The 576,716-nt window shown below is 43.3% G+C and overlaps 3 protein-coding genes and 1 long non-coding RNA gene across 11 annotated transcripts; 3 read left to right on the top strand and 1 right to left on the bottom strand.

Annotated features, from left to right (window-relative positions):
* The first annotated feature begins 13,890 nt into the window (after positions 1 to 13,890).
* Positions 13,891 to 68,126, top strand: ARPP19 (cAMP regulated phosphoprotein 19). The gene is made up of 3 exons (XM_073618742.1): positions 13,891 to 14,062; positions 53,698 to 53,820; positions 66,301 to 68,126. The coding sequence occupies exons 1-3, from the start codon at positions 14,003 to 14,005 to the stop codon at positions 66,469 to 66,471; spliced, it is 354 nt and encodes a 117-aa protein (XP_073474843.1). The 5' UTR covers positions 13,891 to 14,002; the 3' UTR covers positions 66,472 to 68,126.
* Positions 68,127 to 109,169: 41,043 nt separating this feature from the next.
* Positions 109,170 to 400,050, top strand: MYO5A (myosin VA). 8 transcript variants are annotated; one of them, XM_073618728.1, is made up of 41 exons: positions 109,170 to 109,693; positions 220,425 to 220,535; positions 223,514 to 223,685; positions 233,907 to 234,051; positions 251,028 to 251,184; positions 268,752 to 268,895; positions 270,640 to 270,721; positions 279,168 to 279,275; positions 279,383 to 279,489; positions 283,309 to 283,574; positions 288,026 to 288,107; positions 290,678 to 290,818; positions 292,685 to 292,810; positions 296,167 to 296,250; positions 304,250 to 304,405; positions 307,546 to 307,643; positions 312,677 to 312,763; positions 312,855 to 312,963; positions 320,562 to 320,773; positions 320,972 to 321,128; positions 324,184 to 324,423; positions 324,557 to 324,805; positions 326,804 to 326,897; positions 327,064 to 327,209; positions 327,291 to 327,404; positions 329,352 to 329,492; positions 332,631 to 332,684; positions 332,885 to 333,112; positions 338,549 to 338,649; positions 346,128 to 346,208; positions 354,752 to 354,950; positions 363,523 to 363,597; positions 366,888 to 366,981; positions 370,221 to 370,367; positions 372,639 to 372,793; positions 382,566 to 382,655; positions 385,503 to 385,653; positions 386,350 to 386,632; positions 390,569 to 390,743; positions 392,406 to 392,486; positions 399,242 to 400,050. In XM_073618728.1, the coding sequence occupies exons 1-41, from the start codon at positions 109,667 to 109,669 to the stop codon at positions 399,392 to 399,394; spliced, it is 5,622 nt and encodes a 1,873-aa protein (XP_073474829.1). In that variant the 5' UTR covers positions 109,170 to 109,666; the 3' UTR covers positions 399,395 to 400,050. The 8 variants fall into 8 exon arrangements, with proteins under 8 accessions (XP_073474829.1, XP_073474828.1, XP_073474827.1 ...); XM_073618727.1 differs by lacking the exon at positions 109,170 to 109,693 and adding an exon at positions 160,691 to 160,831 and having other exon boundaries at positions 332,634 to 332,684; XM_073618726.1 differs by lacking the exon at positions 109,170 to 109,693 and adding an exon at positions 160,692 to 160,831.
* Positions 400,051 to 457,047: 56,997 nt separating this feature from the next.
* Positions 457,048 to 567,576, top strand: LOC141131451 (uncharacterized). Its single transcript, XR_012242777.1, has 5 exons — positions 457,048 to 457,364; positions 469,228 to 469,287; positions 486,072 to 486,152; positions 566,082 to 566,226; positions 567,178 to 567,576. It is a non-coding gene; the product is annotated as an uncharacterized lncRNA (long non-coding RNA).
* Positions 497,760 to 504,255, bottom strand: LOC141131136 (protein kinase C delta type-like). Its single transcript, XM_073618193.1, has 7 exons — positions 504,160 to 504,255; positions 502,747 to 502,917; positions 502,152 to 502,324; positions 501,069 to 501,207; positions 499,751 to 499,933; positions 499,211 to 499,342; positions 497,760 to 497,927 (listed from the first exon to the last, which is right to left on the bottom strand). The coding sequence occupies exons 2-7, from the start codon at positions 502,867 to 502,869 to the stop codon at positions 497,760 to 497,762; spliced, it is 918 nt and encodes a 305-aa protein (XP_073474294.1). The 5' UTR covers positions 502,870 to 502,917; positions 504,160 to 504,255.
* Positions 567,577 to 576,716: the final 9,140 nt, after the last annotated feature.

The raw sequence follows: 576,716 nt of genomic DNA, 5'->3' as shown, positions 1-576,716 counted from the left end.
TATTTATTGTAGCAAAAAGTAAAAAATCATGTGTTTTTTTCAAACTTGTCACTCTTCTTTTGTTTAGAGCGCAAAAAATAAAAACTGCAGAGGTGATCAAATACCACCAAAAGAAAGCTCTATTTGTGCAGGAAAAAAAATTGATGATAATTTTATTTGGGTACAGTATTGCATGACCGCGCAATTGTCATTCAAAATGCAACGGCGCTAAAAACTGAAAATTGGCCTGGGCAGGAAGGGGGTGAAAATCCCCTTTATTGAAGTGGTTAAGGTCCAGCTCAGGAGGTGAGTGCATATGGTTCACTGGGTGTTATGCATGTGACACATGGGTGATCTGTTGAAGAGAAGGTTGGGATATCTGGAATTCACTGGTGGTTGGCCACACATACATATTTAAGGACTTTTCTGTTTCATCATTTGGGACTTATTTATATTAGAGATACTGTTTCAGTTGCGCTGCATCATTATTTGTATCATATCTTAGAGGGGTGGAGTGAAAACGAGGTGCTGGGCAGCAACAAAAAAATCAGAGATTTGTGAGCACGTTGATTTGCTTGTGATTTATGTACATTAGGTTTATATGTCACAGTTAGTTTTGGTATTTTGTATTAATAGTGACTGCGCTGATTGTCTTTCACTTAGTACATATTATAGCTCTCACTCATTAAAGCCTCATTCACACTGGAACGGATGCTTTAATGCAGTAGTTCCCAACCTTAGTGAAAAGACAAAGAACAGCGCCTTCTAATGCCCCGTACACACGGTCGGACTTTGTTCGGACATTCCGACAACAAAATCCTCTGATTTTTTCCGACGGATGTTGGCTCAAACTTGTTTTGCCTACACACGGTCGCACAAAGTTGTCGGAATTTCCGATCGACAACCACGCGGTCACGTACACCACGTACGACGAGACTAGAAAAGGCCGGTTCAGAACCAAGCGCGGCACCCTTTGGGCTCCTTTTGCTAATCTCGTGTTAGTAAAAGTTTGGTGAGAGACGATTCGCGCTTTTTCAGACTCGTGGCTTTCAGATCGTTTTCTGCCGTTCAGTTTGTGCTTGTGGGTTTGTATTTGCTCTTCAGTGCGTGCAGTCAGTTCGTATCGGAGTTTTCTGTGCGATCTTGTCCGCTCGTTGCTGTTTTTCAGGTCGCTCTTCACAGGCCTTGCTGTTCTTCAGTGCGTTCTGTTACTTCGTTCTGAGCAGCCGACCGTTTTCTAGCCATGTTTCGTATGCGTACTCCTCGTAGAGTTCGTGCTGTGCGGGGGCTTGGTGTTGGGGTCCTGACCTTGACACAAGTCCAGTCCATGAACAGGGTGGGGGGGAGTTCATGGACCAAGAATTGGTTGCTTCAGCGTGACCAGTTCTCTCATATGCCTTTGCTCCGTGAGATCCGTGAGAATAATCCTGATGATTTCAGGAACTTTCTCAGGATGACGGACCCCGTGTTTCACCGTTTGTTGGCTTCGCTGACCCCCTATATCAGCAGGCAGGATACCTGCATGAGGCAAGCCATCATTCCGGAGCAGAGGTTGGTTGCTACCTTGCGGTATTTGGCCACAGGGAGAAGCCTGCAGGACCTCAAGTTCTCGACAGGCATCTCCCCCCAGGCTCTTCTTTGTGGACATTTACTGCTTGTGTTTGTTTTAGCTGACCCTGACAGAAATGTGTGGAGTCCAGAAAATGTCGTGATTGTGTAACCTTATACAAAGCACTGTTGGCTGTTATTTACTAAATGCAAAGACACTTTTCACTACAAGTGCACTTGCAACTGCACTGAAACTGCACTTGCAGTGCAAAGTGGATTTGCCCTTAGGAAATTACCCCCATTTTCGCATAAAACAACAATTACATCACCCCAAAAGTGTTGTAGCGTCGAGACAATAATCCACACATTCTTGATGAGCAATCTTTTTAATACCTGCACAATCACATGTGCATTTACCAAAGGTTTTTCTGACAAACCATGTTTGTTGTAGAACAATTTTTGTGGTGTCATTATCCAAAATCAAAATGTGCATTTTATAGAAAACAGGCCTGTGTAAAACCCACAAGAAAGACACAAATCTTGATCTTACAAAGTTCACATTTGTTAGAACTGGAAGGCAATATCAGACATGAGAATTTAGGAACTGTGTTTGATATTGCGTTCAGATGGGGGGAAATCACCCCTGGAAAAGCCAAATTTGGAAGATGCACACAAATTTCCCAATGTCAACATGTGCTATCTGCCATCATGGGGGATGAAGGGACATGTTTTGGGGGAGAAAGCCCTTCCTCACCGCTACTTTATAATTGAGGAAGGTGTTGCACCCCCAAAACACGTCCATTGATCTCCCGTGATGGCAGATAGCACATGTTGACACACTGTGTGCATCCTCCAAATTTGGCTTTGGGAAAAATCACAAAAACATTTCGCACATTGTAGCAGACAAAAGAAGAAAGTGATTTGGAGGGGCTTTAAACTCGCCCCAAAACATCAATGATGTTTTTATATTTGGGAATAACATCATTGATGTTTTGCTTGATGATTTCCAATTGTAAATTACACCCCATGATCTCCCCGATCAGGATCTGGGCACTTTCGGATGTGAAAGGATCTACATCCACAACCTCACGATCACCTACAAAGAGAGGAAACCCAAAATAAATTAGGTCTAAAAAAAATGCCGCCATCCATCTCTTATCTGAGCCTGTGGTTGCAGACACTCACCTGTTGTGGTGACTAGTTCCACCACGTCTTCTTCCTCCTGCTCAGCTTGTGTTGGGGGGATTTCCCCTTCTTCCAGAGGGGGGGGGTCTCTGGTCTCCTCGGATGAGGGGTGTCCTCCGAGTCTTTTTTCCCCTATGTAAAACAAAAATGGTATAATTAGCACACAGATATTTGATGGCAGAACTATAAAGATGAAACATTTCTTGGAAGTGGGGTACAATTGTCTATTTTAGCCGAGTTCCAAGATGTAGCTTTTTTAGTGTCCTTTGTCAAGCTGCAATACTTTACCTGTTTGGTACAAGCTTCACAGATGTAGCCCCCCCTATAGTATACACTGGAGCACCTGTGTGGCCCCCCTAATAAAAATGGTGTTCTGGTGTCCCACACTAGTGCTCCAGTGTCCAGATGTGAAAACAGCTGCTGAGTGTCCTCTCCTTACACACAATCTAGTTTGCATTTCATTCTAGTAACAAAGCCATCTACACACCCCAATTCTTTCAAGACAAGTATAGGGCCTCAAAATGGTGGCCAAATGCATATGGGCTAAACAATGGTATTTTATAGTCCGAAAAAAAAATGTGTGATCCGAACGAATAATGTGCCCATGAACATGAAAGTTGCCATTTTAAACTGTACAACAGTTCCTAAAAGCACATGGAGCAGCACGAACGTAATAAACACAAGAACAATAGGAACACAGCACAACTACTTACTTTTTTGCAGCACTCTCCGGATCTTTCTGTACTGCTCATGTTCTCGTAATTTCAGGTCCGACCACCGCTTCCTGAGCTGATCTTTCGATCGTCGTACCCCGAATTTCCGGTGCAGACTCCTGACCACTTTCGCCATGATCTTGGCCTTTCGGACATTGGGGTTGGGGTAAGGCCCATACTTTCCATCATAGTCGGCCTTCTTCAGGATGTCCACCATCTCCAACATCTCCCCAAAGGACATATTTGAGTCCTTTAATCTCCTTCTGGATCGGGACGTTTCAGGCTCCGGCCTTTCCTCCTCCTCCTCTTTGCTGTACTTAGCACGATCCTGCTGTCTATCCGCCATGTGCTCTTCCTCCACTGCGCCGAACGAAAAGGGGCGGGGAATAGAATAGAAAGAACGTCAGGGGCGGGCGGAGTTATACGCATGCGCAGTGTGTATAAATCGTAACGCGCGCGTCTTACGTACGATCTGTGAGCGGAGGAAGGAGCATCGGAGACGCCGATCGTGCTAACGAAGGTAGGATCTAAACTTGGGCCTATACTGCTTCGAAATGGAAGCCTATATTGTAACAAGATTAGGGGAGTTTGGCCTGACATTAGGGTTTGTCTTGTGTTGTGTCTTGCAGAGAAAATGGATGGGTTCAACGACCACAATTTCCTGCCCCTGTTTATTGACAAGTACAGAGAGCTGCCCTGTCTGTGGCAGGTCAGACACCCCCACTATAATCACAAACAGAAGAGGCAGGCAGCGCTGGAGAAACTGCTGGAGTTGGTGAAGCCGGTGGTCCCCACAGCAACCATCCCTTATTTGAAAGCTAAAATTGGTGGCCTGAGGAGCACTTATCTTAGGGAGCGCAAGAAGGTCACAGATTCCCAGAGATCCGGAGCTGCAGCAGATGACGTTTATGTCCCCAGGCTGTGGTACTATGAGAGACTGCGATTTCTGTCAGACCACACTGAAGTCAGGGAATCCCTCTCCACTCTTCCTTCCACGCTTCCTTCCACCCCAGCTGAGGCTTCCGATGTCCAACCTGGGCCTTCCAGCCAGGAAGAAATGGAGGAGCCCAGCTGGAGTCAGGTATAGCATTCTTCTACAGATTTCTGGTCAATAAATAAATGATGTTTACTAGATGTTATTATTGAACACTAATTGCTGCTTGAAAAAAGTGTTTTACATATCAATAGACAGTAGTGGGCACCCAAAATTGGGACAAGAATGCAAAATGCTGGGCTCAGAAGGATAGTCTGTTATATTTGTTAACATTGAATTTGCAGCAGTCAGGAGGTGAAAATTGTGTGTGATTGATGAAAACAATACTAAAACTATGTCCCTTTTTCATACACAGGAAGACCTCAGCCAGGAGGAGGCTGTGGAATGTGGCAGCCAGGAGGAGGCGGGGATTATTAGTGTCAGCCAGGAGGAGGCGGGGATTAGTGGCAGCCAGGAGGAGGCGGGGCTAAGTGTCAGCCAAGAGAAGCCAGGGACCAGTCGCAGCCTGACTGAGTCTCAGGTCCCTCCCCTCCGCCTGCCATATAAAAGGGCCAGGAAGGCCACTCCCAGTCCTGTGCAGGATTCAGCGTACAGGCTGATCCAGGAGGCTTCGGCGTCCCTCAGAGCCTTCCCCAGTCCTGAAGAGGCCTTTGCCTGCATGGCTGCCACCAAATTGCAGGGCATGCAGGAGGGCCAACGCAAGATTTCTGAGGACCTGATTTATAAAGTCCTACGTAAGGGGGAGAGTGGGGAACTGACACACAAGACGGATGTCATGGAGAGGGACGATCCTCCTCCTCCTCCTCCTGCTGCCACAACTCCACCACCACAGCCAAAGCCTGTAAGGAAGCGTGGAAGGAAGACCAAAGAGTGATGGCCCTGGGTTCAGTCTGGTCTGACAAAAGCTGCAGTCTCTTGTATGACCACAGCCTGGGGACACAGATGTCATCTGCTGCTTTCCGGATCTCTGGGACTTCTGGACCAGACTGCCCTCCCTTAGATAAGGACTCCTCAGGCCACCAATTTTGCTTTTAAATAATTGATGTCTGCCCCGGGGGTCCAAGGCTTCACCCACTTCTGCAGTTTCTCCAGCGTTGCCTCCCTCTTTGTTTATAGTTGTGACCCCTTAATAAAATATTTTTCGGTAAATTCTACTCTCCTGTGTGTGTTTTCATCCAAAAAGGACAGTTTGTTGGTGAGGATTCAGGTACATTTCTAAAGTACAATGTGAAATTAACAAGGGACAACAACACCAAACAATCTCCTCCTACAGATTAAATAGAACAACATATCAATGGTGTTGTGGGAACTTGTCACAAAAAACACACAAACATTTTCGGGAGTACAAATCAAAATCACCAAAAAAAAAAAAATAAAAAGAGAAACACAAAAAAAGATTCTACATTAAAGTAAAAAAACACAAAAAAAAAAAAAATGTGTGTGTGAATATGAGCATCAAAACGACTTAATTCTTGTCACATTATAAAGAAGAAGAGAGTGCGCTGTATTAAACCATTTTGAACATTGCAGCGTGACGAAAGTGCTTTATCCATTACGAACGCTAAGTTTACCAGAACGAGCTGTCCCGTGTCGGAATTTCTTCTGAGCATGCGTGGCACTTTGTGCGTCGGAACAGGCCACACACGGTCGGAATTGACGCGATCGGATTTTGTTGTCGGAAAATTTTATCTCCTGCTGTCCAACTTTGTGTGTCGGAAAATCCGATGGAAAATGTCCGATGGCGCCCACACACGGTCGGAATTTCCGACAACACGCTCCGATCGGACATTGTCCATCGGAAAATCCGACCGTGTGTACGGGGCATAAGTGTAGCAAGTTAGGTAATTTAATAGTAGAAATTGAACATGGAAACACTTACAAATGATCGACGGTGCACGGTGACGACGTCACTTCCGGGTACAAGGTCGGCAGGCGGTGCTCGCGTTCAGAGCATGCGTGCTCCTTCTTCAGGCTTGGCTGGTCTGACCGTCTGACCGTCGATCATCGCTCCATCTACCCGGAAGTGATGTGAGCCAACAGTGCGGCCGAAGGACGACCAGATCACGGACCTCCACCACAGCCAGTGATGCAAGGCATCGCCCGGAGACAGAGCGGATGAACACATTTCATACCATGCCTGAATATATCGCTCATTTGTGAGTGTTTCCATGTTCAATTTTTACTATTAAATGACCTAACTTGCTACACTTAGAAGGCACTGTTCTTTGTCTTTTCTATGTTCCAGAGTTTCTTCTAACTTTTGAGCTGGCAGCCTTCTAAGGACAGCACATTGTTTTCCTTACATGGACTCATTGATTTATACGGACTTGTCCTACTGCCCAATTTAATCTATTCCATACCTATTTATTAATTACAAGCTATCATATCCAGAGTGCGCCATATTACTCCACTCCCAACCTCAGTGAGACTAGGGCCTGGTAAATTCTTTCAAAACCTTCCATGCCTCAACAGTTAAAAAAAAAACAAAAAACACAGCAATGTACATGAAATTGAAGCTTCTGATGACAACATCATGTTGAAACGCATAGGGTCGGGCTTCCTTGGAGTGACATCATCCTGCACAGCCTGTCCGCTCGTAACCTGGGTTCGCAGCTGGTGCTGACAGAACTATGACTACCTAGTATTTAGTGGACGCTGCTAAATGTAAGTGTGCTCCATGTTATGTGCATACTAAAACGTTAGGATTTTACACTATTGGCACTTCTCTGTTCCTCACTTATGACCGTTCATGGGAGATGAGAGTGTGCTGACTTTATCCCTGATGGGCTGGAGATGAATAACCCTTTGTGCGCTGGAGAAGGAGGTTTGTAAAATCCGATGGTGTGACCTTGTTGGAATACTGGGGAGTCTGAACTCGGACTGAATTAGTCCAGCTGCATATTTTGTGCCATTATTTATTTATTTGTTTAGATTGGATTTATTTGCAGGTAAGTAGACAGTTTTTAAGGTGGTGGGCACTTGGTGTAGATAAAGCACTGAGAAGATGATACATGTTTTTTTGCACAAGAGCACCACAGCACTTCATTTGGTGGACTGAAGACACTTTATATAAACCTTTACTATACGGATGAACTTGAGGCTGGGGTCACATTGAAGCACGGAGCGGCTCATAGCAGGGGTTCGGTGCGTCCCCGCTCACCATTTCAGATCCGATTTCAGTCTAAATTTTTGCCTGAATTTGGACCTAAAACCGACCAGAAGACGCACAGGACTCCTATGCAATTTGCTCTGGTGCCACTCCGGAGACATGCAAATTGGATGTAGGGAAACCCACATTCAATTCGCAATAGTGTGAACCCAGCTTGGCACTTTTTGGATGAACTTTAATTTTATTTTTGATTAACTTGATTTTGAATTGGTGAATTTTTATACACTATTTATTTCACACATGAATTACTCGCCTTTATGTATTTGGCACAGTTATTGTTAGATATTTTAATTTTTAGATTGAGTAATACATGTTGGTATTTTGTTATTAGAGGTATAGCACGGTTACAAATTTTATTTTATTTTATTCTGAGCACCTTATTTGGTTTTAGTGACAGCAGCTGTATATGTGTTTGTAGGTTTACAACTAACTATGAGGCTGGGTTCACACTATCTTCGCATGTGGCTCACAGCAGGGGTCCGGTGCCCAAATTTTTGGCTGAATTTAGACCTGAAAGGGACCAAAAGACGCACAGGGCTCCTGTGCAAATTTGCACCGGAGCCACAGTGGAGATATGTGAACCAGCTCCATAAAGAGTCGGTCAAAATCTCCTGCTATTGCGAATTGGATGTGGGGAACCCACATCCAATTTGCAATAGTGTGAACCCAGCCTCAGAGTCGTAAAAGTCGCACTTACGACCAGACCCTGGTGTTCCAGCACTGTGGGGAGGCCCTTTATGGGCTCTGAAGGTTCTAGTTATGCCTCTGGTGCAGACTGTTTGAAAATAAACAATGCAATGTTTTTGATGGAAACGTTATTAACAATATATTTTGGCACTTCCCTGCTTTTTAATTGTGTTTGAAATTTGCGTTGAAATGTAGGTATGTATGAGTGGGGATGTTTAAATGACACATCTGTTAAATAAGCTACAGTAAACATTACTGAGAAGTTTCAAACATAGGTTTATAACCATGTCATAGTGCATCTTTACAGCAGATTCCATGTTCTATGTCAGGGGTCTTCAAACTTTCTACTCAAAGGGCCAGTTTACTGTACTTCAGAATATAAGGGGGCAAGACTGTGGCCAGTGTGAGTAAACAATGCCACAGGCTTGGTGATCAGTTATATAGAATAATTACATAGTTGAATGCAAGTGGAAGGATCTGTGCCCCATCGTTGATGTCAGTGGAGGTAATAGTGCCCCATCATTGGTGTCGGTGGAAGGGATAGTGCACCATTGTTGGTGTCAGTGAGAGAAATAGTGCCTCATCGTTGGTGTCAGTGAAGGTAATAGTGTCCTATGGTTGGAGTCAGTGAAGGTAATAGTGTCCTATGGTTGGAGTCAGTGGAGGTAATAGTGTCCCATTGTTGGTGTCAGTGGAGGTAATAGTGTCCCATGCTTGGTGTCAGTGGAGGTAATAGTGTCCCATCGCTGATGTCAGTGGAAGGGATAGTGCCCCATTGTTGGTGTCCTTGGAAGAAATAGTGTTTCATCATTTATATCAGCGGGAGGATTAATGTTCCATCATTTGTATCCATGGGAGGAACAGTGCTACAGCAATGGTGTCAGTGGAAGGGATACTGCCCCATTGTTGGTGTAATTTGAAGGGATAGTGCTCCATCGTTGTTGTCAGTGGAAGGAATAGTGTACCATTGTTGATCTCAATGGAAGGGATAGTGGCTCATTGTTGATGTCAGTGGAAGGGATAGTGCCCTGTCATTGGTGTCAGTGGAAGAAATAGTGCCCCATCATTGGTGTCAGTGGAAGGGATAGTGCCCCTTAGTTGGTGTCAGTAGATGGGATAATGCCCCTTTGTGTCAGTGGATGGGATAGAGCCCTTTAGTTGGTGTCAGTGGATGGGATAGTGCCCCTTTGGTGTCGGTGGAAGGTATAGTGCTCCATCGTTAGTGTCAGTGGAAGAAATGGTACCTCATTGTTGATGTCAATGTTAGGAATAGTGCTCCAAGGGCCAGATAAAGATCAGCAAAGAGTCACATCTGACCCACAAGCGGCAGTTTGGACAATACTGTTCTATGTGGCACGTTCAGAGGTCTGTATGCAAACAATTTGCCTGTAGAATGTATAAATTAATACATAAGAGCTAGCATACACTAGATCAGGGCTAGGCAACCTGGGGCCCTTCAGCTATTGTGGAACTACATTTCCCATGAGGCATTGCAAGGCTAGCAGTTACAATTACTCCCAGTGGCATGATGGGACTTATAGTTATGCAACAGCTGGAGGGCCCCAGGTTGCCTATCTCTGCATTAGATAAACCATATTTAATGCCAAAAGTTTGTTAGTTTTGGTTATAGAAGAAAGGGGTTAGAGCTCCTGACATATTTTTTTTATCCTGCCTGTGAACCCACTGCAGAAATTCACATTTTCTGTTTGTTCTGGGGCATTGTCACCAAAATAGATAAAAATGGCAAATCTGAAATTACAGTTGTCACCAAAACAGAAACAGAGGGGCATTCTGAGGGTAACTGTTTAAGTAACAACTAGCTAAGGACTCGTTCACACGAGCTGCTGGGGAGTGGTAGAATTAGGCAGTTGAGCTGTGGTTTTATTACCTCCAACCACACCTGAGGAAGGGCATGCAGCCTCTCAGGGCTGTACACACGCTGTGCATGCAGTGCCTTGCTTCCTGGCCACTACAGAAATTAGACAGCGTGCTGCTTTTGGCTGGTGGTGACCCATTCACTTGAACAGGGCCCCGCTTCAGCTGCATGCACTCACCACCTGTCCAATGGCCTCTGAAAGCAATCCACCACAGATTGCTTTTTTACCAGAGCAGCTATGTTTGCTGCATGCATGAAGGAGCCCTAAGAGGAAATTTTCCCTTACGTTAGAGAAATTTTACCCCATTTTTTTGTTGTGTCTCCTGAACAGTTTAAACTCTTCAGAGCAATGTCTCTGTCTCACCATCAGGATAATGTGGCTTTATAGCATAGACTATATAGGACTCTATAACAACAGAGAGTCTAGTTGAGAATCACAACTTCAGAAAAACAGTTCAGAACACAAAGAGCTTTTTGCAACTATCCTCTTGAACAGCATCTCTCAAAGTGAAATCCATGATAGCTCTGGTAACACAGATATACTGCTGGAGGGACCTGAGGACATGGGGACACCACACTTGAACTGGAGTACTGTAGTAGCAATGAGGGAAGGTCTCCCCACAGTAGCTTGGTCTTCTGGAGAAGCTGTGTGCTATTTGGCTTCAGCCTGGCTACCCGCATTACAGTGCTGACAGTGGAGTGCCTCTCACATGACTGCAGATTACTTGCCCAGCTACCTCACGTATGGCCTTTGTGAATTCCTGAGGAAGGGGAGCAGAGAAACATATCTTCTCTGGGCACGTCCAGGAACCAGAGAGTTGTGAGAAAAGGAGTTAAAGGGGCCTGCTCCTTCATCTGGGCATGGTGAGTAAATGGGCACTCCACAACGCTGTCACTGCAATGGAAAGGATCATCACCAGGTGCTTTGGTCTAATGCTGGCGTTATTGGTGACCTCCCCACCGCAGCTTCATCTTGCTGTTATCACACTGTGTTTGGCTTGAGAGAGGATTGTCTGCTGATCTTCTGGACCTCCCAGAGGGGCACATCAAGCAGATCCTTCAGGACAAGCCTCTCAGATTCCCACAGAGCTTCCAGTTGCTTCTGGCCCAAAGCCCCCTGAGAATCTGCACCCAAAAGCTGCATCCAGGAGGGGAGGATAAGGAATACCCCAAACTGCACCTTTGCTGCCAGGTGTAAGAGGAGGGTGGCATGAAATACTAGAGGAAAAATTTGTGTCCATTTAGACAAGAACAGAGTAAGTCTTAGTGCTGTTGGTGTAAGAGATGATGGGTCTAGAGGTTTTGGTGTAAGAGAAGATGGGTTTATAGGTATCGATGTAAGAGAGGATGGATCTAGAGGTATTGGTGTAGGAGTGGATGGATCTAGAAGTATTGGTGTAGAAGAGGATGGATCTAGAGGTATTGGTGTAAGAGATGATGGGTCTGAAGGTATTGGTGTAAAAGAGGATGGGTCTAGAGGTATTGGTGTAAGAGATGACGGGTCTGAAGGTATTGTGGTAAGAGAAGATGGTCTATAGGTATTAGGTGTAAGAGAGGATGGAATAGAGCTATTGGGGTAAGAGATTATGGGTCTAGCGGTATTCTATAAGAGAGCATAGGTCTAAAGGTATTGGTGTAAAAGAAGATGGGTCTGAAGGCATTAGTGTACGAGAAGAAGGGTCTTGAAATATTTGTGTAAGAGAAGATGGGTCTAGAGGTATCAGTGTAAGAGATGATGGGTCTGGAGGTATTTGAGTAAGTTAGGATGGGTCAAGAGGTATTGGGGTAAGAGAGGATGGCTCTAGTGGTATTAGGATAGGAAAGGACAGGTCTAGAGTTTTTGGTATAAGAGAAGATGGGTCTAGAGGTATTGGTGTAATAGATGATAGGTCTAGAGGTAATGGGGTAAAAGAGGATGGTGTTAGAGATATTGGTGTAAGAGAAGATGGGTTAGAGGTATTAGGTAAGAGAGGGTGAATCTAGAAGTATTGGGCTAAGGAAGCATAGTCTAGAGGTATTAGGTTAAGAGAGGATGAGTCTAGAGGTTTTAATATAACAAGGCACACGTTGTTATAAAAGAGGATGGGTCTGGAGGTATTGGGTAAGAGAGGCTGGGTCTGGAGGTATTAAGGTAATAGAGGCTGGGTCTGAAGGTATTGTGGTAAGACGGGCTGGGTCTGGATTTATTGGGGTAAGAGAGGCTGGGTCTGGAGGTATTAAGGTAAATGAGGCTGGGTCTGAAGGTATTGTGGTAAGACGGGCTGGGTCTGGATTTATAGGGGTAAGAGAGGCTGAGTCTGGAGGTATTAAGGTAATTGAGGCTGGGTCTGCAGGTATTGTGGTAAGACAGGCTGGGTCTGGATGTATTGGGGTAAGAGAGGCTGGGTCTGAAGGTATTGGGGTAAGAGAGGCTGGGTCTGAAGGTATTGTGGTAAGACGGGCTGGGTCTGGATGTATAGGGGTAAGAGAGGCTGAGTCTGGAGGTATTAAGGTAATTGAGGCTGGGTCTGCAGGTATTGTGGTAAGACAGGCTGGGTCTGGATGTATTGGGGTAAGAGAGGCTGGGTCTGAAGGTATTGGGGTAAGAGAGGCTGGGTCTGAAGGTATTGGGTCAGAGAGGATGGCTGTAGCGATATTAGGAAAAGATGGGATGAGTTTAGCCTAAAGCCTATAAACAGTTTACGTAGTTTATAAAACAATACTGTTTTTTTATATTGCTTTTTATTTTACTGCAGACTCCGGTCCTATTGTTTAACCTCACATTTGCCCACTTTTAAACACAAAATGGCCACATTCACCATTTTGCCCACAACCCTCTGCGCCCCCCCATCCTCAGGAATTATGATATGTTTACATTTCCCAGGTATAGTGACATGTCCTCTTAAAGTGGAGTTAAAGTCCACGATGCATAACTCTCCCCAACATTTCTCAGCGGCATTCTTCCATATGCCGCCCTGTGGCAGTCTTCATTGGCCAAGATGTTCTTGTGCAGCTCAATCTGTTGTAATTTACAAAGAAGGCTGTGAATGGATGGTAGGTTTATTTTATTGTACAAGGGACATTGCATATCTCTTCTGCAGTAATAACCCTGCCTGCTCCCAGATTTTCAAGGGTTGGTTCATCTTTACCTAACAGCTGCCTATGCTGATAGGGGTCGTCTGTAGATAAGGACCAAAGCTGCATGCCCTTGCTATATGTGTAGGCCATTTACGTAACTCATAAAGCCTGACTGAAAAACTCCCAGGATGAGGGTGTTGCTAGGGGACTCCTAGTTACTGTTCACCTTCGCCATCACAGCAGTGAGCTCTTTCTCTGACTCAGCACTGTGATGGTGAACAGCTGAGAATCTCTTAGCAACGTCCTGGGAGTTGTGCAGTCAGGCTTTATGAGGTATGGAAATGGCTTACATCTATAGCAAGGGCAATATTCATCTGTGGTCAGAGCTGCACAGTTTGTCTCCATCCACCTACATCTCTTCCATGCATAGGCAGATTTTGGTAAAGGTGAACTAATCCTGTAAAAAAATTGTATTTTTTTTCCCACAATACATCCCGAATGCAGCCTACACCTCCCCTCCTGTCATCTCTGTATGCTTCACTATAACTCAGCCTGTAATCACACCTCCACCCATCCCCGCTATAGGAGACGGGCAGGTAGAAGAAGACTACAACTCCCATGAAGCTTTGCGGCGGGTGACGTCACCCGGTGTCGCACGCTTGAAGAGGATTCCCCGCCGTCCGGACGTAAAGGTCCGGGTGACGTAGCCGGTGTGGTGGCCATCTTGGTGTAGGAGGAGTCTGGAGGTAGATTGGGGGCAGACAGTGCTGTGAGGCCGCCGTATTCTCTCCACCATGTCCGCCGAGAACCTGGAGAGCAAGACGCCGGAGGAGGGCATTACTGACGAGCAGAAGGTGAGGTGATGGCGGGCAGAGTGCCGGCCGAGGGGGGAGGGCGGCTGTGTAATGAGAGGAGAGGATGAGTCAGAGCGTGCTGTGTGCCGGCGACTGCCCATGTGGGGCCCCAGTACTGTGTGCCCGGCTCCCAGCCCGCCCCACTACGAGGAGAGATACCCTATACTACCAGAGGGGCCATCTATACCCCTCTACAGGGGCCCCGCACCACTCCTGATCCCAGGGGCCCATCTACACCTCTCTACAGGGGCCCCACACCACTCTGATCCCAGGGGCCCATCTACACCTCTCTACAGGGGCCCCACACCACTCTGATCCCAGGGGCCCATCTACACCTCTCTACAGGGGCCCCACACCACTCTGATCCCAGGGGGCCCATCTACACCTCTCTACAGGGGCCCCACACCACTCTGATCCCAGGGGGCCCATCTACACCTCTCTACAGGGGCCCCACACCACTCTGATCCCAGGGGCCCATCTACACCCCTCTACAGGGGCCCCGCACCACTCCTGATCCCAGGGGCCCATCTACACCCCTCTACAGGGGCCCCGCACCACTCCTGATCCCAGGGGCCCATCTACACCCCTCTACAGGGGCCCCGCACCACTCCTGATCCCAGGGGCCCATCTACACCTCTCTACAGGGGCCCCGCACCACTCCTGATCCCAGGGGCCCATCTACACCTCTCTACAGGGGCCCCACACCACTCCTGATCCCAGGGGCCCATCTACACCTCTCTACAGGGGCCCCACACCACTCCTGATCCCAGGGGCCCATCTACACCTCTCTACAGGGGCCCCACACCACTCCTGATCCCAGGGGCCCATCTACACCTCTCTACAGGGGCCCCGCACCACTCCTGATCCCAGGGGCCCATCTACACCTCTCTACAGGGGCCCCGCACCACTCCTGATCCCAGGGGCCCATCTACACCTCTCTACAGGGGCCCCGCACCACTCCTGATCCCAGGGGCCCATCTACACCTCTCTACAGGGGCCCCGCACCACTCCTGATCCCAGGGGCCCATCTACACCTCTCTACAGGGGCCCCGCACCACTCCTGATCCCAGGGGCCCATCTACACCTCTCTACAGGGGCCCCGCACCACTCCTGATCCCAGGGGCCCATCTACACCTCTCTACAGGGGCCCCGCACCACTCCTGATCCCAGGGGCCCATCTACACCTCTCTACAGGGGCCCCGCACCACTCCTGATCCCAGGGGCCCATCTACACCTCTCTACAGGGGCCCCGCACCACTCCTGATCCCAGGGGCCCATCTACACCTCTCTACAGGGGCCCCGCACCACTCCTGATCCCAGGGGCCCATCTACACCTCTCTACAGGGGCCCCGCACCACTCCTGATCCCAGGGGCCCATCTACACCTCTCTACAGGGGCCCCGCACCACTCCTGATCCCAGGGGCCCATCTACACCTCTCTACAGGGGCCCCGCACCACTCCTGATCCCAGGGGCCCATCTACACCTCTCTACAGGGGCCCCGCACCACTCCTGATCCCAGGGGCCCATCTACACCTCTCTACAGGGGCCCCGCACCACTCCTGATCCCAGGGGCCCATCTACACCTCTCTACAGGGGCCCCGCACCACTCCTGATCCCAGGGGCCCATCTACACCTCTCTACAGGGGCCCCGCACCACTCCTGATCCCAGGGGCCCATCTACACCTCTCTACAGGGGCCCCGCACCACTCCTGATCCCAGGGGCCCATCTACACCTCTCTACAGGGGCCCCGCACCACTCCTGATCCCAGGGGCCCATCTACACCTCTCTACAGGGGCCCCGCACCACTCCTGATCCCAGGGGCCCATCTACACCTCTCTACAGGGGCCCCGCACCACTCCTGATCCCAGGGGCCCATCTACACCTCTCTACAGGGGCCCCGCACCACTCCTGATCCCAGGGGCCCATCTACACCTCTCTACAGGGGCCCCGCACCACTCCTGATCCCAGGGGCCCATCTACACCTCTCTACAGGGGCCCCGCACCACTCCTGATCCCAGGGGCCCATCTACACCTCTCTACAGGGGCCCCGCACCACTCCTGATCCCAGGGGCCCATCTACACCTCTCTACAGGGGCCCCGCACCACTCCTGATCCCAGGGGCCCATCTACACCTCTCTACAGGGGCCCCGCACCACTCCTGATCCCAGGGGCCCATCTACACCTCTCTACAGGGGCCCCGCACCACTCCTGATCCCAGGGGCCCATCTACACCTCTCTACAGGGGCCCCGCACCACTCCTGATCCCAGGGGCCCATCTACACCTCTCTACAGGGGCCCCGCACCACTCCTGATCCCAGGGGCCCATCTACACCTCTCTACAGGGGCCCCGCACCACTCCTGATCCCAGGGGCCCATCTACACCTCTCTACAGGGGCCCCGCACCACTCCTGATCCCAGGGGCCCATCTACACCTCTCTACAGGGGCCCCGCACCACTCCTGATCCCAGGGGCCCATCTACACCTCTCTACAGGGGCCCCGCACCACTCCTGATCCCAGGGGCCCATCTACACCTCTCTACAGGGGCCCCGCACCACTCCTGATCCCAGGGGCCCATCTACACCTCTCTACAGGGGCCCCGCACCACTCCTGATCCCAGGGGCCCATCTACACCTCTCTACAGGGGCCCCGCACCACTCCTGATCCCAGGGGCCCATCTACACCTCTCTACAGGGGCCCCGCACCACTCCTGATCCCAGGGGCCCATCTACACCTCTCTACAGGGGCCCCGCACCACTCCTGATCCCAGGGGCCCATCTACACCTCTCTACAGGGGCCCCGCACCACTCCTGATCCCAGGGGCCCATCTACACCTCTCTACAGGGGCCCCGCACCACTCCTGATCCCAGGGGCCCATCTACACCTCTCTACAGGGGCCCCGCACCACTCCTGATCCCAGGGGCCCATCTACACCTCTCTACAGGGGCCCCGCACCACTCCTGATCCCAGGGGCCCATCTACACCTCTCTACAGGGGCCCCGCACCACTCCTGATCCCAGGGGCCCATCTACACCTCTCTACAGGGGCCCCGCACCACTCCTGATCCCAGGGGCCCATCTACACCTCTCTACAGGGGCCCCGCACCACTCCTGATCCCAGGGGCCCATCTACACCTCTCTACAGGGGCCCCGCACCACTCCTGATCCCAGGGGCCCATCTACACCTCTCTACAGGGGCCCCGCACCACTCCTGATCCCAGGGGCCCATCTACACCTCTCTACAGGGGCCCCGCACCACTCCTGATCCCAGGGGCCCATCTACACCTCTCTACAGGGGCCCCGCACCACTCCTGATCCCAGGGGCCCATCTACACCTCTCTACAGGGGCCCCGCACCACTCCTGATCCCAGGGGCCCATCTACACCTCTCTACAGGGGCCCCGCACCACTCCTGATCCCAGGGGCCCATCTACACCTCTCTACAGGGGCCCCGCACCACTCCTGATCCCAGGGGCCCATCTACACCTCTCTACAGGGGCCCCGCACCACTCCTGATCCCAGGGGCCCATCTACACCTCTCTACAGGGGCCCCGCACCACTCCTGATCCCAGGGGCCCATCTACACCTCTCTACAGGGGCCCCGCACCACTCCTGATCCCAGGGGCCCATCTACACCTCTCTACAGGGGCCCCGCACCACTCCTGATCCCAGGGGCCCATCTACACCTCTCTACAGGGGCCCCGCACCACTCCTGATCCCAGGGGCCCATCTACACCTCTCTACAGGGGCCCCGCACCACTCCTGATCCCAGGGGCCCATCTACACCTCTCTACAGGGGCCCCGCACCACTCCTGATCCCAGGGGCCCATCTACACCTCTCTACAGGGGCCCCGCACCACTCCTGATCCCAGGGGCCCATCTACACCTCTCTACAGGGGCCCCGCACCACTCCTGATCCCAGGGGCCCATCTACACCTCTCTACAGGGGCCCCGCACCACTCCTGATCCCAGGGGCCCATCTACACCTCTCTACAGGGGCCCCGCACCACTCCTGATCCCAGGGGCCCATCTACACCTCTCTACAGGGGCCCCGCACCACTCCTGATCCCAGGGGCCCATCTACACCTCTCTACAGGGGCCCCGCACCACTCCTGATCCCAGGGGCCCATCTACACCTCTCTACAGGGGCCCCGCACCACTCCTGATCCCAGGGGCCCATCTACACCTCTCTACAGGGGCCCCGCACCACTCCTGATCCCAGGGGCCCATCTACACCTCTCTACAGGGGCCCCGCACCACTCCTGATCCCAGGGGCCCATCTACACCTCTCTACAGGGGCCCCGCACCACTCCTGATCCCAGGGGCCCATCTACACCTCTCTACAGGGGCCCCGCACCACTCCTGATCCCAGGGGCCCATCTACACCTCTCTACAGGGGCCCCGCACCACTCCTGATCCCAGGGGCCCATCTACACCTCTCTACAGGGGCCCCGCACCACTCCTGATCCCAGGGGCCCATCTACACCTCTCTACAGGGGCCCCGCACCACTCCTGATCCCAGGGGCCCATCTACACCTCTCTACAGGGGCCCCGCACCACTCCTGATCCCAGGGGCCCATCTACACCTCTCTACAGGGGCCCCGCACCACTCCTGATCCCAGGGGCCCATCTACACCTCTCTACAGGGGCCCCGCACCACTCCTGATCCCAGGGGCCCATCTACACCTCTCTACAGGGGCCCCGCACCACTCCTGATCCCAGGGGCCCATCTACACCTCTCTACAGGGGCCCCGCACCACTCCTGATCCCAGGGGCCCATCTACACCTCTCTACAGGGGCCCCGCACCACTCCTGATCCCAGGGGCCCATCTACACCTCTCTACAGGGGCCCCGCACCACTCCTGATCCCAGGGGCCCATCTACACCTCTCTACAGGGGCCCCGCACCACTCCTGATCCCAGGGGCCCATCTACACCCCCTGCACAGGGGCCCCGCACCACTCCTGATCCCAGGGGCCCATCTACACCCCCTGCACAGGGGCCCCGCACCACTCCTGATCCCAGGGGCCCATCTACACCCCCTGCACAGGGGCCCCGCACCACTCCTGATCCCAGGGGCCCATCTACACCCCCTGCACAGGGGCCCCGCACCACTCCTGATCCCAGGGGCCCATCTACACCCCCTGCACAGGGGCCCCGCACCACTCCTGATCCCAGGGGCCCATCTACACCCCCTGCACAGGGGCCCCGCACCACTCCTGATCCCAGGGGCCCATCTACACCCCCTGCACAGGGGCCCCGCACCACTCCTGATCCCAGGGGCCCATCTACACCCCCTGCACAGGGGCCCCGCACCACTCCTGATCCCAGGGGCCCATCTACACCCCCTGCACAGGGGCCCCGCACCACTCCTGATCCCAGGGGCCCATCTACACCCCCTGCACAGGGGCCCCGCACCACTCCTGATCCCAGGGGCCCATCTACACCCCCTGCACAGGGGCCCCGCACCACTCCTGATCCCAGGGGCCCATCTACACCCCCTGCACAGGGGCCCCACACGGCTCTGATCCCGGGGGGCCCATCTACACCCCCTGCACAGGGGCCCCACACGGCTCTGATCCCGGGGGGCCCATCTACACCCCTGTACCTCTGTCCCCATGGTTCATTGTCTTTTTAGAGGGAGGGGGCATCTGCTGTTCTAGGATTCTCTGTACTCCTATGATGGGGCCTCAGCTCCCTCTACTCTCAGGGGTCCACCTTCCTCTCTTGTAATGCCCATTGGCCAATATGGACTCCCTTGCACCTCTTTGAGGCCCCCTATACACTGTATGTCTACCTGCTACATTGGTTAGATGTTAGAGAAGTCTGACAATTTGGAATCTCTTACACCCTGTTTATATGGGCCCTTTCTGCTCCTAAGGGCCCACCTTCCTCTGACATTCTGGATAATTACTTTTTTTAGGGGATGGGGGGACCACTTCTTTGTGGGGGAATCTAACAATCTGGGGTCACATTTTATGTTAATCTCCTTGTATAAACCATGGAGCCCCTAGAGGTACACCAGACACATGTATAAGGAATGGGGCATAGTAATATGAATGGGGTGAGCACATGGCTGGGGTGGGCATTACATGTTATCATACTGATGCATTCTCTATGCCGGGGACATGAATGGTGTACTGATGATGTATGACATTAGATGGGGGGGGGGTCAGTAGTGGTTAGTGATGAGATCCTCCTCCTCCGCCGTGTTCATATGACGCTGCTGGAAGTAAGATCTGACCAGCCGTGGTCTCTGACTCTCCGGCTTCTGGAACTGGCTGGGTTATCCTAGTTGCTGTGTATTAGCCCCACCTAATCTGCAGTAATGAAGAGGTTACATGGAGTCCCTGCAGCAGGTTTATTACAGCCTCACCCTCTTTATTATAATATCTTCTCCCTACAGTGAGTACAATCTTCCTGCATATAGAGCGTTTTTACTTTTTTTTTTTTTTTTTTTTTTTTCATGCATACTTCATTCAGTTCTTAGAATTCGAATGAACTGGCTGAAATGCTGCAATGTATACAAACAGATTTAATAGTTGTTTGCACTCCAGCAAGCCTTCAGGATGTGCTCGTATTTTCTCATTGTTTTATATTGTAAGTGATGGGTAAACACCGGGCACTCTGCCTTCCGGCTCCTGGGTCATCTGATTGGGTCATACTACCTGTATTAAAAGATAACTAGACTTCCGGTTCCGGCGCCACATGAGGAGGAGGTGAGCAGCTCCAGCTCCCGCACAGCTCCTCACAAAACCGGCATTTAAGCCAGCCACAGCACCGGGGAAACCCCCCACAGCCTCCGCTCCATCCCTGGCAGGCATGGACCGCTTCGTGGAGCGATCATACGCTCGGGCGCTGTCATCGCCCCCCTTCACAGCTCCGCCGGCGGGAGACACCGCGGCCGAAACAGCCAAGATGGCGGCCGCTCCGGATTTAACAGAGCGGCCTCAGCAGCAGCCACAACCTCCCCCTGCCCCAGCTGTGACAGACACCGACCCCACATCCCCTGCCAACATTGCCCAGGCTGTAGTTCAACTACTGGGGCCATCTCTTACAGCCACTGTGGACGCCGCGGTACACAGAGGGCTGGAACAGCTACATATAGAAATCCAGGCTCAGGCCCAGCGCATCACCCAGGCGGAGGAAAGGATTTCAATATTAGAAGATGATTGCACTGCCTCATCTGCAGCACTTGCACGCATTAATGCTTCACAGAGAGACATATGGGACAAACTGGACGATTTGGAAAATCGCTCAAGAAGAAACAATCTGCGTATCATTGGCTTACCAGAGTCGATCCCAGCCTCCCACCTTACAAATATCTGTGCGAAAACCATCCCAGAGCAACTTGGCCTCCGCATACCGTGCACGGTTGAACGAGCACACCGCATGGGTCAATACTCTGACACACGCGCTAAACCTCGACATGTGATAGTGAAGTACTTAAACTACGCCGACAAAAACGCCATAATGCAAAAATTTCGTCGCACACGCTCACTGGTGGTAGATGGCGCGAAACTGCTACTTTTCGCGGACTATTCCATAGAGGTAATGAAACAACGCAAAACATTCTCCTCGGTATGCTCCACTCTGCACCACAATCAGATCCGATTCTCCCTAGCATATCCAGCTGTCCTCCGCGTTCAAACGCCTGAAGGGGAGCAACTCACCTTTCGTACACCTGAAGAGGCGGAGACCTACCTAACCAACAGAAGCTCCGAAATGGAACACAGTGCCGCGGCGGAGGGATCACCATCATCATCCTCACAGCGTGCATATGATCCCCCTAAGCACCCCCGAAGCCCGACTAAACCTCCATATAAACGCAGCCGCTTCACCAACCAAGAAATTCGCTCTGGGAACCGTTGAAGGAACTGACGGAAGACTCCACAATATCACCCCTTTTCCACATCGCCATCTCAGGACGGGTAGTATCAATCCATCTTTTTTTTGTTTTGTTATTAAGATGAGGATACTTGTGATGTCTCTATAAACTGCCTTACATGCCCGTTATAGAACACTACCCCTTCTAACCTGTAGCTGGAAGCTACGCAGTTAAGAATTCTACAGTTATAATGTTATAGTCATGTTATTTAACAACAGCTATAGTCCCTCACTACCTGGGAAACCTTCCTTTTCAAGGACACTTGCAATGTTATGTTTACTGGTATTTTCTATTTTCTGGTATACTTAAAGCCTAATTTTAAGAGGGGGCTCTCCTCTGTGTTCAGCGTACCTCACCATTGATTAATTTAAACATGCACTACCTCCTCAGGGGATCCCCCCCAAACCACCCTCCCCTTCTTTCCTGCACCCCCCCTCCCTACTTCCCCTTCCTTTCCCCTACCTTCCCTATCCCCACCCCCTGTTGCTACCACCCTGCCCCTAAGTGAGGAGCTGGCAATCAATGGGAGCTACGCTAACGAGATAGGTGAGACCTCATGTGGAAAAAAGAGAAGTCCACGACTCAAGTTATGTATTTCCTTATACGATATACTGCCTTATTAATGTTTATAATTTATTGTTGCTTAGAAAAGTTTAAGTTCATGTTTGCCATCCTAGTTCTTGTGTCTTCAGGGGTTCTGAGGCGCTTTGGCGGCTCCCAAGAGGTAGATAACACATTCATTCAGGGGTTTCTATGCAAACTCCTGAACCAAACCACTTTCAAACACCAAATATGTCACAGTCTGCACTTGGGAGTCACCTAAAGTTTGTCTCGTGGAATGTCAAGGGACTGCGCTCCCCTAACAAACGTATGTCCATCCTCAGACACCTGCGGCGTCTCCGGGCAGATGTGGCTCTACTTCAGGAGACGCATCTGGCTGCAGACGATATGCAACGTCTTCGCAGATTGTGGGTGGGCTCTGTCTATGGCTCCCCAGCAGTGGGTCGTAAGGCAGGTGTTGTTATCCTTCTACATAAAAATCTTCAACACACAGTCAGAGAAGTTAAGGTTGATTCGGAGGGAAGAAAAATGACGCTACATCTGACTATAGATGGCAAACACATAGCACTTACTAACATATATGCTCCCAATTCTCCTGACACCTCCTTCTTCCAGGATTTAGTGAAATGGGTGCTAACTACACCAGAGACGCTACACCTCTTGGGCGGGGACTTTAACTCAGTCATGTCTCCCCTAGCTGATCGCACAGGCCCCCCTTCACATAGAACACACACCCATACCCCCTCATCATCTGCATCCACCCTATTATCACAAGCCGTCGCCTCCATGCAATTTGTGGATGTCTGGCGCTTAATGCACCCGACGGAACGGGAATACTCCTTCTTTTCACCCCCTCATAATACGTTTTCACGTATAGATTATTTTTTTGCCTCCCCAGCCCTAAGCTCTATAACTAGTACACCAGACATACAAGAGGCAGTGATTTCAGACCACAGCCCAATCGTGATTCATCTCACCCAAACAGCTCGCTCATCTCCCTCCCCTACTTGGCGCTTCCCCTCCTATTTAGCTGATAATGAGGACTTTCAACATACACTATACTGCGCCTGGGAGGAATACATCTCTACTAATAGAGCCCACATTACAGATCCTAACCTATTCTGGGAAGCAGGCAAGGCCTTCTTAAGAGGTAAAATAATCTCATACACGACCCAGTTTAAAAAAAAAGTCAAACAACAGTATAGTAAATCAAGCGAAACTCTACGCCTGGCTCATGAGCAGCTCACAATAAACCGCACCATAGAAAACATACAAAAATGGAGACAGGCCAAATCCACCTTTGACCTATGGGCAGAACAGCATGAAGCGGCCAAAACATCATACTCTCAGTTACATTTTCATAGATTTGGAAACAAGGCTGGTAGACTACTGGCCAAAATGTGCTCAGGCCCCAGACGTCCCACCCGTATCTCAGCTCTTAGAGCTAAGACAGGCTCTATGATCACCTCCCCAGCTGAAATTAGCAACCTACTCGTAGAATACTATACCAATTTATACAAAGCTGACCCGACTGACTTAACTACCACCGACTTACTGCTCGACAAAATACGTTTACCCAAACTCCACCACACACAATTAGAGTCGATCAACGCCCCCATCACCATTGACGATATTCTATCCACGATCAAAAACATGGCCTCGGCCAAAGCCCCGGGACCCGACGGATACACTGCTGAATTCTATAAAATGACCAAAGAATTCATCCCTGCTACTTTAAAACATGTTTACGCAGCTATGTGGGACGGAGGGCCCTATCTTCCTACGGGAACACAGGCCCACATCAAATTAATCTCTAAGAAAGGAAAAGACCCCCTACTGCCAGGCTCATACCGGCCGATATCATTAATAAATGTTGATGTCAAAATCCTATCCAAAATAATTGCTTCACGGCTAGCTCCTCTACTGACATCCCTATTACACCCAGCTCAATCTGGCTTTGTTCCGGGCAGATCGGCCACCTTAAACATTCGAAAAGTATTAATGGCTCTAGAATACGCCAAAACTCACCCTAACCAAGACATTGCCATCATGTCATTAGACGCGGAAAAGGCCTTTGACAACATCAGTTTCTCTTGGCTCTTTAGAGTGATGAGACAATTTGGATTCTCAGGACCGATTATGCGATTTCTGTCACAAATGTATGCAGCCCCTACCGCACGTCTTGTCACCCCCGATTTTATTTCGGACACGATTCCACTAACAAAAGGAACGAGACAGGGGTGCCCCCTGTCTCCACTCCTGTTCAATCTAGCAATCGAACCCCTGTCCAGAATATTAAACTCAGCTGATGGAATCAGTGGCATCACTCTGGAGAACCACACTCTTCGTTCAGCACTATTTGCAGACGACATACTGCTATTTTCCACCGACCCTATAACAGACTTTGACAGACTCAAACGACTTTTTTCAGACTTCAGACTTTGCTCGGGATTCAGAATTAATTTCGATAAGAGTGAGATCTTACCATTACAACCCCATCTCTCCAGTAAATGGAAACACCTATCCCCCCTGGCCATAGCCAACCAACATATTACATACCTGGGCATTAAAATAGGACGTGAACCATCCTCTCTATATTCTTTGAACTACCCCCCTTTGATAACGAAAATTGTGAAGGAGTTGGAGGCTTGGGGGTCCCTGCCTCTCTCGCTCTTTGGGAGATGCCATCTTTTCAAAATGGTGTCCTTTGCGCGCCTGCTCTACCCAATGCAGACCATACCTCTTCTAATTAAACATTCAGACATCCAAAAACTCCAAAAGGCCCTAACTGTTTTTGTATGGTCTCACAAAAAACCTCGCATAGCGCTACAGAAATTATGTCTCCCAAAGGGCGAGGGTGGGGCGGGACTGCCCAATATGCGTTTTTACAACCTGGCATGTTTACTCAGACAGGGCTTAGACTGGCTAACTGGTGGTTCTAAATATTCTAACATACATTTAGAAAAGGCTATGGTACACCCATATACCCTCTCGGCCATCCTCCATTCTAATCCCAATACATTACCCCCCCACCTCAAAACAAGTGTAATAATTAAGGATACGGTCGTTGCATGGAGGGAAGTAAGAAAATTGCTCAAAGTGCCATCCAACATTTCCAAATACCTCAAAATACAAGGCAACCCTATGTTCCTTCCATCTACCATCCACAAAGCTTTTGGCCATTGGAAACTTAAAGGCCTCACAGATGTCTCCTCTGTTTATCTTAATAAGCCGGGCAAATTCAAACCGTTTCATACCCTGATGCGGGAATATTCCCTACCACCAACACATGCTTTCTTTTACCATCAACTCATCAATTATCTCAAATCATGCTCTGGTCCTAACACTAACCCACTTGAAACATCCTGCATTGATACTCTCATCAAAACCAATAACTACTCCATCTCCAACATTTACTCCTATCTCATACAACATCAAACACGAAAATATGCCCTCAAACCCTTTCAAAAATGGTCACATGTATTAGACGACGAATCCCTGCCAGAAAAAATCCTTGAGGGGTACAAAACAGTCCGCAACCTTACTGCCTCTGAATCCTGGAGGGAAACACAATTTAAGATTATCCACAGAGCTTATTTCCCTTTCCGTTACAATGAGAAGGACCCCACCCAAACCCAATGTCCCTGGTGCAAACTACCTCACCCCACGCTACTACACAGACTCTGGGACTGTAACAAGGTCGATGCATACTGGACTAAGGTGATCTCCTACATCAACGAGGTCCACAAAATTCAGTGCACAAAGGACCGCCTACTATGCCTGTTCAGCATACCCCCTGCACCCGCATCGCCAACGAGGGTCTCACAAACTATTCCACATTGGGCTCACCTCTGCCTTCTAGTGGCTCGCAGAACTATCATGTCTCACTGGATATCAGCTACTCCTCCTACCCTGACAACGTTTAAAAAAGCCTTGGCATCACTTTTCAATCTAGAAAGACTAGACACTATCACCCTTAATTTCCGGTCAACTTCCCGTTTTTTCAAAAGATGGAGGAAGTACATTGAAGCTACATTCACTCCGCAGGCACTAATCGAAATAATGAACCCATTTCGTTACACGAAATGGTACTTGACAAAAGATGTCACCAATTCTCTAGGCCGACTCAAAATACCCCCCACCCCAGAATCCTTTGTCTTTAACCCACCGTAGGTTATTCATAAACTCATTGTGCCCCCTGACGTCCACCCTCTCAGATCTTAAGTTTAATCAGACGCTGCCTCCACTCCTGAAGGTATTTAGATGTGAAGATTTTGTATATGTCGAGCAAATTTTCGCCCCATAGGGTCGATGACATGGCAAACATGAACTCCCCCCATCCTCCCTTCCCCAAATTTTTCTTTTTATTTTCTTTTTGTTTATCTCTCTGTTACTTCTCTTTTGATCCAACTGATATGACAAGATTGTATTTCAACTACTTTGAGAAGTCATTCAACTGTATAGATTGTAACGATCAATACTTTGTAACTTTTGTAACACTAAATCTTATACTTTTGTATGCCATAAAACCCAATAAATATTTTTCAAAAAAAAAAAAAAGATAACTAAACCCATGAACAAAAATATAATTGCCACCTCCTAAGGTCCTTTGATTGTGGTGTTTTTTAGTTTGGATTTGTGAGTTTAGAAGCAAGAGAAAATCTGAGTTCTTATCAGAAATACTGTGTTTGTGATCTGCACCCAACAAAAATAACTTCTTCCTAGCTATCTTCTGTAAACTGGATGAAGAGGTAAGGACACGTTTGTAGTTCTTATCAGAAGAGCAGCCTAGGGTGACAACCATGGATCCCTTCATATGTACAGTGGAGGAGTGGCCCAAGGACAAGAAGTGTTTATTTGTAGGATTACCGGGTGGAAAAGCAAAAGAAGCTTGGAAAAGAGAAAATGAATGCAGCCACCACACCAAGAGCTAATAGTCTGCAATATATTACACGTTTGGTTTAGGTACACTTTGAGTTTGTACAGACTTTCCAGATCTACTTTGTTCAACTCCCACAGCCCAGAAATATGCTGGAGGACTGACTGACTCTTGTTGGACTTATTTTTATGAAAGGAAGGTCCTGCAATTGGCACTGGTGTGAGTATCTTGCTGGGAAAAGCAGCCTAAAGCCCTGTACACACGGGCCGAGTGTTGGGAGACATCTTCTGGTTAAAAAAAAAAAAAAACAAAACAGCTGACTTTCAGCCAGTGTGTATGTCGGTCTGTCTGACAGAAGCCGGCCGAGCATGCTGGAAAACCAGCAGCCGACCGACGCCTGATCAGGACTTCCAGCCAATGGCGGAGAGCGCTGATCGGAGTGTTCTGGCCGCAGGGCGTCCCTCTGCCAGAAAACAGCTCAGTGGGGGAGATCGCTGTACTAACTTTGCATAGTTAGTACAGCGGCTCTGACAGGAGCTGAGTTTTTTTTTTTTGTTTTTAACGGCGTAAAGGTTAACGTGATCTGATATCGGCTGAATGGCACTTTGACAGACAGTGATGTAGAACAATGGTGGTCAGTTTTCTAAGAGCCCTTTCACACTGGGGCGGTTTGCAGGAGCTATTGCGCTAATAATAGCGCCTGCAAACTGACCCGAAAGTGCCGCTGCCTTAATTACAGTGTGAAAGCCCCCGAGGGCTTTCACACTGCCAGCAGCATCTTCGGAGCGGAGTGTATACCGCTCCTGCCCGCTAGCGGCCGCATACCAACGGTAAAGCGCCGCTTACAATAGCTTACAATAGTGGCGCTTTACCGCTGATGCCCGCCCCAGTGTGAAAGGGCTCTTAGTGTAGGGCCCCTGAGTACAACCTCTGACACATTCAGTACAGTGGATTAGTGGTTAGCATTTCTGCTCTGGGGTCGTTGGTTCAGCGCCTGGTCAGGACCCTAGCAAAATTAAGTTCTCATGTTCTCCCTGTGCTTGCTTATGTTTTCTTGATCTATGGTTTCCTCCTACACTAGCACTAGTTATTAGCAAATTGGCCCTTGTATAATCTATTGAGTGTGCCCAAGATTGGTGCTTCACCATCTGCCCCAACAGCAGATAAAGCTCCTTGAGTTCACATGGAGATAAAAAAAAAAAAAGAAATTAATCGCCCAAGAGTTGCAATTTATAATTCAGCAAAGGGTTCCTTAAACTGTTCTGTGCAAGGTCCACCCTGTGGATTTTACAAATATTAGCAGGCAAAAAAAAAAGTTTTAAGGAGTCTCCCCTTACCATCCAGGGGTGCCCCTTCAGAATGGCTGAGGGAAGGTCGTGGCTGGCAATGGATGTGCCAGCCTCCAGATTATGATACAGTGGGGACGGAAAGTATTCAGACCCCCTTAATTTTTTTCACTCTGTTATATTGCAGCCATTTGCTAAAATCATTTTAAGTTCATTTTTTTTTCCTCATTAATGTACACACAGCACCCCATATTGACAGAAAAACACAGAATTCTTGACATGTTTGCAGATTTATTAAAGAAAAACTGAAATATCACATGGTCCTAAGTATTCAGACCCTTTGCTCAGTATTTAGTAGAAGCACCCTTTTGATCTAATACAGCCATCAGTCTTTTTGGGAAAGATGCAACAAGTTTTTCACACCTGGATTTGGGGATCCTCTGCCATTCCTCCTTGCAGATCCTCTCCAGTTCTGTCAGGTTGGATGATAAACATTGGTGGGCAGCCATTTTTAGGACTCTCCAGAGATGCTCAATTGGGTTTAAGTCAGGGCTCTGGCTGGGCCATTCAAGAACAGTCACTGAGTTGTTGTGAAGCCACTCCTTCATTATTTTAGCTGTGTGCTTAGGGTCATTGTCTTGTTGGAAGGTAAACCTTCGGCCCAGTCTGAGGTCCAGAGCACTCTGGAGAAGGTTTTCGTCCAGGATATCCCTGCACTTGGCCGCATTCATCTTTCCCTCGATTGCAACCAGTCATCCTGTCCCTGCAGCTGAAAAACACACCCACAGCATGATGCTGCCACCACTATGCTTCACTGTTGGGACTGTATTGGACAGGTGATCTTGGAGTCCTTCAGGTGTTTGTGTGTTTTTTTTTTTTTGCAAACTCCATGCGGGCTTTCATGTGTCTTGCACTGAGGAGAGGCTTCCCTCGGGCCACTCTGCCATAAAGTCCTGACTGGTGGAGGGCTGCAGTGATTGACTTTCTACAACTTTCTCCCATCTCCCGACTGCATCTCTGGAGCTCAGCCACAGTGATCTTTGGGTTCTTCTTTACCTCTCTCACCAAGGCTCTTCTCCCCCAATAGCTCAGTTTGGCCGGACGACCAGCTCTAGGAAGGGTTCTGGTCGTCCCAAGCGTCTTCCATTCAAGGATTATGGAGGTCACTGTGCTCTTAGGAACCTTAAGTGCAGCAGAAATTTTTTTTGTAACCTTGGCCAGAACTGTGCTTTGCCACAATTCTGTCTCTGAGCTCTTCAGGCAGTTTCTTTGACCTCATGATTCTCATTTGCTCTGACATGCACTGTGACCTTTAAGGTCTTGTATAGACAGGTGTGTGGCTTTCCTAATCAAGTCCAATCAGTATAATCAAACACAGCTGGACTCAAATGAAGCTGTAGAACCATCTCAAGGATGATCAGAAGAAATGGACAGCACCTGAGTTAAATATGAGTGTCACAGCAAAGGGTCTGAATACTTAGGACCATGTGATATTTCAGTTTTTCTTTTTTAATCTGCAAACATGTCAACAATTCTGTGTTTTTCTGTCAATATGGGGTGCTGTGTGTACATTAATAAGGAAAAAAAAATGAATTTAAATGATCTTCGCAAATGGCTGCAATATAACAAAGAGTGAAAAATTTAAGGGGGTCTGAATACTTTCTGTCCTCACTGTATACAGAATGGCGCATCCACTGCCAGCCAGCCTGGGTATTTTCACAAGCACTCGCTGTGGGCCTGATAAAATCTACTAGCGGGCTGATGTGGCCTCTGAGCCGTAGTTTAGAGACATCGGCTGTAGCAAATGGGCTGCTGACTTGCTGCGGCATACTGGTGGAAATCACGTATCACCTACAGATTGTCACCAAAACTCCATACACTGCATAAAGAGATGCAGAATAAGTTTTTTTTTTTTTTTTTTTTTTTTTTTATTTTTTTTTTTTTTTTTTCTTTATTATTTTTTTTTTTTTTTCATCTTAATGCAATATTGGGACAGTTTCATTTGTAGGGTAATTGGGAAAAGATGCTCTACATGTGGAAACCCGCTGTCTATTACTATAAGAATATTTCCTTTTTTTGTTTTTGAATGAGGATGGAAGGGTTAATAATCATCAGATTTTGATCGCTGACTGTCTTGTATTGCCCTAATTTCTTGTTACAAAGACAAAAGGGAGGGGAAGTCTTACTTGGCTGGAGTTGGGCCTTTAGTAATACTGTTTATGGAGTCGTCTTCCCTCTAATTCCCGTATGAGAATACATCTGAGTCATATCTCCTGTGACAATTGCATTCACTTTTATGATGTTCTACAAGCTCAGCTGTGCTGTCAATCTGTATGGGGGGGAAAAACAGATTTTTACACATTTTTAATTAGATATCTTCAGATTGATTTAGGATGTTCTTGTTTCACACATTATGAACATCAACCCCCCCCACCCCACCGCCCTTTTTATATTTATTTTTGGAAGAGTAGAAAAGCACTGTTATAAGCAATTTTTTTTTCTATATGTTAAAGTGTAGTGCCAGATGTATGTGCCCCCCAACATTTTATTTTTTTTTCTCATCTTCCTGTATATAAACTCCCATTATCAGTTCACATACTTGACAGCGCTGAAAGAAATCTCAGCTACCTTTTTGCCTTTGAACACTGGCCTTACATGTGGATGCAGCCAGTTCTGTTGCATTTGAACTGCAGACAAAGCAGGTTAAACATAGCCCTCTTCCTTCCTTTTTTTTTTTTTTTTTTTTTTTTTTTTTTTTTTTTTCATAGAAAGTAGGTTATATTGTCTTGAATGGCATAGTTCATACCAGTGCTTGCAGTTCCGGTGCGTCCCAAAAAAAAAAAGTAGAACATGCTGCATTTTTCCTGTAGTGGACTGTACTGGAACGATGTAAAAAGCATCAAAAACTCAGGGGAACACACCTAAACGCCCTGGAACACCCATGTTCTTATTTAAGGTTAAGGAAAAAAAGGGGGGGGGGAATGCACTGGACTGCAGAAACGCATCTGAAACGCATCAAAAATGCACATGCAAAAAAGCATCTGGAGTGCATCCGGACTGCGTTTCTATGGTGTGGACTGGCCCATGGACAGGAACCCTCTGGCCCCATTCACATCCAAGTGTCCTGGGGCTCAAAGTCCTAAATTGCATGTATTTTATTGGTGGCTGTTCACATATGAGCACTCAGGCACCTGATGCTCTGAAATCTACAAGAGCTACTTTTGAGGCAGATTCTGGCATTTTTGGCCCCATAGACGTTAAAGCTACTTTCATTCTGGGGCGGGCGTCGGCGGTAAAGCGTCGCTTTTTAGCGGCGCTTTACCGGCTGCTAGCGGGACACTTTTAATCCCCTCTAGCGACCAAAAAAGGGTTAACAACCGCCCGCAAAGTGGCGCTTTGCCGGTGGTTTGGCGGCGCTGCCCATTGATTTCAATGTGTGTACACCGCTCCTACAGCGCTGCAAAGATGCTGCTTGCAGGACTTTTTCTTACCGTCCTGCAAGTGCAACGCTCCAGTGTGAAAGCACTTAGGCTTTCACACTGGAGTGAGAGCAGAGGCTCTTTACAGGCACTATTTTTAGTGCTATAGCGCCTGTAAAGCACCTCCAGTGTGAAAGCAGCCTAAAAGATGTTCAGGCTTTTTTTTTTTTTTTTTTTTTTTTTTTTTTTACAATTATGATACCCTTAGTGGATGCAGCATCAATCTGATACTGCATCTGTCTCTTGGCAGATCGCTGAGAGGCTGAGCCTGGATTTGCTGAGTGACATCAGCCGACAGCGAGGTTTAGCCCAATGTCTGCTGAAAATGGGCCACAGGAGTGCAGAACAAACTGCCAAAGAAGCCGTGGCCATAGTTCTCCTTTTTAATGCACACTTGATTTGAGCATTTACAGGCATTTCCATTAATGTTTCAGGTGTTTGAGGCTGTAGGTGGTCTTTTCAAAGGTGGTTTTGAACTGCAGTCAAAGCAGGTCAAACACAGCCTTTTCCATGACCATTCACAAAAAGCCTTTCTGTGATTGGAGGATGAGAAGTTGGTGCATCCCCTGCCCCTACTTTGTTTCATTCAGTAACAGGATGTATTGTATTCTGTGAAAAACACACATGGCTTTTTTGCAGGGTGGATTTGATTTAAACCAGGTCAATTTAAATAACTAGTAAAAAGGCTTGATTTAAATCATCTTTTTTAACCGGTTCCCGACCGGCGCACGCCGATGTACGTCGGCAGAATGGCACGGCTGGGCAAATGGGCGTACCTGTCCGTCCATTTGAATTCCCCGCTGTGCCATTGCGTGCGGGCCGGCCGGGAGCTCTGTGAATCGGGCCGCGGGGATACCCGCGATCGCCTCACGGAGAGGAGCCGTTGTAAACAGCATCTCCCCGTTCTGCCTAGTGACAAGTGTCACTCGATCTCTGCTCCCTGTCATTGGAGCAGAGATCAGTGAGGTCACACACAGAGCCCATCCCCCTACAGTTGGAAACACGCCCCTAGGACATACTTAACCCCTCCCCTCCCCCTAGTGGTTAACCCCTTCACTGCCAGTGTAATTTACACAGTAATCAGTGCATTTTTAATCGCACTGATCGCTGTATAAATGACAGTGGTCCCAAAAATGTCCGACATGTCTGCCATAACGTCGCAGGCTGATTGCCGCCATTACTAATAAAAAAAAAATGATTACTAAAAATGCCATAAAACTATCCCCTATTTAGTAAACGCTATAACGTTTGCGCAAACCAATTAATAAACGCTTATTGCGATTTTTTTTTTTTTTTTTTATACTATCGGCCTAAACTGAGGGAAAAAATTTTATATATATATATTTTTTTTGGGGGGGATATTTATTATAGCAAAATGTAAAAAATGTGTTGTTTTTTTTTTTTTTTTTTTTTTTTTTTTCAAAATTGTCGCTCTTATTTTGTTTATAGCGCAAAAAATAAAAATCGCAGAGGCGATCAAATACCACCAAAAGAAAGCTCTATTTGTGTGGGAAAAAAAGGACGTCAATTTTGTTTGGGAGCCACGTCGCACGACCGTGCAATTGTCAGTTAAAGTGACGCAGTGCAGAATTGCAAAAACCGCTCTGGTCAGGAAGGGGGTAAAATCTTCCGGGGCTGAAGTGGTTAAAGAGCAACTGTCATCTCTGACCCGCTGTTGACTCACCGACAGTCCTATTTACTTTAATGGGAAGGCTGGTGATGTGGCAGTGACACAACAAGGTGAGGGACATGGCAGCAGCAGGTGAGTGGATGCCCGCTAACAGGTGCTGCCATGATGGATCTGAAACGACAGATGCTCTTTAAATGTAAGGACTTATTCTTGCTGGTAGTTAGAATCTTTTTAATATTTGCAAACAAAATGAAGGTTTCCTATTTAGAATAATAAGCTGCCAGGTTAGTAAAACAGCAATGTGAGAACTGATTCAATCATACAATTTTTAGTGTACACAGATTTGCAAAACACTGGGATAAAGGAATCTTCCTGAACTTTGAACAAGTTTACCAAAAATTAAAATATTGCAGAATATACAGCCTCATGCTGAATAAACTAAATTATTATGTATCTTAAAGCAGAGTTCCACCTAAAAATGGAACTTCCGCTTAAGGTGATGACCCCGTGAAATGCCACATCTGACATGTCATTGAGGGGGAGGGGGGGGGTTTATTTTATCATTGATTTAGATCTACTCTGCTTTTTTGTAAATCTGCATGGCGTTTGGAGGGGGCATGGTGCAACTGGAGCCCTTCCCTGTTAGCCACTGCTCTCTTACCTGGAAATCCAGTGGAGCTGGCTTGTAATGAGGTATGAATTTACTAATATGCAGCACTGCATACTAGAGGTCGACCGATATATCGGCCGGCCGATATATCGGCCGATATTTGGCGTTTTTTACTTAATCGGCATCGGCCGATTGTGCTGATAAAAAAGGCCGATTATAACTTCAGCCGTGACTTGCAAATGACTTCTGTAATAGAAGTTAATGCAAGTTTCCCTAAGTTATCTGTGGAGAGGATTCTCCCCTCCTCTGGGCAGCCTGCCAAGTCTGATAAGAAGATACATTGTATCTCTTTCAGGTTCTTTTTATCAATAGACTGAACTCTGTGTGTAGAAGTTTTCAGTTTAACCATTTAAAGACTAAATCTTTTCTGACACTTGTTGCTTACAAGTAAAAATCCTGTATTTTCTGCTAGAAAATCACTTAGAACCCCCAAACATTATATATATTTTTTTAGCAGAGACCCTAGGGAATAAAATGGTGATTGTTGCAATATTTTATGTCACACGGTATTTGCGCAGCGGTCTTTCAAACGCAATTAAAAAAAAAAAAAATACAGTAATGAATTAAAAAAAAAAAAAAAATAAGCAGTAAAGTTAGCCCATTTTTTTTCGTCCAAAAGTTTTGATTACCTGTTTTTGTGTATTTATTATTTAAGATAGGGTTTTTTTTTTTTTTTTTTTTTTTTTAGGTTTTTTTTTTTAGGTTTTTTTTCTAAATTATACATACAAGTGAACTGATTGGAGGTTTGTTTTGTTTAATGTTTAAATGAAAAAAAATTTCTGTATTACTTAAGGCTGCTTTCACACTGGAGCGGGCAGGCGTTGATGGTAAAACGCTGCTAGTTTTAGCGGCGCTTTACCGTCATTTTAGAGGCGCTATTCGGCTGCTAGCGGGGCGCTTATAACCCAGCTAGCGGCCGAGGAAGGGGTTAAATGCGCCCCTGAAGCACCGCTGCCAAAACGCTTTGCAGGCGCTTCGGTAGCGGTGCGCATTTATTTCAATGGGCAAGAGTGGTGGAGCAGCAGTATACACCGCTCCAAAGATGCCGTTTGCAGGACTTTTTTTTACATCCTGCCAGCGCATCGCCTCAGTGTGAAAGCACTCGGGATCTCACACTGAGTGCCGGTTCACACTACCGCGACTTGGGATCCGACTTGTCAGACCTCAAGTCGCCCCAAGTCGCTTGACATCTGAAAGTCCATGTAAGTGAATGAGAGCCGTCTATATGTACGCTACTGAAGTCGCTCCGACTTCAGAAAAGGTCCCTGTACTACTTCAAGGCGACTTGTAGGCGACTTGTACCCATTGATTTCAATGGAAGTCGCCTACAAGTCGGATCGTGGTCTATAGTGAAGCGACTTCACAGGAAGAGAAGATGTTTTTTTCACGCAAACCCCTCCCTCCCCCAGAGCGGATTGTAGTTTGATTGGCCACTGGAAAGTCGCCTGTCTTGGAGGCGACTTGAAGTCGCCTTGTAAGTCGCCTCAAGTCGCGCTGAAGTCGCGCTGAAGTTGCGCTGAGGTCGCGCTGAAGTCGCCTTGCTAAGTCGCGCTGTAAGTCGTGTTGCCCCTGTGTGAACCAGCGCTGAGACTGCAGGGGAGCCGTTTTACAGGCACTTTACAGGTGCTATTTTTAGCCCAAAAGCGCCTGAAAAACACCCCAGTGTGAAAGGGGTCTAACTGTTAGATTTTATGAGATGAAGGAAAAAAAGAAAGGGAAAAAAAAAAAATCGGCCAAATATATCGGCCCAAAAAAATCGGCATCACATATCGGCCATCGGCCACCGCGATTTCTAAATATCGGCATCGGCATCGGCCAGAGAAAAACCCATATCGGTCGACCTCTACTGCATACAGCATACCTATTGCCTCTTTCTACATAGCTGGTATACAATTTACAGAACATGCTGTTGATCAACAATATTTTTCTTGCAGAGCAAAAATGAGAGTTCTGTGCCACACCGTGAGCATCCCATGGTGACCAACTTGTCTTCTGCCTGAGCTCAACGCTGATAACCAACATCTCTCCAGCTGTGTGAGGAAAATAACTGTCAAAGCCTTTAGTCTCCCTGTTGGCATCTTTCAGATTGTACAGAGCTCTGGAAGAAGAGAAGATATTTTTTTTAGTGATGCACTGAATTTTCGGCCGCTGAAACATATCGGCGAAAATGGCCTTTTTGGCATTTTGCTGAAAAGGAAATCTCACCGATAACGGCGGCGGGGCCCAGTCCCTGGTGCTGCCCATTAGGGGGGTGCCCTTCTGGCGCCGCAGTCCTCTCCTCTCTTCCCTCTCTCCTCGCCGCGATCTCCTTTGTGTCATGGCATTTAACTACACAGACCACAGTAACAATGTCCCGCCTCCTGTCAGACGGCACACTGATCCAGTGGTGGGACATTGAATCAGTGTGACATGATTACAGGAGACGGGACATCGTTACTGCAACCCGGGCAATTCAAATGCAGCTCCGTGACACACGGAGATCGCCGCTCTAATTCGGGCACATGTGGGCTGCATCTTATGGGCACATGTGGGCTGCATCTGAGGGGCAAATGTGGGCTGCATGACGGGCACTGGTGAAGCTGCATTGATCTCTTGTATTATGTCCCCAGTTTCTGACCCTCTCCTGTACCGTGTCCCCAGTCTCTGACCCTCTCCTGTACAAAAATATTTTTAAAAACAGTCACTTCCGGTATCTGTGCTGTTTCGGTATCGGTTTTCGGGATAAAGGAAGATTTATTTTCGGTATCGGTTTCGGTACCAAAAAACCCATTCAGTGCATCCCTAAATTTTTTTTTTTTTTTTTTTTTTTTTTTTTTCCTTCATTTTGGATAGAGTAAGGGAGGGGTTATAACCCCTGTCTAGAGATGCACCGAAATTTCGGCCGTGGAGGTGTTATCGGCAAAATGCCGATAAGGCCCCTTTCACACTGCAGCGACTTGAAAGTCGTGCAATTTTTGCCATGCTTTCAGGGAATGCCTGTGTAAACTTGAGGTCTATGGACCTCAACTCGCATCAAAGTCGGACCAAAGTAGTACGGGGTCTTCTTTGAAGTTGGTGTGACTTGAAGTCGCACAGATATGAATGGTTGTCAGTGGGACTCATGGGGTATGATCTGTCATGCAACTCTGATATCCAAAGTTGCATAAGTGTGAAAGGGGCCTAAGAGAAAAAGTGCAGGTAATGGCACTTAAAACGCGCTGCAATTTTACCATGATTACTGTGCTTATGGTATGCTTTCATAGGTCATGTGACTCAAAAACGGCATAAAAAATGTAACACGGGTGCGTTAATGATACATTCTTGCTGCATTTTCAATGCATTTTGAACTGGGAGGTGTTTTTTTTTTTTGTTTTTTTTGTTTTTTTTTTTTGTTTTTTTTCCCTCCTGACCAAAAATGCAGCAACCAGTGTGAAGACGCATAGAATTTAAAGGGCTACATTTGTCTTGAGCTTTTCTTGCGCTAATAGTGCAAAGAATGGCTGACAATAAATTAATATTTGATTTAAAAAGTTTAATCTAGTACAATTATAAATATTTTTGTGCATGCGCAGTAGGGAACGGACTGTGAAGCCCTCAGGTCTCCCTTACAAGGAATGGTGGCAGCAACCGAGAGCCGATTGTAAAATGGGCTGGGGTGCCAGCATCGTGGGATCCCTGGACAGGTAGATTGTCTTTAATATTAAGCGTCAGCAGCTACAGTATTTGTAGCTGGTGACTTTAAATTTTTTGGTGAGGGGACTGGAGCTCTGCTTTTAAGGTCTGCATCTTTTATTTTTGTAAATTTTCATATTAAATGTAAAATATATCTGTTTCATAATTTTATTCAGAGAATGCATTCCAGAAAGCATAGAATGTACTGTGTATGTCCAAAGAGTGAACCTTTAATCAGAAGCTGATGGCTGCAGTAGCAGCTATCAGCTTATGCAGGTTTGTTTTTAGCTGGCTCCCGGCTTGAAAGGGAAAGTGACATGACAGCTCTGTACCTGACGATCACTTTCACAGAGCCGGCAGCGGGGAGCACCCCCCTGCCAGTGCCCCTCCTCCCATGGTTCCTGAGTTGGTTTTTAGTAGGTATGCACTGATGCCATTTTATAATTCCAACTGAAATAAATTATTATATAATAAATATACATTTTTTTTTTATTTTGAGCTTTTTTTTTTTCAATGTGAAAGGTGTTAAAATAAGAAAAAAAGCAAACAAATTTTTATTTTTATTTTTTTTAATTATCAATAGTTTATAAAATGGAATTGAACCAAAAAAAAAAATCAGCAGGAGAACAGGGAGTTAACTAAGGCTGATTAGAGTAAATGAAGGGTTATTAAGGGGGTAAACAGGAACATTTAAAAAGAAATAAATGTGTGTGTGTGTACACACACACACGCACGCACGCACGCACGCACACACACACGCGCACACGCACGCTTGCGAAAGTATTCGGCCCCCTTGAACTTTTCATCCTTTTTCCACATTTCAGGCTTCAAACATAAAGATATAAAATTTAAATTTTTTGTGAAGAATCACCAACAAGTGGGACACAATTGTGAAGTGGAACGAAATCTATTGGATATTTTAAACTTTTTTAGCAATTAAAAAACTGAAAAGTAGTGCGTGCAAAATTATTCGGCCCCTTTACTTTCAGTGCAGCAAACTCACTCCAGAAGTTCAGCGAGGATCTCTGAATGATCCAATGTTGTCCTAAATGACTGATGGTGATAAATAGAATCCACCTGTGTGTAATCAAGTCTCTGTATAAATGCACCTCCTCTGTGATAGTCTCAGGGTTCTGTTATAAGCGCAGAGAGCATCATGAAGACCAAGGAACACACCAGACAGGTCCGTAATACTGTTGTGGAGAAGTTTTTAAAGCCGGATTTGGATACAAAAAGATTTCCCAAGCTTTAAACATCCCAAGGAGCACTGTGCAAGCGATCATTTAGAAATGGAAGGAGTATCAGACCACTGCAAATCTACCAAGACCTGGCTGTCCCTCTAAACTTTCAGCTCAGACAAGGAGAAGACTGATCAGAGATGCAGCCAAGAGGCCCATGATCACTCTGGATGAACTGCAGAGAACTACAGCTGAGGTGGGAGAGTCTGTCCATTTGACAACAATCAGTCGTACACTGCACAAATCTGGCCTTTATGGAAGAGTGGCAAGAAGAAAGCCATTTCTCAAAGATATCCATAAAAAGTCTCGTCTAAAGTTTGCCACAAGCCACCTGGGAGACACACCAAACATGTGGAAGAAGGTGCTCTGGTCCGATGAAACCAAAATCGAACTTTTTGGCCACAATGCAAAACGATATGTTTGGGGTAAAAGCAACACAGCTCATCACACTCATACACACACATCCCCTCTGTCAAACATGGTGGTGGCAGTATCATGGTTTGGGCCTGCTTTTCTTCAGCAGGGACAGGGAAGATGGTTAAAATTGAGGGGAAGATGGATGCAGCCAAATACAGGACCATTCTGGATGAAAACCTGTTGGAGTCTGCAAAAGACCTGAAACTGGGACGGAGATTTATCTTCCAACAAGACAATGATCCCAAACATACAGCAAAATCTACAAAGGAATGGTTCACAAATAAACGTATCCAGGTGTTAGAATGGCCAAGTCAAAGTCCAGACCTGAATCCAATCGAGAATCTGTGGAAAGAGCTGAAAACTGCTGTTCACAAACGCTTTCCATCCAACCTCACTGAGCTCGAGCGGTTTTGCAAGGAAGAATGGGCAAGAATTTCAGTCTCTCGATGTGCAAAACTGATAGAGACATACCCCAAGCGACTTGCAGCTGTAATCGCAGCAAAAGGTGGCTCTACAAAGTATTAACGCAAGGGGGCCGAATAATTTTGCACGCCCCACTTTTCATTTTTTTATTAGTTAAAAAAGTTTCAAAAATCCAAAAGATTTCGTTCCACTTCACAATTGTGTCCCACTTGTTGGTGATTCTTCACAAAAAATAAAAATTTTATATCTTTATGTTTGAAGCCTGAAATGTGGCAAAAGGTTGAAAAGTTCAAGGGGGCCGAATACTTTCGCAAGCCACTGTGTATATGTGTGTATATGTTATGTATGTATGTATGTATGTATAATTTTTTTTTTTTTTTTTTCTTAAGTTGCTTTAAACTGCATTCATCTGATTCTGCTTGACTGAGAAATGTTGTTGATAAAGATTGCTAGGCTGTCCACCCCCGCCCCAGTTGCCAGGACTTCATTTACGTTTCAACAGGGGTACCACACTGACAGCTGAATGAGTCATCGGTAATTGGCGCTCGCGCTCTCTCTCTCTCACTGTCAGTGGGGGAATCCCACTGAAAGAACCGAGCTTCGTGCAAATGATTGCTATCGGTGCAACCCTGGTTTTTAGCATAAACTCTTCACATCATGCAGCTAAATTGTTGGATGGGTGACTGAATTTATCTGCATGCAACCATTTACTGTGTTGCAAAATTATAGCATGGTTAGAGAGCTGTCTTCATTGTTTGATGCCATAAATAAGACCTTGTACTTGTTCAGGGTTAGTGGCTGAGGAAGTGTTCAAGCCAGTGGGTTGGCGCAACAGCCAAGCCATTAACATTTGCAGATAGGAGTTAAAGCTAGCAGCTTCTCGATTTCACTTCTGCCACAAATTTTAAGCTTTTCTTCCTTCTCTCTCATTTTTTTCCGATCTAACATGTTAACCACTTGCCGACCGCCTAACGTAGATATATGTCGGCAGAATGGCACGGGCAGGCAGAATCACGTACCTGTACGTGATCTGCCTCCCGCGGGCCCGCCCCCCCTCCCCCCCCCCCCCCCCCCCCGTGCCAGCGGCGGTCGGCATTTGACTGGGAGCGTTGGGAGGCGAGGGGGAGACCATCCGATCGTGGCCCCCCCTTGCGATCGCTCCCAGCCAATCGGAATCCTCCCCTGCCTGTGTGTAGTTTCACACAGGCAGAGGATGTGATGTCATCTCTCCTCGGCTTGGCAGTTTCCGTTCCAGCGCCGAGGAGAGAAGACATGTAAGTGCACAAAACACTACACACACACAGTAGAACATGCCAGGCACATAAAACACCCCGATCGCCCCCCGATTTCCCCCCCCCCCCCCCCGTCACAAACTGACACCAAGCAGTATTTTTTTTTTTTTTTTTTTTTCTGATTACTGATTGGTGTCAGTTTGTGACAGTTACAGTGTTAGGGCAGTGAGTGGTAGCCCCCTTTAGGTCTAGGGTACCCCCCTAACCCCCCTAATAAAGTTTTAACCCCTAGATCACCCCCTGTCACCAGTGTCACTAAGCGATCATTTTTCTGATCGCTGTATTAGTGTCGCTGGTGACGCTAGTTAGGGAGGTAAATATTTAGGTTCGCCGTCAGCGTTTTATAGCGTCAGGGACCCCCATATACTATCTAATAAATGTTTTAACCCCTTGATTGCCCCCTAGTTAACCCTTTCACCACTGATCACCGTATAAGTGTTACGGGTGACGCTGGTTAGTTCGTTTATTTTTTATAGTGTCAGGGCACCCGCCGTTTATTACCAAATAAAGGTTTAGCCCCCTGATCGCCCGGCGGTGATATGCGTCGCCCCAGGCAGCGTCAGATTAGCGCCAGTACCGCTAACACGCACGCAGCATACGCCTCCCTTAGTGGTATAGTATCTGTACGGATCAATATCTGATCCGATCAGATCTATACTAGCGTCCCCAGCAGTTTAGGGTTCCCAAAAACGCAGTGTTAGCGGGATCAGCCCAGATACCCGCTAGCACCTGCGTTTTTCCCCTCCGCCCGGCCCAGCCCACCCAAGTGCAGTATCGATCGATCACTGTCACTTACAAAACGCTAAACAAATAACTGCAGCGTTCGCAGAGTCAGGCCTGATCCCTGCGATCGCTAACAGTTTTCTTGGTAGCGTTTTGGTGAACTGGCAAGCACCAGCCCCAGGCAGCGTCAGGTTAGCGCCAGTACCGCTAACACCCAAGCACGCACCGTACACCTCCCTTAGTGGTATAGTATCTGAACGGATCAATATCTGATCCGATCAGATCTATACTGGCGTCCCCAGCAGTTTAGGGTTCCCAAACACGCAGTGTTAGCGGGATCAGCCCAGATACCTGTTAGCACCTGCGTTTTGCCCCTCCGCCCGGCCCAGCCCACCCAAGTGCAGTATCGATCGATCACTGTCACTTACAAAACACTAAACGCATAACTGCAGCGTTCGCAGAGTCAGGCCTGATCCCTGCGATCCCTAACAGTTTTTTTTGTAGCGTTTTGGTGAACTGGCAAGCACCAGCGGCCTAGTACACCCCAGTCGTAGTCAAACCAGTACTGCAGTAACACTTGGTGATGTGGCGAGTCCCATAAGTGCAGTTCAAGCTGGTGAGGTGGCAAGCACAAGTAGTGTCCCGCTGCCACCAAAAAGACAAACACAGGCCCGTCGTGCCCATAATGCCCTTCCTGCTGCATTCGCCAATCCTAATTGGGAACCCACCACTTCTGCAGCGCCCGTACTTCCCCCATTCACATCCCCAACCAAATGCAGTCGGCTGCATGAGAGGCATTTTCTTTATGTCCTCCCGAGTACCCCTACCCAACGAACCCCCCCCAAAAAAGATGTCGTGTCTGCAGCAAGCACGGATATAGGCGTGACACCCGCTATTATTGTCTCTCCTGTCCTGACAATCCTGGTCTTTGCATTGGTGAATGTTTTGAACGCTACCATTCACTAGTTGAGTATTAGCGTAGGGTACAGCATTGCACAGACTAGGCACACTTTCACAGGGTCTCCCAAGATGCCATCGCATTTTGAGAGACCCGAACCTGGAACCAGTTACAGTTATAAAAGTTAGTTACAAAAAAAAGTGTAAAAAAAAACAAACAAACAAAAATATAGAAAAAAAAAAATAGTTGTCGTTTTATTGTTCTTTCTCTCTCTATTCTCTCTATTGTTCTGCTCTTTTTTACTGTATTCTATTCTGCAATGTTTTATTGTTATTATGTTTTATCATGCTTGCTTTTCAGGTATGCAATTTTTTATACTTTACCGTTTACTGTGCTTTATTGTTAACCATTTTTTTGTCTTCAGGTACGCCATTCACGACTTTGAGTGGTTATACCAGAATGATGCCTGCAGGTTTAGGTATCATCTTGGTATCATTCTTTTCAGCCAGCGGTCGGCTTTCATGTAAAAGCAATCCTAGCGGCTAATTAGCCTCTAGACTGCTTTTACAAGCAGTGGGAGGGAATGCCCCCCCCCCCCCAACGTCTTCCGTGTTTTTCTCTGGCTCTCCTGTCTCAACAGGGAACCTGAGAATGCAGCCGGTGATCCAGCCAGCTGACCATAGAGCTGATCAGAGACCAGAGTGGCTCCAATCATCTCTATGGCCTAAGAAACCGGAAGCTACGAGCATTTTATGACTTATATTTCGCCGGATGTAAACAGCGCCATTGGGAAAGCATTTTATCACACCAATCTTGGTGTGGTCAGATGCTTTGAGGGCAGAGGAGAAATCTAGGGTCTAATAGACCCCAATTTTTTCAAAAAAGAGTACCTGTCACTACCTATTGCTATGATAGGGGATATTTACATTCCCTGAGATAACAATAAAATGATTTAAAAAAAAAAAAAAATAAATAAAAATAATAATAATAAAGAAAAAAAAAAAAAAAAAAAAAAAAAAAGCACCCCTGTCCCCCCTGCTCTCGCGCTAAGGCGAACGCAAGCGTCGGTCTGGCGTCAAATGTAAACAGCAATTGCACCATGCATGTGAGGTATCACCACGAACGTCAGATCGAGGGCAGTAATTTTAGCAGTAGACCTCCTCTGTAAATCTAAAGTGGTAACCTGTAAAGGCTTTTAAAGGCTTTTAAAAATGTATTTAGTTTGTCGCCACTGCACGTTTGTGCGCAATTTTAAAGCATGTTATGTTTGGTATCCATGTACTCGGCCTAAGATTATCTTTTTTATTTCATCAAACATTTGGGCAATATAGTGTGTTTTAGTGCATTAAAATTTAAAAAAGTGTGTTTTTTTTCCCCAAAAAATGCGTTTGAAAAATCGCTGCGCAAATACTGTGTGAAAAAAAAATGAAACACCCACCATTTTAATCTGTAGGGCATTTGCTTTAAAAAAATATATAATGTTTGGGGGTTCAAAGTAATTTTCTTGCAAAAAAAAATTATTTTTTTATGTAATCAAAAAGTGTCAGAAAGGGCTTTGTCTTCAAGTGGTTAGAAGAGTGGGTGATGTGTGACATAAGCTTCTAAATGTTGTGCATAAAATGCCAGGACAGTTCAAAACCCCCCCAAATGACCCCATTTTGGAAAGTAGACACCCCAAGCTATTTACTGAGAGGCATGTCGAGTCCATGGAATATTTTATATTGTGACACAAGTTGCGGGAAAGAGACAATTTTTAATTTTTTTTATTTTTTTTTTTTTGCGCAAAGTTGTCACTAAATGATATATTGCTCAAACATGCCATGGGAATATGTGAAATTACACCCCAAAATGCATTCTGTTGCTTCTCCTGAGTACGGGGATACCACATGTGTGAGACCTTTTGGGAGCCTAGCCGCGTACGGGACCCCGAAAACCAAGCACCGCCTTCAGGCTTTCTAAGGCCGTAAATTTTTGATTTCACTCTTCACTGCCTATCACAGTTTCGGAGGCCATGGAATGCCCAGGTGGCAAAAAACCCCCCCAAATGACCCCATTTTGGAAAGTAGACACCCCAAGCTATTTGATGAGAGGTATAGTGAGTATTTTGCAGACCTCACTTTTTGTCACAAAGTTTTGAAAATTGAAAAAAGAAAAAAAAAAATGTTTTTTCTCGTCTTTCTTTATTTTCAAAAACAAATGAGAGCTGCAAAATACTCACATGCCTCTCAGCAAATAGCTTGGGGTGTCTACTTTCCAAAATGGGGTCATTTGGGGGGGTTTGTGCCACCTGGGCATTCCATGGCCTCCGCAACTGTGATAGGCAGTGAAGAGTGAAATCAAAAATTTACACCCTTAGAAATCCTGAAGGCGGTGATTGGTTTTCGGGGCCCCGTACGCGGCTAGGCTCCCAAAAAGTCCCACACATGTGGTATCCCCGTACTCAGGAGAAGTAGTTAAATGTATTTTGGGGTGCAATTCCACATATGCCCATGGCCTGTGTGAGCAATATATCATTTAGTGACAACTTTGTGCAAAAAAAAAAAAAAAAAAAAAAAAAAAAAATTTGTCACTTTCCCGCAACTTGTGTCAAAATATAAAACATTCCATGGACTCAACATGCCTTAAAGCAAATAGCTTGGGGTGTCTACTTTCCAAAATGGGGTCATTTGGGGGCGTTTTATGCCATCTGGGCATTTTATGGCCTTCAAAACTGTGATAGGTAGTGAGGAGTAAAATCAAAAATGTACGCCCTTAGAAATCCTGAAGGCAGTGATTGGTTTTCGGGGCCCCGTACGCGGCTAGGCTCCCAAAAAGTCCCACACATGTGGTATCCCCATACTCAGGAGAAGCAGCTAAATGTATTTTGGGGTGCAATTCCACATATGCCCATGGCCTGTGTGAGCAATATATCATTTAGTGACAACTTTTTGTAATTTTTTTTTTTTTTTTTGTCATTATTCAATCACTTAGGACAAAAAAAATGAATATTCAATGGGCTCAACATGCCTCTAAGCAATTTCCTTGGGGTGTCTTTCCAAAATGGGGTCATTTGTGGGGGTTTAGTACTGCCCTGCCATTTTAGCACCTCAATAAACGACATAGGCAGTCATAAATTAAAGGCTGTGTAAATTCCAGAAAATGTACCCTAGTTTGTAGGCGCTATAACTTTTGCGCAAACCAATAAATATACACTTATTGACATTTTTTTTACCAAAGACATGTGGCCGAATACATTTTGGCCTAAATGTATGACTAAAATTGAGTTTATTGGATTTTTTTTAGAACAAAAAGTAGAAAATATCATTTTTTTTCAAAATTTTCGGTCTTTTTCCGTGTATAGCGCAAAAAATAAAAACGGCAGAGGTGATCAAATATCATCAAAAGAAAGCTCTATTTGTGGGAAGAAAAGGACGCTAATTTCGTTTGGGTACAGCATTGCATGACCGCGCAATTGGCAGTTAAAGCGACGCAGTGCCGAATTGTAAAAAGTGCTCTGGTCAGGAAGGGGGTAAAACCTTCCGGGGCTGAAGTGGTTAAAGGAAATCCTATGGATGTGGCATACACTTTTTTTGTTTAATAACATCAACACTGTAATAACCATACAAACAAGTTATTTCTGACAATCCAATATAAGCTTATTTGGATCGCCTCCCTTTCATGTTGGGAGTACTACCTGTCTGTCATCTTTCCACAAATTCCTGTATTTCCAGCATGCTTTGCAGTTTCTCTGTTTACTTTGTTTCTAAGGACTACATATCCCATGGTACCTTGCTGCCTGCAAGCAGTGATTCCTGTACTGACTATGCCTCCTGAAACTCCTCCCCTCAGCACCTCTGGGCAGGCTTTGTGAAATGTGACACAGCAATGCCTACTCACAGGGCATAGTGACTGTGTCAGAATGTGTGGGGGGTCTTTGCAAAGGAAGTCTACAAGCTTCAAGATTGTTCTGATTAAGGCCTCTTGCACATGATACTCCTGTTTGAGCATCTACTTTTTCATTTTTTATTTTTTTTGTGTATGTATTTGCGCGTATTTCCTGCAATTTTGCATATATGCATTTGCGAAAACGTATGCTCGTTCTCCGCAATGCATAAGGCGTAAATTATTGACCAAAAAAGCTGATTTTTAATTTTTTTTTTTTTCTTCTACTGAAGAATACACGATGCTTGTTTACGTGCCTGTGTGCATGAGCTGTTTTTTTAACACTGTAAAAAAATTTTTAAAAAACTGCAGTGTGCAAGAGGCCTAATAGGAGTAAACTAGAAATAATTGACATACATTACAGAAATGAGTATTTGAGTTTACACTTTGACCATACCTACATTTTAAGAGCCCTTTCACACGGTTTTCAGGTGTTTTAGCGCTTGAAATAACGCCTGAAAAACTCCTCCCATTCATTTCAATGTGACTTTTCACACCCAGGCGGTGCGCTTGCGGGACGGTAGGAAAAGACCTGCAAGCAGCATCTTTGGGAGCGCTGTATACAGCTCTACCAAAACGCCCTGCACATTGAAATGAATGGGCAGCGTTTCCAAAGTGCCTGAAAAATACTTCGGACTCGCTGCAAAACAGGCTTTTTTTTTTTAATCCATTTTGGGGTTAAAAGCACCCCGCTAGTGGCCGAAAAGTGGTGCAAAAGCGCTGCTAAAACTAGCTGCGCTTTGTGTGAAAGCAGCCTAAATAAAGTCACTCTAAATCTGTTTTCTCTGGATGTTTGTCCCAAGAGGTCTAAAAATCACTAGAAGATGTGTTGAATATCGCAACATGTGCAGATTGAAGAACACAGATGGCACATTTAGAGATTTGAATATTGGCCCTGTTGTTCACCACACGTGAATGGATGGGCTGTGATGATGGCATATTTTAAAATCGGAGGGAGGAGAACATTATGTAGAATATAGAACGCTGTCAGCGGTATACATGGTGATCTGTAGAAAACATCTAATCTCCTTGACTCTAGAAGCAGGCTTTAAAGTAGCTGACACAGGACTTGACAGGCCTTTCTTTACAAAGTTCCAGCAATGCTGTCGCTATGTTAAAATATATTTCAATGTTTTGCTTTAACTGTAGCACTTAATGTATTCGGCAGCAATCTTTTCACCCGTAGCTTTGACTGAAATATCACTGTATCTAAAGCTGGCCATACAGATTTTTTTTTTTTTTTCATTCAACCTTCTGGCTGAAGAAATCCAATGGCTTTCTCCATCCACACAACCAGTACAGATGAAGAAATGTATGATGTTTTGTATTCCCACACAGTGCCTGCATCGTAATTGAAGACCATGCATTTTCCACCCAGATCTTTCGACAAAGGTTGACTGGAAAAATTGAATTTAGAAGATCCTAAATTCAGTGTGTGGCCAGCTTAACCACTTCAGCCCCGGAAGGTTTTACCCCCTTCCTGACCAGACCACTTTTTACAATTTGGCATTGCGTCGCTTTAACTGCTAATTGCGCGGTCATGCAATGCTGTACCCAAACGAAATTTGCGTCCTTTTCTTCCCACAAATAGAGCTTTCTTTTGATAGTATTTGATCACCTCTGCCGTTTTTATTTTTTGCGCTATACACGAAAAAAGACCGAAAATTTTGAAAAAAAATGATATTTTCTACTTTTTGTTCTAAAAAAAATCCAATAAACTCAATTTTAGTCATACATTTAGGCCAAAATGTATTCGGCCACATGTCTTTGGTAAAAAAAATGTCAATAAGTGTATATTTATTGGTTTGCGCAAAAGTTATAGCGTCTACAAACTAGGGTACATTTTCTGGAATTTACACAGCCTTTAATTTATGACTGCCTATGTCGTTTCTTGAGGTGCTAAAATGGCAGGGCAGTACTAAACCCCCACAAATGACCCCATTTTGGAAAGTAGACACCCCAAGGAATTTGCTGAGAGGCATGTTGAGCCCATTGAATATTCATTTTTTTTGTCCCAAGTGATTGAACAATGACAAAAAAAAAAAAAAAAAATTACAAAAAGTTGTCACTAAATGATATATTGCTCACACAGGCCATGGGCATATGTGGAATTGCACCCCAAAATACATTTAGCTGCTTCTCCTGAGTATGGGGATACCACATGTGTGGGACTTTTTGGGAGCCTAGCCGCGTACGGGACCCCGAAAACGAATCACTGCCTTCAGGATTTCTAAGGGCGTACATTTTTGATTTTACTCCTCACTGCCTATCACAGTTTCGGAGGCCATGGAATGCCCAGGTGGCACAAACCCCCCCCAAATGACCCCATTTTGGAAAGTAGACACCCCAAGCTATTTGCTGAGAGGCATGGTGAGTATTTTGCAGCTCTCATTTGTTTTTGAAAATAAAGAAAGACGAGAAAAATTTTTTTTTTTTTTCAATTTTCAAAACTTTGTGACAAAAAGTGAGGTCTGCAAAATACTCACTATACCTCTCATCAAATAGCTTGGGGTGTCTACTTTCCAAAATGGGGTCATTTGGGGGGTTTTTTTGCCACCTGGGCATTCCATGGCCTCCGAAACTGTGATAGGCAGTGAAGAGTGAAATCAAAAATTTACGGCCTTAGAAAGCCTGAAGGCGGTGCTTGGTTTTCGGGGTCCCGTACGCGGCTAGGCTCCCAAAAAGTCCCACACATGTGGTATCCCCGTACTCAGGAGAAGCAGCAGAATGTATTTTGGGGTGTAATTTCACATATTCCCATGGCATGTTTGAGCAATATATCATTTAGTGACAACTTTGCGCAAAAAAAAATAAAAAATTGTCTCTTTCCCGCAACTTGTGTCACAATATAAATTATTCCATGGACTCAACATGACTCTCAGCAAATAGCTTGGGGTGTCTACTTTCCAAAATGGGGTCATTTGGGGGGGTTTTGAACTGTCCTGGCATTTTATGCACAACATCTAGAAGCTTATGTCACACATCACCCACACTTCTAACCACTTGAATCCAAAGCCCTTTCTGACACTTATTGTTTACATAAAAAAATAATTTTTTTTTGCAAGAAAATTACTTTGAACCCCCAAACATTATATATTTTTTTTAAAGCAAATGCCCTACAGATTAAAATGGTGGGTGTTTCATTTTTTTTTTTTTCACACAGTATTTGCGCAGCGATTTTTCAAACGCATTTTTTGGGGAAAAAACACACTTTTTTACATTTTAATGCACTAAAACACACTATATTGCCCAAATGTTTGATGAAATAAAAAAGATGATCTTAGGCCGAGTACATGGATACCAAACATGACATGCTTTAAAATTGCGCACAAACGTGCAGTGGCGACAAACTAAATACATTTTTAAAAGCCTTTAAAAGCCTTTACAGGTTACCACTTTAGATTTACAGAGGAGGTCTACTGCTAAACTTACTGCCCTCGATCTGACCTTCGCGGCGATACCTCAAATGCATGGTGCAATTGCTGTTTACATTTGACGCCAGACCGACGCTTGCGTTCGCCTTAGCGCGAGAGCAGGGGGGACAGGGGTGCTTTTTTTTTTTTTTTTTTTTTTTTTTTTTTTTTTTTCTTTATTATTATTATTTTTTTATCTTATTTTTAAACTGTTCCTTTCATTTTTTTTTTTTTTTTTTTTTTTTTTTTTTAATCATTTTTATTGTTATCTCAGGGAATGTAAATATCCCCTATCATAGCAATAGGTAGTGACAGGTACTCTTTTTTGCAAAAATTGGGGTCTATTAGACCCTAGATTTCTCCTCTGCCCTCAAAGCATCTGACCACACCAAGATCGGTGTGATAAAATGCTTTCCCAATTTCCCAATGGCGCTGTTTACATCCGGCGAAATCTAAGTCCTAAAATGCTCGTAGCTTCCGGTTTCTTAGGCCATAGAGATGTTTGGAGCCACTCTGGTCTCTGATCAGCTCTATGGTCAGCTGGCTGAATCACCGGCTGCATTTTCAGGTTCCCTGTTGAGACAGGAGAGCCAGAGAAAAACACGGAAGACGTTGGGGGGGGGAGGGGCATTCCCTCCCACTGCTTGTAAAAGCAGTCTAGAGGCTAATTAGCCGCTAGGATTGCTTTTACATGAAAGCCGACCGCTGGCTGAAAAGAATGATACCAAGATGATACCTAAACCTGCAGGCATCATTCTGGTATAACCACTCAAAGTCGTGAATGGCGTACCTGAAGACAAAAAAATGGTTAACAATAAAGCACAGTAAACGGTAAGGTATAAAAAATTGCATACCTGAAAAGCAAACATGATAAAACATAATAACAATAAAACATTGCAGAATAGAATACAGTAAAAAAGAGCATAACAATAGAGAGAATAGAGAGAGAGAGAGAGAGAGAACAATAAAACGACAACTATTTTTTTTTATTTTATATTTTTGTATGTGTTTTTTTTTTTTTTTTTTTTTTTTTTTTTTAGTAACTAACTTTTATAACTGTAACCGGTTCCAGGTTCGGGTCTCTCAAAATGCGGTGGCATCTTGGGAGACCCTGTGAAAGTGTGCCTAGTCTGTGCAATGCTGTACCCTACGCTAATACTCAACTAGTGAATGGTAGCGTTCAAAACATTCACCAATGCAAAGACCAGGATTGTCAGGACAGGAGGGACAATAATAGCGGGTGTCACGCCTATATCCGCGCTTGCTGCAGACACGACATCTTTTTTGGGGGGGGTTCGTTGGGTAGGGGTACTCGGGAGGACATAAAGAAAATGCCTCTCATGCAGCCGACTGCATTTGGTTGGGGATGTGAATGGGGGAAGTACGGGCGCTGCAGAAGCGGTGGGTTCCCAATTAGGATTGGCGAATGCAGCAGGAAGGGCACTATGGGCACGACGGGCCTGTGTTTGTCTTCTTGGTGGCAGCGGGACACTACTTGTGCTTGCCACCTCACCAGCTTGAACTGCACTTATGGGACTCGCCACGTCACCAAGTGTTACTGCAGTGCTGGTTTGACTACGACCGGGGTGTACTAGGCCGCTGGTGCTTGCCAGTTCACCAAAACGCTACCAAAAAAACTGTTAGCGATCGCAGGGATCAGGCCTGACTCTGCGAACGCTGCAGTTATGCGTTTAGTGTTTTGTAAGTGTCAGTGATCGATCGATACTGCACTTGGGTGGGCTGGGCCGGGCGGAGGGGCAAAACGCAGGTGCTAGCAGGTATCTGGGCTGATCCCGCTAACACTGCGTTTGTGGGAACCCTAAACTGCTGGGGACGCTAGTATAGATCTGATCGGATCAGATATTGATCCGATCAGATACTATACCACTAAGGGAGGCGTATGCTGCGTGCGTGGGTGTTAGCGGTACTGGCGCTAACCTGACACTGCTTGGGGCTGGTGCTTGCCAGTTCACCAAAACGCTACCAAAAAAACTGTTAGCGATCGCAGGGATCAGGCCTGACTCTGCGAACGCTGCAGTTATGCGTTTAGTGTTTTGTAAGTGACAGTGATCGATCGATACTGCACTTGGGTGGGCCGGGCAGAGGGGCAAAACGCAGGTGCTAGCGGGTATCTGGGCTGATCCCGCTAACACTGCATTTTTGGGAACCCTAAACTGCTGGGGATGCTAGTATAGATCTGATCAGATATTGATCCGTACAGATACTATACCACTAAGGGAGGCGTATGCTGCGTGCGTGGGTGTTAGCGGTACTGGCACTAATCTGACGCTGCCTGGGGCGACGCATATCACCGCCGGGCGATCAGGGGGCTAAACTTTTATTCGGTAATAAACGGCGGGTGCCCTGACACTATAAAATAAACGAACTAACCAGCGTCACTCGTAACAGTTATACGGTGATCAGTGGTGAAAGGGTTAACTAGGGGGCAATCAAGGGGTTAAAACATTTATTAGATAGTATATGGGGGTCCCTGTCGCTATAAAACGCTGACGGCGAACCTAAATATTTACCTCACTAACTAACTAGCGTCACCAGCGACACTAATACAGCGATCAGAAAAATGATCGCTTAGTGACACTGGTGACGGGGTGATCAAGGGGTTAAAACTTTATTAGGGGGGGTTAGGGGGGTATCCTAGACCTAAAGGGGGGTAACACTCACTGCCCTAACACTGTAACTGTCACAAACTGACACTATGCAGTAATCAGAAAAAAAAAAAAAAAAAAAAAATACTGCTAATGTCAGTTTGTGACAGGGGGGGGGGGGTGATCGGGGGGGGATCGGGGGTGTAAGGTATGCCTGGCATGTTCTACTGTGTGTGTTTGTGTTGTGTGCACTTACATGTCTTCTCTCCTCGGCGCTGGACGGAAACTGCCAGACCGAGGAGAGATGACATCACATCCTCTGCCTGTGTGAAACTACACACAGGCAGAGGAGGATTCCCATTGGCTGGGAGCGATCGCGAGGGGGGGGCCACGATCGGATGGTCTCCCCCTCGCCTCCCGACGCTCCCAGTCAGATGCCGACCGCCGCTGGCACCGGGGGGGGTCCGATCGGACCCCCCGCCCGCGGGAGGCAGATCACGTATATATACGTGATTCTGCCTGCCCGTGCCATTCTGCCGACGTATATCTACGTTAGGCGGTCGGCAAGTGGTTAAGAGCAATGATTACTAAATGCAACCGAATTCTGTGAAAACATGAATTCCTGACTTCACATAACCTCCGTTTCTTCGTCTTTTCTTCCAGGAAGTGGACGATAAGGTAGTAAGTCCAGAAAAGGCAGAAGAGGCCAAATTAAAAGCAAGGTATCCTCATCTGGGTCCTAAGCCAGGAGGCTCAGATTTCCTGCGGAAACGGCTTACAAAAGGGGTAAGCAACTTTAAAACCTTTAAAAACTTTTAAATTTTATTCCTGGAGGTTTCATTCAAAAGGGCTTTGGGGAGTTGTTAACTTCTGTGGCATCCACAAAATGCTGTTTTAAAACTATACTCCTGCATGCATTCTTCTGGATTTTGCTCTCTTCTTTAGTGTTTGAAATTGAAGTAGTCAGCTCCCCAGTAAACTGATGCATGCCACACAAAACTGTGGATCAGTCATCTAGCGACTTGAAGCCCAATTGAAGTTTCAGTTGAAGGCCTCCAGGGGAACTACTTTTCCTTTAAGCAAAAATCCATCCAAAAGGCAAAGTTCTTCTTTAAGGCCACCTCCTCTTCTCCATATGGCACATTTTTTTGGGAGGGGGGCGTAGATACCTGGTTTTGACAGGTACCCGCTCCTACTTCACCTAGACGATGCGAGTGGAAGTTCTCCTCCCTCCCCGCAGTCACTTGGGACATGTCACAGGTCCCAGAAGACTGCGGGACCATTTATGTCAGCATCTGCAGTTTTTGTAGCTGCTGACTTTTTTTAATACACAAATGTTTGGAGCTCCTTTTTTAAACTATTTTGAAGCCCAAGGTTCTGTCTGAGCCTGCATATCATTACATCACCTCCTCAGTTTTAGGAAGCAGAGAAAGAGTGATGGACAAGAGGTGGCTGGGAGTTGTGAGTGAACTTCACCTGACCTCAGGAGGAGGAAGAGATCTTCTGGACTCTGCCAATGATCAGCCCATCCTGCATTTTGTACAATATGCCTGACTAGATGTTATGAAGTTTTTACCATGAGATGACTCATGGGCCTGGTCCAGCACCCAGCTAGGAAAGAGTAAAATAAATTATTGTAAAGGAATTGAGAGGGGGGGAGGAGGGAAGAGGTACTAAGTATTTAAATTGGCTAATACATTGTGAGTGTATCAAAGCAAAAGGTGTTCCATGTTTTACAGTTAGCCTCGGTTCACACCAGAGGCGGCACGACTTGCAGGTCGCCTCACTGAGGCGACCTGCACACGACTGCCCGGGCGACTTGCAAAACGACTTCTGTATAGAAGTCTATGCAAGTCGCCCCAAGTCGCCCCCAAAGTCGTACAGGAACCTTTTTTTTAAGTCGGAGCGACTTGCGTCGCTCCCCTTAGAATGGTTCCATAGCACAGAACGGGAGGCGACTTGTCAGGCGACTAGGTCGCCTGACAAGTCGTCCCTGTGTGAACCGAGCCTTAAACACTTGGTGACTGCATAACTTCGATATACGGCAACAAAATGGCACTGCTGAGCCAGATCACGTACCTAGTACATGATCTGACACTTGCGGGTCTGGGCGTGCCACCAGCGACACGCTCCCGTTGTAATTCTATACAGCTGGAGCTGATCGGCGGGTTAGGGTACCATTAGGCACTACTGACAGAAGATAGGCTTTTACACTTTGACTGTAGCTGCTTTAGAATGAAAACCAACTGCAACACATTGAACACCTTTTGTTTTAAAACACCTGCAATGTATTTAGTGGATTTTAAACTGAGGGTTTAATTGGGCTTTAGTGCTTCCCAAAGTCCTCCATTGATTTTAGCTTTATTCAACTCTAAGGCCTCACTCACACTGGACTTTTTTTTTTTTTTTTTTTTTAGCCTATCTGACCATGCACATATAGGTATTTAGAAGCAGAAAAAAAACACTGCCAGTGCATCCCAGGAGCAGTGGTGTTTAGGCAGAAAAATGGTTTAGGCGCGTCAAGTACTTGAGCGTTTATTCATTTCAGTGGTCAGAATAAATTATTCCAGCCAATGAAATGCATGAACACCCAAGTGCTTGTCATGCCTCAAGCATTTTTTTTCTGCCAAAACATCACTGCCAGGAGGGAAGGCATCTAGGAGAGATGGCAATACATGTATTGTGCGTGAGACCAAACTGTCAAACCATCCAATGGCTGGTGTCATATCTGATCACATATGCAGCATCATGGCAGTTGTAGATTAAACAGAGGCAAAGATGACAGCTTCCTTGGCTGAAAACGATAGGAGGGTTTACTTGCACTTGAAACCTAGGTTCACACTGATGCGATGCGGGAACCAGTGCAATTACAGCGCCAGTTCCCGCGTCGCTCATCTCCTGCAGGCAGATCACACTGCCTTCTGCGAACCGCTGCGGGTGTCATTACATTGTCAATGACACCCCCAGATCGGTTCACAGATTGCAGTGTGAACTTGCACAGGAATCAGATCAGAGGGGAGAACACCCATGCGATCTGATTCTAGTGCGGGGAAAAAAAAGTCCCTGCACTTTTTTTCTGTGCGAATCTAATGCGAGTTCAGTCATGCATCTGAAATGAGAGCCAAAAATAAAAATCTGAGTACCGCGCTGTCAAAAAAAGCATGAAAAAGCAGCCAACACGACAATGTAAATAAAATGGTCAAAAAAAGGAGGGGGAGTGCAGCGCTATAAACAAATAAATACTAAGAATGTAATTGTCGACAATGATGTCACAATAAAAGAAGTTAAATAATATGTGAACAGTGGCATAAATATACATTAAATAGACCTATGACCAGTATAAAGATCAATAAAAATAAATGTCCATATGTGATGAAAAGGGACCACATATAATGGTGAATTCCTGTGGTGAGTGATCCTAAACCAGCATGTGACGATCGTTAAAATCTTGAGCAGACATCAAGGTGAATTGTGAATAACCATGAAAAGACCACCGAAAGTACTAGTCTCTTACAAGAAAGATTGGACTTGTACAGGTGTACATCTGACAAACCAATCAAGCTTGGAAGGTAACCAATGAGGCACCTATTCAATGTATACCTGACGCTGTATTCCATACATTGAATTGGTGCCTCATTGGTTACCTTCCAAGCTTGATTGGCTTGTCAGGTGTACAAGTCCAATCTTTCTGGTAATAGACTAGTACTTTCGGTGGTGGTCTTTTCATGGTTATTCACTTTGATGTCTGCTCAAGATTTTAATCGTCACATGCTGGTTTTGGATCACTCACCACAGGAATTCACCATTATATGTGGTCCCTTTTCATCACATATGAACATTTATTTTTCTTGATCTTTATACTGGTCATATGTCACTTTACTGTATATTTATGTCACTGTTCACATATTATTTCACTTCTTTTATTGTGTCGACAATTACATTCTTGGTTTTTATTTGTTTATAGTGCTGCGCTCCCCCTCCTTTTTTTGAACTTGCATCTGAGACATCGTATGTGATCGGCAGCACAGGTGCGAATCACATGCATTGTCTGTGATCGCACTGGTGTGAACCTAGGCTAAGTCTGGAGGAAACCAAGCACTGCTTATCACCTGCCCAATACCATCCCAACAGTGAAGCTTGGTCGTGGCAGCATGCTAAGGGGGTGCTTTTTAGCAGCAGGGACTGGGTCAGGGTTGAGGGAAAATATGAATTGAGCCAAGTACAATCAAAACCTGTTCCACAGCGCTCAGGACCTCAGACTGGGCTGAAGGTTCACATTTTAACATTACAATCCTAAGCACACAGCCAAGACAACACAGGCTTAGGGACAACTCTGTGACTGTCCTAGAGTGACCTGAAAATGGTTGTCCACCAATGTTCCCTATCCACCCTGACTGAGCTTGGGAGGATCTGCAAAGAAGAATGGCAGAAAATCACCCAATCCAGGTGTGCAAAGCTTGTCCAGTCATACCCAAGAAGACTTGTGGCTGTAATTTTTTTTTTTTTTTTATATCATACTGTAGAGTATAAGATTTGCTATCATTTGAGCCCAGTCTTGCCACACAGAGTTAATCCATCTCTGAGCAATCCTCTTTTATTGTTCAGTGAGACAATTCTTGACAAACTGAGAAAAACTTTGTCAAATCCTTCCCCTTGCTGTGAGTGACGGGTGATTTTCATATCTCGTGCACTAGCCTAAGAGACATGCAGTATTTTTAAATTCCCTCCCCCACTCCTTTCTTCAGCAGCTCTGCAAGGATTGGCTGTTCCACTCTTCACCATGATTTGGCATGCTGAAGTCATGTGGTTACTTTCCTGTCTTTTCACTGGATGATAGAGATCATAGCAGAAGTTCAGTGTTAGAAATACACAGGAGAGGCGTGGCCTGGACATGGCTGAGTGAGGCTGCTTTTTCCTTGAGCTCCCGTTCTCAGCCTCCTAACCCCGGCAAACAATTCAACTTACATCGGTATGAAAACCACCAAAAGATACAGAACAAGAGCAGTATCCAAAGGGATCCCCTCCATCCAAACCCCAGGAGAAATACACCGTTATTTCAGACAGGAACTCTCTCCCGGTGCCAGGGTCGCTGCACCACGAGGCTCTCCACGTGAGTTTCCACAGCAGGCCTCTACCAGATCTGCCCAGTTCCTCCCTGGGAGCCTTGATACCCCTCCCGGCCCGACATCTGGAACTTTGGAGGCCTCCCCACCAGAGAAGATGGCTCCCCCTTCCCCACCCGAACCGGTACCAGTGGACCAAGACATCCGCACACTCCTACAGGCGCTCCCAACCAAAACAGATATCGAGGCGATGATCCTCCGCCTTGAAGAGACACATCGCCGAGATATACAGGAGGTAAGGGGTGAAGTGTCCAGCCTCTCTGAAAGGGTTACACTAGGGGAGACGGCTGTATCCTCACTTGAGGACAGAGTATCGGCCCTGGAGCAGGCCCGGGACTCTCACAAAGACTCCGCCATATCTCTGCAGCTGCATCTGGAGGAAATCGAGGACCGGAGCCGCCGAAACAACTTGCGGCTCCGAGGTATTCCAGAAGCTGTCGGCTCAGATCAGCTAGCAGAGACAGTAAAGGAAATTTTCCGCACTGCCCTGGATGAATCAGGCACAGAGATAGAGCTGGACCGGGTACACAGAACCCTAGGACCGCGGCCATCAGATCCATCTAACCCGCGTGATGTAGTCTGCAGACTACACCGCTACCTACAGAAAGAGGCAATTCTGCGCTGTGCCTGGGAACACGGCGACGTTGAGTATCATGGAGCACAAGTTAGGATCCTTCCGGATCTATCGAGAGCCACACTGAAGCGCCGAGCCTTACTGAGACCCCTGCTTGAGCTGGCGAAGCAAAAGGGTTTCACTTATCGCTGGGGATATCCACTCTCTGTGACCTTCCGCAACGAGTCAACAGCATTCACCCTGCAGGCTACCACGGACCTCCGGGGACTCTTCCGCTACCTGGACACAGATCCGATCCAGATCCCAGACTGGCTGCAGATCCTCCCACGCCTGACGGGCAGATCGGGTCCTTCGGCTGCCCGAGGTCCGCTACCGCCGCGCCAGCGAGGAAGGAGGAGACGCCGCTCTGTCTCGGGAAATGTCGCACGTGAGTAGCCTAGACCGGCTGGATCCCCACTTTCCCCCCATTATAGGATGATCTCCCCACCCCTACAGACCCGAAAATAAACACCTTGAACACCCCCCTCCGAGTCAGCCCACCATAACCGGCTTCACAACCCGGACGGAGCCGTGGTGGGGAGGTGGAGGAGTTGGGGGATCTTTTTGCCGCCCCCTCTTCTCTTGTCCCTGTCATTACGGCGCTCCGGGTTGCCAGGGATAGGTAAAACTTTTTGCCAGCCAGGAACCTATCCGGGGAACTGAGCCTTTGATGATCCAGACGGCCCACAGATCCCTCAGTCAAATATGGACTCATAATCCCCTCAGCTGACTTAACCACCTATCAGCCCAGAATATACACGGCTAGAACTACAGAGCCAGAATTCCCTGAGTTGGATGATCTCTATGGCTGCCCGGGGTGCCCTCAGCTCGTGGAACCTTACGCCAGTCCGAAGCGATCTTCGCTGGTAGAACCTTATGCCAATCCGGAGTGCCCACGGCTCGTAGAACTCTATACCAGCCTAGAACACCTTCTGTTTGTTGAACAAGAGATCCCACTGGGTTGGGGACTACTCCGGTTGGACAAAATGGTTCCTGATGGATGGGGGGCGGCGGGGGGGAGGGTTTAATGTTCCAGTATACGACCTCCCGGAAGACGCATGTGGTTTTTTGGCAATGAAAGGAGATGTATAGTTGTCTATTCTCTCCAAGCAACAAGATGCTATTATAACCTTTCTAGATGTGAAATATACCACACACACCTGAGTGTACACAATAAGGGAAACATAGAAAAGATCTTAACGCTTCTCCAATATCGTGGTGAAGACACTTACTTGCATTTGTTCTGCATAGCTTGTTTCAACTAGTTGATGTGAAATGTTAATTTAATTACTGCTTAATAATTACTTGCTATTGTTCATTACTTCTTATTTATCAGTAGACCTACCAGACTGGAAAATTATACCGAATACACACACATTTCATAAATCTGCCGGGGGTGGAGAGAGACACTGGGAGGTCCGACTCCTGGCCGTGTCTATCCACTAACTCACTTAGGACAGCGTTGTATACCTGGGGTTTTCTCTCCGGACAACGCACTAGCAAGGGTTTTTTCTTCCTTGCACTCTTAGTATACTACCAAGCTGCACACCCTGGTGACAGCTCTCTAAATTTTCTATACCTCTAGTCTCCTCTCTATCTAGGGGCTAACTACCCCATTAATTCCCTAAATTACTCTCATTCTATAACCTCTTCCCCCCTCCCCCCCCCCTTTTTTTTTTTTTTTTTTGTACACCCCCCCTCTCTCCTATTCGCGAACATGGACACCCTAAACGTAATCTCCTTAAACACGAAGGGTCTAAATACACCAGAGAAGAGACGGATGCTCCTTCAAGATATGAAACGCTTGAAGGCAGACGTAATTCTACTGCAAGAAACACACTTCAGGGACAATACCGTACCAATCCTTAAAAACAAATACTTTCCCATTGTTTATCACTCTACCAATTCACAGGCCAAATCTAGAGGGGTTTCGATTTTAATATCAGCTAAGATACCATGGGTAGGACTAGATGCTAAAACAGATCCAGAAGGACGATATCTATTTCTAAAAGGCCAGATAGGTAACACAAAAGTGACCCTTGCAAACCTATATGCCCCTAATAATAACCATCAAGACACATTCATAACGCGACAGCTTGAGCAACTCATGCAATTCGCGGAGGGCCAATTAATTTTAGGAGGTGACCTAAACACACCCTTAACCCCATCTGAAGACACGTCCACGGGTACAACTTCGACCTCAAGAACACTACGCAAACGCATACAAGCGGCTCTACACTCGGCCCAACTTATAGACGTCTGGCGTCTCTTTCACCCGGGTGAGAGGGACTATACGTTCTTCTCCCGGCCTCACCAGTCGTACTCCCGTATCGATTACTTTCTAGTCCCGCATAGAAATCTACAAGCGGTGTTAAACACTAAAATAGAGTCTTTCACGTGGTCTGACCATGCCCCGATAGTGATGCGCTATGCCTTCGCTGACCCACACACGACTCAGCATTCGCCATGGCGATTGAATGAAAGCCTACTGCAGGACCCTGAGGTCTGCGCGGATGTAATGAAGGAGATTGGGTGCTACTTCAAATCCAACAGTACCCCTGGCAGTGACGCTGGTCTGGTGTGGGAGGCCCATAAAGCCGTGATCAGGGGTGTGCTTATTAAGCATGGCTCTAGGCTGAAACGTAAAAGAACAGAACAATTAAACACATTACTTCAGAAACTACAAACGCTAGAAACAAGACATAAAATGACCCCAACAAGGGAACTAGGGGCCGAGCTAGACACCACACGCAAACAGGTCATAGACATATTACACTTCAAAGCTAAAGCGGCATTACAGATATGCAGAAAGAAAGTCTATGAATCCGGCAATAAATGCGGGGGGATGCTAGCTCGGTCCCTACAACAACAAAAACTAGCGTCATATATACCGCAGATTAGGTCTTCCTCAGGAAAGGCGACGTCTATGCCCAAACAAATCACAGAGGAATTCAGAACCTACTACAACTCTTTATACAACCTACACACAACACTACCCGCCTTAGACAATACGCCTGAATACATAGCCTCGTCAAAGATGCCAACCTTACCGACCGAAGCCAGGGAATCACTAGAGGAACCCATCACGTTAATTGAATTACAATCGGCCCTCGGTTCCACCAAACAGGGGAAAGCACCGGGACCCGATGGTTTGACCATTACCTACTATAAGACCTTCCTCCCATCCTTAGGCCAATACCTCATTAAATTATTTAATGATCTTGGCACTGGCTCAAAATTTCACCCCTCCACACTCCAGGCACAGATCTCAGTAATACCGAAAGAGGGCAAGGACCCTACACCAGTGTTTCTCAACTCCAGTCCTCAAGGCGCCCCAACAGGTCTTATTTTCAGGCTTCCCATTATTTTGCACAGGTGATTTTTGATCAGTTTCACTGCCTTAGTAATTACCCCAGCCGTTTCATCTGAGGGAAATCCTGAAAACATGACCTGTTGGGGCGCCTTGAGGACTGGAGTTGAGAAACGCTGCCCTACACAGTGCAACAGCTACCGCCCGATATCCCTGCTAAATACCGATTTAAAACTCTTTACCAAGATCATAGCCTCTAGATTACAACATCACCTACCACAACTCATACATCTAGATCAGGTTGGGTTCGTACCGACCAGAGAGGCCAGGGACAACACCATTAAGGTTCTGAACTTACTCCACATAGCGAATAGACCTCAAACGCCAAGTATTTTCCTTAGTACAGACGCTGAAAAAGCGTTTGATCGAATAAGATGGAAATTCCTGTTTCAAACGCTGAAACACATTGGAGTGAGGGAAAAGCTGTTTAACTGGATTTCTGCAGCATACTCGAATCCGTCAGCTAGAGTCAGGGCTGATGGTGTTGTCTCAGATCCTTTTCCAATACGAAACGGAACCAGACAGGGATGCCCACTCTCACCCTTACTCTTTGTTCTAACCCTGGAACCCTTCCTCTGCCACGTGAGACTAAATCCAGACATCACAGGGATCACAATGCAGAATACCCAACATAAAGTGTCTGCGTACGCAGATGACCTGATGTTTTCCATTACTAACCCAACCATTTCCCTACCAAACTTAATGAAGGAGTTCGAGACCTATGGACATCTCTCTAACCTAAAAATAAATTTCAATAAATCAGAAGCAATGGGTATAGAAATACCACAGACTCAGCTCAGGTACTTTAAGAATACCTTCCATTTCAAGTGGACAAAGCCCTGAAGTATCTAGGCACTTATATCCCCCCGACACTCTCCCAACTCTCCAAACTCAACTTCCCGCCCTTACTGATCACTGTCCAAAAACTACTCAACAGCTGGAAAAACGGATTACATTCTTGGTTTGGTCGCTGTAACATACTAAAAATGACGATCCTTCCCAAATTTCTCTACCTACTACAGGCCCTACCTATACACATACCCGCAACATACTTTAGACAAGTACATTCCCTATTTTTAACTTTCCTGTGGGCAGGGAAAAGACCACGCCTTCCGAGACAGACTTTATCACTCCCAAAACACCATGGCGGAATGGCCATGCCGGAGATCAAAACATACTTCCTTGCAGTACACTTGAGTAGGCTTATCGACTGGTGCCGACATAAGGAAACCAAAGTATGGGTACAATTAGAGCAAGCACAGTCTGGGATTCCGCTCCATAGAGCCCCCTGGTGCAGCGCAACTCTCCCCTCACATATACGATCTCACCCATTGATTGGGCACACTACTAAAACGTGTGCACGTCTACTAACACAAACACCCATTTCCCATGGGAACTCACCTTTGAGACCCATAATAGGAAACCCTCAATTTACACCAGGATTAACAGACCCCACATTCCACATGTTGAGAGAGGCGGGGAGATATCAAGCTTCCCATTTTACCACCGAGGGAAGATGGACGACGCTGGCTGAGCTCTCGGACCCGGGCGGACTTTTCCGCTTGGACTTCCTGAGGGCCAGCCTACTTTCACACTTTCTTAGCAGTTTGACACCCCCAACAGTAAACGACCCACCTCTCGCTGCCTTTGAAGAAATTTGTACGGAAAAAGGAGTGCTTTCGCACACGTTATCACTGACCTATAATATGCTCATCTCACCACCAGGGGACTACCAACACCCTAGCTTTTCCAAATGGGAAAAAGATCTGAACTGTTACTTCACTACACAAAAACGATCACACATCCTCCAATTCATACATAAATCATCCATATGCACCAAGTTTCAAGAAACTAACTACAAAATCTTTACGAGATGGTACAGAACACCAGCACTACTACACAAGCTTTTTCCTGAAACATCGAAGCTATGCTGGAGATGCCAACAAGACACAGGCACGCTAATACACATCTTTTGGTCCTGCCCCCGGATAAGGCCTTTTTGGGAGGAGGTTCGTAGGGTAATACAAAAATTTACTGATCGCATCGTCCCCGACGACCCGGCATACTTCCTCCTACATGCTACGGATACTCCTGCTCGTATATACAAAAAATCAATTGTACGCCACCTACTTGACGCAGCTAAAGTATGTATCCCCCTTAACTGGAAATCCCCTAACCCGCCCTCCATTGCCTCTTGGCTAAGAAAAATAGAAGAAATTAACAAACTAGAAGACCTGATCCTCACGAATCAAAACAGAAGTGAGTTATACTCCAGGACTTGGCAGCTATGGAACGTGTTTCGATACTCAGAGGAGGGACAAGCCCTCTGTAGAGAGGACACAGGCACCTAATTCAGACCGGAAACCATTATAGAATCCCCTATTAAAATATTAAGCAATTAAACCATCAAAACATTAAACCACTAAATTGTTAACTGACAAACTGGAGAGTGGTCTCAATCGGAAAAGCTAAGGGCTACTTGTTCGCGAATACCCCCCCCCCTCCCCCCTCTTCTCTCTCTCTTCACTCTGTCTATTCTTCCTCCTATGAAAACGAGAAAACAGTAGGATGCAGGACTCGCCAAGGGACGTCCTATAGACTATACACCTCTATGTGCACTAGATGACTATGATACGATAAGGATACAGTCTGAGGAATACAGTCAACACGTATAGTTCTTACTCTCGGAGACACTACATACCCTGATTGTCTGAAATATAGCAACTCTGTTTAGTGGTGCACTACGAGTTGATTTCGAGATAAACACAACCAGGCTTTCTGTATGATCTTTGTGTAATTGTTTATACCACGCTGTTACGATGTTTATTATTGTTATGTCGGTCCCTGTGGACCTGTTTCCTGTGCTAAATAAAAAATTTAAAAAAAAAAAAAAAAAAAAAAGAAATACACAGGAGAAAATGAATATTGACAAGGGGAGTTTAGAGGTGGGCGGGGAGTCTACTGACATCACGACTCCACCCACCGAGCTCCAGACAACAGCACGTTTTCAGTTTTGCAGAAACACACTACAGTCCATTTAACATGGTTTCCAATGAATGTAGTTCACATCTGTGCATTTTATCGAAAGGGCAAGGGATTTTTATTTTTCTGGTTTTTGGTTCCATAGAATTCAATGTGAATTGAAAAGCATGTACAGGCAGTCCCCTATTTACAACTTACAAACGGTGGGAGACAACAGGAAGTGAGATGAAATCTACCCCTAGGAAGGGAAATTCACTCGTGTAAGAGTTATTATGGGAAAAAGGTGTCTCCACTGATGCTTTATCACCAATCCTTGTTTCCACAACAACCCAAAATTTTCAAAATCCAATTGTCATTGGTACAGAAAGTGAGGTGAAATCTTCTGAATATGGGCACAGACAGCAAAACAAACATTACAGGGGTGTTAATCCTTCCCTATGCTATCCAAAAAGCTTAAAAATAGTTTTTTGGGCTGCAGCTACACTTAAAAAAAAATGTACCTTTTCCGACTTACAGATTTAACTTGAGTACAGACCCTATCTTGTTTGTAACCTGCGGACCGCCTGTATTGGAAAACGCAAAATGCACCTGTAATATTCAAACTGCAACCTACATAGGTGTGAATCGGGCCTAAGTGCATGTGGTATTTCAGGATTTTTTTTTTTTCTTTTTTAATGAAGACATTTTCAAAATTCTGTTTTCACTTTGTCATTATGGGGTACTGAGTGTAGATTAATGGGGGGGTTATTAAAAAAAAAAAAAAAAAAAAACTGTAGTATCAGGCTGCAACATAACATTGAAAAATGTGAAGGGGATCTGAAAAAAAATTGCTTTTCAAGAACCAGCCATTTGTATTCTTCCCATTCCTAGTAATATGAATATGAGTAGACTGCTGCCTTTACATATAATGACAACAATTAACAATACATTTTTCAGTCTCCTGGATGTGATTACTGAAACAAAAGCAGGCAAATATATAATAAAAGGTAGTGTAAACAATAATGATGTGCTGAAGTGAACAGCAACCAACCATATGCCAATATGTAGCACTTTAGTGTGCCTAAAGTATTAATAGGTGATTATATAATTTTTTTTTTTTTTCTTTTGCACATCTTTGTTATAATTGCAAGGGCAATATTAAAGAGTAGGCCAAGTAACCTGTCTTTTCTCTTTTCCAGCAAAAATACTTTGACTCTGGTGACTATAACATGGCTAAAGCAAAGATGAAGAACAAGCAACTTCCTACTGCTGCTCCAGACAAGACAGAGGTTACAGGGGATCATATTCCTACTCCACAGGATCTTCCTCAGAGGAAACCTTCCCTTGTGGCCAGCAAGCTGGCTGGTTGAGCTGGCTTGACTGCATGAAAACCACCTCATTCCCATCTCTCTTCCTTTTTAACCTTCTGTTATTCTCTGATCCTCCTCCCTGTACACTAATAGTCAGTCTGACAGCTTAGCAGGCAAGAGTAGTGCAAGCTGCTGTCTTGAGTGTAGGATAAAATTCTCTAGTATCAGATTAGTTGTTTAAACCGATGCACTGATAAACAGGCCTGTTTCTGGTATAGCAATGTAAAGAAATTTACTTGAAAACAGAAAAAATTTACAAATGTACATAATGCCTACTGGTAGGACACTTTGGGTTTTACCATTTTAACGTCCGCTTTCCTTTATTCACTTAATGTTTTCCTCATACTGTACTGTTTTTCTATTTAAGATTTTTTTTTTCTGTTCCCCTTTTTGTTCTGAAGTTAAATAATTTTGTTTTAAGAAGCTAAGCAAAATGTCAAATCAACCTGGGTTCTAAAAATTTTTCTTTGTTTTTTTTTTTCTGCCCTTTTAACTTGAATGGCCTTAAACCTTTCTCAGCTTTAACGACAGGATTGGACTTGAGCAATATTTGCTCACACTGCTGTAACCTTTCGTACACAATGAAAGTGGCCCCGTTGAAGCTGGCATCTTTCCTGGTGAATAGCGTAGAATCTTAAGTTGAAGAGTTGGATGATGTGCGCATGTGCATAGACTGTTGAATTCACTTTTGTGCCATTTTGTAAATACAATAGTTTTGCACAACCTTTTTGCAAATGTGTACTAATTTTTACAGTTTACAAGATCTATATGTAAATCTGTAGCACACTTTAGCTCCTTAAGTCCTGGCAGCATTTTATTTCCCAGAGTTATTGCCACCATTCAGAATTCACGTCTTGTGCGTGAACTTAAAGCCCCAAAAGTTTGTCTCTTTGGGTTTTTTTTTTTTTTGTTTTTTGATAATTTTTTTTTTTTTTTTACGTTTTGGTAAGGATGCAAACCTTGAACAAAAATACTTGTTAGATATGTTGGAACTGCACGAAGGCCTGTTGATGCTGCTGTAAGATCACCCTAATGGAGGTGAAGCAGGGTATCCTTTATATTAGATCTGGCTTGTATTTGTAGTAACATCACTGATTGTTGATTTGGCTGTCAACATTGTGCAAATTGCATGCGTTTGCACCCGACTCCATTCACGGTGGTCCTGCATGCCACTGTTGTGATCCGCATGCACCCATCTGCGGCAAAAAGGGTTATTTGCCAGACTGCAGCACTTGCTAGGCCATGAAGGTTGATCTTCATCACTGCAGGTATTGCTAAGTAAGATCTTCCCCGATGTACAGTTTTCTTGGAAATGGTGTTCAGCAACAGTGGAGTTGCCCAGAGTTGTGTGCTGAGGATGTCCTCTTGTAAACATGGAGTTTGGAACAGGGTTGTGACCAGCATTGGTATGGATGATCATTTGGGACACAGATAATATTTAAGCAAAACAAAAACCTGTAATTTATTGGTAAAGCAATCTTATTATTTTGTTTCTCTGCTAAACCCTTGAGGTGTATATTATTACAGTGCTTATTGGTGTCCTGCAGTTGTTAACTGGTATCAACACTTAAAATAGTTTAATGTTGCATAAGACCTCCAATCATGCTGGATATACTGAACATTTATGAATATTGTTAATAAAGATTGCAACTGTACTCTGCCTTGTTTCTCAGGTTTATTTTTTGTTTTTTACGTGCATTAGGAATTTGAAAGTTCTAGTTGCCTGTCTAAACAATGCTTTGCCATCAATATATGGGTTGATTTACTAAAGGCAAATGACTGCAGTTGCACTCATTTTCCCTAGAGCTTGGTGAATGTGGTGCTTGCACATGATTGGATGATGGAAATCTGCAGAGCTTCTCTATATTCACTAAGCTGTGGGGAAAATGTTTGCAACTACACGTGCAAAGTCTATTTGCCTTTTAGTAAATCGACTCCATTGAGTCTGACATTAGGACCTGGTTCACATTGCAGCGATTTGACATGCCAAATCCGCAGCTATTGTTGGCAATGGCACCATCCAAATCAGGGCAACACCGCATTTGTGGCGCCACACCGATTCCCAAAAGTAGTTCCTGTACTACTTTTGGCGAATTTGAGTGGGATTTCAATAGACATCTCTACAGAAACCTGCAGAGGTGTCTCTGAAATCGCTCCCGTAGTCGGGGGGCTGACATGCGGGAATGAAATTGTGCGCATTAAGCTAAACTTGCACGATTTCATTCCCCCGCTGTCAGAGTGAATGTAGGCTGAACCAGTAAAGATGTAAAGAATTTCTGACACTTGCTGCATTGCCTGCTTTCTAAATTGGAACTACTGAAGCCAGAACAATACTATAGGTAGAAGAGTACAGATTGATGACTACATATTCCTTCAGTTAAAAGGGAAGTATGGTCTATGGGGAAAAACCCCTATACTCACCAAGTGGTTGCAGCATCTGTCCCCTGCCAGCTCTATAGTGAGAACTAAGCAATCAAACACGACGATCGCTCAGTTCTCCCACCTCTGCTCTGAGCAAAATGCTGTTGCTGTCAGTCACTGGCTCTCTGCTCCCCTCTCCAGTGCTCAGTGGAGCACTGAGCTGTGGAGGGGCGGGAGAGGCTGGCTCAGGCTCTCGGCAGATTGCTGAGAGGCTGTTCCAGGCTTCTGGGCAAATACTGATCACACAGTCGGGGTCTTTTTAGAGCCTGGACAGGCTCTGACTTTAGCCTGCTGTATGCTGAAAACGGGTCACAGGAGTATGGCTATATTTCTCCCTTTTTTTTTTTTTTTTTTTTTTATATATTTTAACGAGTATAGCTTACAATATTCCACATCCCATATTCTTTAAAAAAGAGGAAAAAAAAACAAGATCCTTGCATACTCTAGAGGGACTTTACTGGCAAAGCATGAGACAGAAACTTATATTAAAAATGTATAAATGCTTTATTACAATAATTTGTAAAATATAAAAGAAACCTGCTTTATACAGCAGTTAGAAGTGCTCATCACCCTCTTGAAGACATAAAATATGAGTATTTAAAGAGAACTAAACAAAAATAGCATTGATTTAATCCTGGTATCGTCACTTTAAAAAAAAAAAATGATTGTAATTAAAAAAATGTTAAATTGTATCTCCAGAATATCTTTGTTTATGTGGGGGGGGATGTAGAAAATATTTGTATTTTTCAACAGCTCTACTATACTATTTTTCTTAAAGCAAACATTTTCCCCATCTGAAAGAAGCAAAAGTTATAGCAAAGCAAATACATCCTGGGATATTGGACATTCACTGCGTTGTCCCGTAGCCACTCCTTTTGTTATCTTGGCTGTGTGCTTAGGGTCGTTGTCCTGTTGGAAGATGAACCTTCGCACCAGTCTGAGGTCCAGAAAACTCTGGAGCAGGTTTTCATCAAGGATGTCTCCTGTACATTGCTGCATTCATCTTTCCCTCGATCCTGACTAGTCTCCCAGTTCCTGCTGCTGGAAAACATCCCCACAGCATGATGCTGCCACTGCCATGCTTCACTGTAGGGATGGTATTGGCCAGGTGATGAGCGGTACCTGATGTCCTCCAGATACCGACACTTGCCATCGAGGCCAAAGTGTTCAATCTTTGTTTCATCAGACCAGAGAATTTTGTTTCTCATGGTCAGAGTCCTTTAGGTATCTTTTGGCAAACTCCAGGCTGGCTGTCGTGTGCATTCTACTGAGGAGTGGCTTCCGTCTGGCCACTCTTCCATACAGGCCTGATTGGTGGAGTGCTGCAGAGATGGTGGTTCTTCTGGAAGGTTCTCCTCTCCACTGAGAAACGCTGGCACTGCTAACAGTGGAAGGTGCCTGTCCCTACGCGTGGTGTCACGTGGCTTCATCAGGGAATGCTAGAGGGCACACAGGGTTGTCTTTAAATAGATTAGGTGAACTAAATGTACGGCGGCCATTTTCTCCAAGTCCTATGGGCAATTACCATAGCGGCCATCTTCCCAGGGATACAAGGGGGTGGCCATTTTCCTGGTTATCAAAAAACGGACAAACGTCAGCAAAGCTGCTGGCCTGTGTCAGAATCATATCGTGGCCTGGGTGATTAACTGAATCCCCCCAGTGTCCACTTATCCCCATACCAATAACGGTCAGTGTATAGATCGAGAGGATCAGGGGCTGTTAAAGGTTTAATATAACAAGGGAAGGTGAATCAAAGGTATGGATGTGAAATAGGGAGATTTGTTGGTACCTCACTATGGAAATACACCTTCCACTGTAATCAATGCACTCTCATGCAATTACTATACACATGATCATCCTAGTATTTCACTCAACATTTAATAAATAAAAAAATGATATACAATATCTTGTAATAATATAGTGAGAAGCAGTAAATGTATAAAAAAATTAGATAAATTATATAAAATGCCCATAAGGTTAAAATCCGGTATAAAAATGGTAATAATCAACAGGTCCAAAAGGATCACAAGGGGGCCATATTCTTTGAAGACTACCTTGCAATGGCAAAATATGATACCGTGAAACGGGGGTACAGGGACGGGAAAATGGGAAAAACCAGGAGAGGGGATGGGTGGAGTGCCAACTATCATAGCAAAGAGGTGCATATACATACAAGACTAAAAGTCACTCAAAAAGCAATTCAAATCGAATTCTATGTTAAGGCCCCGGGGTGCAAATGTGTCCAACATGAATATCCATCTGGATTCGGCCTGGCTGAGGGTCCTAACCTTGTGTCCCCCCCGCCAGTGTCTGATCTAGGGTTCAATCCCCCAGAATTTGAGATGGGTTGGATCCTTGTTGTGACATAATAAAAAATGCTTAGAGACGCTGTGCTTATCATAGCCATTAAGGATATTTTTCACATGTTCTTTAATCCGTACCCTAAGTGGTGTTTTTGTCTGGCCAACGTACTGGAGCCCACAGCTGCATTCTAGGGCATAGACAGCTCCTTCAGTATTGCAGCTAATAAAATTGTTTATCTTGTATGTGTCTCCCGTACTTGTTGATGTGAACACAAATTTTCTTTCGTTTGGCCTTCTCGTTTTCGAGCATGCAAAACACCTTCTGCACGGAAAAAAGCCTTTCCCGGTAAAGAAGGTATAGGTTCTCTTAGGTGGGTCAATTACATTTTTTACCACCTTGTCACGAATAGTAGGTGATCTTTTATATATATAAAGTGCGGAAGCGAGGGTAAGGATCCTTGCAACTGTTTATCTGCTAAAAGAATGTGCCAGTGGCTTTTAATTATCTTTTCGACTTTCTTATGTTGTGCGCTAAAGTCTAGAATTAAAGGTGCTTCCCCCCTAGTGGCTGTTTAGATTTGTTGGTATCCTTAATTCATTTCGATCCATCACAGAGACCTCTTTCACTTTCTTTTCTATAAATTGGCGATCATATCCTTTATTTGAAAATCTCAGTGCTAGCTTTTCTGCTTGATCTAGGAACGTGTTTAGCTGCGTACAGTTCCGTCTTAGTCATATGAATTGGCCCTTCGGTACATTGAAGAGCCAGTTCTTGTGATGACAACTCTCGATAGGAAGGTAACCTATTTCTGTCTACGTTTTTAAAATACGTTTGTGATCTAAGTCCCGATTTATCTTGTATAATTTCAAGATCTAGAAATGTTACCTTACTGTTGCTGATGTCCCAGGTCAGTGTGATATTTTTATTATTCATATTGAGTCTGTCCAAGAAGCAGGTGAGACGATCTGTATCTCCTTTCCATAGGATGAAGATATCGTCGATGTATCTTTTATAGATCACCAGTTCCCTTGGTGCATTTTCAAAGACACTATCCTCCTCCCACTGGGCCATGAATAATCCAGCTATGCTTGGGGCAAATTTAGCTCCCATTGCAACTCCGGTATGCTGCCGGTAGTACTTGGCAAGGATCCCACTAAACCATATTTATGTAAATTTTAGGTTTTGTATCGCTATGTCTGTCCTTTTTGGGTGGGACACATTTCCTGTTATGTCACGGAGATAGAAAGTGAGAACATAAAAATTGCTTCTGGTTCATCTTCAGTGTTTGGCCTCTGCAGCCCTTGATAGAGTGGTCTGTCAGAGTCCTACAAAAATCTTTTAGACAGATTAAGATTTTAGAGCCCTATAACACTGGAGCTGCCCGTGCGTTCACGGTAAAGCAACGCTTTTCAGCTGCTAGTGGGGCGCTTTTAACCCCAAAAAAGGGCTTAAAGACTCGCGTGTTGCAGCATATCCCATTCATTGCAAAGGGCAGGGGTGTTTTCTGAGTACTGTATACAGCGCCCCAAAGACGCTGTACTTTTTCTAACATCCCGCAAGCGCACAACCTGGATGTGAAAAGCACCCATTGCAGTGAATAGGAGGCGGTTTTCAGGCGCTGTCTAGCGCTAAAACGCCTGAAAACTGTCTCAGTGTGAAAGGGGTCTTAGAACAAGGAGAAGACTTTATGGACATTGACAGTACCTGAAAGTGGATAATGGGTTGGTTTACATAAGAAATGCCTAACCCTTGGACAGAAAGGCATGGTTGTCCAAAAAAATGGGACATATGCCTAAGTTTTCACAAAATGTATTATAAATGGAAATTTATGTTTTGAGGTCACTTATTTCCCTCTATCCATGATGCAGGTATTTGCCCCATGATTAAAAAGCAAAAAAAAAAAACAACCTTGTCCTTATTAAAGCCGAACTCCACCCCCCCCCCCCCCCCCCTCTCCTTCCCCAAACATTTTCTGTTTGCTTACTTTTTCCTATTCTTATTTATTTCTCTCTATTTGCTCTAAAGCCTATTGAAGGATGATATTGAGAAGAATATGGATGTCCAAACACAGTGATAGCCACACCAAAACAACACAGGTGGACTAGCCCCCCAAAAAAAGGAAGCGCAATAAACTGACACGTGTAACTTTTTGATTAAAACTAGTATCTGCAGAAGCAGATACATTAACCTTCTGAATTGTAGAAAATGTGTGAGCGGAAGACAAGGCCACGTCCATCCTTTGCAAATAAATACACCTACATTTGCTGAAAAGTGCATTTATTGCAAAGCATTCTAAAAGAACAAATAGGATCTTGCGAGCTACCATGTGAAACTCCATATGATAATTAGAGTAAATTAAAGGACAGCTACTACCATTGACCACGTCTAATATGCTTGTGCCAACCAAAAAGTAAAACAAAAAAAATGCTGCTCTATCCAAATGTAATCTTGTGGTTATCGTACTAAATACTAGTAATATTAACTACACTAAATAATAATTACCCTCTTATGTGATAAATAATTATGCATAATACTGCAATCCTATGTGATTAAAATTTGCAATCATATGCGATACTTCCAGTGACAGCCTGTGTATCATACACAACTCTATGTACATATATTATATTCATATGCAATGGAAAATATGCAACCCTATGCCATAATTGCAGTAATAACCTGTAAACTTGTACAATTCTATATAGTAAGTAAAGTGCACCAACATAAAATAATCAATATAGAATGAAGTAAACCATGTATTAAAGTGCTCTTGTGCCAAAATATATCATGCATTAATGTGTCTATACAGGAACGCAACATAAAGTCCATTCTTCTGGTTCTCATTACAGATGATAAAACAGTAGGTGCTCGTGTCCACTCTTGTGCTCCCCCTTTGGTGTATGCGCTCACTTTAGAGCGTGTGACCTTGCACCTAAGCTCGGTCAAATCACACTTTTAAACCACCTCTGGGTTTATGGTCAGCATTCAGATCCTTGGATGGTTGCTTGCACAAATATCCATATAGAAAACAGCGGAAACTGGATAGCGTGATACAGTTTTAAAATGTATTCAAAAATACAATCTTGCCTATAATAGGGTACTCACTTTTTATAGGTGCTAGAGCGCACCACTCTATACAAGCCAAACAATCATTAAAGCGCTGTAGTGGTGTGTCCTCTCCTGCCACTGTCTCACACACCGTCCTGTCTACACCATTTTTATGTGTACTATGAAAGTAAATGGTTGGACTAATTTACAGGAAAAACAGAGACAAGACTCCCAATCCCTAGGGCAAGACAAATGTGAAGAGAGAGACAGAGCTTTCTCTGGTGGAATGGGATTTTAAAGGGGGAGATAATGTGTCTGTTAACGGCGAGCCAAACCAGCAATAGTTAATATAAAAGTATAAATTTTATTGAAAATATTTTAAAATATACAATACAGAAATGACAATCAAGCATCAGGATGACCATGCAATAGCTTGTGTTCAGAGATCATTTGTGATCAACCAGCCAACATGTTTCGCATATATTTTGCTTCGTCAGGGCATTAAGGACATCACTGATCTTTATCTAGATTGCATACAAGATATTAATTATTATTGTATTTATAAATACATTTTAACCATGAGCAAAATAGAAACCATAATAGATAATACATAACAAAAGTATAGTTGTGCTCACCTAGTCTATTGCAAGTCGAAAGGACAAAAGAGCAGCCACCTCCACAGCCAAAAAGCCCCCTAGTACATCGTCTGGAGCAAAGAGCCCATGGGTGCCAGATCCCAATGGGCAGTGCCGATAGGGGAACTGGACCGTGCAGAATAATAAGCAGAGGTCTGGCAAAGAAATTAGAGATGATGAAGGGGAGATTAATTATTGATTGTAAAGTATATATGAAAAATATCTGAAAGATACATAGAAAAGGGGGGTTTTGTTTAAAGAAGAGTACTGTGCCATGGCATACATGTCTCCCACAGGCCAATAGGCAACCCCCCAGGTACAAAATACATGACAGGTCGCCAGCATTCACAAATATAAAACAAAAGAGGAGGAAGGCATAAGGCATATAGCTCACCTAATAGTTGAGTACCGGGGGACTTTGGGGTCCTGGTGATAGCAAGAGTAGCCAGTGCTTGCCCGTTCCGATGGGGGACTGCAGGGTGCGTCTGTTAGACAGCACACCGGTGTCCCCATCTTAAAACGGCACAGTCCTACCGGAAGTGAAAAGGTTGGAAACGACCTCCGGCATCACTTCCGGTCTGGACGTCCCTGCAGAACTGCGTGCGCACTTGCAGGAAGTGTGCGCGCGCATTGCCCACACTACGCTGGGGAGCGTGAAGGGCATGCGAGGGCGGACGCAAAGCTCCGCCCTCTTAGGCAGGGACGTCGGAATCCCCCTACCTAAGGCTGTATGCAAGCCAGGCAGAGTACGTGGCGGCATCAACTTGAAGGGGTTACTCAATGGTCCTATGAGGACCGCAATAGCAAATGAGAAACATATGTTAGATAAAGAAATATAATATACACAGAGCCACAAGAAAGCATATATAAACAAAAACCACTATATAAATGAGTAAGGGCGAATATAGTAATAGCCCCACTAACCACTAAGGGCATGAGAGTAGAGGGAGGGGGAACTCAATATGGAGAATGGAGATAGGGATTCTGTGTCATTATAAAAAAGGTTTGTAAGAAAGTGCTGTATTGAGGCCAGGTGGGTAAGTAGCCTGTTGGCTAAAGATCCATCTGGCCTCTTTCTGAAGGATCCTTTTGTCAACATTGCCACCCCTTTCGAAGTCAGGAATGACTTCTAATGCAACGAAGGATATATAGGTAGGGTCAAAACTGTGATGGAGACCAATATGTTTACATATAAGGGTATAGAGTACCCCTGCATCCAGATAATATAGGTGATGCTGAATTAGTTTGGCGAATGGACGTTTAGTTTTCCCGATATAGAAGACGCCGCAGCGACATGTGGCAACGTAGGGTAGAGACAGCTGGTAACACCATACTGCACTATTCAAGTTCCCATCCACGTCCGCTTGTTCGCAGCATACCTTTCAGCCAATACCTCCGGCTGCGACGAAACTGCGCAAGAGACGAGGACTTCGAACGGGAAGCAAAGGCCCTCTACCACAGACTGATCAACAGAGGATATAGCAAGAAAGTCCTCAAAAGGGCATACCAATGAGCGAAACAAAGTACAAGAGACACACTCATCTTCAAACAAAAAGTCTGCGATCCGAATCCTACTACTAAACTCATTACTACATTCACTGCTCATCAACACACTGTTCGGAAAATCATCAGTAACAACTGGCACTTCCTCTCTGAGGATCCCATCATCTCCAAGTATGTAGCTACCTTACCACAAATTACCTATAGGAGACCCCACTCCATCAGGGATGGTTTAGTCCACAGCCACCTGCAGCCCTCAGCCCCTCTGCTGGGCGCAGAGGGAGGTAATGGTACCTTTCGTTGTGGGCACTGTGAATATTGTCCATGGATAAAAGAAGGCATAGGATGCGCCTTCCCGAGAGGACGCTTCCATAAACTCAAGGCCTACGCGGACTGTGGTACCACTGGCATTGTCTACCTTGCCACATGTCGCTGTGACGCCTTCTATATCAGGAAAACTAAACGCCCATTCGCCAAACTAATTCAGGATCACCTATATTATCTGGATGCAGGGTTACTCTATACCCTTATATGTAAACATATTGGTCTCCATCACAGTTTTGATCCTACCTATATATCCTTCGTTGCATTAGAAGTCATTCCTGACTTCAAAAGGGGTGGCAATGTTGACAAAAGGATCCTTTAGAAAGAGGCCAGATGGATCTTTAGCCAGCAGGCTACTTACCCACCTGGCCTCAATACAGCACTTTCTTACAAACCTTTTTTATAATGACACAGAATCCCTATCTCCATTCCCCATATTGAGTTCCCCCTCCCTCTGCTCTCATGCCCTTAGTGGTTAGTGGGGCTATTACTATATTCACCCTTACTCATTTATATAGTGGTTTTTGTTTGTATATGCTTTCTTGTGGCTCTGTATATAATATAATTCTTTATCTAACAAATGTTTCTCATTTGCTATTGCGGTCCTCATAGGACCATTGAGTGACCCCTTCAAGCTGATGCTGCCACGTACTCTGCCTGGCTTGCATACAGCCTTAGGTAGGGGGATTCGGACATCCCTGCCTAAGAGGGCGGAGCTTTGCGTCTGCCCTCGCATGCCCTTCACGCTCCCCAGCATAGTGTGGGCAATGCGTGCGCACACTCCCTGCAAGTGCGCGCGCAGTTCTGCAGGGACGTCCGGACCGGAAGTGATGCTGGAGGTCGTTTCCGACCTTTTCACTTCCGGTAGGACTGTGCCGATTTAAGATGGGGACGCCGGTGTGCTGTCTAACAGACGCACCCTGCGGTCCCCCATCGGAACGGGCGAGCGCTGGCTACCCTTGCTATCACCAGGACCCCAAAGTCCCCCGGTACTCAACTATTAGGTGAGCTATATGCCTTATGCCTTCCTCCTCTTTTGTTTTATATCTGTGAATGCTGGCAACCTGTCATGTATTTTGTACCTGGGGGGTTGCCTATTGGCCTGTGGGAGACGTGTATGCCACGCTCCGTGGTTCTTGGCGTGCCTCTGTCCCACTGACTGGCCAGCACTGTATATAGTGCTTCACTATATGGACTGGATGCCATACTCTCTGACATCCCCCACCCATATTATTATTATTTTTGTTACTCCCCTTTTAAATATTGGTTTATACCTCTGGTTCTTATGGCAAGAATTGTATATATAAAATTATGAAAAAAGTTACATTTTATTATTTCATTAAAATTAGGTTAATGTGTGTAGATACCAGATGCCGACTTTTATTAAGTCTGACAATACCTACATTAGTTTGCCATCCAGGGGGGTAAACTATTTAGTCTACCCCTCATCTTACTGCCCACACTGTGGGGCAACTGGCACAGTACTCTTCTTTAAACAAACCCCCCCCCTTTTCTATGTATCTTCCAGATATTTTTCATATATACTTTACAATCATTAATTAATCTCCCCTTCATCATCTCTAATTTCTTTGCCAGACCTCTGCTTATTATTCTGCACGGTCCAGTTCCCCTATCGGCACTGCCCATTGGGATCTGGCACCCATGGGCTTTTTGCTCCAGGCGATGTACTAGGGGGCTTTTTGGCTGTGGAGGTGGCTGCTCTTTTGTCCTTTCGACTTGAAATAGACTAGGTGAGCACAACTATACTTCTGTTATGTATTATTTATTATGGTTTCTATTTTGCTCATGGTTAAAATGTATTTATAAATACAATAATAATTCATATCTTGTATGCAATCTAGATAAAGATCAGTGATGTCCTTAATGCCCTGACGAAGCAAAATATATGCGAAACATGTTGGCTGGTTGATCAGCTATTACATGGTCATCCTGATGCTTGATTGTCATTTCTGTAATGTATATTTTAAAATATTTTCATATTTTATACTTTTATATTAACTATTGCTGGTTTGGCTCACCGTTAACAGACACATTATCTCCCCCTTTAAAATCCCATTCCACCAGAGAAAGCTCTGTCTCTCTCTTCACATTTACCATTTTTATGTGTGTTGTATTAAACTTTTCCTCCAGCCCTGATGGAGGATTGTGTGCTCCCTGAAATGCATTGGCCGTCTTGTCCTGCTTGTTGTAACCAGTAATAGACTTTGAACTTGCAAGTTTTTTTTACTTGGTGTGTTGTTTGGTCTGGCAGCCTTTACATCAGGGGTCTCAAACTGGTGGCCCTCCAGCTGTTGCAAAACTACAAGTCCCATCATGCCTCTGCCTGAGGGAGTCATGCTTGTAACTGTCAGCCTTGCAATGCCTCATGGGACTTGTAGTTTCGCAACAGCTGGAGGCCGCCAGTGTGAGACCCCTGCTTTACAACATCCAGACTATTAAGAGATCTCTCCTTGGGAGAAACTGGAGTGGGACACAACAAAGGTAACGCAATATCCTCTTTAATGACTAAGTTAACCTTTGGAACATGTATGTTCCACCTGTGTATATAGTGGAGCATGTAACATGCTCCAGCTCCTGCATCACCCCTGTAACAGTGGTTGGGGGATCCTCTCCCCGCATCTATCACAATTAAAAAAAAATGGCGTGTCCATGCGGCGCTCAACCCACATTGCCGTTTCATTCATTAGCCACTGCGGCTGACTCCTTGTAATTCTTAATGAATTGCAAGGGTGCCGGTGAGCGTCCTCGTAGTTCATTGATTATTCCTGCAATTCAGTAACTGCCTGCCCATTTCAGAGGTATAGGCAGTGTACTGAGAGTCTGCAGTATCCTGGCATTGCACCTGCAATCTTCTGATCGCGGGTGCAATAATATGTAATAAATGCACATTTTTTTTGTTTTTTTAAAGGTGCTTATGCTTTAATTAAATGCTATGTTTGGAGTAGAGGGGCAAACAGGGAGCAACCCCTTGAATGAGAATGTGAATTGGTAGCAAAAGAATGTTAAAATAGAACAGACATGGCAGACACCTGACCCTTGATGGAATTAAGGGTTAAGCATTGTTCTACCTCCAACTGAAGGAACAGGTTCCACTATGATTGCCATTGCAACCCTCCTGGGGTCACCCTGATCAATGGTGTAAACCAGAGCCCTGGTATTGTCCAAATGAACCTCGACTGGATGACCTCTCTGAAAGGGGGCCTACTGAAGCAACAACAGACAAATTGCTCACAACACCAGGCAGCTGACTGGAAGTTTGTATTCCTTTGGAGACCAACAAACCTGAACAGAACTTCACCGCAACATTGCCCTCCAACAATGCAGGGGACAGAAACCATTACAACAGAGACATTTTAGTTTGAGAATATAACTTGATCAACTTGTCCTATGCCGTGATGATGTTTCATTGTAAAGTTCCAGAGTGCAGTTTAGCAAATAGATAAGCTTTAAGGGTGAATACCAATAACCACAGCACTTGCATGCAACTTTGTAGGGATAGGGAAGAGAGTTGTGTTTGAAGTTGCTGAACTTGACCCTGCAGTGTTGTCAATGGGGGTAGAAAGACATTGGCCTAAATGTTATCCAGGATAAGACCCATGATTTTTAAGTGATTTTTAAGTGATGCAATGGAATCTGAGTTGACTTTCTTATGTTCAAGATCCATCCAATGTCTTCCAAGGTCTATAGCAAATTAAAAATTCAAACAGAAACACTAAAACAAGCTCCTCCCCCTTTACTTTCTCTGACAGCAGAAACTTGCTAGTCTGACGGGCTTATGATGTAAACAAACAGTCCCCCTGATCATGTTTACTTAAAGCCCTGAACTTCAGGCTTGTGGTCATTATTGCAGTCATGAACTTGTTTTATTACCCTCTGGATGCCATGGCATTTGAGACACATCCTTGACAGTTAAAGGGTCAAAGATCTTGCTAAGAACATGCAAATAAATTAACATGGATAATCTGCCCATTTCCTAATAAACTGACTATGCACACATTGGCCCCAGGCAATAAAACGCACAGCCTGGGGAATGACCACAATAGTTTAAATAGAGTCTAGCACAACGTCTGTATGACTCAAACCATACGAAGCAAGTTAGTGTAGTAACATACCATCTGTTTTTTGGTTTACAGCAAGTATATTTTAAGCACTCTGAGTCAAAAGAAAACTGGTAATCTGCTTTTCATCTACTGCTTTCCACAGACAAGATAATTATTCAGTTTGTGCCTCAGGAAATAAAAAGCAAACACACACATCACATTATTATATAATTTTGTAAGAAAAATGAATACTGTGTACTTAGCAAGAGCCAGACTAACAAAAGCCCTTAGTAACATCCAATTTCTTTTGTTAGTACAAGAGTTGAAAAGAGTGTCATAGCATTTTCTCTCCACTACCTCTTGCAAGCATTGGGTGCACTATCACTATCCACTCTCCTCTCAGACACACACTGTTGCCTGTTCTACCGTTTGCACCTCTTGCCCATACATACTGTCTGCCTTCTTAACCCCTGCACATCTCTTCTGCTCATACTGACCTCCATCACAACCTCTACACTCTTCTCCAGCATTTTCTGCCCTGTCATACCCTCTGCACTCCTCTCCTGCACATACACTACTGCCTTCCCTCTTACCCTTTGCACTCCTCTTCTGCACATACTGCTCTCCATGGCACCCTTTGCACTCCTATCTTGCCACATACTGTAATTAGAGCTGGGCAAACGATTCGGCCTGAACATGAGTTTGGGCTGAATATTGGCTGTTCGCCCGTTCGACTGGCTCACCGAATGACCACAATGCACTGCACCACTGCATTGGAAGCCCTGATTGGCTGAAGCAATGCAAGCTTTGCCCAATCAGGGCACAGAGCACTGTCAGAGCCATGATTGGAGAAAGTAATTATGACTCTATCCAATCATGGCTCATTACTCTTAGTCCCGCCCCATGTTGTTCCATAGCGGCCATTTGCAGTGTGATATTGGCATGGAGAGAGATAGAACAGGGCTCTGCTCAGTGCTGCTAGCGAGTTAGTGTACTATTTTGCTTCTATTGTCAGTGTAGAATATCAGTTTAGTTTGAATCTAGTTATAGTTCAGTGTGAGTGTAGTGTGACCATTCATTTTTACTTTAGTGTCAGTTTTGTGAGTGTAGTGTGACCATTCATTTTTACTTTAGTGTCAGTTTAATTTGTCAGGGCAGGTTTCCTGTAGTACATATCAGTGCATTACTGCACGTTTAACGCAGTATATATCAGTGCATTGCTGCAAGTTTAACACAGTATATATACGGACATTACTGCACATTTAACGCAGTATATATCCTTGCGTTACTGTACATTTAACGCAGTATATATCCTTGCGTTACTGTACATTTAACACAGTATATATCCATGCATTACTGCACATTTAACACAGTATATATCCATGCGTTACTGCAAGTTTAATGCAGTATATATCAGTGCATTTCTGTATGTTTAACCACTTACCCACTGGGCACTTAAACCCCTTCCTAACCAGACCAATTTTCAGCTTTCGATGCTCTCACACTTTGAATGACAATTACTCAGCCATGCAACACTGTACCCATTTGAAATGTTTGTCCTTTTTTCACACAAATAGAGCTTTCTTTTGGTGGTTTTTAATCACCGCTGGGTTTTTTATTTTTCATGCTATAAATCAAAAAAGACTGAAAATTTGGTACAAAAAAAAATTTCTTTGTTTCTGTTCAAATTTATTGCAGAGTATTGGCAGAGTATTGGCGAGTATTGGCGAGTATTGGCAGAGTATTGCATAGTATTGCAGAGTATTGCATAGCATGGCAGAGTATGGGCACTGAGCAGCGCTGTGGTCTGGATCTGTAGTGCCCAGAGCGCTGCAAACGATCTCTCCCTCTCTCCTCTCACACTGTACTGATCGGTACAGAGAGGGGAGGGAGGAACCGGCGTCATGACATGACGCCGATTTGTTTACAAGTGATACTCTGTAATTTGATCAGCGTCCATTTACCATGATCCGTGGGACCCGGCGGCCATGGATGTTCCCGGGTGCGCGCCCCAGGGGCCGCGCGGGGGTGCGATTCTGTGAGGACGTCCATGGACACCCACCCAGAATAAGCCGACCACACTGTAACCGTCTTTCGGCTATGGCCAGGTCAGCATGTGGTTAACACAGTACACCCTGTTCCAAATTATTATGCAAATTATATTTCAGTGTCACAAACATTAAATATTTTGATTTTCAGTTTAACTCATGGATGGCATTGTGTCTCAGGGCTATTTTGATCACTGAAAACACTCTTGGACATCTGTGATAATTAGATTGCTAGGTGAGCCCAATTAAAGGAAAAACTACTAAAGGAGGGTGTTCTACATTATTAAGCAGAGCACCATTTTCAAGCATTATGGGGAAGAAAAAGGCACATTGAGGAAGACTTCTGCCAGATCCATACCATTACATAGCAGCAAACAGATATTTGAAGCTGCTGGTGCCTCTGGAGTCCCACGGACATCAAGGTGTAGAGTCCTCCAGAGTCTTGCAACTGTGCATAAACCTTCCATTCGGCCACCACTAACCAATGCTTACAAGCAAAAAGGCTGCATTTGGCGGAAAAATACATGAAGACAAATTTTCAAACAGTCCTGTTCACTGATGAGTGCCGTGCAACCCTGGATGGTCCAGATGGATGGAGTAGTGGATGGTTGGTGGACAGCCACCCTGTTCCAACAAGGCTGCGACGTCAGCAAGGCGGTGGTGGAGTCATGTTATGGGCCAGAATCATGGGAAGAGAGCTGGTCGGCCCCTTTAGGGTCCCGAAGGTGTAAAGATGACCCCTGCAAAGTATGTGGAGTTCCTGACTGACCACTTCCTTCCTTGGTACAGAAGGAAGAACTATGCTTTCCGTAATAAAATCATCTTCATGCATGACGATGCACCATCTCATGCTGCAAAGAATACCTCTGCATCAATGGCTGCTATGGGGATAAAAGGAGAGAAAGTCATGGTGTGGCCTCCATCCTCCCTTTACCTCAACCCTATTGAGAACCTTTGGAGCATCCTCAAGCAAAAGATCTATGAGGGTGGGAGGCAGTTTACATCCAAACAGCAGCTCTGGGAGGCTATTCTGACATCTTGCAAACAAATTCAAGCAGAAACGGTCCAAAAACTCACAAGTTCAATGGATCCAAGACTTGTGAAGCTGCTATCAAATAAGGCGTCATATGTTAAAATGTAATGTGACCTGTTAAAATGTTTAAAAAGTTAAAATGTTGTTCAAAGTTTGATTGAAATAGCTTTTGATTTCAGTAAATATGCTGCAAACACAACAAATGACAATTTTTTGTTTCAAATATTTTATTGGTAATTTCACATACAACTGTTACATTAAGTTCCATACATAGTTTCTATCGAATAGGTGACAGTGTACATAAAGATAATGTCGGAGAACATTGGTTTAAGGAAAACTGAGTATTAAGATAGCATGTATATTTCTAAATCATGCGGCATGCTGGAACTAAACACGTAGATATATGAAAGATTAAGGGGAACTACGATCCCTTTTTTAAACACTATAATTTTGGGCCATTCCCCAATAACAGTGGTGGGGGGGCCCTCAAAAGTATTGCATGTAACAGAGTATATTACCTATTTTTAAGTTTTGGAGGGTAAGATGGAGTGGAGAGGTGAGATAAGGAAAAGGGGTAGTAAAGAGGGGGTATAAGCGAGAGAGTTGTGGGTAGGAGAAGAAGGGAGGTAGGGGGTGCCGGACGGCCCGCGCGGGTACAGGAGCCATAATAGAGTCTCGGGGTGATGCCCAGGCCCACTTAAAGCGATACTAGGTCTTCATCAATGTCCGTTGGTAGAAAGTGTTCAACCCAGGGTCGCCAGACTCTGTTGTGTTGGGTGGGTTTATCAAGAATTTTTGCCTCTATTTTGCTATGTATCATTGCTTGAGTAATCCTATTCTTCATTTCGACTATGTTAAGAGTGGGTGTTTTCCAAGCCTTAGCTATCGTCTGTTTGGCTGCGGTGAATAAATGTAGGAGAAGTCGGAGTTGCGATCTGGTGTAGTCTTGTGGGAAAAGGTTGAGGAGGGCAATCAAATGACAATTTTTAGTTCTTTACAACCTATAAAGTGTTTTGAAACTTACTGTGCGTAATAATTTGGAACAGTGCATTTAGAAAAAAAACTGTTATCATTAGGAGGTTTGTTCAATAAAATTTGAATTGTACTCTTAATAGTTGATAACTTGAGAATTATGCTGACTGTTGTTTACATCAATTATTTAGGTAAATGAGAAAAATATCATTGGCATAATAATTTGGAACAGGGTGTATATATCAGTGCATTACTGCACGTTTAACGTAGTATATATCTGTGTGCTACTGCACGTTGAATGCAGTATATATCCGTGCATTACTGCACGTTTAACGCAGTATATATCAGTGCGTTTCTGTATGTTTAACGCAGTATGTATCAGTGCATTACTGCACGTTTAACGCAGTTTATATCCGTGCGTTATTACATGTTTAACGCAGTATATAGCTGTGTGTTACTGGACATTTAACACAGAATATATTAGTGCATTACTGCACATTTATCGCAATATTTATCAGTGCGTTACTGTACGTTTAACGCAGTATATATCAGTGCATTACTGCACATTTAACGCAGTATTTATCAGTACATTTACTGCAGTATATATCCTTGCGCTTCTGCATGTTTAATGCAGTATATATCCGTGTATTACTGCACATTCGTTTAACATAGTATATATCAGTGAGTTACTGTACATTTATTGCAGTATATATCTGTGCATACTGCATGTTTAACACAGTATATATTAGTGCATTACTGCACGTTTAACGCAGTATATATCAGTGCGTTTCTGTACTTATAATGCAGTATATATCAGTGCATTACTGCACGTTTAACGCAGTATACATCCGTGCATTACTGCACGTTTAACGCAATATATATCAGTGCGTTACTGTACGTTTGAAGCAGTATATACTTGTGCTTTACTGCACGTATAACGCAGTATTTATCCGTGCCTTAATGCATGTTTAACGCAGTATACATCAGTGCGTTTCTCTACATTTAACGCAGTATATATCAGTGCATTACTGCATGTTGAAACGCAGTATATATCCATGTGTTACTGGACAATTAACACAGCATATATGAGCATGTTACCGTACGTTTAATGCACACCACATTTACCTCTAGTGGTATTACATATCACATTAGTCCATACATTTTTTTTTATATATCTCCCTGTCTCCCTCGCTCCACACATATACTACATATCCATTCCTTGTGTAGTTATCTTGTCACCTAGGGACATTGTAGAAGCCTAGTCATTACCACTTCTCCAGGGCTAAGTCCTGATGTGTCTAGCCATCTTGTCCATATGCGTTCTCATGCTTCCTCTCTTGGTTGATACTCACCTATGGCGTCCTTGCCTCATTCACCTTTTTAGCAGGTAAATTTCTTTGTTCACCTTTTCACATAGTCCCTTTCTTTTCTTTCCTGGCTCACCAATATCACTTTTGCTACCTATCACCTTTTGATTTACCTTGTATTTCACAGACCCTCCCTCGTTATTGGGGCAGACTGTCCCATCTGCATCCTCTTCTCCCTCTCATCACCATCACCCCCATATGTGACCCACCTGGGGCGTTGCTTTGGGCTGTTTTTGTGTTGTCAGGAAGGGTCCCCTCGGCTCCGGGGGTGGTATTACTGGCCGACCTGGCTTTCTTGGCGGTGTCGCCATCGCGTATACATGCATGTAAGTTGGTGGGTCAGGTGTATATATGTGATGGGACATGTTTTACATTTGCCTACCTCTTTCTCTGAACTTTTTCAAAATGTGGTCTTTTCATATTCGTAGGTGACCCTTGAGATCTTTCTCCTGAAGAGTGACATAAAGGTCCTGAAACGCATAGAGCTTACAACTACCGAAAGGTGTACCTAACCATTAACTATGTATGGACGTTCCATTTTATTTGTGCTCTCTTGTTTTTCTCCTCTGTACTCTGTAAACATTGATATCTTTGTATATTATATGTTATATGCTATTGTGCTTCTCATTTATTACATGCTTGCAAACGAGTCCATGTTGGACCGCTTATTGTGATACAATACTAAGTATTTATATTGACCTTGTGTAATGCCATGTGAGAATGTATTACTTTTTTACAATTAAATTTGTCTTTTGCCCCATATCTATTGCTTTCATGTGCCTCATTCAAAGTCCCGCCCTACGTTCTATCTCTCTTTTCTTGTACCAAAATCGGGGTGGAGGAGGGGAGTTGAACGACCCCATAAATCCTCATTTAAAACCCCAACAAACAGTTCTCCTTGTATCTTATTAACAAACTAGGGATGGAGGCACACTGTTGCATCAATAATTCTTACTCCTTTACTTCAATGTATCGGTAACTCTCAAAATTATGTAATTATATTTCTGTCCCCTCTTTATTTTACATCCGTCCATGTTTTGATTTATATACTGATATATTAGTCCACATTTCATGTTTTTCTAACATCTTTTTCAAATAGACCATGCGTGCAAGTGTACGCTTTGGGGCCACTGGCTGTGATTTGCTTTGGCCGTGTCGCTCTGCTACGTCCCGGAGCCGCGACGCGCACTGGGGTTGGCCTCTTCCCCTTGATCTGACGCGGGGGGTTGGGCTTCCTCCACTGCGCGTCAACGTCATGCCTACATGCCGGATATCTGGCGTCCTCGTGGTGCGCTCCTACCCGGCATGCCTGCTTTCCATCTCCAGCGCTCGAGGGGCTTGACATGATGCATCCGGTGAGCCGCTTGGTCGTACCGGCGGTCTCCCCATGGCCCTTGCCCCCCATAGCTCGCTGGTACATGACGTTGGGGGCTCATGAACGGTGGCACTCCCTGCCTTGGCCTCCCCTTGATCTTGGGCTTCACATTTTGCCTTTTCTCATTCTTCCTCTCTTGGTTGATACTCACCTATGTCGTCCTTGCCTCATTCACCTTTTTAGCAGGTAAATTTCTCTGTTCACCTTTTCACATAGTGCCTTTCTTTTCTTTCCTGGCTCACCAATATCAATTTTGCTATCTATCACCTTTTGATTTACCTTGTATTTCACAGACCCTCCCTCGTTATTGGGGCAGCCTGTCCCCTCTGCATCCTCTTCTCCCTCTCATCACCATCACCCCCATATGTGACCCACCTGGGGCGTTGCTTTGGGCTGGTTTTGTGTCGCCAGGAAGGGCCCCCTCGGCTCCGGGGGTGGTATTACTGGCCGACCTGGCTTTCTTGGTGGTGTCGCCATCGCGTATACATGCATGTAAGTTGGTGGGTCAGGTGTATATATGTGATGGGACATGTTTTACATTTGCCCACCTCTTTCTCTGAACTTAGTAGAGGAACTAATAAGCTAGATATATAGAGGGAGAAGAAGAAGAGGTGAAAAGTTGAGGATAGATCTGGTGCGAGAAAGGGAGATTGTGGGGGTCATAGGGAAGGTGTGGGAGGGAGGGGAAGGATTGGGTGACGGGGGGAGGGGTCTGGGGTGGGGTTTTTTGTTAGGAATGTATTAAGAACCTGTGTATACTGTTGTTACTGCGAGGCTGCACCTTGCTAATTGTGATGTGTTTTAATATAGATAAAACTAATAAAGAAATTGAAATAAAAAAAAAACAAACACAGCATATAACAGCGCGTTACTGTACGTTTAATGCACTATATTTTCGTGCATTATTGCACGCTTAATGCAGTATATATCCATGCGTTACTACACATTTAACTCAGTATATATCAGTACATTACTGCACGTTTAACACAGTATATATCTGTGCGTTACTGTACGTTTAGCGCAGTGTAAATCAATACATTACTGCACATTTAACGCAGTATATATCAATGCATTTCTGTATGTTTAACGCAGAATATATCCGTGCGTTACTGCACATTTAACGCAGTATATATCAGTGCGTTACTGTACGTTTAACACGCTATATATCCGTGCGTTACTGCACGTTATAACGCAGTATATATCAGTGCATTTCTGTACATTTAATACAGTATATATCCAAGTGTTACTGCACGTTTAACACAGTATATATCAGTGCGTTACTGCATGTTTAACGCAGTATATATCAGTACGTTTCTGTATGTTTAACACAGTATATATCAGTGCATTACTGCACGTTTAACACAGTATATAGTATTACCCATTTACTATATTTGATATTTAATATCTCTCAGATATGTTTTGGGTTAAATGAGATTTCTTTGATCATGAGTGAAAGCTTTAACACAATAACGACAATTTATTGGTGAGTAGTAGAAAGTCTAAACTAATACACAGCAATCTATCTATAGCCTATCTAAAGGAAGAAAATCTTAGATTAAAATAAAATAATACAGAGTATATTCCTTAAAACATTAATCTACAAACAGTAAGAAACATAAGACAAACATTTAGATACAAGTACAAGGGAGAGTTCCCATATTTACCATTCCCATAGAGATTCCATTCTGTTAGCTGCTCTGCCATAGAGTGTGTTTAGAGTAAAAAACTACTATGGAGCTGACAAAATACATTGTTAAGTTTCTAGGCTAGGTGTGTATGGGCCCAGGATAGCATGCTGGGGAGGTTAGTGAAGGCAAATATGCATGAAGTACAAAAAAGGACCATAAAAAAATCAAGCTTGGATGAGGATAAAGGGGACATTCACAGCATATTAAATTCATGGTAATTATGGAATAATGAAATAAATACAATACATTAGCAAACATTAAATACATATAATGTGATCTTAAAGGAGAAAACTTACCCTAATATAGTCCTTCTGCAGGACCTGAATGATGGCAGAACAGGTCTCTGGAATAATGATCCCCAGAGCCTGGGGGGAGATGCCTGTCAAAAACTTGATTTCCTGCAGACTTCTCCCTGTCGCCAAGTACTGCAAGGTGGCGACTAGCCTTTGTTCAGGAGTGATGGCTTGCCGTATGCATGTCTTGTTTGGTAATATAAGGGGACAGCAAAGCCAACAGACGGTGAAAAATGGGGTGTGTCATCCGGAGATAATTCCTGAACCCCAACACCAAGCTCCCGCATAGCACAAACTCTATGACGAGTAAGTAACCACAACATAGCTTCAAAAAGGTCGGCTGGTCAGAACGAACTAACAGAACGCAGTGAAAATCAGAAAGAACCTAAGAAGAACGAGCTGAAAATCAGAAACGAGCGGACAAGAACGCACTGAAAATAAGATACCTACTAGAAATAGCACGTACTGAAAACCAGATGCGAACTGACTACATGCACTGAAAACCAGATACGAACCCACAAGCACAAACTGAAGAGCAGTAAGGATCGGAAAAGCACGAGGCTGAAAAGCGCGAATCGTCCCTCACCAAACTTCTACTAACACAAGATTAGCAGAAGGAGCCCAAAGGGTGACGCACTGGCTATTGAACTTCCTTTTTCTAGTCTCGTCGTACGTGTTGTACGTCAGCGCGTTCTAGCTGATCGGAATTTCCGAAAACATTTGTGCGACCGTGTATGCAAGACAAGTTTCAGCCAACATCCGTCGGAAATAAATCCACAGCTTGGTTGTTGGAAATTCCGATCATCTGTACGCGGCATTAGACGGCACTGCTGCTACACTTCTACTTCTTCTCTTCACCTCTAACTTACCTACAGAAACCCAGCATACAGACATTTTTTTACAGCTGCTCTCAGGACAAAGGAATCTTGAGCATATGTCTTGAACTTATTTTTTGAAACAAACAACTTCAGACATCCCAACCTGCAGAAACTCATTTTAGGGAGGTGGCAAACTCATTTCAGGGAGGTGGCGCTTCATGCTCGCAAACGCCTCCTCTCCCCGCGGCAAAAAATTTTTTAAATCGCTTTTTCAATATTTTTTTTGCAGTGCTTCTGGGGAAGGGGGTGGGGGTGGGTGTTATGTGGACGGTGTCAGTAGTTTTTTTTTTTTAATAATTGATTTTTTTACAATTTAATTTGTTTTTAATTTTTTTTTTTCACAATGCTTTTTGGGGGGAGGGGGTTGGGGCAGTGGACAGTGTTGGTAGGGCAGGGGAGAGTGGTGTCAGTAGTTCTTTTATTTATTTTTTTTCACACTTTTTCATTTTTTTAGAATTTTTTTACAACATTTTTTTATATATTTTTGGGGGGTGTGATGTCAGGGGTCTAAACAGGTCCCTGACATCTCTCCTTTGAGACAGACAAAGGGCAGACTGAGGACATATTTCCCAGTCCCTTTCTCAGCACTAAAGATGAATGAACAGGAGACAGAGGCTCCTGTTCATTCATAAACTGAGCAGAGTAAACACAATTTACTCTGCTCAGCAATCACAGGACACAGGAGTGATCTCGCTCACTGTGTCCTATTACTAGTTCCCCCCGCAGCTGGCGGGAGAGGAGAGGAGTGGGGGCGGGGGCAGAGAAGGACATGGAAGGGGCCAGAGGAGAACGAGAGGAGAGCTGTGATCACCGATCTCCCTGTATAGCTTTTTTAGCTGACAGCCACGGGAGGGAGAGAAGGAGAAGCGGCTGTCAGCTAAAAATAACTAGAAAGGAGATCGGTGATTACAGGCTGTTCCCAGCTGCACCGATCATTCCCGGGAGATCGGAAGGCTCTTTCGGGGTTTGCGGAAGCTGCCGCAGAAATGTGGGAGTCTCCCGCAACTCGCAGGAGACTTGAGATGTCTGCAACTTTATCTCATATCTTTTATCTTATTTGAAGCTACATTTATTTTGTATTTGAATGTACAACTTTTGTAAGTATTTTTGTAAATTTTGTGTGGAAATAAATCACACAGTTTGATTCAAGCTGACTCAGTTATACTAAGAAATTTGTCTCACAATCATCTAGGAAAGGCAGAAGAGTATTTTCACAGCTAAAGCTACTTTTTACAATCCCCCCTCCCCCTTTTCTTTCCTTTCTTTCTTATATCTACCTCTCTTCCTGTGCTCTAGTATTCTCTTTGAGACAAGGAAAGCTTAGTACAGCTATTTACACAACTGCTATACTTTTTTGAATTTTAGTTGTGCGGTGTATTAATTCATACGCCTACTGTATGCCCCCCCCGTGTCCGTCTTGGGGAAGACTCTATGGTGCACCTTCCTTGACCGTCCTTTGTGATCACTCCCCCATTCTCACCTTGTCATTAAACACATTGCTACCTGTGCATTTTCAATCTGCTGTCATCTTGTACTATGTTTTTGTTACAGATGTTATCAAATACTATTCCCCTGAAGAATTTTATTGGTAACTTCTCGTCTCTGGTCAAGCCTCTGACTGATATCACCAGAAAGGATGGTAACCCACAGAGTTTGTCTCCAGAGTCCATTAAGGCCTTTGAGAGTCTCAAGGCTGCCTTTGTTTCTGCTCCTGTGTTGGCACATCCTGATCCTGCGTTGCCTTTTATCCTTGAGGTTGATGCTTCTGAAACTGGTGTTGGCGCCCTTCTGTCTCAATGTCCTACCTCTGAGAGCGCTATGCATCCTTGTGGCTACTTTTCCAAGAAATTGTCACCTGCAGAGTGCAATTATGAGATTGGTCACAGAGAGCTGTTGGCAATAATTTTAGCCCTGAAAGAATGGAGACATCTCCTCGAAGGTACCACTGTGACGGTTCTCATTCTTACTGACCATAAGAATCTCACATTCTTGTCTCTCAGAAGGGCACGATGGGCTCTTTTCTTGTCAAGTTTCAATTACATTGTCTCATTCTTACCCGGTACTAAGAATGTAAGGGCTGACGCCTTGTCACGATAATTTTCCTCCACTTCCAAGTTGGAATCGGTTGCAGTTCTTGCGATTCCTCCTGATTGTATTCTGGCTACGGTTCGCACCAGTCTCCCTTCTCCTTTGGGTGGCAAAATTCTTGCTGCTCAGGTCCATGCTCCTTCTGAGATACTTTCATATACCAGATAAGACCAGAACTGTGTGGACTGCAACAGAGTGAAACAGACATAAATAGGTGAAAGTAAGTTTATTAAGGTAAATGCATATACATGTGAACACACCACCAATACAGAGTGAACAAACCAAACAACCAAACAGTGATAATACACAACCAGCATATGTAGCAAAAGGGAGTACCAGAATCATAGTCAAGCCAGGCTAGGGTCATAAATAGGAGATCAGTAGCTGGGAAGGGAAACAAACAGGACAAGAGAGGATGGATCACAGGAGGGACGGGTCAGGTACAAGGCTCAGGGTCCAGGGTTCAGGTAACAGACAGGAAACAGGATCAACAGGTTCCAGGAATCAGGAATCAGGTTCATGTTCAGGAATCAGGTTTCAGGATCAGAGTAACAGGATGCAGGCTGCAGATCAGGGCTCAAGGACAATACCAGGGCAACATGAGTGTGCACTTGCCGGGTATTTATACTGCAGCTCTGCTAATTAAGGTCAGGTGGCACCTGTCTGCAGAGGGGAATACCTGCTTCATACTGCCAGGATCCATCCGCTGGTGGACGTCATTACTGCAGCCAAATGATGACATAACACTAGCAGGGAAAGATTCCCCTGACAGTTCCAAACTGCCAGGAGACACCTGCTGGTGGACCCCAGTACTGCACGCCAAATGATATATCTTACCAGCAGACGGACCCTTTCCTGACAGTATCCCCCCCTAAAGGAGCGGCCTCCGGACGCTCCAACTAGTCTTAACTGTCCATAGTCTATGGCATCAGGCAGAACGGTGGAAGAGAGTATTTCAGGCTGGTTGTCAGGCACATCCGGGCAGACAGCTGGCACATCCGGGGCATTAAGCTAGGCAGCGGGCATCAAGACATCAGGCTGAAAGGCAGGCATCGAGACATCAGGCTGAAAGGAAGGCATCAAGATATCAGGCTGAAAGGCAGGCATCGAGACATCAGGCTGAAAGGCAGGCATCAAGACATCAGGCTGAAAGGCAGGCATCGAGACAACAGGCTGGAAGGCAGGCACCAAGACAACAGGTTGGAAGGCAGGCACAAGCTGGGCAGCGGACATGAACACACGAAGCTGGGCAGCGGGCAGGAACACATCAGGCTGGGTAGCGGGCAGGAACACATCAGGCTGGGCAGCGGGCAGGAACACATCAGGCTGGGCAGCGGGCAGGAACACATCAGGCTGGGCAGCAGGCAGGAACACATCAGGCTGGGCAGCGGGCAGGAACACATCAGGCTGGGCAGCGGGCAGGAGCACTTCAGGCTGGGCAGCGGGCAGGAACACATCAGGCTGGGCAGCGGGCAGGAACACATCAGGCTGGGCAGCAGGCAGGAACACATCAGGCTGGGCAGCGGGCAGGAACACATCAGGCTGGGCAGCGGGCAGGAGCACTTCAGGCTGGGCAGCGGGCAGGAGCACTTCAGGCTGGGCAGCAGGCACGGGCACTTCAGGCTGGGCAGCAGGCACAGGCACATCAAGCGGGGCAGCAGGCACAGGCACTGGGCAGCAGGCACATCAAGCTGGGCAGCAGGCATGGGCACTTCAAGCTGGGCAGCAGGCACATCAAGCAGGGCAGCAGGCACATCAAGCGGGGCAGCAGGCACATCAAGCAGGGCAGCAGGCACATCAAGCGGGGCAGCAGGCACATCAAGCGGGGCAGCAGGCACATCAAGCTGGGCAGCGGACAGAGGCACTTCAAGCTGAGCAACAGGCATGGGCACTTCAAGCTGGGCAGCAGGCAAGGGCACTTCAAGCTGGGCAGCAGGCATGGGCACTTCAAGCTGGGCAGCGGACAGAGGCACTTCAAGCTGAGTAGCAGGCACGGGCACTTCAAGCTGGGCAGCAGGCATGGGCACTTCAAGCTGGGCAGCAGGCACGGGCACTTCAAGCTGGGCAGCAGGCACATCAGGCTGGGCAGCAGGCACGGGCACTTCAAGCTGGGCAGCAGGCACGGGCACTTCAAACTGGGCAGCAGGCACATCAAGCTGGGCAGCAGGCACATCAAGCTGGGCAGCAGGCACGGCACTTCAAGCTGGGCAGCAGGCACGGGCACTTCAAGCTGGGCAGCAGGCACGGGCACTTCAAGCTGGGCAGCGGGCACTTCAAGCTGGGCAGCAGGCACATCAAGCTGGGCAGCAGGCACATCAAGCTGGGCAGCAGGCACGGGCACTTCAACCTGGGTAGCAGGCACGGGCACTTCAAGCTGGGCAGCAGGCACATCAAGCTGGGCAGCAGGCACGGGCACTTCAAGCTGGGCAGCAGGCACATCAACCTGGGCAGCAGGCACATCAAGCTGGGCAGCAGGCACGGGCACTTCAAGCTGGGCAGCAGGCACGGGCACTTCAAGCTGGGCAGCAGGCATGGGCACTTCAAGCTGGGCAGCAGGCATGGGCACTTCAAGCTGGGCAGCAGGCACATCAGGCTGGGCAGCAGGCATGGGCACTTCAAGCTGGGCAGCAGGCACATCTAGCTGGGCAGCAGGCACATCAAGCTGGGCAGCAGGCATGGGCACTTCAAGCTGGGCAGCAGGCACGGGCACTTCAAGCTGGGCAGCAGGCATGGGCACTTCAAGCTGGGCAGCAGGCATGGGCACTTCAAGCTGGGCAGCGGACAGAGGCACTTCAAGCTGGGCAGCAGGCATGGGCACTTCAAGCTGGGCAGCAGGCACGGGAACTTCAACTGGGCAGCAGGCACATCAGGCTGGGCAGAAGGCTCGGGCACTTCAAGCTGGCAGCAGGCACATCAGGCTGGGCAGAAGGCTCGGGCACTTCAAGCTGGGCAGCAGGCACGGGCACATCAAGCTAGGCAGCAGGCACACCAAGCTGGGCAGCAGGCAAATCAAGCTGGGCAGCAGGCACGGGCACATCAAGCTGGGCAGCAGGCACGGGCACTTCAAGCTGGGCAGCAGGCACGGGCACTTCAAGCTGGGCAGCAGGCACGGGCACTTCAAGCTGGGCAGCAGGCATGAGCACTTCATGCTGGGCAGCAGGCATGGGCACTTCAAGTTGGGCAGCGGACAGAGGCACTTCAAGCTGGGCAGCAGGCTCGGGCACTTCAAGCTGGGCAGCAGGCACATCTAGCTGGGCAGCAGGCACATCAAGCTGGGCAGCAGGCATGGGCACTTCAAGCTGGGCAGCAGGCACGGGCACTTCAAGCTGGGCAGCAGGCATGGGTACTTCAAGCTGGGCAGCGGACAGAGGCACTTCAAGCTGGGCAGCAGGCATGGGCACTTCAAGCTGGGCAGCAGGCACGGGCACTTCAAGCTGGGCAGCAGGCACATCAGGCTGGGCAGAAGGCTCGGGTACTTCAAGCTGGCAGCAGGCACATCAGGCTGGGCAGAAGGCTCGGGCACTTCAAGCTGGGCAGCAGGCACGGGCACTTCAAGCTGGGCAGCAGGCACACCAAGCTGGGCAGCAGGCACCTCAAGCTGGGCAGCAGGCACAGGCACATCATGCTGGGCAGCAGGCACGGGCACTTCAAGCTGGGCAGCAGGCACGGGCACTTCAAGCTGGGCAGCAGGCACGGGCACTTCAAGCTGGGCAGCAGGCATGGGCACTTCAATTTGGGTAGCAGACAGAGGCACTTCAAGCTGGGCAGCAGGCATGGGCACTTCAAGCTGGGCAGCAGGCACGGGCACTTCAAGCTGGGCAGCAGGCATATCAGGCTGGGCAGAAGGCTCGGGCACTTCAAGCTGGCAGCAGGCACATCAGGCTGGGCAGAAGGCTCGGGCACTTCAAGCTGGGCAGCAGGCATGGGCACTTCAAGCTGGGCAGCAGGCACACCAAGCTGGGCAGCAAGCACATCAAGCTGGGCAGCAGGCACGGGCACATCAAGCTGGGCAGCAGGCACGGGCACTTCAAGCTGGGCAGCAGGCACGGGCACTTCAAGCTGGGCAGCAGGCACGGGCACTTCAAGCTGGGCAGCAGGCACATCAGGCTGGGCAGAAGGCTCGGGCACTTCAAGCTGGCAGCAGGCACATCAGGCTGGGCAGAAGGCTCGGGCACTTCAAGCTGGGCAGAAGGCTCGGGCACTTCAAGCTGGCAGCAGGCACATCAGGCTGGGCAGAAGGCTCAGGCACGTCAAGCTGGGCAGCAGGCACGGGCACTTCAAGCTGGGCAGCAGGCACATCAAGCTGGGCAGCAGGCGCGGGCACATCAGGCTGGGCAGCAGGCATGGGCACTTCAAGCTGGGCAGCAGGCATATCGAGCTGGGCAGCAGGCACAGGCACTTAGGCTAGGCTGGTGTTTGGTGGCAGAGGTGGTTTGTTTGGCTGGAGCTGCTTGCACCATGTCAGACCATGCTGAAATTATAGGTTGTACAAACTGTGCTTTTAAATCTCCCTGTCTAACAAAAGACTGAGCAGACACAATGCACTCAGCAATCACCTGTGGGGAACAGGCTGAGTAGTGCTCACAAAAATCGTCTGGATCATCTTCAAAAAGCCATACTAGGGATACAACCTGATTCATATCAAAAGGAGGAGTGAAATCATCATGGCCCTCTGGAATACAGGGCAGGGCCAGCTCAGTACATAGCTTGATCAAAGGCTGCACCTCCCCAAACAATATATAACCCTGATTGACCAGGGAGTGAGCCAAACGTATAGTTGCAAACAACTGGTCACTAGACCATCCTTTCAAAGCCTGGGGGCAATAATCACCACTTTCAGATGCCAGCAGAGAAAAATAAATAACCTCATCGGCATGTTTGCAACCAAACTGAGTCAAAATGGTTCCCCTGTGCAGCCATATACCAGATAAGACCAGAACTGTGTGGACTGCAACAGAGTGAAACAGACATAAATAGGTGAAAGTAAGTTTATTAAGGTAAATGCATATACATGTGAACACGCCACCAATACAGAGTGAACAAACCAAACAACCAAACAGTGATAATACACAACCAGCATATGTAGCAAAAGGGAGTACCAGAATCGTAGTCAAGCCAGGCCAGGGTCATAAACCGGAGATCGGTAGCTGGGAAGGGAAACAAACAGGGCAAGAGGGGATGGATGGATCACAGGAGGGACGGGTCAGGTACAAGGCTCAGGGTCCAGGGTTCAGGTAACAGACAGGAAACAGGATCAACAGGTTCCAGGAATCAGGCTTCAGGTTCATGTTCAGGAATCAGGATCAGAGTAACAGGCTGCAGGCTGCAGATCAGGGCTCAAGGACAATACCAGGGCAACATGAGTGTGCACTTGGCGGGTATTTATACTGCAGCTCTGCTAATTAAGGTCAGGTGACATCTGTCTGCAGAGGGGAATACCTGCTCCATACTTCCAGGATCCATCCGCTGGTGGACGTCAGTACTGCGGCCAAATGATGACATAACACCAGCAGGGAAAGATTCCCCTGACAGTTCCAAACTGCCAGGAGACATCTGCTGGTGGACCCCAGTACTGCATGCCAAATGATATATCTTACCAGCGGACGGACCCTTTCCTGACAGAAACCTTGTGACCGCTGCTTTGTCCCAGAGAGTCTCCATACTGCCGTGCTCCAAACTCACCGTTCTCCCAAGGCTGCTGGCCACCCTGGGAGGAATCAACTCTTTTGGGCCATTTCCCAACAATTCTGGTGGTCTAGTCAACGTGCTGATGTAACTGCCTTCGTAGCTGCCTGTTCCGTGTGTGCTCAGAGTAAGAGGCCCTGGACCCACCTGCCTTGGATTTCATTGTGGAGTTACTCAACTCCCAGTGCAATGCAGTTATCCTTATGGTGGTTGACCAGTTCTTGAAAATGTCTCATTGTATTCCACTTAAGAAGTTGCCCACGTCTAAGGAACTGGCTTTCATTTTTGCTGGGGAGATCTTTTGCTTACATGGGTTACCCAAGGTGATTGTCTCGGACAGGGGTAGTCAGTTTGTGTCCAGGTTCTGGCGAGCCTTTTGTGCACAGTTGGGAATTCAGCTTGCTTTCTCCTCTGCGTATCACCCGCAGTCTAATAGGGCCACAGAACAAGCCAATCAGTCCTTGGAGCAATTCCTACGTTGCTATATTTTTTTTTTTTTTTTTTTTAAATCTTTATTTATAAATTTTTTCCATACAAAAGTAATTCACACATTATTGTCACCTCATAAGTAACAGAAACATTGTCCAAAAAGAGTAAATTAAATACAAAAAAGATCTCCCAACATTTTAATTACCCCCCCCCCCCCCCCCCGCCTGCAGGTGAACACAACTGAGCTGACCATGTTCCATATCTCATCCCATACGTTTCCGACTCCTGAACTCAGAGATTTAAGTGGTGATCTCCCCCAAATAAGTCCATGATCTCTTGAAGTTCCTCCACCCTGCCCATTTATCTCCAGCGTCTATATCTCCCTCTGATTCCTCTCCTAAATAATCCTTGTATTCAATATTATATATATCATTAATACGGAATAGCCACTCCTTTAAGCTTGGGGACTTTGGTTGCAACCATGTTCTTGTTATCTGTTTTTTTGCTATATCTAATAGTATTGGGACTAATAATGATTGATATTGCTTAATCGGTTTGTTCGTTCCATGGAATAAACAAATCCACGGATCTTCTACTACCAGTTCTTTAGTTATTTTTTTAATTAATAACAAAATTTTTTTCCAGTAACCTTTAATAACCGGGCATTCCCACCATATGTGTGCCATTGTTCCCAAGTTTGAGCACCCCCTCCAACATCTGTCCAGAGCATCTGGGTATAGTTTACTAAGTCGGTCTGGCGTGGCATACCATCGTGCTAAACATTTAAAATTGGTCTCCGACCGCATTATATCGGCCGAGGTTCCGTGTACCATTTTCAAAATCTTTTCCACTGTGTATAAACTACAATGTGACCCCAACTCCCCTTCCCATTTTTTGATATATGGAGGTACATCCAGTTCTCCCCCCGCAGAGAGAATTTTATAGAGGCGAGAAATAACATTACCGCCTCTGGCACTCCCACATAACAGCTCCAATGGCCTGTATTCGTCTTCTCCTCTAATTGGTTTTGGTAATTTCTCAATGAAGAGCGACAACTGCATATACCTCCAAGCATTGACTACCATTAGGTCCGTCTCTGCTTTCAATTCCCCATAGGGGCGCAACTTCCCCTCTTTAATAACATCTTTTGATTGTGCACCGTTTTTCTTAATCCAATTCCCTCCCACCTCCCGCATCCCTGGTTCAAAAAAATTATTATCTTTGATATAAATCATAGGTGAATTATAGCTCCAGTTATTACATTTGTGTACCTGATCCCATGCTTTAAGCGTATTACGCGTGAGTGAAGCTGTATTAATACTAAGTGTCCTAAATTTTGGCGGGTTCCAAATTATATAGCCCAAATTAGTGCAACTTAAACCGTGTTCAATATTCACCCACCTCCTGTCTGAGACCTCCTTTGCCCATTCAACTACCCATGACAATACTACAGCAGTGTAATATCTATTTAGGTCTGGAAAAGCCAGGCCCCCTTTTTTTTTTCCCCTTATCAAAATTGAGTGAGCTATTCGTGGCTTTTTGCCACGCCAGACAAACCTCGACAACAAACCTCGTAGTGCCCTAAAAAAATAACGTGGAAGGGCAATTGGTAACATTTGAAATTTATATGTTATTTTTGGAATTAACTGCATTTTAATTGCATTTATGCGACCAAACCACGAGAGGGGTAGTGACGACAACCTGCTTGTTTCCTGTCTGATTTCATCCAACATGGGAATATAATTAATACGATACAATTTTTTCGATGAGTTTGCCAATTTAATACCTAAGTAATTAATTTCCTTCTTCCATGGGAATGAAAAAGAACCTGACAAGCTCTCTGCCTCCTTTTTACCGACATTAATATTGAGCACCTCCGATTTACTCGGATTAATTTTGAAGCCAGAGACCTCGCCATATCCCTTCAATACTCCCAGTAAATTAGGGATCTTAATCCTAGGGTTCGTTATAAAAAAAATTATATCGTCGGCAAATGCCGCTAGTTTGTGTTCATCTTGTCCTACCATCACCCCTCTGCAATCTATGTTCTTTCGTATAGTTGCCAGCAGCGGTTCTAGGGACAAGACAAACAATAACGGGGATAGGGGGCACCCCTGCCTCGTTCCGTTCTCCATCCTAAATGGACTGGAGAGCACCCCATTTACCCTGATAGAGGCTGAAGGATGGTTATACAAGATTTTCACCCATGCTATATACCTGGGACCAATCCCCATTGCTTCCATAGTTTTAATCATGAACCCCATGTTGCTATATTTCTGACCATCATAACCTGACTCGTTTGTTCCGCAGAGTATTCCTGCATTAGAGAAGCATCCGTGGTCTTCGTTCCACTTGGGTACAAGTCCAGGAGGCTTTGCGACGTGCTAATGATAGGCACAGACTCCATGTTGACCTCAGACGCCTGCCTGCGCCTTCCTACCAGGTTGGGGACAGGGTCTAGCTGTCATCTCGCTACCTCTGACTTTGTGTTCCCTCACTGAAGTTCACACCTTGGTTTATTGGGCCTTTCTGTATTCTTCGCAGGATTAACACAGTGGCTTACGCATTAGACCTTCCTTCTAATATGCGTATTTCGAATGTATTTCATGTCTCCTTATTAAAACCTTTGGTCTGCAACCGCTTTACCACCTCGCTGCCACATCCTCACCCTGTACAGGTTGAGAACCATGAGGAGTATGAAGTACAGTCCATTGTTGACATCCTGTAGTTTACATGGGCGCATACAGTACCTGGTGCATTGGAAAGGGTACGGTCCGGAGGAACGCTCTTGGGTCTCATCCTCAGACATACATGCCCCTGTTCTCCTCTGCGATTTCCATAGATGTTTTCCCCTCAAGCCCGTTGGTCCTCTGAGGAGGAGGGGTCATTGAGGAGGGGGTACTGTTAGGGCTGGGCTCAGCCCTTCCCTCCCTGAGCTGGCCGCTCAGCTGTCGCCTAATTGTCAGCTCCTATCTCTCCACAGTTACTCAGTTGTTGATGATATCTTGCTGGTCAGTCCTGCCTACTTAAGCCGTCCAGTCCTGAGGAGCTCTGCCTTCACCTTGGTCAACATCACAGAAACTATCACCTGCGATCCTGTTCAAGACTTGCTTTGCTGACATCCCTTCTGGCTCCAGATCCTACTTGCTGTTCCACTACATTGATCCCTGACTTCTGGCTTGGCTGACTTTCCATTCCGGTTACTGAACTTTGACTATGTTTTGACTATGTTTGTTCTTTTTACTTTTATTATTAAACAAGTGTGATTTAACTGTACTTCTGTCGCGGCTTGATTTCATGGTTTCTGACACAAGACCCGCTTTATGCAGACACCATTCTTGCGATGCCACAGAACATACAAGAGGAGAGGGAGGAGGATTCTGGCAGTTTTGGAGGCATAGAAGCAGAGCAAGACATACGTTAACCCTTAAGAGATGGTTTTCAGTTTCCATAAACCTTGGGAGTAGTATGTGGCTGGGAGGAGGCAGTTCCAGATACTGTAATCCTCATTGACTCCGAGGACTCTGTTTCTCATGCCTCTGCAAACTTGCGGTGCATGTGCTCCCTTACTCTTCAAAGCCTGCAAAAGGACCCAATAATTTGTGGCATCAAGGATAAGGGTCATTATTGGCTGGCAACCCTCCTTGACCACCATTTCAAGGGGAAAGTCTCAAAACTCATCCTGCCCTCGCAGAAGGAGCACAGGATGAAATATCTTGAGGACACCTCAAGATACTACTTAAAGAGTAGTTTATGTAAAGCCTTTCCAGACTCTGGTAGGTTACAGTCTCATTGAAAAGCTAGTTTAAGGCCTCTTTTGGTCAAAGGAGGAGTGGAGGAGAAGGGGGATGCCTCAGCAATGCATTTTAAATTTTTTTTAGTCCTTGGCGCCCAGATTTAATATCCCATCGGCAGTATCTGCATCATATGGTGTAAGATTATCTAGGGGTGAAAACAGACACGGAGAGCTTTCCAGTAGACAATCCACTGGGTTTCTAGGTCATCAGAATAGACCATTGGGTTTCTAGGTCATCAGAATAGACCATTGGCCAGAACTTGCCCAGTATGCAATTGAGCTGCTGGGCTGCCCTGCATCCAGAGTGCTTTCTGAATTAGGCATGTGCAATTCGCTTCGTTCCGAATTCGTTTTTTAACGAATTTCGACAAATTCGTTAATTCGGAAATATCCGAATTAACGAAAACCCGTTTAACAAATTTTTATGAATATTCGTAAATTCGAAAAATTTGTAAATTCGTAAATTCATACATTCGTAAATTCATACATTCGTAATTTACGAATGTACATTCGTACATTCGTAAATTAGTGAATTAGTAAATTTGTAAATTCGGAAATTGGGAAATCTGAAATAATAATGAACTAATAATAACTTAACTACTATTACTAGTAACTATTAAATTATAGGTATCATAGTTTCCCTTCAAATTTGGCTGTTAACACATACAAATTTATCCGAAGGTTTCGAATGATCCGAAATAACGAATGCCGTATCCAAACAAATGGAACGTAATGAATTAATAATAATAAATAACAATAATAATAAAAACTTTTTATTATTATTATTTTATTAATTAATTATTAATTTGTTTCGTTCCATTTGTTTAGATGCAGCATTCGTTATTTCGGATAATTCGTAACTTTGGATAAATTCGTATTTGTTACGTTCACTGACAGCCAAATTTGAAAGGAAATTAGAATGCCTATAATTTCATAGTTAGTTACTATTTCAGATTTTTGAATTTTCGGGTTTTTGGATTTTCAATTTTCGAATTTACAAATGTACGAATTTACGAATGTACGAATGTACAAATGTATGAATTCACGAATGTACGAATGAACGAATGAACGAATGTACGAATTTACGAATGTACGAATTTACGAATTGCGATCATAACGAATGACCTGAGACACGGAAAAAAAAATAAACTAATGAAACGAAAACAAAAATGAACAAATTTTTTGGCTGTGCACATGTCTATTCCGAATGGGCATTCAGTGCTGCAGGAGAATTTGTGACAGATAAAAGAGAGTGTCTGTCCTCAGACTCAGTTGACCGGCTGACATTTGTCAAAATGAATCAGTCCTGGATTATCATCAGCTATGAAGCCCCTGATGTCAATGTCGCTGACTAAGTTTTATTGGGGTCTTGAATCTCTGCAAGACTGTCTAGGCTGCCTAGCTTTGTGGGTGTTGATTTTATCTTGAAGTCATTTTTTGGTATAAGTTTCATGGGCACAAATAACACCCAAGGATCAATTTTTCTGCAACTGTTTGACAGGGGGATCAAATTTCAATTTTTGACAGCAATGACAATTCTTGCTTTCATCAAGAGTACCTCTAGAAGTTTACAGGGTAAGGGCACCACCAACACCCGAAAAACATTTTTTCCACACCTGTTTGACTGGGGCACCAAATTAAAATGTTTTACAGCAAGCCCAATTCTTGCTTTCATCGGGAGTACCTCTATAGGGTTACAGTGTGAAGGCACCATCAACACCCAAAGACCAATTTTTCCACACTTGTTACTTCTATCCAAAGTCTGCGAAAGAGACACCAGACTTTATCTAAAACAATTGTTAATCTTGGCCTGAGTGTACTATAATTTGGCTTCTTCACATAAGGCTTGCTCACTGTGGTGCAAAACATTATTATTTCCATCCATAGTCTGCCAAAGAGACACCAGAATTTATCCAAAAAATCTCTAATCTTGTTCCAAGTGCACTAAATTGTGGCCTCATCATATAGAGTGGCTCCCCAAACCGTTGTTTACAAAATAAAGAAAGCTTGCAGGGAAAATCAATTTAGATGTAATTTTTTTCTTTATAAATGTCAGTTTTGCTGCAGCAGGTTCTATACACGGGACAGATGCCCCCCTTGACTGTCAGTCACCAGCTCTCTGCTCTGCCCCCTCTACGCTAAATGGAGCACTGGGCTGTGGAGGGGGCTGAAATGGCTGGTCAGGCTCTCAGCGGCTCGCTGAGAGCCTGAGCCGGTTGCCAGTTCAGGGATCTGGGTAGATTTCAACTCTATGGTCGTGATGACGCTGAGCCTGTGATGTCAGAAGACAGTGGACTTCAGCTCGCTCTCTGCTGAAAATGTGTCACAGGAGTGCAGAACAAACTGCACTACTGTGATCCACAGGAGAAGTTCAGCCAAACAAGCTTCTCCTTTAAGCATTCACGAAATGTGAAGGTGTGCATGGGACCTAATTGTTAATGGCACCCCAAACGTGGCAAAATGTGAGGTCAAAAATGTGCACACTGGGATGCGGTGTTCCGTCATAATCGGCGACCCGTCAGATTAGGTAACGGAAGCGATGTTCAGTCAGCTGCGCATGCGTCCACTGCTACCAGGTTTGCTCATCTGACAGAACACCTGCAGCCAGGAGAAGACAGAGGACACCTTAGTACACCCAGCTACGTCTTGAATTTCACATTCATTTTAGCAAAAAAGTAAGCGTATATATACAGTATCTCACAAAAGTGAGTACACCCCCCCACATTTTTGTAAATATTTTATTATATCTTTTCATGTGACAACACTGAAGAAATGACACTTTGCTACAATGTAAAGTAGTGAGTGTACAGCTTGCATAACAGTGTAAATTTGCTGTCCCCTCAAAATAACTCAACACATAGCCATTAATGTCTATACTGCTGGCAACAAAAGTGAGTACATCCCTAAGTGAAAATGTCCAAATTGGGCCCAATTAGCCATTTTCCCTCCCCGGTGTCATGTGACTCGTTAGTGTTACAAGGTATCAGGTGTGAATGGGGAGCAGGTGTGTTAAATTTGGTATTATCACTCTCACTCTCTCATACTGGTCACTGGAAGTTCAAAACGGCACCTCATGGCAAAGAACTCTCTGAGGATCTGAAAAAAAGTATTGTTGCTCTACATAAAGATGGCCTAGGCTATAAGAAGATTGCCAAGACCCTGAAACTGAGCTGCAGCACGATGGCCAAGACCATACAGCCGTTTAACAGGACAGGTTCCACTCAAAACAGGCCTCGCCATGGTCGACCAAAGAAGTTGAGTGCACATGCTCAGCATCATATCCAGAGGTTGTCTTTGGGGAATAGACCTATGAGTACTGCCAGCATTGCTGCAGAGGTTGAAGGGGTGGGGGGTCAGACTGTCAGTGCTCAGACCATACGCCGCGCACTGCATCAAATTTATCTGCATAGCTGTTGTCCCAGAAGGAAGCCTCTTCTAAAGATGATGCAAAAGAAAGCCCACAAACAGTTTGCTGAAGACAAGCAGACTAAGGACATGGATTACTGGAACCTTGTCCTGTGGTCTGATGAGACTAAGATAAACTTATTTGGTTTAGATGGTGTCAAGCGTGTGTGGCAGCAAACAGGTGAGGAGTACAAAGACAAGTGTGTGTATAGACAGAAAGAATTCTCTCCTGCGCTAGTGCGGTGAGCCTCAATGAAGGTGGTAGTATTTTCCTGGTGGTATTGTATAGTTGGTCAAGTGCATTCCGATGCCTATGCTGACTAGGGGAAATCCGAAATGATATGTAGAAAAGATAAAAGGAAGGCGCGTGGTCTAGTGCATGAATACTTAGAGAGAAGTTTATTTAAAACAGAATGGTATAGACTGAAAGTACTACATATTCCTAAATATAGATACATTACAATAATCTCACTTGGTACACAATAAAAAACACTGCCCATAACGGGGCTAAAAAGTGAATGATTAGCCGTCCATACAAGGGATAAATAATGAAAAATTGGCTAACACGTTTCGAGCATTTTCCTCTTCCTCACAGCCTAAGGCTCCATGCACACTGGACATTAAAATAACGTTATAAATATGCCAGTAGCTTTGCAGTGAGTCCTTCAACTTTTTTTTAACATAGCGTTTATTAGCGTTTTTTGTTTTTTTTAAGTTTTTTTTTTTCAATGGATCAAAAACATCAAAAAATGCTGGTGATCCACGTTTTTTGAGCATTTATGAGCATTTGACATTTTTTGTGGTCAGAAAAACGACTCCTGAACGCAATTTTATGGCATTCAGAAAACAGCCCATAAACTCCACTGCTGATAAACATCCAAAAACGTCCATATCTGCATGGACACATAGGATAACATAGAGGGAAGTTTATGGGCTGTTTAAAAAAAAACGCCCAAACTCCCAAAAATGGACGTTTATGAGCTTCAGTGTGCATGGAGCCTAAAAAGTATTATAAAACCAGGTATGGTCTGCTTGCTGGAATCAGTCGGATGGAGGGTGCAGCACTTGATAAGTGGTTTTGACCATAGGGGCGGATTCTCCTTTGTTGTAGGAATATTCCTAACACATCACAGCGTTCTGAGCACCATGGGAGGGTATACGGGTCGGCACCTCCACTGCCTAGCCTGCACGCCACACGGCTGCAAAGCACAGCCGTTCATCTCTGCCCCTCTGAGGACAAATACTAGGAGCAGTAATGCCACGGAGTGCTGCATATCTGCCACACATTATAGGATCCTGCACATCTCCACTTTGTGTATCGTCGGGATGGCACTGTGAGGATCCACGCATCAAGCCACTGACTGTCACACGGAACAGAAGTGAGAAGGCAATACCATCAGAGATCACTAGGCTTTCAAGACGGACAGATGACCCAACCCGTATACCTTCCCATGGTGCTGAGAGCGCTGTGATGTGTTAGGAATATTCAAACAACAAAGGAGAATCCACCCCTATGGTCAAAACCACTTATCAAGTGCTGCACCATCCATCCTACTGATTCTACAAGCAGACAAGACCTGGTTTATAATACTTTTTAGGCTCTGAGGAAGAGGAAAATCCTTGAAACGCGTTAGCCAATTATCCATTATTTATCCCTTGTATGGGCAGCTAACCATTCACTTTTTAGTCCCGTTATAGGCAGTGTTTTTAATTGTGTACCAAGTGAGATTATTGTAATGTGTCTATATTTATGAATTCGTAGTACTTTCAGTCAACACCATTCTGTTTTAAATAAACTTCTTTCTTAGTATTCATGCACTAGACCACGCCCCTTCCTTTTATCTTTTCTACATACAAAGACAAGTGTGTCTTGCCTACAGTCAAGCATGGTGGTGGGAGTGTCATGGTCTGGGGCTGCATAAGTGCTGCCAGCACTGGGTACTACAGTTCATTGAGGGAACCATGAATGCCAACATGTACTGTGACATACTGAAGCAGAGCATGAATCAGAGACTGGGCCGCAGGGCAAAATTATAATGACCCCAAACACACCTCAAAGACGACCACTGCCTTGCTAAAAAAGCTGAAGGTAAAGGTGATGGACTAGCCAAGCATGTCTCGAGACCTAAACCCTATTGAGCATCTGTGGGCCATCCTCAAATGGAAGGTGGAGGAGCACAAGGTCTCCAACATCCACCAGCTCACTGATGTCGTCATGGAGGAGTGGAAGAGGACCCAGTGATAACCTGTGAAGCTCTGGTGAACTCCATGCCCAAGAGGGTTAAGGTAGTGCTGGAAAATAATGGTGGCCACAAAAAATATTGAGACTTTGGGCCCAAATTGGACTTATTCACTTAGGGGTGTACTCACTTTTGTTGCCAGCGGTTTAGAGATTAATGGCTGTGTGTTATTTTGAGGGGACAGCAAATTTACACTGTTATACAAGCTGTACACTCACTACTTTACATTCTAGCAAAGTATCATCTCTTCAGTGTTGTCACAATATTATTATTATATTATACAGGATTTATATATTTATATAGCGCCAACAGTTTGCGCATTGCTTTACAACATGAGGGCAGACAGTACATTTACAATACAAATCAATACAGGAGGGATCAGAGGGCCCTGCTCGTTAGAGCTTACAATCTAGAAACATGAAAAGATATAAAATATTTACAAAAATGTGAGGGGTGTACTCAGATACTGTATATACGAGAAGAAGGCGGCAGCGGACACCCAGCTACTTCTTGAATTTCACAGTAATTTTAGAACTAAAGTGAGCGTATATGAATAAATAAATAATATAGTATATTGACATCTGTAATGCTGTTTGGATGTTTTATTTTGAAAGCCAAAAGGTTTAGCGCTGAGTAATGCGGGGTGTACCAACATGGCCTCCGCCACCTTCCTACTGCTAGCGTCAAGCTTCTTTTAAAATGTAACATCCAAACAGCATCACAGATGTCAGTATACTATATTTATTTATATACGCTCAGTTTATTTCTAAAAGTGAAATTCAAGACGTAGCTGGGTGTAGTAAGATGTCCGCTGCCTCTTCTTCTCACTGCGGGTGTTCTGTCAGACGAGCAAAACTGGTAGCGGTGTAACGCATTCGCAGCTGAGGGAACGTCACTTCCGTTACCTAATCTGACGGGTCGCCGATTCTGACGGAACGTCACTTCCGTTACCTAATCTGACGGGTCGCCGATTCTGACGGAAGTCCAGTGAAATGCTACATGAGATAGTTTGCCATGTTTGTCGTGCGTAGGGCAGACCATTCAAGTAAATGGGTTGCCTTATGAGGTTGTGAAAAAAAACCGCGCCCATAAAGTAAAAAAAAAAAAAAAAAGAACGTTAACGCGACGCCTAGGTGTGAATGGGGTTCTGCCAGCCCATTCCAAATGAAAAACCTATCCAGATGAAGTCAGCCTGTCTACAGAGAAAACATGGACAACCTGAGCCAGACTTGAGTGTATGGAAAGGGTTAACAGTGCTCTCCGGCGCCCCCTGGCGGAGAAGAGCCGCATGTCCTCCGGTTAGGATTTGATGGTGTATAGGAGGAGATAGTGAAGAGTGCTGTCAGCCGATGGGAGGCAGAGTGAGCCCAGCAATCCTCCGGAGAAGTGAACAATCACAGCCTCCCCTCCACACATCTCATACCCACAATGCACAGAGACCCGCACCAAAATAGACCTCTGCTCAGGTAACATGGCGATCTGACCGGGACTGAGCACATCACCGGACCGGGAGACTGAGCGGAGGAGCCCCGACACCGGGGAGGGAGGAGGAGGAGGAAGACACGGCACCGGGGAGGAGGAGGAGGGGGTGTATGTACACCGAGCAGCATGGCAGCATCCGAGCTTTACACAAAGGTAAGGGGCTGCACACCATCCATCCATGGATGGATGGATGGATGGATGGGACATCATTGTGATCAGCACACAGGACTGTCCTCAGATGGGCAGGACACAGCAGTGCCAGGCAAGGACTAGGGATGGGAGCCTGGCATTGTGCTGTCATCACCTGCCCAGGCCATAGATCACTGCTGCACTCCATAAGATGCCAGCTCTGGGGGATCTCTACCAATGGAAGCCTTCCATTGGTATTGTGCTCAGCACCCAGGACTGTCCTCCATTGTCCAGGCCATAGGATGCAGGATAAGGGCATCATTAGGAATGGGAGCCTGGCATTGTGCTGTCACCTGCCCAGGACATAGATCATGTCTGCACCCCATAGGATGCCAGGCTGGGAGATCTCTACCAATGGAAGCCTTCCCATTGGGATCTGTGCTGATGATCCAGGGCTGTCATCTTCTGTCCAGGCCACTGCAATGGGATACAAGGACTAAGACATCACTATGAATGGAAACCGGGGATTGCCACTGTCACCATCTGTCCATACATCATTGTAGCCCCCCCCAATAGGATGCAAGGCTGGGATAGCACTATGAATGGAAGCTGGGCATTGCCATTGTGCTGTCTTCATCTGCCCATGCCATAGATCACAGCAGTGCCCCATATGAGGCAGGGCTGAGATTGCACTATGACGTGCAGAGGATCCAGGGTTGTCATCTTCTGTCCAAGCCATTGCAATAGGATGACGGGGCTGGGAAATCACTATCAATGAAAGTTATGCACTGCTATTGCTGTTATGATCCAGGGCTGTCATCCTTTGTCCAGGACATATAGATCATTGTAAACCCCCCCCCCCCCCCATATGATACCAGGGCTGGGGCATCACCATCATTAAAGGCCTGATCTGTGCTGATGATCCAGTGCTGTCATCATCTCTGGGAGTCACAGATCATAGCAGCCCCCCCATATGATGCCTGGGGTGGGATATCACTATCAACAAAGCCTTGTGTTGCTTTTGTGCTGTGATCTTCTATCCAGGCCACAACCATGTGATTCTAAGGTTTGGACATCACTATGAATGGAAGCTGATGATCCAGGGTTGTCACCCTCTGTGGGGGCTACAGATCAATGTAGGAGCCCATATGATTCCTAGGCTGGGATACCTCTATCAATGAAGGCCTTACTGTTGTGAAACGTGCTGATGATCTGGGCTGTTATCCTCTTTCCAGGCCATAGATCATTATAGGAGCTTATATGATGCTATGCATGGGACATCTCAATCGGTGAAAGCCTTGTATTGCTGTTGTGCTGTCATCCTCTGTCTGTAGCTCAGTGTATCGCCCAATGCTTGGGGCATCAATATGAAAGAAGCCTTGCATCCCTGTTCTGATCTTTGCACAGCATCAACGACTGTCATCCTCTATCTAGGCCACAGAGATATGCTGATTATCAAGAACTGTTGTCCTCTGTCCAGCCCATAGCTCAATGCAGCTCAAATTATATATGTTAACGGAAGGCTAGCCTTCTCATTGTGATATGTGCTGTACATACCAGGCTGTTTACCCCTATCTAGGCCATATAGATTGCAGCACCCCATGTGATGCTAAGGATGGGACCCCACTAACAATGAAAAGCATTGCTATTGTGATGTGTACTGATCATCTAGGGCTGACATTCTCTCTTAAGGTCATAGATCCCATATGATGCCAGGGATGGGAAATGATTATGGATGAAACCTTGTATTGGGTTAAGTGCTGATCATCCAGAGCTGCCATCCTGTAGGCCACAGATCGTTATTTCCCAGATTATGATGCCAGGTCTGGGATATGACTATGGATGAAGCCCTGTGTTGTGCCCTTTGCTTATCATCCAAGGCTGCCATCCTCTGTACAGGACATAGATCGTTTTTTCCCAGATTATGATGCCAGGGCTGGGATATGACTATGGATGAAGCCCTGTGCTGATCATCCAAGGCTGCCATCCTCTGTACAGGCCATAGATTATTGTAGCCCTCCCCATATGATGCCAGGGCTGGGATATGACTATGGATGAAGCCCTGTGTTGTGCCCTGTTCTGATCATCCATGGCTCTCATCCTCTGTACAGGCCATAGATCATTGTAGCCCCCCCCCGTATGATGCCAGGGCTAGGATATGACTATGAATGAAGCTTTGTGTCTTGCCCTGTTCTGATCATCCATGCCTCTCATCCTCTGTATAGACCACACTGCATCCAGCGTCGTTCCCTCTGGATTTAGCTGCTAAACATCTGCCGCTCCTCTCGGCTCTCCTTAGTGCTTTGTTCTTATGGCTCGGGTCACTATTTTGCCCACCATTAAGGATCGGATGGGTTATTATGAACTCTTGTTAGAAATCAACCCCCCCCCCTACCTCCAGGGGTATAGATCTATTTGTGCTGGTTAATGTGACATTGGATAGCCGGTTTTCCCATTTTGTCCTTGACATGTGCTTATGTTCAGCAAATCCTTTCCTTTGCCCTTTGGATCGGAGGAGGATGCGGGTAGAGGCACACTCTGCAATTATCCGGATGGGGATAGCGGATTATATTTGTCTTATATAGGACTGAGATGAAGAATTATTTCTTGTCCTTGTAGACAGATTGTAAAAGCCGGATGTGTTATCCGAGGCAGCAAATGTGTTTTCTATAGCAAAGCGGCCTGATGAAATGAAATGACGTGAGCGGAGGGAGTTCAGATGTTACTGCACACTCCCTACTAGATGACAGTGATGGGGGATGGAGTAACATAAAGGAACATTGATTCAGATATATGAATGGGACATATAATACTTACTAGGGTATCCTATAGTTATAGATACGTTATTGATTTAATTTCAGAGCATTTTACTGATAATTGACATGAGCCATGAAACGTGCGTTGATTATACATCGAACTGATGGCCAGACAAGTTTGTCTCACTAACAGCAATTGCTTATGTTTATCTAATTATTATCAATGGATGAGCGTGTTATCAAACTTTACTGCTAACCATGTTATATTTTACTTTGTATAATAACTGTATATTCATACAAGTGAACTGTTATTTACAGTATATTGTGTCCCTCACTAAAGATTGACACTTTTTAACCTGATTTGTAATCAATAAATAATTCAATGATCAATATGAACATGGTATCAATTCAGTGACATGCCTCATACAAAGTCCCATTCCTTCCTCCTTTTTTGTCTAACATATGATACTTAGTTGCCCAAATACAGATGGGTAAGCCATTCTGTGGGCAAGTCTAAAGCTGGTTCATGCATTACATAGTTGAGAATATATCTGTACAATAAGACTGTATAGTGTATGGTCATGAAAATTGAATTAGTTCCCAGAAGCTGTAACATAAATCAGTGATGAAACGTATACAGCATCTACATCAGTGATGACCTTTCTTCCAAACGGATCAAAAGGCTCAGTTGTTAGAAATGGAGGTTCATTTCAGCTGCAGTTAACAGGTACACTTTAAAATGAATGCACTGCTTCAGTGGCGCAAAAATGAGATCTGAAACTCTGATATTGTATACAAAGAGAATGTAGGTGTAGAGAAGGAAATGCAGGCAGAATCTTCATGTCCATATTTTGTTATGACATTGCGGGGTTGACTTACTAAAACTGGAGAGTGCAAAATCTGGTGCAGCTGTGCATGGTAGCCAATCAGCTTCTAACTTCAGCTTGTTCAATTAAGCTTTTACAAAAAGCACTCTAGTTTTAGTAAATCAACCCCGATATGTTTTCATATATTGTAAATTCATAAGCAGAGAATGTGGACGGTGGTATGTAGTCTGTGATCACATTTCTTAATGCCCCTTTCACATGGTCATCCTCCGCTCTGTGTCAGTGGAACTGGTAAACAGATCCTCTGCTGCGTGGTATAAGAGCGGGACACATGTCACATTGGAGGAGATTTACTGGAGCACCCAGAATCTGCTGCAGCTGTGCATAATAAACCAATCAGCTTCTAGGTTTCGGGCTCCGTTCCCACTAGTGCAACTTGATCTGCGACTTTGGACACACAAAGTCGCATCCCATGATTTTAAAGGTACCCGTTCCAATCAATAGGACTTTTCCTGCACTTCTTTGATGCAACTTTCTTGCAACTTGAGTGCCAGAGAGTGTAAAGTCTCACTCTAAATCGTGTGACTTTGGAGTCACACTACTGGGAACAGAGCTTAAGCCCTGGTTCACACCAGTGCAATTTGTCATGCGATTTGACAGTTCCAAATCGAATGACAAGTTGTACCCCATTGCCAGCAATGGAACCGTTCAAATTGCAGCGACTCATGTTGCAGCAACCTTGAAAAGGGTTCCTGCACTACTTTACAATTTAGTTGCTATTTGCATAAAGTTCTGTTAAGTGACGTCAGAAGCCACAATGAAATCGAAGGTGCAAATCGCACTGATATGCAGCTTTTGAAATCACGCTGAAGTAGAACGATTCAGCCTGAATGGAAAGCTCCTAGGATGTTTCTAAGCGAGGCCTAGCTATTACTGTTCACCTCCACCATCACAAATTCTGAGCTCAGAGCTACTTCATCAGTGGCTGGGGGAAGGGCATGTGAAGGGTTTGAATCGGATGAAAAGCTCACTCCTGTGATGGAGATGGTGAACAGTAAGGCTGGGTTCACACTAGTGCCAATTGGATGTGGGTTTATCTGCATTCAATTCGCATGACAAGAGATTGTGTGCGCCTCTCTATGGAGCCGGTTCACACATCTCCAGGGCGGCTGCAGAGCGAATTGCACAGGAGTCCTGTGTGTCTTTGGCTCCGTTTTCAGGTCTGAATTTGGGCAAAAATGTGGGCCTGATTCTTCCCTGAAACGGAGAACAGGGACGCACCGGGTCCCTGCTGTCAGACGCACCAGTTTGCAGTGTGAAACCCAGTCTAACAGCTAGGCCTCTCTTGGCAACATCCTGAGAGTATTCCAGTCAGGCTTCATGAGGTACATAAATAACCTACACATATAGCGAGGACATTGTTCAACTTTAATTAAAGCTGCACATTTTGTTTTCATCTACAGACACCCCTGATCTACATAGGTAGTTGTGTTTGTTTTTTTTTTCTTTTTTTTTTTTTTTAGTGAAGGTGAACTAACCTTTTTAAGTGATGGATTTGGGGGATGGGGGTGTCGTGAAACTGTGACTTAACTATTTTTACTGAGCCTCACCAACCACAAGTGGAAACTGAAGCTGGCCATACATTGTTAGATTTTAAGGGTTCATTTCATTCAGCCAGCGGGCAACACAAAGGAGGTTGATGAAGGAACCCCCTGCTGGGACATTGTATTTTTTTACAGTCCCCTCCTGTCATAATACACTAATCAGCAGATTGTGGAAAACTTTCCAACGCGCTCCTTTGACAGAAGTTGATCAAACACTTAACTTTTGTTGAGCGAAATACCATATCCACTGATCAAAGTTCATATGGTCCCTGCTGAATCAGCTTAAAGGGTAACTCCACTTTCGTGGGGAAAAAAATTAGCAAACAAAGAAAAAATAATATAGTGTATACAATTGCGACACAAGTCATATTGTGATTGAATTTTATTAAAAAGGACCTTTCCTTTTCAATCTGCAGCTGCTGTAATTTTCTGAAAATGCAATGCAATATGGCTACCTGGAGGTGTTCTGTACACAGAAACATCATTTCTTGCTTGTATGATTGGCTCACCAATTTTCCCAGAAATCTGCACTGATACAAGTCAGATTTCAGGCATCCCCTGCAATAAAAATGTCATTTTTGGTGAGATACTTCCAATAGGAACACGTCTAAAGGGATGCAGGCCCAGCAGCTTTCCTCATTAGAGCCCTACGGGTGTACAGCTGATCAATAATTATGAAACCACTCCCATTAGATTCACTTTTCGACATGGGCACAGACAAACACACAGGGATTTCTTCAGAATAACACAAGGTAGGAATCTGCAACAAAGTTTGTTAAAATCTTTGCAATGTACATATATCATCCAGGGTGGAATGTTTATTTCTCAACAAAAGTGGAGTTACTCTTTAAGCCCAACTTGATTGGAAGTGTTTTTTTCACTTCTTTAGCATGTCTTAGTTGTGTATATATAGTTTCTGCCTTCTTGAGGTGATGTGAACTTTCTATTTCATTGGTGTTATTACAGCTGGTTGACATAATGATTCAAACAGAGAGTTATGCGGGCGCCGGCTCTTATCTCATTGTATTTACATATCTTTCAGCTGAATCAGTCAGGTCAATGAGGCGTTTCCGTTTTGTTTGTTTGTATGCAGTGTAATGGCCAACTTCGTTTTCTCTGTTGTCAGCCTTCATACATGAGTCCCAATGGCTGTTGTTACTCTTATGAAAACAAAACCTAGCAACCAATCAAATACTTGCTTTCACTTTCTGGCCTGAATGAGAGGAAAGACAGCTAGAATGTACATTTCCTACACCGCGTTCAAAACGCACTGTGTGCAACCTGCTGTAGGTGTCAATATAATCCAACACCCCAAACGCAATGCGTTTTTTTTTCCCCACCCCAGATCACATGATACCTTAGTACCATGTGATCCAGTGCAGTACGTTTTTGAAAGTAGTCCATTTTGTGCGGTCCAGTGCGAAAATCGCACTGCACTAAGTTGCACATGATTGCAGAGCTAGAAATTCCCTCAAGCTGGAAATTAGGGATTTTTTTTTTACATTGTTTACCAGCAATGGGGATGCACTGGTATTCCATTTATCCCTGTGCAGGCAGTCCTATAGATGTCTATTGGAATGCAGAGGTTGCACAGACACAGCCAATGGCTCCCAATCTGACATCTGTGTGGGTTCTGGTGTACGGCCCTGGATGTATACTGTCTCCATTGGGGGGGGCTTGCACCAATACCCACACGGATGTCAGATTGGGAAAAGCGGCTGTGTCCATGCAGCCACTGCGTCCCATTGAACATCAATGGGACTTCCTGCATAGGGATGAATGAAACACTGCGCATCAAACGTGCAGGTAAACATGACCCATGTATAGGGGCAGTGTAGTACGGCCGTGTAAATATGGCCTTAAACAGCGATAAGTACAGAGCCATAAGATAAAAATTGAATGAGTGCTGTAATTTACACAAATACACATGTATACGCACGTATATTGCAACATTTGCAACTAAAATAGGTTGAAGAATACACATGTTTACACACCTATACACAAGTTCTTTACACAACAGTATACTTGGGATCCTTCTATCAACAAGATTCAAAGAATAGGCATCAGTAAATTATTATGTTTGTGTGCACTGTGCAAGAGGCCGAATGGTGTGCTGGTGACTGCTGTGTTGGGTTGAAATCCAAAGTCCTCTGACCCCAGATACCCCCACAGCACCAGAAGGTCACTGCTGCGGTTGAGCGGCAGAACCTGTGACAGGCACTCAAGTGCCAACTATGTCTGCCTTTTCCACCCCCCTCCTCCATTCATAGAAGCTGTACTATCAATGAAAAGCGCTCTATGAATGATGGAGGCAGAACTTTTATTCAGACGCCTGTCTTCCATTCATCGAGCGCTTTTCATTGTGTGAACCGATAGTATGACTTCTATAAATACAGGAGAGGGTGGAAAGAGAGGGCGGGGGCATACTTGGCACTTAAAGAGTGCCAGTCACTGGTACAGCTGCTCTTATTAACCCCACAGAACCAGAAGTTCACCACTGTGGGGTATCTGGGATCAGAGGACTGAGCACCAGTACACTATTCATGGTAAGTACCATACCTGGTGCTATTTTTTTTTTTAAACAAAATCCCTACATTTCTGCAACTATAGCATTTTGTCTAAAGCATGAAAGAAACATAGAAAAGGAAAGAGACCATTAGAGGCACAGTTCACCTAAAGGTAAGGGGCGTCTGTAGATGTGCAAACTGCAACTTTGACCAAAGCTCAATAATGACCTTGCTAACTACACTTACCGTCCACTTTATTAGCTGCACCTGTTCAATTGCTTTGTAACACAAATTACTAATCAGCCAATCACATGGTAGAAACTCATTGCGTTTAGGCTTCCGGCTTCAACGGTAACTCAAATAACCACTCATTACAACCAAGGTATGCAGAATACCATCTCTAAATGCACAGCACATCAAACCTTGAAGCAGCAGAAGATCACCCCGGGTGCCAATCCTTTCATTGCCTGGTCTGATGAGTCTCAATTTCAGCTGCGACATTCAGATGGTAGGGTCAGAATTTGATGTAAACAACATGGAAGCATGGACCCATCCTGCCTTGTATCAACGGTTAAGGCTGGTGGTGGTGTGTAATGCTGCGGGGGATATTTTCTTGGCACACTTTGGGCCCCTTAGTACCAATTGAGCATCGTTAAACGCCACGTCCTATCTGAGTATTATTGCTGACCATGTCCATCCCTTTATGACTACAGTGTACCCATCTTCTGATGGCTACTTCCAGCAGGATAATGCACCATGTCACAAAGCTCAAACCATCACAAACTGGTTTCTTGAACATGACAAGGAGGTTATTGTACTTCAGTGGGTTCCACAGTGGCAGATCTCAATCCAGTAGAGCACCTTTGGGATGTGGTGCAACGGGAAATTCGAATCATGGATGTGCAGCTGACAAATCTGCAGCAACTGTGTGATGCTATCATGTCAATATGAACCAAAATCTCTGAGGAATGTTTTCTAACATCTTCTTGAATCTATGCCACGAATAATTAAGGCAGTTTTGAAGGCAAAAGAGGGTCCAACCCGGTACTAGCAACACACCCAAAAAAGTGGCCGGTGAGTGTATGTACCTCATGAAGCCTGACTGAAAAACTTCTATAGATTGCATCCCTCTGTCCTGACTTGTTGCTAGGGGTCATGCCCAGCTGTTACTCTTCACATCCACCATCACAGGAGCGGTCTCTCAAACGCTGAGCTCAGACTTATTGCATCAGGGGGGAGAGCGAATGTGAAGGGTTTGAATTATAGCTTCCAATCCCCTCCCATCTAGTTTAGCTCCTTAGCTCTGAATCTCTGGAGCACCCATTTCTAGTATCTGCTATAGCGTATTTGTATCTCAAGGTAGATCATTTTTAAATGTCCCTTGAATGAATGGGTGGGGGTCCATTTCAGTTGTGCTCCAAACGAAACTAGAGTATGCAAATCCTTGCCTCCACTACAGCAATGCACATCCACAAACTCCCTCACTGGTGCCCCTTTGACCGTCTTTGGCAGTTGTAGAGAATTAGGCCTCCAGGATGCGATCCGTGTCCGTCCAGTCGATGCATCCCAATCAAAATGAATGGGACTGTCTGCATGGGGATGCATGGAACACCTGTACAGCCCTGTGCTGGTAAACACAGCTCTCTATGGGTGTACGGTTATGTAGGCTCCATGTAAATAAGGCCTAATGCCGCGTACACACGGTCGGACTTTACGGCAGACTTTGCCCGGCGGACTTTTCGACAGACTTTATGACAGACTTTCCGAATGAACGGACTTGCCTACACACGATCCACCAAAGTCCGTCGAATTCGTACGTGATGACGTACGACCGGACTAAAACAAGGAAGTTTATAGCCAATAGCTGCCCTAGCGTGGCTTTTTGTCCGTCGAACTAGCATACAGACGAGCGGACTTTTTGACCGGACTCGAGTTCGACGGATAGATTTAAAACATGTTTCAAATCTAAGTCCATCCAACTTTTGAGCAAACAAAGTCGCTGGAGCCCACACACGATCGAATTGTCCGACGAAATCCCGTCCGCCGGGCAAAGTCTGCCGTAAAGTCCGACCGTGTGTACGCGGCATAAGAATTAGTAAAGGGGAAGGTAAGAAGTTTAGTGCAGAAGTGACCCATTATATCTCCTCCTGTGTAAAAAAAAAAAAAAAAAAAAAAAAAAAAAAAAAAAAAATACCTCCGAGTTCAACTTTTATGTTGCACCGCCACCATTTTTTTTTTTTTTTTTTTTCAGTTTGTGAAGTTAGTTTACCGGAATGCGGAATTTCTCCTCTGTAAATTTTTTACAAATACCTTCAGTATGCCTAGGAGATCTTTGAACATTTTACAATGTAAAGTGGTGCAGAGAGCAGTTTTACCAGTTTTCAGAAAAATAGTTTCTGGCTCTTCACTAAACTTAATTTCCTTGGGCTTTATATAATTGTCCCTCGTAATTGTGTTTTACATGGGCAGTGTTTGTTATAAATGAAGGCTGGAATGGCATGTATGGGTCTTCTGATAATCTGTGATTTGTGTAGGAAATGGTAAAAGGTGCCCACTATAGCCATATGAGGGTCTGAAATGAGGGTAAAAATAACATTATTACCCATAGCAACTAATTGGGGGGGGGGGGGGGGGGGGTTTGCTGTAACAAAGATGGACTAAAAGTTGTTGCTGTTGGCAGCATCACAATTTTTTCTCTTCTTCTTGTTTTTTAGAAATCAGCAACTGTTGTTCCTACAGTCCATGCAAATCTAATGACCGTTGTTAAAATAACTGAAAAGGGTGCAAACAGTGATAAATATGTGATCAGCGTATACACTCTAATGCTTAGCACTTCTGCCTTGCGGTACTGGTGGGGGTCGTCCGTTTGAATCCCAACCACAATACTACCTACATGGAGTTTGCATGTTCTTGTGCTTATGTGGGTTTTCTCCGGGTGCTTCGGTTTCCTCCCACACTCCAAAGACATGCTTGAAATTTGGCTCCTGTGTAAAAAAAAAAATAAAAAAAATAAAAATAAAAGAAATAATGAAAAAAAATAAAATAAAAAATAAAATATATATAGCGAATTACAATATCTGGGTTATGGTATAGGTCTTCTCAGAATTGCGTATCTCCATTACCTTTGCTTTTTTTTTTTTTTGCTTAAATTTGTTAGCTCACCTTTTTATTATTTCTGAAAACGTGAGCTAACACCATACACCCTCACCCCTGTCCCCCATCCCTGCTGCACTTCCATGGATGATGAGCTGTCAGTGACCACGCAGCCTGTGTCACAGTCTGGTCAGGGTCGGCCCGTCCATTTAGGGTGCACGGGCGCCGCCCCCCTTGTCCATCGCCGCCTCCCCTATCCATGTGTCCAGCCCCTTTCAGGACACCGGTGCATAGATTCCAATGTGGAGGGGCTGTTTTTTTGAAGCACCAGAGGCTCTAATAGGCTGCAATATATGGTGGGTTGGGGTCACAGAGAGTGCGCTCCGAGCCCACCCAGGTGTGTTACAACAGCGAATCAATATTTGCTGTTGTAACTAGGGCTGAAACAACTAATCGATTTAAATGAATCGATTACTATTTTCATAATCCATTAATCAGCCAGTAACATAACAGGGTTAAAAAAACTAAAACGAGCCCTTTATAGTACAAAAAGAGCAAATAATCGTTACTGTAACTATGCTTTTTTCAGCCGCTGCATATTTGGAAAGGGTCAGGGACTTTTTTTTTTTTTTTTTTAACGCAAAACGGTGCTTTTTTGGTTCAATATACTTCAATGGAGAAGCTGCAGAAAAGCATGTAATGCGTTTTTGCAGCAATTTGTGTTTTTTAATCTGCCCAACAAATTGTCCAAAAAAAATGCAAGATCACATGCGCAAAAAATCAAAACGCACAGCAAAAAGCACTGCAGAAACAGATCAAAAGCAAATTGCATAGGTGTGCACAATGCCTTATGCTGGCCACATGGATCAATTTTCAGACGAGAATATTCATACGAAAAATCTTTGTATAGAGATGAAAGAATTTTTCATTTCATGAAATTTTTCACTTGTTTTTAACATTCTGTTTTTAAAATGAATGTAATTTCTGAACGAAAACCACATACACTGTCTGAAAATTCCTTTGACCAAGAAGTTTTCTATTATTTGCAAATTTTTCCATCACTGTGGTCGAAAATGAACGTCGATTTGACCCCACTAATGATTAGAAAATCGACCGAACGTTCTTAAAATGACATTTTTTTTTGAAGGAAGACATTGTTTGTTTTTTAAATAATAAAAAAAAAATTATCTCTGAGTCTGATGATTTTTACCAGATTCACCCTTTAATATACTGTTAGAGGCTATATACTGTATATACTATCTCTCCTCTAATAGTATATATACAGTATATCTCCTCAGTATATACAGTATATCTCTTCTGTCTGTTATTCTCAGAGTGGATTAGAGATTTTGCTCCCTAACCATATAGTTGGTTATTTACATTTACTACTGCATATAGATATTTAAGAATAAATTGTCTTTTTTTTAAAACTTTACATATTAACTAAATTATACACCACACTATTATTTAAAGGTTATTAACCGATTAATCGATTAATCAAAATAATAATCGGCCAACTAATCGATTATGAAAATAATCGTTAGTTGCAGCCCCAGTTCTAACACTGATCCTCCTCCCAGCCAATCAGGAAGCTGGTTTTGACACAAGTCACTCCATTGGCTGAAAGGACAGGTGATCCTATTGGACGCCTAGGAGGAGGAGGGAGGAGTCGCACGGCGGAAGCCGCTGTGATGCAGAGAGGGCACAGGAGCCCACAACCCGCTGCCCTTTGGAGCCCACAACCCGCCCATAGAAGCCTGCAAACCAGCCACTGCCCGCTGTCCATAGGAGCCCGTCTGCCTGCAACTGATGGGGTAAGTGCCGGGGTGGGGGTGTGTGCCGCTGATCATTCCTGCTCTTCTCCTTTTTCTTTCTGCAGTGCTTTCAGGACAGATCAGAGTGATTCTAATTGGTTAGCATCAGCACAGAGCATTGCTCTGATCCATTCCAGAGCTGATGCACAGAGAAGAAGAGCAGGGATTTCAAATCCCCAGACTGCTACATAGGCTGTGTGGACAGTGACAGCTCATCATGCACGGAGATAAGTACAGTGGGGACCAGGAGGTGGGGAGGGTGTATAATGTTCTCTTTTTTTATTTTTTTTCTGAAAAAATGAACTTACCTTTTAAAGAAGAACTCCAGATTTAGACCAAAATTCATTGTACATTTACATGGCTGTTTGTACGCACAATTATAGTAAAACCTGTTTTTTTGGTGGAAATCTGTCCCATCACTATACAATCAAGTGTGCCAGGTATGCAGAATTATTGTTTGTTGGTATAGAAATCAGAACTGCTCCTTGGGGAGATGAAGGAAGGGTGTTTCATCAGCCCCAGCATTTCTAGAGTATTGCTATTCCAATTTGGCGCTCTAGATCATATGCTTGCTATCTGGACAGCACTGTCTATTGGTTGAACAGAAGGTTCACTCCTGCAGTCTAGATTCACACTGATGTGGGTGCGGGAATCGTATCTGTTCCCTCACCCGCATCGAAAACACGCTGCTCCTAATAGATGCGCTGGACTGCCATTCATTCTTAATGACACCCCCACGCATCTAAAAATGCAGCATATTTGTGGATGCGGGAACGTGCAGGAAATCGCACCGTGCAAAAGTAGCATGCGATTTCTCTCTTGCTGTGTTTACAAAAAAAAGTGCAGGAACCTTATGAAACACAGGCACAGCAGCCCATTTAAATGCGTCTTGCAGAGCTGCAAAGGCATGAACCAAACCTTAGGGTCACCATAGACAATCCGGTCTGACTACAATTTTGTACAATCGACTTACCGAAAATATGTAATAGGAGGACCTCTGTAAGCTATCCGATCACGCAGGCCCTTTTACTACATAGATGTTGATAGATCTGAAGATATTGTACAATTGGATTGTTACATGTGGGTTATGCTTAGAGGTCACAAAGTTTTTTTTTTTTTTTTTTTTTTTTTGATTTGGGCCAGACCTGCATGCATTGAATTGCAAAGGAGGAAGGGCCACTCAGATGCTGCAAGCTTCACATTAACTGCATCTCAGTGACTGTTAGAGCCATGGGTACCCTAAAACAAGGTGTTCTCACATAGGGTCGTTTATTGATTCTATATTATTGTACTGGAAACTACTCTGGAAATAAATCGCTCTTTCGGGAACTCTTGTCAGCACCCTGTAAAGGTAGATGATTATGAACTTGACACAGCAAAGGAAAACCAGTGTGTTTTTATAGTGTATCTAAACCCCAAAAATTTAATGTATTTTTATCTTTCCAGTCCTAGCCATCCTACAAGTTGAGTGTCTGCACTTGTTTCCTTTTTTCCTTTATCCTCTGTTCTGGGGTAGCTACTCTCACTCATTTCCCTCAATCTATGGAGGAAGCCATGGTTGTCACAAAGGCTGGACTTCAAGCATGTCTTCCTCTCCATCTTTTTACATATAGTAATTTACCTAAGAAAGATAACGTTTGTGCTTTTCAGCTTACAGTAGAATTGGCCATAGACTGGTAGTACATCCACACAAACGAGGTGGATGGTGAACCCCCCTCCTCAGTGAGTGAGTTAAGCCCATAAAAAGAGACCAAAAAGTTTGTCATGGGGCAGATGGCGTACGTTTAGTGACGAAATGCGTAGGGTGGAGTGACGTGCTGACGTCACCGCTCTGTTCTCACACTCCCCTTGCACGGGCGTGTTTGCACTAATTGCCAGCTGGCTTAGCTTGTTTTTATGGAATTTTTTGCATAGTCTGTTTGTCTGCACAGACTTTTTTACAATAAACACCACCTGGTTTTACCGATGCCAAACTTTTTTGTCTCTTTTTTATGGGCTTAACTCACTCACTGAGGATATGTTTGTGGCTGCTTGTTTGATTGCTGGATATATACCAAATCTTCAGGAACGCTTGGCTCGCTAGCCACTGGAGGTGTCGGGAGGATTCAAAGGCCCAAAGTCTTTTTTGTTACTTCCCAGGATTCACTTGTTTTATTACATTTAACTACATCTGTATTTTTTATTTTTTTTTTAATTGTTTATTTATGTAGCGAAAAAGGTCCACATGGACCGCAAGTGAACATTATTACATGGAAAAATAACATGTATCAACAAGTATACATCTTGTAACATGACTACATACCAACATTGTAACCTAGCAGTTGTGTCTTGTATAGGAGGTGAGTTCTTTATTTCCTGTTGAAACTCGTATAACATTATTATGCAGTGGTTAACTTGTGTATACTGTTTCTAAACTTGTGGAGGTAGAGTTACTTGTAACCCTGCTGAGCATAATTGTGGTGTCAAGCGGCCTCTTGGGACCAATTCCACCTTTTTTTTTTTTTTTAATTTTGTAAAGTAGAAAGAGATAAAGGATATCAAGATGTTAGAAGAAGAAAAAGAAGGAATAAGATGGGGAGGGGGGTGGGGTAAGGGGGGGGATAGGGATGGGGGGTAAAGGGTCCCCACTTGTATGGAATGATACCAGTTCCTGTCTAGCTTGTGTTCGAATAGCCAGTGGACAATTTGTTAAGTAAGGCTGTGGTTGTATTTGGTTGAGGGGAGTGAGTAATTCCTCTCAGTGATTGGCCTTCAGCTGAGTAAAAGAACATGTTCCACAGTTGCCATGTTTTGGAGAATGTCTCCTGTCTATTTTGAGCTGTGAGGATGAGATCCTCCATGTTTCTGATTTCCTCCACCTTCGTGAACCAAAGTTCAATTGAGGGAGGGTGTGGGGATTTCCAGTTTAGAGGAATGCAGGCTTTAGCTGCATCCAATAAGTGTCGGATCACAGATTTTTTTTTTGTATGTTCGTTCAGGTATGTTTGACGCGTGTAGAAGAAAAAATGCTGGGTCATCTGTTATTGTCCGGTCCGTGAATCTTTGAACCGTCTCTCTGATTGTTTGCCAGAAATGTGTTAGTTTGGGACAAGTCCAGAAAATGTGTAAAAGGGTTCCCTTATCTGATTGACATCGCCAACATTGGTCAGATGTTGTCGGGTATAGCTTGTATAGTACTACTGGGGTTCTGTACCATCGTGATATGATTTTGTAATTGGTTTCTTGGGTTTTAGCGCATATGGAGGATTTATGTGTGAATCTGAGTATTGGTTTCTTGTGGAGATGTCAAACCGGCGGTCCAGTTCCTTTTCCCATTTGAGAAGTCCCGGGGGGAGGGGGGGTTGAATCTGCTGGGGGTGTGCATCTGTATTTTTGACCACCCTTTATTAGTTCAACATTACATAATTTTCAATTTATTTGTCAACCTAATCACAGGTTTATTTGTTCACTAGATCACATTTATTTATCTATTCACTGTCAGCGCAGCTTCTTTTTTGTTGCTTATTTGCTTGGTGTGTATTTCACTTTTGAGTTGCAGCGCAGTTTTTTTCTTTAACAAACGCTGTAACAAGCTGTTAGCCCCGTTTAGCCACGTTTGGCATTCTTAGGTGTGTTTACATTATAGGGAGTGTTTTTACAGAAAAAAAAGCCAAAAAATGCCTATAAACACTATTCAAAAACGTAGCTAACAGCGTGTTTTTAGCGCTGTATTTTATTGGCAGTAAGGCTGGCATTTTTTAAACGTCCTATGTGCACAAGGCCTTATACATGGGCGGTTTGATTCACCTATATGGACTGGAGATTGTTGCAGATGTTATCTAACCCTGAGGGGTGCGTTGCTTATTCGCCAAACATGAGAAATTGAGCCAAATCTTGATGAGTCTAAACCGGGGGGAGTGGTGGCACGTTTTCATGTAGTGTGGTGTAAAGATACATTAATCTCACATCATCAGAATATTATGGACTGCACTTTTAAAAAAATGCTTTTATTGTGTTTGTTTGGACTGTTATGAACTGTTCTCACAGTCACTATTTCCATCACTAGGTGATATCTCGGTTAGATTTTGAGTCTTATTTATTTGGTCAGTAGAGTCAGAGGTAAAGCGCCGCAATTATAAGCGGCGGTTTACCGTCGGTATTCGGCCGCTAGCGGGGAGGTTTTACCCCCCGCTAGCGGCCGAGAAAGGGTTAAATACCACCGCAAAGCGCCTCTGCAGAGGCGCTTTTCCGGCGGTATAGCCGCACGGTCCCATTGATTTCAGTGGGCAGGAGCGGTGAAGGAGCCGTATATACACCGCTCCGAAGATGCTGCTAGCAGGACTTTTTTCCCCGTCCTGCTAGCACACCGCTCCAGTGTGAAAGCCCTCGGGGCTTTCACACCGGAGACAAAGTAGCGGCACTTTCGGGTCGTTTTGCAGGCGCTATTATTAGCGCAACAGCGCCTGCAAACCGCCTCAGTGTGAAAGGGCCCTTAACTGAACGGGTTGTTTTATAAGGTGGTCATTTATGCCGTGTACACACGAGCGGATTTCTCATTGGACTGAACTCCGAAGGACTTTTCGACGGAGTTCTGACGAAACGGACTTGCCTGCACATGATCCCACCAAAGTCCGATCGTTTCTAATGTGATGACATACGACCGGACTAGAATAAGGAAGTTTATAGCAAGTAGCCAATAGCTGCCCTAGCGTCGTTTTTGGTCCGTCGGACTAGCATACAGACGAACTGATTTTTCAATAGGAATCGAGTCCGCCGGGAAGATTTGAAACTTGTTCTATTTCTAAGGTCCATCAGATTTTTAGACAGAAAAGTCCGATGAAGCCCACACACGATCGAATTGTCCGACAGATTAGTTCCGTAGGACCTTAGCTGTTGAAAAGTCCAGTCGTGTGTACACGGCATAAGAATCACTTTTAGCTGCAATAGGCAGCGGACGGGGGGGGGGTTAATGCTGCAGTTGCTATGTTTCGCCTTGCGCCTGTGGCAAAGCTCACTCCATGTAGCAATCAGTGGGCAGCAAGCCTGCCGAACGCGACACGCTGAAGCTAATGAGGAGGCGCCCCAAATGGCCCGCAACCACATGCAATGCATGCAGTTGTAGCGTGTTCATCAGCAAAAATGGGGTTAAGGAGCAGTGAGGAGTCCTCCCATCAATTCCTCAGTGCCTGTCAGTAGCCTCTGAAGCGCAATCCGACCGTGGATTATACTTCAGAGGAAAAAGAGATTTTAGATGTACATCAGATATTTAGAGCAAATTACATGCTAAGATAAAGTTATTGTATACGATTGTAAACTGTTGTACATTTGACTTCTATTTTAGGAATATTTGATGACTAAATTCAGTTGATTTCAATTTCACAAATTCATAAGCTCATCAATTTCAGATTTACAACAAATGTTGTATTGTTTAGAGTTTTTCAAAACAGTCCTATATTCTAAAACGAGGTAATCAAGTTGTTGGCTTAATCCATTTAAATTAACGTATCCAGCTTCTTGTACATCTCGGCATAAATTATTAAAGTGGTGCTTGAGGCAGATGTAAAAGACACAAATAATGCAGCTCAGTAATCATTATTATACAAATAAATGTATTTTTAAATGCAAGCAGTGTAAGTACCTGAATTTGACCTGTGTACAGCAGGGCTGGGGTGCGAGAGGTCGAAGCAGCACAAGGAGTTGCGCTGCTTGCATTTAAAAATACAAGTAATGATGTATTAATGATTACAGAGTAGAGCTGCACGATTCTGGCTAAAATGAGAATCACAATTTTTTTGCTTAGAAGATAGATCACGATTCTCTCACGATTCTCGCAGCGTAAAATCATCTTTCACATTAACATAAAAAAAAAAAATTGGGCTAAACTTTACTGTTTATTTTTTTTTTAATTCATTGAAGTGTATTTTTTCCCAAAAAATTGCGTTTGAAAAACCTTTGGGCAAATACAGTGTGACATAAAATATTGCAGCAATTGACGTTTTATGCCCTAGGGCAGGGATCTTCAAACTATGGCCCTCCAGCTGTTGCAGAACTACACATCCCATGAGGCATTGTAAAACTCTGACATTCACAGATAAGACCAGGCATGATGGGAATTTTAGTTCCTGTACAACTGGAGGGCCATAGTTTGAGGACCCCTGCCCTAGGGTCTCTGCTAAAATATAATGTTTGGGGGTTTCAAGTAATTTTCTAGCAAAAAGTATTGATTTTAACTTAAGAAACAAGTGTCAGAAAAAGATTTAGACTTTAAGTGGTTAAACTTCCTGCATTTACAGGTTGTTTAAAAACTTGGCAGACTGCCTGGATTTTTTTCTTTACACACAGAAGTTTCCCTTTGATCTAAGAAGCTTGGCAGACTGCCCTGATGTTTTCTTTTGACAGCTGAGTGAGCAGATAAGTCTCTTTTTACTTGTTATATGAAAGAATCGGCAAACTCTGCAATAGAGATCGTCAGAGGGGTTGAATCGAGATCACGATTTTTTAACGATTAATTGTGCAGCTCTATCCATTCGTGTCTTCCACTTTAAGTTTGCATGATGGGAAAGTCCTCTAGCTAGTTAGCCTTGCTCCACCTGCATAGACAACCTAAACCTAACCCCCAGGTGAAGTTCTTTTCCTTCAGAGCAGCACCTTTACACATTAGGCAACTAAAGTGGTATGTCAAGCCAAGTTTAATTTTGAATAGAATAGGGGAGAGTTAGAATCCCTGTCCAGGGCTCCATTAGAGACATTTCCTTTCACTCTCTGGCCCACTGACATTGTTTTTTCAAATAGCAAGTGAGGGAAACTCTACTGTAGAGGAATACATTTGTTAGTAAAGTAGTGGAGGGTTAGACCCTTATCAGATTTTTCTAGCTGTCCATGTCCCTTTTGCAGATTTTCTTTCACTTCCTTTCTGATGAAACAATTGTCACTGGGACAGGAAGTGAAGTAAAATTTCTTTAATGGAGCCCTGGATAGCACTAAAAACCAGACATGGTACCTTTCCTCAGTCTGCCCTCATGCATGCTATGCTCTTCTGAACGCTTTTGCACGTCAAGCCTTTGAGCGTTCATTTATTTCTTTGGACAGAATAGTAACTTATTCTGGCTATTGAAATGAATAAAAACTCAAGTACTGAATGCGCCTAGCGTTTGGGCACGTTTATACACGTTCAGATGCATCAGGTATTTTTTCTGCCCAAAAACTCTTCTCCTGAAAGTGATTTTGGTGTGTTCAGATTTCGGCCCCTAAACACCCCTGCCTCTACATGAAGTGTGTATGGACACACACAGGATAACATAGCGGGGGGTTTAGGGGCAGAAAGAAAGCCAAACGCCAGGCATTTGACAGCTGCAGTGTGCATAAGGCCAAAATCAGGGGTCTCCAAAGGGATAGGAAACTGTGCCTCAGATTTAGGGGGGCTGGACTGTGGCCAATGGGAATAGAAAATGTCCCAGCCTCATTGTGAGTGGACAGTGTCTCAGGCATGGTGGTCAGTGGTTGTAAAAAGATTACATTGTGCCTGTAGTCAGCAGGAGGAAGAATAGTGGCCCATTATTGGGAGGATTTGTAGCCCATCATTGGTATTCTTAGGAGGAATATTGCCCCATGATTGGTACTTTTGGGAGGAATAGTGCTCCATCAATAGTATCATTGGTAGGAATAGTCCCCCATCATTGGTATAATTGGGAGGAATAGTGCCGTATCATTGGTAGGAATAGTGCCCTATCATTGGTATTTTTGGGAGGAATAGTGCACCATCATTGGTACTATTGGGAGGAACAGTGCCCCATCCTTGGTATTATTGGGAGCAACCATCCCCCTTCATTTGTATTATTGGGAGAAACTGTGCCCCATCATTGGTATTATTGGGAGGAATAGTGGCCCATCGTTGATGTCAGTGAGAGGAATTATGTTCCATCTTCAGTGTAAGGAATAGTGCCCCATATTTGGTGCCAGTGGGAGGAATAGTGTCCTATCTTTGGCGCCAGTGGGAGGAATAGTGTCCCATCACTGGTGCCAGTGGGGGGGAGTTTAGTGCCCTATATGTTGGTGTCAGTGGGGGGGGAGAGTAGTTCCCTCTGTGTTGGTGTCAGTGGGGGGGGGGAGTAGTGCCCTCTATGTTGGTGTCAGTGGGGGGGGGGGAGTAGTGGCCTCTATGTTGGTGTCAGTGGGGGGAGTAGTGGCCTCTATGTTGGTGTCAGTGGGGGGGGGAGTAGTGGCCTCTATGTTGGTGTCAGTGGGGGGAGTAGTGGCCTCTATGTTGGTGTCAGTGGGGGGGAGTAGTGGCCTCTATGTTGGTGTCAGTGGGGGGGGGAGTAGTGCCCTCTATGTTGGTGTCAGTGGGGGGGGGAGTAGTGGCCTCTATGTTGGTGTCAGTGGGGGGAGTAGTGGCCTCTATGTTGGTGTCAGTGGGGGGAGTAGTGGCCTCTATGTTGGTGTCAGTGGGGGGGAGTAGTGGCCTCTATGTTGGTGTCAGTGGGGGGAGTAGTGCCCTCTATGTTGGTGTCAGTGGGGGGGGGGTAGTGGCCTCTATGTTGGTGTCAGTGGGGGGGAGTAGTGGCCTCTATGTTGGTGTCAGTGGGGGGGGGAGTAGTGGCCTCTATGTTGGTGTCAGTGGGGGGGGAGTAGTGGCCTCTATGTTGGTGTCAGTGGGGGTGGGAGTAGTGCCCTCTATGTTGGTGTCAGTGGGGGGGGGGGGTAGTGGCCTCTATGTTGGTGTCAGTGGGGGGGGAGTAGTGGCCTCTATGTTGGTGTCAGTGGGGGGGGGGGGAGTAGTGGCCTCTATGTTGGTGTCAGTGGGGGGGAGTAGTGGCCTCTATGTTGGTGTCAGTGGGGGGGGGGAGTAGTGGCCTCTATGTTGGTGTCAGTGGGGGGGAGTAGTGGCCTCTATGTTGGTGTCAGTGGGGGGGAGTAGTGGCCTCTATGTTGGTGTCAGTGGGGGGGAGTAGTGGCCTCTATGTTGGTGTCAGTGGGGGGGAGTAGTGGCCTCTATGTTGGTGTCAGTGGGGGGGGGAGTAGTGGCCTCTATGTTGGTGTCAGTGGGGGGGGAGTAGTGGCCTCTATGTTGGTGTCAGTGGGGGGGAGTAGTGCCCTCTATGTTGGTGTCAGTGGGGGGGGGAGTAGTGGCCTCTATGTTGGTGTCAGTGGGGGGGGGAGTAGTGGCCTCTATGTTGGTGTCAGTGGGGGGGAGTAGTGGCCTCTATGTTGGTGTCAGTGGGGGGGGAGTAGTGCCCTCTATGTTGGTGTCAGTGGGGGGGGGGAGTAGTGGCCTCTATGTTGGTGTCAGTGGGGGGAGTAGTGGCCTCTATGTTGGTGTCAGTGGGGGGGAGTAGTGGCCTCTATGTTGGTGTCAGTGGGGGGAGTAGTGCCCTCTATGTTGGTGTCAGTGGGGGGGGGGGTAGTGGCCTCTATGTTGGTGTCAGTGGGGGGGAGTAGTGGCCTCTATGTTGGTGTCAGTGGGGGGGGGGGAGTAGTGGCCTCTATGTTGGTGTCAGTGGGGGGGGAGTAGTGGCCTCTATGTTGGTGTCAGTGGGGGTGGGAGTAGTGCCCTCTATGTTGGTGTCAGTGGGGGGGGGTAGTGGCCTCTATGTTGCTGTCAGTGGGGGGGGGGAGTAGTGGCCTCTATGTTGGTGTCAGTGGGGGGGGGTAGTGGCCTCTATGTTGGTGTCAGTGGGGGGGAGTAGTGGCCTCTATGTTGGTGTCAGTGGGGGGGGGTAGTGGCCTCTATGTTGGTGTCAGTGGGGGGGAGTAGTGGCCTCTATGTTGGTGTCAGTGGGGGGGGGAGTAGTGGCCTCTATGTTGGTGTCAGTGGGGGGGGAGTAGTGGCCTCTATGTTGGTGTCAGTGGGGGGGGGAGTAGTGGCCTCTATGTTGGTGTCAGTGGGGGGGGAGTAGTGGCCTCTATGTTGGTGTCAGTGGGGGGGGAGTAGTGGCCTCTATGTTGGTGTCAGTGGGGGGGGGAGTAGTGGCCTCTATGTTGGTGTCAGTGGGGGGGAGTAGTGCCCTCTATGTTGGTGTCAGTGGGGGGGGGAGTAGTGGCCTTTATGTTGGTGTCAGTGGGGGGGGAGTAGTGGCCTTTATGTTGGTGTCAGTGGGGGGGAGTAGTGGCCTCTATGTTGGTGTCAGTGGGGGGGGAGTAGTGCCCTCTATGTTGGTGTCAGTGGGGGGAGTAGTGGCCTTTATGTTGGTGTCAGTGGGGGGGAGTAGTGGCCTCTATGTTGGTGTCAGTGGGGGGGAGTAGTGGCCTCTATGTTGGTGTCAGTGGGGGGAGTAGTGTGCACACATGGACGCTGTGATCATGGCTATACTAGCCTCACAGTGTTTAATAGGCTAGTGAGATATTGGCAATATGTTTTTTTTTTTTCTTTTTTTTTTTTTGGAGTAGTGTACACTGTTGATGTTAGTAGGAGGAATAGTGCCCCATTTTTTGGTGTCAGTGGGAGGAATAGGGCCTCAAGTTGGTGATGGAAAGGCATCCCAAGGACAGAAGGCAGGCAAAGGGCTGCAGACCTCTATAGCCAGGTTACATGTGTACTTGAGCCTATCCCCAAGCGCTGGACATTGTGCTTGGTGCAGAATAGACCCAATCCTCAGTACCAGATAATCATAGCAATATGAATAGATTGGATACCATGTCTCCTTCTGGTACTGTTTTTCTTTTCCTCCATCTTTGACATGTGTATGGAAGTTGCACTCTTGACTTGTCTCTTGTCGGTGTTGTCAGGCTGCATTTTCAGTGTAATAGAATTCTGTCACTTGGAAACATAATTAGGACACACAAGTAACGTATTTGTGTCATCACATGAAGGCCACAGTTAGGAGCATGTTCATGGACTGCTCTAGAAGTACATAGGCCTTCATTTTCTTTAAATACATAATACGGTATGTAGAACGCATAGCTGAGGAATGTTTTACACAACCTATGCACTCTTCATGTATGAGCTGGCTGACTAGAACTCTCTTCCCACAGGACAGAGGACAGAGGACAGATTTTCACATAAAACGCCAAACCAAAATCTAAGATAGACGTCTCTAAAGTTTCTAACTCTCTAAACAGAGGACCAGTTTACTGTCCTTCAGGCTTTAGGGGCCCGGACTGTGGCCAATGGGAGTAGAAAATGCCACAGCATCTGTGAGAGTGACCAGTGTATCAGACTTGGTGGCCAGTGGGAGTAAAAAGAATACCTAGTACCTGTGGTTATTAGGAGGAGGAATAGTGCCCCATCTTTGGTGTCTGTGGGAGGATTGGTGCCCCATCTTTGGTGTCTGTGGGAGGATTGGTGCCCCATCGTTGGTGTCTGTGGGAGGATTGGTGCCCCATCGTTGGTGTCTGTGGGAGGATTGGTGCCCCATCGTTGGTGTCTGTGGGAGGATTGGTGCCCCATCGTTGGTGTCTGTGGCAGGATTGGTGCCCCATCGTTGGTGTCTGTGGGAGGACTAGTGCCCCATCGTTGGTGTCTGTGGGTGGACTAGTGCCCCATCTTTGGTGTCTGTGGGAGGATTGGTGCCCCATCGCTGGTGTCTGTGGGAGGATTGGTGCCCCATCGCTGGTGTCTGTGGGAGGATTGGTGCCCCATCGCTGGTGTCTGTGGGAGGATTGGTGTCCCATCGCTGGTGTCTGTGGGAGGATTGGTGCCCCATCGCTGGTGTCTGTGGGAGGATTGGTGCCCCATCGTTGGTGTCTGTGGGAGGATTGGTGCCCCATCGTTGGTGTCTGTGGGAGGATTGGTGCCCCATCGTTGGTGTCTGTGGGAGGATTGGTGCCCCATCGTTGGTGTCTGTGGGAGGATTGGTGCCCCATCGTTGGTGTCTGTGGGAGGATTGGTGCCCCATCGTTGGTGTCTGTGGGAGGATTGGTGCCCCATCGTTGGTGTCTGTGGGAGGATTGGTGCCCCATCGTTGGTGTCTGTGGGAGGATTGGTGCCCCATCGTTGGTGTCTGTGGGAGGATTGGTGCCCCATCGTTGGTGTCTGTGGGAGGATTGGTGCCCCATCGTTGGTGTCTGTGGCAGGATTGGTGCCCCATCGTTGGTGTCTGTGGCAGGACTGGTGCCCCATCGTTGGTGTCTGTGGGAGGACTAGTGCCCCATCGTTGGTGTCTGTGGGTGGACTAGTGCCCCATCTTTGGTGTCTGTGGGAGGACTGGTGCCCCATCGCTGGTGTCTGTGGGAGGATTGGTGCCCCATCGCTGGTGTCTGTGGGAGGATTGGTGCCCCATCGCTGGTGTCTGTGGGAGGATTGGTGCCCCATCGCTGGTGTCTGTGGGAGGATTGGTGCCCCATCGCTGGTGTCTGTGGGAGGATTGGTGCCCCATCGCTGGTGTCTGTGGGAGGATTGGTGCCCCATCGCTGGTGTCTGTGGGAGGATTGGTGCCCCATCGCTGGTGTCTGTGGGAGGATTGGTGCCCCATCGCTGGTGTCTGTGGGAGGATTGGTGCCCCATCGCTGGTGTCTGTGGGAGGATTGGTGCCCCATCGCTGGTGTCTGTGGGAGGATTGGTGCCCCATCGCTGGTGTCTGTGGGAGGATTGGTGCCCCATCGCTGGTGTCCGTGGGGGGACTGGTGCCCCATTGTTGGTGTCCGTGGGAGCAATAGTACCCCATTGTTGGTATTGTAATATTTAGGTGCAAATTTGCCGGCAGAGTCTTTGTACTGAACACGTGGGTTTAAAGAAGAGGTCTCATAAAATTTTATAAAGTTTTGCACACTGGGCGTATAGCCCCGGTGCATGAGACTCTGGGGGTTAGGTGCGGGTAGAGGGTACAGGTAGGCAATGCCCAGCCTCACTGCTGGCAGTCAGTAAAAGTCTGCCTGTACTTTCCACCCACACCTGAATGCCGGGGTCTCATGCAGTCATGTGACTTCCTTAAAGAACAGATACAAACCATTCATGGTAGACTTGGAATTGCTGGGCAGATCACACAAAATTTTCAACATGCTAGAAAACCTCTGTGAGCGGAGATGAGCACTTCTGATGATTGGAGATAGTCCTCATCACCAGAAGAATTATCTTTTTTTGTGATTGTTTGTAAGAAAATAAAATAAATCTAACGGTGTAGAAATGGTGCAGGTGTCACATAGGGTGTTCAGTGGGGCTGGATTAGGGCTTTCATACCAATCTATAATTGGACTTGAGAAGATCGTATCTTATCTATAATACATGACCACTGCTTAGTACATTGGTACCCAGACAGTTCCTCCTTTTATTATTGGTATATTGGGCTCTTAAAGTTCTTCTGTGATTGTACTGTATACACTAATTGTGTCCATCAGCTTTTTTGTATTGGATTTCTAGCCAATGTACTTGTGTCATTAATAATGTATGGCAGTTTCTATGTCTCCAGCGTCCTGTCTGCATACAGGGTTGAGTTGATGATTGGGCGCGCTGTGTTTAGTCAGCTGACAGATATTTCGGTATTCTATCAGGAAGGTGAGTAATGATGGAGTCATGAGTTTCATCATGTTGCCTAGCAGCCTGCTGAAGCTTAATGCAATAAGTTTTTGTGTTCTGTTAGATCACCCAGCGTTTTATCGCTGCTCTGTGTAATTAACCCATTTAGTGTCATAGAAGCTGATTAGACCATAGGGGGTAATCAGTGTGGTTTTGATCCATGCAGATGTTCCATTATACAATGTTAGAACGATTATTATCTGTGTACTTCTAACTGTGAGAGATAACACAGCACTTTTGTTTCCCAAGGCAAGCGATGTTCTGTGATTAAATTTGGGTTGTGTCGTGTTTTATAGTAAAAGCCAAGAAAATATTGCAACCTTAAGCCTTATGTTTTCCAGTATTGCTCTTCAGCCAGTATTCTTGATACAACAGGCCTAAAGCCTCAGTTCTGACCCAGGTAACCATTTATGGTGACTGTAATGATGGAACCAGAGGGATTCTAATAGTGCCAGCTCAGCTAGATGTATACAACGCTGTACAGTGACATCATTGCCACCCTCCTTTTACTGTGGACCATGGAAGCGAATTGACAGCATGGTATCTTCCAGTGTCATGTGACTTTAAGGCTCGGTTCACACTGCTGCGACTTGGGGTCCGACTTGTGAGACCCCAAGTCACGTGACATGTGGAATCCCATTTTAGTCAATAAGAGCTGTCTTACTGTAAAAGCACCACTGAAATCGCTCCAACTTTAGAAAAGATTCCTGTACTACTTCAAGATGGCCTCTATCCAACTTGTGCCCATAGACTTGAATGGAAGTTGCCTCCAAGTCAGATCCTTATCTTAATTGATGTGATTTGGATCCGACATTACAGGAAGATTACACAGGCATTCCCTGAAGTTGCTTCAAAGTCGCTCAACTTTCAGATCACGGCAGTGTTAGCCACTGGAGTCTCTGCTGTAGCCCTTCCTCTTAAAATGGAACTAAACTGTATCTATTCACCACAAACCAAAAATGCTGTTTAACCACTTAAAGTGATAGTAAATCTTTGTTATGTTTCTTATTTAAAAAAAAAAAATCCTACTTGCCTCCATTGTGCAGTTCATTTTGCACAGTGTGGCCCCGAACATCGTCTTCTGGGGTCCCCTGGTGGCGCGCGCGGCTCCTCCTCACATCGGTAAACCCCCTGGGGGTTACCTTGCGGGCGCGCTCCCGAGTCAATCATTTACATGCATAGACACAGAATGCCGGACTCGGCCCCACCCCCCCCCCGGTGCCCGCATCATTGGATTTGATTGACAGCAGCGGGAGTCAATGGCTGCCCTGCAATCAATCTATCCAATCCAGAGCCAAGAATCCGGGCAGAGAAGGTGAACGCGTCTCCGCCTAGGGAACGAACGGGCTCAGGTGAGTAAAACGGGGGGCTGGGGGGCTGGTCAGTGTCAGATGTTTTTTCACCTTAATGCAGAGTAGAGCTGCACGATTCTGGCTAAAATGAGAATCACAATTTTTTTGCTTAGAAGATAGATCACGATTCTCTCATGATTCTTGCGGGGTAACATCATCTTTCACATTAAAATAAAAAAAAAATTGGGCTAAACTTTACTGTTTATTTTTTTTTTAATTCATTGAAGTGTATTTTTTCCCAAAAAATTGCGTTTGAAAAACCTTTGAAAAATTAAAAAAAAAAAAAAAAATTGGGCTAACTTTACTGTTTCGTTTTTTTTTTTGTTATTTTTTTATTCATTGAAGTGTATTTTTTTCCAAAAAATTGCGTTTGAAAGACCGCTGGGCAAATACAGTTTGACATAAAATATTGCAGCAATTGACATTTTATTCCCTAGGGTCTCTGCTAAAATATATATAATGTTTGGGGTTCTAAGTAATTTTCTAGCAAAAAATATTGATTTTAACTTAAAGCGGAGTTCCACACAAAAATGGAACTTCCGCTTTTCGGAACCCTCCCCCCCTCCGGTGTCACATTTTGCACCTTTTAGGGGGGAGGGGGGTGCAGATACCTGTCTAAGACAGGTATTTGCACCCACTTCCGGCATAGACTCCCATGGGAGTCTACGCCACTTCCCGTCCCTCCGCGCTGTCTGCTGGGAACACACAGCTCCCAGGAGAGAGCGGGGACCACTTGGGACGCGCAGCGCGACTCGCGCATGCGCAGTAGGGAACCGGGAAGTGAAGCCGCAACGCTTCACTTCCTGATTCCCTCACCTAGGATGGCGGCGGCAGCTGCCGAGAACCGAGCGGGTTCTCGGCGTCCCCTGCCGACATCGCTGGACCCTGGGACAGGTAAGTGGCCATGTATTAAAAGTCAGCAGCTGCAGTATTTGTAGCTGCTGGTTTTTAATATTTTTTTTTTTTTTTGCGGTGTGGGTGAACCCCTGCTTTAAGAAACAAGTTTCAGAAAAAGATTTTGACTTTAAGTGGTTAAACTTCCTACATTTACACGTTGTTAAAAACTTGGCAGACTGCCTGGATTTTTTCTTTAGATCGTCAGGGGGGTTGAATCGAGATCACAATTTTTTTAATGATTAATTGTGCAACTCTAATGCATAGGATGCATTAAAGTAAAAAAAACATGAGGGTTTACAACCCCTTTAAGGACCGGAAGGATTTGGCCTCTTAATGACCAGGCCGTTTTTTGCGATACGACACTGCATCGCTTTAACTGACAATTGTGTGGTCGTGCGACGTTGTATCCAAACAAAATTGATGTCCTTTTTTCCCCACAAATAGAGCTTTCTTTTGGTGGTATTTGATCACCTCTGCGTTTTTTATTTTTTGCGCTATAAACAAAGAAAGAGCGACAATTTTGAAAAAAAAATATATAAAAAACACATTTATTCATCAGTTTAGGCCGATATATATCCTATTACGTATTTTTGGTAAAAAAATCGCAATAGGCGTATATTAATTCGTTTGCGTAAAGGTTATCGCGTCTACAAACTATGGGATAGATTTAGGGACTTTTATTTATTTTTTATTGTTTTTACTAGTAATGGCGGCGATCTGCGATTTTTGGCAGGACTGTGACATTGAGGCGGACAAATCTGATCCCAAATTACATTTTTTGGGGACCAGTAACATTATTACATTGATCATGCGCCCACTCGATTTACGCAGCGTGCCAACCTGCCACAGTAAATGTACGTGAGCTGGTTCTCAAGTAGTGAATTCAGTATTAATATTTAAAGCAAACTCATCCATGTGTCCATGCTTTTTTTTTTTTTTTTTTTTTTTTTGAGAAATCACGTTGAAAAACATCTCCTTAGCATTTCTGGTTGCAGCCATCTTGAGTAAGGGCAGATGATTCATGTAGTATGTACTTCCTGGGATCCACCCGCCTTTAGCCTAGACATGCAAACAGGAGGGCATGCTTAGTTGAGAAAGCCCCTCCTCCCCTCCAGATGAAACAAAAACAAAAATGCCGATGACGACTCCTTGGATATATGACATCATTTTGGCCCAGGCAGAAACCAGAAAGCAACTGGTAAAAAATATATAAAGATAAAAATATAAAAAAAAAAAAAGTAAAAGTAAAACTATAGGCAAAACCTTTTTTTTACATTTTGGATAGAGTAAGTAAGGGTCATAACCCCTGTCTGTTTTTTTTTTTTTTTTTGGGGGGGGGGGGAGATTTCCATTCACTTCCTGTCCCATAGCCTGACAGGAAGTCAGAGGAAGTCCCTACAAATTAGGAGAATCCCTTGGAGACCCCCATGTCACCAAAACTAGTACCCTCATGGGAAGATTTTCCCTCTATTTCTTTTCTGGTAACAACTTAAAATTTAGGATTTTCTTTTGCTTTTACTTACAACGATAATGGACAAATTGCGAGGGTGAATCTGCTACAGGAGCACAAACAGCAGTAAAAACTGACAGGTGTTCTAATCCCTCTATCCAAAACTAAAAAAAAAAAGTTTGGGCTTTAGTTCACTTTAAAAGAAGTAAATATAATATACCTTCATATCTGTTAACTAATGCTAATAGTGCAAGTAATGTCCCGTGATGTACTTCAAGAAAAGGATTTTACAGGTAAGCTGTAGAAAAAATCCTAATATTATATCTTTTCATGAGACAACACTGAAGAAATGACACTTTGCTACAATGTAAAGTAGTGAGTGTACAGCTTGTATAACAGTGTAGATTTGCTGTCCCCTCAAAATAACTAAACACACAGCCATTAATGTCTAAACCGCTGGCAACAAAAGTGAGTACACCACTAAGTGAAAATGTCCAAATTGGGTCCTATTAGCCATTTTCCCTCCCCGGAGTCATGTGACTCATTAGTGTTGCAAGGTCTCAGGTGTGAATGGGAAGCAGGTGTGTTTAATTTGGTGTTATCGCTCTCACTCACTCATACTGGTCACTGGAGGTTCAACATGGCACCTCATGGCAAAGAACTCTCTGAGGATCTGAAAAAAAGAATTGTTGCTCTACATTAAGATGGCCTAGGCTATAAGAAGATTGACAAGGCCCTGAAACTGAGCTGCAGCACGATGGCCAAGACCATACAGCAGTTTAACAGGACAGGTTCCACTCAGAACAGGCCTCGCCATGGTCGACTAAAGAAGATGAGCGCATGTGCTCAGCGTCATATCCAGAGGTTGTATTTGGGAAATAGATGTATGTACGAGTGCTGCCAGCATTGCTGCAGAGGTTGAAGGGGTGGGGGGTCAGCCTGTCAGTGCTCAGACCATATACCGCACACTGCATCAAATTGGTCTTCATGGCTGTCGTCTCAGAAGGAAGCCTCTTCTAAAGATTATGCACAAGAAAGCCCATAAACAGTTTGCTAAAGACAAGCAGACTAAGGACATGGATTACTGGAACCATGTCCTGTGGTCTGATGAGACCAAGATAAACTTATTGGGTTCAGATGTCATGCATGTGTGGCGGCAACCAGGTGAGGAGTACAAAGACAAGTGTGTCTTGCCTACAGTCAAGCATGGTGGTGGGAGTATCATGGTCTAGGACTGCATGAGTGCTGCCGGCACTGGGGAGCTACAGTTCATTGAGGGAACCATGAATGCCAACATGTACTATAACATACTCTAGCAGAACATGATCCCCTCCTTTCGGAGACTGGGCCGCAGTATTTCAACATAACGACCCAAAACACACCTCCAAGTCGACCACTGCCTTGCTAAAGAAGCTGAGGGTAAAGGTGACGGACTGGCCATGCATGTCTCCAGACCTAAACCCTATTGTGCATTTGTGGGGCATCAACTTACGGAAGGTAGAGGAGCGCAAGGTCTCTAACATCCAACCAGCTCCGTGATGTCCTCATGGAGGAGTGGAAGAGGACTACAGTGGCAACCTGTGAAGCTCTGGTGAACTCCATGCCCAAGAGAGTTAAGGCAGTGCTGGAAAATAAATATTAACACTTTTGGCCCAATTTGGACATTTTCACTTAGGGATGTTGCCAGCAGTTTAGACATTAATGGCTGTGTGTACACTGTTATACAAGCTGTACGCTCACTACTTTACATTGTAGTAAAGTGTAATTTCCTCAGTGTTGTCACATGAAAAGATATATAATAAAATATTTACAAAAACGTGAGGGGTGTACTCACATTTGTGAGATACTGCATATCTGTGACTTGAGTGCCAGTGTGGGCTTGTAAATGACTGCACTGAAGGAAAGAGGAAATTATAACTCAATGTTTGTGAAATGTGTAATGGGAACATGTTCTGAGGTTTTCAGAGGGTGACTAATAAAATCCTAGTGAAAGATTTGGAGCAGTTGTAACCATTTCAGCACTCCTCATTCCTACCTTACTCCCCACTACCTCCCTCCCTCTTTGTGAACTATGTGTATAAGTTTTCTCATTCTCTAATCTGGTCCTAGAGCAGCCATTCTTAACCTTGGTTCCGCAGAACTGTAGGGTCAGAGGTTACCATGGGTTCATTGGGTTGTGGTGATTAACTTCCTATTTGAAACATAGTTCCAGGGCCACCGCCACTTGGCAACACCAGCAGTACCATATCAATGTTCTCTTTTGGCTGTCTGTAAGGGTGTCATTCTGACCACTACTGTAAGGTTGAGAATCTTCCTACTGACCACCAATGTAAGGCCATTTTTCTCATTGGATCGCAATGAATTTGTTTTTAGCAGGGGTTCCATGAGACCTCAATTATTTTAGGGGCCCTCTGGAGTTAAAAGCTTGAGAAAGCCTGTCCTAGAGTGGGTGATTGTAAAAAAAAAAGATGCTGAAGGGATGTTATACTGTATTTCAGCTCCTTCAGGTTCAGGAACTGAAACTTATTTCAAAACTAGGAATAAAAACGTTTTTTTAGCTGGAGTTAAACTTGAAGAAAAATTTATTGTCTTTTATGTGTAAAAAGTGGATTAAAGAAAATGTTTTATTTTTATTTTTTTACATATAAACCAGCAAAATAGCATATGAAGTTAGTTACTATGGAAAACAGAAATACATGTATGTATAAATTAGTTAAAAACAAACAAAAAATAAAGTTTAAAAAAATGACATTGACCAACATTATGTTTTTTTGTATATCTATAATATACTTTTTTGTTTTATAAATTCCCTAAATATAAGATCATGGGACTTGCCTCTATCTAAAAAGTGCCCCCGTCGTGTCCTAAAAAACTTTAGCTGAGTCTGCAGCATTTCAGAACCAACGCCTGTGTCACTGTATGGCAGAGCAGTGATGTACGTGTTTGAGGAACAAACCATAGCGAGTAGTGGGGACAGAGTTATCTGACACTCTGGAAATGTTTAATGCTGAAGAGACTGGCAGAGGCTGAAGCACTGGACTTGAAGAAAGGGAACAGGCTGTCAGACAGGTGAGTATAACGCCTGTAACAGCTGCTACTTCTTCTCTGCAGACGTGCATCCCCTTTGGCATGTGACCACCCATACTTCCTGGTGTTGTGCCTGTGGCCAAAAGGCCAGTGTACGTCACTTAGCTGCATCCTTAAAGGGCTGATATACTCAGTGGACAGACACTCGTGCAGCACTTGTCTACATAGTTGCTGAGACTCCTCACTGCTTACCTGTCTGCCCTTTCCACCTGTGTGCTCCTCTTCATAGCTGCAACGTTTGACCCTTCCATCTACCAGCTTTGCTGCAGCCGCAGCTCCAGTGAAGTTCTATCTGCATGCTTCACTTCAACTGCAACTCTAGGTATGTCCATCTGCCAGCTTCATCCCAACCGCAGCTCCAGGTACACTCCATATACCCGCTTCACCCCAACTGCAGTTCCAGGTACGCTCCATCTGCCAGCTTCATCCTACCTGCAGCTCCTGGAATGCTCCATCTGCCAGCTTCACGCCAACTGCAGCTCCATGAATGCTCCATTTGCCAGCTTCATTCTATCTGCAGCTCCTGGTACGCTCTAGCTGCCAGCTTCACCCCAACCACAGCTCTAGGTACACTACATCTGCTAGTTTCATCCTAACCGCAGCTCCAGGTACACTCCATATGCTAGTTAAATCCTAGCTGCAGCTCCAAGTACACTCCATCTGCTAGCTTCACCCCAGCCATAGTTCCTGGTACAATCCATTCACCAGCCTCATGGCAACCACTGTTGCTGGCAAGCTCCACCTGTTCCTCACCCCATCTACTTCTCCTGGCACACTCCATCTGATGTCTGCTTTCTGAGCCCTTGCAGGTGGACACATCCTATGTACCTCTTCTGTGATCCAGCTGGTATTTGCGTTTTCTTACTGGTCAATCGGATCATCCCGTTGGTGATCCTATCAAATCTTCCTACTGTATTTGAAAAAGTGACCTGGGGGCAGGATGCAGCTAAATCCAAACTCCTGTGAGGGGATGCCTAGTAAATACTGCTCGTCCCTAAGGCTCTGTTACCCAGCGAACCCAGTCAAAGCCAGTGTAGGGTCCAGTTTGCTCTGTTGCCAGTGAAGATTTGTGACAATAGCTCCTCTACTACAGTAGGCTTTGGCTGCAGTTTTTAAAAATATGACAGGGATGCTCTAAGACAGGAGTAATCTTTACCATTGGTGATTAAGGCATCAGTCTTATTTGCAATAATATCTCCATTCTAGCACACCTAAAGTGCAATCGCAGCTTGATATTCATGTCCCTTGTTTTTAAAATCTAGTGAGCAGGCTGATCATTAGGTCTGTAGTATAAAAGGATGTGTGCAATAGATTTTACAGGTCCTTTATACATGATCGCACTTAGGTCTTTACACAGAGTAATTCACTAATGGGCAACCCTCCCCCATGATAAAATGAACTCAGACATCAATGATTTAATTAAACAGACCAGTGAAATCATGTGACTGTGGAATGTGACCTTTTAAATGGGGGCTTAGGTGTGAGGTCAACACTTATTTATTTATTTATTTATTTCAGTTACTTATATAGCGCCGTAAATTTACGCAGCGCTTTACATCTACATTGTACATTCACATCAGTCCCTACCCTCAAGGAGCTTACAATCTAAGGTCCCTAACTCACATTCATACATACTAGGGACAATCTACACGGAATCCAATTAACCTACCAGCATGTCTTTGGAGTGTGGGAGGAAACCGGAGTACCCGGAGGAAACCCATGCAGGCACAGGGAGAACATGCAAACTCCAGGCAGGTAGTGTCGTGGTTGGGATTTGAACCAGCGACCGTTCTTACTGCTAGGCGAGGGTGCTAACCACTACACCACTGTGCTTAGAAATTAGAATGCTATTTTTGGACAGTTTGGTTAACAAGTCGTCTTACTTTAAAAGATGACAGGATAAAAGGAATTATTATTTTTTTTTTTTTTTTTTTTTGTCAGTTCCATCTTATATTTATCCAAAATGAAAACAAAATTAGAATGCTATTTTTGGACAGTTTGGTTAACAAGTCGTCTTACTTTAAAAGATGACAGGATAAAAGGAATTTTTTTTTTTTTGTCAGTTCCATCTTATATTTATCCAAAATGAAAACAAAATAAATCTGTAATATCAAATAAGTAAGATATTTTTTAGGGGAAACCTTTATTTATTTTTTAAATATCTTACTGATCAGATTCAAAAATGCTTGGCTAGTTGTTTGTTTATTTTTTTTTTTTTTACATAGGAATAGAAAAAGTGGAAGATTAGTAAGAGACCCCTTTGTCTCGCTGGTCTCCTATGGTAGCCATACATGGAGGGATTATATATTCAATTGTATTTTCAAATGATGTACTTTCTGATCGGAAATACAGTCGGAAGATTGAAAAAGATCATTGGATGCGCCAAATACTTGACAATCCTATTGAATTATATGGTCAGATTTTCTGTCCAGACCAATCAGAATAATTTTGATTACCGTATATATACTCGAGTATAAGTCAAGTTTTTCAGCACATTTTTTTGTGCTGAAAGTGCCCCCTCGACTTATACTCGAGTCAAGCACTTTTCTGCAGCAAAAAATTTCATTTTCCGAACCAAATTTGGGGCCCCATATCTCAGGGCCACTTGGTGCTAGGAACCCCAAATGGTGTGCAAACCCAGTGGAACTGGTACCACAACATATCCAAAGCTGGGGTTCCTAGCACTAAGTGTCCCCGAGATACGGGGCCCCAAAATCTGTTCGGAAAATGTCATTCTCTGCTGCAGAAAAGTGCTTGACATTTTCTGAACTGACTTTGGGGCCCCGTATCTCAGGGTAACTTGGTGTTAGGAACTCCAGATTTGGTGTGCAAACCCAGTGGAACTGGTACCATAACATATCCAAAGCTGGGGTTCCTAGCACCAAGTGGCCCCGAGATACGGGGCCCCAAAATAGGTTCGGAAAATGTCATTCTCTGCTGCAGAAAAGTGTTTGACGTTTTCTGAACCGATTTTTGGGGCCCTGTATCTCGGGGCCACTTGGTGCTAAAAACCCCAGCGTTTAATATTTTATGGTGCTAGTTCCACTGGGTTTGCACACCAAATTTGGAGTTCCTAGCACTAAGTGACCCCGAGATACGGGGCCCCAAAGTCGGTCAACTGTGTCCATCTGCAGCAATGTCATTTTGGGACCCTTTGGGTTCAGAGACCCCAAATGTTGGCTGCAGCTAGGGGGCATCTAGGAACCCTTAACTACCGAATTTGAAGTTCAGGGGACCTATGGCTGCAAATGGGCACAGTGAGGCATGCAAATGGGCACAGTGAGGCTGCAAATGGGCATTGTTGACCCTCTTTTCCACTTACAGTAGCTGTGCATTTCTCACCCTCGTCTTATACTCGGGTCACTAAGTTTTTCCTATTTTTTTGTGGTAAATTAGGGCCTCGACTTATACTCGGAACGACTTATACTCGAGTATATATGGTAAATTGATCGGTTTTGCTTAAAATAGATCCATAAGCCTTATTGATAATTCAAAGATCTGATCATATTATCCTATTCTGTTAAAAATCATTTGATTGTTACTCATATGGCCACCATTAGTATCCCCTTTTATTGTAGAAATAACGTTCACTTTCTGTAAAAGTAAAATTTTGCCAAAAATATGCAGAGATGGCTTGAAGAGTAAAATAAAAAGTAAAGAGTTTACTTTGTAAATTTAAAGCAAAACTAAACCCATCAGTTTAGCAGTTTCAAAAAACAGTTACATTCCCGTCACATGCCGAGTTGTGCTCTCAGCAAAACGGTAAAACCGTTAAATGGCTGGTGTGATAACGGCTGATGTGCAGCATCATGGCAGTTGAAGATCAGAGGCCAAAATGGCAGCTTCCTTGGCTGAAAATTATAGGAGGGTTTAGTTCTGCATTAAAGTACAAGTCCACCCTAACAATTAAAACCCTGCATCTACAGACATCCAAGACCTAACACTAACCTATCTAGCCCTGTAATAAAGAAATCAGTATAAATACCTTTTTTTGAAGCCGATCTGATCTGAACCAATCCGATCTTACGCTGAGCTGTCAGCTGCGCTTTGCTGTGGAGGAGGGTGCAGAGGACACAGCCGATAACAGAAGCCCCATAGTAAGTCTATGGGTGATGTAACTCGCCATTTATTTCACAGCCGCTGTTGGCCATGTCCTCTGCAGAACTTCCGCCGCTGAAGACCGGATCAGCTTCAAAAAAGGTATGTATACTGATTTCTTCTTTACAGGGCTACATGGGTTAGTGCTAGATCGTGAAAGTCTGTAGATGCAGGGATTTTAGTGTTAGGGTGGGCTGACACTTTAAATTGGATGTAAACCGATTCATGAAATTTTACCTGGGCACAGATATATGTAGTGTTTACTTATCTCTCTCCAAAGCCCTAAGTCCTGTGTCTTTCAGCTGCTTAGTTCCTCTGTAATCAGCATGATAACTTCTGACAAGTTCTCCAGCACAGGAGATAAAAGCAGCTGGAAATCTGTGTCAGGGAGGTTGCTATAAAAAGATTAGCAGAGAGCTGCTTTATTCACAGCACAGCTCTGCAAGTTTCTTCCTTCCTCTGCCTATGTTTGGTGGGGGGGGGGGGTGCCTTTCCTCCAATCAGCTGTCATGCAGTGTATGCCCAGACTCCCCTCCCACTGCTGAAAAAGGTAGTAAAAATTCTAGCAGGATGTTCGCTTTCTAAAGAATATTGAAAGCTGAAGACAGTAGATATACATGTCAAACTTATGTAGGGAGATTTGTTTCATCTCTGTGTATAATCTGAGGCTGTTCACTTCACTGGGTATATGTGAGGGTTTACATCCACTTGGTGCTCTTGTCCTTAGGGCTCATGTTGATGGGCTTTGTTTTTCTCTCTTTGAAGTGTATTTACAATGAATATCAAAAATGGGTCAGCAAAATCCCTTTGACTTTAATTGACAAGTACACATGGCATTCGGAGGCTGCGTTTTGACCTGCTTTGTGATGCGCTATATTTCTTTGGACACAGTGGAGTTGATTTACTAAAACTGGAGAGTGCAAACTCTAAGGGTCGGTTCACACTAGGACGACTTGGGATCCGAATTGTAAGCCCTCAAGTCGCCCCAAGTCGCTTTACTGTGAGATTTGCATTACAGTGAATGAGAGCGTCTTAATTGACACTACTGAAGTCGCTCCAACTTCAGAGCGTACTACTTGTACTACTTGGATCCGACTTCTAGGCGACCTGTACCCATAGAATTCAATGGAAGTTGCCTCCAAGTCGGATCTCCATCTATATTGAAGCGACTTTACAGTTAAAAAAATTAGTTTGCCCAGGCAAACCCCTCCCTACCAGAGAGCTGATTATTCTGTGATTGGCCACAGCCAAAGTCGCCTGTCCTGCAGGCGACTTGAAGTCGCGTTGTAAATTGCTTAAAGTCGCGCTGAAGCCGCGTTGAAGTCGCCTTGCAAAGTCGCGCTGAAGTCGTGTTGCCCCTGTGTGAATCAAGCCTAGTGCAGTTCTGCATAGAAACCAATCAGCTTCCAGGTTTGTTTTTTTTGTCAAAGCTTTATTGAACAAGCTGAGCTGACTACCATGCACAGCTGCACTTGATTTTGCACTCTCCAGTGTTAGTAAATCAACCTCAGCATGTCCTATTGAGGTGCATTTGAACTGCATACAAAGACTATCAGACCCAGCCCTTTCTTTTTAAATGCTGTTTTTGCATTTACCATTTTTTCAATTTGTTTATCCATTCATTCATTCTTTACTTACAGAGACTAAGATTGAGAGCATCATTGAGAATCCACAATGTGTTCAGTGCTGGCAGCTTGGCTTGTAGTGGTTTGTTTGCTTTCAGCTCCTGTTATATACAGACGTATGAGGAGCACATGGTGTGAATGCTGTCCACAGCACATTCTGGCCTATATATAACCATAGCAAGCTTGTTTCTTCTACTTGGACACTGGCGTCTGTTCATAGCGCTGCGCAGAACTTTGTAAACAGTGTGTAAACTCTTCTGACCTTTGCTTCTTAGTACTATTACTACTCTGGAAACCAGTAGTGAATTGAAACATGGTGGCCATAATTAATGGCTTCTCCTTACCAAAATGCTGGATTCCTAGCTGTCATGCTCATGCAAAGGCTTCAGTACTTTACCAGGTGCTGTTCAGCAACAAGCAAACGTGTTGTGACTTCACTATGATTCATGGTTCATGCTTGTTCGGTGTCAGTGACATGGTTGGTAAAGGTTTTCTAGGATTGCTGTCTCTTTAGCTCCTTTATTAGATGTCTTCAAAAGACAAGTGTTCTTTACAAGGTGCTATAATTACAAATCAAACATACCCATACTTGCCTCTTTCTACATGAGTGATAGCATGCATGGACCTAAGACTAATGCCCATAACCATGGCCAGCTCTGAGTTCTTCTACATGATTGACAGCATGCACAAACCTAAGACTTAAACCCATAGCCATGCCCAGCTCTGAGTTCTTCTACATTGGTGACAGCTTTTATAGACATACCCAGTCCAAGCTCTTTCTTGAGTGACAACCTGCATGGACATAACACCTACTTGCACACAGCCATGCTTGTCCTAGCTCCTCCTAAATGAGTAACAACATGGCTGGCCCTTTCTAACATATAGCAGAGATCTATCTCTCCACTCCTCAACTCACCCCCTCGATCTCCTCACGGATCTCAAACTTACTGAATGACATATCGGTATGGATGTCACACCACTTTCTCAAACTCAATCTTTCTAAAACTGAAAGATTGACTTTACCATTAAGATCAACAGCACAACCATTGGTCCCTCCACACATGCTAGGGTGCTGGGTGTAATCCTTGACTCTGACCTCTCCTTCAGCCCCCACATCCAATCACTGGCTAAATCCTGCTGTCTTAACCTCCGCAACATCTACAAAATTTGACCCTTCCTGACTAATGACACCACAAAGCAACTTTTTCACTCTTTGATTATTTCCCGCCTTGACTACTGCAACTCTTTCCTTAATGGCCTACCCTTACGCAGGCTATCCCCCCTTCAGTCTATTATGAATGCTGCTGCTAGACTAATACACATCGCTAACCGATCCGTGACTGCTGCCCCTCTCTGCCAATCACTGGCTTCCCCTACCCCACCGTATAAAATTCAAAATGCTAACCACAACATACAAGGCCATCCACAACATCGCCCCCAGCTACATCACCAACCTCATCTGCAGATATAGCCCAAATCATCCCCTCCGCTCCTCCCAGGACCTCCTGCTCTCTAGCTTCTTTGTTACCTCCTCTCATGCTCGCCTTCAGGACTTTTCCAGAGCCTCTCCCATCCTCTGGAACTCCCTGCCCCGGTATATCCGATCAGCCCCTAACCTGTCCACATTTTAGGAGATCCCTGAAAACTCACTTATTCAAGGAAGCCTATCCCACACCCACCTAACAATTGTCCCCGAGCCACCCCCATCAAATCATTCCCCGGATCTATTACCTTTTGTACCACCACCCCCTCCCTTTTAGAATGTAAGCTCTACGAGCAGGGCCCTCCTGTCCCTCTGTATTGAACTGTACTGTAATTGTGCTGTCCCCCCTCTACATTGTAAAGTGCTGCGTAAACTGTTGGCGCTATATAAATGGTGTAGTATTATAATAATAATAATAATAGCAATGCCCCAAGTGAGTGATAGCCTGCATCATCCTAACCATTCCTAACGCACATAGCCCAGCCCAAAGTCCTGCTAAGTGAGTGACATCCTGCATGGAAGAAACATTTCCCAAAGCACATAGCCATGCCCAGGCCTAGCCCCAAGTGCTGCTAAATGAGAGGCAGCCTGCATGGACCTAACACTTCCTAACACACAGTCATCCCCAGTCCAAGCCTGAAATCTTGCTAAATGAATAACCACATGCATGGACAGTAGTTTTAACACTTAACACACCTGTGATTATAAAAAGTAGTATACCATGCCATGTTTTTTATGTAATATATAATGCAAGTGATTGAACTTTTGTTCAGCCTTACAGTACTACGAATTACAGCCAGGTAAAAAACATAAGTCTGAGTCAAACAAGTTTGTGAGTTTATATGCAGATCTGGATTTTCCCTGTAAATAGTCATATTTGGCTCTTCTACCTTGAGCCTTCTTATTGGTCAGTGAGGATTCCTATCACATTGGAGACCAATAGAAAGGCTCTAGAAGAGGTCAAGCTCTGCTTTTACAGGAACGGTTGAATTTTGTATATTTAATCTGCTTCGGTCTCTGGATACAGTACAGATGGTTTATCATGCAGCTTTCAGTGTCTGTTCTGCCTATGTAAGTTTTATTTTATTTTTTAGTTATTTTTATTTTTTTCATTGTGTACAGCATTTGAATTTCTCAGGTTTAACAATAATTAAAATAAAAATGCTGACAACTTTGGTTTGTAATTTAGGAAAGGTCAAACTTGCAGTCATTCTATACCTGCATGATTAGGCTTCTAAATGGAACTTTGAAATATTTAGATTTCATACATTATATATGCATATGTGGATTTAAAATGTAATGTCTTATACTTACCTGAGCCCATTCTTCCAGCACTGTGCCCGAGTGCAGTGGCTTTCTCCATTCTCTCCCTCATCACAGAGCAGATTAACAGTAATGGAAGTCATTGGTTCCCACTGCTGTCAATCAAATTCTGTGGAGAAGGGGCTGGATCAAGCCACGCTGTCTTTGTCTATAGATGCAGACAGTGAGTCTCGGAATCAAGCATGCACGAGTGCCTCCATAAGCGGCTTCCTATAGGGGCCCCAAGAGAAGGGGCCAGGAACGCTTGCAGGGGACCCCAGAAGAGGAGGATCAGGGCTGCTCTGTGCAAAACCGCTGCACAGAGCAGGTAATTATTATTAATATTATTATTTTTTTTTATTATTTTACAATCACTTTAAAGTCAAAGAATAAAAATATGACTTTTCATAAAACCACAAAAATTGTTGCTGTCTATGGTGTCCCCATGTCTCCAACAGTTGTGCGCACGTGGGAGAATTCAACAGATTCAGAGCTGTGTGTGGTCACTGCCATTGGTGGAGGAAGGCATGATAGCAGCATGGCTCCTATTGATTTCTTGCCATGATAATGGCCATCTGGGCACAGGCAACAAATGATCCTGTTTTTGTCAGCTGGAGATGATCTGTTTTTTGTCTTACCAGCAACCCCCCCAACTTCAGAAACGTTGGTTATAAGATTACAGATGTACAGCAATGCCATTAATACTATAGAAAAGTTGTTGATTGTAGTGAATGTCATTATAACAGAGCACATGTTCAGTCTGGACATTACAGGGCAGAGGACAGTTGCCTAACCTACAATGAAATTTGATTGTTGCTATCATTAGCAAGCCTTATTTTTCACTCGGTAAATCAAAATCCCCTTTATTTTCATGTAACGATTATGACCTTTGCATGTTTCTGTTGTTACAATATTTTTACAATGCTGTAACAGAAATACAATTGATACATTTTACATTATACTACTATGTGGCCATTATATTTTCATTATTGATAAAATGAAAAGAGAAGTATTGTAAATATTCTTTCAGCCTTCATTTAGTCTTGGTTCACACTGGGTTGGCTTCAAAGTCGCCCGACTCTGAAGTCGCCCCTTACAGGGCGACTTCAGCGTGGCTTGCAAACGACTTCTGTAAGAAGTCAATGCAAATCAATCTGAAGTCACCCCCAAATGATACAGGAACCTTTTTCTAAGTCGATGCAACTTGAGTCGCTCCGATTAGACCGGTTCCATTGCACTGAATGAAGTGTGATTTGTCAGGCAGCTAAGTCGCCTGACAGGTCGCCTCAGTGTGACTGAGCCTTAGAAATATCACAGTTAAAGCTAAACTCCATAGACATCTCTCACCAATAAGATAATTAGCAAAATAAAACAGTTCAGCTCCAAATGCTAGTACACAAAATCAGACCACATACTGTAGCACTGCATGACTAAAAAAAAAAAAGAAAGATCAGCAGTAAAAGAATAAAGAGCTCTAGAAGTATATCTGTATGAGTAATAACACAAATATAATATCATAAAATTAGCTAGCAGAGTAAGCCAGCGTTGAATGAACAGCTAGTCAGGGGGACAATAGTTTATAGAATTTTTGTACACAACTTCTATGTTGGTATGCTAATTTTTTTTTCTTTGAAGGGTTTTTTGGACCATATTTTGCCATTGAAGAGGTGTAGGTGGAATAGAAGACAACCATTTCTGAGCTATTAATTTTCAAGCTAGAAAAAGAAGATCTATGACCATCAATCTAAGCATCGAGGATAACATGTTCTCAGATATAATACTTAAAGCGGGGGTTCACCCACACCGCCAAAAAAAAAAAATATTAAAAGCCAGCAGCTACAAATACTGCAGCTGCTGACTTTTAATACATGGCCACTTACCTGTCCCAGGGTCCAGCGATGTTGGCAGGGGACGCCGAGAACCCGCTTGGTTCTCGGCAGCTGCCGCCGCCATCCTAGGTGAGGGAATCGGGAAGTGAAGCGTTGCGGCTTCACTTCCCGGTTCCCTACTGCGCATGCGCGAGTCGCGCTGCGCGTCCCTAGTGGTCCCCGCTCTCTAATGGGATCTGTGTGTTCCCAGCAGACAGCGCGGTCGGGACGGGAAGAGGCATAGACTCCCATGGGAGTCTATGCCGGAAGTGGGTGCAAATACCTGTCTTAGACAGGTATCTGCACCCCCCTCCCCCCTGAAAGGTGCCAAATGTGACACCGGAGGGGGGGAGGGTTCCGAAAAGCGGAAGTTCCATTTTTGTGTGGAACTCCGCTTTAAGTTAAAATCAATATTTTTTGCTAGAAAATTACTTAGAACTCCGCTTTAAAAGTGCAATCTAAAGTAATATGACCAATGTCATTAATTATATCAAATATAGAGGTCCAATATTGAAATAACTTTCAGCAGCTCCACAACATATGTATAAACCTACCCACACCTGGGACAACTTCTATAGAGTATGATGAACTCTATGTACTATAAATAATTGAGTAAGCTTTTGAGATGAGGATAACTTCAAGAGCTTCTGTCTACTGCTCCTCATCCAAAGAGCCTCGTTTCCAGCTCTCCTCACATCGCAAACGGACTCTGGCTCTATTCGCAGTCAAAAGAGCAGAATTAAGATCCCCTGTGAGACCCTTCTTTGTTGCGGATGCAACTATTGTTAGCACTCGAGATGGATTGTGCTTCAAGGGAATAGTGCGAGGATGCGCCTGCAGGTTATTTTTTTTTCAGTTTTCTTTCCCCCTCTTTTATTGTTGTTTTGTACATCAAATACTAAAAAAACTGATCAAAAAGAGCTTTGGTCTTATTTCTTCTTTAAGTAAGAATACCCATGACTCTTACATTTAGACAATATTCCTTTACCTCGGAATTTAAGTCTAAAGTTTAACTGCAGCACTTTTTTAAAGTTTAGTAAAGTGGGGGAAAACTAGAACCTCATTCAGCTTTATATTGTGGTCAGCGTTCCTGTACCTGCATTGTCATTAGGACAGGAGGAGAGAGGAGTGTAAAAAGAATATGATACAGATTCTAATCTTTTTCCACTCCAGGAATTAGACAAAATTTAAATGACCATTGGGTCTAGGGGAAGCTGAAGAGGTTGTTTTACTTACTTCAGCATTCTCCCATTCTCCTCTCCTTCCTCCGGGGCAGCCCCCCAATTATTAACCCTGCCTTGTTTGTGGAGGAGGCAAGAGTGTGACTGCAACCATAAGTGTCTTAGAGAGGAGACTTTGCAGGTTTAGTCACAATGGTGGAGGAACCCTACTGGAGCGAGCAATGTGGGAAGTATAACTGCACCCCAGAATGACTGAATGAGCAGTTAACCCTTGCAGTGCAGGGAGCCCTACTGCAAGGGTAGGTTTTGTCTAATTCGTTGGCCTTTAAAGTACAACTAAAGGATCCTGTATGACAGTTTAAACAAGTCCAAAATCCATCTACTGCATGATGCATAAGCCTTCTAAAGTAAATAAAAAAACTTCTTTTACCTTCCCTGACTGAGCCAAATCCTCCACTTGTGTCTTATGCTCCCCTTCCAGACATTACAGCTCTCCGTGGGAGCGTTCCAGCAGCATTCCAGAAAGCAGTGGGCAGGACTAGGTGTGGCAAGGTGCTGACAAACAGGCTACAGCTGATGTCAATTTATGAACTAAAGGGGACCTCAAACGTGGCCCCTGATGTCACCAAAGGGCCACATACAATGTTTAAAGTGGTTTTAAAGGGTCAAGGCTTTTTACCTTCTTGCATTCTATGTATGAAGATAAATAACCTATGTGCAGCAGCCCCCCCCCCCCCCCCCCAGCCTCCCCAGTACTTATCTGAGCCTCATCGCGATCCAGCAATGTGCACGAGAGTATCAGTTCTCTGATTACTCTCCCTCCTCATTGGCTGAGACAGCATTGGCTCCCACTGCTGTCAATCACAGCCTATGAGAAGCAAGAGGGGGTGGGGCCGAGCCACAGCTCTGTGTCTGAATGGACATGTAGAGCAGTGGCTTGGGAGCGAGCCTGCTCAGGTGCCCCTATAGCAAGCTGTTTGCTCTGGGGGCACTTGGCAGGAGGGTGAATCCAAAAGCACCGGCAGTGGACCCAAGAAGAAGAGGATCGGGGCTGCTCTGTGCAAAATCATTGCACAGAGTAGTTAAGTATAACATGTTTGTTATTTTAAAAAAACAAAAAGAACTTGACTTTAATATCACTTTAATATATGCAATGCATGAGAGAACTGCAGGCCTTTAAAAATGAAATGAGGGTCAGATAATGTGGACATGCTACATTTTTGGCTGGGGATATGCTGCAGAAGATAATACAAAACTGGGAACATGTTACATGAGGCTAGTAGAGATCAGTGCTATTTCCCTAATCAATGTTCCCACTGAAGACTACCGAAGTCTGAGGGTGCACATCATATAGCCATTTGTGATGCCATCTGACCCCTCCAATGCCTGGGTTGCAGGTGTCCAGAGACGTAGTCTCATCTACTGGCGGACTGATAAGCCTTTTTGTTGTATGCTCGTTTGAGTATGATTACTGCTGTTACAGTTTTTTTTAATAAATGTTATCATTGGTAATGCACAAGGTCGGTGCAACCTCCTTTCCTCTTTTTATGCACATCATATACCAAAGGGCGGCAAGTTGGGCACCAGGGGGCTACAGGCTTGTTACTCAGCAGTGACATTGCTAATAGCCACACCCCCCACCCCCTGCAACATTTTTTCATTTTGTTGTAGTACAAGCAGGTACAGCCTACATGAGAGTGGCAACTCTTCTCTGAATCTAGGAGGAGTTCAGCAACTCCTTCACAGGAAGCTGCATGAAGTGGACTACACTGGCAGGATCCATAGGTAACAAGGAAAGCAGGGGCAGGTTGGACCTCATACCTACAGTTAGGCAGGCCATACACGATGCAAAACAGTGGTTGCAGGAAAGAAATTTGCATGATTCCCCCATCAACACAGACAGTGCTAACAGGGAAATCCCTCCTGCCAAGCCACTGTCTTCTCCCGGCGGGGCGGCCGGGAAAGCCATTCCCGCCGGGAGAAGACCGTGATTATCGCTAGCGGCTGTAGCAGCCGTTTGCGCAAATCAGACACGAATCTGGCAGGCTGGTTGTAGCCAAGTTGATAAATCGATCAACTTGGTACATTCAGCCTGCCCATCAATGGTTCGAATCGTGGCCGGTTCCTGCTGAACCAGCTGAGATTTGAACTGTGTATGGCCGGCCTTAGAAAGCATTTGGAAACCGGGACAGTGTATTACATATACAGCACTTTTTCTTAAAGGGACAGAGCTAGAAAAAAATTATAACAATAGATCTTTAAAGCTTGACTCCGTGTTTACTGTGCCTTTTTAAATAGTTAATTTAAGCCAAGCTGGCCCAAACAAACGATTTCCTTCACCAACAGGTGTTCTTTTGCTGTATAAACCGTATGCAGCATCAGCTATATACAGCGTTGCTCAACCAGCTTCCTCTGATTGGCTGGGTCGGAGATCATGCCATCATTCAGCTCTCCACAGGCAAAAAAAATAACATTTCTGAAGTTCAGCTTTAAGGCAGGGATGCAGCATGATATCCAGGCATCTAGCATTATCGGACGGAGCCCAAAAATGGTAGCTTCCATATTTATCTCATGAATGTTTTCCTGACTAAGCACTGACTATAGATTTGTGCTGAGATAAAAAATCAATAAAAAAATCAATGAATCCTTCAGCCTGAAAAAATTACTAAATTAACCACCAGCTGTTTCGTCCTTAGGACGGGATACCTGCCCTATTCTAGCAAGGAACTATATGTGAAAATAAAACTGAATGAGACAAAAAAAGAGAAATTAACCTGGCGTTCCCGGGACAATTTCTCTTTTTTTGTCCCATTCAGTTTTATTGTGCTGAGATAACACACACTACTGTGCAAAAGTCTTAGGCAGGTGTGAAAAAGTCTTTAAATTAAGAATTTGCTTTCAGAAATAGAAGTGTAAATAGTTTATTTTTTTATCAATTAACAAAATGGAAAGTAAATTAACATAAGAGAAATCCAAACATCTTGGAGAACTAACCACAGATCTCCTGTCGATGTAGGCTGCCTCAAATTTTTCTGTCTCTTCATGTAATCCCAGACAGACTCAATCATGTTGAGATCAGGGCTCTGTGGGGGCCGAATCATCACTTCCAGGGCTCCTTGTACTTCTTTACACTGAAGATAGATCTTAAAGAAAAAACCCTCCTCTCCCATATTTGGAATGCTTTTTTTGGAGGGGGGGGGAGCAGGTACCTGATTTTGACAGGTACCCGCTCCCACTTCTAGTTGATCCGAGCAGAAGTTAACCCCCCCCCCCTTCCCGCACAGCCTGTTGGGATATGTCACAGGTCCTAGGAAACTGTGGAATCATTCATGGGCACGGCTCGCGCACATGCAGTTGGCAGCTGGCTGTCCACAGTTAAGATGCCAGCACCTGGACCCCGAGACTGGCAAAGAGCTGGGTCGGGTGAAGCCATCGCTTGATCCTGGGACAGATAAGTGTGTGTTTTTTAAATATCAGCAGCTACAGTATTTGTAGCTGTTGATTTTTTACATTTATGTTTACAGGATGTAGATATTCTTTAACCACTTCCCACCCAGCCTATAGCAGATTGACGGCCGGGCGGTAGTTCAGTAATCCTGACTGGGCGTCATATGACGTCCAGCAGGATAACATGCAGGCGCGTACCCACAGGGGCACGCAGCTCAGCAATCACTAGTGCGGCATGTCAGTCTGACACACTACATCTCAGATCGTGGTAAGGAGCCTTTGATAGAGGCTTCTTACCACGTGATCAGATGTGACCAATCACAGCTGATCATCGTGTGAACCAGGAAGTTCCTGTAAATGGCATGCCTCGGTTCACGCTGACAGGGAGAGCCGATCGGCGGCTCTCCCTGTCAGAGGGGGGAGTCTGTTCTGATAATCAGCACATTGATTATCAGCACAGCCCCATCAGATGTGCCCAGCAGCTGCCAATCAGTGCCCCCTCAAAGTCTCTCAGTGCCAATCAAAGTGCCAGTTAGTGCCCACCACAGTGTCAATTAGATCCCACCACAGTGCCAATCAGTGCCCAGCATCAACAGCTGTCAGTACGACATCATCAGTGCTGCCCATCATTGCCACCTATCAGTGCCCATCAGTGCTGCATATCAGTGCCGCCTATCGGTGCCCATCAATTCTACATATCAGTGCCCGTCAGTGCCACCTCATCAGTGCTCGTCAGTGAAGGAGAAAACAAAATTTTATGACAGCAACTAAGGAAAATTTTTTTGCTCTTTTTTTTAGTTTGTTTAGCAAAAATTAAAACCCCAGAGGTGATCAAATACCACCAAAATAAAGCTCTATTTGTGGTAAGAAAGTGACAAAAATTTAGTTTAGGTACTGTGTTTCATGACCGTGCAATTGTCATTCAAAGTGCGACTGCGCTAAAAGCTGAAAATTGTCCTGGGCAGGAGGGGGCGAAAGTGCCTGGTATTGAAGTGGTAATGACATTGGCCGTATGTTTGGGGTCGTTGTCCTGCTGCAGAATAATTTTGGGGCCAATCACACGCCTCCCTGATGGTATGGCATGATGGATAAGTATCTATCTGCCTTTATTTCTCAGCACTGAGGACATCATTGATCCTGACCAAATCTTAAACTCCATTTGCAGAAATGCAGCCCCAAACGTGCACAAAATCTCCCCTATTCTTCACTATTTCCTGCAGGCACCCATTATTGTATCGCTCTCCAGCCCTTCGCTAACAAACTGCCTCCTGCTACAGCCAATTAGTTCACGTTTTGACTCATTAATTCAGAGCAACTGCTGCCATTTTTCTGCACCCCAGTCCCTATGTTGTTATGCATAGTTGGGTTGCTTAGCCTTGTTTCCAAATCTTATGCACGAAACATAGGAACTGGGGTGCAGAAAAATGGATCTGTGGTTAGTTCTCCAAGATGTTTGGAACAGCCTAACTGCCGATTTCCTTCAAAAACTGTGTGCCTAATACCAATGTCTGCAAGCATTCTTCATTCACAGCATTTTTCACACCCGCCTAAAACTTTTCCACAGTAATAAAATATATATATATATATATATATATATATATATATATATATATATACATTATATTAGAGCTGCAAGATTAATCGTTAAGAATCATCGCAATTTTTTTTTTTTTTTTCCCCTTGCGATCTTGACAAAGTATTTCCTGATTCTTTCTACGAATTCTCTCTGCTCTGCTGAAGCCGACAGCCATCAAAAGAAAGGGAGAAAAAAAACGGGCAGTCTGCCAAGAATCACAACATTCTCTATCAGTGGAACTTAAGTATAAACATTGTAAACTATTTGTCCTTTAGATCAAAGGAATACAATTTGGTGTGTAAATAAGGGAAGTTTAACCACTTAAACACTAAACCTTTTCTGACATTTGTTGGTTTCAAGTTAAAATCATTTTTTTTGCTAGACAATTACTTGGAACATTTTTTTTTTTTTTTTTTTAGTAGAGACCCTAGAGAATAAAATGGTGGTTGTTGCAATATTTTATGTCACACTGTATTTGCGCAGCAGTCTTTCAAATGCAATTTTTTGGGAAAAAAATTACACTTTAATGAATAAAAAAAAACAAAAAACTAACCAGTAAAGGTAGCCCAAATTTTTTTTGTATATTGTGAAAGATTTTACACCGTGAGAATCGTGATCTTTTTTTTCTAAGCAAAAAAAAAAATCAAGATCCTCATTTTGGCCAGAATCGTGCAGTGTATATGTGTGTATGTGTGATATATATATATATATATATATATATATATATATATATATATATATATATATATATATCTATCTATGTATGTATGTATGTATATATATATATATATATATATATATATATATATATATATATATATATATATATATATATATATATAAATTCTGAACACATGTATATGACATCAAAGTAACAATAAATATAATACATTTACACCAGTTCTTATGCTTATTTTCACGCATATTTTAAAATAATCCATATAGATTCCCAGAAAAGACAATCACTTCCAATTGCATACATGCTTTTTGAACCCATTAGTATTTTTGCATCCCACGATAATGGCATGGATGACACTTACCTAAGCATATAGCAAGCTGGGTATAACTGTTGGCTAAGTGATGACGTCTTGTAGAAAATGTGTTTTTCTTCAGACTGTGTATTATCATTGCAAGCCAATCCATCATTCAGGGAGCCCGTTCACTCTTCATGAGCATGTCTGTTGAAAAAAGAAAACCCCAATAACCTGTACAAAAACGTATCTCTGATTTAATTTGACAATTCTCCTACCACATAGTATTTTTTTTTGTGTGTCTTTTTGACCAATGGCAGGTCTGCTGGATGGACAGAGAGTTATATTAAGGTCTGTCACAATGTTTGTCAGTTGATGCAGGGTTATGTAAATTTTCGTATTTTTGTGCATGAGAATGATGTGCTAATAGACATTACTACTGATTTTTTTAGGCCAAGGGTTTTGATTATCACAAGACCACATATTTATATTGCGTTCAGCATAACACAATTGGCCCTTTGACTTTCGGATCCATACTGGTGTGTGTTGCAGGAAATGGGCACAATGAGTGAATTCACAGCCTGGGAATGTCATGTCACAAGTCCATGTTTGTGATTTCCATGGGTTCTTAGTTCAGTCTCTGGGAGCAGATGATCCAGCTTGGTCAGTCTTGGGAGGGATGTCTGCCTCTCATTAATTCTGGCGCTGCATCACCCAATATGAATGCATTAGATTCTTTATCCTAGAAATTTCTATTGAATAATGGAGAACTTTTTAGATTATGCCTATGTGAAAGTAAGTATCTGCCATTTACCTTCTGCATATTTCCCATTGTTATGGGTATAGTCTCCATATATTTCACATTGCAGGGTGATATTGTGCTTAATTTGCAAGTAAAACCAATTAATTATATTAATAATTTTTAGAACCATTACAATACAGTGGGTTAAAAATGCAATGGATATATTGTGGAGGTATTGGCAAAGGTTCTAGGGCCAACTTCATGGTCCTAGTTGTGGTAGGGTGAAGGCCCATGGTGTCGGTAGATAGGAAAGAGTAGTAGTAGTAGTAGTAGTAGTAGTTAAGCTGACCATACCCCTGTAAAATATAGTTTGAAAATTTTCATTTTGAGAACGTTTGATTTTCTAATGGTTAATGAGGTCAAATTGATAAACGTTTTTGACCATAGTGTTGAGAAAATTAAAACGAGCAAATTTTCTTGAACACATGAATTCCAATTGCAAATGTGATTTTCATTTGGGAAAACTTGTACATATTGTAATGTGCTAGTGCTTGGCATAAAACAAAACTGTTTAATAGGTCTGGATGAAATTTTAATGGCTTTCAAACAAAATTTGTTGATTCAATGATGGCAAGATAGAATGCTCTGACAAAAGATTTTTCATAATTTCTGCATAAACCTAACAATATTCTACTGGTTTGTGGCCAGCTTTAGGAACTAGTTAAATATTTAATGTCATTCTGGGAGATATTTATTTGCTAATTTCCTTATCTGTGGGGATATGTATCAGATGTGTTTAATCTGGGTCTTGTGGTTTAATGGGGCCACGAGGAGAGCTTATTTCTATTACTGTGATCTGCAAGTGTGTATAATTTTTAGATACGTACAGCCTGCTGGTATTATTGGGTTTATATTTTCAACTAGGGGCTTAGCGTTAATGGTTTTATATTTCTTTTCCACCAACAGCTTGGTGTTCTGTTATCTCACGCTAAGAGATGCATGTGGGTGTCAGGGGATAAACTCATAGTCTCAAGTGTTTGCTTAGGTTCTTTTGAACACCAGGAGCCTGGTAACAGAGCAGAAGATGCATACATAGCATTTTAGATGTGTATAAATGACATACAAAATTTTATTTAGGTTATAATGCCTGCTGTTATTAGTTCAGAGGAAACTATAGGAGCTGCAGAGGTGCAGCTGTCTACAGATCCTGAATGTTGCATAGCTTAGGAATAGCTGCTACTACTCTTACCATTGATTTCTAAAAGTAGAGGTGATTTTTTTTTTTTGGCCCATGCAGCATAAAATAGCCCCTTTTAAACGCCATGTATGTTCTGTCCTCACATTTTTTTAGTTCAAAGAGTTTATTGAAATGGAAATTAATACAAATCAATTGGGCATTCATATTCATTTTAACACATAGTCCGGTCCAGAATAATGTAGGCAATAATTTGGATACTTAGAATAGAGATGTCAAATTTCAGGAAATTTTCAAGCCATGAGAAAAAAAAAATATTTTTGTGTGTGTTTTTTTTTTTTTTTTTTGGGGGGAGGGGGGGGGAATTGAAAAAACAAATTTAGTGTGGAGTAGTTTTGCTAATTGAAAGTCATTTTGTTAAACTGGACAAACCAATTCACTGACCAGTCTATAGGTAAACATTATGCTGTGATGGTGGAGAACATTAATAGGAATCATTTAAAGGTTATGAAGATAAACTCATTTGTTAGACATATTTTCTCCTCTTACCTGTCAGCTAAGGTCTGAAAGGACTGTTACCTACTTTATCCCAACAATCACCCAACTGTAGGAGGTACAAGATTGAGCCCACAAGCAGACTAAACTGGAGCCTTTTCCCCTGCCCCGCGATGGCAGAAATGCATATTTCTCTTGTTTGAGATGTACAGTGTTACTTCAATTGTATTCCAGGATTTGCTTGTCTTCAGCTGAGAAAACTTGCAATAATTTTAAGACTTTACATAAAGTCTCTGAAATCTTTCATTTAAGGTCTTTGTTATATAGTTTGAAAACAATGTCATAGATACAATATACTATTTATCATAGTATAAGAACATATTCCACATTCTTTTTTTTTTTTCCCAAAAAATGGCTTTGGGAAAAAAAAAACTGAAAAAATCCTGTTTTTAAAACAACTTTACCAAAACTAACATTTTGTATTCCTCCTCATTGATTATTGAATTTTTCTACACGAGCATTGATGCTGTTGTGATTTATGACAGTCCATTAAACATGCATGCAGCCGGAGCAATGTATCATCCCTATCACATCCCTTTTGAAACTCACAGCTTCCACTTTTAGAAGATGACCTTTCATTATGATACTTCCCTGTAATGTATGAGGATAACAAGGTTATAGGAAGTGAAATCTGTCACGGGCAGTTTTGAGTGTATACAGGCCTTAGCTAATTTTATTTCTAGCAGTTTAATGATGGCTGCTTTGGTAAGCCGTGTCTACTTATCTTTTAATAGGATTCTGCATGGTTTGATGCTAAATTCTAGTATTTGTGTCATTGATCCCACTGGGTTATCTTTTTTTTTTTTTTTTTTTTTAACAAAGTTTTTATTGAACAAATCAGCAGTACAAAACACATGCCAACAGGCATCGAACAATTAGCACGACAACATCATTGACAATGATATTTGACCCTTTTGGGGGGGGGTCAACACCGATGCCGCGTACACACGGTCAGACTTTCCGACAACAAAATCCTGAATTTATTTTCGACAGATGTTGGCTCAAACTTGTCTTGCATACATACGGTCACACAAATGTCGGAAATTCCGAACGTCAAGAACGTGGTGACGTACAACACGTACGACGAGCCGAGAAAAATTAAGTTCAATACCACCGGTACGGCTCTTCTGCTTGATTCCGAGCATGCGTGGAATTTTGTGCGTCGGAATTGTGTACACATGATCGGAATTTCCAACAACGGATTTTGTTGTCGGAAAATTTGAGATCCAGCTCTCAAATTTTTTGTTGTCAGAAATTCCGACAACAAATGTCCGTTGGAGCCTACACACGGTCGGAATTTCCAACAACAAGCTCACATCAAACATTTGTTGGCGGAAATTCCGACCGTGTGTACGCGGCATTAGACATACACCAAGCAATATATAGTTCCAACAATTGGAAACCCAAAAAGAGGTGTGTCGTTTCAAAAAAATGTTAGTCAACACGCTTTACTCCCTATAGCTAGCATGTATAAATTTGAGGAGAGAAGATAAAGGGAGGGGAAGGGGGGGTGAGGAAAGAAATAAGGTGAAGGGGAAAAGGCTGAGGAGAAGGGAAGGGTTAAGAGAGCTGAAGAATAGGAAACCCAGGTTGCGTACACACCATCTTAAAAGCATTTACCGTAACAATGCCCAAATGTCCTTGGTCATTGTCTGGTCTCATACGTAATTCTATATAGGGGTAGGACTGAGTTAACTGTTGGTAGCCGAGAGGTGCGGGTAGGGGGGTTCCACAGATTTCCATCTCAAAATAATTTCTCTTCTTGCATAAAATAGAGTAAAGGTTAGGCAGAGCTTAATATATCTATCTCCCTCTATGTCCTCCAAGTGACCCAGTAGTAGAACAAGAGGGTCTAGAGGTACGTTTGTGTCACAGACATCACTCAGAGTTGTAGCCACCGCTTCCCAGTAAGGGCAGAGTTTGAGACAGGACCAGACCATATGCCAAAAAATGCCAGTCTCAAGGTTAGTGCACCCTGGATTTACCTGAAGGTATATATGGGACAGTTTCTGTGGGTATAATATGCCCTATAGAGGAACTTTAGTTCTGGCTCTGGAAACTGAGCCCCTATGGCATGCCGTAATTGCCAATATCATAAATTCGAAGGATCTAGGCACTGAGTATAAGTGCCTCATTTTCTAAAAGGGCATACGTTTACTATCCACCATTACGTGTTTCAGAGTAGTGATTCCCCTTTTGGCCCTAAGTGAAGGGTTCGGGATAGTATATAGGTGAGGAAGGAGATGATTGCCCCATAGAGGGGTATGCAAGGAGACATGAAGAGGCTTCCTGTATATTTCTGTACCGTAGTGCCAAACCCTTATTGTAGTTTTCATAGGAACCGTCACTAACGGATGAGCTCTAGCACCCTGGAACACCAGATTACTCGAGGCTGCATGTGAGCCCAGTATAACCGCCTCCAGCTGCACAGTTGGGTTTTGTTTGGGCTGGGAGAAATACGAGAGCATCATGACAAGGGCGGCCGCCCGCCCGCCCAGTAATAAAGTTAGAAATTCTGAAGCCCCAGACCCCCCACTGGGTTGTCTTTAGTATTGGGTTCTGTAAAATGGAGAGCTGTTGGCAGAGTTGACTATTTTCTCATACTAGACACGGCTTTTGTTTTCTTTGGGGCCTAATTCTAGTGGAATAAATCTGTAACAGCCACTGCGTGAACTTGGGTAGTGGTGGTCAACTTAGTAAATATAGGGTGCCTCTAGTCCAGAGGGCCATGTGATGGTTTTGTAAATTTGCTATTATTTAAAAAGATGGTATTTAAAATGTAGGGATGACCAAAACAGGGTATTTTGCATTTTGGACAGTTTACTGTCATGGTGTTACAGTTTAAATTTTCAAATTTCATCCAGAGTATCCAACATATTTATTTGAACCTTGAAATTTAGTTATTGATCTATTGCTTTATTTAATTAATCATTTTTATCTTATTAAAATTATTATATTACTCATTTTTTTTCTCTTTTTTTTTAATTTTTAACGTGAAGAGGACATCTGGATAATCTAGTGCCCCTTGTGCTCTGCTGCTGCAGGTGGTGGAAAGTCAGAGCTATATCACTTCTGCTCTGTTTAAACCGGGAAGCTGGTGTCATAGAACGGTTTGTGGTATCACTGAGGATATCATGGCACTCTCCCTTTAAACAAGATGCTGAAGTGTTATGTTGAACTGTGCTGCTTTGGAGTGCTCTAGTGCAGTGCTCTGTAACAAGCCTAGGAGATGATCAGTACACCCCTTTGGCATAGTGCTGGACCACGGCTGTCATTGGCCGTTGGTGGTTCAAGCACTAAAATCCACTGGAGTTGCTAGGACTCAGTGTGCAACCCACGGTGGTACACACCCAAGTCCGATTCTAAAGTCCATGTGGAGAAAAAGTGAGCACCGAGTTACATGAAGGGTTACCAGAAATGTAAAGGAACATTGTGTGAGGTCAGAACTATCTTGGTGTATTAATCTAAATTCAACATATTCCCCTGGCATCTTGGATTTTCACCATGTCCACTACTAGAATGAAGTGTGTGTGTTTTATTTTTATGTGTTTGTTTTTCCATATTTGCATCAGTCTTTCCAAAAATATATATTTGCTATTGGTTAATTGGTGCCTGACCAAATTGTACCTGCATATATTAGAGCAGTGGTCTCCAAACTGCCTGGGAACCAGATGCGGCCTCTTTTTTGCTTTTATCTGGCCCTTGGGGTACTATTTCATCCACCGATGCCAACAATGGGGCATAATTCCCCCCACTGACCCCAGTGCAGGGGTACAATTCCTCCCAATTAATATATGTACAATAATGAGGCCAAATTTCTCCCAATGACACCAACAATAGGGCACAATTCCTCCCAATGACCCCAACATTGGGGCACAGTTTCTCCCACTGACACCAAAGATGGGGCATTGTTTTTTCCCACTGACTTCGGGAACTTTTCTACACCCAGTGGCCATAGTCTGCCCCCCCAAAAGTTTCAAGGACAGTGAACTTTCTAAACAAAAATGGCCCTTTTTGTTTAGAAAGTTTGGAGTCCCCTGTATTAGCTCATAATGTATATGCTTGCAAGGCTGTAGTAATAGGGACATTTAGATCCTCTGGACAGGGGGATGTAAACTCTGTTGAGCACTGCATTTTGTTATTGCATAAATATGGGAAAACAAAGAAACTAGTCTAGAAAATGTAAATTTTTTTGTTTAAATGTTTTTTTAATTTATTTTAAATAGTTTAAAGATCGGTATCCAAAGAACAGATTTGTACATACATTAAAAACTCGTACTTGCCACCAAAAAAAAATATAAAAAGGTGTATGCCCTAATAAGTCCACATTCTGTTTTCATAATAGGTCACCTTACTCCCCTTAAAAGAGAGAAAGGGGGACAGTAGGAAGGGTGGAGATCCTCTAAATTGGAATACATAAAATATTTGTCACCTGGTCCTGCCACATACTCCCCATATCTTCTCTTACTCCCCCCTTTCCCTTCCTCCCACTGTTTTCCCAACCTCCACCTATTACTTGTGTTGTGAAATTACAGACCATCTCAATGTGATAACAATATAAATTATATTGTTATTTATTATTAAAAAAGGGGTGAATTTTGTACAAGTCTAAATATTCTCCATCCCCCTTACCTCCACCCAGACCCCAAATGGGCATTGTACATTTAGTGAAGAAATTTTCAAATGTTTATACTGTTGTGGAGCATAGCTTGGTAACCCCAACATGTAACAACACCTTCATAACTTGTACCTTTGATGTCATCACCGATGACTCATAAAAATTGTATATCATAGACTGAACTCATTGTTTTTCGGTATGTTTGCAATGTATTGGAATTGCTCGAGTAAGCATGTATTTTTTTAACAGCCCTTTCAAAGGGTGAGAACTTGGAATCTCCTTTTTAGGAGAAACACAAAGACTTGGTGGTGCGAAAAGAAATTCATATCTCTGTTGCATTATTTTTTAGACGTATTCAAGCTGGCAAGGGATATGATGACTGTAGAGTGTGTATTCTGCTTTAACACATAGAGATTGCTTTTTACCCTCTTGAGATGCACACCATAAATTATTTATGTTCACTTTTTAAAGTGAGTGACCATAAAGACCCTAGTAAAATGATTAAACGCCCCCTCTTAATTGTATTGGTTGTATGACCACAGACTAAAACAGGCTATACACTTGTAGATTTTCAAATGAAAATTTGTTTGAAAATTCTCAGTACATTCGACAGCTTTCCAAATGTTGTTTGAAGGTAGTTCAAATTTTTTTTTGCTTTTAACATTGAGTTTTGGAATGAATGACGTTTATCAAATGAATTCACTGTTCAAAATTTGTTCATCTGAGAAAATGTTTCCATCCTGATCATTTGAATTTTCTTAGCACTGCGGTCAAAAACTAACATCAGTTTTGACCCCACTATTGACTACAAAATTGAATGAACATTCCTGATATGAAAAATGTTACAAAAATCAAATTAAAAATCTACTAATGTATAGCCAGCTTTAGCTGCCTTTTAGGAAGGCCACTCACCTCCATCTTTGCATCTCAATGGTAACCACTAAATACTAACTGCAATTGAGAATTTGTTGCAGCCCAAATACCCTAAAGCACTTTGAGATGGAGCATGCTGTCCTAACAAACCATGACTACACCATGGGGTCAGAACTGTTCAAATTCAATTTGGATTGCTCTGGTAGGATCTGTATAGTTGGACGTCAGTGAATGTCATATCAAAGGATGTAAAACTAATATGTGGCTTATTTTGCAGTCCGTCTTGGTAATTTATGAAAAATGCAATGTATTCTATACATACAGTTGTGCTCATAAGTTTACATACCCTGGCAGAATTTATGATTTCTTGGCCATTTTTCAGCAAAAACTTTTCTTTCACTCATGGTTAGTGTTTGGCTGAAGCCACTTATTATCAATGAACTGTGTTTACTCTTTTTAAATCATAATCACAACAGAAACTAGCCAAATGACCCTGATCAAAAGTTTACATACCCTGGTGATTTTGTCCTGATAACATGCACACGAGTTGACACAAAGGGGTTTAAATGGCTATTAAAGGTAACCATCCTCACCTGTGATCTGTTTACTTATAATTAGTGTGTGTGTGTGTATAAAAGGTAAATGAGTTTCTGGACTCCTGACAGACCCTTGCATCTTTCATCCAGTGCTGCACTGAGGTTTCTGGATTCTGAGTCCTGGGGAAAGCAAAATAATTGTCAAAGGATCTGCGGGAAAAAGGTAGTTGTACTGTATAAAACAGGAAAGGGATATACAAAGATATCCAAGGAATTGAGAATGCCAATCAGCAGTGTTCAAACTCTAATCAAGAAGTGGAAAATTAGGGGTTCTGTTGAAACCAAACCATGGTCAGGTAGACCAACTAGAATTTCAGCCACAACTGCTAGGAAAATTGTTTGGGATGCAACCCCCAAATAACTTCAGTTAAAATACAGGAGTCCCTGAAATCATGTGGTGTGGCTGTTTTAAGATGCACAATAAAGAGGCACTTGAAGAAAGATGGGCTTCATGGTCGAGTCGCTAGAAGAAAGCCATTACTACACAAATGCCACAAAGTATCCCGCTTACACAATGTCAAACAGCACAGACAAGCCTCAAACCTTCTGGACCAAAGTCATTTGGAGTAATGAGACCAAAATTGAGCTTTTTGGCCACAACCATAAACGCTACATTTGGAGAGGAGTCAAGAAGGCCTATGATGAAAGGTACACCATTCCTACTGTGAAACACAGAGGTGGATCACTGATGTTTTGGGGATGTGTGCGCTACAAAAGCACAGGAAATTTGGTCAAAATTGATGGCAAGATGAATGCAGTATGTTATCAAAAAATACTGGAGGAACATTTGCTTTCATCAGCCAGGAAGCTGCGCATGGGACATACTTGGACATTCCAACATGACAATGATCCAAAAAACAAGGCCAAGTCAACCTGTCATTGGCTACAACAGAATAAAGTGAAGGTTCTGGAGTGGCCATCTCAGTCTCCTGACCTCAGTATCATTGAGCCTCTCTGGGGAGATCTCAAACGTGCAGTTCATGCAAGACAGCCCAAGAATTTACAGGAACTGGAGGCTTTTTGCCAAGAGGAATGGGCAGCTTTACCATCTGAGAAGATAAAGAGCTTCATCCACAAATACCACAAAAGACTTTTGCGGTTAAAGGGGACAATACACAGTATTAAGAACTGGGGTATGTAAACTTTTCATCAGGGTCATTTGGGTAGTTTCTGTTGTGATTATGATTTAAAAAGAGTAAACAGTTGACTGATAATAAATGGCTTCAGCCAAACATTAACCATAAGTGAAAGAAAAGTTTTTGTGTCATCATTCATATTCTCAGAAAAATGGGCAAGAAATCATTAATTCTGCCAGGGTATGTAAACTTTCGAAGCACAACTGTACATACCAAATAACCCATGTCCTTGTTTGTAAAAGTGTGAGAGGGTGGACAGTTTCTTCCTTTATTCGCTCACAATCACATTAAAGCAGAGTGAGCTCCAGCCCCCCCCCCCCCTCCAAAAATTAAAAGTCAGCAGCTACAAATACTGTAGCTGCTGACTTCTAGGCTGTATTCACACCTGAGCGTAGCTTTTCAGGCAGAAAATCGCGCGATTTTACCGAGATTTTTGCGGCATTTTTACCGCGATTTCGCAGCTTTTTTTACCGCGATTTGCTGCAATTTTGTGCAGGGCAAAAGGTCACCAATGTAAAAAGCAGAAAATCGCCCAAATCTGCCTAAAAAGAAGGTTTCAGAACTTGTTTGAGCTTCAGGCGTTTTTTAGCCTTTGGCTTCAGGCGTTTTGTAGTCGAGATGTGAACCATCTCCATAGAGAATAATTGATTTTTTCCCCTCCAGCGTTTTGTAGCTTCAGGCTTCAAGCTACAAAACGCTCAGATGTGAATGGGGCCTTAATATTAGGACTCTTACATGTCCAGGAATCCTGCGATGTGGGCACCTCAGCCGTTTTTTCCATTGGCTCTCGGGTGCTGTCGCCGCCATTCCTCGCAAGGGAAATCGGCAGTGAAGCCTTGCCTCATCACAGCCGGGTCCCTACTGTGCATGTGTGAAGCGCTTTCCGAATGGCCCGGCGGCAGTGGAAGGAGGAGGTCTCCCGGAAGTGGGGACGAGTACCTGTCAAAAACAGGTACCTGCTCCCCCCCTGAAAAGGTGCCAAATGTGGCAGTGTAGGGGGTGAGGAAGCAAACATGCGGAGCTTCCCCTTTTGCGTGATGCTCCGCTTTAATGGGTCATTATCATTGTTTGGGGCAACACAAGTTAATTCAGTCATAAACAAAGTCTGTCCTATTATTTTTTTTATTTATTTATTTTTTTTTTAGGTATTCTTTCATGCTAATGTATACCTCTGTGTTGAAGTTGTCGCTAAACTCTGGTTTAAAAAATAATTTTTATTCAAATATGTATTTTTATCTCAAACTTGTATTTTCTGTTGGTGTCAGGCTTCCCCATATTGCAATATGGGGAACAACCAATAAGTAGTTAGATGTGTATAGATTATGCATCAATGCAGTGCATGTTATCTCAGCTTGCAGAGCTTGGATTCATTGTATGAGTTTACAAAAAATGTAAATATTGCAAAATATACAGCCTCATGCTATATAACTAAGCTCCATTTCATGCTGAATAAACTAAATTATTATGTATCTTAAATAGAAAACTATCTTTTAGATAGATTTATGCTCCAAAAGCAGTTTATTAAAATAAATTTGATAAAAATAAAAAAAATCTGATTTAAATAAAAATCTCATTTAAATTAATTCATGATAAATCATTGATTTTTATCCACCCTGTTTATATCTGACAGGTAATGCTCTGCCGTAGCATACACTGACACTCTGTGAGGGAGGAGAGGGAGGCACACACAACAGCTATGCCCGCCCCCCCCTCTGCTGCCCATTCAGAGAAGCCTTTGTCATTTGTGAATGAGTTCACATAATACAAAGGCTTCTGTGATTGGACTGGAGGATGGGCAGGCATAGCAGCTGCACTGATTCTAATGTTAAAGATGCTTAGACCTGAAGCATCAGTGTTGGGCTCCTGATACAGCTATAGCTGTCTTTCGGGAGTGCACTAAAACTGTCAGATAACAATAATTCTAGGAGATGTGATGCAGCTTCTTGGACTTAACTCTTACTGTGCCTTCAATTTTTACAAAGGAGCTAAATTCCTGAAATTTTGCTTCAGGGCACCTTCACACTGAGGCGCTGGGGTGTCGGCGGTAAAGCGCCGCTATTTTTAGCGGCGCTTTACCATCTGCTAGCGGCTAAAGGCACCCGCAAAGCGCTGCTCATTGATTTCAATGGGCAGGGGAGCTTTAGGAGAGGTGTATACACCACTACTGAAGCGCCTCAAAGATGCTGCTTGCAAGACTTTTAGCATCCTGCCAACACACCGCTCCAGTGTGAAAGCACTCAGGCTTTCACACTGGAGTGACAGGAGAGGCACTTTACATACACTTTACAGGCGCTATTTTTGAGCGCTATAGCGCCTGTAAAGCGGCTCAGTGTGAAGGTAGCCTAAAAGTGACTCTAAACATAAACAATTTCTTTTCTTTAAAATAACAAATATGTTGTACTTGCTTGCTCTGTGCAATAGTTTTGCATATAGCATCCCAGATCCTCTTCTAATTGTGTACCCCGACGGCGCTCCTCCCCCCACCGGGTGCCCAGCCAATGCCCAGTCCGCATGCCAATGCATTAAAGTAAAGAACCTTCTAGCTTTAGAACCACTTTAAGTTTTTATTTGCATCGGGGCCAGCATGAATCGCAAGATGCAAAGCTAATTTAACCAGCACTGCTAGAAACTATGCAGTTCAAAGGTGGCTGTATTATTCCCCCAGGCAACCGGCGGCCTTTTAATGGGTCATACCAACAATACAGTTTACCAGCTGTCTTGCCTTGTCTTTATATTAGAACAAAACATGGCTAAACAAATGTTGGCTGCTTGGAAACTATAAGGTTTGGTCAGTTGAATTACATCTTTTTGGTTTAAATGTTTTCACATTGAATATGATGGATGTAAGATTCCTTTTCTTACCTTCAGATCATTTAAAGTGATATAATATAAAAGATATTAAAGCCTTGTATAAAATGTTTGGGGGTTCCAAGTTTTTTCCATTTTTTTTTTTTTAAACATACCCTCCACCCTTGCCATACCATACATGCAAACGCACACATAGGTCTGGCACGCATATGTAAACAGTGATTGGACTACTTGTCCCCTCCGCTCCCCTAGGACCTCCGCTCTCTAGCTCCCTTGTTACCTCCTCTCATGCCCGCCTTCAGGACTTCTCCAGAGCCTTTCCTATCCTCTGGAACTCCCTGACCCAGTATGTCCGATCAGCCCCTACCCTGTCCACCTTTAGGAGATCCCTGAAAACTCATTTATTCAGGGAAGCCTATCCCACATCCACATAACAACAATTGTCCCCGAGCCACCCCCATCAAATCATTCTCTGCAGCTATTACCTTTTGTACCACCACCCCCTCCCTTTAGAATGTAAGCTCTATGAGCAGGGCCCTCCTGTTCCTTCTGTATTGAACTGTACTATAATTGTGTTGTCCCCCCTATACATTGTAAAGCGCTGCGTAAACTGTTGGCGCTATATAAATCGTGTATAATAATAATAATAATGTACAAGCACTTAGCATCACATCAGGGAAAATAGGCAGAGTAGTGATAACCCATACATTTGAAAATTGCACATCATATCCCATGCATAACCCACCGGCATTGGCTACCAGATCAGTTAACAGGTTTCCCTGTGTGTCATATAATAAAAGAAAAACAGAACAAAATATATATTTTTTTTTAAAAAAAACAAACATGTGTCATGCTTGCCTGCTCTGTGTAGTGGTTTTACACAGAGCAGCCCTGATCTTCCTCTTCTCGGGTCCCATGCCAGCGCTCCTGGCCCTTCTCTCCTGCCAGGTGCCCCCACAACAAACAGCTTACTCTGGGGGCACCCAAGCAGGCACGCTCCTGACCCACGGCTCTGTATGTCCATTCACACGTGGAGCCGTGGCTCGTCCCTGCCTCCTCTGCCTCCGGATTGACTCACTGGCTGTGATTGAGTGCGAGTTCCCGGGGAGGCAAGGCTCTCGTGGACATCGCTGGATCGAGATGGGGCTCAGGTAAGTATTAGGGGGGGTTGCTGCATACAGAAGGTTTTTTTTACTTTCATGCATAGAATGCATGAAGGTAAAAAACCTTGTGCCTTTAAAACCACTTTAAGACCGTTACGACTTTGTCATATGTCAGAGCTAGAGTCTCTGGTGGATGAGTCTTCCCGTAGAAGTGCTGGACAGTTTGAAAGCAGAACTAAAGTATAAATACTGAGTGCAGGCAGGTTCTTTATTGAACAGGAGACATGCAGCGTCTCGCAGTCACATGTTATTATTATTATACACGATTTATATAGCGCCAACAGTTTACGCAGCGCTTTACAATGTAAAGGGGGACAGCACAATTACAGTACAATACAGAAGCGACAGGAGGGCCCTGCTCATAGAGCTTACATTCTAAAGGGAGGGGGTGGTGGTACAAAAGGTAATAGATGCTGGGAATGATTTGATGGGAGTGGCTCGGGGACAGTTGTTAGGTGGGTGTGGGATAGGCTTCACTGAATAAGTGACTTTTCAGGGATCTCCTAAAGGTGGACAGGTTAAGGGCTGATCAGCTATACCGGGGCAGGGAGATCCAGAGGATAGGAGAGGCTCTGGAGAAGTCCTGAAGGCGAGCATGAGAGGAGGTAACAAGGGAGCTAGAGAGCGGAGGTCCTAGGGGAGCGGAGGGGACAAGTAGTCCAATCACTGTTTACATATGCGTGCCAGACCTATGTGTGCGTTTGCATGTATGGTATGGCAAGGGTGGAGGGTATGTTTAAAAAAAAAAAAATGGAAAAAACTTGGAACCCCCAAACATTTTATATATATTTTCAAAAGCAGAGACCCTATAGAATAAAGTGGCAGGTTTGGACATTTTTTTGTCACGCGGTATTTGAGCAGCAGTTTTTCAAACACAATTTTTGGGAAAAGTACACCTTTTGAAAGTTTAATGCAAAAAAACACAATACATAACCTATTTTTTTTGTAAAAGATGATGTAACGCAGAGTAAACAGATACCAAACATGTCACGCTTTAAAATTGCAGCAGCAACAAATGACGTACATTTTACTATCCATCAGCGACACTTAAAAAGCCTTTATAGGTTACCACTTTATATCTACAGAGGGAATTACTGCCCATGATCTGACATTTGCAGTGATACCTTACATGTGTGGGACGATTGCTGTTTGCGTGTGCACAAGACCAACACATGCATTCACCTTTGCATTCGCCTTTTGATTACAATTTTTAAAAATAAACTATTAATTTATTTTTTTGTTTTATTGATAAATTTTAGCATACAGACAGAAGTAAATGGCTGCGCTGCATAAAGACATAGAAAGGCAGCACACAAATGTCAAAATTAGGTAAAAAAGTAAAATAACAACCAGTTATACAATTCACATTTATGCCACAATATTAATTTATTTTTATTTATTTTTTATTTTTACACTGTTGCTTTTTTTTTTATCACTTTTATTGCCTTCACAAGGAATGTAAACATCCTTGTGACAGCAATAGGCACTTGACAGGTACTCTTTATGGAGGGATCTGTGGCCAATAAGACCCCAAATCCCTCCTTTGCACTTGAAAGCACTCCAAATGCCAAGATCTGCATTTTTGAATACTTTAGATTTTCAGAAACATGGCGCCGTTGACAGCCAGGTAACCCGGTAGTGATGTGATGTCATCCCTTCCGGGTTACCATAGCGGAAACTCGATCAAAGCCGATTCCGAGAGAGCCGTGGATGGCCAACCACTTAAAGTCAAATGATGTACCAGGTAGGTGATTTGGCGACAAGTGGTTAATTTTTTTTTTCATTTAACTTTATTGCTATCACTAGGGGCCTTTGGATTACTTCTACAAGAAAGCTGGTTGCTGGCTAGAAAGATAAAAAAAAACAATACAAAGATCTTGGTTGCAGCTGCAGCCATGATCTTGGTATTAACCACCAGCTGACAGGACATTTTAATGTGTGTGTCAGTCGGCAAGTGTAAATAGTGCACTTGGTGCCAATAATAGTATCATGTGTCCGCGCACACAGCGTATGAATGGGCACTTAGCAGCGGCCCCTGGTGTGCAGTTAGCAACAGCCAACCTGCGCCTGCACATGGGTGCTCATACAGAAGCACCATCTTCCATATTGGTTTGACCTTCCTGACAACAATTTAGGACTTTTCAATGCCACATTGAACTATCTCAAAAATTTGTATTGCACGTCTGAATACGAATAAATATTTGAATCGTTTTTTAATCATCTGGTATCTGACAATATTAAAACTATTAGAAAGTCAGAGTTATAATTTTACCAATGTTCACCACAAACTTAGTGAAATAAAAAAGGAAGATCCACTGAACTAGTAATAAATTGAGCGTAATTGTTATGCAGTGGATATAAAAAGTCTACACACCCCTTTTAAAATGTCAGGTTTCTTTGATGTAAAAAAAAAGAGACAAAGATAAATCATGTCAGAATTTTTTCCACCTTTAATGCGACCTTTAAACTGTACAACTCAGTTAAACAAACTGAAACGTTTTAGGTGGAGGGAAGTAAAAATAAAAAAATAAAATAAAATGGTTGCATAAGTGTGCACACCCTTAAACTAATACTTTGTTGAAGCACCTTTTGATTTTATTACAGTACTCAGTCTTTTTGGGTATGAGTCTTATCAGCATGGCACATCTTGGCTTGGCAATATTTGCCCACTCTTCTTTGCAAAAACACTCCAAATCTGTCAGATTGTGAGGACATCTCCTGTGCACAGCCCTCTTCAGATCACCCAACAGATTTTCAATGGGATTCAGGTCTGGGCTCTGGCTGGGCCATTCCAAAACTTTAATCTTCTTCTGGTGAAGTCATTCCTTTGTTGATTTGGATGTATGCTTTGGGTCGTTGTCATTCTGAAAGATGAAGTTCCTCTTCATGTTCAGCTTTCTAGCAGAAGCCTGAAGGTTGTGTGCCAGTGTTGACTGGTATTTGGAACTGTTCATAATTCCCTCTACCTTGACTAGGTGATGTGCAGTGTTGTTTTTGCACCAAACATATTTTTTGGAATTATGGCCAAAAAGTTCAACCTTGGTTTCATCAGACCATAACACATTTTCCCACATGCTTTTGGGAAACTTCAGATGTGTTTTTGCAAAATTTAGCCGGGCTTAGATGTTTTTCTTCATAAGAAAAGGCTTCTGTCCTGCTACTCTACCCCATAGCCCAGACATATGAAGAATACGGGAGATTGTTGTCACATGTACCACACCGCCAGGACTTGCCAGATATTCCTGCAGCTCCCTCTTGGCAGCCTCCCTGACAAGTTTTCTTCTCGTCTTTTCATCAATTTTGGAGGGACGTCCAGTTCTTGGTAATGTCACTGTTGTGCCATATTTTCTCCACTTGATAATGACTGTCTCCATGGTATATCTAATGCCTTGGAAAATTATTTTGTACCCTTCTCCTGACTGATACCTTTTAACAATGAGATCCCCCTGATGCTTTGGAACCTGTCTGCAGACCATGGCTTTTGCTGTAGGATGCGACTAAGAAATTGTCAGGAAAGACCTACTAGAACAGTTGAACTTTATTTGTGGTTAATCAGAAGAATGTTAATGATGGCACGTGTGTACTGACTCCTATTTAACATGAGTTTGAATGTGATTGCTTAATTGAACACAGCTACATCCTCCCCAGTTATAAGAGGGTGTGCACACTTATGCAACCACATTATTTTTTTTTTTACCCCCCCAAGATTTCAGCTTGTTGTTCAATTGAGTTGTACAATTTATAGGTCACATTAAGGGTGGAAAAATTTCTGAAATGATTTATCTTTGTCTCATTTTTTTACATCACAGAAACCTGACATTTTAACAGAGGTGTGTAGACTTTTTTTTATATCCACTCTATACTGTAGATTGCTTTTTATGTGTATTGATGTCATAACTTGACGGGGAAAATCTATTGCAGTCACATGGGCGACTCAGCATGTGAATCATTGTATGCGGCAGGAGGAATGTGAACTTCAAGGGAACACGTGGATCAGTGTTGTGTGTTCCAAGAATGATTTGATCAAACATAACGTTGTTCAACAGTCGCGTTGTGTTTTCACACCAGTCAAATCTTCCTTGAAGATAAAGTCAATAGAAGAAGGCATTTTTGGGTGTGTTAGTGCTTGTGTTTGAGATTTTTTTTCTTTAAAAACACAACCAGTCCAGTTGGTAATCCCAATGAATTAATAAAAGGGAGGCAGGTCCTACTTCTATGGTTTGCTCCTGTAGCCTCCAACTACCTACATACAAAGATTGGTAAGTACCAAAAATAAACCAAAATGTCCACTAAAAAAACAAAAATGTAATCCATTGCAGATTTGTTATTCCCTGGAGTGGTGGCTGCATTCTTTTTTAATTCTTCAAGCTTTTGCTTTATCTTTACCGGGAAATCCTACAAATAACATACTTCTTGTCCTTGGGTGGCTACGTCACTCCACCATTGTATCTATGGAGGGAGCCATGGTTGATACCATAGGCTGCACTTGTGATAAGGACTACAAGTCCTTATACAATATCTTCATCTCCATTATGTGGTGGGCAAGGGCAATGGGTGGTTAAAGTATGATTAAAGGCAAAACTTATTTTTTTTCAGTTTTGGATAGAATGGAGAGGGATTAGAACACCTGTCAGTTTTTATTGCTGTCTGTGTCCCCCTTAGGGAGATTCATCCTCTATTTGTCATGGTTACGATTATCATTGAAAGTGAAAGTAAAAGAAAATCCCAAATTTTGGAGTAGTCCCCAGAAAGGTAATAGAGGGAAAATCTTCCAATGAGAACACTAGTTCTGGTGACTTGGGGGTCCCAAAGAGATTCCCTTTGAGGGGATTTCCTCTCACTGCCTGTTTTGGCTATGGGACAGGAAGTGAAGGTAAATCTCCCCAATGGTACACATATGGCAAAAATAAAACTTTTTAGGGTTTATAACCCTTCCTTACTCTATCAAAAAGGAAAAAAAAAAACTTTTTCCCTATAGTTCTGCTTTAACAGATAATAGCTAGGAAAAAAGATAAACTTTGCAACTCCTAGGAAGGGACAATTATGTGGCATCTCTGGCAAGATCGAGTATTTTCTGTATTTGCTGAAAATGTTCTTAGCTTCAAATAAAAGAAAACGAATGCAGCAACCACAACCAAAGGACTGTATTACATTTTTGTTCCCGGCTTTAGCTATCTTTTAATGGTACAGGTATTCCTAGAACTATGGCAAAACAAATAATAAAATACATTTTGTGAATGAATATCAAAAAAGAGATCATATAAATATACTGTTTTGGTAAGCACACGGCCAAATACCAACCTAGTTAGAAACGTGATAACATTAACACTTTACCAGCCTAGGTGCAAGCTTTCCCTGCTGATTATCAGATTGTACAGTAATTACTCAGATATTAAATAATTTACTGATTACTGTTGATATGTCATACTGGTGGAGCGTTCCTTATCTAATGTTCATACAGTAGTTGGTTTAAAAGTGGACCTGACCTAAATGTTTCCTAGGGTAACAGTTCCGATGTTCTGGTATCTGCGAGAACCTCAACTTCTGCCAAAGTTTTTTTTTTTTTTTTTTTTTTTTTTTTTTTTTCTTCAGCGAAGTATTTTTAGGGACTATGTTTTCAACTTTTCAGTTCAAGTCTATCCCAATAAGCATTCACATCATTGTGGCTATTTTTTCCTTATTTGGTTCGGGAGAAAAAAAAAAAAAAAAAAAAATTTCGAAAAGAGATTTCTAGAAGAGACATCTCCAATAGAGAAAGGAAAAGAAAAGGAAATAAAGTGGAAACATAGTCCCTTCCCCCGTGATCCGCCTATACCTGCCCTCCCCCTACCCCCCCCTCATTACACCCGTGAGACCCTACCCATTCCCGGCTCCAGCTCCTCCTCCAGTAGCTCATGTGCAAGTTCGAGTCGATATACTATTCCAAGTTTAGCAAAATACTTCCTGGGTAGTTTTTTTTTTTTTTTTTTTTTTTTTTTTTTTTTATAGCCTTTAGCCTTTATATTCCCCACAATTCTGCCGCTTGAAGTGAATACCTAAAATTCTCCCAGTCCTTCCATATCTCCTCGTAGGTTTTCATCTCGGTTCCTTCGCTATACTTCAAGTATTCAAGATTAAAAATCTCGTTTATCTTGCCTAGCCACTCCCGTACCGTAGGTCTCCTTTTATCTTGCCAATATCTGGGGATGAGGCTTTTTGCAGCATTTAAGAGGTGGGGGAGTAATGACCTCAAATATTCCTTCGTGGGAACTTTCCTCCCGTGGTGCAAAAACACCCAGGGATCCAAGGGGATATCTATCTTTAAGATCTTGTTGATGATTTGCCTAATCTCCCCCCAGAATTCCATGATTACCGGGCACTGCCACCATATATGCGCCATAGTCCCTATTCCTCCGCAGCCCCTCCAACATAGCTGTGACCGTCCCTCCATAATTCTATGCGCTCTATCTGGGGTTATGTACATCCTTGTGAGGATCTTGTAGTTCATTTCTACTAGCTTGTAGTTTATTGAAGTAGCGTTCACCCTTTTCATAATCCTCCCTACCTCCTGTCTGTCAATCTTTATACCTAGCTCTTCCTCCCACTTCTCCACGAATCTCAGGTCTCCTACTCCCTCTAACTCATTGAGCGCTCTGTATGTCTTGGCTATACCTCCTCTCCCTTTTTTCTCGACACATAGTTTCTCCAGAGGGAGTAGTTTCTCTATCGGTCTGATTGGTTGCGGGAGTGAATTGACAAAGTGTTTCAGTTGGTAGTATCGCCAAGGATCTATTATCAACCATTCATTTTTAGCTTTTATTTCTGCCTCAGTACAAATCTTCCCCTGTTTCATGACATCTTTTAATTGTAGATCTTCCTTTATAATCCATCTCCCAGACACCTCTTCTTTCCCTGGTGCAAAATAATCTGTATTTTTTAGAGGAATTAAAGGGGTTGTAAAGGTGTTTTTTTTTTTTTTTAAAAATAACAAACATGTCATACTTACCTTCACTGTGCAGCTCGTTCTGCACAGAGTGGCCCCGAACCTGGTCTTCTGGGGTCCCTCGGCGGCTGTCTCAGCTCCTCCCCGCAAGCATTTACCACCTTCATGCGAGCTCTCTCGCACGGTGGTGAGTGCTTGCGGGCGCGCTCCCGTGATACAGCCGGCGGCTATAGCCGCTCGCTGTATCACTCGGCCCCGCCCCCCGGCGCGCCGCGTCATCGGATGTGATTGACAGCAGCGCGAGCCAATGGCTGCGCTGCTTTCAATCCATCCACTGCAGCCAATCAGCGGCCAGGGTGAGCGGAGGAACAGATGTCGGGAACGCGAAGCTGACTTTCGAGGCGTCAGGTAAGTAAAACGGGGGTGCTGGGGGCGGCGGTTCTGTCAGAAGTTTTTTCACCTTAATGCATAGAATGCATTAAGGTGAAAAAACTTTTACCTTTACAACCCCTTTAATGGTGAATTGAACTCCCAGTGCTCTTTTTTGTGTACGTTATCCCAAATATTGAGTGTATGCTTAGTTATATACGTTGTTTTTGTGCCCAATTTTCTGTACTGTGGTGGGATCCAGACCATCTTGCTCAAATCCGCTCCACTCATACTTTTTTCCATTTTCACCCATAATTTTTCTTCATTATTTTTAACCCAATCTAACAACCGTGATAAAGCAATCGCAAAATAATATTTTCTAATGTCTGGTGCCCCCCACCCCCCCTTCTTCCTGTCTTTTGTTAATTGTGCTAATTTTAATCTAGGTTTTCTCCCTCTCCATATAAATCTTAAGAAAACAGTGCGTAGCTTATTGAAGTAAGTCAGAGGGATTGGAATTGGTATCATTTGCAATTTGTAGATGATTTTTGGTAAGATTGACATCTTGAATAAATTGATTCTCCCTCCCCATGATAGTTGGGTGTGTGAGATTCTGTTAAGGTCAGTTTTAATTTCATTAAGGAGTGGTATGAAGTTTGCGAGAAAAAGAGACTCCTTGGTGGTGGTAATTTTAATACCTAGGTAGTTGAGTTCCTTTGCCCCCCATTTAAATGGGAATGACGATTGATACGCCGTATCGCTCGCACTACCCTTTATTATCTCGAGTGTTTCTGATTTGGCCTGATTCACACGGAAATTGGACAGTCTGCCATACTCTTTGAGAGTCTTTACCAAGTTCGGGAGTGAGATCATCGGGTGTGTGATATAGAACAGTACGTCGTCCGCAAAGGCGGCGAGTTTATACTCCTCTTCACCCACCTTTATCCCTCTAATATCCGGGTTGGTCCTTATCTTTGCCAGGAGGGGTTCTAAAGCAATCACAAACAACAATGGGGAGAGGGGGCACCCCTGTCTCGTACCATTGTACATTCTAAATGGTTTCGATAGGGTTCCGTTAATTTTCACTCGCGCTGAGGGATGTGAATATAAAGCTTTTATCCAGCTAATCAGTCTGTCCCCCAGGCCGATCTCCTCCAGGGTGTCCCAAATGAAGCCCCAGTCAACCCTGTCAAAGGCTTTCTCAGCGTCAATTGACAGGAGAAGACCTGGGGCCCCACTATCCTGGACACCCTGGACTGCAAGTAGCGTCTTGATGGCATTGTCCCTCCCCTCCCTTCCTGGCACAAAGCCCACCTGGTCTGGGTGGATGATCCCATTAATTATGCTTTTCAGCCTATCAGCTAGGATTTTAGCGAATAACTTTGTATCGACGTTCAGGAGAGAAATGGGCCTGTAGCTCGAGCAGAGCGTATTATCTTTTCCTTCTTTCCAAATTACAGTGATGCTGGCCTCCAGTGCTTCATTCCTCATCTCCCATTTCTCCCCAATTCCGTTCATATACGAACACAACCTGGGAGTCAAGAGTTCCTGAAATTTTTTATAGTAGAGAGCAGTCAGGCCGTCAGGCCCGGGGCTTTTACCATTTGGGATTTCCTGAATAGCTTTCTTGATCTCTAACTCCGTAATGGGGGCCTCTAGTATGCATTTGTCGCTTTCTATTATCTTGGGTAGCATTGCTTCCTTTAAAAACTTTTTGGTTCTAGCGCTTTTGCTACTTTTATTCGCTTGGGTGTTTTTAGTATTGATGGCATATAGCCCTCCGTAGAATTCTTGGAAGGTATCTGCTATGTCCCCTGTTCTAAATCTAATTTCCCCAGATTTTGTCCTTATTTTCTCTACATAGTTGTTATTTTTCTTTTTTTTTAGGGCCCTTTCTAATAACTTCCCTGGTTTGTTCCCATTGATGTATCTGTCTTTTTTCAATAGATTAAATGTCTTGCGTGTTTCCTGCTCCATTAAATCCCTCAACTCTTCTCTTCTCCTCATTAATCTGGCCAGTGTCTCCCGGTCTCCCGTTATCTTGTGTTGTTGCTCTAAGCCATGGATGTTCTTTAATAAGATATTCTTCTCCTTGGCCCTGCTCCTTTTTTTTTCGGATCCCACCATCATAAGTATGCCCCTAATGTAGGCTTTATGCGCCTCCCAAACTGTGGCTTCAGATGTCTCTCCTGGTACATTAATTTTAAAGTACATATCTAATTCTTCTTTGATTCTTTTTTCTACCTCTTTATCATGTAGGAGCTCCTCGTTTAACCTCCAGCCACTACTCTGTACTTGAGGCGTCCCTGTTGTCCATTGGAAGCTCACCGGGGCATGGTCAGAGAATGTGATACTACCAATGCTCGACTCAGGTACCCTCTCTAGTAGTCTATGTTCTATAAGGAAAAAATCTATTCTCGAGTACGTCCCGTGCACGTGAGAGCGGTAGGTGTATTCTCTGAGATCCAAATGCTGTGACCTCCATATATCCACCAGCTGGAGTCGGTGCATCTTCCTTTTTAACTTAGCCCCCCACACTTCGCTCCGCTCACGCACACGGGACGTACTGTCCATCCCTGGGTCCAGACACAGGTTAAAGTCGCCTGCTATTATGGCGCCCTCTCTCTTGAACTCCTCAAACTTGGACAAGACTCCCAATACGAATTTCATTGTGTTCTTATTTGGGCAGTATATATTTGCCAGTGAGCAAGCAGATCCATTTATTTTGCCTCTTAGAAAGATGTACCTTCCTTCCGGATCGGTCCTTCTCTCCTCTAACTCGAACCTTACCCCTCTGGCGAACCCTATGGCGACTCCTTTTGCTCCCCTAACAGGGGAGTCCCCATAGTACCATACCGGGAAATCCCTGGAGTATATTTTTTGATGATTATTAATACATAAGTGCGTCTCTTGGAGCATAGCGACGTCAGCTTTTAAGAATTTTAGTTCATTTAAAATATTGGCTCGTTTTATAGGTGCATTCATGCCTCTTACATTATAGGATATAAAATTGACCCTAGACATTATAGATTACTTTCTCTTTTTTTTTTTTTTTTTTTTTTTTTGACTTTCGGGTGTCTACACTTAGTAAGGAGCTGGGTCGCCCTTGTCCCCTCCACTCTAGTGCCCCCCCCCTCCCTCCCCCTCCCCCTCCCCCTCCCTAACCCCCCAGACCACTCCCAATCCCTCGCCCTCCCTCGCCCTCCCTCCTCCCACCCCCTCCCTCCTCCCACCCCCCTTGTCCGCCCGATCCCCCCCTCCCATCCCCCCCCCCCTCCCCCCTCCCTCTCTATCCGAGTCGCCCGGGGTGGGCTATCCTTCCTCGGTCTCCTATTGGGGTAAAAGAAAGAAGACGTAGAAAGAAACCGGTCCCCCTTTCCCATCTCCTGTCTACCCGGTTGACCCCTCAGAGGTTGAGCTCCGCTGCTGACAATCGACGGGGCTCGTTTTTCCTCCCCAGATGGATTATGGGGGGGAGAAGTGTCTCACCTCAGCCCCGGCTCCCCCGTCCCTCACCCATCCCCCCCAACCCCACCGCCCAAGGCCCCCATCGTCTATTTAGATTTATATGGTCCAGTCTCGTTCCCGTTTCTTCTAGTATAGCTGAATGTTTAAGTTAATCATCGTCTGGAATGGTTAACTGGTTGCCATGTCTGTGATTCTTCTGCGATTCCTCCGGTTGCCCGGTTTTCCCACCATCCGGGTATTTCTATTATTGGCAAGTTGAAATGTTTACAGAATTTAGGCGTGTCTTCTGGGAACCTCAGGACTGCCGTTCTTCCCTCTTTGCGCCCCATTAAACATGCGGGGAATCCCCATTGGTATTGAATCTCTTGCGACTTCATCTGTTCTAATAGGGGTTTTAACGTCCTTCTCCTTGCTAGGGTCTCCACTGCTAAATCAGGGAAAATTTGAAGGGTGGATTCCTCATATTTTAAAGGTTGGTTTGTTTTCATGAAAATCCTAATCTTTTCCTTTTCCTGGAAATGGTGGAATCTCGCTATAACGTCTCTTGGCACTTCTCCCGATATTTCGGCAGGTTTCCTCACCCTATGAATTCTTTCGAGCTTGATTTTTTTGTCTGAGCCTGCTTTATTCACTATATGACCGAAGATGCAATTTATTTTTTCTTGTAGATTGTCATTTTCGCCTCTTGTCTCAGGTAGGCCTCTAATCCTCAGGTTTTTCCTTCGGCTACGGTTTTCTTGGTCCTCGATTTTATACAATAGATTTCTTTGGTCTCTTTGCATCTCGGCCATCTGTGTTTTAAGCCTTTTGATCTCCTCTCCCTGTATCGTCAAGTTCTCTTCTGTGGCCTCCACCCTTTGCAATAGGTGATTCATGCTCTCTTGTATTATTGCGATTTCGCCTTTTATTGACACTTCTAATTTTGTGAACATTTCCGCCATATCATCCTTAGTTGGTAGTTGTTTTTTTTGTCGGGTTTCCATTGATGATTCGTCTAGCGGCGTCGCGCCTCCTACTGGGGTCTCCGTCGCTGCCGGCTGTTTCTTTGTTCCGTTCCTCTGCGGGCTCTCTGTTTGTTTATTTTTTGTTCCAGACGAGTTCTCCAAATTTTCTTTTGTCGCTTCTTGTGTCATATATTTTCTTATAGTCCCTGGACTAGCGCTCACTCTAGGTGGGATTCCTGGGGTCCCTTTCCCAGCCTTACCCCTCATCTCCTCCTGTTTCCTAACTGAGGGTTTTTCTGGCGTCCAGGTCTCTGATTGGTTGCTTCTTCCTATACCCCAGAGGTTGTCTGCTGCTTCTTGTGAATAGGATTGGGGGTGAGGGTCTGCTCAGTCTATTGTCGGGGCCCAGATCTCTCTACTATACTCCACTTCCTTATCACTAAGGCAGGAGTAGTCCTTTAACTAAACAGTTCAGTCCCCCACGTCGTGCAGATCAGATAAGTCAGATGGGACCAATATCTCTACGGCGTTTAATACTCTATAGTTACGGCGGAGGATGCACAAAATGACACAGCATACAATACCAGTTTCCCCAACAGTCCTGCATAAGATTCCTCCCTCGTTTTCCCCTTATGGGTTTTCACAATCCTGCATCTTAGACCATACACATCTGTTCAGCATAAACTGTCACATCTACTTTTTTTTTTTTTTCCAGACTCACCCAGGGCACTGCCGCTACTTCCTTCCTCCTGGGTTTGGCAATTCCTCAGAAGTTTTTTTTTTTTTTTTTTTTTTTTTTTTTTACCTACTCCGCCGATCTCCAGCTCTTTTCAAAGCTCCGAGGGCTCGCTGCGATCCTCCCTCTCAGCTGTTCTGATCCTCCTTCCTGCCTTACTGCCGCTGCACTGCCATCAGGCTCTCTCTTCAGCTCCGGATCTTTTAGTTTTTCACCGGGGGGTTCGGCGGGTTCGGCGGGTGTCCTGCCGCTTTCAGGCAGCCTCGGGAAGACGGGCGGGGGGGGCCGTGGGGGGGAGCTATACGGCCATATCTCCGATCAGCCGCATTTCAGGAGAGCCCGTGCTGCGTGGACACAGGACGAGCTCGGCGTCCACACTAACCCCGCCTCAACATCCGGCTCCTCCCTCGTGCTCGTCCTCAACTTCTGCCAAAGTTAAAGTGGAACTATGTGCTAAAAAATAAAAATAGATGAACAGACAAGATTTTTAATGCTTTGTCTCTTCAGCACTAAAGTGGTTCTAAAGACCAAAGCTTTTTTACTTTCATGCATTCTATGTATGAAGCTAAAAAAAAAAACCTTCTGTGTGTAGCTTTCCCCAGCTCCCAACCCCTTTTACTTTACCTCAGCCTGATCTTGATCCAGCGATGTGCGCGAGAGCAGCCGCTCTCCTGGCTCTCTCCCTCCTCATTGGCTCAGAGACAACAGTGAAAGCCTTTGTCTCCTGCTGCTGTCAATCACAGCCAGTCACGAAGGAGTTGGGGGTGAGGCCGAGTGGGTACTCAGCGGTGGGAAGAAGCCAGGGGACCTGTATAGAGGAGGATCCAGGGCTGCTCTATGCAAAACTATTGGCTCCCATTGCTGTCAATCACAGCCAGTGAGGAGGGAGACACTTATGGACACACAGAGCGGGGCTCAAGAGTGAGCACTCGCAAGTGCCACCATAGCTTGCTATGGGGGCTCTCAGCAGGGAGAGGAGCCAAGAGTGCTGGTCGGGGGCACGAAAAAATTTTGGTCCGCTCTGTGCAAAGCCATTGCATAGAGCAGGTAAGTATGACAAGTTTGTTATTTAACCACTTGACCTCCAGAAGATTTATCCCCCTTCACGACCTGGTCATTTTTTGCGATATGGCACTACATTACTTTAACTGACAATTGTGCGGTCATGCAACACTGTACCCAAATAAAATGTGTGTCCTTTTTTCCCCACAAATAGAGCTTTCTTTTGGTGGTATTTGATCACCTCTGCAGTTTTTAGAAAACCAACAATTTTGAAAAAAAAAAAAACAATTTTCACTTTCTGCTATAAAACATATCCAATTAAAAAATACATTACATACATTACATTACATACATTTGGGCCAATATGTATTCTGCTACGTATTTTTGGTAAAAAAAAATCCTAATAAGCATATATTGATTGGTTTGTGCAAAAGTTATAGCGCCTACAAACTATGGGATATTTTTAGTTATTTATTTTTACTAGTAATGGCGGCGATCAGAGACTTATATCGGGACTGCGATACTGTGGCGGACAGTTGGAGACTGACACTTTTTGGGGACCAGTGACGCTAATACAGTGATCAATGCTAAAAATATGCACTGTCATTGTACTAATGACACTGGCTGTTATACATCTAGGGTGATCAAAGGGTTAACTGTCTTCCTACTGAGTGTTTTAGTGCACTGTGATATGTGCTTTTACTCTGCTTTGCAGAGACACAGGATCCATGCCTTCCCTCCTGTGAGAACATTGATCTGCCTTGTTTACATAGATCGCCGTTCTGGCTCTCTGCCTAAAGATTGGCGGATGCCGGTGGACAGCTCCCGCTGTGTATAATCAACAACTACTGGAATTCTCACGCATGTGCAGGAGTGGCGTTATCTTGGCCTGGCCAATGACAGAAGCTGGCGATCGAGTCCCGGAAACTGACCCCATGAAGATGTCAGCGGCTGGCGGGGAGCTCCATGACGTCGCATCACTGGATGGAAGGTGAGTACAGTTCCGCTTTAAGGCTAATCCCCACCTCTGTTTTTAAATGTTTAAACTGTCACTTACTAGAATTCAGGGTCCTTTCACATGGGCACACTGCACTCAGTTTAGCAGGGCATTCATGAGTGGATATCCCCCCTACTGAATCAAGTTTGTGACATTTGTGCCTGATCATTTTTTCATCCACATTTTGACAACAGACTGTGGTAGACCTGTGTTGGATCTATGGGCTGCCAGGTGTAAACTGACTTATGTCTGTTTACAGTAGACTACCTCTGATCTGTCACTTTTAGGTCCGGAAAATGGAAGTTCTGCTGACTTACTTCATCCAATCGTGTACAAGCAAAAAAAAAATATATACAGTGGGGCAAAAAAGTATTTAGTCAGCCACCAATTGTGCAAGTTCTCCCACTTAAAAAGATGAGAGAGGCCTGTAATTGTCATCATAGGTATACCTCAACTATGAGAGACAAAATGTGGAAACAAATCCAGACAATCACATTGTCTGATTTTTGAAATAATTTATTTGCAAATTATGGTGGAAAATAAGTATTTTGTCAATATCAAAAGTTCATCTCAATACTTTGTTATATATCCTTTGTTGGCTATGACAGAGGTCAAACGTTTTCTGTAAGTCTTCACAAGGTTGTCACACACTGTTGCTGGTATGTTGGCCCATTCCTCCATGCAGATCTCCTCTAGAGCAGTGATGTTTTGGGGCTGTCGCTGGGCAACACGGACTTTCAACTCCCTCCAAAGGTTTTCTATGGGGTTGAGATCTGGAGACTGGCTAGTCCACTCCAGGACCTTGAAATGCTTCTTACGAAGCCACTCCTTCGTTGCCCGGGTGGTGTGTTTGGGATCATTGTCATGCTGAAAGACCCAGCCATGTTTCATCTTCAATGCCCTTGCTGATGGGAGGAGGTTTGCACTCAAAATCTCACGATACATGGCCCCATTTATTCTTACATGTACACAGGAGAACTTGCACAATTTGGTGGCTGACTTAATACTCTTTTGCCCCACTGTGTGTGTGTGTGTGTATATATATATATATTTTTTTTTTTACTTTCCTTGCACGTGTTTGGGTATTCTTTGCCAAGTGAATTTGCACCAGAATCACTAAGAAATTTCCCCAAAGTGACCAGACTATTTGCCTTTGGTAATTCAACCTCTATGGATCTGATGCCCATAAAAAAAAAGGTTAGCAGATCTAGCAGAAATTTCACATTAGAGAGCTATTACAGTTAAATTTCACAATTCTAGGTTGTTCTTCAAGTGCGTGAAATAGAAGTGGTTTTGTTTCATCCTTCTGTATGAGGTGTGAATTAAGTCTAAGTAGCAGTGGCATAAAATGGAAACTAAAGCCTGTACATACACTGCTTTTCCTGCCGCGTCCCTTATGAATACTCCGACTGTTGCAAATGGAAAGTTGGAGGTGGCTGCTCAAATGCTGAAATAATGTTATGCTTCTCCTCGGGAACATGTCAATTAAGAATTGTGAGTTTGAAATACACCATTTCTTTTCTAAGGCTGAAAAAAAAATATATTTTGGTGGTGATGGGGGACCGAGATACACAGAAAATGTACTTTCAAATGTATTTTTCCAACAATAAAACTGGATAGCTGTAGTATCGTCTTCTTCTATAGGTCATCTAAAACAAATAGTTAGAAATAAAGTATACGCCACTACCGTAGAGCAGCCTTTCTCAACCTTTTTAATACCAAGGAACCCTTGAAATAACTGGTTTCAGGAAACCCCAGTTTTACTTTTTTAGCCTGATCAGGGATCTCCAAAATTTCTTTTTTTCATTTTATTGTCCTTCAGACATTAGTGGGGCTGGAATGTGGTCTCCTGGGAGTAGAAAATGCCCCAGCATCAGTGGGAGAAAACAGTGCCTCTGACTTGGTGCTCAGGGGGATTAAAAAAAGACATAGCAGCTTTGGTCAGTAGGAGCGGGAATAGTGACCTGTCATTGGTATTGGAGGAATAATGCCTCATCTTTGGTGTCATTGGGAGGAATAGCGCCACATTGTTGGTGTCTTTGGGAGGAATCGTGCCACATTGTTGGTGTCGGTGGCAGAAATAGTGCCCCATCATTGCTGTTATTGGGAGGAATAGTGCCCTGCTGCTGATATCAGAGTGAAGAATGACACCCCGAGGGCCGGATAATGGCAAGCAAAGGGCTGCAGTTTGGAGACCACTGCACTGTATCTGCAGCTCGTACATTAGTATGATGGTCAGTGGAAAGACTGCTTCTCACACTTATGGTCAATGGGAAGAATCTCGCCCTTACAGATGGCTTAAATGTTCACTGTTGTGGAAAACTTTGCTCATTGCTTAAGGAACCCCCAGCATCCTTTGGAGGAACCCTAGGGTTCCATATAACCTTGGTTGATAAAGGCTGCCTTTTGATATTTAGGAGTTGTAGATTTTATACCAGCATCCTACTGATTTCCAGTCATCTTCTGTTTTTTAAAGTGCTGCTGACGTTTGGTAGCACTGATGCTTTAAATATATAGTAAATTTGAATCTCGCATTAAAAACAAATGTAACGCTTTTTTGGCCAACACCTTATTTGCTAGAGATCAAAATCATTGAATTAGTCTGCAGCTGTTAATAGTATAAGGTGTAAAGGGCACTAATCCACTGCAACCAATCACAAGTCCCTTACGAAAGCTATACCAGTCTAGAATGGTTTCTAATTGGTTGCTTTAGTACTACGCATTGTGCCTTGCACTGTTTTGTTACATGAGCCCAAACATGTCCCACAGAGGTATTAAAATGTTCAAAGATAAAAGAAGAATTCCGATCATGGTATAGTTTTACATAGTTGCTTCAGTCCAGCTTGGACCAATATAATTCTGCATTACCATACCTGGCTGATGCCCCTGGAAGCTGGAAATAGACAACCACTACTCCAGTGATCTCCATTTGCTTCCAGGTCTCACGCTGAGTGGCTACCCTGCTGAACTCTGAACACCAGAGGCCACTACGTGGCACAGGCATCACTGCTCCACCCCTCCACCTTATCCAGCCTGTGGTTGCAGGAAAGAAATTTGCACATCTATGGCCTGCCTAAAACATACAAGGATAGTGTTTTATTTTATATCACTGATATTCTCTAGTTTCCCCCTCTTGGGCAGCCTATGAAGTTAGTTCAGCACTGCAAAGCTTCTGTCAGCCTTCCTCTCTAACTAAGCCAAGACATACAATCATGGCTGGAAATGTACATATTTTAATTACAGAACATAACATATACTTTTTCGGACGAAGGAGAGGGGAAGAGTTTTCAATAATGAAGTGACTGCTCTGGGCTTCAACAAAATGGCGGCCTCCAGCAGGAAGAAACAGGAGCAATGCTAGAGGCAAATTACAGCACACATTAATTTTGGTAAAATAATTATTCATGTGGAATGTGTGTTATTTTGTTAAAGAGCATTAATTGTTATCAAATTGATATTAGTAATGTTCTGCTGTAAGTCCAGTTGCAGCTTTCGAATCTGTCCACTGCCGCGCAGTTGGTCTTAATTACAGCTTCCTAATCTGAGAAGTGACAGATTCATAAAGTGACGGTAGTAAGAACTACCTGAATTTGCCACACGTGTGGGTAATGTTACTGATACTGGTGCAAATGCTTGCCTGAATTAGGCGCAGGTAGTTCTTAAAGCGGAGGTCCACCCACCACTGCAAAAATTAAAACCCAGCAGCTACACATACTGCAGCTGCTGGCTTTTAATAATAGGACACTTACCTGTCCTGGAGTCCAGTGATGTCGGCACCACAGCTGATGTTTCCATCAGCTGTCTGGTGCTGCCACTGCCATCGCGGCTAAGAGAACCCAGCAGTGTAGCCTTATGGCTTCACACCAGGAACCCTACTGCGCATGCTCTCTGCTCCTCTCCTCTCTCCTACTGGCCTGACGGCAGGGGAAGGAGGAGGAGGGAGGAGAAGGGAGTCGAGTAGTGACATCAACAGCCTCAGCTGTGGCTCCCGGAAGTGGGATCAGGATACTTGTCAATGACCGGTATGCGTTCCCCCCTCCCCCCCCGAAAGGTGCCAAATGTGGCAACGGAGGGGGGGAGGGGACAAGTGAGCGGAAGTTCCACTTTTGGGTGGAACTCAGCTTTAAGGGAACTACTGCAAGAAAAGTGACACTAGGGCTATATTGAATTCCCCTAAATTTGTTCACGCTACCAAGGCTTTTAAACATGTATAGGGCATATGTTTGTTATTTATGGGTCAAGATCGTTATCCAGAAAGTAGATGCTGACCCTGGATGATGCCTGAAAAAAGATGGTGCTGGCATTTCGATAAAGGAACATGAAATTATTAGCAGGGGGACTACTGTAATCCTAAAGGTAATTCATACCCATATTTGTTTAACTTACACAATACTTGGCATGCATTTTATTTTTAAAAATATGAAGCTAAGTTAAATATGCAATAGTATACCCGTAGCACTGGTAGTTCTTTTTTTCAGGCTAATAAATAATTCTGTGTAACGATTGGGTCAGTGATTGCTAAGTTGGGTGCAAAGAATAAAACGTGCTGAAAGATTGTCTGTGCGATGTGTTATTTATATTATACATATTAATTTGTATATCTGTACTCTTCCCAGAACTGGTCAGTGTCCGCAGGAGATAAACTTGAATCAAATTGTAATAGCACTGCCACATTATGCCATTTATATAGAGTATATTGTATCATTCCTCTAGGATTTTAATTGTTTTCTGGCCCCATTCTGCTGGATCTATTGTTTAAACAAGAAGTGACAAAGCAACACTAAATTAATGATCTCTGGTGTAGGTTGACGCCTCAGCCTGTTGCATGTTATGAGTCCTTGAACATCTGTCAGAGCTTCACATTAGGCCTGCAGGCAGTTAAGTCTCCATGGTGATTGGGTTCCTGCTACATGGAATTACTGTATAGTGAGAATATTGGCAGGCCCTGGATTTTTACCAGTTAAAGTGGTAGTAAACCTCACACAAAAAAAAAAAAAAAAAAGAAAAAGGGGCTCCTGCAACACATTATGACAGACTTGCCTTAAAGCCAAACCCTCCATCTGTGCCCTGTCATCTCTGACAGGTCTTCCATCTTCAACCAGTCTCCTTTCAGGTTCGCGGGCTCCGGTCGATTGAATGGTCGAGCCACAATGACGTCACTTCCATGCCGTCGCCTCTGACAGGGCTTTCATCTTCACCCAGTCTTCCTTCCAGGTTCTGCCTGTTTGAATGGGCGAGCCACGATGACGTCACTCCGGCGGCACTGTTCTCCCAATAGACAGCTTGCTGTCCATTGAGAGAGCAATACGCATGTGCCGGTGACGTCACCAACTGCTACTAAAGTAAATATCTGCTAAACGGTGCATGTTTAGCAGATATTTACTGTATCTGCAGGTAAGCCTTATTATAGGCTTACCTGTAGGTATAAATAAAAAAAATTGGGTTACTACTGCTTTAACACACTATAGATTGTAAATGTAAATAAAAGATACAGTGGTGCAAAAGCCACTGTGCTATGCTGTATTTGTTAAAGGATAACTAATCCAAGATTTTATATTTAGCAGTTTACCAGTCCCTTGGCCTTATTCACAGCGGGCACACAAGGGCGCATAGGTGTTTCTGTACATCTGTGTGCAAATAGTCCCATTGCTGTCAGTTGGGATACAGTTCTGTACTGACATAGCCGTCTCTCAAATGAGACATCTGTGAGGGTACATGGCCCCGAACAAATCCAGGATGCAATTGGGGCAGTGAACCCGTTCGGATGTCATATTGAGAGCAGCGGCTGTGTCTATGCAACTGCTGCATCCAAATGAACAGCAATAAGTCTACCTGCATAGGGCTGCTCAGAACATCTGTGCATCCACATGCAGGTAAACATGGCTCTCCACTGTGGGGCTCTATCCCTCCAGATACTAATTGACTACACTTATGCGACCCTCTTCACAAGGAGGGCTTGCGCTTCCTGACTGCCACAAGTATTATCTGGCCAACTAGTTGGTTAGGGCTGCTTAGTGGTTCTGTCAAGATTTAGCTAATTCCTCGACTATGTTGGAGGCTGCAGTTGTTGGCTCTCTAGAGGCCCTCCACAAGCTTTTTTTTTAGAGGTCTAAAGGCTCTGTATCCTTTGACTCCATCTTTGTGTACTACAGTTAGAGCCTAGAAGGCTGGCCCAGTGTATGAAAATACTCTGCTGCAGCAGTGTCTCCAAATGCGCCTCTTTGGAAGAACCCCTCCTTGCCCCATTTATATATGTTGCCTGATCCAGTTAAATGGACTAAATATAATATTAAACATATCCACAAGGTTATGCAACAGGGGGCATTGCGACCTCTGACCCATCTGTCTACTGAATTTAATTTACCCCCCACATACCATTTTTACTATTTACAGCTCTCCCACGCATTCAATAGTCAACTTCCCAGCACTCCCATCCAGCTCCAGGAGTCGGAACTCAAAACTGTACTCAGAACAGACTGCGATGTAAAACCTACTTCTCACATCTATGCCCATTTGTCCTTGACTTTCCTGCCCCCTCTGGACTCCTTGAGGGCCCGGTGGCAACGGTATGTTCAACTATTTGATGGTGATGTTGATTGGGATAACGCCTGGGACCTCCCGTTCTGGACCTTGGTTTCCTTGCGTGATAGAATGATTCAATTTAAATTAGTACATAGAGTTTACTATACTCCTTCCAGACTTCATAAGATGAATATATCTCATTCCCCAGAGAGCTGGAAATGTGGCCAAGCTCCGAGTGATTTCACCAACATGTTCTGGACCTGCCCCCCTTTTGTGGAGTTTTGGAAAGATGTATTATCCATCATTAATGTGTTTGTGTTGACTCCTGTCCCACTGGCAATAGATGTCTGCCTCTTGGGCCTGGTGGATAACCTCATCCTGACCAGGGCGAGTAAGACTTTGGTCAGCCTACTTCTTTTACCAGGAGGGCATTTGCCTTACATTGGAAGAAGAGGCCTTCCCCCTCTATTAGTTGTTTTCAAAAGTAAATAAACAATAATCTCCCACTTTATAAGGATACTTATACTAATCGTGGATGCATAACCAAAGATGACAAAATTTGATCCAAGTGGTTGGCGGATCCTTCCACTGCCTCCTCTTGATATGATGCGGCTGTGGTTTTGGGGCCCATGAGATTATAAGCATTGACAGAGCATTTTTTTTGTTCTGTTTTGTCTTATCCTTCATCTTTGCTTTTCATCCAAATTATGACATATGATATGATTTTTATATCCTCATCCTTCTAACTTTAGATTTTTTCATGCCTGCACTCACCTAGAAGTCGCATTAACATTATCTTGATGTTACTCATGCCTATGTGAAAGTTACATTTACAGTTGTGTGAAAAAGTATTTGCCCCTTTCTGATTTTTTTTTTTTTTTTTGTATATTTGTGACACTTAAATGACTCGGATCATCAAACAAATTTTATTAGACAAAGATAACCCGAGTAAATACAAAATGCAGTTTTTAAATTATGGTTTTATTTATTAAGAAAAAAAAGCTGTCCAAACCTGCCTGGCTTTATGTGAAAAAGTAATTGCCCCTTAAACCTAATAACTGGTTGTGCCACCCTTGGCAACAACTGCAATCAAGCGTTTGCGATAACTGGCAATGAGTCTTTCACATTGCTGTGGAGCAATTTTGGCCCACTCTTCTTTGCAGAATTCTTTTAATTCAGCCACATTGGAGGGTTTTCCAGCATTAATGACCTGTGTAAGGTCATGATACAGCATCTCAATTGGATTTAAAGTTGAACTTCCGCTCATTTGTCTCCTCTCCCCCTCTGGTGCCACAATTGGCACCTTTTGGTGGGGAGGGGGGACAGGATACCCGTCTTTGACAGGTATCCTCTTCCCACTTCCTGGAGTCTGCGCTTCGGTCCATGACGTCACCGTGAGGCTCCCTCCTCCTCCCCCTGTTGCTGGGCCAGTAGGAGAGAGGAACGGGGCCTAGCGCATGTGCAGTAGGGTTCCCGGCATGAAGCCGTAAGGCTACACTGCTGGGTTCTCTTACCCGCGATGGCGGTGGCAGCACCAGACAGCTGATGGAAACATCAGCTGTGGTGCCGAAATCGCTGGACTCCAGGACAGGTAAGTATCCTATTATTAAAAGCCAGCAGCTGCTGTATTTTCCTCCACTTTAATTCCGGGCTTTGACTAGGCCACTCCAAAACCTAAATTTTGCTTTGTTTGAACCATTTGGAGGTGGACTTGCTGTTTTGTTTCGGATAATTGTCCTGCTGCGTAACCCAAGTGCATTTAAGCTTGAAGTCACAAACTGATGGCTGGACATTCTCCTTTAGGATTTTCTGGTAGAGCTCAGAATTCATGGTTCCATGAATTATGGTAAATTGTCCAGGTCCTGAAGCTGCAAAGCAGCCCCAGACCTTTGTGCTACCACCATGTCTGTTGATATGATGTTCTTGTTATGAAATGCTGTATTAGTGTTATGCCAGATGTAACGGGACACACACCTTCCAAAAAGTTACATTTTTGTCTCATCAGTCCACAGAATATTTGCCTAAAAGTCTTGGGGATAATCAAGATGTTTTTTGGTAAATGTGAAATGAGCCGTTGTGTTCTTTTTGGTTAGCAGTGGCTTTGGCCTTGGAACGCTCCCATGGATGCCATTTTTGCCCAGTCTCTTTTTTATTGTTGAATCATGAACACTGATCTTACCTGAGGCAAGTGAGGCCTGCAGTTCTTTTAGATGTTGTTCTTGGTTCTTTTATGACCTCCTGGATGAATTGTCGTCATGCTCTTGGAGTAATTTTTGTAGGCCGGCCACGCCTGGGAAGGTTCACTACTGTTCCAAGTTATCTCCATTTGTGGATAATGGCTCTCCCCGATGTTCACTGGAGTTCCAAAGCCTTAGAAATGGCCTTGAAACCCTTCCTAGACAGATACATGTACATTACTTTGTTTCTAATCTGTTCTTGAATTTTTTTTAGATTGTGGCATGATGTGTGTTTTTTTGTGATCTGGTAGCATGCTTCACTTTTTCAGACAACTTCTGTTTATGTGATTTCTTGATTCAACAGGTCTGGCAGTAATCAGGCCTGGGTGTGGCAAGTGAAATTTAACTCCGCTTTCCAAAAAATTGTGGTTAATCATAGTTTATTCATTATTCAGTATGGAAGGGGGCAATTACTTTTTCACATAGGGCCAGGCAGGTTTGAACAGATTTTTTTCCCTTAATAAATGAAATAATAATTTAAAAACTGTATCTTGGATTTACTCGGGTTATCTTTGTGTAATATTACAATTTGTTTGATCTGAATCATTTAAGTGTGAGAAATATGCAAAAAAAAAAAAAAAAAATCAGGAAGGGGGCAAATACTTTTTCACACAACTGTATGTCATTTATTTTGCACCCCTGCATGGGTAACACGAAATGCCTTATTGTTGTTTTGTTTGTCTGTTGTACTATTAGTGCTTAAAAATGTAATAAAAAAGATTTATAAAAAAACCAAAATCACGCCCCTCCTCAGGTGTTCGGTTGTTTATGCTCCTTGTGAACAAGGTCTTAGATGTGTGGTGGCTGCATTGTATTTTTATTTTTTATTTTTTGGGATATTCAGGCACCTTGCTTTATAAGTGAGCCATTGGAAGCCTTCAACTGGCTTCAGACATTTAGCATGGAGCTGCGTGCAGGCAGACTATATACAGTAATAGATTGGAGATAGTTTGAATGGATACAGCTCTGGACGCACAATGTCTGCATTCAGGGTTGGCACACCTCCCTGCCAACCACGCTACTACAAAAAGATAAACAAATGTCTTTTCATGCTATATGAGGCTTTGTGCTTGTGTGAATGAAGCCTTATTCTGTTCATTGTTGGATGCAGCCCTTTGCTTGCAATTATCCGTCCCTTTGGGCACTATTCCTTCCACTGATACCAATGATGGGGCACTGTTCCTCCACTGATATCAATGATGAGGCACTATTCCTCCCACTGACAGCAATAATGGGACACTCTTCCCCCCAACGACACCAAAGACGGGGCACTATTCCTCCCAACGACACCAAAGACGGGGCACTATTCCTCCCAATGACACCAAAGACGGGGCACTATTCCTCCCAATGACCCCAAACGTGGGGCTCTATTCCTCCTCCAACTGACCTCCATGTCTGGGGCATTGTTTACTTCCACTGATACCAGGACATTTTTTACTTCCACTTGCCACAGTCTGGTGCCCTCAAGACTGAAGCACAGTAAACTGGCCCTTTGTTTGGAATGTTTGGAGACCTCTGGTCTATAGCAAGAGACCACACTGCGCAGAAGGGCCTTGACAAGGCAAGGTGTGGTCCATTATTCTGCCATGGTGGTTGTCATCACGGTAGTTTTTAGACTTTTTTAAAGCCACATGTTTCTATGTTTCCCATATGTCCATGTTCGATCAATCATATTAATAGCCATTCTTTGACTGAATCTTTTAACATTTATACTTCAATAAATTTTGTAAAACTTTTTATGAATTTACTCTGATATATTGTTATTTGGGCCATTAAAGTCCCGTAAGGGGGAGTTCTCTCCACTTTTCAGTTCTATTTGGGATGTAGGCCCAGCCTTTTGGTCAACCACACCACCTTCTTCTTTTTTTGTACTTGACAAGGCAGAATGGCTTCCACATACATTTTCATATACCTCTCTTTAAATATTTAATGTAAAGTGTAAGGAGTGCTGGCTTTTTCTTTATTTCAAGGTTTTTTTGCTGTCCGTGACCCTGCTGGGAAGATTCACCCTCTCTCTCTTTGTACTGTTGACATTTATTATGGAGACTGAAAGTTATGGTAACTTCAAAAAGAAAAGACTGAAAAAATATGTGTAAGCTGAACTCCTGAATTATAGATATCTTTACCCTTATTTTCCCAGTATTTTCTTCTGATCTAAAATTGAATTGATTTGGGTTGCACCATACCGGAACGATATCCTTTTTGGAACCATGTAGTACTTGATAAATTACTAATACGAGATTTGGTGGTGGCGAGTCTTTTATTTGCATATTTGGAAATATTGCAGTTGTCACTGCAACCAAAAGTGAAAGAAAATTCTCCAGTGGGGACAACTGTTTCCTCATTTGTTAGAGGTTCTCGATCACTTCTGTTCCATCTAAGGGAGTAGGGAAGAAAAATCTCCTGAACAGCAAAAAAAATTCTGAGGGTTTTAACTCTTCCTTACTGAACCCAAAATGAATAAACTAAAAGCATATAGAGTTGCAGTATTGTGCAGTAGTCCGAGAGGTCCAGGTTGTGCCCATGGAAAGCATACTGCCACTCGGTAGCTTTTATTTTAGAAGTAAATGGATGCCATTCTCCATTCCATGACACTGGCTGGATGACATCTGGGTAGAAGGGCCTTTTGTTTTTCTTCCCTTTTAACTGGAGCAGTGTGGGGGCCAGTTAGTACATTAGATAGGTAGTATGTTTGAATGGAGTGTGATACTCTAGTCATCCCACAGTGTTGTAGGAAAATGGGAGATGTGCAAAACATTTAATACAGATTCTTTTTATTTTTTTATTTTTTTTATTCTGTGGTCCAGAGAGCAGTCCACAAGTGATCTTGTGGGTAGGTGTGATAAGTACACATATTTAAATTCTGTAGAAATAAGGTTAGAGTCTGTATTGTGTAGCGAGGATTACACCACCGCTACCAAGGCCACCTTTTCTCCTCAATCACATAGTTGAGCCAGGTGTCCCCTATGCTTTGCGTAGCACTCAAACTCCAGAAGATGGGCCGTACACCGATGACTTTTTAAACCTTCACATAGATTTGTTAAAAAAAGCAAATAAATGAGAGCTCACGCTACAAAACATTCCATCTTCAGCCACACCTCCCACGCATTTCAACTTTGACAGGACTTAATCATGTAGACTCATTACCAGTGTGGCCAAAGGTGGAAGGTTTTGCGGTGTGAGCTGTCATTTATCTGCTTGTCAAATCTATCGGGAGGTTTGAAACATCATCGCGTCTGGCACGTCTTCTAGAGTTTGAGCATCACACTGGGTCATACTCCATATTCTATGCACTGTATTCTAATTCCCTCATCAAGACATGCGATAGGGATGTCTTACACGGGTATAATGTATGGGAATTTCATACATCTGTGCCAAACTTTATCAACTTCTTTCTAAATGTCATAGCTGAGAAATTCTGAATTAGAAGGTTAAAATCATGGAAATAGCTCCTAAAGGGGATATATAAGGGTTTAGTCTATAGTCTAAAACAAGGAAATGAAAATATTCAATTTTTGTTTTGTAAGGTGGAACTGAAAATATTGAATTTATATATTTTGTATTCTCTTTTTCAGCCAGCTAGTGGAATTGTATTCTCCATTGCATAAGATTTTCAGTTTCTCCTTACCTCTTGTTATAAATCTCATATTGTTTACAGAGTTCAGTAGATCAAGGTGGAATTTACACATTGATGAGTTAATGAGTAAGAGTGACTCATCCCTGGCTCAGTCTTAATTTTAAAGAGTAACTGCAGTCTGCTCACATAATTTGTAATAAAAACATCTTTGCCATTCTGAAGCTTCCCTCCAACCACTTTGCATATTTTTTTATATATATTGTGATCCTGTACTTGCCAAATATGCTGCAGAAATCTCCCTCCACTGAGTCTGGCTGCAACCATTTTAACTGTGGGCAGCTGAAGCTGCTGCCTGTTTACTTCCTGGATTTACACAGACACACAGAGGCACACCTCCAGCTCAGTAGCTCTCATTGGCCCTCTTATGACTCACCCCCCCCCCCCTCCCTTCCTGGCAAACTCTCACAAGAGTGAGAGAGAGAGCTGTGCATGATGTGGGCTGTATAGGGTATTTACTGGCAGAAAAAAAAATGTTTTATCATCCAAAGTTAAAACAACAAGGGCAGAAGATTTAATAGATGGAAAGATGAAAAAATGACTGAAGTTCCGCTTTAAGTGAGGGAAAGCATGTCTAAAAGCAGATTGCTAATGATGTGTTTTCTCTTTAGATAATCAATGGGTGAATATCCAATGGTGGATAAAGCGATTAAAAATGAGCCCAAAGCAGAACCATTAAAAGTCGATGTAAACGCTCACATATCCCCAGTGAAGTGAACAGCCCCAGATTATACACAGGGATGAAACAAATCTCCCTTCATAAGTTTTACATGTATATCTGCTGTCTTCATTTTTATATATTGTTTAAAAAATTCACATCATGTTAGATTTTCTCTTCCTGGTTAGCACTGCAGTGAAGCCTGGGCATACAGCCAAGACAGCTGATTGGAGGAAAGGCACACACCCCTGCTGCTCATAGGTAGAGACTTTCAGCTTTTGTTGAATCGTTCAGGGCTCTGCTAATCTATTTATAGCATCCTCCCAACACAAAACTCCTGCTGCTTTTATCATATGTGATGGAGAACTTGTCAGGAGTTATCAGGCTGATAACAAGAATGGAGCAGGAGGCAGCTACGGGACATAGTGCTTTGAAGAGAGATAACAAAACACTGCAGATATATGTACCCAGTTCAAATTTCATGAATCGGGTTTACATCCACTTTAAAGTGTTCCCTTTAGATACCGACATGGCTGACCGCTCTTCACATCTAAGGGGGGCACATTGGGGTTTATTTACTAAAGGCAAATAGACTGAGCAAAATGAGGTGAAGCTTCACTTTGCAAAGAATAACCTGGAAGGAAAATAAAGCATTTTTGCTTGCTCATGTTTGGATGATTGAAGTCAGCAGAGCTTCTACTCGTTTACTAAGCTCTGTTTGCCTTCAGGAAATGATATATATATATATATATATATATATATATATATATATATATATATATATATATATATATATATATAATATTATATATATCTTTTTTTTTTTTTTTTTTTTAAACATAGTAAGTGCAACTTGGGTGATGGGTGCTGGACATGTCAGGAAATGAACAGGACACTATCTTTCTTGTTGCAGTTTATAATGAACACTCTGAGAAGTGTGCAGTGTCCTGCGAGAAAGGCTTCTGGGCCTTTTAGCCAAGATCAAATGCAGTATCTGTTCTTATCAGTTTTTTTGGAGGAAGAAAGCTGACGTCCTTTGAAAAAGGGGGGGTGCCCGTTAGTATTTCCCTGATGTAATAAGGTGGGGATGGTGGAAGGGACCGTTTTCCCCCTGGGTTGAATCTGACCTGGTTTACCAGGCTTGTCCCCGGTTGATGTCAGGGCTCTCCCCTAAGTTCTGATGCCTTCTGTTTTGAATGGACCTGCATATGTCTGGCCTGGAGCTGGAAGGCACAAGAAACTCCTGGGGATGGCTTCCCAGGGGTGCCAGAAAAAGCACTTTAGGTTGCACCATGCCATTGTGTTTTCACTGGCACTTAGGTTACATCACTAATTGTGTTACTTTCACACGCTGTTTGGACAGGCCTTATGGCTAGTCCAAGGGTCATTTTTTTTGGTTGGCCTTAAGTCCTCCCATGTGTATCTGCACTTGGCACATTTTATTTAAATGTTTTACTTCTTTATCTCAGGCACTTACACTGCACATGCGTTTTTTATTTTTTTTTATTTATACGCACAGGTTGAAGGTTATCCAGGAAGCATTTTTTTCCTTTCACTAGAGCCTGTACAGCTGTGCAAAACTGAAGGAAAGGCTGAAGTTCAGCTTTAGAGAAGCTAGATGTGTCAGCTGGTGTGTTTAGTATCTTTCATTGTATCCTTATTTTACCATAAAATCTTGCTTTTCCACTGTTCTTGTGTTCTCTTATAACTGGCAACGAGTGACGTTACGTTTGCCAATGTCGACTACTTATTCTTTGATTTTATTATTTACTATATTTGATCATCTCTAGAGCCCTTCATTGAAATATTAATAAGTTCTACATGTTAATTTCTATTAATGTTCTACATGTAGAAAAGAAACGAACAGCTTTTCATGAATTCATACATCAAATGCATATGTGGAAATTATGCCTGCCTACAGAATTTCTCCTAAAGACAGTAGAGAACGCTCTACTGTTGTCAAAGACTTTGTCCAATTATTTTGCTTACTAAATAAAGGCTTTCTGGGATAAAAGAAATGGAGTGTACTTTCTGAAGTGCCATTGATCGGGTGAATGGGGTGTGCGGAAGTGGGATCAATGCCATTAGCTCATAGCGAAGACCCAGATGTTCAGATGAAAGCACTGGTGAGCATTGAATTCACCAACGAGCGCTAAAGAGAATCCTGCTTAACATGGAAATGTATTCATTCACCTCGGAAGTACCACTGGGGAGAATTTACTACGTTAGAAATGCAAATGTCTTGTGAATTTAACAGTTGGATGATTCCTATTTAAATCATCCATTGGTTTAGGTAGACGAGAAGATTAGAGGATGAAAATGGTCTTTTAGCCATCCTTGGGGAAGAAAGGAGGAGTATTGTCTGCTATTAAGTGAAGTAATAGTTACATTCTAAAATCACTGAATGTGATTTAACATTGATGAGGTTTATGATATGTAAATTGATCCCCGGTATAAAAAAATCAGGCTGTTTCTTGCAGCATTGCCTGATCAGTCTGTACCTAACCATTAGCAGGGTGGATATTAATCAATGATTTAAAAAAAAAAAAATAATTGTGTTTTTTTTTATTTAAATCAGATTTTTTTTTTATTTAACCACTTCAATACCGGGCACTTAGACACCTTCCTGCCCAAGCCAATTTTCAGCTTTCAGCGCTGTCGCAATTTGAATGACAATTGCGCAGTCATACAACACTGTACCCAAACAAATTTTTTTATCATTTTGTTCCCACTAATAGAGCTTTCTTTTGCTGGTATTTCATCACCTCTGCGGTTTTTATTGTTTGTGCAAAAAACATGGGCGTCCGCAGAACTTTTTTCAGGGGGGCATCATTTTAGGGTCACCCATGCGCCGCCAGTTTTCGACAATGTCATTATCACATTATCATGGTCAGAGACTGCAGACATAGTACAGTCCCTAGGATAAGTAATGGATAATGGCCGATAGGCCCTCTTACCAGACCCAGCGAAACTACAGCAGTGATCCCTCCGTGCTGGACAATCGCTCACTCTGGGTTCCCCGGGGGGGCAAATCTGGTCAGTAGTGTAGCATGTCTGTACCCTGGCAGTGGCTCAGTCTTTCTCTCTCTGGTGGTGCTGGACAGCGTGGCTCTTTCTCTGGCTTCTGCCCAGCACACTCCTCTTTCTTTGTCCTGTAGCACTCACTCCCTCAGCTTTTTTCCAGGCTGCAGTCTCTCAATCTCTCTCTCTCTTGATCAAGCTGTAGCCTCCTCCCTGTGGAAAATGGAGCCGCCAATCTTCGGGACTACATGTCCCATGATGCTCTCCTCTCCTAGTTTCTTTTGATTGGCCCTCAGTTATGGCCAATGGGGAAGGAAAGGAGTGGGCAGGAAGCTGGGCGGCGAAACCTAGTGAGTGCCGCCGCCTCTTCTCCCTAACAGGAGAAGGGGGGCGTGTGGGGGGGAACCTCTGACAGCCCGCAGTTCTCCTGTCACAGCACCACCAAGTTCTCTGTTGGACGGAGCAGAGAAAAGAGCCCACAGTCACACTACACTGATGGGGGGGGCTTGACAGCACCTTGATGGTGTCACCTGGCTGGTGGATGGGACCAGGGTGCGGGCCGCCCGCACCCCCATAGCGACACCACTGTGCTGAATTTAACAGTGCCGATCTGATTCCAGGGGGGGCAATTGACCCCCCTTGCCCCTACCTGCGGACGCCCATGGCAACAAATAAAAAAAGACTGAAAATTTTGCAAAAAAACAAGTTTTTCTTTTGTTTCTGTTAAATTTTTTTGTAAATAAGTAAGTTTTCTTTTTCAATGACGGGCACTGATATGGCGGCACTGACGGGCACTGATAAGGCAGCACTGATGGGCACCGATGAGGTGACACCGATGAGGTGGTACTGATGGGCACTGATGATGGGCAATGATAGGTGGCACTGATGGGTACTGATAGGTGGCACTGATATGCTGCACTGATGGGCACTCGTAGGCGGCACTGATGGGCACTCGTAGGCGGCACTGATGGGCACTCGTAGGCGGCACTGATGGGCACTCGTAGGCGGCACTGGGCACTTATGGGTGGCACTAATGGGTACTTATGGGTGGCACTGATGCGTACTTATGGGTGGCACTGATAGGTGGCATGGATGGACACTAATGGGCACTGATAGGTGGGCACTGATGGACACTTATAGGTGGCACTGATGACACTGATGGGTGGCATTGCTGGGCATCCATGTTTTGTAATGTAAATATGATGTGCCAGTCAGTGGGCACTGATTGGCATATTTTGGGATTTTTTTTTACATGCGGATGGCCACGGGGCATATACCTGGCCATCCACATGCTGGGGACTTCCCTGGTGGTCTAGTGTGGGCATCTGAGGGGGGGGCTGCACTGATAAACAATCAGGGCATACCCCCCTGTCAGGAGACCCGCCGATCGGCTCTCCTCTACCCATGTCTGTCAGACGCGAGTGAGGAAAAGCCGATCAACGAGCCGGAGGCTCTTTACCGAGATCAGTGTAGCAGTGTGTCAGACTGACACACCGCACCACCGTTCACCGCGATGCTCGCCCCCACGGGCGCGCACCGGCATGTTATCCTGCTGGACGTCATATGACACCCAATCAGGATAACTGAACCACCAACCAGCCGTCATTCTGCTATAGGCCAGGCAGGAAGTGGTTAAATTGATTTTTTTTTTTTTTTTTTTAACAAATTTATTTTAATAAAATGCTTTTAGAATAAAAATGGATCTAAATATAGTTTTCTATTTAAGATACATTAATAATTTAGTCTATTCAGCATGAAATGGAGCTTAGTTATGTAACATGACGCTGTATATTCTGCAATATTTACATTTTTGGTAAACTCATTCAATGAATCCAAGCTTTGCAAGCTGAGATTACATGCACTGCATTGATACATTCCACAATTTCACAGTAACTATGAGATAAAACAAATTCAGGAATATTCCTTTATCACATTGTTTTGCAAATCTATGTACACTACAAACTGTATGATTGAATTGGTTCTGTATGTTGAATTGTATGATTGAATCGCTGTTTTACTAACCTGGCAGCTTATTATTCTAAATAAGAAACCTTCATTTTGTTTGCAAATATTAAAGATTCTAACTTCCAGCAAGAATAAGTCCTCTTACATTTAAAGAGCACCTGTCATTTCAGATCCATCATGGCAGCGCCTGTTAGCGGGCATCCACTCACCTGCTGTTGCCACATCCCTCTCCTTGTTGTGTCACTGCCGCATCACAAGCCATCCCATTAAAGTGAATGGAACTGTCAGTGAGTCAACAGCGGGTCAGAGGAGGAACTGCTGTGGGACAGAAATTACAGTTGCTCTTTAATCACTTCCCGCCCGGCCTATAGCAGAATAACGGTTCAATTATCCTGACTGGGTGTGGCGATCGGAGGTGCTGTGTGTCAGTCTGACACACTACATCTCCGATCGTGGTATGGAGCCTCTGACGGAGGCTCCTTACCACGTGATCAGCTGTGACCAATCACAGCTGATCATCACTTGAACCAGGGAGTGCCGGTAAATGGCATTCCTCGGTTCACACTGACAGGGAGAGCCGATTGGCGGCTCTCCCTGTCAGAGGGTGGGGTTTGTGCTGATAATCAGAACATTGATTATCAGCACAGCCCCATCAGATGTGCCACCACAGCTGCCAAAAAGGTGCCTCCTCAGCTGCCAGTCAGTATCCCATCAGAACCGGCTGTAGGTGCCCATCATAGTGCCAATCAGTGCCCTACAGTAACACCTATCAGTACCTCATCATCAAGTGCTGCCCGTCAGTGCCGCCTATCAGTACCCATCGGTGCTGCATATCAGTGCCGCCTATTGGTGCCCATCAATTCTACATAGGAAGGGGGTGAAGGTGCCTGGTATTGAAGTGGTTAAAAAATTATGATTTAAATCAAGCCTTTTTACTAGTGATTTAAATCAAATCCACCCACACCATAAGTGACACTAAACTCTGGTTTAAAAAAAAAAATCTATTCTGTGTATTATTAACTCAAATATGTACCTTCTATTGCTCTCGGCCTCCTCTGAATCTCTAAATTCCTTTTTCTTTTTTTTTTTTGGTTTGAGGATTAGAAGGTGGCTTAGTTTGCTCTCCATGGTCCCACTGTATGAAGGAATGTGGCCACCCTCTCTTGCTCACTCTGCAGATGGACTACGGGATTTGTAGTGTGTATAGAGCAGTGTACATGAACACAAATAACATGCACTGCTTAGACCCCTTTCATACTGACGTGCTTTACAAGTGCTATAGCGCCTGCATAACGCCTGTAAAGAGACGCTACTGCCTCTCCAGTGTGAAAGATCGAGTGTTTCACACTGGAGCGGTGCGCTTGCTGGACCTTAAAAAAACTGCTGCAAGCAGCATCTTTGGAGTGGTGATGGAGCGGTGTATACACCGCTCCTAAACCGCTCCTGCCCATTGAAATCAATGGGGCAGCGCGGCTATACCATCGGCATAGCACTGCTGCAGCAGCGCTTTGCGGTGGTTTTAACCCTTTCTCGGCCGTCAGCGGGGGTAGAAGCGCCCCGCTAGCGTCCGAATAGCGCCGCGAAATTGCCGGTAAATCGCCGCTAAAAATAGCGGCGCTATAGCGCCAACGCACCCACTGCCCCAGTGTGAAAGGGGCCTTACTGTTTACTTTTTTTTCTTTAATCATTTTTTAATAATATTTCAACTAGACTACAAGAACAACCATTGGATCACACCTTCCTTAACCACCTCAATACAGTGCACTTACACCCCCTTCCTGCCCAGACCAATTTTCAGCTTTCAGCGCTCTCACACTTTGAATGACAATTACTCAGTCGTGCAACACTGTACCCATATGAAATTTGCGTCCTTTTTTTCACACAAATAGAGCTTTCTTTTGGTGGTATTTAATCACTAGTGGGTTTTTTATTTTTTGTGCTATAAATAAAAAAGACCGTAAATTTGGTGAAAAAATGCCTTTTTCTTTGTTTCTGTCATAAAATTTTGCAAATTAGTAATTTTTCTTCATAAATTTTGGCAAAAATTTATACTGCTACATAGCTTTGGTAAAAATAACCCAAATTAGTGTAAATTATTTGATCTTTGTGAAAATTATAGAGTCTACAAACTATGGTGCCAATCACTGAAAATTGATCACATCTGATCACACAGATGTAGTGATGGTCTATCTCATTTCTTGGTACACTCAGGCTCGGTTCACATAGGGGCGACTTGTCAGGCGACCTAGTCGCCTGACAAGTCGCCTCCCGTTCTGTGCTATGGAACCGTTCTAATAGGAGCGACGCAAGTCGCTCCGACTTAGAAAAAGGTTCCTGTACTACTTTGGGGGCGACTTGGGGCGACTTGCATAGACTTCTATACAGAAGTCGTTTTGCAAGTCGCCTCAGAAGTCGTTTGCAGGTCGCCTCGCTGAGGCGACCTGCAAGTCGTGCCGCCCCTGTGTGAACCGGCACTAACAAGTCAGAAAAGTACAAATACCCCCTAAATGACCCCTTTTTAGAAAGTAGACATTCCAAGGTATTAAGTAAGTAGCATGGTGAATTTTTTTAAGTTGTAATTTTTTCCCACAATTCTTTGCAAAATGAAGATTTTTTTTTTTTTTTTACAAAATTGTCATATTAACAGGTTATTTCTCTCTCAGAGCATATGCATACAACAAATTACACCCCAAAATACATTCTGCTACTCTTCCTGAGTATGGCGATACCACATGTGTGAGACTTTTACACAGCCTTTCCACATACAAAGGCCGAACATTGAAGTAGCATCTTCATGCGTTCTACGAGCCTAAATGACACATCTCATTTCTCAACCACCATTTACACTTTTGAAGGCCCTGGAGCACCAGGACAATAGAATTGCCCCCAAACTGACCCCATTTTGGAAAGCAAACACCCCAACGTATAATCTATGAGGCATAATGAGTCTTTTGAACGGTTCATTTTTTTCCAGAAGTTTTTGGAAAATGTGGAAAAAAATGAAAACACATTTTTTTTTACACAAAGTTGTCTATTTATCAGATATTTCCAACACATAGCATGTACGTAGCAAAGATGAAACCCCAAAATACATTCTGCTACTCCTCCTGAGTATGGCGATACCACATGTGTGAGACTTTTACACAGCCTGGCCACATACAAAGGCCCAACATTGAAGTAGCATCTCCATGCGTTCTACGAGCATAAATGACACATCTCAGTTCTCAACCACCTATTACACTTTTGAAGGCCCTGGAGCACCAGGACATGGGAATTGCCCCCAAAATGACCCCATTTTGGAAAGCAAACACCCCAACGTATAATCTATGAGGCATAATGAGTCTTTTGAACGGTTCATTTTTTTCCAGAAGTTTTTGGAAAATGTGGAAAAAACTGAAAACGCATTTTTTTTTTTTACACAAAGTTGTCCATTTATCAGATATTTCCAACACATAGCATGTACGTAGCAAAGATGACACCCCAAAATACATTCTGCTACTCTTCCTGAGTATAGCGATACCACATGTGTGAGACTTTTACACAGCGTGGCCACATACAAAGGCCCAACATTGAAGTAGCACCATCAGGCGATCTACGAGCATAAATGACACATCTCATTTCTCAACCACCTATTGCATTTTTGAAGGCCCTGGAGCATCAGGACAATGGAATTGCACCCAAAATGACCCCATTTTGGAAAGCAAACACCCCAACGTATAATCTATGAGACATAATGAGTCTTTTGAACGGTTCATTTTTTTCCAAAAGTTTTTGGAAAATGTGGAAAAAAATGAAAACGCATTTTTTTTTACACAAAGTTGTCTATTTATCAGATATTTCCAACACATAGCATGTACGTAGCAAAGATGACACCCCAAAATACATTCTGCTACTCCTCCTGAGTATGGCGATACCACATGTGTGAGACTTTTACACAGCCTGGCCACATACAGAGGCCCAACATCAAAGTAGCACCATCAGGCGTTCTAGGAGCATAAATGACATATATAATTTCCTGGCAACCTATCATTTTTGAAAACCCTTCATATTTCTAACACATAGCATGCACATACCAAGAATTACAATCCAAAATAAATTCTATTGCAGAAAGGGTAAAAAAAAAGCATTACCTGTGCTTTTAGTAGTATCCACAGAGGAGAGCACTGGTCCAGGCAGCAGGCAGGGAGGTGCTTAGCGACAGCAATATTAACTATCCAGGCAGCAGGCAGGAATATTGTCTATAGTCGGCACAGCACAGTCCATAGAAATTGTCCAGGCAGAGACAGCCAGCACAGCCATAATATTGGTCCTGGTACACTGTTAACTGCAGACACTCGTTATTGTACCGCGACAGGCATGGGCATGGTGGCAGTAAGTCAGCAGCAGGCTGAGGGCCACAATCAGGTAAGACCTGTGCACAGGGGCACAGGGGTAGAGGCTTCGACCCACCCAAATCTCTATGAAGCCTCCGGACTCCAGACCCTAATTCCGAAACCCGGAGAAAACAAAAATAATTGTTTTCTCCAACCGGAAAAACAATTCTGGAGCCCCTCACATATGTGAGACCCCTGTGTACTACAGTAGCAGGGCAACAGATCAGTCCAAGCGGTAGGCAAAAGCATAGTCCATAAAACAGGCCAGGGTCGGTTCACATGTAAGCAGTCCAAGCGGTAGGCAGTAGAGTAGTTGATAAAACAGGCCAGGGTCAGTTCACGTGGAGGCAGTCCAAACGGTAGGCAGAGGCATAGTCACAAAACAGGCCAGGGTCAGTTCACATGAAAGCAGTCCAAACGGTAGACAGAGGCATAGTCAAAAAACAGGCCAGGGTCAGTTCACATGGAAGGCAGTGGCATGGTTATTTGGGAAAGAATGGAAAATGGTCAGCACAGATGATGAAAATGGGGAAATGGTTAAAAATATGGGCTAATATTTTATGGATGTGTGATAAATTTGGAAGCATTCACCAATGCAAAGGCCAGGTTGGGAGGGACACTGGGGACAATGGTAGCTGGTATCTCTTCTAAATCCTCTTTTGGTGCACACGCGACATTTTTTTTTGCCGTCTTCGGCCTGCTTCAGATGGTGGAATGCTGAAGAGGAAGTGGCGCTCATGGAGTCGGCAAACAGCCTCAGAGCGAAGGTCTTCTTGGGGGGGTCTTTGGTGATAGATGAGGGACGTGACAACTTCTTCTATGAATTTTAGGAAGGGGGCGGGGCTTTCAATGGATTTGGTGTAGACTACGTAGGAATTGTAAATGGCCAAATGGATGAGATAAATTGCTACCTTCTGAACCAGGACCTCCTGATTGACAAATAGGGCTGAATCATTTGATCGTTAAAATCTACCCCCCTCATGTAGAGATTATAATCTTGGACACATGTTGGCTTTTCAATGGGACCTTGTCTTCTTTGTACCACAATTGCAGTGTCTTCATGGATGGTGGACATCATGTGCACGTCCCTCTTATCCTTCCAACTCAAGGCCAGCACTTCGTTGCATCTCAATGATGCTCTTTCCCCCCTTCGCAGCTTTTTGTTCACTAAAGATTGTGGGAAGCCCTTTCTATTTTTTCTGGAGGTTCCACAGGCCAGGGTTTTTGCAATGTATAAGTGTTTGAAAAGGGGCAGGCTGGTGTAAAAGTTGTCAACGTAAATGTGATATCCTTTGTTTAGAAGTGGGTATGCCAGGTCCCATACAATCTTTCCAGTTGTGCCCATGTAGGCCGGGCACTCGGGGCTGGAGCTGGGAATCTTTTCCTTCATATATGCGGAATGCATACAAATATCCCGTGGCTCTCTCACATAGCTTGTATAACTTTACTCCGTATCTGGCCCTTTTGCTAGGAATATACTGCTTTATTCCTAGCTGGCCTGAAAAGGGTACCAGGGACTCATCGACGCAAATTTTCTGATCGGGGACATAGAGTTCTGCAAATTGTTGAGAAAAGAAATTTATCTGTGGGCGAATCTTGTATAACTTGTCGTAATTTGGATGATTGTGGGGAAGGCACTGGGTGTTGTCGCTGAAGTGAAGAAAGCGCATTATCATCTTGTATCGGGACCTGGACATTAGGGCAGAAGAAATGGGCATATTGTGGATGGGGTGGGTGGACCAATAGGCATGTCCTTCATTTTTTTTTTTGTAATCCCCATGTTTAGGGTGAGGCCCATAAACATTTTGAACTCCTCCAAATTCAGATCTCTCCACTCAAAAGGACGGGCATAGGATGATTGGGGGTTGTTGGCAATATATTGCTGGGCATACAAATTTGTCTGGTCCACAATAAATTGCAGCATAGTGTCGGGCAAAAACATATGAAAGAAATCAATCTCTGAGAAATTTTGGGTGTTGGTCTGCACACCTGGCAGTGCTGTGAACGGGGGAATAATTGGCGATGCCGAGTTGGAAGGCAGCCATATTGGGTTGGCAAGACCATCTGGCATGTATGTAGAGGCCCTGGCTCTTGGAGGGTGTGACACTCCAGTAGTTGGATTGGAATTTCCTGTGCTGGTACTCAGGCGTGATGTGGCAGGACTGGTACTGGGTCTGGGCATTTGTTCCTGGGGCCTATCGCCGGCGGCAGCGCTGGTACTGGGCAATTGTTCCCGGGGCCTAACGCTGGTGGCAGCGCTGGTACTGAGCCTGGGAATTTGTTCCTGGGGCCTATTGGTGGTGGCAGCGCTGGTACTGGGCATTTGTTTCCGGGGCCTAACGCTGGCGGCAGCGCTGGTACTGGGCCTGGGAATTTGTTCCTGGGGCCTATTGGTGGTGGCAGCGCTGGTACTGGGCCTGGGAATATAATCCTGGTTTCCAGAGTGCCGTGCCCTTTTGGGAGGGACCCATTCTTCCTCCGAATCATTTGTCGATTCACTATTTGGTTCAAATGCCGAACTTGAATCAGAATCCAAATTGGAATCTGATGAGAACTCCCCGTTGCTCTCATCGGTCATGGAGAGGATCTGGAACGCCTCCTCACTGCTGAATACTCTTTTGGACATGACGCGGTGTGACAGGTGGCAGGTGACGGTCACTGATGGGCTGTGCGATAGGTGGCAGCTGACGTTCACTGATCGGTGATGACGGTGTGACAGGCGATGGCCACTGATGGGTGACAGGCCACGGACACTTTCTGGTGATGGGTGACGGTCACTAAAAGGTGACAGGTGATGGCTGACGGTCACTGATGGATGACAGGTGATGGGTAACGGGTGATGGCTGGCGGTCACTGATGGGTGACAGGTGATGGCTGACGGGTGACAGGTGCACCGCTGATGGTCACTGATTTGTGACGGGTGACAGGAGCACCGCTGGCGGTCACTGATGGATGACGGCTGGCGGTCACTGATGGGTGACGGGTGACGGCTGGCGGTCACTGATGGGTGACGGGTGACGGCTGGCGGTCACTGATGGGTGACGGCTGGCGGTCACTGATGGGTGACGGGTGAGGGCTGGCGGTCACTGATGGGTGACGGGTGATGGGTGACAGGTGCACCGCTGATGGTCACTGATTTGTGACGGGTGACAGGAGCACCGCTGGAGGTCACTGATGGGTGATGGCTGGCGGTCACTGATGGGTGATGGGTGACGGCTGGCGGTCACTGATGGGTGATGGGTGACGGCTGGCGGTCACTGATGGGTGATGGGTGACGGCTGGCGGTCACTGATGGGTGACGGGTGATGGCTGGCGGTCACTGATGGGTGACGGCTGGCGGTCACTGATGGGTGACGGGTGATGGCTGACGGGTGACAGGTGCACCGCTGATGGTCACTGATTTGTGACGGGTGACAGGAGCACCGCTGGCGGTCACTGATGGGTGACGGGTGATGGCTGGTGGTCACTGATGGGTGACGGCTGGCGGTCACTGATGGGTGACGGGTGACGGCTGGCGGTCACTGATGGGTGACGGCTGGCGGTCACTGATGGGTGACGGGTGACGGCTGGCGGTCACTGATGGGTGACGGGTGATGGCTGACGGGTGACGGGTGCACCGCTGATGGTCACTGATTTGTGACGGGTGACAGGTGCACCGCTGACGGTCACTGATGGCAGTCCCTTATGTGACAGGTGCACTTTATTGGGTGACACTGGTGACTGTTGGGTGACAGATGACAATTGGGGGGGGCGATGGGACAGGTGTGGTGTTGGTGCAGACACTACAGAACACAGATCGGTAACTCACTGCTTCTGGCTCTTCTCTCCTCACACTGGAAACGGTGAAACAGAAACAGCTAGTTACCGCTCTGTGTTTACATTTATGATTGGCTGTGAATGGATCACAGCCGATCACATGGGTAAACAGCCAGCCAATGGCTGTTTACCGGCGTCGGTGACGAGTAGTGTTCCCGGGAACACTCCGTCACCGACGTGATCGCGCGCATGCGCCGTGCACAATGGGGTGGACCTATATGTGATCGGCCGTGACTTCATCACGGCCGATTACATGGTAAACAGCCATGTCCAATGGCTGTTCACCCCCCTCGGTGGCGAGCGGTGTCTCCGTGACACGCCGCCACCGAAGGAACAGGGATGCGCGCGCACGATCGCGCGCATTCCCTGTTTAAATGGGAGGACGTCATATGACGCCCTCCCGCAACGAGAGCCGCGCCGCCTGGCCGTCAATTGACGGCCGGCGGTCGGCAGGCGGTTAAACCTGTAGCTCGCAAATTATCACTTAATTCAGATTTACCGTGTTACTAATTCCACAACAGTAAAATCAGTCTGTATAATGCAGTAAAGCATGCTTGTTATACTCACTATGGAACCTAAGGGGTTAATCCTCTGCATTGTGTAAAAAGACTGTTTTGATCCTTTATGCACAGATCCTCCTCTTCTTGCATTACCCCCAAAACATGTCCGATAAGACAGAGTTACTGGAGTCAGACTGCACATGCTCAGTTTGTGTATTGCTAGAGAGTTTTTTTTTCTTTTTTTCTTGGGAGAGTGCATGTGATCAGCACAGGGCCAATCAGCACTGTCGAGACAGAGGGTCAGGGGTTGTGCATCCTGGTAGGACAGCCAGTGCAGTGTAAAAATTCTCCTACAAGCTTTAACCAGACACTGATAGAAGTCACAAGGTTGCTATATACTGATGATGAGAAAAGGTTTTTAGCAGTTTATATTTACTAAAATGATTGCATTTCCATGTTCTGTGTACTGTGAGAGACCAGATATAGTGAATGCAGGCTGCTGGGTTTAGTAAGAAGGGTACTGATGGACAGCGCTCAATGGGTTCGATGTCAAAATAGACAGAGTCAGTGGGGGCCATAAATAAAGACAACATTTTTATTCCTTCAATAACAGCTAAAAAGAAAGTAATGATAAAATAAGCCAACGATACCACTAAGAGTCCCAAGGGCGTTGAGAGGCTGACATCATCTGGAAGGCTAGCAGTTTAGATGATCAGGTTCTCTAATCTGGTGGTGGTGTGGAGGATAGTAAACCCTGTGCATCGCATATTAGTACGTTATGTGAAACTTACCTTAGAACAAAGCCCTTCCAGCAGCAGGCTTTCACTGCTGACAAGACTTTCATCTTCACCTGGTCTTCCTTCCAGGTTTGTGAACTCTGGCTGTGTGAGTGGCCGGAGCCGCGAAGACATCATTCCTGTTCATGCACGCTGCCGTTTACCGCCCTGGACTCTGAAGGAAGGGCCTGGGTGGCCGTTTCTTCAGAGCGCATGCACCGGTGATGTAATTGGCTGCATGTACAATAAATATCTCCTAAATGGTGCAATTTTAGGAGATTTTTACATTACCTATAGGTAAGCCTTAAAGTGGAGTTCCACCCAAAAATGGAACTTCCGCTTTTCCGGTTCCTCCCCCCTCCGGTGTCACATTTGGCACCTTTCAGAGGGGAGCAGATACCTGTCTAATACAGGTATTTTGCTCCCACTTCTGGGCATAGATATACCCGAGCCACACGCGGGTATCTACGCCACTTCCCATCCACCCCCGCTGTCTTCTGGGATACACACGGGTTCCAGAAGACAGCAGGGACCAGCAGGATAGCACAGTGCCAGTTGCGCATGCGCAGTAGGGAACCAGGAAGTGAAGCCGCAAGGCTTCACTTCCTGATTCCCTTACCGAGGATGGCGGCATCAGCACCCGACAGCCGAGGCATAGATCGGCTTCGGGTGCCGACATTGCGGGCACCCTGGACAGGTAAGAATCCTTATTTTAAAAGTCAGCAGCTGCAGTATTTGTAGCTGCTGACTTTAAAAAGGAAAAAAAAAAAAAATTGGCGCAACTCCGCTTTGATATAGGCTTACCTATAGGAGGTCCTGAGAAGGTGCGGGCAGGAGTTTTTAGGCGAGGCCGCAGCTTCGGCCTAGTCCGCGGCATCCGGCCTCGCAGACTAGGCCTAAGCCGCAGCCTCACCTAAAAACTCCTGCCCACAGCTCCTCAGGACCAGCGCGGTGAAAAAAAAAAATTGATTTGTTTAAATTTTGAATCGATTTGACTTCTCAACTCGATTCAAGGTTTGAATCGATTTTTTTCCCAGCCCTACCTATAGGTACAAATTATGCACGGGAGTTTACTCCCACTGCTGATCATACCACCAAATACTCGATCATCTGAGAAAAGGTGACTACATTGGAAAGACTTGCATTAGTGATCTTCAGCTGGTTTAGGAATTTCTGTAGACTTTTGTTGAAGAATATTCTAAAACTACAATATCACTCTGATTATCTTAACCACAACGAATTTTGATATCACGTTACAGCTCCAACTCTGTCTCAGTGACAGTAAGTTATGACTATTTTGTCTTGTGACAAATGCTTTTGAAAACTGTTGTTTGCTTCATAATGGCTTGTTGTAATTAAATATGTCAGGCACAACTGTGAACGGTTCTAATTGTCTTTCTATGCTGGTTAATGCTTTAACTAAGGCATTATAATATTGTTTATGCTCTCAGAGGTAAAAAAACGGAATGCATTACCATGGCAATTAGATTATTACACTATATATTTTTAAATGTGTTTAATTTCTTTTTTCACATTTTTAGAATTGGTTTTACCTGCCTGCATATAAGAAAAGAAAAAAACAAAGACCTGTTTTAAAGCCAAACGAACTTCAGTCTTTTTTTCATCTTTCTATCTATTAAATCCTCTGTCCTTGTTTTAACTTTGGATAGTGAAACATTTTTTCCTGCTGGTAAATACCTTAGGGTACTTTCACACTGGGGCGGTGCCGGCGTTGGCGGTAAAGTGCTGCTAGTTTTAGCAGCGCTTTACCACTGTTATAGTGTCGCTTTTATAGTGTCGGCCGATATTGGGGTGCTTTTAATCCCCGCTAGCAGACGAAGAAAGGGTTAAAAGCGCCTGTGTTGCGGCGCTGCCGAATTGTTTTGCAGGCGCCTCGGCAGCGCTGCCAATTCATTTCATTGGGCAGGGCGTTTTGGGAGTGGTGTATACACCACTCCCGCACCGCCTCAAAGATGCTGCTTGCAGGACTTGTTTTTCCCATCTTGCATGCTCACCGCCCCTGTGTGAAAGCACTCTGACTTTCAGACTGGGGAGGCATGAGAGGCGCTTTTCAGGTGCTATTTTTTGCTCTAAAACGCCTGAAAAGTGCCCCAGTGTGAAAGGGGTCTTATACAGCCCACTTCCTGTTTCTTGTCGGGTAAAAAGCCTAGTCTTATGACATTATGCACAGCTCTCTCTCACTCGTGAGAGTTTGCCAGGAAGGGAGAGGGGATGAGTCATAAGAGGGCCAATGAGAGCTGTCGAGCTGGAGGTGTGCCTTTGTGTGTTGGTATAAATCCAGTAAGCGAACAGGCAGCAACTTCAGCTGCCCATAGTTGAAATGGTTGCAGCCAGACTCAGTGGAGGGAGATTTCTGCAGCATATTTGGCAAGTACAGAAACACAGTATATATAAAATAATATGCAAAGTGGCTGGAGGGAAGCTTCAGAATGGCAAAGATGTTTTTATTACAAGTTATGTGAGCAGACTGCAGTTCCTCTTTAAAGGCATAGTTCACCTTTACCACAAAACTGCCTATGCAGGAGCGTCTGTAGATAAAAACGACTGTGCAGCTTTGACTAAAGTTAAATAAAGTCCTTGCTATAGGTGTAGGCCATTTACATATCTTATGAAGCCTGACTGGAATACTCCCAGGACATTGCTGAGGCCTAGTCATCACTACTCACCTCTACCATCACAGGATTGAGCTCTCAAATGCTGAGTTCAGAGCTACTGTATCAGGGGAGAGAAAGAGTATGTGTTGAGGTTTTAGTCAGAGAAAGAGCTCACTCCTGTGATGGTGGAGGTGAGTAGTGATGACTAGGCCTCACTTAGCAACGTCCTGGAAGTATTCCAGTCAGGCTTCATAAGGTAATGTAAATGGCCTACTACACCTATAGAAAGGATATTATTCATCTTTAGTCAGATCTGCACAGTTTGTTTTAAACTATAAACATCCGTTACCTGCATAGGCAGGTTTTTTGTAAAGGTGAACTATCCTTTTAACTGTATCTGAACACCACAAACTGAAAACACTATTTAATTCATTTTTAATAAGCAAACTGTGCATTCCCATCTGGCAGGTAGAATTTGGTGTAATAAATTTGATTTATTTGTAGATGGCGTTCTGAGTGTCAGCCAGGATTTTATGTGATAATTTTTTTGGTCAAAAAGCAAAATCACCCATCCATTCATGTCTCCATGCTTTATTTTGTCATAAAATCACTTTGAACCCCCCCAGCATTTTTAGCCATCTTGAGTTGGGGTATATTAACACCAGATGCAGTGGGACTAAGTTAGGTAGCTATTCCAGCGCAGTTCCACCACATGAACAAGGCAAATTGGCTTGTCTCCTCTGTGCCCGGTTCACACTACTGCGTTGTGGTGGTGTGTGGGCACAGTGTACTGAGAAAAACTACTGCATGCAGCACTATTTATTAACACAGCACGATGAGAGGCAATCCACAATTCTGACCGCAATTTCAAAACGCTTTGTTAAAATGACAAATCGCACAATGCGAATTTCAGATGGCATTCATTTTAATGGCACCTAAAAACGCAGTGCGGTTCTGCCACGGTTTGTCTAGTGATAAATCGCGCTACTATTTTGGGTGACAAGCTTCACATGATGAGGTTTGCTGTGATTTCAGCAGAATTTATTGTGGCAGAACAGCACCACGTTTTTAGGTGCCATTAAAATGAATGGTCCCTGAAATTCACGTTGTCAGATTTTGTCATTTTAGCAGAACGTTTTGATATTGTGGGCAAAATCGTGGTGGTTCTGCTCACAATTCAAAATGCCCAGGTGTGAATGCAGCTTAAGGGCAGATGATTTATGTAGCATTTACTTCCTGGAATCCATCTGCCCTTAGCTTAGGCATGCAGGCAAGGGAGTGTGTTTAGCTGAGAAAACCCTCCCCTCCTCCCCTCCTGAAGACTCCTGGGATGTATGGCATCATTTTGGCCAAAAAACCCAGGAAGCAACTGAAAAAATGTAAAAAAAAAAAAAAGTTTAAAACCTATCTCTTTACTAATGAAAGCAGCATAAGGATTAAAAATAGTTCATGTTGATTGTGTGCGTGTTCAGTCGTGTCCGACTCTTCGTGACCTCGTGGACCATAGATCGCCAGGCTTTTCTGTCCTCCACTGCCTCCCGAAGCTTGCTTAACTTCATGTTCATTGTTTCGATGATGTTATCTATCCATCTCGTTTTCTGTCCTCCTCTTCTCCTTTTTCCTTCTATGTTTCCCAGCATCAGGGTCTTTTCCAATGAGTCTTCTCTTTGCATTAGGTGGCCAAAGTATTTGAGTTTCATCTTCAGGATCTTTCCTTCCAGTGAATATTCAGGGTTGATTTCCTTTAAGATTGTCTGGTTTGATCTTCTTGCCATCCAAGTGACTTTCAGGAGTCTTCTCCAACACCATAGTTCAAAAGCATCAATTCTTCGGCGTTCTGCCTTCCTTATGGTCCAACTTTTACAGCCATAGGTTACTACTGGGAATACCATAGCGTATAGATATTACTAGTGATAGGATTTTGGTGTTGTAATTGTACAGTATTTGTGGTAGAGCGGAGGTTCTGGCGTTGGTCACTGAATAAAGTAGTAATGCAAAGTACTAAAAGCAATGTCATAAAAAGATTACATTCAGCAAACCATGCAAATGGGTATTTCTGATTTAGTGGGTGACTATAAAAGCCTATGAAATTGAGGACCTATTCAACTATTGTAATAAAGCGATCATTCTCTTTTTTATTGTTTTAGCTCGCACGGGTGTGGATCCCTGATCCCGAAGAAGTTTGGAAGTCTGCCGAAATACAAAAGGATTATAAACCGGGGGATACGGTTCTGCATCTTCGTCTAGAGGAAGGCACGGTATGTTATATCTGGATGCCATTCAAAAAGGAGTGTGATGGCTAGAATGTGATGATGCATTACAGCGTCCAAATCATTTTATGTTCTGTAGATATGCTGTCTGGGAAATCTGCTGTGCCTTCAAGGAAAGATCACTTTGCTAGAATGTTTACCTCCTTTTATATTACTAATACAACAATGACTGTTCTGCTGAGCAGTATATTGGGGCTTCATGTACAGAAAATCAAAGTGGAATTAAACTCTGCAATTCATATATTTTTTAAATGGGCCCCCAGGTGGTTTATGCCTTAATGTTCTAGTATGCACTGCATATTGGCACATTAAAATGATATTAAAGGAAAGTTTCAGTTCAGCAATGCGATATCCCAGAGCTCTCCGCTGGCCGCTGACATCTTTGGGCAGCCAGCTTCCAGGACGCTATCGCTGGCCACTGCCATTGGTCGGTCTGAGATGACGTCACTCTGCCATCTTTGGCATTGCTAAAATTGTACAATGAGCTACAAATCCCTTGTAGAATGTGCACTAATCTGTGCATGCACAGCTCAGTTTACATTTTGGTACACTGCTTGTGTGCCGGGATGACTGCACTCCTGAGCATGTGCGGCAGTGATGTCCTCCTTTGCCGGCCATTTAAGACAAGCAATGACCGGCACCCAGAAGAAGACAGGAAGACGAATGGCGGTGATGGACTTCCCTGACCGTTGCCATTTGCCTTTAGTTCTGCTTTAACCCTTCACTGGTCTTTGTTGCATAGATCAGTAAAAAAATACCAATGAGGGTCAATTTATATAAAAAATAAAGGCTTTGGAAATGTTTCAGCATTTGTGCAATGGTCACAAATAATACCCGCAGTGTTTGTAATATGTGTAAAATGTTAGTTTCTATTTATTGACTTTCGCGGGGCGAATTAATCATTCCCTAACATTGGATCCTAAGGGACACCATACATGTTGCAATCTTTATACAGTCAACTTTAGATTTAGCAAAACTATTTAATATGGACCTGTTTAATTCATTCAGTCAGACAGACCCTACATTACATAGTTGGTAGGTCTAAAGGAGGTTTTACAAACAGGTTGTAATGTGTATGGAGAGCCTTAAATCTACCAGAAACGAATGCAAGGGTCTGCCTGATTGAATACAGATTGACTGATTAGGATGCACTGATATATCGGCTGTCAATAGAAAAAAATGTGCCGATGGCCAAAAAACCCACACGATTTTGCCGCAATTTTACCACAATTTTCATTGGTCATGTGACCCAAATGCATCAAAAATGCCACACGGGGGCTTTTAAAAAAAAATGCTTTTTTGCCCCATTTTCAATGCATTTCAATATGGAGGTGCGGTACACCACAAAGGAAGTGCATACGCCAGTGTGAAGACATACATAGAGTAGAGCTGCACAATTAATTGTTAAAAATCGTGATCTCGATTTCCCCCCCCCCACTATCTCTCCGGCAGAGTTTGCCGATTCTTTCATATAAACAAGTGGAGAGACTACTATCTGCTCACTCAGCTGTCAAAAGAAAGCATCAGGGCATTCTGCCAAGTCTTTAACTTGAAACATTGTAACTAAGCTTCCTTCTTAGATCAAAGGGATAGAACTTCTGTGTAAATAAATAATCTGGGCAGTCTGCCAAGTTTTCAACAACCTGTAAATGCAGGAAGTTTAACCACTTAAAGTCTAAATCTTTTTCTGATGCTTCTTTCTTAAGTTAAAATCAATATTTTTTGCTAGAAAATTACTTGGAACCCCCAAACATTATATATATATTGGCAGAGACCCTAGGGAATAAAATGGCAACAGCTGCAATATTTTATGACACACTGTATTTATGTCACACTGTATTTGCCCAGCGGTCTTTCAAATGCAATTTTTTGGGAAAAAATACACTTCAATGAATTAAAAAAAAACGAAACGGTAAAGTTAGCCCAATTTTTTTAGTTTTAATGTGAAAGATGATGTTACGCCGCGAGAATCGTGAAAGAATCGTGATCTATCCTGTAAGCATTTATATATATATATATATATATATATATATATATATATATATATATATATATTATATATTATTTTTTTTAAAACTATCAGTTTCCCTTTTCGGCCAAGTGCATCCTGAATGTTCGGTTTCGGTCCAAAATTTTAATTTCAGCGCACCACTAGTTCATTAAGTAGGTGCTATTACATAGTTTTGGTAAATCTAACTAAATCAATCAAACTATGACTTTAAATGTTATACCAGGAAAATATAAGGATCCAGTAAGCAAAATTGTCTCAGTAATTATTTTTTTATTGTTATTCATAATAACATAAACAATAATAATAATAATAACAATAAAAATACATTTAAATAAAGCACATAAAAACATATAACATACAGTACATGTCAAAAAATGTGGACTAAATAAACACATCTTATATAAAGTATAGTCATTGCACTTCGCAGATTTCCTGCTTCCTTAGGACTAAGACGTATACTGATTGTCTTCAAGTCTATAGCTGTACATTCCATCTATACAGAGAATAACAACATGATGTTATTGACCGTTTTGAGCTTTATTAAAGTACATTAAGATACTGCACCAATTCAAACCTGTTTTAATTTGACATTTTATTGGATTTATATGTTATCTTTTGTACAGTATGTTACTATTATGATGTTATTCTCGAATGGATAGGGCAGCCCATTGAAATGGACATTGACGCACAGGACCCATGCACATGTAGTCGTGTGAACCAAGCCTTAATGGGTTGATGATACTACCCTGTTCTTTCTACATATTATTGATGTTTGTTTTAGTTTTTACATTTTTTTGCTGTATTGTCTCTTGGACATATGTCATCATTGATGTTATTAATGCATACCTTTTCGGAAAAGTGTTAATATAAACTTAAATGTAACTTTTGTAGGTCTGTTTTTAATGCAGACATTATAAAAAAATGTTATGCTGACTGATTGCATCTTGTGTTCAAGGATTTAGAATATCGTCTGGATGCGAAGACAAAGGGGCTGCCACCACTAAGAAATCCAGATATCCTTGTCGGGGAAAATGACCTTACTGCGCTCAGTTACCTCCATGAGCCGGCCGTCCTGCATAATCTAAAAGTGCGCTTTATAGACTCCAAGCTAATTTACACGTATTGTGGTGAGTAGAGGAAAGCTCAGGATACACGAGTGTTAATCATTTTAAAGGTTTCAGTGTCTGTAGCCTGTTCAATCCTCTTTCATTGTCTGGTTCTATGAAATGAGAAAATAAAAAAGCATTGCAAAAGTGAAAATCAGTATGTATTTGCTGTTTCTTTTAAGATGTGAATTTAAGAAGCAATGTATACTATTTGTGTGTAAGCATATAACAAATGCTGATTGGTTTGCAGACTGGTTCCTATTAGAAAGGGCCCCTTTCACACAGGTGGTCCGATCAGGTATCCTTGTCAGTTTTTCAGGGGGACCTGATCAGAAGCTCTATTTTGGTCTTTGGGCAGGTATCTGTAAAAGAACACGTGTCTGTTTACATCTGATTACCTCCGTCCAGTATACTATCGAGCGCCAGCAACAAAATTGAAAAGGTCAGAGTCCTTTTCTGTTTTTGCTGACCTAAAGGAGAAGTATAGCCAAAGCTTTTTTGGCTATATTTCTCCTATGGATCACAGGAGTGCAGTTCGTTATCCACTTCTGTGACCCGTTTTCCGATCCTGGATAACCTGTAACTCTTTCCATGGCACCTATTTAAGGAGGAGAATGTCAACCTCCTTGGACTTTAATGTCCGGGGAAGCGCTTTGATAAACTGTCCGGAATCTGGATTTACCCAGATCTTGGCCATTCTAAAATGCGCCTTTGAAAGAAAATTATGTGTGTGTGTTTTAAACCTCCACAATTCACTGACTATTGAGTCCTTTGACATTATATAAAGTAATTTAATAAAACGCATGGCATAATAAACTAGGTTCAGCAATGTGAAGCAGGATGGGAGATGGGGAGGGGGTGTGGAAGAAGAAGAATGCAAAGGAGGGAGGGAGGAGTGGAAGAAAAGAGAGAAGGTAAAAAAGGAAGAGGGCAAGCTCTTTCTGTCAGACAGTTAAGTAATAAGTCGTAGGAAGAAACCTTCTTATAGAAAATATGGTGGTAAGAAACTTATCTAAAAGGGTAGATATATAGAAGAGACTGAACAGGATATGTAATTTCGGGTCCCATCAGTGTGAAAATAGGGATAGGTGTGAAATGCTCCAAATATACCTTCAAGAGGAGTAGAAGCATCTTTTTTTTTCAATCTGGCCTTGCGCCCTACACATACTTTATGAGGTGGGTGCGAAATAGTATCTTACTAGTAGGTGTAGTGGAACACGTCTCCTCTGTTGAACTACGTCATGGTAAAAAAAAAAAACATACAGAAAGTCATAGCAGTAACTATTGAAACAGCTACTTAATCAAAAGAGCAACCAAGCAAATCTTGATGTGTCAGCAGCAGGGGCAATCTTGCCCTGCACATGAGGAACTCTCAACCCATGGCTGCACACAGCTTATTTAGAGGCATGTGGCCCTTAAAGTCTCTGTAAGGTGACCTATGAAGGGATGTCCTTTTGGACTCATGGTCAGGATCATATTGGGAACACCACTTTGTCTGATATGTATAGTAAGATGTATGAAATCTACCCAGTGTGTTTAGCCAGGGATTGGTAGTATTAAGATAGGTAAGCGTCTGGACTCGGCAGAATACATTTTGCCCAGTTTTGGAACCTGAAAGGCCCCTTTAAGCTTCAGTCTTCTAAGCATTGCAGGGTGAGAGTTTACTGGAGGTGGTCGAAGCACATTACTAACTTGGGGAGTACTGATAAAGTGGGAACAGGTGAATCTAGACTGGGTTCATTCAGTCATTGAGTCTCTGATGATCAATCCTCATGAGCTCTGGATTGAGATTTTCTCTGCCTTTGTGGTCTCAGCATCAAGTGGCCACATGGCTCTATCTGTATGTCGATCCAATCAGGGACATCAATTGTCTCACAGTCCAGAAACTTGAAAAGTTGTGGCAGTTGGGAAGGGTTTTTTGTAGGCAAAACCCACAGTTGTCTTTCTTGATATTTGGTGAAAGAGAGTAGCCCCATCTGTATGTCGCCCCCATGGTCCTGATATTGTCAAGCAGTAGCCTCAGCATCTGGATGGCAGCCCTTTCAAGATGAAATAGACCTGGCAGAGAACATCCCTTGGTTCTGATTGTTAGGGGTTTCGGATGGCAGGCACTCTTTTCAAACGGTCTAAATAAGCATCAGAGGAATTGCCTAGGAAGGTATTAAATATGGCATTCACTGTTGTGTGGAGGTCAGTCCCTTGTCCCTTCTGTGGCTTCAGGAATGCATCAGTCCGACTTTATTGTGCCTGCTTCGGTTCTCAGAGTCCTCCAACTGTAGTTGCAGGGAGGTAAGGTGATGATGATGGGAGCATACCACGTCCTTGAGGGATGTTATGCAGGCATCTGACTCAGTATGATGGGACTTGAGTGCCTGAAGTTTCTGGCCTGACAGGGCTGTATGTATGTCCTCTTCTCTTAGCACCCCCCCCCCCAGCTGTGTAAATAAGCTGTAAGCCCTTGTAAGCGCTTCAGTGGTTGCCATGCCAGGACTGGTGACTGGTTGTGGGCAATCCCAGAACAACAAGAACTGTGTGATATAGAGTGCCTGTTTAGACAGTGTACAGTACTTGGAAAAAGTATTCATAGGGGCGGCAAAGTGGTGTAGTGGGTAGCACTCTCGCCTAGCAGTAAGAAGTAAGAAGGGTCACTGGTTCGAATCCCAACCACTACCTGCCTGGAGTTTGCATGTTCTCCCTGTGCCTGCGTGGGTTTCCTCCGGGTACTCCGGCTTCCTCCCACACTCTAAATTGTCCCTAGTATGTATGAATGTGAGTTAGGGACCTTAGATTGTAAGCTCCTTGAGGGTAGGGACTGATGTGAATGTACAATGTATATGTAAAGCTCTGCGTAAATTGACTGCGCTATATAAGTACCTGAAATAAATAAAATAAAATAAAAATAAAATACCCCTTGAAATTTTCCACATTTTGTCATGTTGCAACCAAAAAGGTAAATGTATTTTATTGGGATTTTATGTGATAGACCAACACAAAGTTGCACATAATGGTGAAGTGGAAGGAAAATGATAAATGGTTTTCCAAATTTTTTTACAAATAAATATCTGAAAAGTGTGGCGTGCATTTGTATTCAGCCCCCTTTACTCTGATATCCCTAACTAAAATCTAGTGTAACCAATTGCCTTCAGAAGTCACCTAATTAGTAAATAGAGCCCACCTGTGTGTAATTTAATCTCAGTATAAATACAGCTCTTCTGTGAAGCCCTCGGAGGTTTGTTAGATAACCTTAGTAAATAAACAGCATCATGAAAGCCAAGAAACACACCACACAGGTCAGGAATAAAGTTGTGAAGAAGTTTAAAGTAGGGTTAAGTTATAAAAAAAAATTGCAAGCTTTCAACATCTTACGGAGCACTGTTCAATCCATCATCCGAAAATGAAAAGAGTGTGGCACACCTGCAAACCTTCCAAGAAATTGCCGTCCACCTAAACTGACAGGCCGTGTAAGAAGAGCATTAATCAGAGAAGCAGCCAAGAGGCCCATGGTAACTCTGGTGGAGCTTCAGAGATCCACAGCTCAGGTGGAAGAATCTGTCCAGAGGACAACTATTAGTCGTGCACTCCACAAATCTGGTCTTTATGGAAGTGTGGCCAGAAGAAAGCCATTGTTGAAAGAAAGCCATAAGAAGTACCATTTGCAGTTTGCGAGAAGCCATGTGGGGGACACAGCAAACATGTGGAAGAAGATGATCTGGTCAGGTGGGATCAAAATTTAACTTTTTAGCCTAAAACAAAACACTGTATGTAGCGGAAAACTAACACAACACAGAAGCTGCTCAGAGTTGATGGGAGGATGGATGGAGCCAAATACAGAGCAATCTTGGATGAAAACCTGTTAGAGTCTGCAAAAGACTTGAGACTGGGGCAGAGGTTTACCTTCCAGCAGGACCCTAAAGATACAGCCAGAGCTACAATGGAATGGTTTAGATCAAAGCATATTCCTGTGTTAGAATGGCCCTAAATCCAATTAAGAATTTGTGGCAAGACTTGAAAATTGCTGTGCACAGATGTTCCTAATCTAATCTGACAGAGCTTGAGCTATTTTGCAAAGAAGAATAGGCAAAAATGTCACTCTAGATGTGCAAAGCTGGTAGAGACATCCCCAAAAAGACTTTCAGCTGTAATTGCAATGAAAGATGGTTTTACAAAGTATTGACTCAGGGGGGTGAATACAAATGCACGCCACACTTTTCTCATATTTATTTGTAAAAAATGTTGAAAACCATTTATTATTTTCCTTCCACTTCACAATTATGTGCCACTTTGTATTTGTCTGTAACATGACAAAATATGGAACATTTCAAGGGGTATGAATACTTTTTCAAGGCACTGTATGGGTATTTCAGGGTGTGGGGAGGTGCCAGAAGTCTTCCCCTTCTTTAGTATAGCTTGTAGAGGCAGACTGATTAGCTGAGGAACTTTCTTTGCACAGAGCTCAGGACAGGAACATCTGCCATGGTTGAGCCCCGTCCCCCTGAATGTTTAGCATTTAACTGTGATAGTGCAGATATAAAAGCTTGAGATATTTTTATATATATATATATATATATATATATAGGTGTTACATTTTTAAGGCTTTATTTTCATAATCTAGAATGTATAAAATGTGTACCCTGCCCCACCTCAGTCCCTTCTTTGCACAGGCATAATTTTGGCTGTACAATCTGATCCTGCCATTGTCTGTGACTCAGCAGAGGAGAAAAGCTGACTGTCACATGAGTCAGAGGAACCTATGACTTCTCCGGATTCTGAAAAGTTATCCCACAGACAACATTGTTTATGAGGTTTCCTAAGAAAGAGTTTTATAGACCCCATCATTAAAAGAAAGATTTTCTTTTTATATTTACGATAATTATAACAGTACTTTGATTGCACATCCTATTACCCCCTCTGGGCAATAATTTTCTAACTTATTGTAGAGAGACAGGCAGGGGGAAAAAATTGAAAAATTTTAAGCTGAATTCCGCGGAAAACAAGAATGCTCCCTGGCATTGAGTCTGCCCCCGCACACCAAGGTTTAAATGCACATTTGTGTCTAGGGTATCGAAATAAGCACTTACCCGATCCATACTCCCACAGCGTCTCTTCAAGCTGTAAGACCCGTGCCTGCAGCCTCTTTTCCGCTGCACTTTGGCAGTTGCAGGTCCTCTGATGTCATCAAGTACAGTGCAGGGCACAATGCTCTGCACTGGACATGAGAACGCTAAGTGACGGTCCACAAGCATAGGGAAGCACCCGATGTCAGTGGAGCAGGGGATCAGGTAATTAAAAATATTCTCTGATTCCCTAGACTTAAAGTGGTTCTAAAGCCTAAACATTTTTACCTTAATGCATCCCCCTTCACCCCCCTTTTATTTATCTGAGCCCTCATTTGATCCAGAGCTGTCCATGTCTGCAGCTCTTCTCTCCCCTCACTTTCAGGTCTCGATGGCTTTGTTGGGGCACTGGGAGCCATTGGATAGAGAGGAGGGGCTGGGAGCCCCCCGGTGGGGGACCCGAGAAGAGGAAGTTTGTGGCCGCTCTGCCACAAATAACTATAGAGATGTTTGGTTTTTTATATACATTTTTACCTTTACAATCGACTAAATGTCGATTTTACTCCACTAACCATTAGAAAATGGAACTAATGTTTTGTAAGCAAAAGATTTTCAAATGAAATTCTGCAGGTGTATGGCCAGATTAAAGACAGTAGGAAAGTCAAGGAAAGACACACCACTTCTAGGCTAGCTTCGGGTGCAAAAATAGGTACCAGGTGCAGACCTCGGCTTGCCACCGTTCACCGTTGTTCACAAGCAAGCTACACGCTTGTAAAACGCGTCAACTGCAATCCCTGTATTTGTCTGGCAAACCTTTGACAATAAAGATTATATTCAAGCAAGATTTTGGACTTCCAGTGTGCGACCATTTTTTGTTTATTATTTAAAGACAGTAGTGGCTTTATAATTCACTCCTTCAGTGGTTCTTCTTTCCCCAGAACGCTCAGTCTAAGCAGACTAAAATAACACTGCTACTAATTGCAGATTTCAACTTTTAGTCATTAATCAGTGGCTAAGCCTCATCTCCACCTCTAACCTCTCCCCGACTGCTGATGTATGGAGAGTGCGGTGACACATGACTGTCATGGGATTGGAGAAGGTGTGTTTGTGTGGGTTTAGATTTACAGACTAAAGGCCGACATACAAAGTTTGATTTTCTCTCGTTCCACTGCTGGCACCTACAGCTGTTTGAATAACCAAACAGTGATTCCATCTGTAAACAATTGTCATACCTCGAACTCAGCTTTAAAGTAGAACTATAGGCAAAATGTGTTTTTTTTCATTTTGGAAAGAGTTAGGGAGGGTTTTAATCCCTTTCAGATTTGTTTTTTGCCATCTGTGTCTCATTGCAGAGATTTACCTTCACTTCCTGTCCCATAGCCAAAACAGGAAGTGAGAGGAAATCCCTGCAAATGAAGAGAATTTCTTGGGGACCCCCAGGTCACCAGAACTAGTGTCCCCATTGGAAGATCTTCTCTCTATTACTTTTCTGGGGACAACCTAAAATTTGGAATTCTCTTTTTACGTTCACTTTCAACAATCATAGTAAACAGGACTAGTTGAGAGGGTGAATCTTCAGGGGGCACAGATGGCAATAAAAATGGACGGGGGATCTAAGCCCTCACCACTCTATTTGTAACTAAAAAAAAAAAAATTGCCTTTAGTTATACTTTAAAGCGATTATAAATAATTTTTGAACAAACATGTCTATACTTGCCTACTCTGTGCAATGGAACTGTACAGAGCGACTGTGATCCTCCCCTTCTCAGGCCCCCCACCGGCGCTCCTGGACCCTTCTCTCTGTCCAGTTCCCCCATGGAAAGCCACTTCCCATGGGGGTACTCGTCTGTACTCACTCTTATGCCCCACTGCTGTGTCCATTAACACAGACAGTGGGACTCTGTCCCGTCCCCCGCTTCCTCGTCACTGGCTTTGATTGACAGCACTGAGAGCCAATGGCTCCCGATGCCCCAGCAAAGCCAGAGAGACCCAGAAGTGAGGGGAGAGAAAAGCTGTAGATGTGCACAGTGCTGGATCGAATGAGGGCTCAGGTAAGTAAATTGGGGGGGGGGTTGGTAAAGCAATGCTTTAACCATGATTGGGGTATCATTAACACGAAGACCTCTTTCATACTGATAGCGCCTGTAAAGCGCCTCTCCTGTCACTCCCATGTTAAAGCCCGAGTGCTTTCACACTGGAGCGGTGCGCTGGCAAAAATGCGTAGATACAAAACAATGGTAACGCAAGCATGACGGAAGCGCTAATCACGTATCAGATACACCAAGCAGATATTGCAGCTTACCAGTCTTTTGATGTGGTGGCTGCATTCATTTGCCAGTCTGTAATTATTTCAGCAAGTACAGAAAATACCTGCTGATTTTGCAAGAAATGCAAGATCCTTGTCTCGGCTTACTATGAGCTGAACTGGAAGAAAAAAAACAATATTCTCTTCTTTCTGTAAACAAATATCTTCCCATCTTCCATGTAATAAAGCCGAACAAAGACAGACATATTTAGACAGTTCCCGCTGGCTGTCATAGGGCAGGTGAGCTTTAATGCCGAGCCACTGCACATATATATCCATGAGAAACCGCTCTTCTCTGCTGATCAGAAGTTTCCAATCATGCGATAGCCAATCACAACAGTCACCTTAATGGGAAGCCCACCTCCAGCCCCCAGTGATTGTAAAGGCAGAAGGTTTTTTATTTTAATGCATTCTATGCAAGGCTAAAAAGCCTTCGGTGTGCAGCAGCCCCCCTAATACTTACCTGAGCCCCATCTCTATCCAGCGATGTCCACGAGTGCCTTGGCCACCCGGGACTCTCCCTCCTGATTGTCTGAGACACAGCAGTGGTGCCATTAACTCCCGCTGCTGTCAATTAGCCAGTCAGGAGAGAGAGGGGGTAGTGCTGATCCGTTGCTCATTGTTTGAATGGACACAGAGAGCTGCGGCATGGCTCGGGTGTCCCCATAGCAAGGCACTCGACAGGAGGGAGGGGCCCAGAGCACAGAAGAGGGACCTGAGAAGAGGAGGATCTGGGCAAAACCAACTACACAGAGCAGGTAAGTATAACTTGTTTATTATTTTTATAGAAAAAAAAAAACAGACTTTACAATTACTTTAAGGCCCCTTTCACACGTATGCGACTTGTTTTGTGACTTGGGACTGCAAAGTCACATGACAAGTCGTACCCCTTGATTTCCAATGAGTACCGTTCATATCTGTGCAACTTCAAAATCGTCCCTGCACTACTTTGGTCCATATACTTGAAGATTACACAGGCATTGCTTCAAGTAGCGTCAAAGTCGTGTGACTTTCAGGTCTCACAAGTGTGAAAGGGGCCTAAGAGTTTTTTAAAAGGATGACAGCAGCAGGGGATTTAAGTCCAGCCTCAGTAACAACCATTGCTCCCTTTGTAGATACACTGAATGCATTAGTGAGTGAGTGTAGCTATCCAGAGACAATAAGTGTATTATTGGCTTGATTGTCAGGTAAAAACAAGTAACAAAGATAATGATGTCACTACATCTAAATACTTTAGAGCTATTACAGTTTTGTTTTAGGGTTTAAATACACTTTAATATGTTAATCTAATCATACAAGGACAGGTTATGGCAGTTTACAGATGTGGTTCTCTACTATGTGAAATTGGTGCGGTCAGAAGAGAGAGAGAGAACTGTTTTGTATGGGCTCTTCATCAATGAAACATCTCTTTCCTGTTCAGGTGTCAGTGTAAGGTTCTATAGAGGTGTTAGGCTTCTATTTGAAAGCCAGCCTGTTACTACTACCACTACTACATGTGAACATTATTGAACTTCACTTGGAAGAATGCAGTGAGTACAGGGGGCAAGAGTAGAAAAAGGCTGAATGTCCCGGGAGCCGCACATCAAGGCAAGATCCGCTGTGTGAGGATAAATGGTAGTCTCAGCCTGGACTCCTGCCAGACCACTTCCCAACGCGTTTTACTCCACCCACAGGAGCTTAATCATGGGGATGGGTTCTCCATGGGTAATCTCTGGTTTGTAGAGTGAAAAACATTGGGGTTGTGACCTGGCAGGGGTCCAGGCTGAGACTGCCACTTATCCTCAAACAGCCAGACTTCCGGTCTCGGCCGTGACTGGAAGTGACCTCACCCGGCTCCTCTTGACGAGTTGCGTCACAAATCACTTGACTTTATCAAGTGATATTTGGTGCATTGAATTCAATGAAGGAACGTGGTTGCGACAAAGCCTAGAGAAAGTGCCAAGCCCTTAAATTGTTGACACAACACAAACGCGCTGGTGTATACTGTCCTATTTGCCTGCCATTGATTTTATCACCTAGTGCAGTTATGGTGAACCTTGTCACCCCAGATGTTTTGGAACTGCATTTCCCATGATGCTCATGCACTCTGCAGTGTAGGTGAGCATCATGGGAAATGTAGTTCCAAAACATCTGGGGTGCCAAGGTTCGCCATCACTGACCTAGTGCATTTGGCTAAAATGCTTGCTTTTGCCAAATTTGAAAGAGGTCTAACTGTAAAACAACTGGAGAGTGCAAAATGTGGTGCAGCTGTACATCCACTTCTAACTTCAGCTTGTTCAATTGGTTTGCTAAAAAAAACTGGAAGCTGATTGGTTTCTATGTAGAGCTGCTCCAGATGTTGTACTCTCCAGTTTTAGGGACTCAACCCCTTTGACTTTTTCATTGTAGAAGCACTAGCTGGATAACGGAAGAAACTGATGAATCTGGCTTATTGTGTTATGTTAACATGAGAAATAGAAGAAATAAAAAAGGAATTAAAGAAAATATAAAAAAGTGCCCCTTTCCTGCTTTCAACAGGAAATCATATGTGTGTTTACATAAGTATAAAACATGTGACTCTCACTGTTTGTCTGGACCTTTCTATGATCCATGCATTGCAAGCAAGATCTGACGTTGTCTTGAAATTCTACATGTTGAAAAGCCTTTGCAAATTGTGAACAGTATTGTCTTCAGTGAATCCACGTGACTGTTTGCAGATCTCACAAATACTGTCAAGTGATTAACTTGGCTCATGGAGACTTCCGAATCATTTGAGTGTTTCACTGGAGACTTTTACGCTTTAATAAATGTAACCATAAATGTTTTCCCTGGAGTCTGAAAACTCTAACATCCTAAATGACTTGTGATTTTCTCATGACATGTTTTTTCTTTTTTTTTTTCCAGGCATAGTTCTTGTAGCGATAAACCCTTATGAACAGTTACCTATCTATGGCGCCGATATCATCAATGCGTACAGTGGGCAGAACATGGGGGATATGGACCCCCATATTTTTGCAGTGGCAGAAGAAGCATATAAACAAATGGCCAGGTGTGTTGTGATATAATGCATTTTAATATTTTATTTTGCATAGTGTGTTTAAATAAGTGACCTAGCCATTGGTTGGTGAATTTAAAGTGTTTCTAAAGCCAAAACCCTTTCAGTTGTTTTAAATCGCCCTGCAATTGTGGCAACCCTCATCGCGGGAAGCATGTCGCCCAAAAAAAGTTCAAGAGCTACGTTTGGGCAACATGCTTCACGCGATGAGGTTTGCCGCGATTGCATCACGATTTATCAATCGCGGCAGAACCGCACCGCAATTTTAGGTGCCTCTTACATGTGCATTTTGCTATTTGTCATTCACACCTCGCCGATTTGAAATCATGGCAAATCTGCCCACGATTCAAAACACTGAGGTGGGAATGCAGTCTAATGAATGCAAAGCGTTCTCTGATTGAGGTGGGGTGTTTCAATTTGAAAATGCCTGTGGTCACTATGCAGAAGGGATGCCACTTAGTGTAGGACCCAGAAGATTTGCTGCTATTACTGAAGTAGTGCCAACAATTACATTGATTTGCATCTTCCACCGCAATCGCTCAGGTTTTAGATATGCACAAGCTGGACCAATGTAACTATGCAATACAAATCATAATGGCCAATTCACACCACAATGCTCTACATTTGAACACACGTTTGCTTGTGTTTAGATGAGTTGCATTATGAATCGCACTCATTTTTAATGAAAAAAATTGGTCCTTCACGATTTTTAAAAATGTAGTGCTCTGCAACAAACAGTACATTTGAACGTGTGCTGCATTGAACTGTATATATAGGTTGAGGTGCAATTACCAATGGATGGCAACATTCCGCAGCACACATATACAATGCTGTATACTGGTTTATATTATACAGTGTCATGTGAGTTAGCCCTAAAGTTATTGGACTGATAGATTGAATTTGTATATATTTTCCTGTACTATGTTTAAATTGAAAAAAATCTTTTTACATTCTATGTAACTTTAATATTAATGGACTGTGAAAGCCAGCTTGGTAGTTGGTCCTATATTAAACAATGGAGAATTGGCTGAATGTTTTGTTGGTGCATGATAAGCAAGTCCTTTCAGTGGTGGTTCTCTAATGGTTTTTTTTTCTTTTGGTACTTTTTTTTGTGTCCTCTAAAATGGCACCTTATGCACATTGGTACAATTAGACATAATTCATAAGCATAATAGGGAACCTTAATTGAAGAACCATGGGGACTTTCATTGCAGTCCCCCTCTTTTTTAAAAATGTTAGTTTCTGGCTGAGATACTAAGCCAATGGCTTCATCATGAAGAGTCAGTTATGTACACAGATTGAGTGTTGTGACATCAATGACTCTCCAGGTCCAAGGTCAGTGACCAAAGGTGTTGAAGACAGACAGGTACCTTGCCTATAAACTATAAATTTCCTATACTAGATACGTTTTGGTTTCTCCTGTCCAAAACATAACATTTTGGGATCCAACTTTGTATGATAAATGAAGCAACCACGTGCTTTACAAGATTTTTAGTGATTGGTGATTTTGCTGTGCGCTGTAGCTGGCAGTATCTGACATTGAAACAGGGTGTGCAGTGATTGATACTTTAATTTGGCATTACTAGTTTTTTCTTTTAATATCTCTCGCTTTCTCTTCCCTAGAAGCCCAATACAGTAGAAACAACTGCATGCCGTGTTTATCCATTCAGCACTGAATGTTAGCCACTAGTATGTCAGGGTAGAAGGGTCCCCAGTAGTTTGATGTATTTGCTACTATGCAACACCATGGAAGCTAAAGGCTCATGCAGACAGTCCTCAAAATTATTCTTAGCTGGAATTGCGTACATGAATGTACTTGTCCTCCTACACAGACATAATTGACTTGGCTCAGACATTGCTCAAGGATATAGATGTCTACAGTTATACCCCTTCTAGTGATAGTCCACAGTGATCATTTTCTCAGTTCAACAGAGGTCCAGTATGTTGAAAACACAATCATTCATCTTGTGCTAAAGTGTTACAGTGCTTCTTGTGTGTAGCCACACTGATTCTATCATGTTTCCTGGCCAAGGCCCTTTCACTTGAAATTCTTTGTCACGCATTTTGTGAAGGTTTTGACTCTTATCTTGAGCTTGTCATAAGTTACTTTTCAAGTTCATTCTGTGAATTGTCGTAATAGATATTCTCAATCATAAGTATTCATTGTAGTTAGCAACTATGGATTATGTACCGTATATAGTGCAATTGGGCAATCATCTCTACTTGCAGTGGTGGCCCGTCCATAAGGGGCGCAGGGGCGCTTCTCCCCTAATCCATGCGCCCGGCCCCTAATCTACATGCAGGGCACCAGACGCATGGATTTCAATGGGGTTTTTTTTTTTTTTTTTGAAGCACGTGATTAGAGCCTCTAGAGGCTCTAACTGGCTTCAAAAAAAGGGTGAATTCGGGGCGCAGAGCACTGCGCCCTGAGCCCACCCAGTTGTGTGACATTAGCAAATTAATATTCGCTAATGTCTTCCTGTTTCTCCACCCAGCCAATCAGGAACTCCCATTGACTGGGAGTCCTAAGACCCGATTGGCCGGGAGGAGAAGCAGCGAACGCCGGGACACGGAGGAGATGGAGAGGCGAAGCGGCGACCTTGGGGTAAATGCCGATCGATCAGCGACCGGGGGTGGTGGAGGTTTGGAGCAACTGGGGGGGGGGGGGTTGGGGGGCTGGGGGTAGATGTCTCAGGTTTGTTTGCCACCCCCCGCCCGACAGGTGGAGCACCAGCAACCACTGTGTACTTGTGTAGCCCAGTTACAGTACATCTAGTTGACTGAGATTCTGAGGAATCTGATGAATCAGTATATTCCTTCCCCAAAAATTGTTGTAGAATTCATACACATTTGTAAGACATGTGAGGAGTTCAATAAATCACAAGGGATAAGCTTCAAAACGACACAAAGAAACCCTCTAGTGGAACTTTTTAGGGGAATGACTCCAAAAATAGTGTGTGCAGACAATAAAATATAAAAAAATATAGCTTAATACAATTTCTAAAAAACATCAATACATAAAAGCTTTTGTCAAAACTGCATGATAAATTGATGTCATAGATAGAAGAGCATATTCACACCACTGTTTACAACATTCATGTGCAATTGTACAGAGTGAAGCTCTACACATTTCAAAGTTTTTTGGCGTAATTCCTCTTCATCAGGAGCAGGTGGTGTAGAAATCTATGCAATCTACAATTCATAAAGATATGAGTAAATACAAAATATATGCATACACAAATTAGGACACAGAAATTTGTCCATAGGCAAGCACTATATAATTTTGGAAAACATTATTTACTGATCATATATATATATATATATATATATATATATATATATATATATATATATATATATATATATATATATATATATATATATATATATATATATATATATATGTGTACATACATGCAGATATCCTGATGCTTTTTACATCAGAGGTAGGACATAGGGGGAGAGAAAGATGACAAGGAGAGAGAGCTGCTGCAAGTGTGAGGGGTAAGATGCACCGGCGGCCACCAAGCTGGAGGCCAAAAAGGGGGAGCAACAAACTACAGGAGGATGAACCCAACCCAAAGCCAAAGAATCGACTATGGACCATATTGATAGTGCGTAATGAAATGCATGTGCACACAGAAGTGAGCGCATGCCAATTCGATAGTGGAACATAATGAATAAACAATGAACTCAAAAGGCATACCTCACTTAAAAGTGGGGGGGGGAGCCAAAGGTTAGGCCTCCAACAAAAGTCCCTAGGTGTATGGACCCAGAAACCAGATATGGGATAAGCTTGAGATGCCAAAAACTGGGGAAAAAGTAGACTGGTTGGTTAGATGTGTCTTATGGCCTGTAAGAATGTTTAGCAATTCGATCCAATGCTGTTTTTGTCATCAGCCATGTTTCATATGACCAGTAACAAAACACTGGCCACCGCCCACACCCATAACTGGCCTTCACAGTAAGGAGCACATGGAGGGCATATACATGTAAGACAAAGACAATTCCATAGCTCAACTCACCAACCAGTCTGCTGACCAACCAAATTAGCCTGTCTAACCGTATGTTAAAAGCAGGGGTTTAGTTAGCACACATTTGCAAACGCATGTGAAAGCTGCAAGGCCTCGTCAAGGCACCCTGTATTACTTGCAGTCCTAACATTAGGACTGCAAGTTATACAGGGTGCCTTGACGAGGCCTTGCAGCTTTCACATGCGTTTGCAAATGTGTGCTAACTAAACCCCTGCTTTTAACATACGGTTAGACAGGCTAATTTGGTTGGTCAGCAGACTGGTTGGTGAGTTGAGCTATGGAATTGTCTTTGTCTTACATGTTTCATATGACACCTTACTGGTGGCTGTCAGATAATCTAATCTGTGTGAAAGGCAAGGTTCTTGAGATTCTGTACTACCTTTTTGATCTGTCTGCTCTTTTTATTTATTGGAGGAAAGAGTTCCGTGATACATGAATGCAAAAGAGTTTAGTGCTTTTTATCAGATTCTTTACAGACCTAGCTGTAGAGCTATATGGTGGATGGTATCATGGTTACAACATTATTTCAAAAAAGGAGGCTAGCAATCTGATATTTATATTCATGAATCATCTTGCAATAAACAAAACCACCTATAAGGGCTTATGTACACTACAGCTCCTAAATGTAACTCAATGTACACATAGGCTTTTAGAAGAGTTTAGAAGCTGTTGTGGTTAGGAGAGGTTCAACCTCCCACAACCTCCCTCTCCTGAACGCAGAACAATCATGTTCAGGATAGAAACGTTTTGACCATTGGCTGCAAAACGTGTGTACATGAGCCCTAAGAAAGCCTCACCTCTGCCCTCAACCCCACTGAAGAACACAAATTAAGATGGTTCTACTGGGAACAAATCTGATACTCTGCGGAAAATTTACAAAACAGGTGGGGTGATGTTTAACCTCTGATGCTTGATGATGCCACACTCTCCTTCTCCACCCTCCCATCTTCTTATCCACCCTGGTAACCTACTGTGAACGTTTGACTGTAGCTAAGCCAACCATTCCATACTTTCCTGTTTATTTTTTAGAAAGACCCTCAACTTTTAGAGTCCCCCCACCTTTTATAAAGTCAAAAGTTGGTTTCCACCAAATTCTTCATCTCACTAGACAATGTTATCCCGTGGGCAGCATCATTCACAGGTAGTATTTAATTGAATTTTGCATCCTAATCTGATATTTTTCCAGGTATTTTCGTATTTTCATACTTTCCAATTTGTTAAATTCCTAATTGTATTTTGCTGGTACTATATTTAAGTATAATAAGTAAAAAAAAAAAAAAATCTGTTATGTAGCAATGCCATACATATTGCTGATTCTTTTGTAAGATACATTTTAACTTCATTTTTGAAGTTTATTATGAAGATAGTGCTGACAACAAATGCATATTCATAAAGGAAAAAAAAAAAAAAAGTTTTAAGGTCCGTTCACATAGATGTCCAGTTCAGTCAAGTTGTGTTTTAAGAAAAAAATGATTTAGCCTAGGTTCACATTGCAGCGATCGGCGGCTATTACCGACTTTGTGGCGCAGCACCGATTTTCAAAAGTAGTTTCTGTACTTTTTTTTTTGGTGACTTCGGGTTGCGATTTGTATAGACATCTGTGCAGCAACCGCACAGATGTCTCTAAAATCGCCCCCTGAAGTCGTGACTGATATGCGGGAATGAAATCATGTGAGTTCACCTGAACTTGCACGATTTCAATCCCGCTGTCAGTGTGAACCTGGGCAAATACTGATTCAGGTTACATGGGCTTACGTCAGTTTGCAAATGCTTCTTCAGTTTGCATCCACTTTTGCATCAGTTTTTTTCATGTCTGTTTTTTTTTTTCAGCTATTGAAGAAAATGCTGATAGGTGGCAAAAGTATAAACAAAAAATGGGGTTGATTTAGTAAAACATAAGAGTGCAAAATCTGGTGCAGCTGTGCATGGTAGCCAATCCGCTTCTAACTAAAGCTTGTTCAATTCAACTTTGACAAAAAAACCTGCAAGCTGATTGGTCTTTATGTAGAGCTGCACCAGATTTTGCACTCTTCAGATTTAGTAAATTAGCCCCTATATGTTTCTTGCCTAAAAACAGACATCATCCATTTACATCCAGAAAAACAAAAAAGGACATAAGCGGATATAGCCAAACGTACGTCCATTTACATCCTCCCACCCATTGACTTACAGTGGGGACGGAAAGTATTCAGACCCCCCTTAAATTTTTCACTCTTTGTTATATTGCAGCCATTTGCTAAAATCATTTAAGTTCTTTTTTTTTTTCTCATTAATGTACACACAGCACCCCATATTGACAGAAAAACACAGAATTGTTGACATGAAGTTGTTGTGAAAAACTGAAATATCACATGGTCCTAAGTATTCAGAGCCTTTGCTCAGTATTTAGTAGAAGCACCCTTTTGATCTAATACAGCCATGAGTCTTTTTGGGAAAGATGCAACAAGTTTTTCACACCTGGATTTAGGGATCCTCTGCCATTCCTCCTTGCAGATCCTCTCCAGTTCTGTCAGGTTGGATGGTAAACGTTGGTGGACAGCCAATTTTAGGTCTCTCCAGAGATGCTCAATTGGGTTTAAGTCAGGGCTCTGGCTGGGCATTCAAGAACAGTCACGGAGTTGCTGTGAAGCCACTCCTTCGTTATTTTAGCTGTGTGCTTAGGGTCATTGTCTTGTTGGAAGGTAAACCTTCGGCTCAGTCTAAGTTCCTGAGCACTCTGAAGAAGGTTTTCATTCAGGATATCCCTGTACTTGGCCGCATTCATCTTTCCCTCGATTGCAACCAGTCGTCCTGTCCCTGCAGCTGAAAAACACCCCCCACAGCATGATGCTGCCACCACCATGCTTCACTGTTGGGATTGTATTGGACAGGTGATGAGCAGTGCCTGTTTTTTTCCACACATACCGCTTAGAATTAAGGCCAAAAAGTTCTATCTTGGTCTCATCAGACCAGAGAATCTTATTTCTCACCATCTTGGAGATCTTCAGGTATTTTTTAGCAAACTCCATGCGGGCTTTCATGTGTCTTGCACTGAGGAGAGGCTTCCGTCGGGCCACTCTGCCATAAAGCCCTGACTGGTGGAGGGCTGCAGTGATGGTTGACTTTCTACAACTTTCTCCCATCTCCTGACTGCATCTCTGGAGCTCAACCACAGTGATCTTTTGGGTTCTTCTTTACCTCTCTCACCAAGGCTCTTCTCCCCGATAGCTCAGTTTGGCCGGACGGCCAGCTCTAGGAAGGGTTCTGGTCGTCCCAAACGTCTTCCATTTAAGGATTATGGAGGCCACTGTGCTCTTAGGAACCTTAAGTGCAGCAGAACTTTTTTGTAACCTTGGCCAGATCTGTGCCTTGCCACAATTCTGTCTCTGAGCTCTTCAGGCAGTTCCTTTGACCTCATGATTCTCATTTGCTCTGACATGCTCTGTGAGCTGTAAGGTCTTATATAGACAGGTGTGTGGCTTTCCTAATCAAGTCCAATTAGTATAATCAAACACAGCTGGACTCAAATGAAGGTGTAGAACAGGGATATGCAACTAGTGGACCTCCAGCTGTTGCAAAACTACAAGTCCCAGCATGCCTTTGCTTCTGGATGTCATGCTTGTGTCTGTCAGAGTCTTGCTATGCCTCATGGGACTCGTAGTTCTGCAACAGCTGGAGGTCCGCTAATTGCATATCACTGGTGTAGAACCATCTCAAGGATGATCAGAAGAAATGGACAGCACCTGAGTTAAATATATGAGTGTCACAGCAAAGGGTCTGAATACTTAGGACCATGTGATATTTCAGTTTTTTAATAAATCTGCAAAAATGTCAACAATTCTGTGTTTTTCTGTGAATATGGGGTGCTGTGTGTACATTAATGAGGAAAAAATGAACTTAAATGATTTTAGCAGATGGCTGCAATATAACAAAGAGGGAAAAATTTAAGGGGGTCTGAATACTTTCCGTCCCCACTGTACATTTTGGTTTGGTTTGGTCTGGATCTGCCTGACAAACCGACAGATGAATCCAGACTCAAAGAGCCCTTCATAACAATTGGGGTTCTCCTCATACAATTGAAGCAGTCTCTGCATAGGAAATAGGACAAACGCTATATATTTTCCTTTTTACACGTTTACTCTCAAAATCCATGAAAGATCCTTCAAATAATTGTGTTTTGTAGTTATTAGTTTGCTGCCAGACCTCTTTAGCTGCACCTTTGGGCTTGTCTGATATTCTGTATGAACACATCCCCGGTTTGTTTCTGACAGCCTTGCTAATGATTCAGCATATGATGTTCTGCTTGGTAAATATTGCATGTCTGGAGGCTTTAAAGCACAAAAGACGGCCTCACACGCAGTCATTTTTTGTTTTTCTTCTCGCTACTAGGCAAAAATATGTACCATCAGTATGTGACTATACCTGTCTGATGAATGGTTTGACTATTTAACTAAAAGGAAATATGAAACACTTAATGGCAAAGGCTTGTACACTTATATAATAAACACGTGTCCAGGAGCACAATATGATTATTCATTGCTTTCATGAGTTTTCTCTGGTGGTTCTAGTTTTCTCTCACATCCAAACATATCATTTTGTATATAGAAAAAAAACCTGTGTGCTGCCAAACAATGTAATAATAAAATAAAACCATGTGTTAAAGGGCCAGCTGCTGCAATCACCTAATGTGTGTTCCTCGCACGAATGAATGACAAAAAAATAAATGTGCTGAGCTGCTGGTGTAGATACGTGCAAATGTCATATACCAAAAATTGTGAAATAAATAAACTCACTATTCCTATAGACAAGTTGAATAACAACATATAATCCTCTTTAGAAAGAGGTGTGCTAAATATTGCACCAAATTTAATACAGTGATGTGAGTCCAAAATATTAGTGCTAGTAATTTCCTGTATAATTATGGAATAATTCTTTATTCCATGAGAAATCCACCATCGAATGTCCTTCACCTATAGCAATAAGCTCCCTAAACGGGGAAGAAATGCCAGTAATTTGAAACCCAAGTCCAGGTGCTGCAAGTTAAATATGCTTCACCAGTGCTCCACCAAACCGTGAAAGTAAGGGTGGACCCGTACCTGTATGCTAGACCTATAGCATAAGTCTAGAAGCACTTCTTCCTCAATTCCAGGGGTAATCAGATGTATACAAACGTCCAGGAACTGTCTCCAATCTTTCCTATCCCTCTATTCTAATAGTCTCCCCAACTTCCACATACGTTCTATAGGCAGAGCTCAAGACTACAGATAGACTTCCATAGTGTAGTAAGTCATATACCAGTGATTTTATTGATATTAAAAATGCACTCACATATTGGATGCTTGTGACATAGCAATCCGAATTTAAAAGCAGATCTGGCATGTAACAAACCAACTTTTCACTGAACCTCGTATTCCGTCCATGACATCACCTGGCTCTTTTCCACACGTATCGTCACTAACCACGTGACTTCACTGATAAAGTCGCGTGGATGAAGTTATGTGGTTAGTGACGATACGCCAGGTCCTGCCCCCCCCCCATGTGAATGGTTATGGGGTACATTGTGCCCATACTCGTTCACCAAAAAAAGTGTCAAAAAGAAATAGGGCTGCAACTAGCGATTATTTTCATAATCAATTAGTTGGTCGATTATTGTTTTGATTAATCAGATAATTACCTTAAACAAAGTGTGGTGTATAATTTAGTTAATATGTAAAGTTTAAAAAAAAAAAAGGCAATTTATTCCTAAATATCTATATGCAGAGGTAAATATAAATAACCAACTATATGGATGGGGAGCTAAATCTCTAATCCATTCTGAGAAGAACAGACAGAAGAGATATACTGTATATACTATTAGAGGTTGAATCTGGTAAATATCATCAGACTCGGAGATCAAATTTTTTATTTAACCACTTGCTGACCAACCGCCGCAGTTTTACTGCGGCAGAATGGCACGGGCAGGCGAATCGACGTTATGGTACTTCGCTTCCTTAGGTGGCCACTAGGGGCGCGTGCCCGCCCCCGGAGCCAATGCGAGTGCCCGGCGGTCTCGATCGCCAAGCTCCCGCGATCGCTTGTGACATGGCGAGAATTGGGATCTCTGTGTGTATACACAAAGATCCCAGTTCTCTGTGGGGAGAAGTGACAGATCGTCTGTTCATACAAGGTATGAACAGCGATCTGTCATCTCCCCTAGTCAGTCCCACCCCCCCTTCAGTTAGAACACACTTGAGGGAACACAGTTAACCCCTTGATCGCCCCTAGTGTTAACCCATTCCCTGCCAGTGACATTTTTACAGTAATGCATTTTTATAGCACTGATCGCTGTATTAATGCCAATGGTCCCAAAAATGTGTCAAAATTGTCCGATGTGTCCACCATAATGTCGCATTCACAATAAAAATCGCAGATCGCTGCCATTATGAGTAAAAAAAAAAATAATAAAAACGCTATAAATCTATCCCCTATTTTGTAGACGCTATAAATTTTGCACAGACCAATCAATATAGGCTTATTGCAATTTTTATTACCAAAAATATGTAGAAGAATACATATCGGCCTAAACTGAGAATAAAATTGCTTTTTTAAAAAAAAAAATGGGGATATTTATTATAGCAAAAAGTACAAAATATTGTGTTTTTTTTTTTTCAAAATTGTCGCTCTTTTTCTGTTTATAGTGCAAAAAATAAAAACCGTAGAGGCGATCAAATACCACCAAAAGAAAGCTCTATTTGTGGGAATAAAAGGACGTCAATTTTATTTTGGTACAACGTCGCACAACCGCGCAATTGTCAGTTAAAGCGACGCAGTCCTGAATCACAAAAAATGCTCTGGTCAGGAAGGGAGTAAAATCTTTCGGGGGTGAAGTGGTTAAAGAAAAAAAAAATAGACTGTTTTACGGATTTTCAGACAGAACTGTAATATATTATGTATGAAAGACTCCCTTGTCATAGGCAGGTGGCTTGATAAAAGCTCCCTGCGCCTGCTGTCACTTATGCTGCTGGCCATACAAAAACATGTCATACATAGTTACATAGTTACATAGTAGGTGAGGTTGAAAAAAGACACAAGTCCATCAAGTCCAACCTATGTGTGTGATTATGTGTCAGTATTACATTACATATCCCTGTATATTGCGGTCATTCAGGTGATTATCTAATAGTTTCTTAAAGCTATCAATGCTCCCCGCTGAGACCACCGCCTGTGGAAGGGAATTCCACATCCTTGCCGCTCTTACAGTAAAGAACCCTCTACGTAGTTTAAGGTTAAACCTCTTTTCTTCTAATTGTAATGAGTGGCCACGAGTCTTATTAAACTCTCTTCTGCGAAAAAGTTTTATCCCTATTGTGGGGTCACCAGTACAGTATTTGTAAATTGAAATCATATCCCCTCTCAAGCGTCTCTTCTCCAGAGAGAATAAGTTCAGTGCTCGCAACCTTTCCTCATAACTAAGATCCTCCAGACCCTTTATTAGCTTTGTTGCCCTTCTTTGTACTCGCTCCATTTCCAGTACGTCCCTCCTGAGGACTGGTGCCCAGAACTGGACAGCATACTCCAGGTGCGGCCGGACCAGAGTCTTGTAGAGCGGGAGAATTATCGTTTTATCTCTGCAGTTGATCCCCCTTTTAATGCATGCCAATATTCTGTTTGCTTTATTAGCAGCAGCTTGGCATTGCATGCCATTGCTGAGCCTATCATCCACTAGGACCCCCAGGTCCTTTTCCATCCTAGATTCCCCCAGAGGTTCTCCCCCCAGTGTATAGATTGCATTCATATTTTTGCCACCCAAATGCATTATTTTACATTTTTCTACATTGAACCTCATTTGCCATGTAGTCGCCCACCCCATTAATTTGTTCAGGTCTTTTTGCAAGATTTCCACATCCTGCGGAGAAGTTATTGCCCTGCTTAGCTTAGTATCGTCTGCAAATACAGAGATTGAACTGTTTATCCCATCCTCCAGGTCATTTATGAACAAATTAAATAGGATTGGTCCCAGCACAGAACCCTGGGGAACCCCACTACCCACCCCTGACCATTCTGAGTACTCCCCATTTATCACCACCCTCTGAACACGCCCTTGTAGCCAGTTTTCAATCCATGTACTCATCCTATGGTCCATGCCAACGCACCTTATTTTGTACAGTAAACGTTTATGGGGAACTGTGTCAAATGCTTTCGCAAAATCCAGATACACCACATCTACGGGCCTTCCTTTATCTAGATGGCAACTCACCTCCTCATAGAAGGTTAATAGATTGGTTTGGCAAGAACGATTCTTAATGAATCCATGCTGATTACTGCTAATGATATCATTCTTATTACTAAAATTACTAAATTACTTATTACTAAAATCTTGTATATAGTCCCTTATCATCCCCTCCAAGAGTTTACATACTACTTGATGTTAGGCTAACTGGTCTGTAATTCCCAGGGATGTTTTTTGGGCCCTTTTTAAATATTGGTGCTACATTGGCTTTTCTCCAATCAGCTGGTACCATTCCAGTCAATAGACTGTCTGTAAAAATTAGGAACAACGGTCTGGCAATCACCTGACTGAGTTCCCTAAGTACCCTCGGATGCAAGCCATCTGGTCCCGGTGATTTATTAATGTTAAGTTTCTCAAGTCTAATTTTAATTCCGTCCTCTGTTAACCATGTAGGTGCTTCTGTGTTGTGTCATGAGGATAAATACTGCAGTTTTGGTTACTGAAGCCCCCAATTCACTCGTGAAGACTGAGGAGAAGAATAAATTCAATACCTTTGCCATCTCCCCATCCTTTGTAACCAGATGTCCTTCCTCATTCTTTATGGGGCCAATATGGTCTGTCCTCCCTTTTTTACTGTTTACATACTTAAAGAATTTCTTGGGATTTTTTTTGCTCTCCTCCGCTATGTGTCTTTCATGTTCTATCTTAGCCATCCTAATTGCACCCTTACATTTCTTATTGCATTCTTTATAAATTCTGAATGCTGAGGATGATCCCTCAACCTTATATTTTTTGAAGGCCTTCTCCTTTGCTTTATATATGCATTTTTACATTGGAGTTAAGCCATCCAGGATGTTTGTTCGCTCTTTTAAATTTATTACCCAATGGGATACATTAGCTAATGCCCTTATTTAATATGCTCTTAAAGCAAACCCATCTCTCCTCCGTATTCTTTGTTCCTAATATTTTATCCCAATTTATGCCTTTTAGCAAGGTTTGTAGTTTAGGGAAGTTGGCTCTTTTGAAATTCAGTGTCTTTGTGTTCCCTTCATGTTTCCTATTTGTGTGATTTATACTGAAACTAATTGACCTGTCTTCCTTCGAAAAAAAATTTAAGAATGTTTGTTCGATTTTCTAATTATTAGTGGGGTCAAATCAACCGTTTTGGACCACAGTTATGGGAAAATTTAAAGGAGCAGAATAGAAAATTTCTTGGTCAAATGAATTTTCAGACAGTGTTACGTGGTTTTCGTTCAGAAATTACATTCATTTTAAAAATGAATGTAAAAAGCAAGTGAAAATTTTCAAACATTCTTTCATTCAATGTACAAAGATTTTTTGTATGAATTTTCTCGTCCCGTCAATGAGACTCGGGTGATCACAGATCAGAGTAAGGGGTCGATCCAGGCCCCTTACCACTTGATCAGCTGATCACGTGATGTAAACAGAAGATCGGTAATTGTTTTGTTTTTTTTCGGCTTCTGTGCAAGGGACATCGGTCCCGAAGAGGAAGAGGCGAAGCCAACCTCATCTGTGCCAACCAGCACCGTCTGCCAGTGTCCACCAGTGCATAACCGTGCCAGCAATCAGTGCCACCTATCAATGCCCTTCAGTGCTACCTCAAATTTGTGTACAGTGTCGTATGACCGCGCAGTTGTCGTTCAAAGAGTGACAGCGCTAAAAGTTGAAAATTGGTCTGGGCAGGAGGGGGGTTTAGGTGCCCAGTAAGCAAGTGGTTAAGCAGTATAGGTTACATGCCCTTGATAAGCAGAGGGGAACAGATATCTTTTAAGGCTCCCTGACTTCTGTAGTTTTATGATTCTTGCAGGTCTCTGTACCCCATGTTGAAGATCATATTCATTCATCTCCAGTTGTTAGAAAGCGTGTAATCCATTGCAGACAATTCTAGTCATTTTGTACCATAAGCATCATACGCATGCATCATACATACTAGGGGGAGTACCACTGGGGGAATCAGTGGCTGAGAAGGATCTGGGTAGTGGTGCACTGAAACCCGAAAATTTAGGATACACTTGGCCAAAACCGAAACCGAAAATAAAGTTTTTTTAAAAAAATGTGCATTTTTATAAATATTTGTATTATATTCGACTTTTTAATTAATTAATTTAAATGAATATGAATTTATTGTCGGCCATTATTGGCACATTTTGAAGCAGTGTTAACAATCTTGCTTGTTGCATTTTTAGTGCATATTTTGTCTGTTAAAGAAAAACGCACCAAAAACGCACTACCACAATTGAAATGCATTGAAAATGCAGCAAGTACGCATCAAAAATGCACCTCTGTTACATTTTGATGCATTTTTTAATTCACATGACCTAACACACCATAGCAATGTAAAATCGTGGGCGTTTTCGGCAGCCATTATCGGCACTTTGTTTTCTTTCGACACAATACTGAAAGCCCTATTATCAACCGAAGTTTCGTAGCATCACTAGATCGGGGTGTTATGGTAGATCTTAAGCTTAAAATGGTTGTAAACTGCGGATGTTATTAAAAAAAAAAAAAAAATACACCTGCGAGTCAATATGCATAATGTGCTAGTATGCATCGCATTATGAAATATTCACATTGGAACAAAGCACTCCAGCTCTGTGCGATCACCGCTGAGAGGGCTGACATGTTCGCCCTGTCTTTGTTCCGGGTTCAAACGCTTTGGCTATGTGATTGGCCGGAGCCGTGATGACATCACTCCTGTGAATGCTCGTGGAAGCCCTCGGTTCTGGCAGGAAACCCTGAAGTTCCGGCAAGGTATGCTGGACCTTCAGAGCGCATGCGCCAGTGATGTCACTGGCTGCATGCAGAGTGAATATCTCTTACACGGTGCACGTTTAGGAGATATTCATTTTACCTACAGGTACGCCTTTTTATAGACCAAGTGGGCTTTACTACCACTTTAATAATAGCATGCAGTGCCAAGCTGTGGTTTCCAAAGTGAGCAAAATCCTTTCTTGTATTAAGAGGTATGGACTGCATAGTTACATAGTTATAGTTGGTAAGGTTGAATAAAGACAACAGTCCATCCAGTTCAACCTGTGTTGGTGTGTGTGTACGTGAGAAAGAGACATAATTTTGCCCCTGTACAAATCATTAGTAAGATCTTGTCTGGAATATGCAGTTCAGTTTTGAGCACCAGTTCTCGTAATACCTTGGTTTGCGAGCATACGAGCGTTTTGAAAGACAAGCAACATTTTTTAAAAATTCTTGATTTGATATGCGAGTGTTGCCTTCGAGCAGTAGTTTTAATGTAACAAAATTACATGTTAAGGAGTCTGGTGTATCCATGTAAAGCAGCTGGTGTACAGCGTACAGTACAGCGTTGTATGTGGCCCGAGGTTTGGGGGTAATGGTGGCTCCCAGCTCTTCCTGGAGACACTCCCAGCTGGGTGGGGCGGGCATAATGCACGTTCGGAGCACCCGGAAGTGATGTCAACAGTTACCGAGTGTCTCTGAGTTCTCCAGGAATCGCTGGGATCCACCATCGCCCCCGAATCTCTGGCCACATACAGAGCTGTATACTTTACACAGCGGCTTTACTGTACATATACACAGCGGCTATACATGGATGAGCTCCAGACTCCTTAACAATGTGAGTGTATTTCTTTTTTTTTTTTTTACATTAAAACTATGATCCTTCTCTTTTTTATTTTTATTTTTTTATTTTACATTATTTCTGCTACAGTACTGTACAGTATTATGTGATTTTGATCATATTTATATGAATAAATGGTTGCGGAACGAATCATCTGATTTTCCATTATTTCCTATGGAAAAATTTGCCAGCAGTAGCATGGTCGGCGGCGCAGACCCGTTCCCTGTCTACCTGTCACCTACCCACGGTCAGCAGGTAGCCTGCGATCGACGGGTTGCCAACCCCAGGATTAGAGGAACTGAATTTATTCTTTCGATAAGAGGAGATTAAGGCGGGGAAGGGGGAAATGATCTACATGTATAATTATATAAATACAGAAGTAGTCCATATGGTGAACTCGGTGTAGATGTATTTACTTTAAGGCCGGCCATAGACGGAGTGATTTTCTTTCCTGACTGTGCTGATGGGGGAATCCCTCCTGCAGAGCCATTGTGTTCTCATGGCAGGGAGATGTAAAATCCGTCAGGCTGGTTGTACCCAAGTTGATTGATTTGATCAACTTGGGTACATATACCTTGCCTATACATGGTTCGAGATTCAAACCGTCTATGGCCGGCTTAAGGTCCTCACAGAGGACAAGGGGGCAGGCTTTACGTCTAGAGGAAAAGAGATTTAACCTCCAAATACAGAAAGATTTCTTCACAGTAAGAGCTGGTAAGAGCTGTGAAAATGCGGAATATACTCCCTCAAGAGCTGATTCTGCCCAGCTTAGTATTGTTTTAAAAAAGACCTGGAATCTTTCCTAAATGTACAAAATATAACTGGATGCTAACATTTATAGGTAATGTTGATCCGGGGAATATCCGATTACCTCTTGGGGCTTGGGGGATCATTTTTTTTTTTTGGAGCAAATTGGATCATGCTTTTTGTTTTGTGTTTTTTTTGCCTTCCTCTGCATCAACTGTGGGTATAGGGTTGTGTATATGAAGGTTTTGGATTTGTGCATGTTTTTTTATTGTTTTTTTCAAGTGCGTAAAAGCTTTGGTATTTTCTGAACAAGTTAGTTGGGAAAGTGTCATCATGTGTACATTAAAAATATAACATGGAGCATTTTTTCCTTTACAATGTGGTCCAGGGATGAGAGGAACCAGTCCATCATCGTGAGTGGGGAATCCGGTGCAGGGAAGACTGTTTCTGCTAAGTATGCCATGAGATATTTTGCCACTGTCAGCGGCTCTGAGAGTGAGGCAAACATAGAAGAGAAAGTGTTGGCTTCTAATCCAATTATGGAGGTAAGTGTAACCAGTAGCAATGGCAGTACCCATTGTATACGCCCAAAGTGTCTCTATCTGTATTTAGCATATAAATTTAAATTTTGATCAATGCATACAAGTGGTGGTCCCCTCTGGTCAAGCAAGAATTATTTTCCTGAGAAACTGTTTGCATTTCCATGATGGCTGATTTAGTAGCTGTGAAATAGTCTGGCCATTTTCTACATTTTTCACCAATTTCTCTCAATTATTCACTCGTTGGATAGCTGAGAATATTTTGTGTCTGGCGTGTGTGTGAAGGTCAAAATTAAGTATTAATGTTAAATATATTTAACTTTCCAGTGTGCATATGTTCATGCTATTACTCATTAATAAAAGTCTGCCTACTTTGTACAGCAGAATTAGCTTCATGCTGTCTTCATTCGGTACGCTCACCATGAAAATATCACCAAACACCACTGTGAATGTTAATAAGAAACCAGCTTGCTTTCTCTGTGGACTGAGAACTGCATTTTCACATTAACTGGTTGTGGATGACTGGATTCTGGTTAATTTAAATACTATTTGGGTAACTGTTGTTATTGAGTTGGCATTTTGTGTCATGCTATTTAGAGGAAAAATATGAGTTTCATTAAGATAGTGTTCCCTTTACAGGAAGGTATTGACTTTAGGCTGAATGCTGGAAGGTTTATTTAACTGATCTACTACTCGTCCTAACCTGAATTTTAACACATAGAGAATACTTAGGTGTGAGATGACACAGATAATGTTGCAGCTCACAGTCTATAAGGACTGTGTACAACCAGTGCATACTGGCTGAAAAAATAACATTTTTGCAGTTTAATACTTCTCAAATGAAGAATCAGAAAACCACGTGTGGCTTAGTAGGAGTGTGTATGTTATCAATTTTCATTGAGGCTGGGTTCACATCTCCGACAGATACGACTAGCAGCAGGGGTCCGGTGCGTCCCTGTTCTCCATTTCAGGGACAAATCAGGGCCGAATTTTGGCCTGAATTCGGCTCTGAAACTGAGCCAAAGATGCACAGCGTTCCTGTGCAAGCCGCAACAAGGATATGTGAACCGCCTCCGTAGCGAGGCGGTCACAATCTCCTGTCATGCGAATTGGATGCCGGTTTCCCCGCATCCAATTCGCATAGGTGTGAACCCAGCCTAAAGTATTACTGTATTTTAGCTGTTTGCATCAATAACCTTTTACCTCTGTTTTTCCCAATGTGCTTTGAGTTCTCGTCACAGGCAGCCAGAGTAACCATTGGCTTGTTCACACTCATATTTATGGCGATTCGCCCTGTAACTGCAGACAAGAAGTGAACACAAGTTTGCTGCATGTACATACTTTTTAGTGCTAGGACTAGAACTGAAGATTACATGCTGCAGTGCACTTATGTAATTCATGGAGAACACAAATTGCAAATTATTGTATGCCTTGTCCATCTCCCTGTCCCATATGACTTATGGTAGAGCTATTGAAAGGAGAATGCAACTCTAATGCAATCAGTAGGTATCCCTAATGCTTTCCTTGTTCTCAGCTGTTGTTTTTCTCATGCATTCTCCATGTAGCTAAACTTGTGCAGGGGCTTCTTGCTTCTAGAAGTTTGTGAGCTATAGTGATTAAATGTGTAGCACGGCATAGAAATCATCATTTATTGCTTTTGACACTGTAAATATTGAATCCAAGCTATATAAATCAGATGTTTTCCTTTCTCTAAAGCCCAGTACACACAGGCTGAATGTCGGGCAGCATCAGCCGGTTCAATAGAAACCGTCTAACGGTCGGTCCGAGTGTACTGCTGTCGGTCTGACAGAAGCAGGCCATTCGCCCGGGCTCTGTCAAAGGGGCAGGACCAAAAAGGCCTGCCGACCGACTAGTAGAAAACTAGTTGTGTGTACAAGGCTTTAGTCCTCGTCTGCTGCTATGTTACAGATGTAAACAAGCTTATAGTAAACAAAGCTGTATTTACATGATCTAGAGCACACAGGCTTTCTCAACCAGGGTTCAATGGAACCCTAATGTTTTATCAGAAGTGGCTAGGGGTTCCTTGAGCTGTAACCACTACCCATTTGGCAGTACCTATATAGTTCTGTCGCTAATGCCACCTGAAAAAGCCAGCGGTACAACACCAATGATGTTTTAAGCTGTCTCTAATGGTGGCATTCTGACCACCACTGTAAGGGGGCATTTTTTCTCACTGGTCACCAATGAATTGCTTTAAGCAGAGTTTCTGCTAGACCAGCCATTCTTAGCCAGGGTTCAGTGGAACCCTAGGGTTCCTCCAGGTGTTGCTAGGGATAGCTTGAACTGTAGCTGATTGACCTCTCATTCAATGGTAACTGCATAGTTCTGGGTTCAGTGCCATTTGACAGAGCCAGCAGCATGACACTAATGATCTTTTAGCTGTCAGGGTGGCTGTCTGACCACCAGTGTAAAGGACGTTCTTCCCAATTATCACCAATGTAAGGGTCATTCTTACCACTGACTGCCAATGTAAGGAACATTGTTACCACTGACCAAGATCAATTAATTTTATCTGGGGTTCCCTGAGACCTAAAAAAATATTTCAAGGATTCCTCTGGGCTAAACATTTTGGGAAAGCCTGCTGTTAAGGCTGTATTAACAGCAAGTGTAAGGAATAAAATGCAGAGATAAAAGGTTATATCCTAAAAGATGTTGGTATTTCTGGAAATAATAAAATAAAGCAAACAGGATTTAAAGTTGAAATCTGGGTGGAATTTGTTTTCACAAATTTTGATAAGTGATTTCTTACCTTTGAGCAATTTAATTATATATTTCAAAACAGTCATCCAGCCATTGAGAAATCACATCTCAAGGACTCCTGCATAATAAGGAATCATTTGCCTATTTATGTTTCAAAAGGCTGGCAGCCATTATTCCTTCTCTTCCTCTAGATACTGGTGTTTTAATGCCCCCGTGTAGCTCTTTTATTTATGAATTTGGAGGACTCGCCAGTCCTGGTTTGACCCGCCCACTGTGTAGACCATTCACAAGTGTAGTAAGAGGACCCAAGAGACCTGGTTCTACCTGCCCACTGTGTAGTTCATTCACAAGTGTAGTGGGAGTACCTTGGTCCCATTCTGGCATATCCACTGTCTAGTTTGTTCACAAGTTTGGTAGGAGGACCCAAAAGTTCTGGTTGGACCCGCCCACTGTGTAGACGATTCACAAAAGGACCCAAGAGATCTGGTCCTAGCTGCCCACTGTGTGGTTCATTCACTAGTGTAGTGGGAAGACCCGGGTCCGATTTTGAGGCATCCACTGTCTAGTTTGTATACAAGTGTAGTAAGAGGATCCAAGAGTCCTGATCTGACCTGCCCGCTATGTAGTTTATTCATAAGTGTAGTGGAAGGACCTGGGTCACATTGTGACTCTCCCACTGCCTAGCTTATTTACAAGTGTAGTGGGATGACCCAAGAGTCCTGGTCCTACCTGCCAACTGTGTAGTGGAAGGACCCGGGTCCCATTCTGACTCACCCACTGTCTAGTTTATTTACAATTGTAGTGGGAGGACACAAATATAGGTTTGTTCCTCATACTACAATGCATTATTTGACTGACCGGTTTTCTGAGGTGTTCCAAATGTCCTTAAGATGTGACATTGGTCACCTCACTGATCCCTCCTCCCAGTGGCCAGGTACTGTATAGCTGTAGTATGAGAGGCGAATGGATGGCATTACAGCCTCTTCCAACATTTTTCAAAATAGATGTCAGTTACAGAAATACGTTCTGCTTGTATTTCTTGTCCATAAGGAAGGGAAGTTTAGGAGAAAACTTGACAGTATCCTTGAATTTCACCTTAAAACACATTTATGAGGTGCTATAGGGTTTCCACGACCTTACACCGCATTTTTCCACAAGTACCTGACACATGCTGGCAGTGCAGTGGGGATTGTGGCACAATAATACATATTTTCTGGGAGTGTCCGAAGCTTAGACTGTTCTGACAAGACATGGCTAGTATTATCAAGCTTTTGACTAATGCCGATCTGGTGGACGACCCTGCAGCATGTTTGTTGCACCTCTCTCGATGACCCATTAATAAATACAAGACCTCTCTTACTATTCAGCTATTAAATGTGGCCAAGGCATGCATTCCCTTGTGTTGGAGGTCTGTGAACCTGCCCTCGAGGTCTCTCTGGTTTACCAAAATCAATGAACTCAGGGACATGGAAGACCTTACGGCTACACTAAACAACAGAGAGGAGTCCTTTCGTGACACCTGGAGGCCTTGGCAACACTTTGGCTTTACGGATGCCTATTTAGAGGAAGTTTCTGACTTAATTTCTCCTGTGACGTGTTCTGAGGCCCCGTTGTTTCCTTAATGTCCTTTTCCCCTCTGCTTTGGGCCTAGGCCCGGTTCATCTATGCTGTGTATGTTCCTTTTCTGCAATGTTTATTTTTCCCCACTTATTCCCCTCTCTTTCTCTGTTTCTCCCCTTTATCCTATACTCGTTCAGTCAGTCTGGAATCTTATTAATGCAGTTTTTTGCTGTTACTATGTATCTGATTATGTTGTTGCATTTCATGTTTCTACTGGGATATAATGGCCACCGGGGTTTTTTTTTACCACCCCGGTATTTTCTCATTGTTTCTTCCATAAGATTGCTTCATCAAGTTGGGGCTATCCTATATATTTTGGGAACCTTGGAGATGTTTGTGTTTTTTTTTTTTTCTTTGCTGCATTTTCTCTGATATATTCCCATCCACCCAATTTAGACCTCATTCTTGTATATGCTCCCTTTTGTCAAACTACTGATGTAGCTCTGCTGTGTATGCTACCAGCATGACTATGTAACTGTATTTTTTGCAATACTGTTGGTATGGTATGTATAATGCAACTTATGGTTTAATAAAGGAATTACAAAAAAATACATTTATCCTTTATCCTAAGCTATCAGAGAACAGTACAGAGCGAGGAGATCAAGACAAGGTTAACAGGCTTAAGCTGGATACACACTATACAACTCTTGTTGTTCGATTTCCTTTAGATTTACCTTCATCTATGTAGTGAAAGGGCCTGCCTGATTGCATACAAATTGAAAATTATTAGATTTGACCTCCTTTTATATGGTTTTGGTAAATCTAAAGGAAAAAATCTAAAGATGAATTGTATAGTGTGTATCTAGCTTTACTCAGTAAATAGGCCACTAACCTATAACAGCCTGTCTCAAATAAATAACTGCAGAAGCCACAGTCAATCTGTAGAAGATTGACTGTGCAAGATTGCTCCTTGCATTGATTAAGTGCATAGGCCTATGTGAGTAGTAGGCTTTGTTATATGTACCAACATCGGTACCCATGACCAGGCTGCCTACCTTGATTGAAGGTTAGGGTCATTTGCCAGTTAAAGGCCTTTGTCCGGCCTAGATGTGGAATTATAGAATGTGTTTGGACAGTTGCAGCCCACAAGAATTATTTTGGTATATAAACTTACCACCCTTTTGTCTTTTCACCTACTATACTTGCCATACTGCCTGAATGAGAGAATTTGTCTCATCGTTTTCTTAACACAACAATAGATTTGAAGGAAAATGCTAAATTAGTTTTTCTGTAAAGAACATTTTTTTAAGAGTGTGGGCATCACAACATGTTAGAAACTGGTCTTATGACAGAGTTCCCAGGGGGTGAAAGTCAGAGCAGATCTGTCAGTCAGAGCTCAAGTTCAATAAATGCATCTTGGGATTTAAAAAAAACAAGTCTTCTACTTGTCCTCTGACACAACGAGCCAATTAAGACATTCCTGGCAAAGTCGTGACTTATGAATGTCATGAAAAGCTCCAGAGTTGAAAAGGACTCTGGCCATTTATAAAGCCTGGTGTAGTCCTGTATTCTTCATCAAAATAGTCACACATTTTCTAATTGGAGTCAGTTGGGAAAATGTGTGAATCTTGTGTGAAAACATATATTAATGGACTCCAGAGTGTTAGGGAAAAAAATGTAGGCTCCATTCATACCTAGGCAATTTGAATTGCAGGCTGAATAGAAAATTGCAACAAAACTCGGGGTGCATTTGTGATGCCATTCGTTCTTGATGGCACCCCAATCCAGGAGCAGGAGCTCCTTTTGATTTGTCGCGATTACAGCGCGATTTATTGCGGCAAAATCGCACCGTGATTGGGATGCCATTAAGAAGTAAGGCTTTGCAAACGCGTCCCGCGTTTTGCAGCAATTTGGAATTCTGGGCAAAATCGCGATAATTCCGCCTGTGATTTATTGCCTAGGTGTGAATGGAGCCTAACTCATTTGATAATCATGTACTTAATCAAAGTGCCCAAAGTACTCTTAATTAATTTTTGCTCTTCACAGTCATAAATACTAAGTAATTAAAGGCCAACCCCTGGAAATAACTTGTTTTGTCTAGGGGAGAGGAGAAACCGTTTTACTCATCTGATCCTCCGCTCCCTCGGCAGATGGCGCTCTGGCGGTGGACAGTCCCTCATAGTCATCACATTCAATGCATGGCTATGGACCCTGCTTTGGTCTTGTTCATGTCAGGACCCCAGACCACTGGAAAGTGGGGGAGAAGAAGCTGGGGACCAGTCTATCTGTGGGGAGGAGTGAAGGATCTGGTAAATTGATCTTTTTTTTTTTTTTTTGCTCCCCTAGACAAATCAAGCACTTAACTGTTGCGGTGCAGGCACAAACTCTGCTTCATTACTTGCCCAGAGTTTGGTTTCACAGTAACCTGCTCCTTGATTTTATTTAAACTGGCGTTCATGTCCCCTTTACTCTTCTGAGTGTCCTAGGGAGTGCCCAAACCTGAGAGGCTCAGTATGAAAATATTGAATATGGAGACTGGAGATGGATCTGTGACATGCTGGATGGACTGGACTGATTTTTTTTATAGCGCATCTCCACCTTTTTAAAAGCTCTCTGCACCCTGCACCCTGCCCCCACTTGTTATATTTACATATGTAGCACCTTCTAGTGTGCTATTAGTGGCAGTGCAGGCAAATCTATGTTTTTGGCTCATGCTAAAATAAGTCTTTGAATCTGGGTAAAAAGTTTACATCAGTTCAGGGCTGGATAACTCGTAACGGCAGGCCTCTGGCACCTTCCCTAGTTCTGGAAAGTTGGAGAACGTTCTGAAAAATGGAGGGTGGAGGCCAGGAGGGTTGATCTGCATACTTATGGGGAACTCCTGCCGGAGTAATTTGCAAAGGGCAAGATTGTCCCATGTAGCAAGCATTTTTGGAAGACCGTATTGGGCTTATCTCTTTCCTTTACTTTGCCTGGGAAATCTTCAGTACCAGCCAGGTGGGCTAATGAAGAAGCAGCCCACCGGCTGGTGGGCTGGTGGGCTGGTAGTTCCTGCAGTCAGTGAAGCTGGGATCAGTATCTACAGTGGAGTTGGAGTCACTCCTGTATGCAACCTACAACATTTGTGCAACTTTCCAGAAGCAACGGGAAGTTCCTAGTCCTTAAGGGGCTTTGCATTTCTATTAGAGAGTGTCAGCTGCCGGGAGTGAGATCAATGGAAGTTGTACATAGAGAGGAAATTGTCCCTGATTTTTGTTGCTATCAAGTTGGGTATCCCATAATTCCTATTCCCCATCCAAGTTATTAACTCTAATAAAACTTAAAAAACCAAGCTCAAAGACTGTTCCTTGTGTCTGGAGACAGTGTTGAGAATACTTGTTGCCTGGCTGTTCAGTGTTGGGGGACCCGATTACCAGCGGCTCCTTCAGCGGTGAGCGATGCACATAAAATCCGGCTTCTTTTACTGGCTGTTCCCCTAAAGCCCCAGGATCCTTCCCATTTGGCTCTAGGTTGGTGGTGGATGGTCTTACACAGTGTATGGCACAGCATTGATTTTCTCCCATGCGTGATTCTGTACTATATTGTCCTGTGAGCCCAGGCTGACATGGTGAAGTGGTCCCGGGAGGTGTGCCCATCATGGGATACACTGGACCTTCTGTAGGGGCAGCATGGAGGAACAGTTGAGTATGGCAGCTAAAGCTGCATTTTTATTTTTAAAGCTTATTTTTAAACCAATTAAAGTTCAAGTAGATATAAAAGGCCACCCTTAATCCAGCTTTATATTTATTGAAAATCATAAGTGTATTTCTTAGATATTACCTTAATCTGTCTTTGTGCTAGCCGTTAATAATCACTACACATTAGAAATTAGACTGGTAGGGAAGAGTAGCACTGTAAGACAATCAGGCTTTGCACAGTGCTGTGAATATAACAAATGGAGCTTCCCGATTGAAGAAAAGGCACAGACATTACCTCATCATTGAAAATCTATTTGTTCTTTCTTGTATTATCCAAAGATGACACGAGCTGCATGCAGAGTAATAAGACATTTATGAGCATAACGTAAGACAATTGAAATAGCCCATGATCGTACATGCAGTACATTTTGTGCAATGCAAATGAGATGTTTCATTTTAGTCATCCTCCTGATGAAACTGCAATGAAACGCTATGTGGCTCTTGCATTAATCAAAAAAAAAAAAAATCCATTATTAAAGGATAACTGTTAATCTATACAATTTCATTTTTAAATTATTACCCCCACCTCCCTAAAGGTCTTACACTTACCTGTCCACGCTGTCCCCCCCCCCAGGGAGCCACAGCCACAGTCCTAAAGTCTTCTATGAATCCACAGACAAAATCCTAGTCCAAAGTTTGTCAGACAGATTGTTCCTCAAAGCAAACAGCTGTGCTGGGCTGTCTCTCTTTCTGGTCCATAGTGCTCTAGGAAACCTTTCTCATGTATTGAATAAGTATTTATAAAAAAAAAAAAAAGAATAATAAATAAAGCTATGAAAAAATTACAAAATGTATAGACTTAAAAGACAGTAACTATGCTTTTTTATATAATAAATTATTCCTCACAACCCCTAAAGTCTTCTACTCACCTGTCTAGGCTCCTGCCAGATTTATACTCCTGCGGCCCATGAAAACCTGCGCAGCCATTCTCCCAGTGGGTCTGCCACTTCTTTTGGGCATGCATGAAAGTATCTCATCAGTTCTATGAAGGGGCAAATCCTTTACAGTACCCCAATGATGGATGTTCTTTCCATAGAAATCAATTAGACTTTTCCATACATGTGCAGAACACTTCAGGATTTTCTAGGAGAGTTTTTAGCAGGCAGCACTTCTTGGATCTCTCAAGAATTTGGACAGGTGAGTATACAAAGCATTTGCAATCATTCCAGACTCTGGCATGATAAGGAGTTGGTAGGTCTTCTTTTCTTGGTTATTTAGGTTCATAAAGTTGTATTCATATTTATTTATTTTTTTAACATCATACAAAAAATAATATAATAAAGGATTCTATCAGTACAGAGACACAAAGTAGCTTACATCTGTAGTATATAAGGGTGTTGGAAATACATCCATTTACATCAAGCTGTCATACAAATGACTCATGTACTCTACAAGCTGATCCAAATAAATTAGGCAGTGTAAGTAAATATATGGTAAATATACGGATCCCATGGGCACATTAGGGCATTCTGTCATTGTTCCAACTTCTCAATCTTAAAGAAAATAAAAAAAGTGTGCATCTCTGAATCATGGTTAAGGAGAGTGTGTATGTAAGGCTCCATCCAATGTGCCCAACACCGGGCCCACTGGGCCCACATTCTATAACGTGTGTAAGGTGTCCCCATCGCTGGAAATATGTTGCAGAGGAAAGATAATAAAAGGAATAGAGAGGAGGTCCAGAGATATAAGTAAATAGAGTTGGGCCGAATGACCCCCCCCCCCCCGGTTCGCTTTGTGCCAGAACTCTCGAACATCGCAAAGGTTCGGACCCGAACCCCATTGAAGCCTATGGGCCCTGAATTTGAGAAATCAAAAGTCCCCATTTTGAAGGCTTATATGCAAGTTATTGGCCATAAAATGGGTATGGGGGCCTATAGAACCTGAGCAAAACTGACATTTATAAAGATTATTATTTTTCCCTTCTTTTAATTGCCGGAAATGTTTTTTTTTTTTTTTCATTCAGCTGTCAGCGGAGAAGCTTGTTGACAGCTGATGACTCATCCGTTGTTAAGAACGCAGCGGCCGGTTTCCTGGCCCGCTCCCTAACCACCAGCTATTCACTGTGCCCTGATTGGGCAAAGCTTTGCTCCGCACAGTGCATTGTGGGGTGCTCGGCGGGTAAACATGCTGCTGAACGCCCCACAAATTCGGATGTTCGCCGATGTTTGGGCTGAACTTATGCTCAGCTCTAACTGTTCGCCTAACTCTGTATGTAAATAGGAATAAAAAAAAAAAAAAAGGAGAAAGGGAAAAAAAAAATATAGGGGGGTGGGGGGAAGGGTAGGTTGGGTAAGGGAGAAAGAGGGGGAGGGTGGAGATGGATGAGTGATAGGAGCTAGGGTTATAAAATTCCAATCAGTGGTCACAAATAGAAGAGACAGATCAGTGATGCTGTGTAAGAATATTTTCATGTTTTTCTCTTCTTTTGTATAATATAGTAGTGATCAGTTTATTGTCTGCATTTAAAAGAACACACCTTTAGGAAGGAGTGGATTTTGAAATATTGGAAGTAATTTTATATATCGTGTATACGTGATACTTTTAGCCTGCAATGTTTGTACACAATCCTGTCACATGACAGACCTCAGGACGCGGGAGAATGCAGCCTACTTTCTTGCAGATGCTCTATAGAGAACAATGTATTTCCATAGCTGATGCAGGCCAGGCATCATGTGGATAGACATATTCTAGACATAGAAAGTCATTATCCCATCTCAAGTCTATAAAAAGGAGGACGCTGCCTATTATTATACTACAATTTTCCGAGTAAATAATGCTCTTAGTGTTCAGAGTAGCTCTTAATTACATTTTATATGATGTTGGCAGCTGAATCTTTTTTTGCTATTCCGTTATTCAGCTACTATATCCTTCTTCTTTTTTTTTTTTTCCCTGATCACTGTCAAAGGCAGCCGTTAAACCAGTAGTAAGTGTGCCTTCTATTTTACATATACGCATTATACACAATCCACAGCTATATTATTAATATGAGATGGCAATTATACATTAGGTGTATTATTATCCTCTAAATATATGTTTAAATGTTTGCGGTGCATTGTGACACTCAAGTGACAGTATCCCACAATTAAGCTGATAGTTGAAAGGTGAGCTGTACTTTCACCTCCAGTGGGCTCCAGGAATTTTAAGGTCATTTCACTGGGAAACAAAGGGGAGGACACGAGTCGTAATAACTAGATCATCCTATAAGCCAATTGGTTAAACTTCAGTGTGTAAGAGGTTATTCTATGTGAATAGTGAGCATGGGGAAAAGTTAAAAAAAAAAAAAAAAGTAGATAAATAGTAAAATAATAAAGGAGGCACATTAAGGCTTCGTGTACACGGGACATTTTTACAACCTCTACTGAACGATTTAACTTGACAGATAGTAACCCACTTTTAAAACGTTTGTTTTGCCGTGTTTACATGCTGCGTTTGCGTTTTGAAAGCATTTTAAAAAAATGAAAAACGCCTGTAAACAAAACGCGGCTTAACGCAAGTTACCACGTTTTTGTGTTTTTTTTTTAAAACAAAGGAGTTACCGCGTTTAGCTGCATTTAGAAGCATTTGGTGCTTGAAATGCCTCTAAACTTAGCCTCTGAACCCATTTTTTTGCGTTCCAAAAAAAAGCCTCTAAACTCAACTGTCTAGAAACTACTGTAAACAACCCTGTGTACATGTACTGATAAGATAACATAGAGGAGAGTTCAGGAGCAGTCGAAAAAAATGCCCAACTGCTCCTAAACGTCCGTTTAGCAGCAGCAGTGTACACGAGGCCTAAAAGAGAAGTATGTTCCCCCCCCACCCTCCCCCATCATACTTACCTAGGTGGATGCAGCATCGGTCCCCGGTGCCTCTACACTGAGAACCGAGCGATCGAACACCGCCGATGGCTTTGTTCTCTCAGCTCCCCGAGCAAAGAGTTCCTGCCTGTCAGTCAGCAGCTCTCCGCTCTGCTTCCCCACACTCATTGGAGCGCTGAGCTATGGCGGGGAGGGGAACGGCCATCTCGGGCTCTCAGCGGCTCGCTGAGAGGCTGAGTTGGGCATCAGTCCAGGCACCTGGTGGATCCAGACTTTATTGTCGGGATGACGGGGTGCCTGGATTGATTCCTGTGACGTCAGCAGAGAGCAGACTTCAGACCGCTCTCTGCTGAAAACGGGTCAAAGGAGTGCACAACGAATTGCACTCCTGTGACCCATAGGAGAAGCCCAGCCAATTAAGCTCAGGCTGGACTTCTCCTTTAAAGTGGAAGTTCAAACATGACCTATACTTGAATCTACTCAAACCCCATTCGAAGCCTATTCTATCTACCCTGTGAAAGAAAGGATGTGTATACATGCCTATTTTGAGGGCACTCTGGTCTGGTCACACAATCGGGTTCCAGCGCCAGCTTCATTATAGTAGAGGGGCAGCCGCCAACTGGAGCCGCATAATAAGCCTATGGGTGACATCATTCCCCAGGCTGCAGCCATTATCGGCAATCTCTCCTCTTCACTGAAGCCGGCGCTGGGACACAATCATGTGATCAGGACCACCCTTACATTAGGTAAGTATACACAGCTATACAAAAAAGTGGCAACCACCCCAACCTATAACTAGCCTATTCAGTAAGGTGCACATGGAAGGGCATAGCACAGGGGTAGGGAACCTCCGTACTCGAGCTGTGGTGAAACTACAAATTCCATCATGCCTCTGCCTCTAGGAGTCATGCCTGGGATTGTCAGGGTCTTGCAATGCCTCGTGGGAATTGTAGTTTCACCACAGCTGGAGGGTGAGGTTGCCTACCCCTGGCATAGCACATCACAAACAAGATTTCCCAGCACACTTACCAGCCAGCCTGCAAACCGATCAAAGTGACCCTAACAGTTTAATTAAAAAACATTTTTTAAAAAGGAGTGTTTTATGTGCACACTTTGCAAATATATGCATAGGGTGCAGTGCCCACAACAAGGCTCCTCTATATGTTGTGGTCCTAACTATGATTTTCAGTCTCCTAAGTAGGAGCACATATAAAGTGGATAGATTCATGGCAGGTGTGCCTGGAGGGAGCCTATCTCTCCTTAAAGGCACAGGGATGAAGGTATCCAGTGCGTTCATGCACCCAATTCAACCAACTGTACAAAAAAATGTCAACCACCCCAACCTATAACTAGCCTATGCAGTACCAACCAAATTGACCCATAACAGTTTACTTTAAAAACAGAGTGTTTGGTTTGCACACATTTGCAAATATGTGTATAAGCCGCAGGGCCCGCGACAAGGCTCCTCTGTATACTGCGGTCATAATTTTCAGTCTCCTTGCAGATCATTAAATCACAGATCTCTGCAAATAGGGCATGGCTTTGGGGAGAGAGCCCTAGACATGAGTGTAACATGGACTGGGAGGGGGGGTTTAGCCTTTAGTCTCAGTTCATACTGATGCAGTGCAAATCTGATTCAATTTCGCAGTGCGATTTCTGTTATGACAGGTGCAATTCTAATAGAAATTACTGCGATTTGGCATAGCTGTAGATAAAATTTGCTCCGAATCCCCACTAAACTCACACAGGACTGTTTTTTTCCCTGGATCAGAATCGCATGTCACATGTTAAATCGCATGCCAAATCAGAGCTTATTTCCAGTGTTCTGTCGACATGTGCCCACCGTCGAAAAGTGCCCACGCATGCGCAGAACGGAAGGGCACTCCAGCTGAGGTGCCAATCAGTTGAAGTGACGTCCCATAGCGCATGCGCACATCATAGGAGCCTTTTTTTGACGGGAGATTCCGTTTCCCTGGCACAATTTAATGCTATGCAAACAGCGGAGGGACACCGTATTTGTCATATTGTGCCTCACTGTTGCACCACGGGCTGTAAGCGAGGCACAATCTGACATCTACGGTGTCCCTCCGCTCTTTGCATAGCTTTCAATTGTACCTGTGAAATGGTATCTCCTGTCAAAAAAACCCTCCTACGGTGTGCACATGCGCTATGGTGACGTCACTCCAGCTGATCGGCAACTCAGCTGGAGTGCCCTTCCGTTCTGCGCATGTGCGGGCACTTTTCAACGGAGGGCACAAATCGATAGAACACCGGCAACAGCACCATCTGAATCGGTGTGGTGCTGCAACGATTCCCAAAAGTAGTGCCTGCACTACTTTTGGTGACTTCAGGGGCGCTTTCAATGGACATATGTGCAGGAACCCGCACAGATGTCTTTCAAATCGTCCCCAAACTCGCACTAAAATGTGGGTTTGAAATTGTGTGAGTTCAGCTGAGAACAAGGGCTAAATCTTGTTGGCAGTCTTTTATTTGCAGCACAGAGCAAAATTCTATGTATGTCTTCACACTGGTCCGTTGCACTTCCGTTGTGGTGTTAAAAATCTTGCTTGCTGCATTTTTGGTCAGTTAAAAAATCGGCACCAAAAATGCACCTCCCCATTGAAATGCATTGAAAACGCAGCAAGAATGCATCAATAACGCACCTGTGTTATGCTTTTGATGCGGTTTTTGAGTCACATGACCTATGAAAAACACACCATAAGCACCGTAAAATCGCATGCATTTTCTGCGCCATTATCGGCACCTTTTTCTTTATTGGAAAATTGCCAAAAACAGGATGGACTACCGAAATTTCGGTGCATCTCTAAAACATTCAATGGTATAACCTCTCCTCCACCAGCCGTATAAAGCTGGGAAAACCTCATTTGTTTTCCTGTAATGCCAGTACATTATGCTTGTAAGTATTCATAGACAGCCTAGGCACAGAATAGAAAGCCTGAATTCTGCTCTCTAGTATTAATGTCTTACTGAAATGAGCAAAGAAGGAAGCTTATGTTACAGTAGTTCCTGGTATGATCCAACATCCTTAGAATTACGATCTCCACCTCTGATATAGCCCATATGGTCCTAGTTCACTTTGTGTATATATATATATATATGTGTGTATATATATATATATATATATATATATATATATATATATATATATATATATATAGTTATAAACAGTATCTACAAGGCTCAGTTGTGTGCCTGTTCTCAGATTTGCTGCTTGCTATGAAACAGTGATGGCAGCAGAAATAAAAAAAAAAAAAAAAAAAAAAATACTTGGCTATAGGCTTTCCTGTATTGTAGATTTTGTCTGCTGCATTATTGGATACGGCGGTGTGATTAGTCTTATATTTGAGCAAATCTCAGTGTATGTCTAGGCAAAGTAACATTGTGTCCCTGCCTCGAATCGACATTGTGGTGGATGTACACCGCCCAATGTTGTTTTCTGTGTTATTCTAAATATGCGCATTGATACTCGATGCCTCCTCTGTAGTCCCAGCTGCTGTGAGCTCAGAGGGAGGCACTGGGAGTAGTGCAGAGACCCGGAGGTGAAGGAGGGGACTTCCAATGGCAGTGTTGATCACAGACTGTGGGATAAGCACGGAGCTTAACCTCAGGAGCCAGGGCATTGTGTGTAAAAGGCAGCAGTGTGATCCAGGGGGGAGGGGGCAGAGAGCTGGAGCATTGTGTATATAATGCAGCAGTGTGTTCCAGGGGAAGGGGGCAGAGAGCTGGAGCATTGTGTGTATAAGGCAGCAGTGTGATCCAGGGGAAGGGGGGCTGAGAGCCGGAGCATTGTGTGTATAAGGCAGCAGTGTGATCAAGGGGAAGGGGCATAGAGCCGGAGCATTGTGTGTATAAGGCAGTAGTGTGATCCAGGGGAAGGGGCATAGAGCCGGAGCATTATGTGTATAAGGCAGTAGTGTGATCCAGGAGAAGGGGCATAGAGCCGGAGCATTGTGTGTATAATGCAGCAGTGTGATCCAGGGGAAGGGGACAGAGAGCCGGAGCATTGTGTGTATAAAGCAGCAGTGTGATTTAGGGAGAGGGGGGCAGAGAGCCGGAGCATTGTGTGTATAAGGCATGTATAATTTTTGTTAGTGGTCCGCGGAATTCAAAATTGTGAGTTTAGTGGTAAGTGAGGTCCAAAGCGTTGGTGATCACTGGTCCAGCAGGTCTGACAACACTGCTTGGGGTCTCAGCACAGCAAGGGCACAGTGTTGTTAGTTTACTAAAGGAAGTTAGAAGCTTACTGGAATTCTGGCAGACTCAAGTATTTTTCTGTGCTAGCAGCATTTTTAAAGAGACAGAAAAAGTAGCAATGTACTGAATTGTATTTTTTATTTTGCCCAGACAAACACTTTCACAGACTGTTGTTAGTATTTTCTCCATTCTGAATGAATGTTGGGGGGGCCTTGACTGTTTTCAATCCAAAAGATTGAAAATTAGCCATCTCCTTACCTCATTTGAAGAATATATCCCTCTCTCTGCCTAGTTGTTTAAGTATAAAGATGTCCACTACCTCGCCACAACATTTCCCCCACTCCCCCCCCCTTTAATTGAACTTTATTGGCATCCCAGTCTTAGTCCGTAGGGTTCAATATTGAGTTGGCCCACCCTTTGCAGCTATAACAGCTTCAACTCTTCTGGGAAGGCTGTCAACAAGGTTTAGGAGTGTGTCTATGGGAATGTTTGACCATTCTTCCAGAAGCATTTGTGAGGTCAGGCACTGATGTGGACAAGTCTCCGCTTTAATTCATCCGAAAGGTGTTCTGTTGGGTTGAGTTCAGGGCTCTGTGCAGGCCACTCAAGTTCCTCCACCCTAAACTCGCTCACCCATGTCTTTATGGACCTTGTTTGTGCACTGGTGCGCAGTCATGTTGGAACAGGAAGGAGTCATCCCCAAACTGTTCTAACAAAGTTGGGAGCATGAAATTGTCCAAAATGTCTTGGTATGCTGTTGCCTTAAGAGTTCCCTTCACTGGAACTAAGGGGCTAAGCCCAACCCCCTGAAAAGCAACCCCACACCATAATTCCCCTCCACCAAATGATTTGGACCAGTGCAGAAAGCAAAGTCCATAAGGACATGGATGAGCGAGCTTGGGGTGGAGGAACTTGACTGGCCTGCACAGAGTCCTGACCTCAACCTGATAGAACACCTTTGGGATGAATTAGAGCGGAGACTACGAGCCAAGACTTCTTGTCCACATCAGTGCCTGACTTTACAGATGCGCTTCTGAAAGATTGGACAAACATTCCCATAAACACACTCCTAAACATTGTGGGCAGCCTTCCCAGAAGAGTTGAAGCTGTTATAGCTGCAAAGTGTGGGCCAACTCTATATTGAACCCTATGGACTAAGACTGGGATGCCATTAAAGTTCATGTGCGTGTAAAGGCAGGCGTACCAATACTATTGGTAATATAGTGTATATGGAATTGGTAAACCAAAGTAAGTTGTACAGGGTGTTTTAATTTATTTGATTGATGTTCCCTGATGAGACTAGTCAGCCCTGTGTCTCTGCTAATGATCAAGAGCTAAAGATTGTCAACCAGTTTAGCCAAAGTCGTCTACATCAGGGGACAGTCATGTGTTTTTGGTCAGCTTTAGTTGACTTGGCTCCATTTTAGAATGGCATGTAACCATGGTATGTAAATAGTGGTGATAATAATATTATTAATAACATTGTCAGGCATTCTTTATTCAACAAATTTTACTGACTTTATTTATCTTCTCTCTGCTCTAGGCCATAGGGAATGCAAAGACTACTAGAAATGATAACAGCAGTCGTTTTGGAAAGTACATAGAGATTGGATTTGATAAGAGGTATCGGATTGTTGGTGCTCACATGAGGACATATTTATTAGAGAAATCTCGTGTGGTTTTTCAGGTAAGCACACCTCTGGGCCATGAAAGTAAGTGGCCTTATAGTAGCTTAGATTTTTGTTTCTTTACAGTGCAATGCAAAGAACGACTCAGGGGAACAGTTTTAATGCTGTGTTGGCCTACATTTTAAAGTCAATAGAAACATGTTTCATGTTTAGTAAATTCAATTTACTCTTGAGTATCTGTAGCACTTTAAGGCCGGCCATAGACCGTTCAAATCTCGGCTGGTTCAGCTTTAACCGGCCAAGAGTCAAACCATGTATGGGCAGGCTGAATGTACCCAAGTTGATTGATCGATCAACTTGGGTACAACCAGCATGCTGGAGTTTATATGCCATTATCGCTGGCAGCTGATATAACCGCTAGCAATAATCACTGTGCTGTCCCAGCGGGTGACAACTTTCATTAGTGACTGTTTATTGCTCACTAATTAACTGGTCTAAAGATCTCAGTACCTATCTCCATGAATGTTTAATACACAAAGGGAAAGGTAGTGGCCTATAGCCCAGGTCGTAAAAGCACTGGGACCTGGAATAATTCTCAATACCTACTGTTATGCCCCGTACACACGGTCGGATTTTCCGACGGAAAATGTGTGATAGGACCTTGTTGTCGGAAATTCCGACCGTGTGTAGGCTCCATCACACATTTTCCATCGGATTTTCCGACACACAAAGTTTGAGAGCTTGCTATAAAATTTTCCGACAACAAAATCCGTTGTCGGAAATTCCAATCGTGTGTACACAAATCTGACGCACAAAGTGCCACGCATGCTCAGAATAAATAAAGAGATGAAAGCTATTGGCCACTGCCCCGTTTATAGTCCCAACGTACGTGTTTTACGTCACCGCGTTTAGAACGATCGGATTTTCCGACAACTTTGTGTGACCGTGTGTATGCAAGACAAGTTTGAGCCAACATCCGTCGGAAAAAATCCTAGGATTTTGTTGTCGGAATGTCCGAACAAAGTCCGTCCGTGTGTACGGGGCATTAGAGTTGCCAAGTCTTGAAGACATAATATGCAGTAATGTAAAGTAAAGCTGGCTGTTTAAGATTTATTTTTACATAGTTGACTCAATGAGTTGTTAATCAGTGTTTATCTAAAAAGGGCAAAATATATGCCTTGGACCACTGGGGAAGCTGGAAATCACTGTAGTATTGGATGCTACAACCGTCATTCATACAGCAATGTTTCACATTTCATTTCTATTTTAAACTGAATGAGTTGTTTTACTTGGTGATTGTTTACAATCACTTTAAACTTTGGCAATAAAACCTGGAAACTGATTGGTTTCTATGCAGAGCTGCACCAGGTTTTTGCACTCTCCAGTTTTAGTAAATCAACCCCCATTGTAATCCATGCTTTTTTTGGCAAAACAATTTGGTGGCGTGGTGCAAGACAGCATTTTGATGTCACTTTTTTTGCCCTATTTATGATTAGGCAACTTTTTATGCCAAAGTCTGCATTTTTAACCCACACTGCAATTTTGTTTTGAAAAATAAAGCTGATCCCAAAGCACAAGTGTATCCAGATATTGAGAACTCGAGTGTATGATGTTTCAAATTCTGCATCCAAGTGCTGATTCAGTCTGTCTGTATTGCTTAGCACATGTACAGTTTCCGCGTGAGATTTAATGCTTGCTGAGGCTAAGGCTGCTTCAAGCAAAATGCTAAATTCTACTCGTCCGCTTTCCAGTAATCCATATATTGGTGGGTTTTTTTTTTATGTTGTTGCTTCTTTATTCCAGGCAGAGGAGGAGCGAAATTATCATGTATTTTATCAACTGTGTGCATCAGCTTCATTACCGGAATTCAACATTCTTAAACTGGGTATGTTTTTAATACTTAAACAAAAATGGCAACTGCCTCAATTTATAATTAGCTTTTAGAGTAAGGCAGGCCATAGACAAGCCGAAAAACCGAATGCTCTGTCGATTAAAAAACGAAAATGGCGCATAAGATTGTGCCGTCATTTGTTTTTCGTTTTTCAAAATAAAATCCAGCATGTTGGATCAGACACTTTAATCATGGGAAAAACTAACGACCGTGAATTTTCTTTCCCATCTTTGGCCTGCTTAAAGTCATTGTAAGCTCTAACGAACAGGGCCCTCTGATACCTCCTGTATTGAATTGTATTGTAACTGTACTGTCTGCCCCTATGTTGTAAAGCGCTGCGCAAACTGTTGGCGCTATATAAATCCTGAATAATAATAATAATAATTGTAAAGCTTTGTTTTTTTTGTTTATTTTAAATAACAAACATGTTATACTCGCCTCCCCTGTGCAAGGGTTTTGCATAGAGTAGCCCCGATCCTCCTTTTCTGAGGTCCCCCTGCGGCACTCCTGGCTCCTTCTCTTCTCAAGTGCCCCCAGGGAGAGCCGCTCTCTCTGGGGGCACTTATGCGGGCGCGCTCCTGAGTCCTGCTGCTGCGTCCATTGGCACAGACAGTAGGACTCGGCCCCGGCTCCCGTGTCACTGGCTCCTGCTGCAATCAATCTATCCAATGAGGACCCGAGACAGCAGGTGCATAGAATGCATTAAGGTGAAAAACCATGAGGGTTTACAACCCCTTTAAGGTCTGTATAGAGGGGCTTTGCACAGAACAAACAAAATAAAATTTGTTTAGCACACTTACCACAAAAATAAATAAAAATAAAATAATGCGCTGTTTAACAATTTGCATTAAAAATAGGGGTTTTAAACGCACAGTATTTGCAACTATATGTGGAAGCCCCACTGTCAGGTCAAGGCCCCTTTGTTTAGTGCAGTCTTAAATCTTGTTTATGAGAGCCTCCATGTTGGAGCATACACAGATCAGCAATACCTTTGTGACCACCCTGCTAATATTAAGTCGGTCCCCCTTTTGCTGCCAAACCCACCCTGACCCATTGGGGCATAGATGCCACTAGACCTCTGAAGGTATACTGTGGTATCTGTCACCAAGCCCTCTACGTATACCCAAAATATACCGTAGCAATGAATAAATTAAGGAGAGGTATGCTTGGAGGCATCCAAGTCCACCTTAATACTGTTACAAGACATTTAAATGGTAACATTCTAGGACTTTATTTTATGAATATATTAATATACCCTGTTTCCCCTAAAAAAAGACCTAGCGTGACTGTCGGTGATGGCTGCAATATAAGCCCTACCCCCCAAATAAGCCCTAGTTAAAGTCCTTGTAGGTCTTATTTTCAGGGTAGGGCTTATTTTCGGAGAAACAGGGTAGGGCTTATTTGGGGGGTAGGGCTTATATTGCAGCCATCACCGACAATCACGCTAGGTCTTATTTTCGGGGAAACAGGGTATCTCTGCAATACATTCAAATTTTCACAGGTTTTGTTCCTTTAATAATGCAAGTTTAGTAATATACATGTTAATCTGTTAAAAATCGAGTGAACTCCTAACTTCCTGTTTCAGCTGACAACACACTGCCTCTGCAGCACTAAAATCCCAAGCAGTGTTGTCAGCCATGCCCAGTTCTCTTCTAATGGACTACTGACCTCCCTCACCTTCCTCCTTCCCTCTATAACATAAGGGTGAGGTGTTTTGTTGTTCAACGGGGGGGGGGGGGGGCTTAGCCTGACAGGCTGACAACACTGCTTAGAAATTTTAGTAGAAACAGAGGCAGCATTGTCAGCTCAAAAGGGGAAGTTAAAGGAGAAGTACAGCCAACGCTCCTTTGATTGTACGTCTCCTGAGGATAGAAGTTCGTTCTGCACTCCTGTGACCCGTTTTCAGCCGACAGCGGACTGAAATCCGCTCTCAGCTGACGTCGCATAGCCGGTTCAGGCTCTGTAAAGATCGTGACCATATGGCCGAGATCCGTCCACATGCCTGGCGAGTCGCTGAGAGCCTGAGCCGGCTGCTTCCGTCCCCTCCACAGCCCAGCACTCAAGTGAGCGTGCGTGGGTGGGGTCTTGGGGGGCAGAGCAGAGAGCTAGTGGCAGTCACCAGCTCTCTGCTCGAGGAGCTCTGAGAACCAAGGCATTGGGGTGTTTGATCGCTAGGCTCTCAGGCTTAGAGCCGGCGGGGGACAGATGCAGCATCGGACTGATGCTGCTTCCACCTAAATGAGTATGATTCCCAAAAAAAAAAATCCCATACTTCTCTTTTAGGAGCACTCTGGATTTCTTGCAAGTCAAGGAGTATATATTTTTTTGTACTTGCAGCAATTTTTAACGAGACAAAACATGGGGAAATGAGCATGTATTTCATAGGTGTACTGAATGTTTTTTTTTTTTTTTTTTTAGTCCATACACTTAGGGGTCTATTTATAAACCTTTTTACACAAAATTCACAGAGCTTTCACCAAGGATTCCTACATTTTTCCATATAAATCCTTATTCGAAGAATACGTGAATTATTTGGGTGACATTTAAGTGAATCTTTGGTAAAAACATTTCTAAATAGACTGCTAAGTGCAGAGCATTGATATACTAAGCCCCACAGCAACCACCAGCTCTAGGTATGTTTTCATTACTTTGACAGCAATATGATACTGGTATTTGATTGATGTGGTTATGCACTATATGGGTAATCTATTGTTGAAGAAAAATTGATTCAAAACATTAAAAATGTATGCAATAATTGTGTTAATGCTCTATTTATTTTCGTAGTTTGTGGTACTCAAGGGCAGTGGCTTTCCTCCTTATTTCAGCAGACTGGCGCTCTAAGATCGCATAGTTATTATACAATGAGCTCAGTGACAGAAATGACCTGACAGGGGTTTTAACCCGAATTATGTATTTAAACATGTAAAAATGGTTTTATCGGGAGCTGGATTTAACTTTTGTTTTTTTTTGTTCTACAATTTGTCTGGCCTATATGAAATAGAGTCCTTAAAAATAGCATTGAAGATGGTCTGAACTACTGCTGAAAAATGCATAATATGCCCTGATATAAAAGAGTTGAGAATCGCTGTTATTGACTGTAGAGAATACATTCTTCTAAATTAGATACTGTACTTCCTGCTACATTGCACCAAAAGACTAAATGTGGTAATATTTCCTGTGAGGTTAAAGGCCACAAACTAGTTACTAAAAAAAGTAAAGCCGACAAGAAGATTAAATTAAGGCCACTCCTAACAGCTTATAACCATGCCTTAAGTTTGGCTATGGGTATATTATGGTGGTCATATGTTACAAAATGGTCCAAACTGTGAAAGGTATTTCTTCTCCTATGCAAAAAAAACTTACAAAAAACTGTGTGTGCAACCCTAGACTCCTGTGAATAAAAATATGTGTATGTAATAAACGTGAACAGCCTGCAAGTACTTAATAAGTGTTTCAAACCCTTAACAAACTTGCATAAATGTAAAAACTAGTGCTGTGCTATTCAGAAAAAATTATAATTCTCCAGCACTTGTCCTGTGCTCATGTACACATTACTGTATGGATTAAAATGACATTAAAGGTTCAGCTTTTTTTTTTTTTTAAAACAAAATGTGATACTTACTATGTGCAGTGGCTTTGCACAGAACAGCCCAGATCCTCCTCTTCCCAGGTCCTCTCCTGGCATTCCTGGGCCTCCCTCCTGCTGAATGCCCCCATAGCAAGCAGCTTACTATGGGGGCACTTGAGCAGGCTTACTTCCAAGCCGCTACTCTGTGTGCCCATTAAAACACGGGGCGTGACTCGGCCCCATCCCAGCTCTCTCATTGGCTCACTGGCTGTGATTTGACAATAGCAGCAGCCAATGAGGAGGGAGAAAGCCAAGGCTCTCCTGCATATCGCTGGATTGCATGGGGCTCAGGTAAGTTTGGGGGAGGCTACTGCACACTTAGTTTTTTACCTTCATGCATAGATTAAATGAAAGTAAAAAACCTTGACCCTTTACAAGCACTTTAAAGCTAATCTTCAGGGAAATGGCTAAATACAAATATGGGAGCTCTTTTACTCACCAAATGATTTGCATTTCTGTCCATCCACACCTGCTTCAAAGCACAGTCAGTTCTTGCAGGGCAGAAGATCTTCTTTGATGTAGTTGGGTAACACCTACATTTCACCTTACCAACCATTTGTGTTCAGGGTTGTCTCAGAGAGATTAAGGATTAAAGTGATTGTAAATCTTCAGGTTTTTTTTAGTTAAAATAATAAGCATGTCACACTTACCTTTTGCATTGCATAGAATGGTCCCCTACCTCCTTTTCTGAGGTCCCCTGCCACCGATCCTCTACCTCCTCTTCTAGGCGTGCCACCATATCAAGCTGTGTGCTATGGGGGCACACATGTGGGTGCCTTCCCGAGCCAGGCCTTTACGCTGGATTGTGACGTAAGGTGACAATTTCAGACACTTCTGAGTTTGTAGAGGCCGATCTGCTCACAGGCTAAAAGTGGAATTAAACCCTACTATACTTTACAGCCAAGGAGCTGCTGTTTGATCTGCAACTGCAATGGTGCTGCACATGTGATCAGTTATAAATCCAGTCATTTGATGGTTTGACAGTTTGGTTGAGGACACAAGCAAATGTGACAGTTGGCAATCCTGGAATTCCAGGAATGTGACTGTTTCTTGAAACCGTTAAATCAATGGGTTTAGTTCTGCTTTATGATTTACTGCTGTTCAGGGGCTGTGGGCTTCAGCAAAATGGCAGCCTCCAGCAAGAAGAAACAGGAGCAATGCTGGAGGCAATTTACAGCACACAGTAATTCTGGTAGAATAATTATTGTGGAATGTATGTTCCTTTCTAAAGAACACTATTTTTTATCAAGTTGTTATAGATAAAGTTCCCCTTTAAAATGTTGTAAAGTCACATCAATAAAATCCTATGATCCTCTCTTTTTAAGGCAATAGTACATGCGGGCAATAGTACGTGCAGTGTGGTTATTTATGTTTAATAACAATGCTAAGTATCCTTTTTTATTACTTTCACTGATTTTAATTGAAAATTTCAAATGAGACAGAGAGAAAATGCACATTGGTCATTTCGACAACCAGAGCCCTGGTGCAAGCTTTCACAAACAGCAAAAAAAGTAAACAAAAGTAAAAAAGTTGCAAAGCCATATAAAGGAAGACTAGGTAATCTCATACTGTATCCTTCCAAAATAAGACTGGGGAAAAAAACATAGAATGTCTACGTGACCATCTGAGAAGGCAATTAGTCATGACAAGTCTTTACATCGTTGGGGATGCTACACGAATATGCCAGGAACTCTTAACTGTGGCAAAACTGAAAGAGACAGCCCTTACTACCAAGGGCCATGGAGAAGATAATGGCGAACAAGAGAGAGATGATAAAGGAGTATAGAGAAAAAGAGACAGAAACCCGTAGAGAGGGTACAGCATGAAGCGCATAGGGAGTGAGCCCAAGCTAGCCACCTCCCTTAGAGCTTCACGTGTACATAGTCAGCCCAAGGGCTCCAGATAGCTTCAAAACACTTAGTAGTGTCATTGACCACACTAGTAATTTTTTCATTGAGCATAATCCAGGATACCTTTCTTCTATATAATGACATACACACAAAGATATTCTTCCATGAGCGGGCTATAGTGAGTTTTGCTACTGACAACATAAGAAAAAATTAGTAGTCGTTTACATCGAGGTAGGTTTTTAACAGGTTCATTTAATAGAGCAATTCAAGGTTTTCGGAGACCGGAATCCCTGAAATTTTCCATATCGGAGCAAAAACTTTGTTCCAGAAACCCCTCAACCTCTGGCATTCCCACCATATATGATACATGGCACCAAGTGAATTACATTCTCGAAAGCATAGGGGTGAGGAAGATGGATATAGCCTCGACAATTGGAGGGGAACCATATACCATCTAGTCAGAACCTTGACATTGGCCTCTACCAGAGAAACATTCAATATGCCTTTTTAAGCTAGTTGAAGAGAGGAGTGCCATTGTTCCACCCCCTGCCAGATGCAAGATCCAAATCCCACGCCCCATGTAAGGGAATCTATTGGGAGAATCCAGCAGCAGCCTATATATAATAGAAATACCTCCCCTAAGCCCTGCATCTTAGGTACACCAAGTCTCATAGGGAGTAATCTTAGAATCTGCAGTTACAGAGAGACCCAAGGAATGCAGAAAGTGAGAGATTTGATGGAAACTGAAAATTTCGGAGGAGGGCATTTTCAGTTTGGATCGGCAATATGCCAAAGTGAATGGGCCTCAAGTAGTCAAAAAATGACCTATTCTATACAAGCCTTTGTTCAGCAACCAAAGAATTCAGGGATCTTGACCAGGAGGGAAGGCAGGGTTATTTAAATATATTATTGAGCGGGTTAAACGGTGAAACTAATTTAGGATTATTTCACACTCAATCCCAAACAGCCAGGGAGTTAGACAAAGTGAGGGCTAGAATGGGTGCCCTACGCTTGGCAAGTTGCCATTTGTCATAATCCAGCGGAACCCCATTAACCGCCCTCCTCTCAATCGTTATCCAGTCCAGCTTTTCAGCCCAAACAACCACGGCTGACAACTGAGCCACCTGCGAGGCCTAGTAATATCGGGTCAGATAAGGGAGGCCCAGACCACCCGCCCTCCTTTGAGCAAAGATAACTTGTTTCAATAGCCTATGGCCTTTGCCACCCCATACATAGCGCATTAATTTGGACTGAAATTTAGCGAGGTTCGATTGAACAATTGCTATGGGTCGGGAATGAAAAAAATATAGAATACAGGGTAATAATGTAATTTTTGATAGAATGAATCCTACCCAGCCAGGACAGATCATGTCCCGCTAAGTACCTTTTTATAAGTGCACTTTCTTGCAGTCACATGGTCTCCTCTCCTGGCATTGCAGATCACAGGGAGTCCAGTGGGAGGGGCTGATATTCCTCCCTGTGCACTCTGACCTTGTGTCTGCACAGCTCAGGGAGACACAACAGCTTTTACACAGAGCAAGGGAAGAGCAGCTGCACAGGAGTGCTCACTCCTTGAAGGCAGGAGGGGAGAGGCATGGAGGAGATCTGCTTCACACACAGACCACGGAAATGACAGGGAGGGGGGAGAGAGGGAGATACAGGCACACTGCATAGGGAACCTGATGACGAAATAGGTAAACTGACCACGGTATCATGGATCGGCAGCCATGATAAGCGTGGTTAGATTACAGAAAGGAACACAGGAACAGGCAGGATCAACTAGGTATTATACAATACTGCAAGGACTAAATACCATTGCAAGACCACTATGCACCTTAGCGTGCCTAAAGGGACAGGAACATTATTTTATTTATTTTTTTACGTTTACAAACACTTTAATGTAGAGAATGCATTAAGGTAAAAACCCTTTTTCTTTAGATCCACTTTAATATTTGTATACCACCACTGTGTCAGGATTTTGGATTCTGTTCTTGCTAGGAATGTCAGAGAGGGGAAGCATGGATCAGATTGAATATTTCTTTTAGATCTAGATCGGTGAAGCTATCATCCAGATTGAGTTCCAGTTTTTGGCCAAGGGGAGTTGTTTTGATCGAGTAAAGGAAAATTAAGAGGTTATGTCCAGTTGGGTCTGAACATATGCAGATTTAGTCTAGTGGAGTTAACAGTCCATCAAATAAAAAATTGATGAATCTTGAGGATATGTTGGTTAATAAAGTGCATTGGCTGTGTCTGGTTTCCTTTTTCAAGTTTACTAGCCAGATAGGATTTCTAAAAAAAAATAAAAATAAAAATCTTGTTCTCTGATAGGTTCTATCTTTGCAGTTGTAAACAATCATTAGATGGTCAGAGTGAAAAGACCAGGAATAGATAGTTGAAGATGTGGCCGATAAGTGCTGCTCACTGTTTGCCTGTGGATTTATGTCTTAACCAATCAATTATGGTTAACAAATGGTAACATAGGATTTAATATGCAGGACTCAAATGCTTGTGTTGTTTTGGGGATTTTTTTTTCACCCTATTTTATATTTTTTTCCAGGATATCCTACAAAGCTTTGTCTTCCAGGGAGGATATTGTCTATTAAGATATACATGTTTTACTTTATAGAATTCTTTCATTAACATTTCAATATTAGCTTTTATTTATAAGAACTGAATAACATAAATTCTAATACACATCAAAAGTCTGTGAAAAAGACATATTGCTCTTTATTTTAATGACATGCATCAATAACATTAGTGGCAGCAACCTAAAAAGAGATATCAAAAAGGTCCGCTCTCATTCGTCTACCTATACCACTGTGCTAAAAGCTTATTTCCGATTGGTTCCCTTGCTTTACTGCATCTTTTAAATGTGTTATTTTGTGGGCCTGTTTACACAGATTTTTTCTCTGTTAAGGTAATGTGACTTTTAAATAAATCCAGTTACTATCTCTATGCATAGGGAGTGCCAACAGTTTCCATTACACAAAGCAAGGAGGAAGCCCAGTGATTGATGGTGTTGATGATGCAAAAGAACTAAGAAATACTCGGCGAGCCTGTGCACTATTAGGTAATGTGCATTTTTATAGCTCTTTCTTCAGCTGACATGCTGCTTGTTTTTCTTTTTTTCATTAAACTGTAAAATGATGTTGAACTGAGCTCTGCGTTTGTTTGCAGGTATTGGTGACCAGTACCAGTTGGGAATCTTTAGAATTTTAGCTTCTATACTTCACTTTGGAAATGTGGAATTTAAATCTCGAGATGCAGACAGTTGTTTAATTTCTGTAAGTGTAATTTTAATTTTCTGTGCATGCGTGTGCTATATACCAGTGACATTTTTCCAAATGTACCAGATTTACCAAATATTAGAACCTGTTCTATCTATTGGCGTCCATCTTAAAGTGAACATGTACATTGTAATATGACCGCCAGTTAACACTGCACTTGTACAGAAGAAGTCCTCTGAAGACACATTTTGCTTTTATAGTGCCTCCCCTTTGCATAGTGTCCTCAAAATATTCTGTGCATATTCTAACTTAATGAAAGTAGATATTTATATAGCGCGAACCATGCCACCTGTAGCCATATTTAGGCCAGGATAAAGGTCCCTAAAAGCCAGCTATTCGTTATAAGCATGGGGAAAGAGTGTGCATATTCTGCCCATATCTTGAGTTTTCCAGGACCTCCAGCATTGCCTAGGAAGGTAAAGCAAAAGATTGCCACTCCAATCTCCCAAATCTGTAACAAAACACCCACCCTAATAGAACTCACAGGTGCTAGCTCTGCACAAGCTTGAGGAAAAAAGAGGATCCTGGACAGCCGCACACCATAGAAGGCATCTTTATTGATATGAAAAAGTAAAATCGAAATGCAGTCACTTCGTGTACAGGAAAAAACAGTAAAAATATCTAACGCGTTTCACACCCTATTGTGGCGCTTATTCATAGCTCAGCCTAGGGAGGTACTATAAATGTAAGATGATGGACTGTAATGCCCCTAGTAGAATGTTTGTGTTTATACATAAATGAAAGTGGCTCACATTGAATTTATCCACTTGATGCTTATAGTGCTGGCCGCATTACACAGTTTTTTTAAGCTCAAAGGTCATTTCATATTTTCATTAACCACTTTAGCCCCGGAAGAATTTACCCCCTTCCTGATCGGGCCAACTTTTTGCAATACGGCGCAGTGTCGCTTTAACTGACAATTTCGCGGTCGTGCGATGCTGTATCCAAACAAAATTGACATCCTTTTTTTTTCCCCCACAAATAGAGCTTTCTTTTGGTGGTATTTGGTCACCTCTGTGTTTTTTTATTTTGCGCTATAAACAAAAAAAGTGACAATTTTGAAAAAAGAAAAGCAATATTTTTTTACTTTTTGCTATAATAAATATCCCCAAAAAAATATATAAAAAAAACTAATTACTTCCTCAGTTTAGGCTGATATGTATTCTTCTACATATTTTTGGTAAAACAAACTTGCAATAAGCGTATATTGATTGGTTTGCACAAAAGTTATAGTGTCTACAAAATAGAGGATAGATTTATGGCATTTTTATTATTATTTTTTTTACTAGTAATGGCGGCGATCTGCGATTTTTATCAGGACTGCGATATTACAGGGGGACAGATCGGACACTTTTGACACTATTTTGGGACCATTGACATTTATACAACGATCAGTGCTATAAATAGCCACTGATTACTGTATAAATGTCATTGGCAGGGAAGGGGTTAACACTAAGGGGGCAATCAAGGGGTTAATTGTGTTACCTAGGGAGTGATTCTAACTGGGGGGGGGGTGGGATTGCCTGGGTGAGGAGACCAATCATTATTCCTAAGCATTAGGAACAACAGACCGCTCTCCTTACCCCTGACAGAACTGAGATCTGTCTGTTTACATTGACAGATCTCTGTTCTCTCCTTCTTAGGAGCAATCGCGAGTAGTCGGAGGGCATGCGCATGAGCTCCTACTTCACGCTGCAGGCGCGTGCATGCGCGCCCTATACTCCATAAAGCGCCCGCCGTACAACTGCAGCGATTCTCGCAGGAGTGCCATTGTGCCGCCATCAATCGACGGCGGGTGGATATTAACGTCTTGTTTTTTTTCTTTAACCGCTTGCTGACCGGCTCATACCGATATAAGTTGGCAGAATGCCACTCCTGACGTACCTGTACATCAGTCCGCAAAAGCAGGATAGCGGGCGCGCGTCGTAGGAGTGTGCCCATGGGTCCTGCGGACTCAATGTCTGCCGGAAGCCCAAGATCACGGCGAGGAGAGGCAGAACGGGGAGCTGCCTATGTAAACAAGGCATTTCCCTGTTCTGCCTAGTAACATGACAGGGATCTTCTGTTCCCTGTCATCGGGAACATCGATCTCAGTGGTAGCCCATCTCCTCTACAGTTAGAACACGCTGAGGGAACACGCTTAACCCCTTGATCGCCCCCTAGTGTTTAACCCTTTCCCTGCCAGTGACATTTATACAGTAATCGGTGGCTATTTTTAGCTCTGATCGCTGTATAAATGTCAATGGTCCCAAAATAGTGTCAAAAGGGTCCGATCTGTCCACCGCAATGCCGCAGTCCTGATTAAAAATTGCAGATCACTGCCATTACTAAAAAAAAAAAAAAATGCTATAAATCTATCCCTTATTTTGTAGACGCTATAACTTTTGCGCAAACCAATCAATATTCACTTATTGCGATTTTTTTTTATTCTTTTTTTACCAAAAATATGTAGAAGAATACCTATTGGCCTAAACTGAGGAAGAAATTTGTGTTTTTATATATTTTTTGGGGATATTTATTATAGCAGAAAGTAAAACAAAATTGTTTTTTTTTTTTCAACATTGTCGGTCTATTTCTTGTTTATAGCGCAAAAAATAAAAACCGCAGAGGTGATCAAATACCACCAAAAGAAGACTCGATTTGTAAAAAGTGCTCTGGTCAGGAAGGGGGTAAAATCTTCTGGGGCTGAAGTGGTTAAAATAACAAACATGTTATGCTTAGTTGCTCTGTGCAGTGGTTTTGCACAGAGCAGCCCAGGTTCTCCTCTTTTAGGGTCCCACGCCAGAGCTCCTGGCCCCTCCCTCCTGCCGAGTGCCCCTACAACAAGCAGCTTGCTATGGGGGCACCCGAGCTGAGCCGGTGCTCTGTGTGGCCATTCAGACACGGAGCTGCCACTCGGCCGCTCTCCTCATTGGCTCACTGACTTTGATTGACAGCAGCGAGAGCCAATGGCAAATCCCTGGAGAGACAAGGCTCTCGTGGACATTGCTGAATCGGGAGGGGGCTCAGGTAAGTATTAGGGGGGTTGCTTTACATAGAAGGTATTTTACCTTCATGGATATAATGCATGAAGGTAGAAAACTTGTGCCTTTACAACCACTTTAAAGTTGAATTCCAGCTAAAGCTTATCTAGCCTTAAAAATGCTCCTTCCCCCCTCCTAGCACCTATACTTAATAGCCTGTTTAAAAAAAGGATGCTTATACTTACCTATTTGCAGCCTACTCTGGTGCTGTTACCTGATCTGACTCCCATGTGTTAGCCAGCGGTGGCTACAGGAGTGAGGAGGGATTGCCGACAATGGCTTCACCATGGGAGCCTATGAGTAATGTCATTGCTCCTGGCTTTTCCAGCCACTGTGAGGCACTCTCTCTATTCGGCAGCTGCAGGAGATCACGTGACCGTGCAGGAGCAGGCTGAAAATACAGTAAGTATGTAAGTATATACATCTTTTTTTAAACTGGTTAGTATAGGTTAGGAACAGGTTAGTATAAAAGCAGAAAAGGATGTAGCCCTCCTCCGTTTTTTTGTTTTCAGACCTAGACAGACTTGGAGGTAATCGGATGTAAACAGAAGTGCGCCTGTTCACATCTGCCTGCCTATAGACTGAAATAGAGTTTTTGTTCAAATTTGCCTGAAATAACTGACTGGTGGATCTGATTGGACCGTCCATGTAAAAGGGCCCTAAAAGACCATACTTTCTGTAGTGCTGTTAGTTTTGCCTCATTTATTATTCTAAACTGTTTCTTTGTGGATTGCAGATTTAGTGTAAGATATGAATTATTAGTTCTTAAAGTGACATTTTACTTATGTTGCAGCCAAAGCATGAACCTCTGATTATATTTTGTGATCTAATGGGAGTGGAATATGAAGAGATGTCGCACTGGCTCTGCCATCGGAAGCTTGTAACGGCCACCGAGACCTTTATCAAACCACTCAACCGACTGCAAGCTACCAATGCTAGAGATGCCCTGTCCAAACATATCTACGCGAACCTCTTTAACTGGATTGTGTGTCATGTCAACAAAGCCCTACTGTCATCTGCCAAACAGAATTCATTCATTGGAGTCCTTGATATCTACGGGTAAACACATGTTCCCTAAGAATCTACAGGCTGTTAGGTAGCTATGTCTTCCTGTGCTAGTAAAGCTGTATGAATCTGTGTTCTAAGGGAGACCATAAATAGAACATTTTGTGCAATATTAACAAGTCCTTTGCAGGATAGTTATATTGTTATGTGCCATTTTCTAGGTAAATATATTTCTAAGGTACCTTTCACACTGGGGCGGGGGTGGCGTCGGCGGTAAAGTACCGCTATTGTAAGCGGCGATTTACCGTCGGTATTCAGCCGCTAGCGCGGGGGGGTGTTTTACGGCCGAGAAAGGGTTAAAAACCACCGTAAAGCGCCTCTGCAGAGGCTTTCACACTGGAATCAAAGCAGTGGCACTTTCGGGTTGGTTTGCAGGCGCTATTATTAGCGCAATAGCGCCTGCAAACCGCCCCAGTGTAAAAGGACCCTAAAGATTCTGTTGACATGAAATGTTCAACACATGTTGCTAACAACCCATACAATCCATACATACAAAGAAACTAAAACAAATACCTTCAGAAATTAAAGAAGAAGTCCAGCATGAGCTTTTTAGGCTGGGCTTCTCCTCTGGGTCAAAGGAGTGCAATTAGTTTTGCACTCCTTTGACCCGTTTTCAGCGGACTTCAGACGTCACTGCCATCAGTCGAGGCAGCACGTCATCCCGACTTCCCAAGTCTGGATCCGCCACCTGCCTTGATCGATGGCAGCTCAGCGCTCCATTGAGTTTGGAGAAGCAGAGAAGAGAAATGCTGACTGACGGTGGCTCGGTTCTCAGTGCAGAGATGGCGGGGGACAGCTGCAGCATCGGTCTGATGCTCCATCCACATAGGTAAATATGAATCTTTAACCACTTCAGCCCCGGAAGGATTTACCCCCTTCCTGACCAGAGCACTTTTTACAATTTGGCACTGCGTCGCTTTAACTGCTAATTGCGAGGTCATGCAATGCTGTACCCAAACGAAATTTGCGTCCTTTTCTTCCCACAAATAGAGCTTTCTTTTGATGGTATTTGATCACCTCTGCGGTTTTTATTTTTTGCGATATAAACAGAAAAAGACCGAAAATTTTGAAAAAAAAATGATATTTTCTACTTTTTGTTATAAAAAAAATCCAATAAACTCAATTTTAGTCATGCATTTAGGCCAAAATGTATTCAGCCACATGTCTTTGGTAAAAAAAAATGTCAATAAGCATATATTTATTGCTTTGCGCAAAAGTTATAGCGTCTACAAACTAGGGTACATTTTCTGGAATTTACACAGCTTTTAGTTTGACTGCCTATCTCATTTCTTGAGGTGCTAAAATGGCAGAGCAGTACAAAACCCCCCAAATGACCCCATTTTGGAAAGTAGACACACCAAGGAAATGCTGAGAGGCATGTTGAGCCCATTGAATATTACATTTTTTTTGTCCCAAGTAATTGAATAATGATAAAAAAAAAAAAAAAATTACAAAAAGTTGTCACTAAATGATATATTGCTCACACATGCCATGGTTATATGTGAAATTGCACCCCAAAATACATTTAGCTGCTTCTCCTGAGTATACCACATGTGTGGGACTTTTTGGAAGCCTAGCCACGTACGGGGCCCCCGAAAACCAAGCACTGCCTTCAGGATTTCTAAGGGCGTAAATTTTTTATTTCACTCCTTACTACCTATCACAGTTTTGAAGGCCACAAGATGGCACAACCCCCCCCCCAAATGACCCCATTTTGGAAAGTAGACACCCCAAGCTATTTGCTAAGAGAGGTGGGATGAGTCCATGGAATATTTTATATTTTGACACAAGTTGCGGGAAAATTACAAACTTTTTTTTGCAAACCTACCAAGACATGGCCGTCCACCTAAACTGACAGGCCAGGCAAGGAGAGCATTAATCAGAGAATTAGCCAAGAGGCCCATGGTAATTCTGGAGGAGCTACAGAGATCCACAGCTCAGGTGGGAGAATCTGTCCACAGGACAACGATTATGGAAGAGTGACAAGAAGAAAGCCATTGTTGAAAGAAAGCCATAAGAAGTTCCATTTGCAGTTTGCGAGAAACCATGTGGGGGACACAGCAAATATGTGGAAGAAGATGCTCTGGTCAGATGAGACCAAAATGGAACTTTTTTGCCTAAAAGCAAAATGCTATGTGTGGCGGAAAACTAACACTGCACATCACCCTGAACACACCATCCCCGCTGTGAAAGATGGTGTGTCATCATCATGTTGTGGGGATAGTTTTCTTCAGCAGGGAAGGGGAAGCTGGTCAGAGCTGATGGGAAGATGGATGGAGCCAACTACAGGGCAATCTTAGAAGAAAACCTGTTGGAGTCTGCAAAAGACTTGAGACTGGGGGCAGAGGTTCACCTTCCAGTAGAACAAGGACCCTATACATACAGCAAGAGCTAGAGTGGAATGGTTTAGAATGATCAAAGCATATTCATGTGTCAGAATGGCCCAGTCAAAGTCCAGACCTAAATCCAATTGAGAATCTGTGGCAAGACTTGAAAATTGCTGTTCACAGATGCTCTCCATCCAATCTGACAGAGCTTGAGCTATTTTGCAAAGAAGAATGGGCAAAAATGTCACTCTCTAGATGTGCAAAGCTGGTAGAGACATACCCAAAAAAACTTGCAGCTGTAATTGCAACGAAAGGTGGTTCTGCAAAGTATTGACTGAATGCAAATGCATGCCACACTTTTTAGATATTTATTTGTAAAAAAAAATTAACTTCATAATTATGTGCCATGTTGGTCCATAACATAAAATCCCAATAAAACTTATGTTTTTGGTTCTAATATGACAAAATGTGAACAATTTCAAGGGGTATGAAGGAATACTTTTTTAAGGCACCGTGTGTGTGTGTGTGTGTTTGTATGTGTATATATATATATATATATATATATATATATAAATGTATATAAAATATAAGATGGATCTCATACAATGATGGATTTTGTAAAGAGAGTCTAATATTGGACAAATGTCAGTTTCAGATGCTTATTAAACATTAATGAGTAATATCTGCTTTTTATAAGCAGATATTTTTTACTGTCTATACATGTGTGCACTCATATAGCTATACTAATATGAAGAGCAGACGCATGACATGTTATTTTGTTATACTAATATGAAGAGCAGACGCATGACATGTTATTTTGTGTGTGTGTGTATATATATATATATATATATATATATATATATATATACACCGATCAGCCACAACATTAAGACCACCCACCATAACCCGTCAAGGCATGGACTCAATTAGACCTCTGAAGCAGTCAGTAGCAGATCCTTTAGTTCCTGCAAGTTGCGAGGTGGGTCCTTCATGGATCGTATTTATTTTTCCAGCACATCCCACAGATGCTCAATTGGACTGAGATCTGGAAAATTTGGAAAAAGTCAACACCTCGAACTTGCTGTGTTCTTCAAACCATTCTTGAATTCATGAGACCAGGCCACCATCTTCCATTGCTCAAGCAACCATTGTAGGCAGTTTTGCCTGTGGAAACGGGTCAGCATGAGCACTCTGATTGGTCTGTAGCTACACAACTGTGTATTCTGACACCTTTCTATCAGAACCACCTTTAACATTTTCAGCAATTTGATCTACAGTAGCGCTTCTATTGGATCGGACTACACTGGCCAGCCTTCGCTCCTCACATGCATCAAAGAGCCCAGGCCGCCCATCACCCTGTTTCTGGTTTGCTGGTTTTCCTTCCTTGGACCACTTTTGGTTGGTCCTGACCATTGCAGACCAGGAAAATGCCACAAGAGCTGCAGTTTTGGGGTGGCTCTGACCCAGTCATCTACCCATTACAATCTGGTCCTTGTCAAAGTCGCCCAAATTCTAGCGCTTGCCCATTTCTTCTGCTTTCAGCACATCGATTTCAGGGACAACATGTTCACTTGCTCCCTAATATATCCCACCCACTTCCATGTGATATTGTATAACAAGATCATTAATGTTATTCACTTTACCTGTTAGTGATCATAATGTTATGACTGATTGGTGTGTGTGTGTGTGTATATGTGTATATATATATAGACTGCTACAATGTGGGTCTAAATTGCCAGGAGGGTGTCCATGTATGTTCACGGGGGGACGTACATGGACACTCTCCTGGCAATTTAGGCCCACGCTGAGGCCATCTTTCGGCTAGAGCGTGAAGTGGTTAAACGGCCAGTCAGATCATGCAAAGTGATTTCTGAATGGCAGTGCCTAGTAGTAAGCAGTACATGCTACAGTGATTTCCACCTCCCATGGGGATCCAACAAGTATGGCACATACATGCATCCAAGCTGGGCCATTGTAACTTTAAAAATTGCCATACCTAAACTTCATATTTAACTGAAAAATCCTCCTTTTTGTCTTTTCAGTACAGGTTTCAAAACTTAATAATTTCAGGTGTTAATGTCTGAAACTTCATATTAATACATGTGTATTGTTTTCCAGGTTTGAAACATTTGAGATAAACAGCTTTGAGCAGTTCTGTATCAACTATGCCAATGAGAAGTTGCAGCAGCAGTTTAATTTGGTGAGTGGTCACTTATGTTACAGTCTGCTCGTCAAGCATGTAGGCCACCATTGCGTACCTGTTTCCAGGAAACAATGGAGCAGGTGAAATCAGGGCTCAGAATCTCCATATTTGTACCAAGTCAGTGATGCAAAATGTGTTGAAACGCCCAGAGCACCGTGTAAGTCGGGCAACTAGTATTTTTTGAAGGAAAGCACAGCAATATAAACCAATTTTCTTTTGTACAAATCTTATTCAATGGTTAAAGCGGAGGTTCACACAAAAATTGAACTTCCGCTTTTCGGAACCCTCCCCCCTTCCGGCATCACATTTGGCACCTTTCAGGGTGGAGGGGGGTGCAGATACCTGTATAATGTACAGGTATTTGCACCCACTTCCGGGCATAGACTCGGGAGTCTACGCCTCTTCCCGCACAATTCCCCCCCCCCCCCCCCGCTGTCTGCTGGGAAACACACAGGTCCCAGAGACAGCAGGGACCGTCCAGATTGCGCGGGCACCCTGGACAGGTAAGTGTCCTTATTTTAAAAGTCAGCAGCTGCAGTATTTGTAGCTGTTGACTTTAAAAAAAAAATTTCGGCGGACCTCCGCTTTAACTCCACTTTTGTGGGGAGAAAAAATAGCAAATAAAAAATATAGCCTATACAATTGCTACACAAGCCATGTTGTAATTTAATGTTATTAAAAATTAGTTTTCCATTTCAATCTGCAGCACTGTCATTTTCTGTAAAATTCAATGAAATATGGCAACTTGGACGCCTTCTGTATGTAGTTGGTGTACAGAATTTCCCCAGCAATGTCATTTCCTGCTTGTGTGATTGGCTCACTGATTTTCCCAGAAGTCTGCACTAAGATGCAAAATTGTAGGCATCCTCTGCAACAAATTTTTTTGTGAGATACTCCCATAGGATTATTTACTTCTTAAAGTGATATTAAAGGCAAGTTTTAAAAAAAAATAATAAACATGTCATACTTACCTGCTATGTGTAATGGTTTTGCACAGAACAGCCCCAATCCTCCTCTTCTGGAGTCCATCCGTCCCCTGCAAACCCCCCCCCAGTGCTCCTAGCCTCTCCATCCTGCCAAGTGCCCTGCCCCCAGAGCAAACACTATGGTGGCACCCAAGAAGGCTTGCTCCCAAACTGCTGCCCTGTGTGTCCATTCACGCACAGTGCGCGGCTTGTCCCCACCACTCGCTCATCTCATTGGCTCACTGGCTGTGGTTGACAGCCAATGGCTGACACTGCTGTCTCAGCCAATGAGGTGGGAGAGTCCCTGTGGAGCCGAGGCTCTCATGCACATCGCTGGATCGCAATGGGGCTCAGGTAAGTGTTAGGGGAGCTTGAGGGGTGGCTGCTGCACAGAGAAGGTTTTTTACCTTCATGCATAGAATGCTTGAAGGTAAAAAGCCCTTGAGCCTTTAAAACCACATTAACCACTTCAGCCTCGGAACGATTTACTCCTTTAATGACCAGGCCATTTTTTGCGATACGGCACTGCGTCGCTTTAACTGACAATTGCGCGGTTGTGCGATGTATTCATCAGTTTAGGCCAATATGTATTCTTCTACATATTTTTGGTTAAAAAAATTGCAATAAGCGTATATTGGTTGGTTTGCGCAAAAGGATATTGGTTTACGCAAAAGTTATAGCATCTACAAAATAGGGGAAAGATATATGGGCTTTTATTTTTTAAAATTTTTTGTGTTTTTACTGGTAATGGTGGCGATCTGCGATTTTTAGCGGGACTGCGACATTGCGATGGACAAATCTGGGGACCAGTGACATTATTGCAGTGATCAGTGCTAAAAAAAATGCACTGAACAATGTATAAATGACACTGGCAGGTAAGGGATTAACACTAGTGAGCACGCATCTCACGGATGCAGGAACTACAGGGAAACCGCATAGTCAAAACCGTGTCTTTAAAAGGCTGCATGCCCCTTTTTTGTGCGTTTCACGTGGCGCAGCAGCCCATTCAAATGGGCTGCCGTGTCCGAGCAAACACGGGAAGCATGGCCCTCACTAGTGTGAGCCTAGGGTTATGGTCTTGAGCGTGTGTTTTATGTTTGTATTATGTATTATTATTGTAAAGCTCGTTGGAAGGTCATTTTGAATGTGTTTTTCACACATTCACATGATTGCTATTTTGTATTTTCATTCTTACATTTTATGTAGAAATTGTACAGATTTGTAAATTCTCATTCTAGTGGATTTCTGCATATATTAGCACCCCTTCTAAACAGCAAATGAGATGAACATAAGCAATCTGGAAGTTTTAGCCAGTGTGAGCAGACTGATAAAATAAGATGAGTGAAGTGTAGTCATTGCAGGAATCATTTCCATCTAAATCAGTACTTGTATCCCTTTTAGCATTTAGACATTATGGCATATTGTGTATATCTCACTATGTTTCACTTTCCTCATTACTTTTTGCAATTGTGTTTTTTTTTTTTTTTTACTGTATTTGACACTATACTTGTCATAAGCCTTCTCTGAATTTTACCTAAGGCCTACACCTGCATTATGCAGTTTTACATTGCTTTGAACATATTTTTTCTGCTTTGTGTGCAGCATGTGTTTAAGTTGGAACAAGAGGAGTACATGAAAGAACAAATCCCATGGACCTTAATTGACTTTTATGACAACCAGCCCTGCATCAACCTCATAGAATCCAAAATGGGTATCCTGGACCTACTTGATGAAGAATGTAAGGTAGGAGGGCCATCTGTCTTCAATGTATCACAAGACTAAAAGCAGCATACTGAGAAATCTGATATACACTGCTCTGGAAAGCCAAAGAAGCTTTATCTACATTCGTCATGCCATGGCATGAATCCAAGTCTTCTATCCATGGCCTTTTGATTTAAGCCTTGTATAAACGGTCAGATTATTGGACGAATTTTCGTCAGTTTTTTGTTTGATGCTAGTCTCAAATCGAAAGTGAAGAGGTTGTACTCACCCTCAGAAATGTTTCTGACGACAGAATTCAACGTCAGAAGTGACATAATGTGTTGAATTGTTTTCTATGTGTTGTTTCATTTCTGAGCACGCCTAGTCTTGCTCTTCAGATTTTTTTTTGTCAGAAGACCGTACTGATGAAAAGAAAATCAGACGTTGTGGTCACATCAGACAAAAATTTTCAAGTCTGCACATCCAGTTTTTGTCTGCCGAAAAACCGTAATCGGCTGTCAAAAGTAGCATACTAACGATCAGAAAATTGGCAGATCGTTCATCGGACGAAGTTTATCTTCAGATTTTCTGACCGTGTGTACGGACCTTTAGTGTTGTATTCATTTGGTCTATATTCAGACTTACTTCTAGAACTGACAGTTTTGTTACAAAACATATTAATAAAAGCTGATTCATATGAACAGAATTGGTTTGAGGTTTATTACCCCAATGCAAGTCATTATGTTGCGTATTATGAACCACTTCATGATGGTGCGTACACTACACATACATTTGACCTATATGGTGTCCAAAGAGGGAGCAGAAGAGAAATGCAGGGGTAGCTTTAAATCATACTTATTGTATATGTTTCAATTGGCTGTAAACCTCTGAACAGTGGCGGCTGGTAGTACAATTTTTGAGGGGGGCGACAAACAATCCAAACTTACCCAATTTAGGTCGCGGGCAGTGCTTCCGGGCGGCGTCTCCTCCTCCTGGTGCTCCACGGCGGCTTCCCCTGCATTTCCTCCCTCCTCCTCCTCAGCGGCCAATAAGATCGCTTCTCCTCTCGGCCAATCAGGTGATGGGACCTGCTTCCTGATTGGCCAGGTGGAGAATCGGGAACACATTAGCAAATATTAATTCACTCTTGTCACACAGCTGGGTGGGCACCGCCTCCCGAGCCCACCCTTTTTTGAAGCTTATTAGAGCCTTTAATTACGTACTAATTACATTTTTTTTTTAAACTCCATTGGAATCCATGCCTCCGACGCCCCCATGTAGATTAGGGGGCCGAGCGCATGGATTAGGGGGGTGCCCTGCATTACGGGCTGCCACTGCCTCTAAAATAAAAAATGAACAAAGCATATCCTTCTGTAGTGTGTACTTGCCTCCATCCTAAGCACTGAGTTTGATTTATGTCTCCTCTCTCATTCCTATGCTATTTACATGAGTCACTTCTGACAGACTATGGTGACACCAGACAATCCTGGGAAACAGCCCTCTCTCCCTCCCCTCCCCAAGCACTGGTGATTGACAACCACAGCTGTGTGTTTCCCTATGAGACTGTGTAGAGGGGTGTGGTCTCCCTCAGGTCTCAGATTACACTTAGCTCCCTTGTCTATGCTGTGCAGTGTGGGATAGATTAGATCCCTCTGCCCCCTTCCTTCTGGAGCCAGAAATGCTGTCTCAATTCTGCACTTTGAATAGCTGTGGAGGAGAGAGGGCTGCAGATAAACAGGTACAATGTATATATGAGCATTTTTTTTTTATCTCTGTGTATCTTCTGAGGCCAGTCACTTCACTGAGTATATGTAATGTTAAAAATATACCAGGTTTAAACATTAAGTGTTTTTTAAGTTTTTATTCTGTTTTCTTTGAAAAATGATTCTTATACGTTTGATTTTGCAGATGCCCAAAGGGTCAGATAACACATGGGCCCAGAAATTATACAATACTCACCTCAAGACCTGCCCGTTGTTTGAAAAACCACGTTTGTCTAATGTAGCTTTTATTATCAAGCACTTTGCAGACAAGGTAAAAATAAGTGTGTTATCTGATCTAGTTAATCCGTGGCCACAGTTCTGTCTAGTATTCAAGCTATGCAATTTTATTCTTTTCTTCTTTCTTGGGCATATCTGGGTGGTTACATATGGTTGTCTTCAGTAGTGGTCCAAGGGTCCCCGGTGCAAGAGTAACCCCATCATTACCACCACCACCATTACCATTTAATTATGGGCCAAGTAAAATGAAATCTTTACTGTGTAACAATTGACATGTAGATAGCGGTGAGCAGTTTACTAGTCTATGTGATGGTAGGAGAGGTCCCAGCACCATGAAATGGACACCTAAATCCTAGAGGGCCTTTGTGCAGTTGCACAGCCTTCATAAACGGTACGTCTGCCCACTATATTCATCTGGTTTAATGATATTGTTTATGAGGCAATTGTAACTCAATGGTTCTGTTGGTGGATAAAAATGGTGGATAAAAATGTACTTTGCATTATCTACAGGATATCTCCTTATCTTTTATTTTGCCACCAAAAGCAGGCTGTCAAGCGCTTTATTTAGTGGCATGGTGGATCTGAGTGACAGCTGAGTTGCAAAGTGGTGTCATAGCACCCAATCCATCTGTTTTGCTTTTGAGATTGAAGCTTAAGTGTTGCGTTTGGGGAATATTTAGGAGATGTATAAATACAGTACCAATGTGGTGCTACAACCCATCCGAAATAGATTAGAAAGAGCTCCGTGTGTGCCCAGACAACAGCTACACACAATGTTCTCCCTCAGTACACAGAGCATGGAAATGCAATTATTTTAATAGATATAAACTGCTAAATACCTTTTCTCATCAGCCGTATATAGCAGTCTTGTGATTTCTATCAGTGTCCTGCCGAGCACTGGTTAAAGCTTGTAGGAGGAGTTTTCATTCTCCTTTGACTGTCCTATGAGGCTGCAGGACTCCTGACCCTCTGTCTGCACAGTGCTGATTGGCCCTGTGCTGTCACATTCACCCCCACCCCCCTCACCCCCAAGAAAAACAAAAAAACTCTCTAGCAATACACACCAAACTGTGCATGTGCAGAGTGCCTCCAAGGCTCTGTGCTATCAGGAGATGGATTGGGAACAATAAGAAAAGAGGAGGATCAGAGAAGACAGGATCAAACAGCCTTTTTACACAATGCAGAGGATTAACCCCTTAGGTTCCACAGTGAGTATAACGAGCGATCTTTACTGCATATACAGACTGATTTTACTGTTGTGCTTTTAGTAACACTTTAAGAGATGTATACAATAGCCTTTTAAAGTAGAAGTAGTCTTAAAAATGCTCCTTTCCTGCTCCTAGCACTTGTGCTGACTAACCTTTGTAAAAAAGCGGTATATGCTTACTTGTTTTCAGACCACTCTGGTCTGGCCACGTGATCCTCTGTGTCACCCAAGGACAGCTGCAGGGGAGAGGAGAGAGCACCCGACAATGGCTGGGAAACCCTGAATGAATGAATGAATGAATGAATGAATGAATGAATGAATGAATGAATGAATGATTTGTAGAGCGCTGCAATTGCGAACTGAATCGCCTCAAGGCGCTAGATGTATTCTCTGTAGCCAGCTTCTAGAAAAGGAAGGTCTTTAGTTTTTTCCTGAAGGCCTGGTGGTTTTCTTCCATGCGGAGGTTGGTTGGGAGAGCATTCCATAGGCGAGGTCCTTGGACTGCAAATCTACGTTCTCCCTTTGCTTTGTAGCGGTATTTGGGAATGAGGAGGAGGTTTTGGTTAGCTGATCGAAGACTGCGAATCGGTGTGTAGTGTTTTATTTTTTCCCGGAGATATTGCGGAGCGTTTCCTTGTATGCATTTATGGGTGAGGCAGAGGGTCTTGAATATGATCCGGTTCTTCACAGTTAGCCAATGTAGGCTTTTTAGGGATGGGGAGATGGATTCCCAGGGCTTTTTTCCTGTTAACAGTCTTGCCGCCGTGTTCTGCATGAGTTGCAAGCGCGCAAGCTGATATTGGGGTAGACCTACGTAGAGGGAATTTGCGTAGTCGAGTCGGGAATTGATGATCGTTCCCACAACTGCCGCTTTGTCCTCTTCTGGGATGAAGGGGATGAGTCTGCGAAGCAGGCGGAGGAGGTGGTGGGATCCGCTCACCACCGATCCTATTTGTGCATCCATTGTCATTCCTGAGTCAAAGATGACTCCGAGACTCTTGACTTTGGTGCTGGGCGAGATGGTCTGTCCGAGGATGGGGGGTGGTGTCCACGGAGTCTTAATTTTGGAATTTTTGTTGGCTTGCAGGAGAAGAAGTTCTGTTTTTGATTCGTTGAGTTTGAGGGAGCTAGCGGTCATCCAGTCATTGATTAAAGTGAGGCATTTCTGTAGTTGCTGATGATGATCTTTTTGTCCATTAATGCGAAGGTAGAGTTGGGTGTCGTCTGCGTATGAGTGGAAGCAGAGGTCCGTTTTCCTGATGATATTGAGAAGCGGGCGGATGTAGATGTTAAATAGCACTGGTGACAAGGGTGAGCCCTGAGGGACTCCACAGGAGACTGCCCGAGATTCCGAGGTGAATGTTCCCAGTTTCACTGTCTGAGAGCGATTCTCTAAGAAGGATGTAAACCATTTTAGGGCAGAATCTGTGGCTCCTGCAACTTCTGAGAGGCGGACAAGTAGAGTATTGTGGTCCACTGTATCGAATGCTGCACTGAGGTCTAACAGTACCAGAAGACTCGGTTCCCCGTCATCTGCTGCTTCGAGGGCGTCGTCCCATATTTTGAGAAGTGCTGTTTCTGTGCCATGGCCTGGGCGGAAGCCTGATTGCAGAGGGTCCAGGAGGTGGTGTGTCTCCAGGTGGTGTTGTAGCTGCTGTACTACTGTTTTCTCTATAATCTTGGAGATGGTGTTGAGGCTTGTTATTGGTCTGCGGCAGTTAGGGTCTTTAGGGTCGAGATTAGGTTTCTTTAGCAGGGGTTTGACGATGCCTTGCTTGAGGGAGGTTGGCACAGTCCCTTCTTTGTGGAGCAGTACCTTCACCCATAGGCTCCTATGGCCCATCATTTTGTTGGCGTTTCCTCCTCTCCCCTGCAGCAGCTGCTGGTTAACGCAGGGGAATCATGACCGGACTGGAACGGGCTGAAAATAGGTGAGTATATTACACATCTTATTTTAAACAGGCTAGTCAGCACAGGTGTTGGGGGGGGGGGCTGCATTTCTAAGACTAGCTAGGTTTTAGCTTGAATTCTACTTTAACATGAGAAGAACTATATTCTAAGCAAATGCTTTCCTGTAAATTCAAATTTTTAACCCACTTAGATCTAAATATATAATATAGGGGCTATTAATAGTAATTATTGTTTCTTTTGTAACACTATAACTATATTATTGTCTACTTAAGGTTGAATATCAGTGTGAAGGATTTCTTGAAAAGAACAAGGATACGGTGTTTGAAGAGCAAGTTAAAGTCTTGAAAGCCAGTAAGGTTGGTGAAGCATAATTATTACAATCATTGTTCCAGAAAATAGAGATTTTCATTTTCTAAATTTTACATTTAGGATGTTTTTTTTATTAGAACATCACTCATAAGTATCATACATTCATACAGTCTTTCTTTATCACATGCTAGTTCATCATTGGAAAGGAGATATCATTGACATCATCTCAACCACCCAACTGTATGTTCTTGTAGATTAATCTTTGTGATTGTCATTCTGCGGCCTTATAGTTACCATCATGTGATGTGTTGCTTTTCCTTAGGTAGAGTAGGCCCTCTTGTGGGCCACATAATCACTTGTGAGGTCTTTATAAGATGTGTTTTCTTCACGGACTTTATAATTTATATAATAACAGGTGTGCACAAAACTTTAAAGCAATTAAGTAATAATTATATTAGGTTCATTGCTAATTAGTATGCATCAATTATATGTGGGATGTATTGGTTTACACTTTAATATGTGAGTCTTCTGAATAGTATAAGAAAATTTACTAAAGTTCTAAAGATGCCAGGTACCTTAGGCTGGCCATAGATGATCATTTTTCTTTATCGTACATCATAGGACACAGAGCCTCAAGTAATTACTTATTGGGTTATAGCCTACCTTCAGGTGTTAACACTGGCAATCAATAAAGGAAGTTGACTCCCCTATATAACCCCTCAGACTCATGGAAGACCTGGAGCCGCAGAACTGCAAAGCAGAACATGAAGAGGCATCACCCCTCAAGAAAATGGCATCCATCGACATCAGAGATGCATACCTGCATGTCCCTATATTTCCTGCTCACAAAAGGTTTCTGCGATTCAAAGTAGAACAGCACTTTCAGTTTGTGGCTTTCCCTCCGTGCTAGCCACAACACCACGGGTATTCACAAATACTGGCCCCACCTCTAGCCAGGTTGAGGGCACAGGGCATAACAGTGTTGGCGTACCTAGACGATCTATTATTATATTCCAGTCAATGACCCGCTTAAAGCAAAGCTTTTGCATTTCAACCATTTACCTGGAAAACTCGGGTGGATGCTCAACCTAGAGAAGTCTTCCTTAAAACCAGTAAGAAGGCTGGATTACTTAGGTCTGATCATAGATACAGTCCTGAAAGGGGTGTCCTGTCTCCAGCAAAGATCAGCTCTATACAAGAGCTGATACGGATGGTCTGGTAGGAAGATGGTATCTTCAATCGAAGCAGTCCCTTGTGCCCAGTTCCGTTCAAGACTGTTGCAAAACAGAATCCTCTCGGCCTGGAACAAGACGATCCAAGCTTTGGGCTTATCTATGCAGGCTGACCCCAAGAATGTCTTAAAACCTCAGTTGGTGGTTACGACTCGAGAATTTACTGAAAGGGAAATCCTTCGGTCCAATAATCTGGAAAGTAGTAACGTCAGATGCCAGCCTCTCAGACTGGGAAGCGGTACTAGAAAGACAACTGTCCAGAGACAGTGATCAAACTCAAAGAGCCCTGCCATCAATATCTTAGAGATTCAGGCAGTGCAGCTGGCTCTGGAAACCTGGACCTCCAGGTTAGAGAATTGTCCTATCCAGATTCAATCCGATATCAATCACCAAGGGGGCACCTAGAGTCTCTCAGTTCAGAGAGAGGTGAACCATATCCTTACTTGGGCAGTAGGAATGTCCCATCCCTATGGGCAGTTTTCATTCTGGGAGTAGAAAATTGGCTGGCGGACTATCTAAGTCACCAGCAGTTATTCCCAGAGGAATGGTCTCTTCACCCGAAGTGTTCGGGCTGATTGCCAAGGATGGGGGACTCCGGACATAGATCTTGTAGCCTCCAGATTCAACATGAAGTTAAACAACTTTGTATCCAGGACAAGGGATCCACTTGCATACAAAACATATGTGCCGGTAACCCTGTGGGATCAGTTTTCACTGATCTATGCATTCCCCCGATTCAGTTGCTACCTCGACTTCCTTGCAGGTTCAAACTGGAAAGAAAGCCGGTAATTCTGGTAGCTCCAGCAGGGCCCAGAAGGTCATGGTATGCAGGAGTCATAAAGATGGCAGTGGAGGGTCCTTGGCCTCTCCCAGGAAAGGTTACAAGGGCCAGACCTGCTCTCACGGGGGTCGATATTCCATCCTACTTTACGAACGCTTAATTTAATGGCTTGGCTAGTGAAACCCACATTCTGAAACGTGGATTTTCCAGGTCAGTTATCTCGACTTTATTCAGCGCAAGGAAGCCAGCTTCCAGAGCTATATTATAGAGTTTGGAAAACTTATGTTTCCTGGTGTAAAACCAAGAGTTGGCACCCTGGGAGATATATTGTAGGCAGAATTCTTGCCTTTCTAATATTGGATGTGGGGATGAAGTTGGCCTTAAGTATTATTAAGGGCCAGGTCTCAGCCTTATCGGTTTTATATCAAAGACCGCTTGCTACGCATGCTCTAGTCCGGGGATTTTCTTGCAGAGAGGGATGAGGATTAATCCGCCAGTTTAATCACCCTTAAAGCCCATAGGACTTGGATTTAGTTTGTCAGTGTTACAAAAAGCCATTTTGAACCTTTACAGCATATTCTGCTGGTCCTCCTGACTAGGAAGCTGATATTTTTTATTGCTATCCTCAGCTAGGAGGGTATCAGATTTGGCTGCTCTATCTTGTAAGGAGCCATATTTTAATATTTACGAGGACAGAGTGGTGTTATGCCCTCGGCCAGGCTTTTTGCCAAAAGTGATTTCAGACCTTCATCGGAATGAAGACATTGTCCTGCCATCATTTTTCCCAAGACCATGTTTCAGGGAAGAAAAGTCACTATATTGTCTTGATATAGTAAGAGCAGTGAAAATTTATGTAAAGAAGACTGCTCGGATTCATAAGACTGATGTCTTATTTATTCTGCCAGAGGGTCCTAAGAAAGGACAGGCAGCGTCAAAATTCACTGTTGCTAAGTGGATTTGGCAAGTTATAATTTAAACTTATGATTTAAGGGGTAAGATTCCCCTATTCTGGTTAAGGCGCACTCTACCAAAGTGGTTAGTGTTTCTTGGGCAGTGCGTGACCTGGCCTCCTTTACTCAGATCTGCAAGGCCGCAACTTGGTCTTCGGTCCATACATTCACAAATTGTTATCAAGTGGATGTAAGAAAGAATGAGGATGTCACCTTTGGGCGCTGTATGCTGCAGGCAGCAGTATAAATCCTCAGGTCTGCGGGTGCCTTATGGGCTGTGTCTCCCTCCCCTCAAGTGGTATTGCTTTCGGACATCCCAATAAGTAATTACTTGAGGCTCTGTGTCCTATGATGTATGATAAAGAAAATAGGATTTTTTATAACAGCTTACCTGTAAAATCCCTTTCTTGGAGTACATCATAGGACACAGAGGTCCCGCCCCTCTGTCTTATGGAGTATAACTATATTGCTTGGCTACAAAAACTGAGGACTCCTGGAAGGAGGAGGGGTTATATAGGGGAGTCAACTTCCTTTATTGATTGCCAGTGTCAACACCTGAAGGTAGGCTATAACCCAATAAGTAATTACTTGAGGCTCTGTGTCCTATGATGTACTCCAAGAAAAGGATTTTACAGGTATGCTGTTATAAAAAATCCTATTTTTTCTTTTGGGCTGTGAGCTGAATGAAAATAAAGAGCAGATTCCCCCATTGAGGTGGATAGAGATATTCTTCCCACTGAGATATTGTTTTCTGACAGTAACGACTTTATCAGCGGCTGTAGCTGCCTGATTGGGAAAAGTTTTCCAACGTTCCAGTTCCACAGAAGTCCATCGTTAGAGCTGGAATGACCATGGATGGACAGAAATTCGCCCGGTCCCTGCTGAACCCGCCTCAATTTTGATCCCTCTATGGCCAGCTTTAGTCCACAGCTGCTGCCGTGAGCTTGCTTTAATCACTTGATGAGATAGTAAAGGGAAACTATTTTTTTATAACAAACATGCCATACTTACTGCTCTGTGCAGTGGTTTTGCTCAGAGCAGCCACGATCTTCTTCTTCTTGGGCCCCCTGCTGGTTCTCCTGGCTCCTCCCCCCTGCTGACTGCCCCTTTAGCTTGCTATAGGGGCACTCATGCGAGCTTGCTCCCGGGCCGCACTCTGGTGTCCGTTTATGAAACTGAACAGCGGTGGTCCCAAGGATCACCGCTGATCACAATCTATAAACAGTTTATGAAACAGAGATGATCGAGGGAGAACATGTTCTACTCCGATTATCTCCGTACACTGAGAATCCCTCATTGACACAGAAACGGACAGTTTATGAAGCTGCGATCTCAGCACTTCACTGGCGATCTGTGTCAGAATTCACACTCCCCAATTCACCAGCTCGGAGATGGAGAATCAGGGAGTGAAGAGAGAATCCCGGGGGAAGGACAAAGATTTTTGACTTCCTCTTTCCTCGCTCAGAACTTCAGACCCCACAAGACAGTAACCATGCCCCCCTGCCATGTCTGTGTGTGTGTGTGTGTGTGTGTGTGTGTGTATGTATATATATATATATATATATATATATATATATATTTATATATATAATATAAAATGTATGTATGAACATATAATGTGTGTATATATAGTGTAGGGCAGGGATATGCAATTAGCGGACCTCCAGCTGTTGCAAAACTACAACTCCCATCATACCTCTGCCTCTGGGTGTCATGCGTGTGGCTATCAGAGTCTTGCTATGCCTCATTGGACTTGTAGTTCTGCAACAGCTGGAGGTCCGCTAATTGCATATCCCTGGTGTAGGGGGACAAGTATTTTATTACTAGGTGGGGGGGGTCTCCTCCAGGAATGTCCATGTACTGAGCAGTGATAATTTATCACTGCTTAATAAACGCACATCTCTATGTTTTTGTGAATTTCTTCTACTGTAATCTCGTAAAAAGTCTCCAGAGATTCCAGTATCAGGGGGCGTTCTCCACTGTTTTAAGCGTTTGAAGATCACTTCACTCCTCCACAGGAGAAGCAATCTACACAGCTTCATAAACTGGCATCTCATTGACACACAGAGTGCAGCTCAGCCTCACCCCCTGCTCCCTCCTCACTGGCTGTGATTGACAGCAGCAAGAGCTGATGGCTCCCACTGATGCCCCTGAGCCATTGAGGAGGGAGAGAGAGAGCATCGATGCTGCTTTCATGCACAGCCCTGGATCGAGACCGGGCTCAGGTAATTATATGGGAGAGCTGCACACAGAAAGTTTTTCAACCTTAATGCATAGAATGTGTTAAGGTAAAACACCACCTGCTTTTGAAACCACTTTAAATTCTGGCTTTTTATATACGGCCTTTGTACTGCAAACAGTGTTGCCAACCTACCAGATTGAAATTTACGGGCACAGCCAAGTTTTTACTGGCATTTCTAAAAGTTACAAAATTACAGTTTTAAGTGCAAATGTCAGTATTATGCAATTAGCAATGTAATTTAAAGGTAGATATTAGGGCAAAAAAAAACATATTTTTGATATAGTAAGTAAGTAGCTCAGGAACAGGCAAGAAATTAAAATGGGCACACACACACATGAAATGGACTCTCAAAATGACACTGACAACAGTGTGCAGCAGCACAGATGATGATGGCAACACCTCGACACTTTCTCTCCTGAGTCACAGTGACAGTCTCTAACCACGCCAGGTGGTCCCTTAAGTCCACTCCAATCCATACAGCACTGACAGTCTTGCACCCAGCTTGCCTTGCTCCCGTCCCGCAGACTTGCACACCAGTCTCTGGCTGCTCCCTTGCACTGTGACATCACGTGACATTCTCAGGCACCGCCTCCGCCAGTCCCACCTTCTGCCGTCTCGGCTGGCTCAGGACAGGAGCTGCGCGTGTGCAGTTCCGAGCCGAGTATCACAGGCATATTTTTTACTGGCAAACTTTTCCTGTCACTGCCATTTACTGGCAGGTGAAAAGTGCCCATTGTTTACTGGCTGCCAGTAAAAATACTGATGTTGGCAACACTGACTGCAAGTTGTTGAATTACTGTCATTGCTTCACTACCAGTGAATGTTGAAATTCACATTCACTGCTTCACTTTTGCTGTTTTTTTTTTTTTTGAAGAACCTATTTTGGAGCTATTATTAGGAACCTTCTTAAAAAACTATAGGGAGTGGGTTTTACGCTCTTATTTATGTGAATGAACCCAAAAATACTTGTAGGCTTTGGTTCAGGATTGTAAATGCATTATGGTTTTGTATTCATTCATGAATTATCTGTACATTTTGCTAATGTTTTATTTTTGAACCATCACCTGATTACATTGTATTTTCTCCTCTTTTATTTTTATTCCATGTGTTTGATACATATTCATCAGAAGGTAATCTTTCAGGACATATCCTCCTGGGTTAATTGGTTCCACTGCTATTTCTTTAACCTGCTTTACTTTTTTTTTGCTTGGGATAAGGGTGGCTGCTTGCACTGGTTGATGAACAGAGTGTTCCAGTTTCTAGGGGCATGTACACCACACTGGTTAAATTAGTGTAGACATTAAAAGAGCTACATGAGTCCTTTTTATTTCCACTTTTCAGCTGAGTTTATATGCTAAGTTTAGTATCTGGGACACAAGGAGACAAGATTCCCATCAGGATCCCTTGCATGTGTCTCTTAAGAGTAATTAACAAAATGCGTAATCTGCTTATCATAGAACGCGTATCAGCAATATCATGAAACATATTGTATTCAGATAACAATATTGGGGTTAAAGTGGTTGTAACCTTTCACTGCCAGCCATAACACACTGTGTAAGGCTGGGTTCACACTTATGCGAATTGGATGCGGGTTTCCCCCACTTCCAATTCGCATGACAGGAGAGTGTGACTGGCTCTCAATGGAGCCAGTTCACACATCTCCGGGGCGGCCGTGGAGCGCACAACAGAAGGGTCCTGTGCGTCTTTGGCTCCGTTTCAGGTCCAATTTCAGGGGAAAATGTGGAGCTGAAAAGGTGAACGGGGGCGCACCGGATGCCCTGCTGTGCCCAACGACCACACATAGTGTGAACCCAGCCTTAGTGTTTGTTGAAAACAAAGCCTCTAAATAAATTTTTCCAGATATCTTCAGGCCGATCACGTGACTCCCGGCTGCTCTCCGACTCCGATTTAAGGGCTACAGTGGGAGGGGCTGAGCTCTCTCTCTGACATCAGCCAGGGAGGTCATGTGACTGCCATGCTGGCCACTCAACCCCTCCTGCTGTAGCCCTTAGATGGGGAAGGAGAGCGGCTGGGAGTCATGTGACTGGCCTGAAGATATCTGAAAAAAAGGTATTTAGAGGCTTTGTTTTCAACAAACACTTACACAGTGTGTTATGGCTGGATAAACGAGAGGGGCTGGCAGTGAATTTTTTAAAAGTTTACTTTACTACTACCAGCAGCAGGAGAGGGGGGGTGGAGATGAGAAACAAACACGCACACACACACGTTGACTGACAGGGAGGGTGGAAAGAGGAGAGAAGTGGGATGACAGAAGCACGTAAACTGACCACAGTAATTAGGGATCAATAGCCATGATTACTGTGGTCAGCACACCAAGTGGGACACAGGACCAGGCAAGGTCAGCCAAGTTTTTTACAGCTTAGAGAGGGGCGGATTAGACAGCACAAGCACTGTGCTGTTTAACCTGCTATAAGGGAACAGGATCTCTTTTTTTTTTTTTTTCCGGGTTACAACCACTTTAATACATCCAATGATGGTGTCAGGCATATGAATGGTAAAGTGAAGTGTTGGTGGTTGTCACTATTATTTACAGTAGTACACTAACCTTTTTTTTGTTAGAAACTAGACCAACTAAACCAAGGTGATTTCTTTCTTTGCTTTTTACAATAGCTGCATGTGAGTATGCTTCTTCTATGACCCTTTTAAGTTCTACAAAACCTTCTAGAAAACAATGCTATTATCTTTGTTATGCACTTTTTTACTAATATTTTTGAGACAAAAGTAGAGTGGTTATTACTAATCTGGTACTAAATTTATTTAACAGTATTCAAAACATCGCTTAGGGGATCGTAATTTTTTTAGTTTTGTATTTTTTTTTAGTTTAAATTGCTGACTGAACTGTTCCAAGATGATGAGCAGAGCACAAGCCCCACAACGGTGACATCCTCGGGACGCACGCTCTTATCCCGCACTGGCCTGCGCAAACCAAAGCCTGACCAAAAAAGCAAGGAGCATAAGAAAACAGTTGGCCATCAGGTAAAGATAAAAAGATCCATCCTTCTGTAGCTTGTCTTTCTTTGAAATTGTGTAATTGCATTTGAAGAGAGAAGGCACACACATGGTTTTTTAGGGGTTTTATGGCAGCGTTCTTGAAGACGCAGACAAAAGGTGAGTGCAGTATGTATTGCTCAGACACGTTTATCACATGCTCCCTACCTTGCCTAAGCTGAGTATTCTATCATTGGTCAACCACTTAAAGCGTTTGTTAACCTAAAATCTATCATTGGTCAACCCCTCTAAAGCATTTTATACAGCACAGTGCTTGTGCTGTGTCATTTGGCCCCCTGTATCACCTGTAATACCTGGCTGATCCTGTTTCTACTCTCCCCTCTGTACACTGACCACGATATATCAGGGCTGCTGAGCCCTGACACTGTTGTCAGTGTACGTGCCTCCGTCATACGCTGCTATCTGCAGCTCTCCTGTGTCCCCCTCTGTCCCCCTCCTCCTCCCCCTCCCCTCACTATCGCTCATCAGCTCCTCTCCCCACTGTTTCAAAACTAACTGATCTGTATATCATCCCCTCTGTCAGGTGCCTATGCTTTATAAAAAAAAAAAGGATTTTTAAGAGGGTCTTCCAGCGATTACATGACTCCAGGCTCTCATCTCCTCCCCTCCTCCCTGGCTAATGTCAGCAGGGGAATCTCGGTCCCCGCTCAGTAGAGATATCAGACGTGGAGAACAGATAGCCTGGAGTCATCTTATCGCTGGAAGACACTGTTAAAACAGGTAGAAATCTTTTATTTTTTTATTTTTTTTATAAAGCATAGGCACTAGGATGTAGCTTTTTATCTGACAGAGGGGATGATATAAAGATGAGATAGTGGCTTAACAACCACTTTGAGGACCCAGTCTTTTTCTGACATCTGTTCTTTACAACATTCTGACATTTCTTTACAAGTAAAAAACAGTATTTTTTGCTAGACCATTACTTAGAACCCACAAACTTTATATATATATATATATATATATATATATATATATATATATATATATATTTTTTACCAGAGACCCTAGAGAATAAAATGGCAGTCGTTGGAATTTTTTATGTCACACAGTTTTTGCGTAGCGATTTTTCAGACGCAATTCATGTTAATGAATTTAAAAGAAACCCAAAACATAATGTATGCCCCCATTTTTTGCATAGTATGAAAGATGTTACGCTGAGTAAATAGATACCTAACATGTCATGCTTTAAAATTGTGCGCACTCGTGGAGTGGCACCAAACTATGGTACTTAAAAATCTCCAAAGACGACGCTTTAAAAATTTTGACAGGTTACCAATTTAGAGTTACAGAGGAGGCCTATGGCTAGAATTATTTTTCTTGCTCAGACATTCGCAGTTATACCTCACATGTGTGATGCAAACACCATTTCCATATGTGGGAGTGACCTATGTATGTGTTCACTACTGCACGAGGGGACGCTTTAAAAAATGTTTTGTTTTTTTTTACATTTTGTTATATTAATTTTTACACTGTCCCTCTAACTATTTTTTTTTTGATCACTTGTAAACATGCAAACATCCCTTGTGATAACAATACAGCATGACAGGTCTAAAAGAACCCATATCTCCCTTCTACTCTTAAGAGCAACAGATCAAAAAAAAATATTTTTTTTTTTTATCTTTTCCTTTAAGGGAAAAAAAAACAAAACATGTTTTACATGTCCCGAGAACCGGAAGTGACGTCCACGTCACTCCAGTCCTCCAAGGGCATAGAGATGAGCGGTGGCCATCTTGCTATCACTCCTCTTTATAGGAAAACGCTGCAGACGCCGGATGATTTCCGGGCTTAACGATCGGTAACGTTAGGCTGGGAAGCGGCAGGGTGTGGGGGGAAGGGTCACCTCTCCCACCGCTTCTAAAAGTGATCCCGCAGAGAATCCACCACTAGGACCACTTTTATCGGAAAGCCAGCCGCTTGAAGGGAAAGAAAATACTGGGATTATGGCATCTAGCCGCAGCCGTAACCCCGGTATTTAACTTTAAATCATGACATAAATTCCCATTTAGGCGGTCGGCAGGGGGTTAAACTGCAAGAAAACTAACACTAAACTTAAACTAGTCTAGCAGGGCTGAAGATCGATAAGTAAATCTTCTTTTCTGTGCCTCCTAGACCTAAACAAGCAGTTAACCGACAGTGTTGCCAACCTACCAAATTGAAATTTACTGACACGACACCCAAAATTTACTGGCATAGCCAAGTTTTTACTGACATTTGCAAAAGTTACAAATTTACAGTTTTAAGTGCAAATTTCAGTATTTAGGCTACAAAAAAGTACAATATGCAATTAGCAATGTAATTTAATGCAGATATTAAGGCAAAAAACATATCTCTTATTTTTTATTTTCGATCTACAGTAGTAAGTAAGTAGCTCAGGAACAAGACTCAGGCAAGAAATTAGAATGGGCGCACACACATGAAATTCACTCTCACAGTGACACTGACAGCAGTGTGCAGCAGCACAGATCATCAAAACGATATGTCCCCTCCTGAATCACAGTGACAGTCTCTCTCCACACCAGGTGGTCCCTTCAGTCCACTCCAATCCAAACAGCATTGACAGTCCCACTCCTAGCTTGCCTTGCTCCCGTCCTGCAGAACTGCACACGAGGCTCCAGCTGCTCGGCTCCCTTGCACCATGACATAACACGACATGCTCAGACACCGCCAAACCCGCTCCCCACTGGCGCCGCCCAAACATACTTTAGCAGGCACTCGGGTGGTCTCGGCTGGCTCCAGAGCGGAACTGCACATGCCGAGCGTCACAGCCATATTTTTGTTGGCAATCTTTTCCTGTCACTGGCATTTACTGGCAGGAGAAAAGTACCCATTTTTTACTGGCTGCAGGTTGGCAACACTGCCCAGTGCAGGTACAGCCCTGCTGCAAGGAAGAGTTTTTACATTTCCTAGAGTTTGGCTTTTCAGTGTGCCTGTACTCCAGTGGTCAGACTTCCTCTGATACACCCCCCCCCCCCATACAGCTCTTCAGTAGGAAGATCGGTATACTGCTGTTTCTACATTTTACACAAACATTTTGACTTCTATGTATATTTTCAGCTGAATATGATTTACTATTCATTGTTTTGTGAAGCTGTATTGTCATATTTCAGTTTAGGAATTCTCTGCACCTGCTGATGGAGACACTGAATGCCACAACCCCACACTATGTGCGCTGCATCAAGCCAAATGACTTCAAGTATCCATTTACGTATGTAGATCATATGCATGTCTGAAACAGTTTTTGCAGTTGTGGCAGTTATTATTTTCTTCATTAAAGTGATTGTAAAGACTTTTTTTTACATTGAAATAAAAAAAAAAAATAGGTTATCCTTACCTGCTATATGCAATGGTATTACACAGAGAAGTCCATTACCACCTCTTTTAGAGTCCACCGCTGGAGCACTACACTCCTTTTAATGAATTGCCCATTTTTTTTTTACCATTACATAATGAAGCACTGGAACTATACAAAGAAACTAAAGGATAACTTCACATTTTGTAACATGTTACATGTTACACCCATATTTGAGGTGTAACATAACATTTTACAGATGTACCGCCCCTCGATCCCCTGTTTTGACAGCGAGTGGGGGATCCTCTCCCCATGCTTGCTGTCGCAATCTTTGGAAAACAATGCACCTGCCCAGCTGCGTCATTCATTCACAGCGTTTTGTGAATGAATTACTACTACCGAAAGCCTTTGCAGCTGTCAGCTTGTAGTTCTCAATGAACTACCAAGGTGATGTTGATCGCTCTAGTATTTCATTGAGTCTTCAGAGTGTAACTGCCTGCCCGTATCTGAGGTACAGGCAGACAGCTACACAGACAGTCTGCAGGACTGTGGCATTACACCCACGATCTGCTGATCGTGGGTGTAATGCTTTAAAGCAGGGGTCTCAAAATGGCAGCCCTCCAGCTGTTGCGACACTACAAGTCCCATGAGGCATTACAAGGCTGACAGTTACAAGCATGACTCCCACAGGCAGAGGCATGATGGGACTTGTAGTTCCACAACAGCTGGAGGGCCGCCGGTTTGAGACCCCTGCTTTAAAGGGTCCTAACAAAAAAATAAAATAAATGCACATTTTTTTTTACCTGCAAAGGGTAAAGGAAAGGTGAACTTATCCTTTAAGAAAGAATTAGTAAATAGAGACTGGCTCTTTTGCTTTGTCATCATTGCTACTAATTGTAAATCACAAAGGACCAACAGATCTGTATGCAGCAGAATTTCACAGTGGCTTTGCTTTCTCTTTTAGAAAAATGCTGACTCTCCTTTAAGAAGGCAGAGCTGCATTTCAGCTAAATAAAAAGGCTGCTTTTTGTATTTATGAGTTCAATATCTCTTATATTTTGTGCAGCTTTAGTGTTAAACAAGGTTACGAGTGTATTAAATAATGAAAGATCTGCTTCTGCATGATCTTTATTAATAACTATATAAGCTAAACCTACACTTCTTATACAGGCTACGGTGCTGTACCATGTACATAAAAATGATCTGTACATCTACATTAAAAGGCTGTGTAGAAGCTCTGGGATCTTTATGATCGAAAGTGGCCATGTTTTTCTTCTTCTTTCTGAAAGCATCAGCCATTTGTCCTCTTCATGAAATATTTCACAGTAAAGGGAGGAATGTAACAGCTGACTGGTGGTTGTAGGAGACTAATAAATATACCTTATGGTTTTCAGTCTGGAGAGAATATTACACTTGAGCGTGGTTTCCAATCTGTTTGCTGATTTTAGATGAAGACATATATCGGATCTGAAAAACAGATTACAAAACCTCCCCAGTGCTCAGTCCAGCTTGATAGGACCGAACTATAAACTCTTCCTAGCATTTACATTAAAAACTAAGGTTTCTGTTGTATACTTTAGCAAATGTACGCCAATGTACAAAATGCAAAGCAGAGTGTCGCCGCCATTCCAACCCATATCTAAGCAGCCGCGTCACTAGGGTTGGTGTCACCTGGTGCAGTAAAACATGTTGTCACCCCGACACCATACTGAGTGTTATATACAGGGTACAGACTGTACATTATATACAGACTAGTCTGTACCCTTATGACACCATACGGTACAATAATTTTATAGAGACCAGTCTGTTCCCTGATGACACCATACTGTACATTAATTATATAGAGACCAACCCGTCTGTACCCAAATGACACCATACTGTACATTATATACAGACCAGTCTGTGCCCTGAGGCCATATTGTACATTATATACAGACCAGTCTGTACCCTGATGACACCATACTGTACATTATATACAGACCAGTCTGTTCCCTGATGACACCATTCTGTACATTAATTATATAGAGACCAACCAGTTTGTACCCTGATGACTCCATACTGTACATTATATACAGACCAGTCTGTACCCTGATGACTTATTGTACATTATATACAGACCAGTCTGTACCCTGATGACACCATACTGTACATTAATTATATAGAGACCAACCAGTCTGTACCGTGATGCCACCATACTGTACATTATATGCAGACCAGCCTGTACCCTGATGATGACATACTGTACATTATATACAGACCAGTCTGTGCCCTGACACCATACTGTACATTATATACAGACCAGTCTGCCCTGACACCATACTGTACATTATATACAGACCAGTCTGTACCCTGATGATGACATACTGTACATTATATACAGGCCATTCTGTGCCCTGACACCATACTGTACATTATATACAGACCAGTCTGCCCTGACACCATACTGTACATTATATACAGACCAGTCTGTACCCTGATGATGACATACTGTACATTATATACAGACCAGTCTGTACCCTGATGATGACATACTGTACATTATATGCAGACCAGCCTGTACCCTGATGATGACATACTGTACATTATATACAGACCAGTCTGTGCCCTGACACCATACTGTACATTATATACAGACCAGTCTGCCCTGACACCATACTGTACATTATATACAGACCAGTCTGTACCCTGATGATGACATACTGTACATTATATACAGACCAGTCTGTGCCCTGACACCATACTGTACATTATATACAGACCAGTCTGTACCCTGATGATGACATACTGTACATTATATACAGGCCATTCTGTGCCCTGACACCATACTGTACATTATATACAGAACAGTCTGTACCCTAATGACACCATACTGTACATTATATACAGAACAGTCTGTACCCTGATGACACCATACGGTACATTATATACAGAACAGTCTGTACCCTGATGACACATACTGTACTTTATATACAAACCAGTCTGTACCCTGATGACACCATACGGTACATTATATACAGACCAGCCTGCACCCTGATGATGACATACTGTACATTATATACAGACCAGTCTGTGCCCTGACACCATACTGTACATTATATACAGACCAGTCTGTGCCCTGACACCATACTGTACATTATATACAGACCAGTCTGTACCCTGATGATGACATACTGTACATTATATACAGGCCAGTCTGTGCCCTGACACCATACTGTACATTATATACAGAACAGTCTGTACCCTGATGACACCATACGGTACATTATATACATACCAGTCTGTACCCTGATGACATCATTCTGTACTTTATATACAAACCAGTCTGTACACTGACACTGTACATCATATACACTGGTCTGTATATATTGTACAGTATGCTGTCATCAGGCCACAGACTGGTCTGTATATAATGTACAGTATGGGGTGGGAGCTAAAGAGGGGAGACAGTAGGGTGAAATGTTTGTGGGAGTCCAGAATCCAAGGCACAGGCAGCATGCACCTCTTCTCTAGGGAGAGCAAATGTTGTAGCACTGTATTATGGTCTGACTTCTGCAGAAAGCCATTGGGGTCTATTTTGCTAAAACTGGAGAGTGCAAAATCTGGTGCAGCTCTGCATAGAAACCAATAAGCTTCTAAGGTTTTTTTTTTTTTTGGCAAAGTTTAATTGAACAAGCTGAAGTTAGCAGCTGATTGGCTACCAGGCACAGCTGCTCCAGATTTTGCACTTCCTAGTTTTAATAGATCAACCCCGTTGTTCTTCAGCGGTTCTGCTTTGCTGCTTGGACCTTGGATTTTTGGCTAGTGCTTTTACAAACCGTAAAACAAATAACGTTAAGCATTATGCTCACTATTTGATGCCTCTAACCACAATCTTCAGTTGGGCCTTAAAGGATAAGTTCACCTTTCTGAACATGTTGCACCCATATTTTTAGTGTAACATTTTAGCATCAGACACCTCTCCCCCGCTATCCCGCCCCTCCTTGTGGCAGCGAGCTGGGGATCTTCTCCTGTACTTGCTGCCACAATTCAAAGAGCGCGTGACCGTGTGGGGGCTCCGCCCACATGGCCGCATCATTGATTCGCAGATCTCTGTGAATCATTGAACTACAAGTACCAACAGAGTTTTAGCCAGTTTTTGGCTTGTAGTTCTCAATCAATTACTATGGCGCTATTGAGCACTGTGGTAGTTAATTAATCTTCCTGTCTGTGTAAAACTGTCTACCTGTACGATGTATGGGAAGACAGCTCACACTGACAGTCTGCAGGAGACCTGCGTGGCATGCTGATCGCTGCTGCAGTGCTTTCTAGGCGCCTATAACAAAAAAATAGTAAATGCACATTTTTTTTACCTGAAAAAAATGTGCATTTATTATTTTTTTGTTAAATGGTGAACTTATCCTTTAAACACAGAGGATTTTGTTGCATACATATTAGAAGTCATACTGCCCGCCCATGGGACCTCCGCAATGTGTGTTCACCACTTTAAACTATCTGAGCACCCAAAATAGTAAATGTACTGAAATGAAACCAGGCTTACCATTGAATTAGTCTCATCCTTCTTAAAGCTACACCAACACAGGCTCCCCTAAGGCAGCGGAAAACTGTGGTCCTACACAATGTTAACGCTCATACATAGCCATAAGTAAACTGAGAGCAGATTTACATGAATGAAGCTGAGCTGCAAACATTATCTTTATGAAGTGTCTTTGTTCATATGTAGTGTACACTGAACCCTCAAGATCCAACATGACTGCACATATTAACTGATTTTGGACACTGATGCAGTCTAGTGGATATGACCTATTTTCTACTGTTGTTTTTGCCTTGGATGCATCCAGGAAAGACATTAAATAGAATGCAAGAATATTGCAATTTGTGTGCTTCGGGCATTTGTTCTTCTGGTATAGGCTTACTTTATGCTCTGGTTGTTCTGGTTCTGTTTTCATAAGGTTTGACTCTAAACGGGCAGTTCAGCAGCTGCGGGCTTGCGGAGTATTAGAAACCATACGGATTAGTGCTGCTGGATTCCCTTCCAGGTAAGCCACTAAAATTCTGTTAGTGTTGTTTTCTTTCTAGTCTACAGAGCTGTACCTAGGATGTAACATAGCCTCTTCCCTACCATCCTAGGTGGACTTACCAAGAATTCTTTAGCCGATATAGGGTGCTGATGAAACAGAGAGACATCCTTAGTGATTGGAGGCAAACCTGCAAAAATGTTCTGGAGAAGCTCATTTTGGTTCGTTCTAAATAAAATGTTATTGTTTTTTTTTTAATGTTGCTGCCATATTTTTTAATTCTGACTTCCAAGACATTAAAAATATACAATTTATCGCAGTTGTGTAAAAAAAAAAAATGTGTGTATGTGTGTGTATGTGTATATATATATATATATATATATATATATATATATATATATATATATATATATATATATATATATAATATATACACATACATACAGTGCTCAGCATAAATGAGTACATCCAAACCGGTTTGTCTGAAAACCTTTACTTTCCTTTTTAGAATTAACATTTTCTATGGGACACTATACTACAAAATGCGGGCCATTCATTGCAACGAAGATTTGTTCATTTGCACACACAAAAAAAGTATTTTTCTTAACAAAGTTATTCAAGACCATGTTGCAAAAATGAATAAACCCCAATGAAAGCCTAAGGCCCCTTTCATACGGGCTTTCCGATCAGGTCCGCCTGTCAATTTTTCAGGCGGACCTGATCGGACACTCCATTCAGCCCTATGGAGCGGCGGATGTCAGCGGTGACATGTCTGCTGACATCTGCCGCTATCCGATCCGATCCTGTCTGTGAAATCCAGATGGATGGATACCCTATTTTCCATCCGCCTGGCGGATCGGATGAAAACGGACAGGCAGGCCGCTTTCGTCCGATCTCCCTTAGAGGAGAGCGGGACTTTGACAGGTCCATCTCAGCACAGACCTGTCATCCGCCTGCTCAGTGGGGATCAGCGGATCGATCCCCCGCTGAGCAAAACGGAGTCCGCCGGGCAGAAAGCCCATGTGAAAGGACCCATAAGAGCAAAGCTAAATTTTAGACAACAAAATTCTAATTAACAAGAAACTAACTACAGATGAGTCGAATTATTTATTAAACAGGTGTCCAGCAGACAATTGATTATAAAAAGGCGTTACTTAACAAAGAAAACCCCTCCCATTTCATGCTGTCAGCAATGGCACCACATGGAAGAGAAATGTCACAAGGCCTGAGAAAGAAAATAATTTATTTAAACAAGAAAGGGGAAGGCTACAAGAAGATGAGCAAATCTTTACTTATCAGTCAGAATATTGTAGCAAAAGTGATACAAAAATTTAACAAAGATGGAATTGCATTCATCTCACAGAGACATCCAGGCCTACCACGGAATTTAACACCTCCACAGGAGCGTCTTCTGATGAGAAGGGTTGAAGAAAATCACCATCCATGCAAGTTCACTGCAGTTAGCTAAAGAAGTAGAAAGCCAAACTGGGGTGATTGTTTCCCGTGACACAATATGGCATACACTGCAGAAGAATGGCATGCATGGGTGTCCTCCACGAAGGAAGCCTCTCCTAAAACCCATGCACAAAAAAGCCTGCCTAGAATTTGCCAGGGCCCATGCTAAAAAAGAAGATTACTGGGACTCTGTACTCTGGAGTGATGAGACCAAGATAAATGTTATTGGAACTGATGACTGTATTGCCCCGTACACACGGTCGGACATTGATCGGAAAATCCGACAACAAAATCCATGGATTTTTTCCGACGGATGTTGGCTCAAACTTGTTTTGCATACACACGGTCGCACAAAGTTGTCGGAATTTCTGATCGTTCTAAACGCGGTGACGTAAAACACGTACGTCGGGACTATAAATGGGGCAGTAGCCAATAGCTTTCGTCTCTTAATTTTATTCTGAGCATGCGTGGCACTTTGTGCTTCGGATTTGTGTATACACGATCGGAATTTCCGACAACGGATTTTGTTGTCGGAAAATTTTATAGCAGGCTCTCAAACTTTGTGTGTCGGAAATTCCGATGGAAAAAGTCCGATGGAGCCCACACACGGTCGGATTTTCTGACAACACGCTCCGATCGCACATTTTCCATCGGAAAATCCGACCGTGTGTACGGGGCATAAGGCATTGCAAAGGTGAGGAGTACAAAGAAAAATGCATGGTGCCTGCAGTAAAACATGGTGGTGGAAATGTCCTTCTGTGGGGTTGCATGAGTGCTGCTGGTGTTGGGGAGCTGCATTTCATTGATGGTATCATGAATTCACAGATGTACTGCTCTATATTGAAAGAGAAGATGCATCATCATCACTCTGTGCCCTTGGTCGTCGTGCAAATGATCCAAAACACACATCTAAGGCCACTGTTGCAATTTTGAAGAAGAACAGGGTGAAAGTGCTTCAGTGGCCAAGTATGTATCCTGATCTGAACCCAATCGGGGGAATAACTATGGGGAATTCTGAAGAGACAAGTTGAGCGTCACTCTCCATCCAGCATCCAGGCTCTAAAAGAGGCCGTTCATGAAGAATGGAAAAAGATAGATGTTGCAATATGTCACCAACTTGTTCATTCCATGCCTAGAAGACTTGGTGCTGTCCTTAGAAATAATGGAGGTCATACAAAATACTAGATGATGTAGTTTTTGTTGCGGGTTATTCATTTTTGCTAATTTTAGTAAAACTGAAGATTTTGAAATCTAAGTTATATTATTAACCTTACTTTCATGTAATGAGCTAAACAAATGTTCTATAAGACTCAACTCAGTTTTGTCAAAATCTTGGAAATTGTTCTTGCGTTCATTGAGATATTGAGATATTGATCTATTGATCATTAATGCTGAGCACTGTGTATGTATGTATGTATGTGTGTGTGTATATATATTTTTATATATATATATATATATATATATATATATATATATATATATATATATATATATATATATATATATATACACACAGTATCTCACAAAAGTGAGTACACCCTCTCACATCTTTGTACATATTTTGTTATATCTTTTCAATGTAAAGTAGTGAGTGTACAGCTTGTATAACAGTGTAAATTTGCTGTCCCTTCAAAATAACTCAAACCACAGCCATTAATGCCTAAACCACTGGCAACAAAAGTGAGTCAGTGAAAATGTCCAAATTGGGCCCAAAGTGTCAATGTTTTGTGTGGCCACCATTATTTCCCACTACTGCCTTAACCCCACTTGGGCATTGAGTTCACCAGAGCTTCACAGGTTGCCACTGGAGACCCCTTCCACTCCTCCATGACAACATCACAGAACTGGTGGATGTTAAAGACCTTGCGCTCCTCCACCTTCTGTTTGAGGATGCCCCACAGATGCTCAGTAGGTCTGGAGACATGCTTGGCCAGTCCATCACCTTTACCCTCAGCTTCTTTAGCAAGGCAGTGGTGTGTTTGGAGTCGTTATCATGTTGGAATACTGCCCTGTGGCCCAGTCTCTAAAAGGAGGGGATCGTGCTCTGCTTCAGTATGTCACAGTACATGTTGGCATTCATGGTTCCCTCAACGAACTATTTCCCCAGTGCCGACAGCACTCATGAAGCCCCAGACCATGACATTCCCACCACCATGTTTGACTGTAGGCAAGACGAACTTGTCTTTGTACTCCTCACCTGGTTGCCGCCACACACGCCACCATCTGAACCAAATAAGTTTATCTTGGACTCATCAGACCACAGGACATGGTTCCAGTAATCCATTTCCTTGGTCTGCTTGTCTTCAGCAAACTGTTTGCGGGCTATCTTGTACATCATCTTTAGAAGAGGCTTCCTTCTGGGACGACATGCAGAACAATTTGATGCATTGTGCCGCGAATGGTCTGAGCACTGACCGGCTGACCCCCCACCCCTTCAACCTCTGCAGCAGTGCTGGCAGCTTTCATACGTCTCTTTCCCTAAGACAACCTCTGGATATGATGCTGAGCACGTGCGCTCAACTTCTTCAGTCGACCATGGCGAGGCCTGTTCTAAGTGGACCCTATGCTGTTAAACCGCTGTATAGTCTTGGCCACCACGCTGCAGCTCAGTTTTAGGGTCTTGGCAATATTCTTATAGCCTAGGCCATCTTTATGTAGAACAACAATTATTTTTTTCAGATCCTCAGAGAGTTCTTTGCTATGAGGTGCCATTGTGAAATTACAGTGACCAGTATGAGCGAGTGAGAGCGATAACACCAAATTTACCACACCTGCTCCTCATTCACACCTGAGACCTTGTAACACCAATGAGTCACGTGACACCAGGAAGGGAAAATGGCTAATTGGGCCCAACTTGGACATTTGCATTTCGGGGTGTATTCACTTTTGTCGTCAGCGGTTTAGACATTAATGGCTGTGTGTTATTTTGAGGGGATGGCAAATTTACGCTGTTATACAAGCTGTACACTCACTACTTTACATTGTAGCAAAGTGACATTTCTTCTCTGTTGTCACATGAAAAGATATAATAAAATATTTACAAAAATGTGAGGGGTGTACTCACTTTTGTGAGATACTGTGTGTGAGTGTATGTATGCATATATATATATGAGTGAAAGTACTGTGCAAAATATACTTTAAAGGGGTTGTAAAGGTAATTTATTTATTTTTTTTAAATAAAAAACATCTTATACTTACCTTCATTGTGCAGCTCGTTTTGCACATAGTGGCCCCAAACCTGGTCTTCTGGGGTCCCTCGACCGCTGTTTCAGCTCCTCCCCGAGAGAACTAACCACCTTAATGCGAGCTCCCTCGCATGGTGGTTAGTTCTTGCGGGCGCGCTCCCGTGATACAGCCGGCGGCTATAGCCGCTCACTGTATCACTCGGCCCCGCCCCCCGGCGTGCCGCGTCATTGGATGTGATTGACAGCAACGCGAGCCAATGGCTGCGCTGCTTTCAATCCATCCACTGTAGCCAATCAGCGGCCAGGCTGAGCAGCGAAATAGATGTCGGGAGCGAGCGCGGGACTTTCGAGGGGTCAGGTAAGTAAAACAGAGGGGCTGGGGGCGGCGGTATTGTCGGAAGTTTTTTCACCTTAATGCACTTTTACCCTTACAACCCCTTTAATTATTTATTTTTTATCAATTTGCAAAGTGAGCGAAGAGAAGAAAAAAAATCAAATCAATGTTTGGTGTGACCACCCTTTACTTCAATCCAGCATAAATTCTTACACTGTACACTTGCACAAAGTCAGGGATTTTATAGGATTAGAGTCAGGTGTATGGTTAACCAGTTATACCAAGCAGGTGCTAATGATCATCAATTTCATATGTAGGGTTGAAACACAGTTATTAACTGAAACAGAAACAGCTGTGTAGAAGGCCTAAAACTGGGTGCCGAATAGCCAAGCTCTGCTACTAAGTTAAGGTTGTAGAAAACAGTTTCATGTCACAGGTCATACACCATGGCAAGACTGAGTACAGCAATAAGACACGAAAGTTATAATGAAAGGTTTCTCCTAGACAAAGATTTCAAAGCAGACTGGGGCTTCAAGATGTGCTGTTCAAGCTCTTTTGAAGAAGCACAAAGCAACAGGTAACGTTGAGGACTGTAGACACAGTGGTTGGCCAAGGAAACCTAATGCAGCAGATGAAAGGCACATAATGCTTACTTTCCTTCGACATAGAAAAATGTCCAGAAGTGCTATCGGAAAAAAACTGGCGTAAATCAGTATGACCCAGGTACACCCATCTACTGTCCAGAGAAGTCTGGCCAGAAGTAATCGTCATGAAAGAATTGAGCCCAAAAAGCTAAACATAGGAACTGAGGTGAAGAAAAATGGCAGCAGGTGCTTTGGATTGATGAGTCAAAATATGAAATATTTGGCTGTAGCAGGAGGCAGTTTGTGTAAGGGCTGGAGGGCCGTACAATAATAAGTGTCTGCAGGCAACAGTGAAGCATGGTGGAGGTTTCCTGCAAGTTTGGGGTTGCATTTCTGCAAATAAAAATGGGAAAAAATTTCCCCTTAAAGGGAATTTAATGGCCCAACTAGTTAATAGTGTAATAATACTGACATAGAAAATCAAAGCAGAAGAAACAAGTAAAATTGATACAATTTTTATAATAACAATAGGTTAAAAAAGAACAGCAGTGGTGGCTGGTGAACATATAGGTCAACATAATGCATAACATTGTGATATAGATAGATGTCGTGCTAGCTACCAATGAAGCATGTCCAAAGAATGTTTTAAACGTAAGAGAACCAATCCACAGTCGCTAAGCATATTCACACTCCCATAATCTGTGTATAAAATATTAAAAATAAATAAATGCAGAGCTATGTGATATATCACTCACTCAGGTGGAAAAAAAAAAAAAATATATATATATATATTATTCAAAACTTATTTTCAGCAAGTCCACAGTGAAAAAATATATATATAATCTCCTTAAAGTGACTCTGTGATGATGATCCAAATAATATTAACCATGACTTCACACATATGCTCCCCCCCCCCCCCCCCGTGTGACTGCGCTAACCTCCAATTGTGTGACCGTGGGGATCCCCTGAGGAAGACGTGATCACCCCGTGTCGTCACGTGTAGGGGAGGGGTCAGGACGGTGGAGGAGACAGTCACTTGCTCTCTGAGCTAGCTGCTGATTCACACAAGCCTGCAAACCATTTGGGGAGGATTTTAACATTGTATGTTTTCTATAGCCTGGTGCGCTGCAAGCACCCATAAAGTGTGAGTACCCCAATGTTTATCAACATTACATCCACTCTTTGTTCTTATATGATTAGTGCAAAATTGGACTTGCGTGTTAACAAAAGTTTATAAGAAAAAATGCAACAGCCACAAAATGGTTAAAAGTAGTCAGCGATGTCCTTCCAAGAGAAACAAAACATGCTCACAATGATGGAAATGCCCCAGTGAGAACCAGCGAGACCAGGCAATAAAAACGCTCTCAAGCTTTTTTTTACCATTTTCTTTACTATTTGGGATGTGGGCCAATCCTTTTACTCAACCTTACCTCAACATTTTCCTATGTGCATTTCTGCAAATTGAATTGGAGATTTGGTCAGGATCAATGGTGTCCTCAATGCTGAGAAGTACAGGCAGATCTTATCCATTATGCCCTACCACCAGGAAGGTTTGTAATTGGCTCCCAATGTATTCTGCAGAAGGACAACGGCCCCAAACATACAACCAATGCCATTAAGAACTATCTTCGGTGTAAAGAACAACAAAGAATCCTGGAAGTGATGGTTGGGGCCCCCACAGAGCCCTCATCTCAACATCATTGAGTCTGTCTGGGATCTCATTAAGAGAGAGAAGGACTTGAGGCAGCCTACATACACAAAAGATCTGTGGTTAGTTCTCCAAGGTGTTTGGAGCAACCTACCTGCCGAGTTCTTTCAAAAACTGTGTGCAAGGGTACCTAGAAAATTGATGCTGGTTTGAAGGCAAAGAGTGGTCACACCAAATATTGATTTAATTTGAAATTCTCTTCTGTTCATTGCCTTTTTTTTCTTTACTCATTTTGTTAATTGATAAAAAAATAAACAAATTAAACTTCTATTTCTGAAAGCATTCTTAATTTTCAGCATTTTTTCACACCTGCCTAAAACATTTGCACAGTGTAGTGTGTGTGTGTGCGTGTGTGTGTGTATGTATATATATATATATATATATATATATATATATATATATATATATATATATATATATACATATACATATATATATATATATATAAAATAGAAAATTGATAGACCTAGTTGTATTATGCTTCCTTTTGGGCAGTTATAGTATAATGAATACATGATGGCAATAGTACATATTCTACCTTCTCTAAAATCAGGACCAAGACAAATACCAGTTTGGCAAGACAAAGATTTTTTTTCGTGCTGGACAAGTGGCCTATCTGGAGAAAATAAGAGCAGACAAATTAAGAGTGGCCTGCATTCGAATCCAGAAAACAATTCGTAGCTGGCTATTGAGGAAGAAGTACTTGAGAATGAAAAAGGCAGCTATAACCATTCAAAGATACGTCAGAGGCTACCAGGCAAGATGGTGAGGACATGCATTGTTATTGCTGGCTTAATTATTAATGAAAATGTCATCTATGATGAGTGTGCTTTAATGTCATTTTTACATTTCTTTTCACCTTTCTTTTTTTAAATGCGAATTTGATTGATTTACAAATATAAAAAATAAAACATTGATTCCATAGTTTATATGTGATCATTAATTCTACTCTTCTTTATGTAGTCTTGCCAAGTTCCTGCGCAGAACCAGAGCAGCAATCATCATACAGAAGTTCCAGAAAATGTATGTGGTTCGGAAAAGATATATACATATACAGTCAATTACACTTCGTCTTCAGACTTACCTTCGGGGTTATGCAGCCAGGAAAAGGTTCGAACAGGTTAGTGGAGCTGGCAAGGCACTGATTAAGCTGCATAAGTCATAATAACATTGTACTTTTTCTAATTTAGCTACTGACTAAATTTGAGATCAGGGAGATTAGGCACTATAGAAATTATAATCAAGATTGTGAAAGTATTTGTTCAGTAACTCCACACAAACACAATTCCTACTAAATTGATAAGCAAGATGTTAGCGAACTTAATCCTTTGTGATTGCAATCGCTGAAAAGTTAAATGTAGCCTCTTATGCTGCATTTTGTTTAACCACTGAAGGATTGCCCTATAGCAGATATACTGCTACAGAGCTAGCCTTCCTGCACAGAATCACTTATATATGTAATTACACACTTCTGCCTAGTAGAGGGCGCTGTTTTTGCTGTGATTACTCCACAGCAGAGACACAGAATGGAGCTCTGCAAGCCAGGAAGAAGAATCCATCTCTTCCCCTATTATAGCACCACACAGTACAAAAAAAACACTGGCTAGGCACACAGTTAACCCTTTGTTCACCCTAGATGTTTAACCCCTTCCCAGCCAGTACAGTAGTTAGTATAGTGACAGTGAATATTTTTAGCACTGATCACTGAATTAGGCCTCATGCACACATGGCGTTTATTTAACTCTCCTTGAAGCCAGCAGCGTTTTTGCAGAGAATAAGCATGACGCTTGTAAAAGTATCTAAAGCTTTTACAAGCTTTAAGGAGCTTTTACAGGTGTCAAGCTCTTGGACGTTCATTAACTTCATTGGCCAGAATGAATAACTTATTCTGGTCATTGAAATTAATTAATGCTCAAGTACTAACATTTAGCAGCTTTTAGAAGCTTCAAACATTTTTTCTGCCCAAACTCTGCTGCTCCTGAATGCACTGGCAGTGTTTTTTTGTTTTGTTTTTTCCTGCCTCTAAAAGCTCCTGCCACTAAACACTGCTAAAAGCCTATGTGTGCATAGACACATAGGCTAACATGGAGGGGAGTTTAGAGGCAGGAAAAAAAATGTCAGACGCCCCTAGGAGCAGCTGTAAAAACGTCTAGTGTGCAAAGTCGCTAATTGCCACCATTACTAGTATAAAAAAATTAAAATTCCAGTATATATCCCATAGTTTGTAGATGGTATAACTTTTGCGCAAACCAACTCTTTTTTTTTTACCAAAAATATTTAGCAGAATACATATTGGCATTAAATTTATGAAGAAATTTGATTTTTTCAAAGTTTTTTTGCAATATGTTTTATAGCAGAAAGTAAAAAATATTGTTTGTTACTTCAAAGTATTCGGTCTTTTTTTGTTTATAGCGCAAAAAACCCCATAGGTGATCAAATGCCACCAGAAGAAAGCTCTACTTATGAGGAAAAAAGGACATACATTTTATTTTGAGTACAGCGTCACATGACAGCTCAATTGTCAGTTAAATTCATGCAGTGCCGTATAGCTAAAAATGGCCTGGTTATGAAGGGGGATACATTTTCCACAGGTCAAGTGGTTACATACGTACATATATTGGATAAGCACAAAATAAAAGCAATAAGAGTATCAACTGCTCGTCCCCAAATAACATAAATTCGAAGGAAGAGATTCCCCCTTGGGACTTTAACGCAATTTGAAGTATAACACACATTTATTAATGTAAGAAAGAAATATACTTAAAATCACCCTATGAGTATTAAAAACCTATATAATAGCTCTGACAAAGCCATGAACATAATCCCCCATATTGGAAAAATGCATCCATCCAAGAACATATAATTATGAAAAGTACAAATAAAAGCCCAAACACGTTTCAATCATTCAAATCATTCAAAGCCCCTTAGGGGGCCTTGGGAAGGGGGAGATATCCAAGTATTAGACATACAAGTAATTAGCATGATGTCCCATTTCACTACAGACCACAATAGCAGCAGATTTTTTTGTTTTTATACTTACAAAACTTGCAACTAAGAGACATTATCCATCAGAGCCTGACTGATGACAGTACCAGGTGACATGTTTTGAGGGACTTACCCCCCTTCTCAGAGCAAAGACTGCTTCTTTGTTCTAAGGAATGGGGTCAGTCCCCTGAAAAGGGTCAGCTGGTGCTGTCATCTGTTTGGTTGAGGCTAAAGGGTGGCCATCTAGTTTCTATATTTATAATACTCTACCAATCTACTCTGGTTTATGAGTATAATATGTATTGTTTATCTTTTATTAAAGTGCTGTTGATAATGCACTAGGCGTTTAATTGTACAGTTCAAGATTCCCCGATCTGAAAAGAGCCTCACCACCTTACCTATCCAGTCCACGTTGCACAGTGGTCATTGCATTTATATATCTTCAGGCTAGCTTCTTTGTGAACTCTTAGCGCTGAGGTGTCAAGTGTTTACTGTTCTATGCTAGTAAATTATCATGTACATAGTAAGAAAGAGAGTCTGTATGGAGAATATTCATTCATTCACACCGGGATACTAATCTGCGCAAAAGGCCATCTTCACAGCTTTTCTGTGCAGCTGCAAGCTGGCAGTCTGCCCAGATCAATGACAGGCAGGGCCGATGCACAGATCAAATGCAAACAGACTGTGTCCTGATCTGTTCATCAGTCCTGCACAGATGTACATTTGGGGATACTCTTGAAGATTCATTTAGGTCCATGGAACACTTGCGCATCCTGCGTGTGTGAAGCTCTTCACACAGGTGGTACCCATGTGAATAAGGCTTAACAGAGGTTTCCTGGCACTTTAAATAATTTATTGGGCCGAACTTAGGCCAAACAAATAATTTGCATGCTGTGAAGACTGCTTGCTGCTTGTGCTGAATTATACTGTAGTAGCTCATGCTACGTAAAGTAAGTGGCTCATTCTATTGGAAGCCGTATGATGGACTTCCACTCTACTCCTGGGTATAGAAAAAGTTGGTTGTATCGCATCTCCGCCATTTAGGAGAAGCCTTGTATTTTTATCAATGAACACAAGTCTTCCTCTGATTGGCCTGAGATGAACAGATGACATCACAATCTCCACAAATCTCCCATGATTTATAACTTTCTAATTGCGTTTCACTAAAATGTTTCTTCACCAACTTTCAGATGCTCAGAATACACAAGGCGACCATCATTCAGAAGCATGTCCGTGGCTGGCTAGCTCGTGTGTCTTACAAGAGAAGCATGGAAGCCTTAGTCTACCTTCAATGCTGCTACCGCAGGATGATGGCCAGGAGGGAACTGAAGAAGCTGAAAATCGAGGCACGCTCTGTCGAACACTACAAGAAACTCAACTTTGGAATGGAGAACAAAATCATGCAACTGCAGCGTAAAGTTGATGAACAGGTACTGGGTTTATTTCTTATGTTTGAACATCATATGACCTTTTTTGAAGACCTTTCTCTCATGCATATCGTTTCAATATGGTTTTGTTAGTGATGTTCTGCAAAGCTTTAATATTATTTTACATTGTGTGCAGCACAAGGACAACAAATCTTTGCAGGAGAGGCTGACCCACCTAGAGATCACCTACAACAATGAGAAAGACAAGTTGCGTAGTGATGTGGACCGCCTTAAACATATTGAAGAGGAGGCAAAAAATTCTGCTAACCGGCTGGTTACTCTGCAAGATGAACTTGCTCGGCTTAGAAAGGAACTACAACAGACACAGACTGAGAAGAAGACCATTGAAGAACATGCAGATAAATACAGGAAGGAGACTGAGAAAGTAAGTTTCAGCCATAATCTTCATGGATCTCATGTATGACTTGTCTAAAAGAATAACAGTCAATGTTTTCCTTATAGCATTTAATCTGAGTCTCCCTTTCTGGCTGCTAGGGCAAGCTATAAAAAGCAAGAATCTATTTGGCTGCTTGGATAAAATCAGACACTTGGTAGCTGAAACTCAAATATGCCTAAACACATATAGCTGTAATGTCACTTGTAGCTCATGTCTAATGAGAAACAGTCACGTCTTAAGAGTTTTAAATATATGAGAATAAAAGTGGAATAATACATAATTTGTGCTGCTGCATGGACTAGTGGGGATGTTCCAGCTGCTGTCAAATAAAAGCATTAAATTGATATTAAACCTTTTATGTATTTTTTAAATAATAAACATGCTATACTTACAAGCTCTGTGCAATGATTTTGCACAGAGCAGCGCCCCAATCTTTGTCTTCTTGGATGCCCCGCCAGCGCTTCTGGCTCCTCCCTCCTACCGAGTACCTAAGGAGGGGGGGGGGGGGTTATTGTGCGGGCGGCTGGCTCCCAATATGACACAGATTTGCTAAAAATAGCTTGTTTATGACTAGAAGCTATCTGCCACATCCCAAAAACAATGCAGAACAAAGGAAAAGGCCCCAGGGGGACTTTGAAAGCAGTAGCCAACCAGGTGGTAGGAGTATAAACCAGTAGAGAATGTATAAAATGAAAATAAGTTTTATTTTGACATCATAAAAGTAGTAGTAGTAAATGCCAAAGGTAAGGTTAAAAGCAATGACATATATGCAGACATAGCATCATACAGTAGAAGCAATGCTCGTTATCAACATAAGGTCAGTCTTATAGGGTAGGAGGCCAAACCGTGGAAAGGTTCACAGAGATCCCAACATGTCATGTTTCGAAATATGATATTATTTCTTCTTCAGGGAGGGTTAAGAGCATATTGGAGTACTCTAGAAATAGTGATAACATGTCAGTATGTCATACAATGCAGCGAAGTATCAATACAGGCAAAGCCTCTCGCTCTCTCTCTCTCCTCTCGCTCTCTCCTCTCTCTCGCTCTTTCATTCTCTCAGCCAATGGCTGTCACTGCTTTTAATCTGCCCTGTGGGGAGGGAGAGAGCCGCTGCTCTTGCGCACATCATAGAATTGAGATTGGGCTCAGGTATGTATAAAGGGGGTGAGTGGGGGATCCTGCAGCACAGAAGGTTTTTTACTCTAATGCAGAGAATGCATTAAAGTGGAATTTCACGCTCCCAATCTACATTGTTTATTTTTAGTCCTCATGCTGCTAGCATTAGTAAATAAACAGGAAAGTATATCATATTTACTTGTTTTACACCTTTTTGTTTACATTTCTTCTGTTACTTCCTGGTTTCTTGCCTAGGCAAATTATGTCATACATCCCATGGGTCTTCAGGAGAGGAGAAGGGGTTTTTCAGTTAAGAACACTCTCCTGCCTGCATGCTTGAGTTAAGGGCAGATGGACTCCAGGAAAAAATGCATCAATGCAAATGAATCATTTGTCCTTACTCAAGATGGCCATGGCCAAAAAAGCTAGGGGGTGTTTTTCAAAGTGATTTCTCAACAAAATAAAGCATGAAGACATGGATGGCCAGGTTTGCTTTAAATATTAAAAATGAATGAAATGGCGTTTTTGGTTTGTAGTGCTCAGATGCAGTGAAGATCCGTTTTAAGATAAAAAAAAAAAAAACTTTAGGCTTTAGAACCACTTTAAGGCTTCTCAAGCTTTCAGAGCCCTTTGGCCTCTTGCGGACCAACAGAGGTTTGGAGTTTGATAGTATGGTACCAAGTTATGTTTCCTTACCTTTTGAAGCTGGATGGTCCAGGTGTAGACCTCAGTGTTGTCTAGCAGCGTATATTGGTACACTGTTCCCAGTCGTTCCTATATTCTGTGACTACTAACCTAGTATAATAAAGGCATTGGAAGAACCAGGGTATTTTATGGTATAGCATAAAGCAAGATTATTTTGTTTTATAGCTGGTTTCTGAGCTGAAAGAGCAGAATGCATTATTGAAAACTGAGAAGGACGAGCTGAACATCCTAATCCAGGAACAGGCTAAGAGGATGACTGGTAGGTACTAAAAGAATACTAGAAAACTTAAAAGCAATTGAAAAAAAATCTATATATAATTGCATGCTGTGTAGATGGTGATTTACCCTTCAGTTACTAAATTCACTTTTTTAAGATATGATTTGGCATGCTTTGTGATCATTGTTGTTGTTTTTGTGCCTGGTAGAGGATATGGAGAAAAAACTACTGCAAGAAACAAAAGAACTGGAACATGAGCTGAATGATGAGAGGTCGAGGTATCAGAATCTGCTCAATGAGTTTAGTCGGTTGGAGGAGCGATATGATGACTTAAAGGAGGACATGAGCACCATGGTGGGTTGAAGTGAAAATAGGAATAGTAGGGGGTATTATGGAGTATCTTTGTGTACCAGTCTAATCTAACTACTGTTGCAGACCGTTCCAAAACCGGGACATAAGAGGACTGACTCCACCCACAGCAGCAACGAATCAGAATACACCTTCAGTTCAGAGATTACGGATTTAGAAGACCTAGCTTTCCGTAATGAGGTAAGGTCATCTAATAAGGTGAACCTAAAGTTTTTTTCTAATATAACATTTCAAGTATTTTTCAATTTTTTGTTTTATTTTTCGGTGTGTTGTGAGTTTTTTTTTTCACCAACTTACACTAGAAGCTTTTTATCTCTTAGGATTTAGTTTTAAAAAACAATCTGTTATAGCTTTACCTAGGGGACCATAGAACCAACGCTGCCTCATTCTGCTTTAAGCAGATTTATTGTCAGATGTCCCCCTTAAATTACTTATCATTTTTATGATGAATTTATAAAATGGTGACTACTGCCTACAGAAAAGCAAGTATGCATCGGGAGCTTTCCAGTTCCCGTTAGTACCTGTTCACCTAGCACCGCGCATATGCGCCCACTCTGCGTTAAAATCCACTCGCCAAGCAGCTGCATATATGCGCCAGATCGCCAGAAAGTGGTTAACATTTTTATTACCTGTTAATCCTGTCAGTAGATCTGTTATTTTCCACTACATGTAACGGCTACGGACAATGGGATTCTTAGATGGACATGCTTTAGGTTCAAGAAAAAGTAGATCGGATTCTGTCAAGTGAAATGTGTAGGGTGGGATTTGATGGATTGACCTCTGCAGCTCTACATCAAGGCAATATGTCCCTCAAGAAATCCACATGAAAACTGAAAACAAAACTTCACACGTTCGTCTTATGAGTCCATAAAACTTAATTGCTGATAATAATTTAATCACAAAAAGATAAGCGGTATCCCATGCATTTCAGGGGTCAGGAGATCCCCCTTCATCGGGGCTCCCACTTAGTTTATTCCTGAGAATGGAAACATTGGAGAACGCCAACTAAGTGCAGTATATGGGAAAAAACTTTACTAAAAATCACAAGTGGCAACTTACAAGATGCATAAGGATAAGACCATGGCTACATGTTTCAGAGCCTAACTGCAGGCTTAAAAAATAAACAGTTACATGTAGCCACGCTTCCCTCCCTGCGGCCCACCCTTTCAGTCCTGTGCATTCAATGTGCTCCAGGATTTCCAGTTTTGTTTTTGGTGTCCTCCACCACTCCTTACAATGGCATCTGTTTTCTGGTTCCTGAAGGCACACTGAAGATCAACAGCAAACCACACTGGGTGGATGACATGCTCTTATCCTTATGCATCTTGTTGCCACTTGTGATTTTTGATAAAGTCTTTTCCAATATACTGCAATTAGTTGGCACCCTCTCCAGTTTCCTTTAAATATTGCAGATATTACTTCAGTCTCATTGAGGAGCTGCCACGGATATATTTGGACCTATGGACTTTTTAGTATTCATGTGTATGATTATGTTGTAGTTTAGCTTTATCCCTACCTGTGCCATTCTCGATAATTCTCGGTCTTTCTGAGAGAAGGGAGACTTTTTTTGGCCCCTGAAACACGTTGGATAAAATTGTATGGGACCCATAAGATAAAAATTTGGTGCTAAATTTTCATGTAGATTTAGGTGGACTTTAAATAACCAACAAAAAGCTGAACGCCCAACTCCAGCTATTACATTGTAAGCAGTTACAGTAAAAACCTTTCTGGGTTTCTTTTAGAAAAAAAAAGATTTGAATCATATAAATAAATGGTGATTGTTGTAAGCAACCCTGACAGTTAACAGAAAACTATATTTTTCTTTATAGTCGTCCTTTTAGGCAATATTAAAGAATATGGTAATTCCAGGCATTGTTTATTTTTACATAGTTACATGGGTCCAGTTTGGGTCCAGTTTATGTTGCTTTGTAGGGACAATGAATGGTGGTTGTTCCAGGGTTTTCTATCCTCTGTAAAATTATCAATATTTAAATGTTTACCAGAAATAAATCTGTCAAGGGTGTCCTACTACTGAACTTACCATTGTGAAAGTAAATAATAAAATGATGGATCTCAGCTAACTGATTGCATACTGTGTCCATTGTACCATTTCTGGATATTCCTTAGGAACCAATTGATAAGAAGGCTCTGGACATGTCCCTATTTCTCAAGCTTCAGAAACGTGTGAAAGAACTGGAACAAGAAAAACAAATTTTGCAAGACGACTTGGATAAAAAGGAAGAACAGCTTAACAAAGCCAAAAGTCAGGTATGCGGAGTCTTAAAATACTGGAGCTTTACCAATTTATGGTTAACTCAGAGTCACCCTGAGAATAACTAAGGGTGGCCATATTTTTTTTTTGTTTTTCAACCAGCCAACGGGCTGATTGAAGAAAGATAAATGGATTCCTCTATCCACACAAGCTAGGTGCATGGAAGAATCCTCGCCGCTGGGACATTGTATTCTGAAAGCAGGACTTCTCCACTGTCAGAATACACTGATCAATTGCTGCAGCTGATGATCGCCAAAAGATTTCTAACATTCCCATTCTAAATAAATCTGACGATCAGCTATTGTTGAGTCGGGAAGGCCATACATAGCTGAAAATTTGTCTGATCCCTACTGAACCAGCCAAATTTCGATCAATCTATGGCCAACCCTAGACTCTCTGTGTTTGACCAGAACGATATAGATTTTATTAACCTCTTGGCGCCAATTGCACACAAATATGCAGCCTCTCAGCAGCAAGGCCTTGGCGCTGAGCTACCGCATATTTGTGTGCATAAGTGCGAATAGTGCTGTGTCGGGAGTGCGCACCAAAAGCCCCTCCCCACCTCCCAGCATAGCAAGCCCCTTAAAGTGGTTGTTAACCGACTGCAACTAAATCATCTTATGCCCTCTGTACCATAATAACAAGTGTCTGTGTGTTATGTAAAAAATTAAATCATCTTATCCCCCCTGTACCATAATAAAAAGTGTTCCCGTGTCTGTTTTATGAAAAAAATCTTCCGATCTGTACCTATATGAGCTCCGCTCCCAGCTGATTCCTCGGCTCTCTTCACTCTCTGGCTCACAGCTCCAGTGGACGGGGCTGAGCACTCCCGCTGACGTCAGCCGGGGAGGAAGAGAGGAGAGAGAGACGAGAATCAGCTGGGAGCTGAGCTCATATAGGTACAGATTGGAAGATTTTTTACATAAAACAGACACGGGAACACTTTTTATTATGGTACAGAGGGGATAAGATGATTTAATTTCTGTTATGAGAGCAGCAGCAGGAGCGGTGGGGGGGGGGGGGGGGGGGGCTGGTCTGAGTACGAGCAGACAGGGAGGCGAGGGGGAGGAGGACAGAGGAGACACAGGAGAGCAAGGCTGCGGATGACGGAGGCATGTACTCTAACCACGGTGTCGTGGCTCAGCAGCCCTGATATATCGTGGTCAGCGTACAGGGGGGAGGGTATAGCCAGGCAGGATCAGCCAGGTTTTTTGGGTGTTACAGGGGGCCAAATGACACAGCATAAGCACTGTGCTGTATAACATGCTTTAAGGGAACAGGATCTGTTTTTTTTTTTTTGTTCTTTTTTTGGGTTCACAAATGCTTTAAAGGGCCAGTGGCAGCCGACGCCAAGGGGTTAAAGTGGATGGCTTTTTATCTCTTAATCCCTTCACACCGAAGTACGCATATACTGTATGTGGCCCAACTGGACTTTTTTCCGTGGGGCCACATATATGCATAGCTGTCTTTGTGCTGTGAGCGCTCCTCAGCGGGAGCCCCAGGTCCTGTACTAACGATCCATACTCGGAACTCCCAGTTCTGGGTCACCTGATCACTGTGATAACCTCTGATTGGCTATCACAGTGATCAGTCACTGTGAAGCCGTCCCCTGTGTGTTTTTCTCTCTCTCCCTCTCTCTCTCTCTCTGTGAATGGAGGGGATTCATTGTATCTCTCTCTCTCCTTGCAGAGAGAAAAAAACCTGTAAAAAAATTAAAATAAAATAATAATATAATAATAAAAAATAGCTAGATCAAGGTTTGATTTAGGTCAGTACCAGGGATATTGTTTGGGTCAAGTAAGGGTCAAAAGTCATGGTCAGTATATTTTGGGCATGATTTTTTTTAAAAAGCACTTTTTTAAATTACTATCCCTGTTAGTTAGTGTCAGTGTGTTTTAGGTAGGATAAAAAACAAAATGCGCACTGTTGTTTTTGGGCTGTACTACGGGTACATACAACAACTAACATACACATATGTAGTATCACTGTGATCATCAGGAGCAGAACAATTTATTTTGGGTTGTTCTTTGGTGGTAGGTTATGGTAGTAACGAAATATACAGCTACATTTTTTTTTAAAAAGATATTTTTGGGCCAGTTTTTCTATGATAATAAAAAAAACAAAAATATAATTTACCACCAAATAAAACCAGATTTGTCCTGAAAAATTAAAAAAGTAGTTGTCATGATATATACAGTTTTTCTAACACATGTCAAAATTGTGCTTAGTCATTAACATTTGTTTTACCCTTTAGGCATGTAGAGGTTAAAGGATAACAAAACCCACGAGCAAAAATGTAATCTATTCCAGTGCACCAATCCTTAGATGTGGTGGCTGCATTCTTTTTTTCTTTTTTTTTTTTTCAACATTTTTAGCAAGTACAGGCACTACTTGTTTATCTTGTCAAAAAATTAATGTCCTTGTCACTTCAGTGAGCTGACCTGCAGGCAGAAAACAATGTTATCTTATTTGTATGAACTACTAAACTTATCACCCTCTATGTAACGTAAAAAGGCAGACATGCTTGAAGTCCACCTGGATGTCAACCATGGCTCCTTCCCTAGATACAATGGAGGAGTGAATGTAGCCACTCATGGACGTCTGCTATTTTCAGGATCACCAGGTGCAAATAATGGGAAAAAAAAGCATTAAAAAAGCAAACTAAGCCTCTTCATCTAAAGATCAATAAGCTGAAATACCTGTATATGAAATGTATGTTTTTGGGTTTAGATACAATCGCCCAGATAAATGAAAGTCCTGAACCTTGTGACCTGAACCTAAACAATAATGTACTTTTGACATAGATTACAGAACTGTGTAGCAAGACAACTCATTCATTTGGATATGCTTCTGTCAGTGCAGCCATAGACAAGCTTCTCTCCTATATAGTCATGAAAAGTCACACGAATAAGATGTCATTTCCCAAGTGTGGCACAGAAAGTATTTTATATATGTGTGTGTATGTGTGTATATATATATATATATATATATATATATATATATATATATATATATATATATATATATATATATATGTGTGTGTATATATATATATATATATATATATATATATACATTTTAGCAAATTAATTCAGATTAATGATTTGAATCTTTAAATTTCTTTGCTTTTTCAGCAGGAGGCAAGGTCACCAATTCGAGGGACAGAACTGGAATATGAATCTCTCAAGGTAATATAAAGATACATTTTAAAGCAAAGGATCGCTAGAAAATCAATCAGAGAGTAAATTCACAAGCAAACCCTTCTCTTTTTTTATCAAACCAAGTATCCATTTTCAGTTCTTTGTGATTTGGGGTGTAATTCCATAATTGTGTGCTGCCTCTACTAGATTATGACATTTAGATGTTGACCTTGTAATGTGTCTTTCAGCGTCAAGAACTGGAATCTGAGAACAAGAAGCTGAAAAATGAGTTAAATGAGCTCAGGAGAGCTGTCACAGAGAAGGCCTCCCCAGATCCCTCTGGACCCCGGGATCAGGTCTACAAGGTGCTCTTGGAACAAATGACATCAGTCAGTGAAGAGCTGGAAGTGAGAAAAGAAGAAGTACTCATTCTGAGATCGCAGCTAGTGAGCCAAATGGAAGCCATTCCACACAAGGTGATAATCCATTATATAATGTTCTAAGATAAGGATAAGCCAATTTAGACAGATGAATGACAGAAAGAATACATGAACAATACATTCTGACCAGTCTAGAACTGGTAGCTGACCAGTATTTGCATTAAAGGATAAGTTCACCTTTTGTAATATGTAACACCCATATTCAGGGTGTAACATGTTACAGATGCAGCACCCCCCCATCACCCATTTTGACAGCGAGCGGGGGATCATCTCCCCACACTTGAAGTCACAATTTTAAAAAACCCAGGTCTCTGCTCACCTGGCCACGTCATTCATTCAAAGAGTTCTGTGAATGTGAAAACTACAAGTACCAACAGCCTTTGCGAGTGTCAACTTGTAGTTCTCAATAAACTACCAATAGCGCTGTTGAGCGCTCTAGGTAGTTAATTAATGCTTCCTGTCAGAATGTAATTGCCTGCTCATACGAGGTATGAGCAGATATCTTACACAGACAGTCTGCAGGAGTCCTGCATTGCACCAGCGATCTGCTGATCACAGGTGCAATGCTTTGCAGGCTCATAGTAAAAAAAAAAAAATGCACTTTTTTTTTTTTTTTTTTTTTACAAAGGTGAACTTATTCTTTAAATGGCTGATATGGTGAATGTATTTACAGCTAGACCTGAACATAATAATGGAAAATTCCAAGCAAATCACAACATATGTGTACATAATCAGATTTCCTAGATTGATACAGTTTCCAAAAGGATCTTTCATCACAGGCTGATCAGATAAGGATACCCACTTTGCCCTTCAGTAACTGACCCAAATGTTCCTTTAAAACACAATTAGCTCTGTAACTGAATACATGGAGTAATTAACTATATTCCAAAATATAATTAATACTGGGAAACAAATATCATTAATTTCCAAATTCAGTTTACCCTTATATATGACCATAATATTAAAGTACCGTATATTCGAAGCCAACACTTTTTTAGCTTTGGAGAAAGCATTAAAAGGCTATAAATTCTTTCCCGTCTATGTCCCATTGGAAACGTGTCCCTTTAAGTCCTGCCATATAAAGAGAAATCCTCTCTTTGGCAGATGCGAAACAAGTGTCCCTATTAGATTATCCCTCTACTCCTGTTCGGTTGCAACTCCAAATTGAGTTTTTTCTTTGAATTTCTGTGCCAGTTATAGTAGTTTCCAGGACAAATAGAGAGGGTGAATCTTCATAGCAGGGACTAAAATAGCAGGGATGCGTACCCTTCTCTGCTCCAAAACGTAAAGGAGGAGTGCGGGAATAAAAAAAAAAAAAAGTACATTCTCATCTCTATTGCGGCAGCATCACTGTTGCAGCTGTCCCCTGCCTGCTTTAAGCCCACCAATCACTGAGTTCTTGGTTCACTCTGAGCAGAGAGTGAAGACTGTCAGGCTCTCAGTGGTTTGCTGAGAGGCTTAGCCAGCTGCTGGTCAAGCCATAAGGTCACATTTTTGTCGGGATCCTTCCACAGCCTGGAGCAGCTCTGTGATGTCAGATAATGCTTGCTGTTGGCTGATTTTGGGTCACAGGAGAGCACAAGTAAGTACACTCACCTTTAAGGAAGACATAATAAATTAACATAATTTTGCTTTTTTTTTAATTTTAAAAATGTAAATATTTTTTCTTGGAGCCTGCAATGCATTGCACTTGCGATCAATAAATCGTGGGTGCAATCTCAGGCTCCTGCACACCTCTTCGGGCTTTCGGCTAGAAAGCTGGAGGAAGAGTAAAAGTACTAGGAGTGTACGGATCAGCGCACCTATAGTCCATTGAGAACTACAAGTCTGTCTGCTATGCTGGAAGGTGGAACTTGTAGTCTATTCATTCACAGATCACTGTGAATGAATAACACTGCTGTGTAGGTGGAGCCCCGCTGCACCAAAAAATTTGACAGCGGCTGCAGGGGAGAAGAACCCCCACCCACTGTCACAGGAAAGGGGGAGGTTCAGGGGATGGGGGGGGGGGGTTGCTGGAGCATGTTAGATGGTACACCCTAAGTACATTATGGGTGTAACATCTAACATGTTCTAGAAGGAGAACTTGGCCTTTAAAAATGAACTTCAGTTAGGACTTAAGTAGTTTTGCTGTAATATTTTCAGTTGTACTGGATAGTTTTTTAGTGCAATCTTAAAATGGAACTAAACCCATCAATTTAACTGTTTTCCCAGAACAATTACTTTCAATGCAAGCCATGATTTCCTTTCCAAGCCATGAAGTGGCTGGTCTCATAACTGATCATATGTGTAGCACCATGGCAGCTGCAGATCAAACAGGCTAAGATGGCAGCTTACTTGGCTGTAAAGCAAAGGAGGGTTTAGTTCAATTTTTACGTCATATGACAGGCTGTTCGACACCCATTCTCTTAGGACATGCATGCTTTTTGTAGGCAGCGACTTAACTATTGAGGCATATATAGTCAGGTTTAAAAACACTTCCCGTAATATGGGACAAAAAAAAAAGTAAACCACCACTAAACTGTTCACATTCCCTTACAGAAGAAGAGTAGTGCAATATTAGTACATTATGTATTGATCTTGCTGAGAAGACATGACTGATTTACTTTTTTCTTTTTAATTTGCTCAACAATTTTGTGGTAATAAAGGATGATAAGGTAACAATTAATCCTGTTTTAGCTTAGCTTTATGCATGCAATGCAATAACCTATTTTGCTTTCATTGAACCACAAGCTCAAGCTGAAATAACAAGTTATTATCATTTGCTGCATACCCTGCAATTGATTTTAGGCTAAACATCCATAAAATAATGTGCTTGATTCGTTTGTGTGCTGCTGACTCCTATGTTTTTGTGCTTCCGTAATACATCATTGTGGTGTGAAATCCCTGGACATGACTGACAAACTACCCCTGGTTATTTACTAGTCAAATTCTACATATTAAACCGCCTTCTTTAGTTATCTTAGACTAAAAAATGTGCAATGCATACTCTGTTTAATAATGCCAGAGCAGCCTTTCTCAACCTCTTTAACATGGGAAACCCTTTCAGGTCTCAGGGAACCCTTGATTATAATTATATCTACAGCTCATGGGACATAAACGTGAACAGCAGATTGTGAATATAAGAATCAATAAAAGAATAAGGAATGTGGGACAGGGTATTTAATACCCCGGGCTGCTCTGCGCAACAAAATTAGTTTCAGGAATAGTAATAAAGCAAAACAAATAATAGTATCAGACAAGAAAGGCAGACTGTGAAGATTGTTGTTACCTCACTTTGGTGGTCAGTGAAAAAGTTACCCCTTACATGAGTGGCCACTGAAGTCCTCATTCACACGAGTGGCCAATAAATTTGCAATTTATTTGGGTAGCCAGTGAAGTGCCCATTTACACGGGTGGCCAGTGAGGTCCCCAATAACACGGGTGGCCAGTAAGGTCCCCATTTACACGGGTAGCCAGTGAGGTCCCCATGTACACGGGTGTCCAGTGAGGTCCCCACATGTACACGGGCGGGGTGGTGAGGTCCCCACATGTACACGGGCGGGGTGGTGAGGTCCCCACATGTACACGGGCGGGGTGGTGAGGTCCCCACATGTACACGGGCGGGGTGGTGAGGTCCCCACATGTACACGGGTGGGGTGGTGAGGTCCCCACATGTACACGGGCGGGGTGGTGAGGTCCCCACATGTACACGGGCGGGGTGGTGAGGTCCCCACATGTACACGGGCGGGGTGGTGAGGTCCCCACATGTACACGGGCGGGGTGGTGAGGTCCCCACATGTACACGGGCGGGGTGGTGAGGTCCCTACATGTACACGGGCGGGGTGGTGAGGTCCCCACATGTACACGGGCGGGGTGGTGAGGTCCCCACATGTACACGGGCGGGGTGGTGAGGTCCCCACATGTACACGGGCGGGGTGGTGAGGTCCCCACATGTACACGGGCGGGGTGGTGAGGTCCCCACATGTACACGGGCGGGGTGGTGAGGTCCCCACATGTACACGGGCGGGGTGGTGAGGTCCCCACATGTACACGGGCGGGGTGGTGAGGTCCCCACATGTACACGGGCGGGGTGGTGAGGTCCCCACATGTACACGGGCGGGGTGGTGAGGTCCCCACATGTACACGGGCGGGGTGGTGAGGTCCCCACATGTACACGGGCGGGGTGGTGAGGTCCCCACATGTACACGGGCGGGGTGGTGAGGTCCCCACATGTACACGGGCGGGGTGGTGAGGTCCCCACATGTACACGGGCGGGGTGGTGAGGTCCCCACATGTACACGGGCGGGGTGGTGAGGTCCCCACATGTACACGGGCGGGGTGGTGAGGTCCCCACATGTACACGGGCGGGGTGGTGAGGTCCCCACGTACACGGGCGGGGTGGTGAGGTCCCCACGTACACGGGCGGGGTGGTGAGGTCCCCACGTACACGGGCGGGGTGGTGAGGTCCCCACGTACACGGGCGGGCCGGTGAGGTCCCCACGTACACGGGCGGGCCGGTGAGGTCCCCACGTACACGGGCGATTAGTATAGTGCTCTATTACATCTGTGGTTAGTAAAGAGGGGACCCCCTTCGATTTGTGGTTGACGGAAAAGGGTCCCCTCACATTAGGAGTCCATGAACACTAGGCAGCTGAAAAAATGCCAGAAACTCTGGAGGAACCGTAGTTGAGAAAGGCTGTCCCATAGTCTCACTTCCCTTATTCTTTATAGATATTGGTGGACTGCATTGTTTTGCTTGTGTAAAGTTCCTGTTAGATCTATGTACCCATATGGCCTTCTTTGATCAGATGAAGCCCTGTTATGGAATGGCTTGGCTTTCTATTATCAATGTATTCGCATTATTCTGAATCTATAATGCACAAAATAATGAGGCATAGGTGGCCAGTAGGAATGTGCAGGAAATAGGAAGAGGCAAGCTACGGCACTATCAGGAAGTGCTTGAGTTCTGCCTGAAAGAACAGCCCAGCTTTCAGCTGTACCATCAACATTCTGGAGCCATGTGATATGTCTGCTCTGGAACTAGTACTCCTTCTGCTAATGCTAAGTTAATGGTAGAACTCAACATTCAAAGTAATAATCAAGAGTTAATACTGGAATTGGAAGGATGTTGAGACACACATCTAAACATTTAGAAGGAATGCAGCCTAGATATCTGTCTGTATTTGATTTTGGTGATATGGAGTCATGCAAAGATTTTGGCACTAACTTCTGTTTAATTCATTATGAATTGTATTATTTTTTTTGCTTTAGTATAGCGTTACCCCTGTATTTTCCATATAAATATCCTATATAGAATAGTGAATTTCAACCTTTTGAAAGGGTAACATTATGTTAACAGAGGTTCATTGAATGCCAAGCTTAATAACATGGTGTCCAAGGTTTTTGGTCCTAGTCTTCTGATCATTGATAAAGCCATTGATTCAAGATCTCCTTGGTTAGATATAAAAATGTTTACATTTTGCTTTGTTTTAGAATACAATGACAGACACGTTACCCATCTCTGAGGATGTTCAGAAGATGAAAGACCGAAGGGAAATTGCCCAGGCTTATACAGGCATGAAAGAAACCAACAGGTAAGTTGCACTAATACTGTAACCCAAAAAGACAAAATTTAGATGTCGCTCAGGAAGAGAGGTAAAATTCGACTAGACAGCTGTGAGTGCAGGCAAGGACAGGAAGCTTGTCCTAGCTCCAAGCCGCAGCAATGTCAAAGGAAAAGATCCATAAGTCGCACATCATGAAACAGACCCATGTGCATGAAGTGAGATAAATGGCAGCCTCAGCCTGGACTCCAGTCAGGCCACGCTTCCAATGCGTTTCGCTCCACCCTTTGGAACTTAATCATGTGGAAGGGGATTGGTAGGAGGTAATGTCAGTCTGAGAAATAGCTTTAAAAATACACCCTTATTCTTTCAATATCTAAAATCACTAATCATTAAGACATAATAAGAATAAGGTACTGCCAGGTCCCTGTCTAAACTGTGTCTATGTTTGGTGACTAACATCCTCTCTGAATTATGTTATAGATAATTCATTATCCCTTATGTAGTTTCAATACAGCACTTCCTTTATTACACGGCTTATGTTTCATCTTGTTTCCTAGTGACAGTATCTAATCATTATAAAGTGCAGATAATTATTGCGCTAACCAATAAAAAGAAAAAAGTGAGCAGCTACATACGAATGTGACAAAAATTGATAAAGTTAGGATATGTGAAAATGTAGCGCTAATAGTGAGAAAATAATAATGATAAAAAACTGTGCAATACTCAAATATATAACGTTCTGAGTCCCAACTATGTGTAAATGAAAGAACAAAAATTAAGTCCCAGGTGGGTCAATCCAAACAGAAGACGAAACAGGTAAATGATTTGAATATGTACAACATCCGAAGAAATGTGACATCCAAAGACAGATAAGATTGGTTACTCTTACCAGAACCAGTGGACCTGGATGTCAGCGACACCAGGTCAATCAGGCATGGATATCCAGATCCACAAATCTGCAGGAACGATCCAAGGGGTCCAGGGAGGTCCAGATCTCTCTCGATGGTAACGACAACCACTGAGCCGTTGGTGATCGGTTGGAAAGGCCAAACAAACTCACATCCCAGCAGGTATGCAAAAAAAAGAAGGGGGCTTCCAATGGTGCAGGTCAAAAAAGGTTGTTTTTTTTATTCATAAAAACAAGCATACAGAGTAAAATGTGATCACAAGTAAAAGCAATATGGGGAGCAGAGGTTTCCAACTGATCACCAACGGCTCAGTGGTTGTTGTTACCATTGAGACCCCATTGAGAGATCTTTGAACCCCCTTGGACCGTTCCTGTGGATCAGTATGTAATCATAGATGTTTTTGGTTTGTGTAAACGTGGTGTTGGCAGATCTCTTTATTACTTGTAAATGTTGGCTTCCATTGTGCAGGGTTAGGGTGTCCATAGACATAGCAGGGTAGCTGCATATGAGAGTCCTCAAATTCCACAGTCACAGGCCTGATCTGTAAAGATGAACCCTCCACCTAGCCAAGGATTCATGTTTATGCTAACGGAGAGAGATGTGTAAAGCTGGCCATAGATAGATCAGCAGGGACTGGCTGAATTTGGATCCATCTGTGGCCGGTCCCACTCGACAGAAGTCAGTCTAACAATCAGCTTCTGTCAAACGGGAACTTTGGAACAGCTTCATTCAATCACGGCTGCAGAGCTGATCTGTGTACTCTCACAGTGGAGGAGTCCCCGCTGTCAGAATGCAGTGACACAGTGGGGAGGATTCCTCCATCCACATCGCTTGTGTGGATGGGGGAATCTTTTTATATATATATATATATATACGCACGCCTACTGGCTGATCGAAAAAAATAAATGAAAAAAGAAACAACCCTTCTGTGGGCAGCCTAAGATTGCACACAAGCCCCTCCAGTGTTGACATATCTCAGAGTAAGCAGTTTTGGTCTAAAAAGGTTTTCTAATATGTCTACTTACTCAATCCACTAAGATTCATTCGTTTACCATTTCTGCAGGTTTAATAGATATGAAATGCTGACTAATGCAAATAAAAAGTGGTCATATCAGGCATGGCTGTATGCTTGTACAGGTACTTTTTCCAGTTGAGTTGAAGGCTTTGGCCATATAAGTTACAGTCTAAAAAATGTACATATATATTGTGTTATTATAGTGTTCTTTAAGCTATACTTATCTGGTCCAGTAACCTTGCAAACAAAAAAGAAAAGAAAGTTTTGTTTTTTTTTAAATAAAACTGTTCCTTAAAATGTCTCTTACATCTCTTTTTTTTTTCTTTCTCACCATTTAGTTTTTTTTTTTTATCCATTCATAGATAATTTTTTGGCTTTCCTTTTTGTTCCGTTGGATTAAATAAATATAATACTTCACCAGAAATGTAAAAATATAGGGGTTAATTTACTAAAACTGGAGAGCACAAAATCTGGTGCAGCTCTGCATAGAAACCAATCAGCTTCCAGGGTTTTATTTCGAAAGCTTAATTGAGCAAGCTAAAGAGAAGCTGATTGACTATCATGCACAACTGCACCAGATTTTGCAATCTCCAGTTTTAGTAAATCAACCCCATAGTGCCATCCAAAATGGGACAATAAACATGTTCGCTTTTCTCTACAATAACATTAGTATTACGATCAACACTGGTCAAACTATCAAAAAAGGCTTGTTTTTTTCATCCTATTAGGTCATATATATATATATATATATATATATATATATATATATATATATATATATATATATATATATATATATATATTTCTATAGTATCTCACAAAAGTGAGTTACACCCCTCACATTTTTGTAAATATTTTATTATATCTTTTCATGTGACAATACCGAAGAAATGAAACTTTGCTACAATGTAAAGTAGTGAGTGTACAGCTTGTATAACAGTGTAAATTTGCTGTCCCCTCAAAATAATTCAACACACAGCCATTAATGTCTAAACCGCTGGCAACAAAAGTGAGTACACCCCTAATGCCATGTACACATGGCCGGACTTTTTGACCAAACTTGTCCGACGGAACAAATCCGACGGACAATTCGACCGTGTATGGGCTTCATCGGACCTGCAGCAGACCTTTTCTGTTGAAAATGTGACGGACTTTAGATTTAGAACATGTTTCAAATCTTTCTGACGTATTCGAGTCCGGTCGAAAAATCAGTTCGTCTGTATGCTAGTCCGACGGACGAAAACCGACGCTAGGGCAGCTATTGGCTACTGGCTATGAATTTCCTTATTCTAGTCCGGTCGTGCGTCATCACGGTCAAATCCTTCTGACTTTGGTGTGATTGTGTGTAGACAAGTCCGATTCGACGGAAGTCCGTCGAAAGTCCGTCAAAGTCCGACGTGATTCAGTCCATCGAAAGTCCAGTCGTGTGTACATGGCATGAGTGAAAATATCCAAATTGGGCCCAAAGTGTCAATATTTTGTGTAGCCACCATTATTTTCCAGCACTGCCTTAACCCTCTTGGGCATGGAGTTCACCAGAGCTTCACAGGTTGCCACTGGAGTCCTCTTCCACTTCTCTATGATGACATCACAGAGCTGGTGGATGTTAGAGACCTTGCGCTCCTCCTCCTTCCGTTTGAGGATGCCACACAGATGCTCAATAGGGTTTAGGTCTGGAGACATGCTTGGCCAGTCCATCACCTTTACCCTCAGTTTTTTTAGCAAGGCAGTGGTCGTCCTGGAGGTGTGTTTGGGGTCGTTATCATGTTGGAATACTGCCCTGCGCCTTTGTCTCAGAAGGGAGGGGATCATGCTCTGCTTCAGTATGTCACAGTACATGTTGGCATTCATTGATCCCTCAATGAACTGTAGCTCCCCAGTGCTGGCAGCACTCATGCAGCCCCAGACCATGACACTCCCACCACCATGCTTGACTGTAGGCAAGACACATCTTTGTACTCCTCGCCTGGTTGCTGCCACACATGCTTGACGCCATCCGAACCAAATTAGTTTATCTTGGTCTCAGACCACAGGACATGGTTCCAGTAATCCATGTCCTTAGTCTGTTTGTCTTCAGCAAACTGTTTGCAGCCTTTCTCGTGCATCATCTTTAGAAGAGGCTTCCTTCTGGGAGGACAGCCATGCAGACCTATTTGATGCAGTGTGCGGCGTATGGTCTGAGCACTGACAGGCTGACCCCCCACCCCTTCAACCTTTATTTAACATCTGCACTTCTCATTCATCTTTAACATTCAATAAGTAAAAAATAAAGTAAGGTCTTGCTTTATCTTCTGCTATTCTCTTTATCCTTGGGTAGCTGCATTACGCATCACCTTGTCAGCATTTTATTTTATGGATAAGACACAAAAGCCAATTACTTACCGCTCTTTCTTAAAGTAGAACTATAGGCAAAATTTTTTTTTTCCATTTTGGCTAGAGTAAGGGAGGGTTATAACCCCGACTAGGTTTTCCCATTGCAGAGATTTACCTTCACTTCCTGTCGCAGAGCCAAACAGGAAGTTAGAGGAAACCCCTGCAAATTAAGGGAGTACTTTGGGGACACCCAGGTCACCAGAACTAGAGCCCCCGTTGGAAGATTTCCCCTCTATTACATTCCTGTGATCAACCCAAAATTTGGGGATTTCTTTTACTTGCACTTTCAATGATAATGGTGAACAGGACAAATAGAGAGAGTGAATCTCCCTAACAGTGGCACAGACAGCAATAAAAACTGACAGGGGTTATAATCTCTCTCCACTCTTTCCAAAACTAAAAGTTTTGCCTTTAGTTACACTTTAAGCTTAGTACACACAATCAGAAAATCATACGCAAAATACCGCTTTTGAAGAGATAGTACGATAATCTGATCATTAGTACACAGCTTTCGTCTGAAATGATCAGATGGGACAATCACGAAAATCTTTCTCGTACGATACCAGATCGTACAATTTTAGTTTATTCAGTACAGTTTTCGTTCAAAAATACAATACAAATACAATTCAATGCATTGCATCACTTCCAAATTTTTATTCTGTGATACGAGCATTTTCATAACTTTAGTAACCTTCATTTTCAATATGGTGACTAGTCTGCAAAAAATAAAAAATGGACGATCATTTGTCAGATAATCTCATCGTTTGTACCAGGCTTTACATGGAACCTTTAAGTATAGACGAAATGGATTGTGTTTTGTATATTGTCCTTTAAGGGTCTTGTTCACAGAACCACTATTGGAAAAGATAGCAGCATCTTATGCAAATAGGGTTGGATTTTTGACTTTTCACATCTATTTTATGGCTGCTGTATTTTTGTGCCAAACGGTTTGCTTGTTTTGCTTGGTATAAAGAATTTCAAAATTTACTTCTGTGGCAATGTTGTCTAGAGCACCCATCAGAGTCCTCCCTCACATTAAGGTCCCTATCAGAGCCACCATTACATAAGAGTCTGCCTTAGGAGTTCCCTCTTACATCAGAAGAGAAGACCAAAGACAGCCCTTTCTGACCTTAATTCGTACACATTGAGAATATCCCACTGACCCTGACCACGGGCCAGATAAAGTCTGGTATCAGGCCTGGATGTGGTCTGTACTTTGGAGACCCCTGTTCTAGAAAAAACAAACAAAGGATAGTACAGATGGGAAATCTTCCAATGTTAAGCCCTGTTGTGGTATCTACTATCTAAGGAGGGACAGACCCTCATTTTGGAGAGATCTCTTACTTCCTGCTGCATCTCTGGCACAGGAAGTAAAGGGAAATATCCCCGACAGGACACAGGCCGCTAAAGACAAATCATTTTAAATGACTTCTTTAGTTAGTACAGTAAAGGGAGATAATATTTGGACTCCATGTTATTATTATTATACAGGATTTTTATAGCACCGACAGTTTATGCAGCGCTTTACAACTTGAGGGTAGACAGTACAAATACTTTAAAACAGTAGGAATCAGAGTGCCCTGCTCGTTAGAGCTTACAATCTAAGAGGGAGGGTCAAGAGATATGAGATGGAATAACACTGGGGGGGATGAGCTGATGGAGAAAATAAATGTACAGTTGTTAGGTGGGAGCCAGATAGGCTTCTCTGAAGAGATGTGTTTTCAGGGATCGTCTGAAAGTCGACAAAGTAGGAGATAGTCAGACAGATTGGGGTAGAGCATCCCAGAGGATGGGAGAGGCTCTGGAGAACTCCTGGAGGCGAGCATGGGATGAGGTGACAAAGGAGCTACAGAGCAGGAGGTCCTGGGAGGAACGAAGAGAACAATTTGGTTGGTATTTTAAGACCAGGTTAGTGATGTAGCTGGGGGCCAAGTTATGTATGGCTTTGTAAGTTATGGTTAGTAGCTTGAATTTAATTCATTGGTTGAGTGGCATCCAATGGAGGGATTGGCAAAGAGGGGTGTAGCAGACGCTGAGCGGTTTATAAGGTAGATACTCCTGGCAGAAGCGTTCATGATGGACTAAAGGGGGGAATAGCCTGTTTAAAGGTAAGCCAATGAGGAGGGTGTTGCAATAATTGAGATGAGAGATGACCAGGGAGTGGATTAGAAGCTTTGTGGTGTCGTTGGTTAAGAAGGGGTGTATCTTGGAGATGTTGTGGAGGTTGAGGCGGCAAGCTTTGGACAGCGACTGGATATGGGGCCGATGTTGCCTTTTTAGCCATCACAAATACCAACACTGTCATGTAACTTTAAAGTGACTGCCATTAAAAATGAAACTATTTAATAAACATGGATGTAATGCACAATAAAAAGGAGTAGCATCAAAATGATTTTGCAAATTTGGTGGATTGGAGAATGGAATATTACTATTCTCTCCTAATTAATATGAGGACCTTAAGTCTCCGTTCACACTGGGGCAGCCCCAAAGTCACACGTCTGAAGCCGTCCCGCATAGCGCAACTTCAGCGCGGCTTGCAAGTAGTACAAGAACCTTTTTCAAGGTCGGAGCGATTTCAGTTGCTCCGATTAGAACTGTCTCATTGCACTGAATGGAGCGCGACTTGTCAGGCGACTAAGTCGCCTGACAAGTCGCTCCAGTGTGAACCGAGCTTTAGAGTCAGAGTACTTATTTAATTAAAATTGAACTCATGATAGCTTTCAATATGTAGGTGTGATTTTTGTTTTCAAGTGCATTCCAAAGTTATCTTTGTCCATTCTTGCTTTGTATGCTTGGTTTATGTGTGCCAATCATTGTTACATTTTCATTTGTCTTAAAAGTATACCAGTCATGTGAGAAATACAGAGGCTACTATTGCTGACTTCCTTCTGAAAGTATTAATTGGCTGGCTCAGGCCTAAATACTCCCCTGGTACAAGTATGCAGCAAGTAAAGTCAGAGCAAAGTCAGAAATACTGATCTGCATGCCTGTTGAGGACTTAAAAGTTTAAAGGAAGAGGATCAACCTGATAGCCAGGTCAGTACCATTTTCAGAGGGAAGTCAGTAACTGCAGTCTCTTTTTTTCTCTCTTGGCAGGTTTCCTTAATATTTCTCTCATTTTTCCATCAATCCATTTTTCAGTTGTTCTTTTTTTTTTCTCTTTCCCTTTTATTTTTCTTTGTTTTTTTTGTAATCATTTTTTTTTAAAGAACCCTACCTCAAGACTTCCATATGCTGAATGAGGACGGAGAGCTCTGGCTGGTGTATGAAGGGTTAAAACAGGCCAACAGGTTACCTAATTTCTCACTCTGGGAATTTGTGGTCTGCATTTTGCCTATTACTAACAATGGCCAGAGATTAAACTATGCACTCCTCTATTATGGATTGTGGACTATGCTGCCAGAAATGGTCACTTTGGCTCACATGGTGTGCCTGATTTCTTTATGCAGTATACAAGCCAGTTTATTGGTAACCACCTGTCCCTGAACATACTGTTAAATCTTCATGGTACTGCTTGAGAAAACAATTCCTAGAAATTCTTTTATCTTTTTACACCTAAAGATACTACTAAATTTCAGTTTTTTTAAAAAGAATATCCTTGAAAAAAAATGTATTAATAACTATTTATAATGTCAATTGGTGCAGGTTTAACAGTTCACTGTGGTGTCTTTTTTCTGGAACTTAAAGTATAAGTCCACTTTTTCTCAGAATCTTTAACAAAGTTTGATATTAAAAGCCTGGGCATTGATTTGTCTAATTTTGTAAGATGTGTATACCCATCTAGTTCCATTATACCTATACAGACTGTATAATGTATCCACCAAGCAGGCTGGATAATATATAGAGTTAAAATACAAGGACTATTCCCAAAGTGGGCATAACATTTTCATTAACCTACGTAGGTCATTCAAATTTCACATGTTGTTGGAGTAACTGTTCTTCTTCATTGCAGGTAAATAATGGATTCAAAGCAGAAGCAATATGCCATCATTGAGTTGATGATGAAGGAGGAGAGCAGGCTGTTCAACATCCACAGAAGGTTATGGAGATGACAACATTGACAACCTTGTTATCTCATAAATATTCTGTAGACTTCTGTGGGTTTTGGAGAGCATGCACACCTCCTTCATCAAGAACTTATGTTGCTTAAGCTTGGAATCCATTATTTTCTTGTAATGGAAAAAGAAGATGGAGAGTTACTTTAGAGGAAGAGTTATTCTACCAACATGTGAAATTTGAAAGATCTCGAGTAGAAAGTGATTAGAAAGTTTTTTAAGGCTGCCTGTGCTCCTGTTAAGGAGATGCACCCACTTTTTGTCCTATTTACTGTTATCATTGAAAGTTAAAGTAAAAGAAAATCCCACATTTTTGGTTGACATCAGAACAGTAATAGCTGGGAAATCTTCCAATGGGGACACTAATTCTGGTGACACCTTGGGATTCCCTCATTTTGGAGGGATTTTCTATCACTTCCTGTTTTTGACTATGGGACAGGAAGTGAAGGGAACTCTCCCCTATGGGACACAGATGGCAAACAAAAAAGTGACAGGGTTTATAACCTTCCCTTTCTCTATCAAAAAACAAAAAAAGTTTTTACCATTAGTTACACTTTAACCGATTGCCGACCAGCCTCCGTCATTATACTGCGGCAGGTCGGCTCATTCCTGTGAATCGCCGTACCGATACAGCGGGCCCTTTAACAGCTATAGCAGGCACGCGCATGCCCACTGCACGGGAGCTGATGCGCGCTGCTGGTGAGCGCGATGTCCACCGGCCACCCGCGATCGCTCCACAAAGAGCCACAATGGGGATCTGTCAATGTAAACAAACAGGTCCCCATTCTGATAGGGGAGTACAGTGTGATCGTCTGTTCCTAGTGATTAGGAACAGTGATCTCTCTGTACTCCCAGTCAGTCCCTTCCCCCCACAGTTAGAAACACCTCCCAGGAAACACATTTTAACCCCTTGATCACCACTAGTGTTAACCCCTTCCCTGCCAGTGTCATTTATACAGTAATCAGTGCATTTTTATAGCACTGATTGCTGTATAAATGTCACCGATCTGTCCCGCTAAAAATCGCTGATCACCACCATTACTAGTAAAAAAAAAAAAAAATTAACTAATAAAACTGCCATAAATCTTTCCCCTATTTTGTAGACGCTATAACTTTTGCACTAACCAATCAATATACGCTTATTGCGATTTATTTTATTTTTTTAACAAAAATATGTAGAAGAATACATATTGGCCTAAACTGATGAAGAAATTGAGGTTTTTTTTTAGTTTTTTTTTTTTTTTGGATATTTATTATAGCAAAAATATTGGGTTTTTTTCAAAATTGTCTGTCTTTTTTTGTTTATAGCGCAAAAAATAAAAACCGCAGAGGTAATCAAATACCACCAAAAGAAAGCTCTATTTGTGGTAAAAAAAAAAAAGGACGTCAATTTTGTTTGGGTACAGCATCGCACGTTCACGCGATTGTCAGTTAAAGCAACGCTGTGCGTTTCGCAAAAAATGGCCTGGTCGTTAAGGGGGGAAATCTTCCGGGGCTGAAGTGGTTAATTTAAAAAAAAAAGTCATGCCCAATTTTACATTATTTTTGGTACAGATTATGTTTTCCTAAGCAGTTGGGGTATCCATGCGAACATTCGATTGTCAAATGTAGTAATGGTCACCATAGATATTTCCCCAAGAATGATGGTCAAGGTTATAAGTTCCCATTTTCAAACACTCCTCACAGCACCGAGAATTGGTTTAATTCCCAATTTCAGCTCATAGTTAATTTTCTTACAGATAGGAGAAAAAGAATGGACCCACTCATAGAGATTAGAGATTTTACAACAAAATGCTAAATCTCCATGTGTTATAATGGGTGCCTTGAAGGGGCTTATTATCATCCAGTATAAAGTCAGAAGCTGCCCTGTTCTTGCAAGCCAAGCGTAAAATTGGTATTTTCACTTGCTAATATTGTTCTACTTGCTATTATTTACGGTAAATGTAGATGGAACTGAAAAAATGTACAGTACTTTCTCTTTGGGCACAATGAGTCCTTCCACAGCCGGTATAGGTGTTTTGGAACAAGATTGGTAAATAGTTCTATTTGCAAAGTTTGTTTTACTTACCCGATAATATCGTTTTGTCCAAAAGTGAGGAAATAAGTGGAGTTACACTCTTAGCTTGTGGTTGGGTTTTCTTGTAAGCATGTTAACAAGCCTTCTACATTTCTACAGTGGTGTCTCTGAGTATTTGCCTGCATGTTTGCTTTATTCCAGCTATACAATATTTTGTTCTATTTATACGGGATAGGGACAAAAGCCTTACCTATTTGAAGCTTTGCATCTTGCGTGTCAGTGAGCTAACACATACATTATGAATGATGCCTAAAAGCTGTAGCTAAATAAAGGTATTGCAGTACACAAATGCTGCTATTGCTGCTTTAATATAGACACTTATAATTCATCTCAGCCATTCTTCCTAAAAAATGAATTTGTTTCCACAATTTCTACCTAATTACAGAACTTTTTTTCTATGATAGCTGTCTGCCTCTATAGTGCCTTGAAAAAGTATTCATACCCCTGTAAATTTTCCACATTTTGTCATGTTACAACCAAAATTGTAAATGTATTTTATTGGGTGTTTTTTTTTTTTTTTTTTTGATAGACCAACACAAAGTGGCATATAATTGTGAAATTGAAAGAAAATGATAAATAGTTACATAGTTAGTAAGGTTGAATAAAGACACCAGTCCATCCAGTTCAACCTGAGTGAGTGTTAAGTGTCGTTAAGATGCTCATCTATTATATTATTATTTATTTAAGGTACCCATATAGCGCCGTCAATTTATGCAGCGCACCACACATACATCGCACACTCACATCAGTCCCTACCCTCAAGAAACTCACAATCCAAGGTCCCCAACTCACATTCATATACTAGGGCTAATTTTTGGACAGAAGCCAATTAACCTACCAGCATGTCTTTGGAGTGTGGGAGGAAACCAGAGTACCCGGATGAAACCCACGCAGGCACAGGGAGAACATGCAAACTCCAGGCAGGTAGTGTCGTGGTTGGGATTCGAACCAGCGACCCTTTTTACTGCTAGGTGAGAGTGCTACCCACTACACCACTGTGCTGCCTAAATGGTTTTCTTTCATTTTTTTTTTTTTTTTTTATTTTACAAATATGTGAAAAGGTGTATGAATACTTTTCCAAGACACTGTACACCTTGATCAATGATAAAACATGTTTAAAGTGTACTGGTGCTGAAAGTTAACAAAAATAAACTGTCATGATGCATTAGACAGCCCAAACATGATTAGTTTTCTTCTGTTCGAGCCCATCCACCCACCCCCACCCCCTCGCCCCGTCCACACATTCGAGGTGGATAGGGGAATCCCTGTCACTGAGCTATTGTATTCTAACAGCAGGGACACTTCCCCACCATCAGAATACACTCATCAACACTGCCAGCACTGATTAAGCAAACATTTTACAACAGGCTGGTTGTGCACAAGTTGATTGAGAGATCAGCGTCTGTACAACCAGCCTGCCCATAGCCGGATCGATATTCGGGCGGTCCCTGCTGAACCAGCTGAATTGCCATCCATCTCTGTCTGGCTTTACCTTCTATAGTGGAGCCCAAAACCTGGAGTGCTCTATTATCCAAATATCAAGTTAAAATTTCACACCTCACTGTGGGTCCTTCATTGTGTAGGATGTCTTCGCTGACCAATAGTGAGGTATAGGAGGGGGAGGGGAGGAAGTAAATACCTTTATGAGCACCATCTGGGTGTCTGTTTCTGATTTCTGATGCCAATTTACTTTAGTACAGATCCATTTAAATATATAGGCCATGTCCTGTTAGCCTCCCCTCTAGATTTAAAGCAGAACTCCGGGATTTTCAAAAAATTCACCTAATAGTACACCACCCCCCCCCCCCCCCCCCCCACAAAACACTAAACAGTTATTACATTTGTGAAATTTCTTACTATTTAAGAGATATGACTGAATTTTCAGGAAGTCAGCTCTGTGATTCAAAAAATGCATGATCTTTTCTGGCAGGGAGGATCTCTTAGAACAGTGATTGCATCATATCCTCTTCTCTCTCTAACTGTAATCAGACTACATTTCCATTGAATCCTTGGGATGGGAGTGAATGTGGAAGGTACACTTGGCTTGTACATACAAATGTGAACTCAACTTGCCCACTTCAACATAAATCACACCCCTCATTCTGCAGCCACCAAGCCATACATAACACACAGTATGATAAGTTACAGCCTTATAAATACAAACCAGTGCAACGTGTCAGTGTCCACCATTGCCAAATGTCAGTGTCCACCATTGCCAAATGTCAGTGTCCACCAGAGCCGAATGTCAGTGTCCACCAGAGCCGAATGTCAGTGTCCACCAGAGCCGAATGTCAGTGTCCACCAGAGCCGAATGTCAGTGTCCACCAGAGCCGAATGTCAGTGTCCACCAGAGCCGAATGTCAGTGTCCACCAGAGCCGAATGTCAGTGTCCACCAGAGCCGAATGTCAGTGTCCACCAGAGCCGAATGTCAGGGACCACCAGAGCCGAATGTCAGGGACCACCAATGCCGAATATCAGTAACCACCATTTGGTGCAGGGGGGAAATGTGGCTGGGACTGTGAAGGGGCAGATTGCTGGCAGGGAGGAGAAGGAGGACACCTCCTCCATGGGCGGCACAGACCGGGGGCTGTGAGACCCTTTCCGCCCACTACATGTCTGCTTCCTCCCTGTTCTTTCAGAGGACTACAAAGGGGCGTGTCAGACTGCCGGCTGGGCTTAGGAGAGGGATAGAAGCCAGCAGTCTTACAAACAGGAAATCCCCAGGTAATAGCGTTTTTTTCCGCAAGTTCAGCAGCCTATTAAAGCGGAACTACAGAGCTCAGAAGAACATGGATGGCAAACTTGGTGAAGGTAGGAGATCAGCAACAAGGACATGGAAAACATTTTTTGCCCGAAGTTCTGCTTTAAAGCCATGTTCCAGTGCAACTGTAACATGTCACATAATTGATACTGTAAGGTCTCGTTTACACGTGCTTTCTTGGTGAAGAGTGCATTTGATCAGCGGTGAGGAGGTGTTGTATCTCCTCCTCACCACCTGCTTTAACCCCTTTAACCTTACCTTAGCAAGGCCCAACCATGTGTAGAGCAGTCCTATTCACTTGAGTGGGTCATGATCGATGGGTAGTAGCACCCACCAAAAGCAATAGGGGATATAATTCTTGCCACATCCATGAAGCAAAGCATCACAGCCGTGGCATTTGTGAAAACCCCCAGCTACGGCCATCTGAAGCTAACCGCCAGATTTTACTGCCTCACAACCACTAGTGAAGGGAGCCCTAAAAGTTAAAGGGTAACTCCACTTTCCTGGGAGAAAAATAGCAAAAAAAATAATATACAGTGCCTTGAAAAAGTATTCATACCCCTTGTTACAACCAAAAATGTAAATGTATTTTATTGGGATTTTATGTCATAGACCAACATAAAGTGACATATAATTGTGAAGTGGAAGGAAAAAGTTTTCAAAAGTTATTACAAATAAATATCTGAAAAGTGTGGCGTGCATTTGTATTCAGCCCCCTTTACACTGATACCCCTCACTAAAATCTAGTGGAACCAATTGCCTTTAGAAGGCACCTAATTAGTAAATGGGGCCTTCTGTGTGTAATTTAATCTCAATATAAATACAGCTGTTCTGCGAGGCCCTCAGAGGTTTTTTTAGGGAATCTTGGTGAACAAACAGCATTGTGAAAGCCAAGGAACACACCAGACAGGTCAGGGATAAAGTTGCGGAGAAGTTTAAAGCAGGGTTAGGTTATAAAAAAAACATCCCAAGCTTTGATCATCTCACAGAGCACTGTTTAATTCATCATTTGAAAATGGAAAGAGTATGGCACAACTGCAAACCTACCAAGATATGACCGTCCACCTAAACTGACAGGCCGGGCAAGGAGAGCATTAATCAGAGAAGCAGCCAAGAGGCCCATGGTAACTCTGGAGGAGCTGCAGAGATCCACAGCACAGGTGGGAGAATCTGTCCACAGGACAACTATTAGTCATGCACTCCACAAATCTGGTATTTATAGAAGAGTGGCAACAAGAAAGCCATTGTTGAAAGAAAGCCATAAGAAGTCCAGTTTGCAGTTTGTGAGAAGCCATGTGGGGGACACAGCAAACACGTGGAAGAAGGTGCTCTGGTCAGATGAGACCAAAATTGAACTTTTTGGCCTAAAAGCAAAATGCTATGAGTGGCGGAAAACTAACACTGCACATCACCCTGAACTCGCCATCGCCACCGTGAAACATGGTGGTGGCAGCATCATGTTGTGGGGATGCTTTTCTTCCACAGGGAAGCTGGTCGGAGTTGATGGGAAGATGGATGGAGCCAAATACAGGGCAATCTTAGAAGAAAACCTGTTAGAGTCTCCAAAAGACTTGAGACTGTGGCAGAGGTTCACTTTCCAGGAGGACAATGACCCTAAACATACAGCCAGAGCTACAATGGAATGGTTTAGATGAAAGCATATTCATGTGTTAGAATGGCCCAGTCAAAGTCCAGACCTAAATCCAATTGAGAATCTGTGGCAAGATTTGAAAATTTCTGTTCAGAGGCTCTCCATCCAATCTGACAGATCTTGAGTTATTTTGCAAAGAAGAATGGGCAAAAATGTCCCTTTCTAGATGTGCAAAGCTGGTAGAGACATTCCTACAGCTTTCTCTGCTGTAATTGCAGAGAAAGCTGGTTCTGCAAAGTATTGACTCAGGGGGGCTGAATACAAATGCACACCACACTTTTCACATATTTATTTGTAAAAAGTTTTTAAAAACCATTTATCATTTTCCTTCCACTTCACAATTATGTGCCACTTTGTGTTGGTCTATCACATAAAATTCCAACAAAAGTCATATTGTAATTGAATTTTATTAAAAATTACCTTTCCTTTTCAATCTACAGCAATATGGCTACCTGGAGGTGTTCTGTAGACAGAATGTGTACAGAATGCTAAATGCCCCTCAGAAACATAATTTCCTGCTTGTGTGATTGGCTCACTAATTTTCCTAGAAGTCTGCACACAAGTCAGATTTCAGGCATCCCCTGCAACACAAATGTCATTTTTGGTAAGATACTCTTGATCACGGTGATCAGGTGTTGCAGTTGATTGATAATTATGAAACCACTCCCATTTGACTTACTTAGCACATGGGCACAGAGAAACAAACTGTGATTTCTTCAGAATAAAGGCAGGACTTTGCAACAAAGTTTGTTAAAACCCTTGCAATGTACATAGATCACCCAGACGGGAATGTTTGTTTCTCAACAAAAGTTTTAGTTACTCTTTAAATAAAAAAACAGCAATGATGTAGTAAACCACATTAGCATTTTACCCAGCAGAGGATGTGTCCTCTCTTTATTTTATCATAATCAATACACACAAATGTTTTCTAATAATTTATACTATGTGACCTTGATTTTTAATTGTTTTATATTCTATGTAGGATCATCTACTCCAGATTCTTACCTCTAAGGGAGCTCACAGTCTAATGCCCCTGCACTAGCCAAACAGATACATGCACTAGGGACAATATGAATGGAATAAAACTAACCCAGCAATGTGTTTGTCCTGGATGGTTTATGTAACAGTCCTGTTTTAAACCCAGTACTACTTATAGAAAACGTTTATGGGTTTGTGTGTTTTGCCATGGTGAATGGGGCTGATGCTTTAATTCTGCTGCTTTACTTTCATACAGAGAAAAAGCCAAGAGATGTATAGCAAATATTGACTTTTTTATACTGCCGTTTAGAGTTCTAGAGTCACAGCTCCAAACTCAGAAGAAGAGCTATGAGAATGAGTTGGAAGCTCTCAAGGGAGAGATCCAGGGTCTACGGGAGGAAAACAACCGCCAGCAACAGCTACTTGCCCAGAACCTGCAACTGCCTCCTGAGGCTCGAATTGAAGCCAGTTTACAGCATGAGATTACCCGGCTGACCAATGAGAATCTGGTATGTAGGTCATTCATTGGGGATGTCCTCAAAAGTATTGCTTAGATTGTGTTTTCATTTATTCATTTGTCTGCAACTCAAGGCTGCCCACTGTCATTTTCTTCTATATGCTGTCTGCATAGGAAAAGCAATTAAAAAAGAGAATCTTGCCTGTAATGGAAATGGAAGGATTGTCTTTTCAAGTATATTCCTGGCTGCCATAGCAGGATTATGGACATGGTAGAGGGAGGAATAGGATTAAGTGTTTGGAAAGCCCTATGCTATAATCACTACACTGGACTCCTGGGGCTGAAAATGTACATATCAATTTAAAGTGGTTCTAAACTCTAAAGGTATTTACCTAATGCATTCTCTGCATTAAAACGGTATTAAACCCAAAAACAGAAATGAATTGCAGATTACCAATCATTTGATGTGGTGGCTGTATTAGTTTTCTTTTTTTTGTGGGGCTTTTTTCCCTTTGTTCTCACCTGGTGATCTGGCCAGTAAAGCACCTCCTGTACTAGAGTGCCTCCACACTGGATGAAGGAGCACAGGGGGCACCTTTGGAGAACATTGTTGTCAGTTTGGGGGTAGGAGAGTGTTAGATGTAATAGCAGATTTAGATACACTAACACATTGAAGCCAAACTCCAGCTCACACTTTTATAAGCAGTTACAGCAAACATTTTTTTCTTTCTCGAACATCACGGGACACAGAGACATAGTAATTACTGATGGGTTATATAGGTATCACTGGTGATTGGACACTGGCACACCCTATCAGAAAGTTCAACCCCCTATATAATCCCTCCCCTTGCAGGGATACCTTAGTTTTTACGCCAGTGTCTTAGGTGATGGACGTGTAAAGATGTCCTGTGCTGAGCTCCAAAGGGAATATCCTATATCCTATACTGGGGCAAAACCAGGCAGACCGGATCCATTCAAAGTGTCCTTTCATGGCCGAATTGGATGGTACCCGGGCCTCGTGTCCGAAGAAACGAGGTTTTACCTGTAACGCTTCCTCTTTTTATAGAGCTTGACCCCGCATATTAGAAAATGGTTTTCTAGCCTAATTTCTAGCTGGGTGCTTTACAGGCCAGAACTGCAGGATCCCCCTATTCGTAGGGGGCCATGTCTCTGACGTTTTTTTCAAACGGAGCCCACCGTGAGAGGTGAAGATTGGGTCTGTGTAAACTGAACCCTGCGGCTGGATAAGGTAAGAGGAGATTCCACAGAATTTTCTAATTCTAGTAGGTTTTCTCCTTTAAGGTAAATGCATGCTATGCCTATTGTGACCACCGGGGGCTGCCAAGAGCACATACCTTCACATGCTGATGTCTGTCTCAGTGTTCATGCTTCACAGCGTCTCCGGCTCAAGGTAGGATGGATGGGGGGATTTCTCACGATTGAATGTTCCCCCCAGGCTAGGGGGAGGCCACAGGGGTCTAGACAGCAGTTATACCACTCAGGCACCACCGCCTCCGCCGCCATTGCCGTTTTCAGGCAGGCCCTTCACTACCGGCCTCTCTCCCTCCTCCCCCTCCCCCAGCCTTCCTCCATAGTGTTTCCAGAGGGTCGGCCAGCGCGGGAAGAGCTCGTTTTTTCGAAATTCGAGGGGGGGGGCGGGACGTCAGCACAGGTGCTTAGACTCCCACTCAGGCCAGCTGCAGGCTATTAAGGCACTCTGTACAGGTGCACATAGCCTTTGGAGGGACACAGAGCTGACGGTCGCATGTAAGGTGGGACACAGGCATTCTCCTAGGCTGCATTTACTAAGGTAACACCAGACTGAGCATTGGGTAGCAGGGCTTTTAGCCGGACTACATCGCTCAGCAGGCAGTGTTCGTTTTGGATACCTCACACCTTGTTGCTTTAGAGGTTCAAACACCCCCAGAACCAGAGACACTAGGGAATTTCGTTTGGGTTCTGAGGGCCCCCTGTCTGCAGCATCCTCCCCCCTGAGGGGCCAGGGATGGCTAGCCAGGGAGAGCCATCGGGGTCAGGGGCTATACCTGCTTCTGGCACTTCAGCCCCTGTATATATTACACAAGAGGTTTTTTCCTCAACCATTAATGGTTTAGAGGAAAGATTATTGGCCGTGATTACAGCTTCACTCAGTGGAAGAAAACGTACTAGGCCTTCCTCTGTTCCCCAAGACCCTCAGGAAGAGGAGCTCTGGGATAAAGGAGACAAATCCCTTTCAGAGGATTGGGATGGGACAGATGATTCCTCTTCGGAATCAGGTAGAGAGGGACCCTCTGCGACTTCCCAAGTCTTAGTGCAGATCCTTACTGGATTGGTCCGCTCCACATTTAAGTTGCCCGTACCTGAATCAGTTAAAGAATCTTCTTCTGCTTTGGCATCACTGAAACCTTCTCAAGCAGCACAGGCTTTTCCTGTTCATAATTTACTTGAAAAGCTCATTTATCCTGAGTGGGATCACCCAGACAAACGTTTTTTTTTCCGCCGAGAAAGGTTTCCACACTTTATCCGATGGAAGAAAAGTTTATCAAAATGTGGGTAATACCGGCCATTGATGCCGCCATTTCCTCCGTAAATAAGAGTCTGACTTGTCCTGTAGACAATGCTCAGATGCTTAGGGATCCTGTAGACAAAAAGATGGAATCCCTATTGAAGGGTGTTTTCTCCTTGGCAGGTTCAGTGGCTCAACCTTCAGTTGCAGCGATTGGAGTCTGTCAATACTTAAGAGACCATGTTAAGCAGGTCATCAAAGTATTACCTGAACAGCAGGCCCAGGGGTTTGCTAACCTTCCTGCGGCCTTATGTTACGTTGTTGATGCCATCAGAGATTCTATCGTGCAAACCTCTCGTCTTTCTCTGGGGTTGGTGCACATATGTAGAATCCTATGGTTGAAAAATTGGTCAGCCAAAGCACCATGTAAGAAGCTCCTGGCGGGGTTTCCATTTCGTGGTGAAAGGTTGTTTGGAGAGGACTTGGATAACTATATCAAGAGAATCTCTTGTGGGAAAAGCACTCTCTTACCTGTAAAGAAGAAGAGTAAGTGTCCCTCTTTCAAACGGACTCTTTCCCCAGCGCCGGGGGCTTCAGCCTCCAGGCAGTCTCGACGGCCTCCTCCATCTGGGTCCAGAGACAAGAGTCAACCCCAGGGACAGAAGAAGTCCTGGGGGAAGAAGCCTATTAGGCAAAACACTAAGACCTCTGCATGAGGGGGCGCCCCCGCTCACTCGAGTGGGGAGAAGACTGCGACAGTTCTCAGGGCTCTGGCAGGAGGATTTCCAGGACAGATGGGTAATCTCCACGGTAACCTTAGGGTACAAGCTGGAGTTTCAGGAATTTCCCTCTCCTCGGTTCCTCAGATCAGGTGTTCCCAGAGACCCAGAAAAGAAGCAGTCGCTCCTTCTAGCGTTAGAGCGACTTTTGTCGCAGGAGGTCATTATGATGGTTCCCGCAAAGGACCAGGGATTGGGCTTCTATTCCAGCCTTTTTACGGTCCAAAAACCAAATGGGGATGTCAGACCCATTCTGGATTTAAGGGATCTGAACCGATTCTTAAGGATTCAATCCTTCCACATGGAATCAATTCGGACAGTAGTCTCCACCCTGCAGGGAGGAGAATTTCTGGCATCGATAGACATCAGAGATGCATATCTGCATGTGCCCATTTTTCCTGCTCATCAGAAGTTTCTGCGCTTCGAGATAGGAGGGCGCCATTTCCAGTTTGTGACTCTGCCCTTTGGGATAGCCACTGCACCTCGAGTGTTCACAAAGATCTTGGCTCCTCCTCTGGCCAGATTAAGGGCTCAGGGTATAGCTGTCATAGCATACCTAGACGACCTGCTCTTGATAGACCGGTCGGTAGCCTCTTTGAACGGAAACTTGAGGACCACAGTCAGGTATCTGGAACACCTGGGTTGGATCCTCAACTTAGAAAAATCTTTCCTAAAGCCAGTAAGAAAACTGGAGTATTTAGGTCTGATCATAGATACAAGCCAGGAGAAAGTATTTCTACCCCAGGCAAAGATCGCTGCTTTAAGAGAGCTGATTCTGGCAGTCAGGACCAAGAAGGGTCCTTCTGTCCGCCTTCGTATGAGACTACTAGGGAAGATGGTGTCTTCATTCGAAGCAGTTCCCTGTGCTCAGTTCCATTCATGAATGCTGCAACACAGTATTCTGTCGGCCTGGAACAAGAAGGTTCAGGCGTTAGACTTTTCCGATGCACCTGTCGCATGCGGTGCTTCAGAGCCTCAATTGGTGGCTCATACCCGAGAACCTGCAGAAGGTTAAATCCTTTCTACCGGCTACCTGGACGGTGGTAACAACAGATGCCAGTCTGTCAGGTTGGGGAGCAGTTCTGGAACAGTCTGCGGTTCAGGGGATATGGTCCAAGACCGAGAGGACCTTACCCATCAACATTCTGGAGATCCGGGCGGTATACCTGGCCCTAAAAGCCTGGACTATCAGGCTACAGGGTTGCCCGGTCAGGATTCAGTCCACCAATGCCACAGCAGTGGCTTACGTCAATCATCAGGGAGGCACCCGGAGCCGAGCTGCTCAAAAGGAGGTGAACCAGATCTTAGTCTGGGCAGAGATGCATGTGCCATGCATATCGGCAGTTTTCATTCCAGGGATAGAGAACTGGCAGGTGGACTATCTAAGCCGCCAGCAGCTACTCCCAGGGGAATGGTCTCTACACTCTACATCCTGACGTCTTTTGGAATATATGCCAAAGATGGGGGGTCCCAGATGTAGATCTCTTTGCATCCCGATTCAACAAAAAGATAGACAGATTTGTGGCAAGGACGAGGGATCCTCTTGCATGCGGGACGGATGCGTTGGTGATTCCGTGGCGTTGGTTCTCACTGATTTATGCATTCCCGCCTATTCTGCTACTGCCACGACTCCTTCGCAGGATCAGGCAGGAAAAGAAGTCGGTACTTCTGGTGGCCCCTGCTTGGCCCAGAAGGACTTGGTATGCAGAAATAGTAAGGATGACGGTGGGTTCCCCGTGGACCCTACCGGTACGCCCAGACCTGTTATCTCAAGGTCCAGTGTTCCATCCTGCCTTACAAACGCTAAATTTGACGGTTTGGCTATTGAGACCCACGTTCTGAGGAGTCGTAGGCTTTTCAGGTCCTGTCATATCTACCTTGATCAATGCAAGGAACCCAGCTTCCAGAATGATTTATCATAGAGTCTGGAAAACTTATGTTTCCTGGTGTGAATCCAGGGGTTGGCATCCCAGAAAATATGTTATAGGTAGAATTCTTGATTTTCTACAATTAGGATTAGAGATGAAGCTGGCCTTGAGTACCATCAAGGGCCAGGTCTCGGCTTTATCAGTATTATTTCAACGGCCACTTGCTTCGCATTCTTTGGTCCGAAACTTTATGCAGGGGGTGATGCGTCTTAATCCTCCGGTTAAAGCGCCCCTAAATCCCTGCACTAGAACTTGGTCCTGGCTGTGTTACAGAAACAGCCTTTCGAACCAATAAGTCAGATTCCTTTGGTCTTGTTGACAAGGAAGTTAATTTTTCTGGTGGCCATCTCTTCTGCTGGAAGAATTTCAGAACTAGCAGCCCTTTCCTGTAAGGAGCCTTATTTGATTATACACAAGGATAGAGTGGTCTTGCGCCCTCATCCTAGTTTTTTACCCATGGTGGTTTCTGATTTTCATTTAAACCAAGACATTGTTCTGCCTTCCTTTTTTCCAGATCCCTGTTCTCCGGAAGAGAGATCTCTACATTTGTTGGATGTAGTAAGAGCAGTCAAGGCCTATCTCGGGGAAACTGCTCAGATTCGCAAAACGGATGTTTTGTTTGTGCTGCCAGAAGGTCCCAATAGAGGACAGGCAGCGTCAAAAGCTACCATTTCTAAATGGATTCGACAGTTGATTATCCAGGCTTACGGTTTGAAACAGAAGATTCCTCCGTTTCAGATCAGGGCACATTCCACAAGGGCTATTGGTGCTTCTTGGGTGGTGCATCACCGGGCCTCTATGGCTCAGATCTGCAAGGTCGCAACCTGGTTGTCAGTCCATACATTCACCAGATTCTATCAGGTGGATGTGAGAAGGCATGAGGTTATCGCCTTTGGGCGTAGTGTGCTGCTGCGGTACAGGGTCCTCAGGTCTGATTGCACCCTACTTGGTCGTGGTTCCCCCCCCTCAGGTAGCATTGCTCTGGGACATCCCATCAGTAATTACTGTGGCTCTGTGTCCCGTGATGTTCGAGAAAGAAAATAGGATTTTTTTAAACAGCTTACCTGTAAAATCCTTTTCTTTCGAAGGACATCACGGGACACAGAGGTCCCGCCCCTCTTCTAATACACTATATTGCTTGGCTACAAAACTGAGGTATCCCTGCAAGGGGAGGGATTATATAGGGGGTTGAACTTTCTGGTGTGCCAGTGTCCAATCACCAGTGATACCCTATATAACCCATCAGTAATTACTGTGGCTCTGTGTCCTGTGATGTCCTTCGAAAGAAAAGGATTTTACAGGTAAGCTGTTTTAAAAAAATCCTATTTTTTTTTTTTTTTTTTTTTTTTTTTTTAGGAATAAAGGTTTTGCATAAATAAAATCTGATAATTGTAAGCACCCCTGTAAGTGTTAATGGGTTTTCCTCATCCCTCAAACCGCTACATCTGCAGGAGAGCTTGTTCTTTTGAAAAACAGCAAAATTACTGGCCAGATCACCAGGTGATAGTAGAGAAAATATTAAAGGATAAGTTCACCTTTGGGAACATGTTAAACCCAATTTTATGGTGGAACATGTAGCATGTTACCAGTGCTGCAGTGGGCTCCGCCCACACAGCCGCGTCATTCATGCACACAGCTCTGAATGAACTACAAGTCCCGACATCCCTAGCGGCTGTCGCCTTGTAGTTCTCCGTGAACTACCATGGCACTGTGGAGCACTGTGGTAGCTCATTGAGTCTTCCTGTCAAGGAGTATCGGCTTCATTGGAACAGGATGTACGGCAAGCAAATACTCTGACAGTGTGCAGGAGACCTGCATGGCATCTGCTGATTGCTGGTGCAATGCTTTCCAGGCTCCTACTACAAAAAATAATAAATACACTTTTTTTTTTTTACCTGCAAAAAAAATATGCATTTATTTAATTTTTTTTAAAAGTGAACTTATCCTTTAAAACGAATGCAGCCAACACATCTAAGAATTGGTAAGCTGCAATAGAACACATGCTTTCTCTTGGATTTATTACCGCTTTAAGGTAAACACCTTTCACTATATGTCCCCTTCCCCCCCAGCACTTACCCAACTCCCATATTGATCCAGCACTGTGCCTAGCTTCCAGTCTTTTCTACCCTCTCTCTCCCCTCTGTCTGCTCTCACCTACTTTTCTGAAAGCAGTGGGAGCCATTGAAGCTTCTGCTGCTGTCAGTCAAATCCTGTGAGAAGGGAATGGGGGGCGTGTTGGGCTGTATGTGTCTATGGAGGCACAAAGCCCAGCTTGGGAGTGTGACTGCACGTGTGCCCCCTAGTGGCTTGCCATGAGGGCGCACGGAGAAGAGATGGAGCAGAGATCTGAATTCTTTATTTGGAGAGGAACTCAAGCCAAAACTTTTTGTTTTAGATAGATTAGAGTAACAAAGGAAAAAATATCAGGATCAATTTTTTATATAGGGGTTCTATCACTTCTAAAAACAAAATAAAAATGCTTTTATTGTCTCCCCCCCCCCCCCCCCCCATTTTAGAGCTCTATTTTACTTCCTGCTCCATTGACACAGCCAGATCTCCCCAAAAAATTCACATGCTTCTCTTTTAATGCATTCCTTGCATTAAGGTAAAAATGTTTAGGCATCAGCATCCCCACTCACCCCCCTTTTACTTACCTGAGCCCTGATTGCAGTGCACGTCTGCAGCTCTTCTCCTCTCATTTCTGGCTCTGGCTGGCTTTGCTGGGGCACTGGAAGCCATTGGCTCCCAGTGCTGTCAATCAAAGCCAGTGACGCTGGAACGGAGGGGGAGCCCAGGTCCCACTGTCAATGGATGCAGCAGCCAAGCTTGGGAGCAAGCGTGCATGAGTGCCCTCATGGGAAGCGCCTTCGCATGGGGGCACTGGACAGAGAGGAGTGGACAGGAGCGCCAGTGGAAGACCCAAAAAGAGGAGGTTAGCGGCCACTCTATGCAATTCCATTGCACAGAACAGGTAAGTATAGACATATTTGCAAACGGGAAAGTCTGGACAGCCGCACTTCAATGAAAATGTCTTTATTAAATAAAAATTCAGTCCATACAGCATGCGGAAACAGTGGAATCAAAAAAAGTGTCTCCTATTAGACAAGCCCCATTTAATATGGCTTTTCATGAGAAGAATTTACCGTAAATCATTCTGTTACTAGACCACTTACTTTATTTGGAAATACCGTATTTGGCTGTTTTTAGGAGCACCATGCACAAGACAGCATTACCAATGAAATTGTTTTTCTAGCATAGTAAAATATTATGTGAAATCTAAAATCATGCTTTTAATCCAATTAACCATGGCTCTGGAATTGAGATTTGTAATTATTGGTCATTGTGAACAAATTAGTCCTTAATGTGAAATTCTAATTGAAGAGGGTACATGCATTCTACCTATTTTTTCAGTATTTTGAGGAGTTATATGCAGATGATCCCATGAAGTATCAATCGTACCGGATTTCACTTTACAGACGGATCATTGTATGTAAATCACACATCTGCTTGCTCTTTTGTCCTCGCAGTGTCGTTGAAAACTAACAGAGATTCAGCCTGTCTGGCTGTCTGATGCTGTCGACATGACAAGGCTTCATTGTGTCCCTTACCATCACAGCTTTCAGTGTCATTGTGTCCTGTCTTCATGTTCAGCACAAGAGCACAACTTCTTACTAACCGTATCTGTACACAAAGTTATTCTAACCACAACCCAATGAAATTCTCTAGATTGCAATTTAATTTCACCATTGTTTATTGTACATGACATTATATACAATCCAGTGCAGGTTGAGTGGCATACAGATTTGAATCTCCATACTTACAGGTAACGTTGTATGTAAGATATGGAATGTTGCAAAGTTTGCCCCATCTGCTTTGACATTTTGTGTACAGTGATTTCATAATTTTATTTTTTTGCCTTTTTAATTTCACCACAGTCCTGGCATTTACCATTACCAAACAGCAAACATGATCATATTTTTTTCTTTTGGTTTCTCTAGTTTTAGGAGTAATGTAGTTTATTTGTATACATTTTGTTAATACCATCAAACTCAGTTGAACTCTGTCCATTTTCCTAATGCCATTTATGCAGCACTTATTAGTTTACAGTCCTAAAGATCATATAAGGATTAATGTGTGAGTAAGTGAGGGAATTCTGGGGCAATGGCCGGCCATACATGGTTTGAATCTCGGCCAGTTCAGCAGGAACTGGTCAAGATTGAAACTGTTAATGGGCAGGCTGAATGTACCAAGTTGATCGATCTGTCAACTTTGGTGAAACCAGCCTTGCGATTATCACTAGCAGCTGCTAGCAATAATCAAGCTCTTCTCCTGGCAGGGATGGCTTTCTGACAGGGATACATTTCTTTCCTGCAACTCGTGGTTGCAGGAAAGAAATTTGTACCGTGTATGGCCTGCCTATGACTAGGGATGACCTTGGGTATGTTTGGATCATGGTCTGAACTCATCTGGGCATTATCACTGCATTTAGCCAATCATAAGCAGCCAAGATATTCTCTGACCCACAGCTGCACATGTATATGCATGGCTGCGGGGTGGGGAATGCCTGGGCCATCTATGATTGGCCGCTTCCTAGCTGTATTGACCAAGTGGGTTTGGACTAGGATCTGGGCTCATCCCTGTGACTACAAGATCCATAGTTCTGAAAGGTAGTGTATACAGGTCGTGTATCCCAGGGACCTGGCAAGGTGAGTAACAGATTGCTTTTATTAGGAAGTGTCTGTGATTCAGAAACCAAGCCGAACTGTTGAGATTACCTGAATGTAATTTTTGAAGGGCTCCATCAGCAGTTTTTTAATTAATATAAAAGGTATTGTGTTCTGAATGATTTAACTGATTTATTAATAGTTTAATCAGGTAAATATGAAATATCACATTTTCATATTTCTTATTGCATTTTCATATTTCTTATATACCTAAATAGTTACAACTCAAGTTACACACAACAATTTTTTCGTATTTAGACAAATACAATCAACAAAAAGGTAAACAAAATGTTATAGACGCACTACAAAATTTTTATTTTTTGGTAAAATTAAGTTTTATGAAAGTGATGAAAAATTGGATTGTACAAAAGTGGAAAATAAAGTTGCCTTATAGGTGTTGCTATCCAGTAGTGTTGTGATGTAGGTGATCTGGTTATTTTATTTGGCAGGTAGCTTCCATACCCTAGCAGACCACCACAGTTTCCTTGGTTTATAGGGCAAAGTGGCAAGAGTAAAAATTGAAATGCCACACTATATACAAAATGATATGGATCCAAATCATTCAGTGCCCAGATATAGATACTAACATCCCACTGAATAGTTACAATGGTAGACAGCATGAATTGTGTATGAACCAATTGCTGACAAGATCTGTGAAGATTAAAATAAAATAAAAAAACTATTGAAGTTCCAGTCAATATTCAGTGCTTATACATTTTTTCCTATTGAAAACCCTGATGAAAGGGTTGTTTGTGGGGCCTTCCAAAAAGCATTGTATACTCCTTTTATTAACATAATAAATGAAATAGTGTAGCGCTACCGAAACTACTAAATTATGTGCTCAAAACAAAATTACTATGACAAAACTTATACTTTTGACTTATAGAAATCTTAAATAAGTCAGCTTCCCCCAAATTCAGAAGTAGATGTGATAAAAGTCCAAATACATCATATACTTAAATCAAGAAGCTTCAGTTATGAACAGTGCCAGTAATCTTCTGTGAAATGTTCCACAAAGCATGTGGCAAGTGAGTCCACTCACCTCTATATTGGACCTCAAAGCTTCCTCAGAGGTTGAAAGAGCTTTTCCATAATAGCCCCTCTCACCAACATCCTCCATAAGCCACAGCAACAAGAGCATCATAAAACGTAAAAAAAAAACAGCATTACACATCACTGGCCTCCTTCAAATGTGCACACAATGGCATCATCAGCAGGTACCACTCCTATACGCATTACACCACAAACAGAGCTTCCTCAGTAGGTCCTTTTATTGTCCACTTGACCCCTACTGGAATAAAATTTACAGTGCGGTGGTGCTTTAGTTCCTAGTTCCATGTCTCATACCGCACAGCTCATGAAGTGGGAACTCCGTCAACATGGTGGGAGCTCCTAACAGTGTACATTATTTTCCAACTGGATTTTTTTTCTTTTACCAAGAATGGAAAGCCTTTTTACACTGACTTGCTCTCAGCTCCTGATTCTTCATGTTGGATGTAATATTTTATATTTTGCCTATTGTGCCAGGATGCAATGATTTGCATGGTTCTTCTGTAGTTGCTCCCTTCTATTTATATTCTGTCTACCCTGCATTTTTTAAACATGTAATTTACAGTTGTTTGGTGCAGAATTCTACAAGCTTGTTATATATGCCATATGACTTTACTACACAACATTTTTTTTTTTTATTTTGTACTCTAAAACTGACAGGTAAATTACCCGCAGCATAATATATGTACCTGTACAATCAAGTGTATCTTCTGACAGATGAAATTATCTGTTGTGCCATAATTGTGCAATAAAAGCCATACTTTAAATGAATGGTTCATTAGACTTGTAGGGGATGTGTAGATTTTTTTTTTTACTTGCTGAATTCTGCCCAAATCAGCACTGACACTCCTATACATGCAGTACACACATCCGCCCGTTGGTGGCGCTGTTACCTAGCTGTCTGGTCCTGTTCTACACTAACCTTGGCTTGGCAAGTTGTGTGCAAACCTGCTATGTTGTTTAAAAGGGTGTTTTTTATTAAGATAATGTTAATCTCTGCAGGATCTAATGGAGCAACTTGAGAAGCAGGATAAGACAGTCAGGAAGCTGAAAAAGCAGTTGAAAGTATTTGCAAAGAAAATCGGGGAGCTGGAAGGTAATATGCTGCATCTGCTTTTGTATCATCCAGTTTAATCTGAATATACTGTTTGCTTGATTTTCTCCTCCCACATGGCTTTATAAGAATTCTGTAAACTGGATATTTTTTTTGCTCTGACATTCCTTGAGGAGATGGCAAATAGTTCCAGCATGTACCATGGTAAAAATGTCTGCAGAAGCATTTTCAATACAAATTCCATGCTATTAACTCGGATCTAGCTCCACTATAAGTGGATGTTACTGTGTTGCAGGGAAACCAAATAAGATATCCCATTGGGTCTCCATCTTGGTGATGGTGGCTTTTTATATTTGGGCTTCATTAAAGTGTCATAAAACCCTCAGCCAGATTTGCATATAATGACAAATGAATATACCAATATAGGCATTTGTAAGTAGAACTGATAAAAAAAATCCAAATACCTTATTTTATCATATATATATATATATATATATATATATATATATATATATATATATATATATATATATATATATATATATATATATACAGTATATGCTGGTCAGGTGACTTTTATTCACATGCTCTGCACTGTGCAATCGGTGGGAAGAGCAACCATTAAACTTCCGATGTATCCTGCAGAAATCACTGCAGGAAGTTTTATTTGTTTTCCTGTGGCTGCCCAGTGTTAATTAGCAGTCACATAGTTTAACTGAAGAAAAAGTAGTTTAAATTAAATGAAAAAAAAATTAATCAACAACCGTTTAAGCAATTATTCCTATCCAAAATAACGGTAATAAAATTAATTAAAAAGGTGTTAAACTATTTTTTTTTAATGGGCCCTTAAGTGGTTTGTGCCATAATGTGCTAGTATGCACCACATATTAGCACAAACTTACCTGTCAAACGGTGCCCTCTATTGCTGCACTGTCATTGTTGCCGTTGGTCCTGGGCGCTTCCATCTTTGTCCTGACTTCCTTGCGGGTTCCATCTGTTTCTGCCGCTTGATTGGCCAGACTGTGATGATGTCACTCCCCCACATGTCCACAGGGAGGCACATCATTTATGACAGTAGAGACCAATTAAGTGTCTTATGTCTAGTGGCGGCTGGTGCTCAAAATTTCTGGGGTGGCGCAAACAAACCAAAAAATTCTGAAAAAAAACCCCCATCAATTGTAGCCTCACTGTACCATCAATTGTAGCCTCACTGTACCATCAATTGTAGCCTCACTGTACCATCAATTGTAGCCTCACTGTACCATCAATTGTAGCCTCACTGTACCATCAATTGTAGCCTCACTGTACCATCAATTGTAGCCTCACTGTACCATCAATTGTAGCCTCACTGTACTATCAATTGTAGCCTCACTGTACCATCAATTGTAGCCTCACTGTACCATCAATCGCAGCCACTGTGCCATCAAATGCAGCCACCGTGCCCATCAATTGCCGCCACTGTGCCATCAATCGCAGCCACTGTGCCCATTATTTGCCACCACTGTGCCCATCAAACGCAGCCACTGTGCCCATCAAACGCAGCCACTGTGCCATATCAAACGCAGCCACTGTGCCATATCAAACGCAGCCACTGTGCCATATCAAACGCAGCCACTGTGCCATATCAAACGCAGCCACTGTTCCCATTAGTTGCCACCACTGTGCCCATCAAACGCAGCCACTGTGCCCATCAAACGCAGCCACTGTGCCCATCAAACGCAGCCACTGTGCCCATCAAACGCAGCCACTGTGCCCATCAAACGCAGCCACTGTGCCCATCAAACGCAGCCACTGTGCCCATCAAACACAGCCACTGTGCCCATTAATTGCTGCCACTGTGCCATAGCAAACACATCCACTGTGCCATCAAATGCTGCCAGTGTGCCCGCCGTCTGCACTTTCCCTGTCTCGGTGGGACAGATCCTCAATGTCTTCTCCCGTCCTCTGCTATGATTGGATGCCTGCTAGGCGTCCAATCACAGCGCCTGTCATTTCAGCCAATCAGGTGACGGGTAACAGATCTGAGCACCTGATTGGCGGAGAGGCAGTTTAGTGTTAGGAAAGCAAATTTTCATTCGCTTTTCTAACACAGCTAAGTGACCTGCGAGCGATATGATGCCTTTTTTTATGCCTATTAGAGCCTATGGCTCTAATCAGGTGCTTCAAAAACACCCCCCGCCGCTGTAATTTAGGCGCCCGAAAAGGGGCCGGACGCCTGAATGGGGGTGGCAGCGGCGGCCATAGATAGATTCATGCAATTCGTGAATCTATCTATTGGTGCTAGAAGGGGGTGTCAGGAGAGAGGACGCTCTTATGGACGCACCGCCACTGCTTCTGTCATAAAATCCCTACCTGGCAGCAATTTTTTGAAAATTGTGTTAAATACAGCTTTAAATAATAGTTGTTTTATAATGGCGAAGTTGGTTCTGAGCCCCAGTCATTGGAAGATATGGGACAGCTTGTTAGAAATTAGGAAATGAATGGCTTCCCAACAGACACCAAGGGGAGCATGCACAATATGAGTGGCAGTGTGGCACAGGATCGCCTGCAATGGCATTGTCACTGACAATGGGGCAGTGCATAGATATTGCAAGGCAACCAGGTATTTATAAAGATCGAACAGATGGATGGTAGTATGCATATGCACACTAGCATAGGACCTAATTTTGAAGACACATATACAAAGAAATGTTTTGGGTTTAATGACACTTTAATACATTAACTCTATATACTTGTTTAGGATTGTTGGACACTCAAGGCACCACATAAACACCAATTTCTATATTTACAATGTAGAACTTAAGATGCTGAACAAAAGAAAACGGATAGTGTCTCACATTATAAATATAGATATTGGACTTGAATGCAATACTCCATGTTTTTTTTAATCAATAAATTATTATTAGTTTAATACATTTTAGCACGGTTTCAATCCAGTCAGTGTTCTAGCATATAGAAGCTTCAACTTGTAGATTATACAAAGCTTGCAATGAGGCTATAGAGTCGGGGGGATGTAGAGAAAGTAACGATCGTAACCAACATTTTAAGTCTTCTCCTATCTATCCAAAAAAAAAATGTAGCTGGAGTTAGGTTTTAAAAGAACAATGGACTTCTGGGAAATATGATTTGCTTAGTAGGATAAGTCAATACCCCTTACAATGGGTATTTAGGACATGACACATCCAGACTTTGGTCTTCATGGTGTGCCGTAGGGTTCTTTTGTTATAGATGTCCTCTGGTTTCTGCATAATTACAGTTTACACATTTCATTTGTATTACAGTTGGTCAAATGGAGAATGTGTCTCCTGGTCAAATAGTAGATGAACCTATTCGTCCACTCAATATACCACGTAAGGAGAAAGATTTCCAAGGAATGCTGGAGTATAAGAAGGAGGATGAACCAAAATTAATTAAAAATCTTATATTGGGTAAGTATATGCAAACGTATTTTTCCTATGTATTCTGAGCCATAAGCACGAACATGCACCAGCAAATCAAGGCTCTCAGGCTGACCTAAATTTCAAATGTATGGTGAAATATATAGAGCTGTGCTGGTTGGTATGGTAATTAAATGGCTGGAATTGTCTACCAATAAAATCACTCTGAATTTGAATAATTAATGCAGAGTTGCCAAATGAGCAAATTGATCATAAATGTTCAGTGTGTGGGGAATGGTCTACCTCATTTCTGCTTGGTGATAATGCACAGCTGTTCTTATCTGCTTTGTCATTTGGAGTAAATTGAAGATGATTTAGTAAACCTAGGCTTACCTATATGTTTTAGCAGTATGTGATTGACCTTCGCTTGTGATACTAAAGCAGTGAAAAGCTGGACATAGGTGAGTCAGTTTTTTTTGTTGTTCAGCGAGTGGGTTGATCAAATTCTGACAGCAGGGAGACTTTACCCCATAAGAATACACAGATTGGCGCTGCAAGCTATAGCTAGCAGCACTGATCAAGTGGCTAAAATCCAACAGGGTGGTTGATCAGTAGATTGACTTCTGTTCAACCACTGTGGCCACATATGGATTGAAATGTGGTCAGTCCCTGCTAAACCAGATGAATTTTGGACCATGTATGGCCAGCTTAAGAATGAATCAGGAAGAATGTACTGGAAATGGAGCGAGTACAAAGAAGGGCAACAAAGCTAATAAAGGATCTGGAGGACATTAGTTATGAAGAAAGGTGAGAGCACTGAACTTATTCTCTCTGAAGAAGAGACGCTTGAGAGGGGATATGATTTCAATTTACAAATACCATACTGGTGACCCCACAATAGGGATAAAACTTTTTTTGCGGAAAGGAAGTTTAACAAGACACGTGGCCACTCATTAAAATTAGAAGAAAAGAAGTTTCACCTTAAACTATGTAGAGGGTTTTTTACTGTAAGAGTGGCAAGGATGTAGAATTCCCTTCCACAGGTGGTGGTCTCAGCAGGGGGATCGATAGTTTAAAAAACTATTAGATAAGCACCTAAATGACCGACAACATACAGGGTTATACAATGTAATACTGAAATATAATCACACACATAGGTTGGACTTGATGGACTGGTGTCTTTTTTCAACCTCACCTACTATGTAACTATATGTAAGTTACATGTTACACCGTGAATATGGGTGCAACATGTTATGAAAGGTCAACTTAACTTTTACAACTAAATTCCAGGTTTTAAGAAACTGGTGCGTCGGATTGTACCTCGCTGCCTCCTAAGCCGTTACCAGTCTGGCCAATGAATCCTCCACTTTGTTTCTTGTGTAAAGCACCTTAGGCAGCTCATGAGTCGCAGGAAAGAAATTCACACATTTCCACCATCAATGCAGACAGTGCCCGTGGAATCCCTCCTGCCAAGCAATTGTCTTCTCCCGGTAGGAGCGGGTGGGGGAAGCTGTCCCCGCCGGGGAAAGATGGTGATTATCACTACCGGCTCTAGAAGCCGCTTGCAATAATCTGAAGCGAATCTGGCAGGCAGGTTGTACCCAAGCTGATCGATTGATCAACTTGGTACATTCAGCCTGCCTGCCCATTAATGGTTCGAATCTTAGGCGGTTCCCGATCTTAGTTTGGCCACTCATCCTAAGCTGTTGATGGATATAGCAGAGTTGGAAATTACATTTGTAATAATCTTTATATTCTGTCTACAAGAGATGAGCTGATGTGATTAGCTATCTGCATGGGCTGCTGGATCAAGCAGTTCAGGAAATTGCAGTGATATCACAAGTTGGAGTTTTTTTGCCAGCTTGCAATACGCGGCCTTAGATCAGCATTGCATTCATTTTGTAGTAGTTGCACCATTTCATGTCACCCAAACTTTGAGAAGGTAGTGCAACAACTTACATTTTTCTAATTCTCCTCCATTGCTTATACTGGCCTGCATTTTGTTCCCTTTCTGCTCTGTTCACCAGCCAGAGCAAAGTAAAACATAGTCCCGTGTAAGCTCTAAGTCAGTCTGGGCTTATCAATCCCCACTTGGCAGTGCTTGGGAATTGTGATTGGTTACCGCCCAACACTGAATTGTGAGAGGGGAGGGTAGACCATTACATGCACCTCATACACAGGAGTACCAAGTATTTCACTTTATTTCAAAAGGCAAACAAAGAGGTGGAGGCAAAATATGAGCTTTACAGATGAGAATATGAGCTGTAAATACCCAGGAACTTTAAATATACATTTTGTAATTGCTTTGTATTTCTTTACCAGACCTAAAGCCCCGTGGTGTTGCTGTGAACCTTATTCCAGGATTGCCGGCATATATACTATTTATGTGTGTGCGCCATGCTGATTACCTCAATGATGACCAGAAAGTTCGCTCTCTTCTCACATCAACAATTAACGGTATTAAAAAGATCTTAAAGGTGAGTTTTTCATCCTTTCCCTCTGATCTCTCTGATCCTTTATTCTACCTTTGGGGGTTTGTTTGATTCATAACTAATATTTGAAATAATGGTAAGCAGCTAAGAATTGGATGGGATCTGGGAAAACTTGATATTTATAAAAAGTCACTTTTATTTGTGTACTCTTTTAGGCCCCTTTCACACTGCCGCGACTTGAAAGTTGCGTGATTTTGCAGTGATTTTTATTGCGATTTTGCGGCCGCGATTTAGCCATGATTTTGCAGCGATTTCAGAGAATGCCTGCGTTAACTTGAGGTCTAAGAACCTCGACTCAAAGTCGGACCAAAGTAGTACAGGGACTACTTTGAAGTCACACAGATATAAATGGTACCCATTGGAAATCATGGGGTACGACTTGTCATGCGACTTTGCAGTCCTAAGTCGCAGGACAAGTCACACAAGTGTGAAAGGGGCCTTAAAATGTTACAACTATAGACAGAAATGGTGTGATCCCAAATCATTGTTCCTGTCTCTTTAAGACAACCTTACCATCATACAATATAAGGTATATCTCAAATTATAAATGTCCAAAAATCATGATCCAAACAGTGATTAAATAGTCTTTAAAATGTACTTTGGTATATATGTGATTATATACACCACCAATTCCAGCAGTATCGTAATGGTTGTTGGTATTTTCAAACGTGCATCAACATAAATAGTGTTCCCCTCTATGTAATCCAACATTCAGCATGCAAAGCTGACTATCCCCTCACCTGATGTGCCCTCACCTGGGGGATAAAACTAAGGCACCTTTCACACAGGCTTTCCGATCAGGTCCGCCTGTCAGTTTATCAAGCAGACCTGATCAGACCCTCCGTTCACCTCTATGGAGCAGTGGATGTCAGCGGTGACATGTTTGCTGACATCTGCTGATATCTTATCCTGTCCGTGAAATCCAGACGTATGAAGACCCTATTTTCCATCCATCTGGCAGATCACATCGGATGGGATCGGATGAAAACGGACAAGGGGTCCATTTTTATCCGATCTCCACATAGAGGACAGTGGGGCTCTGACAGGTCCGTCTCAGCACAGTGAGCGGAGATGGACCTGTCATCCGCCTGCTCATTAGGGATCAGCAGATTGATCCCCCACTGAGCAAAGCGGAGTCCACCGGGCAAGACTGCCCGTGTGAAAGAGCCCTAAAGAATGGCCTATATGTGGTATTTGCCACTTTGGGGATCTGAAATGATGTTCCTCTCCTTATGGGTACCTCTGGATCTGGGTCCTCCTCTCCTATGGGTTCTCTGCACTCATCCACATGATCAAAAGAAAAAGCTAAACATAGTGCTTATCCTTTTAAAAACAACCGTTTTTTATTTCAAATACATCTATAGTAAAACACATTTACCTGGTGCTGTAAGTGCACCAGACTGTAAACAGCATAAAATCAATATCGTCAAACTGCAGGTATCTATCCACCAAAGTTCATGTTTACCTCAATCCTCGTGTGGTGCATGCCATGGCGTGACGTTAGACTGGCCCCAGGGAGGTAAGTGGCTGCATTGTCGGACAGCCATCAGGGGAGAAGTTTTTCCCCTGTCCAGCCTCATAGATAGCATTAGACAGAACATAGGAAGATGGGACAGAATGCTTTATATACTTTGTCCCCTGGGGAACATAACACATTAATAAAAATGGAAAAAGGGAAAACTCTTTGTAGTACATTTCAAAAAATAATAAAAAATAATGCATTACAGAAGTTTGGTTAGACCACCTTTCCTACAAAAATACCTCTCAAACCAGTAGGTATTAGACTAATGTCTTTCATATAATCATGGTCCACCATTTCTAAGGACAATATAACATCTCTGAAAGTAAAAATTTGAAACTGGAAATCTTTGTGTTGCTTTCTTTTGTGTGAAATCCCTGGTGCTCCTGCCAGTCCCTCTGCTTCCTATTAAAAACTGACCACACTAGGCATGAGAGCTCAGCCTGGTCAGTTTTCTAGCTGTGTTGAGAACTCAGCCTGCTCTCCTTCAATAATCAGACTTGTGCTGAACGCCCCGTGCACAGCCATTCATTGGGAAGATCAGTTTGCTCTCTGAACTGTGTATGCAGCTTAAAACAGAGGCTATGTGATCACTTAAAAAAGGGTATTTATAATGTTTCTATTATATTTATACACAAATATTGTGCCTTACATATCTATTTTAACCGCTTCCCGACCGCCTCACACACATATGCTGCGGCAGAAGGGCACGTACAGGCAGATTAACGTACCTGTACGATGCCTTTTAAAAAAGGCAGCTTGCGGGCGTGCGCGCGCGCGCCGGGAGCTCCGTGGCCGCGATCGCGGGTCCCGCGGACTCGATGTCCGTGGGGATACCCGTGATCGTCTCACGGTGAGGAAGAACGGGGAGATGCTAATGTAAACAAGCATCTCCCCATTCTGCCTAGTGACTCTGTCACTGATCTCTGCTCCCTGTGATCGGGAGCGACGATCAGTGTAGTGTCACACACAGCCCCTCCCCCCACAGTTAGAAACACTCCCTAGGACACACTTAACCCCTACAGCGCCACCTAGTGGTTAACCCCTTCACTACCAGTGACATTTTTACAGTAATCAATGCAATTTTTTAGCATTGATCGCTGTATTAATGCCAATGGTCCCAAAAATGTGTCAAAATTGTCCAATGTGTCCGCCATAATGTCACAGTCATGATAAAAATCGCTGATCGCCGCCATTACTAGTAAAAAAAAATTATCAATAAAAATGCGTAAAACTATCCCCTATTTTTGTAGACACTAACTTTTGCACAAACCAATCAATACATGCTTATTGCGATTTTTTTTTACCAAAAATATGTAGAAGAATGCGTATCGGCCTAAACTGAGAGAAAAAAAATGTTTTTTTAAATATTTTTGGGGGATATTTATTATAACAAAAAGTAAAAAATAATGCGTTTTTTTTCAAAATTGTCGCTATTTTTTTGTTTATAGCGCAAACAATAAAAACCGCAGAGGTGATCAAATACCACCAAAAGAAAGCTCTATTTGTGGGAAAAAAAGGACGTCAATTTTGTTTGGGAGCCACGTCGCACGACTGCGCAATTGTCAGTTAAAGCGACGCAGTGCCGAATCGCAAAAAGTGCTCTGGTCAGGAAGGGGGTAAAATCTTCTGGGGCTGAAGTGGTTAAACTGGATGGGTTGTTTTACAAGGTGAGGGTTTACATATAGTACTTTGATCCAAAGTACACCTCTATTGGTGATTCATAGTAGTACAAACAAAATGTAGTATGTATGCCAACCAGTGGCCTTCACAAACTCTGTCACTCCACTAGTAAGACTTTGTAAGCAAAATATCTGGTATTCAAAATGTGTGATGCCTCCTAGTATAACCAGAAGTTTGAAAACAGGAGTTCCCACTTCATGGATGGCCTCGGGTGAACAAATGAAACCGCATTTCTGTGCATCTAGTAATCTGACACAGACAAAGCTGGTAATCAGTCATTAATTGATTGATGATTACCGGTAATTACCAGCTTTCCCTTTTTATAAATGTATTCCCAGATCTCATCCAGTTCCTTACTGTTCTCTTTTTCAAGTGGGATCTATAGTTTTGTTTGAAGATACTTGCTTTGCATAGATAGTGGTCATATAATTGTTTGGTATATGTTGGACTAAATAATGAAATTCCTTTTCTTGTGGAAAGTAAAAAAAAATGAAATTCCTCTTTAAAGCCTCTTCAGGCCAAAGGTCTCAGTGATCTGTAAAGGCTTCTACTGATCATCCCGCACTAGACTGAAAATCGAGATCAGGACTCGTCAGAGCAGGCAACATTTTTCCAATCCTCTATTGTTCAATTTTGGTGAGCCTGTGTAAATTGTAGCTTCAGTTTCCTGTTTCTAGCTAACAGGAGTGGTCTTCTGCTGCTGTAGCCCATGTGCTTCAAGGTGTTGTGCGTTCAGAGATGGTATTCTGCATACCTTGGTTGTAACGAATGGTTATTTGTGTTACTGTTGCTTTTCTATTATATCAAACCAGTCTGCCTGTTCTCCTCTGACCTCTGACATCAACAAGGCATGTTCCTCCACACAACTGCCACTCACTGGATATTTTCCCTTTTTTTTGGACCATTCTCTGTAAACCCTAGAGATGGTTGTGCATGAAAATCCCAGTAGATCAGCAGTTTTTGAAATACTCAGACCAGCCCGTCTGGCACCAACAGCCATGTCACGTTCATAGTCACTTAAATCCCCTTTCTTCCCCATTCTGATACTCGGTTTGAACTTCAGCAAGTCGTCTTCACCACATCTAGATGCCTAAATGCATTGAGTTGCTGCCATGTGATTGACCGATTAGCAATTTGTGTTACCAAGCAATTGAGCAGGTGTATCTAATGTGACCAGTAATTGTATATTCAGTCACTTGTGTTAATTCACCACTTTGTGGCAATAATGCTTAAAGTGTAAGTTTACGTTTATGGAAAAAAAGGTGAGCTTTCACAGGACCCCAGCCCCACTTGTCCCGCTGACCTGCAGTGCAGCGATCTCCTGTTCTGAGCCTCGGTATAGCTGCCTCACCGGACCGGGGCTTATAAATCCCCTCGGCATTCTCTCTACTTCTTCCCTGCTGACAAGATGGGCTACACGGGATCTGATTGGTCAACGCCGCCCATGTGACAGGGCTGATCAATTAGAATGCTCCTAAACGTACCTCCTGACAGGGGACATTTTGGAGATTAAGCCGAGGGGTTTTCTAAGCCGCAGTCCAGTGAGGCGGCTATACCAGGCCTCATAACGGGAGATCACCGTGCTCCAGGTCAGCGGGACGGGGGGGAGGGGCTGAGGAGGGGGTCCTGTGTAAGTTCACCTTACAGATTTTTCTGTTAAGGTGAACTTGCCCTTTAAAGTGACACGAATACCCTCCACCAGATGTGCTCTCACCTGGAATATAGGATCGTATAATTAAGTATGGTCTCTAAATGCTTGCATCCTTCATAGTAGACTTAATAAACATTCCCAGATCAATGGATTTCACAGATGCTTCTTCATACCTCCGTGTGCAAGTTCTTCTCCTCATAGGGAAGAAGAAACCACCAAACAGTGTGCTTTATCCTTGTAAAACAATTTATTGCTTCTAAAAACCTCCAGATATCCACTCACTTTTTACAGGTGAAGCACACCAGGCTTATACAGCAAATACAATGAATCTAATAGCAGTGACAATCCACTTTCTTAATAGTATTATTTCCGCACTATCTCCATGTACACCGTGTCGTGACATCATCTAGACCCTCCCCTATTAGTAGTGGTTTTCCAAGCCCAGAATGTTATTTAACCACTTCAATACACTTATACACCTTCCTGCCCAGACCAATTTTCAGCTTTTAGCGCCATCACATTTGGAATGACAATTGTGCGGTCATGCGATGCTGTACCCAAACAAAATTCTTATTGTTTTCCCACAAATAGAGCTTTCTTTTGGTGGTATTTGATCACCACTGAGGTTTTTATTTTTTGCGCTACAAATAAAAAAAGACCAAAAATTTTGAAGAAAAAAATAGTTTTTCTGTTAAAAAACGTTGTAAATACGTAAGTTTTCTCCTTCACTGATGGGTACTGATGAAACGGCACTGATGAGGCAGTACTGAGTGGCACTGATAGGTGGCGCTGATGGGCACTCATAGGTGGCACTGGAGGGCATGGATAGGTGGCAGTGATGGGAGGCACTGATAGATGGCACTGATGGGCAGCACTGATCAGAGGCGCTGGCAGGCATCACTGATGGGCACAGAGTGCCATCCCTAATGGGCAATGATTGCCATCCCTGGTGGGCTCTAGTGGGCTTACCTGGTGGCCATGGGTGGGCATACGCCATGGGTGGGCATCCCTGGTGGTCCTGGGTTGGCATGTTCGGGGGGGGGGTTGCTGCACTGATAATCAGTGTAGAGCCCCCTGTCAGGAGAGCAGCCGATCAGCTCTCCTCTACTGGCATCTGTCAGCGCGAGTAGAGGAAAAGCCGATACACGGCTTTTCCTGTTTACACTGATCAGCTGTGATTGGACATAGCTGATAACGTTGTAAATAGCCTCCGTCAGAGGCTCTTTACCTAGATCGGAGATGCAGTGTGTTAGACTGACACGCCACACCACGGATCGCCGTGCTGCGCGCCCCCTGCTGGCGTGCGATTGCTGCTTATCCTGCTGGACGTCATATGACGCCCAATCAGGATAATGAAACCACTTTCCGGCTATCGTTTTGCTATATGGCGGGCAGGAAGTGGTTAAAGTGGTTGCAAACCCCTTACATATACCCAGTGAAGTGACTGGCTTTAGGTGATACACAGAGAGTAAACAAATCCTCCTGCATAAATTGCAGTCTTCTCTACATAAGTCCAGCATTTATACAGCTTGTCTGAGCTGTCAGAAAAAAGGACAGAGAGCTCAAGTTACATTCTGCAGAGCTCAGTGAGGAGAGCGCTATAAGCTGATTGGAGGGAAGGGACACGCCCCCTCCACACAGGAACAGAACTAAGGATGTGTTTTGGAGCTCCCTGCCCTGTCACCTTTTTTCTCTTGGTGTCAGAAAAATTTGTCAGAAGTGATTCTTGCTGATAACAGAGGAAGGAAGCAGCAGATAGAAATGAAAGTTACGGTATCTTAATTGAGACAAGCACATACTATAGAGGGATATGCTTTGTTCATATTTCATGTCTGAGGTTTACCATCCCTTTAAACAGTTCCTCCATATTAAAAAGGATAAGAAAGACTGTTGTTAGTTGTTTTGATCTAAAACATGTTCCAATCCACTAAATGGTTAATGAAAATAACAGTGGAAAATGTCATTAAGTCACATGATGTTGTGTTCACTGGACTTATATAAAGCCATATACTGCGTTGATGATTTACGGTTTGTTACTATAAATCTGTTCTCTTCCTGCATGCACAGTTTGGTTGTTGGCGGGTCTGATTGTCTGCCTTGGGATGAACATGGCTGTATGTGTGATTCATGTATGAATGCAGTCTTAGTGACTGTACCAAGCTGGGCGCAGTTCTGCATGTCCGCGGCTACAGGGAGTGAGACAAACTATGCAGTGACTTGGAGCCGAATTCTACCGTCTCAATGACTTCTGCTGAAATGACATGTTATGCATGATGGCTTCTTTCCACTACTGAACAATGGGCATGGTTGTACAGAGCACGCCTGCCAAAACTGCCTAGTCTGAAGTTACTCCCTGCTGTTTAACTCTTCTAGACGTTCTTCTGTAACATTATTCTTAGTATCTGGGCTCTAATAATGAACAATACGGTTTTATCAGGAATTTATTCTTAAATTCTGTTCTGCCCACAGGTAAAATTACTGCAAAATGTTTTTGAATATAAAAGAAATTTTTAAAAAATGCCAGGTTCAAGAGTAAAGTTGTTAAGATTGCAGGATTATATTCTTAAAGCGGTTGTATACCGCTGGACGCTTTTTTTTTTCCTTGAAAGGTAATGTCATAATGTGCTAGTATGCATTGCATACTAGCACATTATGTGAAACTTACCTGAAAACAAAGCATTCCAGCAATGCGATGTCATCGCTGGAGGCCGCTTCCATCTTCACCCGTCTTGCTTCCGGGTTTGCGGACTCCGGCTCTGTGACTGGCCGGAGCCGCGATGATGTTAACGGCGCAGGGCTCTGAAAGAATGGCACGGGTGGCCCTTCCTTCAGAGCACCTACGCCAGTGACTTCACTGGCTGCATGTATAGTAAACAGTGGTGGCTGGTGCTTCAGCCAGGATGGGGGGGCAAACAAACCACATGAACCACCCCCCCAGTGGCGGCAATCAGACCACCCGGACCCCCCCACCACCACCACGGTGGGTGGTACTCACACAGCCGGGCGGCGATGCAGAGCAGAGAGACCCCTCTGCTTTCAGATCTCCCCGTGCATCCTCCCCGTCCCTGATACCAGCCAATATGATTGCTTCTCCTCTTGGCCAATCAAGCTCCTCAAGCTTCCTGATTGGCTGGGAGGAGAAGCATAAAGACAATAGCGAATATTAATAAGCTATTGTCACACAACTGGGTGGCCTCGGGGCGCAGTGCTCTTCACCCCGAGCCCACCCTTTTTGGAAGCCAATTAGAGTCTCAGGTTTTAATCGCGTGCTTCAAAAAAAAAAAAAAAACAATTAGGAAACCATGGTCCAGCGCCCTGCATGCAGATTAGGGGCCGGGTGCATGGATTAGGGGGGCGGTGCTCCTACGCCCCGTATGGAGCGGCCACCACTGACAGTAAATATCTCCTAATTGGTGCCCGTTTAGGACATATTTACACTACCTGTGGGTAAGCCTTATTATATATTTAAACACTTTCCTACTCTTAATGCCAAATATTTTTAGGGAAATAACAGTGGGCCTTGTGCTCCTAAATTTAATCACTCCTCTTGTATAATATCAGCTGCCCCTTTAAAAGTGTACGCTTACATGTATATACTTTGTGAATCAAATGAAAATGTGGTGCTATATACAAGCTAACAGTTACAATAGTAACTCTGTGCAATAATCTCACAAAATACTCTACATGATAAAATAATTTACTCTCATTTGCATGTGCCCAGCCTGGCACCAAAACAACCATCACTCTGTTAGATGTATTAAGTTGGAAGTGCTGTCACTCTGGGCGCTCCAAATACCGGAAATGATGTCACTGGAACTAAAAGTCCCGTCTCTACGCATTTTGCCTATATGGCATCCTCAGAAAGGAGTGTGGTTTCACAGTGGCGGAGGAGACAACATACAATTTGGCAAATTTTCAAGGACTTGTGTTGCACTATGGATATTTGAATTAAATGTGTGCACAGATATATTTTATTTCACAGTTTGTACAGTTGAGTATTTTGTGAGAATATTGTATTGTTACTATTGTAACTGTCAGCATGTTTAGCGCCTCCTTTTCATTTGATTCACCAAGATTTTTACGTTTTTCATTGTCAGTGATTTTCACATCAACGCAATCCACAAAATTATGTTTACAAAAATAGATCTTTTTTTTATTTGTACATAATTACACCAAAAAAAATCTAACACCTATCATAAACAAAAGAATAGACCGCCAATAATTTGTCTCATGACCATCATGTCTTTAGACAGACATATTGTTTGAAATGCCAGCAATCTACGAACGTCTAAGCATTTTTGAAATGCTCCACTTTTTCAGAACTTATAGATTCATCCATGGACTCCATAATACCTGGTACAAACATTCAGTTTTTTTTTTAACCCAGCGTGCTGAACAAAATAAACTGAGAGATTGCTGTACTAATTAAGTGATGTTAGTGCAGCAAACTCTCCACCCCCCCCACCAGAACACACTAATCAGTGCTCGGTGCCATTGGCTGAGTGGATGCTGGTTTTCCAGCATGTTCCTTCGACAGAAGCCGGTCCTTAGACCGGCTTTTGTCAGATGGACAGCTGTACACATGGTCCAAATTTTTGCTGGTTCCTGCTGAACCGGCTGATATTCGAACTGTATGTACCCAGCTTAAGTCTAGAGGAAACGAGATTTCTAAACGAGGAATGTTTGATTGATTCTAAACTATTGGAACCAAGTGGGAGGTTAACTGTATCACTATAATCATATGACTACCACCATATAACTATTCTCACATTGTCACACATACAATTACTCCTTAATGTATTTCTGTATATATTATGTACCTAGTTAACCAAGTTGGTTAGATTCAACTATTATTGAAACTTGTGTTTTGATTGAAGATTGATGTATTTGTTTCTCTTACACAGAAAAGAGGAGATGATTTTGAAACCGTGTCCTTCTGGCTTTCCAACACCTGCCGATTCCTCCATTGCTTGAAGCAGTACAGCGGAGAAGAGGTACTTCACTCCCAAATGTTCTCTGTCTCTCATCGTTGTGCAACCTTAACCTCTTCCCACCCAGCCCCGACATCCCTTTAACAAGGTCTTTACACCCCGGGGGAACGGGAAGGACTACCCAATCATGTGACCACTGTGATCGACTGTTATAGTAGTCACGTGATTGGGAGCTGGGTCCTGCTGTCTCCCAAGCATTACTAGAGACCAGGGGATGGCCATGACAGGTGAGAGCGCACAGTGAGCACGAACTGTTAGCACAGAAACCTCAGCTTCCTATGGATGCATATGCGCAGCTTGTGGGCGTTAAAGATGGGAGGCAAGAGGGTAGAACCACATTGGTTTTAATAGATGGTAGATGAGTTAGGATTCTGCGCATCCTCCAAACAAACCCCTAAATATTACAGTTGCCATGTAAACATTAGCTTGTGTAATGTAAGCCTTATAGGCATTCGTGAACAAATTATTTTAAGGGCTCGTTCACACTATATGCAGTGATCTGCTTTTTTCACACTAGATAAATGCAGATAACATAGAAAACAATTGCTTTCTATGTACCCCGTTCACACCACAATGCTGGTGTGATGTGCTTTGCGTTTACAGTGTGGAAAAATGCAGCGTGTCTGTATTCTTCCACACCAGGCTGGATGGCCCTACATGTCACTGGACAGCAGTGCAGTGACATGAATAAAGTGTCACTATGTGACATGTCAAATAAAGTTGGAAAAAAAAAATAAGCCATGCAATGCGCTGAAATAGGCACTGCACAGCTCTCTGCTGAAGCAGACTCGACACTGGCCTGCATAGTAAAACGTTGCATTTTACCATTCAGATTAGTATTAACTTGGGCTAAAACTTACATTTTTTTAGTTGCTTAGAAGCTAAATTCACAGGTAAAATGCCTGCCAAAGAATTTGTAACGTCAAAGAATTTGTAACGTTGTGTTTCCAGTTCTGAAATTTACACAACCCTTCCAGACAGTACAGTATTAAATGATAAAGCTAGGTCACCAATTTTTCCCCAGCCTATGACTGGATAGTGAAATAGCAGCAGACCGATGAAATTATCGCTTTCCTCCCTCACCAAATCAACATGTTCCCTGTCAGCACATATACACGCAGCAGAGCCTGGCTAAGTACTGACCTTCCCTCTCCCAGTCCGAGTGCTGTTGTGTAGTGGATTATAAGAGGCAGATATATAAAGATGGATTCAAGCGCTTATATCACTTATGCCGCGTACACACGATCGGTTTTCTCGTCTGAAAAAGATATGACGGCTTTTCCGACGGGATTCCGCTCAAGTTTGCCTTGCATACACGCGGTCACGCAAAAGTTCGCTGAAATTGCGACCATCAAGAATGCGGTGACGTACAACACTACGACGAGCTGAGAAAATGACATTCAATGCTTCCGAGCATGCGTCGAATTGTTTCCAAGCATGCCCGGGGCTTTTGCGCATTGGAATTGCAACAGACAATTGCATTTTCGGATAGGAACTTTTCCCGACCGAAAAATTGAGAGCATGCTCTCAATCTTTTGCTGGCTGGAATTCCGCCAGCAAAAGCCTGATGGAGCATACACACGATCGCATTTTCCGATGAAAAAATCTCATCGGTCTTTTGCGGGCCGAAATTCCGACCATGTGTACGCGGCATAACATTTACCTTTAAAAAAACTGTGAAATGATTTTTTTTTAATAAATAAAGTGGATAGCACAGCTCTTTATTAATTTGCCTCTTGCATTGGTTACACCCCTGTAGACATATCCAGGGTCTTCCTGTCTGAGACATAGCCAAGATGGGCTAATGTATGTCACTTGCCTGGTCTTATTGGTGCAATAAAAGAAATGTAGCGCTTTTGCGGACTTTAGGATACAGGTCTTTTTTTGCTGAATCCTTTTGGTATTTTTTAAAAAGAGATCTATGGCCAAAACTTTTTTGGTCATGCTTGTCTTATGGATAATGGGAGTACACTTTCTTTTGCCCTTCTTGACCCAGAGTAAGCTGATGGCAGGCTATTGCCTGCTGTCAGCTGAAATGGCAAAGTTGCGCCAGGCTCTAAAAGGATCCTGATAATATTGCTGGGATCCACCTGGCTGTCTAATTGACAGCTGGCCCCACCTCTCAGTGCGCAGCTGAGAGCCGGAGCCAGCTGTACCCACCCCTCCCATGCTTGACGCTCCAGTGAGCACTGACTGACAGTCACCACTTTCTGCTCTGAGCAGAACAAGAACTGACTGATCAATAGCCAACATGGGGCTGCTGCAGCATTACACTGATGCTGCAGCGTAGAGGCAAGTATGTGTGTTTATTTTTTTTTAACCCAAACTTCTCCTTTAAATAAAATTAATAAAATGTACTTTATTTTATATCTGCCTCAGTTAAAGTTTAACAGCTTCTTATTACTGTACTGTTCTTATAGGAATTGTCTGTTTTTACAAAATGAGAATTCTAGATTGTGTAACACAGAGATGTTGTGGGTAGATTCTGGCATTAAAATTTGCTTATGCCTATATGTATCTAAGAAACATTTTCAGATATTAGAAACCTTTGACAAATCTGAATAGATCAGCACTAATAGAAGATTCTAAGAGCACCTTAGTGGCTGAGTGTAGGAGACTTTACTATGGCATACAACAGTCTGGTTCATACACATTGAGTGAGCCACGACTTCCTTCAATTAAGCCATCCATGCACACTTAGTAACTTTGTTTCATGCAAATATTGGTATTACATTTCAAGTTATATCTGTCATATACATGTATTAGGAAAGTTAAAATGTATGTCTATAGATTTGAACTAAGATTGTTTAATTGAAGCATTTGGATCAACATGATATTGTTTCTCTATAGGCATTTATGAAGCACAACACACCCAGGCAGAATGATCATTGTCTAACAAACTTTGACCTTGCTGAATATAGGCAAGTGCTGAGCGACCTGGCCATCCAGATATACCAGCAGCTTGTCCGAGTGCTGGAAAACTTCTTGCAGCCAATGATTGGTGAGTAATGGGGGATTTATAGAGCTCCCGATACTAAATAACTGGCAAATGTGAACCTGTTTTTCCATCTGGAAACTTCAGTCACTTCACTGAGCAAGGCAGGTGATGAGATATTAATACACGGGCCAACGGTCTTTCTGTACACATTTATTTTTACATTGTGAGTAATTTGCCAGAAAAGACAGGAAAGCTGGCATAGCCATCTCCACCATTCCTCTCGACCCAATAATACATGGATATTTTACGCCTGTATCTGAAATCCTCATTGAACCATGCCCATATGTCTGCTGTGTGACAGTATATCCTTATATGATGTGCCCAAAATATGTGTAGCTTATCTTTGTACATTTCAGCCCTGCCTTATATCAGGCAGGGCCAGGACAAGGGGTGGGAGGGAAGGGTGGCTGCCCTGGGTGCAATGGTTTACTGTAGGGATGGAGGCGCCTGACAGGAGTAGTGATAGCGGCAGTGATTCTGACAAGCGAGTGACTGCTGGGCGTAGGATCCCTTATGCTTGCAAATCATGAACGGTGTATGTGGGGGGGGGGGGGGGGGTCGCAGTTTGGCATCTTTGCCTTGGGCGCTGGCTAACCTTGTCCCAGCACTAGTATCAGGTTCCATGGTTTTCTTTTATAAGTTATAAATGAAAAAAAAATCAAAAAACGAATGCTAAACATTGCTGTGTATGCCCTTTAGTTTCAGGAATGCTGGAGCATGAAACTATTCAGGGTGTCTCAGGGGTGAAGCCTACTGGTCTGCGGAAGAGGACATCCAGTATAGCTGATGAAGGGACGTATACCTTGGATTCCATAGTAAGGCAGCTGAACACTTTCCACTCGATAATGTGCCAACATGGCACGGATCCAGAGCTCATCAAGCAGGTGGTGAAGCAGATGTTCTACATTATTGGTGCGGTCACCCTCAACAACCTGCTGCTGCGAAAGGACATGTGTTCATGGAGCAAAGGGATGCAGATCAGGTAAGAATTATTTAAATGCAATATAGTTTTGCAGATTTAGGAGTATAGTCCAGTGGCATACCCAGTATATCTGGCACCCATGGCCAATTATTTTTCTACGCTGTGCCACCCCACACCCTCATACATATAAAAACAACAAAATAAATAAAGTAGTAAATTGTAGGTGTTGCGCTTACAGTGGGAGGAGCCATGATTAAATAAAACCTGAGCCTACTCACTGTATACACAGTGCACATATACCACAGTACTTGTATGTTCACTCTCAGGAGTGAGAGAGTGCAGGGCTCAGGAGTGCATAACATAGAGAGCGCAGGGCTTGGGAGTGTATAACATAGAGAGCGCAGGGCTCAGGAGTGCGTAACAGAGAGAGCGCAGGGCTCAGGAGTGCGTTACATAGAGAGCGCAGGGCTCAGGAGTGCGTTACATAGAGAGCGCAGGGCTCAGGCGTGCGTAACAGAGAGAGCACAGGGATTGGAAGTGCGTAACACAGAGTGCAGGGCTCAGGAGTGCGTAACACACAGAGTGCAGGGCTCAGGAGTTAATAAAGTACAGGCCACAGCACAAAATACAACCAAGAATGGCCCCCCCTGCCAGTATGAATTTCAATCCCCCCCCAAGACCACATACCCCACAGTACAAATGTCAACCAACAGCTCCAATTTTCCCCCACAACTCAGAATCACCCCTCCCAGCCCACCACCCCAGTACATTCTCCCTACCAGCCTAGCCTTTCAGTACAGAACCCCTCAGTCCAGATGTGCCTGGTACAGATCACCTCTTCCAGCTTAACCCTTCAGTACAGACCCCAGTAAAGTCTCCCCTTTGGTGCAGATCTCCTTACCAGGTCAAGAGTGAGGGAAGTCCTTCCCTCGGTGGGGTCATGTGACTGCGAGCCTTTCCTAAGCTTTAACCTGCGCTGTCAGACAGCAAGAAGTGGTGCTGCAGTGCCTATGATACTAGCACTACAACAATGCTTCTCCCTGTCTGACAGTGCAGTTGTGCTGTGCAACAAAAGAAAAGTCGGGACAATATAAAGGCTGACATTGCTTACACCTACTCCTGACTGTTATTCTGATGTTGAGATTTTAATACTTTGAGTCTCTGACCCTGAACAAGTAGGCAGAGTGCTGATTTCCATGCTGCATGCTTAAAGTATAACTAAACTCAGAATACAAAAACATTATATATATATATGTGGCAAGTGATCTCACAGTTGAACAATGACAGCGGGTCTAGAGATATGGAGATATGTGTTTTGGTTAAAGTTGGGACTTATGATAAAAGATAATGCCGTTTCCATAACGTGGTGCACATTATGGCTCCTTTATCCCCATTTAGACAAATTGGTAGATAGCGGGGAGCAGCAACGTATGCTTAGTTGTAATAAAGCTAATAACAAATATTCCAGTTAGGCATCTTTTGAAATTATGGTTTTTAAAGTTCTTTAAAGACTTTTCAAGTTATATTACTTATATTTATAATATTCTGTGCAATTCTAATTATTCCTGGCAAAAATAAACCGTTTAAATGAAACCAAGTTTCAGTGTTACTTGTGCAATCACGGTTTTTAAACTAAAAACAGTGTCTATCTGGGCATAGGAGGGAATGGGGTATATTATTGATGATTAAGGAAAACCTGCAAACAGGATATTACAGATCATTCTTCCTATAAGGAGTTTGGGCCGTTTTTGTTTTTTATTATTATTTGTTATATTTAGGCTCCTTTCACACGGGGCGGATCCATTTGACGGACTCCACTTGCTCAGCGAGGGATCGCTCCATTGATCACTGCTGAGCAGGCGGATGACAGTTCCGTCTCAGCTCACTGTGCAGACAGTCCCACTCTTCTCTATGGAGTAATTGGATGAAAATGGACCGCTTGTCTGTTTTCACCTGATCCTATCGGATCCACCAGATGGATGGAAAATAGGATCACCATCTGTCTGGATTTGGTGAACAGGATCGGATAGAGGCAGATGTCAGCGGACATGTCACCGCTGACATCCGCCGCTCCATAGGGGTGAATGGATGGTCCGATGAGGTCTGCCTGAAAAACTGACAGGTGGACCTGATCGGACAGCCCATGTGAAAGGGGCCTTAGGCTTGATTCACACTGCCGTGACACAATTGTTGTGTGACTTTGATGCAACATTAGCCTTGGTTCACACCTGTGCAGTTTGCTTTTTATTCGTTTCTGCAGTGCATTTTGGCACATACATTTTTGATGCATTTTTTTGCTAGTTTTTTGGTGCATTTTGCATTTTTTTAAGCTTTTTTTTGGCCAATTTGTTGTTGGGTGGATTAAAAACCATAAATCGCTGCAAAATTGCAGCAAAAACGCACTATATGTTTTTTTTGCAGCTTCTCAGTTGAAGTCTCCTGAACAAAAAAACTAATAATTTTGCTTTAAAAAAAGTTCCTGACCCTTTCCAAAGACGCAGCAGCTTAAAAAAGCATGTGAACATGTCCCATAGGAAACCATGTTAAATGGACTGTAGTGCGTTTCTGCAAAAAGCATAAAAAAACATAGGTGTGAACCGAGCCTTAGAGTCCATGGGACATGACATTGCATCAGAGTAGTGCAGAGATCTTCTTTGAAGTTGCATTGATTGGAAGGGCTGCAATTGAAATGAATGTGTTTTGACTTGATTTGTGACTTTATCGGTTAGATTTACTAAAACTGGAGCACTCAGAATCTGGTGCAGCTGGGTATGGTAGCCAATCTGCTTCTAACTTCAGCTTGTTCAATTAAACTTTGGCAATAAAACCTGGAAAGTTTCTATACAGAGCTGCACCAGATTTTGCACGCTCCAGTTTTTAGTGACTAAACCCCTATGTATCGCAAGTTGCATGACAAATTGCAGCAGTGTGAACTAGGGCTTATTCATTGGATCATCTGTTGCATGTATTTAGAACAGCTTTTTCCAACCAGGGTGCCTTCTGGCTTCTTCAGGGGTACCTTTGCAAAATGCCTAAAAATTGCCTCAAGTTCCCCAAAAAATGTCAACAAACCAACAAGTAGATCAAGCCTGTCTTTCTGTTATACAAACCACTGATTTTTTTGTGCATCATTACAATTTGGGCACTGTGAGGTCCAGACACTGACATCCCAAAAAACTGATGATGTAATTGGTTGATAAGGAAAAAAATATAAATAAAATGAGAAAACACTCCTATTGCCACGTCCGTATAATTAAATGTAGAGAAAAGGGAGGGGGGGGGGGGGGGGGGGGGGAGGTATGATGCACATAACCCCCTAGTCGGACTTTAAAGGCACAGCAAATCAAGGAGATCATATGCAAAAAAAAATATAATAAATTTTATTACAAATATAAATAACAAAGACGTTGACAAGCAATAAGCAATTGCTTGTCAATGTCTTTGTTATTTATATTTGTAATAACATGTATTATATTGTTTTTTTGCATATGATCTCCTTGATTTGCTGTGCCTTTAAAGTCCGACTAGCGGGTTATGTGCATTATACCTCTTTCCCTTCCCCCCTCCCTCTTTTCTACATATGGTTGATAAGGAAGACATCCGATACCTTCATCTTTGTTTGCCCTTCTCCATCAGCACTGGGGGTCACTTTAGCTGAGTGAGGGGGAAGAGGAATGCTGGAATACTAGTTGGTATATTTGTTTTGTAAAAATAAATCACCTGTAATGTTGGATGTCCTTCTTGTGTGGATGTTGGTCCGTTATGTAGATCTATTTGTTTAGTTCTTTACATTTTAGAGTGTGGGGCCTTAAGATTGTGCCCAAATGTAAAGGGTGCCTTGACTGAAAATAGTTTGAGAAACACTGATTTAGAAGACTGTCCAAGCTGTCAAACAACGTGTGTTTTGAAAGAATCTTATAGGTATGAGATTACTGTACTGAAACTGGCCAATAATATTCTGATCAGGAAGGTGATATTTTGTGTTGCACTGTACAGGTACAATGTAAGCCAGTTAGAGGAATGGCTGCGGGACAAGAATCTGATGAATAGCGGGGCCAAAGAGACCCTGGAACCCTTAATTCAGGCTGCCCAATTGTTACAAGTGAAGAAGAAAACAGATGAAGATGCGGAGGCTATCTGCTCAATGTGCAATGCTCTGACCACTGCTCAGGTAAGGGGACTGTATTTACTGTGAGGAAATGAGTTAATCCAGAAGGTTGATGTTTGCCATATGGTCTCTGTGCTTTGTACCTTAATGACCAGCTGCAAATTGGTGCCACTTTGCTTACACAACGAGTATTTTACCAAGTGATGTTAATAGTCATATTATTTTATAGTTTTTTTCTGTATTTTTTATCGTTTTTAGTTAGAGTTTGTTGGACCCCCCCATTTCAAAACCATGGTCACTATTAGTGAATCCCCCACCTTCCTTTGCAACTTAAAGTGGTTGTAAAGCCACTTTGTTATGTTCATACATTCCCCAGTGTTCGATAATGTTATGTGCCCCAGTGTTTGTGCTTTATAAAAAAAATGCCGTTCTATACGTCATTTCAGAGCACCGCTCAGCGCTCACATGACTGCCCGCCTCTCTCCTCCCCCAATCTGACAGCTACAGTGGGAGGGGCTGAGAATCCCCTGCTGACGTGAGCCGGGAGGAGAGGAGAGGAAGAGAGAGGCGGGCAGTCATGTGCGCGCCGAGCGGCGCTATGAAATAAGGTATATATCTGCATTTTTTTTTTATAAAGCACATACACTGGGCACATAACATTATGGGGATTGCATGAAAATTACAAAGTTATTTTAGCAGCAGGAGGGGAGGGGCAGGCACTGTCATGAGCTGGCAGGCAGTGAGGGGAGGGAAAGGAGGACAGAGGAGATGACATAGGCACATAACTGACCATGGTATCAGGGGCTCAGCAGCCATGATAAACGTGGTCAGTTTACAGGAAGGAGGGCAGAACCAGCCAGGTATTTTAGATGATAGAAAGGGTCAAATTACACAGCACAAGCACTGTGCTGTTATTCATGTTTTAAGGATTAATTTTTTTTTTTTAGGGTAACAAACGCTTTTACAGCCTGCACTCTTGTAGGAAGGCTATGCCCATTACAGTACAACTAAAGTCAAAACTTTTCTTTTTTTAGTTTTCTATACATATAGAGTAGAGATGGATTAGAATATCTATCATTTTTTTTTTGCTATCTGTACCCCTCTTAAGGAGATTCACCTTCTCCATTTGTCCTGTTTACCGTTATCATTGAAAGTGAAAGGAAAAGAAAATCCCCATTTTGGGTTGTCTCCAGAAAAATATTATAGGGGAAATCTTCCAATGGAGACACTAGTTCTGGTGATCTTGGGGTCCCTATGGGATTCCCCTAATTTCCTCTCGTTTCCTGTTTTGGCTATGGGACAGGAAGTGTAGGGAAATCTCCCCAATGGGACACAGATGGCAGAAAATAAACTGACAGGGTTTATGACCCTCGCTTACGCTATCCAAAATGAGAAAAAAGTTTTGCCTATATTTCTGCTTTAAGCTAAAACAGTATTTGTCAAGTTAGGTACCAATGTTGGACAAGAGGACCTGTCTCACAACTGACATTCCAAGTCATTCCAAAACTGTTCAGTAGAATTGAGGTCATGGCTCTGAGCAAGATAGTAGAGTTCCTCCACAGCAAACCTTGTCTTTATGGAACTGGCTTTGTGTGTAGAGGCACAGTCCAGCTAGAACAGAAAGGGGCCTTTCCCAAAATCTTTAGAAGAACGCCATTCTAAATACTGGTAAACTTTCCATATGGTTTGTAAAAAATTGAAGAATAATATCTTGTCTTTTTACAGATTGTGAAGGTGTTGAATCTCTATACCCCTGTAAATGAGTTTGAAGAAAGGGTACTGGTAACGTTTATACGCAACATACAGGTACAGTATGATTTTTATTGTTTGGTCATAGGACATATCTTCCACATGTTTTGATACACTTGAGAATGATTTATGGCCTCAGCATAAATTACTAATATGTTTTGTATTGCTGTGTTTGAGTTGGGTACGCAGTCATAAATGGATAACGAGGGAAGTAGTTAACCTCTTTATTAATGGACAGTAAAACAAGTAAAACAACAAATACAGTTTGTATTGGTAATAAAAGTGTACAGATTAATAATACAAGATGTGGTTGTACACAGAACACCTGGTAAGACACACATACACACATGACATATTAATTATATACATATATACGTTATGTATGATACAGTCAACGACATTTTTTTTTACTTTGTAGATAGAAAACATAAATTCTTGGTGTGAACAGTTATTGTTGGTACAATCTTCAAGTTTTGGGCGTGCAATATTTGCACCCAAATATTGCACATAATGTAAAACTCTAAAGCGAATGTACCGCTTTGGTTGAGGAAGGTGATGGAATTGTATTAGCTTGGTCATATTTAATGAGAATTATGGTTCAATCAAGTGGTCAGTGTCGGCAGTGTTTTTGGGGTGTACAGGCATTCACCTTGACACAATAGACTTGCATGGAATCTGGATGGACACTCACATTATCCAAGGTCTTTGCCCAGTAACACTGTCTTTATGGGCAAGTGTTGTGCCCACTCATGAATATTGGGATCAGAGCACCTTTATTATAAAAAGTATGAAACTTTTGCCTGCTTGAGTAACAGAAAAAAAGTAAGGTGAGGCTGAAGGTTTATAGAGGGTGATTAGCAAGAAGAAGAAACTAGCAGGGTTTGTAGGATGGATAAATAAGCCTTTCATTCTCTACAGCTATACAGTGATTATTGTTATGATGACTTAAAGTGGTTCTAAAGGCTCAAGGGTTCTTACCCATTTTTATGCATGAAGGTAAAAGCCTTCTGTGTGCAGCAGCCTCCCAGCACCCACAATACTTACCTGAGCCCAATAGCGATCCAGCGTTCTGCACGAGAGCCTTGGCTCCTCGGCTCCCTCTCCGTCTCTCTCTGAGACAGTCCATCACAGCCAGTAAGCCAATGAGGTGAGAAAGGGGGTGGGGCCGAGTTATGGCTCTCTGTGTGAATGGACACGCAGAGCAGCGGCTCAGGAGCAAGCCGGCTCGGGTGCCCCCATAGCAAGCTCCTTGCTATGGGGGCACTTGGCAGGAGGGAGGGGCCAAGAGCGCCAGCGGGGGACTTCAGAATAGGAGGACTGGGGCTGCTCTGTGAAAAATCATTGCACAGAGCAAGTAATTATGATTTGTTTATTTTTTTTAAAACCAAGGATTTAATACCACTTTAAATGCATACATTGTTAGCTGTCACTTCATAATGTGTGGAAATAAAAATTTCAATATAATTTAATTTTCTAGCCGGTGTAGGGAGGAGAGGTAAAGAACTCTGCTGTCTTAAAGTGCCATTAAAGCTTCCTTTTTTTTATTTCAGTAAAATAATAAACATGTTATATAAATAAACAGAGGAAGCAACGCTGTGAACCAAATAAAAAGAAATAAGGTGATAAATAAATTCCACGAATGATAATTAATTCATATAGTTCATGATCAAATAAGGTGAATAAATATAGTTCCAATCAGTGAAGATCTTCAAAGGGTGAGGTGGATAAGGAACCAAAAATGGGGGTCCCTTTCTATAACAAAACTGGATAAACCTTCACCGCACCACTGTGATATGGATAAAATACACGCTTACCAACTGGCAAGCTTAGGAAAGCTTGTGACCTTAACCCGGTCGGGGCCTTTCTTGGAGTGGAGACACCTTTAAATCGCTCCTTAGACCGTGGGTAGCCCGCTATCCTCCACGAGTAAACAGCACCTGGAAGTTAGGGATGCTATACTCCTATCTAGGAGTTGTTCTCACACACAATGCCCCAAAAAAGAAAGGAAGAGCAACATAGCGTAATCCTGGTTGGATATTTATTTAAAAGAAATTAAAAGTCATGTTATACTTACCCGCTCAGTGCAGTGGTTTTGCACAGAGCAGCCCCGATCCTGCTCTTCTGGGGTCTCCCGCTCCTGGTTCCTTAACCCCCCACCCCCCCACCCCCGCCGAGTGCCCTCATAGGAAGCAGCTTCAGGTCCGATCTGGAGCTGGGCTGTTTGCATCTATTCAGACACACAGCCTGGCTTGGCCCCAACCCCCGCTCTCTGCTCACAGGTTTTGACTGGCAGGTGCCAATGGCTTCTGTTGCTCTAAGACAAGAGCCTGTGAGAGCCAGGAGAGAAGCTGCTGCAGAGACGTGCACAGCGCTGGACTGAGATTGGGATCAGGTGAGTGTTTAGGGAGGCGGCGGGGGGTAGCTGCATGTAAAATGTTTTTTTACCTTAATGCAGAGAACACATTATTAATGTTGTTTAAGTCTTGTTTTTTTTTTTTTTGTTTTTTTTTTTTTCCAATAACAAACCTGTTCTATTTACCTGCTCTGTTGCAGTAGTTTTGCACAGAGCTGCCCGGATCCTCCTCTTCTTGGGTCCCACACTGGTGCTCCTGGCTCCTCCCTCCTGCCGGGTGCCCCCAGAGCAGGTAGCTTGCTCTGGGGGCATCCAAGCTGGCGCACTCTTGATCCGTGGATCTGTGTGTCCATTTACACACAGAGCCGTGGCTCGACCCCGCCCCTCCTTCTCCTGATTGGCTTACTGTTATTGATAGCAGCGGGAGCCAATGCCTAAAAGCCAATCAGAAGTGTGAGTCCCCAGAGAGGCAAGGCATCGCTGGATCGAGAGGGGGCTCAGGTATGTGCTGGGGAGGGCAGGCTGCACACAGAAGTTTTTTTTTACCTTCATGAATAGAATGCATGAAGGTAAAAAACCTTGTGCCTTTACAGCCACTTTAAGGTAAAAAAACATTTTACTTTAACAACCTTTTTAAGCTGGCCATACACTAGTATGTAGGATGGAATGTTCGTAGGAATATTCGTATGAACATTCTAATGAAATTTATCACTACATCTAGCCGCTTCAGCCCTGGAAGATTTTACCCCCTTCCTGACCAGAGCACTTTTTTGCGATTCGGCACTGCCTCGCTTTAACTGACAATTGCGCGGTCCTGCGACGTTGCTCCCAAACAAAATTGACGTCTTTTTTTCCCCACAAATAGGGCTTTCTTTTGGTGGTATTTGATCACCTCTGCGATTTTTTTTTTTTTTATTATTTTTTGCGCTATGAACAAAATAAGAGTGTCAATTTTGAAAAAAAAACGCATTATTTTTTACATTTAACTAGAATAAATATTCCCCAAAAATATATTAAAAAAAATTTTTTCCTCAGTTTAGGCCGATCCGTATTCTTCTACATATTTTTGGTAAAAGAAATCGCAATAAGCGTTTATTGATTGGTTTGCGCAAAAGTTATAGTGTTTACAAGATAGGGGATAGTTTTATGGCATTTTTATTAATATTTTTTTTTTTTACTAGTAATGGCGGTGATCAGCGATTTTTATCGTGACTGCGACATTATGGCGGACACATCGGACATTTTTGACACATTTTTGGGACCATTGTCATTTATACAGCAATCGGTGCTATAAAAATGCACTGATTCCTGTGTAAATGACACTGGCAGTGAAAGGGTTAACCACTAGGGGGCGGGGAGGGGTTAAGTCAGTACTAGGGAGTGTTTCTAACTGTAGGGGGGATGGGCTAGCTGTGACACGTCATTGATCTCTGCTCCCGATGACAGGGAGCAGAGATCAGTGACACTGTCACTAGGCAGAACGGGGAGATGCTGTTTACATCAGCATCTCCCCGTTCGTCCTCTCTGTGAGGCGATTGCGGGTATCCCCGCAGCGATCGAGTCCGCGGGACCCGCGACCCGACTCACGGAGCTCCCGCCGGCGGCGTGCACGCGATGGCACGGCGCCAAATTTTAAGGGACTTACCTGTACGCCCATTTGCCCAGCCTTGCCATTCTGCCAACGTACATTGGCGTGCGCCGGTCTGGAAGTGGTTAATGAGTTGATTTATGTGGTTAGAAAGTACTTCAAAATTTTGTTTGCTTTTAACATTTGATTTTGGAATAAGTGGACTTTCCCCATACAGAAACCACGTACACTGTTAGAAATTACATTTTTAAAGAAACATTTTCCACCCTGTTTCAAATTTTTTCATCGCTATAGTCAAAAAGTAAATTGGTTTGACCCACGAACGATTAGAAAATTGAACAAGTGTTCCTAAAACAAGATTTTTACCAGTGTATGGTCAACTTAAAGCGTTAAGCCCCATACACACTATCAGATTTTCTGCTGATTTTTTTCTTTCAGATTTACCAAAACCATATAATATGAGGACAAACCTTAGGAGTTTCAATTTGTATGCAATCAGGCAGGCCCTTGCACTACATGGTTTTGGTAAATCTGAAGAAAAAAATTAGCAGAAAATCTGATAGTGTGTAAGGGGCTTAACTAAAGTCCCAGTACTTGCCTCTCCTTTAGGCTTGGTTCACGCGCATGACAGGAGAGTGTGCCTGGCTCTCAATGGAACCTGGTTTATACAGCTCCAGGGGAAGTACGGAGCGAATTGCACAGTGGTCCTGTGCATCATTGGCTCCGTTTCAGGTCTGAATTTTGGCAAAAATTGCACAGCGGTCCCGTGCTGTCAGCTGCATCAGAATCAAGTGTGAACTCAGCTTTAAAGTGTTTGTAAAGGAAAAAAAAATTATAATAAAAATAACAAACATGTTATACTTAGCTGCTCTGTGTAGTTGTTTTGCATAGAGCAGCACAAACCTTCTTTTCTGAGGTTCCCGGCCGGAGCTCTGGGTCCCTCCCCATTGCTGAATTCCCCCATAGCAAGCTGCTTGCTGTGGGGGCACTGGTGCATGCTCCTTTCCGAGCCGGCTCTCTGCGTCCATAAGACAGAAAGCGTGGATCAGCCCCACCCTGCTCCCGCCTCACTAGCTGTGATTGACAGCAGCAGGAGCCAATGACTCCTGCTGCCGCATCTCAGCCAATCAGAAGGGAGATACCTGGGAGAGCCTTGGGCCTTGTGCACAGGGCTGAATCGAGATCGGGCTTAGGTAAGTATTAGGGGGGGCTGAGGTGATGCACACAGAAGGTTTTTTACCTTCATGCATAGAATGCATGAAGGTAAAACACCTAGAGCCTTTACAACCACTTTAGTGGTCCAACATCCCTTGCCGGCATCTTTTACCCTGCTTCCTCCATGTGACAGGCTGTGGTCGTCTTCATTGGCTGTCGTGGGATGATATCACTCCTGCACATGTGCAGAAGTTCAGTCATCCTGGCACACAGATGTTGTGTCGGAATGTAAACTGAGCTGTGCTTGGGTGCAGGGCTGCTGATAGAAATTGCAGGGCCCCATACAGACTACCTGACAGGGCCCCCCAAGAAAATATTAAAGCTATATTTCGCTAAAAATAAAATAAAACTATTAGCCCTTACAAATACAACATAACTCATAGAATTCCTGCTAAATCTAAAAGATAAAACTGAGTTAATAAATAAAAATGAAGACGAGATGAAAAAAATACAGGCTGCGGGATCAGAGGGAGAGAAACAAAGTTAGGCCCCTTTCACACTGGAGCGGTTTTCAGGCGGTATTGCGCTAAAAATACCGCCTGAAAACCGCCCCTAAACAGCCTCCGCTGTTTGTTCAGTGTGAAAGCCCGAGGGCTTTCACACTGAAGCGGTGCGCTCGCAAGATGGTAAAAAAAGTCCTGCGAGCCGCTTCTTTGGAGCGGGGAAGGAGCGGTGTATTCACCGCTCCTAAACCGCTCCTGCCCATTGAAATCAATGGGACAGCGCGGCTATACCGCGGTAATACGGATTTAACCCTTTTTCGGCCGAATACCGCTACAAGAACGACGGTACAGCAGCGCTAAAAATAGCGCTGTTGTACCGCCGACGCCCCCACTGCCCCAGTGTGAAAGGGGCCTAAGGCTCTATGCACACTGGGCTTAAAAAAAACTCCAATTCACCCAGAAGACCCACTTTTTGTACAAAGTTTAGACGAGTTTAGGAGAGTTTTACGTTTTTTTCTGCCAGTAATCTCCAATCAGAGACGCAAACCGGAAGGTTTTTTTTTTTTTCCTGCCTCTAAACGCTGAGCTCAAAATACGCCTGTAAACGTCCTAATGTGCATGGACACATAGGATAACATTGAGCTGCTTCTACAGACAGAACACAAAACTCCTGTAGAAGCAGTGAATTTTAAATCAGTGTGCATGGAGCCTAAGTTAGAGAGATAAACTCAGGAGCAGAAATAACCTTAAAAATCAGTGCTGAGAGGAGGGGGCCCACACAGGGAGGGGGATTAGTGAAGGATGACTGTCTCTTTCTTAGCAGATAAAAGCTGGCAGCAGGGAAAGGAGAGGAGAGCAGCTTTCATCTACTGGAGGAAAAGAAACACAATTGTCATCTGTCACTAATCCCCCTCCCTGTGTGGGGCCCCCCTATGTAATGGGGCCCCCTACACCAGGGCTGGTGGTCCCCCCTTATCAGTGGCCCTGCTTGGGTGCATGCTAAAGAAGATTGCAGACAGGCAGGTAGGTTTATTATATTGCAGAAAAGACCTTCCTTACCTCTTCTGCAACAAAAGCACTGTCTGCTTGCAGTCTTTAAATCTGGGACTTTCGTTCCATTTGAAGTCACAGGACTGTGCCTACTCTGAATGTGTATAACCAGTAAAATTGTGAAATACTTTGATCTAAAATGATTTTGTCTATTTTCCCACAGTTGCGTCTAAGGGACCGGAAAGACGCTCCTCAGCTGCTAATGGATGCCAAGCACATATTCCCTGTCACCTTCCCCTTTAACCCATCATCTCTGGCTTTAGAAACCATTCAGATCCCAGGTAGTCTCAGCCTAGGATTCATCGCTCGTGTGTAAAGAAAGCCACACTGCCTCATATCATTTTGGATGTGAATCACCCAGACATGTAAGCTGCAATTAAAGCATTATGGAGTCCACCACTGCATCTCTAAATACATGACTTGTACATCTTCTGCATTTTGTATATCATGTACAAGAGACTGATAGAAAGATGTCAGTTGGTACGCATACAGTGAAATTGTCCTTAAAGCCTATTGTTTAGGTAATTTGCCTTGATAATAAAACGCCATTCTGGGTCACCAGTTATGTTCCTAAAATAGCCATTCCCGTCCTAATAGGAGATAGACACAGGTTACATGTAATGTATTTAATTACATTTTCTTAGTGTAATTCCGTGATTCACTGGAAGCAGAAAGGAAGCTACACGTTCTTGTGGTAGACTATATGGTAATCGGTCATTTCATCACTATAGGTGAATTAATACCTGTGTACACTTGTAACAATAGCCAGACCACATCATTATTTATGTTAAAAGAACAATTCTATAAAAGTATTAGACGATAAAGAAATCAGCTTTACATGTAATGTAGATGATGTTTATTTGTTAGCACCGTGGTTTACTATGCATATAAAATGTGCTGCTGTGTTTTTGTGTTGCTCTAATGTTACGATATCCGTATTCGGCACTACACAATAAAATATTCATCTCTTTATTATCGAGTATGTTTACAGTCCAATGTGATCTGTTTATTAGGGTAAGCCACAGAATAGGCTGGATTCCTTATCTCTGGAAACAAGGAACAGGCACCTTAAGCACATATGGATTACTGATAAAAATTGTTGTTTTTAAATAAAATAAATAAAATATATTAAAAAAAATAATAGAAGCCTTAAAGAACAAATTGGTTCTCGTAATATATTGTTAAAAGGTTATGTATAGTCTTTCCTGGCATTTTTTAAGTCTATTTGAGTGTTTCGGTTCAAAACAGTATTTTTTATTTTTTTTTTGCAGCTGATGGTTATAAAGATGTTTACTCTGTTATTGGTGTTTTTTTGCTGTATTACATATTGTTATTCAGTGCTTTTTATTTATTTATACCCCTGAAAAGAGGAGGCTTTTTAGTGGGTCCATTAATTCACTAATGGTAATTGCGTTAAGATGAAAGGGTGGATACAGTATTCCTTGTATGTGCATCACTCACTGCTACTGATCAGCATGCAGAAAAAGAGGCTGTACTACCGAAAAAAGCATGACATGTAAGTGCATGTAAGGACACTATTATACTGGGTAATGTGGTGTAGACTTCACCTGTCCACTGCATTTACTGTCTGCGTTTAAACTGATTAGAGCACTGCAATAAAACACAAAATGGTGAGAGCTTGCAACACTTAAATAGATAACCTATTGGTAGGCGTCCATGTTGGTGAGTTCTCTTTAAGGATCACATAGTGCACACTGTAACCTGTACTACCTGGCACAGATATTCCATATTTCTGATTCTAGAGATCTATTATAAAAATGCCTGTTATCAAATTATTTTACATTTAAATGTAAAGTATAATAGACAGGAGTGTATTTAACATAAAGTCACTGATAGGCTACTACCTAGGCCAGCAGGGTATGGGGTGCAGAACCAAGCCTCAGAATTTAGAAACTGTTTTCCTCATTTTGTTTTCCTGAACAGTTGTGGCTAAATTCATAAATAAAATGTATGGAGTGCTGGGAATATTGAGGAGATTCTGAAGACTGCAGTTGAAGGAATATAAAATTATCTCTCCTTTCTCATTTTGTTGTTATGAACCGCTGAAAAGTAGTAGTTTTACTAAAATTCTCATATGCCACAGGGGGTAGATCTTGTACATATAGGCATCATCTTATGTGTGTCGTTGGAACAGCATGATATCTAAATTGACCCTGGTTATAGGTAGAGGCTTGGAGGTTCAGCCATACACTGACATTCCATTGATATTATTGCCATACTTTCTGAGTTTCTCCCTGCCCACTTTAGGGTATAATGTCTTCTGCTACAACGTTGCATTCTCTTTTTACTATAAAAAAAAAAATATAAAAAAAACTGGAAGACTGAACCTCCCCCCACATAATGGATGCATCGGGTTTGCAAACCCAGGAGCTTGAAGCCAAACTAAATTCTCCAATATAGTTACCTCCACCTTCTAGTAATGCAGTGCTTACATCCCTTGGTGGCCACTATCATCTTCTCCCTGGTCCCGAGTTTTGATCCTCTTGATTGGCTGGCAGAGGATGACCCCATCCTGAACATGGGCATGGCAGTCAGGCATTTCGGCCCAACCAGAGTGTTCTGGGAATGTACATTGAGCTAAGCTTGTGCATCTCAGTGTACATTCAATAGAAAACTGCAAACAGGCAGGTAAGTGTGTAATAATGCAGAAGCGACATAGCATGCCTCATTTGCAATAAAGAGCTGTCTGCAGTTTTATAAAAGTTAGGTTTAGTTCTGCTTTAAGTTCAGAGAGATGCAACAAAAGGTGTGGAGATCTAACAATGTACACCCAAGTGAGGGCTGTTTTTACTCACACAGGGATGTGCAGGTGTTCATCCCCATGCAGGCCAGTCCTATTGATGCCAAGTGGAACTCAGCAGCTGCATGGACACAGCCACTGTTCTCAATTTGACATCAGTTGAGGGTGCATGGCCCCAAATGCAGAAGGTGAGCGTTCAGGGACATGCACCCGCATAGATGTCAGACAGAATGAGAGCAGTGTCTCTGTCCAAGCAGCTACTGCTTCCCAACTAACATTATTGGGATTGCCTGCATGGGATGAATGGAAAACCTGTGCATCCCATCCATGTAAATACAGTCCTCGCACCGATGTACAGCGTGGTAGCTAGAAAAGTAGATGCAAGGTAAATACATTTCCCTCTGTTTTCATGCGATTTCACCACATTACCCAGTATTATACTGGGTAATGTGGTGTAGACTTCACCTGTCCACTGCATTTACTGTCTGCGTTTAAACTGATTAGAGCACTGCAATAAAACACAAAATGGTGAGAGCTTGCAACACTTAAATAGATAACCTATTGGTAGGCGTCCATGTTGGTGAGTTCTCTTTAAGGATCACATAGTGCACACTGTAACCTGTACTACCTGGCACAGATATTCCATATTTCTGATTCTAGAGATCTATTATAAAAATGCCTGTTATCAAATTATTTTACATTTAAATGTAAAGTATAATAGACAGGAGTGTATTTAACATAAAGTCACTGATAGGCTACTACCTAGGCCAGCAGGGTATGGGGTGCAGAACCAAGCCTCAGAATTTAGAAACTGTTTTCCTCATTTTGTTTTCCTGAACAGTTGTGGCTAAATTCATAAATAAAATGTATGGAGTGCTGGGAATATTGAGGAGATTCTGAAGACTGCAGTTGAAGGAATATAAAATTATCTCTCCTTTCTCATTTTGTTGTTATGAACCGCTGAAAAGTAGTAGTTTTACTAAAATTCTCATATGCCACAGGGGGTAGATCTTGTACATATAGGCATCATCTTATGTGTGTCGTTGGAACAGCATGATATCTAAATTGACCCTGGTTATAGGTAGAGGCTTGGAGGTTCAGCCATACACTGACATTCCATTGATATTATTGCCATACTTTCTGAGTTTCTCCCTGCCCACTTTAGGGTATAATGTCTTCTGCTACAACGTTGCATTCTCTTTTTACTATAAAAAAAAAAATATAAAATAAACTGGAAGACTGAACCTCCCCCCACATAATGGATGCATCGGGTTTGCAAACCCAGGAGCTTGAAGCCAAACTAAATTCTCCAATATAGTTACCTCCACCTTCTAGTAATGCAGTGCTTACATCCCTTGGTGGCCACTATCATCTTCTCCCTGGTCCCGAGTTTTGATCCTCTTGATTGGCTGGCAGAGGATGACCCCATCCTGAACATGGGCATGGCAGTCAGGCATTTCGGCCCAACCAGAGTGTTCTGGGAATGTACATTGAGCTAAGCTTGTGCATCTCAGTGTACATTCAATAGAAAACTGCAAACAGGCAGGTAAGTGTGTAATAATGCAGAAGCGACATAGCATGCCTCATTTGCAATAAAGAGCTGTCTGCAGTTTTATAAAAGTTAGGTTTAGTTCTGCTTTAAGTTCAGAGAGATGCAACAAAAGGTGTGGAGATCTAACAATGTACACCCAAGTGAGGGCTGTTTTTACTCACACAGGGATGTGCAGGTGTTCATCCCCATGCAGGCCAGTCCTATTGATGCCAAGTGGAACTCAGCAGCTGCATGGACACAGCCACTGTTCTCAATTTGACATCAGTTGAGGGTGCATGGCCCCAAATGCAGAAGGTGAGCGTTCAGGGACATGCACCCGCATAGATGTCAGACAGAATGAGAGCAGTGTCTCTGTCCAAGCAGCTACTGCTTCCCAACTAACATTATTGGGATTGCCTGCATGGGATGAATGGAAAACCTGTGCATCCCATCCATGTAAATACAGTCCTCGCACCGATGTACAGCGTGGTAGCTAGAAAAGTAGATGCAAGGTAAATACATTTCCCTCTGTTTTCATGCGATTTCAGTGTCTCAATTACTGTATGTCCATCTTGCTCTAAATATAATTATAAGAAAAAATCTATATGCTTTTAAATCTATTTTCAGAGGTGTAAAGTAGTTTAATCAATTCCCAGTTCTCCTTTCCTTTTTTTGAGGACACTAAAGCTAGCCATAGTAAGCTCGAATTTTGTTTGATTCCCACTGAATTTGCTAAAACTTGAGTCTTAGGTGGCACCACCTGGCTCAATAGAAGACAACGTAAAAATTGACCGAGTCAGTTGGAAAATTTTCTACGGAACAGTGATTCATTCCTACCAGATGCAGTCAACGTTTGAGTAGTCAGCTAGCTGCGGGTGTCACAGCTGTCTAAATACAATAGCAAGCAGGGGAGATTTCTGTATTCATTCCTCCAGCCCCGAGTGCTGATCATGAGAAATCTAGTGTCCCAAACTAAATGTTCAGGTGCCGCCCAAGGCTCCACCAGATCCTCTTATGTAGCAACCGCTTGGAGTGCAGAAAAGGACAGAGCTGGTCCCAGCTCCAGACATCTAATGGAAAAGTTCTGGAAGTCTCACATCTCTGCATAACCCCCGTAAGAAGGTGTATGACAGCCTCAGCCTAGACTCCAACCAGGCCACGCCCCAATGCATTTCACTCCGCCCACAGAGCATAGTCATGGGGAAATCTAGTACCATAAAACAAGTGGGCACACCAGCCTAGGGCATTACCCTCAAAACCGTTATTAGTGTAAAAAAGATAAGTCATATACTCACAAACCAACAAAAGTACAAGCTTGACAAACAGGCTTCCATCCTAAAACCTCCAGTGTGTCACATATCTCAGAGGGACAATGTAGGTCCAAATGGCTAACACTTTTCGAAGGACTTTACGTCTTCCTCAGAGTTGGGCAAGGTCCCGTGAAACGCATTAGCCGTTTAGAACTACATTGTCGATCTGAGATATGTGACGTACTAGAGGTTTTAGGCTGGAAGTCTTATGCTGATAAATGTTTTGAGGATAATTTACTAGGCTGGTGCGCCTTCTTGTTTGTTTTATGGTTGCAGTTTCTCCAGACGACCCCGGTCTTGAGAGGGCAGCAAAGCGTGGCATATCCGAGGAAGCCAGGATAGGAGTGTTGGAATAAGTGTCTGCTATATCTGAAAAACCACGTCCAAGCGTAGGAGATTGTTGATTTGTTTGTTTGTATCTACAAGAAATCTAGTAGAGTATGGCTAGCATAATTGATAGCTACTGCATTTGAGATGGAATGTAACAGGACCACTGACTCCCCTCCTTTTATATGCAAAATTTGCTCTAGACCAAAACAACCAGTCAGACATTTGGTTTCACCTTCTGCCTTTCACTAGACAGGTAAATGCTAAATGACATTGGTTTCCAAGAAAGCACTTTAGTAAATGATCTCAAATTTATAGATTACATGTGTGCAACCAGAACATCAAATGGGGGGGGGGGGTCAAAGAATTAATCCCCGGATGAACCCACACGTGCCATTGGTTTTTCCATGAACTGCATGTTTTAGTGCCATAGAAATCCAGCACATTGACGTTTAGGTCCCCCTATACAAAGTTACATTAACATTTAAGAAAAAGAAAATAAAGACTGCCATACTAGACAAATCTAGCTTCTTTATGTGTGACATTATCAACTTTATAAGAAGGCTGGTAAACACAAACCGGGCGACATTCGGCCAGTGTGTTCAGTAACCTGTCCGACAGAAGCTGGCCTAATGTCCGGCTTCTGTGGAACGAGCATGTTAGAAGACCAGCAACCGGTTAGCGCTAACAGTCAATGTCTGGTGTGTTCTGGCGGGAGGGAGGGGGGGCAGTCTCCCTGTCAGCACACAACAGCTCAGTTGGGGAGATCGGTGTACTGACATCACACAGTACAGTGAGCTCCTCGGATTTTTTTTCATTCAGCCCGCTAGGTTGAACGGAAAAAAAATTGTATGTGTGTACCAGGCATTAAGCTATCCATACACAGACCAAATTTTGACCAGTTCCTGATGGGCTGGCCAAAATGTGATCCATGGGTGGCTCTGGCTGGTACCTTTCCTGCTTGACATCCTTTAATTGCAAAGTTTAAGGAGCCGGGCAGAAAACGGTTAGCCAAACAGCACTTGCATCCAGCCAGATGCAGGCACTGTACGGGTTTTTTGACAGCCGGTGATAGCCACAGATGGAGATTTGCCCATCCATGTTTAGCAAAAAAAAAAAATCTGTGTGTATGGCCAACTTTAAATGCCAAGAGTTTTGATATAGAAGATATTTAAACAGAAGTTAATATACAATATGTTTAGTGTTAAAATGGCGTTGGGATAAAACTACCAAATGTATTGGTATCAATTTGCAAAAAGAATTGAGGATAAACTACAAAGTAAATTTTCATTTTGTAGGGGAATTTTTACTTAGCTTGGTGAATGTGGGGAAAATTCTTCTTGCTAAATTAACATTAATTCATTTTCCTTTAATAAACCAACCTAATGTGTTTAATGCGAGCATCGCTTGAACTGCATATTTTAAAAGCTTTGATACTTACATTTTGACAAAGAATTCCTCCTGCCAACCTCATTAAAGCTTTCTCCATACACTTGTATCTAGATTTATTTATATCCACCTAAGTGGCTTCTTTTAGCAGATACACGTTCTCCCTTGGGTGCTTAATTATGGATATAATGCCTTCATATAGTTTTTGTTTCTTTGTTTTTTTTTTTTTTCAAACTTGCTCACAAGGTTGTCAATCAGCAGCGACAACCAATCAGCAAAAAAAATTAGTAAAGGGGAGGACTTGCACGTATGTGATTGGCAAACATATGAGAGAAAGTCAAGTTTGCAGCTGGGGGGAGCGAGACCTTTTGAAATGAAGCTCTTAAGACTCTGTAGAGAATACGTCCATTAGTATAAAAATGGCTTCCTTACCACATTTAAGAATAGTGAGTATCAAATACTGGTTATCATTCCATGTGGATTGGTTGATGGCAAAAAAAAAAAAAAAAAAGATTTTTGAAATACATTGTTTACCATGCATGATCTATTCTAGTCAAGGTGGTCAATGCACACGGTGCATGATACAATGTTTCTCTCGTTTATTTCATTATGACATTAAGATGTAACTTATTCTTTACTAAACTAGGTACCAGAATAGGACTCCTTTCTTAATTCATACTTATACTTGAAAGAAAAAGGTTGTTGTTGCTGAATTTCATTTAGGCAATAATAATAATGAAGTCCATATGCTAAGAGTTATATTCTGTACTCTGTAATGTCATGCCTAGCAAATATTTGCATCATTAACACTGTAACTAATAAGCTATCACTGCAAACTGTAAAAAAACAAAATAAAAAAAAATTCAAGAATTTGTTGTCTAGCTATTTTATTTCACCAAAATGGTGTGATTTTTTTTTTCATGCTTGAACTGATTTTTTAAGAATTTATTTAAAAACAGGTACATAATAATATGAGTGAGAGCTCAGGGGGTCCCCTGGGGACGTGCGTGCGCACAAAACATGTTGGGTGGGGCCTGTATGGGCCGACGTCACACCACAAGTTGGATTGGTGGCCTCTGGAGTGAGTTTATTGCATTTTTATATACTTTCCATGTGGATTGCTTATTTTATGTACTATTGGTCATATTTTAGTAAAATACTACACTATATACTTTTTCTGTATGGGCTCCATGGTGTGAGCTTTATATGCAGAGAAAGGATCACCAGCACCTGAGCTGTTGGAGTCTGATGAACATTGGGCAAAATATGAATTGGATGTGTATTTGCTTATACATTTCATCTATCTGGTGAGTGCATTGCAGAGGTGGTAATGCAGTGCACTGTTGGTGACAATGTGGATTATTTCTGCACTTGGGGACACTGCATATGCATTTTATAGGAAGGAAGATTGATATTCATCCTTGCCCTAATTTGGGGACTTTGTTTGCACCATTAACACTTTTTTAAGGAGGAAGATTGATATTCATCTTTGCACCATTTATTTAAAAAGTTTTAGCAAATTTTTAAAGCACAAACATAGAGTCCAGTGTGTTATATCAGCCCCCACCCCCAGACGCTGCACATTATTATAGGTGATATAGGCAATTCATCATTATTTTTTCATTTATTCTCTATTTTCTTTTTTTGTTGTTTTAAATGCCAAATATATAACCAGAGAGATTCCTGGTAAGCCCCCTCTTCATCCTTCTGTCAAATCACTGTCAGAACATAGTAATGTGACACTATCTTGTTTGTGACATCAATGGAACATGCCAACACAGCTGCCCTCTATGCCCTCGCACCCAGCCTTAGCGCTGTCAGCTGAGCTCTTGCAAGGCAATGCTGGTCGCCCCTAAGATGACATAACATTGGGGGAGGGGGGCAGTAGAGACCGGTCATAAGAACTATGGATCCACACTGCCAGTGGTGTTTAGATTTGCAGTACAGTTTACAAAATGAAAACAGGGTGGATCTTAACACCAATGGACATATATGTAAGTAGGGGTCTACCAATTATCGGCGGGGCCGATATTCACATTTTTCAAATTATCGGTATAGGTCAGAAACGTACCAATATTACCGATATTGGTCAGACCTCCTCCCCCTGTCCCCACACGGTGCTCGCTGCAGTCTCTGCCAATCTGTCAGCAATGTGGCGGGCAGCAGAAAGATGACATCATCTCTCACTGCCCGCCTCGCATCACCGCTGTTCTGCCCCTACAGCAGGGCTGCGAAGGCTGCTCTTGACAGAGCTGCAACCATGAGAGATAGTTACGTCATCTCTCACCACCCACCCGCATGTTGAAGTTTACATATGGGTGGCAGGTGACAGTGGCAAGTGACGGTGACAAGCTGCATATGGTTGGCAGGTGACGGTGACAAGCTGCATATGGTTGGCAGGTGACGACAACAATCTGCATATGGGTGTGTAAAAACTGCTCCCCAAAAAAACAGTGAACCTATATAGCACTGTGCAAGTGAAACAAAATTGGATGATAGGGGGGCATTAAAATAATTATATTATATTTCCTATATAACATAAATTAAAGTGAATACATGCATTAAAGTGCAATATTTTCTTGTATCATACAAACACAAAGTGAAAAGATACATAAATTGCAATATCAAAAAAAAACCATATATATACATATTAATGGTGAAAAAAACATTAATCAAATTATGTTTTTAAAGTCCAAAATTCCAATGATGTGTCTCGAAAGCAAAAGAGAATTCCATCACCGAATATATTGAATCCACCCAATGTACTCCAAATTGAAAGCTGCTCACCAGATGGATATGACCTCTTTATTTAAAAAGATGGTCTAATGCGCTTTTGGGAAATCCTGGATTGGAGACCCTATATACCCAGATGAGTCCTCTGTAATATGACCTCCTCTCCACCACAATATCCCATATGGAAGAAACAAAAGGATCATTTCAATGTGCCTTAGCCTGGCACTGAGGATAGTATTAACCACTTGACAACTGGGCACTTAAACCCCCCTCCTGCCCAGACCAATTTTCAGCTTTCAATGCTGTCACACTTTGAATGACAATTACTCAGTCATGTAATACTGTACCCAAATGAATTTTTTTGTCCTTTTTTTCATACAAATAGAGCTTTCTTTTGGTGGTATTTGATCACCTCTGGGTTTTTTATTTTTTGCACTATAAATGAAAAAAGACCGAAAATTTTGAAAAAAAACACATTTTTGTTAGTTTATGTGATAAAATTTTGCAAATTATTAATTTTTCTTCAGAAATTTTGGCCACAATTTATACTGCTACATATCTTTGGTAAAAATAACCCAAATTAGTGGATATTATTTGGTCTGTATGAAAGTTAGAGAGTCTACAAGCTATGGTGCAAATCATAAAAAAATAATCACACCTGATGTACTGGTGGCCTATCTCATTTCTTGTGACCCGAGCAAGCCAGGAAAGTACAAATACCCCCCAAATGACCCCATTTTTGGAAAGTAGACATTCCAAGGTATTTAGTAAGATGCATTGTGAGGTTTTTGATATCATTTTTTTCCCACAATTCTTTGCAAAATGAAGATTTTTTTTTTCCACAAAATTCTCATTGTAATAGGTTATTTCTCTCACATGGCATGTGTATACCACAAATGACGCCCCAAAATACATTCTGCTACTCCTCCTGAGTATGGCGATACGACATGTGTGGGACTTTTTCACAGCCTGGCCACATACAGAGGCCCAATATTGAAATAGCACCATCAGGCGTTCTACATGCATAGAAAAGAGGGGCCCTGTAATTTACTGTTACTGCACAGTAACAGTATGGGCGCTGTACTATTTTTGTGAGCACGGATTGCTGACACTGGACACTTTATTACCACCCCTAAGAGAATTTCTTAGGACATTTATTCTTACACTGCACTGAAGTGCGGATTATGTTATATTTTTTATTTTTATTTATATGCGTTTATGTTTCAAATGTATTTATATAGAGGTTCGCACGGCAGGTGAAGGATTTGCTCCACTTATATCCATATTACCTAAGTACTGTTTGCATTGTGCACTTTTTTGATTCTATTTTATCACTTTTAGTGTGATCTCTCAGGACACCCATAGTAACCTTGCACCTAAGTGTGTTTTATTGTTCCATCTCGATTTCTATTTCTCATTCTTAATGTGTTGTCATTCTGCATACTGAGCACCTTACTGTGATCACTCAAGACATTCAGAGGGACCCTGTACTTGAGTGCGGTTCACTTTATATTTATTTATTTTATTTATTTTCTTTCATGTGCTTGCACCCTCCACATACACTTTTATTGCTTTTTACACCACAGGTGAAGTGTTTGCATCTTTAATCAGTTGTGAATTTACTTTACTAATATGTAGCTTTTTATTTTTAATTTATATATGTATGCAGCATATATTCTAACAACGTATGACTCATTATTTACTATTTACCTTTTACATTAGGCAATATGCCACTCCATTAGTATTTTGGATTATCTTGATACGTCTACACTAGGACTAGCGCAGCACCATCCTCCCCTTTTCTATTTTAGCTATTTAGGGCCAGGTTGGACCCTTCTCGGTGCAAGCTGCTCCCCCCCCCCCCGATATAGTTTTCCAATTTTGCATGGTAGCGCAGGAATAACATACTTGCCATGTTCTACAAGCATAAATTACACATCTCATTTCTCAACCACCTATTACACTTTTGAAGGCCCTGGAGCACCAGGACAATGGAAACGCCCATTTTGGACCAAATGACCCCATTTTGGAAAGCTAACACCCCAACATATAATCTATGAGGCATAATGAGTCTTTTGAACGGTTCATTTTTTCCAGAAGTTTTTGGAAAATGTGGAAAAAAATGAAACCGCATTTTTTTTACGCAAAGTTGTGCATTTATAAGATATTTCCAACACATAGCATGTACATAGCAAAAATGACACCCCACAATACATTCTGCTACTCCTCCTGAGTACGGCGATACCACATGTGTGAGACTTTTACACAGCCTGGCCACATACAGAGGCCCAACATGCAAGGAACACGATTGGGTGTTCTAGGGACACATAGCATTCACATACCAAGAATTACACCCCAAAATACATTATGCTGAGCAAAGAGTAAACAAAAGATTACTGTGGTTGTAGTAGCGCAGTTGTACACAGGAGGATAGCACTGGTCCAGGCAGCAGGCAGGGACTTGGTCAGCAAAAGCGAACGCAATTTTCCAGGCAACAGGCAGGAATACTGTCCATAGTCAGTACAGGGAGCAGGCAGGGATACTGTCCATATACAGTCCAGGGGCAGTGCAGGCAGAGATTGTCAGCAGTGCCAATATATTGGTCCTGGTAGTAGGCAGGTCCATGTGGTGTGGTCAGTTCATGCGACAGGCAGAGGCATGATGGCATAGGTCCTACAGGCAGCAGGCGGAAGTAGGGCCTCGTTCAGGACAGAATGGGGACAGGGGAAGAGGCTTCTCCCACCCAAATCTCTTTGAAGCTTCCGAGTTTCCAGACCCTAATCTAGGAATGGGAAAACAAATGAAATTGTTTTCTTTATCCAGAAAAACAATTCTGGAGCCCCTCACATATGTGAGACCCCTGTGTTCTGAATCCCACTAGTCCAAGAGGCAGGCAAGAGGCATGGTCAAACAGTCCAGGGTCAGTTCCAGATCAGGCAGAGGTATGTACAGAATCGGTAGGCAGAAGCGTGGTCGAATAACAGTCCAGGGTCAGTTACAGAGCAAGTATAGGCATAAGGGGTGTGAAGGTAAATGGCAGGAAGTGAGGGTTATGTTTACCATACTTCACTAATAATTTTGTGAAGTATGGTAACGGCGGAAACAGTCAACTATGCAGAGGCCTGGTTGGGAAGGACATTGGGGACAATGATAAGTGGTGTTTCTTCTCACTCCTCGTTTGGAGCACACCCGGCATTTTTTCTGACGTTTTTGGCCTGTTGGTCTGGGAGGGATTTTATCGGGAAAGTGGCGTTCAGAGAGTCTGCTAATTACATTGGATCTAATGTTTTCTGGTGGGCCGTTCGGGTATATAAGGGCAGTGGTGATTTCCTCCTGGTAGCCAAGGAAGGGTTTGGGTCTGTCAGTGGAGTTGCGATAGATTACATAGGTGTTGTATATGGCCAAATTAAATAAATAAATCGAAACTTTTTTATACCACTGGTATGTTCTTCTAGAGTTCCCAAACAATTTTCCCACTCGATCCAATGTATTCTGGGCAATTAGGAGGATGTAGCTGGGTGTCCTTCCCTTCGTATACCATGAAGGCATAGGTATACCCTGTAGCACGATCGCACAATTTGTACATCTTCACCCCATAGTGGGCCCTTTTGGTGGGAATAAATTGTTTTAAGCCCAGCCTGCCAGAAAATTTGATAAGGGACTCATCCACACATATGTGTTGGTCTGGGATAAACAACTGGGGGAAGATTTCAGAAAAATAATTTATTAGGGGCCGAATTTTAAAAAGCTTGTCAAAATTTGGGTGATTTCGGGGAGGGCACTGGGTATTGTCGTTATAGTGTAGGAATCTCATAATCATGAGATATCTGGTCCTGGGCATTACTGAGGAAAAGATGGGCATGTGGTAGATGGGGAGAGTAGACCAATACGAACGTAATTCATTTTTTCTGTTTAGTCCCAACAGAATATGAGGCCCAAAAAAATTTTAAACTCCTCCACTGTTAGGGCTCTCCACTCGTAGGGACGGGCATAATAGGACGTTGGGTTACTTGCTATAAATCGTTGGGCATATAGGTTGTACTGGGCCACAATTGATGCAAGCATGCCCTCAGTAAAAATTAAATGGAAAAAGTCCATCGGGGAAAAATTTTCTGTGTCCACCTGGACTCCTGGCTGGACAGTGAAAGGGGGAACGTTAGCTTCTCCTGAATTAGGAGGCAGCCACAAGGGGTTTTGAAGGGAATAGGGAAGGCTGGCATGGGACCTAACCCTTTGGGACTGAGGTGACACCCCACTGGTACGTGGCCTTTCCCGAGGTACTGCGGTGCTGGTGGATGGCACTGCCTCCTCACCAGTATGCCTTCGTCTGGTGGGCGGACTCTCATCCTCCTCCTCTGGGGCTGTCAGTGCACCACTGGTTAGGACAGGCTTGTAGTCCACGTCAGACTCAGAATCTGAAAATGAGGAGGAATCCGAAGCGGAGAGCTCCCCGTTGCTCTCGTCGCCTGCAAGAATATTGTACGCCTCCTCAGCTGAATATAATCTTCTAGCCATTGTTGGTGATGACAGAAGGCACTGGTGACAAGTGACACTGATGATAGCTGGCACTCTTACGTGGCACTGATGACACGTGACACTGATACGTGGCACTGATAACAGATGGCACGTGGCACTGACAGGTGGCACTGATGACAGATGGTACTCACAGGTTGCACTGACAGGTGGAACTGATGGCAGGTGGCACTGATGGCAGATGGGACTGGCAGTGGCACTGGCAGATGGCACTGGCAGATGGGACTGACAGATGGCACTGATATAATAGTGTTGGCACGGTGTATGTGTGTTTTTTTCACTCACAATTTTTCACTCCAGAAGCACAGGTCGCTCTCCCTCCTCACACGCGGTCTCTGTGTGAGGGGGGAGAGCCGGCAATGAGAGATGATCTCATATGTTTACATTCGCGCTGAAAACGGCCGCTATGATTGGCCTTTTCAGTGATCTGTGACTGGCTGTGTCCAAGGGACATGGCCAGCACAGAACTTCTCCGATGCGCGCCCGCGGGAGCGCGCATTGCGGAAGTAAACAGCAGGACGTCCAGGGACGGCCACCCGGCAGTTAGCGTCCGCGCTGCAGCCGTCTTTCGGCTATAGCGCGGGCGCGAAGTGGTTAATGATGGCGTATTAATTGCGAAACATACGTCGAGGCGCTTCCGGTCACGTCACTTCCGTGTCCCAGTTTCTGGTTTTCTCCCATGCACGAGTGGAATGCAGGCCAGCTCTGAACGTGAGCCCAGCAGCAAGCGGCTCCATATACAATCTCTGCAGACTATCCTCAGTGCCAGGCTAAGGCACATTGAAATTATCCTTCTGTTTCTTCCATATGGGATATTGTGGTGGGGAGAGGAGGTCATATTACAGAGGACTCCTCTGGGTATCCAATCCAGGATTTCCCAAAAGTGCATTAGACCATCTTTTTAAATAAAGAGGTCATATCCATCTGGTGAGCAGCTTTCAATTTGGAGCACATTTGGTGGATTCAATATATTTGGTGAAGGAATTCTCTTTTGGTGGGGGTCTACTAATCCAGACATATCATTGAGATTATGGACTTTAAAAACATAATTTGATGTTTTTTTCACTATTAATATACAGTGGGGATGGAAAGTATTCAGATCCCCTTACATTTTTCACTCTTTGTTATATTGCAGCCATTAGCTAAAATCATTTTTTTTCCTCATTAATGTACACACAGCACCCCATATTGACAGAAAAACACAGAATTGTTGACATTTTTGCAGATTTATTAAAAAAGAGAAACTGAAATATCACATGGTCCTAAGTATTCAGACCCTTTGCTGTAACACTCATATATTTAACTCAAGTGCTGTTCATTTCTTCTGATCATCCTTGAGATAGTTCTACACCTTCACTTGATTCCAGCTGTGTTTGATTATACTGATTGGACTTGATTAGGAAGGCCACACACTTGTCTATATAAGACCTCACAGTGCATGTCAGAGCAAATGAGAATCATGAGGTCAAAGCAACTGCCTGAAGAGCTCAGAAACAGAATTGTGGCAAGGCACAGATCTGGCCAAGGTTACAAAAAAATGTTGCTGCACTTAAGGTTCCTAAGAGCACAGTGTCCTCCATAATCCTTAAATGGAGGACATTTGGGATGACCAGAACCCTTCCTAGAGCTGGCCGTCCGGCCAAACTAAGCTATCGGGGGAGAAGAGCCTTGGTGAGAGAGGTAAAAAAGAACCCAAAGATCACTGTGGCTGAGCTCCAGAGATGCAGTCGGGAGATGGGAGAAAGTTGTAGAAAGTCAACCATCACTGCAGCCCTCCACCAGTCGGGGCTTTATGGCAGAGTGGCCCGACGGAAGCCTCTCCTTAGTGCAAGACACATGAAAGCCTGCATGGAGTTTGCTAAAAAAAAAAACACCTGAAGGACTCCAAGATGGTGAGAAATAAGATTCTCTGGTCTGATGAGACCAAGATAGAACTTTTTGGCCTTAATTCTAAGCGGTATGTGTGGAGAAAACCAGACACTGCTCATCACCTGTCCAATACAGTCCCAACAGTGAAGCATGGTGGTGGCAGCATTATGCTGCGGGGGTGTTTTTCAGCTGCAGGGACAGGACGACTGGTTGCAATCAAGGGAAAGATGAATGCGGCCAAGTACAGGGATATCCTGGACGAAAACCTTCTCCAGAGTGCTCAGGACCTCAGACTGGGCCGAAGGTTTACCTTCCAACAAGACAATGACTCTAAGTACACAGCTAAAATAATGAAGGAGTGGCTTCACAACAACTCCGTGACTGTTCTTGAATGGCCCAGCCAGAGCCCTGACTTAAACCCAATTGAGCATCTCTGGAGAGACCTAAAAATGGCTGTCCACCAACGTTTACCATCCAACCTGACAGAACTGGAGAGGATCTGCAAGGAGGAATGGCAGAGGATCCCCAAATCCAGGTGTGAAAAACTTGTTGCATCTTTCCCATAAAGACTCATGGCTGCATTAGATCAAAAGGGGGCTTCTACTAAATACTGAGCAAAGGGTCTGAATACTTAGGACTATGTGATATTTCAGTTTTTCCTTTTTAATAAATCTGCAAAAATGTCAACAATTCTGTGTTTTTCTGTCAATATGGGGTGCTGTGTGTACATTAATGAGGGAAAAAAAATGAACTTAAATGATTTTAACAAATGGCTGCAATGTAACAAAGAGTGAAAAATTTAAGGGGGTCTGAATACTTTACGTCCCCACTGTATATGCATCATGGCATTGTGGGGTTGAGTTTTGTAGCCTTGTATTTGACTGCTACTCAGATATGGCATTGTACGCTTTATGTGACTACCTTATGTGACAGAAAGAATAATATGTGATAATGATACGAAGAAAATATAATATAAAATGGATCCCTTTCCAATCAATACAGACCATTGTATTGGTCTGTATTGATTGAAAAGTGATCAATTTTATATTATATTTTCTTCGTATCATTATCACATATTATTCTTTCTATTTAGACTCATACCCGCCCACATCCCCCTTGTCCGCCGCGGGGGGAACTTTCAATTCGGGTTTTTGGCCTCACATATAGCCATTGTCTAGCCTGGTGAGCAACTTGATTATTACCTTTTATATACTATTTGCTGAATTACAATTGTCTATCATTTTTTGAATGTAATGCATTTGACTTGTGTCTTACTCAAATATCTATTTCATAGATTATTCCTCCTGAAGAAGCAGTAATAACACAGCGAAACTAGTAGAGGGAAAAGTCAAATTCAAGATTTACTTCATCAACAGATACTTTGTTTGGGGGAACCCTAAGTATTTGTTTCTTGAAATATAATTTCTTCCAAGAATTGCAGTTTTTATGTACCATGTATGTCTTTTTTATATGTAATAAATAATTTTAATATTATCTACATTGTTTGTTATTAGTACCGAGACAGTCCATCACAATTTTTGAGCCTGGGAATAGATATATGGTCAGCTTCAGCAACTGCCCTATTTTTCCCACCCTCATCCCCATTCTCTTTATATCAACTTGGATGATGGTATTTTGCTATCTTCATATGAGGCTATACTCTCCATTTATTATAGGTTTCTCTAGGTTGCTAGGGGGGTTCAATGAGCTGTGGCTGATCTCTGTTTGATGGTGCCTGCATAGTTCCAGGGTCAACGGCACTTGGCACCAATTATCTTTTCAACTGTCTTTAAAGCTGGCCTTACACTGATAGGGCTCTTTCAGACAGGCAGTAAGCCTACTGCCCTCTGAAAAGCAATCCCTGGAGGAGAGCACTCTGACAACGTCTGGTAATGCCTGAGCGGGTGAAGTTACCCATAGGCTTCAATTGCCCATCTGTTGTCGACACTCCCTCCTCTCCACTGCATTGGCCGCTGGCTGACCCATCGGATCACATGACCGAACAGGAGCGACCTGAAAATAGGTAAGCAAATATGTCTTTCTTACACAGGTTAGACAGAATAGGTGTTAGGAGGGAGGTGGGGACAGTTTTAGGAGTAGATAGGTTGCTTGTAATTCCACTTTAAAGCCCCACTCTGGGCACCAAATAGAAAGTACCCTTGTAGTGCCCCCACATGGCAAGGGTTAAATGCCTGCTAGGGTTAGAGGGGTAAGGTGTAATACCTCATTCCTTGCTCTGGCATGCTTCCTCCACACTCTGACCAGTCCCCCAAAGCCTCTTCCCTAAGGTGCTCTGGTCAGCAGTCTCATTGTGATGTCATCATACAACTCAGGACCAATAGACATTGCATTGTATGTGAAGACCCACCCACAAACTGGCATGTCAGAAAGAAAATGTGAGCACTGAGCAACTTGCCTGAGCAAAGATTAAAATTATTGTAAAGGATATTTTTTTATTTGGTTTAAAATAAAAAGATGTTATATTTACCCGCTCTGTGCAATGATATTGCACAGAGTTATCCCTTACCTCCTCTTCTGGAATCCCTCGACCAGTGCTGTTCACTCCTTACTCCGAGTGCCCCCTCAGCAAGCCATGTGCCCCTGAGACAGGCTGTGTGCATCCATAGACACACCCAGCACCAGTAAGCCACGCCCCTGCTCCCGCCTCACAGGAGTTTGACAGCAGCAGGAGCCTATGGAGGGTTGGTGGTGGGGGGGTATCCCCCCAAACTCCTATAGTAAGCTGGCAACACATTGACCCTGTTGCCTTTAAATGCCAAGCATTGTCACTTCACAACAAAGTGACTAATTTGCCATAACAAAAATCAAGTGTTTGGCTCAGGGCACAGCTCCATTGACTTGAATGGTCAATTTGACAGTAGGTGTTAGCCACGGCGTGTGAACAGCCTCGTCTGGCTAATTTCAGATTTTAAGACTGTGTGGGTGATCTGGGGGGGGGGGGTAAAACTTTAGCTTAACCTCCTGTTTTTACTGTCTCAAGGCTGCCCATGTAAAAGAGACCTTAGAAAGTGAGGAGAGATATCCCCAACATGGTAATAAAAACCTGACAAATTTTTGACCCTTCCTCAAGCTAACCCATACTTAAAAAGACGTTTTAAGAGTATTTATACTAAAATACAGCAAAACAATTAAAAAATAATAATGCTGACTTCTAAGTTAAAAAATATATAAAATGAGCTCAAAATTTAGCATCTCAAGATCACAAATCAAAGTGTCAAAACTGCTTAAATCTTGTATTTTCAATATATGCTCTTTTATCTGTGAGTGTGTTGATATATGCAGTATATACATAATTAAAGTGATATTAACCACTTCAGCCCCGGAAGAATTTACCCCCTTCCTGACCAGAGCACTTTTTGTGATTCGGCACTGCGTCGCTTTAACTGACAATTATGCGGTCGTGCGAAGTGGTTCCCAAACAAAATTGGCGTCCTTTTCTTCCCACAAATAGAGCTTTCTTTTGATGGTATTTGATCACCCCCGCGCTTTAAATATTTTTTGCGCTATAAACAAAAAAAGAGCGACAATTTTGAAAAAAACGCATTATTTTTTACTTTTTGCTATAATAAATATCCCCCAAAAATATATAAAAAAACTATTTTTTTCCTCAGTTTAGGCCGATACGTATTCTTCTACATATTTTTGGTAAAAAAAATCGCAATAAGAGATTATTGATCGGTTTTCGCAAAAGTTATAGCGTTTACAAAATAGGGGATAGTTTTATGGCATTTTTTTTAATAATTTTTTTTTTTTTTTAAATGGCGGCGATCAGCGATTTTTATTGTGACTGGGACATTATGGCGGACACATCGGACATTTTTGACACATTTTTGGGACCGTTGTCATTTATACAGCAATCAGTGCTATACAAATGCACTGATTCCTGTGTAAATGACACTGGCAGTGAAGGGGTTAACCACTTGGTGGCAGTGTAGGGGTTAAGTGTGTCCTAGGGGCGTGTTTCTAACTGTGAGGGGCATGGCTGTGTGTGACATGTGACTGATCTCTGCTCCGATGACAGGGAGCAGATATCCAGTGACACTGTCACTAGGCAGTTCTTCCTCCCCGTGAGGCGATCGAGTCCGCGGGACCCGCGACCCGACTCACGGAACTTGCAGCGCGCCCTCTGGCCGCCTCTTAAAGGGGAACGTACAGATACGTGGTTTTGCCTGTACGAGCCCATCTGCCGCAGTATATCTGTGTGAGGCGGTCGGCAAGCGATTAAACCCAAAACCAAAAATGTATTATATCTCAGCTTACCAATCATTAGATGTGGTGATCTGGCAAGTAACACACCTCTGCCCTGTACACACGATAGGATTTTCAAATGTTGGATGTGAGCTTGTTGTCGGAAATTACGACCGTGTGTAGGCTCCATTGCACATTTGTTGTCGGAATTTCCAACAACAAAAATTTGAGAGCTGGATCTCAAATTTTCTGACCACAAAATCCGTTGTCGGAAATTCCGACCGTGTGTACACAATTCCGATGCACAAAGTTCCACGCATGCTCGGAATTAAGAAGAGCCGCACTGGCTATTGAACTTCATTTTTCTCGGCTCGTCGTACGTGTTGTATATCACCGCGTTCTTGACGTTCGGAATTTCCGACAACATTTGTGCGACAGTGTGTAAGCAAGACAAGTTTCAGCCAACATCCGTCGGAAATAAATCCATGGTTTTGTTGTCGGAAAATCCTATCGTGTGTACATAGCACTCCTGTATTAGGGAGACACAACTCTGGAGGAGTGAGAACAGGAGGCACAGCAGACAGCAGCATCAATAGTCTAGGGGGAGGGGGGGAGTGTATAATGTATTAGCAGATTTAAGTACACTAACAAATTGAAGCCAAACTCCAGCTCACACATTATGACCAGTTACAGCAAATATTTTTTCCTTTTGGGATAAAGGTTTTGCATGTATATATAAGAGTTTGTACTGTGAAAAACAACAGACTTGCTGGCTGGATCAACAGATGAAAATAAAAGGGGAAACGAATGCAGCCGTCACATCTAAGAATTGGTAACATGCAATATAATAAATGTTTGTTTTGGGGTTTATTACTGCTTGAAACGTATTAAGCACAGTGCTACAGTATATATACTGTACATACGTAAAGTGGAACTACACTTTATCTGAGTCAAAAACGCTATGTAATTCATTTTTAATACTCAAAGCAAACTCCCTCATCCACTCAGGTCTCTATGATTTATTGTGTTGAGAAACCACCTTGAAAAACACCCCCCTACCGTTTCGACAGGAGGTTTCCCTCCTCTGTTTATGTTATGTCTTTTTTGTCTCTTATGCACCAGTTCTAGCCCCTAGAACACCATTGTATGTTTTAATACGATTTCTGCAATAAAAAGGTATTGAACCAGAAAATCACCCTGCTAGCATTTCTGGCCATGGCCATCTTGAGTAAGGGCAGATGATCCATGTAGCATTTACTTCTTGGAATCCATCTGCCCTTAGCTCAAGCATCCATGCAGGTGAGTGTGCTTAGCTGAGAAAACCCCTCCTCCTCTCCCTCCCGTCCTGAAGACTCCTGGGATATATGACATAAGACATAGCAGTAACTGAAAAAATGTACAAAAAAAAAAAAACCTTTAACCACTTCAATACAGGGCTTTTATACACCCTTCCTTCCCAGACCAATTTTTAGCTTTCAGCGCTCTCACACTTTGAATGACAATTACTCATGCTACACTGTACCCAAACCAAATTTTTATCATTTTTTTCTCACAAACATAGCTTTCTTTTGGGGGTATTTAATCACCGCTGGTTTTTTAATTTTTTGCAACATAAGCAAAAAAAGAGAGAAATTTTTGAAAAAAAAAACTTTTTTTTAGTTTCTGTTGTAAAATTTTGCAAATAAGTAATTTTTCTTCATAAATTTGGGCCAAAATGCATACTGCTACCTATCTTTAGTAAAAATAACTAAATAATAATAAGTAATGGGTAAGCCGTGGCTAACGCGGGGGGGCGGGCTAAGCGGTGTTGGCGTCCTCAGACGTCCAAACACGAGGAGGCATGATGGTTTAAAGGCACCATATCTATTGTTGCAGCTGTGGAGGGACACAGGAGCAAAGTGGTGTTAGAGGTTGGTGACACAGGCATCAGAAGGGGGGTTAAACACCCCCAGAAATAGAGCTAAAGGAGTCCCCCTCTAGCTCTGGTAAGCCTACTCATCTCTACTGATGGCATCCTCCCCTGAGAGGGAGTGACTGGTTAGAGTGAGCATCAGGGGCATGAAATGTTTACAATTGTTTTCAACACTGCAGCACCTGTGTATTTTACCAAAGGTTCTTTTCTCCCTCAGCCATAATGGGTTTAAAAAAAAATAGTTTAGCGACTTTAATCGCACAGATTCTCTTTCATTGCCCAGGACCCTCAAACGGGGGAACTAGGGGCGGGAGAAGACGTATCCCCTCAGGGGACTGTGGTGAGGCTGATGGCTCCTCTTCTGAGGTGTCATATGTGGGAGAACCAGCTGGTTTCAATATCTTGCTGAATGGTCCACTCCACATTTATGCTCCCTTAACAAAGAGCCCTTTCATACTGGGGCGGCGTCGGTGGTAAAACGCCGCTATTATTAGCGGCGTTTTACCGTCGGTATGTGGCCGCTAGCGGGGGGGGGGTTTTACCCCCCCGCTAGCGGCCAAGAAAGGGTTAAATACCACCGCAAAGCGCCTCAATGGGCAGGAGCGGTGAAGGAGCAGTATACACTCCGCTCCTTCACCGCTCCGAAGATGCTGCTGGCAGGACTTTTTTTACCGTCCTGCCAGAGCATCGCTCCAGTGTGAAAGCCCTCGGGGCTTTCACACTGGAATGAAAGTAGCGGCACTTTCGGGTCGGTTTGCAGGCGCTATTATTAGCGCGATAGCGCCTGCAAACCGCCGCAGTGTGAAAGGGCTCTAAGTGTTTGGGTTCATTGAAGCCTCCTCAGACTGTGCATGATTTTTTTCCTGTCCATTTATTGTTGGAAAAGCCTTTATTTGGCAGACAATATTCAAATGCTTAGGCATCCGACGAATAAAGTTGGAATTCCTGTTGAGAGAGAAAAAAAAAACCAAAAACCCTTTTTTCTCTGGCAGATTGAGCAGCCTGGCTGACAGTAATTGTTTAATCGCTGTGAGGCCAGTTTAACAGGTGTTCTAGGATCCTGCTCAGCAGGCCCAGAAGCTTTATACTTGCAATAATGGCTTGTGAGTTGCTTTTGTAGAACTTCCATAGGCAGGTGCTGGTTTATAAACTAGTCAAACACACAACCGCTGAGATGGCTCTGGCGGTTTGTACCTGTACAGCCTGGGAATACCAGGTGCTATACACGGTTCTGTGCGCATTGTTGCTAAACGCATGAGTGCAGGAACACACATCAGCGGAGGATAAACTTCCTTTCACCATGCAGAAACTCCTGCCTAGTCTTCCTTTTGCGGTAGAACAGCTAATTGAGGTTGTTTGGATAATTCATCCAAAGAGATTCTAGTGTGAAAAGTACCCCCTTTTTTCCATATAACCGCTTCAATACCCGCCCATGTACATATGACGTCCGCAGATGGGATCTCCCATCCTGGGCGGGCGTCATATGACTCAGGACCCGATGTGTGTGCTCGGCGGCCGCGATGTCCGCCAGGCACCCGCAATTGCTCGTTAACTGAGCAGGACCGTGGATCTGTGTGTAAGTGAGGAGAGGAGACCGATCATGCGATCCCAGTACAGTGGAACACAGATCGGTCTCCTCCCCTTGTGAGTCCCCTCCCCCTACAGTTATAATCACTCCTTAGGACACACAGTTAACCCTTTGATAACCTCCAAGTGTTAACCCCTTCCCTGCCTGTCACATTTATACAGTAATCAATGCATTTCTATAGCACAGATCGCTGTATAAATGCCAATGGTCCCAAAATGATGTCAAAAGTGTCCGAAGTGTCCGCCGCAATATTGCAGTCACGATAAAAATCGCAGTTCACCGCCATTACTAGTAAAAAAAAAAAATTAATAAAAATGCCATAAAACTACTGTGTTTATTGGCGTATAACACTCACTTTTTTACCATGAAAATTGGGTGCAAATAGCGTGTGCGTGTTATACGCCAATACTTCAATTTTAGCTGCCTCGGAGGGGACAGGGAAGGGGCGGGACGAGCGCCGTCAGATTACATCCAGTGAGAATCTCCTGTTTACTTGGCTGCCTCTGTAATAAGAAGGCCTGTCTCCTGGGCTGCCATTGGACCACTGTTCTGTCTATCATAGGAGATTCTCACTGTATGTAATCTGTCGACGCTCATCCCGCCCCCCTCCCTGTCCCCTCTAGGCTGCAGATGGGCATCGATCAGGCTGCATTGAAGGCAATGGTGAGGCTGCTGCATTGATGGCAATGGTGAGGCTGCTACATTGATGGCAGTGGTAAGGCTGCTGCATTGATGGCAATGGTAAGGCTGCTGCATTGATGGCAATGGTGAGGCTGCTACATTGATGGCAATGGTAAGGCTGCTGCTTTGATGGCAATGGTGAGGCTGCTACATTGATGGCAATGGTAAGGCTGCTGCATTGATGGCAATGGTGAGGCTGCTACATTGATGGCAATGGTAAGGCTGCTGCATTGATGGCAATGGTGAGGCTGCTACAATGACGGCAATGGTGAGGCTGCTACATTGATGGCAATGGTAAGGCTGCTGCATTGATGGCAATGGTGAGGCTGCTACATTGATGGCAATGGTAAGGCTGCTGCTTTGATGGCAATGGTGAGGCTGCTACATTGATGGCAATGGTAAGGCTGCTGCATTGATGGCAATGGTGAGGCTGCTACATTGATGGCAATGGTAAGGCTGCTGCATTGATGGCAATGGTGAGGCTGCTACATTGATGGCAATGGTGAGGCTGCTACAATGACGGCAATGGTGAGGCTGCATTGATGGCAATGGTGAGGCTGCTTTGATGTGGACTGATGAGGCTGCATTGATGGCAATGGTGAAGCTGCAGATGGGCACTGACCCTTATTTTGCTTCAAAGTCCCTTATTTAAAATTTAAGTTTTTTTCCTGAAACTTCCCTCTTAAAATGAATGTGCGTGTTATACGCCGATAAATATGGTATTCCTTATTTTGTAGACGCTATAACTTTTGCGCAAACCAATAAATATACGCTTATTGTGATTTTTTTTTTTTTACCAAAAATATGTAGAGGAATACATATCGGCCTAAACTAAGGAACATATTTTTTTTTTTTTAATTTGTGATATTTATTATAGCAAAAAGTAAAAAATATTGTGTTTTTTTTTTTTTTTCAAACGTATGGCTCTTCTTTTGTTTATAGCGCAAAAAATTAAAACCGCAGAGGTGATCAAATACCACCAAAAGAAAGCTCTATTTGTGGTGAAAAAATGATAAAAATTTAATTTGGGTACAGCGTCGCATGACCGCGCAATTGTTATTCAAAGCGTCACAGCGCTGAAAACTGAAAATTGGTTTGGGCAGGAAGGGGGTGAAAATGCCCTGTATTGAAGTGGTTAAGTAAAGGAGTAAATATATTTTCATTTTTAAAAAGCTCGTTCTTTTGTGCCAGGGGCATCAGCCTCCAGGCAGTCATGATGGCTTCCGCCATCAGGTTCAGTAGGTAATCCTCAGGGTTAACCCCAGGGACAAAAAGAGGTCTTGGGGAGAAAAACCTACAAGATACTGTAGCCTCCTTATCAGGAGGCGCCCTGCTAGCTCAATAGGGGGAATTCTTCTGCAGTTCTCATGGATCTGTCAGGAAGACGAATGAGGGACTTCCTCAATAGCTCCAATCTGGAGTTCCAAGAGTTCCCGTCTCCTAGTTTTTTCTCAAATCAAAAGTTCCTAAGGATCCAGAGAAAAAGAAGTCTTTCTCTTCGCATGGAATTTATCCAATCAGTAGTCTCCTTCCTACAAGGGGGAGAACTTCTGGCGTCTATCGACATCAACGATGTTTATCTCCATGTGCTGATCTTCCCCACTCACCAGAAATTTCTACGCTTCGTGGTAGAAAATCTTCATTTCCAGTTTATAGCTCTACCTTTTCGGGCTAGCTACTGCACTTCAAGTGTGTATAAAGATCCTGGCTCCTCCTTTAGCCAGGTTAAGGGCTCAAAGTATATTGATACTAGCCTACTTAGATGATCTATTCTTGATAGTTCAATTGGTAACTCGTTTAAACCAAGGTCTGGTTACTGCAGTCAGCCCTGGAATACTTGGGTTGGATCCTCAACCTAGTAAGATCCTCCTTAAAACCATCAAGGAGATTGCAGTACTTAGGGCTGATTATAGATTCAGTCCACTAAGGGGTATTTTTACCCCAGGAAAGAATCGGTTCCGTAAAGGAACTGATTCGGAGGGTCAAAACAAAGAGAAATCCTTCTATTTATCTTTGCATGTGTTTATTGGGAAAGATGGTGGCTTCTTCTAGGCAGTTCCTTATGCGCAATTCCATTCAAGTTTGCTGCAAAACAGTATCCTGTCAACTTGGAACAAGAAGATCCAAACTCTGAACTTCCCGTTGTGTTTATCCGCCAAAGTGTGTCAGAGCCTCAATTGATGGTCGATATCCAAGAATCTTCAAAAAGGAAGATCCTTTCTACTGGTTACCTGGAAAGTGGTAACAGATGCCAGCCCTTTGGGCTGGGGAGCAGTCCTGGAAGAAGCTTGCCCATCAATATTCTAGAAGATTCGGGCAGTACACCTGGCCCTGGAGGCCTGGACACTCAGACTATAAAATTATCCTGTCAGGATCCAATCCGACAATGCCACAGCTGTGGCTTATATCCATTCCAAAGGGGGCACGAGAAGTTGTGCGGCCCAGAAAGAGGTGAATTCTTTTTCTGTCTTGGGCAGGAAACATTCCTTGTCTGTCAGCAATTTTCATTCCAGGAATGGAGAATTGGCAGGCGTACTACTTGAGTCGCCAACTATTGTTTCTGGGAGTATGGTCCTTCACCCCGGCATCGTTCTGTCAATATGCCAAGGATGGGGAGTTCTGGACGTGGGTCTATTGGCATCCGGGTTCAACAACAAGATCGACAACTTTGTGTCAAGGACAAGGGATCCGATGGCATACGAAACAGATGCCTTGGTATTTCCATGGGATCAGTTTTCACTGATCTATGCTTTCCCTCCTGTTCTCCTTCCGTGCCTTCTTCGCAGGATCAAGCAAGAAGGGAAGGAGGTGATTCTTGTGGCCCAGCGGGGCCCAGGAGATCTTGGTTTGCCAAGATCATAAAGATGGTGGTAGGAGACCCTTGGTCCCTACCACTGTGGCCAGACCTTCTTTCGCAAGTATCGGTATTCCATCCTTCCTTACAAATGCTAAGTTTAATGGTTTAGCTATTGAGACCCACATTCTAAAATAAGACCGTGGGCTGTCAGCTTCAGTAGTTTCTACTTTGGTTAATGCTAGGAAGTCAGCCTCCAGTGTCACATACTAATGAATCTGGAAGGCATATGTCTCCTGGTGTGAATCCAGGGATTGACACCCCAGGAAATATGTCATAGGTAGGATCCTTGAATTCCTACAGATAGGTTTAAAAATAAAGCTGGCCTTGAGTACTATCAAAGGCCAGATGTCGGCCTTATCGGTCTTTCTTTCAACGTCCACTTGCTTCTCACGCTCTGGTTTTGTAACTTTATTCAGGGGGTAACGCGGATTAATCCTCCAGTTTGGTCACCCCTGAACCATTGGGACTTAATTTTAGTCCTGTCAGCTTACAGAAGCAGCCTTTTGAGCCAATACGGAGATATTCCCTTGGTTCTCTTGACGGGGGAAAATAATTTTTCTTGATTGCCATATCTTCTGCAAGAAGAATATCAGAGTTGGCTGCTCTTTCTTGTAAAAAGCCATATTGGTTGTTCATAAGGATGAGGTTGTATTGCAGCCTCATCCTGAATTCCTACCAAAGGTAGTATCGGGTTTTCATTTAAACCAGGATATTGTGCTGCCTTCATCTTTTTCCAGAACCTTGTTTATGTGGAAGAAAGGTCACTACATTCTCTTGATGTGGTGAGAGCGGTCAAGGTCTATTGAAAATGACTGCTCATATTCATAAAACAGATGTTTTGTTTGTGTTTCCAGATGGTCCTAAAAGAGGACAGGCATGGTTGAAATCTACTATTTCTAAATAGGTTACATAGTTACAAGTGATTGTTCAAACTTATCATTTAAAGAGGAAAATTCCTCCTTTTCATATTAAAGCACACTCCACCAGGGCTGTTAGTGCCTCTTGGGCAGTGCATTACCAAGCCATGGCTCAGATCTGAAAGGCCGTAACTTGGTCTTCAATCCATACATTTAACAGACTCTATCAAGTAGATGTAAAAGATTATGAGGATATCGCCTCTGGGCTCAGTGTACTGCAGGCTGCAGTATGAGTCCTCTATTCGCTTGGTGCCCTATAATTGCATCTCCCTCCCTTCAGTTAGCATTCTTGGTATAATTGCATCTCCCTCCCTTCTTGGTATACACGTGTATTGCTTTGCTACAAAACTGAGTTACTCCCAGTAGTGGGGGGGGTTAGATAGGGAGTGCACTTTTTAATTTAGGGCGTGCCAGTGTCCATCACCTGAAGGTGGCCTATAACCCACATAGTAACTACTATGGCTCTGTGTCCCCTGATGTACTTCAAAGAAAAGGATTTTACAGGTAAGCTGTTTTAAAAAAATCCTATTTTTCTGCCCCTGCTGGCCATAATCTGGCCCTCCTAAAGTCTGAAGGACAATAAAGTGGTCCTTTGTTTGAAAAGTTTGGAGACCCCTGGTTTAGATCAAAGCCTATTTGTGTGTTGGAATGGCTCAGTCAAATTTCAGACCTAAATCCAATTGAGAATCTGTGGCAAGACTTGAAAATTGCTATTCACAGACGCTCTCCATCCAATCTGACAGAGCTTGAGCTATTTTGCAAAGAATAGGCAAACGAGTCACTCTCTAGATGTGCAAAGCTGGTAGAGACATTTCCAAAAAGACACCAATGAATTGGTGATCCACAAGCCTAGTTAAGCGTGCATTTCAGGTCCACCTCTGACTGACCTTGTTGTCACTCCTTGTCAATATTCTGCTGCTGGAGTCTTTTTGGCCTTGTGGGGATACTGCCGATGGGAAGTGTTCTCATCACCAGGCAGCATATTGGAAGGGACCCTTAGTGTTTTTAGTTTCTGAAATTACAGGGGTCCTTTCATGCAGCAGCTGTTGAGGGGTGGTGTGCTAAAGCACCACCATGTCCCACCAGTATCCAGTACAGTCACTCACCACTTATCTTTGTAGGCAGGTGCAGTCTGCTGTCTCCACTGCAGGTGACACTCAACCGCAGCTGCAATGCAGAGGGAGAGGTAGTCATGATGATCATGGTTCCTCTATAGTTAACGGAGTCACTGCTGGCCACCCATGTGACTCTGGTGGCCATTTTGGTGTGGCAGAATCTTTTTAAAACCCTGGCCCCTGGGTTTGGTGCGCATTCTTGTGTGGGGGTAGTGTAGGGACAGGTCACCCATCTATCAGGGACAGTATTAGTGGCAGTGAAAGGTTCCAGATGAGAAGGGAAAGCTTAGGATTCGCAATCTCCTTGGATATCTTCCTGTTTGTGCACAAGCTGGCCAGACCACATTCTGCCCCTCTAGACATTCTGTCAGTTCGGTTGATATTTGCATCCCTACATGCTGCTGGCATCTGCGAGTGTTCCTGGTTGGGCCTTCTCCCACCGGGTCTGTTGTGAACTGTTTTTGCCTTCACTACAATACAAGTTCTACTAAATGCATCTGGAGTGTTCTTGCCACCGCACCGCGCTTCACTCACCCACATCTTTGCAGGCCATGGGTCCAGATAGGAGTACTTCACACTTTGCGCAGATACCTAATTTACTATAAAGGTTGAGATGCAATTAAAGGAGAGGTTAAAGGTTTTAAAAACACATTTATACTCACCTAGGTGGATGCAGGATCGATCCAAAGCTGTATCTGTCCCCCGCCACCTTTGTAGTGAGAACGGAGTGATCAAACTCAGGTGATCGCTCAGTTATCCCCCCTCCCTCCACTCCGAGTAGCGAGTCATGACTGTCAGTCACCGGCTCTTTGCTCTGCCCTCCAGTGCTCACTAGAATGGTGGGCTGTGGAGGGGAAAGGAGGGGCTGGGTCCGGCTCTCAGAAGATCAGGGCTTCTGGGCAGATACCGACAGTTGAAAACGAATGACAGGTGAGCAGAAAGAACTGCACGCATGTGATCCATAGGAGACGTATGGCCAAAAAAAGCTTTGGCCATACTTCTCCTTTAACATTTGGTCAGGACTAAAGCTGGGGTCAGTACAACACAGGTGCCCAAACATTTTAGTCGATGCCCTGGGAAACCTACCCAGTCACTGTTTTTACTGACTCATGGAATTGATCACCGCCACTCCTATTCCCAAATCAGCTGCTCGGTGTCAGTGGGCATTGTGAATCTTTATTGCTATGCTCCAGTGCCTACAGCCTTCAATCAACTCAAACTTTTTGTTTTTTCTTTTGCTTGGATAGAAAGTGAAGGGGTTAGAAACATTTTAGAGACATTTTGTCCCCACTCAAAGGATTGCCCTCTTTAATTCCATCCCCGATGACAGGAGACTGGAAATATAGAAAGTGATGAAAGATCTCCAATTTTGATAAAGACAGCAATAAAAACTATTTAGCAGAGTGAGGAAATATTAAAGAGGAAGTAAACCCTGATGGGTTTTACTTCCTTTTTACTTTCCTGCAAAATAAAAGATAATGGGCTAGTATGCATCGCATACTAGCCCATTATGTGACACTTACCTGCAAACAAAGCCCTCACTGTCCCCTGTGTGTCCATCTTCGCCCCTCTTCCTTCCGGGGCTGCGGACTCCAGCTCTGTGACTGGCTGGAGGTGCCTGTGGGAGCCATCAGTCACAGCACTCACTAATGAAGAAATGACACAGTGCTCCTAAACAGCGCACGTTTAGTTCCAGTACCTATAGGTAAGCCTTATTATGTGCCTTATTATAGGCTTACCTATAGGTACAACATTAAAAAAGTGATTTTACAACCACTTTAAGGACCTCTGTCGGGTTTGTATTTTGTCTACTATCGTCCTATCCCGGTGACCAGTGTAACCCTTATTTCTTATCCTGGTATGACGGGGTACTCTCCGGTGCCCCCCGACGCTTACCGGAGCCGTCGGCAGTGGCGGAGGCGATCGCGTCCTCTTGCCGGCTGGGTATGGAGATGAGTAAGGGGAAGATGGCCCCCACCTGTCTCCATACCACTGTAGGATGGATGCAGCATCAAAACATCACTTCTGCCCAATGCTCTTAAAGGGCCTTTTTTTTTATTAGAATGACATAAAAAAAAAATTATTGCATTTTAGTCTAAATATGAGATGTGAGGTCTTTTTGACCCCAGGACCTGTCATGCTTTTTTATATTACAGTACAAGGAATATTTAAATTTTTACATTTTTAAAAAAAACTGTGTCAAAATAAAGTAATATAATAAGTAAAATAAGAAAAAAAATGTTTTTTTCAAAGCGCCCCGTCCCGACGAGCTCGCGCACAGAAGTAAACGCATACGTGAGCAGCGCCCGCATATCGGTGTTCAAACAACATGTGAGGTATCGCTGCGATCGTTAGAGCGAGAGCAATAATTCTAGCCCTGACCTCCTCTGTAACTCAAAATATGCAACCTGTAGAATTTTTTTAAACGTTGCCTATGGAGATTTCTAAGGGTAAAAGTTTTTCGCCATTCCATGAGCGGGCGCAATTTTGAACCGTGATATGTTGGGTATCAATTTACTCGGCGTAACATTATCTTTCACAATATAAAAAAAAAAATTGGGCTAACTTTACTGCTGCCTTATTTTTTAATTAAAAAAATGTGTATTTTTCCCCAAAAAAGTGCGTTTGTAAGACCGCTGCACAAATACGGTGTCACATAAAGTATTGCAATGACCACCATTTTATTCTCTAGGTTGTTTATATATATATATATATATATATGTGTGTTTGGGTGTTCTAAGTAATTTTCTAGCAAAAAAAAATGTTTTTAACTTGTAAATACCTAATCTCAGAAAAAGGCTCGGTCCTTAAATGTTTAAAACTACAGTAAGAAAGGTCTAGCCCATGCCTGAATTGTTGGTTTATTGTCACATGAATTATTAAATAGAATCTCATTTTTTTTTTAAGATGTTGGTATTCTGAAAGTTCACATCCTTATTTCCATCCATTTAAAGCAGTTTAGTCTTTTTCTTGTTTTTTTTTAATCTTCAGTACAGGGCATTTTTACCCCCTTCCTGCCCAGGCCAATTTTCAGCTTTCAGTGCTGTAACATTTTGAATATGAATTGCGCGACCATGCAACAGTGTACCCATATGAAATTTTGATCATTTTTTTCCCCACAAATAGAACTTTCTATTGGTGGCATTTGATCACCTCTGCAGTTTTTATTTTTTGCGCTATAAATAGAGCGCCAATTTTGGAAAAAACACAATTTTTTTTACTTTTTGCTATAATAAATCTTCCTCGGTTTAGGTCGATATGTATTCTTCTACATATATTTGGTAAAAAAATCACAATAAACGTATACTGATTGGTTTGCGCAAAAGTTATAGCTCCTACAAAATAGGTTATTGATTTATGCCATTTTTATTATTATACATTTTTTTACTAGGATTGGCGGAGATCTGCGATTTTTGTCAGGACTGTGATATTGCGGTGGACAGATCAGACACTTTTGACACTATTTTGGGACCATTGACAATTATACAGCGATCAGTGCTATAAATATGCACTAATTACTGTATAAATGTGACTGGCAGGGAAGGGGTTAACACTAGGGGTGATCAAGGGGTTAAATGTGTTGCCTAGGGAGTGATTCTACCTGTGGGGGGATGGGACTGACTAGGGGAGGAGACCAATCATTGTTCCTATATACAAGGAACACACAATCGGTCTCCTCTCCCCTGACAGGACGTCAATCTGTGTGTTTACACACACACAGATCCACATTCCTGTTCTGTGACCAGCAATCGCGGGTGCCCGGCGGACTGTGTTTACTATGCTTCCGTTTTTGAGTGTGTTCACTGTGTTGATTTAGAAAGGGGAGGGGCTCGTAAATGACATATTGATAAGCCCTTTCCCCCGCTCTCCATCTGGAAAAATCCCCCGGGAGAGATAAGAGGAGACGAGAGAAAGGGGAAGCCTTGGCAGTTGGGGAAGTTGGCACTGCACAGAGTGATTAGAGTGTGCCAAGGCACATCCCCAGCACACACCTATGTTACCAACAAATCTTTGGAGAGTGGGAGGAAACCCATGTAAGCACAGGGAGAAAAAGCAAACTTCCTATACTGTAGGTAGTGTCCTGTTTTCCATTGGTGCCACAGGGCAACCTCTGTGCTGCCCTGATAAGACACTATTGGTGTACCCACTCCTACAGTGGGGCAAAAAAGTATTTAGTCAGCCACCAATTGTGCAAGTTCTCCCACTTAAAAAGATGAGAGAGGCCTGTAATTGTCATCATAGGTATACCTCAACTATGAGAGACAAAATGTGGAAAATCCAGACAATCACATTGTCTGATTTTTGAAAGAATGTATTTGCAAATTATGGTGGAAAATAAGTATTTGGTCAATATCAAAAGTTCATCTCAATACTTTGTTATATATCCTTTGTTGGCAATGACAGAGGTAAAATGTTTTCTGTAAGTCTTCACAAGGTTGTCACACACTGTTCCTGGTATGTTGGCCCATTCCTCCATGCAGATCTCCTCTAGAACAGTGATGTTTTGGGGCTGTCGCTGGGCAACACGGACTTTCAACTCCCTCGAAAGGTTTTCTAGGCCACTCCAGGACCTTAAAATGCTTCTTACGAAGCCACTTCTTCGTTGCCTGGGCAGTGTGTTTGGGATTATTGTCATGCTGAAAGACTCAGCCACGTTTCATCTTCAATGCCCCTGCTGATGGGAGGAGGTTTGCATTCAAAATCTCACGATACATGGCCCCATTTATTCTTTCATGTACACGGATCAGTCTTCCTGTTCCCTTTCCAGAGTAACAGCCCCAAAGCATGATGTTGCCACCCTCATGCTTCACAGTAGGTATGGTGTCCTTTGGTTGCAACTCAGCATTCTCTCTCCTCCAAACACGACGAGTTGTGTTTCTACCAAACAGTTCTACTTTGGTTTCATCTGACCATATGACATTCTCCCAATTCTCTTCTGGATCATCCAAATGCTCTCTAGCAAACCTCAGACGGGCCCGGACATGTACTGGCTTAAGCAGGGGGACACGTCTGGCACTGCAGGATCTGAGTCTCTGGCGGCGTAGTGTGTTACTGATGGTAGCCTTTGTTACATTGGTCCCAGCTCTCTGCAGGTCATTTACTAGGTCCCCCCGTGTGGTTCTGGGATTTTTGCTCACCGTTCTTGTGATCATTTTGACCCCACGGGGTGAGATCTTGCGTGGACCCCCAGATCAAGGGAGATTATCAATGGTCTTGTATGTCTTCCATTTTCTAATTATTGCTCCCACAGTTGATTTCTTCACACCAAGCTGCTTGCCTATTGCAGATTCAGTCTTCCCAGCCTGTGCAGGTCTACAATTTTGTTTCTGGTGTCCTTCGACAGCTCTTTGGTCTTCACCATAGTGGAGTTTGGAGTGTGACTGTTTGAGGTTGTGGACAGGTGTCTTTTATACTGATAAAAAGTTCAAACAGGTGCCATTAATACAGGTAATGAGTGGAGGACAGAGGAGCATCTTAAAGAAGAAGTTACAGGTCTGTGAGAGCCAGAAATCTTGCTTGTCTGTAGGTGACCAAATATTTATTTTCCACCATAATTTGCAAATAAATTCTTACAAAAATCATACAATGTGATGTCTGGATTTGTTTCCACATTTTGTCTCTCATTGTTGAGGTATACCTATGATGACAATTACAGGCCTCTCTCATCTCATTTTTAAGTTTAACTTGCACAATTGATGGCTGACTAAATACTTTTTTGCCCCACTGTATATACAGTATGCCTACTGTATGTTTAGCATTTCTAAGAAAGCTTCCATTTGCTTTCTGCATTGGAGATAATTGAATGGACTCTCAGTATTCCTGCAAAGGCATTTACAGCTTTATTCTGTGTCATGTCAGCTTGACAAGCAACTAACACATATCATCTTCAAAAAGTAACAGGTATATTACTAGATTAGATTTGAATGTCAATGCAATGGTACCTCCAGTGTAACCCTTACTGGTTACAGATGCATTGCTTTTGGCAGATAGCACATTCTTCACTGGGCAATGCACTGCTATAATAGCAATACTTGATAAATAACCACACTAATGTGCGTTCAGAACATAAAGAGAGAGAGAGAAGTGAGACAAGCTTTTAAAGGGTAGAATAATAAAAGCCCCCAAAAATCAAGCATTGTAATTATGATTTTTTTGGGCTTGTATTTTTTTTTACCATGGACATTGAGCATATACTGTACATAACCTGCCATTGGCTCCCGTTGCTGTCAATCAAATCCAATGACGCGGGCACCAGGGGACGGGGACGGCATTCGTGTCTATGGACGCAAATGCTGGACTCGGGAGCGCGCCCGCAAGGTAAGCCCCTTGGGAAAGCGCTTTCCAGAGGGGGTTATCTGATGCGGGGGAGGAGCCCAGACAGCAGCCAAGGGACCCCAGAAGACGAAGTTCGGGGCCACTCTGTGCAAAAAGAGCTGCACAGCGGAGGTAAAAAATGATGTTTGTTATTTAAAAAAAAGTTTTGAACCTTTACAACCCCTTTAAATCACTAGTAAATCATAGTTTTTAAAGAGCAACTGTCATCTCTGTCCTGCAGCAGATCCTCCTCTGACCCGCTGTTAACGCACCGACAGTCCCATTCACTTTAATGGGACGGCTGGTGATGCGGAGGTGACACAACAAGGTGAGGGACGTGGAGGCAGAAGGTGAGTGGATGCCTACTAGCAGGAGCTGCCATGATGGATCTGAAAATGACAGGTGCTCTTTAAATATATGGACTTATTCTTGCTGTTTGTTAGAATCTTTAATATTTGCAAACAAAATGAAGTTTTCCTATTTAGAAGAAGAAGCAGTCAGGTTAGAAAACAGCGATATCAGAACTGATTCAATCATACAGTTTGTAGTGTACATAGATTTGCAAAACAATGAGATAAAGGAATATTACTGAACTTTGTTTTATCTCATGGTTACTGTGACATTGTGTAAATGCATCAATGCAGTGCATGTTATCTCAGCCTGCAGAGCTTGGATCCAGTGAATGAGTTTACCAAAAATGTAAATATTGCAGAATATACTTCCTCATGCTGCATAACTAAGCTCCACTTCATGCTGAATAAACTAAATTATTAATGTATCTTAAATAGAAAACTATATTTTACTCCAAAAGCATTTTATTAAAATAAATTTAATAAAAATAAAAAAATCCAATTTTTAAATGTAAAAAAATCGGATTTAAATAAAAAAAAAATGATATTATTATTTTTTTTTTTTTATTTAAAAAAAAAAAAAAAAAGATTTTTATCCACCCTGCTACGAATTCATCATTCAGTGGTCTAGGCATGCGCAATTAATTTATGCCTGAATATAGATTTGGATACATTTTTGGTTATTCGGATGTATCGGAATCTCCAAATAAAATAGTAACAAATTTTGTTGAAATTAATTTTGGATAGATTCATTATAATACTAATTTCATTTTGTTGATTTGTTTCAGAATTCATTTAGATTATTTTCGTTTATTATTTTCTAAAGAATTCCAATTTTCGCAACTATTCAAATTCAGATCTATCGAAAAATGATAGACTGATTCAAATTTTGTGTGAAAAATAGCGGGTTATTAAGAAGCAGGCTGAATTTGACATGGGGTTCCCCTTAGAATCAACACTAGACCCAAAGAGCCTGGTATTGATTGCTGTTTTTATTTATTTTTTTCCAAATTTTTATTTGCCAGCAATTCTGTTTATATTCAGCTGTCAGTGGAGAAGCTCGGTGACAGCTGATGAGTCATCAGTTGATAAGGACATGGCGGCCGGCTTCCTGATCCCCTCTTTAACAATCAGCTATTCTTCACACAGAATGTCAGGACCACGAAAGAATAAAATAGAGAAGTGGCCCCATGGGATTGTCACCCCTGACACCCATTTGTTTTATAAATACATTTTACTCTTAATAGAGGGCAATGGTGATTGTTAAAGGGGTTGTAAAGGTAAAAAATTTTTCACCTTAATGCATTCTATGCATTAAGGTGAAAAAACTTTTGACAATACCACCGCCCCCAGCCCCCCCGTTTTACTTACCTGACGCATCGAATCTTCGCTGCTCGTTCTCGTCATCTCCACTGCAGCTCAGCCTGGTCGCTGATTGGCTGCAGTGGATGGATTGAAAGCAGCGCAGCCATTGGCTCGCGCTGCTGTCAATCACATCCGATGACGCGGCGCGCCGGGGGGCGGGGCCGAGTGATACAGCGAGCGGCTATAGCCGCCGGCTGTATCACGGGAGCGCGCCCGCAAGCACTCACCACCATGCGAGGGAGCTCGCATTAAGGTGGTGAATGTTTGCGGGGAGGAGCTGAAACAGCCGCCGAGGGACCCCAGAAGACCAGGTTCGGGGCCACTCTGTGCAGAACGAGCTGCACAGTGAAGGTAAGTATAACATGTTTGTTATTTTTAAAAAAAAATAATTTTACCTTTACAACCCCTTTAAGTGCTTTGCTGGTTCTTTCTGTTTTGTGTGTCAGGTGACAAGCTGCCTGCCGTTGCTAGGAAGATTTACCTCAACTGCTGAGCACGTCAGCATTTACCTCAGGTCTCTCAGCGGGGTTCACCTCTGGATTTTCCTCGGCCTTCCTTTTGGATATTTTGACCTGCTCTCAGCCCAGAATGGATATTGTACTTCATGAACTACTTCTCCTGGAGGAAGGGTCGCCTCAGTCATTTAATTCATTCATTTTTATACTTTTCCCCCCTCAATTTTGCACTGGTGACAGATGTATCATCACTTACATCTGTGGGCCCTGGGCCTGTATTGTGCCTCTCATTCCTGAAGTGCCAGGGCTACCCTGTATACTGATGGTAATAGGTTCCCTGAGGTCAGTCAGGGAACTTTTCATCCACCTGTAGGCAGAACAATACTTGAGGCAAGACTATAGGAGCATCACATCACCACTGGGACTTTACAGGGACCAGAAGAGAAGGACCGCTGGATGGAAGTGTCAGCATACAGGCCGACAGGACAGGAGCTACTGTGAAAGAATACGCAGGATAAGGAGGCCCTACTCTTCTTCGGACACCCACAGCACCACTGTGACTGTCCCTGCCAGCGGGAGCCAGGTAGGCAGCGAGCCTGAAGCTGCTACCATGGACTGACAGCATGAGCAACACCTTTCCAACAGGATCCTCATCATCATCATCACAGACTAGGGGTGAGTGAAGGCTCTGAGGGCTGGGAATGTACATATCACTTCACTTTACTCTGTTCTGTCTGCTTCAGTCTCCTCTGTGTCAGTGTCTTCCCTGCCCAGTGTCCTCTGTGTCAGTGTCTTCCCTACCCAGTGTCCTCTGTGTCAGTGTCTTCCCTGCCCAGTGTCCTCTGTGTCAGTGTCTTCCCTGCCCAGTGTCCTCTGTGTCAGTGTCTTCCCTGCCCAGTGTCCTCTCTGTCAGTGTCTTCCCTGCCCAGTGTCCTCTGTTTCAGTGTCTTCCCTGCTCAGCGTCCTCTGTGTCAGTGTCTTCCCTGCCCAGTGTCCTCTGTGTCAGTGTCTTCCCTGCCCAGTGTCCTCTGTGTCAGTGTCTTCCCTGCCCAGTGTTCTCTATGTCAGTGTCTTCCCTGCCCAGTGTCCTCTGTGTCAGTGTCTTCCCTGCCCAGTGTCCTCTATGTCAGTGTCTTCCCTGCCCAGTGTCCTCTGTGTCAGTGTCTTCCCTGCCCAGTGTCCTCTGTGTCAGTGTCTTCCCTGCCCAGCGTCCCCTGTGTTGGTGTCTTCCCTGCAACCCCCAAATCTCCCCTAACAGGCTGATCAGTCAGCTTATCATTCACTCTGTTCTGTCTGCTTCAGTCTCCTCTGTGTCAGTGTCTTTCCTGCTCAGTGTGCTCTGTGTCAGTGTCTTCCCTGCCCAGTGTCCTCTGTGTCAGTGTCTTCCCCACCCAGTGTCCTCTGTGTCAGTGTCTTCCCCGCCCAGCGTCCTCTGTGTCAGTGTCTTCCCCGCCCAGTGTCCTCTGTGTCAGTGTCTTCCCCGCCCAGTGTCCTCTGTGTCAGTGTCTTCCCCGCCCAGTGTCCTCTGTGTCAGTGTCTTCCCCGCCCAGTGTCCTCTGTGTCAGTGTCTTCCCCGCCCAGTGTCCTCTGTGTCAGTGTCTTCCCCGCCCAGCGTCCTCTGTGTCAGTGTCTTCCCCCCCAGCGTCCTCTGTGTCAGTGTCTTCCCTGCCCAGCGTCCCTGTGTCAGTGTCTTCCCTGCCCAGCGTCCCTGTGTCAGTGTCTTCCCTGCCCAGTGTCCTCTGTGTCAGTGTCTTCCCTGCCCAGCGTCCTCTGTGTCAGTGTCTTCCCTGCCCAGTGTCCTCTGTGTCAGTGTCTTCCCTGCCCAGCGTCCTCTGTGTCAGTGTCTTCCCTGCCCAGCGTCCTCTGTGTCAGTGTCTTCCCTGCCCAGCATCCTCTGTATCAGTGTCTTCCCTGCCCAGCGTCCTCTGTGTCAGTGTCTTCCCTGCCCAGTGTCCTCTGTGTCAGTGTCTTCCCTGCCCAGCGTCCTCTGTGTCAGTGTCTTCCCTGCCCAGCATCCTCTGTGTCAGTGTCTTCCCTGCCCAGCGTCCAGTGTCTTCCCTGCCCAGCATCCTCTGTGTCAGTGTCTTCCCTGCCCAGCGTCCTCTGTGTCAGTGTCTTCCCTGCCCAGTGTCCTCTGTGTCAGTGTCTTCCCCGCCCAGTGTCCTCTGTGTCAGTGTCTTCCCTGCCCAGCGTCTCCTGTGTCAGTGTCTTCCCTGCAACCCCAAAATCTCCCCTAACAGGCTGATCAGTCAGCTTATCATCATTGGCTTTTCTGAGGGTTTTATTTACTTCCTTCACAGGAATTAGGCTGTTTAAGGCATGTAAGTTTTAAATTGGTGAACGAGTTGCCTAAATATTGTTTTTTATACATCATTTTTCCTACTTTGTTTTATTATGAAAAGTTAAAGAGCAGTACAAATACAGTACACCACGTGTCACAGAAATTAGCATGATACTGTTTTTAAAATGTTCAAAAGAAATTTATGAAGAGAGGATCCCACCTCATATAGTTCCTCCATTTGTTTATTTAAGCTATCACCTCTAGCTGTGATTCCTGAAGAATCCAATGAGGGTTCCTGTTCTTTATTGATCCAATTGGTACTGGCCTATTCTCATTGATATACCTAAATCTACAATATATCAAGCTCTTTTTGTGAGTAGATCATTTGGTCAGATGTCCTTTTAGTTAAATCTAACATTAAATCTTTTTTGTTTATTCTATGCTTTTGGTCAGGAACGTGCAACTCCCTGGTCATTCTCCTCTTGCTTCATCTCAAATGTATTTTTTTTTTGATAAGCAGCATGAAGATTGAAATAGTGAAGAATTGTAAGGCTCTTGGTGTAGCTACATGATCCCCTCTGTGGCTCAGCCAAAGAAATCTGCATTCTCCAATTCTCCTCTTCTTCTTAATTCAGTTCAGAGCTCTGCTTTTCTTTTAGTAAATCACAGTGTAATTCTACTACAGTGCTGCAGAAATCTGCTTTGCAAAATACTGTTTCCCGGTAGGAAGTTTGTTCTCAAAACCATAGTCCAGTGAGCATGGGGAAAGTGATCCCCTGGTCTACCAGTTTGATGGTCAATGAATCTTATCATGTCTCTTTGGCTGCTGAATCTCAGTTCTGCCTTGCTCCACATTATTTCCTGGGTGTTGTTATAGAGTTGGCCAGGATGGAGTTTTAGACTCCTACAAAAGACATGATATCTTTTCAGAACCACCTTATCAGAAACTAGTATACTATTTATGTGATTCAGTTGTCCTTGGGCTTTTGGTGTTTGTATCAGGCATTATGTATATTAGCAGAATTTTACTAGTGGACTGGGTGCTTCTCATCTCAGGCCTTACATTTTCTTATTGGCATGTTGGTTTGGTTAGAAGGTGAAAGAGTATCTACTGGTTTTGGTTAGGGCTGGGAGATTTTCTTGAAAAAAAAAATCTCCGATTCTCTTTTTTTTTTTTTGGAAACCGCGCCTGTCCTGAGGCGCTGCGGGCATGAGCTTTTAGGCGAGGCCGTGGCTTCGGCCTAGTCCGCAGCGTCTAACAAATTTGGAATTTGTTAGAAAATTATTAAACTAAATGAATCTAAATGAATTTCAAAATGAACCAACAAAACAAAATTAGTAACGTAACAAATATATCCTTAACCACTTCCCGACCGGCGCACTCCGATGTACGTCGGCAGAATGGCATGGCTGAGCAAATGGAGTTACAGGTATGTCCATTTGAATTCCCCACCGTGCCATTGCGTGCGCGCCGCCCGGGAGCTCCGTGAGTCGTGTCGCGGGTCCCGCGGACTCGATCACCGCGGGGATACCCGCGATCGCCTCACGGAGAGGACGAACGGGGAGATGCTGATGTAAACAGCATCTCCCCGTTCTGCCTAGTGACAAGTGTCACTGATCACTGCTCCCTGTCATCGGGAGCAGTGATCAGCGTAGTGACACACACAGCCCATCCCCCTACAGTTAGAATCACTCCCCTAGGACATACTTAACCCCTCCCCGCCTCCTAGTGGTTAACCCCTTCACTGCCAGTGTCATTTATACAGGAATCAATGCATTTTTATAGCACTGATTGCTGTATAAATGACAATGGTCCAAAAAATGTGTCAAAAATGTCCGACATGTCCGCCATAACGTCGCAGTCACAATAAAAATCGCTGATCGCCGCCATTAAAAAAATTATTAACAAAAATGCCATAAAACTATCCCCTATTTTGTAAACGCTATAACTTTTGCGCAAACCAATCAATAAACGCTTATTGCAATTTTTTTTTTTTTTTTTACCAAAAATACGTAGAAGAATACGATCGGCCTAAACTATTTGTGGGAAAAAAAGGACGTCAATTTTGTTTGAGAGCCACGTCGCACGACCGCGCAATTGTCAGTTAAAGCGACGCAGTACCGAATCACAAAAAGTGCTCTGGTCAGGAAGAGGGTAAATTCTTCCGGAGCTGAAGCGGTTAAACAAATCTTTCCATTCTGCACATGTCTACTGGTGACTCTCATTGGTAAATACAGTAAATATATTTCTTTAAATAATTGCATTGGTAATCTCTCTTTATGATTTGGTCTTCTGGTTTATAACTATGGATGTTTTATATTTACCCACTTAGAGACCTTAACCACTTTCCGCAAAATCATGTACCTGTATGTCATTTTGCTGAAGTGGTTATACCGGGGTGATGCCTGCAGCCAATGGTCGGCTTTCTTGTAATAACTGATGCAGCTAAGCAGCTATTATTACAAGGAGCAAGAGGGGGGACATCCCTCCCGCCGCTGCTCTGCCTGGGTCTCCCATCCCACCGGGAGATCCAAGCCACCAGCTTGCATGTCTACCAGCTGGCCAGAGACCCGAACAAAGCCAGATTCGGCTTTGATCGGGTCTCCGATGTAGAAATCCGGAAGCAACGCCACAACGGTATACTTGGCAGCCAATGGCGCCAATTTTAAAAATATGTCAGTATTCAAAAATGCTGATCTTGGAGTTTTGAATACTTTTAAGTGCAGAGGAGGGGTTTGGAGTCTTTTAGACCCCAGATCTCTCCATAAAGAGTACCTTTCACTGATTATTACTGTCACAAGAGATGTTTACATTCCCTGTGACAGCAATAAAAGTGATCAGAAAAAAAATTAAAGGGACAGTGCAAAAAAAAAAAAAAAGAAATTAGAAAAAAAAAAAAATTGAAAGTGCCCCATCACTCCATGCTCATGTGCTAAAGAAAATGCATACGTAAGTAAACAGTGTTCAAATCACACGTGTGAGGTATCGTCTCAATCGCAAGAGCAATAATTCTAGTACAAGACCTCCTCAGTAACTCTAACCTGGTAACCATTACATTTTTTAAAAGCAATACCTATGGAGATTTTTAAGTACTGTAGTTTGTCACCATTCCACGAGTGTGCACAATTTTAAAGCATGACATGTTAGTTATCTATTTACTTGGCATAACATCATCTTTCACATCATACAAAAAAATTGGGCTAACTTTGCTGTTTAGTTTTTTTTTTTAATTAATTGAAGTGTATTTTTTCCCCAAAAATTGCGTTTGAAAGACAAATACAGTGTGACATAAAATATTGCAACGACGGTCATTTTATTCTCTTGGGTCTCTGCTAAAAAACAAAATTATATATATATATATATATATATATATATATATATATATATATATATAAAATATGTTTGGGGGTTCTAAGTAAATTTTTTTTTGCAAAAAATACAGATAGGCCTGGTCTTGAAGTGGTTTAAGGGACCAGTGCCATGAGCATCAGGAGTATGTGAAGTAACAGCTGTAGGTTCACTGGTGGATAGGAAATCTACGGATTATACAACCGCTTTCTGATGGTTATTGTGCATATATCATATACAGGAAGGTGAGAGCTTAGTGAGCACAGAAGTGACACATATGGATTCACGTAGGAGCACTGTGATTTGATTTAAAGGAATAGTTCACCTTTACTACAAAACTGTCTAAGCAGATAAGGGGTGTCTGTAGATAAAAACAAACTGTGCAGCTCTGACTAAAGTTGGATAAAGCACTTGCTATAGGTGTAGGCCATTTACGTACCTTATGAAGCCTGACTGGAATACTCCCAGGACGTTGCTAAGTGAGGCCTAGTCATCACTACTCATCTCCACCAGTACAGGAGTGCGTTCTCAAATGCTGAGCTCAAAGCTACTGCATCAGAGGAGAGAAAGGACATGTGAGGGGGTTTGAATCAGAGAAAGAGCTCACTCCTGTGATGGTGGAGGTGATTAGTGATGACTAGGCCTCACTTAGCAACGTCCTGGGAGCATTCCAGTCAGGCTTCATAAGGTATGTAAATGGCCTACACCTGTAGCAAGGATGTTATTCGTCTTTAGTCAGAGATACACAGTTTGTTTTTATCTACAAACACCCCTTATCTGCATAGGCAGGTTTTTGAACTATCATTTTAAAAGGTGTGGGACCCCAAGAGCACTGAAGAAAATTGATATACTATGGACACACAGACACAGATTTATTTCACTACTATATAGACTTTGATTTATATTCTAATCGTATATTTTATTAATGAATTGACGATATGAATGTAGGACGTGTTTTATGTTTTTAGTTATTTTTGCTAGTTGTTAGCAGTACTTTTTGTTTTGTACACTGATTTGCAGAGCAGCACACTTTATATTATTTAGTCTCTACATTGTGGGAACAAATTTGTGACTGCAGCAGCATCATTCATTTAGGCCCCTTTCACACGGGGCAGATCTGTCCGAGCGGAATCTGCCTGCTTAGCGAGATCTCTCTCCGCTGATCCCCGCTGAACAGGCAGATGATGGCTCAATGTCTACTCTGCTATGCAAAGCGGCCAAGGACAGAGCCCACTCTACTCTATGGGACAATCGGATGGAAATGGACTGCATGTCAGTTTCCATCCGATCCCGCTCTCTGGATGGATAGCGAACATATTGCCATACATCTGTTTTCTGTTTTTGTTGGATCGGATGCCAATGGACACATGTGTCCACTGACATCTGCCTCCTCATAGAGGACAATGGGTGGCTCGATCGGGTCCACCTGAAAAACGGACAGGCGGACCCAATCGGTCCGATCGTATGAAAGGAGACGTATCCTTGTAATTTTTATTTATTTTATTTTTATCTTCTGTATTACTACACTTTCCTTTGTCAATACACATACACCAACTAGGCAGCGCAGGAGTTCATTCCTTTCATTGTTGTAATGCACTCATGCCCAACACCTACTTAGTTTTCCTTTGAATAAGGAATAGGAGGAAGACCATCAACCAGCCAGAGTAGGTTGGGTCAGTGTCTGCAGTCAGCCCTTCGCAGACCATGTTTGAAGAGGGGGACCACAGGCATGCATAAAGGGAGGTGCCACCTCCTGGCACTTACTGTGAGTGTGAGCCCAGTCAGGAGGAAGAGTTGTGTTATATTCTTAATATCTAAATTTTAATTGGCTTTATTAATAAGAGTATGCATTTTCCATATTTGTTTGAATGATAGGACTTTGAGCTAGTGATATCCAGATGACCATTCATTGACTGAAAATGCAGGTCAAGACCCTGTCAGAATTTGATGGATTTTGTAAATAATATATGTTTTGGTTGGAAATTTTCCTATGTAACCGATACTCTGTTTGATTTATGCGTTTATGTTTTAAGAGGTCTGATGTTTGGTCTGAACGTCTATCTCACATATATCTGGTTTCATGTTTAAAAGGTTTGGTTCAGTTAAAAACAGATGTTGCTCTTTGTTAGCCCCCGCATTTCGAAAGGCGGAGAAAAGGGGAGTGTATGGGAGGGATTTGTGTTTGGGCGCAAATTTGAAAGACTGAGTTCATATAGACACAAGGAATCCAGTCTTGTGTCTCTTTGCACACAGCTCTTGCTCCAGGACACATCTCCCTCTTCAAGACACACAGTTATCCTATGCACACAGAATTACTTCCAAGACACAAGAGGTTAATCGGCCATCTTAGATGAAGAAACAAAGGAAGCACATGTCTAAAGACTTTCAGATCTTTGAAACAAATGAACTATATTTGAACATTTTTTGCATATATGAAACAACACTAATTCTGAATATGAATGTACTATTTTTGTAAGTATTTTCCAAGTTTATGTGTGTACAATAAAACACACGGTTTTGATTTAAGCTGACTCAAGCAGAAATATTTCCAAAATTTGTCTCACAAGAATCATCATTATTGAAGGCTTTTTATACAATATTAAGCCATTTATTTCATTGGCGGACGCCAGCCAGTTTCAGTCGTCAGAAGTTTTTGCCACTTTTCCGTTGTTCAGAGGGGAAATGTGATGAACAGGAGAAAACTTTGCAATTATTGAAAGAACCTAGAATCGCTTGATGTTTTTGATGTTTGATTGCGTGAAGACCAGAGGATTTTGGATACAGAAGTCTTGACAGACGGTTTAATTAGAGTCCAGCGGAAAACGGAAAAGTTTTTTATTCGGTGAGTACCAAAATATGGAATTTATAAATGTTATTGCTGAAGAAAGTACTTTAGAATTTGAAGGTTTAGCCAGTTATATTTCAGACACTAAGTTATGGCAATCAATGTATAATCAATGCCTACAGGCAAATAAAGAAATTGAGAAGAATAGATTTTCATTAGCTAAATCTAAGAGAAAATTAAGCAATGTGTTGAAATTAGTTACAGTCTTCAATGCAATGGTTTTTGATATGCCAGGAAAACAAAGTCAAAGTGTAACAGAAATTGCACAAACACAGGAGAAGTTACATATTGAACAATTAATGATTGAGAAAGATGCATTAGAACATAAAATGAATGCATTATTGGAATCGGTTAAAGAAAAAGAAAGTTGTATTGCTTTTTTAACTCAGAAAGAAATTGAACAAGAGAATGTTATAAGTTTGCTTAAAACGCAATTATTGCAAGCTCAGTCTTCTGCACATGCTCAGTGTTTAGCTTATGAACACGTGACAAAGTCAGAGGCGAGGGATAATGATGCTGATTCTGGAGTTGACTCAGTGGAGTCATTTGAGGAGGTTAATGTTTCCTCAGACAATGAAAGCGTGAAGTCTGTTGATTTGAATATTAGTAATATTCAACAGAAATGTAAATTTTCATCGCCATATACTCAAAGAAAGGTATATGCAAAAAAACCAACTCTTAAATGTTTAGTTTGCAAAAGAGAGGGTCACATAGCTAGGTTTTGTGTGATGGCTAATAATAATGATATACAAAAGAGGTTGTATTATCCGAAAACGATGCCAAGGCGCTATGAAGTGTATTCTGTGCGCTGGTGTAGTAATTTGAGGTATAGAGGTCATAATAATCAAACTAATTTCCCTTTTAAGACCCAAATGCAAAGATTGCAAACTGCAAATAGTCCATTAAGACAGGAAAGGTATCACTATGTATCATATAACACTGTGAAAAACAATGTTAGCAGTCCTTAAATGAACTGCATGGATGGTAAGGATTTTCTGGTTATTGATTCTTTGCTATGGATAATGAGGTTATGATTTGAGGTTCAGAGATTTGGTTTTTATTTGATATATTTTTAGTATTTTCAAGGATAATCCTTTGGATTATTAATTTTTTATTAATTTTTCCCAGTTATGATTATTATGATTTTAATTTTTCATGTTTTGTTCAGATGGAACATTGAGAGGTTTAGTTCACCTGAAAAGGGGGTAATTAACAGCTTTGTACTCAATTAGCAAAGGATGCAGATTTGTATGGAGAATTAGTGATTTCAACCTGAATATGGTCAAAATTATGTTGTGGAAAAAACAAATATAAGATTTTCCTTCGTTTTAAGAGGTTTAAAAGGTAAATCAATCTTTTCTTCCTCATCGGATGGTATAAGATCTATATTTTTGTTAATGATAACTAGATCTAATATCATGACTTAGATGGATTTTCTATATTTTAATGTACCACAACACCTACAGGTGGAATTCACTAAATTTAACTATGACAGTTTAGATCACTTTGGTAAGCAAAAATTGCTTGAAATTCTTAAAGAGAAATTCTATTGGGACAAATGGGAAAAGACAGTAGACAGAGTAATTAAATATTGTCTAATCTGTGTACAAAGATATTTTAATTATTGACAGGATATGGATTAATTGTGTTTTTCTAGTTTGAGGTATACTAGCAAACTTCAGTAGTGGCAGAGGATTCCATTTTATAGGTAAAATCATGCAGGTAATGTGTAAAATCTTGGGAATAGGACAGAGATTTCATGTATCATATCATTCACAGTTTGCAGGTACAGTTTGTTCAGTTACGGAGTATTCTTCATTTGATTTAATGACAGGAAGAATTTACTTTGTCACTTGTTTCACAATGAACTATTGTTGGTAGTACACAGCAAGGATTGTTATTGTGTCTCTGAAGTGTATTTTACTGCAATGCTTGTGATTTGAGTAGGGATATTAGGATGTTATTTAAAGGTATTGAATGTCATTCAGAAAATGATATTTCTTTTTGGTATTTTGTGCTCCTTTTGCATAACAGTGTTTTGGTTATAGATGATACAGGACAATTTGAACAGAATGGTGTTACATGCAGTTACTTGTATAAAAAATGGTCCTTCCACACATTTTTAAGTTTGAGTTAAAAGATCATAATTTCCTTACTTTACAATATTCCTTGTTTAGGAGATTATTAAAAGACAATTTGTATATATACTGATATGTAGTATTTGTTTTAGAAGTTTAAAGAAACTTGTATTGTATAAGTTAAATGGTTACTCACAGAGCACATAGCCCCATCCTCAGGAATTTGAGAGTGAAGTGACACCATCCTTTTTAAAAAGGAGGGGGGGATTACTCATTGAGAGTCTGCATCTGTGGGACTACAAGACAAAAAAGAACCTTTCTGAATAAGAAAGGAGGGGGTTTGTTTTTTTAGGAGTAGAATGCCTGTAACAGAGTTTTTTGGCAGACATGCATTCCAGCAGATGTTGAAATAGACATTCACTCCAGTATACACAAGACACATATACAGCATGAAAACTGTTGTTATATCCACACACACATATCTGATTCTTGTAACATTTTGTTATTTTATTATTAAAACCAAAATTATCTTTTATTCAAGATAAACGGTTTATCAAGATTGATAATTAAGAATGGAAAGATTTATTTAAATAAAAAAATTAGATGCTGTTAGCACAAGTTTATACAGAAAGAAAAATGGTGATTAAAGAGTTGCCATGTGTAAGGTCACACCCAGAGATGGTGAGATACATGTCACAGGCAGAATTAAAGGTTCAGGAGAAGTGGACCATGGCAAAGTAATTGGAAAGGTCCATTTGACATCTTGGATGTTCAAGGGACAATGGTACTAGTTCAAGGATTTCTCAATTTAGTGAAAAAGCATGTATAAATAAAAATGTGGGTATAACAAATGTAATATTCTAAGATAAATGATGCTGCTTTTATTTTTCCTAGGAATTAATTATATTTCATTAACCTGGAGGAATCATGGATTCCAAAAAAGGAAGAAAGATGACTGATCAACAAAAGAAAGTGTTAAAGAGAGAAGATTTATCATCATCACAGGATTCATCTTTTCCCTAGTGACAATTTTATCTGTGGTAAAATATATCACAAACTGTTCCAGCTATGCAGAGGTTAACAGGATTGAAGAATTACACAACAAAGTCATTACATTATTCAGAGACAAAAGAGATCTAGACACGGATATCAATATAGATGATAAAAGTGATAAAGACATTGATATCAATATAGAGGACAAGAGTGATAAAGATATTGATCTTAATACAAATAACAGAATATAATTCTAGATACGTTGATAACAATACAGCTGAAGAATTGTATGGATATGTATTTGTAGGACAGTATATGATTGCTGTATGGAATTATATTTAATTCATAGTAATAATGTTGAGGTAAACGTTAAAATAGAATCCAAAACAAATTTTGTTAAAATGCTGGGATCTTATAGGTTAAACAACAGAACCCGGAACTTTTGAATGTAACATATTGAGAAGGAGTTTTTGGTCAGTATTTGTAAAGGTAACAATCTTTGAACATTTTTGAAGATAATGATAGTTTGCATTTGATATGTAAAACAAAAATATATGTATCTCAAGATTCATTGGTAACTTGGAAAAAGAACGATGAATTTTTGGGAAGTTTTCTTCACAGTTCTACTATGATAATTCATAAAGGAATTTATGGTAGTGTGAATTGGATCAATAATACATTTGTTTATCAACAAATGAGAGTATCTTTGAATGATACTGGTATATATGAATGTTGCATATCAATAGTAAATTATCCAATGAAATGTGCAAAGGCAAGTGTTGTTGTAAGGTCTACTAGGAAAACTCCATGTGTTGGTAAGAAAAGTGTCTCAGCAAATCCATTTCAGATTAACCATTTCCAATCCAGAACTCTTTTGAGAGAGGGAAAGTTTGTCATTATATTGTGGAACTTTAATGTTTCAGAATGGAAAATTTCTACAAGGTTTCCACAATGTCAAGGACATTTGGTTAATATGGAATTGGGTATTGAAAGATGGTTTGGAATTAATAATAGAAATCATAACAGAAATAAGCGTGGTATTGTTGAAGGTATTTTAGGAGGGATTGGCACAATTGGGAGTATTACTAATAGTATGGACATTAATACTTTAAAGTCTGATCTTGAGACAGCTGGTTTAGTGGGTAGTAACGGGATTAAAATACAGAGAAATTTAAATGAAATTTTAGAAAATATGGTTATTAAAACAGCTAATGTAATGGGTCCATCTATTTTACATCTTCAAAATATTACTCTTGATTTAATGTTAAGTGAACAACATTCTCATATTGCCAGAGCATGTTTAGAGATCCAGACTGAATATTCCACTAATTTTAAAATAATTGCACAAGCATTTCAGAGTGGAATAACCCCTCTTGGCATTTTACAGAATTTACCCAGAGAATATGTATATGCTATAAATCATACAGATTTATGGGTAAATAAATGGATAGGATGTAAACAGGATGTTTGTTATAGTTCTTCTATGATTCCGATAGCAGGACAAGAACAAATTTTGGTTCCAATCACTGTCTTGGGATTACCCGTCAGCAATACACAATTAGTGTATTATAAATTACAGTATACAGATTTTGCATTTAACAATGAAAATTTTGAATTAGAACAATTAGATTTGTCATCATGTTTACAATTTCAGTCTAAAGTTATCTGTTTACCTAATCAAGATAAAAGTATTTTTCATTCTTGTTATCATAATCATACATTATGTTCAGCAAGAATAGAAAAAGTTGAAACAATTTCTGAATTAATTACTCGTGTAGATAAAAAGAAGGTTTGTTTCCAGATCATGTCAGATACAGAAAGGGTTAAAACTTTTTTCTCTTCTTGTACAAATACAGAAAACCTAAATCAAGGCTTGTATTGTATAGAAGGAGACATTGTAGCAATAAGTATTAATGGGTTTAGAACAAATTTAACAAATATGCTTATGAAAAATATAAGTGCTCTTCCCACACAATATAATATATCTCAGATAGATGAATTTCCTTGGGAAGAATGGGCAAATGTAATTCATAAGGATAAAGGTTTATTGATAGCTTTGGCTAAGGAACTTCAGAATGCAGAAATATTGTTTAAACATGAACAAGGTAATTTGCAAGAGATATCTCATCAATGGTCAGAACTTTCAGGAAGTAATTGGTGGAAAAAATTCAGTAATAGTGTATCAATTTGGGGAAAAACTTCAATAACCTCAGCAGCAGGAAATATTTTATCACATCCTATAGTTATTCTTTTTATTATTATTATGTTATTCATTATATTCCAGTTATGTTTGATGTTTAGAATGAAAAAATTATATTATCGAATTAGAAATGAAATCAAGAAAGGAGATGATTTATTGCAAAATAAGCTTAAGAGAAAGATGGGTTTTGGTATTGCAAACTCGGTTGGTGATGGAAATACATTTGGAGTTATTGGATCAAAGTCTGAATGAATGGGACATGGATGCTATGAATGATATTTAAAACCTTGAAAATATGATTGTTATTCATATTTCAGAGGGGAATGTTATATTCTTAATATCTAAATTTTAATTGGCTTTATTAATAAGAATATGCATTTTCCATATTTGTTTGAATGATAGGACTTTGAGCTAGTGATATCCAGATGACCATTCATTGACTGAAAATGCAGGTCAAGACCCTGTCAGAATTTGATGGATTTTGTAAATAATATATGTTTTGGTTGGAAATTTTCCTATGTAACCGATACTCTGTTTGATTTATGCGTTTATGTTTTAAGAGGTCTGATGTTTGGTCTGAACGTCTATCTCACATATATCTGGTTTCATGTTTAAAAGGTTTGGTTCAGTTAAAAACAGATGTTGCTCTTTGTTAGCCCCCGCATTTCGAAAGGCGGAGAAAAGGGGAGTGTATGGGAGGGATTTGTGTTTGGGCGCAAATTTGAAAGACTGAGTTCATATAGACACAAGGAATCCAGTCTTGTGTCTCTTTGCACACAGCTCTTGCTCCAGGACACATCTCCCTCTTCAAGACACACAGTTATCCTATGCACACAGAATTACTTCCAAGACACAAGAGGTTAATCGGCCATCTTAGATGAAGAAACAAAGGAAGCACATGTCTAAAGACTTTCAGATCTTTGAAACAAATGAACTATATTTGAACATTTTTTGCATATATGAAACAACACTAATTCTGAATATGAATGTACTATTTTTGTAAGTATTTTCCAAGTTTATGTGTGTACAATAAAACACACGGTTTTGATTTAAGCTGACTCAAGCAGAAATATTTCCAAAATTCGTCTCACGAGAATCATCATTATTGAAGGCTTTTTATACAATATTAAGCCATTTATTTCAAGTTGGTTAAAGGATAAGTTCACCTTTTAGAAATAAATAATAAATGCACATTTTTTCAGGTAAAACAATGTGAATTTATTATTTTTTTTTCTTTTAGAGCCTGTAAAGCATTGCATCAACAATCAGAAGGATGGTGCCATACAGGTCTCCTTCAGATCTGTCAGTATATCTGTGTGCCGTACATCCCATATAGGCAGGCAGATAGACTGACAGGAAGAAATCGATGGATTACCATAATGCTCCACAGTGCCATGGTAGTTCATTGAGAACTACAAACCAACAGCTGCTAAGGGTGTCGGGACTTGTAGTTTATTCACACACAGAGCTGTGTGACTGAATGACGCCTCCATGTGGGTGACAGCTAGTACAGGAAAATTCTCCCCGTACTGTTGGGGGGGGGGGGTAGTGGGCATCAGCTGCAGTATCAGGAACATGTTACATGTTCCACCTAAAAAACGGGTGGAACATGTAACACGTTCCCAAGGGTAAACTTATCCTTTAATAATGAAGTGGTTGACACAGGCTGATGGCATAGACTATTAGCATGATGGGCAGAGGTAGATCAACTTGCCTTCTGACAAAACTCTGGTCATCTGAAACATCTGTGCTTAGCACTTTAAAACAGGCAGAAGGGTTAACAAGCTGGGTTCTCCGTGCATGAAAATCTACCACCCAGCTTGAAGGAGGGCCCAGTTGGCTAAGATGACAGAGCAGCTGACTAACACTGTTCCCTCTCCAGCTACTGTAGCTGTATCCTGCTCTTATATCTCCCTTTCCTTTGTCCATGGGGTTTAGGAGGATCTTCACCTTCTCTACTTCCAGCAGTAATAAATAGCAGTAGCAGAGCCAGGAGTGGGAAGCAGAGGCTGTAAGTGAAGCCATCACCTCATTACACTCCAAAATCGACTGTATTGGTGTTCCCTGCCAATCTTCCATCTCGCAGGTTTTGGAGTCACAGAAGCTCACCCCTAGCCACTCCAGTGCCTCATCACTAACCTTGCATCACTTCTAGTGCTACAACCGTTGACCTAAAAATTAGAGGTCACACTCTCAGCCTGTTTTCATCACCATGTGGCCAGTACTCCATTCCCTGACACCACCTGATGTGTGATGTATGCAAAACCCAGAGACCACCACTTGGACCTCACTTCTGCCACCATCTTCCTGCAGCTCCTGGGGGACACACCATTCCTCATGGCTGACATATTTAGGTATGCTTTGGAGCAGTGGTCATCAACCCTGTCCTCAGGGCCCACTAACAGGCCAGGTTTTCAAGATAACTAAAGTACATCACAGGTGATCTCATTTGCTGCTCAACGATTGCAGTATTCTAGTCTGCATCTCCCCAAGGTAATACATAAAACCTGGCCTGTTAGTAGGCCCTGAGGACAGGGTTGATGACCACTGCTTTAGAGCCCTACCAGCCAGGTAAGTGGTGTCGGTGGAGCAGTCCAGGGAGGGTGGTGGAGCAGAGAAGCAGAGACCTTATTGTGTGCTGTGTGTTTGACCTGTGTATGTCTTCCCCACAGACTGAAGCAGAAGCCCTCCTCAGATGAAGGCTACTGGGACTGCAGTGTATGCACCTTCAAGGACAGCACCGAGGCCTTCAAGTACCTGTGCCTGATGATGTGTGATGTGCGGAAGGGGACCTCCACTCAGTGTGTCTTCCACTTCTCCTTAGGTAAGGGGTATTTGGGTAAAGGGGTTTAATACTGTACTTGTGTAAAGGACTCATGGAGTGCTAAAAGCCCGCAGGTTAGGGGGCGCAAATTACTTGCCTTGCCCCAGGCATTGACAACCCTCGCTATGCCACTGCATGGGGGGAGGGAGATTCAGCAGGATTTGTCAGGATAAAAATATGAGAGCCTTTCAGTCTGATCTTACTTCAATATCTTTGGAGTAACTGTCCTCAAACATGCATATAATACAGAAGTTCAGATTACTGACTTCTTGGTTATTACGGAGGTTAATTAGGCTGGAATGAAGTCCTCTACTAATGTCAGACTACAGCGCAACCCCACACCCTGCTATAGCTGGCTACATACATGTAGATTTCTCTCATTCAATTTCCTGAACAGGAGAAACTGATTGATTTCTCCATCCCGCTAAACAGCATGGATACCTGGACAGACCCAGCACCTGACTGGATGCAGGCATCGTTTGGCCAACATTTTTCTCCCTGGCTGCTTTGACAAAAGTCAATCCAAATATCAACTTTTGTTAATGAGGAGCTCCAGCCTTCAGAAAAAATTAAGTCAGCAGCTACACTTACTGTTCCCTACTGCGCAGGCGTGAAACGCGTTGTGTTTTGTGCATGGCCTGGCGTAGGAGGAAGGACGAGAGGGTCAAACTTCCGGATGAGTTTTCTGCAGCAAAGTCATCTGGAAGCGGGTGCAGGTACCTGTAAAAACCAGGGGGGGGGGGGGCGCAATTAAGCAGAGCTTCCCCTTTTAGGTGAAACTCCACTTTAAGCAAAGGGGTACCAACAGATCCTCAGCTCAAATGTTGGCCAATTCAGCAGGAATCGGGTGAAATTCAAAGCAAATATGGTATGGCTACCTAAAACGTTTATTTACTATATGAATAGTAGTTAAAGGATAACTTCACCTTTTTGGGCAGAATTTCAGTGTTCATAGTAAATAGAAGTGTTTTCTAATGCCATTTCTGGCCCATCCATCTCAATGTGCTTTTTTTCTAACCCACCTTGTCCACATCTTGTCAGTTTATTTGTATTTTTAAACAGATTTTCAGATTCCATCACTTCCTGTAGCTTGTATCAGTATTCACTTCCTGTTAGGTCAACTCCCAGAAGCCTTCACTTCCTTGTTGCATCACAGAAGAGGGCATCAGCTATTTGTCCCCATAAGGGGGGTCACCCACTGCCACTTCCTATCTCCCCCCCCCAAAAAAAAACCTCATCAAAGCCGTGCTCACTGTCGCTTCCTATCATACCCCCCCAAAATGTGAAAAAAAGAAAAAAGAGAGGGTCCACCTTCAGCCATCCAACCCCATAAAGGCCACCCACTGCAGCTTCCTATTACCGCCCCCCACCCCCTAGATTTTTGTGTATTTAAAAAAAATAATAAAAATTAGGGGGTGGGGGGCGGTAATAGGAAGCGGCAGTGGGTGGCCTTTATGGGGTTGGATGGCTGAATGTGGACCCCTCCTTTTCTTTTTCCATTTTGGGGGGATGTGATAGGAAGCAACAGTGAGAACGGCGTTGATGGGGGGGGGGGTAGATGGGAATTGGCGTTGGGTGACCCTGTTCATTTTTTAAATACACAAAAATCTAACTGGGCCAACATCAGCTATTTGTCACCATAAGGGGGGACACCCACTGCCACTAACTCCCCCCCCCCAAAAAAAAAAAAAAAAATCCCACCCATCAAGGCTGTGCTCACTGTCTCTTCCTATCACACACCCACAAACTGAACATTTTGTGCCCCCCCCCCAAAAAAAACAAAAAACACAATTTCCCCCTAAGAGAGCACACTAACCCGCTGTACCAACCCCCCCCCCAAAAAGGGAGGGAGAATTTTTCCCTATATTTTACCATATTTTACCGCACCAGGTGACGCCAACCCTATTGGTGCCACTGTGTGTTAGCACCGATTTCCCTGTAGTGCAGCTGCAGGGAGAAAGAGAAGCTGGCAGCACTGCAGGGGGAGGCAGAAGAGGAACATTGGCGGATATAAGACAGTACAGCCGCCCCTCCTGCTCAGCAGGTGCCCGGGCCCCCCTTTTGAACTGATGGTGCCCAGGCCCAGTACAGCTGGCTGTACTGCCTTATCAGTGGCCCTGCCTTGGAGGACCAGAGCGACTTCATGACGTCACTTCTAGGCTAGAAGCAAATATATATATATATATTTTTTTTTTTACAAAGCAACAGATCAAAAAAAATTTTTTATTTTTTGCTTTTAAAGGAGGAGAAATTGCAACGATCGCCATGCTATTCCCATAATACAAAATGTATTATGTTTGCGGGTTATACGTAAATTTCTACCCTGTTTCCCCAAAAATAAGACCTAGCTTGATTGTCGGTGATGGCTGCAATATAAGCCCTACCCCCCAAATAAGCCCTACCCTGTTTCCCTGAAAATAAGACCTACAAGGACTTTAACTAGGACTTATTTGGGGGGTAGGGCTCATATTGCAGCCATCACCGACAATCACGCTAGGTCTTATTTTCGGGGAAACAGGGTAGTAAAAAAAAATGATTTAAACTTGTAAACACATCAGCAAGAGGTTTAAATAAGGAGAAAAAGGACTCAAAAGGGAATAATGGACTTTACTGGTACCAAGGAAGACATACACTTGTTTTTTAAAAAAAGGAATTACAATTATTACATAAAAAAAGAACATTGATCGATTGATATACACACTTGGAGATTGTTATCTTCTCAGTGATGTTTTTAAGGGACACATATACAATTTACATGAGGAAACACCTACACAGTACAGAGTATTTGAGGTTACGGGATTACAGTAATAATATCACATATAAAATACTGCGAGCGTTCACATGTATGATATACATCATCCAGGATAGAGAAGAGGAAAACAGGACCAGAAACAAAGTTAAAAAAGAGGAAACTTTCATTTGGAAAATCAGTTGTCCCTCTTATATTTTATGTTTCTATAATTATCAGTCATCTGTGATAGTCAGGGTGGAGTTCCCCTTTAGGGCTGGCAGTGATCGATCAGTTATCGGCTCGGTCTGTCTCCGCCTCTCCAGCGCCACCTAGCGGCCCCCCGGAGGAGTCCCATCTAAAGGGATGCCGGGGCTGCTCTCTCCGCAGGCGCCGTGTAGTCTGAACAACAACATGAACAGCCGTTCATCTTCGGAGACTTTTGGCGTCTCCTTTGTGCGCCTGCGCAATACAGGGCGGATACTATCTGATGGGAAACGTTTCTCGACAGGACGTTTGTGTTCTCACTTCATCCACACAGAGCGGAGAAGACGGGAGAGATCCACTAATCCTGATCACCGGAGGACGGAGCACACTACATCCCCGGGACTCCGCCTCTCCTTCCCGGGATCACACTCAGCCCGGTGCCGCCTGGAGCTCCGTGAGGATCAACTGATGAGAGCCGCGTGTGTGATCCGCTGAGAGCCGGAGAGACACCGAGAACTCCCGCTGGATGTCACCCGCAGCTGCCTGACTACCCATCACCATGGGGTAAGTGTGTGCTGGGGACCCCCCCTACTTGTACATGGTTCAGTCCTCCCACTACCACCTCTAGTCCCCCCCTGTATAATGTGTAGTAATGGCGGAGTCCCCCCCCTGTATAATGTGTAGTAATGGCGGAGTCCCCCCCCTGTATAATGTGTAGTAATGGCGGAGTCCCCCCCCCTGTATAATGTGTAGTAATGGCGGAGTCGTCCCCCCCCCTGTATAATGTGTAGTAATGGCGGAGTCGTCGTCCCCCCTGTATAATGTGTAGTAATGGCGGAGTCGTCCCGTCCCCCCCCCCCCCCTGTATAATGTGTAGTAATGGCGGAGTCCCCCCCCCTGTATAATGTGTAGTAATGGCGGAGTCCCCCCTGTATAACGTGTAGTGATGGCGGAGTCCCCCCTGTATAACGTGTAGTAATGGCGGAGTCCCCCCTGTATAACGTGTAGTAATGGCGGAGTCCCCCCTGTATAACGTGTAGTAATGGCGGAGTCCCCCCTGTATAACGTGTAGTAATGGCGGAGTCCCCCCTGTATAACGTGTAGTAATGGCGGAGTCCCCCCTGTATAATGTGTAGTAATGGCGGAGTCCCCCCCCCCCTGTATAATGTGTAGTAATATTGGGGGGTCACCCAGTTCTGTATGTGATCATCCTGGGGGGGGGTGATCTCTCTGTAGTAGGGGCTCCATTCATGACTTCTCATCTCTGATCAGATTTGTACACTTTGCTGTCACCAAGTGTGGGGCCCCTAATGTGGAATACGGGGGCCCCATATACATGAGAGTAGCGCTGTGTCATGTCTTGCACTTTGTAGGAAGGGACGATCGTACAATTCAGAAGGGAGTTCTGTCACATTCCCTTTTCACTTTATTGAGGACTTGCCCCCCCCCGAGGTGTATCTGAGTGTGTGTGTGTTCCCACGTCTCGTGTTTTAGGGCAGCCTATTAATATCAATGGGCAGCCATGTTTGTGTGAAACGTACAATAAAGGTGCAGATGGGATTTTTGAAATCGCTTCCCAACAATCCGCATTATATTGCAGTGCGGTGCATATTGGTGGGTGTGAATACTCGTGTGATTGCTGCATGTGTGGGGATGGCATTAAAAAAGTCAACGGCAACCAGAATTGTCTGAAAAAGTCGGGGGGGGGGGTGGTTTGGTGCGGGAGAACGTGTGATTTTATGTGCCGTCACATGGGTGCTGAGCCCCGCACAGTGTGATGGGACGTTTATCTGTTTGGTGTGGAGCTGCATGTATGGAGACACAGCTGTGCTGAGATTGGAAGTAACACCCGCTACACATGATGAGATTATCACACAAAGGATCGTCTGGGTTTTTTACAGGCAAGTCTCACATCAAAAATGAAGAGTTTATTAAAGTTACAAAAACTCTCGTATGACAGAATACAAATTTGGAAGTCATGTCATGTATTGTATTGTATTGTATTGTATTTTTGTATGTTACTATGTTTTTAATAACAAGCTGTATGTTTGGAAGTTTTTAAATTTTAAAAATATACACTCCCTGCTGCTGCCTCTGCAACTGAAGAGGGTGCTAGTAGTTGAGTGCTCATCCATGGAGTTTTACCGCCCCCCCCCCCCAACCTCACATGTACGTTTGGGATGTCATTAACAGTAAATGGCAGAACATGCGGGGTTTGCACGTTTCCTGTACAAAACAAAACAAATACAAGTTTCCAGGGTGGATATAAGCAATGATTTATTAAAAAAAATAAAAATCTGATTATCTTTATTAGGGATGCACCGAATGGGTTTTTGGTACCGATACCGAAAATCTTATTTGATCCCGAAAACCGATACCGAAACGATACCAACAGTGACTGTTTTTAAAACTATTTTTATACTGGAGATGGTAAGATACTGAGGAGACGGTACCGGTGATGGCCAGAGACTGGGGAGACGGTACAGGAGACGGTCAGAGACTGGGGAGACGGTCAGAGACTGGGGAGATGATCAGAGACTGGGGAGACGGTACAGGAGATCAATGCAGCCTCGCCAGTGTCCCCGGTAGTGCAGCCTGTGTCCCCATTGCAGCCAGTGAAGGGAGAGGAGAGCCACCGCCGCCTGTTAGATTACAGCGCCGGGAACATCACAGCTTTCATTTTATTAGCTGTGTGTTCCCTGCTGCATGCCGTCACAGCCCCTCCCCCTTGTCCGGGCAGGCACTTTGATAGACAGATCACCCGTCACATACAGCCCCTCCCCCTTGTCCGGGCACTTTGATAGACAGATCACCCGTCACATACAGCCCCTCCCCCTTTTCCGGGCACTTTGATAGACAGCTCACCCGTCCCATTGGACGGGTGAGCTGTCTATCAAAGTGCCCGGAAAAGGGGGAGGGGCTGTATGTGAAGGCGCGCAGCGGGGGAACACACCGCTATTGAAATGAAAGCTGTGATGTTCCTGGAGCTGTAATCAAACAGGCGGCGGCTCTACTATCTTCTACGATATAGGAAGCCCCCCTGATAGACGACACCAGGGGTGGGGACGGAGCCCTGCCCCATTTTCGGCGCCAGTATCGGCAAGAATTCTCTTTCGGCTTTTTGCCGAAAGGGCCATTTTCGGCCGATATGTTTCGGCGACCCAAATTTCGGTGCATCCCTAATTTTAATTTTTTTTTCCCTGTTTTTAAATCCTTCTTTTTTTTTTGTTTTTTTTAAACAAAATTTATTTTAATGAAATGCTTTTGGAGTAAAAATCTACCTAAAGATAGTCTTCTATTTAAGATACATTAATTATTAGGTTTATTCAGCATGAAATGGAGCTTAGTTATGTAGCATGAGGCTGTATATTCTGTGATGTTTACATTTTTGGATTTTAATGAATCCAAGCTCTGCAGGCTGAGATAACATGCACTGCATTGATGCATTCGCACAATTTCACAGTAACCATGAGATAAAACAAAGTTCAGGAATATTTCTTTATCCCATTGTTTTGCAAATCTATGTACACTACAAACTGTATGATTGAATCAGTTCTGATATCGCTGTTTTACTAACCTGACAGCTTATTATTCTAAATAGGAAACCTTCATTTTGTTTGCAAATATTAAAGATTCTAACTACCAGCAAGAATAAGTCCTTACATTTAAAGAGCACCTGTCATTTCAGATCCATCATGGCAACACCTGTAAGTGGGCATCCACTCACCTGCTGCCGCCACGTCCCTCACCTTGTTGTGTCACTGCCACATCACCAGCCTTCCCATTAAAGTGAATGGGACTGTCGGTGAGTCTACAGCGGGTCAGAGGAGGATCTATTGCAGGACAGAGATGACAGTTGCTCTTTTAAAATTATGATATAAATCAAGATTTTTTTTTTTTTACTAGTGATTTAAATCAAATCCACCCTGTAATGAGCCTTTTTCTGTAGTTGGGCCTTATTCTGCCTTCACACCAGTGCAGCACCTGGCCGGGCGCAAAATCCCACCTTTTTGGCACGCATTTTAGAACTTGTGAAACCCAACACGGCGCACTTGTAGTGTTATGCCGCGTACACACGAGCGGACTTTCTGGCAGACTTGGTCCGGCGGACCAGAGTCCGCCGCACAATCCGATCGTGTGTAGGCTCCGGCGGACTTTTTTTTTCCCCAAAAGTCCGCCGTACCTACATTTGAAGCATGTTTCAAATCTTAGTCTGCCGGACTCAGTTCCTGACGGAAAGCCCATTCGTCTTGTTCGTCTGTATGCTTGTCCGACGGACCAGATACGACGCAAGGGCAGGGTATTGCATCTTGCGCTCGCTGCAATAGGAAAAACACATTCTCCTTTTGCGGCGAGTGCGGGGCATACCAGGCCCTTAAGTCTGGTATGGATTTTAAAGGGAACCCCCTACGCTGAAAAAATGGAGTGGGGTCCCCCCCTAGAATCCATACCAGACCCCGATCCGAGCACACAGCCCGGCCGGTCAGGAAAGGGTGTGGAGACAAGTGAGCACCCCCCCCCCCCCCCAACCACAAAGCACCTTGTCCCCATGTTGATGAGGACAAGGGCATCTTCCCGACAACCCTGGCCGTTGGTTGTCAAGGTCTGCGGGCGGGGGGCTTATCGGAATCCGGGAGCCCCCTTTAATAAGAGGGCCCCCAGATCCCGGCCCCCCACCCTTTGTGAATGAGTATGGGGTACATGGTACCCCTACCCATTTACCTAGGGAAAAAGTGTCCATAATAAAACGCACTACACAGGTTTTTAAAATAATTTATTAGACCGCTCCGGGGGGGGGGTTCTTCTTACGGCTTCGGGGGTCCCTCCGGTTCCTCCTCTCCCAGCGTCCGGTTGGTTCTTCTCCGCTCTCTCTGGCCTCTTCTCCCAGTGTTCCAGTTCTTTTGCCAACTCCTCCGCTATCTTCATGCCGCTCTTTTGCCAGCGGAGGCCCGGACTTCTGGCTTCTTGGCTTCTGGGCTCCTTCTCTTCTTCTCCTCTTCTTCCGATGTTGACACGAGGGTCTCTCAGGCTGGAATGCTCTCTGAGCGCTCCGATGTGACTTATATAGGCTGAGACCCCGCCCCCTTATGTCGTCACAGTCCCTGGGCATGCTGGGACTGTGACGTTTTAGGGGGGCGTGGTCACCGGGTGATGTGTCCCACCAAATGCAGCCTTGCCAGTGTCCCATCGAAACCCCCCCCATTTTCCGTGGGAGCACAGCGGTACTTACCTTGCTGTGTTGTCCTCTCCTGCGGTGTCTCCTAACACAGCGGCTAAAAAGGAGTCCGCTCCGGCTCCTCATACTTCCGGTTTTCTCTCTCCCGGGCACAATGGGAGAGGGAAATCAGGAAGTGACATCAAACTCAGATGTCAATCAAACCGCCCGGCCGTAGTAATAGATACTACAAGCACCGGGCGGAAGCTACTCAGCGCTTCGGAAAGTGCCGCAAGGCGGGATAAAAGCCTGCAAATGAAGCGGCGCATCTGCAATCTCGTGATTGCATAGGCGTGGCGCTTCCCATAGTGCACTGTGTCCGGCGTCCGAACACAGTGCACTTAAGATCCTTTTTTGTATTTTTTTTTTTTTTTTTTTTAACTGCCTGGAGGGGGGGAGGGGGGGGGGGCGGCGCTCATGCTCCCCCTATAGACGGGCCGCCACTGCATGTCAGAATTTTAGTGCGTCTCAATGCGAAGCAACACAAATGCGACCCTGTGAAAACACTGTCCACTGCAGTGCACATACAGTAATTGACACAGCATTGATACGCATTCATGAGGTTTCAAAAAATACATCCAACTTTTGTTTAGTCCAATTTTAAGATGTCTTCTAAGGCTAAGATTTTTGTCACTTAATTTTTTGACTGTTCATTACTAATTACAGTGCCTGAAAGTATTCATACCCCTTGAAAATTTTCCACATTTTGTCATGTTACAACCAAAGACGTAAATGTATTTTATTGGGATTTTTTTTTTTTAAATCAGAAAGGTTTTTATTTTGCATAGGGACCAAAATCATACAACATACATGTTAACATATTGATTGTACATATATTTTAGAGTATTAGTGCAGTTTGTCATGAACACAGTTGGCCATATTTTAAGATTGTCAAGAGGAGGTTCTATTTGTATTCCACCAAAAGTAAAGGTAATTGCATTATTATCCTTGAACAATAAATTTGACATATAATATGCCTCTTAGAAAGTACATGTCTGATTGTCAAATGGTGTACTCGGATATTGACTAGAATACTATCTCCCTTGTATAGGAAAACTCCTGTGTTATACAGTATCTTTAAGCTGTAAAAAGGGGGAGATACAGTTATCTTCCTATAAAATCAGCGAGATCCACCACAGTATAATACAGCTCTATTATGATTGTCTGTGTTCATTGTATTTAGTGCAATATAACATTCTCCAGTATAGGGAGGAAAAAGAAAATATCAATCAATAAAAAGAAGAAGAAAAAAGAAGGAAAGAAATCGGAGAAAAGGAAAAAAAAAAAAAAAAAAAAAAAAGGAAAAAAAAAGCCATAACAAAACAAAACCAAATCTTGCCATACATTGTAATATTGCATAATCTGTCTCATACCTCTCGGGGAGTGTATTGCCTTGTTTATCCCTTTCTTTTTACATACTTTTATTATCCATATAGTGGTCATGTCCACATTAGCCCAAGAGTAACCTATCTTTGATTAGTTGGTGTGGGGCTAGACCAGGAACATCCAACCATGCCTGCCATATCGATAGAAACTTTTGTGGGACTTTTCTATGTTGGTAAGCAGACTTTTCTCTTATTAAGAGCCTATTGACACTATCTATCCATTGCTTCTTGGTGGGCACTCGCGGAGTGATCCACCACTGAGCAATTAATTTTCTTGCCATATACAGCATTCGGATGAGCGCTATGCGGGTGGGTGGTGGTATCGACTCGTCTTCTATCCCTCCTAATATACATGTTACTGGGTTTCTCTCAAGGGGTATCATAAATATTTCTGTTATTGTGTCTAGTACATCTTTCCAGTACCTAAATAGTTTGGGGCACTTCCATATCATATGGAGTAAGTCTCCATGATCACGTTCACATTTTGGGCACATGGGAGAATCTCTAATTCCCCACTTATATAATTGGAGGGGCGTTCTATATGCTCTGTGAAGTAAATAAAGGTGTGAGATTTTCTGAGATGCAGATAGAGAGACCAAGGGGGCGTTTGCCAAGCATGTATCCCAACTGTCTCCGTCTATTGTCCCTATGTCTTCCTCCCAGCGCTGTCTACATGGTAGTCTAGAGGGGTCTTGTATTCGCGTGACAAGGGTGTTATAGCAGTGGGATATCATTCCTTTTTTATTTTCTTCCATGAGAACTTCCTGAACAATCGGATGTTCTGTGTGGTGGATTCTGACAGTTCTGCTCTGGGTTTGTAAAGCATGTCGCAATTGGAGATACTTATAAAAATTGTTATGTGGAATCTCGAATTCTATTTGGATCTGTTGGAATGATTTGAGGGTATTATTTTGGTATAGTTGCGAAACAAATTTAATACCTGCGTCCTCCCAGTTCTTAAAACCTTTTAGTTTTTGTATTTCCTTAAATTGCCTGTTTCTCCAAAGAGGTGTGCAGGACAAAAAACCTGTAACGCCCAGTAGTTTTTTTACAAAAGACCATAGCATGATCAACAATTTAATTGTAGGGGCCTCAGGGTCTAGATGTAAGAACCCCGCTTCCAAATTTGCCAGTGCTGAATAATTATTTTCGTTTTCGTTCCCCACCACAAGCATTCGAATCGGGTCTGTGTGATCTGATAGACCCCATCCTCCCAACTGTTGGAGTTGGGATGCCAGGTAGTACGTTCTAGGGTGAGGGACAGCAAGTCCCCCCTCCTCCTTGCCGTATTGTAATGTGGATAGTTTTATCCTTGCTACCTTTTTCTTCCAAATAAGCTCCCTGAACTGGGTTTCTATCCTATCAAACCATCTCTTAGGTATCCATATTGGGGAGTTGTTAAAGATATATAATAGTTGTGGCGCCCAAACCATTTTAATAAGGTTAACTCTCCCAGCCACTGACAATGGTAATTTACACCAAGCTCTGCTTTTTTCCCGGAATTTAGTCAGGAGGGGCGTCAGGTTCTGATCAATATAGGTGTCCGGGCTCGATGTCACCTGAATCCCTAGGTAGCGAAATGAGCTCACCTGTTGTATCATTTCTGCACCCTGGGGCAGCGGGGTATTCAGGGGGTCAAGCGGCATCAGCACCGACTTGTCCCAATTGATGGAGAAGCCCGATAGTTCCCCAAAATCCTTTATGAGGGACATGACCGTTTGTAGCGTATCTTTTGTGTCTCCTAAGTACAGTAGAGTATCATCTGCGTACATGGATACCACATCTCTATTTCCACCCCTCCGAAAACCCACTATTCTTGAGTCCCCTCTAATTTTGGCCCCCAAAGGCTCTAAGGCCAGGGCAAACAGCAGGGGCGACAGTGGGCACCCCTGCCTAGTGCCCCTAAACAGAGGAAAGGGTTCCGAGAGCTCCCCATTAATGCGGATCCTGGCGGTGGGTGTGGCATACAGAAGCTGTATCCAGCGGATAAAGGTGTCCACCAATCCCATGCTCCGTAGTGTCTTCCACAGATAAGGCCACTCGACACTGTCGAAGGCCTTAGCTGCATCTAGTGAAAAAATTGCCCTGTTGCCTGGGTTGTCCACTGGGAGTTGTAGATTTAGGAATAGCCGCCTTATATTTTGGGCCGTGGATCTCGTGGGTATGAATCCAGATTGGTCTCTGTGTACTAGTTTGTGAATTACCTTGGCTAACCTGTTTGCTAACATACGAGCCAGCAGTTTAATGTCTGACGTGAGCAATGATATGGGCCTATAAGAGCCAGGGGAGTTCGCATCTTTACCTGGTTTTAAGAGGACAATGATGATTGCCTCGTTCATTGAGTTTGGTAGGGACCCTTCCTCTAGTGCCTCATTATAGACTTTTAGTAGTGCAGGGAGCATAGAGTCCGCGTAACGTTTATATATCTCTGACGGGAGACCATCCATGCCTGGTGATTTGTTATTTTTGGTTTGGGATAGGGCAAGGTCTAGTTCTTCTGCCGTTAGAGGGGCATTAAGCATGGTTCTGTCTTCTATCTGGAGACTGGGGAGCTCACAGCCTCTCAGAAAATCTTCTATTGCACTTTCAGTGGGCATCACCTTTGAGGAGTAGAGATTGGTATAATAATCACTAAATACTTTCAGGATATCAGAGGTAGAGGTTTTCAAGGATCCTTGCTCATCTCCAATGGCGGGAATGAGAGAGGATGATTGCTGGGACCTTGCCATTACTGCAAGCATATGTCCAGTTGTCTCTCCCTCCTCAAAGTGTGATTGTTGCAGAAAAAAGCGTTTATTTTCCGCTAACTGCAGTGCTAGTTGGCCCGACATTGTCTGCGCGCTTAACCACGCTCTTTTGGTATCTTCCGTGGGATCATTAGTGTAGGTATTTTCAGTCTCGGTGACCATATTTCGTACCAGCAATTCCCAAGCCTTAGTGTCAGTCTTGATTTGTGAGATTGTTTTAATAAGTTGTCCTCTCAAAAAGGCCTTCGCTGCATCCCAGACCACCCCCAGCTTAGCAGTGCCAATATTATCCTGCATAAACAGCCTGAGTGCTGCATGTATGGGGTCAGGTTCGGCAAACAGCGAAAGCCAGAAGGGATTAAGCTTCCAGACTGGGCGGCTGGTCTTATTTGGCAATGAAATGGCCACCCAGAAGGCAGAATGATCAGAGATATTCCTATCTGCATATCTCGATTCCAACACCAGTTGTAGCATCTTATAGTTTCCCAAACCCAAATCTATTCTAGACAATCCGGCGTGGGAGGCCGAGTAGCAGGAGTATTTTTTGTCCTCAGGATGTTTGCATCTCCACACATCTATCAATCCTATTTCTTCGAGCATTTTAGCAAAAGGAGTTTTGCTTTGTATTTGACCTGTATTAACAATAGGTATAGGCATTTTATCCTTAGTGGCGTTTAAAAAATTATTATAATCTCCCATTGCCAACAGGGGTACTTCTGGGTATTGGGCCATGAAACTTGCCAGATGTTTAATAATCTCGGATGTATATGGTGGGGGAATATAAATACTAGCAAGAATACATTTTAGGTTTGATATTGTGCATAGGAGAAATATATATCTACCGTCCGTATCTATGCGTTTTTGTATACAATTGAATTGAACATCCCTCCTGATCAAAATACTTGTACCTCTAGAATAGGTGGAATGGGTTGCATGAAACTGGGTTACATATAATCGTGGGTTGAGGCTGGGGGTAGGGTCCGCCGAGAAGTGAGTCTCCTGTAGGCAGACCACCCCCGCACCCAACGACTTGAGATGCCTGAGGACCGCTTTTATTGGGATTTTATGTGATAGACCAACACAAAGTGGCACATAATTGTGAAGTGTAATGCCCCGTACACACGGTCAGACTTTGTTCGGACATTCCGACAACAAAATCCTAGGATTTTTTCCGACGGATGTTGGCTCAAACTTGTCTTGCATACACAAGGTCACACAAAGTTGTCGGAAAATCCGATCTTTCTGAACGCGGTGACGTAAAACACGTACGTCGGGACTATAAACGGGGAAGTGGCTAATAGCTTTCATCTCTTTATTTATTCTGAGCATGCGTGGCACTTTGTCCGTCGGATTTGTGTACACACGATCGGAATTTCCGACAACGGATTTTGTTGTCGGAAAATTTTATATCCTGCTCTCAAACTTTGTGTGTCGGAAAATCCAATGGAAAATGTCCGATGGAGCCTACACACGGTCGGAATTTCCACGCTCCGATCTGACATTTTCCATGGGAAAATCCGACCGTGTGTACGGGGCATAAGGAAAATGATAAATGGTTTTCCAAATATTTACAAATTAATATGTGAATAGTGTGGTGTGCATTTGTATTTAGCCCCCCTGAGTCAATACTTTGTAGAACCACCTTTCACTGCAATTACAGCTGCAAGTTTTTTTGGGGATGTCTCTACCAGCTTTGCACACTTAGAGTGAAATTTCTGCCAATTCATCTTTGTAAAATAGCTCAAGCTCTGTCAGATTGGATGGGGAGCGTCTGTGAACAGCAAATTTCAAGTATTGTTACACAGGACTGGACTTTGACTGGGCCATTCTAACACATGAATATGCTTTGCTCTAAACCATTTCATTGTAGCTCTGGCTGTATGTTTAGGGTCCTTGTCCTGTTGGAAGGTGAACCTCCGCCCCAGTCTCAAGTCTTTTTCAGACTCTTAACAGGTTTTCTTCTAAGATTAACAACAAAGCCTGGGATATGCCCAGGAAAAACCCAAGCCTACTTACTGACCAGCTCTCTCACTAAACAGGGATTTAGTCCGCACGCATTTGCAAACGCATGCGTAAGCCACAGAGCCTCGCCACTTCACCCTGGTATCTGTGGTCCTAACGCTAGACTATGAGTGTCCCCACAATGGAGGCGCATGCATTCTGATCGATAGATGAGGGCAGGTGGACTGAAGGGGAGCCCACCCTTTCTTAAAGGTACAGGAGCACACCAAACACCCAGCATGTAGCTCAATGGCTGCAAAGGTGTTGGTGCGTTTCTTCTAAGATTGCCCATCTTCCCATCAACTCTGACCAGCTTTCTTGCCCCTGCTGAAGAAAAGCATCCCCACAGCATGATGCTGCCACCACCATGTTTCACGATGGGGATGGTGTATTCAGCGTGATGTGCAGTGTTAGTTTTCAGTCACACATAGCTTGGGATATTTTTTTTATAACCTAACCCTGCTTTAAACTTCTCCACAACTTTATCCCTGACCTGTCTGGTGTGTTCCTTGGCCTTCAGGATGCTGTTTGTTCACTAGAGTTGACCACAAAACAGTCCATACAGCCTGGCCGGGGGCATGTGTTAGGACTGAACCGTATTGAGGGGGGGATGAATGGGGCCATGTATCGCAAGATCTTAGCCAACAACCTCCTTCCCTCAGTAAGAGCATTGAAGATGGGTCTCCAGCATGACAACGACCCGAAACGCACAGCCAGGGCAACTAAGGAGTGGCTCCATAAGAAGCATCTCAAGGTCCTGGAGTGGCCTAGCCAGTCTCCAGACCTGAACCCATTAGAAAATCTTTGGAGGGAGCTGAAAGTCTGTATTGCCCAGTGACAGCCCCAAAACCTGAAGGATCTGCAGAAGCTCTGTATGAATGAGTGGGCCAAAATCCCTGCTGCAGTGTGTGCAAACCTGGTCAAGAACTACAGGAAATGTATGACATCTGAAATTGCAAACAAAGGTTTCCGTACCAAATATTAAGTTCTGCTTTTCTGATGTATCAAATTATGTCATGCAATAAAAATGCAAATGAATTAAAAATCATAAAATGTGATTTTCTGACTTTTTGTTTTAGATTCCGTCTCTCACAGTTGAAGAGTACCTATGATAAAAATGACAGACCTCTACATGCTTTGTAAGTAGGAAAACCTGCAAAATTGGCAGTGTATTAACCGCTTCAATACCGGGCCAATTCTGACACTTTGCTCCTACATGTAAAAATCATCATTTTTTTGCTAGAAAATTACATAGAACCCCCAAACATTATATATGTTTTTTTAGCAAAGACCCTAGAGAATACAATGGCGGTTGTTGCAACTTTTTATCTCACACAGTATTTGCGCAGGAATTTTTCGAACGCGTTTTTTTTTTGGGAAAAAAACTGTTTTGTGTTTAAAAAAAAAACAAAACAGTAAAGTTAGCCCAATGTTTTTGCATTTTGTGAAAGATGAAGTTACGCCGAGTAAATAGATACCTAACATGTCACGCTTCAAAATTGCACACGCTCGTGGAATGGCGCCAATGTTCGGTATTTAAAAATCCCCATAGGCGACGCTTTAAAATTTTTTACTGGTTACATGTTTTGAGTTACAGAGGAGGTCTAGGGCCAAAATTATTGCTCTCACTGCAACGTTCGCGGCGATACCTCACATGTATGGTTTGAACACCGTTTTCATGTGTGGGCGGGACTTACGTATGCGTTCGCTTCTACATGCGAGCACACGGGGACAGCGGCGCTTTAAAAAAATTTTTTTTTTATTGTTATATATATATAATTTTTTTTTTTTTGACACTTTTTTGAAAAAAAAAAAAATTTGATCACTTTTATTCCTATTACAAGGAATGTAAACATCCCTTGTAATAGCAATATGACATGACAGGTCCTCTTAATAGTGAGATATGGGGTCAATAAGACCCCATATCTCACCACTAGGCTGGGAAGCCTGAAATAAAAAAAATAAAATAAAACGATCGCCGCTTCCAAGCCGAAGCGGCGCCGTTTTTTTTGAATGGAGAAGCCGGGCGTGACGTCATAACATCGCGCCCGGCCTCCTCCGATCATAGAGACTCCGGGGACCATCTGGTCCGCCGGAAATCTCTATGATCTACATCCAGCGCCGGCGGATCTACTCTCCGCCTCACCGATCGTAACGGTGAGTCGGAGCAGGCACCGGAGGGCGGCGGGAGGGGGGGGGGATGTCCCCTCTCGCCTCCCATAGGAACGAAACCGGCAATATCTGAATGATATCTGTAACTACAAGCATCATTCAGATATAAGCGCTCAAAGCCAAGGACGTCATATGACGTCCTTGGTATTGAAGTGGTTAAATACTTTTTCTCCCCACTGTAACTGTTTAAAGACATGGATGAGCGAGTTTGGGGTGGAGGAACTGGACGGACCTGCACAGAGTCCTGACCTCAACCCCATAGAACACCTTTGAGTTGACTTAAAGTGAAGACTGTGAGCCAGGCCTTCTCATCCACATCAGTGCCTGACCTCACAAATGCGCTTCTATAAGAATGGTCAAACTTTTCCATAGACACACTCCTAAACCTTGTGGACAGCCTTCCCAGAAGAGTTGAAGCTGTTATAGCTGCAAAGGGTGGACCAACTCAATATTGAACCCTACTGACTAAGACTGGGGTGCCATTAAAGTTCATGTGCGTGTAAAGGCGGGTGTTCCAATACTTTTGATAATATAGTGTACGCAAACTGTACATTTTATACTTCAGTATGTTTGCCATCATGCCTCAACATATACAATTTTTGTAAGCACAATTTTTTTGGGTTAATCTTTGGCAAAGTTCCTCACTTGGAGATCCTGCTATTAACAGCACTTCCTTGCAAACTGACAATGCTGCTGCTATTTATGAACTGCCGGTGTTCTGACGAGAAGTGTCCTCCTATCAGATAGTGTTCGCCCCGTACTGCACAGGCGCAGCGCCTGCGTAGTACGGAGGAGAAGGAGATGCCGAAAGTGTCCGAAGTTGATCAGCTGACCATTAGCTGTACACGGTGCTTGGGCACTTATTAGTGATGGCTGTGTAAGAGGGCCCCTCGCGGGCTCGCTTCGCTCGCCACACTTTGCTCGCCACGCTTCGGGAACGGCCTCGTTGCGCTCAGCATCTATTTATTCTTACTCTATGTCCACTTGGATAGTAGGGAATGAACCTGGACACAGGGTAAGAATAAAAGCGCAGGCGCCGTGTACAGCTGACGATCAGCTGTTGAACTTCGGAGACTTTCGGCTCTCGTTTGTCCTCTGTACTGCGCCTGCGCAGTACAGGGCGGACACTATCGGATGGGGGACAGTTTTCGACAAGACACCGGCTTATCTTTATCAGCCTGACTTGCGTGTTTTGTGAAGTTGGCCAATAGGCTGCCTCTCTGAATGATCTGTCAGATAGGCAGAAAGACCAACTGAAGGAGAATGTCCAGCAAGCTGAAAACGCTGTTAAACATTGCACGGTAGAATCTTAGTGTTGTCCGCCTACAACAGGAAATGCTGCTATTGGCAGAATCTTCAGGTAAGAAACTTTGCAACATATTTACAAAAAAGGAAAACTGTATAAAGGAGGTTTGATGCCAAACATGCTGAAGAATAGAAATGAAGTTTAATTTATCAGATTTAAATGTAACTACTGTACTTGGGGGAAAGAAAAACAACTATTACATCATTTAGGAATCGTACACCTACATAATTGGCACATTAGTGGGTTTTGTTTTTAATCACTGAATTTATTTACCTAAACTGCAAAACTTTTATCTTTGCGTAGTGGGAGGAAGGAGGTTTGTGTTGTTCGTATCCCCTTGTATTTTCCCAATTCCCATCCTCGATGACATGGCAAAATGGAAGGAGAAATCTCCCACTGTGCCACATACAGTAGTAAAACCTGAAAGAGGTTTGCGCCCTTCTGCACTCTAAAGGCATCCAGTTCAAGGGTTCACAAGGGGGGTATTCCTCCGTGCCCCATGTGAGGGCTGTGCTTCTCAAACCAACAAACATTTCCCAGCACACTTACCAGCTAGCCTGCAAAAAATACTAATTGACCCTGTATAACAATTCATGTTAAAAAAAGAGGATTAGTTTGCACACATTTGCAAATATATGCGTAAGCTGCTGTGCCAATGTCAAGGCTCCTCTGTGTACTATGGTCCTAGCTCTATCATTTTCAGAGTCTCCAAATTGGAGTACATATAGCAGTGGATAGATTAAGGGCAGGTTTGCCTGGAGGGAACCCACCCCTCCTTAAAAGCACAGGAATGCACAGGATGTGAGTTGCCCTTCTATATAGACCTTACTGCAAAGGCTAGTTATAGGGTTGGGGTGGTTGCCTCTTTTTTGTACTGTTGGTTGAATTTGATGCGGGAATGCACTGGATGCCTTCAATTGCCATTGTGCTCTTGCTGGGTGCCCTATGTGTCCTTGTGCCTTTAAGGAGGGGTGGGCTTCATCCAGGCAAGCCTGCCCTTAATTATTACAATTATAGCATTTATACCATAGTACACAGAGGAATCTTGATGTAGGCACTGAGAATTATGCATATATTTGCAAATCTGTGCAAACAAAACCCTGTTTTTAATGTGAATTGTTAGATGGTCAATTTGTATTTTTTGCAGGCTAGATGGTAAGTGTGCTGGAAAAATTGTGTTTGTGTTGTGCGTTGCTCTTCCATGTGCACCTTACTACAAAGGCTAGTTATAGGTTGGGGTGGTTGCCACCTGCACAGGTGTTCCATGCATTCCTGTGCAGATAGTCTTATTCAAGTCAATTGGGAAGCAGCAGCTGCACAGCCTCACACACCCTTACTCGGGGGGCACAGATGCATACGCCCTCATGTGAACAAGTCCAAAGAAAAAAATGTATTTGTTTTGTTTGTGCACCATTGGAAAGATTACCCTCACAGCCTGTCGTGTCATTAAGAGGAGCCGAGGGACAGTGGCGGCAGGGACGCACAGCGATTAAAACCAGACCGATTCAAACACGTTATCCCATTAAAAAGTTACATAGTAGGTAAGGCTGAAAAAAGACTATTGTCCATTCAGTTCAACCTGTGTAGGTGCATGTATCAGTGTCTATGCTGATTTCCCATATCCCTGTATGTTGTGTCCTTTAGGATGTATGTCTAAGAGTCTTTTATAGATATCCATACTCCCTGCATCCACCACCAATTGTGGGAGAGCGTTCCACATCCTTATTACCCTGACAGTGAAGAACCTTGTCCAAGTTTAAGGTTAAACCTCTTCTCCTCAAGTCTCATTGTGTGGCCCCGTGTCCTTTTACACTCCCTAGGGCTGAATAGTTTATTTGCTATGCTGGAATCCCTATTGAGATATTTGTAGATCTCTATTATGTCTCCTCTCGAGCATCTCATCTCCAGCGAGAATAAATTTAGTGTTTTGTAGTTTGTTCCTCATAATTGAGGTCCTCCAGTCCCCTTAGAGGTTTCGTTGCCCTTCTTTGGATTCTCTAGTTCCAGCACATCCATTTGGAGGACTGGTGACCAGAACTGAATGGAAAACTCCAGATAAGATCTGACCAGAGCTTTATAGAGTGGCAGAATTATAATACGGAAGAACAAAAATATATATTGCTACAGAATCTCCCTGTTATTTACCTTTATACTATTTTAACCTTCATCTGTAGATGACAAGCTCCTGTTTTAAAATCATGATTGTATTTACTCACCAACTGTTCTATTAATTTTCAGCTTTGGTTATGGATTTCTAACCATTCCTTCAGGGAATATGTATGTGGCTCTTAGTTTTCTTATGTGCGCTTATTTCCTGAGGTCAAGCTCTAGAACACCACTGGCTTTAGGTCAGGGAATTGGGACAGCTACGTAATGTGTGTGTTTGTGTTTGTTTTTTTTTTTTTTTTTTTTTTTTAAAGGCAGTTTAATGGTCCATGCACTTTGGTTATTTATAAAGCTGTAACTTAAAGCAGAGGTTCACACAAAAATTGAACCTCCGCTTTTCGGAACCCCCCCCCCCCCCCTCCGGTGCCACATTTCAGGGGGGTGCAGATACCTGTCTAATACAGGTATTTGCACCCACTTCCGGGCATAGACTCCCACAGGAGTCTACGCCACTTCCCGTCCCTCCGCGCTGTCTGCCGGGACACACACGAGTCCCAGAGACAGCAGGGACCATTGATTGCGCAGCGCGACTCGTGCATGTGCAGTAGGGAACCGGGAAGTGAAGCCGCAAGGCTTCATTTCCTGATTCCCTTACAGAAGATGGCGGCGGCAGCACTGAGAGCCGAGCGACGGTTCGGACTCAGGTGCCGACATCGCTGGACTCTGAGACAGGTAAGTGTCCTTATTTTAAAAGTCAGCAGCTGCAGTATTTGTAGCTGCTGACATTTAAATAAAAAAAATTTTGCGGGACTCCCTCTTTAACTGTAATAAATGTATATGGTGGACATGTATAAATCCTACTATTTGCATGATTTTTTCATAGTTGCCCAGCTCTAGCATTGAAAACCGATTGATTTCAAGGTAGGAGCAATGCTATAGTGAAATTACAGAGGCATACACATTTCTAAAAGGTGATATTGGCTTGTTGAGCTATATCTACCAATTGTTGTATACCAGCACTCACCAGAGAACAGTACTGGAAATAGAAAAAGCTGAATTTATTGCTGAAATCACATTTATTTAAACTTGTTACAAAAATGTTAATATTTTCTGGAGCTCAGAATACTGTGGTCAGCACTTTTTGAAAAAGAAACCTTGCTAGTGAAAGATTGCAAACTGTAACGCCTTATTTTTTTTAAATCAGATTTTTTATTTTTATATGCAAACAACATTAAAACAATACAAACAAATTATCCAAACAGAATCACGTAAACCAAAATGGACACTACACTGAAGGCGACCACAAAAGACAAACCAAAAACATATATATTTACCCATAGATAGCTGTATTAAGATGGTCACCTACAGCCCAATATCTGATATTGCAGTATACATAGTACAGATTGGTCTTTACCGATGCCAGGGACATAGACTCAAGCCACTTTGACCCGATAGCATCAAACTTATTCATGGTGTTTCTTGAAAAATATGTATGTTTTTCAAATATCATAATCCTATTAAAATCTGAAATCCAGTCAGATGCAGTCCACGGATGGGGAGAGGTTCACTTAAGGGCAATCTGTCTGTGGGCAACAAAGAGTGCATGCCTAATAGTGTTGCCTATAGAAAAAGTATAGGAGTAGAGATATCACAGTAGCCCAATAGGCTCATAAGTGGTGATAGCGTGAGGGGGAAAAAGCAGCCGATCACCGGCAGAAGACAGGGACATCGGTCCCGGTCAGGAAGAGCTGTGGACAACTCATCTGTGCCGCCTATCAGTGCCCACAGTGCCACCTATCAAGTCACTAATCAGTGCCTCATCAACAGTGCTGCCCATCATTGTCACCTACCAGTGCCCATCAGTGTCGACTATCTGTGCCCATCACTACCGCCTTATCTGTGCCTATCAGTCCTGCCTCATCAGCGCATATCAATGAAGGAGAAAAATTACCTGTTTGCAAAATTTTTTAACAAAATATAAAACTTTTTTTTTTTTTTTTTCTAAATTTTCCATCTTTTTGTTATGGCAAAAAATAAAAACCCCAGAGGTGATCAAATACCACCAAAAGAAAGCTCTATTTGTGTGAAAAAAATTATAAAAATGTAATTTGGGTACAGTGTTGTATGACCGCGCAATTTTCATTCAAAGTGCATGAGCGCTGAAAGCTGAAAATTGGTCTGGGCAGGAGGGGGGTTTAAGTGCCCTGTAAGCAAGTGGTTAAACCTCAGTGTGTTTGTTCAATGGACACATGTTATAAGGGAAATATGTAGGATTCCACATCTGGCTTGTCTGGATGGATGAATCTCTGTGCTGTGCTATTGTAGCCACTGGTAGCTGTCAGAATACCCAAACAGCAGATACATCTAATTGGATGCAGCTGCTGTTCAGTTGACAATTTTCTGCCCAACTCCTTTAATTTTTCAGTTGAAGGATGTCAGGCGGTAAGGGGACTACAGGGCCACTCACTATGTGAATTTCATCTGCTTCTTCAGGAATCGCCCAAATTTGAAATCGTGTAAGGCCAGCTTTATGTTGATTCTTTGTCTTTTAATGTTTGCTGAATCACAGGCACACAACAAATAGTGATAAGAAATTCAGACACTTTTCTGGCTCTCCTGCTGCATGCTTGTTCATTTTCCATGACAAGAGGTATTGATGCCAAGGCAGTTGTCATTGCCAGCAAGATGGCACCCGTGAAGCTACCAGGTGGCCTGTCAAAATCATTTGCACCAGGCCAAACCTTTCTTTACCTTTTTAGTTTTTTTTATAGAGTATTGGAAGGGTTAAAGTATAACTAAAAGCATTTTTTTTGATACAGTGGAAAGGGATTGGAATCCATATCTGGTTTTTATGTGCCCCTGTTGGAGAGAGTCACCCCCTCTATTTGCCCTGATGACCGTTATCATGGAATGTGAAAGTAAAAAAATCCCACATTTTGGGTAGTCATCAAGAACAGGCCCCATTGGAAGATTTACCCGCACCTTTTGTTCAGGTGAAAAGTGCTAAATTTTGCATCTTCTTTTTTTCATAACAGTTTCATTGATGTAAAAAAAACAGGAGTAATACAAAATATCAGACTTGCAGAGTCAGTATTCACATATCAATACAAGAGGTTAGATATATAGAAAAGGGAAGACCAACATGGTCTACAAAATCAAGTTGGAGATGGCGATGATTTAACTTCTGCTATTTATTGTCTCGTTGAATGCCATCTCCTCATTGATTTTGTAGACCATGTTGGTCTTCCCTTTTTTGCCTTTAAGTGTTTCTGACAGACTAGAAAAGTAGACATACTCTCAATCACTCAAAGGCAGGGCACAAGCTATTGCGATAGTGTCTAGAAAGAGAAAGGGATGAGAGAGAAGGGTATGGAAAGAAAACGCAGAGGGGTCAGCTGTGAAGACTCGTTCATTCTCCCACCCCCTGCAGTAGGACAACTGGTTGGCCTTCTATGTTTTAGGGGCAAAAGAGTGGACTTCCGATGGTTTAGGTCAAGGGTCTCCAAACTATGCCCCCCCCCAGTTGTTCAGGAACTACAATTCAATTCCCATCATGCCTAGTCATGTCTGTGAATGTCAGTTTTACAATGCCTCATGGGATGTGTAGTTCCGCAACAGCTGGAGGGCTGTAGTTTGGTGACCCCTAGTTTAGGACTGTATGGGTCCAAGGGCATGCCAGTGCCCAGCACCTAGGGTCATATGTCTCAATACACTGAACATTTTGGATTTCTAATCACTTTTTGTGTCAATGAGAATGGTTACCTGGACAAAGAGGGTGAATCTACATAGCGGGACCACAGAGGGCAATAAAAACTTGACAGGTGTTCTTATCCTTCCGTAATAAAAAGTTTTGACTAGACATAAACTTAAAGGCTTCATTTAGATTAGGATTTTAGAGCCCACTTACAACATAATTCTGTACATTGCAATGCACAAAAAAGATCTTGTGCAACTTCCTTTTTCTGGGCAATGCATCTGTTCTGCACGTGTGTGTGTGTGTGTGTGTGTGTGTGTGTATGGCAGCGCACTGTAGTTGTACATTGGGTTGTATTTAACTTTGCACTGTGGCACACCTCAACTTACATCTAAAGTGCATTACTGAGGGTGAGGTAATGTGTTGCAGTGTGAACAAGGCCTTGAGATTGAGGCAGCCTTAGGTTAAGTGTGAGAAGATGTGGGCAATTTGTTTACACATATTTTTGGACCTTGACCCCTACAAGAGCATATATTGGGTTTTTGCTTCTTGTTGCTCAGAAGCGCAGCTTATAGCATGCGTAATAATAGAAAGAGAAAAATAGAGCGCTTATGTTCTCTAACAGTATGATTTACTGATTTAGGCCTTCAGAGAAGTATTGAGCCTGTGTTCTGTACCTGCATTGTTTAATTGGTATTTCTGCAGGAAGTTCCCAACACCCCTATAGGAAAGGCCACTGATTTTTTTTTTTTTTTTCTTATTTTAAACAGCAAACAAGTTTAATGCAGTACAGCGTATGAGCAAGATGAAGTGAATGACATCATGCACTTCATCTCACACGTGTGCAGAGATCTTGCAGGCTAGTTATGGGATCTCCCTGAAGGTACTAGTGACGTTGCCCTCCCAGGGGGCATCTGTGCGTCCAGCACTATGTCATTAGTGCCTTCAGGGGACCCGGGAAGTGGGCATAGAAAAGGTAAGTTAGTTTTTTTAATCAGTGTTAGATACTTTCACATCAGCATGCAGTGATGGATGCCAATGAGAAATTTAGTAAATAGGGAAAGGTCCAATGTGTGTGAATTTCAATTGGCTGAAAAAGAATACACATTTTTGGTAAGTAAAGCACCTTCCCAGCGTGTTATGTATTTAGCGGGTGATCTTCAGTTCTTTAAAGATTTCTAGTTGGATAAAAAAAAAAAGCATGATGGTGTTTGAGATGAACAGCACAGCTTTGACCGCTTAGATAAAGCACACATTGGGAACCTTTATTTATCGTACATCACGGGACACAGAGCAGTCAAAGTAATTACTATGTGGGTTATACACCACCTATAGGTGAATGTACACTGGTACATGCAAGACAGGAAGTCCCCCCTATATAACCCCTCCCACACAGGGAGTACCTCCAGTTTTTTCACCGTTGTCTTAGTTGTTGGTCACGGTTAATGATGTACTAAGAGTAAGCTCCGCTACGAAGATCCTTGACAGGATCATTGGGCTATGCCATCGGATCTGTTCAAAGTGCCAAAGTGAATGGTACCCGATGAAGATCGAGGTTTCATGCCTGTAATGCTCCTCTTTTGAGGGCTGGACCCTGGTATCCAGTGCCTTGGTCACATATACTATACCAAGGGTTGCTCTGGCAGGGTGCTGTACAGGTCCAAAGAAGAGGAACCCCATATACCAAAGGGACCCAGTCCTTTTAGGCCTGTCATGACATGACCCGCTGTGATGGGTGAAGTTTGGGTCTGTCTGGGATTTCCAGCAGTATCCTACGGTGGGAATGGTAAGTTTAGAAGATCCTAAGGAGCCTAGGTTCACTTGTGGACTTCTCTATTTGAGTGGATTATGTCTTGTCTGTTGTCTCCACTAGAGGGTGTGAAAGTGTACACCTCAGAGTTTAACATTACCATGCTTCTCCAGTTTCTGCTCTGTGTCAGCATCATAGCCTGGAACAGCCTGCTCTGCAGCCACCAGAAGAGGTATGGGGTTCCAGGTTTCCCCCTGGAAGAGCCCCCCCCCCCCCCCCCCAAGCCATCCCGATCGAGGGATCGCGTTTATGCGCATATGGAAAATAATCCCTTTTGTAAAAATAAGGAGGGGGAGGCAATCTTATGACGCAGGGGGCATGGCTTAGCAGCCGGCCTGCACGAGGACCGCCGTGCATGGTGCAGGGCTCACTCCCTCATAAGTTTTTTTTTCACGCTGGAAACAATCTGGTGGAAGAGGACACAGGGCATATGTGGGGCACGTAAGCTGTATGAGCAGTGGACACAGGCATTCTTAAGGCAGATCTACTCCGCATCAGGCTGAGCAATTATAATGGCATAATACTCATTGCTGGACTAGAGCTCAGCAGTGGATGCATGGTGTTAATACCTCTGCTTTTGAGCTTAGGACTATGTCTTCCCGAAGTAGGAAGGGGAATTCAGCAGGGAGGAGCGCAAGGGTGCTGTGGTCAGGGTCTGAGTATCCTAGTCAAGCTTCCACAGTACCATCCTCCCCTAAAGGACCTGAAGCGACGGGCCAGTCTGAGCCATCCAGACCCTCAGGTGTTGCAGCTGCTTCCAACTTTTCAGCCTCTGCATACGTCACTAAGGACGATTTGGCTTCTGCATTAGCTGGGTTGGAAATGAAAATAGCTGAGATGATTGCATCTTCTTCACAGACTGGGAGAAAAAGCGACAGGTCCCCCTCTCCTGCCCCTGACCTTCCAGCATTGGAACAGATATGGGCAGGAGATGTTGATTTACCTTTTGGGAGATCAGGAAGAGAGGCATGCTGATTAGGGTTGTCCCGATACCGATAATAGTATCGGTATCGGGACCGATGCAGAGCTTTTGGGCGAGTACTTGTACTCGCCCAAATGCTCCCGATGCTAGATCCGATACCTGGAACCGGAAGTCGGCGGGCGGAGCGGAGATCGGTCTGGTAGCAGTGGAACATGAGGGTAAGCTGGCCGGGGCAAGGTTGCAGTGCGACACTGCATATTTCTTCCACAATGGTGACCGGAGCCGTCGCATTCGGTACAGGAAGTGACATTCCGTGTCTCTGGAGGGTAAACATCGCGACACCCATCTTGGTACACCCTGTACTCGGCTGCCGTAAGCCAGCAGCGAACATCTTGTTATATATATAGTTCAGGCTGAGTGTAACAAGATGTCCGCTGCTGGCTTACTGCAGCCAAGTGCAAGGTGTACCAATATGGGCATTGCAGCATACTTAACTAGATGTTAAATGATATGACTGATGAGAGGCAAGGAAGGATTTTGCAATGCTGTATGCCATACAGCATTGCAAAATCCTTCCTCTCCTTTCATCATTCATGTCATTTATTAAGCAATTGCCAATCAGTGCTACATTTCAGTGCCCATTAGTGCCCGTCAGTGCCATATATCTGTCAGTGCCCATCTGTCCCACCCATCAGTGCCATCTATCAATGCCCATCAGTCAGTGCCATCTATCAGTGCCACCTATGAGTGCCCATTAGTCAAACTGTCACATGACATTAAAAAAAAGTATCGGTATCGGCGAGTACTTGAAAAAAAGTATCGGTACTTGTACTCAGTCTTAAAGTGGTATCGGGAAAACCCTAATGCAGATGTCTCCTCCTCTGAGGACTCAGTCTCAGAAGAGCCTTTTTCAGCCTCACAATCCCAAAGATTTCTGGTTCAGTCCCTTACGGAGTTGGTCCGTTCTGGATATAAATTGCCCCCAGCAGAGGCAGCTGAGGCCTCCTTTTCCTCTCTGGGTTCCCTAAAACCTCCACAGGATCCTCACGCCTTTCCTGTACACCCTTTACTGGAACAGCTAATATATCCAGACTGGGATCACCCAGATACGCATTTTCTTCCTCCTAGAAAGTTTTCTCTTTACCCTATGGAAGAGAAGTTCACTAAAAAGTGGAGTTTGCCAGCAGTAGACGCAGCTACCTCCTCTGTAAATAGGAGTCTGACTTGTCCAGTGGACAATGTCCAGGTGTTTTAAGCGGAGTTCCACTTTTTGGAAATCCCCCCCCCCCCCTCCGGTGTCACATTTGGCACCTTTCGGGGGGGGGGGTGCAGATACCTGAATAATACAGGTATTTACACCCACTTCCGGGCATAGACTCCCGCAGGAGCTACGCCTCCCCCCCCCCCCCCTGCTGTCTGCTGGTAGACACATGGGTCCCAGAGACAGCAGGGACCATTCGGATTGCGCAGTGTGACTTGCACATGCACAGTAGGGAAACGGGAAGTGAAGTTGCAAGGCTTCACTTCCTGATTCCCTTACCGAGGATGGCGGCTGCAGTATCCGAGGACCGAGGGACAGATCGGCTTTGGGTGCCGACATCGCGGGCACCCTAGACAGGTAAGTGTCCTTATTTTAAAAGTCAGCAGCTGCAGTATTTTGTAGCTGCTGACTTTAAAAAAAAAAAATTAAAAATTGGCGGACCTTCGCTTTAAGGATTCAGCCGATAAAAGACTGGAACCTTTATTTAGGGCCTCATTTGCTATAGCAGGTGCAGTTTCACAACCTGCAGTAGCAGCAATAGGTGTTTGTCAAGCCCAAAAGGACGAAGTTAAGCAGGTTTTCAAAGATGTGCTTTCTCGAGGAAAAGAGGCCCGAGATCTAGCTGAGCTGCCAAGGGCCTTATATTTTGCGGTTAATGCTATCAAAGATTCTATTCACCAGGCATCACGCCTTGCTCTCCTATTGGTACATGTGCGTAGAATTCTGTGGCTAAAGCATTGGTAAGCTGAATCGCCATGTAAAAGGCGATTGGCTGGGTTTTCCTTTCATGGGGAACGGTTGTTCAGGGAGGATTTGGATAAGTACATCTAAAAAATTTCAAGTGGTAAGAGTACCCTTCTACCGATCAAAAGAAAGAGTAAGCCTCCTTCATACAAACGGGCTTCCTCACTAATGCCAGGAACATCAGCCTCCAGGCAGTTGCGATGGCCTCCGCCGTCAGGGTCAAAGGGTAGGCCTCAGGGCCAAGTACAAGGCCAGAAAAAGCCCTGGGGGAAGAAGCCTACAAAACAGAATCCCAAGGCCTCCTTGTGAAGGGGCACCCCCGCTCGATCGAGTGAGGAGGAAGACTTCTGTGGTTTTCAGGTGCTTGGCAGGAAAAGATCCTAGACAGATGGGTCATCTCTGTGGTAGCCCTAGGCTACAAACTAGAGTTTCAGAAGTTTCCTCCAACATTCCCAAAGACGCAGGGTAAAGAATGGCTTTATTTCTGGCACTAGACCGGTTGATGTCTCGGGGTGTAATCGTAGAGACCCCATCAGAGGAGCAGGGCATGGGGTTCTATTCAAATCTCTTCACGGTACCAAAACAGAATGGAGGTGTCGAACCTATTCTAGACCTCAAAAATCTGAATCTGTTCCTAAACATCCGCTCCTTTCGCATGGAGTCAATCCGGTCAGTCGTTTCTACCTTGCGGAGAGGAGAATTTCTAGTGTCAATAGACATCAAAGATGCATACCAATATTTCCTGCTCACCAGAAGTTTCTGCGTTTTGCGGTAGAACACTACCACTTTGTTTGTGGCCTTACCCTTCAGGTTGGCCACCGCTCCCCGAGTATTTGCAAAGGTTCTGGCCCCAGTACTAGCAAAACTAAGGGGCCAGGGTATAGCAGTAATGGCATACCTGGACGACCTGTTGCTGGTAGATCAGTCAGTGGCACGGTTAAACCAGGGTGTTGGATTATCAACCTAGAGGAATCATCCTTGCATCCGGTAAGGAGGCTGGAGTATTTAGGTCTGGTTAATAGACACAGCCCAAAGAAGGGTGTTTTTTGCCTCAGACAAAGGTCAACGCTGTAAGAGAGGTGGTCAGGGCAAGAAGGGTCCTTCCATTCGCCTCTGCATGAGGTTGCTAGGGAAGATGGTGGCTTCATTCGAAGAGGTCCCCTATGCCCAGGTTCATTCAAAACTGTTGCAAAACAACATTCTGTCTGTCTTGAACAAAGATACCCAAGCCTTGGATCACCCAATGTGTCTGACCCTGAGGGTGTGCCAGAGTCTCAATTGGTGGTTGATGGCCAAAAATTTGCAGAAGGGGAAATCCTTCATGCCGGTGACTTGGAAGGTAGTAACAACGCATGCCAGCCTCTCGGGCTGGGGTGCAGTCCTGGAAGAAACCACTGTCCAAGGGAAGTGGTCAGAGTCCAAGACGACCTTGCACATCAACATCCTAGAGATTCAGGCGGCACATCTAGCGCTAATAGCCTGGACGTTCAGGTTGCGAGGATGTCCTGCCAGGGTACAATCCGACAATGCCACGGCAGTGGCCTATATCAATCACCAAAGGGGCACCAGAAGCCATGCAGCCCAGAAGGAGGTGAATCATATTCTGGCCTGGGCAGAGGAGCATGTACCTTGCCTATCGGCAGTCTTCATTCCAGGGGTGGAGACTTGGCAAGCGAATTTCTTGAGCCGTCAACAAATATTCCCGGGAGAGTTGTCTCTACACCCCAACATTGTTTTGGCCAAATGCCAAAGATGCGGTACCCCGGACATAGATCTATTGGCTTCCAGGTTCAACAGAAAGTTGGACAACTTTGTGTCAAGGACAAGGGATCCACTCGTATACGGGACAGATGCGTTAGTGACCCAGCGCGATCAGTTTTCACTGATTTATGCATTCCCCCAGTTCAGCTGCTACCGCGGCTTCGCAGAATCAAGGAGGAACAGAAGCCGGTGGTTCTAGTAGCCCCAGCATGGCCCAGAAGATCCTGGTATGCAGAGATCATAAGGATGACAGTAGGGGAGTCCATGGACTCTTCCATATCGTCCAGACCTGCTGTCGCAGGGGACGGTGTTCCATCCTGCCTTACAATCGCTAAATTTAACGGTTTGGCTATTGAGGCCTACATTCTAAAGAATCGGGGGCTTTCAGGTTCTGTGGTAACTACCCTGATTAATGCAAGAAAGCCAGCTTCCAGAACCATTTATTATAGGGTCTGGAATGCCTATATTGGTGTCAAACCAAAAGATGGCATCCTTGGAAGTATGTCAAAAGTAGAATTCTTGCCTTCCTTCAGTTGGGGGTAGAAATGAAGCTGGCCCTGAGTACAATCAAGGGTCAGATTTCAGTCTTGTCAGTGTTTTTTCAAAGGCCGCTTGCTTCCCATTCTTTGGTCCAGGCCTTTATACAAGAGGTAATGCACATGGCTCCGCCAGTTAGGACACCTTTGTGCCCATGAGACTTGAATCTGGTTCTGTCAGTTTTGCAAACACAGCCTTTTGAGCCAGTGCGCGATATTTCCTTGGTTCTTTTGACAAAGAAATTAGTGTTCTTAGTTACAGTAACTTCCGCAAGAAGGGTATCAGATTTGGCAGCTTTTTTTTGTAAAGAGCCATACATAGTTGTGCATAAGGATAAGGTGGTGTTGCGTCCTCACCCAACCTTTCTACCTAAGGTGGTGTCAGGTTTTCATCTGAATCAAGATGTTGCCCTGCCTTCCTTTTTTCCACAACCTCGTTCTGTGGAAGAAAGATTGTTGCACTTTCTCGATGTAGTGAGAACAGTAAAAGCCTATCTGTAGGTGACAGCTCAGATACGGAAAACTAATGTTTTTTGTTTGTGCTTCCAGAGAGCCCCAGGAAAGGGCAGGCAGCGTCAAAATCAACCATTTCAAAATGGATTCATCAGGTTATTGTTCAGGCCTATGGCCTAAAAAGGAAGGTTCCACCTTTTTCAAGTTTAGGCGCATTCTACCAGGGCAGCCAGTGCTTCTTGGGCGGTGCATCACCAGGCTTCTATGACTCAGATTTGCAAGGCTGCAACATTGGTCCTCAGTGCATACGTTCACAAAATTCTATCAGGTGGATGTAAGGTGGCAAGAGGATGCCGCCTTTTGGGCGCAGTACTGCAGGCAGCAGTATAGGTCCTCGCATCTGATGACGGCTTGCTTGATATGTGTCTCCCTCCCCTCAGAGGCATCGCTTTTGGGACATCCCACATAGTAATCACTAGGGATGCTCTGTGTCCCGTGATGTATGATAAATAAAATAGGATTTGTATAACAGCTTACCTGAAAAAACCTTTTCTTGGAGTACATCACGGGATATGTATATGTATGTATGTGTGTAGATAGAGATAGAGAAATATATATATATTTAATCTCTATCTTTGCTACAAAAACTGAGGTACTCCCTGTGTTGGAGGGGTTATATAGGGGGGAACATCCTGTCTTGAGTGTACCAGTGTCCATTCACCTTTAGGTGGCGTATATGCCACATAGTAATTACTATGGTTGCTCTGTGTCCCGTGATGTACTCCAAGAAAAGGATTTTACAGGTAAGCTATCCTATTTTTTTTTTTTTTTTGTATCATTGAAGAAAAGTACTTTTTCCTGGCCCATCAATGCTCAACAATGACATAAGGAAGTCTAGTGGCAGACAGGTCCAGTTTTTGTATTTCAGTTCTTCCTTGTGCACCTGACTATTACGAAGTGATATTATCTGGTCGTCTTAGTTGCAGTTGGTGCCTAACAGAGTTATTTAAATGGCTAATAAAAATAATATTAATTCTGAAGAAAAAAATCACTGATCAGATCTTGTTTTTATTTTCTACTCTGCTACAAAATGGTACAGTTACCTTACTGGCCCTTTTGATTAATTATGAGATTTATTCATTGTGTTCTTTCTTCCAGGAACATGACTATCTCGGGACACAAAGTGAAGTCATCCCAGAGCTCATGATGGAGTGTGAATCAGTGACTGATAAGCTCCAGGTAAGCAACATATGACAACTATCAGCTTTGATTGATAATTGGATATTTATTACCCATAGCTTGGTCATACAGAGTTACATTTTCATTTGAACATTCAAAGAAATTTTTTTTGTCAGAACATTCTTTCTTGCCATCATTAAGGCTTCATTCACACTAGCGCAACTCCAAATTTGCACAGTTTTCATTGACTTTGATCCGACTTTAAACTCTCTGGATCAAGGTAACATCAGAGTAGTGCAGGCACCTTTTCGAAGTCACTGCCACTTGAAGAGAATAATCTGCGACATGCCATATGACTTTGAAGACCCACTATTTGAATGAAATCCCAGACTCATTACAATATGCACAATTGTCCTGAATGAAAACCACATTCGTTTGAGAAATATTCTCATTACTACTGTAGAAAATGACGATATTACCCCACTAATCATTAGAAAATCTAAGGAATGTTCTGAAAATAAAAATGTTCCAACAAAATTCTATTATTGAATGGCCAGCTTAATTTTGTATCGGTTAGGTGTGATACTTTTTGGGCAATGCAGCCTCAATTTCAGATTGTTGTATACAAATATGACGTTTTAATAGCCAGATATTCAATAGTGTACTGTTCGTTCGTTGCACAGGAATATCCTTCACTCCTAACACAGGGCACCTCCTAAGAGATAACCAAAGCTCCGCTATGCAGTGTGTGGTAGAACTCAACTTTGACTTTTCTCTAAAGTTAAAATGTGAAAACTGCAACTCTGCCTGGGACCCCGTCAGATCAGGAATTAGTGGCATTAAGCTGTATATATTCTGCAATTTTAAATGTAGCTACAAGATGTAATTTAAGCCTTAATACTACATGCTAATCATGTGTTATAAAGATTCTCTCCGGCATCCTTATGGGACCTTTGTGCTGAAAATATGCAAATTTCTAAATTTTTGGTCTCTGGTAGACGCATCCTCAACCTTTTTACCGAACTGAACTAAGTAAACAAAACACATTGGTTCAGTTTATTTTCTAGCCAGAATTTACAATCTATTTTTAACTTTAAATCAGATTTTGATGACTTAATCTTTCCTTTTCGTACATGGGTATCCATTTTTATTTAATCATTTAATGACCTTCTTCAATAATTCAGGACCAGCAGGAAAAGGAGACTTTTATCTAATACATTAATGTGGGCTGGGACTTAATTTTCTTGTATTAACGTTGCATAAGGCCTGTTCATTTTGTCATTATGCTGTTATTTTATTTTATATCATAAAATATCATGTTATTAACAGCAAAGTGACAAAATAATATAAAATATTTTATATTATTTTGTCACTTTGCTGTTAATAACATAATTTCACACCTTGTTCTTCATGAAAAAGTCACGTATTTATAACCTTGAGATATCCTATTCATTTCCACCTGGGAATAGGATGTACAGATATGTAAAAATTGTCTTTCTCTAAAGATGTCTTCATCCTTGTGACTTTATAAGTCTAGTTAAGTCACTTGATTAGAGCTGGGTTGGCATTAAATTTCTTGAGCAACATCCACAGCATGTTTGTTTTCAGGAGATAAACAGTACTGAGGATAATTGTGTGGGGCTGGGGCAATTCTGGGCCCTCATCCATGGAGCTCAACAGCATCTCTTCTTTTTAAATTCCTGTTTACAGAGTTGCAGTAGGAGTGGTACTGTTGTAATTTGTCTTTTTCCCTCAGAGTGTCCTAGCAAGTTGGATGCATTGCACTTTGAATTCTAAGCACACTAGGGTTTTCCACATCTTGCCTTTTGGTCACACATAGAGAAAGGTCCCAAACACTGCACACCTAGCAAAGTCATTAGTAAACTGGTGAAAGCAACTTCATCCAAATCAATTCTTGGGGTCTTGTCTTAGGTTGAAGCTGGCTGAGGCTGCTTTCACCTGTTTACTAATGGCTTTGCTAGGTGTGCAGTGTTTGGGACTTTTTTATATGCATATGCGCAGAATGTGAGGAGTTAGACTAACCCCTGCTTAGCCAGCAACCGTTGCAGGAAACACCAGGTGGATTTACAGGTGCTTGAGCGGAGACCTTGCGTTTTTGAGGTTACCTTTTGGCCATGTTTTATTAAAGACCAACTATGAAATGAGATGGTCATAGTTATCACTTTCCATCAGTTATGAGTAAAGAGAGTCAGGGGATACCTGTACAAGTGGCAGTGCAACATGTTGCTGCTTACATCATACCTGGTGTTGCTCATATTTTTGGAATAGGAGATGTTAATGGCCAGGGTGTGCACAGAAAGGTGGCACAGATGAGCAGCATTTAGCTCAACCCAGAAGCTCTGCCAGTACAAACAGTGTTGCTTACCACAGTGTTGGCCCCCACTACTCGGCTTGTGGTAAATAACAGGTAGACAGTCCCTAATGATGCCGTAAGCTTAGGTGGGGAGGCTGCCTGGACAGGGCTGGGCTTCAGAGGCAAGAGATAGAGAGTTTGCCCTTCTTGGTGCTGCTTAAATTCTTGTTCAATATTTTTATTGAGGTTTACATAAGAAAAACAGAGAAGTGTATAGATGTATACATGGCATACATACAATGACTATAGAATCAGACTATCTCTTACATATCTATGAGTAAAAAAACAAGAATAAGGTCAAGTAGCAATCTGTGTAACAAAGCGATTGAAAGAACAATAATGAGAGCCCCTATTCGTTTGGTGAACCCAGTGAATCGTGCCTCCAGACCACCCATCCACCCCAATGGGCTCAAACTGTGATTGGGTGGGGGCACATTTATAAGGTGTTGAAGTGTACTCATCTAATACAAGAGGTAAGTTACAGTAGGGACGGAAAGTATTCAGACCCCCTTAAATTTTTCACTCTGTTATATTGCAGCCATTTGCTAAAATCATTTAAGTTAATTTTTTTCCTCATACACACAGCACCCCATATTGACAGAAAAACACAGAATTGTTGACATTTTTGCAGATTTATTAGAAAAGTAAAAACTAAAATATCACATGGTCCTAAGTATTCAGACCCTTTGCTCAGTATTTAGTAGAAGCCCCCTTTTGATCTAATACAGCCATGAGTCTTTTTGGGAAAGATGCAACAAGTTTTTCACACCTGGATTTGGGGATCCTCTGCCATTCCTCCTTGCAGATCCTCTCCAGTTCTGTCAGGTTGGATGGTAAACGTTGGTGGACAGCCATTTTTAGGTCTCTCCAGAGATGCTCAATTGGGTTTAAGTCAGGGCTCTGGCTGGGCCATTCAAGAACAGTCACGGAGTTGTTGTGAAGCCACTCCTTCGTTATTTTAGCTGTGTGCTTAGGGTGATCGTTTTGTTGGAAGGTAAACCTTTGGCCCAGTCTGGGGTCCTGAGCACTCTGGAGAAGGTTTTTGTCCAGGATATCCCTGTACTTGGCCGCATTTATCCTTCCCTCAATTGCAACTAGTCGTCCTGTCCCTGCAGCTGAAAAACACCCCCACAGCATGATGCTGCCACCACCATGCTTCACTGTTGGGACTGTATTGGGCAGGTGATGAGCAGTACCTGGTTTTCTCCACACATACCGCTTAGAATTAAGGTAAAAAAGTTCTATCTTGGTCTCATCAGACCAGAGAATCTTATTTCTCAACATCTTGGAGTCCTTCAGGTGTTTTTTAGCAAACTTCATGCGGGCTTTCATGTGTCTTGCAGTGCGGAGAGGCTTTTGTCTGGCCACTCTGCCATAGAGCCCTGACTGGTGGAGGGCTGCAGTGATGGTTGACTTTCCACAACTTTCTCCCATCTTCCAACTGCATCTCTGGAGCTCAGCCACAATGATCTTTGGGTTTTTCTTTACCTCTCTCATCAAGGCTCTTCTCCCCCGATAGCTCAGTTTGGCCGGACGACCAGCTCTAAAAAGGGTTCTGGTCGTCCTAAACGTCTTCCATTTAAGGATTATGGAGGCCACTGTGCTCTTAGGAACCTTAAGTGCAGCAGAAATTTTTTCGTAGCCTTTGCCAGATCTATGCCTTGCCACAATTCTGTCTCTGAGCTTTTTCAGGCAGTTCCTTTTGACCTCATGATTCTCATTTGCTCTGACATGCACTGTGAGCTGTAAGGTATTATATAGACAGGTGTGTGGCTTTCCTAATCAAGTCCAATCGGTATAATCAAACACAGCTGAACTCAAATGAAGGTGTAGAACCATCTCAAGGATGATCAGAAGAAATGGACAGCACCTGAGTTAAATATGAGTGTCACAGCAAAGGGTCTGAATACATAGGACCATGTGATATTTCAGGTTTTTTTTTTTTTTTTAATAAATCTGCAAAAATGTCAACGATTCTGTGTTTTTCTGTCAATTTGGGGTGTTGTGTGTACCTTTAATGAGGAAAAAAATGAAATTTAAATGATTTTAGCAAATGGCTGCAATATAATAAAGAGTGAAAAATGTAAAGGTGTCTGAATACTTTCCGTCCCCACTGTATATGGGGTAGGGATGAGCCGAACACCCCCCGGTTCGCTTCGCACCAGAACCTGCGAACGGACCAAAATTTTGCGCGAACTTTAGAACCCTGTTAAAGTCTATGGGACTCGACCGTTCAAAATCAAAAGTGCTCATTTTAAAGGCTAATATGCAAGTTATTGTCCTAAAAAGGGTTTGGGGACCCAGGTCCTGCCCCAAAAGTTTTAAAAACGGACTTTTTTTTTTTTTTAGGAGCAGTGATTTTAATGATGCTTAAAGTAAAAAAAGTGAAATATTCCTTTAAATATCGTACCTGGGGGGTGTCTATAGTATGCCTGTAATGTGGCGCGTGTTTCCCATGCTTAGAACAGTCCCTGCACAAAATGACATTTTTAAAGGAATAAAGTCATTCAAAACTGCTTGCGGCTTTAATGTCGGGTCCTGGCAATATGGATGAAAATCAGTGAGACAAACGGCATGGGTACCCCCCAGTCCATTACCAGGCCCTTTGGGTCTTGTATAGATATTAAGGGGAACCCTGCACCCAAATTAAAAAAAGGAAAGGCGTGGGCCCCCCAGGCCCTATATACTCTGAACAACAGTATACAGGCGGTGCAAACAAGACAGGGACTGTAGGTTTATTAAGTAGAATCTGTTTGTAATTTTGAACTGGTACATTTTTAAAGTGTAGCTCCAGCCAAAAAATCTATTTTTAAGCTTTTTGGAAAACCATAGGGAAGGGTTATCACCCCTGTAACATTTGTTTTGCTGTCTGTGCACCTCTTCAGAAGATTTTACCTCACTTCGTGTCCCAATGACAAATGTTTTTAGAAAATTTGGTGTTTTTTAGTGAAACAAGGATTGGTTATAAAGCATCAGTGGAGAGGAAACATGTTTTTCCCATATTAACTCTTACAGGAGAGAATTTCCCTTCCTAGGGGTAGATTTCATCTCACTTCCTGTTGTCTCCTTCTTCCGTTTGCAAGTAGGAGTCGTTTGTAAGTTGGATGTTTGAAAGTAGGGGCCTGCCCTATATACTCTGCAGAAATTGGGGCCTTAGGTGTTGGTGTTGCCACAACACTGTAAGCCCTCAGTTACTCTTGGTGGGCGCAGGAACGAGCCCTGCTGTGAACTATTAGATCAAGCATTGTAATTACATACCATTGTTGAGCAGTGGTAGAAAAATTGGGCCTTTGGTGGTGGTGTTGCCACAACACTGTAAGCCCTCACAGTTACTCTTGGTGGGCGCAGGAATGGGCCCTGATATTTAATAGCATCTAAACTGTGTATCCACTTGGTTTCTAACTGTAGTAAGGTAACGTTGATTCCACCGCCTCGAGCATGTAAAGCTACATGCTCAAGTGCGGCAAAACGAACAAGACTGGAATCAAAATCATGTTGGCATCCAATATATCTATTGAGGGCAGTAGTCGTTAGCTGTTTATAATGGTGTGATGTGATCTTTGATACGCTTCAATTACGAGCATTTCGTCTTACTGACGTAAAAACATCCGCACTGGCAGGTAGCCAGGTAGACAACTCCCACAGTTTTGCACTTAACCCTATGTTTAACTATATGAGTTTGGCCATTAGGAAGAATAATATCTTTAGAGTTGGAAATGAAAGAGCAGACATCACATCGCCTGCAAGGGAATGTGCCAGTGGAGGTAGTAGTGTCTAAATTTCTACGCATATGATGTCTGGTTACCAAACGGTCCCTCATAGAGGGAGCCCATCGGTATCTAATCGCAGGATAAGGTTTTATATATTTCTTAATTGTACTAACTGCAGTCAATGGAGGCCAAAATTTGGTGAGAATACCTCTCCTCTGAGTGTGTTGTTTGGAAAATTGGGTAATGATACGAACCGATTGATCTTTGGGGGTTTCTAGAATGAATAAGGTCCCTTCTGTTCAATTTAACTACTCTATTAAATGCCCTTTTAAAAAGGGATGCAGAATTTCATCTTGCAGCGAATGACTTGTATCTCGGATTACATCAAAGAGGATACAGTCGATCCCTTTTGAAAAAGGGCATTTAATAGAGTAGTTAATGTAGGAAATGTATGAATAGTGTTGATAGACTAGTTTGTGCAATTGAACCAAGTCCGTAGAAGACCAGGCTGCGAATGACATTGGAAATTTCCAAGCGGGGTAGAAGGCGGGATTCCTGAGGAAGGAAAGGAGGGGGTTATGTGGGGATTGGAGGTTGCAAGAACTCCTGAATTTGTCCCAGGTAGCCAGGGAATGCTTGGTTATGGGATTAGAGAGATGGGCTCTATCTTTGGGTTTGAGCCACGGCAATGGTGTCACTGTCAATTGATTCAGCAGCAATCCATAGGGGAGTCTCCACAGTAGCTGTGATAATTGTGCTGCATAGTAGTTGGAAGAAAAGTTCGGTAAACCTAACCCACCGCTTATTTTATTGACAGCATTGATTTAGGTAGGTGAGGTTTTGTGGTGCTCCATATAAATGACATAACTCTGCGTTGCGTGAGTCTTAAGAAATATGACCGTATTGGAATGGGAAGTTCTCTAAATAAATATAAGAATTTTGGTAATATCAACATCTTTATGGCATTAATTCTCCCTAGCCATGACAAGAAAAGAGAAGACTACTGTTTCATTAAGCCAGTGGTTTGTTTCAGTAATGGTAAATAATTTGCTGCAAACAGGTCTGGTAGTGAGGTCGTGAGTTGCACTCCTAAGTACGGGATTTGGTGAGATACCCAATTAAATGGTAGAGGTTTGGGCTTGTTGAAGCTCAGATTGTGTTAAGGAAACATTCAGCACATTCGATTTTGTGGGGTTGATATAGAGTCTGGAGATATGGGCCAATGTATCTAATAGGTCTAGTATATTTGGGTGGACACATGAGAATGAGTTCAAAAGATGAGGATATTGTCTGCGAAGAGACATAATTTATGTTGATGCCCGCCTAGTTCTATACCAACAAATGGCCCCTGCCCCCACCTATAACTGGCCTTCACAGCAAGGAGCACATGAAAGGGCTATCACATGAAAGACAAACGGAACATTCCATAGCTCAACTCACCAACCAGTCTGCCAAATGACCAAATTAACCTGTCCAACAGTCTGCGTTAACAACAGGGGTTTAGTTGACACACATTTGCAAATGCATACATAAGCTGCAAGGCCTCTTCACGGCACCCTGTGTATGCTTGCAGTCCTAACGCTACTGAATTTATAAGCGTTTCCACATTGAAGCACATGCATTAAATTAATAGATGAGGGGCAGGTGGGCCTGGAGGCAGCCCAATCCCCCTTAAAGGAACAGGAGCACACTGGAAACCCAGCAAGAGCACAATGGCAGAAAAGGTGTACAGTACAGCAAGGGCTCTATTACAAGGGATGAACAACATTCCTTGTGACAGCATGGGCCGTGACAGGTCCTCTTTATGGAGAGATCTAGGGTCCATTAGACCCACACATTTCTCCTCTGGACTCCAATACAGCTGATCAGACACAAATCGGTCTTATCGGCTGCTAACAGCCAGGAAAACAGAGGTGGAACCGGAAGTGATGACATACTAATTGCTTCCTGTTTCCGGTATCACAGAGAGGGAGGAACAGTGTCAGTTCCTCTCTCTGTTCTGTGCAGCATTGCTCCGAGGCTACGTGATCGGACGGCAGAGCCCGGGAAAGGTGGTGGGAAGGGGGTATTTAGCCACATAAATTACTTCTGCATTAAAGGGAATCATTGGCTGAAAATTTTCATACTGCCTGCTGTGGACATCCTACGGTTGGCAAGTGGTTTAATCAAACTCTTCTTGCCTTGTTAAAGCATTTAACCCCCCCAAAAAAATATGCTGCTCCTGTCTCTTTAATGTGCCAGCTGCAGCATGATACTTTTGCTTTTTTGCATTACTTCTCTGTATTTCTTACAATACCTGTTTGATCCTGAGTCCTGTAAAAAGCTGCGCTAAAAGTTAAAAATAATCTATATAAATGACATCAAAAGGGGATTTCTCCAAATCTTTTTCCAAGTGAAAACACCACCACCGTGCACTTCTAAGCAGTAGTGACAATCCACCCTAGTAGTTGAGCCTGCTTACCAGATGGCAAGCATAAAAGGGCAAGTGGCTTTAGCCCAGCCAAGGCCTTTTAGCTTGCTGACGCTCCCGGTGTTCCTATGGGGGGTAAATCTCCAGGCTCCCTTAGGCTCAGAGCGTGTGACACAGTACCTAAACTATGCCAAAACACTCTTGGGAGCCACTCCTGGGCTCTAACGATATGCAGGTGATGAAATCCAACTCGCTCAATCAGTAGCATTCCAGATCATCCATGATCTGGAATGCTACTGATTGAGCGAGTTGGATTTCATCACCTGCATATCGTTAGAGCCCAGGAGTGGCTCCCAAGAGTGTTTTGGCATAGTTTAGGTACTGTGTCACACGCTCTGAGCCTAAGGGAGCCTGGAGATTTACCCCCCATAGGAACACCGGGAGCGTCAGCAAGCTAAAAGGCCTTGGCTGGGCTAAAGCCACTTGCCCTTTTATGCTTGCCATCTGGTAAGCAGGCTCAACTACTAGGGTGGATTGTCACTACTGCTTAGAAGTGCACGGTGGTGGTGTTTTCACTTGGAAAAAGATTTGGAGAAATCCCCTTTTGATGTCATTTATATAGATTATTTTTAACTTTTAGCGCAGCTTTTTACAGGACTCTAGATTTTGGTGTAATCGCACTATATGCTGCTGCTTATTTACATTATATTTTTGTGTTAGCGCGGTTCTTCCTATTTACATACCTGTTTGATCCTGACAGCTCCTGTCTTCCCCCCTGAGAACAGACCACAATTATCATGGCTGCTGAGCCAAGATACCGCAGTCTAAATGCGTTTCTGCATCATCCGCAGGTCTCCCCTTTCCTCTGCCTGTTTTCAGCTCCCCCTCCCTCTTCCTGTCAACACCGTAGTCTGGATTGAGAAAGATGATCTCCTACACTCCCAGCCACGCCCCTCAAGCCTCCAACCTCCCCTTATAACCAGTCCAACACACGCCTAAAAAAAATACTGGCCTCCGACCTCCCCTTATAGCCAGTCCAACACACGCCTAAAAAAAAGTACCAGCCTCCAGTCTTCCCATATAGCTGGTCCAACATACTGACTACCCGATCACTACACATTGACAGCCCTATCACTACACACCACACACTTTTACACACTGCATTGATGGCCACAGGGAGGAAGATAAGAGATTCCTCTTCTGACGTATCTTGCATACATCAGAAGGAATCTGTGTCCCTCCTACTCAGCTTGGATATAAAGATGAAACAGGACAAGTGGCAGAGCTAAAAAAGGCTAGTTAAAAGGTATTTACACAAAAAAAAAGATGCTGCAATGCTTAGGGAACCATGTACTGTGTGCCTGATTAATTGGAGGCAATTGGATTAACATCCACTTTAACCACTTGCCGACTGGACGCTTTTACCTCCTTCCTGCCCAGGCCAATTTTCAGCTTTTAGTGCTGTTACACTTTTACATAGTCAGGTTGAAAAAAGACACAAGTCCATCTAGTTCAACCATAAAAATAAACAATATTGTACAATCCCATTTACCCAATTCTATACCCACAGTTGATCCAGAGGAAGGCGAAAAACCCCAGCAGAGCATGCTCCAAATTGCTACAGCAGGGGAAAAAATTCCTTCCTGATCCCCCAAAGTGCAATCGGAATTTCCCTGGATCAACTTTACCTATAAATGTTAGTACCCAGTTATATTATGTACATTTGGGAAAGTATCCAGGCCTTTCTTAAAGCAATCTTCTGAGCTGGCCAGAACCACCTCTGGAGGGAGTCTATTCCACATTTTCACAGCTCTTACTGTGAAGAGACCTTTCCATATTTGGAGATGAAATCTCTTTTTCTCTAGACGTAAAGACTGCCCCCTTGTCCTCTGTGTTGACCGTAAAGTGAATAACTCAACACCAAGTTCATATGAACCTTCCTAGCACAAACCCTCCCTAATCTTGTCTCCTAGCACAGCCCAACCTATCCCTCCTCCTAGCACCCCCCCAACCCCCATTAATAACCTTAATTACTTCTCCTAGAACAGCTCCCCTAATCCTCACTTCTACAACAACTCCCCTAATACCTCCTCCTAGCACAACCCACCCACCTGTACCCAAATTTCCCGTCTAGCACATGGCTGTAGATGGTTTGGAAAGGGTGCTAGGCCCCCCACCTAGCACAAACCCTTCCAAATCACCTTCCTAGCATAAACCCTCCCTAATCCTGTCTCCTAGCACAGACCACCTTATCCCTCCTCCTAGCACAGCCCCCCAATCCCTCCTCCTAGTACAACCCACCAATCCCTCCTCCTAGTACAACCCACCCACCTCTACCCAAATTTCCCTTCTAGTACATGGCTGTAGATGGTTTGGAAAGGGTGCTAGGCCCCCCACCTAGCACAAACCCTTCCAAATCACCTTCCTAGCACAAACCCTCCCTAATCCTGTCTCCTAGCACAGACCACCTTATCCCTCCTCCTAGCACAGCCCCCCCAATCCCTCCTCCTAGTACAACCCACCCACCTCTACCCAAATTTCCCTTCTAGCACATGGCTGTAGATGGTTTGGGAAGGGTGCTAGGCCCCCCACCTAGCACAAACCTTCCCAAATCACCTCCCTAGCACAAACCCTCCCTAATCCCATCTCCTAGCACAGCCCACCCTATTCCTCCTCCTTTCACCTCCCCCCAAAATAACCCTCCTAGCACAACCCCCCAATACCTCCTCCTAGCACAACCAACCCACCTCTACTCAAATTCCCATTCTGGCACATGGTTATAGATGATTTAGAAAGAGCGCTAGGCCCCCCTCCTAGCACAAACCTTCCTTAATCACCTCCATAGCACAAACCCTCCCTAATCCTATCTCCTAGCACAGCCCACCCTATTCCTCCTCCTTTCACCTCCCCCAAAATAACCCTCCTAGCACAACCCCCATAATACCTCCTTCTAGCACAACCAACCCACCTCTACTCAAATTCCCATTCTGGCACATGGTTATAGATGATTTAGAAAGAGCGCTAGGCCCCCCTCCTAGCACAAACCTTCCTAAATCACCTCCATAGCACAAACCCTCCCTAATCCTATCTCCTTGCACCCCCCCCCTAAAATAACCTTCCTAGCACAACCCCCTCACCTCTACCCAGATCCCAACAACCTGGTGTGTTTGGCTTCATTTCAGCTTCTGAATGGCTTTCCATGTGTCACTGACAAAGGAAAAGCCATTATACAGCTGCTGTTCCTCAGCTGAAATTGAAGGTTCAATAGGGTCTCCGTCACAATCAATGTTGTTCATCAGGTCTTCCGGTTTTATCCTCTCTCTTGTGAAGTTTCTGAAGCCCTAAAAAAGAAAGAGAGAGCCATGAGATCCACCACTTATTAGAAGAAATGCCTCTATGACCTTTGGGGACCATCTGCCCATGTGTGGGCCATTCAAGTCCATAGGACTGAAATGTCAGATACCAGTCATCACTGTGCATAAGCAAAGATAAGGATTGTCACTATTAGAATTGTGCAGACTCACTTCTGAATAGTTTATATTTGTCCCCTAATCTCACTTCTCCTGAGTCTCCAGATTGAGTCAGGCAATAAGGCAAATATACTGTGCACTGCAAATGCACTTGCTCCAAAGCTTAGTAAATGAGGTAAACTTTGCAAAGAACACTTGATTGCATGCAACAAAAATAAAACAAACAGTGTTTTTGGTTGCACATGATTGGATAATAGAAATCAGCAGAGCTTTCCCTTAGAACTAGAGCAACTGCGCTTGCAGTACACAGTATATTTGCCTTTAGTAAATCAACCTGTGTCTCCCAGTTCTTGAGTGCATAACTGCATCAAATAAAAGAACCCTGTGGCCGTGAAATGTAAGTCCTTCCCTGAGACTCTCAAACTGGTGAGTCAGATTCAAGGTAAAGCTAAGATGGCAAATGAAAATGCTGCACAATTAGAATAAATGAAGTCTGAATATTCAGATTCTCCTCTCCTAACACTTGTACTGAATTACATGTGATAGAAAGATATATATACTTGCCTATTTTTAGGTGATCCTGCTTCACTGTGTCAGCCAGTAGCAGCTGCAGGGGAGAGCAGGGAGCACTAAAAACTGTTGGGCCATATGAGTCTATGGGTGATGTTACCACTCCTAGGCATTCCAGCCACTGCCGGTGTTCTGCCGAGAAAGTTCCCCCCGGCGGATAATGACTCCCCTGTCCTGTGCAGGCCGTTCGTACTGCGCAAGAGCAGCGCATGCGCAGTACAGGGGGGTCCTTATCCGCCGGGAGAACTTTTTCAGCAAGACACCAGCACTGTCTCCTCTCCCTTGCAGCTGCTTTTTCTGGCTGACACAAGGAAGTCAGATCACCTGACCAGATTGGAGCAGCCTGATAGGCAAGTATATACATCTTTTTTACATAGGTTAATCAATAGATGTTGGGGGAGGGGACATTTTTAAGATTAGTTAGGGTTTAGCTTGGAATTCCTCTAGAAGCACAATGATACTCTCTCACAAATGTCATTGTCTCCTTTATAAACACCCCCGCTAAAAGTGTCATGATTGGTCACAGCTGTGTACAGTGACAGGTTGGTGGACCGTATACAAACTGCTCAGATTTTTTTACTTACCTTCCGTTGTACGAAAAAAGGAGGGCGTGCCTCCCCCGCTTCCACTTCCTTCCAGTTTATGCCGTTGAAAAATGGGTGATCTTGTATGTCGGCAATGAAATCATTGCGTCTGCATGGATCTTTACACAGGAGCTGTGGGGGAAAAATAGAAAAACATAAGATGACAGCTATGGCATAACATTGCTAAGAAGTCTATTTATACAGTCCTGTGGCCTTCACTCTCCGCACATCGCAGGAAATACTCCACACGGCGCTGGTAATGTATATCCTATTAATAAATTGCTGAGCGCAATGTGGAGTCTACGGTGTGTTCTCTGCATAATGCTGCAAAGAATGCATGATCATAGGATGAGAGTGCCGTCACATGACCCTTTTTTTTTTTTTTTTTTTCTTTTAACGATCATTAGATTGAATGGGGCTTCACTTTTGTTCAGAGTCCCAAAGCTAGTTAAGTTCAAATCGTATTTATAAAGCACACTGGCTCCTTGGCTGAGCCTATATGTCTACTTTCCCTGTTCCGCTTGGACTGTCACTACGTACCTTTTCCAGAAGGTCCTTGACGTCGGGGTCAGCGCCCTTTGGGTAGCGTGGCACATCATACTTTATAGCTCGTGCCTCAGTCAAACTCTCTGGAAAGGCAAATCGATTAAATGCCAGGTCAAATAGTAAGATCCCCAATGCAAAGTAATCCACGGCTCCATCATACGGAACTTTGAACAACATCTGTGAGAAAATCAGAGAGAGAGAGTAGGATTAGAATGACAAATCAGACTGGAAAGCAGCATCATTTAGAACAAGGTTCCACCCAGAAGTTTTCATTAAAAATGTATAATTTAGGTTATTTAGAATCATCCAACTTCTATGTGGAGCCGACATAAACAAGCCATTACACACGTCCAGATTAACTGTCTGTACACACAGAGCTATAAGTACAATTCTTTGACCCTTGCCAAATTGGCAAGAGTAATTTTTATCCTGACATATTTATATTAATAATGATATCAGTGATGCATCATATATGGATTTTAACTAATCCTGAGCAAAGATATGGGTCTCCCAGGGCTGGATGGTAACTGGACAGGGTCTCCCAGGGCTGGATGGTAACTGGACAGGGTCCCCCAGGGCTGGATGGTAACTGGACAGGGTCCCCCAGGGCTGGATGGTAACTGGACAGGGTCCCCCAGGGCTGGATGGTAACTGGACAGGGTCCCCCAGGGCTGGATGGTAACTGGACAGGGTCCCCCAGGGCTGGATGGTAACTGGACAGGGTCCCCCAGGGCTGGATGGTAACTGGACAGGACCCCCAGGGCTGGATGACTCCCGAGCGAAACTTCCCATCCCAGAACACAATCAAATGTGAGCTTTCTATAGTCCAGATAAAGCAGTTATTTCTCGCCCGGTTATTGGCACGTTAGAGAGAACCTATCCCTGTGGAATAAACTTGTCCCAACTTCCTATCAGTGCTGAAAGCTCTGATTATTCAACTTCCAAAAGTGGTGCTAGTTCCAGGGCAGGCCACACATACGGACATGCCAGCCATGGAACTAGCACTGCTGCTGGGAGTCGGTGCCTTTCTTTAGTGCCAGATGCGACCCTCAGCTGAGACTGGTAAAGGCCAAGCTGACAGGTTCTCTTTTTATTCTGGTCAATAATTATACTGTGTATATTGGTTTTCTATCATCTAGGCCTAATCTGGTTCATAGTTGCACTTCATACACAGGTTCTCTTTAATTCTGGACAGGCCCAATCTGGTCCTTTATTGCCAGATTTATACAGGTTTCTTTAGGACTAATATGATATATAATTGCTATGTGTATGAGCATATTAGAAAAGTAGAAAAAATGATTTTTTAACTTACTTCTGGAGCCGCATTAAACATACGTCCAAAGTATTCTGTCACCATGTTGTATCCAAACACGTTTAATACTGCCAAGCCGAAGTCCGCGATCTTTACATGACCGGTGCTGTCTACAAGAATGTTATCATTCTTTATGTCCCTGTGGAGAGAAAATAAGTGTCAGTTCTGCAATTCAGACAATTATCCCCCATATACCCCAATATTACTGATCCACAGAGGGATCGACAATACCAAAGCTCCCTTTTCTAGCACAGTCCATGCAGAGCTTGATACAATTCAGGAAACAGTCGTATCTTTAATGAACTGATTGCACTAAATGAGCTGTGCTGTCATTAAAGTGGAGGACCACCCTGAAAAAAAAATTCACCAAAAATCCTAAAAAAAAAAAAAAAAAAATTTGAAAAAAAAAAAAAAAGTTTAAACTTGCCTAAACCCTTGTTGCTAGGCAGTCTTCCTATTCTGCGGCGTGTTATGCTCCTCGGTGAGCGGCCCCGTTGTCTTCTGGGAACTGTGTGTTCCGAGAACACCACGGGGCCATTCACAGAGTGCCGCTCGCGCGTGCACAGTAGTAAACTGGCAGTGAAGCCTCAAGGCTCCACTGCCTATTTCCCTTACCTAGGATGGCGGTGCCGAGAGCCGAGGGACGGGTCGGCCTCGGGCGGCCGACATCGTGGGCACCCAGGACAGGTAAGTATTTATTTAAAGTCAGCAGCTACAGTGTTTGTAGCTGCTGACTTTTACTTTTTTTTTTTTACGGCCGGAATCCCGCTTTAACCACGTACAGACCACTACTGGGCATTTATTAACAATGCCTTTGGGCAGCTGTTGCGCCCTCTAACCACTGTGTAGCGAGCCATGCTTGTACAGCTCCGTACACAGACACAGTGTGCAGAGCTGATCTGAACAGCTCAGTACCTTGCGATCGCTGTGGTGACCACATTGCCAATCCCTTCTGCTTACATGAGAGAAAGGAGAAGAATTGTAATAACCCATGAATAGGGAATGAATGGAACAGCAACTGAACCATTCATTCATTGGGGGGTTGGGGTAAATTGTAAAATGATTGAAGAATGTTATATTTACCTGTGAACGATGCCTCTGGAATGCAGGTACTGCAGACCACACACGAGCTCCGCTGCCACGAGTTTGAGTGTGGGGAGGTCCATTGTGTCAGTGGGCTCAATTATGCCACTTGCCTCCAATGCGTCAGGCAGATCTCCTCCTCTCATATAGTCCATAACATAGAATAAGTAATTCTGGAGAAAGAATACAGACAGGTCAGTGAATGAATTTCAGTTAAAAGGTCCAAATGAAAGTAACTAACAAGTTACAATTTTCTACCAAAACAAACTACTGAAGATCTATCTCTCTATCTCTCTATCTCTCTATCTCTCTATCTCTCTATCTCTCTATCTCTCTATCTCTCTATCTATCTCATGTATAGCATCTCACTTTCCGGCAGTTGCTGTAAATACTGAAGTGTTCCATGGAGAAAGGACACATATACTAAACTTATAAGCAATGTACATTTTTTGGTAACATGTTTCTAGTGTCTTCTCCTACACCTGATTAATCTCATCCTGGATTCAAGCAATGTTTGTGCTCCTGTATGTTATATTTTATATATGCTGTTCATTTGATAATTCTGACTTTTTAACTTTTCCAACATTAGACTTACCTCCGTCTGGAATGTGGCATAAGCATGGGCACAGAAAAGACTGCCCGCAGCCTTCTCCATGGCTATGCGCTCATTTAGCACCCTGTCTGGGTTCTCCCTAATTGGCTGCCTCTTGTGGGCCATTTTCACAGCCACCAGTAGTCCGCTGTCACGGTGTGTCGCCAGCACCACCTGTAGGAGAGAGACAGTTAATACATCTTTTCCATGCACTCTAGCTGAATATCATTATTATACAATCCTCATGTTCTATGCCTAAATATCTTAAATTACTTCTGTCCTGTTGGTTTTGCCATTTGATGAAATATAACCGACTGCCATATGTGTTCTGTACACAAAAACTTTGTCAGCCTTATTCACCACAGGAGGCTGATTTATAAGCATCAGAATTCACTCAGCAGAAGTCAGACGAGGTGGATTCTGACTGGTTGCTGCACTGCCAGGCACAGTGTGACACTCCCCATTACAATGTTCCCTTGCAGTAGAGTCACCCTCTGCACTACAAGGGTTAGTTGCTCATTGTACCTTGGGGATAATGAATAAGGTAATGTACTGTATTTACTGTATTCCTTACTCCCGCAGGCCTCCCCCGCACAGCATGACCACTCCCTCTGAAGTGTCTTCCCTTCATTGCCTGGCCGGTTGTAGCTCTCTGATCTCATCCCATATAGTGCAGATCCAGGAGTCCTGCATTATATGGAAGGATGTTGAGGGCCATGGGAAGCGGAGGAGAGTGCTGGCTGCCATTGACGTGACTAACAGACATCCCGACCTGCAAAAATCCATTTCAGGGAAGTTTCAAACTCCTTTCAGGGAGGTGACGCTTCGCGCAGAGCATTGTGCTTGGAGACCACCCAGGTGTGTTAGAAAAGCAAATGAATATTTGCTTTTCTAACACTGAACCGCCTCTCCGGCAATCAGGAAGCGCGGGTCTGATACCCATCACCTGATTTGCTGAAAGGTCAGGCGCTCCTATTGGACATCTAGCAGGAGGAAAAGCATGGAGAACACAGGAGCTGCTCCCTGACCCGCTGCCCGTCCCACAGCTCACCGCTGTCATCCGCTGCCTGACACGCCACCGAGATGGGGTAAGTGCCACTCAGACAGCGAGCGGGCAAGGGGGGGTGCTGGTTAAAAGCCGCCGGGGGTCACAGTGGCTGCATTTGATGGATATAGTGCGGCTGCAATTCATGGGCACAGTGAGGCTGCAATTCATGGCATGGTGAGGCTGCATTTGACTGGGGGGGTAACATGCAGGAAGACAGTGAGATCACCAACACTCACTGCAGCACACCAGTGTGAGCCCACATCATAGTACACAGGACCAGGTACTGAAAGAAACCTCCTCACCTGCAGGGGGGGATTGGGAGCGAGCAGGAAGGGGGGGGGGGGGGAGGCCGGTCACAGCTCATCTACTTGGAAGGAAGGACCCAGCACAAGGCTCAGTCATCAGCATCCAGAGCATCCCTAACAGTATACAATGTCCGCTTATTTTAAATGTTCCCATCCACATGTCCTATTCAGACACAGCACACTGGCTGCCCAGAGTGTGGGCGGGGACAGTGAGAAAGGGGGGCTGGAGGAGGCAGAGCGGATCCACCCTCTTCCATTCGGCTTTGCTCTAAAGGGACACAGACTGTCAGCTCAGAAGCAGGGAACAGCACTGTGACAGGACAGATGTCCGCTCACAGCACTAACGTTCCTGCACCCCGGCCCAGCCCGCCCCTGACTCAGCCACAGACAGAGCAGCCGTACTCCATTTGGCCACTCGGGCTGCTCTGTCTGTCTGTGGCTGAGTGACAGGTGCAGCCAGGAGATCGCCCTACATTCGCGGGTGTCTGGGAGCCCGCAACCAAATGCGGGAGGTTCCCGCGGCTCGCGGTAGACTTGAGATGTCTGGATTAATAAGTTAAGGATCTCGCCGTATTCACCTCCCCCTAGGCAAAATGAGCATTTAACATGCAGAGAGAGCAAAATGGGAATCCCGCCTATTTGAAATCGTAGCACTCACCGAATGGATTTCGGAGGGTGTGATCAAAAATTAGAATTAGTCAACACAGAAAAATAAAAAACAAATAGATCTCCACACACCTACATGAGTGTGTAAATAATGTTTAGAAAAAAACCCTCACAAATGGGAGGGGATAAACAGATCCCACAGTCTGCAGACCTATTCCCTCCCCTAGTATGGTGCTTTTTTCTATGTATATCGCTTTTTATAGGCAATAAAATTATTGTAGTTCAACTCATGTAGGTGTGTGGAGATCTATGTGTTTTTTATTTTTCTGTGTTGACTTAAAATGATCATTTAACCCTTGCAGTGGTGGGGGGCAAGGGTGTACAGATAGTCTTGCTGAGGACTTCATTCCAATCCTTCTCCCCGCAGACTTAGCTGAGTGTACATGTTTATGCTGCACATGGTGTACAGTCTTCTGTGCGGAGGGTCATATTGTGTCCCCCCCCAGTGTTTATAGTTTCCTTAGTAGTTATCTTCGATCACTTACCTTCCCAAAGCCTCCTTCTCCAAGTATCTTATGGAAGATGAAGTCGTCTGGACCCAGGGAGGCCGTTTCACGTTCTTTTCTTTTTTTGCTGTGAGTCAATGTCGTTCCGCTAACTCCTAGAGAAAGAAAGAAATTACATTTATTACCCCGTCACCAATCATGTTACAGGAATTGAAGGCTCCAAAACAGAAAGAACTGCTAAAACAGAGTACAGCAAACAAAAACGTCTTACTCCAGCTAGAACTGATCATTCGGTTTTGCATGTTGGGCACTTTCACAATGGGGCAGGCGGGTATTGGTGGTAAAGTGCTGCTATTTTTAGCAGTGATTTACCGTAGTTTTACCAGCACTTTTTGGCCACTAGTGGGGTGCCTTTAACCCTCACTAGCGGCCGAAAAAGGTTTAAAAGTGCCACTTCGCTGGTGCTGCCCATTGATTTCTATAGGCAAGGGCGCTTTAGGAGCAGTATAAACACCGCTCCTAAAGCGCCTCAAAGATTCTGCTTACAGGACTTTTTTAGCGTCCTGCCAGCGCACCGCTCCAGTGGGCTTTCACAGTGGAGTAACAGGAGAGGCGCTTTACAGGCGCTATTTTTAGCGCTATATCGCTTGTAAAGCGCCTCACTGTGAAAGTATCCTAAATCAGTTAAACAAATGTCAAATCGATAGCCAATTCCTCTGCCACAAGGTAAACCAGATCCTATTCAAACAGCGCCCCTCCCTGGTATACTTGGGATCTGACTGCCATCTCACCAATCTTCATGCCAGGATTAGAAATAAATAAAAACTCTCCATTTCTGACCTGATAGAAAGCCAGGATTATGATGTCAGGCCTGGAGCATGAGCCATTAAGAACAGGTCAGCAATTGGAGCCCCTGTATTGTTTTTACAGGTTCCCTTTACCCCTTCCTGCTAGCTCCTTATGACCCTTTCAACTGACATCCTGTGCTGGACAGCTTGGTCTGTTAAAAAAAAAAAAAAGCTGAACCACAAACTTGCTGGCCAGATCACCAGGTGATAAACTATGTAAAAAGTGGAACTCAGGAAAGCAAAGACTGTGATCTACTGACAGCCTATATAATTTTTCATTTTGGCTAGAGTTCCACTTTAACGCTTCAAAATCTTCCCAATAACAAAGCAAATCTCTGCTGTTTGAGTTCATTTTAACTAATGTTGAAGTTAGTGGAGAAATGCCTTCCCCTCCCCCCTTCCCCATGTACTATATAATAATCCATCGTTATAACACTTACCTGCTTTGTCTGTTCTTCCTTTTTTCGTCACAGGACTCTCACATTCAGTCTCTTCAGTAGATTTCCTCTTCTTGCCTCTCTGTTCTGCAGTGTAATTTCTGCTCGGTGTCTCACCATTCTCCTCTGAAGAGCTCTGTAATGTCTTCTTCTTTACCACAGGACTCTCACATTCAGTCTCTGCAGGAAATTTCCTCTTCTTTCCTCTCTGCTGTGCAGAGCTCTGTCCTGTCTCTGCAGCGCTGTCATATTTGCTCTGCTTCCTTGTAGTATCGTCATCCTCCTCTGAAGAGCTCTGTACTTTCCTCTTCTTGGTCACAGGACTCTCACATTCAGGCTCTTCAGTATATTTCCTCTTCTTTCCTCTCTGCTGTGCAGAGCTCTGTCCTGTCTCTGCAGGGCTGTCATATTTGCTCTGCTTCCTTGTAGTATTGTCATCCTCTGAAGAGCTCTGTACTGTCCTCTTCTTCACCACAGGACTCTCACATTCAGGCTCTTCAGTATATTTCCTCTTCTTTCCTCTCTGTTGTGCAGAGCTCTGTCCTGTCTCTGCAGGGCTGTCATATTTGCTCTGCTTCCTTGGGGTTGCACCATTCCCCTCCACAGAGCCCTGTCCTTCCTCTCTAGTGCTATCAGATACTTTCTCTCTGCGCCTCTTTCTGGTGCTCATATCTGAATTATTAGATGTTGAACAGCAGACGTTCTCAACTCTGCTGACTTCTTCCTCCTCCTCCTTAGATTCCCTAAGTTGCCTCTGGGAGATTGGAGCAAAAGGCTCCTTCCTCTTACGGATCTGTCTCACCATTTTGTTTTTTATTTTTTAAAAAATAAAAATATAAACAAACCGCTCTATTCCTCCTAGATTGCGATGTCCTTCCTCTAATATATATTATATAATCTATATAACAGAATGAATAATTCACCAACTCTGAAATGGAGCAACTGAAAACACGTCTGTACTCTGCAAGCTTCTAGTTAGAAGTGTCAGAGTGGCATCTGTGAGCAGCTGTTTATCAGGTAGGTCTCACTATGACATCATCACTGAACATGTGTTGCCGCGGCAACTGGCTGGGTGGCAGTTATTATGCAAATGAGCAAAATCCCTGCAACATTACTGGACAGCAGATGTGACAGTTATTATGCAAATTAGCCAAATCCCTGCAACATTACTGAACAGCAGATGTGACAGTTATTATGCAAATTAGCAAAATACCTGCAGCATTACTGGACAGCAAATGTGACGGTTATTATGCAAATTAGTTCAAATTTCCTTCCAGGTGCCATTCACCTCCTCTGACATATTCTGTAGTGTTGTACAATCACAAATCATTCTACATTAACTGACATATTCTACTCTATTTATTTATTTTTATTTGCAACATCGGCTGGATCCAGTACACAACACTTACAAATTTTACATATATGTGCCATTGTGCATATGTTAATTGTAAGTTTTTCAATCAACATGGACCCTGCCTTAGTGAGCTTCTGAGGGTTTAACCACTTGCCTACTGGGCACTTAATCCCCCCTCCTGCCCAGACCAATTTTCAGCTTTCGGTGCTCTCACACTTTGAATGACAATTACTCAGTCATGTAATACTGTAACCAAATGAATTTTTTGTCCTTTTTTTCATACAAATAGAGCTTTCTTTTGGTGATATTTGATTACCTCTGGGTTTTTAATTTTTTGCACTATAAATGAAAAAAGACCGAAAATTTAGGAAAAAACGCATTTTTCTTAGTTTCTGTGATAAAATTTAGCAAATTATTTTTCTTCATAAATTTTGGCCACAATTTATACTGCTACATATCTTTGGTAAAAATAATCCAAATTAGTGGATATTATTTAGTCTGTGTGAAAGTTATAGAGTCTACAAGCTGTGGTTCAAATCATAAAAAAATTGATCACACCTGATGTACTGGTGGCCTATCTCATTTCTTAGTAATAGTGAGTACTGGTGCGCAAACCACAAACTAAAATATAAAAAAATATATAATACAATGATAAAGCCGCCACCCCAAAGGTGTTCCCACACCAAAAAATATCTGACAAAATAATAGGTAATGTGGCGCTAAATCCAAAAAAAGTGTGCAAAAATACAATATAGATGGTGTGAAATAGTTATTATGATAATAATGTAAAACAACCACGTAAATGGAAATTCTAAAAGAAAATCCAAATGATAATTGTGTCAAAAACAATTAATCTACCATCATATTGTGTACCAAAGGTTATAATAAACCATTGCTACAACAAAAATTGGGTGTAGGTTTCCCTATTTCTAAATCGCTAATGGGCCTCACACATCCAAAACACAGGGGTTATCATCAAATAATCCAAAAAGTGACTGAATCCAAGCAAAGCTTAATATTAAGAGTACATTAATAAGTACATCAGACCACTGTGCAAATGAAAACAATAAATATAGTACAAAATAATAAAATTGAGTAATGACACTGCAAATTCTGTGTAATAACAATATATGTATATTATATGTATATTGCACACCTATCTCATTTCTTGTGACCCGAACAAGTCAGGAAAGTACAAATACCCCCCAAATGACCCCTTTTTTTGAAAGTAGACATTCCAAGGTATTTAGTAAGATGTAGGGGTGCAACGGATCAAAAAACTCACAGTTCGGATCGTTCCTCGGATCAGGAGTCACGGTACGAATCATTTTCGGAAAAACAAAAAAAATCTCCCCCACTGTAATAGTATCCACAGTCTCCCCCACTGTAATAGTATCCACAGTCTCCCCCACTGTAATAGTATCCACAGTCTCCCCCACTGTAATAGTATCCACAGTCTCCCCCACTGTAATAGTATCCACAGTCTCCCCCACTGTAATAGTATCCACAGTCTCCCCCACTGTAATAGTATCCACAGTCTCCCCCACTGTAATAATACATTTGCAGGGAATTTGTCAGGGTATGGCAGAGTATTGGCAGGGTATGGCAGCGTATTGGCACTGCTGCCATCCGATCTCTCCCCTCCACTGTACAGATTAGTACACAGAGGGGAGAGCGGAACCAGGGTCATGTCATTTGAAGGAGCGATCATGTGGTAAACGGCCGCCGGGTGTACCAAGATGGCCGCCGCTCCTGAGCTAGGCCGAGGCAGCGGCGCGCTCCGCGGAGCGCATGTGTGCCGATCCGAGCAGGTTGAACCGTTCGGATCACGGGTCGGTGACGATCCGTTGCAGCCCTAGTAAAATGCATGGTGAGGTTTTTGATGTCATTTTTTCCCACAATTCTTTGCAAAATGAAGATTTTGTTTCTTTCCCACAAAATTGTCATTGTAATAAGTTATTTCTCTCACATGGTATGTGTATACCACAAATGACACCCCAAAATACATTCTGCTACTCCTCCTGAGTATTACGATACGACATGTGTGGGACTTTTTCACAGCCTAGCCACATAGAGAGGCCCAACATGCAGGGAGCACCATCACGTGTTCTAGGAGCAAAAATTACACATCTAACTTGTTGATTACCTATTACATTTCGAAGCCCCTGGAGCACCAGGACAATGACAGATGGCACTGATACGTGGCACTGATGACAGATGGCACTGATGACACGTGACACTGATGACAGATGGCACTGATACGTGGCAACATGACACTGATAACAGATGGCAAGTGACACTGACAGGTGGCACTGATGACAGATGGCACTGATATATAGCACTGGGGACAGATGGCACTTATACGTGGCAGTGGGGACAGATGGCACTTATACGTGGCAGTGGGGACAGATGGCACTGACAGGTGGCAGTGGGGACAGATGGCACTGTGGACAGGTGGCACTGTGGACAGGTGGCACTGTGGACAGGTGGCACTGTGGACAGGTGGCACTGTGGACAGATGGCAGTGGGGACAGATGGCACTGACAGGTACTCTGGGCACTTTTTATTTTCCGTTTTTTGTTTTTGTTTTTCTGACGCTCACGCTGCAGCTGTTAGCTCTCCCTCTTCACACACTGTCTCTGTGTGAGGAGGGAGAGTCGGCGATGAGAGATGATCTTATGTGTTTACATATGAGATCATCTCTCATTGGAAGCTCTGATCGCGCTGTAAACGGCCGCTGTGATTGGCCATTTACAGCGATCTGTGACTGGCTGACATAGCCAGTACAGAATTTCCCCGCGGGAGCGCGCCTCGTGGAAGTAAATAGGAGTACGTCCAGGGACGCCCTCCTGGCAATTGGCGCTGCACTTTCGGCTATAGCGCGGGCGCGAAGTGGTTAAACCCCTTCCTAATCAGACCAATTTTCAGCTTTCGGTGCTCACATTTTGAATGACAATTACTCAGTCATGCAACACTGTACCCATATGAAATTTTTGTCCTTTTTTTTTCACACAAATAGAGCTTTCTTTTGGTGGTATTTAATCACCGGTGGGTTTTTTTTTATTTTTTGCGCTATAAAAGAAAAAGACTGAAAATTCTGTAAAAAAAAATGCATTTTTCTTCATTTCTGTTATAAAATTTTGAAAATTAGTAATTTTTCTTCATAAATTTTGGCCAACATTTATACTGCTACATATCTTTGGTAAAAATAACCCAAATTGGTGTATATTATTTGGTCTTTGTGAAAGTTATAGAGTCTACAAGCTGTGGTGCCAATCTCTGTAAATTTATCACACCCGAAGTACTGACGGCCTATCTCATTTCTTGAGACCCTAACATGCCAGGAAAGTACAAATGCCCCTGAAATTACCCCTTTTTGGAAAGTAGGCATTCCAAGGTATTTAGTAAGAGACATTGTGAGTTTTTTGAAGTTGTAATTTTTTCCCACAATTCTTTGCAAAATCAAGATTATTTTTTTCTTTTTTTTTTTTTCTTCTCTCTGTCCATTTGCCCTCCAACCAGCAGAGCAGTGACATGCTAGCTGCCTGTGAAAACTAGATAAGCCTCTCCTTGCTGAATGTATATGTCCGTGTCTAAGACATCTTGGCAGTTTTTTTTTTTTATTCTGCTTTCTAGGTCTGTCTGGGTCCCCTCTATGAGATATATTCAGCTACCCATCCACCTGTAATTATTTACACCTGCGAAATGAAAATCGAGGAGGTACGTGCATATATATATAAATAATCTATTTAAAAAAAATTTTTTTTTTTTGTTAAAATGAAAAACGTCTGTAAATGAAATGCTGCTAAACGCGAGTTACCGCATTTAGCAGCATTTACAAGCTGTTACAGGCATTTGGCGTTTGAAATGCCTCTGAACATCCGTCTTAACCCTTTTTTTGCGTTAAAAAAATTCTTCTAACTGTACTGCCTAGAAACTACTGTAAACGACTCTGTGTACATGTACTGATAAGATAACATAGAGGAGAGTTCAGGAGAAGCTGAAAATGCCCAAATGCTCCTAAACGTTCGTTTACCAGCAGCAGTGTACATGAGGCCTAAGAATTCTCTCCCTTAAAAAGACTCAGATGCCTCGCTGTGAACTACATATACCACATATACTTTATAAGATGCAGCATTTATATTAAAGTAGTTGTAAACCCTTACAATCCACTTTTATCGGAGCCGCGATACCCGGAAGTTGCTCCGGGGGAAATGTCACCGGCCGGAGCTGTGTACTGGGACCGCTGTGGGGGCTTCGATCTAAAGTTAGTATTTCATAATGATATTGCTATGTCATTGTCTTGCAGTTTTTTTTTGTTTTTTTTTTTTTTTTGTTTTTTGTGGGTTTACAACCACTTTGCTACTACAATATTAATCCCTCCAAGGTTAGACATATTTATTTACCTATATTTCTATTCAGTCATTGTACATGTTTTAAGATAAAACGGCTCACTAGTGATTTTGGAATCTTTATGTCCAAACAGCACTTTTTTTTCACTCTTCTGATTCTAACCGACCCCAGTGGAGTTCAGGCTGATTGCCCCGGCCCCCTGTGCCCCCTACTGGTAACTGGAGGACATTACCTATACTTTCCTTTGTTTTTACTATGGCTTTTTCTTCAACCTCCAAACATGTACCAGCCATATATACAGTTAATACATACAAAAAAGCTTATAGATTTGTAATAAATTTTACTTTTAGCAGTTTCTTGAACAATTTGTTGATATGTTTTTATTATAGAATATTGCTTCTTGCTTCTATATACACCCCTGAAGAAGAAGACTATGAAAGTTATTTTTAAAACGCATTGGATGTGCATTGCATTAGGTACTCTGATGCTTTCAAGTTGGAAGTGTATGTATGAATAGCCATCTCTACCATGTGTTGTATGTGTTTTTTAAAACCATTGTTGTGACATTAACCACTTCAGCCCCAGAATGTTTTACCCCCTTTTAATGACCAGGCCATTTTTTGCGATACGGCACTGCGTCAGTTTAACTGACAATTGTGTGGTCGTGCGATGCTGTACCCAAACAAAATTGATGTCCTTTTTTTCCCAAAAATAGAGATTTCTTTTGGTGGTATTTGATCACCTCTGCGGTTTTTATTTTTTGCGCTATAAGCAAACATTGTGGCGGACAAATCTGACCCCAAGTGACACTTTTTTGGGACCAGTGACATTATTACATTGATCAGTGCTATAAAAATTCAGATCGATGTATAAACGACACTGGCAGGTAAAGGTTTAACACAAATGGGCGATCAAGGGGTTAACTGTGTTCCCTGGGTGTGTTCTAACTGTATGGGGGATGGGCTTACTGGAACATCACAGAGATCGCTGTTCCTGATCACTGGGAACAGCAGATCTCCATGATGTCCTCTGACAGAATGGGGATCCGCCTTATTTACATAGGCAGATCCCTGTTCTGCCTCTGTGTACCGCGATTGCGGGGCGCCGGCGGACATCGAGTCCGCATGAGCCGCCGGCGCTCCTCCGCAGGGTGCAGCAGGCGCGCGTACCTGCAGTTTAACATATATGGACCGATGTACAGGTACATCAGGTTACGCAGGAGAGCCGGCCTGCCACAGTATACAGTATATACTGTGGCTGGTTGGCAAGTGGTTAATAAAGTACTTTAAAAGATTTTTACAAACAATATACTCCTAATTGCAATTAATTTGGGGAATATTATCTGTTGCCATGTAAAGTCCCATTTAGGAGAGTCCTTGTTCCATATACATGTATTTAAGGGATGTAGGCAATCATCAGCTATATTTTAGACTTGCCTCCGACATATTCTGTAGCGCTGTACAATAACACATTGCTTCTATAAATGTATTTGGCTCTGACATATGCTGTAGCATTGTATAATGGCTCGTTCCTGCTATACATGTACAGTATATGGCTCTGACATATGCCGTACCATGGCACATTGCTGCTATACATGGATATGGCTCTGACATATGCCATAGCATTGTACAGTCACACATTCCTGCTACTCACGGATATGGCTCAGACATATGTCATATCGCTGTACAATTGCACATTCCTGTTATACATGTACAGTATATGGCTCTGACATATGCTGTACCATTGTACTATGGCACATTCCTGCTACTCACGGATATGGCTCTGACATATGTCATAGCGCTGTACAATGGCATATTCCTACTATACATGTATATGGCTGTGACACATGCCATACCGTTGTACAATAGCACATTGCTGTTATGCATGTAAATGGCTGTGACATATGCCGTAGTGTTGTACATATGCACATTCCTGCTACACATGTATATGGCTCTGACATATGCTGTAGCGGATAGGTACTTGGTTGAGAATCCTTCTTCCTATGTCTGGCAGCATGTAGAGAACTCGGTGTTCTGCTGTGGCAGTGTGCGGCCAGACCGGGGTACAGTGACATTGGAACTGGACCTGGTAGGTGACAGTGGTACCTGGGCTGGAAGGGGACTGTCCTCTCCTCTCTGTCCTGCAGATGGCAGAATGTACCCAGCTTTGGTTGTGCGCCCCAAGAACTCACAAATGCACACTCAGCTTCATGCTCTACCCACGCATGCACAGTCTGCTTTCTCTTCCAGCTTAGCTTTCCATGAGAATTTACTGTGCATGTGTGGGTAGGGAGCAAAGCTGAGAGTACAGTTGTGAGTTTTCTGGAGCCACAAGACAGAGAGGGGAAGAAAAGTTATAACATCTGAAGAAGTCAGAATTTATTTACAAAACAGCACCGCAATGTTAACCTCTTGCTGACCACGTAATGCACATGTGTGGCCGTAATGAGGGCGGGCTTTAATGCCCACACAGCGCACATACGTATCCATGGTGAATGACGTTTCTGTGCAAAGCTGGCCATACACTATACAATGTGATTGTACAATCTTCATTATATTTACCAGAACTATGTAATAGGAGTACAGATTTAAACAACCCATTCAATTGTATCAGATCAGGCAGGTCCATACACCACAATCTGATGAAGATTGTACAACCACATTGTATACTGTATGGTCTACTTAAGGGACGAAGGAGAGAAGCGAGGACCTGAGTGCGCTGTGTGGATAGGGAGATGGAAGAACGCTCCATGTACTATCACTTGGCAAACACCGCAAGACACTTTACTGCATTGTCATACATTACACCCCAAGTATGTCTGCTGGAAGGTACATTGGGGTCCAAGAATGCCCCCCCTCCCCCAATCACATCCACCAACTTATGCACATGAACTATACAAACCATACCGGTGTCAGGAAGATCCGGCATAACCTCCTCAGTCCTGTGTACACAGAGCCTTAATGGTGGTCATACACACTTCAAAAAATGATTTCTTTCCAGTCAATCTCTAGTTATTTGAGGTCATTGGATTTGGATCAATAATTGGAAGATCTGATCATAAATTATCAATCGAGGGTTAACCATTTCCATACCGAGCCAATTCTGGCATTTTTCTCCTACATGTAAAAATCATCATCATTTTTTACTAAAAAATTATTTATAAACCCCAAACATTATATTTTTTTTAGCACAGACCCTGGCAAATAAAATGGCAATTGTTGAAATTTGTTATCACATGGCATTTGCGTATCAATTTTTAAAAGCAATTTTTTGGGAAAAAAAACAAAACACAATATTTACCTACATTTTTATATAATGTGAAAGATGATGTTGGTGCGAGGTATTGTGCTAGAATTATTGCTCTCACTCTAATGTTTGCGGTGATACCTTACATATTTGGTTCAAATTATATATTTATATATTTTTTATTCCTGATACAAGAAAAATAAACATCCCTTGTAATAGGAATAAAGCATGACAGGTCCTCTTTATGGAGGTCAGTGAGACCCCAAATCTCTCCTCTACCCTGGAAAACATGAGATAAACAAAAAACCATTGATCGCTGCCATTTTTTCCAGAACAAAAAACTGGCAGTGTTTACATCTGCCTGTGCGGAAAGTGACATCATGACGTAGCTGCAAGCATCATTCAGATATCACTACTTCAACCTAAGCATGTCAGATGACGTCCTTGGGTGGGAAGTGGTTAATCCGGCCATACACAAATAGATTTTCTAACAAACATTTGTATGAAAATTCATCTAATCATTCGGTAAATGTAATTCCAAACGACTTCAACATTTCACTTGTTTTCAACATTCAGTTTTGGAACAAAAAAACTTTCCTGAATGAAAACCACATTCACTGCTGGAAATTTGTTGAAGAAAAAAATTGACATCGATTTCACTCCAATAACATTTTGAAATTTGAACAAACGTTCTTAAAATGAAATGTTTTGACCAAAATTCTACTAGTGTGTGGCCAGCTTACGTTCACCTTTTCGCAAAACGAAGAAAGGGTGCGCTAGGAAACCCCTCCCCACCCCCGCAAAACGCTGAACTTGGCTCCTTCCATAACCATCCTGTGCCACTCATGCCAACCAGTGCAGCGACATCGTAAAGCTTGTCTATGGTGAGCAGTCATTGGTCAGCCCCGGTATGTGACCACACTGACCAATGAGCATCTCTCTGGGCCCTCTTTGTTCTGGAACAACATCCCAGATAAAAGAAGGTACACATCAGTGCATTTTTTAAATGCCTGGACCGCTGCATTGACTAGTGTGGGCAGTGGAAGATTATCATTGAAGGAGCTAAATGTAATGGGGGGGCAGTGTGAGTCTGTTCAGCTTTTTTTTTTTTTTTCCTTTTGAAACGTGAACTAACCCTTTTAAATCAATAAACTTGTAATAGTTACCGGCATCTCCATGGTCTGTTCTCCCCCTGATTGTACAGCCCACCAGTGACGTCTGCTCCTGATTTTACACATGTGCCATACGAGATCTGACAGTTTGTTATTGAAGAAATACAAATCTCATCAGATCTCCTATGACACGTGTGACATCATTCAAGATCTCCCTGGAGGGCACTGGGGACATCGCCTTCTCAGGGGACAACTGTGAGGACCTGGCTACATCACCAGTGCCTAGTGAAAACCTGGATGTAGGAGAAGGACCCTGCCTGGTTTTTGGGTTCTGGAAGAGCCCTTTGGCAGCATATCTATGCAGGATATTTCCTGTACATGCACAAACATGGCAACGTTTTGAGCCTTCCACAATAGCTGTCCTGGATGGATCTGAACCTGGAGGCTCCTCTGTGGAATCAGGGAGGGGGCGGGGCAGCATAAACCTAATTCTCGCCTAGAAGAGGTAATGCAGAAGTGCTGCTTTGTAAGAGAGGGAGGAGGGGCAATATGAGACTTCGTTTAAAGTGAAGATCCGCTTTATGTAAAGAACCTGCTCTTCTGGGATCCACACCGGCACTCCATGCTCCTCCCCCTCTGAATGTGCCCCCTTAAGAAGCTGCTTGCTATGCTGGCACACTTGGGGGCTTGTTTTTCGGAGTCGAGCTGTGTGCATCCATTGACACACTCAGAGGTTTAATTGACAGCAGCATTAGCCAGTTGCAGCAGCGGGAGAAACTGTTTAAAGGGATTGTAAATGCAGATTTGTTTTTTTTAATGCATTAAGATAAAAAAACCTGTGTGCAGCAGCCCCTCTAATACTTACCTGAGACCACCTTTATCCAGCGATGTAGCAGAAGTGTCTCAGCTGGTGGGGACTCCTCTCCTCATTGGCTAAGCCTGCAGCGCAGCACGATTAGCTCCTGCTTCTGTCAATCAAAGTCGGTCAGTCAGCCAACCAGGAAAGAGAGAGGGCGGAGCCGGGTCACGGCTTCCTGTCTGAATGGCTCCCTGTGACTCGGCTCGGGTGCCCCCATAGCAAGCTGTGCAACAGGAGGGAGGGGTCAGGAGCACCGAAGAGGGACCCGAGAAGACTAGTTTTTTGCAAAGAGCAGGTAAGTATAACATGTTTGTTTTTTGTTTTTTTGTTTTTATTTTGTTTTGTTTTTTAAACAAGACTTTACAATGACTTCAAATGTGAAAAGCTCTTTAGTGTGGAGCTTTGCACATTTATACAGTGGATCCTGCTGCTGAGCTCCCTGTGAGAAGAAGGAGAGAAGAGCAGTGCTGCTGCAGACGGGTACAGGACTGGATTGAGATTGGGATCAGGTAAGTATTTAGTGTGGAGAGGGGATCTGACTTGAAAATACACTTTTACCTTGCATTCTAAGCTTTCTGTGTGCAGCAGCCCCCACTAACACTTACTTGAGGCCCCTTTCTTTCCAGCAATGTCCCCAAGTGTTTTGGCCATCTCAAATTCTCCTTCCCGATTGGCTGATACACAGCAGCGGTGCCATTGCCCCCCCCCCCGCTGTCAAAGTTAGCTAGCCAAACAGGGGAGGGAGGGGGTGAGGCCAGGTTTGGGCTCCATGTCTGAATGGATACACAGAGCTGTGACTTGGCTCAGGTGCTCCCATAGCAAGCTGCTTGCTGTGGGGGCACTAAACAGGAGGGAAAGGCCAGGAGCAGTGAAGAGGCACCCAAGAAGAGGAGGATTTGGGCTGCTCTGTGCAAATCCAGTGCAATAGAGGAGGTAAGTATAACATGTTTGTTATTTTTATAGAAAAAAAAAACAAGACTTTACAATCACTTTAAGATAAACACCTTTTGCCTTTAGAACCACTTTGATGCTGTTTAGGGATGCCGACATAGAGCTGCAGTCACCAGGAATTGTGTGTTGGTGGTAATGGTTCCATTTAGGGCCAGTTCACACCAGATGCAGTTCCATGCGCTTTTTTTCTGTACAAAATGCATGCACAGTGTTTTCCATGTATTCCAATGGCTCTAGTTCACACCATGCAGTCAGTTTCTGGTCAGTTTCCGGTGCATACTGCATGGTGTGAACTAGAGCCATTGGAATACATGGAAAACACTGTGCATGCATTTTTAGTGCAGACAAAAAGCACACGGATATGCATCTGGTGTGAACTGGCCCTTAATGGTAGTAAACCGCTGGGTTTTTGTTAACCTGAAAGATATACTTTTTCATAAATTTTTTTAAACTTGAAAGGTATACTAGCAAATTTTGTGAAACTTCCCTGAAAACGAAGCCTACCAGCGTCGCGCTGTCACGCTGAAGGCACTTCCATCTTCACCTGGTCTTCCTTATGGGTTCGGACGCTGGTTGTATGAGTGGCTGGAGCCATGATAACACTCCTGCGCACGTGTGCTGGAGCCGCCGTTAATGGCACAGGACTCTGAAGGAAAGACACTGGTATGCCGTTCCTTCAAAGCATTTCCGCTTGCGAAGTCACCGGCTGCATGTACAGTAAATATCTCCTGTGCAGGTTACACGTTTAGGAGATATTTAGTGTACCCATAGGTAAGCCTTATTATAGATTTATCGATAGGTAAAATTCATGCATGGGCGATTACTTCCTCTTTAAGGGTTTCCTTGCCCACCAGCGACTTACTAGTGGCCAGTTTCTGTGATGGGCAGCCACACTAGCCGGTAGAAAAGCTCAGAACAGGATTGGCCAAGAGCCAGCAACCACAGATCAGGGCTCACTAGACGAGAACAGATCTGGTGTGCAGGAACCTGGAGGTAAGTATGGACTTTTTTTTTCCCATAAGTACACTTCAGTAAAAACAAAATACATACAGAGAGCACAGCATACCTGTCTTGTAGTGCAGTTTTTCTCCAGGTGATCCTGTAATGCACCACAGAAATTCCAGTCTTTTCCAGTCATTTTTGTTGGTGATGTGAGAACACATGTTTGCTATACAGGAGAGCAATTCCCAACATACATCCTAATGTAAAAGAAAGTGTTGGCCTTAGGAGACATCTCAATTCCCACAATCAGAATCAGACTTGCTTAGGATTTTTGTATATGATTGGTGATGCAGGAAGCAGTGGGAGAGAGGAGAAGCACCATGGTCGCACATAGTGTTAGAGGCTTAGCGGCGGAGGTCTGTGTCCCAAATCCCGAATGAATGGAAGCAAGCAAACAATCATTGATGGGCGCTGGTAGGCTGCATTGATGGGCACTGGTACGCTGCATTTGATGGGGGCTTCATTCTAAAGGTGGGGTATACATGGGCAGGGCAGAAGGGGTGGGGTCAGGGGTGGAGCCAAGGGGGGGCAGCAAAATTAGGTTTGCCTAGGGGGTCAAAAATCCTTGCACCAGCCTGCATTTATACAGTAATTGGTCACAAAAAAGTGTCTAAAGTGTCCGATCTTTCCACTGCAATGTCGCAATCCCACTAAAAATCGCTGATCACTGACTTTACTAGTAAAAAAAAAAATGATAAAAATGGCATAAATCTATCCCCTATTTTGAAGACTCTATTAATTTTGTGCAAACCAATCAATGTACGCTTATTGTGATTTTTTTTTTTTAATTTTTTACCAATAATATGTAGAAAAATACATTTATTTTTTTTTGGGATATTTATTATAGCGAAAAGTTAATGTGTTTTTTTTTATTTATTTATTTTTTTTGTTTGTTTTTTGTTTTGTTTTTTTATTTCTCTCAAAATTTACGCTCTTTTTATGTTTATAGCGCAAAAATCAAAACCGCAGAGGTGATCAAATACCACCGAAAGAAAGCTCTATTTGTGGGAAAAAAGGACGTTCATTTTGTTTGGGTACAGCGTTGCACGACTGTCAGTTAAAGTGACGCAGTGCCGTATCGCAAAAAATGGCCTGGTCAGGAAGGGGGTAAATCCTTCCAGGGCTGAAGTGGGTAAATATAAAACATCTATAGTTCTAAACCAGAAGACCAAATGGCAAAGAGAGATTACCAATGCAATTATTTAAAGAAATATATTTACAGTATTTACCAATGAGAGTCACCAGTAGACGTGTGCAGAACGGAAAGATTTGTTATGTTACTAATTTTGTGGAGTTCCACCCATTTAAAAGTCAGCAGCTACAAAAAGTGTAGCTGCTGACTTTTAATAATCAGACATTCGCCTGTCCCACAGTCCAGTGACGCGTGCGTACAAAGCCCCGCTCCTCTCCCCCCTCCTCTCCACGGCACCAGCATTCTTACTGTGGACACACGGCTGTGGCTTCATGCGCACTGTGATTGGCCAGGCAATCTTCTGAGACCTGTGACGTGTCCCAGAAGATTGCATGGAGGCTGATAGACTGGAGGTAATAGAGGGCATTACAATTACGTTTAAAGTAAACTTTTACCAGTATTATGCATTATATTTAAAATAATCATATTGATGAAAAGAAGTCTTAGCTTTTAGTTCCTCATTTAATATAAAATATATATATCTCCCTTCCACCCTGCGTATTTGGAAAGGGTCAGGGATTTTTTCAACGCCAAACGGTGCTTTTTTTGGTTCAATAGACTTCAATGGAGAAACTGCAGAAAAGCATGTAGTGCGGTTTTGCTGCAATTTGTGTTTTTTAATCTGCCCAACAACAAATTGGCCAAAAAAAGCATAGAAATGCTAAACGCAAATTGTGTGTGCAAAACTCAGCAAAAAGCACTGCAGAAACTGATCAAAAGCATACTGCATAGAGCCTTATGCTGGCCATACACGTATAGATTTTCGGATGAAAATATTCCTACCGAAAATTTTTGTACATTCACTGAATAAAAGAATGTCGTTTAAAAATTTCACTTGCTTTTAACATTCAGTTTTAAAATGAATGTACCGTATTTATCGGCATATAACACGCACTTTTTCCCCTTAAAATCAGGGGAAAATCGCGGGTGCGTGTTATACACCGATCCCTGCCGATCTCCCGCTGACTGTGAGCGGAGTGAGCGGCGGCCGCTGATATACATCGATAGCCTCGGCTAGGTTTGGCTACCTCCGCTTACAGTCACGCCCAGTCCCGCCCTATGATGGACACAGGGACTGGGCGTGACTGTGAGCGGAACTAGCCGAACCTAGCCGAGGCTATCTATGTATATGGGCGGCGCTCGGCTCCGCTCAGTCACACCCAACCCGGGTGGGACTATGAGAAGAGCCGAAAGCGGCCGAGAGCCGCCGAGATGCACAGGACCGGCTCTGTGTACTCGGCAGCACCATTTTCAAACTGCAGTGACACTGACATGTCACTGCAGTTTAACTGCAGATGGGCACTGACAAGGCTGCAAGGCTGCAAATGACACTGGACAAGCATGCAGATGGACGCTGTGCAAGGCTGCAGATGGACACTGATAAGGCTGCATTGATGGGCATTTAATGTAAGTTTTTTCCTTAAAACATTTTTTTCCTTAAAATTCCCTCCTAAACTTGGGGTGCGTGTTATACGCCAATAAATATGGTAATTTCTGAACGAAAACCACATATACTGTCTGAAAATTACCAAGTGATAAAGACCAAGCATTGGCAAATAGGAAAATATAAGGGCTTTTTAAAATTTTTGAAATAAGGATTTGCATTTATTTCTTTTTTATTTTTTTACTAATCATATAAAATTCAATATTTTTAAATTACCACCCAGGATACTTTTGTCAGAGCGCACCATACATAGGTTTCTAGAGAGTAAGAAGCGGTTTCCTTTCAGACTCTCTATCTATTTGAAAGACTTTTACAGCCTAACAAACAAGCAAGACTAGTCATACATCATTTTTCGTTTTTTTTTTATCGCGGCTGTTTGAAAAAAACTGAACAGATTCTCCCATCCATACAAGTGAAGTGGATGGAGGAATCTGCCCCACTGTGTTATTATATTCTGACAGTGGGGACTCCTCCCTTGTCAGAATACACTGATCAAAGGAATCAAAGCCAGTTTGAAAGAAGTCAATAATTTAAATCAACTTCACTGGAATATGAACAGCCTCATCCAGTCCTTGCTGATCCGGCCAAATTCCGATACATCTATGGCCAGCTTGAGTCTTCCAACTGCTTTGCTTGCCTGTTAATTTCAGCTTGGGTTACTGGGTTCTATAAACAGCAAGCTTATGCCAACTAAGCAGGTAATGATAACCTTATCAGTGTTATCAGATGTGTTAATTTGACAGCAAAGTTATAACTAGAGGTGAACAGATAAGGAAGCTGGCTGGAGTGCATTGAGTGCAATCGCACCTAAAAAGTACAGAAATAATTAAAATTTAGACTCAGGTGTTACCACTGTCCTGTTGGGGGCATGAGGAGAAAGGTGCAAAGCAGCTAAAACCAGTCATTGACCAAATTGTTTTAGGTGAGGAGAAGAGGCAGCTCTTAAACTAGGCGGTTGCCTAAGGCCTTGCGGTCACAGGGGCTCCACGGCCGCCTAATTAAAGAGCCCCCTCTGGGCTCCGAAGACTGACCTTGCTTAGCCGTTACCTCTCCCTCCTCCCAGCCAATGAGAGACCACATCACTCAGTTCCGGCTCCACTGTGTGTACAGCAGCCTGGCCACAATGGCTGTGTCCCGATATAACAGGATGTGTCCAGGCTAGCTGTCACCACTACTCTCACACTGCTCACTCAACTCAGTACAGTACAGCATTGGGAGCACCAGGTCTTCATGGGTGTCTGCCCACCATTTTTTTTTAAATCATGATCATCTGTCAGGCTGCTGCAGCCGTGCAGTATTACTACTCTAATACTCATCCCAGATCTTGAGGGTAGCAGTCACGTCATTTGGCTCCACCCGACCTGGAAGCAACAGGAGAAGAAGCAAGCAGGCTTGTGGAAGAGGAATCAGAGGTATAGAAACTAGTGTGTGTTTTTCAGTGCTAGAACAGCAGTTCAGGGGGGAGGTGGTGGAAGAGGAGGGGGTGCAGTGGTTGGAACAAGAGGGTGCAGTAGTGGAACAGGTGCTCAGGAGGGGGTGCAGTGGTTGGAGCAGATGCTCAGAAGAGGGGCAGTGGTTGGAACAAGAGGGGTGCAGTGGTAGAACAGGTGCTCAGGAGGGGGTGCAATGGTTGGAACAAGAGGGATGCAGTGGTTGGAACAGGTGGTCAGTAGGGGGTGCAGTGGTTGGAACAGATGCTTAGTAGGGGGTGCAGTGGTTGGAACAAGAGGGGTGCAGTGGTGGAACAGGTGCTCAGGAGCGAGTTCAGTGGTTAGCACAAGAGTGGTACAGTGGTTGGAACAGGTGCTCAGGTGCGGGTGCAGTGGTTGGAACAGGTGCTCAGGTGCGGGTGCAGTGGTTGGAACAGGTGCTTAGGAAGGGGTGCAGTGGTTTCAACAGGTGCTTAGGAAGGGGTGCAGGGGTTGGAACAGGTGCTTAGGAAGGGGTGCAGGGGTTGGAACAGGTGCTTAGGAAGGGGTGCAGGGGTTGGAACAGGTGCTTAAGAAGGGGTGTAGTGGTTGGAACAGGTGCTCAGGAGGGGGTGCAGTGGTTGGAACAAGAGGGGTGCAGTGTTTGAAACAGGAGGGAGTGCAGTGGTAGAAAAGATAAGGGTGCAGTGTTGTAACAGCTGTTCAGGAGGTGGTGCAATGGTGAAACAGGTGTTTGAGGTGACACAACCATTTACCCATACTTGTGCACAGACATACAGTTAAGTCCATATATATTTGGACACGGGCACAATTTTCATACTCTTGGCTCTGTATGCCACCAGAATAAAATTAAAATGAAACAATCCAAATTAATTTGAAGTGCAGACTTTCAGCTTTAATTCAAGGGGTTGAACATAAATATCAAGTACAAATTTTAGGAACTGCGACCATTTTTATACACAGTCCCCCCCATTTTCAGGGGCTCACATGTAATTGGACAAATGAATATAATCAGGAATGTTCATTTTAATATTTTGTTGAGAATCCTTTACTTGGCAATGAGTGCCTGAAGTCTGGAATCCGTGGACATTACCAAAGACTGGGTCTCCTCCTTTCTGATGCTTTGCCAAGCTCTAACTGCAGCTGTCTTCAGTTGTTCTATGAAAAAAAAAGAGGTAAAACAAAAACCAACTGGGAGCCTGATAAGTTACATATGTGAGGGTACATCCATCAATAATGGTAGGGTGTGTATACAAAATGCAAAGCTGTCGATTAGATAGATAGGTGTGTATGTATGTATATATATGTGTGTGTGTGTGTGTATATATATATATATAATGTATGTATGTAGATATAGATATCTGCACACCTATGAGTTATCTCCTCAAAATGTTTTGTTAAAAATGGCATCAAATTACAGTTCTATAACAATTTTCCCTCACATAAGATGCCATATCCCCCAATATGTATACAGATATTCCGCGCTCAGGACAGGTACCAATACGAACTGCAGCCCCCCCAGGAAAGGAAAACACCTAGGTGAAGTCCAAGTGCTATAAACTATGAAAGGAGGATTGGCGCTGTTCACCATTCCAATAATGATGCCATATCTCACCACAAGGGAATGCCTGTGCAACAAATCTGGGTGAAAAAATGCTAAAAATTTGCATCTAAATGTGTGTGATCACATAAATATAAAATGTGCAAATCACCCCAAAAAATATATAAAGAAAAAATGGAAATTACCATAAGTATGACTACAAACACCCATAGACATAAAAACTGCTCCTAATAAAAATAAAAAATACAAAATATATTAAGAGCACCCTAAAAGAAAACAGTAAATTTGTAAACAGTCCAAATGGTGTTATAAAAATGTGTGTATATATATAAGATCTAAAATGTGGCTGTACAAAAAAGTGAAACAATGGTAAAAAATAAAAAGATATAAAGTGATGATTGTCCGTGCAAACAAAAAATTCCAAAGGTATAATGCATATATCCAAAAATTGTCCTATGTGTAAAAAAATCCTTGTGCAAAAATATGGAGTGCATCCAAGCGATTCCGGATAGGTCTGCTGTGGCTGGTGTAAACCGTCCTATATGGAACCTCCACTTGTGCCCTCACTCACCGGAGCGCCCAACCCCTTCAGGGGTAATGAGCATGTCACTGTTTGCGGCTTTTGGCTTGGAGCCAGCCGGCAGAAGTTTTTATTTATAAACTTTTTAATTGTAAGCTGGATTAGCTAAATAAAATAACACTTTGGATTTACGCTATGAGGCTCTTCTCTTCTCCATGCATATGAAATTTCCCGGTGGATACCATTGAGAACACAGCGGTGACACAAGTGGGAAGGAGTCAGTAAAGGGGGACATCGATCGTTTGGAGATCTGGCCACCGGATTTACATTTACATGCCCATTACCCCTGCAGGGGTTGGGCGCTCCGGTGAGTGAGGGCACAAATGGGGGTTCCATATAGGACGGTTTACACCAGCCACAGCAGACCTATCTGGAATCGCTTGGATGCACTCCATATTTTTGCACAAGGATTTTTTTACACATAGGACAATTTTTGGATATATGCATTATACCATTGGAATTTTTTGTTTGCACGGACAACCATCACTTTATATCTTTTTTTATTTTTTACCATTGTTTCACTTCTTTGTACAGCCACATTTTAGATCTTATATATACACATTTTTATAACACCATTTGGACTGTTTACAATTTACTGTTTTCTTTTAGGGTGCTCTTAATATATTTTGTATTTTTTATTTTTATTAGGAGCAGTTTTTATGTCTATGGGTGTTTGTAGTCATACTTATGGTAATTTCCATTATTTCTTTATATATTTTTTGGGGTGATTTTCACATTTTATATTTATGTGATTACACACATTTAGATGCAAATTTTTTAGCATTTTTTTCACCCAGATTTTTTGCACAGGCATTCCCTTGTGGTGAGATATGGCATCATTATTGGAATGGTGAACAGCGCCAATCCCCCTTTCATAGTTTATATCCCCCAATAAGAATGCTCCAAAACCCCCTTCAGCCCTCCCAACCATCAAAACTCGGTAAACCATGTGAGCCTATTCCCTTCCCATATCTCCCCTCAGCACATGTGTGGAACCGCTAAGAACCCCCCTTAGATCCATACCGGCGCTGGAACCAAAAGACTGTGATGAACCCCCTGTGATGAACACCCAATGATGATTCCAGACCAGGTAATTGCCCGATTGCCTAAGTATAAGACTCTGCACCTTATAGCCACATTGGGTGAATGCAGTAACCCAATACCAGGTCAGGGAATCCTCAGATGAACCAAACTCAATAGATAATGATCACCTCTGTGTAGGTGATTCCTATATGAACCAGACCTAATCCCACCTGGATGGATAAAACAAAAGTTCTGGTGATGCTGGTTGTATGACTAAAACAGGGGATCAAGCCATGAGTGATAATCGGATAGTCAGGGAATGCCCTCATCCACTGGTAATACTGCTGGTCGTGCCGCACAATGTCACACACAGATATAAGTCATATGGAGGTGACCCCACAGATGGAAAGTGCTATACAGTGTCACAGGGACACACAGATAATTACATACATCCGATCCGGCAAGTGAGTGAATGGGTCCCGACAATCTGGGTACTCCGTTAGAACTGCTGATATGATCAGTGATGTGTATGAGTGAACTCACAGATACGTTTCCTCAAGGGGCAGCTGGATGGTTGTAGTTGTGGCAGTCCTCCAAAGAATTGCAATTAATAAGGTGACTGAATGAAGATGATCGAAAACGGCTATCCCCTAGGCCAAGCAGGTAATGCAGGTTAGATGGTAATCCTGTGTAAATCCTGCAGGAGCGTTATTCCCATAGTAAGCTCTGAATTGAGCATAATGCAGATTCACCTGTGCAATAAGTAGCGGGTGCAGGTAGTCCATGACTTCCAGGCAGATAGCAGCAACAAGCATCCCAACAATTAGAGTCCATCTGGTGTAAGTAGGTATCGTACTGGATATCTCATTGGGTTCCTTTCAAATGGCTAAGGATGTGGTGCATCAGGGGGTGGGGGTCTTCATTTGTTCTTTGTTTGTGGGTCTTTCTGCCTTTTAGCTTTGCCTTCAGCAAGTGAAATGCATGCTCAATTTGGTTGAGATCAGGTGATTGAGTCGGCCATTGCAGAGTTTATTCCACTTATTTTCCTTGAAAAGCTTCTGGGTTTCTTTTGCAGTGTGTTTTTATCATTGTCCATCTGTACTGTGAAGCGCCATTCAATCAACTTTACTGCATTTGGCTGACACTGGGCTGACAGTATACTGTATCTCTAAACACTGCAGAATTCATCCAGCTGCTTCTGTCTTCTGTCACATCATCAATAAACACCATTGACCCAGTGCCACTGGAAGCCATGCATGCCCATGCCATCACACTGCCTCCACCATGTTTTACAGATGACGTTGTGTGCCTTGGATCATAAGCTGTTCCAAGCCTTCTCCACACTTTTTTTCTTGCCGTCATTCTGGTACAGATTCATTTTAGTTTCATCCATCCAAAGAATGCTTTTGCAGAACTAATCTGGCTTTTTTTAGATTTTTTTTTGGTTAAGTCTAATATGGCTTTTCTATTCTTTAGGCTTAAGAATGGTTCACCTGGTAATGAACCCTCTGTATTTGTTCCCGTAAAGCTTTTTCTTTGATTGTAGACTTTGACAATGATATGCCCACCTCCTGGAGAGAGTCCTTCACTTGTCTGGATGTTGTGAATGTTTTCCTGCGATCATCCACCACTGTTGTCTTCCATGGTCTTCCAGGCCTTTTTATGTTGCTGAGCTCACCAGTGCATTCTTCTTTCCTCAGAATGTACTAAACTGTTGATTTGGCCACTATTAATGTTGCTGCTATCTCTCTGATGGAATTGTTTTGTTTTTGAAGCCTTCTAATAGCCTGTTTCACTTGCCTGGACAGCTCCTTTGAACGCATGATGTAGGTTCACAGCAATAGATTCCAAATACAAATACCACACTTGGGGGTTTATTCACAAAAGGCAAATACACTTTGCACTACAAGTGCAAAGTGCACTTGAAATTGCGCTGAAAATGTACTTGGAAGTGCAGTCGTAAATCTGAGGGGTAGATCTGAAATGAGGGAAAGCTGTGCTGATTTTATTATCCAATCATGTGCAAGCTAAAATGCTGTTTATTATTTTCCTTGTATGTCCCCCTCGGATCTACAGTGACTGTACTTCCAAGTGCACTTTCAGTGCAATTTCAAGTGCACTTTGCACTTGTAGTTTGCACTTGAAGTGCAAAGTGGATTTGCCTTTCGTAAATAACCCCCTTAGAATCAACTCCAGACCTTTTACGAAGGAGAAGCCCACACCTGGCCATGAAACAGCTTTTGATTCAATTGTCCAATTACTTTTGGTCCCTTAAGAAAAGGGGAATGGCTATTCTTAAGAGTTGTAATTCCTAAACCCTTTCTCAATTTTCAATGTACATACCCTCAAATTAAATCTAAGAGTGTACACTTTCAGCCCATATATATCCATTATATAATGATAGCTTTAATATGTTTTAGTAAATACCTGAATAAAAAAAACTCATTGTGCCTGTGTCCAAATATACAGTGGGGACGGAAAGTATTCAGACCCCCTTAAATTTTTCACTCTTTGTTATATTGCAGCCATTTGCTAAAATCATTTAAGTTCATTTTTTTTCCTCATGAATGTACACACAGCACCCCATATTGACATTTTTGCAGATTTATTCAAAAAGAAAAACTGAAATATCACATGGTCCTAATTATTCAGACCCTTTGCTCAGTATTTAGTAGAACCACCCTTTTGATCTAATACAGCCATGAGTCTTTTTGGGAAAGATGGAACAAGTTTTTCACGCCTGGATTTGGGGATCCTCTGCCATTCCTCCTTGCAGATCCTCTCCACTTCTGTCAGGTTGGATGGTAAACGTTGGTGGACAGCCATTTTTAGGTCTCTCCAGAGATGCTCAATTGGGTTTAAGTCAGGGCTCTGTCTGGGCCATTTAAGAATAGTCACGGAGTTGTTGTGAAGCCACTCCTTTGTTATTTTAGCTGTGTGCTTAGGGTCATTGTCTTGTTGAAAGGTAAACCTTTGGCCCAGTCTGAGGTCCTGAGCACTCTGGAGAAGGTTTTCGTCCAGGATATTCATCTTTCCCTCGATTGCAACCAGTCCTCCTGTCCCTGCAGCTGAAAAACACCCCCGCAGCATGATGCTGCCACCAACATGCTTCACTGTTGGGACTGTATTGGACAGGTGATAAGCAGTGCCTGGTTTTCTCCACACATACCACTTAGAATTAAGGCCAAAAAGTTCTATCTTGGTCTCATCAGACCAGAGAATCTTATTTCTCACCATCTTGGAGTCTTTCGGGTGTTTTTAGCAAACTCCATGCGGGCTTTCATGTGTCTTGCACTGAGGAGAGGCTTCAATCGGGCCACTCTGCCATAAAGCCCCGACTGGTGGAGGGCTGCAGTGATGGTTGACTTTCTACAACTTTCTCCAATCTCTCAACTGCATCTGTGGAACTCAGCCACAGTGATCTTTGGGTTCTTCTTTACCTCTCTCACCAAGGCTCTTCTCCTCCGATAGCTCAGTTTGGCTGGACGGCCAGCTCTAGGAAGGGTTCTGGTCCTCCCAAACGTCTTCCATTTAAGGATTATGGAGGCCACTGTGCTCTTAGGAACCTTAAGTGCAGCAGAAATTTTTTTGTAACCTCGGCCAGATCTGTGCCTTGCCACAATTCTGTCTCTGAGCTCTTCAGGCAGTTCCTTTTTGACTTCATTTTTCTCATTTGCGCTGACATGCACTGTGAGCTGTAAGATCTTGTATAGACAGGTGTGTGACTTTCCTAATCAAGTCCAATCAGTATAATCAAACACAGCTGGACTCAAATGAAGGTGTAGAACCATCTCAAGGATGATCAGAAGAAATGGACAGCACCTGAGTTAAATATATGAGTGTCACAGCAAAGGGTCTGAATACTTAGGACCATGTGATATTTCAGTTTTTCTTTTTTAATAAATCTGCAAAAATGTCAACAATTCTGTGTTTTTCTGTCAATATGGGGTGCTGTGTGTACATTAATGAGGAAAAAAATGAACTTAAATGATTTTAGCAAATGGCTGCAATATAACAAAGAGTGAAAAATGTAAGGGGGTCTGAATGCTTTCTGTCCCCACTGTATATGGACCTAACTATATATACAGTAATTTACCCATTCATGCAGACATGCATTTATCCATACTTTCACACAGCCATATTCAGTCAATTACTGATACTTGCACAGGGTATATATACACAGTTATTTGCCCAAAAAGAACATCCATTTACCTATACATGCATGCAGCCATTTACCCATACACACTTGCATGGTTGCAGGGGTTGCAATGGTGAATCTGAGCCATGTCCCTCTGGCAGCTGGGTGCTGAAATACTCCTTTTAGCACCCAGCTGCCAAAGTTAATAGTAGACATGATAGCTGTTTTGGGATTCAGTGTGTGCGGCATCGCTCTGTGTCTGAGCTGAGCATTTCTCCCCTTCAGCCAACCAATGTACTGCATACAAGCAGCTACAGGGTAGGGGCAAGAGTAAGTCACTAGCCCAGTCTCCTAGGACCTCCTAGGCTAGGGGCTCCTGTTATGCAGTATCTCACAAAAGTGAGTACACCCCTCACATTTTTGTAAATATTTTATTATATCATTTCATGTGACAACACTGAAGAAATGACACTTTGCTACAATGTAAAGTAGTGAGTGTACAGCTTGTATAACAGTGTACATTTTCTGTCAACACAAATAACTCAACACAAATAACTCAACACACAGCCATTAATGTCTAAACCGATGGCAACAAAAGTGAGTAGACTCCTAAGTGAAAAAATCCAAATTGGGCCCAAAGTGTCAATATTTTGTGTGACCACCATTATTTTCCAGCACTGCCTTAACCCTCTTGGGCCTGGATTTCACCAGAGCTTCACAGGTTGCCACTGGAGTCCTCAGCCACTCCTCCATTAGAGACCTCCACCATCCGTTTGAGGATGCCCCACAGATGTTCAATAGGTTTAAGGTCTGGAGACATGCTTGGTCAGTCCATCACCTTTACCCTCAGCTTCTTTAACAAGGCAGCGGTTGTCTAAAAGGTGTGTTTGGGGTCGTCGTTATGTTGGAATACTGCCCTGCGGCCCAGTCTCCAAAAGGAGGGGATCATGCTCTGCTTCAGTATGTCACAGTACATGTTGGCATTCATGGTTCCCTCAATGAACTGTAGCTCCCCAGTGCCAGGAGCACTCATGCAGCCCCAGACCATAACACTCTCACCACCATGCTTGACTGTAGGCAAGACACACTAGTCTTTGTACTCACCTGGTTGCCACCACACACGCTTGACACCATCTGAACAAAATAAGTTTATCTTGGTCTCATCAGACCACAGGACATGGTTCCAGTAATTCAGGTCCTTAGTCTGCTTGTCTTCAGCAAACTGTTTGCGGGCTTTCTCGTGCATCATCTTTAGAAGAGGCTTCTTTCTGGGAAGACAGCCATGCAGACAAATTTGATCCAGTGTGCGGCATATGGTCTGAGTACTGACAGGCTGATCCCCCACCCCTTCAACCTCTGCAGCAATGCTGGCAGCACTCATACGTCTATTTCCCAAAGATAACCTCTGGATATGACGCTAAGAGCGTGCACTCAACTTCTTTGGTCGACCATGGCGAAGCCTGTTCTGCATGGAACCTGTCTTGTTAAACCGCTGTATGATCTTGGCCACCTTGCTGCAGCTCAGTTTCAGGGTCTAGGCCAGTGATGGCAAACCTTTTTTGAGCCTGAGTGCCCAAACAGCGACAAAAAACAACTTATTTTTTTCAAAGTGCCAACACAGAATTAAACCTACCAGCGGCTCAGTACAGAGGATGAGACTGATCATCCCTCTGAATGAGCTCTAAGGGACCAAAAACGTACGATTCTGCACAGAGATTTTTAATTTTTTTTTAAAGGAATGCGTTACACTCAGAATGCAGGTATCAGCAGTGCATTCCGCTCAGAATGCAGGGATCAGGAGTGCGTTCCGCTCAGAATGCAGGGATCAGGAGTGCGTTCCGCTCAGAATGCAGGGATCAGGAGTGCGTTCCGCTCAGAATGCAGGGATCAGGAGTGCGTTCCGCTCAGAATGCAGGGATCAGGAGTGCGTTCCGCTCAGAATGCAGGGATCAGGAGTGCGTTCCGCTCAGAATGCAGGGATCAGGAGTGCGTTCCGCTCAGAATGCAGGGATCAGGAGTGCGTTCCGCTCAGAATGCAGGGATCAGGAGTGCGTTCCGCTCAGAATGCAGGGGATCAGGAGTGCGTTCCGCTCAGAATGCAGGGGATCAGGAGTGCGTTCCGCTCAGAATGCAGGGGATCAGGAGTGCGTTCCGCTCAGAATGCAGGGGATCAGGAGTGCGTTCCGCTCAGAATGCAGGGGATCAGGAGTGCGTTCCGCTCAGAATGCAGGGGATCAGGAGTGCGTTCCGCTCAGAATGCAGGGGATCAGGAGTGCGTTCCGCTCAGAATGCAGGGGATCAGGAGTGCGTTCCGCTCAGAATGCAGGGGATCAGGAGTGCGTTCCGCTCAGAATGCAGGGGATCAGGAGTGCGTTCCGCACAGAATGCAGGGATCAAGAGCCTGTTACGCTCAGAATGCAGGGATGCATTTACTGAGCACTGGTAAGCATGCATTTGCTGGGTATTGGGTATACCCAGGCATACATTCCATTGTTATATGGATACTGCACGATTGTTTGGGTATGTGAATGCATAATGGCACCTAGATGTTTTTGTTTTAGACAACGTTGTCTTTTTAGATGGTTGTAGGTGGAGGAGCAACTTTTTGTATTTGCCCTATTTTAATTAATACGTTTTTGTTATTAATTTTCCATTATTTTTGTTTTCTATTTTTTTGATTGCTATATCCCTGTAGCTCTATTTTGTGGCATCTTATTCTTAACTGTTCCTTCTCCCTGGCACAGTCCTTCTCCCTTGTATGCAGCTTTTTGGACGCTGAGCTCCACTTCCTTTGCATAGTGGGTGGATGAGCTCTCAGTAATATTTGTATTCCATAGTGTGGTTCCCAGTTTTCTATTTTTTGTCCATATAAACATCTCACCTGTCTCCAGTGTTTCCTGATCTGGCAGCTCATTCCCGTCCGCACATCACCCCTGATCGATCCCAGCCGCGTGGGAGCCCTGTTCTCTCAGGCACGCCCACCCCATACACGTCACCGCTGGCCCCAGAGATTTGTGGGAGATGTAGATTGATGGGGGTGTGGTGTGGACAAGACAGATTCTGTGATTTGGATTTGCGTGCGCATACACGTCACCCCTGGCCGCGTCACTGCTAACCTAGAGAACTGTGGGAAATGTAGTTCACGGTGCAGTGTGGGCGATTTCAGTGTTTAAATGTGTGCTTTTCTCCATTTTTTCCTGGAATGCCCACAGAGGGCTCGGCGTGCCGGCAGCGGCACACGTGTCACAGGTTTTCCGTCACTGGTCTAGGCAATCTTCCTGTAGCCTAGGCCATCTTTATGTAGAGCAACGATTCTTCTTTTCAGATCCTCAGAGTTCTTTGCCATGAGGTGCCATATAGTTACATAATTAGTCAGGTTGAAAAAAGATACAAGTCAATCTAGTTCAGTGGTTCTCAACCTGGGGGTCGGGACCCCCTCGGGGGTCAAATGATGATTTGCCAGGGGTCACCAAATCCTTGGCTGTTTCTGAAGCCCGCACCGCTCTCCCAGCCTTTTTGCGGCCGCCCAGCAGGGCTGTCCCTGGAGCCCGCAGCTGCCCTCTCAGTTTCTTTGCAGCCGCCCCTTCAGTTCACAGCATGACTGAGGGGCAGAGACTAGAGGTCAGCTGACTGGTGAGGAATGTGAAGTGGGAGGGGCTGGAGGAGACCCTATCTCCTGATTTTGGCATAGGTGTCACTGCTACGAGACACCACAAAGTCGGAGAAACATTGAATAACACTACCTGGGATTATAGTTGCCATTAAAGGTCCCCAATACAGTTCTCAGATCAGCAGATGACCTTGATCAAGAGCCCCTTAGTTGGCTGATCAGAACTCCTCGCCAACACTGCCACTTATCCCATCCCCCCCCACCCCCCCCCCACCAAGAAGTAAGAGAAGGAATAAAAATAGAGAATACATGGAAGGGAGAGGAAAAGAGGAACAAAGAAAAAGGGAGAGAAAGAATAAGAGAAAGAACAAGAAAGATGGCTAGAGAGAGGGATGGGGGAAAAAAAACAAGAAATTAGGATAGAGAGAGATAAAAGGGAAAGAAAGGAGAACAAAGAGAAAGAGTGATACATTCTAAAATGTACCATAAGGGTTTTTAATACTGTACGAGTGTTAGGGACTCAGGGAGTGCTAAATGTCCGTGGGTTAGGGGCGCAAATTACTTGTCTTGCCCTGGGTGCTGACAACCCACGCTATGAAAATAATTTTACGGTTGGGGGTCTCCACAACTTGGAAAATTTTATCAAGGGGTCACGGCACTAGAGAGGTTGAGAACCACTGATCTAGTTCAACCATATAAATAAACAAGCATCAAACAATCCCATATACCCAATCCTACACCCACAGTTGATCCAGAGGAAGGGGAAAAACCCCAGCAAAGCATGATCCAATTTGCTACAGCAGGGGAAAAAAAATTCCTTCCTGACCCCCAAGAGGCATTTGGATTTTCCCTGGATCAACTTTACCTATAAATGTCAGTACACAGTTATATTGTGGGCATTTAGGAAAGAATCCAGGCCTTTCTTAAAGCAATCTACTGAGCTGGCCAGAACCACCTCTGGAGGGAGTCTATTGTACGATTTCACTGTGAAGAAACCTTTCCGTATTTGGAGATGAAATCTCTTTTCCTCTAGACGTAAAGAGTGCCCCCTTGTCCTCTGTGTTGACCGTAAAGTGAATAACTCAACACAAAGTTCACTATATGGACCCCTTATATATTTGTACATGTTGATCATATCCCCCCTTAGTCTCCCCTTCTAATCTCACCAAATTTAACACACCTGCTCCCCATTCACACCTGAGACCTTGTAACACTAATGAGTCGCATGACACCAGGGAGGGACATATTCACTTAGGGGTGTACTCACTTTTGTTGCCAGCGGTTTAGAAAATGTACACTTATACAAGCTGTACACTCACTACTTTACATTGTAGCAAAGTGTAATTTCTTTAGTGTTGTCACATGAAAAGATGTAATAAAATATTTACAAAAATGTGAGGGGTGTACTCACTTTTGTGAGATATTAGATATACTGCACTGTGATCGAGGGAAGTCTGCTCTACAATGATGAGACTAGAGAAAACAGTCTGTATAGAGCACTGTAATCGGCCTCCTACCCAGCCAAGTACCAGCACCTCACAGTATCCTCTCTACAGTCAGCGCATGCGCAGCCCAACTCTCGTCCAGACAGGTCTCCCTGATGGCGTAAGATGTCAGGTGCCCTGGGAGTGCAGAGGGGTTGTTCAGGTATGGAATGGAACATGCACACTGAAATAGAGCCGCTGTCAAAGAGTGGACAATGGGCATGTGCAACATAAAGGAGAATCATGTTCTATAAAACTGACATGCCTATTAATAGTTTGTGCTCTTTTTTTTTTTTTTTTTTGTATTCAGCATCACCTGTACTGAAAATGCAAATCATTTTTTTTGCAACTTCATGCAGCTGGGTGCTGAGGTAAAGTGCTGCACTGTGTGTAATGGTTAGTTGATGGACTTGGTGGTAATAGAGTATTGCTTCCCATAGGCTTTCTTCATCTTCAGTGGCATAAACATTGTAATTCCTGACACCAGCGCAGAGAGAGGGAGAGCGCGTGCGCTGACTGACACCAGCACTTTAGGGCTCTTAATATATGAACTTTATACAGTTAAAGTTTATCGCTTGAATTATTTTTCCCATTTATGGGAGTCCTAAATAGTGAGGAGAGCTCAGTCCTCTGCCAGTGTACCCACCAGTGGCAGCGCCTGTCCCCCTGACCCTCCCTCTGGTGCGAGGGTCCCGGCTCAGTCCAGGGCCGATCCTTAGCCATGGTGGGCCGGGCACTCCGCATCACTCCGAACTGCCTGTTGATTGGCTTTTCCACTGCTTTCTCCTGCCAGGAGGTCTTCCCCTATGGAGAGTCCTAAGGGGACCTACTGCTGCCTGACTGGGATGACGAAACCTCCGCAGTGATGAAACTCGCACATCCCTTCTCTTCTATGAGGCCAAGTTCAAGGAGCTTGATGTCAGTGCAGCACAGAGGGAGAGCACTGACACCAGTAGGGAGATAGAGGACACTGAGAAAGCGTGCCCCAACACCAGCATTGAGATAGAGGACAATTAGACCACACTGACACCAGTGCTTAGAGAGTGCACTGGCACCAGCACTGAGAGAGAGGACACTGACACCAGCTTCGAGATAGAAAGAGGATAATGAGAGAGAGCACCGACACCAGAGAGAGCGCACCGACACCATGGCTGAGAGTGGGCTCACTGACACCAGAGAGAGCGCACTGACACCATGGCTGAGAGCGGGCTCTAACTGACACCATGGCTGAGAGCGGGCTCACTCACACCAGAGAGAGTGCACTAACACCATGGCTGAGAGCGGGCTCACTGACACCAGAGGGAGCACACTGACACCATGGCTGAGAGAGGGCACACCGACACCAGCGAGAGCGCACCGACACCATGGCTGAGAGAGCGCACTGACACCAGAGAGTGCACTGACACCAGAGAGTGCGCACCAACACCATCGAGGAGAGAGAGAGTGCACCAACACCCGTGAGAGCGCACTGACACCATGGCTGAGAGAGAGCGCACTGACACCATGGCTGAGAGAGAGCGCACTGACACCATGGCTGAGAGAGAGCGCACTGACACCATGGCTGAGAGAGAGAGCGCACTGACACCATGGCTGAGAGAGAGAGCGCACTGACACCATGGCTGAGAGAGAGAGCGCACTGACACCATGGCTGAGAGAGAGAGCGCACTGACACCATGGCTGAGAGAGAGAGAGCGCACTGACACCATGGCTGAGAGAGAGAGAGCGCACTGACACCATGGCTGAGAGAGAGAGAGCGCACTGACACCATGGCTGAGAGAGAGAGAGCGCACTGACACCATGGCTGAGAGAGAGAGAGCGCACTGACACCATGGCTGAGAGAGGGCGCACTGACACCATGGCTGAGAGAGGGCGCACTGACACCATGGCTGAGAGAGGGCGCACTGACACCATGGCTGAGAGAGGGCGCACTGACACCATGGCTGAGAGAGGGCGCACTGACACCATGGCTGAGAGAGGGCGCACTGACACCATGGCTGAGAGAGGGCGCACTGACACCATGGCTGAGAGAGGGCGCACTGACACCATGGCTGAGAGAGGGCGCACTGACACCATGGCTGAGAGAGGGCGCACTGACACCAGAGAGTGCGCACTGACACCATGGCTGAGAGAGGGCACACTGACACCAGAGAGAGCGCACTGACACCAGCACTTTGGCTCTTAATATATGAAATTTATAGTTAAGGAGACCGCCGAATTGCCTAGGTAAAGAGCCGCCTCTGAAGTAATGGTGAACTGACCCTTTATTATATATATTTATTATATAATCATTTTTTATTAGGTGTTATAACTGTCACACATCTCCCTGTTCACTGTGGTCGGATGTGTTCAATATTTGGGCGATCAGACCACTCCCACTGTCCCCGATCACTGCACCCATTGGCCGCCACAAATCTCACAATTTTTACTCCTCGCCTGGACTCCGCCAACTACCTATGCATGACGAACTCGCTCCAATCAGACCTAGGAGGTGGGCCTTACACCTACTCAAACAAAATACAGGGGGGCGGAGCTTATGTCTGCATCAATCAGCCACGGGGGTGGAGCTCGTTTCTCTCCTAGTTGTTGGTCCCCTTTGGCAGCGGATCGCTATACACTGACAGCGGTAGGCTGGTCACATGGTGGGCTGGGTACCGCCCCCGGGGGTGGAGTTTATGGAGCTTGCTGCAAAAGCTGCACTGCAGTGTGATGTGCGGGTGTTCCGTCAGATTTGGCGACCCGTCAGAATTGTTAATGCAAGTGATGTTTCGTCGCTGCCATCTTGCTACACCCCGCACTCCTCCATAGTAAAGATACACTGAGATGGGGCAAGCGGACATCTTGTTACACCCATCAGAGTTTTGCATTTTACACTTATTTTTAATAGTAAACTGAGTTGATATAGTGAAATACAGTACTTAAAACTCCGTGTTTACATGTTGAATTTTAAAAGCAGCGGCAAGCCTGCTAATCTCACAGGCTTGCTAATCGGACAGAAGTTTGCTGCTTTTAAAATTCAGAACGTAAACAGTCAGATGGAGTTTTAAGTACTGTATTTCACTATATCAACTCACTTTACTGTTAAAAATAAGTGTAAAATGCAAAACTCCGATGGGTGTAACAAGATGTCCGCTTGCCCCTTCTCAGTTTATCCTTACTATGGAGTAGGGTTACCACCCGGACAGTTTGGGTTTGGAATCATCAATTTCAGATTGACTGAAACCCAGACACATAGTTCAGACCTGATATGGCTTCCCAGTAGGGTTGCTGGCTGCAGTTGTCTAAGCAAAGAGTGTCTGTTACACTCTCTTTCACACTGCCCAAAGCCAACACTTACAATTCCCCCACACACACACAGACGGGAGAGGAGAGGGCTCAATCTGATCCTCCTTCTCCTGCCCCCACCCCTTTGCTTCTGCCCACAATCCAATCCCCAGTGCTGTGCCTCAGAAAAGGAAAGTTTAAAGTCCAGCAGCCTCAGATACATCTGGATGAGAGGTGATGACTGCCAAGGGTTGAATGAGATCACCATCCATCCCTGTCTGTAACTGAAGTTTCCCCCCTTCTCTCTCCTGCCTCTGAGTGAGTACATCAGAGTCCTCTCCATACCTCAGAGTTCTCATTGTTCCCCCTTAAATCAGGGTTCCCAGAGCATCCCTTATGTCAGAGTCCCCAGAGTTCTCCCTTACATCAGAGTCTGTAGAGTCCCCCTTACAGTATAAGGGAACTCGGCGAGTTCAGATGTGAAAAGAGAACTCTGCAGATTCAGATGTAAAAAAACTCTGAGGACTTTGATGTAAAGGGGGACTCTTGTTATTCACTTCATATGATTAGAAATGTTATTTAATTGCAAAATATATATGTAATGCAAAATATATATGTATAGTTTATATTATAAAAAAAATTTGCTGTAAGTTCGGATTTGACTTGAAGAAAAGGTGGCGACCTTACTATGGAGGAGTGCGGGGTGTAGCAAGATGGCGGCAACGAAACGTCACTTCCATTACCAATTCTGACGGATCGCCAAATCTGACTGAACACGGGCTGCAGATAAGTGGTGTGCCGGTGTTCTGTTAGAAACTCCAACCGCTTAACTTACGGTTTATTTAAAACCAGCAGTAATTGGAATTTTTGACTAATTGGTGGTTGGACACAACACTGGCAACCAAATAAAGTCCGGTGCAGGATATTATGAGCGGGGATTCTTGCTCCAATAGTAGCCAACAAAATGGCCACCTCCGAGGCAGCAACAACTTTGTCTTTGTTAGTCGCTGTGCTGTCAAAACAGCTCAGTCTTCCTGCACTGGACTCTATTTGGTTGTCGGTGTTGTGTCCAACCACCAATTTATCAAAATCTCTGATTACTAAGGTTTTAAATAAACCAGAAGTGATGTGGTTGGAGTTTCTGATGGGTTGGAGATATTGACAGAGCACCAGTGGTCGCTGGGATTTATTTGCTGCTCATTACATCTCTCCCTTGTCGGGGGATCCGGCTCTGTTCATGTTATTATTGAAGGATCTATTTATAGGGGGCGGGGTCTTCCTGTAATATTACAATAGATGATTGCATCCATCCCAGCAACTCCACCAAACTTTGATGTCATTAGAAATCCCCCCAGAGCTGTGCAGAGTGAGCTGTGACTGCAATCAGCTGTAGTAAGGGGGCTCTGTGTATATGGATTTTATATCTGTTTTATAGACCTTGTGGATTAGTGGTAATGGTATAGTGTCAGGGATGACATCATACGCCTGACGAAGGGGCCCTGTGTGGCTCCGTAACATTGCACTATACTATTTTGTGATGTGATCTTTCTTGAATAAAAACCCCTTTGGACGAAATTGATGATCCTTGGTGTGCTCACAAATATCTAGTTATTGTACACTGCAGCTGACTCTCCCAGGTACAGAAATACACACGTAAAGCCCATTGATGCCTCAAAAAGCCCGATGTTTGCAGCAAGACTCTTTTCTAACCCTAGATTCCAAAAACATTTTGTTAATTTTTTAAAATTTGGGTAGGTGATTTGGGCGGCGTTTACACTGCTCCGTTGCATGTGTTTTTTGCTGCATTTCTGGTGCGTTTTTTGGTTGTCTGCACCCACGAGAAATGGGCAAATGACTCAAAAAAAAAAAGGCACCAAAAATGCAAACGTGTTGCATTTTTTTGGTCTGTTTTTGCCATGTTTTCTATTCATTTCAATGGGGAGCTTCCTTTTTGAACTGGTGGTTTTTGAACACCGAAATGGTTTGAAGAGTCCCATAAGATAAAAAGGGAAAAACCTTTTTCTTGTGTTTTAGGATGGTAAAAAGTAGGGATCGACCGATATCGTTTTTTTGGTGCCGATACAATACAGATTTTTTGGCCGCCTCTCAGACATCAATATTATGTGCCGATAATCTGTACATTTTTATTTTTACACTGTCCTTTTACATTTTTTTTTTAATGTTATTGCTGTCACAAGGAATGTAAACAGTAATAGTCAGTGACAGGTACTCTTTATAGATCTCTAAAAGACCCCAAACCCCTCCTCTGCACTTGAAAGTATTCAAAACACTAAGATCAGCATTTTTGAATACTTTCTATTTTTTAAAACTGGCGCCTTTAAAGTGGTTGTAAACCCTTAAAACACACTTTTTGCTACAGGTAAATCTATAATAAGGCTTACCTGTAGCTACCCAGGATATCTCTTAAACCTGCACGGTTTAGGAGATATCCCCCTACATCTGCATGTGCCAAAGTCATTGGCACATGCGCACTGAAGCAATGGCACGTCATGCCGTTGCTTTAGTTAGACTGTGCCATGACTGGCGGCTCCCACGCTCATGTGCGGGAGTGATGTCACGCGGCTCCGGCCAATCACAGAGCTGGAGTCCGCGGCCCCGGAAGGAAGGGGGGCGAGAAGATGAACGCAGCCTGCACAGGGGACAGCGCTGGATTCGTTTGCAGGTAAGTGCCACATAATGGGCTAGTATGCGATGCATACTAGCCCATTATGCTTTTAATTTGCAAGGAGCAAAAGAAATAAAACCCATCAGGGTTCACTTCCTCTTTAAGATGCCAGTAATCCGGGAAGTGATGTCATGACATTGTGTCCAGGTTACTAGAGCCAAGACCTAAACGGAGCATCAGCTTTGCTCGAGTCTTTGGCAAGCCAGCGGACGCGCCGGCTGGTTGCTCGGGCCTCCCGGTGGGATGGGAGGGCCCGGGTGAGCGGCGGTAGGAGGGCGACGTCCCCTCCTGCTGCTTGTAATAACAGCTGAGCTTCATTGGTTTATTATAAGAAAGCTGACGGTACCGGGGTGATGCATGCACCTGCAGACATCACCCCAGTAAAACCCCTTGAAGCAATATTGTGTACTTCAAAAAAGTGAATATCTGCCGCACCGATAATCGGTCGATGCCTAGTAAAAATGCATCAGTGTGAAAGCTGGAATAGGGCTTTTTCCAGAGGGGTGCGGAGTTTGTGGAGGCCGATCTGCTGACAGCCCTAGGCTAGGTTCACAACATATCCGGCTGCAGTTCCATTTTTTTAAAAGAGTCCGGTGCAGTTTTGTTCACCGATTCAGGTGTATATTCAAACCGGACCTAAAATCGCACAGGACTCTTTTTTTTTAAAAACGGACCACGGCCGCCGCGACCATGTGTGAAGCGGCTCCATTGCATCACATTATGTGAGACTTAGCTTAAAACGAAGCCCTCTAGCGGTATGCTGACAGGGCTTCCATCTTCCCCCGGTCTTCCTTCCATGTGCATGGGAGCCCTCGGCTATGGTCTGCCGGACTTTCAGAGTGCACTGGTGATGTCACTTGTGGAATTCCATGTGAATGTTTCCTAAACTGTGCAAGTTTAGGAGATATTCATCGTACTTACATGTAAGCTTTTTACAGGCTTTCCTGTAGGTACAAGTCAAAAATCTGAGTTTGCCACCACTTTAAGTGGACCTCTCTTTTTAAAGGTTGAGCACCCCTGCTTAAAATCCTATGGAACTCTTCACATCAGTTGCATTTTTAAGGCTGCATTCACACCTGAGCATTTCAAAGTACCGCGATTTTGTTCAGGTCACCAATGTAAAAGGCAGAAACACGCCTGTAGTCTGCCCCAAAGAAGCTCATGTTCTTTTTTGAGCTTAGGGTGTTTTTCAGGTGTTTTGCTTCAGGTGACAAAACGCTCAGATGTGAACAGGTGCCATTGAAATGAATGGGATTTTGCTTGTTGGGCGTTTTATGAGCATTTTATGAGCTGAAAATGCTCAGGTGTGAATGCAGCCTAAAAATCCAGCTTGCTGCATTTGTGATGCATGTTTAGAACTAGGGATTGACCGATATAATTTTTTCGGTGTCGATACAATACTGATATTTCAGGCCTATAGCCGATATTCTGTACATTAGTGTCCTTTTTTTTTTTTTTTTATCACTGTTATTGCTGTCACAAGGAGTGTAAACCTCCATTGTGACAGTAATAGGCAGTGACAGGTACTCTTTATGGAGAGATCGGGGGTCTATAAGAGCGGTGAGCAGGAGGGGGGGCGTCTCCTCCCGCTGCTTGTAATAACAGTTGAGTGACTGCTGAGCCACATTAGTTGTTATTACAATAAAGCCGACCGTCCACTCTAAAGAACAGTACCGGGGTAAAATCCCTTGAAGCAATATCGGGTATGTTTGTTGCCGATACTTCCAAAAAAAAACGGTCGATCCCTATTTAAAACGATACCAAAAATGTACCTCCCCACTGAAGGTGATTGAAAACGCATCAAAAATGCACCCGCGGTTGTCACGTGTCCATATTTCACAGGTGCATGTTGATGTCAGGCAACCAGAAAACGCACCAGAAATTCAGCCAAAACACTGAAAGTACATATGCGTTTTTACTGCATTTTTGCAGCAGAGCAGTGTGAAAGCAGCCTTAGATTGTTGATGTTGTATTTAAGCTTTGAAATCTTTTTTTTTTTGTTCGTTCCTTTTGAAGGGTGACAAACATCTTCATTGATTGACTTTCCGGAGTGTGTCTTCCGGATGAGTTTGTGGTGGCCCCATCGGTGGTTGGGAGGAAGAAAACACTTTTTTTATTCTCTAGATTGAGGCTGGCTTCCATTTGACCCTGAAGAAAATGACTGAATTTCTCTTCTGCTTCAGTTGCTGCATTGGAGAGCAGCCACAGCCAGTAAGTGTAATGCTTTTCACAATTTTAACCTATCGCTAGTTAAAATGTTAGACTGGGATACCGGATATGTAAAGCTGTAATATAGGAATACGTGTTCTAGAACGGGAAGTTTGAAACGTTAATCTCTAAATACTCACCCACACACTCTTACACAACTCGGTGCAGTCAGCACTTTTGTGGTTGTGCTGAATATGCCACCCATTGCTGGATTCAGAGATGGCGCACATTGGGCACATGTGACCGGTGACACCTTTTTGTAAAGGATTTTTCTGTTTATTGTCAAATATACAATAAATGACTTTCATGGAGGAAAATGTGGTGCTTCTATTATATACTGTAGAAAAAACAAACCCACCTATGCACTGTTTTTAGGCCTCATGCACACTGGACGTTTATACAGCTGCTGTTTTTGGCTTCAGGTGCCAATAAACGCTCCTTAGCATGTTATTCTATGTGTCCTTGCACACAGCCTGTTATCAGCAGTTTTTGGCAGGGGAGTTTTTGAGCTGAAAAAAAATACCCAGAACTACCTGTAGTGGGTTTTGAGATGAGTTTTTCAACTGTAAGGCCTCATGCACACTGGACGTTATAAAAACGCCAGTAGCATTAGCTGTAGAAAGCTGTAGCTGTAGAATGAGTTTTTTCAGCGTTTTTTAGCATTTTTCAGCTGTAGCATTTTAGCTTTATTTAGCAAACTAATACTCCCACAAAAGCCTATGGCTCAAAAATGCTAATTATTATTATTATTCAGGATTTATATAGCGCCAACAGTTTACACAGCGCTTTACATTAGGGCAGACAGTACAAGTACAATACAATTCAATACAGGAGGAATCAGAGGGCCCTGCTCGTTGGAGCTTACAATCTAGGAGGGAGGGTCAAGTTATACAAAAGGGTAATAGCTGTGGGGGATGAGCTAATGGAGAAAATAGTGCAGTTGTTAGATGGAGGCAGGCTAGGCTTCTCTGAAGAGGAAAGTTTTCAGGGATCGCCTAAAAGTGGATACATTTGGAGACAGTCTGACAGATTGGGGTAGGGAGTTCCAGAGGATAGGTGAGGCTCGGGAGAAGTCCTGGAGGCGGATATGGGAGGAGGTGATGAGGGAGCTAGAGAGCAGGAGGTCTTGGGAGGAACGGAGATGGCGATTAGGTTGGTATTTTGAGACTAGGTTAGTGATGTAGCTGGGGGCACAGTTGTGGATGGCTTTGTAACTTATTGTTAGTATTTTGAATTTAATTCATTGGGTGAGTGGTAGCCAATGGAGGGATTGGCAGAGAGGGGTAGCAGACACTGAGCGGTTTGTAAGGTGGATGAGTCTGGCAGCAGCATTCATGATGGACTGAAGGGGGGATAGTCTATTTAAAGGTAAGCCAATGAGGAGGGAGTTGAAGTAGTCAAGGCGAGAGATAACCAGGGAGTGAATCAGGAGCTTTGTGGTTTTCACTGGTTAGAAAGGGATGTAGTTTAGAGATGTTGCGGAGGTTGAGGCGGCAGTTGGGGGAGTTTGGTTTTTCAGTTACGTTTATAGACCACCATATGGTTTGGGGAAGGTATCTCCAATAGAAACTTGATTTATTTTTCCTCTCTTTTTGCTCTGGAGTCTTCATGCCCCCATCTTATAAGTATAAACACACCTACACTTTTTTCTCCATACATTTTAATAAAGATTAATTTGGTGCAGGGGTAGACGCACTTCTGTTCTGAAGTAGAGATCTTCTTCTACCCATCTTGCCTACCCTGTGTTTGAAAAAAAAAAAATCTCTCTGCTTACCTTTTTTAAATCCATTCTGGTCATGTGATCCTCCAGTTTCAAGTCCCCTGTGTTATTGATCGTGCTTGCAGGGGAGAAGAGGGATCACAGCCAAGCTATGGGTAACACCATCGCTGCGAGATCGGGTGACTGGACCGGACTAAAAAATGGGTATGTATACAGATCTTTTTTGCACAAGGTGGGCAGGATAGGGAGGAGTGGGGGGGGGGCGTTTTTACGATTAGTCAGTGTTGGGCTTGCATTCCACTTTAAAGAAGTCTCCCTAGAATTATATAACGTTTGTTAAATCCCCCAAGGGGATCCTATGCACATAGCATATGTCCCTGTTAAAATTGGTTCCTAAGCAGCGTTGTAAGCCCTTCTTACAACTCACTGCTATCCAACAACACTGGATAAAGGAGGCACACTCCACCAACTACTATACAAGTCTGTATCTCTGATAAATGTAGTAGTTGCAGGAATGTGCTGTTTGCTCAACACAAGCTGGCAGCTGTGAGAAATGGCTTGGGGATATATTAGTTGCAGGCTCAGCCTATTATTTGTACAAAAAGAGCAGTGGAGGCACAGCATGGCAAGAGGGTCTGTAGACTTGAGAGGGGACTGCGACTTTAGTGCTGCCTGTACCTCCCCATAGGAACACCCATTATTTGGTCTTCTGCCCAGGGTGGAGCCACAGTCAGCACTGACAGTAATAAAAATTGTATTTTTAATTCCAACCCATAGCACTGATTTTAATAGGGACGAGTGTTATGTGTATAGGGTTTAAACTGCAGGATCACAAGACCGGGCCGGATTTAAAAAAGGTAAGCATAGAGATCTTTATTTTTTTTCAAGCAGAGGGTAGGCAAGATGAGTAGAAGAAAATCTTTACTTCAGAACAGAAGTTTGTCTACCCATGCACCAAATTAACCTTTATTAAAATGTATGGGAAAAACTGTATGTGTGTTTTATACTTATAAGGTGGGGGCATGAAGACTCCAGAGCAAAAAGGTGAAAGGAAAAAGAAATCAAGTTTTTTTTTTTTTTTTTTCCTATCAGAGATACCTTCCCTAAACCATATGGTGATCTATAAATGTAACTGAAAAACCAAACTCCCCCAACTGCAGCTTAGTACAAGACTCATCATACTGCAGTATGGAGGCAATAATAAAAGAGGGCTTCAAATCTATGTCCTCATACGCAGGATTTAATAAATCTTTCTAAGGCTTGGTTCACACTGCTGTGATACAAGAACCCGTGCAAATCCAGTGCTGGTTCCCGCATCGCATACAACTCGCAGGCAGTTCACACTGCCCTATGCGAACCGCTGCAGGTGTTAACAATACCACCGGATCAGTTTGCATATCGCAGTGCGAACTGTCAGTTCGAACAGAAATCGGATCGCATGGGTGTGAACACCCATGTGATCCTATTCTGGAGTGGACCAAAAAAAGTGTCCTGCACGACTTTGGTCCAAATGCGATGTAAATTCAGCCATACAATCTGAATTTGCATCGCACAGACATCGCATGTGATCCACACAACATTGTCTTCCATCGCAGCAGTGGGAACCCGGCCTAACTTCTAGTGGGAGATTTCCGTTGAAAAGAAAATGTCAAGACAGAACTATGGGAGCTGCCTCTGCCAACTTATTTTTTTAAGGCTCATGATATAGGACTGCGGGGTGTTGTGTGTAGGTCTTTTTTTGTTTTTTTTTGTTTTTTTGTTAAGCCATTAACTCAGCACCCGATAGTGACCTTGTTCCAGGTTAGTGGCTTAAGTGGCAACTCCTATATGTTATGACCAATTCTTTTTAAGTCTTAAGTATAGCTGTTAACTTTAACATTGCCCTTAGGGGTTGATTTACTAAAAGTGAAGCACTCCAAATCTGGTGCAGCTGTGCATGGTAGCCTATCCGCTTTTAAGTTCAACTTATTTGATTAAACTTTGACAATAAAACCTGGAAGCTGATTGTTTTCTGTGCAGAGCTGCACCAGATTTTGCACTCTCCAGTTTTAGCAAATCAACCCCTTATGTTGATGTTATTCAGGCCAACCATTCCCCTAAGGTGCCTATGACTTTACTCCCTCCCCTCGCGCAATGGAGGACAGAGGCACTTGACACACCTGTAAGGCCTCATGCACACTGGCCATTTTTACAGCTGCTGTTTTTGGCTTCAGACTTTTTTTTCTACAGCCAATAAACTCTCCAGCATGTTATCCTAGGTGTCCATGCACACATAGGCTGTTATCAACTGTTTTTGGCTGTAAAAACCCCCAAAACTAGTGGGTTCTGATAAACGCTCAAAATTGCAGCTCACCAGCGTTTTTAAAGTTTTTGATCCCATAAAAAAAAAAAAAAAAACTGAAAAATTACTGGCATTTTTATAACATTGTGATAATGTCCAGTGTGCATGAGGCCTAAGGCCTGGTTCACACTGATGCGAGTTCATAACGAATGTGATGCGTCAAACACTTTAAATTCGCATGTCATCCCTAAAGTCATTGTTTTCAATGACAGTTGTTCACATACATGCGTTGCAATTCCTCTACAAGTACGATAAAAGAAAGGGTATTGTGCGAGTTTACTGCGTTGCGAATTTAGTCTCCAGAGACATCAATGTAAATTGTTCTTGAATCGCATTGATGGTTCAGATATGTGTGAATTCCACCACACACTACTCTCCACAAAAACCAGGAAGTACACAGGAAGTTAACACTTTTTTTTTAAATTTTTTTTTTCTTATTTATCAATAAAGTGATTTTGTGCACAACAAAAAAGTGAAAATGAAAATCCAAATAATACTCCAAATAATGTTCAAGTGCCAAAAAACTCATAAAAATGAAGTAAAGCGAACAATGATGAAGATCAAAAAATAAAAATAACATCCAAAATAAAAATCGGTGTAGTGGATCAACCGATATTATATATAGTCAATCAATAAATTAGTCCAATCGTGCTGGGATTGGATACGTTCCAAACATAGGGTGGATGATGTGGACAGCAATAGGTGACATCTGTGTAATAATGTGCTCACAGAGCCCTTACCTCTAGAGGCATAGGTAAATGCCTTAGTGCTCCAAATGGTGGTTGAAGGATCGATGAGTCCTCGGGTCAATAGATGTCAATCGTCGAGCTGGGTCAGGGTCATCTCCGGATCCAGGTGTATAATGCAGAGAAAAGAAAAAAGGACAACCTCCAATGGTGTAGTAAAAAAATCCCGTATTTAATGATAAAAACCGCTGTACAGGGCATGTAGGCAAAACAGTACAGCATACAGTGGCATACCGCCGCTACCTAATACAAAACTTCCGGTTCGCAATGTAAACAACCGGGTCAGAGTAAGAGCTTCCGGTTGCGTGAGCTGACGTGGGTCCTACGCGTTACGTCACGACCCCTCGTGACTCCCTCAGGGAATCTGGCTAAGCAATCAGTCCATTATATAATGAGAGAACAGGAAGTAGTGCGGACGCCATTTTAATGGAGTCCGAGGGATATTTACTACAGAAAGTGACAGCGGCTATACAAAACAATGTGGCAGTTAAAAGGAATATATGAAAAAAGATGAAAATGAAGATACTTTTAATACAATGGTTAAAAATAATGAATAGTGCATGTGTCGTACTCAGGAAAAATAAAAATGAAAATAAACAGCATCAAAGAGCACTAATGTCAAACTGAACAGATAGATGCTCACTGTTGACATCTTGTGGAAATCTGTCAAACTGCATGTAGTCTAATGCTCATACAATACCAATGACCAGTCGCTCATAGAATTAATTGAATAATTTGAAGATGAATAGTGTATTAACTGTACATCATCTAAAAATATAAAATCAAGGCCATTGAAAAAAAGAGAGAGACCGATCCAGATCAAAATTAAAAAGGGGGTAAACTTACATAAACAGCGTTCCGGAAATTGAATAAAAGGTTCACACAAGACCATAGCAATTCAAATTAAATCAATAATCACTAATAAAAAAATTTGAATCGAAGTCTATATTTAACCCATTAGGTGTAAGTGTGTTGATTTTATGGATCCATTGGGACTCTTTGGCTAATATTCCTAATTTTGTGGTCTCCCCCTCCAAGGTTTATGGTATCTGTCTATACCCCAAAAGGTCATTTCTGCTGGATTACTGTTGTGTGCTGGAGCGAAATGCCTTGATACATTGTGTTATGGAATGCTTTCATGATATTCTGAACATGCTCTTTAATTCTTACATACTGTAGTTTACAAGAACATTGCAAGACATACACTACCCCCTCTCTATGGCAGCTTATAAAATCTTTGATTGGGAATGTGTGTCCGGTGCTGGTTGCCAGAAATTCGTTTTTTTTTCCTTGGAATTTTTTAGAATGCTGATATGCAAAACAATATTTGCATGGAAAGAATCCTTTTCCAATAAAGAAAGAGAAAGTATTGGTGGAGGGGAGGTCCACTACATTTTTTAGATTCATGATAATCAGCATATCGAAGTCTTCAAGAATTTAGACCTAAAAGACCTGGGTGCACTAAAAATTAAGAAAATCAAGGAACCCAATCACATCAAAAAAGGCATACGTTCACTAGTGGCTAGAAAAGATATAGTAATCAGACCAGCTGATAAAGGATGAGGAGTGGTGCTACAAACGATATCCAATTACTTGAATGAAATCGAACGACAATTGCAAGATTCCACTACATACACTAAACTGTTAAAGAATCCCACGATGTGAAATCGGGTAGAAATCTTTTATTTAACCAAAAAAAAAACAAAAAAAAAACTCGGCATTAGGACACAGGTTGTTATCGAACAATGGCGATGGTATAAACATAACATAGCTTAACAACCACTTTAAACACGGTCATTTGTGTAAGTTTTTGAGGGAATTTAGCTTACCCCAGAAATTACTAGTCCCCTATCTCTTGGAAGGGTGGGGCTGCCTTCCCATTTTTCCTTTCCAATTTGTTTATAATTCTGTGGCCAACCTGGTACAAGTTGGTATATCTTGGGGAGCTGACCAATATCTGGAACTTGGGGTTGTATACTCCTTGTTTCTCTGTACCTCTACACAGGAAGTCTGCATTATTCTTTTTACTGGCCATTAGAGATGATGGGAGTGATTTTGTTGGAATAGAATCCAGCAGAGACATCCATTTCTTAGAAAGTAGCAAAACAACCAAGTGTAATGAACTGAGGAACACTTTTTTTTTTTTTTCCATCAAAAACTCAGTCTTGGCAAATTGTTTAAGCCCAGGTTTACACTGACAGCGGGAATTAAATTGTGCAAGTTCAGTTGAACTCGCACAATTTCATTCCCACATGTCAGTCCTGACTTCGGGGGGGCGATTTCAGAGACATCTTTGCGGGTTCCTGCAAAGATGTCTATGAAAATCGCACCCCGAAGTTGCCAAAAGTAGTACAGAAACTACTTTTGGGAATCAGTGCAGCGCCGCAAATGCCGTGTCGCACCGATTCAGATGGTGCCATTGCCACCGATTTGACATGTAAATTTGCATGCCAAATCACTCCAATGTGAACCAGGGCTAAATCGCAGTGAGGAGAATCCGCAAAGGCTTCTGTTTCATAGAGCGTAGAGAAACAACCGTTATAATGACCTGCAGCTACCAAGGTGATAGAGGTTAACCTACCCAGTGTGTTATTATGTGTTGCGTATACCATCTGCTGGGAAGATGTGGAAATGAAAGTGTTAGTTTTCATCTCACACTCTTATGTGCAAAACTCCTAGGAAGTTATATTTTTAATAAAAGTAAAAATGGAACAAAAGCCAAAGTTGATTCCGCCAAGTATTGACTTGGCGTGGAGGGTTTTCTACTTCTTTACTTTTGACTATCTTTTGTGCTGCAGCTTTAAAAAAAGAAAAAAGATAGCAGAACTATGGCCTCCCATAAAAAATGTGCTACAACACTTTGCATCTATACTTAGGGGTTGATTTACTAAAGGTAAATATACTGTGCACTGCAAGTAATCTTCAAGTTCTAGATCTGAGGGGAAGCTCTCCTGATTCCAATTATGTACAAGCAAAAATGCTGTGTTTTTTTTTTCCTTGCATGTGATTGGGTATTTGCAAAGTAAAACTTTACCTCGTTTACTAAGCTCTGGAGCAACTGCACTTGCAGTGTACAGTATATTTGCCTTTAGTAAATCAACCTCTTAGTGTTCCGTTAGTCTCATCAACATCTATTGAGCCTGCCAGTGAAGTTCCCCTAATGCAGCCTCTTTGATGGTGTGTGGCACCCATGCTGCACTTTTTCTGAATTTGGAGCAGAGTTGTAACTCTCATGTAGGCAGTGCTTTCTTCTACTGCAGTGGGATAAAGAAAAATTGCAGGGGCCATTGTTGCCTTTGTCACTCCTGATTCCTCTTAGCTAGTCAATCAGCACATGGCTACACCTAGTCCTGCCAACTGCGTTCTGGTTTAGCAGTAATGACACTGTTGCTGGAACCCTCCCACTATGAGATTCATATTCTGTTCTTATGCTTCTGCTTGTTGATCCTCCCTTTTCACTTGGCCCCCTCTTTGCTAGTCTTGGTTTCCATTGTAAGGGTAAAATTTTTGCATTGCAAGATCTCAAGGAGCCCCACAGCACCCGTTAATGCATGCTTCCATGAAAGACTGCAGGCTAGCCTAAAGACACTGCCTGCGGCTATAGCCACAGGCAGCCCGAGAGCGATAGAGGCACTATGACCTGCCTCTGCAAAATGATTGAAAACAGGTTGTTGAAATATGGAACATATAATGAATGAAGCTGAGCTCCCCTTCCCTGGGTGGTATAGAGGGGCCTATAACGGCATAAAATAACTTGTGGACATTTTTAAAACAATTAGTGTTGTACTGAAATTGACTATGTAGATGTATGTTTAAAAGAACCTTTAGCACTACTCAGTACATGTTATTTTGTACTGTAACACTACAAAATGTGGAAAAGTCCAAGTGGGCAATTTTATTCAGAGAATTGTATGAAATGTATGTGTGTGATTGGTATTGGCAAAAAAACATGTTGGGAGCTTTCCACACTGCTCTTTTATGAAAACGCGGTAAGAAGCGCAAATGCGTTTTTGAAGCATGTCTGGTGCAGTTTGCACCTGTGAAAAAGTGCATGCGACGCAAAAAAACGCAACTGTGGGTGCATTTCTGATGCGTTTTTGCTGTTTTCCATTCATTTTAGTGGGAAGGTGCGTGGGGTGTGTTTTTTTTTTTTTGTTTTTGTTTTTGTTTTCCCTCGTACCAAAAAGGCAGCTTCTGTGTAGCAAAAATGCAACTGACTGGTGTGAAGAGTTCCATAAGATTTAATGGTCATGCATTTTTTTCTTCCCCTTTTGGTAAGGCAAAAACGGAAGAAAAACGATTTAGTGTTAAAAAAAAAAACAAAAAAACAATAATAACTATACATTGAAAAAATTTAAAAATGGACCTGGAATGTCAGAAGTGTCACCTTTAGCAGCTGTATGTATAGTACACATTTTGTATGAAGAAAACTATAATTACTTCCTTTTAAGTTAGTAAATGAGTTTGTGAAGCTTCACCCTTTCCCTACACCTTTTCCCTCCAGTGCTCGCTTGCTGCTTGAGTTGCTCTTTTAGTCTGGTAAACAGACTATATAACATCTGGCACTCACCCCACCTCCCACAGTACAGTGCCCAGTCACCCACTATGGACATTGTGGGTCCACCTTTTAATGGAATATGTAGTATAGAAATATAGGATCAGCTAGTTCTAGCTTGGTCTTGAAAGTGCCCGCTCTGGAGGCCTCATACTTCTCTTATCTTTCTGTTATTAGTGAACCATTGACCCTAGAACAAGCTTACAACTAGGGATGATGGTACCCAGGTTGAGGAAGGCAGTAACATGAGCCCAGAGAGAGGGGGTGCCCAAGAAGGACAAGAAACTGCCAGTCATGTTCCCCCAGCTGCAGCATACTGCCAGGTTTGCTCCAGTGACGAGGAGGGAGGGGATGATGAGCTCACTGACTCTATGTGGGTGCCTGATAGAAGAAAGGAGCAGGAGGCACATCTCCAATGAGGCAGGGTGCCCTCCAGGGTCAAGCTTAAGGGCAGCCACCCGACTGCATCACACCGCAGAGCTCCGCATGTGCAGGGTGCTGCTGACTCCCCGCGTATTTTAAAAAGATCTTTGGTGTGAGCCTTTTTTGATACGTGTGCAGCAGATCGCACAGTTGCTGTTTGCAACCTATGTCTGAAGCGTATCAAGCGCAGCCAAAACAGCAGCCACTTGGGCACCACATGCTTGACCAGACATATGTCGGCCTCCCATGCAGTCCATTGGCAACAGTACTTAAAAGACCCACATCAAAGAACAAGGCGGACCTCTCCTTGCTCCCCATCAGCTGGGTTCTCCAACCCCACTATACCTTCAGCCCTCTTAGAAACCTGCACCGAGAGGAATGAAGGGGTAGAATTAGGTGTGCCAAGTACTTGCGGGCAATCTATCGCTACACCAACATCCGATTGTAGCAGCAAATGTCCCTACCCTAGTTGCTAAACCGTAGAAAGAAATTCGGTCCCATCCATCCAGATGCTTAGCGGCTGAATGCTAGCTTGGCTAAATTGCTAGCACTCCAACTGCTGCCTTTTCAGCTGGTAGACTCTGCCCCCATTCGTGAATTTGTGTTATGTGCGGTACCTCAGTGGCAGGTTCCCAAACGCCATTTCGGCACTCTACCGGCATGTGGAAGGCAATGTCTTGGCCTCGTTGGACAGGGTGGTCAGCGGTAAGGTGCATATTACCGCTGACTCATGGTCCAGCAGGCATGGACAGGGATGTTACCTTTCTTTCATGGCTCACTGGGTAACTCTGCTGGCAGCTGGGAAGGATGCAGGACAGGGTGCAGTATTGTTGGAGCCAGTGTTGCCAACCGCCCGTTAATTTACGGGCAGCCCGTAAAAATCACCCCATTTTCGGGGCGTCCGTGAATGCCCGTTACGGGCAGCCGGTGCCCGTAAAAAAGATGGCTGTGGGCCGGCCATGCAACTGCGCATGCGCCATTCCGAAGCCTGCAATACTCGGGAAAGATCGTACAAGCTCGGCAGGCCGGCGCATGCGCAGTAATGTAATGACGCCGCCTGGCGCCATTTTTGAACAGAAGCCGCCGGCCGCCGCTCGATCTTCAGTTCTCGGCGGTTCAGCGGGGGGAGCAGGAGGAGCCATGTTACCGGGCTCGGCCACGGCAGGACAGGTAACAGTCACTCTCTCCTCCCCTCTCCCTGGATGCTCTCCCCTCCTTCTTTCTCCCCCCCGAAGCTCTTCTTCTGCTGGTTCCAACTTCCATATACACCCGATCACCCGGATTCCGCTCTCCGTCTCCGGTGAGTACATCCCAGCCTGCCAGCTTTGTCTCCGGCGCTCTCTGTCTCACTCTCTGCGGGGTTACCCACTATCAGGTGGGCACCTGGCACTGCCCATGTCTGCTGCTGCCTTTTGTTCTGCCAGCCATGCCTGCAGTCCGAACCAGTGCGGCGTTCCCCACTGGGTGGCCGGGGCTGGGGTGACCGATGTGTGCCGGGGATGACCGGGGCTGTGCGGTGTTCATGTCTGCAGAGCACACTGTGCATTGTGATGAAGTTACTCTGATAACGGGATCCGTTGTGTGTGTGCTCATGGCTGTCACTGTGCATGGAGATGTGTGTGTGTGTGTGTGTATATATATAATGTGTCTGTGTGTATATCACAGTGAGTGACAGCCTCTGACCATCTCCTGTGCCCTCAGCCTCTGACCATCTCCTGTGCCCTCAGCCTCTGACCATCTCCTGTGCCCTCAGCCTCTGACCATCTCCTGTGCCCTCAGCCTCTGACCATCTCCTGTGCCCGCAGCCTCTGACCATCTCCTGTGCCCGCAGCCTCTGACCATCTTGTGTGCCCGCAGCCTCTGACCATCTTGTGTGCCCGCAGCCTCTGACCATCTTGTGTGCCCGCAGCCTCTGACCATCTTGTGTGCCCGCAGCCTCTGACCATCTTGTGTGCCCGCAGCCTCTGACCATCTTGTGTGCCCGCAGCCTCTGACCATCTTGTGTGCCCGCAGCCTCTGACCATCTTGTGTGCCCGCAGCCTCTGACCATCTTGTGTGCCCGCAGCCTCTGACCATCTTGTGTGCCCGCAGCCTCTGACCATCTTGTGTGCCCGCAGCCTCTGACCATCTCCTGCCCAGTGCCCGCAGCCTCTGACCATCTCCTGCCCAGTGCCCACAGCCTCTGACCATCTCGTGTGCCCACAGCCTCTGACCATCTCGTGTGCCCGCAGCCTTTGACCATCTCGTGTGCCCGCAGCCTCTGACCATCTCGTGTGCCCGCAGCCTCTGACCATCTCGTGTGCCCGCAGCCTCTGACCATCTCCTGCCCAGTGCCCGCAGCCTCTGACCATCTCCTGTCTGCAGCCTCTGACCATCTCCTGTCTGCAGCCTCTGACCATCTCCTGCCCAGTGCCCACAGCCTCTGACCATCTCGTGTGCCCACAGCCTCTGACCATCTCGTGTGCCCACAGCCTCTGACCATCTCCTGCCCAGTGCCCGCAGCCTCTGACCATCTCCTGTCCGCAGCCTCTGACCATCTCCTGCCCAGTGCCCACAGCCTCTGACCATCTCCAGCCCGCAGCCTCTGACCATCTCCTGCCCGCAGCCTCTGACCTATTCCTACATCATGTCTGCAGTCTCTGAGGGGGAGTCAGGAAAGGAGTCAAGAGTGGGAGCGCCGCCGGGATCATGGGGTCACGGGAGAAGTCAGACGTGTGTGGACTGTGGAGAGGAGACCATAGGAAAACCAGAACCACCAAGCTGGAGCCATCTGACTGAGCCCTGCATGATGCACCTGAGAGGAGGTCAGTGACAGCACTGGCAAGTCAGTCTAGGGGGGTTGCTGATGTAAGGGGGAGTGAATACAATAATGTAAGGGGCACTGATATAAAGGTTTCCCCCTAAATTAGTAACTCCCCTTACCTTAGTGTATTCACTCTGCGGAAGGTGGTCTCTGGTCACCAGAGTGCCCACCACATCAGAGTTCCTGGCATTCCCCTTTACATCAAAGTCTGCAGGATTGCCCCTTACAGTGCAAAGGGGAACTCAATCTGCGGACCCTAATGTAATTGGGAACTCTGATGTAAAGGGAACACAGTGGACTCTGATATAAGGTGGTCTCTGGTCACCAGAGCCCCCCTCTACATCAGAGTTCCCCCATAGATCATGATCTGCAGCGTTCCCCTTTACATAAGAGTTCCCTTTCACTGTAAGGGGGATCCCTACAGACTCTGATGTTAGGAGGGAACCTAGTGCTAGCTGGGTTATAGTAACCTGACCTTCATGTCAATGGAGAAATATGTTTTTTGACTTTTGTTTAGCTTAAACACATTGCTAACAGCACTAGCTATATGTTTATAGTTCAAATATGTATCCTTGCACTGTTTAGCACTGAAAATAGTAATTTTAGGCACTTTTTTGCAGTGCCAGTAAAAAATGCAGATCTGCCAGTAATTTTCATGAATTTTGCCAGCAAAAAAAAAAAAAAAAAAAAAGGTGGTGCCGTTTGTAAATTTTGTCATCCTGCCAGTAAATTTCACTTCAGGGGGTTGGCAACACTGGTTGGAGCTTGTTCCGCCACCACGCCTCCAAAATGCTAGTAGTGGTTATTCTGCCACACCTCTCTCCTCCACCCCCTCTTCTTCTATGGCCTCTTCCTCTGCATATTTCTTCTCTGAACCAGCGGTGCTCCGTATTCGTTCAAGGGGCTACGCAAACACTCAGGCAAAAAGATGCCATGCGGTGCTTGAGTTGGCCCATTGGGACTTTGAACGAGGTGAGAGGGATAGGCACACGTACACACAAACTGCAATAAAAATTGATTAATTAATACAGAGGCTATATAAACAAATGGGAACAACTAAAATTGTGCGTTACCCAGCATAGTAGCCTAGTTAACAGCATAGGTAACAAACAAATATAATAATATAATCAGTTTGTACATCCATAAAAAGTAGCAAGATCCATGATGAACATTAAAACCAATAAATACATATATATCATTTAACATTTGAACGTTCACAAACATAAGTGGCAGCAGTGTATGAACATGGTATGGCCAACTGTGGGTACCCAGCAGAATGGGAATGCGGGTAGCATCGATGGTGCCCTACGCATTTCACGAGTCTGTTCTCGCTCATCAGGGGCAGATGCATACTGAGTTTGTCTATAACAGAAATATTAAAGTAGTGAATATATGTAATTCATTAGATGGGTCGGGGCGGGAGAGGTGGTTGGTAAGTGAGGTCAATAACATAAAGGCCTCATACTCACCAATCAACTGGGCTTGGTCACCAAAACCCTGGATGCCAAGATGGCGGTCACGAGCAGTGCCGGTTCGGGAGCTGAGGGGGCCTTGCAACCGGGAAGGAATCGGGATGCACGGACTGACAGACATCTGATCTGTGGTCTGGATGTGTCCATGGGCAAATCTAAAAAAGGAGGATGTGTGAAGATGCATGAGTCTCAAGGGATGTGTTGAAACCAAATAGGCATCAAATGATGGATTCAAAAAACGAGAAATGACCAGTGGGGGTTGCATTTGAAAATAATGAATGTAATGTATGTGTGAAAATGACTTCTAATGTAATTATGGAAGCTGTTGTATGGGCCATACTCACAGATACGTAAAAACAAAAAGACCTCACACCTCTGTGGGCTGTGTGGAACCTCCCGGATGGATGAGGGGTTGTTGCTACGCACACCCGTTCTTGACAGCCGGCGTCCCACACGCTGGTTCGTCACGATCCGTACATGACGCTGGGGGCGGAGTTTCCGGATCCGCCTTGGGTATATCAGGACGCTCTGCGCAGCTGCAGTTTGCATTTGTGTTCTGATGGTCTATCGTGATGGTTACAGACCTGGGAGTGCATCATATATGTCTGGGACTTGTTTAATGTATTCAGGTAATACTGGTTTTCTTCTTTTTCCTTTTTCATTTACCCCATATTCGCTGTGTAGGTGATCCCCTTTCACCATACACAACACCAATTTTCCATCATTGTTGGTGCAAATATTTTTCCATGCATAATTTAGGTCTTTCTATACTTTGGTTTTCGTTTTCTTTTTGTTTTTCCTGCTCAGCTTTTTTGTTTTTACGTATCTGCGAGTATGGCCCATACAACAGCTTTCATAATTACATTAGAAGTCACTTTCACACATACATTACATTCATTATTTTCAAATGCAACCCCCATTGGTCATTTCTCATTTTTTGAATCCATCATTTGATGCCTATTTGGTTTCAACACATACCTTGAGACTCATGCATCTTCACACATCCTCCTTTTTTAGATTTGCCCATGGACACATCCAGACCACAGATCAGATGTCTGTCAGTCCGTGCCATGCGTCCTGATTCCTTCCCGCTGCGTTCCCGGTTGCATGGCCCCCTCAGCTCCCGACCCGGCACTGCTCGTGGCCGCCATCTTGGCATCCAGGGTTTTGGTTACCAAGCCCAGCTGATTGGTGAGTATGAGGCCTTTATGTTATTGACCTCACTTACCAGCCACCTCTCCCGCCCCGACCCATCTAATGAATTACATATATTCACTACATTAATATTTCTGTTATAGACAAACTCAGTATGCATCTGCCCCTGATGAGCGAGAACAGACTTGCGAAACACGTAGGGCACCATCGATGCTACCCGCATGCCCATTCTGCTGGGTACCCGCAGCTGGCCATACCATGTTCATACACTGCTGCCACTTATGTTTGTGTTCTTTCAAATGTTACATGATATATATGTATTTATTGGTTTAAATGTTCATCATGGATCTTGCTACTTTTTATGGATGTACAAACTGATTGCAGTGTAATTGTATTTGTTTTTTACCTATGCTGTTAACTAGGCTACTATGCCGGGTAACGCACATTTATTGTTGTTCCCATTTGTTTATACAGCCTCTGTATTAATTAATCAATTTTTATTGCAGTTTGTGTGTACGTGTGCCTATCCCTCTCACCTCATTTAAAGTTCCAATGGGCTAGCTTTCCTTGTTCTTTTGCAATATTTAGGGATGGAGGTGTTAGAGGGGTCTCTCTAGACCATAACTCCCCTTTCTCTGCGGTGCTTGAGTTGGTCTGCTTAGGGGACAGGAGCCACACACACTGGGGCAGAGATTCTGTCAGCTCTGCAGGGGCAGACTCAGAGGTGGTTGACGCCACACCAGTTTCAGCCAGGAATGGTGGTTTGCGACAATGGCACCAACCTCCTCTCCGCCCTCTGCCAGGGACACTTGACACATGTTCACTGTTTCGCTCACATCCTTAATTTGGTGGTGCAGCGGTTCTTGGACAGGTACCTGGGCTTACAGGATCTCCTGAGGCAGGCCCGGAAAGTCTGTAGGCATTTCTGCCGGTCATATAATACCAGTGCTCGGCTGGCTGACCTTCAAAAGGAATGCAACCTGCCCAAAAACCGCCTCATTTGTGAAATGCCCACCAGGTGGAACTCAACGTTGGAATGCTGCAGTGGCTGCACATGCAGCAGGGGGCCATCAATGAGTACCTGTGCGAGTATGGCACCAGGACAGGGTCAGGGGAGCTTGGCTTTTTTTCTGCCACGCCAGTGGCTACTGATCAAGGATGCATGCACTGTCCTTTCACCATTTGAGGAGGCCACAAGGATGGTGAGCAGTGACAGTGCATGCATCAGTGATACTGTCCCTCTTGTCTTCCTGTTGGAGCACACGCTTCATGGAATAATGGACAGGGCACTTGAGGCAGAACAGAGGGAGGAAGAAGAGGACTTCTTTACCTCTTAACGCTCCCTTTATCCAGACAGTATTCCTGCGGGCCTGCCGATCACACAGGAAGAGGAGGATGAGGATTGTGTCAGCATGGAGGTGGAGCCTAGCACTCAGCATCAGCAGCAGTCTTCAATGGATCGTTCTCAGTCCCCAGAAACCCATGGACTTGTACGTGGCTGGGAGGAGGTGGCTGTGGATCATGTCATCCTTAGTGACCCCGAGGACTCCATATCGAATGCCTCAGCAAACCTTTGATGCATGGCCTCCTTGATCCTGCAAAGCCTGCGAAAGGACCCTCGGATTCGTGGTATCAAGGAGAAGGGATCATTACTGGCTGGCAACCCTTCTTGATCCACGTTACAAGGGTAAGGTTGCGGACTTATCCAGCCTTCGCAGAGGGAGCAGAGGATCAAACCTCTTTGGGAGGCCTTGCAGAAAGGTTTGTGCAATGCATTTCCAGAGCCTCGGAGGTTACAATTTCCTGGTCCTCCTGGACAACGTGTTGCTGAGGCTTCGGTCAGTCAAAGAAGGAGCAGTGGAGAAGGTGGCCGTCTGACCGATGCGTTCAGACAATTCTTTAGTCCGCAGCCCCAAGGTCTGATTGGTTCCAGCAACCATCGCCAGCGTCTGATTTACATGGTGCAGGAATACCTAGGGGCAAGATCAGACTTGAGACCTTTCCAACTGAAAATCCACTGGGTAATTGGGTCTTGAGGATGGATCACTGGCCAGAGCTTGCACAATATGCAATTGAGCTATTGGCCTGTCCTGTTCTTTCTGAATGCACATTCAGTGCTGCTGGAGGCTTTGTAACCGACCACAGAGTGCGCCTGTCCACAGACTCGCCTTCATAAAAATGAATCAGTCTTGGATCACCAGCTACCAAGCACCTGATGCTGATGTAACCGATTAATTATTCTATGAATGTGAGATCCCTTGAAGACTGCCTATGCTAAGCGACTATCCTATTTCTCCTCAATGTTCATGTTGATCGCTCTAAGAACATTTTTGTTTCAGGGCACCACCACCAGTGCCTAAGGCCCAATTTTTCTACCCCTGTTTTATAATTATAATTTTTGCTGTAATATTTTGCAGCAGGGCTCGTTCTTGCTTTCAACTAGGGTATCTGTGAGGGGTTGCAGTGTTGTGGCACCACCACCAGTGCCTAAGGCTCAATTTCTCTGCCCCTGTTTAACAGGGGTGTGTAATTACAATGTTTGATGTAATATTTCGCAGCAGGGCTCATTCTTTCGCTCAACTAGCGTATCTGTGAGGGGTTAAAGTGTTGTAGCACCACCAATGCCTAAGACCCAATTTTTCTGCCCCTGTTTAACAGGGGCATGTAATTACAATATTTGCTCTAATATTTCACAGCAGGGCCCATTCCTGCGCCCACCAAGAGTAAGTGTGAGGGTTTACAGTGTTGTGGCACCACCACAAAAGGCCCAATTTTTCTACTCCTGTTTAACAGTGGCATGTAATTACAATTCTTAATATAATATTTCACAGCAGGGCCCATTTCAGCGCCCACCAAGAGTAACTGTGTGGGCTTACAGTGTTCTGGTACCACCAACACCTAAGGCCCAATTTTCTGCAGAGTATATAGGGCAGGCCGTATAGTACATACAGGCGGTCCCCTACTTTCAAACATCCGACTTACAAACAACTCCTACTTACAAACAGAGGGAGACAACAGGAAGTGAGAGGAAATCTACCCTTAGGATGCATTAAAACATGAACCTTTACAACCCCTTTAAATTCCAGGAAGAGATCGTCACAGCTCTTCTGTTTCCAGGCGGTGCTGCACTCCACCTTCCCAACACAAATGCATTAAGCCGGCTGCATGAGAGGCATTTTCCGTATGTCCTCCCTGGTACCCCTATCCAATGAGCCCCCCAAAGAAGATGTCGTGTCTGTAGCAAGCGCGGATATAGGTTTGACACCCGCTATTATTGTCCCTCCTGTCCTGACAATCCTGGTCTTTGCATTGGTGAATGTTTTGAACGCTACCATACACTAGTGGAGTATTAGCATAGGGTACAGCACTGCACAGACTAGGACACACTTTCACGGGGTCTCCCAAGATGGCAAAAAAATAAACACAAAAAAAATATAAATTAAAAAACCAAAAATAGTTGTCGTTTTATTGTTATCTCTCTATTCTCTCTCGATTGTTCTGCTCTTTTTTACTGTATTCTATGCTTAACTGCAATGTTTTATTGTTATGTTTTATCATGTTTGCTTTTTAGGTATGTATGAATTTTATACTTTACTGTGTTTTATTGTTAACCTTTTTTTGTTTTCAGGTACGCTATTCAGCTGCAACGCAGATTTATTTATCTTGACAGCAACAGCGTTTGCTCCCATGATACATAAAGCTATGACTCCAGCGCTGTAGGAGGTGATTTCACCACCACAGTTAAAACCAGAGCATATATGCCGAAGCATGGGGCAGGGTTGGAGGAGCGATTTGCTCCTAACATTAGGGGCGGATGTCCCCCATGCTTCGGCATATATAAATATATTTTAGGCACAGATTGCGTTTAAAAAATGTTTTATTTTTTACAAATTTTTTTTTGTATTTGCTTTGCAGGTATGGTATGTCTTACTGTTATTCTGTAATGTTACTTTGTTTTATTGTTAACCATCATTTGCTAAGCAGGTACGCCAATCATCTGCAGCACTGATTTATTTATCTTTACAGCAACAGCATTTGCTCCCACGATACATAAATCAGCGACTCCAGTGCTGTAGGAGGTGATTTCACCACCACAGTTAAAAACAAAATGAAGCATGTATGCCCATCATTAGAAGTTGGTGGATGAAGGGCGGTATTCTAATAGGGGGCATACCCACCGATCAATCTCTTTTTTTTCGTTCAGCCCACAGGCTGCATGAAAAAAAAGATTACAATATATGCCTAACAAGGAGCAGCAACATACTGGTATGTTGCTGGACTGAGTGGTTATACTAGAATAATGCCTGCGCGTTTAGGTATCATCTTGATATCATTCTTTTCAGCCAGCGGTCGACTTTAATGTAAAAGCAATCCTAGCAGCTAATTAGCCTCTAGACTGCTTTTACAAACAGTAGGAGGGAACGTCCCCCACCGCCTTCCATGGTTTTCTCTGGCTCTCCTGTCCCAACAGGGAACCTGAGAAAGCAGCCGGTAATTCCGCCAGCTGACCATAGAGCTGATCAGAGACCAGAAGGGCTACGAGCATTTCATGACTTAGATTTCGCCGGATATAAACAGCGCCATTGGGAAAGCATTTTATCACACCGATCTTTGTGTGGTCAGATGCTTTGAGGGCAGAGGAGAGATCTAGGGTCTAATAGACCCCAATTTTTTCAAAAAAGAGTACCTGTCACCAGTGTTAATTTTGGCAGCATATTTCGATTCAGTCTTAGTCTTAGGACAAAAATGGAATTTTAGTTTTCGTCCCATTTTAGTCTTCTGCAATTGTTTTAGTTTTAGTCGTATTAAGTCGACTAAAATGTCCTACGATTTAGTCGACTAAAATCTCCAGTATATTTTAGTCGACTAAAATCTAATGGGTGTAATTCAATTGCAATGCATTAGTTAACAATTCTCTACAATTTGCAAACTCATTATATACTGCTGGAGTGAAAAATCTAATATGTTGTTTATTATTACATTGAGGTATGAACATGCACTACAGACCAGTATTAATTTTGAAGTCAAATTTCAATTTAGTTTTAGTCTTAGTCTTTTGACTAAAATGGCATTTTAGTTTTAGTCGTAATTTTAGTCGACTAAAATAATGTTCATTTAGTCGACTAAAATGTTTTAGTCGACGAAATTAACACTGCCTGTCACTACCTATTGCTATCACAGGGTATATTTACATTCCCCGAGATAACAATAAAAATGAAAAAAAAAAATGAAAGGAACAGTTAAAAAATAAAATAAAAAAGCAAAATAATTAAAAAAAAAAAAAAAAAAAAAAAAAAGCACCCCTGTCAGCTTTGCAAGCGTCGGCCTGGCGTCATATGTAAACCGCAATTGCACCATGCATGTGAGCAAGGTCAGATTGAGGGCAGTAATTTTAGCAGTAGACCTCCTCTGTAAATCTAAAGTGGTAACCTGTAAAGGCTTTTAAAAATATATGTAGTTTGTTGCCGCTGCACGTTTGTGCGCAATTTTAAAGCATATCGTGTTTGGTATCTATGTACTCGGCCTAAGCAGAATGTATTTTGGGGTGTAATTTCACATATGCCCATGGCATGTTTGAGCAATATATCATTTAGTGACAACTTTGTGCAAAAAAAAAATTGTCTTTTTGCCGCAACTTGTGGCAAAATATAAAATATTCCATTGACTCAACATGCCTCTCAGCAAATAGCTTGGGGTGTCTACTTTAAAAAATGGGGTAATTTGGGGGGGGGGGGGGGGGGTTGTGCTATCTTGCCATTTTATGGCCTTCGAAACCGTGATAGGTAGTGAGGACTGAAATCAAAAATGTATGCCCTTAGAAATCCTGATGGCGGTGATTGGTTTTTGAGGTCCTGTATGCGGCTAGGCTCCCAAAAAGTCCCACACATGTGGTATCCTCATAGTCAGGAGAAGCAGCAGAATGTATTTTGGTGTGTAATTCCAAATATAACAATGGCATGTATGAGCAATATATCATTAATGACAACTTTGTGTAAAAAAATTTCAATTACTTGGGACAAAAAATAAAATATTCAATGGGCTCAACATGCCTCTCAGCAATTTTCTTGGGGTGTCTACTTTTCAAAATGGGATCATTTGGGGGGGGTGTTACTGCCCTGCCATTTTAGCACCTCAAGAAATGAGGAATGAACTAAATAGCTGCGTAAATTCCAGAAAATGTACCCTAGTTTGTAGACGCTATAACTTTTGCGCAAACCAAAAAATATACGCTTATTGACATTTCTTTTACCAAATACATTTTGGCCTAAATGTGTGACTAAAATTGAGTTTATTGGATTCTTATAACAAAAAGTAGAATATATCTTTTTTTTTGCCAAATTGTTGGTATTTTTCCGTTTTATATTGCAAAAAATAAAAATCGCAGAGGCAATCAAATACTATCAAAAGAAAGCTCTATTTGTGGGAAAAAAAGATGCAAATTTCGTTTGGGTACGATATTGCATGACCGCGCAATTACCAGTTAAAGCAGCGCAGTGCCAAATTGTAAAAAGTGGTCTGGTCATTCAGCAGTCTAATCCTCCGTGGCTGAAGTGGTTAAAGGCCTAGATTGACAGGATTTTGTTTGTTTCAAATGAGTTTTGCATTTTCATGCTAATCTATGGGTATGTAAAATTTGCTTAGGTCCATTTAGACTGATCTGCCCTCCATTATTACAAAATTCTGAATAGTCTCAGAACCATCTCAGACTAATGCCATCAATACAGGTTCTAAGGTTGTGGGACTCTGGATGACACCTTTTGGAGTCTGCAGTCAGTATTAGTACCTGCCATCTTTACAGGTCCCCTGTACTGTACAGTATATACTTTGTATATTGTAATCCGTTACTAAACCATTCTTTTATGTTTAAATGTTTTTCAGAGATGGCCTGACAATGGTGTTACAACAGTTTTGCTGACTGGACATCTATTTGTGCTATAGAAAAATAAAGACCAAGAGAAGAGAAAACTCCACTGAGAAACAATTGGGCTTCCTACAGGGAAATGTACCAACGGAAATGTGACGGGTACCTGCTCACTTTTTATTTTATAATTCTAGATCCAATTTTTGTGCATGGCACTTTCTGCATGCGTCTTTTTTTTCTCGTTGCTACCATGGTCTTTCCAAGGTTACTGTGTTTTTGTTTTGTTTTTTGCCCTTATTTTTGCATTGTGTAATGTTGGACGGTGATGTTTCTAGAGCATTTGTATACATTTGCCAGCTTGTATATTTTCCCGCTATGTGACTACAGCCTTCGATCTGATGTAGAGAAGATTTGTTTGCCAACAGTTATACAGGACCCTAGTAAGGTCTGAAAAAAGATATGTTGCCCATTAAAACCAACCACTTATTACTTTTTTTTTTCGGGTTTGCAAGTTTTGGTAATAAAAATAAGCATTGAATTGACTTCTGTGGTCAAAACTTAATTTTCTTTTCCTTTACTTTCTGTGTATATGAGGCTGTCATTATGTGTTAAGCAGTGGTGGGTAATAGAAGCTATGCTGACCATGCTTTCCTACATGAGGAAGGTGATTTGTTTTGTGCTGCAATTGAATGGGATTTAAGTACCCCATGAGAATGCACTTTTTTTTTATTCCTCTTGTTTTATTCACAAATATATTTTTATACAGAACCATTCCTTTTGGCCTAATGTGTTAATACTACACTTGGTAGGTGTGGTCATTTCTTTGGTTGATAATATCCGAATTGCATAGGAATATATTTTTGCTTTAGTTCAACAAACTATTGTCTTACATATTTGTATTATTGTATACGATTTAATGGTTTGTGTTGTATGTTTCACATATTGATGTTTTTTTGTCCTGTCCAGTAAAACGTAATGCTGAACTCCATGCACACAAGTCTAGGTGAAATGCTTTTTTTGGAGAAAAGATTTGTAATTCTGATCAGCCCATCTTTTGATCCGGACACTGAATAGTCAGGTCATTGACCTCACTTTTTTTTTTCTCCACTGCAGATGAGCTGTAAGTATGGGTCACTTACCTGTACCGAAGACTGCTGCTTGGACAGTGAAGAAGGATTGCCACACCAGTTGGATCACATTGTTAGCCCAGTGCGCTCCCCTTTCTTCATTCTCCATCATGTTCCTGGTGTTGGATCTTTATTCTCACATTATTCTCTCTCCTTCTGGGTCCTTCATTGCAGGAGGTTACAGGAACCCAATATAAAGACAGGTTCTTGTATACACACACTATTGTATTAAATCTTTGTCAGCTGGAGTTCAGCTCTAGGCATATCTTTGCTTCAATTGGTTTTTGTTCTTGATATGTACACTGTGTGTACATTACTGAAAGAGGTCATCGACTTTTAATGCAATGTATATATTGGTAGAAAATAAAGACTATTTTACCCAAAAAGGCTCCTGTCATGTTCCATGTAATAAGAAAGTGGACAACATTGTTATCCATATAGAAGATCTGTAGCACACAGTAAGGTCAGAGCATTTAGCCTATTTCACCAAAGATCCTATAATCTGGTCACCCTGGCCATGCTCTTTGCACTGTTTTGGCCTTAAAGTGGCTCTAAAGGCAGAAGGTTTTATTTTTACCTTTAACCCATTCTATGCATTAAGGTTAAACACCTTCTGGGTTCAGCTCCCCCTAGCCCCCCCTCCTTATACTTACCTGAGCCACATCTCAATCCAGCGATATGCATGAGAGCAGTAACTCTCCCAGGTCTTTATCCTCATTGGCTCACACAACAGCTGGAGCCATTGGCTCCTAGTGCTGTCAATCACAGCCAGTGAGGAGGGGGGGGGGGCAGCTGAGCCACACTCTGTGTGAATAGATAATGTCCATTTACAGGAGCGTGGCTCGGGAACGAGCCTGCTTATGTGCCCCAATAGCAAGAGGCTTGCTCTTGGGGGCACTCAGCATAGAGGAGCTGTTGGGAGCGCCGGGGGAGGACCCAAAAAGAAGAGGACCGGGCTGATCTGTGCAAAACCACTGCAGAAAGCAGGTAAGTATAACATGGTTATTTAAAAAAAAAAAAAATCACAACCTATAATTTACAATCACTCTAGTAGAGAATCATTGCTTTGAATTCCATCAAGATATATGATTTGGGCTTAGTGAACATGTGGTTGGGGGGGGGGGGGTTAGGCAAACAAAATAGGCAGCTGAGCCACCTTTTTACTGCACCCCCCCTTCCCACTTATGTTGCAAAGGTAGACCGACAGGGGTGTACATATGCCATGGCTGCAATGCTTTCCTCTGTGGTGCTGTAAAGATTATTCCCCCTGTTGCGTTTGGTGGGCAATTCTGCCACCCATAGCTAGAAATTCAAGGTAATAGGGGCACACCCGCAAGCCAAATCCTAGGCAATTGGTGCTTGTTAAACACACTGGTGTTGCAAGTTTTAACTTTAAAAAAAAAAATGTCTGTTTAGTGCCCTTGCACTCCTTTTTTTACTGAATTCCACGTGAAAGACTCTGCCTTTCGCCTCATGGCTCAGAATAGATCTGAATCTGCTAGTTGCCTGGCTGTTATGCTAACCCACTGACTTGAGTACTTTGAATTTTCTGATCTACATACTAATTTTCAGGATTGCAGCTCAACTTGTTTAACGGTTGAGAGGGGTAGCAAGTCATCCAGGCAACGAGCATTCTCAGAAAGAGGTCCGCTCCACATTTCTTTCTTGATGGATTCCCTTTAACCACTTCAGCCCCAGAAGGATTTACCCCCTTCCTGACCAGAGCACTTTTTACAATTTGGCACTGCGTCGCTTTAACTGCTGATTGCGCGGTCATGGAAAGCTGTACCCTTAATGAAATTTGCGTCCTTTTCTTTCCACAAATAGAGCTTTCTTTTAATGGTATTTGATCACCTCTGCGGTTTTTATTTTTAGTGCTATAAACGGAAAAAGACCGAAAATTAAAAAAAAAATTTTTTTCAACTTTTTGTTATAAAAAAAAATCCAATAAACTCAATTTAAATCATAAATTTAGGCCAAAATGTATTGGGCCACATGTCCTTGGTAGAAAGAAATGGCAATACGCGTATATTTATCCGTTTGCGACAAACTTATAACATTTACAAACTAGGGTACATTTTCTGGAATTTACACAGCTTTTAGTTTATGACTGCCTATCTCATTTCTTGAGGTGCTAAAATGGCAGGGCAGTACAACCCCCCCCCCCCAAATGACCCCATTTTGGAAAGTAGACACCCCAAGGAAATTGCTGAGAGGCAGCTCTCATTTGTTTTTTCGAAAATGAAGAAAGACAAGAAAAATTTTTTTTTTTTTTCAATTTTCAAAAAGTGAGGTCTGCAAAATACTCGCCATACCTCTTAGCAAATAGCTTGGGGTGTCTACTTTCCAAAATGGGGTCATTTGGGGGGTTTTGTGCCACCTGGGCATTCCATGGCCTCCGAAACTGATAGGCAGTGAAGAGTGAAATAAAAAATTTACACCCTTTCCTGAAGGCGGTGCTTGGTTTTCGGGGTCCCGTACGCAGCTAGGCTCCCAAAAAGTCTCACACATGTGGTATCCCTGAATTCAGGAGAAACAACAGAATGTATTTTGGGGTGTAATTTCACATATTCCCATGGCATGTTTGAGCAATATATCATTTAGCGACAACTTTGTGGAAAAAAAAAAATATTGTCTTTTTCCCGCAACTTGTGTCACAATATAAATATTCCATGGACTCGACATGCCTCTCAGCAAATAGCTTGGGGTGTCTACTTTCCAAAATGGGGTCATTTGGGGGGTTTTGAACTGTCCTGGCATTTTATGCACAGCATTTAGAAGCTTATGTCACACATCACCCACTATTCTAACCACTTGAAGACAAAGCCCTTTCTGACACTTTTTGTTTACGTGAAAAAATTATTTTTTTTGCAAGAAAATTACTTTGAACCCCCAAACATTATATATTTTTTAAAGCAAAGGCCCTACAGATTAAAATGGTGGGTGTTTCATTTTTTTTTTCACACAGTATTTGCGCAGCGATTTTTTTAAATGCTTTTTTTTGGGAAAAAACACACTTTTTTAAAATTTTAATGCACTAAAACACACTATATTTCCCAAATGCTTGATGAAATAAAAAAGATGATCTTAGGCCGAGTACATGGTTACCAAACACGACATGCTTTAAAATTGGGCACAAACGTGCAGTGGCGACAAACTAAATACATTTTTAAAAGCCTTTACAGGTTACCACTTTAGATTTACAGAGGAGGTCTACTGCTAAAATTACTGCCCTCGATCTAACCTTAGCGGTGATACCTCACATGCATGGTGCAATTGCTGTTTACATTTTACGCCATTTGCGCGAGAGCGGGGGGGGGGGCAGGGGTGCTTTTTTTTTTTTTTTATCTTATTTTTAAACTGTTCCTTTCATTTTTTATTTAGCATTTTTATTGTTATCTCAGGGAATGTAAATATCCCCTATGGTAGCAATAGGTAGTGACAGGTACTCCTTTTTTTTTTTTTTTTTTAAATTGGGGTCTATTAAACCCTAGATCTCTCCTCTGCCCTCAAAGCATCTGACCACACCAAGATCGGTGTGATAAAATGCTTTCCCAATGGCGCTGTTTACATGCGGCGAAATCTAAGTCATAAAATGCTCATAGCTTCAGGTTTCTTAGGCCATAGCGATGATTGGAACCATTCTGGTCTCTGATCAGCTCTATGGTCAGCTGGCAGAATCAACGGCTGCATTCTCAGGTTCCCTGTTGGGACAGGAGAGCCAGAGAAAAACATGGAAGACGGTGGGAGCATTCCCTCCCACTGCTTGTAAAAGCAGTCTAGAGGCTAATTAGCTGCTAGGATTGCTTTTACATGAAAGCGACCGCTGGCTGAAAAGAATGATACCAAGATGATACCTGAACCTGCAGGCATCATTCTGGTATAACCACTCAAAGTCCAGCAACATACCAGTACCTTGCTGGTCCTTGTTGGGCATATATTGTAAACTTTTTTTTCATGCAGCCTGTGGGCTGCATGAAAAAAAGAGATTGATTAGTGGGTATGCCTACCATTAGAATACCTCCCTTCATCCACCCACTTCTAATGATGGGCATATATGCACCGTTTATATATGCCAAAGCATGGGGGCATCCTCCCGCAAAAGGTAGGAGCAAATCGCTCCTCCGCCCACTGCTGCCCCTGCGCTTCGGCATATATGCTCTTTTTTTTAACTGTGGTGGTGAATTCACCTCCGACAATGCTGGAGTCACGGCTTTATGTATCGTGGGAGCAAACGCTGTTGCTGTCAAGATAAATAAATCCGCGCTGCAACTGAATAGCGTACCTGAAAACAAAAAAATGGTTAACAATAAAACACAGTAAACTATAAAAAAATTACATACCTGAAAAGCAAACATGATAAAACATAACAACAATAAAACATTGCAGAATAAAATACAGTAAAAAAGAGCAGGAGAATAGAGAGAGAATAGAGAGAGAGGGAACAATAAAACGACAACTATTTTTGTTTTGTTTTTTTTTTTTTATAACTAACTTTTATAACTGTAACCGGTTCCAGGTTTGGGTCTCTCAAATGCGATGGCATCTTGGGAGACCCTGTGAAAGTGTGTCCTAGTCTGTGCAATGCTGTACCCTACGCTAAAACTCAACTAGTGTATGGTAGCGCTCAAAACATTCACTAATGCGTAGACCAGGATTGTCAGGACAGGAGGGACAATAATAGCGGGTGTCACGCCTATATCCGCGCTTGCTGCAGACACGACATTTTCTTTGGGGGGCTCGTTGGGTAGGGGTACTCGGGAGGACATAAGGAAAATGCCTCTCATGCAGCCGGCTTACTGCATTTGGTTGGGGAAGGTGAGGTGGAGCACCGTCTGGATACAGAAGGGCTCTGACGATCTCTTCCTGGAATTTAAGGAAGGATCCAGTCCGTCCTGAAGCTCTGTATAGCACATGAGCGTTCAGCAAAGCCAATTGAAATAAGTATACAGACACTTTTTTGTAACAGCGTCTGGCCTTACGGGCAACTAGGTACGGCGCCAACAACTGGTCATTGAGGTCCACCCCTCCCATATTTTGGTTATATTCGTGGACACAGAGGGGTTTCTCCACAACACCAGTCACTGTAGTAATTTGGGCCGTCGTGTCTGCATGAAGGGAGGTAAGAACGAAAACATTCTTATTGTCCCTCCACTTCATAGCGAGCAAATTATTACACCGCAAGCAGGCTCTCTCCCCCAGCCTAAGACAAGAATCTACAAGCCGCTGGGGTAAAAGCCCCAGAGATTAGATCGCACGGTGCCACATGCTCCAATTTGATGATCAAAAAGGTGACTAAAAAGTGGCACGCTTGTGTAATAATTGTTCACATATAAATGGTACCCCTTTCCGAATAAGGGTGACACCAAGTCCCACACAATCTTGCCAGCGCTTCCTATGTAGTCAGGGCAGTTTGTCGGCTCTACGTGACAATCTTTTCCCTCGTAAACCATAAAACTACATGTATAGCCTGTGGCCCTGTCACAGAGCTTATACATCTTGACCCTGTATCTGGCACGCTTGCTGGGAAGGTACTGTTTGAATGACAAGCGGCCAGAAAACTTAATCAGGGACTCATCAACGCAGACAACTTGATGGGGAGTAAACAAGTCTGTAAAACGTTGGTTGAAGTGGTTTACGAGGGGCCGAAGTTTGTAGAGCCGATCGTATCCAGGGTCTCCACGAGGACGACAGAGTTCATTGTTGTTGAAGTGCATGAACCGCAAGATCTGCTCGTATCATGCCCTGGTCATGAAGGCAGAGAACAAGGGCATATGGTGAATTGGGTCAGTGGACCAATATGACCGCAACTCACTCTTTTTAGTTATGCCCATGTTGAGGGAAAGGCCCAGAAAGAGCTTAAATTCGGAGACCGTAATTGGTCTCCAATCTCTAGCAAGGGAGGACTGGGGAATAGTGGCGATGTGTTGACCAGCGTATAAATTGCGGCGCTAGTAATGCTCTGCTCCATACGAGAGGGACCAGGCCTGACTCTACGAATTCTGCAGTTATGTATGCTTAGTGTTTTGTAAGTGTCAGTGATCGATCGATACTGCACTTGGGTGGGCTGGGCTGAGGGGCAAAACGCAGGTGCTAGCAGGTATCTGGGCTGATCCCGCTAAAACTGTGTTTTTGGGCACCCTAAACTGCTGGGGACGCTAGTATAGGTCTGATCAGATTATGATCCGTTCAGATACTATAGCACTAAGGGAGGTGTATGCTGCGTGCGTGGGTGTTAGTGGTACTGGCGCTAACCTGACGCTGCCTGGGGCGACGCAGACCTTATCTGACCCTAAAAACTTAACTTATATCACCGCCAGGTAATTAGGGGGTTAAACCTTTATTAGGTAATAAACGGCGGGTGCCCTAAAACTATAATAAACTAACTAACCAGCGTCACCCGTAAAACACTTATATGGTGATCAAGGGTGAAAGTGTTAATTAGGGGGCAATCAAGGGGTCCCTGTCCCTATAAAACACTGACGGCGAACCTATATACTTACCTCCCTAACTAGCGTCACCAGTGACACTAATACAGCGATCAGAAAAACGATCGCTTAGTGACACTGGCGATGGGGGGTGATCAAGGGGTTAACCTTTATTAGGGGGGTACCCTAGACCTAAAGGGGGGTACCCTAGACTTAAAGGGGGCTAACCTTAACTGCCCTAACACTTATAACTGTCACAAACTGACACCAATGCAAAAAAAAAAACTGCTATTGGTGTCACTGTGACTGGGGTACAGGGGGGTGATCGGGGGGTGAAAAGTGTGCCTGCGTGTTCTACTGTAAGTGTAGTGTTGTGCAAATTCACATTGATGTCTTCTCTCCTCGGCGCCAGAACAAAAAGAACGGCTCGAGAAGAGATGACATCACTTCCTCCGCTTTTGTTTACATTACAGAAGCCGAGGAAGCATTTCATTCGCCAGGAGCGATCGCGAGGGGGGAGCCACAAATGAGTGGCCTCCCCCTCACCTTTGATCGCCCCTGACGATAATCTGACCGCCGCAGGCACCGGGGGGGGGGTTTGATCGGACCCCCCGCCCGCAGGCAGGCAAGGATGTACAGGTAAGTCCTTATGCCTGCCAGTGCCATTCTGCCGACGTACATCGTCGTGCGGCGGTCAGCAAGTGGTTAAGGAAGGAAGGATGGGAGAGGCAAATACAAAGTAGTTGATCAGCAAATGTATAAAAAAAGAGTAAGCTTTTTCATTTTAGAAGGTCAAATAAAAAAAATTCCCTAAACCAAAAATGTAATATTGCAGTTAACCAATTCTTAGAGGTGGTAGCTGCATTTGTTTTCTTTTTTCAGGCTTCTTTTCCTCCTTTTTTTTTTTTTCCCTGGTGATCTGGCCAGTAACCCACCTCCTGTATTACAGTGCCCCCATTCTGGATGAATGAGCAGAGGGGGGCACAGCAGAATTGTCAGTCTGGGGGGAGGGGAGTGTTAGATGTTGTAGCACATTAAAATACACTAACAAATTGAAGCCAAACTCCATCTAACACTTTTATAAGCAGCTACAGCAAACCGGTTGTCTCATCCATGTAACTGATATAATCTGCAGGAGATTTTGTTTAGAAAAACGGATTTACTGGCTGCATCACCTGATGATTATAAAGGAAAGAGAGCCTAAAAAAAGTCTAATGCAGCCATCACATCTAATAAATGGTAAACTGCAATAATGTAAATGTCTACCTTTGGGTTTAAAACTACTTTGAGGCCTCATGCACACTGGACGTTAAAATAACGTTATAAAAACGCCAGTAGCTTTGCCGTGAGTTTTTATAGTGTTTTTCTGCGTTAGCATTTTTTTTTTTTTTCAATGGATCAAAAAAGTTAAACGCTGGTGATTGAACGTTTATCTGTGTTTTTTTTACGTTAGAGCTGAAAAAAAAAAACTCCTTTCAGAACCCACTAGTTTTGGGGTTTTTTTTAAAGCCAAAAAAATACCCCTGCCGAAAACTGCTGATGACAGCGTATGTGTGCATGGACACATAGGATAACATGATGGGGAGTTTAATGACTAGAAAAAAAAGGTCTAAAGCCAAAAACAGAAGCTATAAAAACGTCCAGTGTGCATGAGGTAAAGCCCACAGTAATGCCAATATACGTTATACTTTTCATTTAACACTTTGGCTGCCAGGGGCATTTTTTTGCACACGTTTAAAAAAAATAATTTTAGACCTGAAGATTACAAAAAAAAAAAATTATAGATTTTCTGAAAGCGGACACACTCAAGCAGTGTTTCTCAATCTTTTTTTTCAGTCAAAGCACCCTTTAAAATGATGCATAATCTCGAGGCAAAAAAATGAAATACAATTTTACATAACGCGGCAACGTCCACAGACGTATAACACCCAATGTCTACACTGGTACTGACTTCTAATGTTTGTCTTCTTCCTCAATTTCTCTCCCTCGTTCAGCTGACATGACCCCAATGCTGACAGAGGGGTCTGACAAGGATAGTAATAGAGGGATGTATGGAATGGGCAAAACGGAAGGGACTAGCCCAACTAAGTATCAGGGGGTCATCAACCCTATAGTGTATATATAGATAAAGCAAGCAAATGTCAAGGTAAGGGTGACCCCTTGATAACCCAAATTGCACTAGACAAATTATTTATATTAAATGATGTCTTTATTACAACAAAAAATGCTTAAAATTACATTTTGTAGCATAAAAGTCACAAAGTAGTCCATAGTATATAAAAACAAGATGAGGTGATGAGAAATTGCCTACGCGTTACAAGATGAAGGCCGCTTCTTCAGGCTCTCAGCATCTGACTGAATACCTAATATCAATGAACATATATGATCAATACACAGTCAAAATAAATTTAATAAGAACACACGTTCATATATGCGTACATCTTAAAAAAAAAAAAAAAAAAACCCTATCCAATGGAGAAAGGAACAACATATACATGAGAGGGAGGGGAGGGGGAAAAGAGAGTTGGATCACATAACCATCACGTCTGTTTGAGCCATGGGAGACAAACATTCAAGGAATTGCACTGGGCCAAACAACCTCCTGGAGTGGAGCAGTTAGAATAAAGGCTCTCAACATAGCCTAAGGGCTGTATTACAGAAATCACCAAATTACAAATATGATACAACAATTATGAGCAAGTAAATAGAACCCCCCCATGGGTCACAAATTGTAGTCACAAGTAAAAAGATTACAGCCTGATGATACAAGCCGATATCAGTGAACTTTCAAATGACTTCTGTAAAAGAAGTCAATAAAAGTTCTCTGAAAACTTCTGTGAAGTGTCTTCTCTCCTTCTCTGGGCAGCCAAATCTGATAAAAAGAACCTGAAGGATACAATGTTTACACTTATGAATGAGTGTGTAGAAGCTCTCAGTTTAACCATTTAAAGACTAAATCTTTTCTGACACTTGTTGCTTACAAGTAAAAATCCTGTATTTTCTGCTAGAAAATCACTTAGAACCCCCAAACATTATATATATTTGTTTTAGCAGAGACCCTAGGGAATAAAATAGCGGTTGTTGCAATATTTTATGT

Source organism: Aquarana catesbeiana, linkage group LG03 (assembly GCF_042186555.1).
Source record: "Aquarana catesbeiana isolate 2022-GZ linkage group LG03, ASM4218655v1, whole genome shotgun sequence".
Lineage (NCBI taxonomy): Eukaryota > Metazoa > Chordata > Amphibia > Anura > Ranidae > Aquarana > Aquarana catesbeiana.
This window is presented reverse-complemented; position numbering and strand designations above follow the sequence as displayed.

Coding starts and splice junctions, on each gene's coding strand:
- LOC141131136 (XM_073618193.1), bottom strand. CDS start 502,869: ATGGCCCACAAGAGGCAGCCAATTAGGGAGAACCCAGACAGGGTGCTA. Junction 502,325..502,746: donor ATGCCACATTCCAGACGGAG/GTAAGTCTAATG, acceptor TTCTTTCTCCAG/AATTACTTATTCTATGTTAT. Junction 499,343..499,750: donor TCAAGGACCTTCTGGAAAAG/GTACGTAGTGAC, acceptor TTTCCCCCACAG/CTCCTGTGTAAAGATCCATG.
- MYO5A (XM_073618726.1), top strand. CDS start 160,799: ATGGAGAACTTTTTAGATTATGCCTATGTGAAA. Junction 324,424..324,556: donor AGCGTAAAGTTGATGAACAG/GTACTGGGTTTA, acceptor CATTGTGTGCAG/CACAAGGACAACAAATCTTT. Junction 332,685..332,884: donor TGGAATATGAATCTCTCAAG/GTAATATAAAGA, acceptor TGTGTCTTTCAG/CGTCAAGAACTGGAATCTGA.
- ARPP19 (XM_073618742.1), top strand. CDS start 14,003: ATGTCCGCCGAGAACCTGGAGAGCAAGACGCCGGAGGAGGGCATTACT. Junction 14,063..53,697: donor GCATTACTGACGAGCAGAAG/GTGAGGTGATGG, acceptor CTTTTCTTCCAG/GAAGTGGACGATAAGGTAGT. Junction 53,821..66,300: donor GGAAACGGCTTACAAAAGGG/GTAAGCAACTTT, acceptor TCTCTTTTCCAG/CAAAAATACTTTGACTCTGG.